Raw genomic sequence first — 520,473 nt, 5'->3', positions numbered from 1 at the left:
TTAAAACAGATATATTTATAATTTTGAACAAAAAAACTTGGATACTTCGCACATTTCTGGTAATGCAGGCTATTTTGGGAACCTATCCACGCGATAAACGAGGGAACAATCCACTGAAAATGTTCCAAAAATGACCTTGAAAACAATTTACACACCACACCCTTTTTTACACGTTTCTTTGCCAATAAATGTGGTGTTTAGGGCTCATGTCAATTAAATAATCCACAGGAAATGCCCCCCCTACAATACTTGGAGTACAATACTCATTAAGAGATTTTTGTGTTCCACTACATGCGTTATTTGTGTGGAATGCATGATGAAATACAATATAAGCTATTATGCTGTACAAAGAAACCACCTTCCAAACAGAAAAAAACGATGACTTCAGTCGAACGTATTGTAGTATATGACGTTAGCCAGCAGAGGGCCATGTTCGAATAGGTTAGCAAAGCTGTTGAAGCATAGAGGAGACATCCGATGGCATTTAATATGGACAATGAATAGCCAGATCATCACCTAGTGTGTGTGTGTGTGTGTGTGTGTGTGTGTGTGTGTGTGTGTGTGTGTGTGTGTGTGTGTGTGTGTGGTGGGTATAAACTTATTACCAAGTAAACAATGTGTCCTGCCAAAACTTTATGGAACCATGGCCAAACCTCAAAATAGCAGGCTAATTATCATTCATACAACATGGTGGCCTATTGGTTAGTGGTTATACTGTCAGGAGATCTGGAAGACGTGGGAATCTCTGTGTGGAGTTTGCCAAAACATTCAAATAACATGCATGTTAGGTTAATTGGCGTGTGAATGATTGTTTGTAGGAGGCTACTATCTAAAAACATAATGTGCACTTTTTACACATCATATGAAGAAAACCATCATATCCTGTGTAAGTAGGTTTCAGTTTCTGTGGGAGAGGGAAGTGGATCTTACACATTTTAGGGACAGCACAGGAAGTGGGCTCCTCAGTGGAAACTTGAGCCCCACCCTTCCAACCCTCCTCCACTTGTACTTGTGTTTGGTTTTTCTTGCAGATATGATATGACACCAGTCTGCTCTTGTTACGGCATGGATTTTTGAATGCCATTCTCCTCACTTCCTGCGTGAATCGACGTGATTACCGCTCATATTTAACATGGCTTTCTTTCTTTCTTGGCTGCCCCCGTCCTCCTTCTCCTCCTCCTTCGCTCCCTCTTGAGGCCTGAAGCATATTCTACATCACAGCTGTTCTGATTAGAAGCCAAAGCAAAGGTCCGAATTCTTGCTAACTGAGACATTGCACTGGACTATATGGAGTTAGGCTGGACCCCTTCACAAAGTAAGGTCCATCAAGGCACGCTTGGAGTCTGGTGTGACAAAACATCTTTGGGATGAACTAGGACAAAGGTTAGAGCCCTCCGGTCCAAGAACAGTGACCTATGACATGACCAATGGACTAAAATTCCTTCACAGTTATAACTGCGTGTTCTGTTACTTTCTAGTTTAACTTACCATAGGTTCAAAGCTTCAGGGCCATTTTCAGCCTGCAGTTCATTTTGAATGGCCTGCGGCAGATAAGGAGCCATTCTTAATTAATACAGTCGTACCTTGGTTAACGTAATGTTTTTCGGTTAACAACCAACATTTTTGCTAATATTTGCCTTGGCTTGCGTTCGCTTCTTTGTATATTAGCATCGGGTTTGTTTACATCGCCATCTTGGATCACACGGCCAAAAAATCTTGCGATACATGATCGCACATTGCATTGTCGGCGGCGGACGCCATCTTAGGTTGTTTAGATCAGCGCTGTAGAGCGATACAGGACGTAACAAACACACAGACGTCACCAAAGACAAAAGAGAAGGGCAACGGACCGTTCTGAGACAAGGGTGCAAGACCGCTGCATTTAATGGCTTAAAGAGAAGACTGTAGTCATTTCAGAGAAATGTAAATGTGACCGGAGTTGCTCCGATGCATACTGGTCCGGTTTACGCTTAACACTCTATCAACCCAACGAGGCATAGAGGGTGACACTCGGTGTTTCTCATTTCACGTTTGTAACACTTGAGCGAACATTTCAAGTCAAAACTGTGTGATCTTTCTTCTGACTTCACTCTCCACCCTGCAGAGGGTCAAACACACACACACACACACACACACACACACAAATAAAACAAACAAACCATCGTCTCAGCAAACAGCAGTGTATTTCGCCACACAACACAGAGCCAATAAGGCACCGGGAAACAACAAACATTCGTCCATCCTGTTCCCGTCTCCTTTTATTTTTCCCATTCCAGATATCGTCCCTGTTGTTGTCTCTCAGGACACATCCAGTGCCATGACGACATTTAGTCAGAAAAAGGTGCGCTGCTAAGTGTGTTAGTGGTACAGTTACAGTTAGGAGTGTTACACTTTGTATGGTGCGGCTCACACGCAGTGACAGACACTTTTACACATACAGGAAGTATGGACCAGGAACAAAAGGGCAAAGGGTAAAACTCAAAACAAACATAAATTACAGTTTAAAACAACATTATGGTGATAATAATTAGAACAATGCAGGCATGTGGAAGTGCTCTTTGGGTTGCCTCATGAACCAGACCGTTTGGACTTATTACTCAGTGTGGGGAAGAGTGGAACGCTTGGAAAAAAAAACAAAAAAACATCAAATCTATCAATGATACGGACCAAAAATGCTTTCCTTCTTTTTATTTTTACAAATGTATGCCACTTTTTTGTAAACGCTGGGTTGGTTCTCCAATTTTCTCGACTTGGTAGAGCACCTACGCTCTTGCTCTATGCATGAGAAAAATCCAGAAGATGCCAAGTGGACTACATGGTGGTTATCTATGATCATCTATTTCTAGTACGGCTCGGCAAATGCTGACATTAAAGGACTTGCCTATAGACTACAAGATGCTCTTTCTCTCATATTGAAAACATGCCGTCTTATATTCTGGTCAGTATTTTTGCTGTGGTAATAGATTTGTCAGGTGTGCAGGAGAGGAGAGGAGAGGAGAGGAGGGAGAAGACTTAAAAGGTAGATTTATACAACACATCACTAAAAATGGTAATGTTTGTCCTATTGGGTTTATTAAAAAAAAATCTCAGAAGATCGTAATGTCATATGCATGCGTGGCCAGTTACTGCCCGTGTGTCTTTTTACACAGAACAACTGTGTGCACTTTCACACAGCAACGTGACAACACTCATTCAGATACAGTGGAAACTTGGGTGTTTGACAAAAAATATTTTCATACATTGTCTCGGCCAAGCAGTTCGTAAGCTAGTCAGTTAGCCTGTATAATGTCTTCATATGAGGTTAAACCAAGGGTGTCCAAAGTGCAGCCTGGGGGGGGGGGGGCATTTGTGGCGTGTGACACGTTCTAAAAATATCATTGAACAAGTAAAAAAGCAACAAGGTCCTTTTACTAGAACAAATACAAATCTAGAATCATTTTAGTAACATACATTTTAAATATTATTGAAAAAAGACAATTTTTTAAATAAAAGTAGTAAAATGAGAAACAACACTAAGAATAGCCGTAATCTCTAGACAAATATGTTCAATAAAAAGTTATACTACAAGAACAAAGTAAAAAAAAAAAAAATATATATATATATATATATATGTATGTGTGTGTGTGTGTGGGGGGGGGGGGGGAAATAAGTAATAATGGCCAGAAGAAACATTAAAAAAACAGGAGAAATTGGAAAAAAAAAACCAAAAAAACAGTAATTTTACAAGAACAAATGAGGGAAAAAAGTGACAATTTTACAAGAATAAACTTGCAATATAGGAAAAATAACATCACAAAATTGCATTGCAGTTTTTTCATGAAATATATGTAAATTTGTAGTATGTCTACATAGGTCGAGTTATAAAAGATCAAAGAGGCCCTTGCCTCATTTGATTTTTCAAACGTTTGGACACCCCTGAGTTCAACTCTTCAACTGCAATACCTAATGTGACCAGTAGATGTGCTCATAACCCCAGTGAGTAATGCATAGTGGCTGTTAGCTAGTAGTAGTTCTTATAGAGTTGGAAAACTACATACAGATGTGTGTGTGGTATATTTGTTCCTAGAACACACACAACTCTGTGTCTGTCTCCTTTCTGCCTCATAGTACTGTGCCCCTGTGCTTGTGAGGCGTTCAGGCACACTGTGTGTTTCGGAGCTTCTGAGACTTCCATTAAATGTACGAATTCAACTTCCACAAACCAGATTGGTGTCTTTAAATGTACGGTTTGCTGTAAACGCCCCTTAGTTATCTGCAGCTGTCTCGTACGATGGTAGTGCCAATGAATACAAGACTAAGGCACATCGCCACCTCCTCTCCTGAAGTTCACCGATAGTACACTTATGCAAGCTTATCACACAACACGACTGCATATGACTGGAAATCCCAGTTATGTCTATTTATAAGGAAGCATATCTTCCCTTTTCCCACTCTTCCATCTGCCAGACCTGGTTTAGTGACCGTGTTAGTCTTATAGACACTTTTAGTGCCTGTTTAAAAAAAATAAAATGCTGCTACATGCAAGGATGCAATCAGATGGGTAGTGTCACGGTTCCACAGGTTCTATTAGAACCAACTACTCTACAGGTCAGTGTTATTAATACAACCAATCCAGTCGGGCTTCCACAGGTTTTTGTTGTTGTTGTTCAGTCAGAGCTTACTACTGCAGCATGATGTCTTTGAGGTTCTCCTGCAGGATTGTGTCCTTCACGGCATGGAAGACGAAGCGGATGTTTTCTGTATCCACCGCGGTAGTGAAGTGGTGGAAGAGCGGCTTCCCTCGATTCCTCCTTTTGCGGCTGAACGCCTGGACCAGGAACGCCTGCATGTGAAGACACGCATTGGTAATATAGGCTGCATGTGTCACTATCATGTATCATTTTTATTTATTAAATATGATTTAATCAACATGTGTCAAACTCAGGTCCGGAGGCCAAATCCGTCCCACGCTGCAATTTCATCTAGCCTGCCTCATGGACTTCATCAAACAAAGTGCTTAAAGCGATCTGCGTAAGTAAGCAATTCTTCCAGTATAAACAACTCCTGGGATTTCAATTTTGAAAATTGTTAATAAGGATGCCAGATTCAGACCAAAAGATAGTCAAAGGTGATCATTTTATCTACAGCCAAGCAGACTGGGGAATGCATAATCTGCACATTCCACAGCTGAACACTGTTCTGGGTTACACATCTCACGGACTGTGATGTTTTTGTGTTGATATATAAAATACTGTAGCTTTTGCCCGGACATTGAGAGAATGATGATGAGGTGGTCGATGAACAATCACTGTATTGAAACCAACATGCGTGCCAAAACTAGCAGTCATATATCCGCAGGCTATCAGAAAGTACACATTTCAAACAGCAATGAATGGACACCAAAAAATGTACATTTCGCCCACTCTGATGTAAAAACAACCTGGAAATACTCTGAAGTTCATATTATGTAGACATCAGTTCATTTGCATATACACTTGGAGCAACATTGTGTGTGGAATATGCTGTTGGTGTTTAATGGGATGTAACATTTTGTCAGAGTTTGGTCAAAGTACATGATTGGTTGCAGCAAAATGCGTTTGGTGCACAATGAGGTATTATGGTTTAGGAAATCACTATTTATTTAATTGTCTTGTTACAAAATGACAATGCACTGATTGTGTTCTATACACAACAGGCACAAAATAAGTATTTGATTGTGTAGCACACAACACACACAGCTAGCGACTAGTGCACTTGCTAGCGCGGTGGGTTCACTCACTCCATTCATTCCGCTATAAAACCAACATGCCCAGATATTGACAAAATGTAAACCCTCTTGTTATCCAGCATGTTTGGAAGTGAGAGGGAGGATGAAGGCAAACACGCATGCACATGTCAATATATCGAAGCCAGCAAAATTAGTGACTTCTTTATTCCTCACAGCTAGGAGACCTGAGTTCAATTCCACCCTCGGCCATCTCTGTGTGGAGTTTGCATGTTCTCCCTGTGCATGCGTGGGTTTTCTCCGTGTACTCCATGCTAGGTTAATTGGTGACTCCAAATTGTCCATACTTTTTACACACTTTTTTGTCTTACTATTAAAAACAAAAATAACATTTTCTCTAAATATTTGGACTATTCTTGTCATATTACAGCTGTTCAAACATTTGTTTGATTAAAACTTTGCCCTTTTATTATTTTGACTTTATTTTCTGTAAAATCACTGCTGATTTTTCAATGTGTTGTGTTTTTATTTTTCTATTTTGGTTGTTTTCTTGTTAAATTATATTTTTCGAATGTGCCAGAGGCCAGTAAACAAACATCCACGGGCCACAAATGACACGCAGACTGAATGTATACTCTATACATATACTGTGGATCTCCGCCTTGTCACATTTCAGCATTTGTAGGCATGCATTATCAAAGATAATTATTTTGGGGGGACCAGACGCCATTTATTCTTGCAGAAAACCGGATAATAAAGTGACATGACATAGATGCAAAATAGCAGCGCCTTGAGTGGCTGAGGTAGCACAAACGTTTGAAACTATTATAAACTGTTATTATCTGGCCTCATAACACACTCACACCCAGTGGATTGCTTTATGATTGTGTAATTTGTGAAAAAATAGCTAAAACTGATGTATTATTCATTGTGTTATATATGTTATTATTTTGGCGACTCCAAATTGTCCATAGGTATGAATGTGAGTGTGAATGGTTGTTTGTCTATATGTGCCCTGTGATTGGCACATACAGATGATCATATCATGATCATCCAGAACATTTAAAAAAAATGTAAAAAGTACCTGCACGTCCTCGAGCCTGTGCGGGTCTCCTCTGAACTCTGGAAAGTTCTTGCGGATGTCAGCGGTCCGAATTTTTTCCACCAGCAGGTCTGTTTTGTTGAGGAAGAGGATGATGGAGACGTTGAGGAAGAGCTTGTTGTTGACAATGGTCTCGAAGATGTTCATGCTCTCCACCAGGCGGTTTGTACGCCGGTCCTCCATCAAGACCTGGAATAAACACACACACTTTTAATCTTTGGAGCAGTTCAGGATTCGAGCTTGATCATATGATCTTCATTGGCTGAGGAGACAGTGCCGAGGCAACAGTAACATTTGTTTGGACCACAAAGGGAGCTTTGTGCTTTGCGACTCTGATCTTCATTTTGTAAAATGGAGAAAGTCACAGGAGGATAAAGATGCCACTGTTTCGTCATCATTTGACATTTTCCAATAGGCTCAGGAGTACCTGGTCGTACTCGGATGAGGACACCATGAAGAGGATGGAAGTGATGCCGTCGAAGCACTGGAACCACTTCTGCCTCTGTGACCTCTGTCCTCCCACGTCCACCATCTTAAAGGGGATCTTCTTGATGAAAAAATCGTGCTCTACGATGCCTTTGGTCGCCTTCCTTGCGAACAAAATATCCTGCCTGCTCGGGGTGTAGCTCTGAAAGGAGGAAGGATGGCGTGATGGAGGGATTTTTGATACAGTACAGTATATGCTGATTTTATGGCAATATGTGATAGATTTCAATAAGCTCGAGTCAGCATGACTCACCTGTTGACCAATCCGCTCCAAGTTATCCAGGAAGTATTTGACCGACTCGCTCTGCAGACAGACAAGAAGAGAAAAATGTATTAAGCCGCAGAATGGAAGCGAGTCATCACGTTACACATTGACCACAGCTAATTCAATATAAGCCACTACGTCCTGTGGGAGAGAAACCGATACAAATTTCAAAACAAATCAAATCTAAGAGGAACGGTTAACCCAAAACATGTAACCCACAAATTCTTGACATTTGTTCAATTGCATTGCATTTGATCTAATAATTACTACAGCCCTCACAGGACTTCATTATAAATAAAAGGACTTCTGATCGGAAACAATCATGTTTATGTAACAAAATAACCGCTTGTCTAATCCTCCTTCACAACCCAATTTGTGCTATGAATGGTCTGTGCACACTAGTGTACACTGTGGACCCAACTAGAGTGACCTACTTCAAAAGATGATTTGATGATTTGATAAGATGATTTGTTGCATTTTGTGTACTTTTTAGCAACGCAGTCAACCAATTAATAATAACATTCATTCATTTTCTGGGGGTGCTGGAGCCTATCCCAGCTGTCTTTGGGCGAGAGGCGGGGTACACCCTGGACTGGTCGCCAGCCAATCACAGGGCACATATAGACAAACAACCATTCACACTCACATTCATACCTATGGACAATTTGGAGTCGCCAAAATAATAATATATATAACACAATGAATAATACATCAGTTTTAACTAATTTTTCACGAATTACACAATCATAAAGCAATCCACTGGGTGTGAGGGTGTTATGAGGCCAGATAATAACAGTTTATAATAGTTTCAAACGTTTGTGCTACCTCAGCCACTCGAGGCGCTGCTATTTTTCACCTATGTCATGTCACTTTGTTATCCGGTTTTCTGCAAGAATAAATGGCGTCTGGTCCCCCCAAAATAATTATTTTCAGATGAAATCTTTGATAATGCATGCCTACAAATGCTGAAATCTGACAAGGCGGAGATCCACAGTACATGTATAGAGTATACATTCAGCCTGCGTGTCATTTGTGGCCCGTGGATGTTTGTTTACTGGCCTGTGGCAAATTCGAAAAATATAATTTAACAAGAAAACAACCAAAAAAGAGAAATAAAAACACATTTAAAAATCAGGAGTAATTTTACAAGAATAAAGTCAAAATAATAAAAGGGCAAAGTTTTAATCAAACAAATGTTTGGAAAAAACAAACAGCAGAAAGAAACACAGCTGTAATATGACAAGAATAGTCCAAATATTAAGATAAAATATGTTATTTTTGTTTTTAATAGTAAGACAAAAAAGTGTGTACTAACAATAAAAAATGCTGCAGTTTTACAAGAATAAACTTGTAACATGATAGTATACAGTTGAAATATTAAAGAAAATAAACATTTATTAGAATTAGGTTGAGGGAAAAAGTAATGTCAAAATATTTCTCTCTCTATTTATTATATGTGTATATGTAAGTACATAAAAAACAAACAAAAAAAAATCAGTGGCCAAAGTTCATACTAATAACACTCTGTTTTATCTGTATAACAAAGCTGAGATGCACTTTTTTCTTGAAATATGCAACTTCTCAGCATATTTACAAAATATTAAAGTGGCCTTTGCATCCGTTCATTTTTTAGTATGTGGCCCTCACTGGAAAAAGATTGGACACCCCAAGGCTAAACAGACAAGGATGTTGTAATGGTCAAATTTAACTGACTACACAAATCTCAGATTCCCTCTCGCTGCACAAAACACACACGCACGCAAATTTGACAGGAAACAGCTGTGTGTGTGTGTGTGTGTGTGTGTGTGTGTGAGAACAGCGAGGGTAGACATGGGGGGAGGGAGCGAGTGAGAGAGAGAGAACCGAGCTCCAACGTCACTTTGTCCGTCCCATACTACACATACACAACCGCAGTGTGACAAGATACTGTAGCTCTTTTTCTTGTTGCAAACTCTGCAGATTGCTGACTTCCTGTCCCGCTGAAGGAACAGATTCATTAAACTCTAATCAGTGTCGGCCCGCACATGTTGAGCAACTACCCGGGGGAAACGTGACCCCGTGAACCCTCCACTGACCTGCGATGTCACACCAATAGAACCCACAAAGCCCAATGCTCTTATTGGTTCACAGGACACAGACAGGAGGCAGGCAGAGGGGAATTCCCAGAGATGAAAGGATATGTAGACAGACTCACACACACACACACACGCTTGTACACGAATCACTTTAGACTTCCATCAGCAGTAATTAAACGTCCTGATTATTGATGTAGTGGAGGCATTAAAGCGAGGTATCACATTAAATCTACTTTATAAGGTACGGCATGAAAGTTTTAAGACCATTTACTGCAGAATTATAGATGAAAAATATACTCCCGTGTGTGTGTGTAAAGTGAGAGGAATGTGTCCACAGCACGTTTGTACAGATTAGTGGTTTTATTGCAGCAAAGACCTGAACAGGCTCACGTATTGCATACGTGTTTGTATGACTGGGTGTGCCACTCTTGTTTAATCGCCATGTTGCTTGCCCTACAATGATGACATATTAACTAGTTGAGTTTGGCCAATAGATGACCTCTAAAAGGTAAATCATTGATTTCGTGTTGTTTTGCATCATTTAAATCACGTCTGAAACCAACTGCGGCCAAAATGTAAGTGCAATACTTGGCTATAACTAGCAGAGGTGCTGTTGATTCAGTCTAAACCAGGGGTCTCAAACTCAATTTACCTGGGGGCCACTGGAGCTAGGGTCTGGGCAAGGCTGGGCCACATCAGGTTTCCCCCCCAAAAAAACGCATTTAAAAACAGTAAAATATACAAACTTTTTCAGTGCTTTGGTTCCGATTTTCTACAATAAAAGCTCTGATAAAACATTGCACTGTTCTCAAATATCTTAATTTTTATTTTTCTGCATAAATAGATGAAAAATAAATAAACAAATCAAGAATAAAGAAAATTAATCAATCAGTAATAAATAAATATAATAATAATAATAAAACGGCAAATAATAAAAACTTAAGAAACCACATATAGTTGGTGGGTAGACAAATTTTTTTCAGATAAAAATTAACAAACCATTATTAGAGCCCTGTAGACATGACAAAACACGACTATAGTCGCATTTATACTTTTTTTATTTACAACATATTGCGCAACTGCAGGGTCTTCAGACACATGCTAACTCGCAAACTAGAGAGCTAGCGACCTAAACGGTAGCCTTCAAGTTATTTCCTTTAAACTTAAATAGCCAAAAACCTACCACTTCCACACGGATAGGGAGGATAACTATTAACAGTTATTTAACCTTTAACATGAACATTAATCAAACGTAATAATTTTTTCTGGGTACATGATACCATACAGCATCCATACCAAACTTGTGCGGGCCACACTAACATTAAACTTTCATATCAAGGCGGGGGCCCCAAACTAGTGTCCTGCGGGCCACATTTGGCCCGCGGGCCGTGTGTTTGAGACCCCTGGTCTAAACTAAGTGTGAAGAAACAAAAATCCAAATAGATAATATGAATGAAAATAAGAGTCAAAATATACACTGGAAGTTATGTGAAGTAGGAAGACTTCAGTAGCAGTAATGTGCCAGTGTCACTATACGTAAACTTCGTCCTCCACCAAAGCAGTGGTACTCCAAGTGCTATTCAAGAGTCACATTGCATTGTTAACTACAATCAATTTGTACATGTTGGCAGGTCTGTAGTAACACTGAAAGCATTACCAGCCATCCAGGTTATTGTGTTCTCAAGTCTTATCTGTCTATTAGGTGTATTATTTGCTGCTATTTGTCTCCTATAGAGCAGCTACAATAACCCGCACAGAAAACCTTTTAGATTTTACAGAATCTGCACCCATTCCAGATGTATTTCCTTTGATTTGTGCTTCCTGTCAAGAATGTCAACAGTCTGTTTTACTTGATTCCATCTACGGCCTGCCTCTGGGCATGCCCACTCCACTGTGCTTCCTAACTATGAACCATATCTGAAAGTCCGCCCCTCTGTGACATCACAAAGGGGCAGTTTTACCACGCCTTTTGAAACAGAGCGTGTTGGGCCATCCCAAACTTCTTTCAGGGCTCACTTCCAAATGCGCAAACCTCATTATCTGAAACTTTGGCATCATTTAACACGAGAATACAACATTCTAACTACATTTATAGGTCAGAAAAGTGGAAAAGCATAATAGGTCCCCTTTAAATTCAGCAATGTTGCTTGTCACAATTTTGCATCTACGGTGTGTTTTTATATCTATATAATTCAGAGGAAAGACAAAGACGTGGTCATGTCTCACATAAGGATTGTGGATAATGGGCCGAATGAAGTTGAGTTTAGCATAATCCACTTTGCTACTGCTCTTTCTTCTCATGTTTGTTTAAAAATGTCGCCGGGGACGGGATACAGGGACACTACAGCAGTATACCATTAAGGAGTGTGTGAAAGCGTTTACAGCCTTTGTACATCTGCTTAAGGATCACACACACAAACACAACACAAGTCAAAGCTCTTATGCTCCAAAGACAACATCGTACATTTGCGGCCCTAGCAGGACGTCCAGCCTACTTTGTGTCCATCAAGGAGTGAGTCTTGGTGCTTGGCTTATCAGGGTGTGGTGAGAAAAATCCCTGCATGGGTTTGTTGATCTCTCTTCGCCCCCATCCCCCTCCTTTCCCTGTCTCTCGCTCTCCCTGCGGTGTCTGTGGCTCGGATCCAGCCGTGCCTGGGAAAAGCTGACCGAAAAAAAACCTCTGCGGGAGAGGAGAGCAAGAGAGAGGAGCAGAGTGGAAGGGGGCGAATCTAACCATTTGTATTTATTCGTTATAACTTTTATTTTAAAAGCCTTAGGGTGCAATGTGGTGTATTCATTCTGCGAGGAACTCCAAAGAAGCCGAAAAAATTACCCAACACGACCTCTGCTATGTCATGTTCAAGTGATTCAACATCAGTTGCCAAGATGAAAAAAGGAGTCAGATGAAAAGTATGTAAAGTTTTCAAAGTTTTCAACTCTAAAATCACATATCACAAAGCGGGTTCAAAAGATCCATGTGAAAATGAACAAAAGGGATAACAGGGGATTCGATTTCTGACCCGGAAGTGAACTTCGATTTATTCAAGCCATAAAACTGTAAAATGAAGTTAGAACTTATTCACAGAGCAGACATGGCAGCAGTATCATTTCTTTCTTCATAGGCAGCGATCTCTTATTGGTCAATGGGTGGTACTATGTACTCCAAAGTACAAGTGACCATGGTCATGTACTGTAGTATCCTGCTATGAAATTAAGCAACTTTGCAGTACGGCATATCCGGACTAAATGTTGGGTCGTCTCTGATATAATGCAACTCTCAATCACAGTATCAACGTAGTAAATGTACACTATGCTGAAGCAGTGATATCAGCATAAAAGCAAGCACAGTCGTATAGTCCCCCATTGCTGTTTTGGTCGTGACATACTCACGTATGCCAACCGCTTTCAGCGTGTAGATGGAAACAATGGTGTCATTTTCCAAAACATCTCCTCTACACTGTAAACATACATGTTCCTGTAATGCTTGATGGTGACATTTAGCATTTTCTTGCTAATATGTCCAGGCGGGAAAATCTAGCTGGTTCATATTGTACCTTTTTAAAGCTACAATGATGTCTGCGGGCCTCTGCAGCTGCAGCATACTGACTTTATCATCGAGGTCCTCCTGATGACAAGGCAGGTTGACATAAAGCTGTCCACATGACGTCTCGCACATGTACAGTTTGGCCAAGGCGAGACGGAAGTGACTTACTGTCTGACTCTGGATTATTTTGTCACTGATAAATGGCGTAACGAGGTACAAGGTCAAAACATGCAGCTTTTGAGCTGAGTGTGTTGCTTCAGCATCATAAAAAAGACAAAGTATCGGGCCTAGCAGGGAATCACAAAGTGCAAAAACGGCCATAATACAGTCAGTGATCCTTCTACAAAACTCAACTCAACCTTTTAGTCCCATTAAACATCTGCCTGGCCCATCACAAATGATCCGTTGGCCCTGACATTGTTACTTGCTGAGCAAAGTGGTTCCCCAGCTCTTTTACAACGCACACAATCTTTTTTTCTCTAAGAGCATAAAATGTCGGTTTTAGAAGTCTTCTTTTTTTCTTGTCAGAAATGAGAAAAAATGACGATTGGAAAAAGATGGTTTGACTGGATAACCCATACCAAGACAATCAGACTAAACGTATTGAGACACACGCCTGAATTTCAATTCTTTATCTTAAGACAAATGAATGATGGAATGATGAGTCCTGACCTCAACCACATCAGACACATTTCATTCAACATCAGTGATGTTTAACCAGATGCAAAAATCCCAGAACCAACTCCAAACGGCATCTTTAAAAAACCACCAGCTTTTAAGCAGTGCTATAAGTAGAACCTCACACAGTAGAAGCCTCAGTCAACACAGTACTGGTGTGTAGTGTCAAAAAAAGCAACTGTAGCAAGTCATATATGTTCATGATTGGCCATCATTTTGTTAGTTGGGCTATATTTTTGTTGTGGTGGTACTACAGTACTATCGCGATTAATTGGTTCTGTGATAAATGCATTTTATCCCTTGAATTGAATATTATTGTAGTTAGAGCAAAAAACCCCTTCTACAACCTTCTAAATATGTTTTTTTTTTAACATTATTTGCCTTATTAGTTGCTATAAATGTGATCCGGTGCGAGTGGAGCTGAGAGGGGGGCGGACAGGAAGTGGGTTCAGAATTGAGTTTGAGCTTGGCATAGGTTACATTTGTACAGTAGCTTGTGTTAGGGAGTATTATGCATGATTTGAGATAATTCAACCGTGCAATCAAAGCCTGTTGTTCTGACTATCAAGTCTGGTGCTTATTTTATGTCCCATCAACATTACAGTAACATTATTGACACCTAGTGACCAGTGTAGCATTGTACACATTATCATGTCTTTTATTTGTTTTTTATTTGTTTAAGTCGGCCTAATTCATCCACGAAACAGGATGATTTATTAATATATTTTTGTAAACCATGATAGAGTGAAGCTGTGAAATTCAAAATGGCGAGGGGTTACAGTATTATGATAAGACATGATTCTGGGGATATAAGACATGATTCTGGGGGAGTGGATCGTACCATTAATGCCATCGTGACTTCCTAGGACTACGTATGTGTCACCCCTCTGAAGAGTTAAACTGAAATCGTTTGTGATTTTTAGTGAAACCATGCTAACTGTTTCCGTCATTTACTCTTACTATGTTGAAATGACTGCAGTGGAAAAGGTCATTAAAACTTTAGACGGGTTACACCAGGGTTTCCCATACATGCATGTGGGTTGCCACAGAAAATTGTCAGACACAGATACTTGAACAAATGGCTTGTCATTGAAACTCCGTCCAGTCGATGGCATCGTACATTTACAACGTTTGGAGCAATTCAGCTTGCATAAGGAGCTCTTCCATTTGCAAGCACAGCCACCAACTCGCTTAATAAAAGACCTATGGTTGTCAAACAGAACAGTCCAACTCGTAGTGCGAACCAAACAATAAACATCACAACACGTAACATATAAATGAATACACAACAGCAATGACCTACTGTTCTATGTGGGTAACAAAGACTAAGCATTCATAACCTCAAGCAACTGCCACCAACCTCGGCGCACCACATCCTGTAGCCGGTAAAGTTACGCCTTCAACATAAAAGCATGCCTGTAAAATAACACGGCTACACCACAAAACCAACCCCTGGAAGTCAATGACTTCATTTTTGACTGTAAAACAAGGTTTAAAGATGTTGCACATTTCTTATGACACAAATGTTCACACATTGAGTTTTGCGTCCTGGACAATTATGCAAATTTGATGTTGTCATTTAGCCCATTAGCCCCTCTGCCCGCAACCCACCTCCACACTTAAAACAGCAGACCTTTGGGAAACCCTGTATACACTGTGTATAAAATATTTTGTGAGGGTGCAAGCCAAGATTAAAAGCTGTCGCGGGCTTCAACATGGGTGAGGTTTGGAAATGTAGCTACTAAAAAGAGACATCCAATTTACTTTGAATGGAGAAAAGTCCAGAATTGTAGCATTAACTGAGCTCACTGTGACAAGGGCTGTTGATGCTGTGATAGCCATGCACCACTCAACTCACCAGCTGGAACTCTGAGCGGCGTGTGTAGGCTTCCTGTATGCCGGTGTCAGCCCACAGTGCGCTCAGTGCCATCACATACAGCTGGAACTCACAGGGCTCCACCCCCACGCCACCCACGCGGCCCTCCCACGACATCACCAGCATTCCTTGCTTCTCGTTCTCGCAGCTCTGCCAGCTTATACCCAGCTTGTCCCGGGCGTCCACCAGCACACGCATGCCCTGCAGAGGGATAGATATCATGCAAAATCAGGACTCAGGAATGATTGGTGAAATTTTCAGTCATTATGCAAGTGTTCCTTCTCGGAAGCATCTGAGTCAAGCTTTAGTTGGAAACTGGAGGCCGACAACCACTGATAAACACACACACACATTTGACGCTTATTTTGTGTGGGAGGTGTCCCGGGATTAAAGAAACACTTGGTGTGGCTGTCTTTACTTTAAATTAACAACTTCACAATAATTTGGGTGTTGCACTGGCTTGTAATAAGAAGGATAATGTCTTTGTTGTTACCCAGTCCCCTCAAATCACCGACTTTAGTGGGCTACAACAGTGCCACATTAGTGTATCTTGAGAGATCATTGGGTGCGCCGTATTTGGTCCACAAGTTATATATTTACTACAGTAAACCTCGGATATATCGGACTCGGATATATCGGAAATTCGCTTACAACGGACAGATAAAAAAGAACCGATTTTTCTGTAATGCATTTCCAATAAAAATTCATTGCATATATCGGATTTTTTATAACGGATTTCGCCTATTTCAGACAAAATCTCCAGTCCCGTTCCAATGCATTTCCATTAAATTTCCCTCGCATATATCAGATGGCCGCATTGTGGCGCTCCGATTCGCCGAATCGTGACAGGCCGCTATACGACGTCATTTGCAGCGTTGCCTGCGCGATTTATATTCACGTTTATTATTCAGATTTAGGACGAAAAGTGAGTGACGTCAATAATACTAGCACAGCAGTGAATGAGATCTTAACCTCACTATTGGAAATAACGTAGGCCTGACGGGTGTAACAGGGCCTAGCTTAATTAACAATTTGTTATGCTCAGAGTCCAATAAAGTTAAATTCTCATTACCTTACGTCTCTTTTCATTGCCCAGTCCAGGTACATTGGAAACATAGTCAAGGAAGTGCCTTTTTATAACGGATAAAATCCGATTTACGCATATACCGGATATAAATCCGATATATGCGTAAAATGGACATTTTCCGGTATACGCATATAACGGATTTCGCTTATATCGGACAAAACCAGTGGGAACAATTGAATCCGATATATCCGAGGTTTACTGTATAAATAATGAATCTTTGTTCATCTATCTATGTCGGTGAGAGGGTGACACGCAGTACAATTAAATGGTCTTCCACTACATGGCAGACAGTCGGCATTATTTCAGAATGCATCCCTCGTTCATCACGGTTCATTGGTTCCAGGACGTGAAGTGAATTTCTACAAAGTAGGATTCCTTATTCATAAATGGAATATTTTCTTATTGCATAACAAACTTAACTTACAACCTTCTAAATACAAATTAGCACCCCGTAGTCACATTTACACTTGTAGTACCCAATATTGTAGACATCATACAACAAAAAATAAGACATATTAGACATAAATAAAACATAACATAGACTCACACATTAGCCTTCCATTGTTGTGTGTGTTCCACAGATGGAGACTGCTGTGAGGGAGGGAGACTCTCGGGTCGCAGCAGTCTTCATCTGCTGTGGAACACACACACACGACAATGGATGGGCAAGAGCGCATAGTGATAGGAACGGAAAGAAAACAACGCAGAGGGACTGAGGTCTGACTTTTTTGTTATCAACGGTTTTGTGATGCAATTATATTACGCATATTGTTTTGAGAAGCTAAACCCAGTTCCTCCTCACTAAACAAGAACTTCACTCACAGGACAAAGTGGAGTTAAGTCACTGTTGATGAACTACAGTATTGATGGGGATATCATACAACTTCATGTCAAAAAATCTAAACCATCCCTTTAAATGCATCTTCTGAATGCCTTATTATACATATTTTTGACTGGCAATATGTCGTATTGAACCATGAAACAGTGATAATTATTTATTTCTGAAAAACGGTGATCGTGTGAAGAAGTCAAATTCAAACTGCAAAGTGGCTATACTTTATGTGTGGTGGGGTGCTGAGAGATCTTTGGAATGTAAAATACAACATACACAAAAATCATTGCAGAGTATGCTCAATTTAAATTAAAGGATGTATGTGCACCAGAGTCACACATAAACCACCAAGTTACTTGAAGTCTCTTCTGGAATCGCCTAAAGCTAATCTGTATTGCTGATTCATGACGAATGAGGATTTACAGGCCTAAAAGATGACAAGAGGGAAAAATGAGGCTCATCTGGAGATAAATTGTGTTTTTTTTTATCTTGAGATGTGGTTTCGAGAAATTCTTGCAATTACTGCTTATGTGTGTACATGAACGTGTGTGTGTGTGTGTGTGCCTGTGTGTTTTTGTAATCAGACTGCCCTTATGACCTTGGTGACTAAGTAGTGAGTGTACACAAAAACCGAAACAAACACAGATGGTCATTAGTTAACCGGTGTTAACCACATAGACAAATATGTATGACACACTTTTATGACACAGAGTAGGCAGTAATATTGAGCAAAATCTAAAAAAAATAGACCCATGAGTGGTTTCTGAGTCACATCCCATGTTACCTAAGGAATTATTTGCCATGAATATGATTTGCCTCGGACTTATTTATGTTCCACTCGTCATTGCCAAGGTTTGTCTACTTACTTAGTGATTTACACTTTCACAAGATGTACTTTGAGGTTTGCACAAGTGATGGTACCGGCACATCAACTTGCAATGCCCCATTCTCATTGAACTTCATTTACAAACGTTATCAAAGTATTTGAAATCAAAGCTACACGGGACGTCACTTGAATAAATGTTATTTCTTTTATTGGATGTTTTAAATGGCAGCAGAAGCGCATCTAGTCAGCCTTACTGTGCTTTTTTCTTTTTTATATGTGTCTGTTTTTTTCTTGTTAACTGCCACTTTGCAGAGACAGGCCCTGTATTTGGTTTGGATGTGTCTCTGTTTTCTATCCCTGACAGCAAAGAGGTATTCTGCTGCCTTGTAATGTCTTTTTTTAGGGCCAGATAACATTCTCATCAACTTTGTACTCGGCATCAAGTTTCTTCTTGTCAAATGTCCAACTACTCTTTATTTTGTTACAATGGCACAGTAAACTTTCGCTGATTTGTTGATTTCGTTTCCATGCACTAAATTAGTCAGATGACTGAAATTTGGCTTCTCCGTTTTTCACACCTCAGTGTAACGTTCCAGTTTGTATGCACTACTCCACTGCGATTATTGGCAATGTGCTGAGTGCTCTCAAAACACTAGGTGGTGCTTATGCCCCTTTCAGTGTGGGTATAGGTTTGGCTTTTCCAGTTGACCTGTAACGTCACATATAAACAAAGAGTCTGGCGTCAGTGTTGCCAGGTCAGCTTATTATAAGTGACTGTGGGCTTGTTTTTTGTAACGTTTCTTGCAAATATTTACGGTACTTTCCCTTTGTTTTGGGGTTGTTTCTGTAAAGTCGCAGATTCCCTAGTTCACTGTTGTTTTTGCCTTGTTTTCAGAGAACTAGCCGCTTGTTTCTCTCGTGAAAATTCTCGTCCCGTTACATTGCGTTATGAACTATAATGTATGTCTCAGTTGAAGTTTTGTTTGTTTCTTCCGGGTTTTTTTTCCTGATTACGGAGTCGCAGCAGCAGATCTTTTGAACCCACATACTGATCTTTGTATTCCGGATGCTCTTCCTGACGAATACCAATGGATGTTTACAAGTGGGGGGATTCGAACCAGGGGCTTTTGCTCTGAAGTCCAGAACGCTAACCACTACACCACGGCATGTCTCAGTTGACGTGATTATGCAAAATAATGACCTGCCTGACACAACTGTTGCCTTCTATTTTCAATTCATGTCGAGCATCTTCGCAGTTTACACAGAAACAATACAGGTCGACACAGTGAGATGGCTACTTTTTGACATGACAAAGTATGACTGTTGGGCTTTGTCCATTATATATCACGTCAAAACATTATAAAACTTATACTACATGAGAAGAGGCCTGCTGTGGCAAAGTTAGGGGCCTGCGAAATGCGTCTAAGATGCCATGGTGAAGTAGACCACTGTGATAAACATACCTTTGAAAAACTTAAAAGGGGTTGGAAAGATTGAAAAGACTGAAAACCTGTCCCTCACATCAATAGTTCAGTCAGGCCAAAGTGGGGAACTCTTTGTTCTCCAAAACCAAATGAAAAAGGATAATGAAGTCTTCAGAAAAGAACAATACTTTAGTTTTTGCTAACTGCTTACACCCACAAAGCAAATGCTTATACAAAAGCTTCAAAACCAAAACGTGGAAGAATAGCTAAAACACAATGTGACAATACCTTGAACAAGTTTTCTGCTTTGCACTTTGCTTGCAATTCTTCAACACATTTGTTGCAGAACATTGCACACAGTTTCCTACATTAGTCACTTCGAGGGGACCTAGTATGCTCATTTTCAACCCTTTGTATTGAGTTTTGGACTTCTATAGAGCAGCTACACACAATAACCCGCATATAAAGCTTTCTAGATCTTCCAGATTCTGGACACCCTGGACTGGTTGCCAGCCAGTCGCAGGGCACGCATAGACAAAACCATTCACACCCATGGACAATTTAGTGTTGCCAACATGCATGTTCTTGGAATGTGGGAGGAAACCAGAGTGCCCGGAGAAAACGCAGACATGCACGGGGAGAACATGCAAACTCCACACAGAGATGCCCAAGCGGAGATTCGAACGTAGGTCTTCTTGATCTCCTGAATGTGTTGCCAACATGCTAACCACTCGGTACCCTTTAACTCAAAGACAAAATACTTTATTATCAATGGAAAAACACTTAATAAAAATGCAAAACACATATGTTAATTTTGACATACATGTGATGGCGACTGGTAATCTGCAATATGGATGATGTCCTTTGGACGACTCTAGACAGAAGGCAGGATCCTCACAGTTATTTTCCAATTGCTAACACACTATAAATGACTTGCTCAGCAGTGTTACTTTAAAGTGAGAGACAGAGAGCAAAACCTCTTCTCAAGTCTGAGTTCAATGTACTGAACACAGTTCTCTGTACCACACAACAATCTGACAAAGTCGCATATTTTCCATTTCAAAACACCGCCATACAAAATGACAAAATACATGAGCTAAATGGCCAATATATATTCCACCCGGCCAACACCTCAGTGCTTGAATCAGGAAGAAAGCAGTATGAAAACACCATAGGCGAGTAGTTTTGGGCATGGGGGTGGAAGGTTTCCCCGGCAGCTCTTTGTGTACATGCGTGTTGTTCAGACTACAGAAGAAGCATGTGATGATATTGATGTGAGTGCCATTGAGGGATGGATCAGGCACTCAAGGCGCTTTTTTGCCCTCCGTGTCTGGCAAGGGAAGATATAGCCTGTGATGTCGACAAGGCCTTGTGGTCAGACCTAGCTATGTGGCAGGATGCTGCCTAATTATTTTCTTGTGTTGTGTCTTATCTTGCTTGTGTGTGAATTTGACATAGAAAGCCCATCCATGTTGTCCTTCAACATTCCAAGTAATGTATTTAGTGGTCATTTTGTATACTTGCATGATGTGAAAGCATCTACTTTGTTACATAAAATGCAGTTTGGTCCCTTGAATTAAGTCTAGAAACGTGATGCATGTTTTGGTTGTTTCTTATTTTGTGTGTAATCAACTTTAGTCAATTTAGTTACCAGTTAGTTATAACAGTGAGCAGATACCCAAAGGAGTTGCTTTGGATGTAGTTTACATCCATCATTTACCTGATGTCATGTTGTCCTTTACACAGCAAAGTAGATGAGACTGGATGTCCGTTGACGGGAAATCTACCCCGCCGTCCAGTGACACAATTTGTACACGAGCAGGACCGAAAGTGAAAGCTCAAATCAAGAACCCACCGCTAGGGTGCCATGAAAGACCATACATGATAAGTCAAGGTGGACCTTTCTTGAGGTTGAGCTATCAAAGAAAGAGCTAAGATAACAAAGTCACTTTCAAGTACTAATATAGAGAGTTTTGTACTCACATTGGTGAGTATTATTAGGATTAACAGTTTACTTTTCTCATTATACATTTTGACTGTTATTTTTTCAGTTTCTTGTTTAACCCTTGGAAGTCCAGAATAGGACTTCACATTTTACATACATTTCTACATTTTCCGAGCCCTTCCACAACTACAACGAAACTGCAATGCGTGGTGAAACTTGGGCCACGATTCCGCTTTATTTCACCATTTGAGGAAGTTTCTGCAGTATTTCAGATATTGCTTTGTGTACTGTTTTAGAAGGGGATTGTCCAACAGGATGATAGCAATAATTGGGGGTATTGTACTGGTTTTGCTGCTTTAACCAGAGCCTCTTAATATCCCGATGTGGCCTGTGTAGCCCTTGTAGCGGATGTTCTCATCCCTCAGGAATAGTCTGGTATTGTTAGCTGGTGAAGGAGGCCCAGCCATGGCAGAAAACAAAAGAACATTTACACACAAACACACAAACACACACACACACACACACTCCTCAAGATAAAAATATGTACAGTGTCAAAAAGCCTCTTGTGTATGAGGCTATGGTTGGAGAAAAAGTCAATATTAGGGCAGTGAAAACTTTTCTAATCAACTTATTGACCAGTATGAAATGTTAGTCTCCATGCTGACATTCTTTTTGTCCCTTTTATTGTGTTATATTCACTTTCTTCTTATAGGTAGAGTAGTCCTAATACTTGGGAGTACATGGAGCTGAGCTTTGATGATGTAGTTCTATGTTGACAACCAAATTGATTTCATGAAGCTTCTTACCTTCAATATATTTTCATAAATAGTGTCCCGGAAGTCCAGAAGTGCTTTTTGGTCAAACTCTTGTCCGTTAATTATGCGCATCTGTTTGAGAAAAGTCGACTTCCCACTTTCTCCGGCCCCGAGCAGGAGGATCTTTACCAGCCGCCTTACGGCTCTCCTCTCCCGGGCTAGCATGGCGTCGATTTCCCGACTCCTCCGACGTGCCTCCCGCTCCTGCGCCGCGTCTCTGCCCCGACTCCTCTCCTTACTGCCGCCCGGGTCCGGGCTAGCCTCGGCCGGCAGCAGACAGCGGGTCAGGGTGCGGACCACTCCCGACATATTTGGCTTCTGCAGAACCGAATGTTCATTCACCATAGGCCCCACATACACTTCTTTGGCCTACATGCATTTATTTTACGTCATTTAACGCTTATTTTAGCATTCAAAGCGACAGGGAGACTGCTGGTCTGGGACCGGCAGACAGGACATCTTGGTTGGAGCGCGCGATAAAAACTAAAATGAGAGACCAAAGAAAAAGATTTTAAAAAGTTTGTTAAATCCCGAGTTAAATCCACCAACGGTCCATTCGAAGTCAAATAACAAGATAAGCCATGTAAAGGGGAGTTGTTACATCCAACAACGGTGAGAACTCCAGACTTTCCAAACACAACAGCCAGGCTGTCAGTGGGGGTGAACTTGGGCAGCGGCCGGGAGGGAGCGACTGGTGATGAGCGGATCGATACTGAAATATCGATGCTTCCGATACCAACTCTTCAGGCTCAACAATCGACCCTCAAATCAAAACATCGATACTTTTTACACTTCATCCATTAAAGTTAGTTTGAAACGTTTTCCTGTTGAAACAATGACCGGAGGCATGTGTGAACTGTGAAAAGTTTTCATTCTTATACTAGTTCTGAAAAATAACTGATCATTTATTTTAATAGTTATTTATTTTACTTATTTTAGTTAAAATACCGTTTTCTTTTTCCTTAAAGGAAAACTGCACAGAAAAAATTGCCCATCATTCACAATCCTTATGTGAAACAACCACTCATCTTTCTCTTTTCTGTGCATTCTAAGGAGAGGGAAAACAGCTAAAAACAGCTACCATGTGCAAGCTAACAATGCACATAACGGAACACACCTATTTTGACTAATAAGCCCCCAAATGTATGTTCTATTTACATAACTGACCAGTATGTGGGGCGGCATTGGCTCAGTTGGTAGAGGGGTCGTTTCCCAATCTGAAGGTTGCAGATTCGATCCTCTGTCCTCCTGTGATCATGTCGAGGTATCCTTGTGCAAGATACTGAACCCCCAATTGCTCCTGATGCTGTGTCATCAGTAGGTAACTATGCAGTGTCAAGGTGCATTGAGTACCTTGCAGGTACAAAAGCGCTGTACAAGTAAAAGACCATTATATAGCTGAGCACACACCAATTTTTTTAGTTTTCTTAAATGAAATCGGGATAATATATCAACGTTGCACAATGTTGACCGCTCCTAAATGAAAAGAGTACTAGGGTATAGCGTAGTTAGTATAACAGTCAGTGTTAACTTCCTCATTTACACACTCAGTATTTTTTGTGGCAGTGGTCCACCCTCGCTCTATTGGTTTTGCTATTCAGGGTTGCTTTTGGCAGAGTGCAAGAGAATGTAACATTCATTCATTCATTTTCTACCGCTTTTCCTCACGAGGGTCGTGGGGGTGCTGGAGCCTATCCCAGCTGTCTTCGGGCGTGAGGCGGGGTACACCATGGACTGGTCGCCAGCCAATCACAGGGCACATATAGACAAACAACCGTTCACGCTCACATTCATACCTATGGACAATTTGGAGTGGCCAATTAACCTAGCATGTTTTTTTGGAATGTGGGAGAAAACCCCTGCATGCACGGGGAGAACATGCAAACTCCAGACAGAGATGGGCGAGGGTGGAATTGAACCCTGGTCTCCTAGCTGTGAGGTCTGCGCGCTAACCACTAGACGCTGTGCCGCCCAGAATGTAACATCATAGAAATTAAATTAGTAGATTGCAATATACGTATTGCCAAATTTTACAAACATTTTTTTAATTGTACTTTTCTTAAAAGTAATAATAATAATGTTCTTAAAAGTAATAATAAAAATCTCATTTTGTTTCATTCTCGTAGACCCAATCTCATGTATCATGTCTCGTGACATGTTTTTTTCATTAATTTGGAATATAATAACAATATATATAATAAATTATAAATAATCTAAAAATATGAATCAATAATGTGAAAAAAATCTCACATCAAACCCAATATACTCAACCTGGTTGTTGTTTAAGTACCCGACCACAGAGGGCGCTGTTGGATAAGGTGTGAAAATAGAAGGAAAAAAAGAGAGGCACTTCGAAAATCCTCGACTGCAGAGAGTCAGATTACTAATTAACCAGGACAAGTCAAGCACAGAACATCACGTTCTTTGCAGACACATGCACAAAAGAACAAGCACTTATCGACCAATGACTGTGAGAGTCACGCTGCAGTGTATTTCTGCATGCACTGGTGTGTATGAAGAGTCAGATCGAGCTCAAGATTAAAATTCAGCCAAATAGCTGCACCACTTCTTGAGGTAATTAGCCTAAAAGCATTCTCATCAGGCTTGCAACAACAACAACAACAACAACAACAACAACAACAACACCACACACACCCCAACACACTAATACACAAACACTTTCACTTCTGACAGGCAACTGTGTGAATGTGATGGCTGCATTGCCTTACCATGTGTGTGTTTGTATGAGTCATTTATATGCTAATGAGTATAGAAGGCCATGTTGTGTAGCGTTGGTGTCAGAAAAGGAGCAGAAGAAGAAGGAAGAGGTGGAGGAGGAGGAGTAGGTCACAGATGGCGAACCTTAAAGACCTCCACTGGCTTTCTGTTCTCCAAAAAGTCATTACAATGCTTTTTCCAGCTTCACGTGAACTATGTTTATCCAACTCAACCTCTTCTTCTTCTCTCTGATTGTTGCTTCCCCCTAGTGAAATATTGTTATTGTCTGCATGCTAGCTGACTGACTGTATTTTGGCACCAAACACCGATCCTTGTACCTGAGCGGAATGCCAAAGTGGCTTGACTGACAGGTCCGTACTCCAGTCAACACAACATCCATCTCATCTCTGCTGTTTGTCTATATGTGCTTTGTGATTAACTGGCGCCCAGTCCAGGGCATAGTCTGCCTTTTGCCTGAAGGATAGACTCCAGCTCACCCATCAACCTGAACAGGATCAGCAGTAGACATAGATGGATGAAGAACAAACATGAATCATTAAGTCACCTGAAACAAGAAATGACCTTTTTGTTAAAAAAAAATATGCATACATATTAACTACTGGTGACCCAATAAAAATTGACCCCTTGACCCATTAAGGTCCTGACCCTGAGTTCGGATAACCCTAGACCAGGGGCAGCCAAACATTTTATATTGAGAGCTGCTGACAAAAATTGGAAGAATGGGGGCGGGCTTTTTTGTTTATGAAAACACAATACCAATTAAAAGTAATGAACCTCGGGTATAGCGTACTCCCCAGTTAGCATGTGTTAACATGATAATATGCCAAAGTTTTGCCTTGCTTGACATAGTCTCCAGTTAACGTCCAATATGGCGTACGTTTTGTTGTGTTATTAGTAAACTGCATGAGTCTTAATATGTTCTTGTTAGCATCCCATTATCTTGCCACTACATGAAAACAGGAACCAGAAGTCAGCGTCGCCTCCAGTCTATCATGTCATAAAAAATGTCAACACAAAACACATATTTATATTTTTTCAATGATAAATTTACATGCAAATTTGTTCTCTAATATTTAAACTCCACGCTACTATCCATCCATTCATTTTACAGCTTATCGTCACAAGGGTTGCAGGCATGCTGGAGCCTATCCCAGCTGTCTTTGGGCAAGAGGCGGGGTACACCCTGGACTGGTCGCCAGCCAATCACAGGGCACATATAGACAAACAACCATTCACACTCACATTCATACCTATGGACAATTTGGAGTCGCCAATTAACCTAGCATGTTAATTACATTATTTTAAAAATGAAAATTGCACTCTTTTTTCTCTTAATATTTTGATTGTAGAATTACTGCTGATGTTTGCTGTTGTTTTTCTGCTCTTGTGTTAAATTACATTTTTTTAGAATGTGAATTTATATACTCTGGTTTCCTCCCACATTCCAAAAACATGCTAGGTTAATTCGCGACTCCAAATTGTCCATAGGTATGAATGTGAGTGTGAATGGTTGTTTGTCTATATGTGCCCTGTGATTGGCTGGCGACCAATCCAGGGTGTACCCCGCCTCTCGCCCGAAGACAGCTGAGATCCAGCACCCCTGCAACCCTTGTGAGGATAAGCGGTCGAAAATGAATGAATGAATGAATTTATATAGAAATGGCCCTCAGGCCGCACTTTGGACACCCATTTTATAAACAGTGACAAGCTCTTAAAGTCATTAGCATGGATGCTGTCATTGCAGCAGCTTTATCGGAGCAGGACAGCATGATTCATTTTCTACCAGTTATGCAGTTCAGTGTCACGATGAGCTGGAGCCTATCCCAGATGATGTACATCCGGGACTGGTCACAGAGAGATGCACAATCATTCACACTCACATTTACACCATTACCGAACTCATCAGACGAGTAAAGCTGTGCGTTTTCAAAGACCTTTTCTCAACAATTACCGTTAAATTTCTCCCAGGACTTGACCTGCGGTGCCCGAGGTCGACCATATCAGATGTAGACTATGTACAGTGTTGCTGTTGGGACTGTGACCTCACTGCCACCCACCAGAAAGCACTTCGCTTAACGGTGAAAAATTGGAAGTGACAATAATAACTTTGCCTCGGGGTACAATAGACTGCAAGCTCTCAGGTGGATGCTGAGGTGGAGTGTTTCAAATGCGATATCAATGGCAGCAGTGTAACGGCCAGAAGGGCAGTCATGACCTCAGAACCTTGCCGTGATTCAAAGTGTTTCTTGGCTATAACTCTCCGCAAAAACAGCCAGCGTGTCGAAACTCACTTTTGGCCCATGATTGCTTTGAGCAATAGTTCGTCACAGCTGCTGAGAGTTGGAAACAAGGTGCCAAAAAGAAGCTGAAGACATTTGTCATCAAGTTGTGTTCTGGCTCAGTTTAGGTGACCACACAGTTTTTCAACTGTGTATGCACTGTATACAGACTATAAATATTGTCAGGTTCCAACAATAATGTCAGCTTTAATGGTGTCTAAGGTGTGAGAACAGAAAGGTCATAACTTCATGAAAATTGAAGAAAAATCAAAAACTTCTATATAATTCCAGACATACTTTGTGTAGCATGGTACAGTTTGATGAGGTTGCTTGTGTGCCGAATCGACATTCATTCATTTTCTACCGCTTATCCTCACGAGGATGTCATTTTTTATCATAAAAAATGTCAACACAAAACACGTATTTATAGTTTTTCAATGATAAATTTACATGCAAATTTGTCCTCTAATATTTAAACTCTATGCTACTATCCATCCATTCATTTTACAGCTTATCCTCATGAGGGTTGTGGGAATGCTGGAGCCTATCCCAGCTGTCTTCGGGCGAGAGACTGGTCGCCAGCCAATCACAGGGCACATATATACAAACAACCATTCACACTCGCATTCATATCGATGGACAATTTGGAGTCGCCAATTAACCTAGCATGTTTTTGCAATGTGGGAGAAACCCGGAGAAAACCCATGCATGCATGGGGAGAACTCGAATCGAAATATTATCGCTATTATTAAACATCCCTAAGCTGGACACATGACTACTATCTATGAACACTAGTCTACAACCACAATCACACACATATTTATATCTCTCAGATAGTGTCAATAATAACTGAGAATACCATATTTTCCGGACTATAAGTCGCACTTTTTTTCATAGGTTGGCTGTTCCTGCGACTTATACTCCAGAGCGACTTATAAATGAAAAAACTGTTTATGTTACATAATCCCTGGACACCTTTTCTGTTCATGTTTATTTTTTGTGTAGCTGAATAACCATTGTGTTAGCATATCTTGCACCTATTCAGCCTGTTGTCTATTCTTTTATTGTTAGAACTTGCCTTCCAAGAGGACGTAAGGTCTGTTTTGGTCAAGTAGTTTGTAAAATAAATCACCCGCAAAAAATGCGACTTATGTATGTTTTTTTTTTCCCCCTAATTATGCATTTTGGCATTGTGCGACTTATACTCTGGAGCGACTTCTAGTCCAGAAAATACAGTAATTGTCCCTGCTAAGCACAATGCAACACAATACAGTTGTGACAGCCACCGTGCATGCGCTCGTTCTGATGTGGGACATTTCTATCCTCAGATCAGCTCTGGGTCTTGTTCCATTCACACATCCATATGTGTGTACAAGATGTGTTTGTTCTGCCGCTATCTGAAAGGGCATCTTTGTTGTTATGCCATCCATTACTCACTCTTTATATGTGTTTGTGTGTGTACTGATGGAAACTACCATTTGGGAAAACCAATTACCACAGGTAAATAACATAACCTTGCACTTCTAGATTTAGACAAACAATGAATTTGTAAAGAGCGACTGCAATGGGACCAAAATGACCTCCACTAACACACACACACACATGCACACACGCACACACATCCAAACACATTGTACATCCCCCAGTCCGTGATAAATGCCCAAGTTCATGTCTATGAAATATTACCTTATAAAACTAATGTCAAATCATCCCCAGAACTTCCTTATAAAGATCACATTATTATTATGAGCCTACCACAGTGTAGATTTACAGCATAAGAAACTGAGATTTCTCGGGAAAATTAGGAAGGGGAAGTGAAAGTACAAGACTTAATTAAAATAATACAGTATTTATGGTGTGTAGGACAAAGGAGGAGGAAGGCAATGAGGGTAAGGAGAGTGGAAAGGGATGACGAAGTGTGGACATTAGCATTTGGAAGGAGAGAAATAAGGGCTGGGTTATCATGTTTTCCCCAGGAACTTTCTCATTTAAAATCTTCATTAGTTCCTTGCTCACTCTTCCATCACAACATACAAGCCTCTCTGTGTGTGTGTGTATGTGTGTATGTGTCAGTGAGTTTGTTAGTCTTAATTATCTTAAACTCTTTTAGTCAGGTTCTATTGGTCGTTTCAGAGAGCATCTGGTTTTTCTTTAATTTTTTTAAACCGCTCTCAGAACCAGATGTTAGAAAGGACTTTCTAAAAAATAATGTACTTGATCATATCAGTAAAACCATATTCAATAAACTTTCTCTTTAGTTTGTAAACGGCATTGCATTACTGAGGTGTGTTTTTGTGGTGGGGTGTTGACACAAAGGGCCCTAATTTTGTAGACCGGCGCGGTGCCGCGCACCCACACCTCAATCCCTCCCACCGACACAAGTGGCAAGAGGGAGGAGAAAAGTCGTGAGAGGGTTTAACACAGCCGAGTGTAATCTTAACCAATCAAATGAACGCCTCTCATTGTCTTTAAATGCACGTCATGCTCCACGTACGCCACCCCGCAGCACATGTCATCTGTTCCTGACAGTTACATCAAACACAGCATCAGTCTAATCCAGGCATCTTGCTTGTTTTCCACCAACATTCTTGCTCTACATCACCAAATAGGAGAACATTTGATGGTATATTCACGTATTTCATGGTATCTTGCGATGCGTGTTGGCTCATTTGCATACTAACAGTCATTGGATGGTTACTGAGGGGAGGCGATGAGTGCATCTGTCTTGTCCTTTTTCTGGTGAAGTTTTCACTTCTTGATTTGGGGGGAGGGCGTTCCCCCGCTCCAGTGTAGATCCGGCCCTGGTTGGCATCGTACTTTCAGCTGTTGTCAGGTGGAGTTCCCGTTATGTATGACGTCTTTGATATTTGATTGGACAATTAATACAAAAATGTCCATGCTGGTTCAGACGCTCACATGAAATGATGGTTGCTGTCATTGTTTTTTCCACTGAAATATGTGCGACACTCTGGAAAAACCTGCCTGTGTGTACACTGTGCGCCCGTCAGCCAATTTTCCACTGCGCAGGGTGCGCTTCCCCTGCGCCAAGAATTGACCAGGTCAAAGTTAGCAAGCTTTCAGCGCACCTTTGGCACGCTGTTTTGTCACGAGAATCACCGGGATGGGCCGGCACGCCAATAAAAAATTAGCCTTGTGTCAACAATGGCCCCAGAGTAGCATTTTGTATAGCCCCTGCCTTAAATCTTCCACTGTACAGTGCATAAATGCTGCCTGCGTACCTCCTTGTCTGCCACAAGATGAGCAAACAATAGTCAAAGAACACTTGAACATCAGGACTGTGATTTCATCTTCAAATATCCTGTTTGCCTTGAATGCTTTGACACACTTACGTGAACACACAGACTTGGTTTGTAGATCCTAATCAGACTAATCCTGGATTAAGAGACAGCTATCAGAAGTTCTGTGTTCGTCTTTTATTTGAATGAAAAGTGTGTGTATGTCTCCTTTGGGGGCGTATCCAACTACGAGCCTTCACGTGTCCTGTTTGATAATAAGAGCAATTATAAATGGTACATTTCAATATTTCCAGCCCTTTTAGCGCCACTCAGCGTGTATGTATGTGTGTGTGTGTGTGTGTGTGTCGGTGTTGGTGGGTGGGGGGCCTTTTTGTTTGTCCACTTGAAGTTGAATGCAATCAAATAAATGCTGGAAACTGTCAGCTTCCACTGGATTCTGGTTCAGTTGGCGTTATCTTTACTGTAAATGCAGTAATAATTCCCTGTTAATAACATTTTTCTCACACGTTGTTTGGGGCATTTGACCTGTTTGTGTGTGTGTGTGTGTGTGTGTGTGTGTGTGTGTGTGTGTGTGGATAATGGCATACCACACACGCATGCCCACACACTTATATGACCTCTTTTGCCTTTCTGCTACACTAAGGCTGGGCTTTCCTGCATGAGTGAACACACACAATGCAGACGTCTGAGTAGCCAGAAGCAAGCACAACACAACCATCTCTGACCCAATTGTCTGACACCAGCTACATATCTCTCTCTCTCTCACACACACACACACACACACACACACACACACACACACACACACACACACACACACACACACACACACACACACACACATGACAATGACAAAAATAGTACTTTATACAACATTATATGTGTACAAATACTTAACCTGGCTCAACTGTAACTATACTAGATCAGATTTGAGGCCTGTATTGCTGGCTAGTTGAACGTTGTAAGCCATGTTTTTGTTTACATTTTACTGAAACACTTAAACGGTAAACCTTTTAGGCTTGCAATTGTTAATCTTATTAGTGGACTTGAAGAACCATAATATAATCATTTTCCAGCCTTTCTTAACCAATGTATGTAAAGAATGAATGCCTTTTTTAAACTACAAATGGCAAATCCCTTACAAATATGAACAACGCTGTCACCAACATGCCAAAGAAAGATCTGTGGACTTGATTTTAGTGTATATCATATCATATAAACAGATTTTTTCTGACTTCTGATGGTCGTAGTGGTGGTAAGCCACATTTATATTAGGATATTCCACTAAAACCAGGACACCGTACATCAGGGTTCTCAAACACGCGGCCCGCGGGCCGACACTAGTTTGAGGCCCCCGCCTTGACATGAAAGTTTAATGTTCGTGCGGCCCACGCAAGTTGTATATGGATGCTGTATGGTATCATGTACCCAGAAAAAATTATTACGTTTGATTAATGTTCATGTTAAAGGTTAAATAACTGTTAATAGTTATCCTCCCTATCCGTGTGGAAGTGGTAAGTTTTTGGCTATTTAAGTTTAAAGGAAATAACTTGAAGGCTACCGTTTAGGTCGCTAGCTCTCCAGTTTGCGAGTTAGCATGTGTCTCAAGACCCTGCAGTTGCGCAATATGTTGTAAATAAAAAGAGTATAAATGTGACTATAGTCGTCGTGTTTTGTCATGTCTACAGGGCTCTAATAATGCTTTGTTAAAAAATAAAAAAAATAATTTGTCTACCCACCAATTATATGTGGTTTTTATTATTTGCCGTTTTATTATTATTATTATATTTATTTATTACTGATTGATTGATTTTCTTTATTCTTGATTTGTTTATTTATTTTTCATTTTACTTTGTGCAGAAAAATAAAAATTAAGATATTTGAGAACAGTGGAATGTTTTATCAGAGCTTTCATTGTAGAAAATCGGAACCAAAGCACTGAAAAAGTTTGTATATTTTTCTGTTTTTAATAAATGCGTTTACTTTTTTTTTTTGAAAACCTGTTGCGGCCCAGCCTTGCCCAGACCCTAGCTCCAGTGGCCCCCAGGTAAATTGAGTTTGAGACCCCTGCCGTACATACTCCTCCTGCCTCACGGTGTTGAAAGTAAAGTGATGTTGCAGCAATATTACACTCTACTAGGTTTTGTAAAAAAAAGCAAAGGCATATAGTAGATGACTGTCCTCAGTTTGTAACAGACGCTATCCAATGTGGCTTTGCGAGTATACGTTGGTAAACCTCACTCCCTGAATTTTAAGAGCTGTGTTGGCCGTAGAGTTGACAGTCTAGCCTAGCACTTTCAACTCTGATTCCAAAGGACCTTGGTTTGAGCCCAGGGCAGTGCACAGGGCTGACCGAACCAGGCGGGTTAGATTGGTGCTGTGACGAGAGTGAGGTTTATGGAGGTGATTGTCAGTCTATGTGGTTGGTGAACCTCACTGAGCTGTGTGTCAATTTGACAAGGGCTGGCTCAACAAGGAGGCTTACATCTGTATAAAAGAGCCCATGACAATCCCATGCAAATACTGTCTACCCCTTGGATGGAGTTGTATTGATGATGTCTTGGTTATGCTATCGCTTGCTCCATTCAAGATTGCTGGGAAGTCAGAAATATGCTACAAGGCATAATTTCAGTGTTGCAGTCAAACAAGAAAACAATTTTTCCACTGAATATATTCATTTTAAGATGACACGGCGATATATCTACACACCAGTTTACAAGGAAACAACTTGTTTGATGTGCTTAGCCCACCCAATATCGTGGAACCTCAGTTTTTGGCATTGATTTGTTCCAAACGGTCCAATGAAAACTGAAACATATCCATCCATCTGCTGGAGCCTATCCCAGCTGTCTTCAGGCGAGAGGTGGGGTACAGCCTGGGCTGGTGGCCAGCCAATCACAGGGCACACATAGACAAACAACCATTCACACTCACATTCATACCTACGGACAATTTGGAGTCACTCAAGCACTGGGAGAACATGGAAACGGCACACAAAGATGCAAGCGGAGAATCGAACCCAGGTCTTCCGGACCTCCTGACTGTGTGGCCAACCCACAGTGCAGCCTCCACAAAAATATATACAGTATAATATATAAAATTTGAGAGGATATTTACATTTTAAAACCAATTCACCTATTCATTCATTTTCTACCGCTTATCCTCACAAGGTTCACAGGGGGTGCTGGAGCCTATCCCAGCTGTCTTTGGGCGAGAGGCTCGCCAGCCAATCACAGGGCACATATTGACAAACAACCATTCACACTCACATTCATACCTATGGACAATTTGGAGTCGCCAATTAACCTAGCATGTTTTTGGAATGTGGGCGGAAACCTGAGTCCCTGGACAAAAAACAATGCATGCACGGGGAGAACATGCAAACTCCACACAGAGATGGCCGAGGGTGGGATTGAACTCTGGTCTTCTAGCTGTGAGGTCTGTGTGCTAACCACTCGTCCGCCGTGCAGCCCTCACCTGTCACAAATCCCAAAATAGTTGCCGATTAATTGGATAATGATTACTCATTGATTCAGTGATAATTTATTGCAAGTCTACAATATCATAATGACAGTGTTTGTCATAGACTACAGTGTAATGCATCGCACACATATTGTTGATGCTCTACTATACAGCCAACTGTGCGCCAACTGTATAAAGAAAGCAATGTATTTGGGGAGCTGTGTTTGCAAGTTACATACAAAAAAAGTCAAATAAATGAAAGGCTTGTATGATATTGTGTCAAAACAAGCACCCCTGCTGCTAATTTGACACAGAGAAGGAGCTAAAAAAACCACTCAAGCGCAGTGCTTATTTTTACATTGCTTTTTTTTTCCACGCTGTTAATAATAATTTGTTGTGAAAAGCGTATCACCTTCGATCATTCACACTACGCAACCTTCAAACGTGTTGGATCTTGTTCTCGAGGAAGCGAGTAATGGCATTGTGAAACTATGGCAGTCATGGTCATAATGAGGGAGAGTCTTCATTTGAGTGTCAGTAGGTGGCGCTGCAAACAAAGTCAGTGCTGCCTCTCTGACACACAGGATGATTGTTTGCTTCATTTGATACCAAAACATTTTGCAAAGGTGTTAGCAAGTTTGCCATTTTTTTTCCTAGATGATGTTTGCTTACCCATTGAATCACATACAATTTTTATTTACAGTGTAACTTTAGTTAGTGTCTGCCCCCGTTAGCGTGTTTTTGGGTTCATGTTGACAATTTATGCAACAATTTTACACTCGTCAGTAGGTGTACTGTTCCTCTATTATGGAGACAGAAGCACCGGACTGTTTTTACAGGAACAACAAGCTAACCCCTAATAAAAAGGCTACAGACGTTCCCTTAGGGAACACATTTATAGCAACACACACAAGCACAAGTCTTATTTATCTCTTAAATTGCTCATTGTTTGTTATTATGACTACTATATTTGGTAATACCATTTTACATGTGGCTATAGGGGTGTTATTGCATGTCTAGAGGGCTCTAATGTTAAACACTGTATTTAGAAGGGTGTAAACAGGTTCTCTAAGTATGAAAATATTCTATTTATCAATAAGAAATACTATTTCATGGAAATTCATGTGTCATGGATAATTGAGGGATCATATCACAATTTTTTTTACTTTAATCATGAGTGAGATTGCATGGTCATTTATTAACAAGTTATTATTAATACAGCTGACTTCCTTGTAACAGTATGGCATGTGTAACACTCATGAGTTTTCACACTAATAGTTGTGATGCAGCTGACAACATTTTGTGGAGTTTGCCTACAGCCACCGCTGTCGTGTTTTTTGACCCTTCTCTAATTAGAGACCCTTGTGGTTAATTTCATTTGTAGACCATGGAACCAGCGGTTATGCAGTTTACATGGAAGTGGTGTATATGGAAACTGAATTTCTTAGGTTATGGCACATACAGTAGGGAAAATAAACCCACTGCAAAGATGTGTAAAGCCCAAAATTGATATTAAGTTTACTGTAAAATAATGTTTAAACAACCCAACAACACAGAATTAATTTCTTTTGCACATGAAGCACACAAATACTGGAAAATGAGGTTTGAAGACATCTGTTTCTATTGAAACGTCATTCTTTTGTTATTTATTGCAAGTCAATTACGCGACAGTATGTAATCAATACAAATGTTCGGCTGGAATATTCCATTCATGGAGCTCTGCAATGTGTGGTAGAAGTGTTTCCTTTATGTGTTGATGTACTATAAAATAACTTATGCAAAGTTTTGTTATTTGAATATCCCAATTGGCAGGTTAGGTAATGTGGAGGAAAACAGTCTATGGCGCGTATGTTTGTACCAATACATGTGTGTCCACTCACCACAGGCCTGTTTTCTTCTGTTTATGTTTTCAGTAATTAGAGAAGCAACATCCTGAACACTGTTGTCAGGCAGCTTCAGGCTCTATCGGTAAACACCTCCCAGAAGGCCACACACACACACAAGCACACACATGGGTGTCAAATTAACATCTCGGGAGTAGATGTGAACAAAACCAGGACAAGAGCAGAGCGACAGAACTGCGGCCTTCAAAGACAACATCTAAGAGAATTCTTGATGAGTCAGAGTGAAATGAGATGAGATGGAAAGCTGAAAAACAAGAAAATATCATTCTTGAAGTGTGTGTGTGTGTGTGTATGTGTGTAGCTTTCAGAGGTGCCGCTACATCAGCAGTAAATAGCCAAGTGCTAATTTCAGTGTTCTGTGATCAGCCAAGTTATTATGGCAGCTGTGAATGTGTGTTGGAGACCTTCTCGAAGACGAAGAAGGGATTTCATGAGGAAAAAAAAGTCTCTGTGTGAAGTTTGCATGTTCTCCCCGTGCGTGTGTGATTTTTTCGGGGTACACCGGTTTCCTCCCACATTCCAAAAACATGTTAGGTTAATTGGTGACTCCAAATTGTCCATAGGTATGAATGTGAGTGTGAATGGTTGTTTGTCTATATGTGCCCTGTGATTGGCTGGCGACCAGTCCAGGGTGTACCCCGCCTCTCACCCGAAGACAGCTGGGATAGGCTCCAACATGCCCACGAACCTAGGATAAGGGTATAGAAAATGGATGGATGCTCTAGGGTGCCCCCAAGTGTTCAAGGGGCCCTAAGCCGGTGCTTAGTTTGCTTATACCTTGGGCCGGCTCTGAATTTTACCATGGTTGTTAGTCTGTGCTCTGTGATTGACTGGTGACCAATTCAGGTATACCCTGGGATGGACTCCAGCTCACCTGTGAGCCTAATGAGAACAAGCAAGAGAGAAAATGAAAAAAATAAATAAATGAAATATGCTTCCTTAAAAGTGATTATTTTTAATTAATTAATTCATTCATTCATTTTCTCCCGCTTTTTCCTCACGGGGGGTGCTGGAGCCCATCCCAGCTGTCTTCGGGCGAGAGGCGGGGTACACCCTGGACTGGTCGCCAGCCAATCACAGGCCACATATAGACAAACAACTGTAGTGTGATTAATCATGATTAATTCATTTGAAAACTGTAATAAATCTGATTAAAAATTGTAATTGCTTCATTTCTATTCTATTCGCTAATGCAAAGCAACCTCCAGATTTGAAGTAGACCGTTAGGGGTGCTAAATAATGTAAAATGTATACATACATCTATTTTATATCTATATCTACAGTATAAGTATGTCTATAGTCATTCATTCATTTATTTTCTATGGCACTTATCCTCAGTGAGGTCGTGGGTATGCTGTAGCTTATCCCAGCTGAATTCGGGTGAGAAGCGGGGTACACCCTGGACTGGTCGCCAGCCAATCACATGGCACGTATAGACAAACAACCATTCACACTCACATTCATACCTATGGACAATTTGTAGTCAACAATTAACCTCGCATGTTTTTGGAATGTGGAAGGAAACCGGAGTACTTGGAGAAAACCCACGCATGCACAGGGAGAACATGCAAATTCCACACAGAGATGTCCGAGGGTTGAATCGAACTTGGGTCTCCTAGCTGTGTGGTCTGCACGCAAATCACTCGACCGCTGTGCAGCCCCAAGAAAATTTTTGTAAAATTACCATTGTTGAAATGAAACTATTGACATTGTAGATACAAGATGATGAGCATCAAAGGCTTCAGTGGATGGTTCAGATGTGTGCTGTCATGATTTATTGCCACACTCCTTTCCCATTTTCTACCCAATTTTCCACCTCATGTAAGCTTAGGAGTTTTTGCAAATTCTAACAAAACAAAATGCTCAGATTATGGAGTGTAGAAACTTTTTCGTTCAATTGTGAATTGCCTACGTAAACAGTTTGACTCGGCACATTAATAACGTTGATGTGAGAAAACAGCTTATGTCATAGGGTGATGATGTCTTATTGACCGTTAAAGCAGCTCGCCTCTCCTCTAGACACCTTCAAAATGTGAAGAGGTGTATGTTACGCTGGATCAGTGTTTGGTTGTAGTTGGTCTTTGTGTTTTGTTTTTGCAGGAAGCATCAGGACTTTTTGTTTGGGCATCAACAGACTTTTGCTTTTCCTGCCTCCTGTGTCCTCCTTAAATATGTTATATTTCTCTGGGCTCTGGGTCGTAAACAGTGTCTATTCATTCAGCAAAATGTTGTTTGGATATATATATTTTTCTGTTAAATTGAAAGCTGAGTTGTCTTTTTAATAATTTTTTAAAAATAATTATGGGATTCAAAGAAGAAGGATCAAATGACATCTTAATATTAGGACAATGCAGTACAAATTCTGAAAAAAAAGTTGCAATGTCACTATAAATGTTCTAACATTGCAATAATATTTATTGTTTTCATGTATTTTTCCAGTAATATGTTGATATATGCCATAAATCGCAACTTTATTTCACAAGACTAGTTTATAAAATGTATTTTATGTGAATTGATTTGTCAAATGGTAACATCCCCCCCAAATTAATTTTCTATATGGCTAGTGGCTACCAGGGGAGGATTGACATCTTTTCTTGTTTTTGCATAGTCCGTATCTCAAGGCGTCCATTACTTTCCACGTCAAATATTATGCAGTCTCCATATTGCATCACTGCCGTCTGCCTCTAATGTTTGAATACTGCTGTTTGACAGCCGTTACAAAAGCATGTTTAGCGATTTATATGCAAAGCAGAGAGATGAGGAAAACATTTATTGGAATGGCACACAGTGAGACGGGGGGGGGAAACTAATTGGACAGAAGGTTGTGGATTGTGACTGTGTGGGGAATGGCTTTGTATTGGTAATAAAGGTGTCTATATTTGAAATACTCATTTTAGCACTGGGAGAAAAAGCTCAAAGATGTCAAAGTTAGTGGAAAGATCAAAGACGGTTTGCTAGTTTGTTCTTATACAATAGATAGTATAGATAGAGTGACAACACTGAGGATGTCCGCTCTCCTTGGGATGGCTGTGTCTTCCAGCACAAGTCCAGTCCTCGGGTAAAAAATGCTGACAGCAAACAAGCATCTTCTTGAGTCTTTGTAGCGAAACTGAGAGCTAGGTATCCACTCTTCCGTCTGTGAGTGACGCTGAGATGAGCGGTTAGTGAGGTGTTGTGTTAGTCCGCTGATGAAAATATTTTTTCATGTTAGCTGCTGCAATAATAATACTGTAGCTTGGTTAAGTCAGTAATTTAAATGGAACACTGTTTTTTGGGGGGGGCGGGGGGTGTGAGGTATTTCCCATGATGCTCGTTGCTAGCTAGCTTATATTAATTTGTTTTCAAAGTTAAGAAATATGTATGTTTCACATAGGGCTGCATGGTGGTCAAGTGGTTAGCGCGCAGACCTCACAGCTAGGCGACCCGAGTTCAATCCCACCCTCGGCCATCTCTGTGTGGAGTTTGCATGTTCTCCCCGTGCATGCGAGGGTTTTCTCCGGGTACTCCGGTTTCCTCCCACATTCCAAAAACATGCTAGTTGGCACGGCGGTCGAGTGGTTAGCGTGCAGACCTCACAGCTAGGAGACCAGGGTTCAATTCCACCCTCGGCCATCTCTGTGTGGAATTTGCATGTTCTCCCTGTGCATGTGTGGGTTTTCTCCGGGTACTCCGGTTTCCTCCCACATTCCAGAAACATGCTAGGTTAATTGGCGACTCCAAATTGTCCATAGGTATGAATGTGAGTGTGAATGGTTGTTTGTCTATATGTGCCCTGTGATTGGCTGGCGACCAGTCCAGGGTGTACCCCGCCTCTCGCCCGAAAACAGCTGGGATAGGCTCCAGCACCCCCTCGATCCTCGTGAGGATAAGCGGTAGAAAATAAATGAATGTTTCACATAATTGTGAATGATGGACAAAATTCCCCAAAAAGTGCAGTTCCCCTGTAAGGGCGAGTGTCTTTGAACCATCCGACTTCATCAAAGAGTGTACAAGAGATGGAAAAGCAAAGCGACAAAGACGGCAGTCAGAAGCGCTCTCATAAGCAGAAGAGCAGCTCAAGTACGGCGGGGAAACAAGACTGCATCGCAGCTGAAGAGCACTCGTACATCATCTCATTACGCCTGCTGTGTGCACGCATGTGGTGTTGCTCTCCCGGTGTGCTGCTGTCATTGGTGAGTGCGTGTCACGAGTGAGTAGCCAGCAGACAGATGCTATTATTTGCATTTAAATGTTTCCTCTGCTTCTTGCCCAGCCGTCATCCATCATAAAAGATTCCTGGCCTTTTCCACAGTGTTGAGCTCATGTCACAGTGACTGACAGCAGTTTCAGCTAGTTCTCTGCTTTTTTTTAAACACTATCGGGGGCTTTTGACAACGATATCAGTCGAGGAAATGGACAGAGTGCTTAATGAGAGGATCATTTGGATGATCTTCGGGAGCCTGGAATAAAAAAGGAATATCTCATCTCATGGTAGTCCTTGAATCGGTTGGTTCTCTGTGAGCCCCATGTTTGTAATCCCTGCAGAGTGTTTGGATCACAGTGCATTTGGCACTGGAACCTTTACTGTCAAAGGCGCCTTCTTCTTTCGGCTTTTCCCTTCCGAACCATCTCAGTCTGGCTTCTCTGACTTTATCTCCAAGGCCTCTAACATGTAATGTCCCTCTGATGTACTCCTTCCTGATCCTATCCATCCTGGTCACTCCCAATGGGAATCTCAGCATCCTCATCTCTGCTCCCCCCCAGTTCTGCTTCCTGTCTTTTCCTCAGTGGCACTGTCTCTAGACCAAACAACATGGCTGGTCTCACCACAGTTTTGTATTTCTTTACTTTCATTTTAGCTCAAACTCTTCTATCACACATCAAGCTTGACACTTTTCTCAACCGGATCCATCCTGCCTGCACGCGCTTCTTCACTTCCTTTTCACAATCTCCATTGTTTTGAACTGTTGACCCCAAGTACTTAAAATTCTCCACCTTCTATATCTCTTCTTCCTGTAACCTCACTCTTCCACTTCCACTTCACACACATACATATACTCCATCACTGGAAGCTCCACCGCCAAAGGCGCCAAAAGTGGTAAAACTTTCTTCAACAGAAATTTCCTAGAAGCCGTCTCAATGTGTTGACGCTGAAATCAGACGATTTCATTTGGTGATTTGAGACATTAGCAAATCTTCAGACTTCAGCACAGTGATTATCAAAATAATGAACTTCATGTAAGTTTATTTTTCTTTCTTTACTTTCTTTTGTTACTTTGTCTTGCGATGCCACCACAAGACACAGAAATTATAAGGAACATGAGAGACTGCCTGGCTGCTAGTACTCGTACGTAGTAATATGAACAGTACACTCGGTATAGCATAGTAGAATATCAATCTGTTCTTCAAAGGGTGAGTAGCAGACCACCAAAATGTAATTAATTAATACGATTCAGTACAATAATAAGTGTAAACCTCTCTATTTCCTGTTAGCAAATATACATGTGTACGTCTTAGGATGTTAACAAATCTACTTAGTAATTACTTCCACTCAATGTCAATGTATATCCTTTACCGCCACTTATCTTTTCCCTCCAAGTACCTCAAGAAAAAGGAAGATGTGTCACTCCGATTTATTCACGCATATCTGTATCACACTTTCTGTTTTGAAGCGTAGAACATATCACACGATTTTATGCTCAGTTGTCAGCCACTTTGGGCCCCCATATGACATTAAGGAGGATTTGAAAGAGTCTTCTGGAGTAAGTGGGAGGCTTTGATATTCAGATTTCAGTGCTTCTTTTGCAAAGCAGTGATATGGATCGAATATAGTTAGTTTTTTTTGGAGTGAAGTGCGATAAAGGGCGTTATGTTATGTGCAAGGTATATTTTACATATTTTTTAAATGAAAAAAATAGTGTCCAATTATGTTCCATCGTATAAAAACAAAAAATGACATAATGCCATATGTACTAAACACGGACAACGACAATAGCAAGGAATGGGACATTCAGGAATTTTCGTGCCATTCCTCCAGGAGGACAATTTCCATCTCAAAGTTCTCCCACCAGCTGGCAGTGTGTCCAGGTCTGACTCAAGACGGGCGTTAGGAAGAAGATGCCTTGGATGTGGAATGGTTATTTGAGGAAAAATGGCCGACCTCAAAGTGGTTATTTGCCGTCTTCAACGTGAAGCAGTATTTGGGCTTGCAAAAACAAGCAAGCAAAAAGCGCTTGAACAATTGCTACAACCAACATAGTTCTGATGTAAACACAGGCCGCGTTTGTGATGTCACAGTCCAACACACAACCCGATTTGTATCTAATCTACTCTTTGGCAGGAGATTTTGAAAACCTTTGCTTTTAGTGTGGACGATTTGTGGAATTTATGAGATACCCACCTATGTATGGACAGGGCCATACACAATGGGCATGGAATGTTGTTTCTTCTACATCAGCTTCCAGCATTCAGTCCTGTTCTCTTTTTTGCTAATTGCTTGTCTACTTACCTTTTGGCCAATCTTATAAACACAACACTTTTGCTTTGCTTCCTTTTTCATGAGCTGAACTCAAAGATCTATTTTCACACAACTATATTGTTGACAAATGTGTGTAAATGTGTGTGAGTGAGCACGCAGATTGGCCACAATAAAACCGTTATCTGGGCTAACCACCATTTGCCCCACACAGTGCAACAATCTCCTTCACAGAGAGTTGATAAGTTTGTTGATTGTGGCTGGCCGACTTGGTCTACATTTCTTCAATGGCTGTGTGACTAGCTTCATAATAGTAGGAACTGGAACTCTCAGGGTCACATGGATTGGTTATACATTTTTCAATTTATTCACAATAACTGCTTATAATGATATGAAAAAAAGCACCTTAATTCAGACAAAAACATATTTGACTTACTTTTTCAGGAGAACATGTATCACCTGTGATACTTCCAGAGGATGAGACGCTGTCTTTATGGAGACTTTGGATGGGAAGTACATTGGTGGATCTCCAGCAGGACTTCCAGGTAAACAAAAGATCACTCGGCTAATCTGGTGTCTTCTACTGCTGAGAAAGGGTGGTAATCTCATCTGATGAATTAACTAATTTTTCGGGTTATGGCTGCATTAGCAGCTGTTTGACTGATGATCACACCGTCAGCCGCGAAAACTCACCATACTCAATGTCAAATGTTTGTTCTTCAAATGGCGTAATATATTTTTGTGGCATGTGTTGGTAGTTAAGTTCTACACGGCAGACATGGTGTTTTTGTTTTGGCACGCCTGTGCACTATGAAGGAAAATGGGTAGGAGCACGATGACCAAGACATAATTTAGGGCAAGACACTACACTGCACCCGAGGATCACTGAGGGCTGCGATAGTACTAGCCACAGGTGATCGTTTTTTGTGATGGGCCTTGAAAGGGCATTGATCGGCATATGCTGCTCACATGATTTTTTAAAATGGAAACCATCTGGTACCGATTGGTGGCCAATTGATCTGAGCATCCCTAGAACACATATGCGTATATCACATATGCATATATCACATATATGTCTATCCATAGCATTTCAAATATGTTTTGTGGATGACATGTGCAGTGAGTATTTTGGCCGTGCAAGAACTGGGATGAGCTTGCAACATGGGGCATGCATTATCATTCTGCAACATGAGGTAATGGTCATAGATGAATATCTCATGTGCATTCTTAATATCATCAATAAAATGCACAGTTCCATTGGCATGATTTTGTGTGAGGTGTAAATTGCCTGAAAATTATGTTTTGAATTGCATCATTTTGTGTTTGACTTCAGAGGTTCCATGGAATCAGATCAAATTGTTGTTTTTTTTTTTGGTTTTAGAAGTGGCAAAAAACCTAACTCCACTGGGATAAAGCAGTCATGCAGCTTTGTTGTTGTTGTTGTTTGACTAATTAATTAATCAACGGCGCCTCTTTTTAGTTTGAGTAAAACCACGGCGACTTGCACTGGTGTTTATTCATGAAGGTGCTAAAAATAAGAGTTTCACTGTTGCCTCTTTGCTCTATGCTTCAACGCTTATGTCACATTGGGGGGAATATCTTGAACATTTTTTTGTCGGATTAATGCGAACACGATCAGACAGAAAACTTGTCAAATGTGTCTGTCGCTTCCTGTTTGCGTGTGTGTGTGTGTTTGCCTTTTTTGAATAACAGCTTGGCAGGCACACACACTCGCACGCGCTCACACGCAGATGGAGTGATGCGTTGGATTGGAGATCTGTGACTGAGTGAAGCGCGGAACGCCTTTCCATGTAACGCCTACTCATCTATATCAGAAACAAGTCAAAGACAACGCCACCGCTTCATACAGTCTGACACACACGCACACACACATCAAGAGCACACAAAGTTCATTATCATGTTTAATCAACTTGAAAAAAAATTGTGTATTGAACTGATATTACATGTAGACTTCAGTATCCATGATTTGAATATCTTTTCACGGGAGGAAAAAAAAATCACATCCAGTTGTTGTTCGTCCTGCCTCAAAGAGATGGGGGGCAAATAAGCTCATATGTAATCATGTAAAATCAGGACAAAATACAGCATACATTTGCCGTGCATGTAGAACTCAGTGGTTAGCATGTATGCCACGCAATCAGGAGATTGGGAAGACCTTGGTTCGATTCTCCGCTTGGGCATCTCTGTGTGGAGTTTGCATGTTATCCCTGAGTTTTCTCCAGGTACTCCGTTTTCCTCCCACATTCCAAATTGACTCCAAGGTATGAATGTGAGTGTGAATGGTGTAAGCTCTTTGACATCCTTATTTTTGATCAGATCCATGCCCTGCGATTGGCTGGCGACCAGTCCAGGGTGTACCTTTGCCTCTTGCCTAAAGAAAGCTGGGATAGGCTCCAGCATACCTCTGCAATGCTAATGAGGATAAGCTGCCTAGAAAATGAATGAAATGAAATGTTGGAACTCACAAAATGTGAAATGCAGCCACATGGAAGAATGTCCAGCGATGTTCCATGGAAGAGTGGCTCTTGCTAGCTTCTAGCAGCCCAGAATCAGTGCATAAAATCTGGCAAAAAATTGGCTAAGGAAGTCACACTTTTCCAAACAGTGGAGCGAAACGACATACATATTCATTAATATATTCATGCTGGGCGGCACGGCGTTCGAGTGGTTAGCGCGTAGACCTCACAGCTAGGAGATCAGGGTTCAATTCCACCCTCGGCCATCTGTGTGTGGAGTTTGCATGTACTCCCTGTGCATGCGTGGGTTTTCTCCAGGTACTCCAGTTTCCTCCCACATTCCAAAAACATGCTAGGTTAATTGGCGACTCCAAATTGTCCATAGGTATGAATGTGAGTGTGAATGGTTGTTTGTCTATATGTGCCTTGTGATTGGCTGGCAACCAGTCCAGGGTGTACCCCGCCTCTCGCCCAAAGACAGCTGGGATAGGCTCCAGCACCCCTGCGACCCTCGTGAGGAAAAGCGGTAGAAAATGAATGAATGAATATTCATGGCGTAAGAATGCAAGTCAACTTTTTTCAACTGTCTTAATGCATCACACCATGTAAACACACAATTGGAGCAAATCATTTCAACGACATGCACTGTTATTTGCTTCAAACTCCAAAATCTTGCATAAACATACTGAGTGTGCTTGCCGCTAGAAATAGAAATGAAAATTAGGACAAACTTTAGTTTAGCACATACATTATTGTTTAATAAACTGGTAACAGAAGTGAGTATTGAGATAATTGTCTCTTGTCTTCAGTCAAACACAAGTGCTGCCTGCACTGGGGAGTTGTGGTTCTTTTGAAGAGAACTCCTCCCTCTACTTTTTCATGATAAATACTGTGTGTATTTATATACTATACACTACACCTGGCGATTTAAAAACATTTTATTTGGCCTTGCACCTCTTGTCAGGTTTCACTTCATTAATCCACGCTTGGCGGATAATGTCTGGAGGGTGCATTGTGACTGCAAAGTGGCGCCGTGGGTCAGCCGCAGTTCAGGGTGAATGACGTTTTTTTTTCTTGGTTAAAATAAACTATGTTTTTCAGATGAATATTTTGAACTTGAAATTGCACATTTATGATTGATGGTAACTTCATGACCGAAAAGGACTAGCTAATCTTTTCAACAAAGGGGATAGTATGCAAAGGCTGCTGAATATGTTTATAATATGAGCGCATTGCTCGCATGTAGAAAAATGCAAGTTGCCTGTTAGAGAGAGTGAGAGTGTGAGCATAATTGGTCATTCTCACCACTTTGCTGGATTTTTCAGCGGCAAAACAACCGCAACGGACGGCTGAACAAACCCATTACTCTGGCTCAGTGCTTTTGACAAAAACACACACACACATGCACACACACAAACAAGATGGTAGAAAATGACCTACAGTGACTTAGATATGCCATTTGACCTTCTATACACACTGAGGGAAAAGGACAACAAGTGGAAAGAAAGATGAGGTGGGAACATTGGAGAAGATCCATGTGGAGAGAGTCAGACAAAAGTAAAACACAAACTTCTGTTTAATCTGATAGCTATCGAATTTGGACCGCATATATTAGACAATGAATGTGAGTGTGAATGGTTGTTTGTCTATATGTGCCCTGTGATTGGCTGGCGACCAGTCCAGGGTGTACCCCGCCTCTCGCCCGAAGACAGATGGGATAGGCTCCAGCACCCCCTGCGACCCTCGTGAGGAAAAGCGGTAGAAAATGAATGAATGAATGAATGAATGCCCTGTGATTTGCTGGCGACCAGTTGGTGGGTGCTGGGATAGGCTCCAGCACCCCTGCGACCCTCGTGAGGAAAAGCGGTAGAAAATGAATGAATGAATGAATGAATGCCCTGTGATTTGCTGGCGACCAGTTGGTGGGTGCTGGGATAGGCTCCAGCACCCCCGCGACCCTTGTGAGGATAAGCTGTAGAAAATATGAATGAATATATTAGACAATTGGCTGACGTTAAATTGGGAAAATTGACTGACAGTACTTTAAGTCCACAGACTAAAGCTACACTTTATATGCACACATGTAAACAAAGTGTATTTTGAAGCGATGTACTTTGATGATGCTATCATTCATTCATTCATTTTCTGCCGCTTATGCTGGAGCCTATCCCAGCGGTACACCCTGGACTGGTTGCCAGCCAATCACAGGGCACAAATAGACAAACAACCATTCACACTCACATTCATACCTATGGACAATTTGGAGGCACCAATTAACCTAGCATGTTTTTGGAATGTGGGAGGAAACCGGAGTACCCGGAGAAAACCCACACATGCACAAGAAGAACATGCAAACTCCACACAGAGATGCCCGAGGGTGGAATCGAACCCGGGTCTCTTAGCCTGCGCACTAACCACTTGGCTACCGTGCAGCCGCTAACATATCATAACAGGAAAATTAATATAGTCAAATACTAAAATGTAATGATCTGTGAGAAGCCTGGCATTCTGTATGACAAGCTCTATTCAGCTTACATTTATGGTTTCCAGTAAGGCCATCTGGTCGCAGGGATGGTGGTCATAAAATGAAAAATAGCGCTGACATCCTGGAATCCACTGCATGCATGCTGGTCTCTGCAATGTGGCACATAATATGCACTGACTTTTTATTATCACACAAAGCAACAAAGGAGCTGAAACTGGAATTGAAGTTTGAAATGTTTTGAAAAGATTTGTGTAACAGCAAGCCACCGCGATGAGGCGGTCCTCACTTCCAAACAGAAAATATGGAGTTTTTCTAAACAGTGCCGCATTGTGCTGTAATTTGTAGTTAAACGTAGATCAATGATCATGGATCTCACCTGTTGTTCTGCTGAGAAAATGGTGCTATTGATGGAAAAGGGTGCAGAGTTGGTCGCACATTTAAGGCTGCCTCACTGGAGGAGATAGCGTACTTTACAACATGGTCAATAACGGTTTCCCTTATCTCATCACAGGCCATCACTCTTTCCCTTTTTTTGTGAGTTTTCCCTCTGCCCTACCACCCGTCTTCAGATGCACTGTCTGGCATTACATTTTGCTAAATCACCATGCAGAGATCTTTGCTTTTGTCTGTTTGGCAACTGAGTAGAGGAAAAACACCTGATTATACAATATGTATTTCTGCTCATTCAACAATATTATACACTCATGTGATATGAGGTCTGTATATGTTTGTGTAAGATAACTCTGGTACTTCTCGGGTGACCACTCGGCCCGGCAATGAGCTACTTGAAGTGTTTACAAAATAAGTAAACAATAACATTAGCTATATTAGCTAGTCCAGCTGTAACATAAATTGCTCTCATAAATAATAATGTCCCCCAATGAAAACCATGCTTTTTCTATCATTTTCTACAAACAAACCAAATCATCCCTACCCCGGTGGGATACATTGTGGTTGTTTACATCCAATGTGTTTCTTCGTTTGTTCTGCTAAGGTTTGCTTTATAATTTATTACCGAGTTATATATTCAAGGTTCAGCCGCAAACAACAGTGTCTGACTTAAGTCTTTATTTATTAGCATTATTGAAAAGAAAAGGCATGATTCATTGTTCATTTCAGTCACGGTGTGAACAGCTCTGACAAACGCATGTAAATTCTCTGTGTCTGTTGTCACCACAGGGGAATTGACAGAATATTTACAGTGCACTTCCCGAAACACAATCAAGACCTGCCGTGCACCATGCACGTCTTCAGGTGTGTATGTCTGCGTGCACGTGTAGGGAAGGTGTTGGGCATTAAATTGAGCGATGGAGAGGTCCTATTGATTTCCACAGTAGAGGAAAAGTAATCTTCTCTTTGCTGGGCTCCAAGTGCATGTGTGTGTGTGCCTCCTTGTGTATGTGTGTTGTGATCCTTCAGTGATTGAAACAGTGGTCAGAAACAGTATTAAAGATTTTATAGCCTCCCCCTTACAGACGCAGTATATCACTCCAAACTAGAGGATAATAATTGTTGCGGTAAACAGCATCTCGGACTATTCAGTCCAAGCACAGGCCTCAGGCCGCTTCACCTGTGTTAGGATCTAGAACCTTACCTGTTAGCTGTATCTTTAACTGGTACATGGCATGTTACAGCGTGGAAGAAAAGGAGAAATATGAAAAAGGCGACTAAAATAATATAAATAAATGCTAATCAGCTTCCCATATGTGTACTATCCCAGTGATTTTCAACCTTTTTGAGCCACGGCACGTTTTTTACATTGGAGAAATCTTGTGGCACACCACTAACCAAAAATGTTACAAAATGTCACCACGACCTCACACGTGCATCAATAAGTCTATCGGAGGAACGACAGTAGCCACGTTTTTACATGATGAGTTTTTCTCTTTCCGAATGACCTTTCGGGAAACAATGGTATCCATAGAAAGGAATATTCTAATCTCTTGTCTACATGCGCCATAAAAATCAACCAGAATAGTCAATAGGGCATGCCCAGTAAAACGTAAGCATCAACATCACGTGATACCGGCTTCCCCAAGTTTTTCTTTCACTTGTTGGAATAATTCCGTATTGCCAGTTTTTCGTCTGTCCAGTCTTGAAATTTAGTTTGAATCAAAAACAAACTTTGCTTAGTCCAGTGCCGATTGCTGGCCTCCATTTTTAAAAGTGAAGAACGTCTGGATCTGCGTGTTACGTCATATCTGAGCATGCGCTGAAAGAACGCACCCGGGAAAAATTTAAACAGGAAAAGATCAAATTCAATCTTGCTAATATTTTATCATTAAACTCAGGACATGTTTTATATAGATATATATTTTCTTTTTTAATAAAACTGCACTTGTGAATAAAGTATAGAAGGGTTTAGATCAGGGGTGTCAAACATACGGCCCGTGGGCCGGAACAGGCCCCCAAGGAGGTTCGATCAGGCCCGCAGGATAATTTGAAAGTGGAAAAAATGCATAAAAGACATGGAATTAATATTTTTAATTCGCTGCAATTCATGGATTATCCGCTAAGGGGCGCACTCTTTCCATCAGAGTAGAAGACAAGCCGCATCACTGAGACAGACTGAAAACAGCAGACGGTATCAATGCGCCATCTGCTGCTTGTTACGACGTTGTTAATACCTTGGTCTCTACCTCTCCGCTACACCCTCATTAGCCAAAATGTCGTTATCCAAACGGAGAAAAGTAGATAAGGAGTGTAGAATTTTCAAAGAAAAATGGACCACGTCCTATTTATTTACAGAGATGCACGGAAAACCTTTGTGCTTGGTGTGTTTGCAACAAGTTTCGGTATTGAAGGAATATAATATTCGACGCCACTACGAGACTCATCACAGCAAAAAATATGACGGCTTACTGTTTGCATTGAAAGAATACAGCTCTGTGAAGATGAATCCTTACTGTGGTGATTTAAAAAATGTGCACTTTAATGTTAGTCAGCAGCTTCAAAACAAAAGTTGTGTGATGGAATTTTACTGTTCATACAACTCCATAAATTTTCAGTATATATTGTATGTGTATGTATGTTTCATGTATGAAGTTTACAGATTTACAGGACAGGCGAACACTTTCTTCATTACACATTTAAAATCACTCTCCTTAGTTTGTAAGGTGTACGCAGGGATTACATTTAGATTTTATATGCGTATGTGTAAGTGGTTTAAAAATCCCTTTCTTTAAAAGTCTCATTTAATCTTAAAGTGCATTACTATATTTTTCAGTACCAATTAAAGTTTTGTGCCTTTGTACAATCAGTGGGATCAGTTGCATTGCATATTTGTGAATGATAAAAGTAAATTGCACATTTGTCTAAGGAAATATGAGGTGTTTCATAAAATGTTTTGTAAAAGGATAGTTCATTAAATTTCAATATTATCCTAATGTTCCTAATGTGCTTCTTTACACCAAAACAAAGGAAAGACATGATATTTTGGATATTTATAGCAGAGTATGGTATAATTTTAATGGTCCGGCCCACTTGACATCTCCCTAGGCCGTATGTGGCCCACGATGCGAAATGAGTTTGACACCCCTGGTTTAGATTCTGTTCCACAAATGGCGGTAATGCACACCGAAAGCTGCTTGCCAACCGCCAATAAACAACAGAAGAAGAAAAACACCACGAAGAAGAAGGCACCCTGACAACTTTCCGTTTGAGCGGGTACGAGATACCTCAATCGGATTGGTTAAAGGAATATTCCATCCCTGTTCAATTCTTTCCGTTTGAGAAAATAAACCAAATGCAATTGGAATATTTGGGTCCACGTATACTATTGACATAATGGCTATTATATTATTATATTTGCAAATGATGATTATTCATTCATTCATTTTCTACCGCTTTTCCTCATGAGGGTCGCGGGGTTGCTGGAGCCTATCCCAGCTGTCTTCGGGCGTGAGGCGGGGTACACCCTGGACTGGTCGCCAGCCAATCACAGGGCACATATAGACAAACAACCATTCACACTCACCACATGATGATTAATAAATGTTAATTATAAAAAGTGATATTGGATAATTCCTCACGGCACACCTGACGGTTTCTCAAGGTACACTAATGTGCCGCGGCACAGTGGTTGAAAATCACTGTACCATCCTACTCCTGGAAATACCTGCACCCTGACAAACTCCCCAATATAAACATAATAATTGTAGGCTAACCCCGAAAAACGATTACTTCACCTCTTCTCCCTCGTGTCTGCCAACGCTTTGTCCTTGTCCGTGTTACTGCAGACCTCCCAAATAAATCAAGCCATGCTTGTATTTTTTGTTGCTTCCAGAGACAAAGGCAAACGCAGTGATGAAACATAACCCAGGTTAATTCAATACAACCCATTCAAGATGTGATTTATCTGTTTGTCAATAGAGCAGTAAGGTTGGTCGTATTTATCTTGACTTAACAGTATATTGTTTTTGGAATGTGTCACGCTTGTATAGTCTGGAATCATCATGGACAGTGTGGTACATGACTTTACACCTTTACACTTTCATTATCGTATGATGAATGCTGAGAGACAGCAACAACTCCTGTCAACTCCTCATGGGACAACAGACATTTTTTTTAAACATTGCATGTTTAGTACTATACATTTGTATATTTTGGTCGGTCTGCATTAAACAATTCCCCACACCTCTCCAGGGGGCCCCGCCCCACTATTTGACAAGTACTGGGCTAATTGGATACTCCATAGGTGTGAATATGAGTGTGAACGGTATATGCCTTAAGGACTGACTAGTGATCAGTTCAGGATGTCAGTCCCACTTGTCATCCAAAATTAGCTGGGATAGACTCGCACGTTACCCTAATGCAGGGGTGTGAAACTCAATCGCACACGGGGGAAAAAACTCAAAGCCTACTTTAGGTTGTGGGTGGAACTAGACAGTACCCCCCTCACCCACATTGACTTTTTTTTGCATCAAAGTAGGGGAAATAATGTGCATGTTTTTTTTGTGTCCATTCATGCCTGCTTGACATTCCTACTTTCCTTCAGCTATAGATGTGTAGCGTTAGCATGTGTGGAATGGGCACATTATGCAATTCCCAGCATAATTTGCTGTCATTGATCACTATTGATTTTCTTGATTTTCCGGGCTAGTGGTGGGGTACACCCTGGACTGGTCGCAAGCCAATCACAGGGCACATTTAGACAAACAACCATTCACACTCACATTCATACCTATGGACAATTTGGAGTCGCCAATTAACCTAGCATGTTTTTCAATGTGGGAGGAAACCGGAGTACCCGGAGAAAACCCACTCATGCACCGGGAGAACATGCAAACTCCCCACAGAGATGGCCGAGGGTGGAATTGAACCCTGGTCTCCTAGCTGTGAGGTCTGCGCCCTAACCACTAGATCCCTGTGCCGCCTGCTCGCATCATTTTGTTTGATCATGACCGTTAGGCAGGCCAACTCAATGCTATTTTCCAAGCATTTCCACGAATTCCATGAAATTGCATCATGGGTCGGATTTAGCCCCCCGGCCTGAGTTTGTGTCCTAATGTACGTATATAGAAAATAGATAGCTATAGTGGTGATGGCTGAAGGTCATGACAAGCACAGACTGACTTTTTCATTTTATAATGATCTATGGCATATTCATGTTATTAATTAACATGAATATTAATTAATTATACTATATTTGTTCATGTGTTTGTAATTTGCAGTTTCTATTGAGTATATGATTTCCCCTGCCTTTTGCCCCTATTACCAGGGATTTAAACATCGTGTTGCACAAATATAATGTAAAACGAGTAAACTATTCACCTCACGTTGGAACAAGATTAATTTAGTGCACATACACAAGATCTGGTGCATCTATTTTCAAGACGCTTTTGACTTTTTTTTTGTACTTGTCATTTTTATGCAGAACACAAAAACAAAACACTGTTTCACAATTTCCAAGGCACCTTTAAAACACGAGTGCAGCAATTAAATATAACAATAAAATAAATAACATGCAAAAATATTCTATGCAGTCCAATTAAATTAGACAGCAATAAGGCACTGTGTGGTCTTAATGAGACTTTGCAAAATGGTGCAATATAAATATTCAATAATACAGTATAGACAATGCCATCTTTTAAATAGCTAGTGCAAAATAATGCAACCCATTAGAATATTAGAGTATAACCCAAAATGTTTCAGTCAGTCCAAATAAAAAAGACGATGATGCAGGACAATCACCACATGTCTCATTTTTGTCACATGATACATTATTTTCGCCATTAGTAGTTTTTCATCCTCTCATTTTATGTTGATTGCCAGAGGTTTGATGATTAGCCAAGTCATTGTATCGCTGCAGGAGAGTGAGCCTCATTTGTGTGATTGCCAATCAAAACAGTCATTATATGATAAGGCATGATAGGCTGTCACTCTTGTTCCTGCTGATTTGACAGGACAACTACTATGTAGTTCGGGTTTTAGCGCCAAAGCAGTTTGCATGCTAGTAGATTATTTTATTTTTCACCAAGAGCAAGGGACACACTCTTTGAAAAGTGTGGATAATTAAATTACATTGATTTGGGAGTGGGACAGTGGGACATAAGGCCCAAAGCCAAAACCTTTGGAAAGTCACTTGCGTGTGGTTTGTATTTTTGACTGTTATTTACATTTTATTTGAAATTTGTTTAATTCCTGTGGGTGGACTATATTAATACAAATGCTGTAACAAGAAATATTGTCGATATTGTGTGCCAGTCTATCTCTGCTAAACAGAATCAAAAGTACTTGATTTTTTTAGCCAGAGAACCTAGTACTCGGCGGCACGGTGGTCGAGTGTTTAGCGCGCAGACCTCACAGCTAGGAGACCAAGGTTCAATTCCACCCTCGGCCATCTCTGTGTGGAGTTTGCATGTTCTCCCCGTGCATGCGTGGGTTTTCTCCGGGTACTCCGGTTTCCTCCCACATTCCAAAAACATGCTAGGTTAATTGGCGACTCCAAATTGTCCATAGGTATGAATGTGAGTGTGAATGGTTGTTTGTCTATATGTGCCCTGTGATTGGCTGGCGACCAGTCCAGGGTGTACCCCGCCTCTCGCCCAAAGACAGCTGGGATAGGCTCCAGCACCCCACGACCCTTGTGAGGAAAAAGCGGTAGAAAATGAATGAATGAATGAACCTAGTACTCAGTAAACTGCTAACTTCCTGTAGTTGTTACTCTAACCACGGAGAATGAAGGTTGTCCAACAGGATCACAACATGTGTTGACCTGCTTGTGTTCCTGTTCATAATTTTGTGGCTGCTGAATGCACGTGACTCCCCCGTGACTGTGATTAGTGGATAATGAGGAAGTGTTGTGTTGCTGTTGTGGAAAGAGATGGAGAAACGATGTTGGAATGTTAAGGTCATTGATACATTTTAAAAAGAGTGTCAGACTCGCGTACGTCTGTAAGGAATAATAATATCAATATCATCATCATAATGATAAACAATATCACACTCAAGCCCTTGTTGCAGTTGGCTGAGTTTGCATTCATTTAGCATGCAAATCAGGTACAGTCTGGTTTTGGTTTCCCTTGTCGTTGGCACCATATTTTTTCTGTGCCAGCTAATTTACGTTTATCTACCTGCAAAATTTCTAGCCGTCTCACAAATGACAGGTAAGTCCCAGTAGGGAGCCATGTTTGTTTTGGCTTTGGCACGCCTGCGCAGTGTGAGAGCAAGTGGGCAGTAGAAGGTCGTTACAGGCTGCATGATGTCATAGTACAGTCGGTGTTGATTTTCATAAAATTGGCCGATTTTGATCGGTGGCCAATCAATTGGAGCTCCCTTAGTTTGCTAACAAGCATGAGTTCATATAATCAAATAGTGCCACTCTATTATATTGATTAAATGTATGCTATTTTGGGGGATTACTTTAATATAACTTGAATACTTGAATAAAAGTTATTTCCACTTTTTGACACTGTAATAAAGCCTGGATTATGCTGCTGTATAGAAGTACCGTCAAATGCTAACGTGGCTTTGTCCTCCCCTTCCAAACCCTCCTGCTAGCTTTACATTGACATTCTCCTCCAATTTTGATCAAAATTTACAAAAAAAAAGTGTAATTATTACATTACATTCAACTCCAGAACCCTACTCAATTGCCATTGTTTGCTTGGAAGGAAGACAACTAACAATCCAGGTTTAAACCTTAATATTCCCCACACATATTCAATGATAAAATCTAGTACTCACCAGTTATGAACGATAATGGTGAAAGATAGAACAGATGGACAAAGTGATAGCTGTGTTTGTGTTATGTTAGTTTTCATTATGGATATAACGATACATTTTAATTTGAATCACGATTCTTGGTTGCCGATTGGATTCAAGGATGATTTTGAACGATTCAGCAACTTTTTAGTCAAAAATTCAACCAGTCTGACAGGTTAAGTTTCCAAGATTTTTGTAAGTTTTTGCAAGTTTTTGTAAGTCAGTCAGGAATAAATGAATTATGGATATAAATCAAACAAGTAAACAAGAATGAATGGCAAATGCATTCACATTTTATTTGAATCACATGCAACCAACACTTTGGGTTGAATTAATTACAAATTAATTAGCATGAACCACACTCTCGGACAGCCTCTCCCCACTTGGACGATCGGGGTCCTTGCCAAGCTATGGGAGGACATTGCAGATACACTTGCATATCAAGTCAAAAACCATCCAAAAGTAGATGCCAAACTTGTCAGGTTTTGTTGTGTACACAACATGCTGTAATTACCACATGTGTCAGTACAGATCACGGTTGTCACTGCTCATTGCTGTGTGTCAGTAAATAGCAACTTCCCACAGCTCAGTTTAAATGCAAAACATTTAGGTGTGAGCATTTCAATAAATTAGCCCAACAAGCCCAACAAAATAGAAATCTATTCTGTTCTGCGACTATTCCAAAATGGATTTTGTGACGTTTGTCCTCCTTGAAGGAACCGTATGCCCCAAGGCAACATGATGCGCACACGTGCTACACAAGCTCACATTTTGCCCTGTGGCAACTGACAACTTTTTTTTTAATCCTTATTAACGATCATCATTTAACCTCTGCAAAAATGAACATCATACCCTGGAGTCAGAAACGTGAAAAAAACAGATGCACACTAATGGAGGGCTATGAGTGGGTGGATAAAAGGAAGAATGCCGGTAGGGAAAATGCATCGGGTCGGGAGTAGAAGACAAGGAAAAGGCTGAAAGGAGATTAAGGATGAGAGGGGGTGGAAAACACTAGAAACAGTCCTCGAAAGGTGGAGGTGCATACGGTGTTACATGGTGTGCAGAATGAAAGATAAAAGGAAACTACGGTGGGAGTTAAAGTGGGAGTGCAAGCAACACATTAATGGCGGGAATAATGACAGAGGGAGGAACAAAAGGTTCCTTCGTTCGTCACAAGTGAGGAATGGCCAAGATTGTCATAAAGGCACAGGTAAAGTACAAAACCAATAATGGAAGCATTGTGACTGAGGGGGAGATGCAGAGAGCTGTGAAGGACAGACGCCAAGTAGAGAAGGTGAATTACGTCAGTACTGCTAAAAAAAAACGAGTGAAAGCACCTGTAATACCACCTTACTCCAAGACAGGAAGAAAGCCTGAAAATGTACAGAAAAATAGACATTAGACGAGATAATCAGTGCGGCTAGTGCCAAAAATTGGTTGGTTCCAGGAGGCGAGTGGGAATGTTGCTCTAGTTGGTGAAGATGATGTCACGAAGGGCATCCACTGTCGTTTTTCTAACTTCTTCCATCCCCAAATGTTCTCATTTGGATTTAGACCAGGGGAACATGGATGGTCCAAATGAGTGAGGTTATTCCTCTGGAAGTAGTCCATTGTCAGATGGGTATTGTGAAGTGCACCCTCGTCCTGTTGAAAAACCCGATCACCCACGCAGACAAGGGCCTTCAGGCATGAGGGTTGCCCCCTGCAACATCTCTACATACACAGCTGCCGTTTGATGCCCCTGCACAACCTGAAACTCCATTGTGCAGCTCAGCAATCCGATCAATTTCAAAGAGAGGCAGCTTTTTTTTGCCTTTGCCATCAACAGATCGTGACATTTGCTGTTTTTTTCACTAATAATAAATACCACCTATTTGGTAATGGTAATGGTTTTATTTCATTTGAACATGCATCAGATTACAATTGAGTGCATCACATAATCAGTTCACAGTTCCACATGTCCAAAAGGAGTAGGAAGAAGCAAAGCTTAATAATCCTACCCCTCCTTCTGGTACTTTTACAATCAGTAACTGTTACATTTCTTCACTTCCTGCTTTCCATAGTACAGTTTGTTTTTTTTTCTTTTTTTTTTTCTTTTTTAATAATGCACCTTGTACCGAAGTATGAGGTGATATGACCATACAATTACATTATGGGTACCATAGTAACGGTCAGTATAGTGATATATATAGCACATCATGACTGGTTCAAGACTCTTCATCCTTGTATTTAGCAAACATCAACTGCTTGTATTGTTTCTTGAATTGGCTCATCGTTGGGGTGTATCCGCCTGTTGCCTGAGGACAGCTGGGATAGGCTCCAGCACCCCCCCACCTTTGTGAGGAAAAAGCGGTAGAAAATGAATGAATAAATAAGGAATGCTACTTCACAGAAATTCACTTATCATTGTCGGGTATGGAACCAATGAACCGTGATAAATGAGGGATTACTAGATATACTATATGTACAGGGGGGGCAGGAGTGTTGAACTATTGGAATAACTTACCATTGCAAAACTATTCAAATGTATTTGCATGCACCTGTATATTTGCCTTTTGAAGTTAAAGTCCACTTGCATTAGGAACAAGGGGGTCAGTGACCAACCAGATCCACCAGAAGGCCCTGCATTTACAGGGCTAGAGTGGAACGGTATGACCTTTTACGTCATGATTTTTCAATCAAATGAATCCGGCAGACATGTTTTCATTGTTTGGCGGTGGTCTACCAAGGGCTATTCTACTATTGCAAGGCATCAATTTGTCTACGGTTTTATTGATTTCTGCACAGGCAAACTTCCACAATTGACATAAATGAGAAGGTTTGATGCAGGGCTGCAGTGGGCCCAGAATGCAGAGAATGAAATGGGAGAATGATCTGCCAACTCCCCTATAACCTTTAAGAAGACATTTAATGTTGTTCAATGTAGTCTAATCCATCCAGAGGCATTATGTTTTTAGCTTGTCTGTCTGGATGGCTGTCTCCTGAGTGCACAATATCTTGGGAAAGAAAGCGTGGAGGGAATTTCATTACATCTGGCACAAACGTCCTTTTCGGGAAGAATGGATTAGCAAAGTCAAAGTCAATGGAGGCAAAACATGTTTGACAGAAAGGACAAAAACAGATCCTTTCTCTTTATAATATAAAGCATATGAAACTGGTCATCATATTATTATTTTCTTGCCTCCATATGCACACAGATTATACTATAGATATGTATATTATTTAATTTGTTTTCACATATTGACGTCCGTTAATGCACACATGTACAATGTACAGCTTGGTGACTTTCTTGCTATATCTGGCGACATTCCAAACCCGCTTCTCAAACGCGACTAGCAACAAATTTAGGACCTTTTCTGGTGTCGTTGGAGAGTTTTTTTTGTTTTGGGGACTTAAAAGTGAAAGCATGTCTTTTGCAGTTTCTGCAGCTGAGAAGTCTGTCCTGCACCAAAGCAGCCACAAACTGTCAGTGCACTGTCAGTTTCCGCGGCACACTCCTCTTGACATGTCCCAACCATCTCAGTCTGGCTTCTCTGACTTTATCTCCAAGGCCTCTAACATGTAATGTCCCTCTATTGTACTCATTCCTGATCCTATCCATCCTGGTCACTCCCAATGAGAACCTTAGCATCCATTGGATGTCAGCCTCTGTACACACAAAATCTTTGAAAGGCATTTATTATGTTTTTTTTTTTGCTTTTCTGACCTATAAATGATGTTACAATGATGTATTCTCATGTTAAACAATGCCAAAGCATCAGATAATGAGGTTTGTGCATTTGTAAATGAGCCCTGAAACAAGTTATGGATGGTTCGTCATTTTCACCAGGTTCTACTGACGTCATTACAATCTAGACTTTCTTTTAGATTGCCTGCACTCAGTAAACGTCCTCGGGAGCGCTTGAGAGTGTGACCAATCACAGCTGTGTGGGTGTAGATTCTGTAAGATGTATGGGTTATTGTGTTTAGCTGCTCTATGGGAGTCCACAATTTAATACAAAGCACCAAAAATGAGCATAATAGGTTGCCTTGAACAAACTTTAAACTCCTTTAAAATAAAAAAATAAATCAAAACTGAGTTAGTGATTTCAAAGACTTGTTGGTGTTGTTTAGTGCTAAATTTACAACAATATTACATGACTGGGAGTATCCAAACAGCAAGTACCACAGATTTACATTGAGGAGCATAATTACTTATGGAAGGATTTCTCACAGTTGACTCACTGGTAATCTCTGCATCCATAACAACCTTATCCTGCTCTCACACCTACCTCTTCTTGGCCCATCCCTCCAGTGGTGATTTCTTCTTAGCGCACATTTCAGCCCTCAGTGCTCCAAGAAGAGCACAAGGTGACACCATAACATGAATGCGAGGAGAATGTATACTTAATCCGATTCCATCTCTCGTCACTATTTACCATTGTGTATGCGAATGTGTGTGTTTGTGTGTGAGTGCTACAACCGAGTACAGAAACAGGGATGAGATTGAAAAAGGATGATGCAAACTAATCTCTGTCAGCAGGCTGCATCCCCCGAGAGGCGAACTTCATTTCACACAAACACAAACAGTGAAGCAAACAAAGCTCAAACAGAAGAAGCTAATCCTACTGGTAAAATACAAAGAAAAAGATCAAACGTTGTCAATAACATGCCTTATAAATATGTAGTGCATTGATTCTTCTATACTGGGTTTGTGTCCAGAGAATGATTCTTTGGTGAAGAGGTCTGAAGGGATTTTGAAAAAAAAAAAAAAAAAGGATGAGAATAAAATGCAGTTTTCATGGCTTTCCTGTCTGGTGAGTCTATTTGTTGGCAAGGTCACCACTTGGGTGCAGACTGCAGAGCCTTTATACTTTAGAACATACTGCATACATTTATACCACGCATACAAAATGTTTTTGATTGACCTATGCGACTAACGTTTTCTTATAAACAGCATTCCTGTCAAATAGACAATCTTTGACTGTGTTTGTGCAGTAGGCCCTTAATAAGTGCATAATGGTCCCTCACATGGAGCATTTTTGCTTAAATATGAAACCAGGAAAATGCAGCAAAATGGAGAGCATACAAGCATATTCCAGAGTCAAATTGCATATTGAGTACAATAAATCTGTACATGTTGGTAGGTCTGGATTGAAATGAAAGCTTGTTGTTTTTATGGTTGTGTGTGTGTTTGTGTTTTTTTTCTTAATAGAGACAAGGAGACAGGGTCTATTTTTAATTGTTTTTGGTTATGATTGTGATTTTTATTTAAAGGGGACCTATTATGCTCCTTTTTTCTACCCTTTGTATTGAGTTGTAGTCTCCGAAAGAGCAGCTACACACAATAACCCGCAGAGAAAACTTTTTAGAATTTGCAGAATCTGCACCTATTCCAGCTGTATTTCCTTTCATTTATGCTTCCTGACAAAACGGTCTGTTTTAATTTATTCCACCCACAGCCCACCTCCGGGCTCTCTGCTGTGATTGGTCACACGCCCAAAGTGCTTCCTAACTATAAAACGTTAAGTCCGGCCCTCTGTGACATCACAAAGGAAATGGTTTGACAATGCCTTTTGAAACCGAGTGTATTGGACCATCCCAAACTTCTTTCAGGGCTCACTTCCAAATGCGCAAACCTCATTATCTGAAACTTTGGCATCATTTAACATGAGAATACAACATTCTAACTACATTTATAGGTCAGTTGTCATCAAAGTGGAATATAAAACAAGCAAAATAATTTCAACAGGCTGGATATTGTCCATTAATCAATTAATATTGACAATTAAATTGATTCAAAGCTAATTTGTAAAAATTCAAAATTAAAAATTCTTCTTCTGACCTGCCACCTTATTGTGGTTGAGGAGTTTGTGTGTACCGATGATCTAGGAGCTAAGTTGTCAGGGGCTTTTATGCCCCTTATATGGTCATCCATGACAAACAGCTCCTGTGTGAGGACCAAGAGTGGCTGAACAAACCTCTATGAAGAGAAAAAACATTGGACTTTGGACTTGGCCTAGAGGTGGGGCACGATGGCGGGCATCTGTTGGCCAGATCTGCACCCATGGGGCCTGGTCTGGCACAGCCCAAAGCTGCAACATGGGTCCCTCATCCATTGAGCTCACCACTCATAGGAGAAAGCGATCCTTGTCTGGCAGAAGCTTGTTCTTGGTGCGTGGAATTTTAACCTCTCTGGGGAAAGATCCTGAGCTGATGCGTGAGGTGGAGACGTTCCGGCTACATGTAGTCGGACTCATTTCGATACACATCAAGAGTTCTGGAGCCAGTCCTCTTGAGAGGGGCTGGTGTTGCCAGCAGTGAGAGGCGACGGGCAGGGGTGGCAGTTCTTGTCGTGCCCCGGCTCACTGCCTGTACATTGGAGTTTAACCCGGTGAGAGAGAGGGTAGTTTCCCTCCGCTTTCAGGTCCTGACTGCTGTTTGCGCTTATGATATGATGATAATATAAGCCAATGCACGTATGCCAGTGGTGGGCACATTAACTCAGTTTGAAGAAATAAGCTTAGGACTAAAATAGTTAATTCTAACAGAATTTGTCTAAACAACAGTAAACCAAAAGTGCGTTTTCATGAAAGTAACCTGCCTTTGGATTCTGTGTATTGTTACACAACCACAGCAGCATAAACAACCCGAGAATGGGCTGAAAATATGTTGAGCCAATGAGGATGCAAAGCATGGCACTGATCCATGTTTGTACAATGTGAGGGGCAACATTTGCATGTGTTAGAGTCTTAAAATATCAAGCCTTATTTATGCTTCCGAGCAAGCTCGCGCCTCCTCCAAAAAAAACCCTCTTGTGTAGCTTGATGTGTGTCCCACAAAAAATATCCAAGCTCACATTGTGGGGTAATGGTTGTGATGGCTTGGTTTTATTTTTGTGACTGTTGTATAACCCATCGTTTTTTTAGTCTTTTATTGCAAGGACGCTAACAAGCTAAATCATCAATGAGTGTCATGATTTAGGTGACAGATGTAAATGCCGTACTAAAATACACCTTAAAATAAAAAGCTTTGTTGTTTTAATCCACACATGAAGTGAATTTATTTGAATTTTTCAGTTTGGTTTAACCTTATGATTCCTTTTGGTCAAAGGCGTGGCTGATGCCACCCTGTGGCTCTGCTTTGTGTTTTTGATGATGAGGTGTGAGGGATGGAGATAACCACGAACCACGGAGCGACTGAGCTCTTTATTTAGACTTCACACATGGAACTCTTAATATCCAACTAAATCTATAGCCACAATATGTGAAAAACATAAACAACATAATGCCAAACAGAGGAAACAGAGTAAAGTGAAAATAAATGCTTACATTTGCAATAAATTATGTGGTATGGCTAGCGTGTCATAATACAATAACATTCATTCATTTTCTACCGCTTTTTCCTCACGAGGGTCGCGAGGGGTGCAGGAGCCTATTCCAGCTGGCTTCAGGCGAGAGGCAGGGTACACCCTGGACTGGTTGCCAGCCAATGGTACATATAGACAAACAACCATTCACACTCACACCTATGGACAATAACATTTAAAAACACAATGACCACTAAATTAAAAATTGAAACCGAGGACATGAAATAACAGTTGAATGGGGCAAAAACAATAACGTCACACAAAGCAAACACCTAACAAGAAGTACAACCAAGAAGGACTGAAACAACAGAAAGTGATGTGCCCAAACTACAGTGACCTCTGCTGGTACAATTAAGCCACTGGCTACACTTTCATGAGGCAGTCAGGGACAGGCAAAGATAGGACTTGGAAGCAAGCATTTATCCATCTATCCATCCATTCATTTTCTGTACCATTCATCCTCACAAAGGTGACCAGCTGTCTTCGGGCGAGAGGCGGGGTACACCCTGGACTGGTCGCCAGCCAATCACAGGGCACATATAGACAAACAACCATTCACACTCACATTCATACCTATGGACAATTTGCAGTCGCCAATGAATCTAACATGCATTATTTGGGAATGTGAGTGGAAAAACGGGAGTGCCGGGAGAAAACCCACACACGCACGGTGAGAACATGCAAACTCCACACAGAGACGTCCAACGGAAATTCAAACCCAGCTCTTTCAGGACTGCTAACCACTTGGCCACCTAAGTCAACTCCAAAATTCAATATTTATCCAACGTTTGCAACAAAAATGCTGCCTTGACAAAGTTGTGTCACTGTGCTACGTCAACATAAGGTAAGCCACATGTCTTTTTCTTCATGATTAATATAACCTCTCCCTCCATCCTTTCCCCAGCAGACCCTGACATAGCATCCTGATGAAAAGCAGAGAAGTGGTGACCAGAAGTGGATGAAAACCCTTGAAAAAACATGTTTCCTGAAGCCAACCGAGTGATGAATGATATGGTTCAAAGTCAAGGCAGTGAGTAATGCAGTGATGTAGAAAAGGCACAGTCTTTTTTTTTTTAATATTGTTTGTGAAAGGCATCCTTTTGACAACCATTGTTCCACCGCAGCAGGCAATGTGAAACTGAAAAAGATCACACCGGTTGTAATGCTTTGTGACAGATAGAAAATACCTGAATAAATGAACAAAGTTCAATATAATAGATGAATATTTTACTGTCAAAGTTTTCATCTTGAGATGTTCTCAAGGGGAACGAACAATTCATCTGTTTCAATGTCTTTGAAACCCAAAAAGTCCTAAACTTGCATATTGAAAAGCTGTTCTTCACCATATCTCTTTCTGGTTTGTTTCATTGACCACACGCAAAAATAGGAATTGAAAAAAATATATACTCTGACTTGGCCCATGCATCAATCTTTCATGGTTTTGTTTTTTGTTGTGTGAACTACAGTTAACGCAGACCTGCGCTTCTTATTATAAGTGAAGAATAAACTGATATTCACAGATAGCTGGAGTACTGCAATGATTCACTGTCAATGATGTACCCGTACTCACAAGGGCAGTGTTTGATTTTGCATGAATGGTTTTAATAATTTAGAAAATTGAAATATTGACACTTTCAAGAATTTTGTCCCCACAGTGGTATGCAATTTTGCATGCCAATGAATAAATTCATTGTAAACAGGTGTGAAGTATTCATAAACTTTTTGGAGCCGCGTGCCAATGCATGAATAAAATGTTGCAATGTTTGAAATGAATCTTTGTGCCACATGTGCAAACAGTGTGGGCGGTGTGCATCAAAGCCTGTCACATACTTTATAATTGTAGTAGAATAATCCAGCTTTAGTAGTGTTTTCATAGCAACATGCTTGCTGTCCACAGCCAGGGGTGTAAATCTGTCTCTGTTAGATGGTTTCATGTGTATCTAAAGCGGTGGTGAAGCACCTGGCTCTTCAGCCCCTCTGCAGCTCCCAAGTATAACTGTGATTTTGGTTTAACACCGAAGCGGAGGAACTGTGCGTTTTCAACAAGAGTGTAAAATATCCGACTCACCGCAAGTCCATGAATGCATCTATAGTGCGTTCTGACTGCTGATTGGATGAGCAAAGGAACGGGGAGGCGGGCCAGAGTGACACATAAAATCCGTCTTGAGTGTTCTTCCCCCGCGGTAAGCTATTCTTAGCTACTATGAATTTGTCATTAAAAAAGAAAAATGTGAGCGTTTAATTCATGATGGACATATTCTTTTATCTTCACTGCCAATGGCACTGGACTACTCACCTGTGTGCTTGATATGCGATATGACAAATTAGCAAACAGGCGTTGCAACCGCTAGATTAAAAAAATGTTGATTAAGAAAAAGTAAAGAAAATAGAGTAATTTGTAAATAACTACGACAAATGTTACATAAATGATATACATTTTATAAATATGGGACATTATTTTATTCAAAAAATAATATAGTATATAGTATATTAGTTTTACACAATACATGTACATACAGTATGTTTTGCTGATGTGTTGAAAATCTTTCCTGGTGACTACCGCGCTGCTATTGCTAGCACTGCTAATGCTAGCACTGCTAACGGCGTAGCACGGCGCATGTGTGGCAATTGATTCGTCGGCAGCACAGGCTCTTGAAAACTGACTGTCAACCCGGTTGCTAGTCTTGCGATACCTGGTGCATGTCTCAACAATCGATTAATCTAAGGATATATGCCTGATTCTTATCGATCCAGGAGGCTGCTACCGATACAGATGCATCTCTTACTTGTCAAACCGAATACCCGCGTACTGAGAGCTTCTTCTCTGTAATTTAGCAACGCCTGTGCAAATAGAGGAATTAATGTAGAATTAATGATGTAGTGAAAGTTGTCTTTCAATATTTTTCGACTAATAATAGTCCATAGTCAACCACAAAACAACAGTCATTATTTCATTTATTCATTCATTCATTCATTTTCTACCGCTTTTTCCTCACAAGGGTCGCGAGGGTGCTGGAGCCTATCCCAGCTGTCTTCGGCCAATCACAGGGCACATATAGACAAACAACCATTCACACTCACATTCATAGCTATGGAGAATTTGGAGTCTGCAATTAACCTAGCATGTTTTTTGGAATGTGGGAGGAAACCGCAGTACCCGGAGAAAACCCACCCATGCACGGGGAGAACATGCAAACTCCACACAGAGATGGCCGAGGGTGGAATCGAACCCTGGTCCTCCTAGCTGTGAGGTCTGCGTGCTAACCCCTCGACCGCCGTGCCGCCCTATTTCATTTATTAATTTGGAAAAAAAGCAATAGATTGAGGGAGGGATGTTCCAACCATGATTTAACGAGGGATGACTGTATACACAAAGTCAGTTTTCTCTCTTCCTTTTCCCTCCTTTTGAAAAGACATTGGATGGTTCCATTATCGATATCAGACATGGGTGTATCTATATTGCACAATTAGTGATAACGATGTATTATTTCGTCCCACCCTAATAGCTGCTAAAATGTGCTACTTCCCTCAAATTTAGAGAACATTTGAGTTAGCTTAATTACTCCCCAAATTATGCAGATATCTCAATTCAGTTTATGTGCAGATAAAGACGACTAATTTGATACTATCGCTTCCCAATACAAATATCTGCAAACCCGATAGTGGCAGCCAGCTATTTCTGTTGTGCTAAAATTGAATGTGAAACAGTCATGTCATGGCTAATACTTTTCTTAATTAAGGTCCATATTGAAGCCGATACCAGTCCAGCATGCAATGATTGAAAGTGTAGTTAAGTTTTGAGGACGCATTCAATTGAACAGGCTGTACTTGTGTGACCTTGTTGAGAAAGTTACAGCAATGTCATTTTATACCATTAGGGTAATGAAGCCAGACACTATAAATTTTCAACAAATCTTCTTAAACAGATTCTGATTGACATCCCCCCCAAAATCATTTTCTCTCATCCAGAATTCCAGGCACGCGCTGTGATTAGTCGCCGCATAAGAAGCTGAATATGATGAAGCATGACTGTGTGTATTCTAGCGGTCCCGCGCACTGCGATGACAATGTGAACCAGCCAGCTGCGTAAAGCTAAATGGATTTTCACCAACTAATAACTGCAGTAGAAGAGCATTTGTAATGCCTGTAAATAACGTCAGGAGGTTTAAGAGACCACTACATCAAACAGCCCGTGCGCGATAGAATTCAAATAAGCAACATTTTGAAAAATGTTGCAGAAGCTGTTAGGAGACAACAAGGGGCATGTAGAACATTTATGTGTGCGGGGGAAAATGTTTTCAGTTCAATTGAGTTGCAACCACTACAGCTGAGACCCCACGCTCTCCTTTAATATACGCACACACGCACATGCACCTTCGTAGGCAACATCAGTGGAACACCTGCCCTTTCAACCAGGAGGTTATTTGATTGGTTTTTACAAGCATTTGGTTTTCATGTGCAGCTGCAGAGTGGCGTGTGTGTGTGTGCGTGCGTGTACGAGATTGCATGCATGTCATCAAGTGGTCCATTGCATAGGAAATTCACTTCAGTCGCCAGTCAGCCATCCCACGCCTGGTGAGCTTTTGGAGGTTAGGTCATGAGCTGATCCCGGGCTGGGCTGTGATTGGATCAGATGACCTGGCTCTGCACACACACACACACACACACAAATACACTTTTTTGCCACACAAAAGACCACAGAGGGAATATTTCTTACTGAGCGAGACCTGCAATGTTTTGTTGTTGAGCCAAGTTATGGTTGTATTTTCCCATATAAAATTTGCATGCACATATTTGACCTTATCTATTAAGACAGGTCTTTGTTTTTGTATTTTATAGTATCTGATTAGAATATATTTTGGTAGCTGTTCATTGAGGATTTAATAAATCAATTTAATTATTAAACATTGGATGTACGGCGGATGAGTGGTCAGCTCTCAGACCTCACAGCTAGGAGATCCAAGTTCAATTCCACCCTCGGCCATCTCTGTGGGTACTCTGGTTTCCTCCCACATTCCAAAAACATGCTAGGTTAATTGGTGACTCCAAATTTTCCATAGGTATAAATGTGAGTGTGAATGGTTGTTTGTCTATATGTGCCCTGTGATTGGCTGGCGACCAGTCCAGGGTGTACCCCGCCTCTCGCCCGAAGACAGCTGGGATAGGCTCCAGCACCCCCGCGACCCTTGTGGGGACAAGCGGTACAAAATGAATGAATGAATTTAATTATTAAACATTGGATGCACGGCGGATGAGTGGTCAGCTCTCAGACCTCACAGCTAGGAGATCCAAGTTCAATTCCACCCTCGGCCATCTCTGTGGGTACTCTGGTTTCCTCCCACATTCCAAAAACATGCTAGGTTAATTGGTGACTCCAAATTTTCCATAGGTATAAATGTGAGTGTGAATGGTTGTTTGTCTATATGTGCCCTGTGATTGGCTGGTGACCAGTCCAGGGTGTACCCTGCCTCTCGCCTGAAGATTGGGATAGGTGGGATAGGTTCCAGCACCCCCTCGACCTTGTGAGGATAAGCGGTAGAAAATGAATAGAAAATAATTGAATATCATGTATTTTTACATTAGTAATTCATTTCACGCAATACACATCATTTGGTAAGAAATTTGGACAAAAAAATCTTGGGAGCACAGTCAAAAGGAGAGCCGGACTGTACATCACTAGAAGTCACCATGCAGCCTCACCCAAATAACATTGCTTTTCTGCTCTGATGGATGCAGGGCGAGCTAGACTGTAGGGGGCAGTCTAGCTCTGTGACCCAATGAGACGCAACGTTAATTGGGAAGAAAAAAAAAAGAGATGAAGAGATCTGTCACATATTTTTACAGTTTCACAAAGTACTCTCAGTCTTTTGTTAGCTCCAAATATAAAAGATGATGCAACCGTTTGTGCATTCAAAAACAAAGTCTTCTTGGTCAGGAATACAAACTTTCAAGGCTGTGCATTGATTGCATATTGAGCAAAACATCCTTGTTTTCCATGTTGAGTGATAAGGTCCACCTTGCTTTATCTCTGACAACAAGTATACTAAACTGTTCACTGATTTTTTTCCGACATCTGTATTGTGTGCATTCATCTGTTTGTGAGGTTGACGGGAGATGTGAGGTTTACAGCGTGACATGTAATGTATCTGTGACAGATGTGCATGTGGAAAGCATGTCAGGGTTGCACATGCACCAGTAGGCAGCTCAGCCAGGTGAGTGCTTGTCCGGTTAAAATATGTATGTGCGTGCTTGTGTGTGTAAGTGTGTGTAATGCAGAAGAACATTGTGGCAGTAAATAATCCTATTTGTACTAATAACCTGTATTCGGGACCTTGGCTCCACCCCAGGTGCACAAAATATACTTCCAAATGACAGTAATTTTCATATTACAGACTCTTTAAAAAATAAACACTGAAGTAGTAAAAATTTAAAATTTAAAACTACTAATAATACGTTACATTTATATAGTGTTCTTCTGTGAGTCACCACCTTATCGTGGTGGAGAGGTTTGAGTGCCTGAGTGATCCCAGGAGCTATGTTGTCTGGGGCTATATGCCCCTGGTAGGGTCTCCTTCAGGGCCAGACTTCAGAAGACCCATATGAAGAAAAGCAAAAGGAGAGACCGCACCTCACCCAAAGATGAGAGACGCCAGGCCCGGGGGTGGGGCTCACAGGCGAGCGCCTGGCGGTTGGGCCTTCACCTGTGGAGACAGACTCAGAAGATATGACATGGACAGTTCCATCACCGTGGCTGAAGTATCTGGGGTGGTCAAAATGCTCCTCTGTGGCAAAACACCAGGGGTAGCCCTCAAGGCTCTAGATGTTGAGGGACTTTCTTGGCTGACATGTCTTTTCAACATTGCATGGAATTTGGGAACAGTACCTTTGGAATGGCAGATCTGGGTGGTGGTCCATCTTTTTAAGTATGGGGACTGCAGGGTGTATTCCAACTATAAGAGAATCACACTCCCTGGGAAAGTCTATTGCAAGGTGCTGGAGAGACGTGTACAGTGGAACCTCGGTTACAAGAGGTTCAATGTGGTTTTGGTTTCAGACATGGAACACTGGACCAGTTCTACACCCTTGCAAAGGTGCATGGGAATTTTCCCAACCGGTCTACATGTGCTTTGTGGACTTGAAAACTGTGTCCTTTGCGGCGCCCTTTGGGGGGTGCTCCAGGAGTACGGGATTAGTGGCACACTACTATGTGCCATTCGGTCCTTGTACAAGTGGAGCAGAAGCTTGGTTCGCATTGTCAACAGTAATTCGAGCCTGTTTCTGGTGAACTTTGGCCTCCGTCAAGGCTTCCCTTTTCACTGATTCTGTTCATAATTTTCATGGACAGGATTTCTAGGCGCATCCAAGGCGTCTAGGGAGTCCAGTTTGGGGGCCTTAGGATCTCATAGCTGCTATTTGCGGACAATGTTGTCTTGATGGTCTCTTGGGGCTTTGACCTTCAGCGTTTACATGGAAGTGTGGTGCAGCATCTGCAGTAATGCGGTTTCTGTACCCACCCTCAACTATGGTCTGAGCTTTGCGTTGTGACCGAAAGAATGAGATTGTGGATACAAGCAGCTGAAATGAGTTTCGACCGTACGGGAGCTGGACTCACCCCAAGGGGGTGCCAATAGGGTGAGGAGCTCAGTCATCCGGGAGGGGCTCAGAGTAGAGCTGCTTCTCCTTCACATCGAAAGGAGCCAGTTGAGGTTGGTCGACATCCAGTCCTGATGCCTCCTGGACACTTCCCTTGTGAGGTGTTACGGGAATGCCCAGCCAGGAGAAGGCCCAAGGCAGATCTAGGACATGCTGGAGGGATTATGTCTCACAGCTGGTCTGGGAATGCCTTGGTGCCCTCCTGGGGGAGCTGGAGAAGGTGGCCGGTGTCCGGGAAGTCTGGGCTTCCCTACTGAGACTGCTGTCCCGTGGAAGCAAAGGAGAACGGAATGGAATTTATGTTGAGCTTTTCTCAAAGATTTACTTTTTTTACATACAATATCAGTATATTTTCATAAACTGTTAGTATTTCATTATTTATCTGCTATATACCAGGGCGGCACGGCGGTCGAGTTGTTAGCGCACAGACCTCACAGCTAGGAGACCAGGGTTCAATTCCACCCTCGGCCATCTCTGTGTGGAGTTTGCATGTTCTCCCCGTGCATGTGTGGGTTTTCTCCGGGTACTCCGGTTTCCTCCAAAACATTCCAAAAACATGCTAGGTTAATTGGCGACTCCAAATTGTCCATAGGTATGAATGTGAGTGTGAATGGTTGTTTGTCTATATGTGCTCTGTGATTGGCTGGCGACCAGTCCAGGGTGTACCCCGCCCAAAGACTGCTGGGATAGGCTCCAGCACCCCCGCGACCCTCATGTGGAAAAGCGGTAGAAAATGAATGAATGCTATATACTGCATTAAAAACAGACACAAGTGATAAAACATTTAGAGTCCACTAATAATCAGACTACTAATTATCAGACAAGTAATATTAAAAATAACTTTTAATAGTATATTACCAGTAATAGAAATAGTAATAATTTAGCAGTTTTTCTGTATCTGTTCTATTGGCTATTGGCCAAAATTGTGTTTTTTGGTCTTTTAGTAGTTACATATTTGATTAAATGTAAAACTTAATGCCAAAGCGCTTCAGGGTTTCTATTTTAGTGGTTTGAGTGAAAGGAGAATAGGGCAATATAATGATAAACTGCTGAAAGTGGGCTTTGTACAATAATTAACACTCAACACAGATTAAAAGGTGTGAAACTGATGGAACTGGATGAGTCATTAAAGGTCAGCAAGCTAAGGAAGGATTTCTTCAGGAAGGATTTCTTTTTTCATCTTATCGTTGCTAACTGATTCTCTTTGTGTACAAATTGCTGATCTGATTTACCGACCTGACCTGAATGTAACATGACCCCTTCCTCCTTTTTCCTTTTGAAAGACTTTCCTTTTAAAGACAAATTGGCATCCTTGCATGTGAGTGACAGGAGGAAAAGCTCTGACGGAGGCTGGGAGAGAAGACATTTCATCCATTTGCAGTCTTGAACAGATGAGTTTTGACTCTGAAGATGAAGATGGGGAGTGAGTCAATATTTCAGATGTCAGTTTGTAATGACCTCCAGTCCCAGTGAACTATGGCATTGCTACTATTAATGCTAACAGTGGAACAGTGAAAGTAGCAGTATGCAAGGCATTATTGGAAGCAGACGTTAAGTGGTTTAGGCACACCTTGCAATCCAACCTACCTTGGTGTTCACAGCATCAGCTGTGTGGCTGTTTTATTCCATCGGAGTTGAACAGCTGCTTGCTCATGGATGTTCATGGACCCATGTAAAAAAAACAAGGTGGCTATGCCTTCTTTGTTTTTTAGAGGCTAAATGTCTAAATGCACTTTTCACAAACGACCAGTTGGGGTAACCACAGGTATTGAGGGCATCCCTCAGGTACTTATGCTCTCTGTCTCTTTAGCATGTGGGCTGGTGGGAACATTATCAGCTATGTGTTGTAGGGTTCTGATAATGCCCAGTTTGTGTTCCAGTGGGTGGTATGAATCAACAAGTAGTTATTGGCCAGTTGTGTGTAGTGTGTGGAGGCCCCTGCCTTCTGCAATATAGATGTAATAGTCCAAAAAAGCCAACAGATTGCAGGCTTATTATTGACATCCTCACGTGTGGACTAAGTTAATGTGCTCGGCGAAGAGTAGAACTTTTTGGCTTCTAATTTTGACCCATGTGTCATTCACATATCTGTACCACTGACTTGGTGCTGTTCTTTTAAAGGAGTTCAGAACGCACCAAGTAGAGGGTGGCCACAATTGGGGATACTGGTGACTCAAAAACACAACCGTGCTTTTGTCTGTAAAAAACTTCCCACAAATTGAAAATATGTTGGGAGGGTGAGGAGTGTGATCTCCCTATTGTTGGAACACACCCTCTTGTTACCCTTTTTGAAAAGAGGGTCCACCACCCCCGTCCTCAAATCCAATTGTACTTCCCCGGCTTCCATGCAATGTTGAAGAGACGTGTCAACCAAGACAGTCCCTTAACATGACTTCTGGTGCTTGACCATTGGGTTCGGGGCGTGCCACCACGTCTGGTACCGACAATCTTGCGGCTGCAGCTCCAATGCGTGTCTACAATAGACTAGAGCTGTCCTATCTAGTTTGACTGGTGTGGGTCCTACTTTGTCTTTGTGCATGAACAACCTGAATACCCTAATAATACAACGACATTGAAGAATTATAATATTTACAGGTATAGTATGTATAATTATTGTTTTATTTTAAATGTCAAAGGGCAGTCTTGACATAAACAGACAAAGACAAGTACTGTTGGTAGGAGAAAAAACATTATGGTTTATAAACATTATGGTTTTTATAAACATGGTTTATTTGGTCTCAAAACACGTTGATCGCAATCATATCTTTGAGCATAAATTTCCCAATCTTGTGCATCGTGTCGTGAGTTGAGTGTCTCGTGATGCATTGTTGCCTGTGTGACAGTTTGTTGTGTTTCACTTTGTAAGCCTTAGTTCCTGGTTTTGTGCTCTTATTTTGTACTATTTCCTATATATAAATGAACTATTTTGTCCTTATTATTATTATTTCTTTTTTAACGATACCATGTAGTCCTGGTAGTGTCTGCTGAGAAAAATTCAGGCATTTAAGCAAATCACAAAATGAACATACTGTGATAAAATTGGAAGCAGCACCTAATAAAGGCGGCAACAAACAAGGCAATGAAAATCCAGGTTATAACCCCCGCATGTATAGAGTATTTGATGGATACAGGGGTAATTGGGTTTTGTGGACGACCGGTAAAGGGCATCAAGCTGGATGGATGGCTGGAAGAGAGGAAAGTGAAAGCTAATGGCGTACTTACCTCAGGGTATGGCATCACTTTTCTAGGAGATCTGAGATGGCCCTCCACACCCTGTAGATGAAAGGGGCTATGGACTGCCCAGCGGCGAACGCCTGAACAAATGTTTTGAGCTCCACAAGCTATTCAGGCCTATTGGGTTTTACAATATATAGCTCCTGAGATTTTACAAATTGAAATTCAACCGACATTCAACCAAAATCTCTGCTGTCATAGGTCTTATGAGACTTCAGCACATCTAATGAAACTTAAACTCAGTATAAATGGCTAACTCCACAAGTTTTTCTTTCGGCTTTTTGTGCTTTCCTGATTCCATCACAAACCGGTTCCAGTAACGGCAAAGTGTGATGATAACCGCTGTTCATTACGGAACATAGACATAGACATAGACATAGACATAGACATAGACATAGACATAGACATAGACATAGACTTTCTTTATTGTCATTGCACAATAACACAGCAGTGAAATTGCCAATGAAAGGTCGTTGCCTGGCTCCCGTGTAATAATAATAAATAATAAATAATAAACAAAATAATAAAAAATAATAAACAAAAAACAAAAAATAAAAAATAAAAAATAATAATAATTTAATGAATGGTTGTTTGTCTATATGTGCCCTGTGATTGGCTGGCTACCAGTCCAGGGTGTACCCCGCCTCTCCCAAAGACAGCTGGGATAGGCTCCAGCACCCCCGCAACCCTTGTGAGGAAAAAGCGGTAGAAAATGAATGAATGAATGAATGAATAATAAACAGTAACAGTAACGGAATGTTTTTGTTTATAGAGTTGGGAGGGTAAGGAGTGTGATCTCCCTATTGTTGGAACACACCCTCTTGTTACCCTTTTTGAAAAGAGGGTCCACCACCCTAGCACATGGTCGACATGCCCAACAAAAGGTTAAGGGTGAGTACACCATTTAATGCTTTTTACTCTTCTGTTAACAATGTTAAGTGAATGAAGCCTTTACTCAAGTCTTCTAAATGGTAATCCTGCCTTTCTACTTCCTGTTGTTTGTCATAAAATTAAGGTTGAAGGTATGTTTTATTGTTTTTACCCTTCATTTGAAACAGTACTTGTTCACATTTGTATCAACTTGGAATGTCTTACATAGAACATTGCCTGCACAGTTTAAAATGGTTTCAAAATGGCAACAGCGAGTGTACTGTGTTTTCAACTCCTCCTCCCGCACAGTGTGGTGCTGGATAATTGTATGTGATCACAGGTGCACTGGGAAGAGCTTCAGAAAGCAATCCCAGACGTCTGCACTGCAGGTCCCAGGGACACAGCCGCTAGGCCCCCTCGTCATAGCAGACTCCTGAGGAGCTGGTCAGCATGAGACAAGGCGGAGGTCCAGATTAGCTGTCTGCTTTTTAGCTTGAGGCATGCCCTCTCCCCAGTAGGAGTTAGGAGATGAAGCACACAAATACAAAAAGCAAGCAAAACAAACAAGGACAATCATCGTCTCGCAGAGTCATGCCCTAGTGTGCAGTGAGCCTTTTATTTTCTATTTCTCTCTCGGTTCGCACAATGCCCATGAAATATTTTCTTATTCCACTCCCCCCCCACACTTCAGTAGCCTCACTTTCCACACATCCACTGTCCTTCCATAAAAAGACCCAAAGCTTAGACCATGATTTTCACACCTTCTTCACTAAAAGATTCCTTTCTATTGCCATTCTCCCTTTCCCTTCGCTGGTATTACACTTATCCCTCCCTGTCTCTTTGAGTCCAATACAGGTGTGACCTAACCCCGTTACAATTCCCGCTTTATTTTTTTTCCCCACACATGAAAGGCTTCCTTCTACCCTGAGTTCACCCTCATACCGTGCCTGAAGGGACGGCTTGGATATTTGGTGGAGTTACAGGTTTTTGGTGGGGATCAAGTTTTCCTGTGCTTGAAACATAAGAGTAAAGCATCACCCCAGGCTACCATGAATCTAAACAATAAATGACACAATTGCAAGCACCGCCTTAGAAAAGAAGACTCCTACACCATTATCAGTTGTGAGTGATGACGAGAAGCGATGACCTGTACTTACACACCACAAGCTAAATAATCGGCGCGCTTTGCTCTACAGTAGTAGAGTTTTGTAGAGTATTGTAGGACTTCCTGTTATTGACAGCTCTCTGTCCTAGATTTGGCATTGTCTGGAAATGTCTTTGTCATTCAAAGACCAGCATTGGTACAGGCCAATGGGGCAGTTACGCTCGAACCCTATAGAATCTGCCATTAGAAGGATTTGGTTGCACGTGTCATAAAAAGAAAGAGGATCCATGCAAATCTGTTGCTCCATGTTGCTGCACCTGTTAGACAGCTTTGATATAAAATTATATTTCAGCTTTTAATTTTTGTTTGAATTACAAATGATGCTAACCGAGGTTCCACTATAGTTCTCTGAATTTTGAAGGTTGGTTGAGAAATGTGACCAGCAGCAGCATGATGAAGACTATGCCTTCATTAATGTTTTCTATGGCTGCGATTACTAATGCGACAAAACAGTTTTTTAAATTCAAAGCATGATATAAATACATTAAGTTCAGATCTGAGCTTTGACGTTAGCTTTCTACAGCATTCATATAATTTAAATAATGCTTTGTCTATGGGAGTTTCACAAATCGCTGAATGTTTGATCACCGATTGACAATGACGAGTCATGGAAGGAATTGCCACTTGACTCATCTGCCTGCCGTGCAGGGTCTGTAGTACTGATATTGAGAAATAATGAAATAAAAGTTTTCAAGGTGTAAGAAACCACTGAAATATCATGTTTCAGACTTGACCATATCTACTAATACATTCTTCTGGGTGTCAAGTAAAATTACAGTTAAAATTGCTGTTAGAAAGCCTATATCAAGCTGATGGGGCACAGGAGTTCTAGAAGCAGCAATAATAACTGATGCCGTCGGGCAGTGTCCTACAGCTCAGCATTAAAATCTGCATACCTCTGGCTCTTACCACTTCCCCGTGGTGTTATCCTCCTAGTACCCATCTGCTATGACAGGTCAGTTAATATTGACATTATCTCCCACCGCTGCAATGACAGCTCGAGCTGCAGGAAACCACTCATTAGCTTCGCCTGGGCATATATGGGGATGTGCCTCCGAGTGGGTGTGTGTGGGTGTATATTGTGTATATGTGCTGCGTGCATGCATGTGTTGTTTACTGGGATGAGAGTCATTAACCAAGTCTAACAAGTGCTAAAGAGATGAGTGATGGACCAAATGTTTACAGATTTGGGATAACAGATTGGTGTCATCGGTTGTGCATATCACTGGGTCATAGAATATACATTGTACCTTGTACAGTACAGAACTATATGTTTGTATGTGTGGAGGACTGGGGGTGACTGACAGCAGGAAATATTGTCATGTTTTAATCTTACGACATCTCATGACATGAGAGCCTACTTTGTGTCGATTATTCAAATTGTTTTGAGATTTTATTAAATGAAACATGTTATATATCATTTTATTTGTTAAAATCCTATTACAACTGATGATACTGACAAATAAAATACATTTTCAATTATTCACGTCATATATAGTATATATAAGATACCCAACCAACCACAATGAGAAGAGTCATTGATCTTGCTTGTAGTAATATTATTAATTTCATTGTGTTTTTTCCCCAAGTGCCAATTTAAGCAAATCATTTTTAAAAAGATCACGAACATGAGAGTTAGTAGAGTAGAAAACTGAAAAGAATAGTTTCCCCATGTGACCTTGTTCAAACCTAACTATTTTTCTACTTTCTTGATACACCCTATTTTCCTAACGTTCATGCACTATGTAGAACTATAACAATTCAACCTTGAGGTACAATACCTTGTATCACAACTATGTGGTCAAGGTCAATTTGAACTTATGTGCAGTTAAAAAGCTTGTCAATGACAGCTATCCAGAACCAAAAGAAAAGTGGTTTGCTTAAAAGGATACAACATGTTCCTGCATTTTGGAACATTTTGGCCTTTTTTATGGCCAAAAAAACGAATACAAAAGTATTGTGTTTTTCCCATTTGTTTATAGCAGGGGCATCCAAACTGTTGCCAGTAGGCCAAATGATTTTTAAAATCTGTCAGTGATGCGGCTCACGTCATTGTCCCACGATTTCTGACTCCGAAATCCATTCCACGCTCCACAGAACAGACGTCGCAGCAAGTTCGCAACAAATATACCATAGCACAAATTCTTGCTCTCTCCTCCCTCACAAAATAATTTGGTGAAGCAAATGTTGACTCTGGTTGTTGATGCGTGATAGAAGAGTTTCAGCAAAAATGAAAGGAAAGGTATACAAAACTGTATACCAGCCATGTTGTTTGGTCTAGAGACAGTGCCACTGAGGAAAAGACAGGAAGCAGAACTGCAGGTCGCAGAGATGAGGATGCTGAGGTTCTCACTGGGAGTGACCAGGATGGATAGGATCAGGAAGGAGTACATCAGAGGGACATTACATCTTAGAGGCCTTGGAGATAAAGTCAGAGAGGCCAGGCTGAGATGGTTGGGACATGTCCAGAGGAGAGATAGTGAATATGTTGGTAGAAGGATGCAGCGTTTAGAGAAGAAGACCAAAGAGGAGAAGACAGGATTGGATGGAGAAGATTGGTTTGCTGTGGCGACCCCTGAAGGGAAAAGCCCAAAGAGAAAGAAAAAGAAATGTTGACTCCGGTTGCACAAAATCCTGGAATTGCCACAAACTCAGAAATCGATACATATTAGGGGGATCAGTGGCTCTGGACCCAGAGCAGGTCATCCAGAAACCAAAAGGTTGTCGGTTTGAACCTCGTTCCCTCCACCCAGTCACTGTTGTAGTGTCCCTGGGCAAGACACAACACAAAATGAATGTTTGGTGGTGGTGGTGGGAGAAGCTGTAGGTGTGTTTTTGTCAGACTACCCCAGGGCAGCTGTGGCCACAGATGTAGATTACCACCTCTAATGTGTGCCTGACGAGTGAATGAATGCTGGGTTCACTTCATTGTGAAGGGCTTTGTGTGCTTTGAAAAGCGCTATATAAAATGTAATCCATTGCTATTATTATTTTTATTTACTGTTATTATCAGAGTTGTGGGAACCCAAAAAGGCGAAACAGATGAGGGCAAATAAGAGTCTTTTATTTCTCCAACAGCAGGACATAAAAGAGCAATGGATGACAAAGCACACAGCTTGGAAAATAGGTGACAAAAAATTAAACGAATTGCAAATATAGGTGAGGTGAAAGGCCAGATATTGTACACACAAAAAAGGTACTAAAATACGAGTACTCACAACAAAGGCGGAGGAGGAAAAGACGGCAGGAGATGAAATGAAAAAAGCAATTAGAAAAAACAAATATGTACTCGGAATGGGTCGAATGAAATGAGGTCTGCTTCTTCCTACTCCCTTTCGGACATGTTGAATTGTGCAGATGTAACCATGTAATTTTTCTTTTTTTTATTTTATACTTCTAACACCTAACACCGAATTACTGTTTAATCATAGCAGCAGTTTGACTCTGTAGCAGATTTATTCATGCATTCCCATTGTTTCCTTTGATGGACGACCAAAAATACATTATTATTATATATTGTGTACAACCTTTAGGTTCCATGATATTTTTTTGATCTTTTAAATAGGATGGGAAATACCATGGTTTGGTATTGAAGAATAAAGTAGCATTGCAACTAAACTTTACTGCAAGAAACAGCAATTTGAAAATCTACACTTAAATGAGCTTACATGGCCACAGAAAGAGGAGTTGAAGGTACTTGAGGGTAGAATGTTGTGGACAGCTCGACAAGTAGGGAGATTATTTGACCAATCAGCAGATAGGAAGTCTATCTGGATTTATAGGTGAAATAAAAGATAAGGTCACTGTGTTGTAAGCTTTAATATTAATGTGCGATTTAATGATCCTTGCAGTGTTGGAAACTAGCTTCTCACTAATCGTAAGATATAGCTCCAGGCTCTTATTTTGAGTGTGAAGCTGGATCGCGAGTGGTGCTTCACCGGGTGTCTTTTGGGGGAATTATTTGAATATTTGTAAAATATAATAAGCAATATCCCCAGGCTATTCTTCCCATTGTAGGCAGGCCTTTACCAGCTTGGGTGCCAGTTGTAATGATGAGCATAATGTGGAATCACTAATCTAATTACATCACACTCCGAAATGCACATTTAATCATGTATGGGGAGAGTGTAACTGGGAAGTCCTGGCAGATGGGGCACCAGGGGAACACTGGACCCCGTGAAAAAAAAAAAAATCACCTTCCACCATAGGAAAAATCCAAGTTGTTTCCACATCTCTAAAACATGTACTGACCCCACAAGAGTTTTACATAACTCCAATTGTGAAAGTTTGCAAAGGGCTTTTTATTGTTCAATACTACCAGTGCAAAATGTATTGGTCGTGGGTTGGCAATGCAACAGTCTGCATATATTATGCAATTCAATATTTGATACAAGAGAACATAAAAAATACACTAATGGCCCTTTGTTAGAGTCAATGTAATTTGAATTGTAAAATTCCAAAATAATAAGACTTTTCAAAAGTATGTTAACCTGCTATCAGGAAAATACATTTAAATTGAATAATTATTTGGAAAAATTATTTTCTGTCATTATACAAATATTTTTTTTTATATTCTATCTGATCTACATGACCTGAACTTTTGATACCTCATTCACTACTTTACCTCACGTATTAAATACATCTGATCTAATTTCAAGCCTTTGGCTCCCATTGCCTTAATATTGAATCACAACAAAAGCTGTGATGACCCACAGACCAAGTGCAAACGTACTACAAAATATATAATAATTTAGCCATTTAACCATTTACATTATTTTGATCACACAAAAGTCCTGGGAAGAAAATCAAGTGTCATTTCATTCAGCAGCATACTGAAAGTTGTTTTTAATTGGTGTAAAATCTTAGCTACATAGTGAAACATCACTACTCTGCACAAATGCAAACTACAATAATAATATTGTTAAGTGGAGGAACTATCTTATACAACGCTTGTATTGGTTCACTTTTACGTTGTGCTCTGTGAAAGTGTACCTAATGTTGTGGCCGGTATTTTTTATTTTTTCTAGTTTTTCGCCTCCCACCCCCAGTTCACAGTATCCAATAGGGACACGACAAGCTCTGAATTGGACCAATCAGCTACGAGGGATGCTACTGAACTGAAGTTTTGAGTTTGGGATAGATCGAGTGAAAGATAACCACCAGCCAGTGAGGCTGGCTAAAGGGGAACATAGGACCTACATGGGGAAAGTACTGTAAAATAGTAAATCTTCAATGTTTGCTCATTCCTAGCATGGCTTAAAAGCTAAAAAAAATAAGGACCTATCTCCCGCCCCCCAGTGTGCGCCAAAGTGCTTGGCAGGTGTTCGCAAGAGACTGCTGCTTCAGTCAGTCGGCTCCCTGAGCTTCAGCAGGGTGTCGAGCGAGGAAAAGATCCACCAACTGTGAGGACCAGACGCCCCTTCCAAGCGCCACCGGACTTTTTTTTTTTTACACGTTTCGCAACGCATTTCGACGGACCACTGTGGAAAACCGTGGATGACTCCGGGGTAACACAGCAGCGTGACGCAGTGTAAGAGCACCGAGACTCAACGCTCCCTTCGTTTGAAAACCAACTTTTTTATGCTTTTCAACAAACTCTTCATTGTCTCTTTGCCATAAAAGCCAAAACACAACATCAATGAGAGTAAGAGCTAAAATTAAAGTCTTGAATTATTATTTTTTTTGCTAACCTGTTGTGCCACCGGTGGTGCCCCTGCACGTTCCCGGGGAAGGCGAACCACTTTCGGGGGAAGAGAGCACCGTCTCGTCACCACTAGCGACTAGCTGAAGAAGCTAACTAGACTGAAGTGCTAGTTAGGAGAACTAACCACCTGGTTAAGCGATAAGATCTCCATCACCACTCTTGCGAGTACTTGGAGCTATTCATTGAATGAATTGCGGAATTGATTCTCTGGAGCAAGCGCAAGTACTCTGCCATTATTCCATGCACATTTAACGTCTTTTATTGCTGCCGTTTTTCAAAGCGAAGTGATCAGTTGGATCAGCTGAACAAAGTGGATTTTAGGTCGATAGTAGAATAAGACGATAAAGTGTTAAAGCACACACTCAGATGTATTAATTCAGCGCGTCGATCAACTCAAATTCAAGAGAAGTGCACCGACCGCCGGGCCATGGAGTCCCCCGCAGCACGTCCACTTTACCGGCTGCTTCAGCCGTGAATGCACCATTGCTCGGGCTTTCATTTGATAATTTTACAAGCTGACTTTTCACCAAAGAGGAGGCTTTTTAAAGCCAAGGCGGTGAGCGGTGACGTCGTACCACAACTTCAGGAGCTGGGGAGTTTGGGCTCACTTTACAAGAAGACACTCTCGCTGGAGCTTCCGGCATGTTGGGATTTTGTCGCTTCGTGGAAGGATTCTACCGAAGGAGCGAGAAGATGATGCTGATGAGCCGGTGGTTGCCTCTTCTGCGGCTGCTCCTTCTCGCCAGCAGCTGCCACATGTTGCACGGCCAAGGTAAAATAAAACCACAGACTATGATTGTGATACTCCAAATGGTAAATTAAATTGTATATTAATAAACTTCCATGCTTATGAAAAAAGGCATTATAGTTTATTTGAACATTAAATATATTGTGTTTATATGCTAGAAAAGCAACAACAACATCCTCAAGACTGAACTATGTTGTGACGCTGAATATGTGTAGGATTAAGGTTTTTGTGTCTGCTTGGGGAGAATCCTCCAGTACCCAACCACTCCCACCCTTCCTGTCTATATAGTCAATGACCTCCTTAACTGTCAGGCCACGATTTGACACTAAAACACACACACAAAGAGGAGCTGGTGTATTCATTGAGCTTTGCCATGTTAGTCCATCCCTGACTCAGTAGTATGTGAGTAAGAAAGCTATGATGAAATATTGATTTCTGGTAATTGCGCTACCATGCTCACATGTGTTTTGACTTTCATCTCATATATTTCATATTTTCTATGCTGTCCTCTTTTCTGTGTGTAATTCATAGGGACCGGGACAAACAAAAGCTAAGAAAAAGGTCAGACTGGGTGTCAACACACAAGTGTTCTCTGGGTCACAGATGGTGTGTGTGGTGGGCAAAATCTCCGGATGAGACATGGGGTCAAAGGAGGAGGGGTTGGTGGAATGTGGGTGTGTGAGGTGGAAGGTGGGGGTGAGCTATTTGTGAACGTTTTTAGAATGTGTGGAGGAAAGTGTCACTGTGAAAGTTATAACACAAGGTAAGAGGTATGAGGAGGACGGAGGTGTGGGACGAGAGTGACGAAAGTCTGTGGGGGTCTGGCACTGGTGGTCTTTGGTGCCTATTAGGTTAAAAAAAAAGGCTCTGTGTGCCTGCAGTTGAATTGACGTAGTGTCAACACCTCTCTAGTCATCTCCAATCTTCATCACTCTATCCCGGGTGTTGAGTGGGATTGAGAAGTATTCATAATGGATTCGATTTTATATCTCACTTTTTTTCCAAAATTACCCAAAGCACTTCACAAAGTGCAGTGAACCCATTATTCGTTCATGTGTCTGTCACGTACTGGTGGTGGTAATCTACATCTTTAGCCACAGCTGCCCTGGGGTAGACTGATGGAAAACTTGGCTGCCTACGGCCTCTCCAACCACCACCAAACATTCATACGCCAGCACTGGAGGCAAGGTGGGGTGTGTTTTGCCCGAGGACACAACAACAGTGGAGGGAGTGAGGATTGAACCACCCACCGGTTTCTGGATGACCTGGTCTACCTAATGAGCCACTGCCACCCCAAATATGCCTCAATTTGTCTGTTAGTGCCAATTTCAAGGATTTTGTGCAACTGGAGTCAATATTTGCATAACCAAATTAGTTTGTTTCTATTCGGTAATTATTTGGAGATTGACAAAATAACACAGGAGTTCAAAACTAAAGGTTGTGGGCATTGCTTGGGATGAGTCTCAAATACAGAACCATGTAAATGGCTACAACCGCATCTGTTCATGTTTGTTAAAAACAGTAAATTACTTTAGAAAGCCACTTTTTTGTTACATATCAATCTTTTTGTCTGCCTCTAATTTATTGAATGTGAATTGAAATGAAACTATAAAAGGCAAATTGTTGTTGTGATTAAAAATAAATTAATTCAATCAATTAATTACAGATCATAATTAATCTACATTGAAAAACAAAATCTCTTGACAGCGCTAAGAAACCGTGTGGAATAAACAGTCTTTGTGTCGATCACCTTGAATCAGAGCAACTGATGAATCTGCATGTCGCCGACACCGCTATCACCGTTCTGTTTAAAGAGCATGCTGCATATTACTGCCTTTGTTGTCTTAAACCAGTTATGCATCATGGTGTCGACTTGAGGAATTGTAAACATATGGGATTTTCCTGTACGGATCATTGCTAGCAAGTAAACCGAGGAGCAGAGCTTGGGGGAGGGCAGAGAGCTTATCTGGCTTACAGACACGCCCATATAAGGAAGTCCGCCCTCTGTGACATCACACAGGGGCAGTTTTACCACGCCTTCTCAAACTGAGCGTTTCGAGCCATTCCAAACTTCTCTCAGGACTCACTTGCAATGCACAAACCTCATTTTCTGAAACTTTAACATGAGAATACAACATTCTATCTACAGTTATATGTCAGGAAAGTGGAAAAAGCAAAATAGTTCCCCTTTTAAGGTGTTGAATTAAAATTCATCCATCAGGATTGAGGACGGGTCCCCTAGTGGCTTGGTGGTGTTATTGATTTGACAGACTGCACTGGTAGTCCAATCGAAAGCTGTAAATTTTTCGACGTTTTGGCCTCTCCACCCCAGCGTTTATTAGGATGTTTTATTTTACGTGGAGCTGGATGAAATTCATGAGTAAAGGTTGATCATACTGATCTTGCCATCGCTCTCTCTCCTGCTCTCGTTTTCTCACAGTCAATCGATGCCCACACACTCATAAATGCATGGTTTTATACGAGCCAACCCTCGTCTCAGGGAGCACATTTAAATAAGCTCATCGATCTTTCATTTTAGAGTTTAAGTGACGGCAGCATTTTACTGTCTCTCCTCCCCTCCCGTCCCCTACTCCAACCCCCACCCCCCACCAACCTCTTTGCTCTCCCTCCTGTATTCATAACTTATCTCACCGCTTTCCGACTGCCCCCGTGTCATTGAGTGGGTTCAGCCCCACAGCTGTTGGACTGATTTACTTTTCCGGCATAGGATACTTGACAGAGAGCCTCATTCAGTGACTTTATATTCAGAGGGAAAGTTGGCTCACATTAAGTTTAATTGGGAATCTACATCATTTTCTATGTCACAAGCAGGATGAGTTTGAAAAAAGGCTGCAGTAAGGAGAGAGGCTTGGATTTTTCCAACCACTCCAACTGACAACAACCTTGTTTTAATTTGGTAGCATTTTTATGAGTCGTACCAAAGTTCCATATAAAATTAGTCAAATGCCTAAAGTCAGCTGAGGTTAACATAACAGTGATACGGATCATTTAGTTTATAACAGCTGTCCTAGTTGCTGTGTAATAATGATAATGGTTTATAAGTAGACCAAGTATAATGAAAAAATATGAGTGATCGTTGCTAACGCTCCTGACCTTGGTCAAGGTAACGGCCAAGCGCGACTTATGCATCCCATTTATGCCATTCATGGGTGAATATCATTCAGCCATATGCTCACTGTTTTGAATGCTATCACACTAGGCGGACAACTAAAAGGATTGGATGTCATAACGGGGATGAAATTGATACTAAACTAAAAAGTCATTTAATAACTAAATTAAGTCTTAGATGGAATAAAGTGATGCTAGTTAAATAGTTCCCCAATATGTCCCCCAGACTTCATGAGGACTTCATTTGTTTAATTAGTGATACAAAAACTAATATTCTTGCAACAATTAGGGACGGCCATTGAAACTGATTACTTGATGAACTGATTGTTGAGAATTATTTCAATTGTGTGGAAATGATTGGTTGTTTAATTGCATCTTGCAGAAAGTGAGGCAAAATGGAGTGCAGGACCCGGCTGACAGTATCAAAGGCACTATCGACTCAATCGCAACTAGATTGTCCGTGAAAAGGCCGCAGTTACAGCTACAGCTACAACCAAGCAGGCTTGTGTTGTGGCACAACTCCTCCTGGAGGCAACAATCTGCTCAATAGGACGCATGGAATCAGGAGTTCAGAGCATTCAGAAAGGTTCTCACACATACTGCTCAATTGCAACCTTCCCCACTGATGAAAAGTGAACAGTGTGAGTCCGTTGTAAACTGCTTTCCAGGTGTCATGTCCGCTCAGCAAGCAGTGTAGGGCAAAGACACATGGTGGTATCATTTGTAGTAAGGATAATTGCAGCCACCAACAAGCAACACCTGTTTAGAGAAGAAAAAAGAGAAAAGCAGACACTCTCTCAGAAATTAATTTGGGCAGTAATGAGAGCAGGGGCCACTACAGTATATGGAAAAAAAAACAAATATTTTAATACTTTTTTAAAATGTTTAATTTCTCTCCAGGTTTTCTGGGGCTCATACAAAAAAGGGTTTTCGTCATCCTTAACTGGGCCAAGCAAACAAATCCCATTGTCATGCTGACCCAGTTGAAATGGATGTATGAATATGATTAGGTCTGATGTGACACACATCATTGGCTGAGGAGAGCCAGAATTGGAAGCTGATTGGACCACTGGACGAACTTAAGTGATGTGATGTCATTGACAGGATTGTTTCATGGCCAGCTTGTAACTGGGAAAGTCTTGAATTAGATAGACTTGCATGCAGTTTTAGCCATGCATGAACACACATGGACTCTCCCTCATCCATCAGTGTAAAACTGGTAAACCAAACATGAAAATGGTGGTCATCAGTTTGCCAGAACCAAGTGTTGTGTCAAAGTGGAATAGAAAGTAATGTTTTTTTTCCTCAGTAATCATGTGACCATGTATCATTGGACCGGTGGAAATAGTGTCAAAGCGCTTTCAGTACCTTGAATGTTGAAAAGCCATATAAAAACGTCGTTGCTCATAGCATATTCACGTTGCTCGGCCTCTGCATTGTTTTCTGATGCTCCCTGTTGTGGCGGTGCTATTTGAATGCAGTCCTTGCATCGTGACCCACCACTCCCTGGATATTAGAGAAGGGTCCCTATGACAACATAGCGTTCCAACCGCAAGATTGTGTCCTCTGCGTATTAGCACGGCGTGATTTGCTTGTTCAGTGCACAAACTGCACTGCTCTGCAGGTGTGTGTTCTTTTCAGCGAGATGTGTTTGATCTGCCACAGGTGTTTGAGAGGCAGCCTGGCTACACATGTTTAAGTGTGTGTGTGTGCAAGTGTTTGTGTTGGTTGTAGAAGCTTCAAGCAAGAAAAAAAGAGATCCTTTTTGATCTCATCCAGGAATAAGATGGAAATGCTGTATATGTGTGTCTGGCCAGTGATTTTTTTTTTTGGCCACATAGTCCTTTGATCTACACTGAAGCAGGGCTTTGCCATGGCAGGTAGCTCCAGACCTGGCGTGTGCAGCAGACATACGTGTGTGTGCATGCACAGGTCAATGGCTAAATGAAAATAAAGTGTCCTTGTGTTTGTAGTGCATATACTATAAAGCTCTTGTCTTTTGCATGCGAACACAGACCGTGACAATGAAGAGCCTCTACTCACACTTCATGTCCTCAAAAACTTAATGCTTGGTGGTGACAATTATGTAGAAGCAGCCAAAGTGCTAACAAGGGTTTGGCGATATGGACCTTAGCATATATCACAATATTTTTGTATGATGTATTACGATATGATGACATAAAACAATCAACAAAAAAACAATAAAATTTAAAGTCAGTGTAGTCTTACACTTACACTTGCACTTACAATCTACAAACCTTTTAGTCATGTCATGAAATACACCAGACCAGGGTTCAATTCCACCCTTCACCCTCGGCCCTCTCTGTGTGGAGTTTGCATGTTCTCCCCGTGCATGCCTGGGTTTTCTCCGGGTACTCCGGTTTCCTCCCACATTCCAAAAACATGCTAGGTTAATTGGCGACTCCAAATTGTCCATGGGTATGAATGTGAGTGTGAATGGTTGTTTGTCTATATGTGCCCTGTGATTGGCTGGCGACCAGTCCAGGGTGTACCCCGCCTCTCGCCCGAAGACAGCTGGGATAGGCTCCAGCAACCCCTGCGACCCTCGTGAGGAAAAGCGGCAGAAAATGAATGAATGAATGAATGAAATACACCTCGTCAACAAACTAATACCTGTGCTCGTGAAGATGTAGTCACCCATGCAATTCCAACTACATATGTACGATATTTTTTTACAACACTCTTGTTTATGCAGACATGGAGAAAACGGCACTCGTATTTTAAAGTACAATCACAGAAGTGTGTTCCGTGTGTGTGCATAATGTAATTATGGCTTAGATTATTTATTTGATTAGAATTATGGCTACTTTCTCTGCATGAACTCTGCATCCATGGCCGACTCCATGTAGTGCAATGTAATAACATATAATCATGCTCGCAGATTAATCGCAGTGGCAGTTTACTGTTGTATTTACTTAAGTTATTACGGTTGCATGACAGCAAACGTGGTGATGTCAACTCAAAATGAGCCAATGAAATAGTTTACTTTAAGTGAATACATCCATTCTTCCAGAATTCCATGGCAAACCGCTCTGTCTCTGCTCGGAAACTATAGCTCTGGTCAAAAGTGCAAATGAGTGATGCGGGGAACACTGAATGTAGGTAGGACTACAAGGTTTAAAATGTATTTTAGAACTACAGCGTCAACCGCTGATGATGTCATAGATCACCGTAGATGGCGGATGGAGCTGAGGGAAAATGACTTCGAGTTTGAGTTTTCATACAAGGATGTTTTTGTTAAAAATCATATGTTACGAACACAGTTGGATCGCAGTGTAACACAGTGTATTAACAATGCAACAATACTTGAACCACATCGTACCTTAAGCGTAAGGAAATGCATGCAAATTTGACATAAACCCAAAAATGCACTAAACCAGGTTCCACTGTATCGTTCCAAAAAATATGCATTTCATCCATTTTACAAATGTTTTAAATGTGCCTTTTTAGAAGCTCTATTTGTCATTTACACTATCCAAAAAAATGATGAATTAAATTTCCCCCAGTGTATTAAAAGAGCTATTTCGACAGACATTTCAGTGAAGGATGATCAGAGAGGCTCAGATGTTGATCGAAGAATGAGGAAATTAATGGGGACAGATTAGATGAGAAAATATGTTGGAATGAAGACAAGTAATCAAACGGGTAAGAACATAGGAGCAAAGAGTGAATATGGTGTTTGATTTTTGGGTCACTGGAGAAGACAGATAAATGCGAGAGGGCATCACTGAATAGAACGGATATTGGAGACAGTCTGAGATTCATAGTACTGACAGATAAAAACAATTCCAAAGAAAGAGATAATAGTTTGATAGTTAATACACTTGCTTTATCTCTTTCCATTACCATTCCTCTAATAATTAGATTCCCAGAGTGGGATACGCATACCAGGGGAACACCAATTGTAATGAGGGTCCATGAATGAAAGTTAAAAACAATTATGAGTGCGCCTGATTGCCTCACGGCGCAAAGACAATGGGGCAGGAAGCCAAAAAGGAGACGCATGAAGTTGTTCATTGCTCTGTGTGCACCATATGAACAGTTAAGTTTGATGATTATGTTGTGTATAAAGAGTGTTTAATTAATATTGGTAATCCAATCCCCGCATGGCACAATGGTGAAAACCTGTCACTGTGAGTGTGGGGTTACCTCCAGAAAATGAGGCTTTACCATTGTTTAATTAACTGACTGATTGATTTATGTTTAATATTTCAAGTTAATTAGGCTTAGGTTTGTTAAGTGTGCAGGAGTAGGGGGTATATGGCTTCCGGTGAAATGTCTGAAGGGGTACGTAACAGTAAAAGTTTGGGAACCAGAGCTCTAATGCCTCTCTGTCTCTCTATCTGTCTTTTTTTAATCAAATCAAAGGATGCATTTTACCATCGTGTTGTAAAACAAATGTGTCGGCGTATTCAATTGGAAGTCTTCTCTTGCCAGATTCACTGTGTCCTGTTATGTGTGGGACTCGAAGAGCAAACAAACACAATGAAAGCATTTCGCTTTGAGAGAAAGGAGACATTAATTATCCTATTTGTTGGTTCATGTAAACTCCTCTCAGTTGCAGCATGCTGCTTTAGAGGTTGCACACACAAGCGAAAATCTGACGACACAGACCCTCGTACCCTCAGTCATCTTGTTATAGTCCAGCCTAATGGCTCCACTGCTGTTGGCATTGTGGTTGTTTGACTCAGCAAAATATTCTTGCCACGCCATTTTCAGCCTAGCGTTATATCATCCCCCTGGATAAACAAGCTTTTAGCTTAGACAATTTGTATTGGAATGTAGGATCTAAAAATAATGTGAACACCTGAATTCAATTGTTGTTCAGGGCTCGACATTAAAAACAAAAATTATGTTAAACAACTTGTGCACCACAATGAAACATTATTGAATAGACACATTTGTGTACTAGTAAAGTGTTTTTAATCCAGAAAAAAATGCTCAATGGTCAAACAATAATTTGTGAAGCAAAGGTGAGAAAAATACACAGAGAAATGGTAGCGCTAGATTTTGTAGCTTGTGCAAAATCAGCACTTGGTATTGGATCTAATCGGTGGTGTTTCATTGTGACCACTTCAAATTGTCACAGCAATGTGATTCACTCACTTGTGCCATCATTTGATTTGCTGCCGCTAATAAAATACTTGTTTAGGAGGCACTGGTTCATCACTTTTTGGTGTTTTCCTTCAGAAGTTGTTGAAGAATTAGACCATGTTGGCAGGGACGCCATGATAGATGTTTTCGTAGTTAACATTAACGTTAACATTCGCTGATTGGTTGATCACGAACAAGAACAGGTGTGGGTAAAACGCAGACTGTGGCCTACGGATCGCGGTCTAAATAAACAATTCCGATTGGTCCATTTCAACATTTGCAAGGATTGGTTTGCAAATTACCACTGGAATTACGCAGTCCGTGTTTTACCAACGCCCAACAAGAACCGCTTTTAAAAAAACTCTTCGCAGTATGGCATGCCAAAGTGCACTTGCCCGACGGGAATATCACTGATTGGATTTACTTGCCCGAATTTTGTTTTAACTTGCCCCGGGCCATCGGTACATCGTTATTGTCGAGCCCTGGTTGTTGGTTATTACTTGAAAAATGTAAGTGAAAGTGTCCTAAATCTATTTACCTCTGAAATTGTACACTAGAGCCTCCCTGTTGACATTCTGGCCAAGTTTTCTCACATAGTGCAAAATGTTGGGAGCCCTCAGATTTTTTAAAGATACACTAAAACTGTAATAGAGTCAGACCTATTGCAATGTGTTCTAATTGAATGGTATCAGAGAAGAAAACTGATGAACCACGGAACAATTTGTGTTGTGACAAAAAGCTGGCTGCTCAGTGCTTCATGGATAACATTTCTATTCATGGGAAAAGGTGAACATTCAATAATTAAAAAGACAATGTTACCATACAGTGGCTAACTTCTTTTCACACCGACTGACAGGATTGTTAAAAAAAAAAAATGCAATGCATACTTTCACCTTCAGCAATTTGCCGTCTTCACCCTTTTAAACTGTCCTCTTTGATTTGTGTCATTAAAAAGAGAGGCGTTTTTTTTTTAATAATTTTCTTGTTCTTGCGTCAGTATTTCACAACAGTACCCACTTGATGAGTTGTGGGGTCATTGTGGTGTGGTCAGTTTTTATTCAGAGTTTAAGCCACACAGACATTCTTGACAGAGGTTTGCAGATCATATTTATCATAACAAATCAATGTCTGCTGTGTTCTTTACCGTTAATTTAACGGCAAGAAAGGTCTTTCTTCGGTGTTTGAAATGTATTTCGACTTCCTCTTCATTTGCGGTGTACCTTTTTATTGGTGTTATTCCTGCATTCCCAGCAACCACTTGTCTGCAATTTCTGACGGCCAATTTGTACCAGCCGTTGCTAAATATCAATGGCGTGGTCCAAACAAGGTCCCATTTGCTCATGTACACTATATATGATTGCTATTGTGACTATGGTCTGTAATTGTTCTGTTGTATAACATGTTTTCTTTTGAAAGGCACTATGAGTGCTTTGCTCCAATAATTTGCTGTTCTTTCATTTAGATGCCCCCATGCCAGGCAAGCGCGCCTTTAATGGCTTTCGTATTTGTGTGTGATTTTCTGCTCCGTATACTTCTTTGCCAAATTGACTTGATTAGTGCTTCCGCACTCACTTTGTCTTCTTCAGAGGCTTATTAGGCTGTCACACACATCAAGGTATGTGTGTGTGTGTGTTTACTTTCTGTATCTGAGCATTTTAGCCCATTATGTTGGTGGATAATTGCCTTGTGGAAGTGTATTTGAGTTGGATTTGAAAACGACATATTTCAAAATACTTTTTTTTGTTGCTTTTTGATTAAATTAATACTTCTTCTTTGGCATCTCCCAATTTTTGTCCTTCTCCTGTCTTTTAATTATTCTTGCACTCTTATTCCATCGCATGGTTGCTCTGCCCAATGCTATTCCGTATCTAATTAGTTCATATCATTGATGTATTAGGCTTGTGTAAGAGCCGAGCTGGGCCTTTCTCGTTTTGTTCAACACACAAACTCAAACATGCACTTGTGGTTGTCCAAATTTCAAGGAGCTTTACAAATCCCCTTTCATTTTATTTCTTGCTCCTTCTTTTTCCATGCTCTCACCCTCACCTCCCCCATCGTGGTGTCGCGTAACAGCCTACACAGCCTCAAATCCTTTTTTTTTTTTTATTCCATCTACTCTATGTCTGTCATCGTCCCCCCCCAACACACACAGTCTCCCCTGTCCCCATTTCCTTCCCTTTACTCTCACATGTTATGTGGCTCCATACAAGGGGATAGTTACCCATCCCATTAACTGCACCCTTTGGCACCAGCTGTCCATCTGAAACCCAGTGAAGGCGTACTTTGACTTTTCCAAGTGTGCATGTGTGTGTGTGCGCCAAAGAACAAATGAGTCAGAGGAAAAGGGGTGTTTGGTTCATGTGGTTGGTAACCCAATCTGGGACTCCATGCAGTTAAAAGCATTTGGTTATAACAACTGCCAGGCCTGACGGTATTTGGTGGGGCAAATATAGGACACATGGGTTGTGTTGAGAGAGTGAGTGTTTTGGTATTTTTGTGTCCGGCTTACAGTGAGCCAGAGTTGTTAAATTGTGTAATCAGTGTTGAATTGGCGTTGAGTAAAAACACATTAATCAGACCAGAACAGGTCTCCAGTGTTCATGTACTTATTCATTAGTCGGCTTTAATCAGCCAATCACAGGCAAATGTGAGGATGGAAATATTGGGTTAGAAAATCACGTTTCACTGCCTTTGAATTATACTGCGCACAGCATGTTACTATATTTCCCTCAATGAACATAATTATTAAAATGCTGAAGCCATCTGTTAGTATTCCAACAGCATACAATGTTATCCTCAAGGTTATCCATATACCGTAAGTGTGAAAAAAATATGGTATGGCCTGCAACCTTGATAGGAATTTTCCATGGGAAGATCAATATTACGTAAGCATTGTGTTACTTTTTTTTTTTGCATATGTTATGGTATTACTCATGTAAAGAAATTATGACACGACAATGGCAAGAATTCGTTAAAGAAAAACACATTAAGAATTGGGCGATATGGACCTGAGCATATAATCACAATATTATTGGGCTGTATCACGATATAACGATATAAAATTTAAATTAATCAGAGTCTGAATGAATGAAAATAATCAATGAAACACACTTGTCTAAAATTGTAAAGCACATTTATTTATTGTTGACAAACTGGCTAACTTTTCTAATAGGATGTCAGAAGGGGAATATGACCAACTTGCATGTGGACCTCAAACCTGTCCAGTTTTTACCACTGGGGAAAAACTGCCACTCGACGTGCAGTGGAGCCTTCAATGCAGTCAAGACAGTCAACGCTTACTGAGGCGTTTGGTTGGTCAATACAGTAAATAAAGTAAATACAGTGGTGTGAAGAAATGCTTCCCCCCTTTATTATATGGTGTTGACGCATTATTATGCCATATAGTATCAGTACATCAATGAAAAAAAATGGTCTCAAAATAATGTGGACAATAAGATCCTTTGTCAATAATTTGTGTCACAATTATTATCTAGCAAAATGTATTGTGGCAAACCTACCTACAATATTTACCTGTGAAAGGAAAGGAGGATAAACACCATCTAGTGTTTCAGTGGCACACATTGTATGAACCATGATCGAATTACAAGTAGTGCATGTAAACAGAGACTACACATACACATCTGAAAATGGCAGAAACTGCAAAAAAAAAAATAATTTAGCGCATGTAAACATACTGAGTTAGATCCATTCATATCAGCATATTCATACAGTGCATGTTTAGTCAGGACTAATGCTGACTGACGTTCCTACAAAGACATCTCTGTCATGTTGACTCTGTTTGTGACTGGACTTAAATGGGTAGTCGGCTCTGTTGACTAGATCTCAGATTTTTGTAAGCATGGAAAAAGCCTAAAGCCCAACTAATCTCAATGAGTCTCTAATTCTCTTACTGGCTTAAAACCAGTTATTCAATAGGGAACGGTCACGATCAAAAACACAACCATCAGGGACCCTTAAACAGTCAAATTATTAATGCATGACACAATGATGTTAAATATGTCATTTTATCATCATATCCCAAAAGTTTCTGCACCAAACAGGTTCTGGATCATACTCATCAGAGCTGCAGTCTGAGCTTTTTTGGCTTACAACCCGGCAAGACACCAACCATTACAACATCTCCCAGCGGGTAACCATAGCCACAAACATGCCAACCGTTAAATTACACTGTGCGGCAACATAAAACATGAAGGAAAGAAAAAATACCGCTTCCAAGATTGAAGTCACGATCCACATAGCTTGTATAAGTCTGTTCATTTCGTGTGGATTGTGAAGTTAGTTAGACAGTGTGTCGTTTTCGCAGCTCTACCTCCTAAAAACTAAGTTGTCTCCAGCAGAACTGATAGTCAGCATTTAGTGTTGTTCGTAGATTGTACTTATATCAATACAGTTTCATTGACACATGCTCATGCGTGCAACACATCCTTATCATTAAACTGCCAGTAAGATAGGAGTCTTATTTCTTTCTTCGCTTTTTCAGATAGCTAAAACTACATATTTGCACAAGGCTCATGGCATTATGAAAGCACTGCTTTTATATTTCACATCAAATTCAGCCGAATTTATAAATCGGGGGTGAATTTACACAGCCTGCATGCAATCAGACTTGTTTATTCACTTAATTATAAGGCTGACATATCAATATGGTTCAGACAAAGAAAACTGTACAATTAGGGGTGCAACTAACAATTATTTTCTTGGTTAATTAATTTGAAGCTTGTTTTGATGAATCCAGCAATTGGATAGCCCTGGACAGACTAAATTAATATCAGTCGGTCAGTCATTTTCTACCGGGTCGGGAGCGTGCTGGAGCCTATCCCAATTGTCTTTGGGCGGGGGGCGGGGTACACCCTGAACTGGTCGGCAGTGAATCACAGAGCACATATAGACAAACAACCATTCACACTCACATTCATACCTATGGACAATTTGGCGTCGCCAATTAACCTAGCATGTTTTTGGAATGTGGGAGGAAACCGGAGTACCCGGAGAAAACCCACGCATGCACGGGGAGAACATGCAAACTCCACACAGAGATGCTTGAGGGTGGAATCGAACTCGGGTCTCCTAGCTGTGACAAAACGAACCTCAAATGAAAGTCAAATGTGTGAAAAAGTGTAAAAAAGTGTGAAAGCAACCTTCCACACTATAGCAAAAAAATCCTAAACTGCACAAGTGTGTTAGCCGACTTGTTAGCACAATTCGAGAACTAAAGAGCACTTTTTAATTACAGTTCTCAGATAATAAAGAGGAGGGCAGGAAGAGAGGCAGTGAAGGAGGGTCGGTTTAATCTCACACTTGGTTTCACCCGTTGCTTTTGGTTTTATACCTCCTTTTAAAGGCATAAATCGCTGATCATCCCAACAAGGGGGGGAGAGTGGGAGACTTGGAGGGTGAAAAGCAGACGGTTAGATTAGTAGCAGTTGTTGTATAATCACATTATCAGTATAATCATGTTATCAGATCCTGAGTCCATTAACCATAATTCCTCTCTTTGATTAAAGGAGTGAAAGCAGAAAGTTGATATATGCAAACAAAGTAAGTCACGGTTACATTTTATGTATTTATTTTTGTATTTGTGCAGTACACATCACACATTGCTTGCTTTTCTGCAATATCTGCTCCCAGAGTGTGTATTTCGTATTAATGCACAATGTCGGTAGTTATAATAGATTCGGTGCATCGAGAAAAATTGATCCAAAACAACCCCAGTCCTGACTATGATGGAATACTAAACAACACCAGATAACAGATAATTAAAATTCTAGCAAAGACCATTGAGAATTTATACTTTATCAACATTCTAATATGGACATCTCATGAATGTGTTTTGGGCATGCTTATGCCAAATATTTAGCAATTGTGGGAGTATGCATATCTTAAATATATTTACAGGAAGACATGTATAATTTCTGTTTTCCTGGGCTGTGGTATATGTGGCAAAGGAGATGCTGCAAACAAGTGTGTAAACTCATAAATAACATTTCTGGTGTGTGTTTGGCTAGAAAAGGAATAATACATGAAGAAACTTTCCAGGCCTCTAATATTCTAATCGGGATGCTCTAATTTCTTTGGCTTTCCACACTAAATTTGCTTGAAAAACAGACATGAAATGAACCTGCATTAAAGCACCACTAGTTGTTTACATGAAACTTGTGATTTCTCTGTAAATTTAATCTCCTGGGTAGTTGTATCTCTAAAACACACTTTGCATGCGACAGAGTTCATCAGTTTAACACCCCACTTTCTCCTACATTAACGATAAAGCCATAGGGTGATTGATTGAGAGTCATAAGAGCTGGTTTAATTCAGCCAGACTTATCCCAGTATCCCAGAATCACTTGTTGTCCAGTACATCTGTTCTGGCAAAGTCCTCCTGCATTGCATGACCGAACAGGACAGGTTAAAAAAAAAAGAAAAGTGGAGTGGAGTGTTGCCTTTGTGTGTAGTGCCACAGGACTTATAAATAGACATGGATATGCAACGTTGAATCCAGGCTCAGTTATGTGTTTTTTTTCCCCTACTCTGAGTAGAATTGTGATTGTCAAGGGGTTCTATTCTGAGATTTGTGAGTGTGTGTGTGTGTCTTCACACCTCGTCCACAAACAGGAGTGTTAAAACCTCTCTGGCAGCATGTGCAGACATTTTCACTCCGCTCCATCCGAGAGAACATGTTCCGAGACATTTACACCCTGCTTCTGTGCCTCCTGATATTTCCAACCCATACTCCTCCCCTTGATGCCTGTTCTCTCCACCCATTCGTCTGTTCAGTTGTCTTCAAACATGCTTTCACATCCCCCCCACCCCCCCACCACACACACACACACACACGGTACTTCCACTAATCCCCCCTCCCTATCACATCGACGTTGCCTTTCTTCCAAATTTTGCCGATCCCTCCTTCCCTGCTGGGTTCAGGTGTGTCATTGTCTTAACTGCTGTGGTCTTTGTATGTCTAAGGCAGGGGTCTCAAACTTGCGGCCCATGGGCCAAATGCCCATGGATGCTAGTTTGAGGCCCCCGTCTAGTTTGATATGGATGCCATATGGTTTCATGAACCCAGAAATGACAGCTTAAAGCTGTGTGCACACCGCACACAATTGACGCGATTTTGCCCTGCCCATACGCAAGCGAACCAGTCCGCCTGTTTTGTTTTTTCTCTCATCATCCATGACTGAGATCAAAACACTGAAAAAGTTTTTGTTTTTTTTTTGAAAACCTGATGCGGCCCAGCCTCACCCAGACCCTAGCTCCAGTGGCCCCCAAGTAAATTGACTTTAAGATCCCTGGTCTAAGGTATTCCTTTCATATTTAAAAGGTGTAGGGCTACAACTGTACCATTTTTTTGTTTTTAGGATTAATCACTGAATTTGAATAAAAAAAACACTTTATTTAGTACAGTGGTATTCAAAATGGGGGTTATTATGACGGCGGGGAGCAGAGCTCTTATGCACACTTTTCATTATTAACCCTATAATTGTTTTTTTCAAGAAAATATTCAGTTTTGATATTATGGTTTCAAATGGTTGTAGCGCCCCGTGATTGGCTGGTGACCTGTCGAGGGTGTACCCAGCCTCTCGCCCGAAGACAGCTGGGGTAGGCTCCAGCACCCCCGCGACCCTCGTGAGGAAAAAGCGGTAGAAAATGAATGAATTAATGATAAATTGACAGTGAACCTCTGATGACATCACAGATGGCCGACGTAACTTTCACCCCTGTTTTAAGTGATCTTTGTGAAGTTGAGATGACTTTGAGCCTAGTGCTGGGGCCAGCTGTTGTTTGTTATGATTCAGTTTTTCATAATAAGCTTGCTTCCTGATTGGCTATTTTTTATGACACACAACAGGATCATTAATTGTAAATATTGACAATATACATGATTTTTAAGTGGACGGCAGACGAGTGGTTCGCCCTAACACAGGCCACACAGCTAGGAGACCTAAGTTCGATTCCACCCATGGCCATCTCTGTGTGGAGTTTGCATGTTCTCCCCGTGCATGCATGGGTTTTCTCCGGGTACTGCGGTTTCCTCCCACATTCCAAAAACATGCTAGGTTAATTGGCGACTCCGAATTGTCTATAGCAGGGGTCAGCAACCCGCGGCTCCAGAGCCGCATGTGGCTCTTCAGCCTCTTTGTTGTGGCTCCCTTTGCAATGCTTGAATATTTTTTAACACCACAGTGGGGAAAAAGCATGTCTTTGTAATGAGTTTTAAAAAATCCAACTTTGTGTGAGTCCATGAATGCATCCTGACTGAGTTCTGACTGGTGATTGGATGAGTACAAGGATGAGCAGACAGGATGCTATTCAGTTCTCTCTCACAGGTAAACATTAAGGAAAATACTTTATAAATACTTTTCATACTTTCCCAAAGCTATTTGACAATTCTAAAAAATAAATTAGAGATCATATAAAACAGCGGCATTGGAACTTCAGGTATCAGGTAAGTTTACAGTAATTTACACATATATTTATGTAAGTTTATATTTAATATAATACTAGCAAGAGTACTCCAACTTGTTTTTTTCTTATCTGAACTACTTTGATAGCCCCAAATTCCCTCCAATTTTGTTTTAAACATACTATGTTTTGCGGCTCCAGGCTATTTTTCTTTAGTGAGCAAGGGGGTGAAATGGCTCTTTTCATAATAAAGGTTGCCGACCCCTGGTCTATAGGTATGAATGTGAGTGTGAATGGTTGTTTGTCTATATGTGCTCTGTGATTGGCTGGCGACCAGTCGTCTGAAGACAGCTGGGTCATAAGCATTGAATAGGGCTTCAGATCATCCCAGTTATCTTTGTGTGTACCTGACTTTAAGCTACCAAGAAAAATAGTTGAAGAGTGTCATGGCTCCTCACTGAGGTGATTCATCTGTAAACACTGCCCTTTCGCACAGCATGAAGGGCCGACATTTTAACTACGCAGAAGCACAAACAAACCTTTAGAACCGCCATCATCTGACAGAGCATCAAGGGATCGACATACACATACACAGGTAGCCCTACGGGATTGTATACTTAACCTAGTCAATTAAAGGTCATCCTCAGTATCGATATTTTCTCTTTTAATTAAATTTTTTTTTAGTTTTGTCTGATTTATTAATCTCTCTCTCTCACACCCTGTATGTGTTTATGTGTGAGCTGTGAAGGCCCAGGGCAAGAATAAGATCATCTGTGCTTAAGTCTGCTCTCTGTTCAGCTCAACTGGATTAGCTTCCGTCCTCTCTTCTTGTCACCCCTCCGCCTCCCACCTCTGTCTCAACTTTTGTTCTTTCTCCACAGAGGCCACATCTGCCTCTTTTGCATTTGTATGTATTTATTCACACTTAATGTAGCAAACCCATTTTCCTCTCCTCCTCTCTACCAGTCTTTTGCCTCCTCTTCATCTCCCTTGCATTGACATATGGTAGTGTGATATCCACAGCCGCAAGGCTCTAATTTATTGAGCTAACGATCTACACCACCTCCATGAATATAGAATGAAGGTCTAGTCTCTCCCTCTCCCTGCGTCTCTCGACGCTGTCACCTGTTGTTCTACGTATGTAAATGAGTACACAGTCACACACACACACATGCACGTGCGTTACTTTACTCTAATTAAGCAAGAACATGTTTTGTCAGGCAGTTGTAAATACTGAGACTATATTACTGAAATTAAATTAGTCAAGGTGGTTTGTATGCCTAAATTGTAGAGTTGAGTAAAAACGTGCGCCTCTACTTCCATCCATCCATCCATCAATTTTCTATCCCGCTTATACTCACTACGGTTGTGGGGGTATGCTGGTGTTTTTTTCAAGTTCATACATGTTGGCAGTTCTGCACTAATATAGAAGGTACTGTTGTAAATTTCCCCACTGAGGGATGCATAAAGGCAAATCTTATCTTATAATAATAATAATAATACATTTTATTTGTATAGCGCTTTTCAAGATACTCAAAGACACTTTACAGAAAAATGAAGTTGAATAAAGCAAGTAAACAGAGTAGAAGACACACCAAAATACAGCATTCATTGGTTAATACACAGTTAAAAGATGAGTAAAAGCGGGGCGGGGCACAGCAGTCAGATATAAAAAGTTAGACATTAAAAACAGATTTAAAGAGGTTGGTTTTTGAAGGTGGGAAGGTCAGGGCAAGCATGGAGTGAATGGGGCAAAGAGTTCCAGAGGGTGGGGGCAGCGATGGAGAAGGCACTGTCTCCCCAGGTTCGGAGCTTGGTCTTACAGGGGAGTGCCAGGAGGTTTGAGTCTGAGGAGCGTGTGTGGATGGAGCAGGTCTGTGAGACATGGGGGGGTCAGATTGTGAATGCGTTGGGGAATGGGAAGCCAGTGGAGGTTTTGGAGGACAGGGGTAATGTGTTCACGGGAGCGGGTGGAGGTGAGGAGGCGGGCAGCAGAGTTCTGAATATATTGTATTTTTGTTATATCTTATCTTACCCCTCCAACCGTCAAACACTCCCCATTTGATAACCACTGCATTAGTGGCTTTATTTGTCCTGATCACTGATGATGCTATAGTTACTATGATGTGTTATTGTAAAGAAGTAAGAAAGTGTCTCTTTTTCAGTAAAAGCACATAAGCAGGCCATTGTAGCAGTTAAGTTTGTGCTCCTAAGAGACAGCTTAATAAATAGCTTTTTTTTTTTTTCATCAACTCAGCAGAGTGAAATGTGATTGGGAACCTTTTTGTTTTGGACTGTTTGTGTGATGAGCATGCCGGGTGGGAATTAGCCTGGCAAATGTGGGCAATTTTGTGTAGTAGCAGATTAATTTGCTGGCGCTAACAGCCATGTTGATGGGTAAGTATGAGTTTCATTTCTTTCAAATCAAATTACAAGTTTGATTGTTTAACTCAGCAGGAAGGAGACAGAGAAGGCAATTTAGGACTACAGATAGGAATTAACTGAATACCAAATCTGGTGCACCCATCGATTCGATATAAATAATGTGAAAACCGCACTGTTTCCAAAAACATATTTGACCAGTGCCCCACTATATGAGAGTTTTTGGTTTCTCCCTGACCACAGTCTGTGATCACAGCAGCATAGTGTGTCCGACGTTAATGCACCTTTTTCAACGAGAGCGGGCGGTTTCTCCTGGCCAACGCTGTAGCTCTCTGTGGACGCACAGCAGCATAGTGTGTCTGACATTAATGCACCTTCCCCGACGAGAGCGGGTGGCTTCTCCTGGCCAATGCTGTGACATAGTGTGTCCGACATTAATGCACATGGCGAGTGTGTTCTGGATTACCGGCAGTTTACAGGATATTTCACGTTCATGTTCAATAAACATGTCCATTGACAGATGAAAATGCGCAGATAGATTACCTGACAGCCATAGAGGGTTAGTTGGTTGGTTGAAACGCTACAGGAACAGGAAACAATACGTATGTGAAGCTTGGGGAATATACTTCCATGGGCTAAAATATATCATTCGGCGTACCCCAGGGGTCAATACTTGAGACCAAAACTGTTCAACCTACACATTATTGCAGATGATACTATGGAATGGAATGGAATTACTACTGCATTATTACTAATACTACTGCATTTTGAACCTAATAAAACCTAATAAAAATAGTTGCAGATGAATTGACTATACTGGAAATATGCTTTGATTAAAAACCCCTGAAGTCAGGTACTGTATAACTAAAATAATACTATTTGGTAATAGTAAAAATGATACTTATGTGCAAAACTTATGTGTTCAAAACTAACTAACTACTAACTAAAAAAATGACCATTACCATATGTCATAAGATTCTTATGGCTACACTATGTGCCTGTGCTTTCACCTCCATCACCCTGCCTCAGGTGAGCCTTCAAGCTGTAAAGCTCTCATCTCCATCTTATAGTTGAGAATGGATGTCATTATTATAAAAAAAATAGCTTATTTTTGGAAATATTTATTATAAAATATTCACATTTAGTTTCATGCCGGTTGAAAGGAGAAGGTGGTTGGCATATTCTCATGCCTTCACACCTCGGCTGGCAGGTGGACCAAAATGGTTTATGTCATCTGTTGAATTGCATTCAAACCATTTCTCATTCTTTATACCCGCAGGGAAAATAATCTGCTTTGGAAGGAAGTCAGGTGTATTTAAAGGGAACGGTGCTAGGAAAGACGGTATGGAACAAGCAGAAAGGGTGCTGTTAGCAGTTTCATGTATGGTAATTTGTCGTAATTTGACCATGTTTGCGCAACTATTTTTAATCTGTCGCTATGTTTCTGTTTGAAAGACAATGTATTCAGTGTGTGTTAAGCTCGAAATCATCTATATTCATTTATTCATTTGTTGATACATGACTAAGGAACCCCCTACTGAATTGCTGAATCAGAAGTGAGTGTACTGTATGTGTGTGAAATCCCAATTCTGTTTGTGTTTGTGCATATGCAATGTCACTGCAGTGGGGTTAACTATCAACATTCACAAGTTATGTTATGCATAATTACTTTATGTGTGTATGACTTTAGCAACTTGTGTTATATATCTGGAACAGGGTAAGGAAATGACTTATGCTGGTACAAATGACATACATAAGCAAGCTGAGTTGATGATACGTAAGAGGAAAAGGAACATTTGTGGCACAAAATCATTATAAACACTGAACAATCCCCTCCCGACTGAAACGGTGATAAACGCCGTCGAAAATTATCTGAATCTCCTCTTACAGAGTGTGAATGGAAGCTAGCAGGCGTAAGCTTATGTTTAGGCTTGATGAGTATATTTTCACCACGTTATGTTTTACGGCTTTAATATAAGGAATGTTTTAAATGCCCGGTGTTGACGTTGAAGTTCTGAGTAAAAAAATACAAGAAGCACATTTATTTGTTTTTTAACATAGCTTGTTTTACTATACCGATCATCCAAATTTGGCCGATACGATCACATGGATTAATTATACATTTGAAAATATATTTATGAGGAATGGTATTCGCCAGGGGTGTATAAAGGGGTAAAGACAGAACAATTCCAATGTCCTTTGACTGCCAGGGAGCCCCCAAAATAGGTAATTACTAATAAAGTTAAAAATTAATTAAAAAGGGACGCTTAGGGGCAATGTGATTTTTTTTTTTTTAATGCTGCAACCTGAATCTGGCTATATATGAAATGAAAAAAGGAAACATAACACCTCAACACCTTAATTTAAACCAAAATATATTTGACTAGAAAGTACATTGGTAGAGCTCTCACAGGATTTCTTTTTTTTTATTTAAACAAACTAGTCTCTTCAACGCAATAGTAATTTATTGACGACGACAGTGTTGCTTTTAGGAGTCATAATCTTTTTGGGGTGACCATATAACGCTCCATAATAATTACTTGCTCATCTTGTATAAAACACATCGGAGTAGAATAAGTGGAATTAGGAATCTTTTGATCTGACGTTCAGGTGGATAAGGGGAGAGAGTTTCAGAGCGAGGGGCAGCAACGGGGAGAAGGCTCGGTTCGGTGTGAGGTAGTATGAAGTCGGTGGAACAAAGGTTTTTTGGCAGGAATGTGTGAGGGGCGAGGAGGTCGGAGAGGTAGGGGCTGAGTTGTGGAGGGCTTTGTGAATGAGGAGAAGGATCTTAAAGTGGATGTGCCGAGGAATGGTCAGCCTGTGGAGTTCTTGAAAAGTTGAAAAAGTTATATAGCATTTTCAGCAAGCAGTGCAGTATCAGCTGCGTATCTCAAGTTGTTCATATTTTGGTTTGGTTGTTCGTATAGAAACGCCTCTCAAATTTTCAATGCTCTCAAAGACGTGTTCAGTATGAATATTTAATAAGGACGGGGATAGAATACAGTCTTGTCACACATTTATCTTTATATGTATTGCATCAGAAAAGCCGTCCTCAGATCTTAGGTATGCTTTTGATATTATTTTTAAATATTATTATATTTCTTTGTCTGTGTTGGTAATAACGTTTCATGATTGACTCGTGTTTTTTCCAAATGGAGATACCTTTCCACAGTAGTTGTAATATTTAGCATACTTTCTTTAGTTCCTTTTCCGAGATATGTTCCATGTTTCTTAGCCACTGATACTTCTCTGTCTATTGTTGGTCTTATTCTGTTAATTATGCAATAATAACTTCAATATATGGCTCATCAGACTTAAGGGTCTTTATTCAGTGCGTTCTTGGATTCTTTAGATTGATTCAGTCACGTTCTCTGGTATGTTTAAGTTCATTAGATTTAAAATATTACCAGCTCTAGGAATGCTTCAAGCTCGTCGTCATTCTTTTGACTGCAGTATTCAAAATCTTCCTTTTAAAAATGATAAATATTCCTCATCATTTTCTTTTTAGTGTGCCATAGTAAAAACCATAAAAGTGTGTTTGTGTGGATTTGTGGGTATGTAAGGTCGAGTGTGCTCGCGGTCAGAATTTGTGGCAGGCAGTAATAGATGCAGATCCATGCATCTATCTGCAGTTACATTGATCTAGAACTCTTTTAAGCCCTCTAAATGCTGATCAAAAAGTCCTCTGATACATTATGAGCCTATAAAGCCCCCTTCACCCCCCCACTTCCTAATCCCATTCCTGTCGCCATCATTCTTGTTGCTAAAGCTGCATTCACAGGAAGCAAGACAATGTACAATGTCAATGAAAAGAAGTGACAAGGAGAAATAACACAGAGTATGGTTGCTAGCTTGATATTTTTAGCATTATGATTGCTTACAGCTGAAATATTATTCATGCAAAAATGTTTATGAATGATCCGGTACCTGAAGCATTAATTTCAAGTGTGTTTGCATTATAGTAATGTTTTTGCTGTTATCTTGGCAAAGAAATAGGACAACACCACGTGCATATGCCAACTTGCAGACACACATAAATAAATTCAGTATACACACACTGATACCCACACGCATCTGCACCCTAACCTCTGGCTGGGGTCCCATCCAAAGTATTAAAGGGTCTTAAGAGGCAGAATTCACTAATGACTTCCTTTATCTCCTAAACACAGCTTTAGACCTGATCACCCAGACTCTGAAAGCACACACACAAACAGAGCCAAAATACCATGGCTGCATAATACCTACAAATCAGAGTATGAGTGTTGGCTAATCCTAAAAAATGTTCTCTATTTCTTGTACGATCCTGGATCTAAATATGGGAAAGATGAGACATTTACCACTTATTTGTACATTTCTTTGGATATACAGTCGTTCCACTTCACTGCACGGTTCTAATATCATGGCTTTATTCTATAACCGTCAAAATATTTTCTGTTTGAATCTGAGTGGGGAAGAAAGACAAAGTAAGAAACCAAAAAGTTAACATGTTGGATGCCGTGACTGACTATGAGCATTACTATGGTCATGTGATATAATCAATGTTTTGTGTTATTGCTGATGCCTTGTAGGCAGAAAGCTACATGCATCCTAACAGTCTAATAATTGAACAGCGATGTAGCAAGGCACGACTGTACTGATATTTATAGGTTATCACATGGTTTGTCTGGTATCAGGCCAGGTATCATGCCCCCAAGTGTCAGCCCGGGGGCTGATACTAGCACGCGGGCTTATTATCACATACTATTTAATCATGAGCTTATTATCACGTACTATTTAATCAAAAGACCATTTTGTTTCCAGAAAATGTTCAGTTTATTACATGTATTATATCTAAACAGTGTAAACACAACAATTGCAAAAATATTTCAACAATAATATTTTATCAACAGTCTTATCTTATCTATGTCTGACAATTAAAGTTCCATTAATCATTTTGGGTTTTTTGGTGACTGGAGAAGCACTAGACACTAAGCACTCGTATGCTGTTCTCTGATTGGTTGTTTCACGGGCACGATACCAGAGCAGCACGCTCTGAGTGGACAGCTACGGGGGCTGATACTGGACATGGTTCAACTCTATATTTTATCAGTATCACTGCCCTGGGCTTTGACACAGTATCATTTTGGCCTTTTCCCGTATCATTCATGGGTGGTTTCTAGGGTAGAGGGCCAATTAATACTGTAGTATGTGATAAGTAGTATTCTTCACTGGTCACATGGTGTCAATAACGTTACATTGTTGTGACAATAGCCCTGCTATAGTATGCTTTCCAGAAAAAAAAATAAGGAAGTCTTTTAACGCTATCATGTTGTAACAATTGCACCCTCTTATAGAGGTGACGAAGCTACAATGCAAATTGCGGGAGGACCAGATATCAGCTGAGAGGAAAAAAAAATACAACGGAAATCCTAATTTGCCTCCAATTCAGCTGTTTAATTACCCCATATTTATCCCGCATATCACATTCCTTCCTAAACTAAACAGATTCAGCTCACTGCACACCTCAAACTTCCCACCGGCCAACAAAAGCAATCAACAATCTCAATCCCGCACACGAACCCACAGTTTATCCCCTTCCAAATGTCCCCAAAGTCCCACAAATAAGCCAAGGTATAGTTCAAGCGTATGAGGTGAAAGCCGCATTTCCACTCACGAACATGTGCATCCACCTAACAGTCCACCTGGCATCAATCCTTGTGTTTGGACGTCCACGGTGAAGGGTAATCCATTCACCAAGAAAGAAATAGAAATTCAATAATTAGCGGCTTAAAAAGTTTACCTCTGTGGCCTAAATGCCGGCTCGCAAGATCCCAGGCTGGCGTGCGACGTCACTCTTTTCATTCTCACCGCTTTAAACGTTACAGCAAATGAGGACGATCAGCACTATGACACCGGCATGGAAACAGGAGTTCAAAACATCCCGTCTCATGAACAACTATTTCCCCATCAAAGAAAAAGAAAATAATAGTGTTTCCTTGATTTTGACTGTTATTTTGAAAATAATTGTCTGTTTATTTTATTTTTAATGGTTGCAAACACCTGAACTTTTATTAAAAAAAATATGGTTTTATTTTTATCATTAAAAATTTTATTTATTAAAAATATTTTTATCATCTCTGTGTTTGCATGTTCTCCCCGTGCTTGTGTGGGTTTTCTCCGGGTACTCCGGTTTCTCCCACATTCCAAAAACATGCTAGGTTAATTGGCCACTCCAAATTGTCCATAGGTATGAATGTGAGTGTGAATGGTTGTTTGTCTATATGTGCCCTGTGATTGGCTGGCGACCAGTCCAGGGTGTACCCCGCCTCTCGCCCGAAGACAGCTGGGATAGGCTCCAGCACCCCCCACGACCCTCGTGAGGAAAAGTGGTAGAAAATGAATGAATGAATGAATGAATGTTATATATTTATGTTTTGTACCAAAATATGTCAAGGTATTTTCCTGACGCTTAGCAAAAGTGCCCACCCCAGTGCTGAGCCACTAAATGACACTATGTTATTGCAAGAGGTAAGAGCAGACAGGTTGTTTGATTTCATTAAAAAAAAAGCAATCCTGTGAGATCAGCTGTCATTGTCCTTTCATCACATCCCCAACAAAAGCACAGTGTGGAGTTATCTATGGACACCTGTTCACACCTTGACTTTGGCTCTTTCGCTTTCTCTGTTGGAGTTTTCAGTTTGCTGTTTTTTTTTCCAGACAGGTTGTGACTTGCTCGATGTGAGCCCTTGACAACCTACTTTAGAGTCCTCAGTGGAATCAGATTGTATGTTGGCATTGATAATGGAGAATGACGTTAGGTTGAGCGAAGATTTTCACCATGGCACCAAATTGTAAACCCTGATAGATGGATGCATTATGGAAATGAATGTTTTTGCCTAACTCTGTCCTAATTCTGATCGGAATGTTGTTCACCTTTATGCTTTTTAACAATAGCAACCATTTGTAGTAGTAGTTTCATACTACATACTAGGGATCGACCGATATGCCGATGCAGATACCGATTTTTTTCCATCACCCTGAGCCGATGGCCGATTTTGCTTGGGCCGATATTTGTGACCGATACTGCTTTTGCTCCCTCAATTTATATGAAAAAATTACAATGATAACAAATATTATAGGTCTCAAGTTTTAAATCATGCAGTGGAAAAATATATCGGCGAACCCACGTGCGTATTGGCCGATACAGATTAAAGTAAAAAACGCAAATATCGGTCAATCCTGACCACATACTGTAGATCGGGGTTTCCCAAACTTTACCAACTCAGGGCCCACTTGAAAATAAAAAAAAATGTGTGTGGCCCACCTTTGTCCTATAAACAGTACATGGACGAAATGCTGCATTCTCAGAGCACTTAAGTTAATAATAATAATAATAATAATAATAATAGATCATTATATATATATTATGATATATATATATCATTATATATATATATTATTAGTCTGGATTGAAATGAAAGCAGGGGAATAAAGGAAGCCCAAACTTTTAATCTGTGGTGTACACACAATTCAGAATTAATTCTCATACTTTTCATAACTGCATTTAAGAATGGCATGATAACCAGACAGCTACGCTATCATAAACTGTATAGGGTTCCTAAAATATTGTGACAGGTCAATAACACTCAATAGGTTTTTACATTGCCCTATAAATATATTTTGTTAATTGTGCAATGAATATTTTACAATAAAAAAAAATAATGTTTGCAAAAATGAATCATATTTTTAATGACCTCATGGCCCACCTGCAGTGCCACCGAGGCCCACACTTTGGGAATCACTGCTGTAGATACATCGTAGCAGAAAGAAGCAAGAAAATCACATTGTTAAAAGGCTCTACCATGGTATCAGTATCTATTTTACTTGGTATATTTGAATGGTAAATGATCTTTCACTTGCATAGCCCTTTCATACTGTTTACCTACTGATAAGTTGAACCGGGGGTTCAGTATTTTGCCCTAGGACACTTCAACCTGATCACAGGAGGAAGGAGGATTGAACCCACAACCTCCAGGGTGGTAGATGACAAGCCATGCACGGATGATAAAGATAATAGCCCTGCTTATTTGAACAGTATAAATCACAAGCTGGATCACAGCTTCACTTTTTTCAGACCTTTATAGATGCTGGACAGCATGCAGCAGAGTCTTCCCTTAGTCAGCCAGCCTTGACATCTCATTCTAAGCTCTCCTAGAGAAACCAGTTACTAAGAAAGAGCAATAGTTGTAGCTGACAGGACTACAGTGGCCTTGTTTAATCTCTGTGGAGGCTTGGAGATACTGTGGCTTCCAATTTTTGGAGATTTTTGTAGGTGTCCGCTCTTTAAGCACACTCCCCTGTGATATGAAACAGAACAGTGTTCACGCAAAGGCTTTCAGACTTAGCCTCCCCCCATTCTTTCACTCACTTTGCCTCACTGGAAACAAACATACACACTGACTCTAGTGTTTCCTGTTTATTCTTTTGTGGTGGCTCATAATAAATACATTTTCTCAACGAGCAGCGACTCTTGCTGTGGTGCCCCCCCCCCCCCACTCTAAAACACTCACAGGCAGGTTTGACACAAAGAAGCGACAAAAGAAAGTTCATTTGTAGTTCAAAACATACATTATTTGTTTTGTTTTCATATTTGTTGATAATGTGTCTTGGTCAGTTATATAAATATGACAATTATATGCCTCCCCACCATGGCGATCTAGTGGTTAGCGCGCAGACCTCACAGCTAGGAGACCAGGGTTCAATTTTACCCTCGGCCATCTCTGTGTGGAGTTTGCATGTTCTCCCCGTGTATGCGTGGGTTTTCTCCGGGTACTCCGGTTTCCTCTCACATTCCAAAAACATGCTAGGCTAATTAGCGACTTCAAATTGTCCATAGGTATGAATGTGAGTGTGAATGGTTGTTTGTCTATACTGTATGTGCCCTGTGATTGGCTTGCAACCAGTCCAGGGTGTACCCCGCCTCTCGCCCGAAGACAGCTGGGATTGGCTCCAGCACCCCCCGCGACCCTCGTGAGGAAAAAGCGGTAGAAAATGAATGAATTTGTGGAACCCCACTGCCATAGATACATTGCAGACCTGTATGAAACACTGGACCAAGTGTGAGCTTCCCTTGAGCCAGTTTTTCCGAACACTCCTTTGTAGTTCTTCAGTCAACTCAGTTAGGATTTACAGCCCCTGAGAGCTTTTTTATAGCTTTACCTGAAATCTGAACTGGTTTGTGTGCATCATAGCGCTTCAGTGTATGCAGGTTCCATCAGGTCTCCTCTGTTTCAGTGTGTTCCTGTGTGTGTGTGTGTGTGTGTCAGTGTGTGTGTCCCCCACACTCCTCTGAGACCGCTATCTGATCCATTGAGATGAATGGCCTGTCTGTATCTCCTCTATACAGCTGACACTATCAAATAGCCACTGCCTTTCTCTCTCTTTTTACTCTCCCCCTTTTGCCTTAACTGTTGCACGTCGGTTTCCTTGTACTCACACTGCAACCCTCATTTGTTGTTTACGATCAGAGCATAGGATGACTGGCATTTTATCTAGCAGACGAGAGGTGCAACAAAGATAGAGAGAGTGAGTAATGGAACCAGAAAGGGGGGAATTCAAAGGAAGCCGTTCTGTCTGCCAGCATCTGTTGCTGTAGGGCATAGACACAGGTGTGTGGAAGTGTCTGAGTGCGTGCATGTGTGTAAATGTGGGTGTGTGGAGTAAAGTGTGATGGTCAGGATAAACTCTTGACAGACCATTTGATGCCTTTGGTCCTCTAGTTGTTTCTATTGCAAATGCACTGATGTACACTTGATTATTGTCTTCTCTTTCTTGCATTCTCCCAGCCTTGGAGAAGAAGCAACAGTCAATCCCTTTTGGGATTCATCCAAGCCTTCTCCAATACAATGTGCATTTTGGCATGGTGACAAGTGACTAAGCAATACCGCCGAACCTCTAAGATGGAACACAATCTGTTCACGGATTCTGTTCATCCTCAGATTTGTTCGTTTAAAAGAAGTATACTATTTCAGAGTAGAGTGAAAGCATAGTTTCATGTGATAGAAGAGGTTCAGCTAAAATGAAAGGAAAGGTATGCAAAACTGTTTGGTCTAGAGACAGTGCCACTGAGGAAAAGACAGGAAGCAGAACTGGAGGTAGCAGAGATGAGGATGCTGAGGTTCTCACTGGGAGTGACCAGGATGGATAGGATCAGGAAGGAGTACATCAGAGGGACATTACATGTTAGAGACCTTGGAGATCATCAAGTCAGAGAGGGCAGGCTGAGATGGTTGGGACATGTCCAGAGGAGAGATAGTGAATATATTGGTAGAAGGATGCTGGGGTTAGAGAGGAAGACCAAAGAGGAGGTTTATGGATGTAGTGAAGGAGGACATGAGTGTAGTTGGTGTAAGAGAGACAGGGTTGAATGTAGGAGATTGATTTGCTGTGGTGACCCCTGAAGGAAAAAGCCCAAAGAGAAAGAAGAAGACCCTTTCAGAGTAAAACCATAATCTTTAACTGCACAGACAATTTACAAGAAACATTTTAACTCAATGCAGCATAGATTTGTGAGCGGATGACAAACACAACATTTGTCATGCGATTTTACCAATTATATACAGTATGTCACCAGCCAAAGAGTCTATAATAAACCACAAAGTTAAAATCCCTGCTTGTGTTTTACACTGAAGTCTTACTTCTTTTAATGTTGTTGTCTACCTTTTGGTGTACAGTTTATATTCTTTTATTTTGTCCTGCTTTTGGAATAGGTGTTGGCAAAAAACAAAAGAAAATGTTTCACGAAACGTCACAGAAGCATGGAAGCAGTCCAATCATTGAAGTTTGGTATGACTTTACCGTGTCAGTTGAGTGATTTGACTCTTTATGTCTAAATGATACAATATCTGTGTCCAGTCGTCTGTATGACTTAGTCCTTAGTAGTCAGTAGGAGGCTATGCCTCATTGGGAAACATTAGCAGCTTAACTGGGCAGCAAGAACTCCATAAATCACAATGTTGTAGCTCATAATTCTTTTACTATTATGGACTGTTATCATTTATATTCTCCGAGGAATAAGGCTGGTCTTATAAGTGGTGGATCTCCATGGGCAGTCATGGCATCATTTGTAATGCAGCCAATACTTTCCTGTTGAAGGCACTTTTATAAAGCTTATTGTCTGTGAATGCCTCATGCTGTAGCACCTTGACTGAGCATTATTTTGGGGCTGCACCAGGGCTGATACTGGTGTCAACCCAACATTGATATAGGCTCAATGAGATCCAATAAAAGAACAACTTTTAAGATAATAATGCTGTGCTCTGATAGACATTGTACATTGTCGCTATATGTTTATTTAGGTTGCAGTGGTAAAGAAAAGCACTGCATCCTGTACACTTCACTGTTCCTGGATGAGCTGTCTCTCATCCATGAAAAAATAATTATTAATAAAGGTTATAAATTAATTGAAGGAAATAAGTGTTTGTTTGCGCTTCAAATTTTGTGGCTTCACTATCACCACTTTTGAAAAATATATTCGTTAACTATTTATGCTGTTTTGTGGTTAAAAACAAAAACGGCATTTTATGTAGTTTTTGCCTAAATTAAGCATTTTTATCATAAAAGTGCATCCATTCATTAAAAATCCAAATATAAGGCATTCAAAAGACACATTCAAACACTTTGAAATGTAGTATTGTCCACAGGTCACCAGGTGTCAGTAATGTTACTATAATGTTGTTTAAGACACACAATGACCAGACTTGACGGTCGGAACAACAGGCTTTTATTGCAGGTTCAAATTATCTTGCAACAGGTGTAATAATTGCTAATAAAAATCCAGAATAAAAAACAACTGTTGTGGCTATTACCCACGCAAAGCTGAAACTCAACTCTAAACCTCTGATGTCGCTTCCTGTCCACCCGTCACTCAGGCCCACCAGGGGAGACACATTGATTTGTCTATATAAATATATAAAATAATATAAAAGGTCCAAAATGCAAAACATTTTAATATAAAGACGCAGGCTTTGGGTTTATGGGAGCTCCTAGCGAGGGAAGCATGATCCATCTCCTCACCATTGTTTTCTGACAGAAAGATAAAAACATATTAAACCAGAACGCAGTTGCACAATACATGCTACGTCTTACATGACTATAGCTAGTTTGCTGCCATATAAAGGGTAGAGAGGCTGCATTCATTCGACAATAGCAAGGTCACATTCTAACGTTAAAAGCAGGCTAATATTTACACACAAAACTGTCCAAGAAGCTCTGAATTGTGCGTAAGTCTTCTTTTGTGATAGCCTCCTGGATTTCATTGGAGTTCGGAGAAGTTTATACAGTATTGTGATATTATACACACCAGCATCGGTTCGCTGGCACGGCGGTGTCTGTCCTAAACTTTGTCCAGCTCCTCAAAATGAGATATTATTCCCCTCTGACCACAGCCTTTTCCATTGTTGGTTGCAATGCAATGTCATAAAAAATGGAGGTGCTTTGCAGATTTTTTTATAGGTAACGCCACCCACCTCATTATGCACGGTTCACTCACCTGGCCCAGCAAGGTTTTGGAACCAGATTTGAACCAAAAAATACCCCTTTTGTTTGAACCAATTTTAGAACCATGACAATGGAAAAGCAAACCTCCGAGAACAAGGTGGTATTGGTGGAGAAACGCCTGTTAACACGCTTCTTTAGACATTTCTTGTCGTTGGTCGCCAGGGTAGCATGTGTCTCATGAGGGACCCTTTGCAGAGAAACAGGCCCAAAGGAGAATGTTTTCACCTTCATATTTAGTTTTGTTTTTATTTGGGCAAATATATTAAACAGTACAGTGCATTTCTTACATTAATCAAAATATAACACTTTCCATTATTTACATTTGTATTCAGCTATCTGATCACAAGCCCAAAAGGAGTAGGCTGAAGCAAAAGCTTATAAATGCCTACCCCTTTTTGCAAGATCAAAATCATATTCATGCCACTGTCTTGTTTTCCCCTGTTATTATCATTGTTATTATGATTATTATCATTATTGTTATAATCTTTATCATTATGAGCATCATTATAATCATCATTAATATTACCATTTCCATCATTATAGTTAAGAATTTTTGGATTTTTTTTTTAATTGTTTAATTTTACAGACTTCATTGCTTCTTGTAGAGTGCTGTATCATTCATTTTCATTTTCCGAAATCCGCAGTATTTGTGCTTTTATTGTCAATTTATTAGTCCACTTTTTTGTAACATTTACATATCATTTTCTGGATTGCATGTGTCTAATCTTGTGCATTAAAAAAACAAGAACTTGAGACTGTGTCTGGACAGGTGACCAACCCAAACATCAGTTTCATGTTTAACAGTTGGGTTGGTGTTGTCAGGTCATATTCAGCATTTCTATGCCAGGACCGTTTATGAGCTACTTCTGTGTAATTCTGGGCTGATCGAGATGAAGAAAATAATAAGATAGACTGTTTTTTTAAATTTATATTCCATCTATTATCATGCCAACAGTGGTCTATTTTCCATTAAACTTCTTTGTGAAAGATAGGACTAATCTGTGTGCTTCATGGGCACATAATCGATCTGTGGAGGACAGAAGTCTTCCTGGGTAGTAGAGAATAAATATTTCCCTCAATGTAATATGAAATAATTTGTAGTGAGTTGTAAGGGGCTAAACTTACAAAATCACACTGAATACTTTTCCCCAGTGTACAGCTTTTGTTGCTATGCAACTCCAACATTGTAGTATCGTTCCTGTTCTTTGGTTGTCATTGTGTCCCTCCGCTTTGCCATCAGTGGTGTAATTCTGCAGCAACACCACAATAGGGGGTAGAAAAAAGTCAAATAAAAAGTTTCATAAGATTAGCTGATGTCTGGTCTGACTTCATGCATGATGATAGTTCATCCTCTAAGTATACAGTATGCGTTTCCACTTTACTAGTTTGACACTCATGACAATTATGTGGTGTTAATGTTGTGGTACTGTAGGATTCTATGGTGGTACTTATCCATTGTGTAATTTCACATTCCATCTTGCATCTCATTTCACTGTTAGACATCTTCCTCCCATCTTATGTTCTCATTGTCCTCTTTTTCCCCCCTCTGCTGACTTTGAGTAGATATAAAAAATAAAAAAAGGCAGACTCGTGGGATATTGTCCATACCGTACCCGCTTAGTCTCTTCAGCAGCCATTATTTTGTTCTCTTCACTGCCTTTTTTCATCTCGGTGAAATCAACTTATTTTCCCCACTGCACTCATTTTTGCTGCCTGTGTTAGTATTCAGCCGCCGCCGCCATTGAAGAACAATCGTGGTTTAGTCCTCTTCTGAGCTTGGCTGCACATTTATTAGTCAAGCTAGTTCCTTAAAGGCTGCGTTGGTGTGACAGTGGCTGTTTTTGATGTTTACCTCCGGTTTCACATGAGTCACTCATAATACTGCTTGTGTTATTAATTAGACGATGCAGTGGCGGTTTGAATGTTCAAAAAGAGGCATGGAAGTGTCTCTCTGCTTTTTTCCTTCTCTCTGGGTCAATCAGTCCAGCCACTTTGACAGGTAATTTATGAAGGAGGGGGGTTGCTAATACTGACACAGACCTGGCGTCAGCAGACACGAAGGGGGGAAGAGAGAAAGGTAGGGAGAAGAAGTAAATCATCACCTTGTCTGTGTAATTGATGGTTTGAGTTCAGAGGCCAGTGACCTTTCTTGATACCACGGATGACACGTGTGTGTGTGTCTGCGTGTGCTAGTGAGCGTGCACGCGTGTACGCATCTTCTGCCATCTTTGCAGGGATAGGGTAATCGGTTTCCTTGTAGAGGTGATTTAATCTGTAGGTCACATGCACAGGATGGATTCATCACAGGTTATATAGATCATTCTCACTTCTCAGTCTTTCTCTCTCTTTCTGTGTCTCTCTCTCTCTCTCTCACAAATAGAGTTGACTGACTGCTGAAATGGAGGCTCTGTCGCGTTGACACTGAGGTCACAAGGGGTCATCTTTAACTCATACTGTCTGTCTGACCAATAGTCCTTTTGTCATTTCATATAACTTTGGTCTTAGGCACAAATCCACCTCAGTTTGCAGCCCCTGCATCCCACGGCTTTATCTGTGGCTGTTTGTGTTCCTGGATTCTGGGATAGCAGGATTGGCTTTTGTTTTTCACATTTTTTGGTGTGTGTGTGTGATATTACCCCTCTGTTTGCATGCCCTGTGTATGGTTTTGCAACCTGTCTGTTTGCATGAATATGCTAATGTTTAAAAAAAAAATCTCACTGGATCCATCCTGTTTTTTAGTGTCTACTTTGAAAAATGTATGTGTGCACATTTAAGTATTTCAAAAGGATACTGTGGCTGCACGGCGGTCGAGTAGGTAGCGCGGAGACCCGAGTTTAATCCCACCCTCGGCCATATCTGTGTGGAGTTTGCATGTTCTCCCTGTGCATGCGTGGGTTTTCTCCGGGTTCTCCGGTTTCCCCCCACATTCCAAAAACATGCTAGGTTAATTGGCGACACCAAATTGTCCATAGGTATGAATGTGAGTGTGAATGGTTGTTTGTCTATATGTGCCCTGTGATTGGCTAGCGACCAGTCCAGGGTGTACCCCGCCTCTCGCCCGAAGACAGCTGGGATAGGCTCCAGCACCCCTGTGACCCTTGTGAGGATAAGCGGTAGAAAATGAATGAATGAATCAATGAAAAGGATACAGCGGTTTTCATTTATTCACTTACAGTATGTGTGTTCAAAATGCACAAACTTTCATACCACTGTACCACCTGATCCATACTGCCCCATTGACTTAAAGCCATGCATTGATGTAGTGAATTAATCGTTACGCCCCATATTAATATCTGCAACCATGTTTCCAGGTCTTTCTATGTATTGTACACACAAGCACGCATCCGGTTTGTGTGCCCTGCAGGCTCTTGACATTTGCGGCATCAAGCACATCTCACCATTCTTTTATGTCAATTGAAGCAATTAGGAGAATTGAGTGTATGGATGGAGATTATCACAAATTAACATATCTGAGGATATGTTAATTATATATGTACATCAATCCCATGCTTTTTTCTCGCAGTCTCTCACGCGATTCCCTTATTCTCAAATAGAAAAACAATATTTAATCTGTTAAAGCAGATTCCTGTCATATTTGGAGTGAACTAAAAACGATACTCATCGAGAGTGGACGTATTATCTTGCATGCAATCTCTCTCTCTCTCTCTTTTGTTTTTTTTTTTTTTTAAGTACCGTTGCCCACCTTTGGACCAGATCCATTTGTGCCTCATGCCTGTTGAAAGTTTGGCTCAGCTCATAGTTAGCAAAGCTCTTCTCCTTTTTTTGCTCCAAGTCCAGATTTGCCACTTACTGTTTTTTTTTAATCTATCACACAAAGAACCCAACAAAAAAAGATACACAAGATACACATTATGCACTGTCTGAGACTGATACGCTTTTGAAAATGTTCTTGAAAAAAAGTTCTGTTGTGGCAGAAAAAGTAGCTTTTGATTAGTCTGTGCTTTCCCTCTTGTTTGTTAGGGGAAGCTAGAGAGTGACTAGGGAACAGATAGCGTTAAGAGCGGGGGGGAGGGGGGAGGGGTTCACAAACTGATACTGGAGTTGAGAAACTGCTTGCAGATCTGCTTTAGGATATCAGTGATATCTGCAGACATGTTTGATAAAGATGCACAAAGCTCCCAACAAAAAAAGAGATGTGGCCCAATTACAACCATCGTGTTGAATGGGAGCAATAAATTGCACCCACCGCACATACACATACACATACACACAAAAGCTGCACTTGGGTGCTTCTTCTTGCCTCAGGGAAAAATCATATTTAAAGAACATGTTCATATCTTGACAGCATATAACATAAATAACATATAGCAAAGTTCATCTCTGCGGGCCCTTTTGAATGAATGTGTAAAGCCTAGAAATAACTCATTTGTACATTAGATATCAACCACAGTGTTTTATCAACAAAGACATAATAAGACCAGATGAATTACACATGCAAAATAGGGAAAGTCAAACCTTCTTTATGAGCCACTAAAAGGACTGATGTGGCCCTGATGGCCTCATCAGGCTGTGACCTTCAGCGTTTACTGGGGTGGTTTGGAGCTGATTGTGAAGCTTCTTGGATGAGACTCACTACCTCCAAATCCGAGGCCATTGTTCACAGTCGGAAAAGGGTGGATGGGAGTAAGGTGGAGAAGTTCAAGTATCTCATAGTGTTGTTCACGAGTGAGGGAAGGTTGGAGCGTGACGTCAAGAGTCGAATCGGCGCATCGCCTCCAGTGATGCGGACGCTGTACCGGAGTGTCATGATGAAGAGATTGGAAGATTTGGAAGGCAGAGCTCTCAATCTACTGGTCGATCTATGTTCCCACCATCACCTGTGGTCATGAGCTTTCGGCTGTGACCGAAAGAACAAGATCGCAGATACAAGCGGCTGAAACAAGTTTCCTCTGCAGGGTGGCTGGATTCTCCTTAAAAGATAGCTAGAAGATAGGTTGAGGAGCTCGGTTATCCGGAAAGGTTATTGAAAGGAGCCAATTTGAGGTGGCTCGGTCACCTAGTCCGGATGCCTCTTGCACACCTCGCTGGTGAGGTGGTCCGGGGATACCCAGCCGGGGAGGGGTCCTGGGGCAGACCTTGGACACGCTGAAGGGATTATGTCTTCCAGACGGTCTGGGGTGTTTTGAGGTCCTCCCGGTGGAATTCGAAGAGGTGGCTGAGAACCAGAAAATCTGGACTTCCCTACTGTGACTACTGCTCCCGCGACCTGGACCCTGATAAGTGGAAGAAAATGGAAAATTATGTTATTAACATACTGTATTTGCTCAAATGAGGGCCTCTGCTCTAATAGATGCCTAGTTTCAGTTAATTCCAATGTATGCCTTACCTAAAATAAGACTCTTCTCTAGTCACTGGGTAATTACTTTTACTGTGGCCACCAAGTAGTGCATTTTGGCTTGGTAGATGACACCCTGATCTGGTTAGCAGTTCCTCGCTATGGGTGTGTGGGATGGACGCCATTAGTTGCATGATCTCAGCTAATAGTTTCAATGGAACCTATTATGTTCATTTTCTGCCCTTTGTATTGAGTTATTAGCAATTCCATTCCCTGTATGCACACTCTATAATGTTACACGGACAGCCACTTAATTCGAGTACTTACACAAAACAAACAGTTAGGAGACTATGAAATTGTTACTTATTGCTTGCTCTTCAGGCTTCAGCAACAGTTTGTCGGCTATTCCAGCTGTATACTACAATTTTTTCTTTGTATGTTAGCAAATCAGGAACTGCAACCTGATGCGTCGTTAGGAATTTTAAGCAAATATAGCGTTCCCTTATATCCAAAGAAACACTTCCTACAAACCATTGCTAACAATGTAAAGACAGAAGCAGAACTTGGGGGAGGGCAGAGAGCGTATCTTGCCGACAGCGCATGCCCATATAAGGAAGTCGACCCATGTGACATAATACACTTCCAGTTTTACAACGCCCTCTGAAACTGAGCATTTTGAGCCATCCCAAACATCTTTCCAAATGTGCAGCCCTCATTATCTGAAACTTTAGCATAGTTTAACATGAGAATACAATATTCTAACCACATTTATAGGTCAGAAAAGTGGAAAAAGCATAATAGGTAATTATGATAGTGTGCCTTTTCTTTCTCCCAAAAATAATCTACTCTTGTTTTCCGCAGATTTTGTACTGTCTGTCCCCAACGACAGCTCTAAGTTAGACGTGCCCTGCAATAGTGTACCCTTCCAAAGTCAGGTGGGTGAAGCTACAGCTAACCCGTGAACAAAATAAGTGCTAGAAAATTGATAGAATGAACGAATTCATGAATAATGCTGCTGAACACCTCTTAAAGAGAAATGTATTCAAATGACTATCGTTATTATTCTTTTTGAATCTTGCATCAACAAAACAAATATGTGGCACACTGATAAAGAGGCACATGCCAACACAAACACACCTCATCAGTCACATAATGACGTAAGACTGTGTCAAAAATGACAGCTGTGTGCATACTTAATGCATTTGTGCCTGTGTGTTATTGAATATCTGTCTATGGTTTTCCTGTGGCCTTTTTGTATGCCTCATATTGTGTGTAAGATATGTGCACATGTCCGGCAAGTCAGCGACAGATACAGGCAGACAGAAGGGGAGGCCGTCACACTATTGAAAGGTCTCATATACATATGCATTGCATACTAATATGCGAATGGTCAAAGAGGTGCAGGGTGTGATGGATGAGAGGGGCAACACAATCAATTTTGCAAGCAATTAGAAGATGAAGCTCAAGTTTTGCATTTTACAAGCAAACACAGAAAGATTATATCAAAATATGGGGGTTGATCACACTTAAGATCTATATACATATGTCTGTCAGAGCCTACTGTGTGATATAGTGACAGGATTGCAAAGTAAAAGTGTCTACAAGAAGTGAAGTCTATTCTCAGGTAAAAGCACTCTGGCGAGGTAGGATCTGGATGGATTTGGATGAATGTGACTTTACCACTTTGTGGGTACTCCATGCCTATTTTATGAGTCACTGACGTTATGTGTCATTACTAAGAGATGGAGGGCTATCAAGATGTGCTAAAATGACCACTCAGTTTTCTTCTCCCAATCCCTTCCAACCCAAAGAGTCAGTTGTTAAAGATTAAAAGAGACGCTCCGGTGGTTAAAATGTGCTAAAATGGCGAGATATTTTGTGGGAATCTCCATAAAAATGTATTTGCCTTCTTGGGTGACAGGTGTGAACAGTCTCTCTTAAGTCTATTTAGGTTTGCTAGCACTGTGGAAAGCATGGAGGAAAACTGATGAATAGATGTAGACCTGAAAAGGAATGGATGCATTCAGTTTATTAAAAGGCACATTTTTCTTTTCATGAAAATATCTCTTGTAATAGATCTATTATGCTATTTCCACTTTTCTGACCGATAAATGTAGTTAGAATGTTGTATTCTCGTGTTAAACGATGCCAAGGTTTCAAATAATGAGGTTTGCGCATTTGGAAGTGAGCCCTGAAAGAAGTTTGGGATGGCTCGAAAAGCTTGGTTTCAAAAGGCGTGGTAAAGCTGTCCGTCTGTGATGTCACAGAGGGCCTCCTTTTATGGTTCATAGTTAGGAAGCACTTTGGGCGTGTGACTAATCACAGCGCAGTGGACATGCTGTGAGTGTGTGCCCTGTGATTGGCTGGCGACCAGTCCAGGGTGTGCCTGCCTCTCGCCCGAAAACCACTGGGATGGGCTCCAGCACCCCCCGCGACCCTCGTGAGGATAAGCGGTACAAAATGAATGAATGTATTAACATGAATATTACTGGACGATCGCACAAACCTACCTAACAAAGCCAAGTGTTGACAACCTTGCCTAACGAATGTTTTCAGTTGGTATATTTTGACAAAGGTATATTTTGCTTATTGTTGTTTTTGTCTTAAATAGTCTCAAGCGTTCCTTCTTTCTTTTCACTTTTGACAAAATGTGCTCACTGAAGGGTGAAGCGGTGTGGACCCTTGGTCTTTCTCTGAGCAGAGTAAACATAGCTGGAGGCTTAAGACTTCACAGGGCCATAAATCTTCTTGCATTTGAAGTCTCTTTGATAAATTCTGTTGGGGAAATCATCATAACATGCACATGCGCAAACACCCAGGAAAACTCTCACTATGACTGAAATATGGGAAAACAAGTTTGCAAGCCATGCGTCTGCCGTGTCTAAGCATCGTTGACGTGAAGATTGTGGCGGTCTTCACTATAATGCTGATGCACATCCTGTCTATTTCAATGGCGGGTAACAACCCTCACACGCCCCTCCGTCAGGTCATGTTCCGTCAAGTCTCATTAGGTCACCGTTGATCGAGGGTTGCTGTCAATGCTGTTGCATGAGTGCCTTTGCGGTTGACTCATCTCCTTGTATTTTTTTCTCTGCCACACTTGCTTATCAATGCTGACATCCACACTATGTATTGGCCATTATATTCCACTATCTACAACTTTTCCCCCCTTAGACTCGTTTTACAGCATTATATACTCCCACTGGCACATGCAGAGGGACAGACAATGGGGTGATAGACGGCCTGTGCAGTTTTTAAATACTGTGGCTCTGTCGGTTTAAATGTAAAAATTCCCAATAGCTGCAAGTCAGCATAATGCAGAGATAAGCACTATATTACAGCAAGGAAGGCATTCACCCACACTGATGTAGGATTGCATGTCTATATACCCGATTCACTTAGACACACACATTTGCCTTGTTCTCTGAGTTGTTCCTAGTAGTGCATTAGTGGGTATTTACATTTGCTTCAGGGATAGCAAAGCACCTTTGCACTTTTAGTTTCATACTCTTACTCTTTGTCATTCCATCTCCCAACATCCACCATCATTGTTTCCGTTCATACACGAGGAAGGCTGAAATGAATGTAAAATGCCTTTTGGGTCCTTTAAACAGGATTCAGGCACTGTGTGGTTGTGGATCTCACTTTTGATTCTCTTACAAGGCTGGCCCAGTAAATGTGACATCGACATATAGCCTTAGGCAGGCTAGTCGCATTTTCCAGGGAAGAGTCGGACTGTGTTTCATGACCTCATGCACCCTTACACCTGAAACACTGCTTTGCGCATTTGATATGCATGACACACTCAAATCGATTGATCGATTTAAGATGGAGAGTGACAGCATTCAGTGCTGTGTGAGAGTCCAAACAAGTTGTCTAGTTGCTACTTGAACTAAACAAATAGGTAAGAGAACTCCCATTGGACAATTCCGTGTTTCCCAAACAAACATTTATTTCTGCTTTCTCACCACTAGCCACAAAACCAGGTTAAGAATGGTCCCATGCATTTTTGTAAATGGAAGGACAGCAGTAAAAACTGCAGTGATTCGACTCTCCATTCATTAATACAATATCTTAGTGAAAAATAATGCAACTCTGGATGGAAATAGAAGTTGTGACATTGTAGAAGCTGGCTGACACATTGCCACAGTGAACATGCGCTGTAATCAAAGCTAAAGGCGATTCAACAAAATATTACTGTGTGCCCGGCAATGTACTGTATACTGTATTTACGACTGCGATGGGGACATTGATTTTTGTTTTCTGCCTCATTAGAGAGTGCACCAGTGTGAGGAAGAAAGATGGGCGGAGACCAAGATGAATGATACAAAAAAGTATGAAAGCGTACAGTGTTTGCATATGCACGAGCTTGTTAGTGTAGCAAGCGGTTTAATAGACTTTTAACTACAGTTTTTTTCCTGTTCTGTTCTGGGATTCTCATTGACCTGTCATTTTCTGGTCCCAAGGTCTTTGAGATCATTAACCAGCTTCTCCCTCAGACAATTTCAGGACTGGTCCGTCACCTTTCTCAGAAACAGGTTTCCCCACAAGTTTGAAATCTTGCATGGTGCGCCACAGTGCGGTTAGGGGGCGGATTGTGCACCAATAGTGGTCACTTACTTTCTAAGCTTCTTGATTGTCTTGAAACCTATTCGAGTCTTGTGCAGTCTTGTTTCATTGACAGCTCTTTGGTCTTGCCCATGTTAGTGTAAGGATTGGGATAGGAGAATATATATATTTTTTTCACATAATTTGGGCTGGATGGTGGTCGAGTGGTTAGCACGCAGGCCTCACAGCTAGGAGACCCGAGTTCAATTCCACCCTCGGCCATCTCTGTGTGGAGTTTGCATTGCATTGTTTTCTCCGGGGACTCTGGTTTCCTCTCACATTCCAAAAACATGCTAGGTTAATTGGCGACTCCAAATTGTCCATAGGTATGAATGTGAGTGTGAATGGTTGTTTGTCTATATGTGCCCTGTGATTGGCTGGCGACCAGTCCAGGGTGTACCCCGCCTCTCGCCTGAAGACAGCTGGGATAGGCTCCAGCACCCCCACGACCCTTGTGAGGATAAGCGGTAAAAATGAATAAATGAATAATTTGAGCATAGGAGTACTTTCCTAAAGTGATAGGACTAGGTTTGGGAGCGATATATCGCGATTAAAAAAATATCTAGTATCAGCCGAGTAGTTTATATTGATATAGACTGGATTTGTGCTGTATCAATTCATACGATATATTACTTAACATGTTTTCAAGTAGCTGCACAGTGGGGGGAGTGGTTAGCATGTTGGCTACACACACCTTGGTTTGAATCTCAGCTTGGGTATCTGTGTGTGGAGTTTGCATGGGTTCCCCCCTGTGCATGCGTGGGTTTTCTTCAGTACTTCAGTTCCCTCCCACAGTCCAAAAACATGCGCATTAGGATAATTTGCGACTCCAAATTGTCCATAGGTATAATTCTGGTATGATTCTTTTGTCTGCATGTGCCCTGCCATTAGGTGTGGGGCAGTTCAGGGTGTACCCTTCCTTTTGTCCAAAGTCAGTTGGGGTAGGCTCCAGCACAACCCGGTGACCCTAAAGAGAATAAGCAGCATAGAAAATGGATGGGTTGGATGTTTTGAAGTAAGTAAGTATTTTGTTGCGGCGGTGAGACATGTCCAATTACAGTACATGTAGCGGAAACTGTGTTAGTTTTATTCCCAGTGAGTTCATCGTGGTTATACTGACTTCACATCCATTTGCCTTTTGTCTCAGTTCCGCTGGACCTTGTTGCCTTTCTAATTTTACGGCCTTCTGAACATGTTGAAGAACACAAAACAATAATTACCCTTAGATCTCGACCGGTCCCGTTAGTGTTTCAGTAGATTAATATTCAAAGTTACACTTCTGTGCCTCATGCATTAGGGTACACACCGTGGAGCAAGTCCACTTTATTCTGTGTACTTTTCTCAATCCAGCCTTGGTATTGTTCTCGTTCACAGAGATCCAGCTACTTAGTGGGTTTAGTTTCTATTCACCTGTGACTTTTATACAGAACTTGGCAAAGCAAGATAATGTTTATAACTGTGTTTGCACTTTCACATAGCCATATGATGTCCTTCATGAAGGTAAACATTTGTTAACTTACACAGTAGAAGTCACTGGTATTATGGCTGCTCCACTCAAACCAGTAATAATACCTGCATAATCATGCGTGCAGGGTGGCTGTACTGTAAATGAGGAGCGGAGGCCAGGGACAGATGGACCCCTCCGCAATCGAGTGCTTTTACTTTTCTCACGCCAACCCCCATCACCATCCTAATTACCTTCCCATGAGGCTTTGACCCCTATCTTCGCCTTCTTCCCAAATCTGTCCCCCCTCACGCCCCCTACACCTCTCTCTGACCTTCTTCCACCTTTTTAGTCCACCTTTAACTTCTTCTTTGCTACTTTGACCGTTGTTCTGGGAGATGTTTCCTTGTTTCTGCATCACATGCTCCCCCAGGTCAGTCTCTCGCTCCCTTACCTGTTCCACTTCCTCCGTTCTAAGAATCCCTGTGTCTTGCGTCAAACTCCATCTGTTTCTAAGTACCAATCTGGCTGTATAGTCCGTAGTGGTGGAGTATCTCTAGCAGGATTTGCTATTGTTTTTGACAAGCGTGTGTGCATTTATGTGTTTGTGGTCATGCATGCAAGTGAAGACTGATGGTATGCACGGCAATTCAAAGTATTTTTCAACATTCAGTAATCTATTATGCTTATTTTTCAGCCCTTTGTTTTGAGTTGTGGACTCCTATAGAGCAGCTACACACAGTCACCAGCACAGAAAGCTTTCTAGTTCTTCCAGAATCTGCCCCCATTCCAGCGAAAACGGTATTTTTTTAATGTATTCCACCCACGGCCCGCCTCCAGGCACGCCCACTTTGCTGTGGTTGGTCACACTACCGAGTGCTGAAAATGATTACATTTTTGTTGTTAACTAGGCCTATTATTAGTCTAAAAATTTATATTTAAGCCAATGTTGCATAAGCCTGGCCCAAGTTCAGCATTTTTAAGCTTAGAAATATTCAAAATGAAGATACAAATACATTATAAGGCAGTACAAGACGTTAGTAAACTGTAGTCTACACTCTCCTCCGAGTGTCGCTTTTATCACACACCAGACTTGATCGCCATTGACAGACTTTTATTATTTACAATTATTTCACAATAACAACATAATAATAGCAATCGTCACCATCATGGAAATACATTAAATGTAATAGGCTGATATATCTATTATCAAAATTATTTACAATATTTCCTAATTTTAGGGCTGCACGGCGAACGGGTTGTTAGTGCGCAGGCCTCACAGCTAGGAGACCCGAGTTCAATTCCACCCTCGGCCATCTCTTTGTGGAGTTTGCATGTTCTCCCTGTGCATGTTTTCTCCGGGTACTCCAGTTTCCTCCCACATTCCAAAAAACATGCTAGGTTAATTGGCGACTCCAAATTGTCCATAGGTATGAATGTGAGTGTGAATGGTTGTTTGTCTATATGAAGACAGCTGGGATAGGCTCCAGCACCCCCGCGACCTTCGTGAGGATAAACGGTAGAAAATGAATGAATGAATGAATGATTTCCTAATTTTCATAATCATAATCATTCAAAATCCATATGCATGGACCCTGTTATTTACATTTCAATTGTTTTGTGGGAAGTTTGACTAAATATACAGTAATTATTGTCACAGTTATGGAACATTGTCCATTTCTGAGTCACACAGCAGAGGCATGTACTTGACCTTTTATTCTTCATTGTTTTCCCGCTTGACAGGACAGCTAGATAGAAGGCTTACAGGGGTCACTGGCCTCCCACAGGCAGTGCTGGTAGCTTTGTGTTTTCTCATCGATCCCAACCATGCATGGATGGGCGCACTTGCAGACACCAAAAATGTGGGGGAAGGATAATAATCATCATTTCTTTGAACCTGTGGGAGGACTTGTAAACCCTGTGATTGGCTCATTTATCCAGATGCATCGTGGGAGGTAGAGATGTAAAAGGCATATGTAGTTTTTGGCAAAACAATGTAAGAAGTAATTATGCAAGAAAGTGCATTTCACTTTTGCAAAATTGGTGCAATAAATATCTCTGTAGCTTGGTTGATGTGAAAATCTTTGCACTTGTGTGTGTGTGCATGATATTTTGTGGTATGAATACCAACGTGCCAACAGCTGTCTTAACTTCCTTGTACATTGTGGGAGAGCTTGTCCTGTAAATAACTGACTTGAAAACTTTGCTGGACATCGTGAGTCCATCGTTTTCAGCAGGTTTTTCAAGTCGTTTTTTTCCACTGTTGCATCGGGGACTATATTTTAGCAATGGGATGAAGTTGCTTTTCCTTTTCCTGACGCAATAGTAGCGCGGCAGACATCGCACACAATCCTCATATTGGAGTTTGTGGTAAGTTTTAAGGTGGTGAGGTCTGGAGTCGAAGTACCTCCATATTGTTGAGTTACTGCTTATTCCTTGCTGACTTCCAACCGCAGACATGGTAGCCTGTTAGCTTCAACTAAGCCTCCAGGCTTCTGCTCCACCCCTCCTCTCTCCTGCACGCAGGGATGAGGGAGAGCACAAATCCAATCTATACTGATATCAATCATATGGTTGGTTTTTATCTCATTTAATGTTAAGCATAACATACAGTAACTTTGTAAAACACAATTTCAGTATTGCACTTTCCTGGTATGTATTTTTTTTGTTTTTTATTCTTATTTTAACTGAATTTTACCACTAAAGGTCAGAGGTTGCCTGTCCTTTCCTGCAATTTCCCCCATCTCCTCTTGAGACTTTTCATAGTTGCAAAAATAGAATTTGCTACCTACGTTTTATGACAGTTTTTAAAATTTATCTACATTTTGCTGCTGTGAGGAAGGAACGAGGGGGGGGGGGGTTCCAGACATTCACAGTGTCTGGCACATTTTATATGCATCCTTGTTTGTGCACTCGGCCCATAATTCAGTTTGTGGTGTCATATTTTGAGCTCATTTTATGGCATCTCTATCCACAGAGACAACTTGATAAATATTCCATTGTAATATTAAGCTAATTTTGTCTTTTTTTTTTCTCTCCTGTTTTCTGCCTCTATCTCATCTTCATTGTGGACCTGCACGTATCGGATGTATCTGCACACTTTAGGTAAGTATTTTTTATTGTTAAGGACCTGACAGTGAACTACTGGCAATATGATCATGTGTTCCTTCATGAAAAGCAGCTTCCTTCCGGTTTCCTAACTTGGAAAATGACTTGATGTATTTTCATAACATCAACTTGGCAAAGCATCAGCGCTCCTGAGTAAAATAGCCATTTTGATTTATTCACCCATTCCCATTAGCAGGGTATACACAATAAATGTGTCTGCATTGAAGGGCCCTCAAGGTCATGGATCAGTCTCCCTGAAAGGAGGCCCAAAAGCATGACCCCTACATATCCCGCATTTACTTAAAGCATTATACTTTCTAAATATTTAATTAATTATATAATTATATATTATAAATTACAGCAGCTGAAACATACAGTAAGTTTGACATCAGAGGAAGTATCCATAGCGGTATTAACCGCTACTGTGGTGAGACCAGCCATGTTGCTTGGTCTAGAGCAGGGGTCTCAAACACGCAGCCCGCAGGCCAAATGTGGCCCGCAGGACACTAGTTTGAGGCCCCCGCCTTGATATGAAAGTTTAATGTTAGTGCGGCCCGCGCAAGTTTGATATGGATGCTGTATGGTATCATGTACCCAGAAAAAATTATTACGTTTGATTAATGTTCATGTTAAAGGTTAAATAACTGTTAATAGTTATCCTCCCTATCCGTGTGGAAGTGGTAAGTTTTTGGCTGTTTAAGTTTAAAGGAAATAACTTGGAGGCTACTGTTTAGGTCGCTAGTTCTCTAGTTTGCGAGTTAGCAAGATATTTGAGAACAGTGGAATGTTTTATCAGAGCTTTTCTTGTAGAAAATTGGAACCAAAGCAACGTTTTTTTAATTTTTTTTGTTTTTAATAAATGCGTTTTTTTTTTTTTTTTTGGAAAACCTGATGCGGCCCAGTCTCGCCCAGACCCGAGCTCCAGTGGCTCCCAAGTAAATTGAGTTTGAGACCCCTGGTCTAGAGACAGTGCCACTGAGGAAAAGACAGGAAGTAGAACTAGAGGTAGCAGAGATGAGGATGCTGAGGTTCTCATTGAGAGTGACCAGGATGGATAGGATCAGGAAGGAGTACATCAGAGGGACATTACATGTTAGAGGGCTTGGAGATCAAGTCAGAGAGGCCAGTCTGAGATGGTTGGGACATGTCCAGAGGAGAGATAGTGAATATATTGGTAGAAGGATGCTGCGTTTAGAGCTGCCAGGTAAGACCAAAGAGGAGGTTTATGGATGTGAAGGAGGACATGAGGGTAGTTGGTGTGAGAGAGACAGGGTTGGATGGAGGAGATTGATTTGCTGTGGCGACTCCTGAAGGGAAAAGCCCAAAGAGAAAGAAGAAGACACAGATCCATAGCGGTCTTATCTTAAAAGGGGAACACCATCATAGTTTGGGCCATTTCAGTAGCAAAACAGCAGTGTGAAAGAGTAGCTTGACTTGATGCCTAAGTTTTACTTTTAAGTAATTGTTTTTTAATATATTGTTTTGTAAAAGAAGCTGCACCCTGGATGCAAATTGAATTATAGCCCAGTCTGCCACAGTGTCTAACTGATTTATGGGATTTTCTTATAGATAGTATTCAGTAAATAAACTACAGAGTCACTGAGCCACTCCTCGCCCTGAAATCAACTTCTTTAGGCGGGACCACAAGTGTCATTTTCTCATATGAAATTGTTCTTCGAAGTGCAATTTGTTCAAATTTCCTGGATCACGCAGACACTGCAAAACAGGTGTGTTTTGGAGCACTCTTGCCGGGATGCCAGCGAATTCGCTGGCACTTAGTTGGCAAAAGTTCACCGCACTTCATCTGCCTCTGTGCATAACAGGAGCCCTCGAGAGTTCGGAATAATTCTGAGATCATTTTAACTTGATGGCAATGCGCTCATGAAATAAATTTATTTCCATGAGAGACTGCATTTTGCTTTATTGCCATCATAAAGCCCCCAAAGATCCAAATGTTAATTTGCAGTAATATGTTGATGGCAATTAGTATCGACTTTCCAGATTTCTGATGAGTGGGCCAAAAGGGAAGAAAATCATAGCAGCCATCACAGAGAGCAGCATTTATGCTGACATCATCTTTGTTTTGACGAGACGGATCATTATGACAGCTCGCTCTCCGTATTGAGTGTTGAAGTGTATTTTTTTTAATCTAAAGTACGTTGGCAGGAAAGGATGTGTGGGTTTTAAAAGGATGCAATACTGGACAAATCAAGCGGGAAAGCCTTCTTACCTTGGCCTATTTTTCCCCCCCAGACAGATTCGTTTTCTCCAAATATTTTAGCATAATCTTGCTGAGAAACAACCAAACAAAATGCAGTGAACACTACGAATGTGCACGTTATTTATGCTTTTGAATTACATGAAAAAATACAGATGATTCAGATTCTAAATTTTGTGGAAATTGTTAATTACAATATAGAGCATATATGATGCAAATTGTGATATTGGGCATAACTTCCATTATAGTAATTGCCCCCTGTTGTTGGTCAGGCTGACTTTTATAAATATACTAATGCATTTTAAGCAAATTGAATATGTTTGAATTAATTCCACTTAAATGCTCAATGACATTATGCTTTACAAAGTGTTGAATAGATAACTTTGTTAATTAGAATATAGCACGTATTAGGCTATGATGCAAATTTGTGATATTGGGCATAATTTAACATATTAATAATTTTCCATTGTTGCTGGTCGGGCTGCCTTTTATAAAAATACATTTTAAGCAAATTAAATATTTGTAATACATTACACTTAAATGCTCAAGGAAATACTGTTTTACAAATTGTTGAATGGATAACTTGACATTGAAAGTTTTTATGTTCCTCATATTGTATGATTTATTTCTTTATTTATTTTGAATGTTTATTTTCGCCTGTGCGCCATTGATAGTGTGCTGGTTCACAAACCCAAGATGTGCTTCAAGCCTTTGTAGTGACCTTGAAGTCGTAGATAATTGATGGATGTTTCTGTCAGTCTTTTCCTCATCACTCTTTCCTTGCAATCAACACCCTTTTTCCTCCAACCTTTCAACCCTTGGTTCTCTTCATGATTTTGGTCTTGTCATTCTCACCTTTCATCTCTCTGGATCTTTGACAACCCGCAGAGAAAGTCTTCTCTCCCAGACGGAATCCTTTTGCCTTGTGTTCATGCACGCATGTTGTAATGGCAGTTCCTGTCTTACTGTAGAACTGAGGCTCCCAACCACTGGATCGCAGTCCAGTACTGAAAAAAAAAAAAATCAGATTAGGGCTGCAACTCACAGTTCATCTAAAACTTGTTGATCAACAGACTGATTGGTTAGAACCTACGGAGATGGACCAAATCAGAAAAGAGGCAAACATATAAAAAATGTTTTCCAAAGTCATGTGATGTGTTTAAATATCTTGTTTTGCCTAAAACACAGAGAATAGGTCAGCTCTCATGGATGACTAAGGAAGAGAGGACAATTACATGTTTAAGTAACAAAAACCAATGCATTAAATACCAAAAAAGTTGTTGATTAATTTGATGATTGATTAATAATTCATTCATCATTGCATCTCAAATAAAATAACAATAATTTTTTTTCTTTTTGTTTTTATAAAAGGAACTATCTGCCTTATTTAGGTACTTCACAGGGGCACAGAACCTTGAAAATGTTATTTTCCGCGCACTTTCCATCTAACACACCGGTGTCTGTTTTCAGCTAACATTAACCATTGTTTGTAACTAATTACCAAGTTTGTAACTAATGTTAGCTATCATAACTACCAAATGACTTATTGGACAAGTTGTTGGTCGCTTCTCTCAGACAGCACACTCAAATTCAAATCATGGGACCCAGAGACAGTGAGCAAGCATAAGCTCTGGCCTTATACACACTCATTACATTTGTGCAATATATTGGAGATTAAAGTGAATAACTATTTAACTATTAGTGAATAATTATTTGCTCCATTTGTGTGAGTTGTACATGGTGTGATGCATAAAAAATACATAAAATAGTTAATAAACAAGAAAAGCAAAGGTTATCTCAGCGTGACAATAATGCTTCTAACATCTCTATTGGGGTTCTTCCACCAAATCAGTCTGCATGAATATCTTCTTGAATATGTCCTTCACTGTTTTGCTCCAAAATTGTGAGCTCCAAAGCCATTTTTATTCAGATTTTTTACACTGGGTTTCCAGGCTGCTAGAAGCTCTCTCGCTAGGTATCCAGCAAGCCACACTTCCAAACTCAACATGAAGCATTGCTGGACATTCTTCAAGGTGGCATCATTTCACATTTTTGAGTTTAAAACAAGGTTTTAACTATGCCGTAACCAGGGTGAACATAGGCCGAAAAAGGTGCGTTGTTTGGTTGTTTCCATAACTTTTTTCATGTTTTCTGAAATATAGTATATTTAACCTATTTTCACATGTGGGAATGGTGCATGTATGTGGTATTTTTGCTCTGATTTCACATAACTTCTAGTTACAAATATTATTATATTATTATAATAATATTATTTTATTATTTTATTATTTAATAATATTATTTAATTGGGAGTATTCATGTACTGTTTTGATACTTTGATATTTTTGTTTGTTTTTTTACATTGGTAAATGACAATGGCATTCCATTACTATGAAGTGGAGTGTGTACCTCTCTCACCGATCTGTCAGTTTGACAGAAACGAGCCGGGTCGTGGGCTCAAAAAGGTGGAATACCGCTGCTGTTACACTGATAGTGTTGATTTTTCTTTCCTGAAAGCAGAAGAAGTACACCACTACCCTCCCACAAACAAACCTGAAAGAGCTTTTCTTGAAAGGAGCGCATGTGAAGTGTGAATGATGTATGGAGCTCTCCATGGTGATAGGCTGCATCCACCTCCACCTCGCGACTTACTTGAGTTTTTTTTTGGGGGGGGGGGGGGTTCTGTTCTCTTGTTAGTGAGTCGAAGAGGGCAGTGTCTAAAGTGAGAACTCTAACATAATACAAACTCATTCTGTTAACTCTTGCTTTCTTTTACACCCTTTGTCTTCCCTCAGCCCTCAACATCCATTCCTTCCTCCCTTCATCTCCTGGGTAGTAGAAATTACTTGTCCTCTTGCGAGGGAGCATCATCAATCCCATGATTCATTGCATGTTGCCAGCTTAACAGCACCTGATTTGATTGAATCGAGGGGCCGTGTGCTTTTGTATCTGCTCGGCACATGTGGAAAAGATGACTTTTGAATTAGTGGTTGCGTTTTTTTTAACCTCTAAAAAGCACCATATTTGTCTGGTTTACAGCTATGGCATGTGTCCTCTCTCTTCACCTACATCACGCTCCTTCCATTTCCTCTTCAAGCCTGGAGAGCTGTACTTAAAATTGTCTTTACTTTTTCATGTATAGTTCACATGCCCATTTTGTTACTAATGCTGCAACGGATTGCAATAATTATTGGGGGGGGGGAGCTAATCAGAGAAATGGAAGGGCTTTTACATCCTGTTAAGTCAGTGCTTGCTAATGCACATTTTCTCCCAGCACAGCCTTTGTGTTTGTCTTTCTTTACCTTTACTTTCTAGTTTCAGAGTCTCCTATCATGTAATACACCATTGTTTTAAAAAAAAAAAAAAAAGACAACTCTCTTGTTTCCTTTTTTCAAGTTCGTCTAATCAAAATCATGTCAGGCTCCCCCCCCCCCTTTGGCATGCATTCCCAAGCTTTGATTGATGTTTAGATATCAAATGTCATTAAGTTCGGTATTCATTTAGAGTAACTACTCAATTTTTTTTGTTGCTGTCATCTTTGGATATTTTTTTTTTTGCCCTATATATGGCCCAACGTTAATTATGTTTGCACTGTATCTATGTGGAGGCACTGAATTTGTGTCTAATTGATTTAAAAAGTGATTAAACTGAAGCAGTCAGTTACCCTTGTCTCAAAGTAACTGTGATTTAATAGTCAGCAAGCTATAAAATAATATTTTATTAGTCTCATGGCTGGGAAATTCACAGAGTTGCTGCAGTGGTGGTGGTGGTGATGGGGGGTGAGATATAATAAAAAGTGAGCTATAATAAGACAAGGAAACATTCAGGGCAGGAATCTCCATTATTACTCAGAAGAAATGCTTCATGTAGCAATATTCATGGTACTTGGTGTAGGGTTGTACACTTGCCTACCGTACTTCTTTCTACTGTAGTATCTCCTCTCCCGACGAGCTGTCCTTTTACTCTCTATCTCCATCTCTCTATCACAAACCAATGGTTTGAGACAGATGGCCGTCCCACAGAGCCTGGGTTCTGTTTGAGGTTTTGTCCCTGGAGGGACTTTTTTTTGTCAAGTGCTTGCTCATGTGGTGTTCTTTTATATATGAGGAGTGTGGTTCTAGACCTTCTCAGTGTGTAAAGTACCTTGAGATAACTTTTGTTGTGAATCGGTGCAGGCCCGACTGATTAATCGACCAGCCAATTATAGCCATTACAGGCCAAAAATTGGTCGACTGACTTCCAGTGAACACTTATTTTTCACTGATAAAATGATGTCCTTGTGTTACCTATTCAGTGGAGGACGTACCGACTCATTGAGTTTTACTGCCCTTCATCACATTTTTGATTTATTTGATGTTCAAATTGTTCATATGCTGCTTGTTCCACAAATTTTTTGGTAATAAACGCATTTGAAAATAGTCAAATGTTTTCCTTTAAATTTATATTAATGTAGCAGGTGTTTGGAAGTATATTCAAAAGGAACCTATATGCTAATTTTTTTGCCTGTTGTATTGAGTTGGACTCCTAAAGAGCAGATGAACGGAAAGCTTTTTAGATCTTCTAGAATTTGTACCTATATGTATTTTTTATTTTTATTTTGGGCTTCCTGCGAAAACGGTCTGTTTTAATGTATTCTACCCACGGTCCGCCTACAGGCACGCCCACTCCAGTGTGGTTGGAAACACTCCCGAGTGCTTAGAAAGTCTTCCGAAGAGTCGATAATAAACGCTGATGTATCTTTTTAAAATGTCCACTTTTAACATGCAGCTATATGTGTTGGATTCCGAATGGAAAGTCGGAAGTTTCTCAAGAAAAGAGGTGAGCATTAGCATTTTAGTGTTAGGTTTTCTACAGCATCAGTGACATGTGGTGTGGTCATTACATGTTTTTGGCGGGACATAATGCTTAATAATTTAATAATAGCTTATAATTTGCACCTTGCTACCTTTAAGCACACTCTATAATGCCACACAGATAACCGCTTTTGTTCCATTACTTACACAAAATAAACAGGAAATCAGGAACTCAGGCTGCATGGCGGGCGAGTCGTTAGCACGCAGGCCTCACAGTTAGGAAACCCGAGTTCAATTCCACCCACGGCCATCTCTTTGCATGTTTGCATGTTCTCCCCGTGCATACGTGGGTTTTCTCCGGGTACTCCGGTTTCCTCCCACATTCCAAAAACATGCTAGGTTAATTGGTGACTCCAAATTGTCCATAGGTATGAATGTGAGTGTGAATGGTTGTTTGTCTATATGTGCCCTGTGATTGGCTGGCGACCAGTCCAGGGTGTACCCCGCCTCTCGCCCAAAGACAGTTGGGATAGGCTCCAGCACCCCCCGCGACCCTCGTGAGGATAAGCGGCAGAAAATGAATGAATGAATGAAATCAGGCGCTCCAACCACTTGTGCCTGATGTTTTCCTTTTTAGGAATTGAAAACAAATGTAGCTTTCCCTTGTTACAGTGCTCAGGGAATTTCCGCGTAAATTAAACATTTTCTTAGTTATGGCTCAAAACTTAACCATACTGGCTCTAGCGACCCCAAGACCCACCATAAATAGGCTTGTCAAACCCACAATATTATATGACAATATTTCTTCATCATTCGCTGTCAGTAAATGTAACTCCTTCCTCGTCATTCTTCCCGAAATAAAATTGCAAATATCTATAGCACTCTATCCCCACTCCCCCATTCTACTTCTCCCCCTCCTGCCTTTTCCTGTCCTCCTGTTGTCCCTTCCAAAACAACACAGGTCCTCTCACAGTTCACCCCGGTTACTCAGTCTGACTTTTTGTCCATCCTGAAATGCACAAATGACTCAACCTGCATACTCGATCCCATCCCATCCACCTTCATCAAAGCCTGTCTCCCCACCGTCTCCCCTTTCATCTCTCCTCTCATCACATCAATCATTAACATATCTCTCACCTCTGTTTCGGGCCCTCCTTCACTGAAACTTGCTGCCATTGCTCCCATCCGGAACTAGTCTCAACCCTGACATAACAGACAACTTCCGGCCAATTTCCAAGCTCCCATTTCTCTCCAAAATCTTAGAATGTGTCGTCGCCGCTCAGCTCAAAACCCACCTTACCTCCAATAACCGATTTGAAACATTTCAAGATTCTGCTCACACCACAGCACTGAAACAGCCCTTCTCAAAATAACAAGCGACCTTCTCCTTGTATCAGATCATCTCGCCATCTTTATTCTCTTGGACCCCTACTGCAGCCTTTGACACCATCATCCACTCTATTCTCATCCACGCTCAGCATCACTGGAACTCCACACGCCTGTATTCAGTCATATCTCACCAACCAGCATCATTTCATACACATCAACCACTGGTCCTGCTCCCCTGCTTCGGGACATCGGTGCTTGGCCGCCTTCTCTTAATTCTATGCTTGCTCTCATTTGGTAGCATCATCCGACATCATCAACTTCAGTTTCACGGCAATATCCAGCTCTATAAACCCACCAATTCTACAACCGGACCCCCACCCCCACCCCCCGGATACACAGACCCTAAACACTGCTCAAATTCTACTAAGGCATAGAAACAATCAAACTTGACTCAACTCGAGATGTTTTGGAAAGAAAAACATTAAATGACTTTCAACCAGAATCGAGACCCTCAATGGAAACTATGAATATAAATATTATCTAAATATCTAAATATTGATATTTTTGTTGGGTTGCCCAAATTTAGGCACCTGCCTACTTTTGTTTATATAATTCTTGCACACATTCTGTAAATCCTATAAACTTCATTTCACTTCTCATCTATCACTCTGTTTGTCTGCTATATGATATATTCAACTGACATTTCTGATCCCAACAACTAGGAAAATTTAGAAAAAAATGAATGAATGAACATGACAAACTGAGAAAGTGGGTGACAGTTAGTGCAAAATACAATTGGTTGTGATCACATGGGCTGCTGAATAGACATGTTTGGGTGGAATCTGGAATGGACTGCACAGTATATTGTTGTGAATACGTGTTTGTTTTCCTCCTCTCTCTCTGTCAAATACACTGGATGACAAAAAAAAATCCCTATTATGCCATATGTTGTTATATCAATGAAAAAGTAGTGTCAAAATAATGTTGACAATAATATCATTTAAGATAATCTGTCAGCATGACGTGCCCATTTGTCGAAGTGCCAATTTAGTATATTTTGGATGCAGTCTGATTATAATTTGTTACTGGTTTTGTTTTAGCTGATATCCAATATCAATATTGGATCGGGACACTCCTAGCAACAATGCATTCACTGCATAGGTCTCAAACCAGACTAACAAGGGTTGTATAATGGAAAATTTTGACATGACTTTTAATTAGTGACCCTACGATTTTTACGTGACAGTAACTTCATGCATGAGTGTTAATTGGTCCAATTTAATCTAGAATAAAATAACTAATACGTTTTGTGCTCGGATGTGCATTTCTATTATATGCTCACACATTTACGAGAGCACCATCTGTTACTCATGTGGTAAACATAGATGAACGGAAGCTCATTCTCAGTAAATACTTTTGTGATATTGTGTGTTTAGTTTTTTGTGGTTTTGTTGCAGATAACGGATAATTGATTCCTTTAGTGAAGGCTAGAACCCACGCTAGGCAATCGGCTCTCGGCAATTACGCCATTAGAGTCAAAAGAGCAGTTGATTGGACTGATGAGCATTTAACCTGGGTTCATCTCACCCAGTGATGTCATTCGCTGCACTATATTGATTGTTGTCTGGTGTCTGGTGCTGCCGGTCCAATCAGTTCTAATGAAACCCCCATGGTATATGCTTGCTAGGCAATCACCCATTGTATGAGTGTTTATTTCTTTGAGACACAAAGACAAGAATTGTAGAGATAACTTGTTCCCTTATGGCTCTGCACGTATGCGTTAACTCCCACACATAAACACACTGGATTGCCATCGTGTATTGAGCCGTCGATAGGTAATCAGCTTGGCAGCTATGTAACAGTAGTAATTCCCTTTTACTCCACTGCTTGGCCCTCGGAATTAAAGAGCTGTCAGATATCACGGCAAATTGCATTCCTCACTCAAACATATATCTGACACACCGCACATAGACTCTTTCCCCACAGGTTTAAATGTCCACCGTCAGCAATCATTTTGCTTATTGAATGGTCTCTACACCTCAAATGTACCGTATTGAAACCATATTTAAAGTTTATTATATCCCAGTTGCATTGGCAGATAACCGATTCATGTCAGATCTTTTTTCCACATTTGGAAGAGGTTTGATTCAGACCGAGATACGTTATCGCTACACCATAATAGCTTACATCTGAATTGGGCCACTTGGGAGGAAAAAAAATCTCAAATATGTTATTGCCTGCAATGGACTACAGGAAGGACTATATCTTGTAAAAGTCAGAAGTCGATCGCATGGTATGATTGATCCCAGACCAACCGCACAAATATCAGCAATCTGAACAACTACATTATTTGCTAGGCCCTATTATAAACATATTCTCACAAATATAGATGAATAGTTTCTGATTCAGTGCAATTTCCTCTACAAATATGTTTTTTTGCAGGGTGTAAAATAACATAATGCATTTTTAGTAACTACAAATTAGTGGGAGATACAATGGAACCCGTTTTAGCGTCATTAATCCATTCTAGAAGGTCAGACGAAACCTGAAAGGTACCAAATACATTTTTCTCTTGAGAAAATGCAAATCCTCATTCTGGACACCCAAAAATTGTACATGTAGAAGACATTTAGAAATGCATATAAATTTATACATTCTTGGATTCAGTAGTGTTATTGCCTTCTTTATCAGAATTCTGGCACTTATCTGCAAAAAAGCAGATATTGTGTTAGCTAGTAAAGCACTGCAGACGTCCGGTTCCAGTTCCAATTTGGAGAGCTTGCTTTGCATGTTTTGCACAAATAAAATTGGTTACACAGTTGCAGTCATGCAGGGTCGTAATAACACTAAAAAAACTGTAAAGTATACATGAATCGAGGCAATATATATACAAATACAATACAATGTACTAACATGAAGGACTCCCGTATGTAATAATAGAAGTATTTCCAACATTAATACGCTTGTGAACACAAATAATAAAATGACATTTGATTAAAATCCTACTTAACAGGCTCTTTATTTATTACTCCAGAATTAATTTCAAACCTACCCAACAACAGACCAAAGGACGTGAGAGACATGGGAAAAAAATACATGTACAAGAAAAGGTCACTGTGTTTTCTGAATCCAAAACACCTCCATTGTGGTCTTGGCCTTTCAGGTGTGTCTTATCATTGACATCAGATCTTTGAATGAAACCGACATGCAGGAGGTCAACCTTTGTGGTGCACTGGGACATTTACTGAAATGTTACTCCGAAATATACTGTACAAGGCATTAAAAGAGATCTTTCAGTTGTACAAGAAACAACGACCTCATCGTAGGAGAGGCAAATGAGGCATTATGAGGAAACTTCAGTAAGCATCATTAATCCATTCTAGAAAGTCCGACTCAAGCCGAAATGCAATGCTGTTATGCAGTTAAGGACTAATGAATGTCCTATTTCAGCGAGACTCAGCATTTCATTCTTACTGTTAGAGTCCTACTCTTAAAGGGGATCTATTATGCTTTTTCCTGCTTTCTGACCTTTAAATGTAGTTAGAATGTTGTATTATCGTGTTAAACGATGCCAATGTTTCAGTTAATGAGGTTTGCCCGTTTGGAAGTGAGCCCTGCAAGAAGTTTGGGATGGCTCTGAACACTAGGTTTCCGAGAGTCTTTTCCCAACACTGGCTCCGGGCTCCCTTATATGGGCACGTACTGTAGGCCAGATACGCTTTCTGCCCACCCCCAGGCAACCACCCCCAAGCTCTGCAACTCCCGCCCTCCCCCAAGCCCTGCTTCTCTGTGTGCTGGCTTTCGTCAAAGCTCAGACAACAGTTTAAGCAGATACTTTCAGCCCAAGTATCTACAATTAATTTACATTTGGTGCCGTAACTCGCCCTGAGCTGCGTTCGTGTTCTCACGCTGCTCGCAACTTCATTGTGAATTCCTTTTAGACTTATGTCCAGCGGTTGGAGTTCTTTTGTTAATTCTCCCGAAATGATGGCAAGCTCTGAATTTATTTGCTTCACTTGTTTTTTTTTTTACTGTAGCAGAGAGATGGGCACAATGTTGTTTGGCACCTCCGAAGGCGTGGCGTACGTCCTGTATGTTTAACGTCATGTTCTATTATTGGTTTGTCGCTGCCAGCGTACGTGCTGTACGTATTACGTATTGCTCTCTGATTGGTTTATCATTGCCAGCGTAGGTATTACGTCCCTGTGTCAGTGGGAAATGGTCCAACAGTAAATCAAGCAGAGCGCTTACCAAAGTACAACATTTTTACAGATTTTGGAATTTTGGATTATGAGGCACATTGTTGATTTTTGAGAAAATTAAAGGCTTTTAAGTAAGCCTTTTAGTCCAGAAAATACAGTAGCTCTCCAAAGGATTTATTCATTTATTATCAACTCCAATACCAAAATTAGGAGCGCTTTGGGGTGTGACCAATCACAACGGAGTGGGCGTGCCCGGAGTTGAGCTGTGGGTGCAATAAAGTAACTAAGTAAATAAGTAACTATAGCTGGAATCGGTGTAGATTCTGGGAGATTTTCCATCTTCTTTTCCATCTACTTACCAGCGATTTATCCTCAGGCAGCCATTGTGGGTCTAACGTATCTTGCAGTTTTGCTGTGATCAACCAGTCATAACTGGGGGCCTCCAAGATGGCTTGGAGACAATTCAGAATTCAAATCAGAAATCTGTTTGGCTAGCAAAAACAGCCCCATTGCTACTGTGGCCAAAAAAAAATCTTAACATAAGCATAATACCACTGGAAGCACTGCAGTCGAGAAACACTACAAAATAAAGATAATGCACTTGGGAATAAATTAATTTAAATTAATGGAACACATACTAGTTTGTAATGTAGTTTGGAATGTAGGTCAGTGCTTCTGGGGGTGGTTAGGCCAGCAGAGAAGGCTTTGCTTACCCTGACTGCACACCACTGAGTTTAGGCAAGCAAATATTGCAAAAATGTTGATTACTAATGCTGAACTAAGTTGTAAAAGTACCACAGCAAAGTGCAACTCCTATGTAGTCTTCACACGAGGAAAAATGCTGAAGTGAAACTACTGGCAGAATTAACTTTTTATGAAAATCTATCAGGGCTGCACGATGGACAAGTGGTTAGCGCGCAGACCTCACAGCTAGCGGATCAGGGTTCGATTCCACCCTCGGCCATCTCTGTGTGGAGTTTGCATGTTCTCCCCGTGCATGCGTGGGTTTTCTCCGGGTACTCCGGTTTCCCCCCACATTCCAAAAACATGCTAGGTTAATTGGTGACTCCAAATTGTCCATAGGTATGAATGTGAGTGTGAATGGTTGTTTGTCTATATGTTCCCTGTGATTGGCTGGCGACCAGTCCAGGGTGTACCCCGCCTCTCGCCCGAAGACAGCTGAGATAGGCTCCAGCACCCCCGCGACCCTTGTGAGGAAAAAGCGGTAGAAAATGAATGAATGAATGAATGAATGAATGTTAGGTTAATTGCCGACTCCAAATTGTCCATCGGTATGAATGTGAGTGTGAATGGTTGTTTGTCTATATGTGCCCTGTGATTGGCTGGCCACCAGTCCAGGGTGTACCTCGCCTCTTGCCCGAAGACAGCTGGGATAGGCTCCAGCACCCCTCGCGACCCTTGTGAGCATAAGCGGTACAAAATTAATTAATGAAAATCTATCGACTGATGTGATAGTATTCCCTACATTTTGGCGATATTTGTAAAAACAACGACTAATCTTTTCACAGCAATTTTGTTATCCCAAATATGCACTTCATCCCGACTTATTGGCACCAATATAAGGCTTCCCTACGCTCACGCTAATGCAGCCATGTTGTCTTTTCTTGTTAATTTCAGTCTTGCTTGACTTACCGCAGCTTGTCTCTAGCGTGAACAAACACTGAATAACAATCAAGTCATTTACAAATGATGTGATAAACAGTCACAACCCCACTATTTCATACCCAAATCCACCTTTTCATCTCCTGGCTTTATCTCAGCACCGCGTCTTAATCTGTCTTGTCACTTTCATTGTCTTCATCTCAGTCATTTTCTTCATTCGCTGTATTGTATCAACTTCAAAGAATCTTTGTTTTAAAGTTTGTATCAAAGCAACCGCTAGTTTCATATAGATGGTACCATCAGTATCTGCATGATCACTCACAATAGTTAGTCTGAAATAGTATAATCTCAAAGGCATGTGTATTTACCGCAAATTGAAACAGTTTATTTTCTGCTTCCCATAATGCCTTTAACTTCTATTCTACCTGTGCTTTTTGCTTCTCTAGAGTTATTAATCCTAATTTTCCTGATGGATTCTTCATGATTTTACTTTTATTTTAACCGTCCTCTCCTCATATCTTAACATCCCTTATGTTGAACTTCTCAAAAGATTTACTTAGCTATTTTCCCCACTTATTTTCTGACGATGGCCCAGTGATTGAGTGCCAATCAGTCAAGGGCGTAGTTCACCTCTCACCAGTTTAGATGGGCTCTGGCCCCTTGTCATGGATGGATGGATGATATGTTGAGGATGAACAAAGAAAACAGGAAGAAGCAGACAACCAGGGGAGACCAATAACGTTGGATCAGCAAACGGGGTTAGGAAGGAGATGCTAAGTGAAAGAAGTGAGCAATGAGGGAGGCTTTAAAAAAAAAGTATTTGCTGGGAGCAGACGATCATTCTATCATAGTTCCTTGGGGATGGATAAATGCAATGAGTGTGCATAAATGAGACCTTTATGGATGGGATGCGCTTTGGAGTTCTGTTGAGCTCACAGCTGATCAGATTAGAGCAAGACCAATGTAATGTCTTGTCGAAAGGATGCTTACTCATCATCACCGTCAACGATAAATAACCAAGTGTTTCAGCATTCTAAGGAAGCTAGTTTAATTGGCACGTACAATATGTTAACCACTGTTAATATTAAAGGGTACCTATTATGCTTTTTCTAATTTTCTGACCTTTAAATGTAGTTAGAATGTTGTATTCTCTTGTTAAACGATGCCAACGTTTCAGATAATGAGGTTTCCACATTTGGAAGTGAGCCCTGAAAGAAGTTTGGGATGACTCAAAATGCTCTGTTTCAAAGGGCGTGGTAAAACTGCCCCTTTGTGATGTCACAGAGGGGCGGACATCCTAATATGGGTGTGGCTGTAAGCCAGCGAAGGTCTCTGCTCCTCTGTTGCTAGCAATGGCTCGCAGGGGAGTTCCTGATTCCCTACCAGCATAACAAATGCCTTACACACACAAACTATTTTTTTTTAGCACAGTGTAATTTTTAACTATAAAAAGTTAGGGGTTAGCATTATTGGTGAAGAAGGAAGTTTTTGGTATTGATACCGGCAAGAAGAAAATATATAGTGGGCATTCCTAAATAAGACACCTTGTTGTCTTCAAATATAAAAATATGAAAAACTTTCACCTCCAAAAGGGGGGCATAGCAAAAAATGTTTGGCAACCATTGCCTTCATCAGTCACCTGATCAGTCTCTTGTTTTCAGATTCTACTTCTCTTAACATTCTTTGATGAGGTGGGTCCTACTAGAATAACTTTGGCAATAACGGCCACAAAACAAATAAAATCAAAACGTGCAGTTGTAATAGTTCAGTTAATCTTCGGAACAGAAAGCCCTTTCACATTGAAGCAATTACAACTATTGATTATGCTCTTTCCGTTTGCAAAATGTTGTTCTTGTAGTTGTATTACCCCCTTTTAATTTACTGAAATTATTTGGAACATTAAGCTTTGGCTTTCATTTAAGAATTCAAAGGACTATTAGTGGGCCTAACCAAAACATGTGGGAAAGACATAACAACAAAGCAAGCTGCTGTAATGACACTGGTGGCCTCACTAAACTGCTTGCCATCACACATCCCACAAAGACAGGTCCACACGGTAGACTGCGTCTAATTTGAGAGCTGAATAGATACAAATAAATGTCACAATGTGAAAGTGATCATGTAATACGCCTGATCACACAGTGTTGACAGTGTTTATGTTCTTCTGGAGGTTGATGCCGCTGGCCTGATGAGTGAAATTACTTCATGCCACCAAGCACTGTAGAATGTTAGGACAAGCACAGATTTTAAGAAAACTTCACTTGGCTGCCACGGGTGCAAGTACGGGCAGGCTTTGTAGTGATATTACTACTTCAATATGCACTTGACGCAGACATACGTTATATTGTGCCTTGCCCTCCATTATTTTGTGTTCAATGAGTTTGTCATTCTGATTAAATGTGTGTGTGTGTGTGTATGTGTAGCCTGTAGCTGTCACAGAGCAGATTGTCCCATATCTCATCGAGGCATGGTCATAGGGTCAGGTAGGAGGAGGAGGCGGAGGAGGAGGAGGAGGAGGAATGGGGGAGACGGTACAGGCGGGGTGGGATTGGGCAGCTTGACGTGATATAAAAGCCTGTCAACCAGAGAGACAAGAAGTGTCACCACGTGTGTGCGCATCTGTTGTGTGCCTCGTGTGAGACAGAAGGATACTGATAAGTGCCCATGTCTGTCAGATGGCTGGGGACAGCGAGGACCTGATTGAAGGGCGGCTTGAAAGGTTAAAGTCAAGAGTCGTATCAGAATGCTGAGAAGTGCTTAGTGATTGAGGTGTGGTCATAAAGAAGAACCTGCAGAATCAACTGTCGTGTACAAACCCTCCAACATGCCAATACACTCAGGGACAATGCTGTTATTCAGTTTAGGACCAATGTCCTATTCCAGCTAGACTCAGCATTTGATTCTTACTATTAGAGTCCTAGTCTTAAAGGGGATCTATTATGTGTTTTCCACTTTTCTGACCTATAAATGTAGTTAGAATGTTGTATTGTTGTGTTAAAGGTTGCCAATGTTTCAGTTAATGAAGTTTGCACATTTGGAAGTGAGCCCTGAAAGAAGTTTGGGATGGCTCAAAATGCTCTGTTTCAAAGGGCGTGGTAAAACTGCTTCTTTGTGATGTCACAGAGGGGCGGACGTCCTAATATGGGTGTGGCTGTAAGCCAGCGAAGGTCTCTGCTCCTCTGTTGCTAGCAATGGCTCGCAGGGGAGTTCCTGATTCCCTACCAGCATAACAAATGCCTTGGGATGGTTCTGAAAGCTTGGTTTCAGAGGGCGTTCTTACACTGGCAATTTGTGATGTCACAAATTTCAGAGCTTCCTTATTTGGGCATGCGCTGTAGGCCCGATGCACTCTCTGCCTTACCTCTGCTTCTCTGTTTACAATACTAGCAATGTCTCCCAGGAAGTGTTTCTTCGGGTGTAAGGGAAAGCTACATTTGTTTACAATTCCAAACAAGGAAAATGTCACTTTGATTTAATTCCCTACCAGCAAAATATAAATATTTTAATCTGTCAACGGCATTTCACACTGGACTGAGTCAGAAGAACAAGCAGTAAGTAAAGGTAGCTGAATTTTGTTTATTTTGTGTAAGTCATGGAGCAAAAGCAGTTGTCTGTGTAGCATTTTGTGAACACTGGGTCTCCTGCAAAATACCTGTTATGACCACATTAGACTTTACCGATGCTGCAGACAACCTAACGCTAAAATTCTAAAGCTATTTACCATTGAGAGACGTCTTGAAGTAACCTCTTTTCTTGAGTAACCGTCCAGTCTCTACTTCCGGATCGGGTTCGGGATCCAACACATATGGATGTATATTAAAGGCGGACATTTTAAAAAGATAAATCACAGTTTAATATCAACTCCTATACTGTTTATTAACTCCTATAATGTTGGGTTCGGCAGCTATCCATACAACACAGGAAGTCCTTCTGAGCACTTGGGAGTGTGACCAACCACTGTGGAGTGGGTGTACCTGGAAGCGTTTTTGCGGGAAACACGGAATCCAAAAAAATACAACTGGAATAGGTGCAAGTTCTGGAAGATCTAGAAAGCTTTTTGTGCTGGTTATTGTGTGTAGCTGCTCTATAGAAGTCCACAACTCAATACAAAGGGCCGAAAAATGAGCATAATAGGTCCAATTTAAAGGATTTGTTTTCTGCTGTTTTACTTTTTTTGTGACAGGCTTTTTACTATACTATCTTTGTCTGCTCGACACTTCAGTCTTTACAATCAGATTGCAGCTCATTACCTCTCTCTGCTTGGCTGTCCTGAGGGACGACCATAGGATATTACTGCTCAGGGAGCTCCAGCATAGAACAATGTTGGTATTCTTATGCTATACAGTAGATCTCTTTGACTATACTGTCAGTAAAATCACATGTAGTCTAGTGTAATACACTGACGCTGTTATTCCCCATTATTCCACAAACAGTACTTGGTAGCAGGTTTTGGTTTTACGACGTCTTTGTTTTAGATGAGCTGGTAAAATCTTGTATGTTTACCAACAGTGGTCCTTTTCATCTGGGCAGGTGTGAAAACAGCGGTTGCTCTTGGATGTCCCCCAAAAACGTGAAATTATTTATTATTGAGATTTTGTCTAAATGATACGTCTGACTAGTTTTTCTTCCACCTGGGTAATGGGCTCTACACATGGGTGGCGACGTCGCCTCTGATCCATTCATTTTTAATGGAACCCACACGACAGGGTGATTATGGCGAGTCATGACAATTAAACAATCCAAGCCTGAGCCCTATGATATGGCTCACATAGTTATTAGAGACATTTTAATTCTTAAAAATCTATAAGTACTCACTAATTAATATACTTTAAACTTAAAAACTTAGCTCTTATAGTTCTTCTGAGTTCTAACTTCCTTCATTCACTCCATAATGGTGATCTGACTAGTTGGCTGCCAAAGACGTTTATTGACGTCTTTTGCTTTTTTTTCGCGGGAGCTAGAGATGAAAGTCTTGTCTGTATGCAATGTATTTCTGACCCAGCAGGGGGCAAAGGTTCTATTTTCCTCTGATCGGCAGCAACAGCTTGGATATGAAGAAGACAGAAGTTGCTGAATTGTTGGAAATGGCGACAAATCCAGCAGAGACAAAAGTACAGACAGGTTGCACATGCGTAGAGTTTGTCAGACTGTGGATCTGTCGCGATCGTGAAGCATATGAGTGATGTTGGCTTTATGCTGTTGTTTTTGTTCATCTATAAATAGTTTATGCACACACACACACACATCTGTAAATGGATGATTATTTAGTGTTATGTTAGGTCTGTGAATCTGTGAATACATGTAGTTATTTCTTTTTCCTGTGTTGTTTTTGTTGTATCATAGAAGTAAACAACTGTTCAGATGTTTTTAGAAAACTAAAAATATGGACGCCAGTCACCGTTCTGCTTGAATTTGCTTGTCTGCAGAAAAAGCTTATTTTTACTGTTTTTTGGTCAAAATCATGTGTTTTCACTGAACACACTCTATGCTCGACAGTCAAATTATAAACACACAAAAAGGCTAGAAATTTACTTTTTTTTTAATGAAGGAGTTTCTTTACATAGTTTCAATGTGTAAGTAGTCCTGAAACTCAATATTCTGTGGGACTTGAAAATTGAGCAAAAATGCCAAAAAACTGTAGCAGTTTGGTGCACTCTTCCCTAAAAATGGCTGGCAGTCAGTGAATTAAAAAAAGCACATTCTTGAAAAAAAATTGCCTCTGACCCTTTTCCTGTGCGACTCACAGTGACGTATGGTTTATATAAAATATATGTTTTGATGAAGAAAATTCGGAAAATGTGGAATCGCCAATATGAGGGGAATCCACTGTATTCCATATAATAATAGTGTTTTTTCTGTTGTGTTTTGGTTTTGATTAATTGCAATATTTTTAGATTTGACAAGTTTAGAAGAAAAAGTGTTCATATCACAAAAGTGTTAGTGATTAGCTGTACATCTATTATAATTTTCTGGCTGATCACCGATCTTTTAAAAGCCTGATCTGTTAATTCTGATTTTGCCTGACATCACTTTGTGTGTGTGTGTGTGTGTGAAAAAATTCAGATTTCTGTATTTTTTTTTGCATGTTTGTCACACGTAAATATTTCAGATTATCAAACAAAATTAACCCATTTATTCCAAGTAATTTTTCAAAAGCAGTTCCTCTCGGTATCGGCCATTTTGGATTATTTTGACTAATTTTTGCAGGCCCGCAGAATATTGTTTTCTTGGATAACATATAGCATTACTACTATGACTCATAACAAGGAAAACCTCTGGAGAAGAAGGCAGATGGATCAATTGGACCTATTTGTGTCACAAGAGTTCTCATTCAGGAAAAAAATGTGCCATCTGCACGAGGCCTGGGATGATAATACATTTATTAATGGCAAAATAAATGAATGATAAAAGAAGGATGTAAAATTTGAAATTTAATTAGAAGTTTGTAATATATTGTCATGTATTTTTTTTTATTTTTCATTGTACTTTTCTTAAAAGTAATGTTAAAATCCCATCTCATTCCTGTAAAGCCAATCTCATATATCTTCTTGTCTTGTGAACTGCATGTGTTGTGACACCCCTGCTGACAACTGAGGTCACATTTTGCATATATTTCACATGAAGTTGTTGTCGTTTGCCATGAAAAAGCAAAGAAACCCTTGTGAGCCAACAGTCGCCCTCCGCTGTGAGCAGACTGCTGTAGAGATGAAGCCTGGAAAAGAGAACGCAGAGTGGGCAGGATGAGCTGCCAGCCTCCCTGTTGATTAGTTTGATTAATTAGGCCTCGAGTTTGTCCACGTGATATTTGGAGTTGTGTTGTTAGGTTGGAGGTGTATAAAGATGCCACCAGTGAAGATCACAGTTGGAGTGGTGTTTGGGGGCTTATTGTGTCTGTTCTCTGAAGAAACATCCATTTTTTTTCTTAACTCTGTAAGAATATTACTGGTTTATTTCATATCCTGCAGCTTTTCTATACACCGTCAGCTTCCCATCAAAGTACATTCACAAAGGCCGAACGAGAGTACAGATGGGGATGACGGATCATTTAACATCGTATGTGGAAATGGTTGTTTATTATAAAAAAGTCTTGAAGCAAGTGACAAATACATATGCAGTTCTTGCCTCCTGGTTCTTGCCACGTTCTGTCAAAGTTGTGATGTATTGTCCACAGAGCCAATGTCCAATACAGCAGATTTTGGGTTACAGCCGTTAAATGTTAAATTTTCAGTGTCTACTTTAGAGTTAATAGCAACATTCATTCATTCATTTTCTACTGCTTATCCTCACGAGGGTCGCGGGCATGCTGAGAGGCGAGAGGCGGGGTACACCCTGGACTGGTCACCAGCCAATCACAGGGCACATATAGACAAACAACCATTCACACTCACATTCATACCTATGGACAATTTGGAGTCACCAATTAACCTAGCATGTTTTTGGAATGTGGGAGGAAACCGGAGAAAACCCATGCATGCACAGGGAGAACATGCAAACTCCACACAGAGATGGTCGAGGGTGGAATTGAACTTGGGTCTCCTAGCTGTGAGGCCTGTGCGCTAATGCAGCCTAATAGCAACATTCATTCATTCATTCATTTTCTACCGCTTTTCCTCACGAGGGTCGCGGGGGGTGCTGGAGCCTATCCCAGCTGTCTTCGGGCGTAAGGCGGGGTACACCCTGGACTGGTCGCCAGCCAATCACAGGGCTAATAGCAACATATTTGTTTCAATGTTACTATACTCACGTCTTGCTGTTGCCCCCTGCAGAACAGAGTAAAAACTGCATGAATGACCTCCCTGGAGACCGAATAGTCTCATTGTTTGGTGGGGCAAATGAAAAGCTTTTGCGAGATGGTTGTTGCCTGCGGGCCGATTTTTTGGAACGGCTAATCTCGAGCCACACTGTGGAACAACTCCTCTGGGCAGCATATTCTGATCAATACAACACTGGCTAAGCAGCAGGTCAGAACATTCAGATAAGCTTTTCCCATTCCACTAAGAATCTTTAAAAAAAATAATCAACTGATTGATTTTTCATTTTCCCCTTAGTTGATTCAGGAAAATGAGCTCAATGCCCATCCCTAATCATTATAGAGTCATTAAACAGACTTACTACTTAGTATATGCTTGAGCACCGTTTTCCACCCAAGACAAAAAAAGCTTGACTTTTATTGATTCATTTTTTATGCCACTTGTTCTCATTAGGGTCGTCTATGCTGGAGCCGATCCCAGCTGACTTTCACAGAGCACATATAGACAAACCACCATTCACACTCACATTCGTGCCGATGGACACACAGAGATGCCCAAACTGAGACACCAAACACAGGTCTTCCATATCTCCTGACTGTGCTAGCATGCTAATCACAGCTTTACTGTTATTGCTTTAAAAACTCCTCCCAACATCCATCCATTCATTCATTTATTTTCCGGGGTACACCCTGGACTGGTTGCCAGCCAATCACAGGGCACATATAGACAAACAACCATTCACACTCACATTCATACCTATGGACAATTTGGAGTCACCAATTAACCTAGCATGTTTTTGGAATGTGGGAGGAGTTTCTCCGGAGTACCCAGAGAAAACCCACGCATGCACGGGGAGAACATGCAAACTCCACACAGAGATGCCTGAGTGGGGAATTGAACCAGAGTCTCCTAGCTTTGTGGCCTGCACGCTAACCACTCGTTCACTGCGCATTCCTCATTAAAATGGGGAAATTTTTTAATGTCAGATGTCTTGGAAATGTTGAAGCTTGCTGCTTGTTGTGGTCCCTGTGAGGTGAAAATGGACTCCATCCATTTTCCATGCCGCTTATCCTCACTAGGGTTGCGGGGCTATGCTGGAGCCCATCCCAGCTGACTTCAGGCAAGAGGCGGGGCACACCCTGGACTGATCACTAGATAATCGTGCACCTATTAACTCGCACTCGCTCGTTTCCATACTTTGTGTACTTAACCGAATTTAAGGATGCTTAAGGATACTTTCACAACAATATAGTCGGCTTCCCTGGTACAGTAAACCCTCGTTTTTCGCAGTCAATTGGTTACAGGCCTAACTGTGATCAGTGAATTTCTAAAAGTAGGATTCCTTATTAATAATTGTGGACCATAGAAGTATGTTAGACCATAGAAAACCTGTTTATGACCATCTAAAAATGTTTTCGGAACATTTTTAGCATCCTCTGGTCACCCCTGAATAACATCCCTATTGTCACCTTTACACTCGTATTACCCAATATAGTAGATGTAATAAGAGTAAATAAGTAAGACTTATGCTCATCTGTGTTGCTATATATGTCTTCCCTGGAGGACGTGGAGGGTTCAGAGTCGAATTTTAACTCGGCCCGCCCCACGAATAAACACAACACGGCCAGATATAGACTAGGATGCTAGTGTGAAAGCAAACTAAGGGCAGATACAAGGGTTTATAAAGAAAAGGACAAATAAAGGTGAAAACAGACTTAATTATAATAAACAGGAAAGTCCTCCATATTTTTTTTTGTCCCAAAAATTGCCATGGTTTCAGTGACACACAAACCACAAGGCACCTGCATCGTGTTTTGTGTCTGAAAGGAAATACAGTCCTGTTGTTCATTTATCAACTTTGTTTATCATGCAACCTGATAAGGCTTTCAGACAGACTGGCAGATGGACTGCATGTGAAATGACTTTGTCGTCTTTTTTTCCAATAACTGTGTATAATATCTTCCATTTCTCTTCACTTCACACATTGCATTGCATTCTCACTCTCTCTCTCTCTCTCTCTCACTCCCACACTTCTGTTGCATTACTTTCTCAACCTTTATGTTCCATCCATCTTTACCGGCAGGCAATTCAGGAACTGTTGGTCGAGGGCCATTTCTATGAATTTGAGCATTGTTGTGTCTCTCCTGTTGGCTATTTGTGTGCTCCCCTAGCTCAGGTCTGCATACCTGCGTGTAGTGGCTGACTGAATGTGGAAATAACAAAAAGTGTCAGGACTAATGCAGGCATGTGACGCATCTCCAAACGGTAGCAGGAAGATTGAATTTATCATGATCAGGCTAAAGGAAAAATAAATCTCGGTGTCAGTGTACCTAATGACTAGACTGCACTTACTTGGACATAATTATTTAAGCTGGGTTACAGTATAATTCGGAACGATGGCAAGACCGAAACGACAGCATGCTCATTAGCAGGGTCAGAGGTGACAAAACACTTGAAAGAGATGATGGAGAGTAAACAATTGGGGCTATGGAGCTATCGGGACACATTGTCTTTTAATACCAAAGTGTGATGTGAAGATCAAGACTGTGACATGATCTTCTCGTAGGAAAAGGAACAACCCTTTCTCAGTTTATGAACCAATACGTTACTTCAGTTTGGGCGGTTGTTTTTTAGCAACTAAATCAGTTGTCTTCATCCTCTGCTGTACTTTTATATATTGTATTTTTTGGACTATAAGTCGCTCCGGAGTATAAGTCGCACAAGGCCAAAAATGCATAATTAGGTAGAAAAAAAAACATACATAAGTCGCACTGGAGTATAAGTCGCATTTTTTGCGGGTAATTTATTTTACAAACTACTTGACTAAAATAGACATTACGTCATCTTGGAAGGCAAGTTCTAACATTAATAAAAGAATAGAGAAAAGGCTGAATAGGTGTAAGATATGCTAACACAATGGTTATTGTGGCTACACAAAAAATAAACATGAACAGAAAAGGTGTCCAGTGTTCCAGTTTTTTCATTTATAAGTCGCGCCGGAGTATAAGTCACACAAGGCCAAAAATGCATAATTAGGTAGAAAAAAAGTCGCACTGGTGTATAAGTCGTATTTTTTGCGGGTAATTTATTTAACAAACTACTTGACCAAAACAGACATTACGTCCTTTTGGAAGGCAAGTTCTTACAATAATAAAATATAGAGAACAGGCTGAATAAGTGTAAGATATGCTAACACAATGGTTATTCAGCTACACAAAAAATAAACTTGAACAGAAAAGGTGTCCAGGGATTATGTAACATAAACAGTTTTTTCATTTATAAGTCGCTCTGGAGTATAAGTCGCAGGAACACTTATAGTCCAGAAAATACAGTATGTATTATTATAGTATCGACTCTCAAGAAGATTTGTTGTACTGGAAATGTTTGCCGAAATGTGAGGGATGTTCTAATTTTTGGGAGGTACTACAGTTTGATGCCGGATTGGACGAATCAGTCGGAAAACAAGACACTAACAACCAGCAACAATGGATGAGAAAATGCCAGGGTACAAATTTAATTCAAAAGGAGACAGCAGCGAGAAAAAGGTGGATACTGTGGAGTATAATACTGCAGCATCCAGGGTAAGCTGACATTAGTGATAGTGTTTATTCCTGTCATTCCTGTAACAAATCTTAGAACACTAGTTGGATACTAGAAATAGTAGTCACTGTGACACTGTGAACTGTGACAAGCGGGGTTCCGTTCTTGACTGTGATGTAGGTCAATTTTTAAGTCTGATCTTACATCTAAATTACACAGAATTAACTTGTAAGTCACTCACACTATACATACAACACATGAAAAACATAAAATACAGTAATAAAACTGATTTAAATGAAACAGATTTAAATGAAAAAAATAAGACCACTAAAGTGCCTAATTATTACTATGGCTTTCATAGGTTCAGGTGTACTGTACTGTTAAAATAGCAAAAATAAAGTAAAAATAAACAGACGAATGTTTATATTGTTTACACCAGTGGTTGGCAACCCACGGCTCCGTGCCTACTAGGGTTGGGCCCTAGCAAGCTAATGCTGGCCCCTAGTTAGTTTGCCGGCGCCGTTGTCATAAGACACAATCAACAGATTGCTTCTCTTGCGATACCTGGTGAATGTTTCCACAATCGATTCATCTTCATCAAGATTATTATGGCTGATAATTATCGATACAGAAGTCTTTTACTGGGGCATCAGAATCTTCAAAACAGATTTTTGGTGGCATTGGTTTACGTTGAGTGGCGGTCGAGTGGTTAGGGCACAGACCTCACAGCTAGGAGTCCAGGGTTCAATTCCACCCTCGACCATCTCTGTGTGGAGTTTGCATGTTCTCCCCGTGCATGCGTGGGTTTTCTCCGGGTACTCCGGTTTCCTCCCACATTCCAAAAACATGCTAGGTCAATTGGCGACTCCAAATTGTCCATAGGTATGAATGTGAGTGTGAATGGTTGTTTGTCTATATGTGCCCTGTGATTGGCTGGCGACCAGTCCAGGGTGTACCCTGCCTCTGTACCTCTGAATGGTTTATCGTTCACACCCCTAGTGGAAATAGATCCCTTGATCTGCATATAGAGTTTATCTAATACACACCAAATTCATCTTCAAAGCGTCATGTTAATCAGCTATGTTGTTTTTCCACAGAGTTCCCGACCACCATGCATGACAACATGCCAATTTTCTGTCAAGTGATTGACAAATTTGTCCGTCTGAGCGCAGTGTAGCTTATCTTTGAATTCAAAGCTTCTACAGCCATACACCTGTGTGATATACTACACACACACACACACACACACACATGCACTCCACATTGACTTACAAATTGCGAGAAATGAGGAGATGAAACTCCAAACTCTGAATTCTACACTGGCTTTGAAGTTTTGCTTTCAACCCGTCTTGTTCCTCAGCCATAACTTTGTTTGAGAGATAGAGGGCAGCTGTCTTCTGTCTCCCACAGAGTAAAAGGCCATATAAACAAAGCTTACCAAAAACAGAACAAGATTTGTCTTTGGGATGTCATTTCAAACAAGCACAACAAAAACAACCTGGGTGTAAATAATACAACCATTGAAATTACTCACTATATACACTTGCACTACATGCTCAATTTCTCGTGTGTACTGATGCTGAATGTATTGTATATTTACATGAGCCTCCTCACTTGTGCACGATGCTTGATAGATAATGATGTATGAAAAAACATATAATAATGACAGTGTCGCTCACCCCCTGGTTGTTAAACTGGGGCAGCTACTTCTAATAATGACATCTCGGTACCTACAAAGTACAAGTACACCTGCAAACTAGCACAACTCTAGTATGTCTCAAAGTTTATCGGTGGCAGCTCTCGTAAAACTACCACACTACTCAAATACCTTTATATCCGTCCAGAAAAAGAAATCTAAAAATAAAGTACCCACCACAACAGCTCTGAGAGAAAGTTTAAACAATGAGCTATTTGCCATATAATGAGCACGCCCGCCTTCATACAAGTCTCTGTATGCGTGTTCCTCATCATTATCGGTGTTGCTTGCTACTGCAAACATCTGTGCTGCAGTCATAAGTGTTTGACCTTCTATCTATATTAAGTCTACACATACAGCATAAGGTGTGCAAATGCAAACGCAAATGTTCAAACACAATGTCGTTCTTTCTTTGCAAGGACATTTTTTTTTGCTTTGTATTATTGATTCAATAGCGAGAACAGTATGTTTACTGTGCTATATATCCCAGAGCTACCTTCCCTTTGAGGAGGCAGACACTGAGGTAATTTGGGAGGGTGAGACAACGGTGCAGGACATGAGATTGTAGCAGATGTTTACATATCGTGGAGAGGTAGATGTAAACATCCCCATTAGCACAGCTACACCTGATGCACATATCGCAATGATGTAGCCCTCGATTTAAAACTTATTTTGGGGAATTCCAACAATAAATACCAGACAATTACCGGACTACATTGTAAGACTTGATGTGTAAACAATGGTTATTGTTATCATGAGAGTCTTGATGAGTATGAAGCAGGACAGTGGAACCTGTTCCAGAGTCATGCTTTTATTACAAACAACGTTTCTTTCCACGGGAGTACACCTTCACAAGAGATCTTTATTTTTGAAAAAAAAAAAAAAAACAAAAAAAAAACATTTACACCTATCCTGTTGTTTGTGTTAGAGAGTATCAGATGCTGCAGGCATCAGAACATGTTACTGAGATTCCACTAACCTGCATGCACAATATCAAACACACAGAACAACAAAAAGTACACAGGCTAACGTTTGCTGGACATTTGAGTTGACACTTTGTATTAGCACTTGGAAAATGTGTTTATGATTTCAGTTTTGGCATGAAAAAGACAATTTGTTGTTTTACTTACCTGATTCTGACAGTTTAAAGAGAGAAGTTTGTGCAGTGTCTCCAAGACAGGTTGTTCCGGAGGTGTTTCATCATGTTGGTGGTTCACAATATAATTGTGTTGCAAATGTGTCACTGAGCCATTGTTCTTACTGAAGTCCAAACTTTTGAGTCCCAATGCACATTACACTACCCATGGTTGCAATGTACAGACTCTTATTCGTTGGTGTTTGGTACTTCTTCTTAGTCTGTGTTCGTGGCGACTTCTTCCGGTCAGCAGACGAGGTTAAGAATGGAAATTTGTGAACGATCTTGGGAGAATGGAATCGTTAGTCCCTGGTCCCATCGATGCTCGAGACTTACACCTACAAATAAGCTAAATATTGTAATAATAATCATATTCAGAATCGCCTTTATTGTAATTCTATTGCATGTAACGAATTTGAGTGCAACTTCACGGTGCATTTTGTAGAAAGTGAAAATAAAAAATAAGGAAAAAGAATAAAAATAAAACGAGCAATAAGCATATATGTAAATATAAAAGTGGCAGGTGCTGTTCAGAATAAATGTAAATATATGTACATCAAAAATAATAACCTATACACTAACAAAATGTAAAATTGCAGTAAGCAAAATGTGGAATTGCAGTAAACAAAAGGTAGTATTGTGCATATTGTACCTGAATTTCACTTGAATTTTCCGAAGTGAAAATAGTAAAACACGGTCTTATGATGAATGATGGGTATATAAAAGAAGTTGCATTGTAGCTTACCTTTGCACATATGAAATCTCGCAAGATTAACATTCGACCTTTGTATTGTTCTTAAAATTGATGTTAAAATCTTGTCTCCTTCCTAATCTTGTGCATCGTCTCGTCTTCTGAGTTGGATGTCTATCCGTCAAATATATACCCGTACACCCCTGGTTGTTATAGTTATTTTTTATTACAGATTGGCTTGGTGAAGTCATTTTCTATAATTAGATATTCAGCCAACAGAAAACACCTATTGACTAAATCTCTTTGGACAATAACGGGCTAAACACATCGTCCCGAGATGCACACTCACACAAGCACACACCTACACAAACACTTGATGACCTTTCACATGCTAGTAAACAACGACCTAAACCAAAATGTTTGCAGAAAATGGCACCGGCACAAAGTGAGTAAGTGACTTACTGGGAGAAACAGGTCAAAGCAGTGAAGCTTAAAACTGTTACGTGCCCCATGCCCACATTGCTAACAGGTAAATGGCACTGCCCAAGGACATAAGACACACTTTTCTTTTGAAAATAAAATGGGGTGTGTGGGCCAGTTCAGGGGGAAAAAAAAAATCAATGCCATGCTAAGGTAAGCTGGTGATGGAGCTTAGATGAACACGAGGCAATGCGTAATGGTGACTGATGAGGGTCAAGGTGATACAAGTCTGTAAATAGCCATAAAATAATGGCAACTGGGGGACAAAGTTCAATATGCATGATGTACTGTAGATGGACCCTGGAGATTTGCTATTGAATTTTTTTGTCAGCTTTATAAATGGAAAGGAGCCTGAATTACTCATCAGTGTCACCGGCCCTGAATCCAATCTTTCAATTGATGATCATGTGATGCCTAACTGTCAAGCACTAATAAAAAGAAGAGTACTTCTTGCTAATGCATATGTTTTCAAGGTTTGGTGTGATTTTGGATTTAAAAAAAAATATTGTAATGCAGGGAAACCTGTCTGATAAGTCATATCAGTGTTTCCCATACATTCAATTATTGGTGGCAATTTTAACCACTACAGATCAATTTGCATTAGAGCCATCCCTTGTTTATTGTGGTTAATTGGTTCCAGACCGGAATGTGATGAGTTAATATTTTTGCCGTTTTTAGAAACCTTTAGACCAGGGGTGGGCAACGTATGGCCCGGGGGCCACATCCGGCCTGCGAAAGTGTTTCAATACAGCCCGCCTGTTCTTTCCAAAGTATTTAATTTAAACTTAACATACAACTGTGCAATATCTGATTCACTGTGCAATATCTGATCAACCTCCATGTGCAATATTAAGGGTTCTAAATGCAATATACTAAGTTCTATGTGAAGTATTTCCATGATGCCTCTTATTAACTCACTTTAAACTCACTTTAACTCAAAATCTCAGTGCATAGACTGGTCATATATCTCATCTGGTTTCATATTATCTGCATACTGTATTTGTATATAACTCTGGGAAAAACTGTTGATTTATTTATTTGACATATCTTATCTTATCTTAACCTGGCATCAATGCTTGACCCACCTTTTGATGGTTTAAGTAGCTGTTTTATCAATTTCTTTATCTTATGTAGTCTGCTGTTTACAAAGTGCTCCTGAAAAAAACGGACACAACACACACACTTTTATAGATGCAATACTTCCAGGTGGACTGTTACGTGTAAAATATATGTATAGTCTGGGCCCCCATAAATTTTGTTAACGCAATGCGGCCCGTTAGTTAATACATTTGCTCACCCCTGATCTAGACTTTAAAATAAGACTCCTATAATCGCCTTTACACTGGTTTAGCCATTGTAGTAGACATATAGTGTGAGAAGGAAGGGAAAAGGCCAACAACCAAATGTCCCTTTGAACCTTTAATTAACGTCTTAGTCCAACTTGATGAGAAAAATATTGGTCACACATTCTTATCAGGTAGCGCTTCACATATCCATCGGCAGTGGATATAATCCATCGATTCCACTACACGGAAATACTTTATTGCATCTTATGTTATTCTTCGCCGTCGGAACCGACCCTCGATGTGTTGCCAAATTATCGTTATCTGCCTTATTAGCATTGACACGCCGTAGTCATCCATGAAACATCCATGATTTATTCATTAATGTATTCTGAAAAATCATAATGATATTTACTTCCACTTCAGTAAGTGAGGTTTGAGTGACTGGACTCAGATAAACAGATAAACAAAGATTACTGCATCAGGACGGTCTGATTATGCATACAGGTACCATTACACACCTAGTGCATACCTCTATGTTTGTAAAGCTTTTTAGGACTCCGTCCACTCTCCTTATTTCCCTTGTTTTGTTCAGTTGACCTCCCCCCCCACCCATCCTCTTTGGTCTGCTGGGCTGTAACAGTGATACCCCTGGCGCCACGGTTGTGATCTCCACCTTCAATAATTAATGAGAGAATACAATTCGTCAATCACTTCAGTGGCAGGCAGGCAACAATGTCCAAGGTCAGTCCTGTGTCAGTTGTCAGAGGGGATATGATTGCTAGCAGTGTTGCCTGGACACATGCACCTGACATGCAGAGAAAAGTGGAGAAAGAAATCGAAAGGGCTGGAACTGGTTTGAAATATTCCTCTTAAGCGGTGAGACAAGATAAGGATAATTTAACAATGGCATAATTAAAAAGAAGGAGAAATGCACTAGCGAGAAGGAAGGTGATTAAATACAGTATCTCAGGCATATACTAGCTGACGTCTACGTAGACCTCAAGGTCAAACATCACTTTCTCCTATTCAAGTTGTGCAAGTTTCTGCAGAGTGTATTTGCAAGTGTCTTTTTATTTGACTGCAGTTGTATCTCATAGAATCAATGCGGATATGGGTTGAATGTGTGTGATGCCTACGGCGGTAGTGTAAAGGTTGTGTGTTGGTCATGTCTGACAAGGACACACTCCCAGTGCATGCTGCCATTAACCCCGTCCGCCAGCACGCCGTCTATCCTGGCACCCCTTCCCACTTGTTCCCAAAAGAAAAGATTTTTAATGAGGACATGTAAGGCGTTCAGGGGAGAGCTGCAGGTGGGCGGTGGGGAAAAAAGATAAACCATAGAGAGTATAAGAGGGAATTAATTATTGTCTGTGTGTGTGTGTGCATATCACTCCAAAGGGTTGAGCTATTTTCACACCACACAACTTTCCTCAGTGGAGTCTTCAGTCTCAGTGGAACTATTTATTTTGCTCGCTTCCTAAATGACAAAATGTTAGAGACTGCACAGTTTTCTGTTTACTGCTTTTTGCAATCCCTCGCCAACCAAGCACAACGTTAGGTAGACTTCACATGCCAGTCTGATGAGATTGAATAGGAGAGTTTGGATCCAAACTTCTATGGAGCCATCTCAACTGGGCTGTCAAATACTTATGAGTTCAGAATATTCATATTAATTGTAACAAATTAGTAACTAGAGGGTCGCGGGGGTTGCTGGAGCCTATCCCAGCTGTCTTCGGTACACCCTGGACTGGTCGCCAGCCAATCACAGGGCACATATAGACAAACAACCATTCACACTCACATTCATACCTATGGACAATTTGGAGTCGCCAATTAACCTAGCATGTTTTTGGAATGTGGGAGGAAACCGGAGAAAACCCACGCATGCACGGGGAGAACATGCAAACTCCACACAGAGATGGCCGAGGGTGGAATCGAACCCTGGTCTCCTAGCTGTGAGGTCTGTGCGCTAACCACTAGACCACCGTGCCGCCCACTAACTAACATGATGCTCTAAATTACAAACAAGTCGGTAAGGTGACCTCAACTTTACATTTTTTTAATATAATGTCTCACCAATCCACTCATTCTGCGGTTTTCCTCAGTTTTATAGTTATTTACGGTCCGAAAAAATGACAGGACCTACCTCCTTACTCTCCCCCTCTTATCTGATGTGCGCTCGTCAGGCGATCAGAGCCGACAGTATCGTGTAGCATTTGTGTGTCCTATAGCAGATGTGCCCTCCAGCGTGGCCCACCTCTTAAATGTCACTGATCACAGTCTCTTCCACCTGATTGACCTGCCCTCAACACACATACACACACTCATCACTCTGCCCCTCCCCTCCGTAGCCACACACACACACACACACACACATGCAATTCTAGTATTAGTGACATTACTGAATGCCAGACAAAGCTATAATCTGACATTTCAAAATGACACATAATTAGCAATTTAGGTTAACAATGCAGTCTTGCTTAACATAAATAATGACATGCTTATGATTGTGAATGACTGAAGTTCAGATTTTACAGCTACGTGTAATTGTGCTCATTCATTTCTCCTCTCTTGCTGTACCTGAGGTGGAACTCGTCAGAATGCATACTTGCTTCCAGTCTGGCAAGAGCTTTATTTTTCGGCCTCATCTGGAAATTTCCTCAAGTAGATTGAGAAGATGTTTTTGTTTTATTTATTAGCAATGCATGTCTCTCAGGATTCGCACAAAGATTTCTGGCAGGCTGCATTTCAAATTATATCCTTGACTCAATATGGGGCCCCAATACCTTAGATAATGTGTATTTATTATTTTTCCTATTCCAAGTATGAACTCATGAGGAAAGTGCATTAAACGTAGTGTTTTCCTCAACAACAATGTTCTTGTGTGTGCATGCACCTGTTTGTGTGTGTGTGTGTATGTGGGGGGTAGCCCTGGTAACTTGTCGACTCTTCTGACATCTGTCGATCAGAGAGTAGGGATCAGTCAGTCAAGTGTCGGCTCTGATCTGATAGCTATCAGTCAACGCTTATGGAGAGTGTGATACGAGCCGGCATGGATGCACCCTGGGGGAGGCTATCATGTCGGGGTGGGAGCAAGAAGAAAGACTGGAGGAATTTTGGCTGCCGTTATTTAAAACCATGCCTGCTATTGTTAGCAATTTAATGATAATAATAGCACTAAAGCACTGGAACTGGGAAAAGGCACTTGTTTGGGAATTGGTGGCAATGATAAGAGGATGTGTCTTATAGCTGCAAGCCAAGGAAACATTTTGTTCCCTTGTGTGCAGGTTTCTCTGCTGTTTTCCATCCAGGAATAGTACATCTCATCCTTGTGCCCTTGGCATTACTTTACCACAGTTCAGCCGAGTCCTTTCAGCATCAGCAGGGAGTCAGGGGTGTAACAGTCATAGGCCACTTGAATTTAATCATGATTGAAGGTAGGCTGCGTTTTCTGATGAAGTGTCTCAGACAGACCTCTAATTGGTTGGCTTGAAGGAGCTGTACTTTGGGGGAATGTAGTTACATACTGCAGGACACTAATTGAACAATTTATTTTTCCATTTTTGAAGTAGGTTACTTGATTATGTCATGTCAGTGATTTCTTGTCAGAATCACTTGTTGAATTATACCTCGAACTTATTTAATTGATTATGTTAGTTTTCCACGTAATTAATACCCGCATATAATGGGAAGCCACACCTCTCTGTAATGATGGCAGACGGAGGCAAGTGAAGCGTCCACACAGAGGCACAGAGTCTGAATTCTTTTTTTTTTTTTACTGTATCAACAGCAGTGCTCATTTCCAACACTATGCAGTGTCTCTTTGTCTGTCCTCTGAATAACACTTCCTCATCGGCGAAGTGTATTCACAGACATTTCAAAATACAGTCGTGAAGAGCTAAAGACTAACAACACACAACTTTACAATAACGTGCTTCATGTTACATCCTCTGTGACAGCAATGAATAATATAAGGGTCTCAGAGAAGTTTTCTATTTTCCCACACAAAAAAATAGCAATCACTAAAATGAACCAGTTTAACTAATTCGCTCCCAAAGACGTTTTTTCAACCCAAACGCCCAATCTCAAAGACGCATTTACACATATTTTAATTTTTTTCCACGAGATGTGAAAAGTAATGTAAATACTAGCCAATACTAGTCATAGAAAAAACACAGCTCATTCATTAAATCTTCTTTCTCTTTGGGCTTTTCCCTTCAGGGGTCGCCACAGCAAATCAATCTCCTCCATCCAACCCTGTCTCTCTCACACCAACTACCCTCATGTCCTCCTTTACTACATCCATACACCTCCTCTTTGGTTTTGCTCTCTAAACGCAGCATCCTTCTACCAACATGTCCCAACCATCTCAGTCTGGCCTTCTGACTTTATCTCCAAGGCCTCTAACATGTAATGTCCCTCTGATGTATTCCTTGCTGATCCTATCCATCCTGGTCACTCCCAATGAGAAACTCAGCATCCTCATCTCTGCTACCTCCACTTCTGCTTCCTGTCTTTTCCTCAGTGGCACTGTCTCTAGACCAAACAACATGGCTGGCCTCACCACAGTACCTTTCCTGTAATCATACATTACATAATTTTACAAAAAAAAAAAACCACATTAGATTCAGGGATTCTAAAATAAAGATTGATAATGCTTTTTTAATGTAGTCCAGCAAAATTGTGAACAGCATACATTCAAATTTTAGCTGACACACTGTGTATGTTCATCTAACTCGTGTGAACTGTGGTGAACTGTGATCTCATTTATCATCATCAAACCATTCACCTTACTATGTTCCATTAATTGCTTTCCTCCGCTTTCCCTCGTTGCTGTGAGATTATTAACGTGCAAAAAATTGAACTCATAATTCTCTCCTCTCCCCACGCGCTCTGCCATACTAATTAAGTGTTTTAAATGCCTGTTAAAACAAGAGCAGGCAGATTTATTAGATTAAAACCGAATAGAGCTCATTTGCACCTAATAATCAAAAAGCCTTCTTATTCAGTAGTGGCAAAAAATGCTAAGCCATACCACTTTTACATACTTGAATTCACTCACTTTCTATCACAAGGATCGCGGGGTTATGCTGCAGATTATCCCAGCTGACTTTTGGTGAGAGGTGGGGTCCATCCTCGACAGGTGGCCAGCCAATCACAGGGCACATATAGACAAACAACCATTCATACTCGCATTCATACCTATGGACAATTTAGAGTAAATTGACATGCAATAAAATGCATTTATTTAGGTGTTTCTATCCTTCATCATCTCTCTGAGTCTGTGTGTGTGGGTGCCTGTGTGTGTGTTTGTGTGTCCAGAGTCTGAATCAGTATTCATACTACAGTCAATTCTGTCAGCCCCTTCCCAAGGCAGGGGTATAGCTCTATGAAGATGATTTTTTTTTTCTAAGGTGACTGACCCCAATTGTGACCCGTGCATATGTGTGCGCACAGCCTCACTCTCAAACTCATTCAGACCACAGGGTTTCCTCGGCAGATGGTTACAGAAAAATGCTTGCTTGACTACCTTTGTTTTAGTTCCCTTTGACCAGTCCAACATATGAGTTATGGTTTTACACTAAAGTTGTCCCACATTTATCCCTTTTTATAGCAGTCAGACACGGCCGCGACAAATTCATTTCCGTGATATGAATGAAATATTTCTGTAGTTGTAGCATAGAAAACATTCATTCATTCATTCATTCATTTTCTACCGCTTTTCCTCACGAGGGTCGCGGGGGTGCTGGAGCCTATCCCAGCTGTCTTCAAGCGAGAGGCGGGGTACGGCCTGGACTGGTCGCCAGCCAATCATAGGGCACATATAGACAAACAACCATTCACACTCACATTCATACCTATGGACAATTTGGATTTGCCAATTAACCTAGCATGTTTATTTTATTTTATTTTTTTTAACATTGTCAGAGCCCTGTAGGCATGAAATAACATCACCTTTACACCTATTATGCGAGCTAGTAAGTTAGCCAGCTAACAAGCAAGCTAACCTCAAATTAATTTATTATTGTTTATAAACTACGGATTGGGGTCCTATCTGGTGTAAATTTGAAAATAGGATAATATTGGCCACAATATCGTCTGATTCATTTGCTGTATCACGTCCGGAACTCTGGGCCACACACCAATATGCAAGGTGCGCTAATGCGCCTCAAAGCTGGTTGCCACTAGACTCATGCAGAAAGAAGAAAACACAACATTACCATGCAGACATGTCCGTGGTGTCCCATAGTGAAATTAGTTTCACTTCTATCTGTAGCGACAGCGATAGTTGCCCCTCACTGTTCCCGGATTGCTGTGTCATTGTGCGGTAAGATCGCTCTTTGGTAATACTGCGGCACAAAGTTTTGAAGTGACTCTGTTGGGGGTTTTGCGGACCCGTGTCGTCCTTTGAGAACCCACTTTGCCGACCATTTCCTTTTATTTCTTCATCTTTGTCCTCCCCACAATCTAGTCACTAGTCTTCTTGAGAGTTGAGGAATTGTTGGCTTACATGTGACATCACGTCTGTTTGCTGTTGTGGTAGACATCAAGTGAAATCAGAGCTAAAATGCTGGATAATTCTACTGTTCAACATTATGACAGAGTTCCTGAAATATTCCATATATATTACAAATATATTTATGTTGCTCTCATCGAGTGGAGTCGAGTCTTGCCATGCTCAAGTTTGCAGTGACCACCAACAAGCAAAATTTGTATTAAAACCTATGTTGGAATTCAAAATGCTCATGACGATAGAAAATGCATATATAATAAAAAAAAAGTAATAAGTAAACTGCAAGACAACACACACACAGATATGCAAAGATCTCACATATGCATCACAATTCATCAGATAAGATGCTAACCCATGCATGACTAAGTCTGACATTGTCTTCCATGGCCTTAACACCTAATTGGTGGACTCAAACAGATGTAAATATGTGTCTCCATACTTGAATTCCTAGAGTGTAGAAGTGCATTCTTTGAAATGCCATCTTTTAGTGACGGAAAATCATATAAGTCTTTTCCTCTTAAAAGTAGATATCCACTCCATCGAGTCAGTTATTTTAAGGTATCTGGCTTGTATATTCGGCTTTAAACCTTTATAATACTGTGACATCTACACATCTCTGTGGTAAGTGAACAGTGGCGGTATTGATTTTTTTGCCTCCCATATCAAACCCAGAAGTGACACGGACTGGCTCTCGGTCATGTGGCTGCAACCCTGCAGTAAAAAGAAATGAATGTCTGTGTACATCCTTACTGACCTTGACCTCCTGACTCCCCTGTCACTTTTGAAGGTCAACATTCTTTCCCAAAATATGAAACATCCATGACCCTGAGCTGCCGCACACTTTGGCGGAGACGGAGCAAAAAAAAAAGCAAGAAGTGTGTGCTCGTTTTTTAATAGTTAGACATTTGCTTAAGGCACAAAGGATGAGAACGATTTGTTGACAGTGGGCGAGAGAGACACAAACAGCGAAAAAGCCCAAGTCGGACGGCATTAGCCTGTGAAACATCCCGTTAGCTGACCTTGCCTTCTCTCAGGTGCGAGCGTTCTCCATCTCCGTCTGCCGTCCCTAATGGACTTCACTTTAAAGTACAACGTAGGATTAAAGGGCCATGAGCAGTGGAGTAGGAAGGGAGAATGCAAGTTATAAAGAAAGTGCAGATAAGTGAAATAGCTGGAGCACTTAAAACCATTCTATTTATACAGTGTGCATCGATGCCAGCTTTTCCAAGTAGAGCTATACGATAAACTGTTAAGGCTGCATCTCTCTCTCTCTCTTTCGCTCTCTCTTTCTCTCAATATGAGTCATAGTGCTGGTCAACAGAATGACAGTGGCAGCACTGGTCGCCATCAAGTGTGGAATTTTCCATATAAATTCTTATGGTCATGTTAGCACTTACTCACTGTTTCCTTGTCTCACCTCTGCACACACACACACACACACATATACTGACTAATATATAAATCGAGCGGAGATGGTACATTTCCCCTGTGTGCAGAGCGAAGGTAGCTATCAATCCAAAATAGAGGGGCTACTAAAGTAGGAGGAGAAGACGAAAGAAATGTGGCCCTGTGACATCCACAGAGAGCAAGTAGTGTGGAAGCAAATGCAGGAGAGACTAAATGTGAGGGTTCTGGGAAGGAAGCTTAGAAGGAGGAATGAAGGTTGCGTTGACAGGACAGTTTTGACAAGAGCCACACAGTTATTATTAAACCACTTTTAGCTTGATAAGTTCATGCCTATGCCAAAGTACTGTGGTGTGGTATACCTCGATATTCATGAAGGCATCTCTTAATTGTAGACAGAGGTCAAAGCTAGTCAGTAAAGACATGCAAGTGCAGTTCAAGTTTCAAGTCCAGATAAGGAAGGTCGAGCAAATCCGAAATCATATAAGCTAGAAATGTTGTAGTCATGAAAACTGTTTGTCTAAAAAATAAAATACAATTTTAACAATGTAACAATCAATTATATTTGACAAATACAATATATGAAGGGGCTGGTGACCACTCCAGGGTGTACCCCGCCTCTCGCCTGAAGACAGCTGGCATAGGCTCCAGCACCCCCGCGACCCTTGTGAGGAAAAAGCGGTAGAAAATGAATGAATGAATGAATGAAATACAATATATGAAGGGGGCGGCACGGCGGGCGAGTGGTTAGAGCGCAGACCTCACAGCTAGGAGACCAGGGTTCAATTCCATCTCTGTGTGGAGTTTGCATGTTCTCCCCGTGCATGCGTGGGTTTTTTCCGGGTACTCCGGTTTCCTCCCACATTCCAAAAACATGCTAGGTTAATTGGCGACTCCAAATTGTCCATAGGTATGAATGTGAGTGGGAATGGTTGTGATTGGCTGGCCACCAGTCCAGGGTGTACCCCGCCTCTTTCCCAAAGACAGCTGGGATAGGCTCCAGCACCCCCGCGACCCTCGTGAGGAAAAAGCGGTAGAAAATGAATGAATGAATGAATATATGAAGGGGCTGGTGACCACTCCAGGGTGTATCCCGCCTCTCGCCTGAAGACAGCTGGCATAGGCTCCAGCATGCCCACAACCCTTGTGAGGATAAGCAGTAGAAAATGAATGAATGAATGAATATATGAAGGTCTTGGCAAAGATCTCTCAAGAGGAAACATCAGAGTTTAGTGACTATTTTCATCCAAGTATGAAACATTATCAATATGTTTACAATGATGTAAATGGACCTAGTACTACTGAGTGCCTGCAAAACATGCCTGGAGTGCCTAAATGGTAAATGTCGACTTTCACAGCAGAAAGTGTTTGCTTAAATTCCACCATTTTATTTTGTGGTCAAGTACTTTTTGACCTAGCTGTGGAATGTCGTAATGGTTGTATTGTTAATTTTAACACACCTTTTGATTCTGTGCAAATAAACATGTGGCCTTTTATATTCTTTCTCAGTTTGCACTATTCATCAGCATAAATGCAGTTTGAGGAATCGATTTACAGTCTTGCTCTTAAGAGCATAATTCTCAAATGCATTAGTCGAGCAGTCTGCTTTGCTCATGTTTTTATATGTCAGATGTCTGAATCATGACTTTATGATTTTCTACATTTACCAAATGGTGCAGGTCAGCTTTTGGAGATTAAGTCAGAATATGCAATATATACATTATAGAAAATACAGTTGATTGATTTTTGATGTTAATTCTTGATAGATTAAAGCGGCCAGACAAACAGAAATCATGGAGATTTTTCCCATCGGAAATAATACAAATCCAATTAATCAGACACCCACAAAATATGAACAAATGTACATTTTAGAGAGAATAATTATAGTAGTTTCACAGTTATAGTTTCACATGTAAACAACATGGAATAATATTTAAGAGATGGAATGAATGGATGTAACGTACTGTTGATGTGGACTTCCTGTACATCCTAATGAAATTGAATTCAGTCATGTTTTCTTTTTCACATTGCTGGCACTCACAACCTTTTTTGGCCCCATGGCGGGTTATTTAACAGTCAAATTCACAGTGAGTCAGCAACGTGTTTGGGCGCTTTGTTTGGGCGCTTTGTTTGGGCGCTTGATTTCACGGAAATGTACAGGGCAAACTGATTAGTTTAAGTGCAAAACTGCACAAAAACTGAGGTGCAATTTTAGCAGAAATATTTGATGAAAACCGACTCCTTTGAAACCTGAGGTTTTACTGTAAGGTCATGCAGCTGTGACTTTGCCTTTATTTTCCTTGATCCCCAATGTATTCCCAAGTACTTTGTCTTCTGAGGAGGAATGCCTGCCATTGAAAAATATGTATTTTGTCTTCTCTTTGTGTTGATCAGAGGTGGCTCCCTATCTACGAGGGGTTGGAATGGCGCAGCAAGTGGTGTTGGAGGGAAACAGACTGGTGTTGACATGCTTGGCTGGAGGCAGCTGGCCGCTGCAGTACCGCTGGTCTCTCAATAACAGCAACATCACCGACTGGACACCACAATACAGGTCAGCTGGCACCAACTGGCTGCTTTGTTCTTACAGGATACAAAAGTACACGGAAATCTTGTTTGCAAAATCTCTGTTTATATAAAATGGCATGAATGAGTGGCGCAATAACCCATAAGGCCATGTTCCTCAATCAGTACTGGGAAAAGTACAGTAACATGAATGCATTTATCTTTATGCTGGCATCATCATTTTTGTACCAACTCAAATTTAGACATAATTTATTTATACACTGTCTCTACTCTGAGTGAAGGAATATATTCAAGAAGTTTTATTGTAGATTTCCATTATTCTACACTCTGTGTGCCTCTCTCTAGGTCCTGTGTTGTTTGGTAAGAGCCAAGCTGTCCCTCTTGGCAACACTGCTGCTGTGAAATAAAACCGTTTTTCAACATCATTCATAATAGTGGCAAACTTGGGAGAGTTTATACGCTTGGGTAAAGGAAGAGCCTGAGACAGCAGGAGGCGTTGTGTAACACATTGGCCTGTTTTCAATATTATGACAGTTGTAGTTTGAGAAAGTCGCTTCTATGACAGACTGGCAGGTCAGATTGCCGTGTGTCATATTTTGCTTGAATAAAAAAAAAAAATATGTATTGCAAGTCAAACACCAAAGTGAACTTACATCTACCAAATCTGATGACTAGACTTTATCCCCAGTCCTTCTAACACCTTTAAAACCAGGCTTTTTTTCAGGAAGAAACGTCTGGTTTCAATATCCGCCCCATTCATGATTACCCTGCAAAATCTGGCATTCAGTACCTACAGTCTTGTCCGCCTCTCAAACTGGGATATGATCTGCCTCTGCCCCCCCCCCCCCCCCCCCCCCCCCCCCCCCACACACACACACACACACAACCCTGAACATAATAAGGGGTAGGGGAAAAGGGTGAACAGATGGATGGTGGGATGGAAATCTGGAGATTTGATGGCTCTCTTGCAAGACAATTTTTTCAATTATAACAATAATATCTTGCCTCAGGGAGAATTTAAAGATTTCATGATTTCATTGGAGAAAACCATCCATTATACATCCTGATGTAGAGTTATTTTTAAGTCAGAGTTTGGTTTAACAAGAGTTCTTTTTGGTTGAATTTTTTTTAAAGATATGAACTTTATTATGAATTTCTCACAGATTGATTTTCATAAGAGTGCACTTTCACAAAAGATGCTTACTTTTAAAAAGCTAATTTCCACATATGCTGTTGTTTATATTATGTTAGTGAGTATGTGATGCCTGAGGCACTAAGGATGCACTAACCTGGGTGCAGAATAACAAACCATTTGCAAAAGGTTTGTCTATGAGCTATAGTATGTAGTCATATTATCACTTGTATACTTTGCTGCCTCAATGTTGGTTCCCAGTTGGCCAGTGGTTCCCAACTATTCAACCTCCACCCCATCCCACACACACAGAAGTGACGATAATTTTCCATTTCTCCCCCAATTTCAAATACTAGATAAACTGATAAAAGAGATAGCATACAAGTATATTCAAGAGTCAAATTGCATGTTGAGTACTACAAATTTCGACATGAAATCTGTAAAGCCTAATTGAAAGCCTCTCGCGTCCTCCCTGACACACGCACACGCAATTTGACAAGCACTAGTGTAGCTATTTTTTATGACTCCCTTATTTTGTTACCACAAGTCAAAAGGATTAAGTGCACATCACCCTCATTTTGAAGTCCAGAAGTGTGTCGTGTGTGTGGGTTGAGGTCTCTTGACTTTTGCAAAAAGAGACATGCTGGCATACACCAATACACACATGCATATTGTAAATGTTGATTTAAGTTGCCTGATTTAACTTGTCCAGAGAATATCGGTTGTGACACCACTGTGTCACTGTATTGATTGGCAACTGTCAAAATTGATATTCAATTTCGTGACTCCAAATTGTCCATAGGTATGAATGTGAGTGTGAATGGTTGGTTGTCTATATGTGCCCTGTGATTGGCTGGCGACCAGTCCAGGGTGTACCCTGCCTCTCGCCCGAAGACAGCTGGGATAGGCTCCAGCACCCCCCGCGACCCTCGTGAGGAAAAGCGGTAGAAAATGAATGAATTAATTTGGTGACTCCAAATTGTCCATAGGTATGAATGTGAGTGTGAATGGTTGTTTGTCTGCTGGTTGTTTGTCAGCTGGGATGGGCTACAGCATACTGACGACCCTAGTGAGCATAAGCGGTATAGAAAATGAATGAAAAACCTGTTTATGACCTCCTAAATAAATTATTATGTTACATCCAAAGCACTTTTTTGCGCTTAAAAATGCTTAATTTAGGTAGAAAAATACTTATAATTTGCATATACTATATGCATGACTAATTTACTAATAGGCCGTATTAAACCATGAAATACTGATGATTCATTAGTTAATATATTTTGAAAAACTGTGAGAGTAAATCCCCAAAATCCCCAAAATGGAAGCGCAATGTGGCGAGGGATGACTGTATAATGGACCCTGATCGAAAGAGAGGGAGAGCTGCTATGTTATGCCAGTTTCCTGATTAAACCAAATTGCTTGAATTATTTAAGTATAACACATAGAATTTACACAATGTACACAGAATATACAGCAGTGAATGTGTGTGTGTGTGTGCATATGTTGTGTGTGCAACTTGGCACTATGCACTGACAGCCTGGGAGTTAAATACTTGGCTGGCCTGTTATTCATAATGAGCCCCTAAGCGATGTCCAGTTTGTCAAGCGAGTTTGTGTGTAATTGTGTGTGTGCGTGTTGGTTTGTGTGGATGTCATTACATGTGTGTTTATGCAGCAGCGCAACCTCCATCCCATGCCAAGATTGCCATTAGAGAATCCCAGTCCATTAAAACAACATTAATTGCCTCTCAGGAATAGAGAACAAACAAAATAAACATTTTGGTGGAAGACTAGTGAAATGTTGCCAAAAGTGTTAAAAAAAAAATGGAAACACCGAAAATATGATCGATTGGCTAAACAGCGGAAAAGCACGGCATCGATATCGACATACTTTGATACTTGCTTTAAAACGGCAATCCCCACCGCCGATATCCCCACTGCCATATTATGAATGAGGCGTTTGGCTGCCTTTCCTCTGAAGTCAAAGTGCATCTCCAGGTATATGAAATGGATTAATCAAATTAATATTTGTTATATTTGTGTCTGTTGTGCTTTATCTCTAGGTTGTTTGTGCCATCTCTGCAGAGGACTGATGCTGGCCTTTATCAGTGTAGTGTCAGGAATCGGATGGGCGCCATCATACATTGGAGGACTGAGGTGCAGGTGGCCTGTAAGTACAACAAGCACACAAAAAAAAACTTAAACCAATAAGTTGTCGCATGTTAATACGGTAGTAAATCTCACTTCTGTCTAGATTTGGGAAGGTTCTCAGGCGAAGAGCTGAGAATCACAGCGAGTCAAAGCCAAGCTGCCGTGCTCAGCCCACCTCCCCTTGCATCCTTCCCTCAGCCCCTCGTCACTTGGTACAAAGATGGACACAAGATCATTCCAAACAGCAGAATGTAAGTGCCTCTTCTTTTCTTGCCCGAATGCAGCGATTCATGCACATATACAGTACATTGGTGGCATCAGCAGTCTTGTAATAGTACTCCATTTATGTCGTCACTCGGACTGGTTGGCTGTTGTCAACACAAGTGAAACCGAAACAAACTATTGCATGCACATTTACTTGTGACATAAAGATAACATATTTTTAAAGTTTTTTGAGTTTATTGACACTTTAATGCTGTGTAGGTAGACAATAGTTGTCAGTTCACGCTTAGTGATAATGAGGAAGATAGTAATTTTTAATAATAAGTACACACTCCTGATCAAAATGTTACTACCTGTTGAAAAATTGCAAAAATTAACTTTTTGTCCTGTTGGATCTTAAGGAGGTTATAAGTTGTGCTGCAAAAAATAAAAAGAAGAATGAAATAAAAGCATGAGGGTCCCGGGTATGCTGGAGCCTATCCCAGCTGTCTTCGGGTGAGAGGCGGGGTACATTCTGGACTGGCCAGCCAATCACAGGGCACATATAGACAAACAACCATTCACACTCACATTCATACCTATGGACAATTTGGAGTCACCAATTAACCTAGCATGTTTTTGGAATGTGGGAGGAAACCGGAGTACCCGGAGAAAACCCACGCATGCACGGGGAGAACGTGCAAACTCCACACAGAGAGATCGGGTCTCTTAGCAAAAGCATATTTGAATAAACTATTTATTGTGTAAAACAGAAATAGGCTGTTCTTCAGCTAATCAAGAGTTTAGGACCATAGCTCTATAAACCTCTATAAAACACCTCTAAAATGGGAATAAAATTTTCAAAAAGGGACTCATTAATTAGTTGTGGTGGCATTCTTGTTAATCACCTCAAAAATTGGTTTGATGCCAGTTTTTCTAGGAGGCTATTGGGAATGTTGATCCAGGTGGTGAAGATGGCTTCACGAAAGGAATGCACTGTCTGGAACTGATAGTCATTTTTCTAAACGTCACTTGCCATCCTTCCCGAAATGTTCTCAACTGGATTCAGATCAAAGGAACACACAGGATGGTGCAAAAGAGTGCCTTGTTTCTCTGGAAAAAGTCCTTTGTCAGGCAGGCGTTGTGAACTGTGTTGAAAAACCACAGTCATTACCACGTAGACGAGGATCTTCCGTCATTAGAGATGCCCCTTACAACATCTCCACATAGCCATCTGCCGTTTTGAGGCCCCTGCACAACCTGACGCTCCACTCTTCCTTTAAAGAAAACACACTCAGAATCAAGATGGCGCACTCTCCATTGTGCTGTATGGAAAGCATATCCTCAAAGTGTTTTTGTCTCATTTCTTCTGTATGCATTTTAAAGTTCTGCTTCGAACCTTATTAAGGTCCAACAGTGCAACGTGTGAATTAAATTTGTCAACTAGTGATTACTACATTGATTACATCAATGTAGTGGTTTCCCCTGTTGTCATGAAAACTGACCTTCCAATATGGCTGACCCTTTCCTTTAGATATTTTAATACAGAATTAATTTCAACTTATTCGTGGATTGTACAGTACTTGTTTTAAGGAGGTTTATTTACATAAATTGTAGACATATGTATGCCCAAGGTTATTTTCTGAAAAATGTCACTGGCTCTTCATTAGTATTAGTCATTTTATGTGGGCCTGTTATTTTATTTTTTTTTCACAGAAATGTAGAAAGGATTCAGATTTTGCTGGAATCGATTGTTGCTAAAATGTGCAGTTGGAAACCCCTCATCAGTGAAAGAGGTTGGGTTCTCACACCCTGACATAACTAACCATTAAGAGCACTAAGTGCTCCCAGGCGTGCTATCCGGAGAGATTGTCTGTGGCCTTGCTATACATGTAAATGGTCAGTCTGTTCCTTTTTCACTCCTTTATTGCCTCTTGCCAAAGCTCTTTGGCGTCATTAACAAATAAGCTAATTTTTATCATATGCAGTATATCACATATCAAACTTTTGATTGTGTCGGACACATTGTTTTTATTTATCTATTGTCTGATTCACCACTCCATTTTCATGTGTTAAATTTTAAGTACAAATAAATTATCGGGTGGGAGGGTGACAAAAACTTGAGTACCACCGAAACATTGTGACATCTGAGCTGGAGAGACTGCCCCTGCACTCGCTGACACACAGTGATTCAGAATCTGGAAGATCTCGAAAGCTTTATGTGTGGGTTATTGTGTGCAGCTGCTCCGTAGGAGTCCACAACAACATTTGTTTGATCTGAAACATATAATTGTGACACACATGCAAAAAAAATGCTTTTTCACACCATTGTATGTGCCCTGTAACGGAGTCTAGGACAGTGGTTACCAGTGGTGACATGCATCATTAAGAGGACAATGTGATGGGTGTTACTGAACAATTACTGTAGGTTTTTTTTTTTTTGTAATTTGACTCAAAAGTACAAGTTAAGCAGCTCATATCCTTTGATTATTTTCATACATGAATAAGCCATTTCACAGAGGTGAGTAGATCCAAAAAAGGCTGTTAGTTTTACTGCACGCACAGCGAGGAGGGAAGACTTCTCTGTTTACAAGTTTCCAAAAGTCACCGTGCCCTGATCTGGCTTTCATTTCTGTCATTTTGCAAATACATGTTACATGTTGGAATTTGGTTGCTACCTGCTCCACATCAAAGGGCTGGAGAGGGTTTGAGACCCTTTATTATTATTATTTAAAAAAAAAAAAAATAATAATAATACATTTTATTTGTATAGCGCTTTCAAAATACTCAAAGACACTTTACAGAAGAATGGAGTTGAATAAAGCAAGTAAACAGAGTAGAAGACACATCAAAATACAACATTCATTCGTTAATACACAGTTAAAACATTAAAAACATTAAAAACAGATTTAAAGAGGTGGGTTTTTAGTTGTTTTTTTTTTTTTTTGCAATGTCCTACATGGCATGTAACTCCCTAAGGCGCCAACTAAACTGTACTGTCACTTTGTCCAGGTGTGTGCAATGCTCCTCCGGATGTAGAACAATAAAATTTGAGACTAAAAACAGTATGTTTTAGGAAACCCCTCTTTTTTGTGAGTTGTATGATTTCAACAGCGCTTTTAAACACAATCGACCTAAGAATGTATCATATACAGTACTTGCATAACTATTTTTGTCTTTAAACCTGATCACATTGAAAGCAATCTTGATGGACACAACAAAGTCCCTCAAGCCATGCTAGAACAAATTTCAACTTGAGAGACCCAACTTCACCCCCCCGAAACATCTTTCATCAATTATGTGTGGCTTCTGACTTCACCAAAGTTCCCCCAGACACGCGCCAAAATCATACATGAAGTCTTCCCAGATGAGTAAAGGCTGTTATACTGTAGCTGCAAAGCTGTCACCGACTCCAGTTTGACACTTTCCTGTAACAGAAATATTCCCAGTGGACTGACTGTCTGAAATGAGGCAATATGCAATGTGTATTTTTCATGAAATGGGTTGCTCGTGATTCAGGGAATAAACGTGCAGTTAAGGCCCCTCATATGTTGCCTTTATGGCACTTTGACAACATACAGTTTTTAACCCTTTGACATCCCTATATAATTTTCATGATGAAACTGGGGTAGCCCAACTGTGTACCAAGGATATACATCATTGGGAAACTATTTCACTGAGATCTGACTGATATACAGTACATCATTCTAGGATGCAGTTAGACTGCAGGCTGGCTAAACATAAATGTTAGACTAGTCACAAACATAAGACGGACACATTTGAAGTCTCACAGTATTGCAACTGCAAATAAATCTCAAGCCAAAAATGATGTTGACAATGATGCAGTAAATGTACTCCTGTAAAATAGTTAGGCCACACCAAGTATTACATCCATAAAGACACAAAAAACGCTGCTGCTAACTTTCATCATTTCCATTTCTGCACATGTCCAAAAACCTTCAGTAAATTATCATAAATCATTATGAATGGTTGTGGATCTATAGATGTCCTGCGATTGACTGGTGGCCAGTCCAGGGTGTCCTCGCCTCTCACCCCAAATCAGCCGGGATAGGCTCCAGCTTACCCACGTGACATAGAAAATGAATAGATGTACCAGCCCGTCTTCAACTTACATTGGATCAGGCCAGTTACATCCTATTTTAAAGATGACTGACACGGTGGATAGCCAATGAAAACACTGAAATTGATTGATGAGTAGGTCATGTAAGGAAAACATGGACTGTGTGCCAACAGACTAATAACACTCATTATAAATAAATAGTGGTTAGCACGCAGACCTCACAGCTAGGAGACCAGGGTTCAATTCCACCCTTGGCCATCTCTGTGTGGAGTTTGCATGTTCTCCCTGTGCATGCGTGGGTTTTCTCCGGGTACTCCGGTTTCCTCCCACATTCCAAAAAAACATGCTAGGTTAATTGGCGACTCTAAATTGTCCATAGGTATGAATGTGAGTGTGAATGGTTGTTTGTCTATATGTGCCCTGTGATTGGCTGGCGACCAGTCCAGGGTGTACCCCGCCTCTCGCCCGAAGACAGCTGGGATAGGCTCCAGCGCCCTCCGCGACCCTCGTGAGGAAAAAGCGGTAGAAAATGAATGAATGAATGAATGAATATGTACAGTTAATCCATGTGATCGGTATCGACTGATCTCACTCATGGATGATCAGTATCGGAATCGTAGTCCCTTGTAAGGCCCCGTTGTGTTTTCCAGCCTATGCCACCAAAATAAATATTTGGAAAGCACATTTTTCTGTGTTCTATCCTCATCATCAACTGATACAGTATGCCGTTGACAATATCTCTGTCTGTTAGAGAGAAACTGGCTAAACTGCACAAAAAACAAACAAAAACAGGGAACACATACTCATCACATGCTCATTGAGTCTGCAATACCAGCCCGCCCAGGTAGGAAGCAATTGTGATTCAATTTTACCTGCTGTTGTGCAGATGAAAAACAAATGGTGGAAAAAGGAGGCAATTACCACTGGATGGTTTTGCAGGTGGTCGTGACAGACTGTTTCCCACTCCTCATCTTTTCTGATTAACTCCTGGCTAGTTTTGCATTTTCCTGTGCCGTCGCCACAAGCTCATCCAGGCTCATACAGGCTGTGGCCAGAAGGTTATTCAGCACGGCGCGGCGTGCATGAGGAGACACCAAGAACAGTCCAAGTGGAAGAGTTGGAGGAGGCTGTAGTAAGGCAGCAACCTTGTAGCTGTACTGTTATGTGTTCATTTATTTGGGGGAAACAAGAGGCGCACTTGCCAGACGTCCAAGTCCTATGCATATTTTTGGCACAGACCTGTGGAGCAGGCTAAGCAGCTCTGATGGACTGTAGTATGTTGGCTACTGTCTGCTTCAACCTGTCATTGTTAGGAGTGCATACAACCATGTGGAGGCTTTACATGCTGTACTGTTGTAGAAATCCTCCCCCTGAGGACTCTAAGTGGGTTTCGAATAGAGGATAAGGGAATCTCAAAGAACCAAATCACAGAATGAGAACCAGATTATTTATTCCTGACAACAATACCTAATACAGACGTCCGGGCTTATCTGCAGTCCCTGTATGCCTACAAGTAGGCGGGTCTTATTACAGCGCAGCTGCAAAAAGCACCCTTCCTTTCCCTTCCCGGTCTTTTTTATACACTCAGGGCTGGAGTCTTGAGGCTGGATTCCTGGACCAATCAGCTTTCGCCACTGCCCTTGCTTGAACCGCTTTCATGGTGTTTCTCCTTTCATTTCTTTCCTTTGCAGAGGCAACAAGGCATCTTTCCTTTGCAGGGGCATCAGGGCGTCTTTTCCTTTGCGTACTCGATGTTTCCACCTTAACTGTCAGATGTCACGTTAGTCCTCTTTTTTGTGTGTGGGTGCATGTATCTTTTATATCCAAAGTATCTTTTGTATTTGTGAGACTATGTGTTTGCTTTTATCTTTAGCTAGCAAAATTGAGCAAATACCTTCACTACTCAGCCACATTATGAAAAGCAGTGTTATTTTTTATTTTACATTGTGTAAGTCAAGAGTAAATGGAGCACCTTACCTGGTGCACATTTCTGGTTGATACACACCATATTGACCGATGTTGGCCATGTGTCAACGCTCTGATAAGTTGGACACAAGTCTAATGGGTTCCTTCTCGAAAAACTGCACCTCACTACCTTTTCAAGCGCAAGAAAAAATCTGGATGGAAACTTTTATTTCTTCATCTTAAGATAAAATTGCTCTGATATGCTCACAGCCCGCATCCGCACACACACACACACACATCCTTTGAAGACGCATACATGGCACCTCTTTTGAACCTTCATAAGACTAATTTGCACCTTTCTTCACAGCTCCCCTCTTGTCTTGACAAGACACGTCTCCTTCTCCCCCCCTCCGCTCACGTCTCACACCCAGCTTTGCAGCCTCCAAATTATTCCTGATATTACCATATTCCCTTGTTGAGCTCTCCTCCGTCTCTTTTACGGTCATTACGGTGTTGCAGAATATACTGTCACAGAAGCCGTAAACATCTGTTCCTCAATGAGCTGTACACACACACACAATCACACACAAACACAGTCTCTCTCTCTCTAAAGACCTATCTCACTTGCATATACCTGGCCGGAACCTCTCAGTGTGCACTCATGCGTTGATTGTGCGCTCGCTGAATGCTTGGGCAGCTTTCTCTCGGTGTTGAGTTGTGAGGCAAGGTTGCGCTGGCTGATCCCGCGGTCCGGTGAGATGAGGCCAGATGGTGCCTGGCGGTTGGCTATCTTGGCGGTGACCAAGCTGATGATGTCGTTTATGAACTTTATTGATCCATTGTGCTCTCCATCCTGCTGTATGTCAGCCTCACACACAGCTTCCACTTTATATCCAAGAATTTTTTTTTTCAATTCAGTCTCAGTATCTGCCCTACATGAGTATATCTTAAGTCACATCCTGTGCCGCTCTGCTGATTCACCATACCATCAAAATGTTTTCCTCCACACCTCCTGCACGTTCTCCCAAACTCCAAGACATATTACCTCAGTTTTTGTCTTAGTTGTCCTACAGCGATCAAAGCAACTTCAGGATAGTGCTGTCATCTCCCCACCAACCAATGTTGATACGTGTGGCGAAAAGCGAGCCACCACCTTTAATTAGCTCTGAGGCCTGTGGCAGATGGACGTGAAGTGAATGTGATCAAGCACCATCAAGAGGAGAGCCAGGATGAGGAGAATTAGAACCCTCCTCCACTGGGGAAGGCACATTGATCAAATAAAGCCAGAAATCTATTCAGGAGCAAGCTGGGAGAGACAGTGAATATTTCTCTTGGCGGCCAGGCTGTAAAAAAAAATGTGTGTGTGTGTTTTGACTTTCATTTATTTTAATTTGTCACACACCACTTTAAAAGGGGAGAAACAATTCATTATCCTGCTTTCCGTTACGCACATAGAAGAGGTCTGAAACCCAAACAGAAGGAAATTTCTCGGTGTCTGAACTTTGTGAGCAGATGTTTTGTGTGTGTGTGTGTGTGTGTGTGTTATTACTCTGGCACATAGGGCAACTGTAAACCAAAAAAAAGTACATCATTTGACTGGAAATAAGTATGGGCCTGATCCTGCTCCATCGCAAATAAAAGGCTTTGTGGAAAGTTCTCCATCTCCATCTTTAACCATTGCATTTTCTTACGGAAACCACAGGGGGGATTACCCTGACTGTAGGTAGCAGAGGACTACAAAACAGGAAATGAATGCTGAATTTAGGAGTTTATGCTCTTGATTCTCTTGTGGCTGGAATGTAATCTCTGGAGTCACAGTGGTTTAGAGGTTTAGTGCATGTGACTTTCTTCTCATTATATGATTTGGTTACTTTAGAGATTGACATCCTGGACATTTTAAGATTTAGTTCCAGAAGAAGTGTTATATGTGTGCCACCACTTTGTTTACATGATTACTACTGTCATTTGCAGGGTAAGATGCTGCGTTTTTCTTAAACTTTGATTGAAAATATGTTTTTTAATTCAATAGTGTTTACAGAGACAATGATGCAATGACGCGACAAAAGGCGCACCATAATGTACGCCACCCTGGACATGTTTGTAAACAAAGGAAACATTTTTACTTTTATGGAAAATTACATGAGTACCAGAGGTTCCACTGTAGCTTTTATCTTAAAGGAGACCTGTTTTACTTTTCCTCTGTATGACCTATAAATGTTATTACAATGTTGCATTCTCGTGTTAAACGATGCCAACGCATCAGATGAGGAGGTTTGCACATTTGGAAGTGAGCCCTGAAAGCAGCTTTAGATGGCTCAGCACGCTGTTTTTTACAGAGTTTTTAGTAACACTATACACTGACGATCAAAAGCTGGACTTCCTTTTATGGGCATGCCCAGACACAAGCTATGTGTGTATAGAGCAGAGGTAGGGAACCTATGGCTCCGGAGCCAGGTAGGGCTCTTTTGATGACTGTATCTGGCTCTCAAGCATTTCTTACCACAATAAAAATTTTTTTTGCTAACGTTTTAAAGTAAACCATCACAGAAATGACTGTTAAAAATAATATTCACAATTAACAACTTTCTTATGCATTTTAATCCGTCCATCTATTTTCTACTGCAATACGGCTGACCATATCCATCTTTCTTGAAGATATTTTCCAGGTCAAACACCAAAACTCGGTTATTACTGGGTAATGCGGTAGTCTACCTCGGTCATTGAGATGTCAACATGTAAATGTAGACTTTCCTCCTTTAGTCAAATAGCTAAAGCTGCAGAACCAAGCCTTCTGGCAAAGATGGCCAAAAGAATGAAATATGTGTACTGAATACGGTTCAAAACTATGCAGCAGCAGAAGTTGTATTAATGGCAACAAGTATTTGATTTATTGTTGGACACTGCGCTGCTCACGAAAGTGTGCTGGCCACACCCCATTGGCGTGGGGTAGTGTGCCTGGTCTACATAATTGGAGCCCATTATATCTAAAACTGTTGGTCTTACATAAAAATGCACACATTTTATTGCATTCAATGTTTAAAAAAATGTATATGGCTCTCACAGATACACATTTTAAAATATCTGGCCTTCATGGCTCTCTTAGCCAAAAAGGTTCCCGACCCCTGGTATAGAGCGTTAATAAAGCAGAGGGAGTGTGACCAGGCGTGATTTGGGGAGGGTCAGACTGTTTCGGTGGAAGGCAGGAAACCAATGGAAGAGGTGCTGGAGTCTGAAAGATCAAGAAAGCCTTCTATGCAGGTTATCATGTGTAGCTGCTCTATAGGAGTAAGAACACAATACAAAGGCCCAAAATGAGTATAGTAGGTCACCTTTAAGAATAAAGGTGTGTTTTTCGCCACAGAGAGATTTTTCAACACACTCACTCATTTTGCAATAATGTTTATATTATCATCCTGACTTGTTTGGCCTTGACAGATATTCAAGGTCTAGTTAGTTAGTATAAGTTACTGTACATCAGTTGGAGTACATACCTGATACCTGATTCATGGATTTTGATTATTTTTGCCACATTCTGCAATGTTGTTGTCTACCCAAATCCATCCGTTGTTTGTCTGGAAGATGTATCATGCTGTCTAATCCTTGTGTTCAGATCAAAGCAACCGATATATTCTGCATTATCATTGTCAAGACTTTTCTATCAGCATTTCAACATATCTTCCATTATGTCATATATCACTCTTGTTTTTTTGGTTTTTTTAACCGACTCCTGCATCATGCATAATATAATACGCCCAAAACTAAATTATAGCCTTTCCAAACATTTCAAGCACATTTCAGAAACTTAATTTTAAATTATTCAAGAACCACTGCAGGCCTGGGTTTTATGCCAGCTGCGTTCTGGCAGTATTTTAATTATGATGTCTTCGCCATTACTTTCTTCCAAACAGCCTTTTTTCAGGCTAAAACGGCCTGACTTGTTTGGCCAAAGTGCCAATGCAGTGTGTCTTACTTTACTGTGTACATTCCACAGGAAACATTATAGGAATTAAAGATAAACAGAGAGAACACAGTGGTATTGGCAAGACCTTTACCATACGATACATGTCACAATACTTCAGTTACGATATGATCAAGTTTATCACGGTTAATTTGTTCCAGACCTGACTGCAAGTGGTTTTCTGTGAAGTAGATTCCAGATTCCATACTTAGAATTGAAATATTTTTGTAGACTAGTTTGACCTTTCACATGTGTTTTTTAACATTATGAGACAAGAACAATCTCCACTACAGTCACCTTTCACACATATTACACAATATAGTTCACATAATTGGATTAAAAAAGCAGTTTAAGAGTATGTGTGCTCCTATAAATGTGTTCCCTAGACAAGTTGAGTACTAGGCTAACAGGAAGTGATTTCGACGGTTCAGGGTTGAGTTTCAGCTTGGCGTGGGTTACGGCCACAACATGAGCTGTCCACACTGGTGTATGCATGTGAAAACATTTTCGGTAGAGATCGTAGGTGCAAATTGGCAGCCACGTTTCTGTCAGGCAGCTGTGCGTACAGATGTAGTTTACCACTACTGGGGTGCCTTGAAAAACGCTATTTAAAGTCCAATTATTTACCATAGTTTATTTCTCAACCATTGTGTTGAATTCCCTTTTCATTCTTGCCTCCGGTACACTATAATAACCCCTTAAAAATGATCCTGCTTCCCACAATACTACAATGAAATATGACCTAAATATAGTTGCCTTAATTGTACATATTAGGTGGCCTCCTGCTGACAAGCTCGAGGAGAAAACAATGTCACCTTACAGATACAGCATGCTTCAGGGGTGGGAGTCATGCAGCTAAACAATCGTCAAGGGATTGTTTTTATTGTCGTCTATTTTTCTGCCTTCAAATTGCACAAGCTTCGTTTTTATGTATTTGGTATTTTCACCTGCAGTCTGAATAGGGTTGTAGTACAATCAGGATATTCAGTTGTTTGTTCATGGCTGAATTACCCTTGAGCAAGACATAACATCTCCAGCTGCTGCAATTGGTTACATTTTGTCAAATGTTTGTAAAACCAAAATAGAGTTTTCTCGAATATGTCTCTTCGAAACCATAGGTCGCGACACTTTTTTGGGTGCAAAACACCGTCTCTCACTAAAAACTGGCCACAGGTGATTTGTTCCGCCTGTTCACTATTTTTTTCATGAATTTTGCAGTAAATTAAATCAGATGACTTGTTACATTTTTAATATTACTACTCTTCCCGCATGGTTGAGGTGGGCCAGGCTTGAGGAATGACATGTGGCAAAGGGAGGAAGGGAACAAGGGTTTGCTTTAATTGGATTTCTAGTAATATTATTCATTGTTTGAGTGGGGTATACGGAGGAATTGCACAATGAAGACAGTACTTTAGGGCCTTCTGTCACACTATGAATATTCATGGTTTACACTGCCAAAAGCAATTTATTGTCGCTAACTCTTGAGTCTTTGGGGCCATACATAGGTAGACCTGCAGGTATGTGACAGCATTAAAAAGCTTTTGCATTAAATTAACACACAATGCCTGCAGTGTTACGTGGACACATTGTAGATGGCACTGCCATTTCTTTGATTTGTTTGGGTTCATGTTCTTTTACACTGTTTGCACAATTATTGGGCAGAAAAAAAAATCCATATTATAATCCCAGCAATTTCAAAATGCACACCTGCACACATTGTACTGTCTGTTTGGGGTGGCCAACACACAATGTCATTGATCCGTCAGTGACCTGTGATTTCCATTTCCAAATTTCACACACTGGAGGTGAAGACTAGAGCTGCAACAATTCATTAACAAATTGCCAATTCATTGATAATCCAATTCATTGACAACAACTATATTTTGGCATTCAATTAATATTTTTTAATCAGCTTTGACTTTGGAAAACAGTGATCAACATACTGATTTGGTTCATCTCAGGCAGGGGTGGGTAAACTACGGCCCACGGGCCACATCCAATCCCACAAGCGTTTGAATCCGGCCCACCAGTTGCTTACAAAGTATTTAAACGTCAACATAAAAGCTGTGAATATGACTTGCAAATAGTCAAAAACAATCTGAGACAACCTTTTGATGGTTTAAGTCATATGCAGACAACTACCAGGGAACTAATGTTGGTTTTAATAGTTCATATTATATATCACATCTTTTATTCGGGTACATTCCAGTTGTCTTGTTCAGTAAAAAACAAAAAGAAACAAAAACACCTGTAAAATTCAGTTTAATTTGATGTTTAAATTGCTTCTGAGAAATTGGTTGGTCACACTCCCAAGTGCTCACGAGGACTTCCAGATAACTGCCGAATCCAACTTTATATGATTTTAAAAATGGCATAGGAATTGCTAATGTAACATTCTACAACACTGGTAACGTATAATGTGTTTTTTACACAACTGAGTACAGTCTTAACCAATCAAATGAACGCTTCTCATTGCCTTTAGATTTGCAGGGCCCACTGGACTGTGCATCAGAGGCCACAATACACCATGTAAATCACCTCTGTTTCTGACAGTCACATTAAACACAGCAGCAGGCTAATCCAGGCATTGTGCTTGTGATCCACCTGCATTCATTCTGTCATCACCAAATAGGAGAACCTTTGATATTTATTATGGTATCGCTTTTTCATTCTCCTTGAGAAAAAATGAACAGTAAAAAAAATATCCTACAGCCAGTCTACCAAATTGGCCACCGCCTGGGGTGTGCAACTCTCCGCCACCTTTGCGCTACGCCACAAAATCATAACCCTTAATGTTTTCCGTACATGCATGACTGATGAATAACAATAAACTTGCCTACTTGTGTTTTTGTGGTAGTACACAGACACATGCATTATATAATTGGAGCCCATTATATCTAAAACTGTTGGTCTTACATAAAAATGCACACATTTTATTGCATTCAATGTTTAAAAAAATGTATATGGCTCTCACAGATACACATTTTAAAATATCTGGCCTTCATGGCTCTCTTAGCCAAAAAGGTTCCCGACCCCTGGTATAGAGCGTTAATAAAGCAGAGGGAGTGTGACCAGGCGTGATTTGGGGAGGGTCAGACTGTTTCGGTGGAAGGCAGGAAACCAATGGAAGAGGTGCTGGAGTCTGAAAGATCAAGAAAGCCTTCTATGCAGGTTATCATGTGTAGCTGCTCTATAGGAGTAAGAACACAATACAAAGGCCCAAAATGAGTATAGTAGGTCACCTTTAAGAATAAAGGTGTGTTTTTCGCCACAGAGAGATTTTTCAACACACTCACTCTTGTGATCCACCTGCATTCATTCTGTCATCACCAAATAGGAGAACCTTTGATATTTATTATGGTATCGCTTTTTCATTCTCCTTGAGAAAAAATGAACAGTAAAAAAAATATCCTACAGCCAGTCTACCAAATTGGCCACCGCCTGGGGTGTGCAACTCTCCGCCACCTTTGCGCTACGCCACAAAATCATAACCCTTAATGTTTTCCGTACATGCATGACTGATGAATAACAATAAACTTGCCTACTTGTGTTTTTGTGGTAGTACACAGACACATGCATTATAACAAGCCCAATTTGATCACCATTTGCACCTTAGTCCTTGGGCTCTGATATTAAACATGCAGATCTGGATAAACATATGCTAATGCAAGTTGTTAAAAACAAGCATACAGCTATCCCACGATCACAAAACATTAGCACATTTTCATCTCCTTTTGTAAGAGGTGTGCTGCAAATGAATTGCAGATTACACATCCCAAAAATCATTTTTAAAAGATTTCTATGCAATATACAAACCTGATCAAAATCCTAAGACCACTTGAAAAACCGCTAGACTTTTTTCACATTTGGATCTTAATGAGGTTTTATGTAGAGCTACAATATGCAAAAGAAAGAAGGGGGAGTGTGACAAAAAGCATTTGATAACAATTAAACTGAAATGGGCTGTTTATCAGCTGATCAAAAGTTTAAGACTGTCGCTCAAAAAAACTGGTTGAATGATTTGGTGCTCCTCTGCTTTTGTCTGCCAGGGAGCAGCTGTTTCTGCCTGAGCCGATCACTCAACAGCAACGCAGGAACTGTGTGCATGCGTGTTTGTGTAGCTGATGGTGATTAATTCTTAGCATGTTTGTCTTCGAAAAGACGCTGCATCGTTTATCTCTGTCTGATCAGCCTCTTTTCATCAACCTCACTCCATCTTCTTCTCTCCAATCTTTTGGCTTTGCCTGTATCCTAAATCATCTAGAAAATCATTACTCCCCCATTAAGGCCTGAAACAACACCAGTGCGTGTGTGTGTGTGCATGCATGCGTGTGCATGTGACCGCGTGTGCAAGTGTCACCTGTCTAAAGTCATTTAATATTCTAAAGACAGAAACCTCCTTTAATTATCCACTAATCATGCTTTTAATTACCTGCCACACTCACATCCATCACACACGCTTGATTCTTCACGTGCCCACACACATGCTATCATTGGAAATAGTTCTTCATCTTCATCTACACAACAGAGGGAGAGCCATCTATTTTCTTCCACTTTCTTCAGGGTCCAGGCCACGGGGGTTGGAAAAATTCTTAGGGGCCGAAAATGAATGTGACATTCATGGCCATGATGTACATTTCTGACCACAACTACTGTATATGTGCATGGTATGTTTACTTACTCACATCGCTCTCAGCGGGCCAACTCAATGCTATTTTCCAAATATTTCCAAGGGCCGGATGAAATTGCATCGTGGGCCGGATTTGGCCCCCGGGCCTGAGTTTAACACATGTGACCTAAGCAATAAACTTGCGGCCCTTTCTCTTTGACTTTGAGGAATCATATTATACTTACAATGTACAATATTGTCAATATGATCATAAGCAGAGAACCAAAAAATACTTTGTGATCTGTTGCCAAATCTAACCATGTGTTAATGCAGCTTTCCATTACCGTATTCTAATTTCCCTGCTTTTCGTCTTGTGTTATGATGCATTGTGCTCTTGTGCAGTTTTCTAAGCAGTTAATTATGTGGGATCAGAAATACACAACCTCTCACATAACACTTATTTTGAAGGCATGCACAACATGGTTAACGTCCCTGTCAATTTTACACCGGTAATTTTGCCGAGGTTGTTAATGCAGAGCATGTGGCGCATGGCAGTTTTACTGCCTGTTTAACATGGATGTCGACTTGCCATCACAAGCGCGGAAGTAAGATTTTGTCACTGTAGTTAACAGAGGTGCACGTAAGGACATACCAGTCATATACAAATATAAAGAGGTTGTATTCCTATGACTTGTATTGTTTAAGAGTCTTAAAGGCCACACAAACATAAATTCTTGCAATTTTGACTCTGTCCAGTTCACTGACAATTAAGGGGCTCTTTTTTGTCCAATGCACCACACCTCCATCCATCCATTTTCTATGCCGCTTATCCTCACTTGGGTTGCGGCGGTATGCTGGAGCCTAATCCAGCTGTCTTCGGGCGAGAGGCGGAGTACACTCTGGACTGGTCGCCAACCAATCACAGGGCACATATAGACAAACAACCATTCACACTCACATTCACACCTATGGACAATTTGGACTCACCAATTAACCTAGCATGTTTTTGGAATGTGGGGGGGGTTGAAAACTGGAGTACCAGGAGAAAACCCACGCATGCACAGGGAGAGCATGCAAACACCAAACAGAAATGTCCATGCGGAGAATCTAACCCACACCTTTGCCACATTTTTAATCTATGGGTTTGTTATTCCACTGGCTGTGTTGTTCGTACTACATTACTACTATTACTAGTACTATCATTTCTGTCTCCAGGCCAATTACCCACTTAGCTTGAGCTATCCTCTTCATCACACAGCAGCTTTTCGACATCCTTTGGTGATAGTTGATGTCCAAACAAAAGCTACACTTGATCAGACGTGTCAGAGATAGCTTCTACTTCACTCATACACGTCATTACTTCCTGAAGCTGCACTCTATGCATAAAGGAGAATGTATTTTTTAAACCATAAAAAGCTACATCCTTGTACAGGCCGCAGGACTTCAAAGCATGAGAAAAAGTATCAGTTTATACACTGGAAATTATGGCTTTTTTTAATCGGACAGCAAGGTCTTTTCCACAGCCATTCCATTTGGTATGCATTAGGGATGGTCGGACCGATCAGTATTTGTTTGTCCAATCAGTATCGGCCAATTTCCGATCCTAATTTCTAACCCCTTCTATTTTGATATAAATGGGATCTAAACGAGAGAGGCTAGATCCTGGATTTTACTAAACTGAATAACCAATCGTGACTCCAATGCAATATTGGGAACTGATTTTGAACTGATGAGGTGCCTTTTCTCAAAGAAAGTTTGTTTAGGGTTTACTGCTCCAAACAGTACTGTAGACTCATTTCTTGCTTTGTTGTTTTGAAAATTGTAAACACAACTGTCAAACGGGGCAGCTTTTGCCGAAAGAGCGGGCCAGCGTGAATGATGCATTGACTTGAAAAGATGTTGCTGCAGGCTTTGTACATCCAGAAGAGTGAGCGTGTGCACGTGTGTGTTTGTGTGGGTGTGAGGCCACAAAGTAATGCAGATTAAAATGTTTTTGCCTCTGGGCAGAATACTTGTTTCCGTTGCATTGATTTCTAATTACTGCAGTGGCAAGTTTATCACTTAAAAACTCTTGTTGTTTTGAGAAGAAGCTTCAAGATGGTTTGGTGTTCATAACAAAGCAGAGGCATGTTATCGCTGCATTCATTGTGACGGTAAATAAAATGTTCATGTGTTAAATGCAAAAATCCTTCCATTTATTTCAGAAATTGTTACTTCTCTTCATGTTACTTCTCCTCATGATGACCGCATTTCTTTCACAGTATGCCGATTTCCATGAGATTCTGTGTTTAACAGTAGATTCTGTTTCTATTCGTCAATTCCACGAGTTGGTCTGCGATTCCACTAACTAACGATTTATTTTTTTAATGAATCGTGGTGATTATCTTAATTGCTGTGGAGTGATTGCATTATGTGATTGCTATGTTGCATGTATGCACGCGTTTGTGTCTGTGTTTATCCTCCTCATCCTCCCCTGGCAATCTCCTCGCTCCACACATCCTGCTTTATGGTTGTGCAAGTTCCACAGTTTGTGCTTAATGCATGTCCATTCTGCCCTGAGGGAGGTCGCTCCCATGGCAAGCAGTTACAGTGCCCCTCCAGTGAAACAGATGCTGTCAACATGTCACCATGTGAATTTCACCAGACTCATTGATTTGCTGTCCTCTCCTTCCAACTGCACCATCAGTTCTTTTTGGTGTGTCTGACTCTGACAGACTGACACGTTAGCTGCGGGTCCCCCCGTATAGTCAGCATCATCATTTGAGATCACGTAGAACGGTAGTCTAATGGCTCGGTTCCCAAAGTGGAGTACACACAAGGAGAACAGAGCAGAAAAGAAACATTGCATGAAGTTGTTTTGTATATAGTACCAGTTAGTGGAGCTGTGAATTGTGCTATGTGATGTTCATTCATTCATTCATTTTCTACCGCTTATCCTCACAAGGGTCACGGGGGTGCTGGAGCCTATCCCAGCTGTCTTTGTTGAGAGGCAAACACCCTGGACTGGTCAATCACAGGGCACATATAGACAAACAACCATTCACACTCACATTCATACCTATGGACATTTTGGAGTCACCAATTAACCTAGCATGTTTTTGGAATGTGGGTGGAAACCGGAGTACCCGGAGAAAACCCACGCATGCACGGTGAGAACATGCACACTCCGCACAGATTTGTCCGAGGGTGGAATCAAACTCGTGTCTCCTAGCTGTGTGGCCTTTCAAGTTAATTAAGATAAAATAAAAAGGTGTTTTAAGTGTGCGGGAGTAGGTGCCTAAAGGGGTACATGACTGTCAAAAGTTTGGTAACCACTGGTCTAAAGGCTTTGATGGAGAGGAGTAGATGTAATGGTGCCTACTGCCATCCCCAGGTGTATTATGACTCTCTGGCAGGCAGGGGAACAATTGCGCCTCAAAGATAAATGACTTGACTTTTAATGGAAATTAGAAAAGCAGTTGTAGGATAAAACGAGAACTATTTTCCAAGTCTAACTTGATCATTCAGCTCCCACTGTCAGTTTGTTATAAGGATACTCACGGAGAGAGTTATTTTCTTCGCCCCTGTGGACTCGGTATTTGCATTAAGGAACTGCTAGATACTTCAGTCCATTTGTTTACGTGCGCTTTAGTGAAAAAGACACTCAGACTGAGTGAGTGTTTGATGGACAGACAAGGAGGGAGCTCTCCACTGCGTGTGTAGTAAATTGGAAGCACACATACTGTAATTAGTGCTAATTACGATAATAGCCTTTTGTCTAGACACCCATCCACCTTCAACAGTGACTCGCCTGAATGCACACACACACACACACACAGAGCCAGCAAGCTGACTTGTTAGACGGATGTACTACTTTTACATTGCAGGTTTAACGTACAACCTTGAAGCACATATCTTTTTCTGTGTGCATTCATGTGAGCAACCCCTGACACGCCGCAGAGGCAAAAAAAGAGGCCAGTCATGGACCTCCTATTGCTGAATAAACAGTAGTGAGGAAAGTCTCTTCCTTGTATGTTTATGCCGTATGAAGACTTCACTTCCTGACACGTTCACCTTTTGACTGCTTGGCTCTGCTTTACTGTTCTATTGCCTTTTCACTCTTGCATTTGCTCTGCCTTGTCCCACACAATATTTGACTGAATGTACTGCTGAATTAATGTAGTGTACAAGTGTTTTGCTCTTTTTTGCTGCATGCACTGTAATTTTGAGTGACCTGCACTGTTTGGTTGACCTGGAATAACACTTCCTGCATTTTTGTACACCGCTCACATTTCATGAATTTTTTTTTTTTATTGCAACATATCTTCTTAAGAGACAACACTTTAGAAATTAAGCTTTGATATAATCTAAAGTAGTCAATAGAGGTCCCTCGATATCGGTTGATCGCAAAGTATTGGATTATATTCATTCATTCATTCATTCATTCATTCATTTTCTACTGCTTTTTCCTCACGAGGGTCGTGGGGGTGCTGGAGCCTATCCCAGCTGTCTTTGGGCGAGAGGCGGGGTACACCCTGGACTGGTCACCAGCCAATCACAGGGCACATATAGACAAACAACCATTCACACTCACATTCATACCTATGGACAATTTGGAGTCACCGATTAACCTAGCATGTTTTTGGAATGTGGGTGGAAACCGGAGTACCCGGAGAAAACCCACGCATGCACGGGGATTATTGGATTATATCTGCATCTAAAATTCCCAACATCAGGACCCAGAAGCAGGTTTCCGGAGTCCATGAGTTCTCAACAGAGTGTACTCACATTTTTAGTAAAGAGTAGGAGTAATATTAGCAGTATTAGCATTAGCAGTATTTTGTTTTTCTTAAAAATAAGTTGCATCCAAGTGCAAAACTTGTCATGCACACGTTTCTGGTGGTGGCACAGAACCGGTAAAGTTTATTTTGACCAACCTCATCACACATTTGAAGCGGTGTGAAAACAAAATGGTGTGAGAATTCCCAAGGGACAACAAAAAGTCATTGGTTATAATCACAAAGAGCTAGCCTTGTTTTAAATGGTTGATTGAGCGCCTTGAACCTTGCTGCATTAAGTCTCGTGGCTTGATAAAACTACTTGATATGCATAAAGAAGTGGAGTCGTGTAGGGAATGAAGCCTACTCAAGTTACTGATCTAGATAGATAGTTTATTCAACTCAATTGGTATTATTTCTTTTACTATCATTATTATTTGTATTATTGATCTTATTTTGTGTGCTTTATTATTGTGTGTTGCGATAAATGTGTTTCCTGTAGGGTAGCAGAGTGGCGAATGGTCAGGAAGTGGTTTCAGAGTTGCGTTTTAGCTTGGTTTGGGTTAAGCCCAGAACCGTAGACTGCTCTTAGAGATTTTTCTTAGGGATCAGTGTGTCTGTTGTTTACCTAGAGTCAAAGCCTGTTTTTTCAGCGATCAGTTCTGGTCTTTGAATGCATCTTTTCAACGCCATATTTGAACGCCATTTACCCATTTTTACATAACATTTGCCTAAATATGCATTTTTTTTTACTAATAATAGAATGCATTCAACCACAGAGCAGCATGATTTACTATTCAATATAAAAATGGTGGTAGAGTAAATGCACCTGCCGATGTACTGTAAATAAAGTTGTGTGAGCACATGGTGGCTTTCTTTGCATTGCAAGTTGTTGTTGGTGGGGTTCATGTCAAATCCTTCCTCTCTGCTCCCTATAGTACTCACCTCGCCGTCAACAAGAATCCTCAGTAAACATGAAAGTAATGTTAACTGTTCAGTTATCCGTTCATTTCTGTTATAGTAATTTCACATTGTTTTCTGCATGTAAAACTAGCATTCTTCTCTCAAAAATGTATTTTTGTAGCATTTTGATTTCCTAGAACAAATGAATTGGATTAACATTATTTCTTGTGATTAAAAATTCCTTCCGTTCTCATATTTTTGAAACTGATTAATAATGATTAATAACCTAATATTTAATTATATATCAACGTTTTCATTCTTATAGTTTTGTCTCTTCAGAAGACTGTGAGAAAAATGGTTGTTGAAATTTGAAGGGTGTACTCATTTTTGTGCGATACTACACTAATTGATAACCAACATTACTGGCATTCATTTCCTTTTTCTTTTTCCAATATGTAGCCTATGATTTGATTTACCAGAAATGTTTTCAACTGTGGGTGTGCTGTCTGGTCAGGCTTGCCTCTGTCTATTGTATACTGTACATTATGCTGAGTGGTGAAGAATGAGTCCTGTGACCAGAGGACCGAATCGATGGCCCCCTTTCGTCTATGCTATTATCAGGGTGCATGAATGAGCATGCCCTTGTGGGTGTGTGGAAAGCACTAATAGTCTCTAATGGTGTGGTCACTGTTTTAAAGGGGTTAAAAGCAGAGGGGGGAAATATGTAATGCAGGTAAAAATGTATATGCAATATTAAATACCTAACTGAGAAGCAAACTAGTCATAGTAAGTGTGCTTTCTGTCTCATAGTATGTTTAGACATTTTGTGTGACAAAATATAACAGCCTTTCGGATGATGCATATAGTTTAAGACAACCATACTTACAACAATCTTACAACCACACCAACCAATCTTACAAGCATACTTACAACCATACATACAATACGTCAACATACTTTTTAATGAATGCATCTCAAACAGAAAAAAGGAAACGCTGCATCCTGAGTTGTCATTGGACAATGATGGTTATGCACAATGTGTGTGTGTGTGTTGGTGTTTCTGCCAATTTGTGTGTTTTATTGGCAGCGGTATCTGGAAGAGTCACAGAGTGACGGCACTGAGGTCACCCCCTCTATGGCGGTGTGACAGTCTGAAGGAGCTCTAAAGGTGATTGAGGAAGAACGCCCGGTGATTTAGTCACTGCATTAATTTCAAGTCGCAAACCTGCAGAGTGTGTAGGGTGGAAGGTAGTAAAATGTTTTCTGACTCAGTGAAGGGGGCTGTTAAAATATGCCACAAACACATCAGGGTTCATTACTGCTGTAACCTTTACCATATTTCTTTCTTTCTCCCTTTCTCCCTCCATTTATTGGTCTCATTTGCAGTCACATATAAGAGCTATATTTCTTTGGTGGAAAAAAAGTGAAGATTTATGAAGCAGAACTAAGACGTAAACACAAGACTTGGATATGTTAACAAAGTGTGAGGATGGATTGGAATGTTTTTTATTTGTTTTTTTGTATGGGACCCAAACCCGCTGAAAAGAAAAAAAAACATGATAATAAAATTGTAATATTACAATTTCAAAATGTTTAAATAATATTATTAAAATATATTGCAACAGCTTCACATTACATTATCATGATGAACCATCACATTTGGGTTATCACTGACAATAATTCACTAATTGCTGTGGCTCTAAATTATCATTATTACCTGTTCCTCCTTGTATACAAAACTGTGATGAGACCAGCCATGTTGTTTGGTCTAGAGACAGTGCCACTGACGAAAAGACAGGAAGGAGAACTGGAGGTAGCAGTGATGAGGATGCTGAGGTTCTCATTGGGAGTGACCAGGATGGATAGGATCAGGAAGGAGTACATCAGAGGGACATTACATGTTAGAGGCCTTGGAGATAAAGTCAGAGAGGCCAGACTGAGATGGTTGGGACATGTCCAGAGGAGAGATAGTGAATATATTGTTAGAAGGATGCCGCGTTTAGAGCTGCCCGGTAGGAGGCGTAGAGGAAGACCAAAGAGAAGGTTTATGGATGTAGTGAAGGAGGACATGAGGGTAGTTGATGTGAGAGAGATAGGGTTGCATGGAGGAGATTGATTTGCTGCGGCGACCCCTGAAGGGAAAAGCCCAAATGAAAGAAGTAATAGTATTACCTTTTTTCTTTTAAATAATAGAACCTAATTCTCTAAACATTGCAACTTTTTAATAATCCTTTTGATTTAAAAAAAATAGTATTAGATATCATATCATATATTACAAAAAACATGTATATAATCTCTAATTCAGTCATTTAGTTTTTCAAAAATAACTACACTGTGGCAATTACTGTGTGGGGTTTTCTCTATTGAGGACATTGTCTTTAACCTTGGGGTGACCTATCGCCCAACATCAGCTCATCAAAGCTTCCAGGATGGAAACCGGTATAAACTAATGACCACCGGTGGAAATGGGATTGCAGTTTTGTACATCATAACCTGATTATAAAGCTTTGTATTCCCAACTAGTGAGTTCAGTGGGCATACATGCTTCCCTGTTATCATTGTTAAAGGCCCAGATCAAGACAGAACCCCCCATGCCTTTTAAATAGTTGATGCACATTTTCAATGCATTGGCACTCTTCTATTATTTCTTCTCATTTGGTTCAGTTCCAGATGGCTTATTACAGAAATGTGCAGTTGTTGTGTGGATGCTTTGTTTTTTCTCCTTTGTTCATAATGAGATATACAGTAAGGCGCATAGAAATATTGTTTTTTTAAGTGTTTGAGGGATTCTTTTTGAACGAGGAGCATGTCAGTCAACAATTGTGTCAGAGCAGAGTGAAACTACGCTGTCAGTGCCTATGAAAACAATGTTTGGGAGTGAAACAAGGAAAGAGAGAAAGGTGAGAAGAAATGCAAACAAAAAGGTTTCAATATGTGACTCTATCCTAGCTATCAGTATAATTCTTCACTCGTCTCAGCGGTCGTCATCCATGCATGTACACACTGTGGAACACGTACGCATGCAGTTGCGCACAGTGATATGAATGGAGAGTTTTCTGGGAAAGCTGTTCTGTGATCCAAATGTATAACTTTTCTAAATGCATATTGATTTGTTCAGCAAAACACTTTTCTAAAGTGGACCCACAAACTAACCAAAACCATTTTCCTGAACACAGAAAACCGACTCAAGGGATGAAGTGGGCGGAAAGTCACCATTGATTCAATACACTGCTGATAGGCATGTCATACAATTTTGTTTAAAAAAATCTGAACTAACCCTTTAGCATTGACATTATCGGTTGTCAATTATCTGAATTAATCAATCGATCTTATTAGAACCAGCTTTTTTTCATTTTGATCTGAGGAAGTGGGATTACTTTTTTGTACTGTGAGAAAAAACAAACAAACATGATACCATGATGAAATTAAGGTTTCCTCTGCAGCAAGCACAACCTCGAAACAAATATTTTGAAAAGATGATTGTTGACGCCAACTCGTTTTCATAGAGCGGCAAGATTAAAAAGTGCTAAGCAAATATGCTGTAAAAGCAAATCTTCAACCCCGGGCTGTGTTAACAATGACTCCATTTAAGCTATTCCTGGAAAATCACTAAAGCAGTTGCTGCGAAGCTCCTGCCAGCACAGTGTCACAACCTCCTGGCAGTAATCCCCGAGTCACTCTTGTTTTGTTTAGACTGTTTAATCCCATTGCAAAAACAGATATATCATATGTTCCAAAACATGTTACTGTGTGTTGTTGGACTACATTGTCAGTCTGCCCCTAAATGGTAATGGTAATTCTTTCATTTATTTGAACATGCATACAAGTTACATTGGAGTACATCACATATTACAATCCACAGTTCCACATGTCCAAAAGGAATAGGAAGAAGCCAAGCTTATTTAATCCTAGCCCACATCCCTTTTACATCACTTTTATAGCGCTTTTCCACCGCCAAGGTCCTCGAAGCTGTTAGCACATTTACCTACTGATGACGTAGCATCAGGAAAAACAGCGAGGTCAGTATTTTGCCCAAGAACACTTCACAGATGGACAGAAGGATGAAGGATTGAACCTGCAACCTCCAGGTTGGAAGACCAACCACTCTACCAACTGAGTCATGCCGCCTCAGATCATAAAATTTACGATGAGGATTTGTATGTTTTCTTTCAGCGGCATTGTGGATTATCCCAACTGATTCCAACTTTTCTGGGGTGTCTGCGGTTATTTTCCCATATCTCCACACAAGATAAGAGATAAGATAAGATATGCCTGAAATTTGCATTGCACAGCAGCAAGAGTACAGAATCAGTTAAGCAGTACAAAATACACAATATAGAAAAATAAACAATATAAACAACCCAAGTATTAACAAAATCAACATTTTTTCCCAGAGTTATATACAATACAGTATGCAGATAATATGAAACGAGATGAGATATATGACCAGTCTATACACTGAGATCTTGCTAGTGAGTTAATATGAGGCATTATAGAAATACTTCACATATAACTTAGTATATTGCATTTAATTGCATTTCAGATATACAATACATTAGATGAGACCAGGGTTCAATTCCACCCTCGGGCATCTCTGTGTGGAGTTTGCATGTTCTCCCCGTGTATGCGTGGGTTTTCTCCGGGTACTCCGGTTTCCTCCCACATTCCAAAAACATGCTAGGTTAATTGGCGACTCCAAATTGTCCATAGGTATGAATGTGAGTGTGAATGGTTGTTTGTCTATATGTGCCCTGTGATTGGCTGGCGACCAGTCTAGGGTGTACCCCGCCTTACGCCCGAAGACAGCTGGGATAGGCTCCAGCACCCTCCGCGACCCTCGTGAGGAAAAGCGGTAGAAAATGAATGAATGAATACATTAGATGTAGTAATACCAGGGAGCATTAGAGAGGGATTTTTGATTGAGCTTGGGGGAGGACAACAAGGGGGCAGTTTTACCAGTTCTACTCACACAAGGCTATTCATACCATGTTGGACTTGGGCACGAGTCCTCCTCCCTCCTCAGGTCCCCACTGCGCTACGCTCACGGTACCTGTCCCTCATAGTACCAGACTAAAAGTGTGAACACACCCTAAGAACTGACAAAGAGTGCTGAAATGAGTAATTCTATTACTGAGCGATGTTGCAAGAGTGCATGTGCATGTAATCGTGCCATGCCCTGGCCCACCTCTTCTCGTTGTGCCAAAGGAGAGGAAGTCGGCCGTGCTTGGATGCGGATCAGTGTGCTCACAGGAGCCAAATGTGAGAAGTGGGCCAAAATATGGTACATTGGGCTAGTATGAGTCCAAGGCTGAATTTTTTGCAAATTATTTTTGCTAAATCTTAGTTAATGGCGAATGACAAACAATATGAGTCATACAAAATACAAAAATAGCAGGTTATTGCAAGTTAACACTGTGATTTAGTTTAGTTTGCAGGTGGACGTAAGGTTCTATGATGAAACATACACTCACATTCCCGAGCAGATATGAACCGTTAACAATCAATCACAGTCCAACAGAGGATTTATTCATGGCCACTCAATCACACCTAGGTAAACACTTGCTCTTATAGCCTCAAGGAGCGGTGAATGGTCTCTGTTGTCTCAGTGCCTGAGTAAGGTGCGCATTTACGTCCACCCAATGTGCGGGTACTTGTCAGGCGGTAACTTTTTTTTTTAGAGGTGTAGCTGCCAAAAAGCTTGCTGGCTGAACTCGGTTTGCACTGTCAATGCCTCCCTGTGGTCGACAAGTGTGCTTTAAGGAAGCGGCACGCTGCCTATCAGAGATGGAGAAAGAGGGCAGAAAGGGCCACCGTGGGTTCTGTTGGCAGGAGAGTAAATCCCCCAAGCCTAGACTGTTCACAAATGTACTTATAAATAAATAAATAAATAAAACACTCATGCATGCACTGACTTTATCACTTATCCTCTGGCCTAAAACATTTGTGTGCTAATTAGCTCTTGGCACATATAAGGGTATGTGTGTGTGCATGTGTAAACACCCACAAGTGTTGAAGGAAATTAGTTTCTTAATGAAAGACCAGTCTGGCTTTGGTTTGAAGAAGTTGGGGGGGAGCAGTGAGAGAGGGGGAGGAAGTGAGAGAGATAGAGATAGAGAAAGAGAGAGAATTGACAGTGAAATTGGAACGCAATGTAATGCAAGGAATGTTTTTCATGTTCTTGATTGTAATATTTCAATTTTCTCTCTGGTGGTGGAACTGTCAGACATACACATGCACACCAAGCAATATTCCACACACGATGTTGTCTCAAATTTATATGCAGTTTGGTATCGTTTAATTATATTGAAAAAGAAAAAAAAAAGAGCTGAGTTGCATTTTTAATTTGTATTGTTCTTTTACTTCAGTTCAACGTTCAAATTCATCTTTTCCTTTAAGAAATACAATGGTACCTTGCTGAGCATCATTAATACATTCCAGAAGGTCTGACTCTAACGGAAACGTACGCTAAGCCATTTTTCCCTTAAGGAATAATGGACAATTGTCCCTCACCACGTTAGGTTCGAATTTCGTGGCTTCACTCGATCATGTTTTTTTTTTCCTTTTCAAGCATAAAAATGAACTACAATACAAATAAGGCACATTCAGAATGGCTGACATAGTTTTTTATCGATACTAGTCACTCGGTGTCAGGAATATCACTGTAATATATGGTGAGACACACAGGAAATAGAACTGGAGGTAGCAGAGATGAAGATGCTGAGGTTATCATTGGGAATGACCAGGATGGATAGGATCAGGAAGGAGTACATCAGAGGGACATTACATGTTAGAGGCCTTGGACATAAAGTCAGAGAGGCCAGACTGAGATGGTTGGGACATGTCCAGAGGAGGGATAGTGAATATATTGGTAGAAGGATGCTGCGTTTAGAGCTTCCAGGTAGGAGGCGTAGAGGAAGACTAAAGAGGAGGTTTATGGATGTAGCGAAGAAGGACATGAGTGTAGTTGGTGTGAGACAGACAGGGTTGGATGGAGGAGATTGATTTGCTGTGGCGACCCCTGAAGGGAAAAGCCCAAAAAGAAAGAAGAAGTTTGGTGAGACAACCAATTGACAGATTGACAGGACAACAGGCTTTTATTGCAGGTTTGAATTAACAGGCACAGGCATCTCTCATTAAAAATCCTAATAAAAAACACAGGCTACAGTTGTGGTCGTAACACACGGTAAGATGAAACTCTGAACTCTGAACCCCCCAACGTCACTTCCTGTCTGCCATTCACTCTGCTCACCCAAGGAACACATATAACACAACACACACACACGCTCAAGTCTCTACTATATTGGGTAATATATGGGTAAATGTGATTATATAGTTGTTGGTTCATGCCAAGAGGGTTCTAATATTGTTGCAAGATTGTAAACATGTTTTCGACGCTGTAACTACAAAAATATTAAATTTTTAATAAGGAATCCTACTTTGTGGAAAAGTACTTATCACAGTTGGATCTGGAACCAATTAACCGCGGAACAAATAAATGAGGAATTACTGTAAATCAAGATAATCCATTTCATAGAGCCAAAAATTGCAACACAAAACATGTTTTTATAGTTGAGATATTTCTTGAATTTAATAATAGTGTTTCCATAGTGGCATGGCTGCAAAATAACCCAAAGAGAAAGTTGTAAGTTGCAGCAGATAAACAAGAAGGCGATATCAGTGTTGATTTCAATGCCAGTTAGGCAAGAACATATTCATCTAGTTTATTTGTATTTGTTTTTTATATGCATTAGTAGCCGCAAGCTAACTGCCACTGCTAACAAGGACATTTCATGATAAAAATACATGAAGATCATAGTTGGACTCAAGCTGTGTATTAATAACACTCCAAGACACATGCTATATTGTGCGCTAACCGGAAAATGTAAACAGAAAAAAACACGGTTTAGATATTGAGTATCTCTTTGTGGTAAATCATTTGATAAACATCTAGATACATGGGTTAAGATCCTATTTATATTTTAAAAACAGAGACAAATTTACAGTTATAAATCCCAGTTTTAGCATGTTTTAATGCGAGCAGAGACGTGTCCCAGTCTGTTCAATGGTCCTTGGGTGCAGCATCTAATTTTTATGCTAACGCTACAATGCGAAAGCTACATACGTTGAAGTAACCTCTTTTCGTAACAAACTTTGGACCTTCTAAGTACTTTGGAGTGTGACTAACCACAGTGGAGTGGGTGTGCCTGGAGGCGGGCCATACATTAAAACAGACCGTTTTCACAGGAAGCACAAAATTCAAAGAAATACAGCTGAGTAGGTGCAGATTCTGGATGAACTAGAAAGCTGTGTGTGCTGGTTATCGTGTGTCGCTGCTCTATCGGAGTCCACAACTCAATACAAAAGGAAAATGAGCATAATAAGTCCTTTTTAACCATCCCTCCATCCACTTTCTATGCCGCTTATCCTTACTAATGACACAGGATAAAGTAACACAACCCACACTTTGATGATGCTTGGTAGACATGTAGGTTGAGCAATACTACATCTATTTTGTAATATCGGTACTGTCATCAATATTTGCTGTATACCATGTACTGCATGTTAGCCAGCATCTGCTGTATAAAATTAATTTCATTATTTATCATTTATATTTAAGTAAGTGTATTGCTCATATTATTCTTAGCAGCCAGACTCCTATGTTACGGTTTGCCATCAATGGTACACACACACAACGCAAAAAAGGACACTTCACTTCAAATTGTCTGACTGCATATGATAACTCTGAGGCAAAGACTGTATGACCACCCTCTAGCTAAAAGAAAGAGGACCATTCTGTTATTGTTTTTTTGAAATAATGAGTTGAGGTGCTCTAATCTCTGTTGCTGGAGCTACTGCAGAAGCATTGGCACATTTCATTTTATTTTCTTTTGATAAGACGTATGTTCATTTAATGGGAAATCAAGCCTGAGCGCGACCCCCAAATGAGGAAGTTGAATGCATACAAAGTCCATACAGTAATTTCACATACAAATGGCACATTTAAATGGAAAAATGCAAATGAGGGGGAAATTACACTAAAATGAACAAGTTCTTTTTACCATTAATGTTCTATCTTAATTGGTCTTGCTGCATTCGGAGACTAGTGTGCATAGCTCATCCACATTAGAATGTTAATAACTTCATGTAGGCAAATTCTCTCAGACTTCCCGGCCCTCGTTCCTCCCGCCGACTCTTACATGTGACAGACAAGAGCAAGACCGTGGTCCCTGTCTACTAATCAGCATCTGCTGAATAAAAACGCTGAAATGAAATGGGCAGGTCAGTGCAGTTTATGGGGTTAGCAGTGGTAAATAGCATTACAGACCCCTTACAGTAAAGTTGCATCATGCACGTCATCTGTCGAGAGCACATACCGTTACATTTAAACAGAGATATGGTTGAGTGTGAGTAGTGTAGTGGCATGCATACACACTCTCACAAGTAAAATATCCGGCAACGGGTTGAGGCTTTGCTCTTGAGGATGTTCTCCTGGGAAATCACTGTGAATAAAATTAGACTTGAGGAATTTTGTATTTCTGTGTGTGTGTGTGTGTTGGTCCTGAGTGTATGTCAAACTTCTTGTTATATGGTGGGTGAAGTCTTCTCTGTTCATCTGTCCTCTTCGGTTTCCTATTGTGGAGGATCACTCTGTGGTTCGTTCCCTGCTTGTACATGAAAAGATTAGATTAACTCTCATTTAGAAATGTTCTGAATTGGATTGGATGAGCTGGATACTCGTACTTATATGTATTATTCCATGAAGTCATCATAAAATCTAAGAATTGTGGAGAGGAAATGTGTTTGAGGGCACAGTCATGTTTGTAAATCCCATTTTGATGTTTCAGATCAGGCCGACTGACTGTTAAGCATATTGTAAAACCCTTTGGAAATTATTTGGTCGGTTCTTCCTTTGTCAGTCAAGCAAATTTGACATATTGCGTTGCCACTTCTAGCGCTATTCCTAAGTTTTCAAGCTGCAATAACATAATGGCAACACACACAGCCCTGTGAATTGTCACCAGGAGATGTGTAGCTATCATCAGAGGTTTTCTAGCCTCTATTTTGGAGTTTCAATAGTGCCCTTCACGAGGTGCTGAAGATTGTCGGGTACCCTTCACACTCACTTTGGAAATTCCTCAATCTCTTGATGACAATAACATTTTCTCTGGTAATATTACTGGCACTACAAAATCCCCCATTTATGTACAGCACGTTAAACTCACAGCTTAATTTGATTTTAAATATTTAAGTAGCTCTTTTTGCATTGTAAAATATATGCTTCTTCCGACTCCTCTTGATTATGTGCAAAAGTAACAATGTGGTGTTCCTTAATGTAACTTGTTAAAAGGGACCCACAGTATTATGCTAATTTTTTTGGCCCTTTGTACTGAGCTTTGGACTCCTATTGAGCAGTTACACACGATAACCCACACAAAAAGCTTTCTAGATCTTCCAGAATATGCACCTATTAAAGCCGCATTTCCTTGGCTTTTCCAAAACGGTCTGTTTTAATGTATTCCACCCATGACCCCTGGCTGGAGGCGGCCTGTGGATGGAATACATTAAAACAGACCATTTTCGAGGGAAGCACGAAATCCAAGGAAATACAGCTGGAATAGGTACAGATTCTGGAAGAGTGAGAAGGTTTTCTGTGCTTTTTATCGTGTGAAGTCCACAGCTCAATACAAAGGGCCTATCCCAGCTGTCTTCGGGTTAGAGGCGGGGTATACCCTAGACTGGTCGCCAGCCAATCACAGGGCACATTTTTGTAGACAAACAACCATTCACACTCACATTCATACCTATGGACAATTTGGAGTTGCCAATTAACATAGCATGTTTGTGGAATGTGGGGGGAAACCGGAGAAAACCCACGCATGCACGGGGAGAACATGCAAACTCCAAACAGAGATGGCCGAGGAATTGAACTCGGGTCTCCTAGCTGTGAGGCCTGCGTGCTAACCACCCTCCGCCGTGCATCCACCTTACCATACAGTTGCAGACAAAAAACAGTCAGGGTTTGTCGCACGCACAATGCAGCTAAAGCTAGCCTACAGTCATACTTTTCTTCAAAACTTGTATATACACACAATATTCAGTTTTATGCACACTGCATATCTTATCCTACTAGTATGGGTTATTCATATGGCCTAAAATCTTGAGTGTGTCTCTCAGGGTCTTACTCTCGGAACACAGTGCACACAGAATAAATAAGAATGTCATCACATAGTGCTTTAATATGTTTTATTCTCACTTTTCTCATATTGATCTTGTCTTTCTGCTAGCATGTTAAAGAATGTTGGGTTTTCCAGTCAGCCTCGGAACACCAGTTGCATCAATAAACCATCAACTTGTGTTTCCTGACTAGAGGCACCCGTCCCCAGAATGACAGGTTTAAACAGGGTGAAAAATCTCCACTGTGGTGTTTCTAAGCATCAACCTCCAGGACACCTATACCCATGTGTACCTATGTGTACATTTGCTTATCATTGTGCGTGTTTGTTTGTGGTATTCATTGCGGCATGTTTATAGGGAAATGGGGAAATTACACTGGATCAGCATAGAGATGAACACAACACAACCAACGCCTGAAATCTCTTCCTTCCCTTTTTGGCACTTGTATGCTTCACCTGCTGTGATTTCTGAATGTTACAAATAGTGCCCTCGCTATAGTCTTAGTCGAAACAATGTCCTGATGTTTTTGGTGAGGATATCGTTTTTTTGCCTATAACATCCTCACCTTTCTCCCTCTCTTATGTGTGCCTCACAGAACGATCACATTGAATAATCAACTGGTCATCCTGGCAACCACAACTGCAGATGCCGGACGTTACTACGTGGAGGCGGTGAACGAGATGACTGGAGATAACGTGACCAGTCCAGCCATCTACTTGAGCATCTCAGGTAAGAAAAATAGATAGACTTTGTGGTATAGTTGTTTTTTTTTTGTATCATTTATGCAGTGAAGATGATGTGTTTTGTTTGTTGTCATTTTGGAACAGTTTTCATGTAACTATAAGTTCCAGACTTTTTTTCACACCCCGTGGCTTAAACAATGAATCAGCTAATTTCTGAAGTTGCTGCCAATATCACATTTGGAGGTTTTTTGCCCCAATCATGTTTTGATCTGACAAATCTTAAGTAAGTTTGATTAAGCATAGAATTACCAAAGTCCCAGCTTGGGCTGCGGCAGCTGCTAAACTACTATTAAAAAAAGGCATCTCATGCGTCATCATCAGAGATGAGTGACTGGTTGGTAGCATTGCAAAGTTTATCATGTGTCTTTTTGTGTAAATATCATGTCACAAAAGGGACACGTGTGGTTTAGAAACAGGTGCTGCCTGTAGAGTATATGTATTAGGGATCGACCGATATGTTTTTATTGGGGCCGATACCGATTTTTTTCCATCACCCTTAACCGATGGCCGATTTTGCTTGGGCCGATATTTGTGGCCGATACTGCTTTTGATCCCTCAATTTACATGAAAAAATGACCATGATAACAAATATTACAGGTCTCATGTTTAAAGAAATATTTATTGAAATGTAAACACTGAACACAGTAGGATTCAGCTTTCTTAAACACACATTTAAACGGCATTATCAACTTTAAAAAAATAAATATTCAACCATGTGCAAAACATTTCTGTCGTAGTTTAAATTTATCTAGCATCGATGTGATGACTGCTCCTCCGCAGCGTGACGCGCACCCCCCCAACCCCTTCATACACACAAACACATCACACTGACACAATTTAGTACGATATATAAAACATTTCTCTCATCGTTAAAGTTTGTGCACGATAAAGACCTCTCATAAGCAGACACGGCTGCTCTAATTCCTTCTGTGCATGTGTGTGTGTGTGCGTGCGTGCTCGGAGAGAGCGCACACACATAACACGACACGCATTTAAAGTTGCATAGTTGTTCATTCTTGTTCTGCTCAACTAATGAGAGTACTTTTATTCGTCTGTTGCATTGGTATGTGATGTTTTTGGGCTTTCTTGTTGTCACACCATGACTTAAACTGTTATGCCTAGCGATCACCCAGTGAATTGTGATGGGCTTAGTAAAGTGTTAAAAGCAAGCTAATTCTATTACTTATGAAAATGCGCCCTTGATGTGATTCAACAGTGGGGGCTGGGTACCGCGACTACGTGTGTTGTGGGGTCCTCTGTGTTGCCCCGGCGGATGCCTGACTGTAAATCATGCGGTGGAAAAATACATCGGCGAACCCGGTCGATACCGATACAAGTAAAAAACGCAAATATCGGCCCGATATATCGGCCGGCCGATGTATCGGTCGATCCTTAATATGTATATATACTATTTATTATCACATACTACAGTATTAATTGGCCCTGTACCCTAGAAACCGCCCATGAATGATACGGGAAAAGGCCGAAATGATACTGTGTCAAAGCCCAGGGCAGTGATACTGATAAAATATAGAGTTTAACCATGTCCAGTATCAGCCCCCGTAGCTGTCCACTCAGAGCGCGCTGCTCTGGTATCGTGCCTGTGAAACAACCAATCAGAGAACAGCGCACGAGTGTGAACACACAGCGTTTGTTTTGCTGTCGTCTGTGCTCTGTCAACATGTCAGCGGTTAAATAGTAAATACTATAGTAAATGTTAGTATAATAGTAAATATTAAATAGTAAGTGATAATAAGCTCATGATTAAATAGTATGTGATAATAAGATCATCACATGGTTTGTCTGGTATCAGGCCAGGTATCATGCCCCCAATTGTCAGTATCAGCTGATACTGATACTGGCATGTGATAACCTATAATTAGCATGTAGCTTAGTCTCGCCGTCATTGGGAAAGTTCCGTGTTATTGTTGAATTGCGAACGTAATGTGTGTCGATCGCATGAAATTATATATTTTTTTGCCCCAGAAAATATTTGTACCACTTTGGCGCCAATGTTAAACCTGCACCCTTTTGTAAGAAATAGGCTCACAGAGCACCAACTTTTGGTGATGTTCCTAGATGTATTTTATCACTGTGTGTTTCCCTTAACACCCTCCTTTATCTCTGTGGGAGTGAGATGATAGACTTCACCGTCTAACAGTCCTTTAGCTGAGGTGTTCACTGGAGAGCAAGAGAGCGAGGGAGTGGCAGCATAGACTTTTAATTAGATTTTCTTTACAGCGTTGTATCCTTTGGCGTCATGTGTCACTTATACACAGTGAGTCGCACACAGACACACACACACACATAAATATACACATAGCACCTTGTTACAGCTGCCAGTGTTCGAGTGCTCCCATGTGTTTTCTTTGCATGGTAAGAGGCCCTAGTTAGATCTCACTGATAGGACTCAGGTCGGAAATGGCTGCCTGCTTTTTGTGCGTGTTTGTCTCTTCATCAGTGTGTTATTTTCTGCAATAAACTTGCCTCTGGTATATCTCCTTTGCTATAAAACGAGCATGTTAGCTTCAGCTGTTATTGACATTTAGAGGGAATAGAGTAATGATAAAACGAGGTGGAAGATGTCAAAATTAAAACAAAGAACCTCTTTTCCGTCGAAAAGTAATCATAAATTAAATTGGAGGGAAGTGTTGAATCACACTTTAATGCCATTCAGTGTAATAACTTTGCCGTTGTGTAGAACTGGACTGTCTTATATTGAGAAGTTATTTTTCAACTACTCAATTTTGCTACATGACAAGGAGCAGGATATTAGAAATATGGAGGACGTTATTCAATAATATATTTATTTTTCAGAAACTCACCTATAAATGTTAGATTTACAGTATAGCTGGATTGCAATTCTAAATTAAAGATGTATGCCATTGTTAGGTACTGCATGGGGGGTCGGCACTAACTTTCAAATGGGTTTGCAAGCTTGACGAAATACACACCTTCCCTAGTTAGGTTTACGACTGACAGGGCAAAGTTGACAGACTGCTTTTAGGTACGTATATGCATGCGCAACAGACATTCACATACATACCAGACAGCGATGAGTGAAAAAGCTTTACACGGCAATCAATTTAGTCACGAACATTCGAACAGAATGTTATCAATTCAAAAGTTTCATTTTCAATTGTGGCAAATATAGACGTTTACGTTTTCAGGTCAAAATACACACAATACAAGAAAAATGACATCACTGACCCACCACCGCCTTGTCGCCGTCATGTGACCAGAAGTAAGCTTTGACGGCAAGCCAACATCATCATCATGTCTATAGTATTGGCAAATACAAATGTAAAGGTGACAATAGGGGTGTTATTTAATGTCTATATGACTCTAAAATTGGTTTAAAAAAATACACAAATATTCAATTTGTTAATATTAAATCCTACTTTGTGGATAACTATATTACAATATTCGGCCAACAATGCAGTTTGATCCACTGACATAATTTTCTGAAAGATTCTAAAGGGGACTGTGATTTGACGGAAAAGGTATAATCTTCTGCAAGCTTGGAGAAGTAGAAGGTAATCCTTGGAAACAGCCATCTTCACTGTCCATGGTCCTGTTTTGGATTATCATCTCGGCTTCCTCCAATAGCATTACCGTCCTGTTTTGACAGTAGCGGCTATCTTACCTAATTGCTCTTCCAGTCAAAACATCTGAATGATTTGAATGGTACGTAATGTATCAATGCTTTGGGGCTGAACCATCGAAATATTGAGAAAATTGACAGCCCTAATACTAATACTGATTTACTGATTTACTGTCTTCTTGCTCCGGTCCGGACGCTCCAAATTCGTATCACAAAAACATCAAATAACGGCAAATAAACTTTCATAGTACAGGGAAATTCTAGCTTACACCTTTCCTGACAGAGCAACTGTCATTTAGATCAACAATACAATACTATCTGCCCCAATGGCTGGACGGGACACACACCAAAAAAAAAAAAGCTGATTTACTGCATATAACACAAGAAAGGAAACGATTGTCCTGCGTAGCCATACATAAACAATGCAAAGTGCCCACTGACCCATTTCACTCCCTGAAAAAAAAACAAACAAAATCTCTATGGGTTTAATTTGGCAAATATCCACATTCTGTTTGGAATGTCTTGTTTTTGGAAAACCATATTCAGAATTCCCTTTTTTATGCATCAGCATCAAAACATGTGATAATACGATGACATCTGGTTTGATGACACAAGAAAACTAATGTCCCTGTTCTATCTCCATCCTCTATTTAACAGGCGGCACAGGACACAAGCAATTTTCACAGCTGTCTGTCCAACCTTTTTAAATAATACAATTCCATGAATTTTCCAGAATAAATTACATACTTATTTCTTATTCACCCCTTTCTTACTTTGATTTCTACATTGCGCTCTATGGAGAAGAACAGTGGGGAGAAAGGAAATTATCAGACACAAAAACGAATTAATGAAGTGAGTCATTGGTGCAGACTGAGAATATCAAATCAACCTGTTCCCGTCAGAGCTGCTTGTGAAGACTCCTCTTTGTATATTTTTTTTCTTTGTGCGTGCAAGTGAACCATTAGTGAGTGAGAAAGAGAGTCACAATTCTATAAACCTGCTTGCCACAATCAAACTTTGTCGTGATCGACAGTCCATATTGTTTGGCTAAACTGCAAAGCTTGTTAGAACAGCGGTGCACGAACGGCCACATGTCCCGCCCACTTGACAGATCCATTATCTCGATGTACCTATGTATGTGTTTTCCTGACTGCTGAAAGAAAAAAAAACATTAGCTGTGACCCATGGACGAGAACAAGGACAATTAAAAATAACACAGCAGCTTTGGTGAAAGATCACATAGTAACCACTTTTTCTAGTTCCACTATTTCAATGCAATTGACAATAAACGGCAAAACCCATCCACTTACAAACCGGTCCCGAGCCCGGATACATGGTGAGGAGCGTCAGGGCTCCTTTGCCAGAAAGTATGTGAATCACAACCATCCTCTCCATACCGGATCAGCTTCAATCTGGGCTAATAACAACCACCACAGGTATTGGCAATCACTGTTTTTAACAATGGTGGAGACATGTGGGGCTAGAGAGAGATGCAGAAAGGCAGCAGTAGGGTTGCTAAACATTGGCACAATTCAACGAAAGGTTCGGCAACTAGCCGACATGATAGAGAGAAGAAAATATGATTTACCACTGTATGTTTCCAAGAGACCAGATGGAAAGGCAGCAAGTATTGGAGAGCTGGATGTGATCCTGAAGGAGGAGTATGTAAACATAGCGGTGAGGGTCAGGAGAGTGTGGTGATGGAGTTTGCAATTGCAGAAGTAGTGATGAACATTGTTAGTGCGTACAAGTGAGTTACAAGAGATCATTTCTGCAGCTAGTTGCATGAGTTGATGCAGAGTAATCTCAAAGGTGATCAGTAATCAGGTAATCAGCAGACCTCCATGGCCATATTGGTGAAGGAAATAGAAGAGATGTACAGGTCTGGTGTAAAAGACATGAAAATTCAAGGACAGATGATAGATTCCATATACAAAAGTAGATTTTGCAGACCAAATTAAAATGACTGTTTCCAGAAAAGTCACTTGTAAGGGTGAAGGCAGGAGCATGCAGATATCGAGCAGATAGCAGCTGCAAGATACTACAGATACTACCTAACGCAGGGGTAGTATAATGTGGCCCGCGAGACGCTAGTTAAAGCTGTGTGCACACTGGACACAATTAACATGATTTTGCCCCGCTCATACTGTTACCCTACCCTGTTACCCCGCCCTGTTTTGCTTTGGATTAGCAATGAAGCTAAAGGCTTATGACGCTGGGTACAAATAAATACAGGAAATTATTTGGAATAAAACGGAAAATACACGTCAAGATAAAGCATCTCATCAAACATGTTGTTAAAGTTACAATGCTAACTTGCCAATTGGGTAAAATTATTAAGTTTCATGAATGTTCATGTTAAAGGTTAAATAACTGTTAATAATGTACATTTGAATCTGAAAAAATAATTTCTCTACCAACTGTATGTGGTTTCTTACGTTTTTCTTATTTGCTGTTTTATTATTATTTTACTTATTTATTACTGATTGATTGATTTATTGTCTTTATTCTTAATTTGTTTATTTTTTTTTTATCTTATTTTGTGTATAGAAAAATAAAAATTAAGATATTTGAGAACAGTGGAATGTTTTATCAGATATTTTGGTGTGGAAAACCGGAACCAAAGTACTGAAAAAGTGTAGGGTATAGCAGAAGCAAAAGCATTGAAGATGTTGTTGCTGGCACAAGCATCCTTCTAGCATGAACATACACTAACAGACCTGTTATGAAGATGAAGATGCTCACTTACCAAAGATGTCTTCTGTTTAGCATGTTGACTGTGAAGTTATTAAAAATGGCCAGTTTGGTTTCATGTTGTTGGTTTGCATTGCTTCACTCAGTCGTATTTACACTCAACCTTGTTTTTTTGAATTGACCAATAAGTGAGCAATGTCATATGTTTTTGTTGTGATGTATATTGGTTCACTTAGATTGTTTTTTCAAACCCATGAGACAATATGAGGGCGTTTTGTCCAATTAATTTAGGTCCACATATCGTCTTTCCTCTCTCAATTTGATGCACCCCCACCGCAGTATTTGTCAGTCTGTCAGTCAACACGGTAGAGTTTTCATGTCTGCTTGCTTCTCCTCACTTCACCACATCGGAGGTCTTTGTAGATTTGTACTGCAGACCATCAGAGCAAAATATCCCCAAAGAGCGTCCTCGCCAGCAGGAGAGATCCACAAATAAGCACATGAATAGCACATAGACACAAAAGCACACCAAAGATATAACCCCAGAGACACTCGGCATGTCTGGACCCCATCGAAGATAACTCGAGCATTTAAGAGAGTACAAAGAAAAACAGTAGCATTGACACACCCGAATATACAGAGGTCAAAATGTAGATCTTAAACAAAAGCAGACGAGGTGAGAAAAGCAGTTGCATTGCAGACATCCCAGCACAGATGAAACGGTAGCGATAAGACCACAGAAGGCGCGCAGTACAAGCTGATACAATTATGATGGCACTTAATATGCTATCTCAGCTTTAGCCTCAATAATTGATCAGCCGCCTCCATCTTTTCTATTGTGAAGGAAGACATGTCACGCTGGAACTGCTGGAAATATACCATACTGTATGTAGAAACACTTCTTATACAGTGCTTTGTTTAAAAAGTGCACTAGTCTGTGATTCATTATTTCATTTCCTTCATGTTGGCAGCAAGACAAGACAGCAATTTAGGGAGTTTTGATGCCGCAACATCCAAGATTGCTTTCTTTTTACGTTTTTCTTTTTCATGTTTGCAAATGGAAGCATCACAAAGTTAAAACCTGTTTAAAAGACAGCAGTCTTTTAAACAAATGTATTTTTCTATTATGATGTGACACACATTTTTTTTTACTTCCAAAATAATAAATTGCATATTGTATACAGTTAGGAGCAGAAGTATTGGGACAATGCATTTTTACGTTTGAAAATAGAGCTGTTCCTATTGGATATTGATTCAATACCAGCCAAACAAATCAGATTATATCGGCTTGCATATAAAGTCACACTCCGCTACAAGCGGTCCATACCAGACTCTGCATCAGAACTACTGTCAACTACTACTAGTCAACATGTGGAACCCACGTTACCACAGCAACAGTGTGTGCTCGCTTATTTAGCAAGAATTAGGAGTGATGTCAGTCGTGCGGCCATGTTTTTCATTAAAGTCCAAGAGTTGTCATGTAAATGTTTCCCATGGTGGCACAGAATGGGGATAGTTTTGTTTTGAAGAAACTGAAGCATCCACTGCTTTTTGAAACATTTGCAAGGCATGAAAAATGTCCATGGGGATGGCAAAAAGTCTTTTGCAAAAAAGAGTTGGCTCTTTTCTTAAAACCGTCGATGGTAAGTCAGGATTAAACATTCATTCATTGATTCATTTTCTACCGCTTTTCCTCACGAGGGTCTTCGGGCGAGAGGCGGAGTACACCCTGGACTGGTCGCCAGCCAATCACAGGGCACATATAGACAAACAACCATTCACACTCACATTCATACCTATGGACAATTTGGAGTCGCCAATTAACCTAGCATGTTTTTGGAATGTGGGAGAAAACCGGAGTACCCGGAGAAAACCCACGCATGCATGGGGAGAACATGCAAACTCCACAATAACTCGCTTATTGTGGATAAAACTATACACCAGATGCACCAAGAAGTCACTGGGCCAGTTTTTCTCATACCTACTCATACCTACGACTACATGCCATGCTACTACCAGCTGATATTCAAAGCTGCACAATCGGATCGGAAGTGAAAAAGTTATATCTTGACACCCTTAATAACAAGTAGCAACGCTTAAATGACAGATATTGCCAATATTTCCATGTACAATTGAATTTTTTCTCAAAATGTTGACTATTTTATTGCACTTTTTATATCTATGTGTGCACATGTTGGTGTGTGTGCTACTTTGTTGCTACTTTTGTGTGCAAATGCGCCATTTGTTTCTGTCCCTAATCGTCTCCCCACCTCGACCAGATGTTTCCTTTCCACATCGCTGAATCTTAAATGAGAGCCTGCCGCTGCTCTTTCTGTGCATGTGTGTGTGTGTGTGTGTGTGTGTGTGTGTTTGCTCCAGGTCCCATCCCAGTTGTTCTGTGGCAGATTTAATTGGAGGTATTTTAGTGTCCCAGAACAGTGTGTATGATTGTTGTGGGGTGTATTAGTTTGTGTGAATGTTTTAATGTCTGCACACAATGTCATATGAACATTACAGTGTTGGTACAAGGGCTACCATCTAATTTAAAAAAATACTTGTTTTTACATGCAGTTACTACTACTATAACATATGTCAGTGAAAAATTAGGGGTGTCGACTCAATTGTAGCTGCACGGTGGTTGAGTAACCACACAGCTAGGAGACCCGAGTTCGATTCAACTTTCGGGCATTTCTGTGTGGAGTTTGCATGTTTTTCTCATGTATGCGTGGGTTTTCTCAGAGTACTGCAGTTTACTCCCACATTCCAAAAACATGCTAGGTTAATTGGCGACTCCAAATTGTCCATAGGTATCAATGTGAGTGTGAATGGTTGTTTGTCCATATGTGCCCTGTGATTGGCTGGCGACCAGTCCAGGGTGTACCTCACCTCTCGCCTTGAAGTCAGCCGGGATAGGCTCACCCTTGTGAGGATAAGCGATATAGAAAATCCCAATTGTGCTGACAAACCATATAAGAACTCCAGAAAGTGAAATGCAGCTTGTGTCAGCAGCTTATAAAATATCAACCATCAACCACCAACAACATTTTACCGTCACTAAACATAACTGGATATCATTTCAAACAGGTAAGGCTGCTTCATTTCATATCCCGACAGTGAATTTCAAAGAAAGAAATAAGGCTCCCAACTGACAGCTTTGAGCGTTATTTATTTTTCAAGCCATGTTGTTCCTATTCTATGTGCACTTTTCCGATGTGTACCAACAGCGACTGTGTTCTAGTTTTTTTTGTCTTGCTTTCTGTGCCACTAAATAAGTTAAGGTACAGTTGTTGCACACATACCATGTTTGTTTATCCAAGTGTTTTAGCTTGTTTCTTTGAAGTGGAAAAATATATGTTTATATATATATATATATATATATATATATATATATATATATATATATATATATATATATCGGGATTGACATTAGCCAACATTCAAATATTTGTTGACTATGTACAATATCTAACCAATATAAACTATGAAAATACATAGTTATCTATAATTTTCGCAAGGCTTTGAAACACATGCCAAAGCAACAGGTGTGTTGTATCCTGTAACCTGCCCGTACGTAACTTAGCCAGTCAGAAGCCTGAAGAAAGCCATCTCTGGAAAAGGCAAACAATATAAAATGGTAGTAGAAATGAATCATGCCTGCGCTTAAGTGAAAAATATTTTTTCCAGTGACCTAAAACCTCAAAGTACCCATGAGCAATAGACCAACACATTTTCATAAATGTTCCATGTGGTGACCCTAGAAGACAAAACAAACACACGCTGAATGCTTTAGCAGCTCCTAAATCCCTGATAAGCGTAGATGTGAGCACTGAACAGTGACATTAAATTCTGCTCAAATGACTTTTAATTAATTACTCACAGAACCTATTGTCATATGTGAAGGCAGTGGCACATGTTTATTATTTAACAATAATACAAAGATACACATGTTTTCATTTTCTCTACGACCAATGGCAATTTGGGATCGCATTCATTCATTCATTCATTTTCTTCCGCTTTTCCTCACAAGGGTCACGGGGGGTGCTGGAGCCTATCCCAGCTGTCTTCGGGCGAGAGGCGGGGTACACCCTGGACTGGTCACCAGCCAATCACAGGGCACATATAGACAAACAACCATTCACACTCACATTCATACCTATGGACAATTTGGAGTCGCCAATTAACCTAGCATGTTTTTGGAATGTGGGAGGAAACCGGAGTACTCTGAGAAAACCCACGCATGCATGAGAAGAACATGCAAACTCCCGAGAGAAATGACGAAGAAATGCCAGAGAGTGGAATCGAACTCGGGTCTCCTAGCTGTGTGGTCACTCGACCACCATGCAGCTACCCACGCATGCACGGGAGAACATGCAAACTCCACACAGAGATGGCTGAGGGTGGAATCGAACCCTGGGCTCCTAGCTGTGAGGTCTGCATGCTAACCACTCAACCGCCGTGCCGCCCAATTTGGGATCTCCCAGAGTGAATTTTGAATTGACCCAGAGACACTTGGTATATTCATTTAATTATGGATATAAAAACATGTATTATTATTATTATTATTATTATTATTATTATTATTATATAATTCATTCATTTTCTACCGCTTTTCCTCACGAGGGTCGCTGGGGGTGATGATAATAATATATTTTGTGAATTTATTATAATCAATCAGTCATTTTAGAATATGAATTCACATTTGGTTTCTGCTGTTCTAACTCAGGACGTTAATGACTGACTCGTCTCAAGTTGGTATTCTGATTTTACTATTTTTTATTCAGATTTTTTAAATTTTTTATTTAAATTTAACATAATTTAGCTTCAGGTAAACTGATCACATGCAAGGTGATCCATTTTCAATTGTGTTTATCATTAGGATCACATTTAGAGGAAAACCATGAAGGAATGAGGAGAACCTGCAAACATAGAGATGTTCCCAGACAATGAGGTTGATTAGAATGTATTTTATTTTATAAAAAATGTAGTTACTCAGGCATTTGTTGGGTCAAACCACAAAGTTCACTCATACCAAGACAATTCTTTGCTTTCAATTTTGGCAACATTTGGGGAAGGCCCTTTTTTTGTTACCTTCAGGTGTTTTAATATGCCTGACATGCTTGTTTTATACTGATTATTGCACAGCTCTGGCTGGCTAATGATTCTGTATGCCTATTAATTCCTGTGACAACAGTGTGCGTTTGAAATAATTACATTCGCTATTGCAGCTGCAGAGGGATCAGATCGCTCTCCGTTGATGCATTTCTCATCCCCTAGCGCTCTCATTTTGCCGTCTTTGTCTCTCAGTGAGGCTGCACTGTGCTTCTATAATTAAAACCCTGGTGAACAGACAAAGAGATGGGGTGATGGACAGGAAACTGAGTCATGCACTATGTCAGTGTGACAAGCAGTCTGCTCACTGCATTTGTGCATGTACTATACTGGCATCCTTCCACGTAGCTGTGGATTGAATTGTGTGTGTTTTTTTTCCCATCTTAACACGAATATTCATGTATACTGTTTTGACATTGTCAAGTAGGCGCACACCACTCAAGCCGTCTTTACACTCGACAATCATTTGAAGGAAAATGGATGTAATTAGAGAGTGGGAGACGCACCTGCTAAGCAAACAAACAGCCAGATGTTGCATGTAACAAGTATCTTGTAGAAGCTGCGAGGTTCATAGGACAGAGCACAAAACAAGCTGTGAAAGTTCTACTCAAGTTTGTGTTTACTGCAGCTCTATCAAGGACACAATGCTGCATTATCAACACAAAATGAGTGCATGTGCAATATCCGTATGCATCGACATGTCTTGCGGCAATATGTAAATGAAGCAGATGGATCAATGTCCTATGTTGGACGCCGGAGTTAGGGATAGCCGAAGGGGGTTGCTGAGCGGAATAATGTGTTGTTATTGTGAGGGATGTCAGCCCCAAACAGAGTTGATGTGCCATCAAAGCTGACTAATGTACATCCACTGACACAGGCTTTGCATTCAGATATCATTGCTCGCTGCTCTAAGGAGAGATGAAATGCACAAGCACACATGAAAGCCACTCGGGATGCTGAATGAGGTGTCAAGTGCACACCTCATTGTTTTAATGACGCCGCTAGCAACACCACTGTCCCTGTCGCCACTCCTGTACTGAGGTTTGTTTGTTAACCCGTCTGTTCGCTGTAAGGACACTTCAATTGTGATGCAAATGGAGGATGAATTAAAGTCCTTTTAAACATTTTACATCAGTTGTCAAGTACCATGTGCACACCTCTTTGTCAATTGAAGTTGTATGTCTATATGGGCGCACCTGCCCTGCGCCTCTATCCCTCCCACCAGCGCAAGTGGCAAAGAGGGAGGAGAGAAGGCGTTAGAGGATTTAGCATAGCTGAGTGTAATCTTACCCAATCAAATGAACGACTCTTTGCCTTTAGATGCGCAGAACTGGAGTGCGCATCAGACAATGGCCACAATGCGCATCATGCACAATGTACGCCACCTCTGTTCCTTACATTAAACACAGCATCAGGCTAATCCAGGCATCTTGCACCAGCATTCCTGCTCTACAACTCCAAATAGAACGTTTTATGGTATATTCGTGTATCTCATGGGATCACATCCTACTTGAGAAAAAATATGTCCTGTGATTGGCTGCTGACCAGTTCAGGGTGTACCCCACCTGTCACCCTAAGTCAGCTGGTGTAGGCCCCAGCTTACATGAGACCCCAATGATGACAAACAGTATAGAAAACGAATGAATGGAATGAATGTCAGGTTTCCTACATCCAAACTGCGGAGCCGGATAGGATTGCAATATTCATACTCTTTCTTGTGTGGGAATGTATTATCAGGCCTTTCAGAAACAGGTTCAGGGCATCCAGAATATAAATGTACATGCAAATGTGACTGATTGACTATGTGCTCCGCTGCTTCATCCTGTGTGTGCTGAGTAACAGGTTATGGGAGCATCCGGCCGGTCGGCAGATGCTCATTTGTTCCAACCAGAGACTTTGAGGACAAAAAAAAAAAAAAAACAGCAACGCGGCAGTGAATGATGAGGCATAGTGTCAAAGGAAGTATGACACTGTTGGAAGAAAAGAAGGCTAAAGAAGGGGTGGAACAAGAGATAATGAGGTGCTGAGGAAGGCGAAATATTCTGTGCAGAGTTCCAGCGAGAGACAAAAAAAGATGTGAGGGCGCTCTTTGCTCGGCTCAGCATATGATCTATATGTGTATTGTTAGAAGTAATACAATCCAGGTAGCCAAGGTATATAATTACGTCTGATGTGAAACCTTCTGACATTGCAAAGTATAAGTGACAATCGTTTTAAGTTTCTGGCACACAGTGGGATATACTAGTATGTACTGTAGATGGCAGATATTCATCTTGAGCATGATAACCAGTTGATTGAGTTGATTCAGTCTCAGATTGACACACGCACTTAATAAGCCATATTTTTTTTTTTGCTACACGTTATTTATTTATCTCCCTTTTATGCATCCATCCATTTTCTATGCTGCTTATCCTCACTAGGGTCACAGGTATGCTGAAACCAATCTCAGCTGCCTAGGAAAAAAGGCATAATATAATGAAAAAAAATAGAGATGTTGATATTAGAAATTATTCATTCATTCATTCATTTTCTACCGCTTTTTCCTCACGAGGGTCGTGGGGGGTGCTGGAGCCTATCCCAGCTGTCTTCGGGCGGGAGGTACACCCTGGACTGGTCGCCAGCCAATCACAGGGCACATATAGACAAACAACCATTCACACTCACATTCATACCTATGGACAATTTGGAGTCGCCAATTAACCTAGCATGTTTTTAGAATGTGGGAGGAAACCGGAGTACCCGGAGAAAACCCACGCATGCACAGGGAGAACATGCAAACTCCACACAGAGATGGCCGAGGGTGGAATTGAACTCTGGTCTCCTAGCTGTGAGGTCTGCGCGCTAACCACTAGTCCGCTGTGCCGCCCATATTAGCAATTAATAATAAAATAAAGATTCCTCTTGTATCACATTTATTAAGCTTTTTTAAAATGGAGAAAAAATGAGTGTGGATATATGTATTTGTCACAGCACAGCGATGCTTGACACTAAACAGTATGTTCAAATTCACTTACATGACCATTAGTCTCTTTTTGCAAATACTTTAGTGGTACTGCTGTATGTATGGTCTGATAAACATCTCAACAACACTAAATCATATTGTTGTTGTTAAGAGGCAAGAGGCAAGACACAAACAGAGGAAGCAGGGAAGGTGTGAGGGGGCGAGTTCAAGAAAAAGTGGTGAGCCAGTGCAAGAGTGGAAATGCTTTGAAAACGTGTGACAGATGATTATTGAAAGGGGATGCTGAAAACAAAAATAGATCAACTGGGCCTTTTATCCAAATATAGTTATCTTCCTCATATCCTCATACTTTGTATGTGTTCCTGGAGACACCACACACACACACACACACACAAAGCACTGCGAGTGTGTGAGGCCATACTGTGATCCACAGACAGATGACAGCCATTACCAGCCACGCTGTCCCAAGCCAGGCGGAACAGCTGCAGCCAGATCTCACTGATCTATTGCCGCTCTAATGAATCTGTTATGGCCAGGCCTGAGCAATCGATCTCAGATCCGCTTAATCAATTAGCCCATTAATCAGACGTGAACCCCGAGTGTTCTCACAGTGGATGAGTGATCACGTTACATAGAAAAAAAGACACACAAACATGCAAGTTCTCGTCAGGCACAGCAAATCGAGGAGATGAAAAACAAGGATGATAATTGTATTGGTTCTTCATGGTATTCAGTCCGATGTCCAACATACTTATGAATGACATATATGCTACTAATTAGCTGTGCAGTCAGCTCAAGTTTATATTTTAACTCCCGCTGTTGAGCTATTCTAATTATCAGTGTGTTTGCCCCTCCCTGATGTCGGATGATTTTGGGTCCAGCCTCTCTCCGAGCCTCTGCAGTGTACACACTATTGCTATGAATTATAAAATGAAATAACATGCCTCACTTTTTATAATAAGCATCAGCAGATGATTTGTTATTAAATAGAGGATGATTACGTACCCTGATAGTTCTTCTAATAACCTGCATTGGGATTAGCAGGGAAAATAAACATTGACTAAATATGTGCTGGCATATTACCACAAATGCATATTTTAGAGACAAAGAGGAAGCAATCAATCTTTTATTTAAAATAACATCATGTCTGATTTTTGCACATGAATTACAATCGTGGAATCAGAGTTTAGGTTTTTGCTTCAGAATATTGAACATCAAGTCACAGCAAAGTAATACAACATAATGTTTTTATTGAAATTGTACATTCTTTTTTATTAAATGTATTTAATACTTTTCAGAATACTAAATTTATTTTCATAACCTTGAAAAAATAATAAATATCACAGCTGAACCTTGGATAGCGTCATTAATTCTTTCCGGAAGGCCCTTCCCAAGAAATCATGTTTATCCACTGAATCAATTCCAGAAAGCCAAAAATGTTGACAAAAACCTGTTTTTATAGTTACAACCTGATTGAAGAAATAAGTCATAATAAAACAGGAGTCAATGTGGTGTCTTCGTGCCACGTCATGTCTTTGTCATGTCACAGTCAACAGTTCCGAGAACGTTTGTGATCAAAAATACATACAAAATCTATTTAGAACGCACCCCGCAACCCTACTGAGGAAAAGCAGCATAGAAAATGGATTGATGGATATTTAGAATAGAGTTGTACTCACACTGGGTATTACTACCACGACAACATATGTGCAATATAAAACATTAACTAGAAAGGGTATGCAAACTGTGGTAAAACTATACTTTATATTGTTAAACACGCTAACCGAGATTCAACATCTATCCATTTTCTATACCGGGGGTCGCAAACTCCACGCAAAGATGCCCATGGGGGGAATCGAACCAAGGTTCTCCTAGCTGTGTGGCCTGCGTGCTACCCACTCTCACTGTGCAGGCCAGGTTCAACATTTTAAATTTTTTTTTTTCAAATGTGATTTTCATTTCATTTTTTTTTGTTTGCAAATTTTTACCAACGACTCTACTACTAAGGCCATAGTCATCTTTTCATTCGTTGTTAGCAACAACAATTTATATGTATTTCTCATTGTTAGTAAAAGTAAATTATGTGTATTTCTACCTTTTGTTCTCTACCCGTACCATCAAGTTCAAGTCAATATGTTTTTTTTTTAGCCATTCATTTTCACATTGTTATTCCACTCCAAAAAATTCTATTTGCAAAGAAACACCCAAGGACCCAAAGAAATGCCAGGCTATCTACTGATGCGTCACATCCCTGCGAGCCATGTCTGAATGGACTGTGCTAAAACCAGAAGCTCCACATGAGGAGTCATGAACAGCCAGCTGGAATATAACTTGTTCCTTAAGGGGACACTTAAAATTCAATATCCTACCTCATTCCAACATATTTACTTGTGCTAAGGGTCTGTTATGCTCACTTTCTTGTGTCTATTGGACATGGATGAGGCAGTAAAAAGAAGCGATGAAGAAGACAAGACAATGAGGTAGGCGAATGATTACCTTGACACATGGAGGGAAAATAAGGAGAAAAGTACCTGATTACATGAGAACGGATGTCTCGGGTGTAGCGTGTCCTCCATCTGGTGCGTGTTTTCTCTCTGCGAGGTAGAGCCTCGAGAGCAAAGTTGTGCTTTCACATTTTGGATGACAGAAGTTGCTAAATGAAGTAAAAACCTCAATAAATTAGGAGGGAAAGAGGATAGCTAACGAGACGGGTTTTCCATATAGGATAAATTATAGAGCTGAATGATGACTAGGAAAATCAAGTGACTCATGCTAAGTGGCTTTAACCTAAGCACTACTGTTTTTTTTCCCTGTTATTGAATTGGAAATGGCCGCACGGTGCTGGAGTGGTTAGCATGATGGGCACACACTCAGGAGATCACTGTTTGGGCAGCCCTGTGTGGAGTTTGCATGTTCTCCCTGTGCATGCATGGGTTTTCTCCGGGTATTCCGGTTTCCTCCCACATTCCAAAAATTAATTGGCCGCTCCAAATTGTCTATATGTACGAATGTGAGTGTGAATATCGTATGTGCCTTGCGATTGACTTGCAACTACACTACCGCTCAAATGTTTGGGATCACTTACAAATTTCTTTGTTTTCTAAAGAAAAACTAATTTTCATGCATTTCACAAACATTTCTATACATTTCACAAACAATTAAAATTAATCAGATGGTTTTCAAAGAACGATCTACATTTTTGCATAGAGGCTTACTATCAACAAGTGTCAATCCTCTGCATTAATCTCCTGGTATGGCTGCTAATCCAAGTTAATCATTTTATAAGGCTAATAGATTATTAGAAAATCCATCTAAAATCTAAACTAAAACTAAAATCTCTTGCCATGCTGTTAATTCTACTCCCTTCAGAGAGCAGCACAAACTGGGTCTAACAAGGACACAAAAAGTAGCGGGAGGCCTCGATGCACAACTGTGCAAGAAGACAAATACTTGAGAGTGTGTATTTCAAGACAAAGACGCCTAAATAGTAGCACTACCTGTCAAACACCACTGTCAGTATCAACAGTGAAGCGGCGACTTCAGGATGCTGGACTTCATAGCAGGACTGCCAAGAAAAAGCCATATCTCAGACTGTGATCCCAAACTTTTGAGCGGTAGTGTATGTATCTCCAACTGACAAACACGTCTCTAGTCGAACTCAGAACCACACTTCACAGACACTCCGGAAATAACAACAATGTCTTTATTATGTGAGTATGTGTAGTCTAAATCAAAAGAAAACCAAATAAAAATCGGAAGTAACTTACCATGCAAGTCCAATTTCTTGCATCTATATGCTCAGAAGAAAATATAGTCTACATCATAACACGGTTAAATTGTAGTTCAAATGTTGTGCTACTATTAAAGAGACTAGTGTTAGGAAAATAGATTTTCAGACACATGAATGGTTTTGCTTTTTTGTGGTGTCACATGACGGTCGTTAGGATACAATAGAGTGGGGCATCTGTCAGTCAACGACGTATGAGTGGTATCACGTTCTTTATCAATCCATTCAGATGTAATCATGGTCTTAATCCTGCCTGGTTGTTTATTCTTTAAAGGCTAACTGATTTAGATTTGTGCCACAAATGCAGCTGCTGGGAACGATCACATGACAGTCAGTCTTTGACTCTGCTACCTTGCTTGCATGGGATCATGCCATGCCCTGGCTCACCTATTCCATTCATGCCAGAGGTGATTGAGTGCCGATCAGGATGATCAATTGGTCTGTACAGTGTGGATGCAAACATTAACTTCGACTGTCCATTGTTGGCAATCAGCTTGAGCAATGTGAATTGGAATTTAATCACTTTTAAAATCATAAACTGCTTCAGAGAATGAACATTTATTTCCTCGGTTTTAATCAGACACTTACAGTATTTGTATTGTTTAAGTATGCTGATTAGATCAACTCTTAATTGCTCAACACAACACCCTGGCGTATCCCAAGTGTGCTTTATTGTCTGTTAACAAATGCATAACCATAACCATTATGATGGTAAAGGGGAGTACACGTGGCTGCAAAGAAATAGTGCGATGAGGTCAAGATAATAATACAAAAGTCTTGGACATTTGGCTTTCTGTACAAAGGTGATCGACAACATACCTTTTTGTCATGTATAATAGACTAGAATTTGTGTGTGTGCCTGTTTTCTGCATTCTTGCGGGCATGATTGACATGGCCAAGAGGAAAGGTCAACGAGTGCTAGTGCTGGAGGGCGCCGACAGGTAGACGTAACATTCCTGGATTGAGACAAAAACTGAAAGAGGGGAAAAGTGTGAAACGACATACCAGTATGTAAACCCACTCTAAGCTTTTATACACCATACATAAATAATAGCTCTCCTCATCCCTGGGCAGTTTTTTCAAAGTGAGACCTCTGGTGAGTAAGCAGGCGAAGAATATGCCTCCTGTAGGAATCGTTCCGAGGTCTGAGGTCAAAACTGCTGCCATCCTATTATTTTACACTCTGTGTGTGTGTGTGTGTGTGTGTGTGTGTATGCTCACAGTGGTTCTTTCTCAGAATTTGTCTGGACTGAAAACCAAAGTGTTATATCTATATACTCAGGGCACAGAATCTATTGCAACTGGACTGTTCAGGTTGACATAGAAGATGTTTTGCCTCATTTGAGTTGGCTTCATCAGTTCATGCTAAAAGACTAGATAGGACAGCACTAGTCTGAGAGGATGGCACACAGCAACTCAGAAAGTGTCAGTGTTTTGTGTGCATAACCACAGCCACATCAGGCCTCTGATGTTGACAATGGTCCTGGACACACCTGGAAGCCAAAAGTGGCTGTTTTGTGTTTATTTGGAACACGTTAAATGTTTGAATATTTTCGGAAGGATTGAAATAACAGCACTAGCCACGAGTTTTCCTCTTTCCGAATGGAATCTTTCCGAATTACTTTTCCTAAAACAATGGTATACATGGAAAGGAATATTCCAATCACTTGTCTACATGTGTCGCTATAATCAAACAGTATAATCAATGGTGCATTCGCAGTAAAACGTAAACATCAGCGTGATCACATGATAACGGCTTCCCCGAGTTTTTCTTTTACTTGTTGGAATAATTCCGTATTGCTAGTTTTTTGCTCGTCCAGTCTTGAAATTTTGTTTGAATCAAAAAGAAACTTTCCGCAGTAGTTCAGTGCCTGATTGCTCGCCTCCATTTTAAAAACTGACGAACATCTCGAGCTGCGTGTTACGTCATATCTGAGCATGCGCTGAAAGAACACACCTAGGATAAATTTAAACAGGAAAAGATAAAATTAAATCCTGCTAATATTTTATAATTAAACTCAGGACATTTTTATATAGATATATATTTTCTTTTTAATAAAAAATGGACTTGTGAATAAAGTATAGAAGGGTTTAGATTCTGTTCCACAGGTGGCGGTAATGCACACCGAAAGCTGCTTGCCAACCGCCAATAAACAACAGAAGAAGAAAAACACGACGAAAAAGAACACACCGTGACAACTTTCCATTTGAGCGGGTACAAGATACCGCAATCGGATTGGGGAAAGGAATATTCCACCCCTGTGTATCCGATTATATGTTCATTCGAATTGGCACTTTTCTTTTGGAATGAAGTTTATACAAAGGTAAAATTCTTTCCGTTTGAGCAAATATACCGAATGCAATTGGAATGTTTGGGTCCATGTATATGTGGCTACTGTATGTGGGAGATAGATGGTGTTGCAGCTCTCTCACTCCGTTCAGAGATAACTTACATCAGTCTTCTTTTAATCCATCTCTTGGGTTTGCCCAGAATGTGTACAGTTTTGTCCTCAAAACAGGGCTGTTTCTCTTTGAGGTGTAGGTAGACAGCTCAGTCTTGACCTGAAGTGTTGTCAGTGGTTGCTGGTTTCCACAATATAGTCTGGTCTTTACCAGCTTTTGTCTCAGGTGTCACCAGTTTTGAAGTGTACCGGGATGTTGTGTTGGTAAAAAAAAAATGTTGACTGATAAAACTCAGAGTGATTCTTGGTTGGGTCATGCCTCTTACCTTACAGAAAAATGCTTATATCTGACACTGTCCCCTCAGACTCGAGCTTCTAGTATTGATGAAGCCTGCTTGGATGAGACAAAAATGTCTTCCAGGACAACCTGAACTGGTTTTTGAGTTGGAGTTGGGTTTAGAGCGGCTTCCAGGTAGAACAAAACTCACTGGTGAGGCTGCTATCAAGGTCAAAGTTTGTCTGGTTGTATGTAGATGGAAGGCAAGGCTGTGTGTGTATGTGTGTGTGTGTGTGTGTGTGTGTGTCCACAGGGGTTGTAAGGTTGCCTCAGCTAATAGGTGACTCACCGCAGGGGCTCGGGTCAACACAGTGAGACATGACAAACATAAAACCCTGGCAACACACACAGAGTGAGGACATTGTGACCTGCTGCTTTGTCGGTCCTTCATGCAGCTTAATGCACTACACTGAATTCATGAATACAAATCATCCCCAAGGCCAAAAAATATTTTCACATCACATCAAACTGCAGTTTGAAAACATCACATTATCACATTAGTACGTAAAGGGGAACTGCACTTTTTTTGGAATTTTGCCCATCATTCACAATTCTTATATATACGAGGCCGCACAGTGCATGAGTGGTTAGCATGTAGGTCACACAGTCAGGAGATCGGGAAGACCTGGGATCGATTGTCTGTGTGGACATCTCTGTGTGGAGTTTGCATGTTCTGGGTACCGGAGTTGGTACATTCCAAAAACATGCTAGGTTAATTGGCGACTCCAAATTGTCCATAGGTATGAATGTGAGTGTGAATGGTTGTTTGTCTATATGTGCCCTGTGATTGGCTGGCGACCAGTCCAGGGTGTACCCCGCCTCCCGCCCGAAGACAGCTGGGATAGGCTCCAGCATACCCCTGCGACCCTCGTGAGTATAAGCGGTATAGAAAATAGATGGGTGGATGGTGATGGAAGTAGCGTTATTTCTGATCAATGCGCCGAACAAAAGACCGTTTTGCTTTACTTTGCCTCGCTGACGTGTTAACAGAGCAAATTAGTTGAATCAACAGTGTACTGTATATTTCACCTGGGGATATTTCAGAAAAATGTGGTGTTTTTTCTTTTTGTTTTTTTTTTATAATATGAATTCAATGCTGTCCCCCAAGACCCGCCAACAGCCTTATTGTTTCCCTGTCCCACAACTGAAGATGACTCAGTGTGACACATCATTTGAATACTGAATTTTATGCTCGCCGCCCAAAGCCTATGTTTTTGTGTGTCTGCATTCAGTGGCGAGTGCACTCTGGTACTTTTAGGCTCAGGTGGAAAACAGTATGTGTTGGGTGTGGCATCATTTTTTTTTGATTGGGAAAATATTTTATTGGCCTCTTTGAACCTGTTGACATTAAAACCAAATTAAGATTTAGCACTGGAAGAAATGTATGAATATATTATGTGGGCTAGTTACATACACTCAATGGATAATTCATGAGGCATACCTGCATAACCTTATGGTATTCAATACAAGGTTGTGTCAAAAAGGTAATAATGATGAGGTTATTGACATTGTCAGAGAGGTATTCAGTTTAGAGCACAGTTGTCCCTCGCTCTATTGTGTTTTGAACATCTTTCCTTCACTCTATTACGCTTTTTCTGTCATTAATTAATAAATGAATATGCTTTTGTGGTTGACTATGGCCCATTATTATATTGTATTATTATTAAGGCTGTCAGTCGATTAGAATATTTGATCGTGATTAATCAAATTTAGTCTGTAGTTAACTCACAATTAATCACATTTAATCGCAGATATAAATATCCCAAAAATATATTTTTGGAATGGGGGAGGAAACCGGGGGAAAACCACGCATTGGGAAAACATGCAAACTCCACACTGAGATGCCCAAGCAGGGAATCGAACACGGGTCTCTTAGCTGTGTGGCCAGCGCACTAACCACTCGGTACAGTGCAGCCCAAAACTTTTACAATTTGGTCTTGGTCATTTTAAAAATAGCTCGCAAGCTGAAGTGTGAGCACAGCTATAGTTTAGGCATTCGATGCCGTGCAACGATATGTGGCCAAATTAACTAGTTTATTAGGTGTTTGGTCATACAATAACCAATAGCGATTCAAACCGAAGTCGACTGACTGTGTGGCCTACAGGCTCACCACTTGAACACCGTGCAGCCCAGCTTCCTTAGTTTATGTATGTTAGGAGACTTGGATACTCTATAAATTGTCCATGAGAATGAATGTGAGTGTGAATGGTTCTATATGTGCCCTGGAATTGGTTGGCAACCAGTCCAGGTGTGTACCTTACCTTCTTGCCCAAAGTCAGCTGGGATAGGCTCCAGCATACCCCTATGGCCCTACTGAGGACAGGGTTAAGGTTAGGTTGAACCAGACAAACAAACATTAATGCGTTAAAGTACCCTTATTGTTTTTTTTTTCTGTATTTACGACAAAAAAATACTTGCAGAGATGGAAAGAATTCCCATTACTCTTGTTACTTAGAGTAGTTTTTGTGTATTGAGAATGTGTGCAGTGTTAGAATGAGCACTGCTTTTGGTGCGTTAAGGTTGGCAATTAAATGTAACAAGCGACATCTGTCACGACACAACATTACTGACCAGAAGCTACTTGAACAATGTCTTCCAGCACTGCCATTAATTTAGTGCTGAAGCGAGGCACCAGTATCGTTATTTGCGTGGTCCTGTTACTGTTGGAGACCCACCCCCTTAAAAAAAAAAAAAAATAGACATGTACTTTTCCTTGAATTTGCCACCTTTGTATACTTGATGTCTTAATGCATGATTTTCTCCTTTCCCACTTTCTTTTCATTGACAGTTGGCAAGGAGAGCCGAGGGTCAACAGGTAAAGCTTACATTTCCGTATTTTTGTTTCTAACCCGCTATTCCCAATTACAAGTGCAAGCTTTTATTTGCTTAATACTTGTGGAAGCCTCACAGCCAGTATGAATAACTCAAGTCCTGAAATTTGTCTTATTCTCTTTAACTACCATCAGTCAATTGACATGTTATGATGGGGATGTAATTTATGTCCAACACTGTTAATCGGTGTCAAATCTCTGGCCTCATTACTCACTACATTGAAAAAGCCAAGGTCAGCCAAGCAAGCAGAAGGGAGGAATACCACATAGTCCCAGGTAGACCTACAGTGAAGGCAAACTATTATTACAGAGTAGTTGAAGAAACCCCGTTGAGAAAATTATACCTGATTAGGTTTCGGAAAAGGTGTACACAGTTTCTAAGTAGCTCATTCCTAAGGCTACACAGGATGCATGTTATTTGGCTCTGGCAAGGCGATACTGTTCTAAGCTGATTGACTAAGACAGCTTGGTTTGATCAATGTCTTCTGACAGCATCACCTGGGTGTGTTACCTGTGCCTATCCTGAAAACACTTAAATTGCAAGCCTTTTCTCTTTCTAGCAACCTCATTGAAAGGTGTGTTGTATTTTAGTTTATTCACAGGGCACTAAAGTTCATTGATGAAGTTATTATAATTTTAAAGCAAATAATGTAACGTGAATTAATTAGTTCCAGGATATGATCACACAACCTTTATTAACTGTGCAGGCAATGTTTTAGGTAGTGTTGTGACGGAGATGATCCGATCCACAAGATTTCTTGTTATCCTGAGCCAACATGGTGATAAGAATATCAGCATTCATTCATTCATTCATTTTCTACCGCTTACCCTCACAAGGGTTGCGGGGGTGCTGGAGCCTATCCCAGCTGTCTTCGGGCGAGAGGCGGGGTACACCCTGGGCTGGTCGCCAGCCAATCACAGGGCACATATAGACAAACAACCATGTGTGTACACAACACACACACACGCATCCATACAACATTATAGGCCTCACATTCATACCTATGGACAATTTGGAGTCGCCAATTAACCTGGCATGTTTTTGGAATGTGGGAGGAAACCGGAGTACCCGGAGAAAACCCACGCATGCACGGGGAAAACATGCAAACTCCACACAGAGATGGCCGAGGGTGAAATTGAACCCTGGTCTCCTAGCTGTGAGGTCTGCGCACTAACCACTCGTCCGCCATGCCGCCCCTATGAAAACATGACATTTTATTGGTGTGTCTTAATAAAGCTTTGTGATATTTATTGATTCATATTGCTCATATTGTACTAAGGAGCCTAACTCTTTTCAATGGTCCAGTTAGTTACAGTTCTTCTTTTCTGGTTATTGTCACTGTTTTCCTCTTGACCTGTGCAGTGAGCAAGGTCTCGGGTGACGTCACACATTATGATGGTCAACACTCCGAGATTGGTTGGACGTAAGAGGCGTATTTTTCCATAAAATGTTGCCTTGAACTGCAGTTCCAGGTGTGTTGCAAACCATGTTTATCCCTGATGGAGTATGAGCAGTTCTTCTATACATCTGCTGGGTCTTATTGCTGGTTAGTGTTTCTTGAGTCTGGATCATTGTTGTTATTTGGTTGGTCCTTACTCACAAATCTGGGTTTGGCATTGTATTCTACAATTTAAGTATTATAGTCACCTTTTAGCCATGCAACTTGTTTATAGCCGCTCAATTACAACCAGGATCATGACTGAATGTGCCCATTGTTGTACTCTAAATGTCTTCTGTGAGTAGTTTAATTGACTTGTATTTTATTTGGGACCCACAAGCAGATGTCAAGGGTAATAGCATATTTTTTTTTTTTAACCATAATTGTTTTCCACGCTGCATCCAAACGTGTGCACATTCTGTATCTCCTGTGTTAATGTGATGTTACCTCATTATGTCATTGTGGCTTGTGTTAAACAGCACAATACAAGCGGCTAATGTCACACTATCTGTAAAAAAAAAAAAAAAAAAAAGCTCCTTATTCTCTCATTCCTTCCTCCTGTCTTTTCTTTCCTCTTCCGTCCATCATGCATGCAGCGCAAAGAAGACAGAGATGGAGGTTTTGGCAGCTAAGGGGAGAAATGAATATTTAAAATAGGGCATTGCTCCATATCCCCACACGACTGTCTGGGAGGACATGGCGTCGGTGGGGGTCATTCCTTGCCTCGTGGTGATGTAGTGGCATTTCGAGGCTAGCATAGTCAGTCGATGACACTTGGCTGTCAGCGTGCAGCGTTAATGAATGCGGTGACTTGCACAAACACTCGTCTCATTCTCACACGCATGTGGTATTCCCAAGCAAGTTAGGCAAATGATCTCCCTCTCCTCGTCCTTTATTTCTATCGAAGCTTTATCTCCCTGGTGGTTTTCTCCTTTTATTACCCGGAAAAGTATTTTTTTAATGATGAATCAAACAGTTTATATATATAAATGACAAATAGATGAAACCTATTGTTAATGCAGACTTCCCATACATTGTGGCAAGCCCGGAACACTCACATTCATATACATTCATATATATAAACACGCAGGTGTGCGATAGTGTGTGTTTATATGTGTGCGTTCACCTCGCAGTCAATCCCGCGGCTCTCTAGGTCCTTACAGAGATTTGTTTGAAAAGCTTAAAACACATACAAACACGCTGGCTCCCTGACTGCTGTGTTGAGTGACTGGCAGATTTAATAGGAGAACAAGCTGTAATCCAAGAGAATCCATTCAAAGCGGGATTACACTCTAATCTGGATGGAATAGCCTTTCATCTCTTTCTGCTTCCCTCTCTCTCCCACTCTCTCTTTATCCACCTCTATCTCTTCCCTAAAGCTGCACCAATCCTTGTGACTAGCCCCGTTTTTTTATCATCTCCATCCTTGATTTAATTTGGGTTTTTGTGCCTCCAACCTAATGCCGAGCACACACATACACACTCGTCAATCACAGAACATAGTAGCATTAACATTGCAATGTGTCACTGCCTATTTAGTGGCAAATTATATCTTGACACTTGTAACACATACACACACCGGCACATTGTATTCACTCCCATTACTAGCCGGCTAGAAGCTAGCTGGTGTGGCGAGGTGTCACTATGCTAGTAATTTAGTTCTTCGAGGTAACAATGTTGCTGTAGCTTGCATCATATGCAAGTCACATTATGTAAATGGAGCATTGTTAACAGTTTTTGGAGTTTTTTTCAGAAGGCTTTATGGGTGGAATAGGTGCATCACATTATGTGCATTTCTAACAGTTTTTATCTTTTCTTGTATATATTCATGTCTCACATAAGGATTGTGGATGGTGGGCATCTTTCTGGAACAGCACTCTAAGCATCATGGGATTAGTAGTTGTTTTGGTGTTTAACATAAAGCAAATTTAATGCTATTATTTGACACTTTAGTCTTTAGATACATATTAACACAAATGATTAATCGTAGCAGCAACAACTGCTGGATCGTTTTCAGTTTTGGGGGAAAAAGTCAAACAGTTAAAAGCATGCAGTCATAAAACATTTCAAAATGTATCTATATTGTTTTGTGACTCAGTTAAAGAAATTCCCAGTCCTATATTTCGTATTTGTGGTTTTTAGAAAAGTCTAAAAATTCTCCCATTGACTTCTGTAGTGGCTATTTGTCCTTCAAAAATAAACATAACTTAAACTATAATCAAAAGCCCACTGATGCACCACGGTTTGTGTTTTACGCAGGCAAAAGAGTCATTGTCCAAACAATCTTGTTCCGTTTCTTCTTATTTCCTTTTATTGCCAAGCAAGCAAGCAAACAAACAAAAAAGGAACAAGGGCCTTGTCTCCTGTTGCCTCTCTTGCGCTGGTACAAAAACCATAGGCCCATCCCGGTGCATGCTGGTCCTGTGAGCACTGCCCACCTAAATATATTGCAGGTGCCCAGGGTGTTATCCAGTGAAATAAACCCACATATTAACTACTAATTAACCCCAACAAAATATGATAGATAAACAAATAAATAACAAGAAAATATTATCAAGTAATCCAAACAAAACAACAACAACAAAAAATAAATCAACAGATATTAGAAACCTAGGAACACACTAATAAATAGCTCCTACAACTTCCATGTTAAAGACGCTGTCTCAAAATCTTTTTCTACTCTGGTAATAAAATAAAAACATGATATTCTGACATCACACGGGACAGGTTTTCTGACTTTTGAGGCATATTTTCTCCAGAATATTTTGGCAACTTGAAATTGTTGGTTTTTGAAGGTTCCATTATATTTGTTGACCTCACTTCTTATCTGTAAATGAAACCTCGCAATCCCAAGTTACTCTGATATTGCTTTGTTGTGCTGCATCCCACCACATGGAGTTTCTCATTTACATAAAATGAAATGCATTATATTTTGATTACACCTCTTGACTCTCCTTGAAGCATCTTTACAGGGAGTCATTTTAGACAATGCTAACAAAACACAAGTTTAAGACTTGAAAATATGGGGGGGGGGGGGGGGGGAACTCAAAAAGGACAGTTAAGCGAATGATGTGCAGGGATAGGGATTGTGCGCTCCCGACTTGATGAAATAACATTTCCCCAGAGGAAAGAAGTGTTAGAGAGAGGAGACGAGTGAAGATCATACACCCATATGGTATTTTTGCATTCTCCGCCGCTTCTATCATTTTTCACTCCAGCTAGACAACGAGCATCTGCAACACTTGCATTGACATGCTCCGTCTACCTCCACCAAGCCCTTTTATTTCCCTCCCTTGTGATTCTGTCCACCTTCCTCTGTCTGAGCTAACAGGTTGGCTTTCACCCTCCGTTCATTACCAGGGGGCACTGTCACGTTTAACACAGCACCGATGGCTGCTCATCCCTTTCTGACCCCAGCTTAATGACCACTCTCCATTGTGTGTCTCCCCCATTTTTCTCACCTCCGCCGACTCCTGCCACCCATCTCGCTTTCCATGCAGTCTGACACTTTTGAAAAAATGATAACACATTGTACAACATGGTGACCTTTATATATATATGTGTGTGTGTGTGTTATGGAGTGAAACTGAGTGTAATGAAGACATACTTTTACTGCCGTACTGATACTTTTATAGTGATACTTCAAAATTTGAATGCCCAAAGTTGCCCATCCATTCATTCATCTATTTTCTACACAGTGGTCCCTTTGTTTATCTACACCCCAATTGGTGTAAGAATTGATTTCCGGCCACAATTATTGACAAAAATATGTCTCAGTCTTTGGACTCGCTATCGGTTATTGTACGACCAAACACATTAGGCATTGAATGCCTAAACTATAGCTGTGCTCACACTTTTAAAATGACCAAGACCAAATTGTACATGTTTTGGGCTGCATGATACCGAGTGGTTAGTACGCAGGCCACACAGCTAGGAGACCTGTGTTTGATTCCCCACTCAGGCATCTCTGTGTGGAGTTTGCATGTTCTCCCCGTGCGTGTGTTTGCTCCGGGTACTCCAGTTTCCTCCCGTATGCCAGGTTAATTGGTGTACTATATAGGTATGAATGGGAGTGTGAATGGTTGTTTATCTATATGTGCCCTGTGATTGGCTGGCGACCAGTCCAGGGTGCACCGCTTCTCTCACATGAGGACAGCTGGGATAGGCTCCAGCATGCCCCGCGACCATCGTGAGGTTAAGCGGTAGAAAATGAATGAATGAGAGGACCACATGTTTTAATAGACATCATAAGCTGCTATCCTAATTTGATCTCACAAATCTTAAAATCTTAAATCTTAAATGTTGTTACAATGTTGTATTATCATGATAAACGATGCCAAAGTTTCAGATAATGAGGTTTGAACATTTGGAAGTGAGCCCTGAAGGAAGTTTGGGATGGGTCTGAACGCTCGGTTTCAGAGCATTTTTTTGTAACACTGGTTCACTGTGATGTCACAGTGAGACTTATGAAAAGTCACCAACTTCATTCTGCCCTAGGTTAGCCTATTTGCTGAAGGAATACGAAATCATCAAGTCCACAGCTCCCTTGTCTCTCGACGGATCGTTGGCGGAGCTTCAGTCTGCATTTGAAGTCTTAGGGATTATTCTTATTTCCATGTTTTCTTAATCCAAACATCATCAGAATGGCTTCAACCTTAGAGGTCTTACTGTACTTACTAAATGTGCTCTCAGATCGCCCCCCCCCACCCCCTGTTCTCCATGAGTGACTCAACCTGTACACTGGATGTGCATCAGTGGGTGTCAGTGACAAGACTCTGGCATGTTTAAAGTGTGGTTCACTCCAAATGTACGTATGGGTGCAGTCATTTGCGTATGTTTCTGCACCTGCATGTCTTATTCCCTGCAGCAGCGGGATATGATTTTTTTGACTTTAGTGACATCTCAGGAAGAAAGAGAGGGAAGAATAAAGAGTAGAGAGTCAATTACCACCTTTTTGGTCCTTTCCTTCAAAGGGAAGATGAAAGGCACTCTTCACCTCCCCTTGCTTTGGCTCCGTAACATGCGCTCTGCTGCTCAGATCCCCATCCAACTCCTGTCAGAGTTTGCCTCTTTAATTTGTACTTCCTACTTCTGCCTGATTGGATATTTGCATATTCATTGTGATGTGGTGAATCCAACGAAGTTCATACACACTCACACACATTCTTTGGTCACTTCTTTTCATCCTAATTTCGCTGAGCAGATTATACTGTTTTCAAATAGTGATAAGAATCCTATTGAGTCTTTATTATGAGAGGCCATTTGGGCCATAAATCATTTTCGCTCTCTCTCACACACGCACATGCACATTATCATAATCTCTTACTTGCACCACCATATTTTACCACAGAGGACATAAATCACTCTTCACAGACACCAATGTATTTTTTTTTTTTTTTTTTTTGCTATCGGTTTAACACATGCGTACTGTTCACAATTCATCATTTCACAGGGTGGGAATTATTTAAGGGTGGAAGAATTACTCTGAAGTGAGAACTGTAATAATTTGTAGGACAAAAGACACACTCGCTGACTGACCAACCAGCCAATTTATTATATATACTTTACGATTTGAGAGAAACCTTGACTCAAAATCTGCAAAACACAAAACGATACACTATCATCCATTCTACTATTAATCTGTTTTTTCATATTATATGCAAGTAAAACTGATACAAATAAATTGTATTTAAAAGAAAAATCACAGATCAAGTTTGAATTGGCACAAGCTGCTTCCCAGCATGCTTTGCTAGACTGCTCTGTAAATAGTTTATATTATTATCAGTTTATATTATTATCAGTTTATATTAAGAGTTCAGTGTTTTCAGTGTAATTTGGTTTTGTCTTTCCATATATTGTTAGTAGTTGCCCTGTGTGTATTTACTTGTTATTTTTCTCTGTTATCTTATTTTTATCTGATTCCATAACTATTGTTAGAGTTCTGTCTAATTATCCACCCTCCATTCTGGCTGTTGTGTGCCTTACAAGCGACCTTGAACAATGGTATGTTATGGTAAGCAGTGACTTAGATGCTTGTAATCAGAAATTAAGTTTAATTAGAATATCATCCTGTAAAAAAATAATTAACTCATAATTAACTACTGGTGGGACAAAATGTCAAGGTTGCTCCAATACAATTATTAATAAGTCAACCCCTATTTTGAATGCATCCTGTACACCCGACTTTTCAATTCCGCTACTAACTTTGAACATAGTAACTTCAATCGGTGATCAGTGGTGCCTGTAAATTGGGCCTTCAGCCTCAATTAACAAGCATAAATGGAAGTCTTTTGTGTACTAATTCCAGTTTATTACACAATTAGTAATTGTAAAAGCTTCCAGATGGTGATTGACACTGCAGTAACGTTATGCAAGTATTGATAGATATCGAAGAGTATGAAAAAGTGTGTCAACTTCTATCCTATTCCTATTTCAGATTCGGAGTCAGACGTTGGTGCTCCTGTAATTGTGATTGGACCTAAAGACACAACGGTGGTGGCAGGGGAGAAGGCAACCCTTGAGTGCATTGCCAATACCAGGTACATTTCCACTTATTTGTTTATTTGAATTATTTCAGAAGAAATATATTTCAACAGTATTTTATTCTTATTTAGGCAATTAATAGTGTCAGGTATCCAAAAAACACCATAGTGTCATAGTTTTTGTAGTAATAAAGTAATTTATTGGGGTATGTTTCATTTTTACATGTATAAAATCCACACCAAAGCGCACAAATAACAGTAGTCTAGATGGCTCAACCTGACAAAGCTGCACTTGTTCTTTCGCTCTCGAAGCCCATGTGACTGTTTGTACAGACGTTTTGCTAGATTGGCTTATTTAGTCCCTGTATGTCTGCTTTATGTGGTTCTTGGCAGTGCTTTTGTCAAGACGTACTAAAAAAAAATCAAGCACTCACTGCTAGCTAGTGTTCATACAGCAAATGGAACACAGAAGCAGAAAAACATTTTGTACATACGTTTACAGCAAAGGAAAAATAACCTGCAGACCAGTGAATTCGTGTGCATTTCTACTGCTGCCTCTTTGACAGAAACACCCACAAAATGAACCAAAAAAATCACTTTTTTCCAATATTTGAAGTAAATATCTATATGTAGTATAGCCATCAAGTTGACTAGGTAACAAAACTCTAACACATAAAAACATGGCACCAATGACAGATTAAACAAATGTATTCAGAATAATACCATGCATTCAATATATCTGTGTTCATCATGTAAAAAACAGCCTATGCATGATCTTTGACAAAAAATGACTACTCATAACTGTAATCACTTAATAAAAAAATATAACAAATAAGTCATCTTAAAGGGTATTATGGTTTTTATGTTTTTTCCACTTTTTCCCCCATCAATATATGTTGTTTAAATTTTGTATTCTTATGTTAAACGATGCCAGAGTGTCAGATAATGAGGTTTTCACATTTGGAAGTGAGCCCTGAAAGAGGTTTTGGATGGTTTTGCACACTCCCGGAATTTGATCTTACACAGAGTTCAACTGATGTCAATGCAAGCCAGACTTCCCTACAGTATATGCGCTGCAGACCCAGACCTACGTATCTAAAAGCCCTCAGCAGCGTGACCAATCATAGCCGATTGGGCGTACATAGAAGAGGGCTGAGGGTGGAGTAAATTAAACGTTTGGTTGGAAGCACTGTGCAGAATCTGGAAGATCTAGAAAGCTTTCTGTGCGGGCTATCATGTGGAGCTGCTTTATAGGAGTCCACAACTCAATACAAAGCACATAAAGAGAAAAGAACAGCAACCACATCCATCCAAAATAAGAGAAAATAATCAAGTTTGAAAAGGCGCTCTGCGCCATCATGCAACATGAATGTCTGCAGCTGCTTCATGTGGACTACATATGACAGTTCCGCCATGCAAACTGTCATCATTCATTTCCCGCCTCATTGACACACAAAGTGATGCATTTAATATGTTGTGCTTTCCTCTTGTCACTCCATTCTCTCCTCCTGCCCTCTCTCAGACCTGTGGACAGCCTGATGGTGGTGTGGAAACGTGACGGGCGTCATTTGGCCAATGGGCGTCGGCTCATTATTCCCGATGCAGCCACCTCCGATGGTGGCTTGTATCTTTGTGAAGCTTTTCTAAGCAACAGCACAACAAAATCTGCTGAGGCAAGGGCGAACCTCAATGTGATTGGTAAGGAAAGAAAAAAAAACACATGCATACACTCACCATGACTAAACCCTCACAGCAAAATATAAACCTTGCTCGCTTATCTTATGTTTCCCAACAGCACCTTTTGGGTTTTGGGTTTATTTGCTCATATATTATAGTTCATAATTCATTATTTGAAGAAAAAGGTTTGATGGACAGATATTAGTGTACTTAAACTTCTGTCAACATGTTTTTGCACAGGAAATAATGGGTCACTATCAGTATTACCGTCGTAAAGCTTTTATTAACTGAGCAATTAAATGGGAAAAATAACAATCTATGATTTGATGAAGAATTTAAATGAATGTGAGTGTGAAAGATTGTTTGTCTATATGTGCCCTGTGATTGGCTGGCGGCCAGTCCAGGGTGTACCCCACCGCTGGCCCAAAGTCAGCAGGGATAGGCTCCAGCATACCCTGTAACCCTAGTGAGGATAAGTGGCACAGAAAATGAATGAAGATATTTTTCTCAGTAATTGATATCATCCTTGAAATTAATTAAATGATGATGGATTATGGCAGAACATCACATTGCTGATATTGTGTCGTTCTTTTTAAGACAACAAATTAGATTGACATTGAATCAACAGCACCTCTGCTGGTTAAAGCCAAGTAGTGCACTCAATTTAGATGTGATTATTCAACATTAAGCATTACATGCTGGAGCCTATCCCAGTTCACCATAGGCGAGAGGCGGGGAACACCTTGGACAGGTTGCCAGCCAATCGGAGGGCACATATGAACAAACAGCCATAATGTGTAAAACACATAAAAACACAACAAATATAAATAATTGAAGAACTTTTCTTGAAATTTTTTTTTTTTTACAAAACACAATTGTGACTAATATCTCTCTTTCCAGCGTAAATTCTGTTCTTCTTCAGTTCCGTTATTAATGGTGGCCTATTCAACTAAGCCAAACATTGTAGGGCCACCTAGAAACCAGTCTTTAAAGTGAATTTCCCCTGGGATCGAAAACAGTATAAGAAATCAAATGGTTGCACCCTGGAAGCACGAATGTGCACGCTGCGGGTATGAGCTGTCGTCCAACTAAATCTTTTGTCCATCAATAAAGTGTACTCACCAACATATGCGTGTACACATACATTGGTCTATGTGTGTATGCGTGTGAACTCCATACTTTAAACGCAGTCACAAAATGGCCCTACAGACACACATGATTTTGTTCCCTCGCGGCAAAAATCAATGCAGGAGGTGGAGAAGAAAAAAAAAACACACTCACATAGGCGCTCTCATCACAAACCGCCACTGTTCTGGATATTTGCGTGTAAATAGAAACAACATACAGCCTGGCAGGGAGCGCATGATTGATGAAGCACGGATATTTTCCCCGGTTTTCACCATCTTTTTGATCTAATGTGACTGTTGGAGCGTGGGAGTGCCTTAACGTAAAGGGAGATAACTACCAGGGATGATAGAATTCTCACAAGTCAGAAAAGACCTGCCTGAGTGTTGATACCGAATACCCGGTGTACTCCATGAACCACACAAATGGTCCCTCAAGTGTAAGCCTTTTTGACTTGTAGTTCTTGTTTGGATTTGGCATGTGGAAGCCAGCCAAAGTTGAAATGTAAGACATTACTCCTTATTTACCATAAGTGCTTTAATTATTGAATTAACTCATGAGTCTGCTGTTGTTGCTGGATATGTGATGTGTGTATATCTATGAAGCAAAATGAACGCCTCTAATTACCCATGTCATTGAAATGTGTCAGTCTGCAATCTTCTGATGTAATTTTTTTTAATTAATTCCACTAAATAATAGCAACTTTTTTACTCCAGTTAGCATTCTCCAACTTCTTTAGCTGGGATGTTTTGCAGCTCTTTCCTAAGTCCGCTTTCCTAAGTCTGTCCACTGCTGCTGTATGCCATCAGGATTTTAAAATGGCTCCCCTGTTGCCAAAAATTGGACCTCGCCATTATCTTGTACCAAAAGTTGCACCCTCTGCCTGCCTCTTTTTCCAATTTGCCTCCCCTGCCTCCATCCATCCACTTCCACTTATCCAAGGTCGGTTCGCGGGGGCAGCAGCTTAATCAGGGAAACCTAGACTTCTCTTCTCCTCCTGGCAGATCCCGAGGTGTTCCCCGACCAGTTGAGTGACATAGTCTCTCCAACATGTAATGGGTCTTGCCCACAGCCTCCTACTGGTCAGACCTGCCCTGAAAACCTCCCCAAGAAGGCATCCAGGATGCATCCTGACCAGATGCCCGAGCCACCTCATTTGGGTCCTCTTAATGCGGTCCTCTGAGTTTCTCCTGTATGACAATGCTTCTCACCTTATCTGTAAGGGAGAGCCCAGCCATATCAATCTGTAATGAACAGAATCGGTGACAAAGGGCAGCCCCGGTGGAGTCGAATCCACACTGGAAACGTGTCTGAGTTATTGCCGGCAATGCGCACCAAGCTCTGACACGGTCATACAGGCTGCAACTCGAAAATGGTTAAACGCCTTCTCTAAGGCCACAAAACACATGTAGGCTGGTAAACTCCCATACACCCTCAAGGAGGACAGTGCCAAGGGTGTAGAGTTGGTCCACAGTTCCACGACCATGATATAAACTCTTCTGCTCCTCCTGAATCTGAGATTCCTGTCAGATACCTGTCAGCTGCTTCTGGAGGTCCGATTCATTTTTCAACTTTACGGTATCCCCCACTGTTGATGTCCACCCTTAGGTTCTGGGATTACTGCCTCAACAGGCATGTCCACCTTATGGCCACATGGCCTACTTTGACTCAATGTCAACATGGTCAAAACTCTCCCAGATGTGGAGGTGAAACCTTCTTTTGACGGAGGACCGATGTTTCCAGAAGACCCTTACACTGTGTTTGGGCCTCCCAGGTCTGACTGGCATCTTACCCCCAGCATTGGACCCAACTCACCACCAGGTGGTGATCAGTTGACAGCCACGCCCCTCTGTTCACTCGAGTGTCGAAAACATGTAAGCCGCATGGGTCCATGGCGCTCGCCATCCTGCCCCACTTCCAGGCCTGGCTCCAGAGGGGCCCTCGGTGAGGTCCATATGTGTTGATCATCATAGTGATTTATCTGAGCGACCCCTTGTCTGGTCCCTCATGTAGGAGCTGTTTGTCTTGGGTGGCCCTACCAGGGGCATAAAAGCCCCCCGACAACTCAGCTCCTTGGATCATCAAGACATGCAAACTCCTCCACCACAATAAGGTGGTAGCTCAGTGACAAACTGTAATTGATATCAAGTAGAGGAACCCCTTGTGAATACATTGCTACTTGTTCCACGATGGACTCAATAGACCTGGATACAATGAGATGAATTCCTAAACAGAATAGCGTATGTGTCTGCATGTGCGCCTCAAAGGTCTTCATTATTCAAGTGCATTTCTTCTCAGCCCACTAATCGGAATATGTATGACACTGGGAGCGTCTGTGTTTTGTTGTGTTCCCGGTGCAAACAACAGTAGTTCTGTTGTTGTTCTCCTGCTTCTTTTGCCAGCACACAAGCGGGAAACCAACAGAAAGCTCAAAAGCTTCTTGAAAGCCAAACCACCAAAACAACCCAAAATGTGTTTTTCATTGTGTGTGTATGCGTTTGTCTTGGTTCTTGCACTCACCTGAGTGAAGGGGATTAATGCATCTGTGTTATCAGTGTCACACCACCAGGCGGTTATTTATCTCTTGAGCTTCTTCACGGCACACGCCTTCTGTTGTCAAAATCAAGCTGAACTCCTACTGTTCTCACTAAAGATATGTGGTTGCGCCTTCTGTGCTTTAAAACTAAAAGCACAAAGCACAGCTTTAAAAGTCAACGTAGTCAAATAGAATAAATGTAGCACCAACATGGGAATGTCGCTCTTTCACAAACTTACTCTTTCTTTGTGCTTTTGAGCTCAGTTTGAAATGACTTTTACAATTCCACCATAATATTAGGGTTGCACTGAAAAGGAAAAAGAATGTGAAAAGGCAAAAAAATCTTTTAAGTTTTCAATATTACTGGAAAAAAGGATGAGGATAGCGTAATCCGACCAGCATAAACTTGTATTTCTTTCAAGAAAAAAGTTGGAGTGAAATGGGTCAGAATTCCCAGACTATTTTCTCAGTCAGGTGATATTAGTTTGTTCTTGATCTTAGTAGTTTGTAACACTTCTGAATAGATTATAATATATGTGTAGTTCTTGTTCAGGAACGGACACAAACATTTATACAATCTTATTAAAGACTTCATGTTGATTGTTTAAATACTTTGCCGGTTTTGAGTCACCAAGGAAATGGTAGCTCTTTCTTTGGCAGGAGACAATCACGGGTTATCAGTGCACTCACAACAATCTTATTAACTCACTGACTCACATCTTATTATGAACACTTAACTCATCACACAGCAACTTAACGCCCAAAAAGTATATCTGGCACAAATATGTGCCGATATTACCAATACTTCCCATAATGCATTGCGTCTGAGCAACACACTCATTGTGGCGCTGCAATGATGTCAGCCTCCCTCTGGGTTCTGGAGTTCTCTGGCTCCCTCTGGTGAACAGATGCAGCATTGTAGTGTCATCCATTTTCCTTCTCCAATTTCTATACTGCCTGTCCTCCAATGAAATGCTTTGCTGAGATGAAATGCATTATGGGACAACTAAAAAATTTTTTTTTTCATTTTAAACTTTAGTGGAACATGTTTGTGTATTTATTAGGTATACCTTTAGAGTGTTAAGTTGCTGTGTGTTGAATTTTGTTTTGTTTGTAAGATGACACCATGAGTCCAATGACCTCCTGCAATTTCCAGTGGGTTTTTTCATAGCTCATTATTGGCCCCTGTCAAATAAGGAGCTGCCTGGTCCTCAGACTCATGCGCGCAGCTTATACACCAGTGCTGCTATATATTTTTACAAATCTTTTTTTTTATTGTACTGTAATCAACACAAGCTTCAGATTTATAACATTTTTCTTATAATATTACAATCCTCAAAAAAGTACAACTGCATTGTTCCCATTGCACCTTTTTTGTTGTCAAAAATGGCCTTATCCTTTGTAGTAGGGTTTATCTGTATTTTTTTTCCTTTGTTATATACCTTGGTACTTTGTATTGTTTAGCGTGTTGCACCAAAAGACCTAACATTTTATTGGTGACGATATTAAATGGAGCCATTACCGGCAGCCAAATGCAGCATCCTGGCCCAATGAACCAGGAAGTGTTTTTCTTCACTATAGATGTGCTGCTCCATTTGAAAAATAAGTATTAAGTGCTTGAATGTGAATGTCTTTTAAGTCTGTTTTGTTTTTGGTTTTTTTGCACTTCAAATGTCTCACGTGCTGCAGGAAACACCTATGTTCTATTATCAGACTATCTAGGTTGAGATGTTGTTTTGACTTTAAGATCATAGTGAATTTTGCATTTAAACACCTCATCTGTTTTCTCTGCAGAGCTCCCTTCTCTGTCCACTCAGCCCCCGAGTAAGATCTTTGCAGAGCTGGACAGGAATGTGGATATTCCCTGCCTGGCTACAGGTAACGAACGCTGCATGTCTACATCATTCTTTTTCAAATGACCTCCAGTCACCCAAAATCATTTTTGATTTCTACTGATTATTATTTTTAGTGTCAGCTATCAGCAAAAAACAAGTATTGACAAGTTGTTGCAGCTGTGTGTAAAACTTGTCATGCACACGTTTCCCGTGGTGACACAAACCCGGGAACTTTAACATGACCAATCTTGCAACTCGCAAGCTCTCAGGGGCAATGAAAATAAACGTGTAGCTACCTCAAACAATCAACACTGTCCAAAACATTTGCTTCACATGAGATACTCTTAACATGGGGGCAAATGGTCATTGGTTACAATTTATTGTGCTTGATCACCAGCTCCTGTCGGTGCTCAGTACTGGTCAGTACTTGACAGTACTTTGGTGACTCCAAATTGTCCATAGGTATGAATGTGAGTGTGAATGGTTGTTTGTCTATATGTGCCCTGTGATTGGCTGGTGACCAGTCCAGGGTGGCCCGAAGACAGCTGGGATAGGCTCCAGCATGCCTGCGACCCTCATGAGGATAAGCGGTACAGAAAATGGATGGATGGATATTTCATATCATAATGATTAAAATGGGGCTGCACGGCATGTGGTTAGCATGCAGACCTCACAGCTAGGAGACCAGGGTTCAACTCCACCCTCGGCCATCTCTGTGTGGAGTTTGCATGTTCTCCCCGTGCATGCGTGGGTTTTCTCCGGGTACTCCGGTTTCCACCCACATTCCAAAAACATGCTAGGTTAATTGGTGACTCCAAATTGTCCATAGGTATGAATGTGAGTGTGAATGGTTGTTTGTCTATATGTGCCCTGTGATTGGCTGGCGACCAGTGTGTACCCCGCCTCTCGCCCGAAGACAGCTGGGATAGGCTCCAGCAACCCCCGCGACCCTTGTGAGGATAAGCGGTAGAAAATGAATGAATGAATGAATGAATGATTAAAATGTTATTAAAAATTTTATTACAAAAAACAGTCAGTGATGATTTTCAATATTTTTCTGCGGTTGAAATTGTTGAAATGTCCAAGTACTAAAATTATTTCACTGAGTGTGTGTGTATCAACATTAAAAGGTCATTCAGCAGTAGGAGCAGATTAACACAGTGACACCAAAGCAATGCTCATGACATCTACTTTAAACTGGATTATGTGAAGATGATTAAATGCGTAGGAGTGGACACAGCTAAAAAAATAAATTCATAAAATACCACATTGACGTGTGTGTCACATGCGCAGCAAGCAAGTTGACGTGACTCTTCAATAATCTGCTACAGTAATGAAATAGCCTCCTCAGGGTGAGGGGAGACCAATGGAGGCTAGAAAGAAGAGTGACAAGTGGCAAGCGGGGGGTGAGAAATACTTTACGCTTGCCTGTGAAAGTTTGACACCAATGGATAGAAGGGGGAAAATTTTGAATTCTTACAGTGGATCACCTTCACACACACACACACACACACACACACACAGGCATATTCACAAAAACACAGGCACGGATAGCTGAGAGTAATTGTATTAGCCCCATGCTTGTCATATTTGGCATGTACGTCAGCAAGCTGGAACCAAGATGCAATATTTTTGCTCCCATATATTTTCTTCAATGTGTTTTTGGCTGTCCCTGCCACCCAGAAACCCACCAGGCAGAACATCCAATCAATATATTAGTCGTCATTTTTCCCCCATCCATATTTATAGGGCAAGAGAAATGAAAGAAGCAAAGACAGATTGTGGGAGGTTTGCACAGACGTAAGGTCAAATGTTTTTTAATTGTATCCCAATAGGATACATTTGACTGTTTGTCCACCATCAGATAACATGTTTTTTTTTTTTAACATGTTCATAGTAGCACTTGAGATCTCGATACAGGCCAAAATTGTATCTACTTCTTAAGTTTGGACATACATAGTTGTCTAAAACTAAAACTATACACCATTGTGCTTTCATTCACTTGCATATACAGTGAAGAAAATAAGTATTTGAACACCCTGCTATTTTGCTATTTCTCCCACTTAGAAATCATGGAGGGGTCTGAAATTTTCATCGTAGGTGCATGTCCACTGTGAGAGAGATAAACTAAAAAGAAAAATCCAGAAATCACAATGCATGATTTTTTTAACAATTTATTTGTGTGATACAGCTGCTAATAAGTATTTGAACACCTGAGAAAATGAATGTTAATATTTGGTACAGTAGCCTTTGTTTGCTATTACAGAGGTCAAACGTTTCCTGTAGTTTTTCACCAGGTTTGCACACACTGCAGGAGGGATCTTGGCCCACTCCTCCACACAGATCTTCTCTAGATCAGTCAGGTTTCTGGGCTGTCGCTGAGAAACACGGAGTTTGAGCTCCCTCCAAAGATTTTCGATTGGGTTCAGGTCTGGAGACTGGCTGGGCCATGCTAGAACCTTGATATGCTTCTTACGGAGCCACTCCTTGGTTTTCCTGGCTGTGTGCTTCGGGTCGTTGTCGTGTTGGAAGACCCAGCCACGACCCATCTTCAATGCTCTGACAGAGGGAAGGAGGTTGTTCCCCAAAATCTCACAATACACGGCCCCAGTCATCCTCTCTTTAATGCAGTGCACTCGTCCTGTCCCATGTGCAGAAAAACACCCCCAAAGCATGATGCTACCACCCCCATGCTTCACAGTAGGGATGGTGTTCTTCGGATTGTACTCTTCATTCTTCTTCCTCCAAACACGCTTATTGGAATTATGACCAAAAAGTTCTATTTTGGTCTCATCTGACCATAAAACTTTCTTCCATGACTCCTCTGTATCATCCAAATGGTCATATGCAAACTTAAGACGGGCCTTGACATGTGCTGGTTTAAGCAGGGGAACCTTTCATGCATGATTTCACATCATGACGTCTTAGTGTATTACCTACAGTAACCTTGGAAACGGTGGTCCCAGCTCTTTTCAGGTCATTGACCAAGTCCTGTCGTGTAGTTCTGGGCTGATTCCTCACCTTTCTTAGAATCATTGAGACCCCACGAGGTGATATCTTGCATGGGGCTCCACTCCGATTGAGATTGACCGTCATGTTTAGCTTCTTCCATTTTCTAATGATAGCTCCAACAGTGGACCTTTTTTCACCAAGCTGCTTGGTAATTGCTCCGTAGCCCTTTCCAGCCTTGTGGAGGTGTACAATTTTGTCTCTGGTGTCTTTGGACAGCTCTTTGGTCTTCGCCATGTTACAAGTTAAAGTCTTACTGATTGTATGGGGTGGACAGGTGTCTTTATGCAGCTAACGACCTCAAACAGGTGCATCTGATTCAGGATGATACATGGAGTGCAGGTGGACTTCTAATGGGCAGACTAACAGGTCTTTCAGGGTCAGAATTCTAGATGATACACAGGTGTTCAAATACTTATTTGCAGCTGTATCACACAAATAAATTGTTAAAAAATCATGCATTGTGATTTCTGGATTTTTCTTTTTAGTTTATCTCTCTCACAGTGGACATGCACCTACGATGAAAATTTCAGACCCCTCCATGATTTCTAAGTGGGAGAAATAGCAAAATAGCAGGGTGTTCAAATACTTATTTTCTTCACTGTAACTAGAAAATGTGTCTGGAAGATTGCTGTTTGCATATAAATACAACATTCTAGGACACTGCTTTTAATCTCTTAGATTAGAGATTAAAAGCAGATAACATGGCTCTTACACAAGTAGGGAATTTTTTTAGCAATGTTCAGGTCTGGAAAAGTATGGGAAATCAAGTATGGAAAATAGAAAGATGTTTCCAAGACTAGGGCACTAGTCCAGCTGTGATGTTTGTATGACAGACAGACAACCCATACTCAAAAATGGTGACAAAATGTTCTGAAATTTGAAAATTTTTTCCTTTCATTACACTTTTTTGCTTGTTTTCATTTTTTTTAAGAATATTTCAACTTTCTTCTAGTACCTTCTTTCTTGTGACATTACTATTTGTATTTATTTTCATAAAAGTTGTATTTTATATACCCTAATATTATAACTTCTAACTAATATGACGACTAAAATAAAATTACTTATTTTGTATTTAATATTTCAACTTTATGCTATTTTTTTTAATTTTAATATTATGACTTTATTCTCCTAAAATTATGCTACTTTTTCCATTTTGGCTTGGCTAATTGTATTTTTAAAATGTGCCAAGGAGTCAACAGCTGCAGTTCATAAATTGCCCCTGGGCCACACTGTGGACACCAATGGCCTAGTCAGCCCAAATCAATATAAACCAAACACAAACTGTAAGTGATTTGGTCCGCAACATATCAATTTAGTCATTGTTTTCCAACGTCAAAGCTGATGCCTGTGAAAATCTTGTTTTACCTAAAACACGAAGATAATAGCTCTACTTACTTGGATGACTAAGGAAATTAAATAATATTCACAATCTGAGGATAACTACATTTTTTATCAAAAAATTATCAATCGAATACCAAAGTAGTTGTCTGTTAATAATCAATATATATTGCAGCTCTAATGATAGACATCTATTTACCAAGTCTTTACATTTCTTAGTTGTAATCAATTGTTTCTATTTGTATTGTGTGCGTATACACACATATAGGTGTACCCCCGCCCAGGATCGAATGGTACAAGGATGCTGTGCCTCTGTCCAAGCTAGCCAACCCCCGTTATAAGGTTACCACTGCAACGGGACTGACTGTGCGGCGAGTGCAGCCGGGAGATGGTGGAATATTCCAGTGCTTCGCTCGCAACACCGCCGGAGAGACACAAGCGCACACGCAACTCCTCGTCTCCAGTGAGTGTGTAGGACAATATAAAACAATGCAGACCAACGCTTGTCCTCTCTCCCACTTGTTTCCATTCATTCGTATGTCAGCCAGGAGGTGCTGCCATTGTTCTTAGTACCTCATTGTCAGGACACACATTGTTAACAAGCCCTCACTTTGATTCTTTAAGCGTTCCCAATCATCCCATGCATGGATGTGTCTTGCAAATCTGTGTCACAGCTACAAAATGCTACAAAACAATCCACTGAACCCAAGTTTTAGACATAATATCGTTTTGTTTTACATAGCAGTGTTGTCTATTTCTTCCTTCCACTCCATGGGTTCCTGTGTTCCTATGTGTGTTTTTGTGTCACCGTCAGTCTCTGTAGACTTACATTCTGTTCAGCAAGTGTTTGAGAATCATCCCCCACAGTGCATCAAACCACTCCCCTGCTATACCGACACACCAAGCACTATCTGCGGCATACCTATCTCAGCAGTCATCTTTTCTATTCAATGCATCTCTATTTTGACATAAGACACCAGTTCCGGCATACTTTTTCCTCCACTTGCCAACTTTTGCAATGTCTTCTTTGCTAATAAGGTCTGTGTTTCAGATGTGGCTCCCACCTTCATGTTACGTCCATCTGACAAAACAGTCACTGAAGGCAACACGGCCTTGTTGACGTGTCAGACCAGTGGCGCTCCCAAACCAGCCATCATTTGGAAGAAAGGTAAGATCCACCAAAACATAAACAGTCGTCCCTTTCCACATTATGCATTGATTTTTGTGCCTTCACTCTATTGCTGTTTTTAAAAAATATATTAATTATTAAATCATGCTGTTTCATGGTTGAATATCGTCTGTCCATCCATAAGATAAGATAAGATATGCCTTTATTCGTCCCTCAGTGGGGAAATTTGCATTGCACAGCAGCAAGAGTACAGAATCAGTTAAGCAGTACAAAATACACAATATAGAAAAATAAACAATATAAACAACCCAAGTATTAACAAAATCAATAGTTTTTCCCAGTTATATACAATACAGTATGTAGATAATATGAAACGAGATGAGATATATGACCAGTCTATACACTGAGATCTTGCTAGTGAGTTAATATGAGGCATTATGGAGATACTTCACATAGAACTAGTATATTGCATTTAAAGCCCTTAATATTGCACATGGAGGTTGATCAGATCAGCAGTCTCAGGAGGGAAGCCCAGTCTTCCCAGTCCCCGGCCACCACTTCCAGTCCCACCAGGAGGTTACCCAGGACACCCAGGCCAGCTGTGAGACATAATCCCTCCAGCGTGTCCTAGGTCTGCCCTGGGGTCTTTTTCCTTGCTGGGCATCCCCGTAACACCTCACTATGGAGGCATCCCGGAGGCATCAAGACTAGATGCCCAAGCAACTTCAACTGGCTCTTCTCGATGTGACAGAGCAGTGGCTCTACTCTGAACCCCTCCCGGATGACTGAGCTCCTCACTCTCAATCTCTTAGGGTGAGTTCAGCCACCCCATGGAGGAAACTCATTTCAGCTGCTTGCATCCGTGTCTCGTTCTTTCAGTCATGACCCTAAGCCCGTGAGTGAGGATGGGAACATAGACCAATAAATTGAGAGCTTTGCCTTCCGGCTAAGCTTTCTCTTTTCACCACGATGGTTCGGTACAGCGACTGCATTACTGCGGACGCTGCACCGATCCACCTATCAAGCTCATGCTCCAACCTTCCCTCACTCGTGAACAAGACCCCGAGATACTTGAACTCCTCCACCTGGGGCAGCACCTCATTCCCAACCCGGAGGGAGCACTCCACCCTTTTCCAAATGAGAACCATGGCCTCTGATTTGGAGGTGCTAAGTCTCATCCCAGAAGCTTCACACTCAGATGCAAACCGTCTCAGTAAACGCTGAAGGTCACAGCCTGATGAGGCCATCAGGACCACATCGTCGGAAAATAGGAGAGACGAGATCCCAAGGCCTCCAAACTGGACTCCCTTGACACCTTGGCTGAGCCGAGAAATTCTGTCCATGAAAATTATGAACTGAATCGGTGACAAAGGGCAGCCTTGGCGGAGGCCAGCGTTCACTGGAAGTACTGCTAGCAATGTCAACCAGGAAACAAATGGCAAGAAGTAGCAAGCCACTAATCCCGTACTCCAGGAGCAACCCCAAAGGACACCAGGAGGGGCATGGTCGACTATCTTTTCCAAGTCCAAAAAGCACATGTAGACCGGTTGGGCAAACTCCTATGTATCTTTCAGTATCCTTGCAAGGGTGTAGAGCTGAAGAGTTTGACAAACGGGATCTACAGCGCACATTCACTTCACGTTTAGGTCTCCCAGGTCTGCCCGGCATCTTCCACCGCCATCTAATCCAACTTATCATTAGTGGTCATCAGTTGACAGCTCAGCCTCTCTCTTGACCCACTAGTTCAGAACATGCGGTGTAAACAAGAGTGTCATAGAAATATCTACATATGCAGTTTGAATTGCATGGGTGACTACATCTTCCTTAATCACAAGCATTACAGTTTGTAGAAGATTTTGTAGCAATGTGTGCATAGGCTGATATCACATTAAAAAGGTTAGCCAGTTTGTAAATAAATGTGCTTTACAATTTCATTATATGGGTTAAGGTTTGTAGCCTTTTATACATTAGACATTATATAGTAATAATAACATGGGTTACTGTTAAAGCCGATAATTGGAACCCCTGACGTCACTTCCTGTCCTCCACACATTTATTTCAACACACATGAGCACAAGTCTTATGTATGTCTAAAATGGCTTATTTCCTCTGATTATTTCTACTATATCCGGTAATATGAGTTTAAAGGTGACTGTTGGTGTGTTATTTCATGTGTAGAAGGCTCTAATAATGGAATAATATAAGGTTGTAAATAGGTTTTTCCATGCGCTATGAAAATATTTGATTGATAAATAAGGAATCCTACTTTTTGAAAATTCACTTATCACCTCGATAAAGGAGGGATTACTGTAAACTGCATTAAATAACCTCATGTTCTTAACTTTACACCTTTGCTAATTAATCGTCTCCCTCTCTATGTAGGATCACAGGTTTTGGCTAGCGGTTCTGTCCAGGTACCCAGATTCATGCTGTTGCAGTCGGGGAGTCTTCAGATTCAGCCTGTCAGCTTCCAGGATTCGGGAGAATACACCTGTATCGCCTCCAACTTGGAGAGAACCATCAACGGCACAGCCACACTCACTGTCTGGAGTAAGTAACACACTAATAAGAACATGATTGGCAATAGGTGTGCAAAAAATATTTCTATGCTAGTATATGCGGGATTTATTATGTAGTTAATTCCTATAAAATGACTTTGTATAGTTCTAAAGGCAATAGTTCCCATTAGTGATGGGAAGCGCAATTCCTTTTACTGACTTGAGTTTTATGAGTCACCCTGAGTACTCACTTCACTCGAGTGAGATGTCACAGCGGGCATGTGCAAAAAAAAAACCCTCACATGGAGACGCCCATAAACATACAGTATATACGCACTAAACAAACACTTAATTGAGATGTTTGGGCCGTTGCACTGATACGTTTGGATGTGGTAGAGCTGCCCCTTAAACATTGCAAGAAAATGGACCAAATTTAATAAAGCACATTTTTACAGAGGTGGGTTTTACTGCGGGAATCCACAGCATTATGGCACAAAGTCAACAAATTATGTTATAATGGCCAAATTTATTTATTTTTTTGCCTTATCTGTGAAAGCTAATCCCATAAGATCTTGCTTGAACTGTAAAGCAGTTGGTACAATTCCATGCAGAACATGAATTTGGCATCTTTCCCCGTTCTATCTTGACATATCCAATATGCCGGTGCCTTTGAATTATCATTCAGCTCTCAATGCAGCGTTTACATGACCCGAGAAACTCGCACATGTGCAAGAAATCCAACCTCCCCATTGTCAGGTTTGGTTCATGATTCACTTGTCAGCACCTTCATGCCGGCATTAACGAGCGAGTCGAGGTTTGTGAGTTCCGGGGTGCTTCAAGTGCTCAGCTCTTAGTTAGTCAGCGAGCAGCTCATACAGGAACAGGCAATGGAGACTCAATACCCGTGAGTACCGCTTCAGTTAAAAAAAAGTTGTGTGTTTTGAACGACTCGGTTAGTCAACCATCTTGAGTTCCCATGCAAAGTTTCCAGTTACACCCCTCTGCAACTCTAATTAGCACTTAGTACAAACCTCCACTAGGCAAGCTTATCTGTATCAATTTGAACACCTTCATTGATCCCCCCCTTCCTGCATGCCTGGATTTGACCATTTTATGGTACAGTGGAGCAAACCATGATGAAAGCATACTAACGTCCTTGGCAGAGGTAAAAACGTACAAAAATAGAATGGCACTTAACCTCAAGTGAGGCCAAAAATCCAAATTCAGATCGCCACAAAATTGTACACCTTCATTTACCGGAACACACCTCTAGCACGAGCCCTAGTTTTGTCACGATTCATGCTTTATTCATTCAGGAATTATGGCATATGTCAATTTTGTCTGGTAGTATTGACAAAAGTGAAAACTAAAATCCACCCCAAAATTTAATTGGTTCTTCCTAAGTCCATGTCAAAGAGTTTTGTGGAAATAGGTAGAATAGCATTATAGCATTTAGCATAATCCAGCTAATAACAAACCGGGATGACGATAACATCCCTGGCATAGGATGAAATTAAATTTCCATTACATCCTTCAATATGCATTTGCTGAACCGATGTGGAACACTAATTAAGCCATCGCTGTCGGGTGGCATTAGTTCAGCATAGCAAACAGCCGCGTGATTGCTTATCGATGTAATGGGCAGATGCGATGGAGAATAAATCATGTGATTGGCCAGGCAGGTGGATGACTGAGTGGCTGGTAAACGTATTGAACGGGTCATTTTTACATTTATCGCGCCAGCCTTAGATTAAATACTGCTGGATTCGATTAGGCCGCAGCCTGCAGTATGGCTGCCGTCAGTGCTTCTTTGCTCTGTGATTCATCTAAATCGTGCAGGTCACGCCAGCCTGCTCTGCAGTGAATGAGCTTGTGACGTAACAGATGCCCTCACCCAAATGTATTTGTCACCAGGGTTCTTATTCTCTCTGAACAGAGCAATGAAAAAATGGAATTTAATTTCAGGTAGTCAGCACTTTTAAAGACAATGATAAGCACGGGGGACACCCCTATCAGCGCCTGTTTGTAGGAGATAAAGCACGCTCATGTACCGTTTTGCTCCAGTAGTTCCAGGCTCAACTGGTAACAGTAATTGATTTTTCACCAACATACATTTGCATATACACATGTTGAATAACACAGTGTCATGTTTAACTAATCTTATTTAAGCCTGCTACAATTTGTTCAACGTGTTACACTTCCCACCAGGCTGCTGAGATCTTAGACATTTGGTACACCTGCAACTTATATAATGTAATGTATACTTATAATGTAATGCAATATAAGACCTGTAGCAAAGTGTTTATTAATTAGCTGTTGGAAAACGGGCTTTAGCAATGTATAATTATAATGAATATGGTGAATATGTTCACCAAAATATTAGAAGCACTCATTATGATGCAGTACTCTGAGTATGAGAGGAAATTTTGTTGTATCATTACAATGACAATAAAGATATTCTATTCTAGAAACCCAGAGTGGAACTGATATTTGTTATTTGTCCATCACTTTTTTACCAAATAAGTGTCTGCTTATTGTAAGATATGAGTTTTTTAAGCTTTATATATTTTGTGCAATATCACTACACTTTAACTTAAGTTTTATACTTCAGTGATAGTTATTTGTACTTTAATTAGGTTGTTATAATTAAATGTAGGTTATTTTCATATGGGGCTGCACAGCTAGGAGACCCGAGTTCAGTCCCACCCTCAGCTATCTCTGTGTGGAGTTTGCATGTTCTCCCCGTGCATGAGTGCGTTTTCTCCGGGTACTCCGGTTTCCTCCCACATTCCAAAAACATGCTAGGTTAATTGGTGACTCCAAATTGTCCATAGGTATGAATGTGAGTGCGAATGGTTGTTTGTCTATATGTGCCATGTGATTGGCTGGCGAACAGTCCAAGGTGTACCCAGCCTCTCGCCTGAAGACAGCTGGGATAGGCTCCAGCATGCCCACGACCCTCGTGAGGATAAGCGGTAGAAAATGAATGAATGAATGCTTCCAGACCCGACAGTAATAAGTGAATGTCCACAATGTAGGATTCTCTCTTTTATAAATGAGTTTTGTGGCTATGGTATAAAAAAGGCATCTCATATCACTCATATTAGCCAATATAGTAGATATAATCAGAGCCACTCAAGACAAAAAATAAAACTCTTCTGTTCTGTTTCTTACTTTTTGCAGGCCGTACAGTCATCTCTGTCCCCCCTTCTGACCTACGTGTAATCAAAGGAACCACTGCAGTTTTGGCCTGCAATGCTACACATGACCCCAGAGTCAACGTCAGGTACCTAGTTGTCATATTGAGTGTTCATGCTCATTTAAATACGTGTGTAATGACTAACAGAGCCTGTGTCAGTCATAATAAATCTGTTCCTGTGTTCCGCCTCCTCTGCTGTAGCTTCAAGTGGTATCGTAGTGGTCTGCCTGTCCTTCCAACCAGTGGGGGGCGTGTCTCTGTAAGCCAGGGCTCCCTGACTATTGGTCAGACGTGGTCAGGGGACATCGGGGATTACACCTGCATTGTAACCTCCAAAGCGGGCAACGATTCCCGCTCTGCACGTCTGGAGGTCATGTAAGTCGAACAAAGTCATGCAGCCTCACCCAAATGATATGTTTAACTCAGTACTACAAATAGTACCTCGTGTATGTAATAATCACTGGAGACATGTCATGCAGAGTAGCAGTTGTCCATTACCATCCAAAACCAAACTGATGTTTTTTTTTGTTGTTGTTTTGTTTTAATGCAAAAATATGTGTTTCTTTTACTTAAATTGTATTATAACTAATGGTGCAATGACAGTAAAAGCCTATTCTATTCTAATAAGAGTTATAAAAATGAGAAATAATTGCTTTTGCACAAATGTGTCAAATGTGAGTCCCTAATGACTGGGCAAGTCTGACGCTAATATTAAATTGTGTCACATACATATTTCAAGTGTGCCCCGCACTGCCTCATTAAAAGCGCTGTGAGAAAACACTAGCAGGTAGGGGGTCTTTAGATATTAATAAGCGCTTGTATAATCTATTTATAAGCGTTACTTATGATATATTAATACAATTGCAGGGCAGCAGAGAGTATAGGAAACACACACACACATACACACAGCTATGTCCATATCCTTTGGAATTTTAGTTAGACGAGAGCTTCCATGTCAAACAGTGTGGCTCAATGTTTATGTCTATGAAAAACGTGGATGTTGAATTAAAGATTTCCTGTTTTGTGTATGTGTGTGTGTGTGTGTGTGTGTGTGTGTGTGTGCGTAAGTGACATTCTCGTTTGCTCAGTATCATTGGGTCATAGAGGCTAACAGACGCTGGCGGCTGAGGAGACAGACTAATTAGCAGCAGGTTATTGGTTCAACTCTCACAAGACCCATCCATGTGTTCACCGGTGGCATTGTGGGCATGTTTGTGTGAGTGTGTGTGTGTGTGTGTGTGTGTGTGTGTGTGTGTGTGTGTGTGTGTGGCCTGTGGGAAGGTAAGTGCTTCAACATTCTCTGCTGCTCATCCATTAATTAATGTGATCATGTCAGTTCAGAAGAAGAAAACATCATTCTCATTTCCCCTCGTCCTTCCTCTGTCTTCAAATCTTCTTGAAGTGCCACTCCACCGCCACCTTTAACATGACATGGCCTTCATCTGTCTGTCATCCTCTTCCTCCATCACAAAGACACTTCAATATTAAAAACGTAGAAACACTCATAAACAAAAAGAACAACAGATCATTGTAATAAACTACAGTTGCATCCATTACTGTGTGGTCATATTGTATGTGAGCTTATGAATGTGTCAAATTGTGTGTGCACATTTTAAATCTCCTTTTTTAAAAAAAATACAGCTGGCATTTATTAATTGCAACAAGTAAAAGGTGCTGTTATTTTCTATATTTTTTTATTTTTGTGTCCTCTCCTGCACAGCGAGCTACCACACTCTCCTCGATCCCTGGCGGCACATCTCAATGACTCAGACTCCCGCTCCGTCCTCCTCTCCTGGTTGCGCCCTTTTGATGGGAACTCGCCGCTTCTCAACTATCTGTTGGAGCTTTCAGAGAACAGTATGTATGCTTTGTGTGTGTGTGTGTGTGTGTGTGTTTGTTCCTGGGCTCTAATTTATTGTCCCTGAGCAGCAATCAGCTGTTCACTTGCTGTCTAGCAGGCGCCAACGCTGGCTCATTTATAAGGAAAGACGCATGGAGAATTGTGTTGCTACGTAAATGTATATCCGCATTCCCTATAAATACATTTTAATGCACCCTGTCCTCTCTTACCTCTGTCATCCTGTCCCTCAACCCTCTGTCAGCACAGATGTGTGAACAGCAGGCTGTGTCCCTTTCGGATGGGAAACAGAGGGAGAGAGGCATTGCGATAAAGAATGAAGAAATGGTTACACTGCCTTCCTTTCTTCTTCTGTTACATGAATTTTGCACTTTGCACACAGTTTTAAAAGTTATGCTCACATAACACACTGTATGTTTGATTTTTTTTCAAACCAGTCATGATGTGCTATATATATCACTATATTGACACTTACTATGGTACCCATTATGTCATTGTATGGTCATATCACCTCGTACTTCCGTACGTGACAAAAATATAATAAAAAAAAATAACATTAAAAAACTTGAACTATATTAGGAAAGCAGGATGTGAACAAATGTAACAGTTACTGAGTGTAAAAGTACCAGATGGAGGGGTAGGATTTAATGAGCTTTGCTTCTTCCTACTCCTTTTGGACATGTGGAACTGTGAACTGATTATGTGATGCACTCAATTGTAATCTGATGCATGTTCAAATGAAATAAAAACATTACCATTATCGTAATTTTTTCCATGACTGTACATTTATGTCAGAAAAGTGGAAAACGCATAATAGGTCGCTTTTTGTCAAGAAATTCCAACTTCTCAATTGAAGGCAAGCAACTCATCATCAACTGTTTAGTGTTTTTGTACAAGCAATGAAAAAAATACCATGAAATGTAAGGAGAACAATAGAACGGCAATGAGCCAGCAATGGAGGGATGGACAAAGGTTGTTTTGTTTTGTGTGTGTGCGCCCACACTTATATGACACAATAAATGTGTGGGATTGCTTCTAGTAATACGCTGTATATATACATCACCCATTGACTTTATTATATTTACTTGCCGGGCTTTGTTTGCATACCCTCGCACATTACACCTGTCATTCACACAAATACACACATGGCCAGTGAGATGAGAATTGCACATCTGTCCGTTACATCTTTAGGTGGAGAATACAATGATCAGATGGCAGTATACATCAGCATCTGTGCTCCTTCATTACTGTCTCATCAATCAAGATGTTGCTTCCTTATGATTCAGTGCAGCTTTTCCTTCTTTCAGTCCTTAACCATTCACTTCTGTCATGTCTAGATTCGCCATGGAAGATCTACCTATTGGAGGTCGACCCCACAGTGACCAACATGTCAGTTGGGGGTCTTACCCCTGCCAGGACATATCAGTTCCGACTTTGCGCTGTCAATCAAGTGGGTAGGGGACAATACAGCGCAGAGACACAGAGGTAAGACCAACTTATTCTTATCATTCGCTGGCACGTGCCCTTTGGTTCTTCCACTCTTCTATGTTTTCCCACAAGCATGAAACCAATTTGCTGTCTAGTACTTGCTGTAATTCCTATAAAATAGAATTTTGCTGCCTTTACACAGACTCAACATAGATAAACTGAAGTCAAAAGACAGTACTATAAGTATAGCCAGGTCCATACAGAGGGCACAGACTGTGTGTTATTGCCTAGAGCTGGGATTGGACAAGGGATTCAGAATATGAATAAAACGGCTGCATTTTAATTTGATGGGAGCTGTGCTTTTTGTTAAAAATCCATTAAAATTTAGAAGCAGGCACTTGTGTTTTCAAATGTGTATTTCCCTTGCCAGTCCGGGGGAATTTAGTGGTGTAAAAATGGGCGACGCGTCTTTTTTGCGTAAGTGCCTCCATTGTTGTGCAGATGTGAAAAGACCAAACACTGATGGGAATGATGATGCTCTCGCCTAGATGCACCAGGATAGAGTATTTGGAGGAGGTGTGACACAATTTAACAATTGTGCTCATGAATACACACATATGCACACAATAGACCAGATGTGGTCATTGACAGATGCCAGATGTTATTCATACGCATCTCAGCAATAGACGCTGTAAAATAGAGCATTTTGGGAGATGTTGACAATAGTGATTATAAAGACTAGAAGGACACAACAGCTGATGCATCCTGATAACCAAAAATACTGTTGTTGCCATCATAAAAGCTCACTTAACTTTAAGTAGTATTTGAACATTCCTTACTATGGTATTTTATGGAATATTAGCATTAGTCAAAAATTTGTTTCTTACATTGCTAGTGCAGGAATTTTGCCCACTTCATCTTTGCAGAATTGTTGTAATTCAGCCACATTGAAGTGGTTATGCTACTTCAAAGTCTTCATTTTGACTTGCTGGTGTGTTTTGGATCATTGTCCTGCTGCAGAACCTAAGTTTGTTTCAAGTCACAAACAAATAACTGGATATTTTCCATTTATCACAGCAAGTCTTCCAGGTCCTGAAGCAGCAAAACAATCAAACTACCACCACCATATTTGGTTATTGGTATGATTTTTTTTTTTCTTCCAAAAAGTTAAACTTTTGTCTTGTCATGCCACAGAATATTTTCCAAAAGGTCTTGGGGATCATCAAGATGTTTTCTGGCAAAATTGAGACAAGCCTTATTGTTCTTTTCGTTCAGCCATGCAGGCTGTTTTTCCCCAGTGTCTTTCTTATGGTGGAATCATGAACACTGACCTTAACTGAGACTAGTGATCTTTGGATGTTGTTGTAGGGTCTTTTGTGACCTCTCGGATGAGTCATCACTGCGCTCTTGGGGTCATTTTGGTTGGCCAGGGCAGTCCTGGGGGAAGGTTCACCACAGTTCCGTGTTTGGACCACTTTTGGATAATGGCGCTCACTGCGGTTGGCTACAATCAAGCCAGAGTGTGGCTTGAGAAATTGAACTCAGGTGTAATAAACCACAGTTATCCTCCTGTGTCAATAATAATCAAGCAAAAATCTTTAGATTAATCAATGGTGGAGACGGTATCGCTGATTAAGGTGTTGAAAAGCTAGTTTTATGTGTATGCAATAAGTAGGGTTTTTTGTGCATGTACAAAAGCACTGAAAAGAAGACTCAAATTAAAGCTCTTTGCTCACAAAAAGCTGTTCGATTCCTATCAAGCCAACAGAAATGGAACAAAAACAAGAAGTAGAAACCTCACTATGTTATGCTGGACAAAGGTACTTTTGACGTATTTCATGAGGAGCTGACTTGGCAAGCAGATGAATCCGTGAACATTATTCTGTTTCCTTCATTTTTAGTTTTAATTTCTACTTCACCGTAACTTTTGCTGACTTTTCCTCTGTTTTCTGATTGCCAATCTTTTGCCGTACGGTGCCGTCTGTCTCTGCAATGCCGCAGTGCATTCTTTCCATCAGGCAGCGGGCCACCTGGTCCGCAGCACAAAGTAGGCTGTTAGAGGCATTGCAGAAGAGAGGAGATTGATCCTTCTCAAATGAAAGACTGGCAAGCAGACAAGTCATCAGTGGTCAGTAGATCAGAGCAGATGGATATGGCTCTTCATCAGCGTTTGCCTCGTATGTGACCACACGCACAATGCTTTTAATCTCCTGGACGCCGGCCGGGATGAGACACAAGTTGTGGATGCCAAAAAGCCTTTGGTGCACACAGGAGAAGTCAGATGCACCTTTTTTTCCTGCAGCTTGTACCAGCAGTACTTTGCAGCGTGGCCAAAGCGGAAAAGTAGTGCAGAATATTGATGACACAAAGCTTTATTAGAGTTTAAAAATTGAGCAGTGCTCTTCAATTTTAACATTTACTTTGCTTGTCTAATCACTTCATAACTTTAAATGTAAAAATGTGTACCAAGATAATTGCCTTGTCTACAGTTCAGTTGACAGTTGATAACCATGTCGCAGATGTTGGATGGAAAATAAATTCATTCCTTAAAGTTTCCAATTCAAACTGCTCATAAAAACAGGAATTACCAGAACTAATTCCCAAAAATAACAGAACTTAAAAAGCAGTGGATTAGGATTGTTAACTTTATTCTTTTAAAGGGGGACCTATTGCGCTAATTCCAGAGCAGCTACACACGATAACAGCACAGACAGCTTTCTAGTTCATCCAGAATCTGCACCTATTCAGCTGTATTTTTTGGGATTCCGTGCTTCTCTCGAAAATGGTCTGTTTTAATGTATGCCACCCACGGCACGCTTCCCCATGCCCACTCCGCTGTGGTTGGTCACTCTACTGAGTGCTTAGAAGGACTTCCGGTTTGTGCTGCTAGCTGCCAATAGGACTTGATAAACAGTATAGAAGTTGATATTAAAAGGGTGATTTGTCTTTTTAAAATGTCCGTTTTTAACATACAGCCATATGTGTTGCATCTCAAGTCCGATATGACAGTAGAGACTGGACAGTCTGAAGTTTCTCAAGAAAAAAAGGTTATTTCAAGATGTCTTTCAATGGTAAGTTTTTTTTTAGCATTTTAGCATTAGGTTTGGTACACCATCTGTAACGTCCAATGAGTTTTGCGGGACTATCGGTGTTTTAAAAAACTTGGATATAGCCACTAATTGTGGTGGGAAATGACTCCTAGTAACCCCTCTCCCTAGATGCACACTCTATAATGCTACACAGACAAGCACTTTTGCTCCATGTCTTACACAAAATAAACATAATTTGTTACTTACTGCTTACTTGCTTCTGACTGTTCAAGACAACCATTTAACATTGGAAAAGCGTCGGGGTTCTGCAAGTTATCATTGCAAGAATTTATTCCAGTATACCGCTACATAAAAATGATCACCCAACCCTAATGAATGATGAGAAATTGTGAAGGTGGCGAAGTATGTCATCTCCAGGCCTGCACCCCATTGAACACCAGCAGGGCATCCTCAAGCAGAAGGACACAAAGTATCTCAGATTTACCAGCTCCAGTAACAACATGTCCAACTCTGGTGGATTCTATGCCCAACAGTATTAAGGCAGTGCTCGATAACAATGTAAAAGTGAAGCTTTAGGTCATGATGAATGTAGCTGCTGCATAGCAATCGATTTTCTCACAATAAGTAGAGGCATCTAGAAATATTTCCGATAGTGTCCATAGTCCTTGGAAAGAGGAAGTACAGTATGTACATGTTGCCAGGTTAGCACCTCTGCAGTATTTATCGACCAACTGAAACCAAAGTGACTTGCAGGTTAGAAGTCAGTCCACCCCCTGATGATCTTAACATACAGGGTTACTTTTCAGTGGACTTTGAGGGGGGGGGGTTGTAGAAATGGACCAAAATGAAGCTATTACTATTAATCTGATGAATATTTTGGAAGTGCACATATCATCGAGCTTTCTAAGATTTTACAACAACTTAACCCTGTACCAATTCGGAGGCATATAACACACCTAACAAAGCCACAAATGTTTGCTTTTACTTTACACACTAATCAACCACAGATAAAGCCAATTTTTTGACTTTCAATATTAAAATGCGGTCGGACTACATGCCAGAATTTTTAAGCCGACTCAGAGTTAATGTGAAGTGTTAATTGTTTCAGTCACACTTTCTGGTTTGGTTGATTTGTTTTGAAATATTCCATTAACCTTTGTGAGATAAGAGCAGCAACTTTTTCTAATCATCCCACCTGGAGGTTTATGCATAATACACACACACACAAACATCCTTGGTTATGCCAGTATAGAATTGTAGCCCGTAGGTAACTTGATACCACCAATAAATGTAAACAAAAAGTGGAACAAGATTAAACATGAGTGATAGCACATGCTGGCATAGAAATGTGACACAATGTCGTTCATCAACTACACATTTTTTTTTATTAATCTTGCCTTGTGAATTGAATGTAGTGAACAGCGGCGCCATGACACTCCACCCAGACTGGCGTTTAGGAACCAAAACATGGTACCTTTTGATTTTACTTGAGTCGGTTCCCGGTAATACTGACAGAATTCGGTCCGATACCCATCCCTACTCACTCCTTCCATTTGCATTTTGAAGCTAACAATTGCAATGATTTGGAAACCACATTTTTAGATATCAATACATAATTAATTGGTCCCATAACTGTAGCCCAGCTTCTTTCTTTGCAGCTGGTTTGTGTTAGAAGCAAAACAGAAAGTGTTGGAGCACTTTCACGCTAATTAACGTGATGGTGGTTATCGCCCCTGTACTTTGCAAGTATTATCAGTGTAGCAAAACCTGTGAGCATATTTTGCAAACATCTACAATGACTTCCGCTGCAAATTATTTCACAGGATGCAATTACATTTAATGTCATAGCGGCTCAATAAAATGATGTTCTTCCCTTCAGATTTTCATGTAATTTGTTTTCCAATGTCCATGATTAAATCTACTTTTTCACGTATTACTGAGAATTTCAAAATATACATAGAATAAATAATCCTTTTTCAGATCTCTGGAGGTACGTGTCATATGTCACGCAGTTTTGTTATCGAACTTTCCCAGTGACTTTTTGAAATCCCCACGGTAAAGCAACTTAATTGAATTTTTAAGCACTTTGCTACTTGTCATTCAACACAATACCCAAGTTTACCCTCTTCACTTGGTAGAAGAACTGCTCATTCATTACATCTGCAGCACATTTGAAGCCGCGGAGTAGCCACTATTTTCATATAGGTTTCCACACTTTTCCACCTTTTTGCACTCAGGAAAAATAAAAATAAAAAACAGAAAAGAAATGTTATTATTTGTCTACTGATCTGTAATATCAGGATAACCGTGGAGTCTGAAAAGTCTAAAATCCAATAATTGATTTTAATTCCTGCACAGTGGTCGAGTGGTTAGCGCGTTAGCGCGCAGCTAGGCACTTGACATGTTCTACCCGTGCATGCGTGGGTTTTCTACGGGTACTCGGGTTTCTTCCCACATTCCAAAAACATGCTAGGTTAATTGGTGACTCCAAATTGTCCATAGGTATGAATGTGAGTGTGAATGGTTGTTTGTCTATATGTGCCCTGTGATTGGCTGGCCACCAGTCCAGGGTGTACCCCGCCTCTCCAGCACCTCCCACGACCCTTGTGACCCTTGTTAATTCATTTTAATTTGAATTTAAGGCCTTAAAATGTAAAATAATCCATTTTAAAAATGTCTTAAATACGATTTTGTAAGGTGTTCATAGTTTATAGGCATTACAGAAACTTCAGTCTTGCTTTTAAATATTTACAATTTTGAGGACCCTGTAACATAACCATAAATCCATTCAGCCCAGTCATAAAATATTGAGCTCAACTCACGCTGAGAAAAGCTGATTCACTTGTACAAGATGTGTCAACAATGTGTGGCTCCAGAGCGAACGATTTAACGCATGGTTGAAGCCGGTGGATGGAAACATAGGATGTACAGATGTGAACATGTGCCTTAAATTTTAGTCATCATATTCTTAAAAAGGGTGGTGGACACGGGGGTTAGCGCGCAGGCCACAGTTCGCGTTCGATTCCCCCCTAGGGCATCTGTGTGTGGAGTTCTCCCTGTGCATGCGTGGGTTTTCTCCGGGTACTCCGGTTTCCTCCCACATTCCAAAAACATGCTAGGTTAATTGGTGACTCCAAATTGTCCATAGGTATGAATGTGAGTGTGAATGGTTGTTTGTCTATATGTGCCCTGTGATTGGCTGGCGACCGGTCCAGGGTGTACCCTGCTTCTCGCACGAAAACAGCTGTGATAGGCTCCAGCACGCCCGCAACACTCGTGTGGATAAGCGGTAGAAAATGGATGGATGAATGAATGAAGCCGGTGGATGGAAACTTAGCATGCAGGACTGTGAATATACGTCTTAAATTTGAGTCATCATGGTCTTAATAAAGGTCTTAAACAGTACTTGGTATGTTTTCAATAATTATTCAACATTTTCTTGCTCTGAACCATTTAGTGTCATCTCATTTTGTGTTTACAACCTTTAACTGGAGTCCGAACATCCTCCATCATGCTTCATCTTTTTTCAATATCTTGTGTCCTCATTTCCTACTTGTAATAAATTGACATTTTATAGGCTCATTTGAATGCAGGTCAACTCAACCGTTTCATTGAAAAGTCGACGCACATGTGGATTTGGTGGGAAAAGCGTGTGGGCATTAGCTAGTGGAGGATGACACAGATAGAAACTTTTGCTAATTCCTGCCACATGGGGATTCAAACACACACACACTTTTGCACAAAACACACAAAATCTCATCCAGAAAAAAACCTTCCTCTTTTCTTGAATAGCAGGGGACAGATAAAGTGTGTCAGACAAACTTTATGAGTTCTTGTTTTGTAGCTGCATATATTGTATGTATGTGTGCATGCGGGCGGATGAGTGTTGCCGTGCCAGAGCGGCTTGGAGTCGGCTGGGGTTTATAAGTTGTGTATATGTGAAGTTAACGTCCTTCTGTTGAACCCACTTGATGTGAAATATTCACTCTTAAACGGCTGGGCGGGAATAAAGGCAATTCACAAGGAGTTTTGCTGTAGGTGCAACTGTGTGAGGAAACGCAGCTGTTCAGTAGTTTCGGGGTGTGTGTGTGTGTGTGTGTGTGTGTGTGTGTGTGTGTGTGCGTGCATGTGTGGCATGCTAATTTGGATCATCGATTTCAGTCGAAAGCTGCAGCACTGAAGATTATGTATTGCTTATTTGCAGGCAGCTACACACAACCCCATCTCATTCATGGACTATATATAAATATATATGAGGGTGTGTGTACCTGATACCAGTGCCTGTCCTAATAGAAGTAAAGCACGGCCATAAAACCACCGGCCTGTGCCATTCGTCCACCTTTGCGACTCTCTAGCTAACAGTTTTAACTAGAGTGTGCATATATCAAGGCACACAATCATAGACAGCTTCACACACAAGCACAGCGCTCAAGGCTCCGTAGCTTAGTGCATCACTCAGAGGGAGATGTGTTAAATCTAATCCGTGCAAAGGGAAAAAGGCCATCGGATGTAGCGCCATGACTTAAGTTTAGGGACAAATGTGATGCTTGTGTGTGGACACATACGGCTGTGATTACGTGGGCTGAGCTGCTTACAGCAAAGCCACATGCTGGCTAGCCTACAGTATGAGCATCCCCCCTTGCCGCAAGGCATCTGAGAGCTGTAATCACTCCCCAGCCCAGGTCGGGTCAGGTCGAGTCGGACGTCGAGTGGGGTTAACAGAAGAAGAAAGAAGACGCGTGAGTCAAATGATTGAGGGCAGAGGATATGATGGACAAAGGTGAAAGTTTGCAAATGGGCCTGAAGAAAAACAGGGGAGATCAGAGAGAGTGAGGAAATTGGAAATAAAGTTTAAGGAGACAGAGGGTGAGAGGGTGAGAGCTCAGGCGGGATCACCCTGCTTGAACGGAAATTCTACTATTAATGCCGTAACTACAGTGGAGCCTCCAAAGTTGATTTTATGGGGGGAAATATGCCCCAAACTTAGAAAAGTGGTTTCTCCCAGGGAACAAAACAATCTACTGTACATAAAAAGTAATGATAAAGGTGAATTTGTTATATTTACTTTGAAACCCTGCTCTCACGGAACCTCCATCACGCATGACATCACATAGTGCGTGAGAGTTGGGTTTTTTCTGGCTTATTACAATAATATCCAACAGCACACATCACACAGAACTTTTTACCTGCATGTGATTTGCTTTTTCTTTGGCTTTCTTATGGCTTTTCCACAATTCCCCAAAAGAAGGAGCAGCCTCAACAAGGAAACATGACAAGAGAAGAATAATATACACTGAACTGCTGCAAGTTTACTATTACAGTATATCATGTTTTATATTAGCGGTCGAGTGGTTAGCGCGCAGACCTCACAGCTAGGACGACTAGGGTTCGATTCCACCCTCGGCCATCTCTGTGTGGAGTTTGCATGTCCTCCCCGTGCATGTGTGGGTTTTCTCCCGGTAATCCGGTTTCCTCCCACATTCCAAAAACATGCTAGGTTAATTGGCGACTCCAAATTGTCCATAGGTATGAATGTGAGTGTGAGTGGTTGTTTGTCTATATGTGCCCTGTGATTGGCTGGTGACCAGTCCAGGGTGGACTCTGCCTCTCGCCCAAAGACAGCTGGGATAGGCTCCAGCACCCCCCCGCGACCCTCGTGAGGAAAAAGCGGTAGAAAATGAATGAATGAGTGTTTTATATTACATAAGGTTCCACTGTACTGAACAAAAAGTATGAACAGGTCAGAAATGTAAAACCGCAGGGAAGTCATCATCTCAATCTTAATTTGCGACAACTTTGTACAAAATGCTCTTTTGTTGTCTCCTGACAAGGGAATGAAATACAATAGCAATTCTGCACTTTGAAAGAGACAGCGTCAGCTCAAATACTCCCAGGAGATGATGAAGCACTTCCATCATAAGCATCAGCAGTGATTGTTTGAAATACTAAGTGAACAATACTGAACAAACAAATGAATACCATGACATTGCAAAGCTGTGACAGGAGAATGATGAATGGAAGAAATGGCTGTTTAAGATGCGAGATGATCTGTTGTAGTAAGTAGCAGCAGTTCCGAACACACCTGAACTCAGAGTCTCATCATAAATAAAAATGGGCATAATAATCCATCCATCCATCAATTTTCTATGCCCCTTATCCTCATTATGCTGGAGCCTATCCCAGCTGTCTTCGGGCGAGAGGCGGGGTACACCCTGAACTGGTCGCCAGCCAATCACAGGGCACATATAGACAAACAACCATTCACACTCACATTCATACCTTTCATACAATTCTGAGTCGCCAATTAACCTAGCATGTTTTTGGAATGTGGGAGAAAACCGGAGTACCCGGAAACCATGCAAACTCCACATAGAGAATAATCCATCAGTGAAAATATATTTAGAAAATTCTGTCAATTGTATGTAATTGATGGTTCATTTATTCCAAAGCCCTTGAGGCAACATTGAGTGGACTATTAGACATCAGCACAGGTAGACCAGTCATGCAAAAAATACTATTTCTCATAATTTAACAATGTTCCCCTTTCTTTCTCTTTCAGATTAATGCTGAGAGAGGAGGCCCCGAGTGCTCCTCCCAAGAATATTGTGGCCAGTGGTCGAACCAACCAGTCCATCATGGTCCAGTGGCAACCTCCTCCAGAATCACAACTCAACGGAGTCCTCAGAGGATACATGCTTAGGTACACACACACACACACTCACAGAAGAGTTTATTTTGCATCATTTTAAAGAAGTGTTACAATGAGTTGAAAAACATGATACTGCCCAGCTAACAATATATTAGTGACCTGCATTTGAACCCCACATTAACTGCATAGTTAGTTTCATTTCATAACATATTAAATTGTGGCTTTCCACCATCCATTTTTAACTTCTTTGTGGAAGCCACTATGTCAGTAACAAGGGAAGCTACCATTAGTGGCTCTAACAGTCTACACAATTACTCAAGATAGTATGCTTGCAAAATCCCCCCCCCCCCAAAAAAAAATAATAAAATAATAAAATGGTCTTATAAAAGGGAAATTTGATATATCAAACCATGGACGCATGTAGCCATGTGTTCTTAAGCATGGCCATGTCATACTGCACAGTTACAATGCAATAACGCTGTATGATATTTGCACCATTCATATTCAGCATTCAGAACCACCTACGCTGTTCAACTGTAACGTTCTGTCTATGCCACACACACTCACTCAAACACTATATTATTCCCTGTGCATATAACTTTTCATACGCATTGGCCTCCTACACAGTTAAAATATAATCTCATACATAATATGTGTTTGGTATTAACATGTCGAATTATTTAGCAGTACATGTCATTGGCTATGCTGTGATTGTACACAATGAAAGTAATTGTGAGTTATGCAGGTTGTTTTGCAGTGCAACACTATTTTTTTTTATACACAGCAAGTGGTTCTCAAGTGATAAAGGAACAGGTACACACAAGTATGGAATTTGACCTTATCAATTTCCAGATCTGGAAAAAAAAATGTTTCAAAGACCGTTCTGTTTCCTAAACGATAACATTATGAATAACGTTTTAAAAAACTTGTCACTTTCTGGAGCAACAAAGATGTTTGTGTGAGAGAACACAGTGGGCGCTGCATGCTGGAAAACATTTGGGAAGAGCGACCTGCTCTTATCCTCCACCAGCCCTTTGTACCAGCTACATTACCATGCTATAATCTCCTAGAAATCATATGGTGACATAATGGCATACATATTAAGAATAATGAAAACATTTCCATAATGTATGTGCATGATAGTAGGGGCTGCAACTAGCCATTATTTTAATCTGAAGGTTATTGTTTCAATGACTTGAGTACTCGGTTATGCCCTAGACCAGGGGTGTCCAAACTTTTTCCAGCTGAACTTTGTGTTTTAGGTGACACAGTGTATTATTATTACACTTTTATTGCTGCTGTTGTTTTTTATTGGTTTAATTAAATTTCTAGAATGTACTGCGGGTCACTTTGCTGGACTTTGGACACCCCCAAAACAACAACACTAACCAATCACAGGTGGTGGTTTGGTCCGCAATATATCAGAATAGATATATTTCAAGTCAAAGCTGATGTGTGTGTGAATATCTTGTTTGTCCGAAAGTGCCATTGACCGTCTATTAGGAGGAAGATAGGAAACAAATATGTTCATCATTTTCATTCAATTCCTGGAATCTGTTTGTAGTGTCCCAATTGTGAAAGAACCACTCTCCATTCTTCACACGGACTGAGTCACCATGGATGCCATGCCATGGATACTTTGTTTGGGCACTCGTTTCCGTGGAAGTGGCTAAACTGACTAGTTTGTTTGCCAATACGATAACCGAGACAGTCAACAAAAACATATTTTTAGCAATAATTTCAGTCTTTTTGGTCATCAGCAGAATTGTACATCTTGACTTATATTTGCCCACTCTTATGCAAAAGAATGTTCCTTATGTGTCAAATTATGGGGGTGCATGGCCACCTTCAAATCACCTCACAGACTTTTAATTGGATTTAGGTCTGAGCTCTGGTTGTGCCGTGCTGACTCACATCTAATTTCCATGGCAAACCATAGCTTCAGTTCAAAGAATTGAAAATAATGGATTAGTTTTTCGGTTGCACGGCGGTCGAGTGGTTAGCGCGCAGGACACCTGAGTTCAATCCCGCTCTCGGCCATCTCTGTGTGGAGTTTGCATGTTCTCCCTGTGTATGCGTACTCCGGTTTCCTCCCACATTCCAAAAACATGCTAGGTTAATTGGTGACTCCAAATTGTCCATAGGTATGAATGTGAGTGTGAATGGTTGTTTGTCTATATGTGCCCTGTGATTGGCTGGAGACCACTCCAGGGTGTACCCCGCCTCTCGTCTGAAGACAGCTGGGATAGGCTCCAGCATCCCCGCAACCCTCGTGAGAGAAAATGAATGAATGATTAAATGTTGATATATCACATTTCAAGGTACCCAAAACCATTTTCATTCACTCCTCAGTCACACACTTGTGGTGGTCATCTACATCTGTGGCCTCAGCTGCCCTTTGTACATTTACATAAAACTCCAGCTCAAGCAAGGAGCTTGTTATCCTTATTCACTGTGTAATCTGCTCCCTCTCGAATCATAGCACAAACTCCCCCGACTCTTTTCAGCTTCATGGGACAGGGTCTCCCACCGCCTCTTTTCTTCTTATTGTACCAGCCTGTCTGTCACTCCTCGCTGCACGTTTACTCCCCCTCTATTTCCCATTTCTCCTGCGCCTCACCTCTGCTCCACCTTCTGATCTAAGTGTCACAGTGTTTATTTCCCTACCTCCATAAAAACATCCTGTTGATCTCCTGTGGCTCCTTCTCACTGGATGCATCCAGGTTTTTGTGCAAGAGTGTGACATGGCATCTTTAGCACGCTGAATCAGCCACTGTATCCAATGTAAGGCAATCCTAGAGATGCAGATGAAAATGCTGAGAGATGGATTAATGTGCCTCTTGGCTCCAGTAGACCAGGGCTGGATGATAGTAAAGTGCTAACTTATCCAATGCAGAATTTAGCTGGATTCTTTACAAACAATATTCATTCATTCTCTACCGCTTATCCTCACGAGGGTCATGAGGGGTTCTGGAGCCTATCCCAGCTGTCTTCGGGCGACTGGTCACCAGCCAATCACAGGGCACATATAGACAAACAACCATTCACACTCACATTCATACCTATGGACAATTTGGAGTCGCCAATTAACCTAGCATGTTTTTGGAATGTGGGAGGAAACCCACAAATGCACGGGGAGAACATGCAAACTCCACACAGAGATGGCCGAGGGTGGGATTGAACTCAGGTCTTACAAACATTCATTCATTCATTCATTTTCTACCTCACGAGGGTCGCGGGGGTGCTGGAGCCTATCCCAGCTGTCTTCAGGCCAGAGGCGGTGTACACCCTGGACTGGTGGCCAGCCAATCACAGGGCACATATAGACAAACAACCATTCACACTCACATTCATACCTATGGACAATTTGGAGTCACCAATTAACCTAGCATGTTTTTGGAATGTGGGAGGAAACCGGAGTACCCGGAGAAAACCCACGCATGCACAGGGAGAACATGCAAACTCCACACAGAGATGGACGAGGGTGGGATTGAACCCTGGTCTCCTAGCTGTGAGGTCTGCGCGCTAACCACTCGACCGCCGGCCGTCTTACAAACAATATAAATAAAATGAATACAAATGACATTTACTTTAAAAGTGTCTTAGTTCAATCGATCAGCCGCCAAACAATATTGACAGATTTCTGTTAAAAAGCATGTGATGCGGGATGGGCGTGTGGGCCCCCTGTACTTCTCACTTCGCTGCACCACTTCACATACATGTAGGACCATGGGGGGTGCGCAGGACGGGGGTGAAGGGTTGCCTTGCGGCTGACTTCTTACCCTGCGAATTTAACCACACTATAGAAAGAACTACCCTATGTATTATATGTTTTATGAATAGAACCGATTTTTTAGCTATGCTGAGTATAGGTTTAAGTCATCAACCTGAGGACACAGCTCACCATGTATGCATGTGAATGTGTGTTTAGGTACCAACTGGCAGGACTACCAGGTGACTACCAAGAGAAAAACATCAGCAGCCCGGAGACCAACTACTGTTTGTTGAAGGACCTGATCATATGGACACAGTACCAAATCCAAGTGGCTGCCTACACTGGAGCTGGCCTGGGTGTCTACAGTAGCCCTGTCACTGAATACACTCTGCAAGGAGGTGAGACCACAATCATGTGATGATGTTTTATTATGATCTGCACATGTGAGTATCATTATTGGTGGTGTCCATTACATAACATCTTAAGCCAGCAAGCATTGGGCGACCCAGTCCGGAACCCGAAATGTAGAGGGAAAATCTGTGTAACAAAAAAATTTGTGTGTCCACAAAGGGGAAAAAATAATGCAACAAAAATGAACAGTACAACAAAACGCTTGGCAACACCACAAAAAATACAAGAACAAAAAAAATCACTACTAAACTAGCATGTGGACAAACAGGCAAAGGACTAAACAAAAACACTGCTGAAAAAAACAAGTCTCTGTAACAAAAAATACAATAAAATACTCGCTAGCGGGCAGGCACTTACAATACCGGCATGTTTGAAAAGCCACAAAGTGGGTACAGGGACAAGCAACACAAGGTCAGGCAAAGGTAGAGAGCTTTAGAAGCATGTGGTAGCACGAGGGACAATCTGGCACTCAATGGCTGCGGCCGGGGTTAGCCAAGACCGAATCTGTAGAGGAGAAACTATAATAGAAAGACCCAGGTTCTCCAAATTACACAGTTAAGTCTATTTTAAAACCATGTTGTAATAGTAATAATAATGACTAACTCGGCTTACATAAATACTTTTAGAAAATTAGGATGTGAAAGGATAAGAAAAAGATGCGACGAGTTTGAAAAAGTGTATCTCGTTAGTGTCCTTTAAAGTTTTGGTTGTTATATTTCGGCCTAATTTGATTAATGCTAATGAAAGGTTGAGGTTTATAGACTGAGACATGTGCCTCATTAATGATTCTGATATTATTTATCGGGAGTTGCTGCAGTTGAGGGACATCTTCTACCTTTGAGTTGACTTGAGTTGTACTCTTAATAGCATTTTATTCCTGCTGCTTGTCTAGCACTCAGGCATACGTGCATAGTAAGATTTCCCCAAAGGGCAGAGTTTAGTCTTTTATCTGGATCTGTGCGCCGTGCGGGTTAAGAAGCCAAGCCCCACGAGTACACTCAGCATAGCAGGGGGGAAGAGAGCATCTTTAGCATCAATTAATCTCTGTCTCCCTCTTTCTCTACCTCTTCTCATGCTTGGACTTGTATTCCCATTGCGCTGCTTCTTTGCTTTCCACCAGTTTTTTGGTCCGCTTTCCTCCAGTGCTCTTCACTCTCGTCGTCTATGGGACACTCTGGCTCCAGTGAAAGATATAAAAGGGCATTCCCATCATGCAACAGGGCATTATCACACTCCAGCTTCCCCTAGTATCAGCATAAACCCCTTACAGTGTAATCGCCGTAACATTTGCACACGACTGTCGTACTCTTGCTTCCGCAGCCCCTTCTTCCATCTGACCGCTCTGGTAGGAGACTTAAGCTAAATCTTCTCTTCAGTACATGTTTGCAACATTACTACTATCCCTTCTTGCCTCCATCCTCAAATAGTGTAATGAAAATAACCTTCAAAAAATGAGCTGACATTTAAATGGTACGTTCTGCAATGTTATAACTAGTTCGACATTCTCAGCACTCAAAACAACTTGGTGCATTATGAATACTAAAAAATATATTTGACGGCCACATTTGACTGGATTTGAACATTCCACATTGATGGTGTTATATTTTTCAATGCAGCTTGACCCCAGGATGTAGAGACACAGGTGTAGTGCAAGTAAAATAGTATTTTGTTACTGCACAAGCAGGTGCAAATACCTGTACTCACATCCGATGGAGTGAAGGTAAAAAGCTGAACAAAAAAGCGACGGTGCAACAGATGTAATAATAATACCAGCAGATGCATCAAATGTCCAGGATGATATGGATACGTCAAGACAAACTTACAAAGAACCACCAAAGTCCATGTCCACATGCTGTTCTGCACTTTTTTTTGTAATTTTACCCATCAACCACAATCCTTATGCAAAACATGAACACATCTTTCTCTTTTCTGTGCATTCTAAAGCTATAAAAACAGCTAGAAATAGGCAGGTCATTAGCCGGCTACTACCTAGCAGGTCTGGCACGCAAGGTGTCACTACGCCAGTTACGTAGTTCTTCGTGTAAAAATGTGAATGGGACGCTGTTAGCTTTTTTTGGAGTTTTTTTTTTCTGAGGGCATCCCATTATGTCTTTTTAGCTGTTTTTATACTTTTAGAACGCACAGAAAAAAGAAAGACATGTGTTGATGTCTCACTTAAAGATTGTGGAAAAGTGCAAAAGTACAGTTTTCCTTTAAGAAGCCTATTAATTGGAGATCACGTCAATCAGGAAATGGATGTACCAAAATAAGAGCACAACACAGGGAATACAGACTGAACAACAGAAATCCACTCACAGTACACACCGTGAAGTAGAGCGGGGTATTCTTTCATCATAAGTTCGTGGAGCCTAAGGATATTTTCATCCATATTCCATTATTACCTTATCATGAATGTCCCCAAACGATATTTCTTACACAGGAAGTCACAGAAGTCCACAAAACCACGAAGGTCACTTGGAACACAATGTGTTTTTTTTTTTTTTTTATGAACCAGCATGGCTCACATCAGCCATGCACTATTACTCGTAATTCACTTCATCATTTGCAGGACAATGTAAGACAAAATGGATGGAACGCTGAATTTAAATATTTTTTAATGGGAAATGCAGCCACATTGCAGTATTTGCAAGTCAGACGAATTAAACCCATCCCAGATAAATATGTTTTTTGTGTGTGTGTGTGTGTGTGTGTGTGTGTGTGTGTGTGTGTGTGTGTGTGCATGTAGTTCCCACAGCTCCCCCGCAGGAAGTAAAAGTTGTTGCTCTCAACTCAACGACCATCCGCTTCACATGGAATCCTCCACCTCAGCAGTTCATCAACGGCATCAATCAGGGATATAAGGTAAACATACTCAAAATATGATAAAAGTAGTTCATTTACTAAGAATGTAAAAAATAACTGATATACTGTATAATGCCTTGTCGTGACTGTCTAACATGCAGTTGGCCACATTGTGAGAAATAATAATCATTTGAGTTAGAATCACTATGTTTGCTTCTTGTCATTGCATTTGTATGTTTATAGCCTGCTTGGCAAAGACGTGCTTTTTCATGCCCCCTTGATGCCTTTCTTAAATGTACCGTACCGTTGACAGGATATCAAGATATATGGCTTCAGTGATTCTTCCTGTGGTCTACTTTCCAACTTTGAGCATGTGCCAATTTTCAATGTTTCATCATCAACCTCTGTCCGAATGTTCAAATTAGAAATGAAAGCGCACTTTAATGCAGACAAGGCAGCAGCAGCAGCAATATTTTAATAATACGGAGGTCACAAACGTATAACCCAGATCCTCCCAGACTTTGCCTAATTATGCTGCAGATTCTGATGATAGTTTTGCAAAGACATCGACAAAGTTTACTCAAGATTTACATGTATTGCCCATGACATTTATCACAAGATCTTGCGAGATGTGGCAAGATTTGAATGTGTCATGGGCATTAGTCCTGGGATGAATTAACTAATTCATCACACAATGCATAAAAATGAACTGGATAATTTTCCTATCCTCAATATATTACCATGTGCATGTGTGTCTGTTGTCCTCACCTCCTGACTCCAAATAGCCAGGAAGTGTGCATTGCTTTCAGCACCTTTGCTGAAACAACATCGGCATGAATGGAGTGAGCCCTTTCATCATAGTTTCTTTGTCTCAGTGGGTGGAGACGGGGCTGCTTGCATACACACAGAGTGCAGATGAGTGTAACGTAGTAGAAATTTATATTTTTTTCATCTTGTCTCGTTCTCATAGACCTGATCTCATGTCTCATCTCGTAAACTGTCTTGTGTATTTTGGCAGCTGTAATATTCACTGAACTAACTACAACTAAGTATAACTTTAGTTAGTAACTGGGTTTGCCTGGGGTTTCAGTAAGTAATTAGTAAAAAAGTTATAATCATAATTGATTATTCATCATTACAAAATGAAGTCATGATATACGTACAATGACTTTTCAAATTCCGGAAAAAACAGCCTCTCCAGTATTTACTTACTGCCTTCTTGTAATTAATGCCCTGTCTTTTTTGCAGTTGAGGTAAATAAACAGCCAGCAGCAATTACACTGACATCATGTTGAAAGTAATATATTACTCAATTTACATGAGTGTTTTTATATAACAAAAATGGAGGTGCACCAACAGCTTTAGGAGGCTGCAAACCCAGAAACACTGCAGTACTCACTCTTATTGTAGACGTACATAAGCACAGAACGCCATAACCCGTGGACCACCTGTACAGAGGTGCTGTTAATTCACTCTCGGCTAGTTCATAGTCTAAACAACAAGACTTAAGCTCTGTAAAATGTGCTTGCTGTGAGCTTGTTGTGTTTGTTCTGCTAATTAAATGACACAAATTAAAAGGGGGTATAACGCACATCTTCATCTGATCTCTTTCTCCACAGATGAGTGATTCCACACAGTGCGTTCAATAATTTGGATCCACACAGTGGGGGGAATCAAATAGTCTCACTTGTCTCTATTACCTATCTGTCTGCAAATCATCGTATCGTGATACTGCATTCATCATTTGGACAGTAAAACAATATTTGCCCATTACCACACAGTCTACCATGATACAGTTTGGTCGAATTCCAGGGGCCTGTGATGACATTTGAAATGAATCTCTATTTGTTACAACTAGTGACGTTTATGTCAGCTCAGAAAAGTGATTAAAATATGTTTTTGAAGATTACTGAAATTGACGATCAACTTTTGATCAGTGTTTTTCATAATGATGATTTTTTTTGTGCCAATTTTAGAGATCTTATTGAGTGGAAACCGTACATGAGATTGCATGCACAGATTTCCAAAAATAAAAAAAAACGAAAAACAGACGGTCTCACAGGGAACACAAAGGATAACAGCATGTGGTACAAGCTCGAAATTGATGGAAAGAGCATGATAAAAATATATCTCAATTGTCTGGGCAATTTCTCTCTCTCCATCAGCCACATTATATGCTTTGTAGCAGTAGTACCATCTGTTGTCGAGTCAGTCAAATGTGTAATTTTCGCCAAAATTCCAGTCTAAAAAGGAACAGTTGAGCTTCCAAAGGTGAGAGTGGCCTATTAAATGATGTCTGAAGCCGGCCCGTGTGGAAGCACTGTGATTTATGTACAGCACAGTACCTGCTTGTGCATTCTTCTGGGTCTCCCTTTTCACTCTGGTCCAGGATCAACATGTAACTATAGCAACAGCAGAACAACCCTTAAAAAAAAAAGTGAACTTCAGCATCAGCTGCTCAGGGTGCCAAATCAGCAGTCTTTTACTGCACCCAAACTGTACGATGCTGATAATAAACTACAATAGAAGCTCTTATCTAGCCGTGGCAGAGCGGGTGCAGTGCAGCGCCATCATGCACGGAGAAAAATGGCCACTAGAACGGGTTTGGGTGTCGATGGCTTTCTCCCTAAATGGAGGTCAGTGATACATTTAAATTGTTGATTGAGGTCCTGCTGCAGCATTGCAATTAAGATTGCACTCGAATCGAACAGTGTTTCTCAAGAGGTTTTTATTTGTGTACATGGGCAATAGCGTGGAACGCAACAATCTGGACTGGAACTTCAGTAAGCATCCGCCGTTATGTCTTGAATTCAATTGTGTTTCTCACCTTTTTTTAATCAAAATACTTGCAGCTTTCTTTGGCTCCATTTAGTGTTACAGCAGGGGTGGGAAAACTACGGTCCGGGGGGCCACAAAGTGGGCCACCAAGTGTTTGAATCCGGCCCGCCAGTTGCTTTCTAAGTAATTAAACTTTTAACAGACAAAGTGGCAACATGACTTGCAAGTCTAATGGATTATTTAGTAAAAAAAACATCAAAACTGTAAAATTAAATTACATAGTTTGATGTGGTCTGATGTTTAAAGTGCTCCTGAAAAAAGGGACATGAAAACATACAGCTGATAGTATAACACTTTTACAGATAAAATTAGACAACAAAATTCAAGGAAAATTCATTCATTCATTTTCTACCGCTTTTCCTCACGAGGGTCGCGGGGGGTGCTGCAGCCTATCCCAGCTGTCTTCGGGCGAGAGGCTGGTCGCCAGCCAATCACAGGGCACATATAGACAAACAACCATTCACACTCACATTCATACAATTTGGAGTCACCAATTAACCTAGCATGTTTTTGGAATGTGAGAGGAAACCGGAGAATTATGAACATAAAATTGTGTGTGTGTGTGAGTGAAAATATTTGCCCAGCCCTGGATTACAGGATTGAGACGACACTATTGAATTCAAGAAACAACTCATATCAAAACAGTACCTTTTATTTATCATTTATATGTATTTATATGCATTACGTTTTTTTCTGCATGTAATAATATTTTAATAAGAATTTGCTGAATGTGTAATCTCATGAAGCAATTTTTTTGTGTGTGTGTTAACAATTTTAGTTTTATGGAACAGATTAAATGGATTTACATGATTTCCTATGGGAAATTGGATTTGGGTCGTGACTGTTTTAGTTACAATGATACCTTACGACTGTTCAAAAGCTACTCACCATTGAATGATCCATGACAAATGCAATGCGATTTGTGTTCATATAAAAAAGTTGTGGTTAATTGCAGCATATTGTACAGTCAGTCAACATCTTCATGGGAGGTGACGTTATCTAAAAGCAGAATCATTACTATAATGATACGGTACACTGAGGTGTTCAGAGTAAAGTTTTTGATTAGCTCCCAGCTGTGGATACATAATTAATATTCTTGCATTCAAAGAGTTTGCTTGAAGAAAACCAGGCTGCAAAAAGGATCATGAGGGATTGAATCTAATTGATCAGTGTATCCTGGAGGTAGTGTGCAAAGGATTTCAGCTCATTATTGATAATAATTGCTAGTTTTTCTTTATCAACGCCATTTACTAATATTATCGTTTGCTGTCCAAACTTTGAAGTGGAATTAAGATACCTCCAAGTGTACAACATACTGAACACATGCTGTGTCACATCACACAAGAAATCATTCTTGGCTTTGATTTGTTCTGCCACTGGTGGCGCAAATGTGAGTGTTTACCCGGCAGCAATCTAGCATTAATTCATCATTTAGGTTTCCATTAGAATGGTACTTTTGCACATGCAGGGATCGACCTGCCTCCTAATTTGTTGTCAGTGAGTAGGTAAGCAGGCAGGTAGAGATGAGATGCAATTCGACAGATGGCACGACAAATGAGTGTAATCCCATGAAAGTGATGTTTCTGCCATGCTCATCTTGTGCACGTGCATGCACCACTTTGGCTGCCAGGCCCGAAATTTGTTCACCTTTCTTAAGACATTACAAGCAAGGTCAAAAGAGGGGAAACTTGCAAGCTCTCACAAGATTAAAATATAAGATTTTTCATTCAGTAAAAAACTTTGGCAATAATTAATTAATAATTACACAATAAATGGAAATAAACTTGATCATTTTGCCGGTCTCTATATATTGCCATGTTTCCAGGCAGGAAGAGAGTTCACTCAATGCATTTGTTCAGTATCATCCATTTTTCCATTTTCAGTCATACAGACGCAGAGCAATGCTACTAGAAATTAGGAGGGAAAAAAGGTGATTGTAAAGTCAAATGCCAAAACCCCATATAGGATTATTAACAATGAGCAAACCAGAATGCTCAATTTGTTCATAATAAAATAAACTTTTTGTTCTCGTAGACCCAATATCGTGCATCGTCTCATCTCATAAACTGAGTGTGCTTCGTGTTCATGTTCGTGCCCTAATTAGTAGTTTGGCTTTTTAAACAGTTTTTCTACTTTTCTACCGTTATTATAATTGTAGATGAACATTTTAACTAGTGTAACTACTTTTCGTGTAAGTAGAAGTGAACGGCTGCCATTAGTAAAATGCCATTACAGTCAAACACTCAGCATTGACTTTAATGACCAAGGTGTAATAATTGTGCCTAATGTGCCGCAATAATATATTGGGTCGATGATGTGTCGCACACGTGTGACATTTGCATTCTTAATTGTCACACAGGTGTAAAAAGAAGTGAACCAATGCCATTAGTAAAATGTGAAAACACTAAAACACCATATAGTATATGGTGTTCGATATATTCGACATATATGGCATGTACTCACTTGGATAGGGGATGTTACACGGTAGTTACACGGTAGTTACACGGTAGTTACACGGTAGTTACATGGTAGCCTTATCCCTGTGACTAAAAGCACATTCTCTGAACCTACAGAGATCTGTACATGGATCTTCTATGTATATTTTAGTTAGTATTTTACGTTAGTTAGTGTAGTTCCCTCAGGGTGCCAACCTCGCTCCCCATCTGGGGGCTTGTCGCCCCCCCGCCGTCTCCCAGAAGGGCCCAGTCGGCAACCCACCTCCGGTCCCCCCCACCACCGATACCTCTTTGACTTTGAAATTTCTTGGACGCCTGGGATCCGTCCGAGGTTCCCGCATGACAGTTTGTTTATGTTACCTTCTTGGGCTTTAGTTTCTGTTCAGACACCCTTATTTTGTATTCACTTCCTGCTTTGCCCCGTTTTACCCCGTGTTGCTATTATCACCCACACCTGTTCCTAATTTCTGTTCCCTATTTAGTTCAGGTGTGTGCTTCTCCCCTTCGTGGGATCATTATTGTTTGTCGGTCTGCTTGCATCAGTCGCTGTATCCCGCTGCCACAATTATTATCAAAATAAACTTTTTACCTGCATCTGGTCCAGCTGTCTGCATCCTAGGGTTGCATCGCAAAGCCTACAAGCCCAGATCATTACAAAATTGACATTACTGTGGTATATTGATGATCAATTCAATCTTTGATCATGTTTGGTCTTTCTTGGCATGATCATTTAATCCTAGATATTGGGGGTGGGGGACAAAATTTGACTGGTGACTTTGATATTATATGTAATGCCATCCTCTAAAATGGTGGTGTTTGAAAAGTACGCATATTTTCTGCTAAAAAGATAATATTGATGAAGTAAATTCATGGCATATATTCATGTCATTTTGGTTCAATTCTAATGTATGTGATATCAGTCATATTAACAACCAACCTTTTTTTATTTTTATATCTTGTAGCTGCTGGTCTGGCCAGAACAGGTTCCAGAGGACATTACCATGGTAACCATCACCCCGGACTACCCTAGTTCACGACACACAGGCTTGGTCAACGATCTCCAAAAATTCACCTGGTACTTCGGGTCCATCCTATGCTTTACCACACCTGGAGACGGCCCTCGCAGCTCGCCGGTTCTGCTCCAAACTCATGAGGACAGTGAGTATACTGTATAATACATGCCCTCAGAGTAGGAATTTAGTCATGTAATAATAAAACACAAAATAACAGTGGCAAAGTACTGATTTGGCAAGATATTTACTATTTATTTGGTGTGCAACTTCCTCTTCCTAGTTTTTAATACACTGTATTATCTTACATTCTTACATACATAAGTAGATTATTCTCATGATTATATTAATCAATATGATGATGTGATGTGTTTCATGATGTGATCAATCTATACACACAGGATTTCATGTCATTAAAAAGAACTTTTGTCATGGGCAGCAGTGTCAGAAATCTTAAGTGGGCAAATGTTTAAAAAATTTAGTATGTATAAGCAGTGCCAAAAGATGTACTGACAAACTAAGTCATTTTAAGTGCAAATTCAATTTATTGAAAATTGCACCACATGTTCAGGTGCTAATATCTGTCATATCTCATCACATCACATTGGAATTTGTTTGCTTTTGTATGATTTCATTATGTTCCCAGGGGCTATAGTGGATTTGCAGCTAGTTTAAGCCTTGGCAGAGGTTTGCACTCCCTGAGTTCTTATGTTTTTGTCACTCTCAGTTTATACTGTCCTCTTACTGACTATCCTTACTTGTTAAGCCCTATTCAACTTTTGATACCGTAGAACTGTATATGCGTATTCAGACATGCTAGTATTTATAGCCAGCTGTTCCACAGGTAAACTAATAATGACTGCCACTACCAGTCACACACTGTCAAATAACGCAATAGCCAGAGGCACACAGACAAGCAATTATGACCAAGCAGCAATTATTGAGTGGGAACGTGCTATGAGAAGGCATGTGTACACACACACATGCATAAGCACACACAATCGTTGGAGGCCATCGATCGGGTGCTGGGCGTGTTGCAGGGTTAACGGTGTGTGTAATTCTTGCTTGATGATGGTTTTTGGTGTGTGCGTTGGATTGTGTGTTATTGAATGTCTCAAATGAATAGCTTAATCGCTCTGCTGGGAGAGGGTTTACAGAGCAATAGATGAGATGAGAAACGACAGGAGTGCATGGACCCATGCGTGTGTGTGCCAAGGTGGTCAGTGCACACATGATTAGTTGGCAGCGTGATAATAGGATAGCAGACACTCCACTCCACTGTTTGTTGTGCTGCTCATCATCGCTCAGCTTCTCTATTCTCTGACTTGGTCAAGTTTACTCCACAATGCTTAATTTTCAATGAATTAATCTGTGATTAATCTTCAACATAAAAAAAATATTTGCTAGAGAGGTTAAGGCTGCTTTTGAGTTGACTAGAACCCAAATTCATTTCAATCATCATATTTCTGCTTGGAAGTCATGCTGCTTCTCTAACAGTACGTATCCAATTGTTTTTTAATTATGTGAAATTTTTTTACTAAAATACTGTTTAAAATGTTTGTTTCTGCTACTTTGCCGTGTTGTTCAATGAAATGAACAGTAGCTCCTGACCGCTATTCCAACATTGGTTCTGTTGATGCTGTGTTGTGAAATATATCTGTTATAAGCGCTACATTTTCCTTTCCACGTTCTCATGTACTCCCAAAACTGTTATTAAAGTTATAAAATGACCTTGTTATATACAGTATGAGTTTTATCAACACACCCTCTCTCCAATTATTGTGTGTTAGTAATTGTCAAAAATTATATATTACATATTTACAGTTAAAAATGCATCCAACAACATGTACCGTGTTTGTGCATTTTACAGCACCTGGACCCGTACGTCATCTGAGTTTTACCAAAATCTTGGACACATCGGTCCAAGTCAGCTGGGAAGAGCCTGAAGAAAAGAACGGCATAATTACCGGTGAGAAGTTTTTTACTTAACAACTATACATTTTCCAAGATACCAGACAGGCTTCCACCATTAGGTCTTTTATCTTCAACTTGGGATTCATTGACTCGCTTGTTTGGGACACTAATTGTTTGCGACTGTTTCATCATTCGCTAATCTCTATTCTATCCAGCTTGTCTTCAGATGTTATCTCTGACATGGCCTCAGCTGACAACAGTAACAGCCATGGAGATGTTGGTGTGACACATCGTTGAGCTCAAATAGTGGGGCGGGTCCCCACTGGTGGGCACGGGGAACTGTCAGGGGGGGGGGGGGGCGCGACAGGCTTTCATTTCAATGCAGAGACCTACCAACATGTACAAATTTATAGTATATATAGCAGGGGTCTCAAACTCAATTTACCTGGGGGCCACTGGAGCTAGGGTCTGGGCGAGGCATCAGGTTTTCAAAAAAAAAAACGTATTTATTAAAAACAGAAAAATGAATAAACTTTGCTTTGGTTCCGATTTTCTACAAGAAAAGCTCTGATAAAACATTCCACTGTTCTCAGATATCTTACTTTTCATTTTTCTACACAAAATAAGATAAGATAAGAAAATAAATAAATCAAGAATAAAGAAAATCAATAAATCAGTAATAAATAAATAAATATAATAATAATAACAATAAAACGGCAAATAATAAAAACTTAAGAAACCACATATAGTTGGTGGGTAGACAAATTATTTTTTTCAGGTTAAAATTAACTAAGCATTATTAGAGCCCTGTAGACATGACAAAACACGACTATAGTCACATTTATACTTTTTTTATTTACAACATATTGCGCAACTGCAGGGTCTTGAGACACATGCTAACTCGCAAACTAGAGAGCTAGCAACCTAAACGGTAGCCTTCAAGTTATTTCCTTTAAACTTAAATAGCCAAAACCTTACCACTTCCACACGGATAGGGAGGATAACTATTAACAGTTATTTAACCTTTAACATGAACATTAATCAAACGTAGTAATTTTTTCTGGGTACATGATACCATACAGCATGCATATCAAACTTGTTTGGGCAGCACCAACATTAAACTTTCATATCAAGGCGGGGGCCTCAAACTTGTGTCCTGCGGGCCACATTTGGCCCGCGGGCCGCGTGTTTGAGACCCCTGATATATAGTATTTATAGACTCTTGAATATGCTTGTATGCTCTCCATTTTGTAGCATTTTCCTGGTTTCATTTGTAAATATTATTAGTTTCTCTAGTATTTAAAATCGTGGGGGGGGGGGGGGGGGGGCATGACGGAAAATAATTGAGAAGCACTGCTTTATACTCTTCCCATATTGCTTGAATGGTGCAAACCACAGTCTTTATCACACTGTCCTGGAATAGTACATGATGCACACACACAACTCCAACGTTTCCCATGTTCACCTGGCACCTCACCACAGTTTTATAACACAAAGCCGTGTCACTGCATTTACATCAGGTTTATACACACACACACACACCTGAATGTGAGAGGGTTTATTCAATCAAGGTCACCTCACACATTATTCTTTCATCCTCTACCTGTTTTTCATCTTCCACCTGGTGGGCAGATAGAGATAGATGAGGAACCGTGCATCCTCTCCTGGGCTTGGCGCACCAACATGATTTCACACACTAATAAAAAAGGCACCAGAGTGGGATGCATGGCTGTGAAGATGTGATGGGACAGATTTCTGTCCTCGTCACACCCCAGTATGTGCAAGTTGACTTGTGTATAGAATGTAGGCGCACCTTTCCAACCTCATGTGTCCACTTGTCATCCCACAGGCTACATGCTGTGGTGGGAGGTGTCTGGTGTGCAGTCGAGGCGTGAGGAGCGCGCCTTGTCCAACACCACGCTTCAGTACCAGCTCACAGGCCTCAAGTCCACCACCATGTACACCCTGAAGGTGGCTGCGCTCACTGCTGCGGGACGTGGCGTGGTCACTTCATCTAACATCTCCACCGGAGTCCCTCCAGGTATGATTGACAACAAAAAAGATTGTTAAATGGTTGTCTTCTGATGAAATCTTTATAGTGATATCATTATTCATATCCCTAATCTTCTCCTCAATATATTTTAGGGAAACACAACCTTTTGTACCGGTCTAAAAGATCCTGAGAGTTTTCTAAATGTGGCACAGTGAGCCTCCCCGTGGAACATAATATGGTTGGGGCTTATCCTGCTACTTGTAAAAACTGATTATATACAGCACATTTAATATGCCCGGCTGCATATTTAATTTTATTTTCTGCTCAACCCAGACTATGTTTACTCTTCCTATGAAGGAACTAAAAATCAATCCCTCACTCTCACTTTAAAAAACCCCATTGAGAATATTTTTTTTTGTCAAAATTATGTCTTTTACCACAAGTTCCAGCAAAAAAAAAAGATACCCATTAAATAAACGAAATTATACTGTAACTAAAATTGGTTTTGATTATGAATGAGATGCTCGATTTTGGCTTTTTCCCGATATCCGATATACCGACATTGTCCGCTACTTCATTAATGACAGCAATATCATCCAATCCCAATATTGGCAGCATTTCCTCCCTCAAACTGATGTCATGTAATGATACTTCTTTTACTGTGATACTGCATAAACACTGTTTATGCTAAATAAATACAAAACCTTTGCCCTACAAAGCCAGCAAGCTTGCTGCTATGCGGAGCGCAAAACATCATCACCCGCACGTTACCCAATATTCACAAATAAGTTACACATGTACGTATATATGAATAAGGCTTGATACTGTAATACTTAATTTTAGGTTTTCATGTGAAGTTATGCTGTCTGTCTACACAACAACGGCATTTCAGTGCCTGAAAACGGGCTCCAGAGTGGCAAGATTTAGTGTTTCTGTGAAGGCGCTTCTGACAACCATATGCCGCCCCTGTGCCCCCACAAAGAAAATCTTATCCTGCAGATTACCAGTTGCAGATAGTGAGAAAACAATCATCAAGCAGTATTTGTAAATAATTGCTTAATTCATGTGGCTGCACGGTGTACTAGTGGTTAGCACAGAGGCCACACAACTAGGAGACCTGAGTTCGATTCCACATTCGGGCATCTCGTCATCTTCTCCCTGTGCATGTGTGAGTTTTTTTTGGGTACTCTGGTTTCCTCCCACATTCCAAAAACATGCTAGGTTAAATGGTGACTCCAAATTGTCCATAGGTATGAATGTGAGTGTAAATGGTTGTTTGTCTATATGTGCCCTGTGATTGGCCGGAGACCAGTCCAGGGTCCCCCCACGACCTTTGTGAGGATAAGCAGTATAAATTAATGAATTAATGTGACTTGTAGCCCAGGACAACTAGTAGTACATGTTTTTTTTGTTTTCGGTTTCGTTTCCCAATGCGATTTATTGGGACTTATATTATTCACAATTATGAATTGAACACCGTTTGTTGGGCCTCAATAAGACAATGACGTCTATGGCTGTCACTCACGTACACGGCTGGTATTCACATACATGTTAAAAAAGCAGTTTCAGAAAGGCGATCAACAATTTACATACAGTGTATGTTGTTGTTACAAGGCTGTACATTCAATGATAGTTGCTAAACTTTGACAAATTGCTATCATCAGTAAACAGTAATGCTTGTAGTGCATTCGAATGTTGCCGCCTTCTAGGCAACTGGAGGAACTCGCTGCATACTTTAATTTGGTTTCTGGCTCATATGTGTGTGTGTTTCCTCCACATCACTGTGCATGAAACGTCAACCTCACACAATCATACAAGATGGTGTGATTGGCAGAATCTCGGAGAGAACTTTGTGCACTCGCAGCACTTTGAGTGTGCCTGCTGAGTTTGCTTGATTGGACTCGGTCAGATCATCAGCAATCATTCTACCAAAAAAAAAAAAAAAACATTGTCTGCGATTAGATATTGAAGTCTTCAAAAGAACAAATGCAGTTATTATTAGACATACTGTAATGAGGAACATACAATACAAAATTCCGCTTGAGACTCTAAAAGGACGTGGAGGAAAAAGTGAAACACAGCTCTTAGAAGTATTTTTTGTGGTCACATTTTTTGATGACTAATTCATGTATAAAAGCAGGAGGAGTGAAAGCAAGATGAATACAGACAGTTCTTAGATTCAGAAGGCAGTCATTAATTCAAAACTACTCAAAGACAAGGGGCCAAAGGATTAAAGAATCTCAAATGGAACAAAAGAATGAACAAGAGGAGTTGGGATTCCTCGATTCTTATCTTGTTTCTATATTCATGTATTCATGGACTTCAGTGCATTTAATCATTAATCTCTGCCGCCCGGCTGCTGTAAACATTTCCTCATCACAATTCCAGTTTCCAACTCTACCGTTGCTTTGTTGACTGGCATCCAATTATGTTACAACAATAATCACTGCCAATACTCTCTCTTTTGATAAATGTTTCCCAGTTCTATTGAATGCATCGGCTTTTCAATACTGTATTGTGCCACCTTTTTCAAAAAATATGATAGTGATTCTGAAGCAGAATTGGCCGGATTACCGTAAATCACAGCCTATCCGCAGATATCAAGTTATTAGGTGAACGCTATTGGAAGTGCTTGGTCTTGTTGAGACTGAGTGAGGCGATTCCCTGCCAAGTGGATTATGAGAGTTTTTTTTTTTTTTCACATTTTGAGAGCTGACATGTTATTAACAGAAACAAGCTCCTACATATTCTGTCTTTTGGCAATGTTCTGCCTGCCAGGCCTGTTTCTAGTAGCTGTCAGTGAAGAAACCCGGTGCATTTGGGAAAGTCGAATTTTTCCCTCTACACTAGTTGAGCAAATTAAAAACATGTCATTAATTTATGAAGTATTTCTAGCTAATAAGTGGTGAGAAATAGTACAATTGTAGCTCTGCATGCCAATGAACTAAATAACCCATGCAATTACTGAACAAAATAAATGCGGCATTAATATAAATAAAGTCCTTCCTAATTAATTAGGTCTGAAATGTAGTAAATAAAAGTTTTATTCATTAAAGTATTTTAAAATGACAGAAGAATTTCTTTGTGGCAGGAAGAAAAATGCATTTATGTTGTTGTGTTATACAGTCGCCCCTCGTTTATCACGGTTAATAGGTTCCAGACGCGTCCATGATAAGTGAATTTCCGCAAAGTAGAATTCAATAGTAATCAATTGAATATGTCCGTAGTTAGAGCATAGAAAACCTGATCTTTATCATTATTAGAGTCCGGTTGAAAATATTAATATTACTGTAATAAAATATTACTGTATTATAGTCATAGCCTGTTATAGTTTGTAGATCTGTCCATTTTTCTACATTTACTTACTACTAAGGTACTTGTAAAATTGCACTTCTGGTTGGATGCTACCTGCATTTTGTTGCCCTGTACAAGTGACACGAGCAATAACAATAAAGTTTAATCTAATCTATCTAATCTAATCTAATCTAAATAACACCCTAAATCACATTTAGACATATTTTTTTGTTTCTAACACATTGCTCAACTGTAATGCCCAGCATGATACTGAGCAAACTAGTTTCAAAGACAGGGGAAGGAGGCCAGAGTAAGAAGCTAAAAACCTACCACTTCCACATGGAATGGGAGGAGAGCTTTTTGTTTACTGTTATGTCGCATCCATGGTTGACTCCGTGCAGTGTGAAAGTATCCATGTAGTGTCATGTCTCATCAGTGTAACAGAATACTACAAATAACTTATCTTGCCATATTATTTGATTATTAATAGTCTATAGTTAACCACAAAGCATTAGTAATTTGAGGGCTGAGCTTGTGACTTGCAGTTTTCGCCTAAAATGCTAGGCAGGGGCCGTGTTTTTTCACTGTCAAGTTTTTTTTTTTTTTATAAAGCCCTTAATCGTAAAAGAAAGGGTTTACAAGCTGGCAACAATCGACGACATCCCCTGCTCTGAACCCCCATCCAGGCAAAGAAAAACTCAAAACCCCCATTTGGGAAGGGATCACACAATGGGGGAATCCCACTTCCAGGATTACCAGGCTGCAATGGATGTCAAGTGCCCCCCCCCCCTTCTCTAGCAAGAGGATTGGCAGTCAAACAGGCCAGGGATACTATTAACTAAATGCTAAAATGTGAGTCGTGACAGAAACATTTCTGTCTCAAGGGATTGTCAAAAGACCGCCATGTTGTGAGCATGGGGTGCAACTAGGTCAACCAAATAGGAAGGTGTCAACCCATATAATATTTTGTAGGCAAGTAACAGAACCTCGGTTAGTACTGAAGAAATATTGTCTAATGTACGCGTCCTGGTGAGGAGCCGAACTGCATCATTTTCTACTAACTCTATTAAAAGCAGACATTGGACGGCCAGAAAGCAGCACATAATGGTCGATAATGGTAACAGCGTTGTAACCTTTGAAATAGTCATTAATTAGATTAGTCGTTACTGGAAAACAGTGTTTATTATGCCGAACATACTCCCAACATTATACATACAGTACATTGCAGGTTTCCCTAGCTAATGGGGTGTCCAGTGAGTGTATTGTATCGCCAAGCCACCCTATGTGTTTTTTGTGATTGCCCCCCCTACACGCAGGGTAGATATCTTCCATAATGAGCTGTAGAAAAGCAGTGCACTCGCAGCTTTTCTGCTGGCAGCTACAATAGGCCAGTCGACCACACGGATGCTTTGCCTTCATCATTATTGCCATGGAGATGGAGCAATTAACAAGGGTCAGACATGATTAATGAGGCTTGTTCCCCACAGTTGTCTGGCCTTAATGAACTTACATTGCGTTGTGTGTTTCATTCATCTCTCACTTCCAGACATTCATCTTCTTCACCTTGAATAGTCACATACATTTAAACCAAAAAATGCTTAGTCATAGAAGGGCTTGGAGCATTTTTTTTTTGTTGTCCCTGCGAGGCATAGAAATGGAACAGATGATTGAAAAGCCTGTTGGGTTATACTTCTTTCTCACACAAGTTCTTTTTGAGTATTTTGTGGCCTAGACCACGGGTGGTCATTTACATGCTGATGACAGCCAGAAGGTGCAACAAATTGACTCGCAGTATTCCAATCACAAGTTTAATCACACTCGGTCTTCATTGGCGCACACTGAGGATTTACAACCTGACCTGTGTGCTTGACAAATACATCTTCTTTCAGGAAGGAGCGGTTCAACTTTTATGGAAAGCACCACGCACTGCAAAAACAGCCATGCTTGAAAGAAGCTCAAATTGTCTTACAACCAGATAACTTTTCTCATTTCAAGTAAAGGAATTCTGTTAAATTTACTTGGCTAGATTTCTTATAACCAGATTTTACATGCAAGTTGGACACAGAGAGGTTACAACAGGGATTTGAACCCCGGTTGCCTGACTGTGGGGCCAGCATAGTCACATGGTTAGTTGTACTTGTGTACATGCTAGTTATGTTGGTTCCCTCTTCACCGGTCTGAGCTTTTCAACAAGCATGGTACAAATAATGAATAATGAATATAACTTTTTATTTGAAAAGAAAAAAGGTTGTCATTTAGGAAAACTTATTGTCATAACTAGTATCACGATTCTTTTTTGGCATGATTTACGTGTAAAGTTTTTAGATATAGAAACAGGATAAAAAGGGTAATATGTTCTTGAATCAAGTTTAATAATTGTATTTTATAATAATAATTTTAATAATTTTATGACTAGCTTTATTATAATAAATGGCTCTGCACGCTCGATGAAATTTACCGTGCAGCCTTCACATTGGACTGAAATCTGTAAATCTTTATATATATTTTGTGTGTGTGAGTCCATTCTTAAATATAGAAAGTGTTTTCTATATTTAGTTTTATATTATTATTATTTTTATATATATTATATTATATTATGTAGTTATATATATTTATATTTTTTTGTCTTATTTTAAGAAAAAAATACATTTTTAGCTTGTTATTACAAAAATTATCAAATTTGGGGCAATAATAATTCATAATAATTGGCTAGATATACTTTGTTGATATAAGAATGTGTGAAAGTTGTTGTAAAAGATATTTTTTCTTTTGAAGAATAAAAATGAAACTATTGATTAAAGTTGGACATGGGACATTTTTGAGAGCTCACGTGGTATGGAATGACTAACTTATTCATTTTCTGCTTCATCTGACCACCATTTTTATTTCAGTATTTTTCATTCTATTTCAATTTCTAAAGCACAAGCTATCTTGGGGGAGGTGGTATTAGCACCTTTATAATGTCACATTCCATTGTAAGCATTAAAACCTCCCCACTATGAGTCAGAATCGAGAGATTTATTCATACATCACATAACAGGCATAATGCTAGATGAAGGATTGCGGTCCTGCCAAGATTGGAAACATGGTTCCAACTCACCCGTGCGTCCTTCTTTGTTCAATTTAACCTTGCACATACTGGTCGTCATCCAAGTGCTTCCATATATTGTTTACTAGGAATTGCCCTTTAGACTGGCATGTGTAGTTATCAGACCAAATATATGGCATCCCAGTGTTGGTTAGTAATTGAAAACTGAAACATACTTAAACCAAGGCACATTTTGATTGTGCAGATTTTTGGATCTCCTGGTTTTCTTCTGTACCTGCATATACGCTGAAAAAATAATCATATTTCCATGTTACATCGAACTACCCACATGTTAAACGTGTTGTAAAGCCTCAAGCCAGCCACTCTTTAGTTTTATGTAATTGTTCTGGCAGTACAGGCTGCAATATCTGCAGATTTCGTCTGCAATGTCTTTGTTTTCCTCCATCCGAGTCAAGTGAGGCATTGCAACAAGCAGCATAGCATCCACTGTCTTGAATAAAGAAGTATGACAAGCTACACTTCAAGCATACGATATGACGCCAAGCCAGCCAGCCAGCATGACATTTATCTACTCCATCCATCATAGACCAACATAATGATGGGTATAGCACTTCTATTTGTCTGCAAATCTTGTTTGCAAATTTTGGGTCCATTGTCTTTTGTTCGATTGCTTTTGAAGTTTATCGAGGCATAACGGGAAGCAGCATGTCATGCGCAGTTTTGAATAGGGAATCTTTTATTTCTGTGACAGTGACATGAAAGTACAAGTATCTACACATCAAGCATGCAGTGTGACATAAAGTGCATTCATTTGTTTGCAAACTTGTGCGGATTTCAAGTCCAGTGTCTTTGTTTTTGTAATTGTTTAGTTCAGCGAGGCGTGACGGTAAACAGCATGACCTATTGTCATAAACACTGTCTGAAATCTTTTTTATGGCTTGATTTGCATTTAAATTCACTAAATTTTAAATGTATAAACTAGATCAGAGGTAGGGAACCTATGGCTCAGGAGCCAGGTTGGGCTCTTTTGATGACTGTATCTGGCTCTCAAGCATTTCTTACCACAATAAAAATGTATTTTTGCTAACATTTTAAAGTAAACATCACAGAAATCACTGTTAAAAATAATATTAAAAATCAAAACTTTCTTATGCATTTTAATTCGTCCATCTATTTTCTACTGCAAAATGGCCGACCATATCCATCTTTCCTGATGATATTTTCCAGGTCAAACACCAAAACTTGATTATTACTGGATAATGCGGTAGTCTACCTTGGTCATTGAGATGTCAACATGTAAATATAAACTTTCCTCCTTTAGTCAAATAGCTAAAGCTGCAGAAGCAAGCCTTCTGACGAAGATGGCTAAAAGAATTAAATATACGGAGTACGGTGCAAAACCATGCAGCAGCAGAGGTTGTATTAATGGCAACAAGTATTTGATTTATTATTAGACACTGCGCTGCTCACGAAAGTGTGCTGGCCACACCCCATTGGCGTGGGGTAGTGTGCCTGGTCTACGTAATTAGAGCCCATTATATCTAAAACTGTTGGTCTTACATACAAATGCACACATTTTATTGCATTCAATGTTTAAAAAAATGTATATCAGAGATACACATTTTAAAATATCTGGCCTTCATGGCTCTCGTAGCCAAAAAGGTTCCAGACTACTGAACTAGATCATAGGAAAAATATAGATATATAAGATAAAGAACTAGATCATGTTCTTGAATCAAGTTAAATAATCCTACACTTTTAGCTTGTATTTATTTAATTTAAAAAATTATTTTTTAAATTACATTTTATTTTTCTCTCAGTACTCCGGTTTCCTCCCACATTCCGAGTACGAGGTACTTCGGTACGAGTTGCATTATTAAGAAAAAAAAAAAAAAAAAAAAAAACCTTAACCTGTATTATGGAAAGCAGGAAGTGAACAAATGTAACAGTTACTGATTGTAAAAGTACCAGATGGAGGGGTAGCATTTACAGCTGGGATAGGCTCCAGCACCCCCCGCAACCCTCATGAGGAAAAAGCAGTAGAAAATGAATGAATGAAAGGGAAAATCTTCTAAAACGTGTAGCGCTTCCTTGTCCATGTTAACGTTGTATTTTTCACAAATTGGTGTTCCCTGTAGAGCTTCCTGGCGCACCCTCCAACTTGGTCATCTCCAACATTAGCCCCCGCACCGTCACACTCCGGTTCCGTCCAGGTCCTGATGGGAAGACCGCCATATCACGATGGATTGTTGAAGGCCAGGTGAGCGTTCACATCTCTCATGACTCAAAACCCATCCTTGAAGACCAGAACCACAGTGTTCCTCTTCTGTGCATACAGGCGGTGAAGGAGGATGGCCAGGAGGACACATGGAGGATTGTTTACCAGCTAGATAACCAGCCAGGCGCTGAGACACTGGAGATCCCCAACCTCTCACCCTTCACTCAGTATAGGTCAGCAGCAAACACACACACAAAATTATGCGTGAACTCACACAAGTGTCACCACATTTGCTCACACACACACACAGGCTCTCTTCCAAATGTTACTCTCTGCCAGTTTTTGCTGTATTGCAAGCCTCGGGTGAAGTTAGATAAATCACACAGACAGTTCCATATGAGACTATTTTTGTTTGTCAGCACCTTCACAGCTGCTGCATGCAGATCCTCATTACCCTCCCTCAAATAGCAGGAAGGAGGGCGGTGGAGAAAGGCAAGCAAGGTGGGGAGAGGAATGAGCGACCATTAGCAGGAAGGGGATGAGGAAGAGAAGGTTTTTTTTAAAAAAGTAGACTGCTTGGCTGTCTGTCAAGACATGGGACAATGATGGGGGTTACTACCGAGTGCAGTCCAATAACCATCAGACAGCCTCTGTGAGGGAAGCGTTTTTAAGAACAAAAAAGTGTCTTCAAAGGTGTCATCTCCTTCAACACCACAAAATTTCCCATTTGGAATTTGCACGAGAGCACAAGGTGGAATACAGTTTTATTGTCTCAGCAGAAAAAATGTAAGCTTGAAGGTCCTGATGGCTTCCAACGTTTCTGCTCTGACAAGGAGTATTTTCCACACGGTACAGCATTACGATCTGGGATGCATTTTACGTCAATAGAACAATGGAGCTTCAGGTTGTGCAGGGGCGTCAAATGGTGGATGGTTTTGTGGATATGTTGCAGTGAGCATCCCTCATTATTGAAGACCCTCGTCTTCATTTTTTGGACCATCATGCGTGTTCCCCTGATCTAAATCAAATTATGAACATTTGGGGATAAATGGTAGGGAATGTTTACAAAAATGGACATCAGATCCAGATAGTGGATGCCCTCCTTGAAGGAAGCCATCTTCACCACCTGCAGCAACCTTCCCACTAGCCTCTTAGAAACACTGGCACAACTTTTGGAGGTGATTAACAAGAATCACGCAGCTACTCATTACTGAGTCATTCATTCATTCATTTTCTACCGCTTTTTTCCTCACGAGGGTCACGGGGGTGCTGGAGCCTATCCCAGCTGTCTTTGGGACTGGTCGTCAGCCAATCACGGGCACATATAGACAAACAACCATTCACACTCACATTCATACCTATGGACAATTTGGAGTCGCCAATTAACCTAGCATGTTTTTGGAATGTGGGAGGAAACCGGAGTACCCGGAGAGAACCCACGCATGCACGGGGAGAACATGCAAACTCCACACAGAGATGGCCGAGGGTGGAATTGAACCCTAGTCTCCTAGCTGTGAGGTCTACGCGCTAACCACTCGACCGCCGTGCCGCCCCAGTTTAATAATTGTCTGAAATAAATAGTTTACTCCCAAATAATTTGCATTTGCATTTTGAAGCTCTACTTCCTTAAGAGCCATTCATTAATTTTCTGTAGCGCTTATTCTCACAAGGGTCGCAGGCATGCTGGAGCCTATCCCAGCTGTCTTCAGGCGAGAGGCGGGGTACACCCTGGACTGGTCGGCAGCCAATCACAGGGCACATATAGACAAACAACCATTCACACCACACTCACATGAATGACATCATTGATAATAATAATAACCTTAATGGTACTAATACATTTGTGTTTAGAAGGGCCTTGTAAAAAACCAATGGACATTGCATCTAATGTAATTGTATGATAGCGGTTCTAAGTGATCTTTTATGCCATTCAGAGGCCTATTTTTCCCATAAATTGCCTGAACTGTACAACCCCAGCGGTGTTCAACTTCAGAGGTTGCACCATAAATATATGTTGCACGCAATCTTTTCCGCTTTCCACCTTCCTCTGAAATGGGAGCACGCCGCATGTGTGCATAGGTGTACTCAGCGGCATTGTGTTGTGTCGCATACAACACCAACGGGACATTAGATGAAGTGGCACACTTGTTTGTTGTTTCTTAACATATTTTTTTAAGGCCTCCTTTACACACCCATCACTCCATCTCCCAAATATCCAGCTCAACGTGGACGACATGTCATCTCTCTTTCCGCGTGCTGACACGTCGTTTCAATCACAACCACTCAGAGGCGTGGCTGCATTTGTTTAAGCAACAAATGTTCCCCTGTGCATGTATATGTAGGTGTGCTGGCACATTTGTTTTTCTCACCAAATATGTCATTGGTAACACCGCTGTCTTTTTTTTTTTTACATCTCTCTCATGAAGCATGTCATGGGATCTGCTTATGCATGTGTGATGTGTGTGAATTGCATTCTCTGTTGGCAATGAATGTTAAAGAGTGAAAACGGAATTTCCTCCGTAAGGATTAAGGCACTGACCCTAAACGGGAAAAACAGTGTAGAAAGATAGATACTTTATTCACCTCCAAGACAAATACTGTAATAATAATGTAAAGTTCTGTAGAAAATAAGTCAGTTGTTTGAGGGCTTTGCTTTGTGTCATGAACTCCACTGCAGAAATGCGTGTTCTTAAACTATTATTTCACTGTGAATTGGAAAATTTACTCATTGCTGAAATCTTTTTTAATATGTTGCCTCGACTTTGGCTGCATTGTCTTTTGCACAATCATTTTAATTTCTTGTATATCGGTAATGTTTGATAGCAAATGCTAACTGGACATAATACATGAAGTGTGTGTAATTAATGCTACATGGCTATTTTGACTGAGGGTTATTGTGAATTATGTGCAATTATCTTTATTGCGGGCTGCACGGCGGACGAGTGGTTAGCACACAGGCTTCACTGCTAGGAGACCCGAGTTCAATTCCACCCTCGGCCATCTCTGTGTGGAGTTTGCATGTTCTCCCAGTGCATGTGTGGGTTTTTTTTCGGGTACTCCGGTTTCCTCCCACATTCCAAAAACATGCTAGGTTAATTGGCGACTCCAAATTGTCCATAGGTATGAATGTGAGTGTGAATGGGTGTTTGTCTATATGTGCCCTGTGATTGGCTGGCAACCAATCCAGGGTGTACCCCGCCTCTCGCTCGAAGACGGCTGGGATAGGCTCCAGCACCCCCGTGACCCTTGTGAGGAAAAAGCAGTAGAAAATTAATGAATATCTTTCTTTCCATATTGAATTGTGAATTATTTGTGAACGATATGAACTAAATCATTATTACATAAACTACTCTAGCAAGACGAGTAATAGTCAAAGCATTACATATAATGATGACTGAATTTGTTGCATAGTTACAGCATGTATATGAAATTGTTTGTGTCCCATGATGTGCATTATTAGCTCCCTCATGCTAAATGTTTTCCCTCTTTAGAACACATACACACACATCATATTGTTGGTTTATTTTGTTGCTGTAAAGTTTATTGCAAAATTTCAAAATTAGTAGTGAAGTGTAAATAAAATAATTAAATAATAAATAATTGAAAAAATTATTTCTATTTGGATTTTTGTTGTTATTGTTATCGGATGTTAACAAAGGTTAATTTTCAATCTTCCTACAATTTAGCTGGATTTTTTTTTTTTTATTTATTCAAGCTCTTCTAATCGACACCAAGCTTATCGGGAGCCTCCTGACATTATTTAAAACCTATGTTTTGAATGAACTTGGTTTTGTGGTCTCTCCAGGTTTAGGATGCAGCAGGTGAACATCGTCGGCTCCAGTCCCCTCAGTGCCCCCTCCAGGCTCATCCAAACCTTACAGGCGGCCCCTGACACTCACCCCTCCAACCTCACCTTGCTGTCTAATACACAAACCAGCCTTTGCTTCAGCTGGAAGGTACCGGAATACAAATTACTCTGCTCCCTCATTTGATTGATGGCAAGTTGTCTGTGTTGCGAGCCTCTCTATTTGCTTGTGTGTTGTATGTGTATGCTTTGTGCTCGCCAGCATCAGTGCCTTCTAACCTGTAATCAAGGTCTCTCCTGCTTATTGGTGCAAACACCAACCTGTCATATCACCCGTTCAATGCATAACACCACGAAATTGTCATTTTATCCTTGGAGTCCCCCCCCCCCCTGCACGCCGTCTTTTATCATTGCATACGCGGAGAGCTGAGAATTTTTCCATTTTAGAATTGGAATGAAAGAAGCGGCCTGTCAAATCAAACATAGACAGCAGGAGTACCTGTGCAGCATGGCAATGGCTTTTTACCTGCTTGTTAGCCATTCAGTGCCTTGTGCTAGAGCACAGAGATTCAGCTCATATGTTGTTATTCTAAGCTGCATATGGAAGCTTAATTCTGTGTTCCAACCTTCTTTCTGTATGTGTTTAGATGAGCCTATCAGTAGCGCACATGGCGCGTTACACTCATTTGTGGTCCTGAGGAGCTCTTTTGGCTAGTTGGTAATAAATAATGACATGGTGGAGAAATTGAGGTGACCAAGCATAAAGGGGAGGAAGGGGAGAGGCGAGCTTGAGGTGATGGTGACAGGAAATGAGAGAGGAAGCGAGGACAAAGACGATGATGAAGGGTGAATAGGACACAAAGAAGAAGAGGGTGATCGGGGATGAGATGTCAAAGGGGAGAAGATTGTAAAAGGATTTTTAAGATCTGCTTAAGAGTCTGACACCATCAATGTCTTTCAAATGACCATTGCTCAAGTGCAGTAAAATGCTTTTCTTGACTGTGTCCCTAGAACTGAACATCAAACATCATTTTTACCTACCAATTAACAAATAAACACATGACACAATATAAACACATTGTACAGATTTACAAAAATATAAATGCATCAAACAAAATATTTTTTTAATCAAAAGTGGGCGAAAATTGTAACAGAAATTTAGGTTGTTAACTGAAAAATGCTAACACTGAGGCAGACCTTAACCGAGGTATGACTGTAATTAATAAATCAATAAATCAATCAATTAAATATTTATATATCATTATATATTTATATATCATAGATATATATATAGGGTGGCATGGCAGACTAGTGGTTAGCGCGCAGACCTCACAGCTAGGAGACCAGGGTTCAATTCCACCCTCGGCCATCTCTGTGTGGAGTTTGCATGTTCTCCCCGTGCATGCGTGGGTTTTCCTCCCACATTCCAAAAACATGCTAGGTTAATTGGAGACTCCAAATTGTCCATAGGTATGAATGTGAGTGTGAATGGTTGTTTGTCTATATGTGCCCTGTGATTGGCTGGCGACCAGTCCAGGGTGTACCCCGCCTCTCTCCCAAAGACAGCTGAGATAGGCTCCAGCACCCCCCGCGACCCTTGTGAGGAAAAAGCGGTATAAAATGAATGAATATATATATATATATATATATATATATATATATATATATATATATATATATATATATATATATATATATATATATATACATACTATATATCAATATTTCAATCAATCAATCAAATTTCATGGTTGATTATGCCCTATTAGTCAAAAAAATTGTAACAACAAGTCATATGTCGTATTCTGGTCCCTGCAGTCACGGTTCTTTGATGAGACATTACCTGTGTTAAGTCAGCCATGGATGAAGTCCGAGGTGACATACTGGGAAAAAAAAATCCTCCCGTTCCTTGTGACAGTGGTACTTTTTTTTACCTACATACTTTGTCCTTCCTTCCCACTTAGTTTCAAACGTATTCTTATTACAATAAATGAATGGAGGCAAACTAGTTAGCTCAGTAGATTTTTTTTCAAATTGGAACAGCCTTCGCGTGCCTGAAATGATGTTATATATCCTACAAATTCACACATTAAGAATGCAGACCCTGAAATGGGACACAACTATCGACAAACAATCACCCACACATATGAACATGTCTCCAATTAGCATGCAATTAGCAATTAACATGCATGTTTTTGGATGTGGGGATCTCAATATTTTAATTTTAAACATTTCTTTTCCACGTCCAGCCTCTTCCAGAGTCTGAGTATAACAGCAGTCCAGAGACGGTGGGCTACCGGCTTCGTTTGCGGAGGACCGATGGCCTCGCCGAGGATCGGACCGTGGAGATAGAAGGGGCAGGTACTGTTGGTGATGTCACAGTGGAGGGCCTGGATCCTTGGACTTACTACCGAGCCCAGATACAGTCCTACAACTCCATCGGACCTGGGCCATGGAGCAACACAGTCACGGCACGCACAGCAGAGTCTGGTAAGAGCTTATGACTCCTATCTGGAGGTGTGCGGACAATGTGGTGTTTGGTAGCTGTCAGAGGACACACAGAGGACCTATTAGACTGCCATACCTATACCTCCCTCTGTCCTCTACACTCTCCTTCTAACGCAGGGAGGAGAGGAATGACAGGACAGTGGAGGTGATAAAGCTGAAGATTGATTCTTAGCATGAAGTAGCACTGAGTCAAATAAGTGATTGTGGGTGTGCATGTGTGTGTGTGTGTGTGTGTTCTACAGTCCCATCAGGCTCTCCTGTCAATGTGACTGCTGATGCTGTGAGTTCCTCCAAAATACTGCTCACGTGGTCTGCTGTCTCTCAGGCAAAGCGGAATGGGGCCATCCTCGGATACAAGGTGGAGATAACACACACACACACATGTGGTTTTTCTCACATGACCACTTCAAACCATTAACACCCTTCCCACACCATCTCCCCTGAGTCACACAGCAGCCAAACTCTCACACGTTTGCAAACATGGACAGATATGACGTAATGTACGGTAACTCCTGTTTAGGTAAACATTATGTTCTATGAGAGCTCCAAAATACTAAAGCGACCAACAATATGTGTGCATATTGTTTCATGCTTTATTATAGAGATCACAGTGAAATGGCCAAAGATGCAGCCAACATTGTTGCTCTTGGTGGACTTATTTATGTGCAAAGTTCTCATTTTTGCCCCTTTATATAGTTATATGGACTCCTATAGAGCAGCTACATGATAACCCACACAGAAAGCTTTCTAGATCTTGCAGAATCTGCACCTATTCCAGTTGTATTTCCTTGGATTTCCTAAACGGTCTGTTTTAGTTCATCCCTTCCACTGTGAAGTCAGAGTAATCCGGTGTAAGAAAAAACTCTCTGAAACTGAGCGTTCAGAGCCATCTCAAACTTCCAAATCTGAAACTTTGGCATAGTTTAACACGGTAATACAATATTCTAACTCTATTTATAGGTCAAAAAAGTGGAAATAGCATAATAGGCCCCCTTTAACTGATGCTGAGTCCAAAATAAAGTCATTAATTTATGGTGTATGCAACCACAAAACAGCAAAACTCGGAACGCTATAACCCGAGGACCACATGTATAGAATGTTTAAAGAAATCCTAGAACTCAACATTCAACATTCGTCTGGAGTTGGCATTTTTATGAGAAGTATTAAAGTAGCTATGGCACTTAAATAAAGAAATAGATAAAATAGGAAAGGTAGATAAGTAAAACATACTCTTTTTTTTGCCACCCTGAGCCCCTCTGTATCGTTGTTTGTCACAGCCTCCCACACATCCCTTGAGGATTTATTATAATGTACTTTATTGTTTGATTCTGGAATAAAGAGACAACACATACTGGGTTTGTCTGTGTTTTTGCAACATGGTTGTCTTTTTTTTCCAGAACAAAAACATTTTGTTAATGTGAAAATGAAATTGTGTACGTGTCCTAATCTGCATGCTAAGACCAGACAGCAGAACAAAAGGAGGGAATAAAAGGGATTTGTCTTCACTTGTTTTGACATGTGTGTGTGTGTGTTAATATGCAGGGGAAGAAAAATAACTCCTAAAGAAGCGCCATTGTTTCAAGATTGAAAAATACAGTTTATATAATCCGTTAGCCCCAAGCACATGGCACACTTATGTTGTTCCCTTGTGAGGGGTGCACACTGTAACACCCAGTGTGTCGACTGTGCTGAGAGATGAGAAGCAGCTGCCAGCAGCACTGGCTTCTATTCCCTATTAGAGGCTGAAAAGTTCTCCCGCCACCTGCCACCAGCAGCTCCTGACTTTTTGTTCTGTACTCCGAGCAAGGCAGGACTGACATTTTTCCTTCCAAGCTGTTTTATATGAGGCAGCAAGTTGAAGAGGCTGAGGGGGACTTTCTCAGCACACATTCACACAGGGATTCATTGAACTCAGATGTTTTTCAGGACCCGTGTTTCTTGACATTCTCTCTCTAGTAAAATGCCCAACGATAAATAGCTCAGACGAACTGCACTAGCGTATATTGCTTTGGATTTCATCACCGACCACTACTGCACTCTGTGGTCTCTCATGTGTTGTGGCTGTTCTGCAGCAACAAGTGATAAAACATCATGAAAATACCCGCTTCACATTAGCCTTAAATACACAATACATACATACATACACTCACTGACCACACCATTGAGTCATGTGCATAATTTAAGTCGAGCCGGTAGCCGAGGGCTGTTGTACACCAGCGCAAACTGTTACCACATGGTGTTAAATTAATACCTCTTTGAACAGTGTTAATCAAAGCCGAGCTTTACAGTCATCCCTTGCCGCCTCGCGCTTTGAACGTGTTGTTTACTATGGCCAATTAGTAGTCGACAAATATGAGTGTTTAAGCAAATGTCATGTATTCTTGGACTATTTAAAACATTTTCAGCATCAAAATGGCTCATTCATTCAGTCATTCATTCATTCATTTTCTACCGCTTTTCCTCACGAGGGTCGCGGGGGATGCTGGAGCCTATCCCAGCTGTCTTTGGGCGAGAGGCGGGGTACACCCTGGACTGGTTGCCAGCCAATCACAGGGCACATATAGACAAACAACCATTCACACTCACATTCATACCTATGGACAATTTGGAGTCGCCAATTAACCAAGCATGTTTTTGAAATGTGAGAGGAAACCGGAGTACCCGGAGAAAACCCACGCATGCACGGGGAGAACATGTAAACTCCACACAGAGATGGCCGAGGGTGGAATTGAACCCTGGTCTCCTAGCTGTGAGGTCTGCGCGCTAACCACTCGACCGCCCTGCCGCCCAAAAATGGCTCAATGAACGAAAATACAAATACAAGACATTTAGAAAACACATTCAAAGACGTAATATGTAGTATTCTACACTGGTCAGTAGGTGTCAGTAATGTTGCATTGATGAGAAAATAGCCACTACAGGAAGCATGCTGTCCAGACATCAGGGGAGTCTGTTATGTCTTATTTATGTGTATGTCTTATATATGTTGAAACCCATATTTAGACAGTTGTTTAGCTATGCTCGAGCTATGAAATTATTCTGTTCATATTTTGTGGAAATTCACTTATCACCTTTGGGTCTGGAACCAATTACCGCGATAAATGAAGGATTAATGTGTGTAGTTTTTCATGCAGAGCACAGCAAAATGGAGTGTACTACTGGATCGCAACCAGCAGAGGCGCTGTCGGTTCACTCTCTAGTTTGATGGCGAATAAAGTCAACAGTCGACCAAAGATATTTTGTCAAATTCATTTATTCGTATTCTACCGCTTCTCCTCATGAGGGTCGCGGGTGTGCTGGAGCCTATCCCAGCTGTCTTCAGCCGAGAGGCGGGGTACACCCTGGACTGGTCGCCAGCCAATCACAGGGCACATATAGACAAACAACCATTCACACTCATATTCATACCTATGGACAATTTGGAGTCACCAATTAACCTAGCAGATGCTTTGTGGGATACATTATGGATATTCTTGTAAATACAGTTTGTGTTTCATGTGCATGTGTGTTCAGGTCTTGTACTCTAAGAAGGACTCAGAACGACCCCCCAGTGTCCTTGTGGCTGAAGGAGAGGGGAATGTCTCACTGCTGATTGGTGCGCTGCAAAAGTACACCGTATACTTGCTGCAGGTGCTGGCATACACACGCATGGGTGACGGCCCTCCCAGCAATGCTCTCCTTCTTAGAACCAAAGACGATGGTAAGACTTTTTAGTCCGTGATCTACACTCTTCACTTCCTGGATGCATTTTCATCTAAATCCGTAGTCCTTATTGGAATACAGTGGTTGAAAGCGTATTATTTGTACAACTATTCTAATTGTAACTAATGGAAATGAATTAATTTGTGGAAGTCTTGCAAGATTTGTGTCAGATTCAATTTCAAATTTGACAAATTAAGGACATTCGACATTCAAGTCGAACATACACACAATTAACTAAACTATTAGTATCTTGACAACTTTGTGGGCACAGTTTAGGGAACGCTTTTTTCTGTTCTTTGGCTGCCCTCCAAGGTCTATGAAGGTATGCATGGGTAGAAGAATGTCTAATGTGTCCCATTTGTCCCAATACCTTAGTCCATATAGTGTAACATGTAGACTGTAAAGTACAACAGTGTCACAGGTAATATGCACACTGCAGTGCATTAGAGCATGCATGTTTGTGCAGATGCTGTAAGATGCAGAGAGTGTAGTAACCACATGAGCATACTTTCTGGGATGGTAGCAACCTCTTCTGCCCTTTTTGAATAATAAAACACTAGCAAGCACACACACACACACAAATACACACAAATACCAACGGAACTGCACACACACATCATCAAGCACTGTCACATTTGAAAAGTTTTTCTCATTTCGAGGTGAAACCAGAACAAGTCAATTCGTCAACGTATAATGAACCTTCATTGCGCTCGCGCGCGTGTGTGTATATCTGCACGTGGGTGTGTGTGTGTGACTCACAATGACACGTATTTGATGGTGTGGAACATGTACTTCTATCAGGTTCAAAGGCAGAGAGAGAGAGAGGTTAAGAGAAAATTACATTTTCTATTTTTGCATCTTTTAGAGGCCTGTCTTAAAAATTTATAAGACACTTTATACTGTATGTTTGTGTGTGTGTGTGCGTGTGTGTGTGTGGAGGACAAAGCATTTTCCCTGCCTCGTAGTCAGATATTAAATGTAAGTGGTTGATGTTTCTGTGCTTGTCCTTTAGCTCTTTGTATAATATTAGTGGGCCAGTCCCCTGCCAACTCCCATCTGTTTTCCTTCCCCCAGTCCCAGGACCCCCAGTCAGGGTGGTGTTTCCAGAGGTTCGCCTGTCATCAGCGAGGGTGGTATGGGAGCCACCCACAAACCCCAACGGCGTCATTTTAGGTATTAAAACACACACACGGGGGAAGGTATCATGACATAGTATGTTTTAAATGCATACAAATAGGAAAATAGGAAGTAAATGTCCGCTTAGTGTTTTTTTTAGAGCTGTCAAATGATTTAAAAAAAAAATCTAATTAATCAGTTTCATGAGTAATCACAATTTGCCATTATGTGTGAAATATGCCAATTTTGCTGTATTTTATGAACAGAAAGAGAGTGCATGTATAAACAGCTCCAAGTGAAATGAACATTTAAATGTCTGCCAATCTGGAAGCAGTGCTTGGGAACGCCATGATGGGATATCCTATTTCTGGGGCTGAGGTTGCCGAAATGGTCAAAAAGCTCCTCTGCGGCAGGACCCTGAGGGTGTATGAAACCCGCTCGGAGTTCCTTAAGGCACTGGATGCTGTGGGGTTGTCTTGGTTGACAAGACTCTGTAGCATCGCATGGACATCAGTGGCGGTGCCTCTGGATTGGTAGACTGCTTAGGCCAGGGGTCTCAAACTCAATTTACCTGGGTGCCACTGGAGCTAAGGTCTGGGCAAGGCTGGGCCGCATCAGGTTTTCCAAAAAAAAAAAAAAACGCATTTATTAAAAACAGAAAAATATACAAACTTTTTCAGTGCTTTGGTTCCGATTTTCTACAATAAAAGTTCTGATAAAACATTCCACTGTTCTCAAATATCTTAATTTTTATTTTTCTGCACAAAATAAGATGAAAAATAAATAAACAAATCAAGAATAAAGAAAATCAATCAATCATTAATAAATAAATATAATAATAAAACAGCAAATAATAAAAACTTAAGAAACCACATATAGTTGGTGGGTAGACAAATTATTTTTTTCAGATTAAAATCAACAAAGCATTATTAGAGCCCTGTAGACATGACAAAACACGACTATAGTCACATTTATACTTTTTATTTACAACATATTGCGTAACTGCAGTGTCTTGAAACACATGCTAACTTGCAAACTAGAGAGCTAGCGACCTAAATGGTAGCCATCAAGTTATTTCCTTTAAACTTAAATAGCCAAAAACTTACCACTTCCACACGGATAGGGAGGATAACTATTAACAGTTATTTAACCTTTAACATGAACATTAATCAAACGTAATAATTTTTTCTGGGTACATGATACCATACAGCATCCATATCAAACTTGCACGGGCCGCACTAACATTAAACTTTCATATCAAGGCGGGGGCCTCAAACTAGTGTCCTGTCGGCCACATTTGGCCCGCAGGCCGCGTGTTTGAGACCCCTGGCTTAGGCTGCTACCCCAGCAACCCGGCCTCAGATAGGTAGAAGAAGATGAATAGATGGATGATCATTTTCCATTTAAAAATTCAGTTTTCAGTGCAGCAATAAAATACAATAAATTCAATTACAAGGCGCAACCTACATTACCCAAAAAAAAAAAGAAAAAAGAGCAGGAGACATTCACCCACTCCCTCAAGCTCATCTTATAATCTACCTAGAGTGCTGCTTAACACATTTATTACAATAAACTTGTCAAATCATGAACACTATTTGAAGCCATCAAGGCACTGAAGCAGTGGTCTCACCCCATCTTACAAATATTAAACTATAATGATGATTTAAAAATGGAAAAGGTATAACGGTTAATAATGGAACTCTTTTGATATCCCTTAATTGCTCTACACACATTTCTAAACGTATGCATTTTTCAGAGGAGTTATTTGTGACAAAGCTGCAATACGTAGTACATTTGTGTGTTCTTTGAAGTACTACTTAGAAAGATGTTAAAAATATCCGCACAAACATCTGAGCATGTTAAGTAGTTGTGGCTATGAGTATTTCATGAACCATACAAGCGCAGCCAAGCACACTAAGCCGCTAGCATCGCCATAGATACACATTTTGCCAAGAGCCAGGGGGCTGTATGAAATATTTATGCATTACATCTTTCCTGTGGCAAAAAAGGGGAGGGGGGGGGGACTTTTTACCAAAATGACACAATCACTTTTTGTAATGGAGATTAGTCCCTGTGTATTTCACAGCGTGGATGTCCCAGAGAAATGTTGTACATAACGGCAAGCTCCGAACCGATTGTACTGGTGCCCGAGGATTTGGCATCTTGCTGTTATCCTGTAATCTTCCACACTACGGGTTTACATAAGCAAACAATCGGCTATCTGATAAAATTATCACAAACACAAAAAGATTAGGTGCCTGTCGGCAGATTATCATCACAGCGGTTTTCCACGAGAACCACTCACCTCCGCACTGTGCCTGTTCGCAGGAATTTAGTAGGATTTGAAAACAAATGTTATGTACTGTCATATTCTGAATGCTCTTTCACTGTTTTTATCATGTTTAATACCAGTGCCATTAAAAAAAAACACAGACTGTGCTCTTTGTTTAGTACTTTGGGGTATTTATCTCACACAAATGCAAAATAAGGAATGGAGAATTAGTGATGTGATGTAAGGATGTCATCACATCGCTAGAAGATTTTAGCACCAAGTGACCATCCAATCAGATTGCTCTGATGTCATCCTTAAGTTTACCACAAGCCCTATATAGAATATTTGCATTGTATGTGGGGGTTGCTATGATATGCTATGATATCGTACATATCTCATACTTTCAGGACACGCTGTCACTTACAGTGTTTGTCAGTGCAAATACAGTACACATAAAGTCACTGAGAGTGTTCAGTGGTAAAGTGGGTAAAAGCTGAGTGATGTGAGTGTGTGTGTGTGTGTGTGTGTGTGTACAATGTTATTACATGGCCTGCTGCACATGAGACATGGAGACGCACACAGAGCATGTACACAGTGATTCCCAGCCAAGGGGAAGGACTTAGAAGTTGTACATGTATATGAGAATGTCAGAATGTAAGCGGTGCTTTGTGTTGTGTCCTTGTCACAATTAAGATTTTTACATCTCCTCTTGCATCTCCTGTAGCTGAGAGTACATTTTCAAGACCGCGGTTCGCCAAACAGACACAAACAAAAAGGAAATTATTTTTGGTCTCTATAAGATACATGTGTTTTTATTAGTTTTTTTTTTTAATACATTTTGAAAAAAATTCCAAGTATATGTTATCATTATGGGCAGCACTCGGCGGCCGAGTGGTTAGCGTGCAGACCTCACAGCTAGGAGACCAGGGTTCAATTCCACCCTCGGCCATCTCTGTGTGGAGTTTGCATGTTCTCCCCGTGCATGCGTGGGTTTTCTCCGGGTACTTCGGTTTCCTCCCACATTCCAAAAACATGCTAGGTTAACTGGCGACTCCAAATTGTCCATAGGTATGAATGTGAGTGTGAATGGTTGTTTGTCTATATGTGCCCTGTGATTGGCTGGCGACCAGTCAAGGGTGTACCCTGCCTCTCGCCCAAAGACTGCTGGGATAGGCTCCTGCACCCCCGTGACCCTTGTGAGGAAAAAGCGGTAGAAAATGAATGAATGAATGAATGTTGTCATTATGAAGTGTTGTGTGTGAATACCGCAGTCATTAATTATATCACATATTTACAGAACATCTGTAAAGAAGCACTGGGAAGTAAACAGACGCATATATATTGCTGCATTTAAGCAATTAACTTATTTTTACCCTTAACTCCATTACTTAAAACATTGCGAATAAAGTGAATAAAGATTGTATCATGGTAACCGTTTGACATATCTCGCTTCTCCTGTGGCTCATTAGGTTACCAGATCTCCTACCGCCTGGAGCACAGAGACAGTCAACAGTGGACAACAGTGGAGGTGGGCTCCAACGGGCGCCAGTTTACGGTCACCGGTCTCACCCCGGAGCAGAGCTACCTGTTCCGACTCATGGCACGCACTGCCGTCGGCTGGGGCCAAGAACATGTAGCCCTGGTTATCACCACAGAACGCAGAGGTAAACTTAACACCGTGCCCAACTGTAGTGTTGCAGTAGAGATTTATTTGAATGTAGTCAAAACCAAATGCAAAATGATTCCTACTGCAATATCTACTTGAGTGAGCATATTGTACTGTCAGCAAATTCAAACACGATCCAGACCATAATATGGCCTTTTTCTGACTTGCAATAACAGTGGCTGCTGCAAACGCCGTCCCCTTAGGGCGAGTTAAGATGTGATGCAAAGCATGAAAAATCTCCTCAAACCTTTATAGGCAGAATGGTGCAAACGTCTTAGGTCACCACAAATTTTATTGGTTTAATGAACTTTTTCACAGCAGTCATTTTAACACATATAAACAGGCACCACACACCCCATCAACTTGTCCTCCATGAACCAGGAAGTAGACTGCTAACAGATGGACAAACAAACACAATTCAGCCTAAAACAAGATATTGAATCATGGCCAAAGGATGCAGTGCTGTACATTAGCATTTTTGTGTATCATTATAATGGAGTAAAATAGTACGTGGTGTTTTGTTGTCATTGTTAGACTTTTTTTTTCAATCCCTGAAGTGAAATTTACCAACAAAAAATATTTTGCGGGGGTGCTGGAGCCTATCCCAGCTGTCTTTGGGCGAGAGGCGGGGTACATATCATTTTAAATTCATGGCAAAGTAATATTCATGCACAACTTAAAATAAACCAATATTCATTGAAGCAGGTACAGTATGTGACCTTATAACGAGGCAGCGTACAAAGCACTACTAGGTCATAATGGGCTCAATCTCCTGGAACCGACAAACTATTTACAAGCTACAGACCATATCATGCAGTAATGCAGAAAATATCTATATACAAGAACCCCCCCACTATGTGTGTGAGGCACACAATTACAGCGTTATCTCATATTGGCCACAAATTCAGCAACAGTGGAGCCTTGGATGTCGTGCTAAAAAACGCCTGTAAAATAGATTTTATAGGCAATAATCATAGTTTTACATTCAGACAACAATGTGAAATAAGCATAAATGACTTATGTAAACACTCTTGTGATTTATAAAGGAAAATATTGAAAATTATCAGCGGTGCCCAAACTTTTTCATCCCCCTGTATATACTGTAGTTCTCTTCCCCCGCCTTCCCCTGGTCATTAAAATGCCTTAAAATGATATTATCTAAACATGCAACACTTAAGTGATGTCAGATGTCCAGAGCTATCGGCCTCTCTCGTGCACTTTAATTGGATCCCATATCATAACACACGCAGCATTACTATCTGGTATTCTCAGGACTACCATTCATTGGCTCTTTGTTCCACTTCACTGGCATAACGGTCCATCCTCACTGCGAGATAGACAGAATGGCTTCATTGAGATTTCTTTTCAATGATGGCAAATAGGCCAAATTAATCCTTTGAAAACGAAACAGGCTCTTTGATTGCACGCGTGTGAGTGTCAAAAGATGTGTTAGAAAGAATGACTCCCTCTCCACTGGAGAGAGATGCTTATGGAGCTGAGAGGGATACAATGGCCAACATAACATGTTAATAGAAAATACTTCTCATTGGGAGCAGTTATGATATTCGGCTTTATTGCTCTCATCATTTCCTAGTTTCTCAGTATTCCCAGTCGTTTCGTCTCCCTCGTGTCCTTTCTCATGCTCGGTAAACAGTCAGGTTAATGCTGAAAGGCCAACTGCGTGTCTCACAAATATAAGGTTATTATCAAAACAGACACTGTTTGGTGAGATTTCATTTTTAGTCATACTTTAACCCTCATAAACGTTCACGCAAGTGTAAAAATAAGTAACATTTCAACATCTGGGGTCTTACTGCTGTGTCTGCTCCTTTTAGAAACCCTCGACACTCTCTTTGAAGTAGTGTCACACAAAGCCATAGAACAGTGGTTTCCAAACTTGAGATGAAATTTATTACCCCCCCCCGCGCGCGCACACACACACACACACACACAGTTTTTCAATAAATACTGCTGTACATGGAAGCACGACGCGTCACCGTGTTCTGGGTTGCAGTAAGGGACATCCCACCGGGGTGGGGGGTAGCGGGAATGTAGTAAAAAAAAAACAACAACACAGAAGTAGCTCTTCTAATAGCATAGAAACCAGCGGTGGTGTTCAATATCCTGCTGGAAATGATGATGATGATGCCCGTGTTTGCTGAGAGACGAGGAAGAGCATGACACGCGAATCAGACATTTGGATGAGTTTGTTGGGTATTGTGGAGACTGGGCGCTGACCATTTCTGAGCCTGGTGATGTCATAATGCATAATTAGAGTGAGTTTACTCCCATCAAACTTTGAACCATACTCATGATTTTTCTCATTTACAGTATACCTTTTGAAATAGTAGTATAAAAACAATATTTTCTTGAAAAAAACTCTGGCCCCTAAAGGGTTAATAATGAAACATGCTCTCACCCAAAGACAGCTGGGATAGGCTCCAGCACCCCTGCGACCCTGGTGAGGATAAGCGGTAGAAAATGAATGAATGAATTTATTGCAACCAACAATTAAACTGAAATAGGCTGTTCATCAGCTGATCAAAACTTTATTATTGTATGTTAAAAAAAAAACAACAGAGCCCCCCCCCCCAAAAAAAAACTCAGTTACCACACAGAGAAGAAGAAGAGCAATTAAAACAAAGAGAAAAGGGGAAAAAAAAGAAAAGAAAAGGAAAAAAATAAAAAATAAATAATGAAACATGCTCATGGTAGCCCCGTGCACCCCGTCATGACATCGGGTCCCCCGGAGGGACCCCCAGTTTGACAACCACTGCCGCAGAAAAAGCTAAACACAAACAACCTGTTTCCTTACATTGGAGATATTTGACATTTTTTATGGATTTCGATGCATGTTATTCATCAGAATTGTGCTCAAGTTGCTTGAATTGTGCGATTGAGTAGTGACATTCAACTTTAGGGGCCCCACTTTCATCAAACCTTCAAAGGAAGCAATAGAGACAATGGAAACCAACCAGATTTGTCTTCATTCCTTCTAAAGATACATAGCAAACATTTGGGTCCGGACCTTTGTGTATTAGACCTCAGAGTGAATCAATAAAGCGCTGTCATCAGCTACTTGTGACGCTAACGTTGAAAGATCCACACAGCCATTAGAATAGCAGGGATGCATACAAATGCACTCAATAGCCACCTGTTGCAGAGCCCCGTCTTTGAGGCTGCAGCTGTTATGTCTTGTTCCATTTCATCACAACGCATGTATTTGTCACAATGTTGTGCCAATGATGGAAACAAAATGTATATATGTGCGCCTCGATTCAAGGCCTTTAGGCAGACTTACTGCATCAATCATTTCAGAATTATTCTGTCCATAATTCATAAGTAGATTATGTGATATCTTAGTTAGACTTATCACTTTATTTTTTGTATGAAGGGAATAATACAATACATTTTTAAAAAGCATTTTTTCATAGCACAGACATTGTGATACATATGCATTTTTTTACGTATATATGAATTATTTATTGTTAGTGCTGTACCATTGTTGAAAAAAAATGCTGTGATATAGTATCAGGAGTAACAGTGTGATTCTAATATTTCAGTCTGCATATTTGATCCACTGATACACATGATATATTTTGAAAAAAATTGCTAAAATTTCTCTTCGGGCAGCACGGAGGTCGAGTGGTTAGCGCGCAGACCTCACAGCTAGTAGACGAGGGTTCAATTCCAGCCTCGGCTATCTCTGTGTGGAGTTTGCATGTTCTCCCCGTGCATGCGTGGGTTTTCTCCGGGTACTCCGGTTTCCTCACACATTCCAAAAACATGCTAGGTTAATTGGTGACTCCAAATTGTCCATAGGTATGAATGTGAGTGTGAATGGTTGTTTGTCTATATGTGCCCTGTGATTGGCTGGCCACCAGTCCAGGGTGTACCCCGCCTCTCGCCCGAAGACAGCTGGGATAGGCTCCAGCACCCCCCGCGACCCTTGTGAAGATAAGCGGTAGAAATGAATGAAAGAATGAATGATAATTTCTTTTCCATGTTTCTTGCTCTACCTTCTTCTTTTTCCATGCAGAGCGTCCCCAACCACCGAAGAAGTTGTCTGTTCCCCAGGATGGGGTGGAAGCACGGCAGCTCCGCCTCCAGTGGGTGACTGGCAGCTCAGGTTCCTCGCCCGTGAGGTACTTTACTGTACAAATCAAGAAGCTGCCCGACGGTGATTGGACCACCCATTCAGCAGACCTCCCGCACAACCTGACTGCATGGACCATCGACAGGTACACAATGTCTTAAAGATCAGTTAAGTTAATCCAGTTTGCCGGTCTTATGGGTGTTTTCTTTGGGAAAAGTTGTGGAATTTAGTACTCTTTGCTGTACCAACTAAAGTAGTACCTCATGTAAACCTGGAGAACTGAACTCCATCTCTCTCGAGACAGCATGGGTGTTTACATCCCCGGGCCACAATCAGATACATTGATGCTTTTAGGCATTGTCCTTAACATTGTCCCAGTGCGTTGTTGGTAGACCATCTCTAAACTTGGCGCCTTTGAAGTTCCATGCCTATAATACTCACAACCCCACAGCTTCTTGTATTGTTCCTTATTGGTCCAGTCTCATTATCATACGTCTCTTTAGGCATGACAAATTCCTCCCTCCAGTCTCTCAGGCTCTTTATTATACAATATTATCTGGAGAAAGAGTTTGCAGGTATGACAGCAGGGGAGAAGTGCAAGACTGACTTCCCCATTAGAGATTAATTACACTCTGTTCCACACCTACTGTATATTTTAAACTGTGACCACAATATTCATATGCGTGTGAGAGTCCAGAATATATCATCAAGATTTAGCATCCCACAAAGCACAATACTGTATTGCCACTGTTCTGTTTGTGTTATGACTACACTCTCGTGGTGCTGACTTTAAGTGTTGTAAGTGAATTATTTTGTTATTAACATGCTTTGCATATTAATGCAGTCACCTTTCACAGAGGAGGAAATACAGATAAGATATATTGGTCGTGCAGCAGTTAAGACTGTATATGGTAATAATTCATGTTTATCCGTTCTACTATTGAGTCAAAGGTCTTCCTGCTAATATCTTCTTCTCAGTACTTCAGTAGGAACAAAATGTGTTGGTTTACTGTTACTGCTGCTACTCATGTAAAGGCACAGCATTATTATTGTTATTATTATTCTATTATTATTAAGGAATGTAACACATGCATTTGTTTATGCAGGCTGAATCCTTTCACCTCATACAAGCTACGGATGCTGGCAACCAATGATGTAGGAAGTAGTGTCCTCAGTAAGGAAACAGAGGCGGTCACAACCTTGCAGGATGGTGAGTAGGTGGGCATTGACTGGCCAACTCATGGGAATGAAAAGAGGAAAAATCATTACACAAATATCATATTTTCTCAGCTCACGCCTTAAATTAACCACAGGGTCCATTCATCCATCCATCCATTTTCTAGGCCGCTTATCCTCACTAAGGTTGCAAGGGTATGCTGGAGCCTATCCCAGCTGTCTTTGGGCGAGAGGCGGGGTACACCCTGGACTGGTCGCCAGCCAATCACAGGGCACATATAGACAAACAACCATTCACACTCACATTCATACCTATGGACAATTTGGAGTCACCAATTAACCTAGCATGTTTTTGGAATGTGGGAGGAAACCGGAGAACATGCAAACTCCACACAGAGATGCCCAAGCGGGGGTTCGAACCCCTCCTGACTGTTTGGCCAACATGCGCCACCATTCATTCACCGTGTAGCCAACCTGCTAACCACTATTAGACCGTTATTAAAATTGAAAATGCTTTTAATAATGCAATTAATAATAAACATCTAACTAAATAAATGCCCCAGGCCACTATATGAAGAAACTTGTCATTTTATGATTGTAAAATAAGATCTCAAGTCACAGTTTACCTTCATTTCCCCTCCCTCTGTTTGTGTACTAGTTCCTGATGAGCCTCCTGAGATCCTCACAGTCAAGCCATCAACAACTACCTCCGTCTTGGTACAGTGGAAGGTAATGGATCGTTATCTACCCTCAGAGGTGCTTCTGACACGTCCACTTTTTAAATACAGGCCAAATATAAGTTAATAATTAATCGAGGTGCTAAAAGCCCTACAGAATTCCTCTTCATGTGTGTTGAATGCATTATTTATTGAAGCAGGAGATGTTGGAATGAAGTGATGATGAAAAGGATGGACTTGCAGACAGAGGGACAGACAGTCCTAGGTGTTGGTAAGGGCAATATATCAGCAGGATGAAGAGGACATGGGAGGCATGTCCAATCTTCAACAGATAGTGTATACAGTCTGATTCCTCTTTGGAAGTGGCTTCTCTCCTTCTAGCTTTATGGCAAAGCAGGAGGGAGAAGGCTATGAAAACAAAGTCACAAGTAATTTCATCATCTTTTACTACCCACTCAAACAGCAGAGCTCTGTCTGTGCCCTTTAAAGTTGCCTTTGCCAGCTTGACAATTTCCCGTCAGACAGCACTCCTAGAAAGTGTACTTGTTAAGAGGTAAATGACTTAGATTTCTTTGCATGATCCCAGCCTCCGAGTGCCGACAGCATCAACGGGGTGTTGACTGGATATCGGCTGTACTACCGAGAGCTCCCATCAAACACTTCTTCCTCTGCTGAAACGGTCCAGGCAAGAAAAACCAGCTCAAGTGCCCTCATGACAAGTAGGTGAACATGCCGAGTCCATGTCCGAAGGTGTCAGTTCTTCGAGTAGTGATTTTCAGATGGAAATTCCTATAATTCTTTTTTTTTATTGTTTGTTGTTTCTTATTGTGTTGTAACGACCTTCTTTAGTCACTGTTAAACAGGCAACACAACATTTGCATCACGGCTGCATGCTAAATAATTAATACCCATACTTACTACAATATGAGATTATCCTTCTGCTCCTAGCATGTTGTGTACACATAAAATAAAGATTTGCACGATCTAATGGGTGCTTCATTGTCAATACTGACTGTAAACGTTCCACCATGTGTGTGGATACATAAAGGATATCTAACATTCCTTTTTCCACTGTGATCTTTTTATGAAATGGCATTACTAATCATTTCTCGATGTATTGACTGACATCTTTATTCATCTTTCTCCTCCAAAGCTAAGAGCACCTTCAAGACAGTCAGCAGCTCCTCACTGACGGAGTTTGAGTTGACTCGTAAGTCATAAAGATTTTTTTTTTTTACTTTTAGGCGTTTAGGCGTATTTGGGTTGATGAGCACACAGCCTCTAGAATCAATTTAATACAGCTGAACATCTAAGGCTCTTATCATCTTATCTCTTATTATCTGTCATGCCCCCCCCCAAGCCCCCCGAACACACCTCTCTGAAACGTTACCTTAATTAGCTCAATTTGTAACATTTAAAGACTGCTCAGTCTTCAGTCTGTGTGATTCAATGAAAACAAGATGAAGTGCAATTGAGCCGCAGGTCAGAGACAGCAACATTATAAACTTTTTCAAACCGGAAACTTCTTTTTAAAAGGCAAAGTCATCCCTCGACTTCAATAAGTAGGATTCAATAATAAACAGAATTTTCTCCAAGTTACAACATAGAAAATCTGTTTCTGACTTTCTAAACACAGGTTTTAACATTATTAGAACTCTGCACATTAAATAAGAGTGGTCACCTTAACGCTACTATTATTCTTTGTTTACATCACATTGCGCAGGCTACGGTTTCACTGAAGGGACACAACAGACGGCCACTGCTAGTACAGCAAGCTAACTAGCCTCTCCAATTGACTAGCCTTTCTCCAATTTCTCCAATTTTCAAGTGTTTCAACTGGAGTGGGGAAGAATAAGCCAAAAAACTTACCACTTCCACATGGAATGAGAGGGGAAAAAAAATTTCACTCGATCTAACTTCATGTCTCTTGTGACCAGTGACCAGAATACTACATATGACTTGTCTTATCATATTTTTAGACTAATAATAGGCCATAGTCAACCACGAAACAGTGATTGTTTATTAATAAATATTTTTAGACCAAACAGAGAACAGGGAGTGATATTCAAACCTCGATACAACTATACATTTATGTTCAGTATGTCCTCCGGGTATTGCCGCAGTCAGGAAGCACAAGACAATCTGTTTGGGAATTCCCATCAGAAATAACGATAATAATCTGTTAACATTCAAAGTAACAATAACTTAACCACTGTGAATTTTCCATCCATTTTCATTTTCTATACTGCTTATCCTCATGAGGGTCGCGGGCATGCTGGAGCCTATCCAAGCTGTCTTGGGGTGAGAGGCGGGGTACACCCTGGACTGGTCGCCAGCCAATCACAGTGTACATATAGACAAACATCATTCACACCACACTTAACATTCAAAATGTAAAAACAATTAAATGGTTAAGATTCGTTAAGAAAGCCCAAAAAGGTCTTTTGATAAGCTGCCTGTATCCCAGTACGCACTGTGTGCATCCCACAATTACACCCCCACAATTTACCGCCTCTGCTCTGGTGGGATTTCTAAAATTCAACTTCACATGTGCCACTGTAAATGTTCTTGGCTTGCCTGTCACTGAAATCTTTTCCCATATGAATTCATAGAACTGAAGAAGTTCAAGCACTACCAAATCGTGATGACCAGCTACAACATCATCGGGGAAAGCCCACCCTCCAATCCCGTCGAGGTGTCCGTTGGAGAGGCAGGCAAGTAAAACACAGTCAACTGTTGGCTTTTACTAGCACATTTTCAGAGAGCAGCTTGTCATTGATTAAAGCGCTTCGTTAGCCTCTTCTCTCTGTGGGCTTTGTTAAGTTTCACTTGTAGCGCAACACTCGGTCCAAATCCTCAGACTATTGCTCATATTACATCAGTCCAACGAGGTATTACCATCCTTCCTCCACCCCTTTCCTTATACTGTATACTTAATTTATAACTCCTCCTCAGCATTTAACGTCTAAGCATCTGATCCTCCTTGGAAACAGCTCTTTCATTAAATATACCCTCTTCAATGTCTAATTAGGGTGTTTGTTTTTCTCTCCTTTATTCTACAACAATGACAAATGTAAGTAAGTGCTGTATTGTATACCACTATACCTAAGAATCACATTGCACTTCATAGTCTAACACAGATTTCCCCACAGGAAATATTCTGTAAAACAGGGGTCTCAAACTCAATTTACTTGGGGGCCACTGGAGCTAGGGTCTGGGTGAGACTGGGCCACATCAGGTTTTCCAAAAAAAAACGCATTTATTAAAAACAGAAAAATATACAAACTTTTTCAGTGCTTTGGTTCCGATTTTCTACAATAAAAGCTCTGATAAAACATTCCACTGTTCTCAGATATCTTAATTTTTATTTTTCTGCACAAAATAAGATGAAAAATAAATAAACAAATCAAGAATAAAGAAAATCAATCAATCAGTAATAAATAAATATAATAATAATAATAATAATAATAATAATAATAATATTAGTAATAATAAAACAGCAAATAATAAAAACTTATGAAACCACATATAGTTGGTGGGTAGACAAGTTATTTTTTTCAGATTAAAATTAACAAAGCATTATTAGACATGACAAAACACGACTATAGTCACATTTATACTCTTTTTATTTACAACATATTGCGCAACTGCAGGGTCTTGAGACACATGCTAACTCGCAAACTAGAGATCTAGCGACCTAAACGGTAGCCTCCAAGTTAAAAAAAGCCAAAAACTTACCACTTCCACACAGATAGGGAGGATAACTACTAACAGTTATTTAACCTTTAACATGAACATTAATCAAACATAATAATTTTTTCTGGGTACATGATACCATACAGCATCCGTATCAAACTTGCGTGGGCCGCACTAACATTAAACTTTCATATCAAGGCGGGGGCCTCAAACTAGTGTGGCCCACAGGTAGCGTGTTTGAGACCCCTGCTGTAAAACCTCTATTAACAGGACAGGGATTGTTTTAGGTAACAGTTTAACATCCTTAACTGTTAAATATGTATAAAGACAAGCTATACTTGTTTTCATTGAGGGCCACATCACAGTTATGGCTGCGCTCAGATGGCCACTTTAACTGTAAATATATTATGAATAGACATGCCAACCTGACCCCGTGCTTTTATGATTATGTTTTTATTAACAAGTTGATGGATACTTGCTTTGAAATGAGAAGTGAAGTGAGAATGTCAAGGTGATAAGCAAACGTCAAGTAACAAAAAATGCTTAGAATATCTTGCTGCACGATTAGATAATATGAAAGTATAGAAGAACTGTACGCCGTGCAATTTGTTTCTTTTGGCTTTTTTTCCTGATAAAAGAGCAAATACATTTAGAAGTAAGAATGTGAAGTGCGTTATTGACACACATTAGTCTCAGGTTTTTGCAGGTCACATCTGACACATGGGCTCTATACTAGCTTGTTCCATGTTCCATGTCACCCTGGAGCTGAACCCTTTGCAATGTGACCACACATGCATTAGCACTCAGCAGCTATGCACATGGGGGCATAGAAAGAAAAGGCCATATCACCACATTTCATCATCACCCTCCAGCCATTCCTGCTTCCGCCGATACTCTGCTACTTATCCTCACCTCTCATTTCTCAGCATGTGATATGTGTGGCCTTCTAAACCTGACAACAAATGCACAACCCTTCCTGAATGACAATGCAGCCTGGTGTGAGATTGTGAAAGAAATGCCAGAATTCTCAGGCACTTTTTTTGTTTGCGGTGGAAGTTAATCATCGGTTGATATATTGAAAGGGTTCACTCTGGCTTATGCTATATAACTTTTAGGCCATTTACAACCATGCTGTGATCCCTCCACAATGTCATCAGAAAGTCCATTCTGGATTTATTTATTTATTGTTAGCCCGCCGACCACGCTGCAAATAACAAACACAGTAGATCAGTCCTTGAGTTTTATATTTATAACATTGCGGCTGCTGGCACCGAACACAAACATAAAACAACAGCAGCTCCTCCAACAGCCTCCGACTTGAACAAAAGTGGCACCTGGGACATAAAGACAGTACCTACCACATGACTAACAATAGACTAATTCACTAGGGGAGGGAATCGTTGAGGACCTTGAAAATATTTTGACAGAATAATCCACTCCAAAAATTAAGTGATCATCAGTCTAAAATGGAACAAAGTCAAACACCTTGAATTTGTCAAAGAATTTTGAACAAAACTTCAGGTGACAGCCGCATGACTCTCAGGAGTCATTCCTGATCTACATAGAAAAATTGCAAAAACTTTGCACCGTTTTGCTTCCAAATGCAAAAAGAAGTATTGGTATTGAGGCCAAAAAATTGAGTAAGAAATTTCTTGCAAACAACCGTTAAACTGAAATAGCCTGTTCATCATCTGATCAGAGGACCATACCTGGAAAAAAACTAAATTTTCCAAGAAAGGACTGTACTGTTCTTGGTAATCACCTCAAAAATTGTTTAGGGCATGCCTGATGTCACTTTTTCCAGGCTAGTGGAAATGATGGGAATGATGCTCCAACTGGTGACGAGGTCATCCAATATCTATCTATCTATCTATCTATCTATCTATCTATCTATCTATCTATCTATCTATCTATCTATCTATCTATCTATCTATCTATCTATCTATCTATCTATCTATCTATCTATCTATCTATCTATCTATCTATCCATCTATCCATCTATCCATCCATCCATCCATCCATCCATCTATCCATCTATCCATCCATCCATCCATCCATCTATCATCTATCCATCCATCCATCCATCCGTTGAAAAACCCAGTCATGACCACACACACGATGGCCTGTAGTCATGAGATTCTCCCTACAACAGTTCCACATAGCCAGATGCCGTTTGACACCCCTGCACAAATTGAAGCTCCATTGTTCCTTTAAAGGCCTTCCACTTTGCCATGTGTCAAACATCTCAAGTCAGATCCCCTTGTCATGCCAGTAGCATTGGAAGCCACCAGGTCATCAAGGTTACTTTTTTTCCATCAGAGAATAAAACCTCCCCGCCTCTCGCCCGAAAACAACTTTTTTCCACCTTTCAATGTCCCGTGTTTGGTGCTCTCGTACAAATTCCAATCACATTTTGTGGCGTTGAAGGAGACGAGACCTTTGAACAAGTTTTTTTTGTTCTTAGAACTCTTAGAACTGCACTCAGCACCAGCACCCCGTGTCTTGACGGACAGCCAATCAGATCCTCCCGCTCGGGGCCAGTGACATTTCATCTACCGGGTCTAGCACTTGACTTTTTTGTTCCATAACCCTCAGGATCTTTGGAGAAGTTTCAAATGTAATTTCAAACTGCGTTGCACATCATCTTCAATGGTGCACTGCGAGAAGCCTTGCTTATGCAGCTCAACAATCCGACCACGTTCAAAGAGAGAGAGCTTTTTTGCCTGTGCCATCAAGAAATCATGACAGTGTGAATAACTCACAGAAAATGACATTGAATCCATATTTTTGCCATGATTTTGAACAGCTACTGAATAGCCCATTTCACTTTAATGGTTGTTTGTAATAAATTGCTAACTTACTAAATTCTTCTTTCTGCATTTTGAAGCTCCACTTAAAACCTCTTGTAGACCCAACAGTGCAAAATGTACATTCTAGCTAGCAGCAGAAGTGTATTTGTGAGACAATGTTCCATTTTGTTTTGTTTTCCAGCTCCATCGGTGGCCCCTCAGTCCATCAGAGTGTCAGCTGCCTCTGCCTCCAGCCTGGAAGTGAGCTGGGACACGCCCCCTCTAGAGACCCAGAATGGACTCATCCAAGGATACAAGGTGAAGCACAAATGCTTGCACACACTCAGACATCCATGTAGTAGTAGTAGTAGTAATATTAGCACGTCACTGTTCTTGTGGTCGTCGCTCTGCTGCACCTTCAAGTGTCCTGCAGAAAAAGCGAAAATAATTAAGTTAGAGGAAGAGCCCAGATAGACTTTAATGATTTCAGTATCACCACTCCCTCCATGTCCCAGCCCCTTTGCTCTTAGTACTTCAAACACAAGGTTATCTGTCCCGTTTTAGACTCATTGATTTCTGCGGGAGAGCAGAGGTGGAATAGAGAAGAAAGAAGGGAACGTAATATTTGCAGAGTGAAGGAATGAGACAAGTACGCTGTCCCTGTAGAATCCTGATTAGACGAGAGGATCAGGGAATACGCTTAAAGTAATAGAGACGGACGGACACGGGGAGGAGGTTAAGCAGATTAAGGAGAGAGACATAGAGCAAAGAATGAATGTTTCATGAATTTATTGCTTCTGAGTGCTGCTAATAGTCTCTCGGACCCCAGGTAGCACACATTCTACATTTCTTTCCAAGTGTGGGCTTTTTTTTGGTGAAACAAACTGGAATTCCCAGGTGGTCTTGTTTAAACGAGCTGATGAAAAAGCTAGCAGGTAATAGCGCTTTAGTTCCGTTGGGATTAATCATTCACAAAATTGCCACGCAATTGAGTGTTCATCGACAAAGACGCTTGTGAGCAAATCAGTGATTTCTTTTGTAACTATGGAAACACATTACAATTGATAGGTAGGTTTGGTAGTTTTTCTTTACCATCGCTATTTTTATTTTCCAATTGACTGAGACAAAGACTGTGGTAAAAACCAACTACAGTTTCTTGGGCCTCAAATGACTCGATTACAGCTAACTGTATGCTGGAGTCTATCCCAGCTATCTTTGGGTGAGAGGCGGGGTACACCCTGGACTGGACGCCAGCCAATCACAGGGCACATATAGACAAACAACCATTCACACTCACATTCATACCTATGGACAATATGGAGTTTGTTTTTGTCTTAATATTGTCCGCTTGTACAACAATTACTCTGCAATGTAGAATACATTGTGTGTGAGCCATTTTATTGAAACTATATCGAGTTAGCTACATTTTGATGAGCTAGTATTATAAACATGATGATGGTTAAATATTAAATCTTAAATGCCAGCCTCAAATATTTAACCCTTCTATCACATGACGGCCCTTGTGCCTGAGTCACACTCCTAAGAGACCGATGGTATCATGCTGCCCTCAAGTGCTTCTCCAAAGGGGCTACCTCCATGTTTGTGAATGTACCGTAGCTTGTGCCCTTTTCTTGCAGAATACACATTTGGTTCCTTTACAATCCAAAGCAGTTTTGTGCACTAGTCAGTACAGCGCTCTCGCATCATAAAACATTGATTTAATATACAGGTTGTTTTAAGTAATATTTTAACACTCTTAATTGATATCCAAGTGCAAAGATAAGCAAACCTCTATAAATGAATGAAGTCAACTATTCTGTCTTCACTCTTAAGACAAATGATGGTTTTGTTTACATTTTTAACTGCCACATAAGTGTAAAAAAAATGCAAGCCACCGTTAATAGACAGTAGAGAATTGTTCTTCCCTTCTCGCTAAGTAATGATGCATACAATTTTACTGCTTTCTTCTTTACTTCTCATTTTCTTCTCTCAGCAACCATGCAAAAAAGCCCAAGACAAAGCAAAACACACACCTCGTGAACTGTTGATTTATGTGACATCATCATATGTGAAAATGTTGTACAGTGTTGTACAACTTAAAGGGGAACTGCGCATTTTTTCACAATCCTTATGTTAAACATGAACGCATATATATTTCCCTTTTCTGTGCATTATAACACGAGAAAGAAAGTTAATATGAGCTAGCTCAGTGGTTCCCAAACTTTTTTTTTTTTTTGCAGTACCCCCTTTTTGGAGATGAAATTATTTTCAGCCCCCCACCACAATGCCTACAGCGAGGAGTTGTGTCATTCCGCCCAGAAATATAGTATTTTGTGTTAGCTGCTACAATAACAATATCGCTGTAGCCCGGTTAATATACAGGTCAGTTATGGAAATCAAACACTGTTGGCATTTTTTTGAAAGTTTTTTGTTCGGGCTTAAAAAACAGCTGTGTCCCAATGATGTGCATTGTTAGCTAGCTCATACTAAATTGTTTTCTCACATGATAATGCACAGAAAAAAAGAAAGAAATGTGTGTTCATGTTTCACATAAGGATTATGAATGATGGACAAAATTCCAATAAAAATGCAGTTCCCCTTTAAGCAGCATTCAACATTAGAGGGTCCACTTTATATTGAAACACTAAGCCGCCCAATGCATTATGACGTTGTTTTCATTCAATTAGCACGTGCTGCTTAAGCTAAGAATAAATGAACAACTAAGTGAAAAGTACTGTCAATTCTGCTTTGGCTCTTTTCTCGTGCTAAAAGCTCTTGTGAATACAAGATACAGTACTTTTTTCTAAAAGTCATTTATAATGCACGAGGCTCAGCCAGCACTGTTGTTGCAATTACTGTGAATCAGATAGTACGACGACTTTTCAGGCACTTCCCATGTCAGGCCGCGTTCGTTTCAGGCATTAGCAGATTCATTTATTTCCTTTACACGCAGCAGGGATCCATCAATGTGTTGGGCTTTGCTAAAGTGGAGAAGAAAATGAAGTTGCACTTGCGGTGTTATGGGTGAGAGACGAGCTCTTTTAATGCATTAGATGCATTTTACAGAGCCATTAGTGGAAGTAAGTTAGAAAGTGTATTGCTCACTTCTGTTGCCTGTTAATCATTCCATTCAGCCTGCTTTATTAGCGATAGATATTGACTAGCATGTGAAAGTGTTTTCCGTCTCTATTCACCAAGTCATTTTTCATGTCAGCAACATTATAAGGATCTTAACCAAGAATGATGCTTTCATCAGTCGACACGGCCAAAAGGGCCACAGAAACAATATTCCACCAAAACACTGGGTAATAGCTTTGCATTTGTTTTAGACTGGAGGAATCAATTCCATTTTGACAACAACAATGCCTAAAAGTGGATATGACCATCACAATCGATCACTAGGTGAGATCGGCTCATTTCGGCTGTCAAAGTTACCATGGTTACATGGAGCTGACCAAAGAGACATGTATATGTGGCATGTAAAGGAATAAGAACAGTGGAACCATATTGCATTTATTTACTCAGCGTTATGGTGAATGTGATGATGAGCTGATGGAGGTTTTAAGGTGCCTGAAGTTGTTGTTGGATGTGGGAAGCTAATGCAAGCAAAACATTGTTGTCCTGGCCGTGAATAGTTTCTATTCTTCACTGTGTGTAGCTGTAGGTAGTTTTACTTCTAAGGAGTATCCAAACTACAGGTCTCTACACTACAACATCATCTGGAAGAGGAAGTGAACTCTGGAAGACTTCCACTGGAACTGACAAAGTGTTTCTTAAGTTATATATAAAATACATACATTCATTTCTACCGCTTTTCCTCACGAGGGTCGCGGGGGTGCTGGAGCCTATCCCAGCTGTCTTCGGGCAAGAGGCGGGGTACACCCTGGACTGGTCGCTAGCCAATCACAGGGCACATATAGACAAACAACCATTCACACTCACATTCATACCTATGGACAATTTGGAGTGGCCAATTAACCTAGCATGTTTTTGGAATGTGGGAGGAAACCGGAGTACCCGGAGAAAACCACGCATGCACGGGGAGAACATGCAAACTCCACACAGGGATGGCCGAGAGTGGGAATTGAACCCTAGTCTCCTAGCAGTGAGGTCTACGCGCTAACCACTCAACCACCGTGCCGCCCTAAAATACATACGTACATACATAAATGAACATTTCCATGTCTGTCTCCTCTTTCTGTGGCGGCACAGGATCAATTAAGCACTGCGCTGTTGATAGGATGAGACATTCAAGCGCACTGGAAACTTTGAGAGTGAGGCATTTCAGACATCAAGCAGACAGAGGATGTAAAAATGCTGGCGTGATTGCACGCCTGCTCGCCGGTCTTATGAAACGGCCCCATTGCTAATAGTGTGTATGTGACATGGGCCAACACTCCTGATTCTGAAGGCCATGGGCAGATTATATTGACATGGCAGCAGAGAGAAGTGGACATCTAATACGTATAATACGTACATATACACTACTGGAAGCAGTGAAGCCAAGAGACATGGCACGCTCTGAAATAAAGATCATAGACAGTTGGGAATAACTGAATACAGTTTCATGTAAATGTATGTCAGTACTTTACAATAGTGATTAGGCCACTGTTTACTGGGCCTAACAACTACTACCACTACCTCCTGTACATTTTTTACCATTGTTCAAAATTCAAAATAACCACTGCATAATAAAACTAAAATAAAGTAAAAAATGCTCGCCATTGGCTGCATGGTGACCGAGTGGTTAGTGCACAGGCCACACAGCTAGTAGACCCGGGTGCTACACACTCTCTGTGTGGAGTTTGCATGTTCTCGGGGTACTCCGGTTTTCGCCCACATTCCAAAATTAAGTTAATTGGTGACTCCAAATTGTCCATAGGTATGAATGTGAGTGTGAATGGTTGTTTGTCTATATGTGCCCTGTGATTGGCTGGCGACCAGTCCAGGGTGTACCCCGCTTCTCGCCCAAAGACAGCTGGGATAGGCTCCAGCACGCCCGCGACCCTCGTGAGGATAAGGAGTAGAAGATGAATGAATGGATGGATGCTGACCATTTACCTGACAGATATTTCATGCGGGGATGATTGGCAGTTGTTTTGCTACAGTATGTATTCAATATGTATTCCTGGAATGAATGTAGCCTTGTGATGATTGATTGTACTGTGCATTCATACCTTGTATTATGTTCTCTTTTTGTCATGTCTTGGAAGGTTTATTTTCTGGTAATGTAAAACATGCCTTGATTGGGCTGTAAACATGCCACTCAATGTATTCATATTTGTCATTAATAGTTAGTAATATAGTAGTAACATTCATAGTAGGGCTGTCAAGTTAACACGTTACGGACATGTGATTGGGGACCCCTGCCTTACAGCATGCTTTGGGATATGATGTGTTCTTTTACACATGTAAAAAATAGAGTAACTATGCCACTTTTATAGAATTTATTATGAAAGATTAATGTCTACATCAACATGAGGTTGAATCATATGAAAGCATATTGTTTGTACACTGTATCAAATCGTTTCAAATTGTTCATTTTTTAATTGTATTTTAACCCGTGTACGGCGGTCGAGTGGTTAGCGCGCAGACCTCACAGCGAGGAGACCATGGTTCAATTCCACCCTCGGCTATCTCTGTGTGGAGTTTGCATGTTCTCCCTGTGCATGCGTGGGTTTTCTCCGGGTACTCCGGTTTCCTCCCACATTCCAAAAACATGCTAGGTTAATTTTTGACTCCAAATTGAATTGTTTGTCTATATGTACTCTATGATTGGCTGGCGACCAGTCCAGGGTGTACCCTGCTTCTCGCCCAAAGACAGCTGGGATAGGCTCCAGCACCCCCGCGACCCTCGTGAGGAAATGCGGTAGAAAATGAATGAATGAATGAAGCTGTGTACCTTGATGCTTATTGTTTGTGTAAACCTCTTTAAAACAACACTACTTATTATAGATAAAAACGTTCGATCTGCAATTAATTGCCATTAATTATGAATTAACTGTGGACCATAGTGTTATTAAGCATCTTTACATATTTTAATTGACAGTCCTATGTAGAATAAATTATAAAATGTAGTATTGGAGTAGGAGTAGTTTGTTTGTCATGTTTATTGTGTAATATAAACACATAGAAATGCAATAATTTGCTCGAAAACCTCCTTTCTTAAATTTTGATGTTCCCTCCATAAATAGCAGCATGTCACCATGGTCCAAATGGGACTTACAGTATATGGACTTCATAAAAGTTATGTGCTCTCCCTCTCAGCCTTGTCCTGTATCCAACGCCCTCGTTCTGCTAGTTAAACAGCATGTCAGGCATTTATTTTAGCAGGATTAATGAGTAGGTGTTCAGGAGCAGAGAACATGAAGTAAACACAGCACACTGTTGACAAGACGTTCAGTGATGAGGTGACGACAAATGGGCCGTGGAAGAGTCACGGTTGTTTACAGCGTAGTGTTGTGTTGTAGGTCCACTACTGGCAGAAGAACAAACAGAACCAGACTGAGAAGGTGAAGGTGATTTTTGTCCCAGACACCCACGTGCACCTGAAAAACCTCAGCAGCTACACAGCTTACATGGTCACGCTGACTGCCTTCAACACGGCCGGGGATGGCCCACCCAGCGACCCCCGTGGTGCACAGACACTGCAGTCTGGTAAGTAGTGGCCCACTTTTGTGCTTCCTTCTGTGAGCCTTTTTTAAATAGTCCATCCTGGTTGCAGCTCCCAGCCAGCCCAGCTACCTCTCCTTCTCGGAGGTGACTGGAGGAAGTGTCAATGTGTCCTGGGGGGCTCCTTTAACCCCTAACGGTCAATTGGAGGGCTACCGAGTCATCTACCAGCCCACCGCTCCTGTTCAAGGTATATACATACCTGTTGTAAACACATGAACGCTACAAAATGACCAACATGTCACACATATGACCGCTTGTGAGAGCAGGCGTAAGCAAAGTGGTGACGGTGGACGTGAAAGGCAGCTGGCAGCGATGGCTGAAGGTTCGAGACCTGGTCAAAGGAGCCACCTACATCTTCAGCGTCCAAGCCCTCACGGTCAGCTACGGAGGCCCCATCCTTGCGAACGTCACTGCAGAGGCAGTGCAAGGTGAGCATGATTGTGTCTCACTTTCATTTAGAAATAATGACTATGACTACTTTCTATCACAAAATGAAACACTAACAACTATTGGCGCATATTAAAATCAAATGAATGGGAAAGAGGGAGCAAAAAATAGTATTTCTGGCAATAACTGATAAATAGCCTGCATTTATAAGCACCCTTTTCACAGAGAAGACCTTGTAAATTAGTTTTGTTCACACGCTCATTCATACTCTCATTATGAAAGCTGGAACAGGTGCTGTTTGAAGGACAATTTCTCATGAGAAAGCAACTTTATCCACATCAGTCTCTCAATTTCTCACACCAAACAGTTCATTTTATTACATTATATGAAAGAATCTAAAGCCTCATTACAAACAAGCAATACAAATTACATTTTTTTAGTTCTGTGCCACTTTTAGGCACAGTTAGGTTTATCAGTAATCTAATGCATCATCCATACATCCATTTTCTATATCACTTATCCTCACTAGGGTCATGGGGGTATGCTGGAGCCTATCCCAGCTGACTTTGGGCAAGAGGCGTGGTACACCCTGGACTGGTCGCCAGCCAATCACATGGCACATATAGACAAACAACCATTCACACTCACATTCTGGACAATTAACCTAACATGCATATTTTTGGAAGGTGGGAGGAAACCGTAGTACCCAGAAAAAAAAAACACGCAAGCACAGGGAGAACATGCAAACTCCATCATGAGACTTTTTTAAAAAAAAGAGTGTGTATCCTCATCTATCCTTGCAGGCACTCCAGGGTCTCCAATGGAGCTCTCCATCACCAAAGCATCCTCTGCCCTCACCATCCACTGGTCAGAGGGCGACAGCGGCGCGGCGCCTGTGAGCGGATACGTGATTGAGTCACGTCCCTCAGGTGAACTCTACTTTTTTAATATGCGCCTTTTTAACACATAAGAGGTTAAACAAGAGAGCTTACTGTGCTAATTACCTCACCCTAATTTCCTCATTAGATTATCAGAGATGTGATAAAGTCAACCAGCATGAGTGGCAAATGATTTAATGACTGATGTAGTGATACTGACTGCATTGTAATATCTTTTTTATGGATTGTAATATTAACATTCACAGTAATCAGGTCATTACTGATTCAATATCTTTAGATTTAGAGCTACAATGACAGTCGGTAGAACGCAGATTGCATCCAAGACCAGATCTTAATCACCAAATTATATTCATATGTAAATATATTCAATAATGCAATTTTTTTTCCATGTCAAACATCAAGAGAAAACGTTTTTTCCTAATTCAGATATTAACTGTGGAGAATTAACACTCGTAAAAGTCTCAATATTACACCAATAATAAAGTCAGCGAGAATAAAGCCAAAGTCATTTTCAGCAAATAAATACACAAAATAATTAAATAGATTTCACAAACATGAGAAACACCAACACCTCCACTTGCACCTAACACTTTAAACTTGTACAAATTTGCAAATGAATGTGCACAACTTGCACTCCTTTCCTGTGGATGTGGCGCCACCAGCAGGAAGTACAAGGTACCTCAAAAAATGCTGCATTCTGCTATGATGCAAATTACCACTGTATACTTGTACATGTGTTACAAGAAATATATAGTCGGAATACGGTGAGCATAAATCAGCCTTAAGATGAGGATCTACTTATACAAATATTGAATATTAATTCATTGATTTTCTACCACTTATCCTCACGAGGGTCGTGGGGTGGTTGCTGGAGCCTATGCCAGCTGTCTTCGGGCGAGAGGCGGGGTACACCCTGGACTGGTCGCCAGCCAATCATAGGGGCACATATAGACAAACAACCATTCACACTCACATTTATTCATACTGTGATTCCCATAATATAACATACTGTATATTCATACTGTATATTGATTCTACCTCTCTCTCCCGCTTTCTGTGTAGATGAGGGTGTGTGGGACTCCTTCATTAGACTCCTCTCTCCTAGCACCAGGTCGGTGTCGGTGCCGCTGGAGCGCCTTCGTCCCGGGATCAGCTACGAGTTCCGAGTCATTGCTGTCAATCGCTTTGGTTATGGACAGCCAAGCACGCCGTCTGCTGCGCTCGCTGGTAAACATTCACACACACACTGACGGCCATCAGCCTAACATTAAGAAAGTGATTTGATGAAGCTCGAATTGAACCTGCTGCCACCTTGCTTGATGTACGTAGCTGAGTGAAAGTCCTCCCAATGCTAATTTGGAAGTGTACACCTGCACAGGGGACAACCTCCTTGACATTGGGATTCATACATTACTCACAGGGGGAAATTGGAGGTACAATAATAATAGTAGCAACATAAACAAATATTCTGTATGAATAAAGAAGTGCATTAATAACCATGTATGCTATGCACACTATGTGACTGCATCCTAAATAAATGCATATATTCTGCTAAGAAGCAGTACCTCCAATGTTGTCTTTTGCAGCGCTATCAGAGCGTCCGTTCTACGAGGAGTGGTGGTTCTTGTTGGTCATGGCCCTGGTGGGACTCATCCTCATCCTCATCCTGGTCTTCACTCTGCTGCTGCATGGACACAGCAACAAGTACAAGGCATGCGGCACAGGTGGGCCCCCCAAGATATTCTAATGACTTTGACATTTGAATGTGCCACGATCACATGTGGGCTTTTTACGACGTGCACAACATTTTTACATTTTTGAAGACATTTTGTTTATATTATTCTAAAAAGTAGACTATTCTCCGTGCAACACCGCCTGGAGCAACCTTGTTTTTGCACCGCAGAGGAAAACAAGGTCAACTTTGTTCTTTATCCTGCAGGCTTGTTGCCCTCAAGCTGTGTCAAAACAACCAAAAAATGAATTAAAAATATACACTGTGATTTTCGCAATATATTCTCAGGCGGGTGCTGAAAATAGAATGCTGTTAATTAGTCCTCAATGTCACTATAGGCTCTAATGTCGTGATCATGTTGACACTAGCCTGTGCTGCAAGTTGGCCACCAGTTGCAAATGTCACATTTAGTGCTGTTGAGCCTTCATTGAGAGATCCTTTAATAGGAGCACAGCCTATGCCATTATACCAACATTAATTATATTGTATACATAAATCATTGAGGTTATTAGAGTGGTTATCGTATGATAATTAATTACCTCCATCAAGGTAGGTGATTACATTCAATTTACACATAAATAATAACATGATTAAAATCATCAGTACTGCTTAACAATGAGGCTACGTTTAATAAAGGTTGCCGACTTTTCAATAAGAAGAGTGGCTATTGGCTGTCCGAGAAGATGCCAGAAATATCTGGATGATGTCATTATCTAATTTACATATCATTTGCATATGATGTTGTAGGAAAAAAGCAATTACATTTAGAAGTACAATAAATTTCACTAAATTTGTCGCTATTAGCTTATAGAGGAAATATGTCGTCAAGGGGGGGTTGTCACCAGATCTAGCGACAACATCGCCAAGTTGCCAACACTGCCTAATACATTATTGTTTATTAATGCTTGGCAAAGATTTAAAGTACTTAACCAGAATACCATATAAAGAACTTGCCAAGTAGTGAGGCAGTCATATTTGTTGAAAACCTTTTATAAACATTTAAAACCATCAGTTAATAAATGATTCATATAGTTTATTTTGTATTTAATAATGCAGAAGCAACATGATTATTTCTCTGGTGTGGTCCTATGCCAGCCACCCAGACAGATGCTGCAACAATCGGTTTGCATAACCAAACAGTTTCTGCACAAACTGTCAGAAACCGTCTCGGGAAAGCTATCTGTATGCTATCCGGATGGCTGGTCTCATATCATCTTGGAGGTGAAGAAGCCTGATGCGGAGAACCTGGGCTGGTGTGTTTACACATGGTCTGTGGTTATGAGGCCCGTTGGATCCATATCTATACCGCTTATCCTCAAGAGGGTCGCAGGCATGCTGGAGCCTATCCCAGCTGTCTTCGGGCGAGAGGCGGGGTACACCCTGGACTGGTCGCCAGCCAATCACAGGGCACATATAGACAAACAACCATTCACACTCACATTCATACCTATGGACAATTTGGAGTCGCCAATTAACCTAGCATGTTTTTGGAATGTGGGAGGAAACCGGAGTACCCGGAGAAAACCCACGCATGCACGGGGAGAACATGCAAACTCCACACAGAGATGGCCGAGGGTGGAATTGAACTCGGGTCTCCTGGCTGTGTGGCCTGCGCGCTAACCACTCGGCAGCCACCATCTGTTGCAGTAAATTAATTCACTTCCTGTATTCCATATGTGATTTTTTTTTGTCATGTTGGAATATGAAGGCCAGTTTGATGTCCAGTGTTTACACTTTTTTATACACTTGCATTGCATTATACCCTACATTACATTTTTTCATATTTCTCTCTCGTTTAAACACTCTCAAAATAGAAATTCCGTAGGAATTTTAATGTTCACTTTCTTGTACACAATAAATTATTCACACGTATTTCACGCCTCTGACCGTGCTTCGTCCAAGACTTTTATTGTGGCCAGTCTAAGGCACACCTGTGCAATAATCATGCTGTTTAATCACCATCTTGATATGCCACACCTGTGAGGTGGCTGGATTATCTCCCTAAAATAGATTTGACTTCTCTACCTCCTTTTCAAGTCCTAATACAGGGGTGAGCAAACTACGGCCCGGGGGCCACATGCGGCCCACCAAGTGTTTGAATCCGGCCTGCCAGTTACTTTCGGAGTATTTCAACTTTTAATATGTCTTATTCAGTTAAAAAATGTAAAATTAAATTTTGTAGTTTGAGGGAAATGAGGACATATAGCTGATAGTATGACACTTTTACAAATAAAATTAGACAAATAATTCAAGGCGGACTGTTAGAATTATGAGCGTAAAATTGTGTGTGTGTGTTAAATATATGCTCTGGCCCCCCGCACAATTTTGTTAACTCAACGCGGCCCACAAGTCAAAAGGTTTGCCCACCCCGTCCTAATATTTCTTAAAGCTCATTCAGTTTATAGTTGATGAGCTTTCTTCTGAGAATGTTCCTGCACATACAAAAAAAGTCGGTGTAAACTTCTTGATGGTGAAATGTTCCTTCTCTCTCCTGCTCCCGTGGTCCTCCAGGGAAGCACATATCATCTGCAGAAGAGTCGGTCACTCTGGACAACGGAGGTTTCACCACACTGGAGCTCAACAGCAGAGCGCTCACCAACACCAAGAACACTTTCCTGAAAAAGAACGGGACCAGGTGCCAATTCCAACTCCACCAACTACACACACACATACATTGTGTCCGTTTTAAGACTTTTGTGTCCTGGTTACCAGGTCACCTCCTCGACCCAGTCCTGGCGGCCTTCACTACTCGGATGAGGACATCTGTAACAACTATAATGGAGCTGTTCTGACAGAGAGCACCACACTCACTGAGAAGCCAACTGAGGTGTCGGAGTCAGAGGTAGCCCATCTTTAATATGCCCAATATTGTGTTTATTTATTCCAAGTTACAATGGAATAAATCACATCACTCAAATCACAGTTCCACATGTACAAAAGGAGTAGGAAGAAGAAGAGCTTATTTAATCCTACCCACCATCCGTTTCCCATCTGTTGCAGTAACTTAATTCACTTACTGTATTCCATATGTGATTTTTTTTTTTGCCATATTGGAATATGAAGTCAGCAAGACTATTATTTTTTGGAAATGTAGGATTTTTAAATGACTGGATCTCATTAATGTGTGCGGATGAACCAAATGTCTGTCAGTTTAATTGCATCTTGTTGAAGTGTAATCATCTGACTCTCGTGCTCTGCGCGTCCACAGCTGACAGACAGCGACTACGAGGACGAGCAGCCCAAACACTCGTTTGTCAACCATTACATGAGCGACCCCACCTACTACAATTCTTGGAAGCGGCAGCCCAAAGGCCTCAAGCCGCTTGGCTCACCTTTCAGCTACGAAGAGTGTGCTGCCGCTGCCGAATCTGAGCCGTACTACCAGACCGTGGTTACCCAGCACAGCACAGGCGGCGTCTACACACCCACAGGGCAGCGTGCACACACGCAGGCCAACGCCAACACCAACCCACCTGGCTCGCGCACACCCGTGACGGGCTTCTCTTCATTTGTGTGACTGCAGGGACTTCGTGTGCACAAAATGACACTACTCTTGGAAGGAAGCCGGGATCAGTTTGAGCCCTCGGTGGCTCCAATAAAACTAAAACAACACCTTCCACTTGTTTCACAAAGATCTTCACTGTGTCAGAGCGCCGCTCTGCAGCTCCTTCATTCTTGAGTGTCACTGTGCTCTCAGAACACACACACACTTGGCGTCTCCACATTCCCACTGGCGAGGTGTACGCTGTAGAGCCTCTCAGAGAAGAGCGTGGTGAAGGACATGGAGAACATGGAGGAATCAGCACAACGCTTTTTGTCTGTTGTCTCTTTTCGCACACAAAAAATACACACACTGTCTGATGGAACATTGGTTCGGGAGAAGATGGCACAGAAGTAAGAAGAGACTTCTTGTGCACAAACGGAGAACAAGTGTGTGAACAAGTGTGTGTGTGGCACTTCAGAGTTTACTTAACTTATTGTTTGTTTTTCTTACTAATGCTTTTCATACCACAGCCTCCCAACCTGTGATGCTTGCACTGAGCTGAAGCCTGTTGTGTTATCTTTCAATTTCATTTGACACAAGCACGTGTGCGAACACAAGCATGCGTGCGGAAAACGGCCCTTGCTGATCAGAGCGTGTGCCATTTACATGTACGTATGTTTCTATTTTTTAAGGTGAATTTTGTAGAGGGAAACCCTTTTACTTGTGTGATGTGGCTCAGACATGTGTGTATTTATTAAACTGTTTATAAACTGTAAAACAGTTCAAGGTGGCTGAGCTTTGACTCATCCAGAACCGCAATCTTCGGGCCCGGCTGACACACACACATACTTTGTACTCGTCATGTATAATTTAACATTTGTCCTACCACCCAGCCAGCAGCCTCTAGCACTCTGTCACACGTTTTAACGCCTGTATGGTGTGTGAATAAAAATGGTGATTGTTAAACTGTGTCTGTCACCTGATTTGGTCACACGTTGAAGAAAAAGACCCATATTATAAAATCTCAAAGGCTCTACTTGATGTTGATGTTCCATGGTTAAGAATCTTACTTTGTGCACTGCACTTAGTTGGAAGTGTACAAAATGTCTTGCTTAAATGTAGAATTCAGATTCAAGTACAGATGAGCTGTGTCCAAATACTTTAGTTTCCACAGTGTCTTGTCCACCAGTCAGCTTAATTTGTCCTTCATGGCTGCTTTCCTGTCAATGTGAGTGTGAATGGTGGTTTGTCTACAGCAGTGGTTCTCAGTTATTTTCTCTCAGAAATGCTTTCATGCCCACCCCCCTCAGACCCCCACACCCCCAATTTGAGATACTGTTGACAAATTGATCATATCTGTTTATCTATTTTTTGCTTGTCACACTTAAATGTTTGACATCATCAAACAAATGTAAATATTAGTCAATGGGAAACACAACTGAATGAAGCTCTTTATTATTAACCCTTAGATGCACGAGTGACTGGACCCCACACTCTTCCATAAGTGGGTCAAAAATGACCCATACTAGAATTAATGCGTTTTTATGCCAATTTTGCCATTTTGGTTAGGAATAATCACTTGTATGATATTTAGTATTATATTTAGGACCACACAAGAATGATTTCATCCAACATCTGTAGGACCATTTCAGCTGTGTATCTAGCAGCCAAGGCATGGATGAGGAAACAAAAGAGTAATGCCCAACAATACATTATAGTAATGTTAGCCAGCTTGTGTCAGCTAGTTATAAAGTAGGCTAATTTGTTGAGTCATGAAAGACACATACACAATATTATATGAAGATAATACTTGTTGTGTTAGCACTTTATGTGTAAAATAATCTTCCTGGGGGGTAACACTTCTGACATTGTCTGTGTGGTCTACAGTTAATTTATTCCTGACAGCCAAAGTTGATAAGAATCAAAGGTTCCTATTGGATTCTGTAGAAAATGCATGCGGGTCACTTTTGAGGAAGGTTGGGGTAGTAACACAAAAACAAAAATTTCTTAAAATGTATAAAAGTTTAGTTAAAAATGTGAATGGCATGATATTAAAAACATGTTTTTTTAGGAATACCTGGAATATAAAATGCTGAAAAATTTTCATTACCAAAATATTTCAAGAACAACAACCTGACCAGGTCAATTTTGACCCACTTATGGAATGTTGGGGTAGTAACACAAACACTAAAATTTATAAAAGGTAAGTTAAAAATGTGAATAGTATGATAGCAAAAACATGTTTTTGAGGAAATTTTCATGACTAAGGGTTAAGGGAGAAAAATATCCAACATCAGAGAACATCATAGCAACAGTAAAACATGGTGGTGGTAGTGTGATGGTCTGGTGCTGTTTTGGTGCTTCAGGTCCTGGAAGACTGTACATCCTATGTGTTGGTCTTCATCATGGCCATCTTGCTTGGAATGCTGGTGGCTGGCATGTCAGTCGAGACCAAGAGTTATAGGCTTTTTCCGCGGATGCTGTCATCACCACTGGTTCAGACCAGCACAGGAGGATGAAGGTTGGATCACTCTCGAGTGTAGCCGTCAGCACATGATTGGAACAAGCACAGATCCCACCTCCACTTCTAGTTTCTATGTTTAGGTTTAGTTTTGATTTGATTTTAGAACTAATGATGCCTTTTTCTTTGTTTTTGCTCTGCAGTACTTTCAGAATGCTGAATTGAGAAGTGCAAAACAAACCAAATTATTATTACTTCTGCTGTCGGGCTGCACGGTGGTTAGCGTGCAGACCTCACAGCTTGGAGACCAGGGTTCAATTCCACCATCTATCCATCTATGGATAATTTTTTATAATACATTTTCAATTAACACCTACAGTAGTTGAAATAAAAATTAAAGGACACTTCGAGTTCTTTCGCAAAACCTACCTAAACAGTCAACAAAAGTCCAGAATGAAATGAATAACCACAGCAAGTATTCTGTGGATGTGGTGATGAAAAAAGTGGTAGCAAGCCTCCGGCCACTAGGGGCACTGTGATGCACATAGTTACCGGAAATAAATGAGTCATCGGGGTGGCTGCTTTCCTCCCCACTTGCCGCTAGGCTAGTTGAATGTGTTATATATTAAACTGCAGATTTGTTGTCAAAATTAAATTAAATACGCTGGTATAACCTGCATATACGCGCCACCAGTATGAGTATTTTGGTACCAGACTGATCGTTGAGACAAGTCGATGACTGAAATTTCACTCGATGTGGTGAGTTTGCATCTTTTAATATTACGTAAGAATAATTTAGTTGATTGAGCGTATGTTAATATGAGGCCATGTGTTTTGTTTTTTTAAATGCGGATTGGTTGAATTGGAACTGACTACCAGGGCCCGAATCAGGACGGGGTTGGGGGGTCTTGGCTTTTGTAAGTTTTGAAAATGTGTTTGTTTTTTATTGTAAAGATAATATAAGATTTCATTACATAAAAGTGAAGGACTGACACAAGCTACACTCAAGCGGCATATAAGTTGGATGGATGGACAAACTACACCCACCTTGCAAACATGCTAAATATTTCTAAGATATATGAGCAGTTATGATGATGTAATGTGAGGGATTTAAAAAAATATATACTACTGTAGAAGCTCTCTTTGCAGGAAAAAAGTGTAAATCTATTTGAGAAAGAATGCTCAGAAGGAGAATGCAAAAAGAGCCGGAAGGAAGAAAAAAGAAGACAGTGGGAGAGCGAATTAAGGACAAAGAAGATCACAAAGAAGATGCAAGAGGCTACAGAAATTACTTGAGAATTTCCCCCGATATGCCTGAAGACAGCTGGGATAGGCTCCACCATCCCCCGCGACCCTTGTGAGGATAAACGGTAGAAGATGAATGAATGCTTTGCGGCCGCTTTGTTTGCACATAGTTTGTGGCGCGTTCACAGCTAGTTCACACAGGTGGCAAATAACAATTAGGACTTATTTATTTACATTTTCAACAACAAGCAGAACATGAACCAAGAATATTGCAAAACTGTTTAATGGCAACATTGCTGAGAGCACTGCCAACATTTAACTTTATTTACAAAGCACATTTACATTCTGTGTGCTCAATTGTAGTTAAATACAGGTGTCATATTTGAATAGAACACTTAAATATTCTTTGGGGAACTACTCAACATCTGCTGGTGAACTACCTGTTGGACACCCCTGTGATTGTCTAAAGCTGTACACACAAAGTGATTCTGTTGCACAATGTCAACACACAACTAGTGTTTGTCATAAGTATTATAAATGATATTAGGAGAGCAACATTGGGAAGTGACACTTTATAAAAGTAAGTTGTGATGATGATCATAGCTCATAGCTTGCCCGACAAAAATGAGGTCGCGAGATGCTGCCAGCCATATGGCAATATAAATGAAAATAAAAAATATTAAATAAAATATCATTCATTCATTTCCTCACGGGGGTCGCAGGGGTGCCGGAGCCTATCCCAGCTGTCTTCGGGCGAGAGGCAGGGGAACACCCTGGACTGGTCGCCAGCCAATCACAGGGCACCTATAGACAAACAACCATTCACACTCACATTCATACCTATGGACAATTTGGAGTCGGCAATTAACCTAGCATGTTTTTGGAATGTGGGAGGAAACCAGAGTACCCGGAGAAAACCCACGCATGCACGGGGAGAACATGCATACTCCACACAGAAATGGCAGAGGGTGGAATCGAACTCAGGTCTTCGAGCTGTGTGGCCTGCGCGCTAACCACTCGTCCACCGTGAATGACCACTAATGAAAAATACATTACTTATTATTTTCAATTATGTGTGGTGTGGTTTATTTTGACATGGTGTATCACTACGACAACCCTGTCTGATTTTTATTTTTTGGTTCAAAGAAGCATTATTTGGCACCAAAGAGGGACAGCACCTTTTAATTCAAAGCAGAGAGTTAACATGACTCATGTCTTTGTCTTACGTAGTGCTTTCGCTTCATGCTGACTGTGATAAGGCATCAGCAGACCAACTGAAGAAGATGAGGAAAAAGCACTAAAGATGGGTGAAGTGACTCGAGCTGTGGATGATTTGGCTAAGCAAGCCTCCCTTCCAGAACCACTACTCATCATACTGGCACCGCCTCCACCTTTCCTTCCATTCGCTGATGATCCGACCACTTTTTGGCATAAGTGGCTCAAAGCTTTTGAGCACTACCTCAAAGCCCTCGGCGAAGAGGAGCTGACCGACTACAGTAAGTGTGCACTCCTTCAAAACTGTCTCGGCCAAGAGGGCCAGCACATCTTCACGGCACTGGTCCCACAGGAAACCACGTATGCGGCGGCCATCTCAGCGCTGTCCACCTACTTCAGCGGCGACCGCACCTCTCAGGGCAGCTTGCGGATTTGCTCGCAAAGGGAAACTCTGACATTGGCCACTGCTTTGCAGATCGCTAAAGAGGTGGAATCTGCCTTAAATGTGCATGAAGAGTATCCCCAGGCCAGTGCGGCTATTGATGATGATAATAGTGTGCAGCTTCTGGTTCAACGACCTAAAAGAAAACAGCCTCAACGAAATGAACAACTTGACACAGAATCCCAAAAATTAAAAAAAGGAAACTTTGAGTGTGATAATAAAGACGATGGTAGCTCTTCGTCACTTCTCATGAAGCAAGAGGAAAGCTCGAATGAACCGAGCAGCGATGAAGACATGGCTGTTCAAAACCGTCCTTCCTGTCCTGTGTGTGTGGATAGACACTTCATTAGCAAGCACAAGCTGGCCCGACACATGAGAACGCACACAAAGGAGAAACCCTTCCACTGCCCCCTTTGCGCCACGCTCTTCAGTCAGACATATCACTTGACCCGACACATGCGAGTCCAGCACAATGCCGCCCAGCATGTGTGCCCCATATGCTGTGACAGCTTCGAGAGTGCAGAAGAACTAAAGAGCCACAAGAAGACGCACATCTCGCAGGTCCTGATATGTCCCTACTGTCCCAAAAGGTTTCAGAGTGACACCTTGCTTTTAAGTCACATTGCATCCCACATAGAATACAAGCAGGAGGGGCATAAATCAATAGAAGCCAAAATAGTAGAGTCATCTAACAATGATGTTGAGGATGAAACCGATGAAAATAGGGAGTCAGGAGTCCGTGTTAAGACAGAGATAACAACACTATCTCTTCTTGGTGCTCGAAGGAACGCAAGCAGCACTTGCAAGAAGAATTATGTTTGTTCAGTGTGCAACTACAGCTTCAGCCGGGCTGACAAGCTCGCCCGACACATGCGGACTCACACCAAGGAAAAACCATTTCGGTGTCCTGTTTGCTCACTCACCTTCAGCCAGTCGTACCACATGACCCGGCACCAGAGGCAGAAACACGGTCTGCGGCAGTATGTCTGCCCCAAGTGCAACAAGACTCTGGGCACCTGGCTGGAGCTGAAAGAGCACCGGAAGACTCATTCGGCCAAAGAGATGACGTGCCCTGCCTGCAAGAAGAGCTTCAAGGATAAGGGCTGCTTGGAGAGTCACATTAAGTCCCATGAGAAGATCCCACCTGGACTTCACTCCCTTGTCTGCAGTGACTGTGGGAAAGTATTTGGCCGGACCTCCCACTTAAAGAGACACATTGTGGCGCATCGCAAGGCTGCAAACAGCGAATGCTACACTTGCGCAGAGTGTCACAAGAGCTACGCCTTTGCAGAGGACCTTAAAAAACACCTGAGGAAGCATGCTAAAGAAAACAATGGAACGTGTCCGAGATGCGACCAGAACTTTGGCAGTCGAGAGGAGCTGGAGGCACACATGGCGGCTCATAAAACCAGCTACCTGTGTAGCGTCTGCGGGAAGAAGTTCAAGGTTGAGCATGCCTTGAAGAAGCATGAGCAGAAACACCAAGAGCAGCACTACTATTGTGGTTTGTGCCGCAAGCATTTCAGCAAACTGTCGCTCTATAAGCGTCACGAGGCAGTACACGACAGGCGTGAGTCCAAATGTCCGCATTGTGACTCCGTCTTCCTCAAACTCACAGCCTTGAAGTATCACCTCCAGACTCATACCGAGGAGAGACCTTATCAGTGTTCCTGCTGCGTGGAGACCTTTGAAGACAAAGAGGGCCTAGAACTCCACTGCCTGAAACACAGGAAGTTCCGGAAGGAGCGGCCATATAACTGCACCCGCTGTGACCACGCCTTCGCCACGCTGGCTGAGCTCACAGCACACATGAGCGACCATGATGGTCAGCCACCGCTCAGCTGTGACATCTGCGGGCGCACCTTCCTCAACAGAAACAAGCTAGACAAGCACTTGAGCATCCACACGGGTGAGCGGCCTCACCTGTGTGCGCACTGTGGTAACGGTTTCCCTTCGGCTGCCGGCCTCAAGCAGCACATTCACATCCACACCGATGAAAAACCCTTTGCATGTTCGCAGTGCACCAAGTCCTTCCGCTCGTCCAGTGGGCTGCGGCTGCACAGCAGGAGGCACATGGACACCCCGCCCAGCTTTGAGTGTCCTGACTGCGGCAGGACTTACGGACGCATGACCGAGCTGAAGATGCACCAACGGTATCACACGGGAGACAGGCCTTACTCCTGCATGTACTGCAGCAAAAGCTTTGTCAGTAAACACAAGCTGATGGTTCACGTTCGCGTCCACACGGGCGAGAGGCCATACTCGTGTCCCCACTGTGGACAGACCTTTACACAGACTGGAGACAGAAACAGACACGTCAACAAGTTCCACACATGAGACATTTTATTTTACGTCACTCGGACCACAACTCCGAGCTGGTTTCCCCCACAGGATAGTAATAGCTGCGTTTTGGTTAGCACTTCTGCCTCATAGTCTGGATATCTGAGTTTGAATGGCTGCTTGCATGTGGTTTCTCCAGGCACACATGCATGTCAGGCAAATTGTCCATAGGTGTGAATGGTTGTTTGTATTTATATTCCCTAAAATTTCAGTCACCAATCAAGGATGGAGCTCGCTGGGGTAGGCTCATAACGCTCCAGTAAATTCAACAAAAGTCATTTTTCAAGTGCTAGAGTTCACCACAGTGCGTTTCATATCAGGTAAGCCCTGATGAAGTTTGTTTCCACTCTCTGGTAGTGGGCCATCATACCATACCAGCAAGACAACATGTAACTTTTTTTTTTCTTCACATTCAATTAATTGCATTGTAACACAGAAGAAGGCTCACAGTTCTGCGTCAACCAATCAACACACAACAATCGATCTCACTTCATAATTGCACCACTACAACTACAATAACAGAATAATAATAGTCATTATCATCGTCACACGGGCTACAGTTTTGGCTGTACTCCAGCTCTGAATCCCTGACTTCATTTCTTGTCCACATGTTTGGAAGACATTTATTGAAACACACACTAGCATGAGTCACATTTATATCTTAAATGGCTTTTCTCTGATTGTATCTTCTATATTGGGTCAAATTGGTGTAAAAGAGACTATAGGGGTGTTATTTCATGTCAGACAGCTCTAATAATAAAAAAATTGTATCTCGAAAGTCATATGGGTTTTCTATGATCTAATTACAAGAATATTCATTAATATTGAATCCTACTAGGAAGATATACACTTATTGTGGTCGGGTCTGGAGCCAATTAACCGCAAGAAACGAGGGCTTACTGTACTGAAAAATAGCTGGACAAATCATTTTGGAACCTTTAAAATTGAAATGTAATAAAAGGCCAAACCTAGCAAAAGCATACCACACAAGGCCTATCATCGATTTGACATTGTAAACAACAAAGGACATCAATCATTTGTTTACGTGACGAATAGATTGGGAAACTTTGAAACCTTTTTTGTTTTTTTTACTCTATATAAGTTTGTTGGCCAATCAATAGTGCAGCTCACTCAAACACAAACACAAAGGGAAGGCAAAAAGTACTACTTGTTTAACGGACTGCCTTTAACATCCTTGCTAAAAGAACAAGCTGGAAAATGCCTTATCAAAGTGAACAAACTTGTACCGTTTGGTGGACACAAAGCTGTAGAAGTTGTGGGCACACAGCTCACTGATTATTTTTGTGTGACAACTGGCACAAAGGATTTCAAGAGTGGTGCACAAAAAGAATTCACAGAAAAATCATTGTGGTTTTTCAACATCCAACTCCAATTTGGGGGGTATTCTGCGAGGTCACATTAAGTCTGGGGGGTTGTATGTTTTGTTGAGTTACATCTTGAGCATACAGCATAGGTTGGCTGAGCTTCTTTCGCAGAATACCTTCTTAATCTGTGTAATGCTAAGCTCTAAATACTCCAACCACTCAAAATAATTGTACTATAGCATGTTTCGGACCATACATGTATTTTTTTTAATACTTCTTTTCATGTTTGGTAAACAGACTAACGTGGCTTCTGTAAACACGGACACAAGTGCCATCAAATGGACTATTATTGAAATGTAAGGGTTATGAAAGGTAAACATGTTCCCAGTCTGACAGTGGTCCATATGTTTATATCTGTTATTGAACTACATGTGAAATATGCAATAAATAAAATCATTGCAAAGAGCCCAAGGCTGTCTGTTTGATTTACGCCTCCTAATAATAAAAGTAAAAAAGTGTTTTTTTTGTTTTGTTTTACTGTTTTCGTTTTGAGAAGTGATAGAAGAAAACAGGCTCAACGTTATTTGAATTAAACACGTTCACTGCAAGTAGCCTTGAGTCCAGCAGAAGGCCCCCTCAACTTAGGTGCTCTTCTCTCTTCCAGCGATTCAACTCCAGCTCGGTAGGAGGCAGCACTTTTAGTTTAATGACGCCACTACAGTCTTTTTACCTCCGATGTAAAATACCCCAGCAAGTCGTAGCGTCCAGTTACCTTCGGTGGTTTGGGTGATATTTATACCGCATTAAAACAGGGAACATCATGACGGTAATGCTTTGAAAGTGGTATTATATACTTATGGTAAATTGTAAACAGGCCTAAGTGTTTGAACTTTCGCCTTTAGTAAAGGTGTGTCGTCTATCCATACTATTAACATTAAGCTAGCTCATGTAACATTGTTGCTTGCGCTATTTTGGGCGACCGGTTTTGTTACTTTAACTAAGTATACGTTTAATTTAAAACAACTAGTCGCTTGTGTCATCGAACTGCGTTAGCTATCCACTCCACTTGAAAAACATTCAATGTTTTTCAAGCTATCCACTTGAAAAACATTAGCTTATACTGTTAGCTTAGTGCCAGTCGTTTTTTTGTCACTAAGCATGAATGTGACGAAAATGGACAATAGGGGTATGTAACCAATTTACTAATCGTACGCCATGGCTGGATTCAGCTTTATCCCTGCCAGGAAACAGGATGTATTCAGTATTGAGGCGGTTAACCCGTCACGTTATCGAACGAGTGGCACATCTACAGGAGAGGAGGCAAGGCAGTTCTATGAACATGTGATTAAAGATGTCAAAATAGAAGAAGAGACATCCAAACCACCATGTGGGCGACGGCGCCAGAGAAAACGCACTGATGGAGACTCCAGCAGGAGGAGAAGGACTTCAGTTCAAACAAATCTGGTGGAAAGACGAGCTGGTGAAGGCAGCCAAAGAAGAGAAACTGCACAGGGGCTCATCATCAACTCCGAGAGGTCTTCCGAGCTTCAAGGTCTTAAGCTGCTCCGCTGTGCTCAAGAAGGCAACCTCCCTGGTGTCAAAGACCTGCTTTCCAATGGGGCTGACATCAACTTTCAGGTACACAATGGTCAGGATTTCATTATATTTGGGAAGTATTCATTCTTTATTTGTTGTTTTATTTTCCAGGATACGTTTTTCTGGACAGGTTTGATGTGTGCAAGCTGGTCGGGACAAAGAGCTGCTGTGAGGCTGCTGTTGGAACAAGGAGCTGCCTGGGTGGGTGTGGTTGACACTCAGGGTCGGGATGCCAGAGATCTAGCCTTGGAGGGTAGGAGCAGTGCACCTAGAATTGGTTGTTTGTGTGTATAGTGGGTCACATGATCTGTTAACGTGTTCTTCCTCACTCAGCGGGCCACAGTGGTGTGTTGGAAGAGCTGGAGAACTACGGGAGAAGTCAATCTCCACCCAGACAAACTAATAACAGGTTTGATTGATTTCTTGACAGACACTTGTCAGAGTTATGCATTTAAAGTAGATTATCTTCTGTGATTGGACCTTACCAACATTCTGAATCATTTTGTGGTCAGGTTATATTTGATATTTGCTTGATCCCAAAGAAGGCCTTTTAAAATAGCTTCCTGCAGGATAGGTTGATATTGTGATTGACTTACACTGTGGTTTTATCAGTAGCCTTTATTTTATTGACTTCATAGATCATTCACCGGATGATTGCTATCAGTAGCCTTTATTTTGACTTCATAGATCATTCACCTGATGATTGCTTAGGGTACAGTGTCTATTATAGTAGAGGCTGTTTTTACATAGAAATACATTTTGTAAAATAGTAATTAAGTTTTGTACTGTACTGTACAAAGTCTCATCATTAACCTTGTTTTAATGTCCTCACCAATTAGAAGGAAAGGCAGTTAGCAGCAGGGTTACACTTAAAGTAGGAAGCCAATTCCACACGATCCAAGGAAGAATCCATTACATTTTGGTGAGGATCTGGATAATGCGTCTAATACAGGATTTTATTTTTACAGTTTGAGTCACTATGGCATCAAAGGAGCAGTCTACATGCAGAATCATAATGGCACTTCTGTCTTTTTTGTCATTCCATGAACCAGGAAGTAGACTGACTGACTAACAAGCTTATGGACAAACACAAATATACTCTGATTGTTTATTTTCCCCGCAATTTGTGAGAATTTGAACTTTGGGGAGGTCTTCACTCTTCTAAGTGAAATGCTGGTTATGCAGTTGTTAAAGTATTGCAAAGTAACATAGCAATATAGTAATGGTGGCCTACAGTGGTTAATATGATGTTAATGTAAAATAAGTACTGTATTTTAATGTTGTCTTTTTATCTACCACCCAGTGCTCTGCACCCTCAGTGGTGTGATGTGTGCCATTCCAATTACACAAGCAGCCTGTCATCACATCTCTCCTCCACTCTACATCAGTTCAGTCAACACCGCCCACCGCCTGCCCCCTATTACTGTCTCCCCCCATCCTCCAATAGCTACAAGATGATGCTTAATTGCGGATGGCGGCCCGGCAAAGGACTCGGCCCAAATGGAGAGGGGTCCAAACTACCAGTGGCAACCATCCTAAAGAGAGACCAAAAAGGCCTCGGGTACGGGAAAATGAAAAAAGCCAAAGTGACACACTTCAAAGCCAGAGATCAGGATGCAGTGAAAGGACATCATACGGAGAGAGAGGAAACGGAAAGGAAAGGGAAGACAAAAGAGGAAAGTCAGAGAAGTAAACAAAAGGACAAGAACTGGGAAAGAGATTTCCGTACTTCTTTTTATCTCTGATAATTGTGTTTTTGTGTAAAGCTGACAATATTTCATATTGTATTCAAATAAAGAATTATGTTGTTCAGACTGCATGAGACGTTTTTAATATATGATAATGAGTTCCTGTTGAATAATGTGCTGCAAATTCCCAGACAACATGATCCATCTTGTCTCCAGAGACGTTGAAAAGTTCCTTATTCAGGGTAAAAGGTTCAAACAATTCCCTCCCAAAGGGGTACAGGATATGTTTTTTCCATATTCAGAATTCTTGGCCAACAAAATTGGGAGTTGGAATAGACAGTGTGCCTTTTGAGTTGTTTGTATCGCTGGCTGGGTCACGTGGCTGACGCCTTGCTTGCAGTTCCTTACTCAGCCGCTGTGTCAAGTTGGCGTTAAAATTCCAGTTAATGCAAATGGCTAATCTTTACTAGTTTTTTTAATTCCACGGTAAGAAGCTGAACTGAACTAGTGTCTATCGTTGTTTTAACCTGCACGCCAACCTCTAATTTAGCAGGTAAGACTGTTTCTTAACTGTTCGAGGCGATTGTAACTCGTGTTGCTGTTCTGCTAGCATGAATGCTTGATAGCCATCTTCCACGCTTGGTTTCAGTTTATTGATGTCAAAGCTAACTAAAAATCTTGAACAACGACAAAAAACAATTGTGGGGCAACTAAACAACAACAAGGCAAATTAATGATACTGCGAAATATTGAGTGGCTCGTGGTTGCTGGCAAATAGCATTAACATGCTAGTGGAACAACCTTTAGCACGGCAACCAAACAACGCGATGAAGGGTAACTCACAGCATGAATAAAGTATTACTAATTATGACGTACATAACTTACATAACGCCATCCTTCAATGTCGATTAGTCACCAGCGAACGTCTACTATTTTATTGTATAATGGTTACAGTTATTGTAGGTTGGAGTGTGCTTGTTTCAATATAACTACGCAACTGTCTTCAGTGATGCAAAATGATTCATCACCGTTTATCACCCAAGTCACAAGTTGCATTCACCATCGCTATCAAGTTAATTCACCTAAATCGAAATCGAAAGTGGTGTCAGTTATCAGTAATAAAAGAGGAGAGGGAGTGGGGCATGTACCTTTCAATTTGAGATTGTTTCATAGACTTATGAATACCCAAATGCCTTACCATTCCAATAAAGTGTATTTCAATAGACAAGACAATGGCTCGTTTCTGTTTGTCTTGTCTTTTTAAATCCCTTGTATATCGAACAATCCTCTAGATGGCGTCAGTGCTTCACTAGATTAAAAAAGATGCACAATTTGCAAAATTATATTTTACAGTACATTTTTACATCATATTTTAATATCAAACCAGGTTTAGAACTGCACTTCTGACACAGAGTTGCCATGCCTTGCACTGCATTCCTAATACTATAAAACCAATGCTTGCCAATCTCTCTTTTTTCAAATATTCATATGCATTTATGTTGAGTTCACAGTAATTATTTTAATTTTTTTATTGATAATGGGATTCTATTAATTTTATTCTGTTGCTTCTGAAGGTTTTCACACCCAATGGACCAGCGCTGGCCTTGGCCTGATGCTTGGGGACCTCCGGCGTAGATAATTGATGGTAATGCTGTTGTTTCAACTCTCCAGGACAGTACCAGACTTTGGATGGAGTCAGCGTCCTGCTTCTCTTCGTTTGTTGTAGCCACAACAAGTGACTACATGTTGACATATTGGGGCCAGCAACAAGAGAAGGATGGTGAAGTACTTCAGTAGTAGAAGTGACATCAACAGTGCGTGGGACCATGTTGTGTCTGCCTTTTGGCAGCGCTATCCTAACCCCTTCAGGTAACATGGCACTGTTTGTTAAAGCGTGTCATATCATGTGTGAATTAAAATGTTTTTTTTATGTTTTCCAGTACTCACGTTCTCACAGAGGACGTTGTGTATCGTGAGGTGACAGCGGATCACAGGCTGCTCTCCAGACGCCTCCTCATGAAGACCAATCGGCTGCCCCGCTGGGCCGAGCGTTTCTTCCCCGCTGGCATGTCACGCTCTGTCTACATTGTTGAAGACTCCATCGTTGACCCTGTGAGCAGGAGTCTGACCACCTATACCTGGAACCTCAACCACACCACTCTCATGGTGAGAAGGCACTCATTTTATTTATAGTGGCTTCTACTGTAATAAATGCCATGCCTCATTTTTTAATCATGTTGTTTCCACACAAGCAAATAACCGCCTCCTTTCCCACTAACACAATCCGAGGTATCTGGACTGGTCCATCATTATTGTAGACCACTACAGTGGGTGGTTTGTGGTTGCCCTGGTAACAACAGAGCAGCTGTGGTCCTTGTGACAAGCTCATAATGTAGAATTAAAACATTGTGCTGCATTAAAACAGCTTTTCTGTGTGCCATCTCAAGTCCGTGGAGGAGCGTTGTGTTTTCCAAGACGCCGCAGAGCAGCCAGGCATCACCCAGCTGAAACGTGAGGCGTGGATCTCCTCAGGCATCTACGGCTTCTCCAGACCCATCCAGGTGCCTCACATAATAGCCTTTTGTCCCTTTTCATAATGTTCTTAATGTGCTTTCCTTGTTTCTGATTAGACACACAGTCATTATCTTAGGCTTGCTGACTTGTTTGTGCAAGAAAATCCAAATTCAGTTTCTTGTTGTCTGGAGGACATAAAAAATGCCCCAACTGCAAAACAAGCCTGCAGAAAAGGAAGCAGTTGTTTTTCATATCTCTTCTCTATGTAAAGCCATTTCCTGTTTGTCCTCCCTGCCAGGAGTTTGGATTGGCCCGCTTCAAGAGCAACCAAGCGAAAGCCATGAAAGGGCTGGAGTACGCACTGTCGAACCTACAAGGTTGGTACATGTGACATTCGCAAGCATGAGAGATGAGAACACTCATAAAACCCAAACGAAACATGGTCTCTAATTTGGAAACAAACCCCGTGAGTTGAAATGCTCACAGCAAGACCTCAACAGAGCAGCAGAGAAACAGTTTTACTGTATGTGAAATGAAGTGTTGTGAACAAGGATGCACCGATCCACACCTTTTCACTTCCGATCCGATCCAAATACCCGATTTTGGATTTGCTGATACCAGAGCTTTGTTGTTTTTTTTTTGCTCAGCCACAGACAGCATATGTTTGCTGATATTCTTTTGGCTTCATTTTTTTTTGCAGACAACTTTAAAGCACAGATGTGGCTCATGCATCAGAAATCTGTGCAGGTGATATTTGTTGTCTGCAATTTCCGACAACAATGCTGTGGTGTGTACTGCTTTTGACTTGAAGTCATTAATGCATCATGGATTTTACTATAGAAGCTAACTAGTTTGCTGCCTAAATGTATGTATGTATGAATGTAAACAGGAAACAAAACATTTAAACAAAAAAGTGAGATGGGAGACTCTGTGTCTGAATGTTCTGAACTCCTGCTTTATTGTTGTATCGACAATTTAGGTTCTAGACAATTTCAATAGTGCTGCCATCACCCCATCTAACAGAATGAGGAAGTAGTATAGGAACAGGAAGTGGGAATGTGACAGAGGGTAGGCAGAAGCAGCGATATGTCTCATGCTTCAAGTTGTTCTTAAAAGAAAGTAAAAAGTTGTTATTGTGTTGATGTGACACAAAAACAATGCATGCATTTCTCTGATTGGGAAAGCGTTGTGCTGATGCGGCGTTGTTGTCCCATTGTTGTGATTCTATCCCACCGCCGCCTTTGTTGAAACCACCTTCAGACATCAGACTCAGGCTGAGTGGAGCGGTGAGTATGTTCGCACCGATGGTATCGGTCACATGATGCCATCGAGATGCAGGCCACAACTTTAGGTACACCTTTACCATCTACTGATATCCAGTGAAAGAGCTGAATCAAACGTTATCTTTGGACCAGAGCTCTAATACAAGATGTCACTCTTTGGTGCAGGTGTGCCTAATGTTGTGGACGGTGAGTATCCAATGGCTTCACATGATGCACAGATAGCTTCTTTTATGTGACGTGTGCGTGCACATACAGTATACAGTGTGAAACAGTGACTGATGTAGCGTTTGTAGCAAGGATGTAGTTTTATAAATTTAGAAGGATGACCACCATTTTGGATGCAATCACAGAACATTCCTCATGACTATTTATGGCACTCAGGCATTAGTAGTTGCTCTCGCTGCATGAAGGATGTTGCTTGTGAAAGTTGTTACAAGGTTGTCTAGTGGAGGCAAGTCTTTGTAACTCGGCATGTCGCCATGAAAGGGCAGCACACTCAATGACAAACAATGATGCAGAGAACTTTTACTTAAGTCAGGGCTGTCCAAACTTTTTTCCACTGGTTTCCGCATACTGACAAATTTAAGGATGCAGTTACCACTTTGACATTCTTAGCCTTTTTGTTCATTAAAAATGCTAAAACAAATCCAATGTTCTGCGCTTGACAAGTTTATTTGACCACCTGTCACAAAATATTTCTTTCAAAAACTGAAAATATGATTTATTCTGTGCAGGTGTGCCACATGTTATTGTCTTCCTGGGGAAACTAGCTGTAGAGTACTTGTTCCATTTTATTGTCTGGATCAATATGAAGTGCCTGCGAATATTTACTTATCATCTGGGTGATTAAATGTTTCCACCCACCCCCTGCAATTTGGCAATCACAGGTCAACATGCATGATATGCTATGCTATGCTAACTTTTTTATCATAACCTTATTTACCTTTTCAGTGTGGCCCGAAACCTTCTTCATGAGGTTCTGACATGAACCGTTGGAATATAACGCAGGGCAATGAAAAATAAGCTGCAGGTTGCAAATGACCACCGGGACACTCTTTGGACACCCCTGACGTATATTGCAATATATTGTGCATAACCTTTAAGGTTATTCACTTCCTCCGAGCCTTTAAAGCTAAAATAGTAGTATTATTGTAGTAGCAGCAGTAGGAGTTATTATTTATAAATGGAAGATTTGCATAGATACAGCACAGAAAACTTGTTTATGACCTTTTTTTGTTGTTGTTTTTATTTTTTCTTTGTTTTTTTTAGCATTATTAGAGGCCTCTAGACATAATGTCCATAGTCACCTTTACCTCATGTTACCCTTGTAGACTCTTAATGTAGTGTTAATGATATGCAGCACTACCCTCAATGAGATCCTACACCACAGTAAATGATTTGTAGCACTACCCTAAATTTAAGTCTATCACCATCATACAGTAGGTGATGTCCTGTACGATCATCAATGTTAAGCAACTCTGATGATGGAAACATACTGTACGTAGTTATGAATCTGTCAACCATGCCAGAGGTTGTCTCCCTTTGCCAGCATGCAGCCCAGCAGGATCAGACATCTACTGCTGAGTCTGTTGGTCTAAAAGTAACCAGCAACACCTCTTTGACACGTGGGGCTGTTTTGAATGTGACTCATGTGCTTGTTGTGCTGGCATGTTCTACTTGTGAAGGTGGTGGGAGGTTCTTTCAGGACACAAATAGGATTCCGTGCCGTCTCAAGAAATGTGTTAAGTGTCAACTCACGTTCAGTGTTTTGTTTTTGGGGTTTTTTGTGGACTCAGGAGAGACGACCCAGTGGCTACCCCGGGCCTCGGTGAAGGAGGCCTCAGACAAGGCAAAGGAGGCGGCCAAGAGTCTGGCGTCCACTGCCACCACTTCACAAAAAGCTCAGCAGTACGTCTGACGGGGACTTTGGTCCATCTGCTTCATCTTAAATCTAACTTATTTTACATCCACTTTCTGGTTTGAAGGCCACTTTACTGTTTGTCTCAGGTGCTGACCAGACTTTGACCAGCAGCACATCCACTATCACTGCTGCAACTATGCTACCATATCATTTTAAACCATATTTAAAGTTAAGTTGTATTGAATGCCTACTTTGCCCATTTATCATATAGCTGCAAGGATGTTTTGGTACTTGATTAAGCTCTGATGCTTGAATTGGATGAGGAACTGCACTTTTTCTGGAATTTTGTCAGTCATTCACAATCCTTATGTGACACGCAAATACATATTTCTTTCCCTTTTCTGTGCATTATAACGCATTGTTAGCTTCTTAACTTGTTTTCTAGCATTACAATGCACAGAAAAGGGAAATAAATTTGTGTTCAGGATTGTGAGTGGTGGGCAAATTCCGAAAAAAAGTGCACTTCTCCATTAAACACAATGATTCCTTACAGTGTGATTTCCTCTCACATTTATCCCTTGATTAGAACTCAAATGTGCACCACAAGCTTGCAGACAGTCAGGTCACACGCAAAGTGTTTTACTCATGGTTTACTCGTGACTGATTCGTGGAGCATTCAGAGGCACACCCTCATGCTCAAGGCGATCGTCTCTGGATTAAAAACAGGATGTGTGTCTAAATGCAAACTATAAGTTTAGCATCAAAGAGGGGTGTAGAGTAAAAAAAAGAGGAAATAATGTTATTGTACAATTTTGATGCCATTACTTCCACTGCCTGTTGAAACATTTCAATAATGGCAGCCTCTTTTTCAGGTGATATGTTTTCATTCTGTACTTGAACTAGCTTATGTTTTGCAAAAATGAATGTCAAGATTTATTTGTATAGAATATAAATAGTCTCAAGGTCCATTTTTTTCGCTTTTATTTATCAATGAACTTTCATAAAATAATTTATTTGTGTAATTGTTGATATTCAGGGTTGTGTGTTCTAAATTCTGAATATGCAATACTTCAGATTAAAGTGCTTTTCTTTTGCAACTAAAAAAAACTATGAAATTGTTTTCTTGTTACGTAGAACCCTTTTCTATTATTTTTCTTTATTTCTTGAGCTGTTTCTCAAAAGTAAAAAAAAATTCACTGTAACTAAAGTTCTCCATAGACGTAGAAATTATGACGTATGACATTGTACATCCGGTTTTTTCCACTGGGTCCGTTAAACCGGTTTCAATGAATGAATTTCATCAATTTGACGAATTGATTTTATCAGTTCGACAAATTTTAATTCCAACATAAAATCAAAATTCCCTTTTGGAAATTCGAGATATGTTGTAAACGTTGTCACCTGCGCAAGGTCTGTTACTAATAAAATGAACTGGAGCAACATTATATAAATATTTTACTACACGATGTACAGGACTGACATTTAAAGACACCTTTGCAAAACATGAAATGTGTTTGTGTAAATCAACTTTTTGATGAATAAAGTTAGTACGTTTTTATTATATCTGGACACGTGTTAGTATTTGACACAAAATAACACTGTGGCACAAACTATATGTTCAATATTGATACTTCTCGCTTGCACCAAATGATTGACATGTCATCGAAAGTTTACAGCCCAATTTGGCCAATAGGCTTGTCAGAACGTCAACCGGAAAATGTCATCGCAGGAAGGTCCTTTTGGAACGTGTTCATCATACCGAAAATGTCGTTGTTTCTGGTCGAAATAATTTCAATGTAACTCAAAACAATGGACGAACGCTTCATTCATTTGACACAAATTATGGACTGAAAACAGCCAAGGTACGACAAAATTAATAAATGGTTATTTTGCACTGTTTTGGCTTCATTTTCAGGGAGCTTTAACAGCAGATGGATACTGTTTGTACCATTCGGAGTGGCTAGCCGTTAGCTTCAAGCTAGGCCAAGTTTGCCGAGGAAGTTTTATGTTTTTATGGACGTATGACTGACAAATCATGGTGGCTGCACTGCGAAGCAGGGTATTCTCCCCAAGAATTATATATTTGGAGATTACTGTAGGTTCAGAAAAGCCGTGCAACATCGGCTAATCTGCTCAGAAGCTCGCCCACTGACCAATCGCATCCGATCCTACAAAGGCCACACCCACTGAGTCTTTCGTTGTTTGTGAAAAATGGCCTCACCGTTTATTGAGGACCCAGTGGAAATCGGTGCACGCATAGTACGAGGCTCGCTGAGAAAAGCGAGGAATTTCCGGGACCGACAAAATCCTTTGGCATTTCCGGATGAATTCCTTTATGACCGATACAGATTCACTTCGGAAGGATTGGCATATCTGTGCCAGCTTTTGGGGCCCAACGTGGCCAATGACACACGGCGAAGCGGTGCGCTGACAGTGCCACAAATGGTCTGCATTGCGTTGCGTTTCTTCGCCACGGGGACCTTCATGTATGCTGTGGGGGATGCTGAAAACATCAGTAAAAACACTGTGTGCAGAAGCATCCATCGAGTAGCACAGGCACTTATTGAGCTGCTGAACGTGTTTGTCGTGTTCCCTGGCCATATGCCCGCATCAGCCATCACAGAAGGATTTCTTGCCATTGCCGGTATAGAAAAAGCCGAGACATAATAAGTCCTTCATGTTGTCTTGTTGGAAATAACATGCAATGTATTAATTTTTCAGGATTCCCCAGGGTGCTTGGAGCAATTGATTGCATGCATGTACCCCTCCAGTCCAGTTTGGGGGAAAATGAGGCTGATTTTCTAAACAGCCAGTCCTTCCACAGTCTCAATGTGCAGGTACTCATTGGAGATGCAGAGTGAATTAAAATCTCACATTAGTGAGGCTACACTAACCCGTATGGCTCTCTGCAGATGACTTGTGATCATAACTGTATGGTCACCAGCATCGATGCCAAATGGCCGGGATCGGTTCCTGACTCCCGGATCTTCAGTCAATCCACCCTGTGCCAAGGGTTTCAACAAGGTATGGTTATTTTAATGTAATAGCAATATTAAATGTCCATTATTTCACTATGTTAAAATGATACCAATCAGAGCAATATCCCTTGTCTTCATCAGGCATGTTTAGAGGACTGCTGCTGGGGGATCAGGCCTATCCATGCCAGCCTTTTTTAATGACACCTTATTCTGACCCTGATGTCGGACCACAAGACAGATTTAATATGGCCCTAGCCAAAACCAGGGCCAGGATAGAAATGACCTTTGGCTTGCTTAAGGCCAGATTTTCATGCTTGCATGGTTTGAGGGTGACCCCAGAGAGGGCAAGCAAAATTATTGGTGCCTGTGCTGTGCTGCACAACATCGCAACCATTAGAAAAGAAAGAGCACCTTCCGTCACCCTACAGCCACCCGAGGTTGTGGATCCAAATCCATCGGATGACCCCACTGGTTGTGCTGCTAGGGAAGCAATAACAGCACAATTTTTTTCTTAAAAGCAGGCCTTTTATTGGATATTTCCTTTATTTTCTTTTTTTGGAAAAACAGTCAAATATCATTCAACTAATAGCTGCTTGAAAATAAATATTCCATGACCTTATTGTCATGTCGGAATTTTTCCCTTTAGGTTTTGCCTTATTTAGCAATACAGTGAGCCCTAAATTTCAATTTCCGCACCTTTCAAACACAATGTCTGCTAACAGTGCATTATCTAGTTATGATTATTGTTATTATTACAGTTATGTTGTTACTGGGACTGTTGTGAGATAATTCAAACCTGCAACAAAAGCATGTTGTTGAAGTGATCAAGTCTGGTGTTTGTTTCATTGATCATTAAAAGTAACATGACTGACATCTAGTGACCAGTGTAAAATTAAAACTACATTCACAGTTTGAATGCATCTTTCTAATGCTTTGTAATTTTATTTTAGTTCATGTCGCCATTTTTATGCTTGTAAATGCATCATTTAGGTCTTTCTTTTGGTGGAATCATGAACACTGACATTAACAGACGCAAGTGAGGCCTGCAGTTCTTTGGATGTGGTTGTGGGGTCTTTTGTGACCTCTTGGATGAGTCGTCGCTGTGCTCTTGGGGTCATTTTGTTTGTCTGGCCACTCCTGGGAAGGCTCATCACTGTTCCTTGTTTTTGACATTTGTGGATAATGGCTCTCACTGTGGTTTGCTGGAATCCCAAAGCTTTAGAAATGGCTGTATGACCTTTTCCACACTGATAGATCATAATTAATACCAGTTATGTTTTGACGGGAGATAAATCACTTTTTCCACACAGGGCTATGTAGGTTTGGATTTTTATTCTCCATTACTAACAAAAACTGCAAGGTCATACATGTTTGCATTTAATGTAAATATATTCTTGTAGACTAATCAATTAATTTAAGATTGTAAATAAATATGTTGTCATATACGGATATACAATACATACAGTAAATCTGTGTGAGGCAATAAAGAAGCTGAGGCAACTTTTATGTATAAAACATTTTAATTATATTACAATGAGAGAGTACACAATACCTTCAAGTGTTTGCTAAAACGTAGCCAGCACCAGGTATTCGTACACACAAACATGCGCGCGCGCACACACACACACACATACACGCTCATAGTCTCACAAACAACAACAAAAAATGAACTTTATATAACATCTTCTGAACGCATAATACACATCTGCTAAAAGGAACATATTCACAGGTCTCTGGCACAGAACCCTCCCCTACTAACCAACTACTCCTCTGTTCCATACACACCCGTACATATCACAGGTGTCTTTTCATATATATTTATTATATAGTTAAATCTCTACAAACATTGACCTAAAGCCTACCTAAGTACTTAAAGCTATCTGGAATTACGAACATGAACTCACAGTTCTAGTCATTGGGCATGGAAAGGTTTGAAAGTGACTATGTATTTGGCAGGAATAATGATTTGACAAGCACCAATGCACAGTAGGTGTTTCTGTCTTTCTCCGCAGCCTCCTCCATCATCAGCATTACATTGTGCTTTTGTGTTAAATCTCTGTGCAACAGCTACACCACAGCCATGATCATGCCTCGCCTCCCACCCCTCCCCCGTCCCCATCCCTCCAGAGGCTCTTAAATCACCCCGCTTGGAGCTTCGACATCCAACAAGAACGCATCTCTGAGGGCTTTACAGCAACAGTCGCTGATTAATAGATACAATCTCTACTCTTTTTTTTTTAAGAAAATACATTTTCCAAAAGGCACATTGTTATTAAGATTTTCCATAGCGGCTAGCAAATGCATACAGTACAAACTAAATGGTACCATTGGAAGTCAGCCACTCACATTCTAACAAGGATTATTAGAGCCACAATGAAAAGACAACAAAAACACTGCAAGAGTAATGTCACAGAATTTAGACAATAAAGTTGGAATTTTATGAGAATTAAGGAAAAGTTGACAATATTTGGAAAATAAAGTTGTAATATTACAACAATAAACATGTAATATTATGAGGAAAAGGCCCAAAGTGGTAATTTTGTGAGTGTAAATGTATACTTATTATACTCATTTAACAAATTTTCCCCTCAAAATGTAAAATATTTCTAATAATTTCAACTTTTTTCTCAGAATTGGAATTGCAGTAAGGCAAAAAAAAAAAAAAAGAATTGGAATTTTATCCCCCAAATTTTAACACCGTTTCCTCTCGGAATACATTTTTTTCCCTAACAATTTTCAAAAAAAGTTTCAAATTTTCAAAAAAATCTGGCCTTTTGCAATTTTACAAATGTTTCTCATAATTTTAAAAAAACAGAATTTGACAACTTTTTTCCACACAAATTTCAGAAATTTTTCCTCATTGTAGCGTGTTTTTCCTCTTTTTTTTCACTAATTTTAAAGTGTGTCTTTTCAGCATGGACCTCATACTCCTTGGTACAGACTGTGTACGTGTCTAACACTGAATGATTTTGTGTAAAGTCTCATCACCAATGATCATCCCACTCGCTCGTCCATTCCTACAGGGAGGTTCTGTGCGAGAGAGTCATCTTTATGCCATTAATATAGTTGAACTCAGTTAACCAACAGGCTAAAAAAAAAAAAGTCAAACGCTACAAACAGTCATGTACACATCATTGACATGAATGTAAACTGTCAATGACCACAAAAACAGCTTTTTTTCGTCTCTATTTTTTTCTTTGCCCTCCTGCAGTGTTTTGAAGAGAGTGCAGTTAGGAGGTCATCAAAAAAGAGTTGGTCACCATTAAATGCACCACAGAGTCAAAAAGCACAAACCACCTGGTTGTTTTCCAAAAAATAAAAAATAAAACAAAAACCCTCCCCGCCCTTAAAAAAAAAAAAAGCACACGGTGGTCATATTGCTGTGTCAGAATGGAAGGGTAACACTGATGGAGCCGAGCACCGGGAGGCCAGAGGATTAACGCCGGAAGCTGCCATCGGTTGAAATATTCTTGAAATCGCTCCTCTCCCGGTGATGCCCACTCAACTAACACAAAGTCAACTCATGAGAAAATAAAATAAACCAACAAGCTTCAAGCCTCGACAATTCAAGCCCCCCCTGGTGACCGTTGGGGGGGCTGACTAGAAGCTGCCATGGGACGTTACCAGTGTGTGGTTTTGTGTGGTCATGACATAGGCTTCACTGGCAGGTGGTGGTGGTGGTGAGGGAGGGAGGGTGACCCGAGAGGGTGACCCGGGAGGGTGACCCGAGAGGGTGCAGGAGCTTTCCTTGTGCAGCCCCTGCTGGTTGGAAGTGTTTGTGGCGCGTCACTTGTGATTGCGAGTGGATGGGTGGGATGAGGAATTGGAGGAGTCTGTTGGAGGGGGGGGGGGTGCCGACCTGAGTAGGGACTGGACTGGGTGGGGGACTGGTTGGGAGGGAGGGAGGGGGGGTGCTCACCAAGGCACAGAACACAGCAGGAGAGTCACTCATGATATAGAATCTATACAAACACTCACCGCCCACCTCATTAAGTACACAATCTAATGAGACTGTATTAAACACTGCCTTTACAGAGATAATAATTCATTGTAACTGTCAGAGAGGACGTATATGAAGAAGAAAAAAAGAAACATAATATTAATAGGGAAAATTGTACTATGCCAAAAATTAATCGTTGCCAAGTAATATTAAAAGAAAAAAGTTATACACATTTCACGGACAAGGTTCGGTAAGCATGTGTATCGAACAATTTGTGACACAGCGACACAGTTCCGGTTGCTACCTTGGCACGATACCGCCTTTGCTAGCTGCTGCTCATCACCGTGGCTGATATTTTGTATTTGTCAGCGCTACCGTGATTGAAACTACTGCACGGATTCCATTGTTGCTTGTGCTAGTAACCATCAGTCGCGGTGAGTCAAGCTTTTGTTTTTAAACCAATATATTGTTAATTGGCACCATTCGCCGGGCTGCACATTCAAAAGCATATCAAGCTAACTTCTAATTTAGCTGAGCTACAAACACGGGAGGCGTGACCCATTTAATGGCTGTATTTTTAAAACGGTCCAATCATTAAAGTTTATATTACAGCCGAACATGTTTCCAAAATACCTATAATTAATATATCATTTTGTTTGTTAGTTTTTCATATGCTATGGTGCTTTTACCTTACTTTTTTGATGTGCGCCCAGGTGGCAATGTAGTTTTGAATTGAGACCCCATTGAGTTGAATGAAATTGTTGTCTAACAACAACATTTAAAAAAGTAACCAACGGTAATATAGATGTATATAAATGATGTGTAAAAAGTCCTAACTGACAGCATTATTACCTCTGTAAAGGTCTTTGTATTTGACATTTTGTATATTCATACATACTAAGTCAGTTTTGTGTGTGTTTATGTGTGTATATAAGTATATACACACACATACAGTATATTAATAAGTATGTATGTAAACACAAATATGTGTGTGTGTATACGTATATATAAACCACTTTTTGTATTTCTTTCAAAGAAAATATGTAGGAAAATAGAATACAAAAGGTAATGTGAGAAATAGAGTACACTGGCGATTATAGCTTCTTCTTTTTTTATGTTTGAGAACTTTTAGGTCTTTTCTAGTCTTTTCTAGTTTTTTGGTGAGGCCTGACATGATGAAGTGGCCCCTTTTTTTTTTCAAAGTGTTGCTGCACAAAGCTTGCAAAAATAGCGAAAGAAAGCGACAGAAGCGCCTACTCCGTCAACAGTGACTGTCGTTTGTAACCTTAAAGGAAGGTTCGAGAAGAGAGGTTGATCGATCTTGGTTTAACTGAATGTAATTAGTTTAGCTATGAAATAGATACAAAATCCTCAGAAGATGGTGCAGAACTTGTAGCTTTGATTTGTTAATCAGGTCAAGCCACACACTCAAGAAAAGCATGAAAATATGACAGGGCTGCATTTTTAAAAAAGTGTGGGGGGGGGGGAGGCACAAATCTCCCGTGGTGCCTCGTGGTCCACCAGAACCATTGAAACACTCGGAGGAAGCACCCTCCTCCTGCATGTTTTGCTACATCGGTTCGCTACTGAGGAATAGAGTTCCAAAAGGCTTGTTTTTTTTTTCATTTGCCATAGTAGTCCATCCGCACCATATGGTGTTATAGTGTAGTGGTCAGTAGTGTGGAGTAGTGGTGAGGCAATAATCAAAAGAATAACCCACTGACTCTTCTCTGCTGCAGCTCTCTCACTCTTTCAGCTTGATTTTTAGTCTACAAAGTTTGGAATAAATTTGTTAAAAAATATATATATATATATTGTCGTGTCATGAAAATCATCAGCACTAGTCACATACGTGGACAGATTTAGTCCATCTTACCTTGGCTTTTGTTTAGTTTAGCACAAAGACAACGTACAGTATGTAATTTTCTTACACGTTCATTAAGGGAGGAATTGAATCAATGGTTTTTGTTTTAGCGGTTCCTTGAGATAACTTCCACGGTGAATTAGCCCTACGGAAAAATACAATTTCATTTGAATTGTACAAATTAAAGTATTTTATGGTACTAGTGTTTTGGATCATCTTTGCTACAACCAGGCTAACAGGTTGCCCTTGTCTCTGGTGTTAAGCAAAACGTTTCCTGCTTCCAGCGTGGGAACTGTATTGATCTTCTCACACTTGGGTGACTATTGCTGTAAATCTGTGGTGCAGCTTTTGAGGTCCTAAAGTTGTCTACTGCAGAAGTAGGGCTGGGCGATATTTAAAAAATATTGATATTTCTGTTAAGCATGATATCAAAAACAAGCATATCATGCATATCCATATAGACAGGATTTGATGCGGAGCTCTCATGTTTCATTATGGCGCACCCGAGTGCAAGCTAGTTAAAGCATCTGTGTATTTTTCACTGCTTTTTTTAGTGTTTAATAGTGCTATAGTCGTACTTTCTTATTGTTTTTTCGTGCCATACCGACCTCTTAAGCAAGTGTGCAGCTATGGATGTTCATCTTGTTACGTTTGTAACTTGCCTCTTGCTCAATTGTTTGCACTGGGGAGCAGCTGTTAGCTTTGAGCACCCCCCTAGAGATGCGGAGGAGGAGAGGCTGCATAGCGAGAGTGAACAGCAGAAAGGACGCAATAAAGGTTGCTGTATAAAGACGGCATCCACAATGTTTACCGTCTGTCGTCATGGGGAACATGAGATGGAAGCGCTAACCCTGCTGCAGCATGATTGCACTGAAGATTGAATTATATATTTTTTAGATTCTTATTTGCCTTACTTTTGTAGAAAATATCGGGATATATATAAACAAAAACTAAGTACATATGTGGGCATGTGTGTTTTGGTCCATATCGCCCAGCCCTATGCAGAAGAAAACATTGGTGATTTGCATATTTTAAAGCCTTGTCTTCATAGTTGCCTCATGGCGATGACATTGAGCTTTTGTTATGTTGTTTTAAAACCTGTCGTGAACTGGGTGACATTGTCTAACATACATACAAAGACAGGCAGACAGTCTCACACACACACACACACACACACAGAGATTCCCAAATCCTGATTAACAAGTTAAAGCTATCCATCTCACTGCAGAAGTCCCCCACTGCTCTCCCTGAGCCTGCAAATACACTGACTGGCGGTGGATTGGTTTTGTGGGCGGGGCGGGCGTGATAGGACGGGTGTGTTCAGACAGAAGACAACAGGGTGAGGTAGGGTCAGTGGAACAGGGAAGGGGATGTCTGGAAGGCTTGAGTGGCATTTCAGCAAATGGGGTTCATAGGGGGCCGCCTGTGTAGACTGCTCTGATGGAGGAAATGAGCGACACTGGGGGCTGCCAACAGTCACGGTGGTGGTGGTCGTGGGTCGTGGTGGTGAAGAAGCGGGATCATCTGGCCACAGGAGTCTAACAGTGGTGTGGCTGCAATCTGTGGGAATGTGAGGCTGTGTAACTGGTGTCGCTGGAGCTGCTTTGGAGACTGTAGTGGTCCTCCTCCTCCTCCTCCTCTTCTACCTCAGGGTCACTGATGCTGTCCACGCTGTCTGCCTCGCCGGGGGTGAATTCCATACCTTCGATATCCACCTCTGCACACAAAAAGAGAGGAAATTGTAATTTGTCCATTGATAGACTTGAGGATTAAAACAAGATTTGGCGAGCAAAGTCTTAAATATTGCATTGCATTTTCTGTAACAGCGGCCTGCTCTTTAAGTGATCACCAGAAGCTTCATCCAATTAAATAAATAAATGCCTTACTGCAATAAATGCCTCAGTAGCTCTGTTTTTGTGCTAAACTAAAAACTGAATACATATTTAAAGACAAAGCTTTGTGTTATTTGTTATTAGCACCAATTGTGGCGTTATTGCTTCACCCTCCCAACCTTAGAAGGACAAAAATGACATTACACTGATGCTCTATGAAAATAGCATAGTGGTATTCCAAGCTGGGACCCATGTGTTTTTATAGGAACAATCCTAAAGGTGCTACACACATGCAAAAGGCCAGCAAGAAATCTACAGCCTGTAGCTTAAGAGAAAGCCAGATTTCATTACGCAGTGTGAGGTGTTAACCTATTGACCCGGGCAATCACCCGAGGACAAGGTCGAAGCTGATTATCAAGTCACTAAGATCACTATGTGGTCCAGAGGTCAGTGGACAGCAAAGAGCAATTGAACTATGGTGCTGGAGCAAACTGTTGATGGAGTGGAAGCCCGTATGAAGAGGCCATCGGGTATACAGTTGGATGAATATTCCAGTCAGCTCTCATATTGACAGATATCCAAAAATGCAGCCTGAATCGGCGTACCTTGCTCAGAGTCGGTGGAAATGGTAGAGCCCATGCTGTCAGTACGGATACGTTCCACAGTTCCTGACACCGACAGCTGCTCAAGGCGGCGTTTGAGGTAGCGGTGCTCTCTTTGCAGCTGCTCCTTCATGTTTAAAGCCTTTCTGTCTTGCTCCTCCAGTTTCTGCACATATGTACAAAAAGGCCATCAAAACGTGTTGGATCCAAACAAAACATGCAAAAAACTGTACTGGCCATCAAAATGTATGCAAATGAAGGTGATAACAAAGACCAAACAAAGTCAAACAAGGTCTATCAGGTCTAGTTTTGTAATAACTATTCAAAATGATTGTCTAAAAGTAAAAAAAAGACGACTTAATTGCATTTCAACATTGTATAAGGAAGTGGCTAAATGACCAAGCACAAATAAACTGCTTTGATAATGTTTTCAGTGGTGAATCAAAGAGCAGTCAACACTATAAAGCCTCTTTTGGAGGCAAGTCAACATCAGGACAATAACCAGCACGTGATATCTCCGCAGAGACGGCACGCACAATAAACTAAACTAAAAATGAAGGGTGACAATTGAATTTTTCCCTGACCACATGACTGTGCTGCTGCTATTGCTCATAAACAGAATGATGAGGAAAGTGAGATTCCTCCGTAGCGTCAACAAAATTGACTGGTATTCGGAAGTGACCATAGATATGCCACTCAAAGAATGATGGAGCCACCACTATGCTAACTAGTATATGGGGTGTTATTACTAACTATTGTGGGAACGACTGGATGAACTCATCCTATGTCGTTCTCTCACCTTCAGAGGTATACCTCAAATGTTTTGTCCATAGAAAGTAAGCGTCTTGCTTTTTTCCTCCCCACATCCTTATCATACCTTGATGTGCATCTTGGCCCTTTTCAGCAAGCTCAGTGTGGTGTGTCTAGTGCTGTCTGGACCCAAAGGCACCAGCTTCTTCAGCTGCTCCAAGTACAGCCGTAGTTTGGCACGTCTACAAGCACACAACGGGAGAGTGAGTTAGCTAATATTGAGGAGCACAATAAATGAGAAGTTGTGACCTTGAAGACTTGGTGTTCTTCCCTTCAGGAAGAAAAATGTTTATGGAGCAAAGGAGATGATCAGGAATGATTTCTTGCAGACTTTCATACTTCAAATGCATGTGCCTGTACTTTTGAATCACTTGAAGGTGCTTTGTTTTACAGTTTGTTTTCTCATGTGAATTAGAGATGACGAATTTGGTCTAAAGTCCATGTTGTGATATACATTGCAGCTTCTTGCAATAATATATGTCATGATATAATCCTTGCCATATAAATTATAATAGTTAACAGATAGACATTGAAGTTGGTAACCCAGTTGTAGTCTACTGGGAGAATCTACAGGCAGCAGCCAGGAGCAAAAGTCATTGTGGACCAAAATTACATCCCTGGGAAGTTTCCTATCTTCTTGAACTACAGCCTCAGAAAACCCTTCATTCCTGCCAAGAGACCCCCCCCCCCACCCCTCTTGGGCTAATGACCCTGAACAGAAGTAAACATTGCACATGTGCAGGTTCAATACAGTACTAGTGACGACAACGCATCTCCACTAATAAAGTCTTGTTTTTGTTTACATATTCTACATAACTCAAAAGGCTGCTTTTATTTGCAACATTTTTTTTTATCAGCGGATAACCTCCCATTCTGTCCTTAGTCCATTCAAATTTGTTCACGAGGGCCTTTCAGTCCTCCATTAGTCAAGCTTGTCCATGAACCATGTCTTTGTTCAGCGTAAACCTTCCCCCTCATCTCTCGTTCCTTTGGCTAACTCCATCTGAACGGTAAACAAGCTCCCAACAATGGGAGGTCTCCACTGGCCATCACTGCAACTACAATAAACCTAATCAGGGAGATGAAGCTCTGCAAGAGGGGCTTCATATGGGTGAGTATGCCATAGTGTGAGCACAAGCGTGCTCCCTCTTGAAACAAGCACAGTCGTTTTCCTGTTTCATCTTCAGGAAGGGCGTTGCCTCTGAGACCTTTTCAAAAAGTTTGTTTCATTTTGAGGTCAGTCAGAGACCGTGAGCAAAGGGTCAGTGACTTAATACATCTTAAGCCCAGGTCAGTTCAGCGTGTTTTGATTTTGTCACGTAAAGGCCAAAGATTCAAAGAAGTGATCCTGTAACACCCTTTAAACCGTCTTTACCTCTCTACAGGTGCATTGGTATTCGCCAGAAAGGGCGTGTGAAAGTTCTCTAGCTCTTTTATTTCTTGTTCTCCCAAGGGGCATTTGCAACAGCCCCTCAACCCCCCCCCCCCCCCCCCTACACACCCCACCCACCCCTTTGGTGCACTCTGCCAACACCAACACGCCCTTGTCCCATTGGAAAACAAGTGTCTTCAGAGGACATGGGCTGGGGCTCCACCTCCAACCTGCCCCAGTCACAGCCACATGAAGCACTTGGACCTCCGCCAGGGGAAGCAAGCAGGAAAGAGCCAGGGGTCTGCAGCAGGAGGGAGTGGGGTGTTTTTCTGCAAGGGAGCAGGTCCGAGCGAGCAAGCGGATGGCTTTCTCTCCATTTGAAAAAAGGACTCTTTGAGTGCAGTGTGCTCAGCTGCACCAGGCAGTGCTCCATACACATCATCCAATTGGTAATTTGAGCCAATGGGCAAAATTCTTGCACCCCATCCCCCCCCCCCTTCTGCCTCTCTTGTAATGAAAAACAAAAACAAGGCGTCGCCCCGTATAGTCTGTCTGACTACACAATTTCCCGTCTGAGAGAAATGCCATTTTTTGATGACTTACTCACACCACTCCTCACCTGTGTGTCAACCGCATAATTTAGCTGGTATGCAAAGACTAGAAATGTGCACAGATGCAGCCCTAAGGTGACTTTAACAATCAATGAGAACGTGACAAGGTTTCAATGATCAACTATGCGGGATATAACAAAATCTCCCGCATAGAATTTCTCTCTGAATGTTCTGAACTCATGTATCCATGCCAGGGAGGCAGAATAGCACAGGACTACATGGATATAGCTGAACTTCCCATTGCTGAGATCATCTTGTTCCTCTTTAGACAAATAGTATCAGACTGTATCAGCAGCGCCTCTACTGGTCATAGCCAAGTGCTCCATTTTGACTCAATTGACTGACATATGTACCTCCACATGACAGATTCTTAATAGGTGAATCCACTAATTATCATGCCCATTGCCCTTTTTTTTGCGTGTTTGTCACACTTCAAGTCACACTTCAGATAATCAAGCTAATTTAAATATTTGTCAATGACAACACAGCTGAACACAAAATGCAGTTTTTAAATTAAGCTTATTATTATTAAAGCAAAAAAAAAAAAATCCAAACCCACATGGCCTTGTGTGAAAAAGTGATGGCCCCCTAAACCTAATAACTGGTTGGGACACCCTTAGCAGCACAACTGCAATCAAGTGGTTGCAGTAACTTGCAATGAGGCTCTTACAGAGCTTTGGAGGAATTTTGGCCCACTTATCTTTGCAGAATTGTTGTAATTCAGCCAGGTCAAATGTAACTACAGGCTTTTTCAGGTCACAGCATCTCAATAGGATTCAAGTCAGGACTTTTATAGGCCACTTCAAATACTGACTTTGGCATCTCTTCATAATGCATGTCCAGATTGTTATTATGGTGTTTTGTCATTATCATTGGAGTAAAAATTTAAGTATTCTCCAAGGGTGGCCATAGAATGTCTTGATCGAAAGCCTCAGTTGCTACTCTCAAAATGTAAACAATATTACATACAGGGGTGTCACAAGATCTTGCAGGATTAAAACATGACAAGATTTCTCTTTAAGAAAAAAATGTCTCTTGGGCAGTAATAAATTAATGAATTGATTGTACAATAAATGAAACTCAACCTGAAGATTTCTGCCGGCCTTAATTTATTGCCATGTGCCTGTGTGTCTGTTTTCCTCGTCTGGAGAGAAATCCATAGAAGAACATTAACAGAGCAAGTCCCTTTGTCAGGCATGCAGTCTTTTTGTCTGGGTGGGTGGAGGCGGGTCTGCTGGCATACACCCAGAGTGCAGAAAGGTGTAACGTAGTAGAAATTAAATTAGTAGATTGCAATACATTGTCATATATACTATACTGTATTTTGTATTTTTGTCATTGCACTTTTCTTTAAAGTAATGTTAAAATCTCCCTGTAAAAGCTAGCTCCTTCCATTGGAGACCTATAGTGTACATTAGTGTAGATTCTATGGGATGTTTACTGTAAGTCTTGTCCGACATCCAAAAACTAATATTGAGCCTCACATCACGCTCTTGTTTTCATGTTGATATCCTAATGCTAACTTTCAACAAGTCCAGACAGAACCCCTGTCAAGCACAAGACATTTTGTTTTCTCTCTTCCTCTGTGCCTCTGTTGGAGAAAAGCTTCAATGCATTTGATGCATATCTCTCAGACAGAACCCGGTCAAAGCGTCCCTGACAGCTTTCTCCCAGCACGTGTTCCCCTGCTGAGTGACACACTCACTAGTTTTCTTCAAAAGTGCACAGCTAATTTGGAGCGGGACAGGAACCCTCCCCCTGCTCCCCTCCCTCCATTGCCTCACTCACGTTTGTTATTCCCAAGTCAAGCCCTGGTCACGCTATGTTTATCAGATCAAACAGCCGTGCAAAGTGTGGCACCATAATGTTGTGTATATGGAGGGAAGCAGACAGATTGCACCGTCTGGGGCATATGGTTTTGAATCACATCACAGTTTCCAATTTAGATCTGAATTGTCTTGATTTGGGGGTCAGAATTACTGTTATATATACGTTTTCCAAGTTTTAAAGAATCAAGGCTTCACATGAGTCGTATGTTTTTATAATGCCCAGCCAGTTTTTTTAGTGACACATGTGCTATAACGAATAATAGCTCTAACTTCAAAACAAAAACACTATTATTCCCCTGCATGTTTGGCTTAAGTCTGCAATTTGATTTGCCCCAGAGTGATGTTTGCAAGGAGGCAACCACCTGACTGCACTCACGTGCAGAGTACCACAGGAGGATTTGTGTCTGATCTCTGGCCTTCTCCATCCCCTCCCTACCCCCCACACCACCCGCCCCCCTCCATCAGAGTGCCAAAACAAAGCAAAGGCAGAGAAAGGAAAAGGGAACTCAAAAGCTGCACGTTGCTAAAACTGAACTGACTTACTGTCCAAGGTTCAGGTCGGGCCGTTCTTACAGAGCTGCTCATAACCTTCGTAGAGAACACAAGTGACCATTTGAAATTGTATGTCTGACTAATGCATATTCGAGGATACCGGAGACCTGCACCACTAAAGTAAACATGACATTGTTCTGGAGAGTATTTCGACAACTGTTCTGAGCACGACCCACGGGCGCACAAAGGGGCGCAGGATGTGCAGAGGACAACCAGTGCAAACAACAGACCCTCACTTACTCACTCGCTGTACTTCTTAATGAGGGGGCTGCAGCAGCCCAGCAAATTCCTCAACCCAAATGCAGAGGAATGAGTGGCTTGACTGGCCCACGGCCAATCCTGCTAAATGAAGGTCAACAGTCATCAGGACCTCAATTCCAGTGTTTCCTCACACTGCTCGTAGTTTTAGAGAGAAAAAAATCAGGCCTCTGAGGTTGAGGGCTAAAAAAAACAATGAAAAATAGCATGTTTTTGGCATGAGAGCTGTAAAAGCATCCTCCCACTTCATGCCCCAAGAGGTGATAATGTGTCACTGATTACAATAAGAGGTACAGTTCAATTTAGCACACCATGTTTTGGATCCCTTATTTAGATTATGTGTGTCCAGTACGGGAGTGCGGGCAGGATGGCAAAACCTGTGTCAGCTATGTACCGAACGTAACATGACCATCGCAGCACAACACGTGTATTGAGGACAAAGGACAACAATGGTCTAGAATTAGCATTCTGTGTTCTTTCTTCCTCTGTTTACGAGAAGAATTCTCATGAAAAGCCTGTATCTTTACTTTATCATTTAACATACGTTGATTCTCCATGTTTGGCCTGCTTAGGAGTGAAAGTGAAACGCCTAGCGTGAGTGTGGGTCACCACGGTACAACTAGTACAATTTGGAGTTGCCACTGTGGTGGTTCCACATCTGGCTGGCAGGTTCTTGGTTTGCACAGAGCCCATATGGGAAAAGGAGGGGGCATGACGTGGTGATGGATCCTACCCGGGGGCAAAAACATAACGACACACATATACAGTGGGTCTTTCAGCAGCCCCTCATCTGTCTTCTTCTCAACCTGCGGCCCTACCCTCAACATGTTTACATTTAACTCCCATCTGATGTGCTGTCTCGAAAAAAAAAAAGTGGCATAGTGGCTCACCATGCATCCCACGCAGACAAAAACACTCATGCACACTCGAGGTGCAGCGTGAGAGGCCTTTCTCACCCTGATATGAAATGTCAGTCACACGAGACAAGACAGACGGATATGAACCCCCCCATAAACACATTCGCCTGACGGCAGCAACATGACGCTAGGACTCATATGACCTGTGCATTGACACGCAAGCAGTATTACTGCACTGCAACAACACTAAGCAGTCGAAACTGAAGAGTGGTAGTATTTCAAAAGGAGAACTTCAATTTGTACATGCTTGGGAATGCCATGTGAGCGTAAGTCATTTGACTTTTGTGAAACAATCCTCGTGTGAGCGTGGATCATTACAAAATCTCTTCCTCAGCACAGGCCACTTACACTTGCGTTAACAGGAAAACAGATGTCAAATAGAACTTAAATAGAAGTGCGTGTGAGTAAACAGACAACGAATGAAAGAAGAGAAGGAAGCTAAAGAAAGGTTTCCCTGTGTCTTGGAATTATTTCAGTACAATGTCAAATGACAGACTTGGACAGTAATTGGCTTCCGCTGTGTGCGCTGAGAAGTACGTGTTGCACATGTTGGACGGACTAGCAGGGACAAGTTCAGAGAGCTCCATAAACACATTCCCCTGACACTGCTTTTATAAGGACGTCCTGTCAATGATTAACACACAGGAATCCTGTGGCATGACAGAGGGGGCTCAACGTTGATGTTTACTGTAACACAGGATTAGAAAGAGTGAGCTGGACGCCACTCTATGGGGGAGCTGGAATAAACTTTAGGTTTGTAAGGTAGATCTAAGACACATTTTAAACACATTGGTATGTTATTTGGCATTTTGGTGCTTTTAAAAAATCTTCCAAAAGATGGATCATAAGATCGACAAGGGTTGTCCTGGGTTCCCAAATGAACTATGTTCAACCCTAAGAGGTTCCACAGTATTGTATATTCTTGTGAATACATACTTTTCAAAACAACTGCAAATAATATGTGGCCGTTTCAGTATTGTCAGCATACAAGTGATGAACTACCATGCACAAATGCTCCCGCCGGCAGCAAAAGCCCTCTCTTACTTAACTCTGCATTCCAGCATATGTGTGCATACTCTGCTGACCTGAATTTCAGGCTGCCTGCTCGGCACTCAGCAGCCACGTCCCGCACCTCCTCCTGTCCTTCCCTTCAGTAACGCTCAAGAATGTTTCATCCAAAGCAGCCAACTTGCCTTCCTCCCTGCTGTTAACCTCATGTGTTCTTTCATTGTTTTCCTGGCTCTTGCACCTTATTAAAGTGCAAACCATGCTTTTCCCCCCATTTTTATGAGCATCAGCTGCTTGGCGGCAGTGAAACCGCCAAGCAGCCTTACTGACACAGAAATATCATGTGCCCTGCCCTGCCCTGCAGCGGTGACACCTGAGAGGCAACAGCATCTACGTACCTAAATGTAGATGCTTGTGTGCATCAACCTCACATAGCCCAGGAGCTAACACCAAGGTAAACACGCCATAGACAGTAAAAGCATGTGAGCTGGTCCTCTCAGTGGTTGCAGATGGGCGAGACGTGGCGCCTCTAAGCGGATAGTGACCTTGGGGCAAAGGAATTTCACAAGTGACTTATAATGTTGACCTCTCGCTGCTTTTAATTCTTTTACCCCATCAAGATAATGCATGTTGATGATGCAACCTAGCTTGGTCCCGCAAAATTGAGAGCAGCAGGCTGCAATGCATCGTTAGAGGTCAAGTCTTTTCTAAATTACTCATCCTTTTTCTCCACAGGAGAAGCCATGCTAACCGTTAAGACAGCTTGAATATAGACGGCTTTAATGTCCAGCTGGAGCGTAAACTGCTATGAACAGGGAATTAGTAATTTGATTTTTTTTAAGTCTAGAGAAGGGTTGCCCGTTACGTCGATTGAGAGCTACAGGTCTATCACATAGGTAGTGTGGGTTGATGGCATAAACATCATTTTAGGATGTCATACGACATCAGTCAGCTGATATTAAGCTCCTGATTCGCTAGTTCTCTCATGCGGCAAAGATTAAGAGAACAGACGTCTCAAGCTACACACAGAGATGCATTTTTCATATTCTGATTACAGATAAACTAACTCAGTGGGAAGAAAAGTGGGAAAAAAGTGACTTGTTTGGCTTTGCTTTGTGTACTGAGCGGCACTATCGAAATGCGTGTTTTCTACACGTCTGCCTATTAAATTACAGTATTTCACACTATAAGGCACACTCAGTAACCTTAGGTGTGCACCGAGTTCCAAAATCCGTAAAAATGTTGTCAGACGGTGCTGTCAGACCATTTCCCGCTGACACAAGGACGTAATACGTACGCTGGCAGCGATAAACCAATCAGAGAACATTACATAATACGTACAGGACGTATACTTAACCTCCGCCACGCCTCCGGTAGGTATACTACTGATATGCTGCAAAACAACATTGCGCCCATATGTCCGTTACTGTGGAAAAACCAAGTTGGATGCTTGGGCTAAGGTATCTGCTTTAACTGTTGTCGGAGCTTTGGCGAGAGCTGACGTAATTGCTGAACAGCCACCCGATAACGAGACTAACTCCGACAATGATGTGAGGGAACCTGGCATGTTTGATAGCGAAATCACCCAGCTGTTCAATTCAGACACAGTAGATTAGGATTTTGATGGATTTGTGGGGGAAGATTAATTTAAAAAATATGCTGAGTGTATTGTTAAATAGTAGAATAAAGTTCAAATAAACTCACTGTTTTGCTTCTGTTGCCTTTTTTGTTTGTTTTAGCATGTGCCCTATATAATACAGTGTGTCTTATGTATGTGTTAAGTAGTCATATTTATAAATATATTACACATTTACAGTATATATTTAAAAATATATTTTATATCTTGGGACTTGGTCACTGTAAAAGTAGCTCTCAAGTGTGAGCATCCCCCATCTTAATAAAACAGCTACACAGACCAACTACACTCACAGACTCAATACGCTACCACATACAGTACATTAGCATCCAAAAGTGAAGCCTTTGTAACCAGCAACCTGTTTTGAAATGGTTCTATTACAATTTGCATGCTATATCGATTGTATATATATATATTGATATGGTAGGAGCCTGAAATGTATATCACAATATGGCTTTAAGGCCATATCGCCCATCCCTAGTAAACAGTGTTAGGCTGTGTTGTATTGTTTAATTAGCAGCGGTAAACTTATTTTTACACAGCAGTTAGGAAATATAAAATGTCACCTAAACCATTGCCCATACGCGTAGTAAGGCTTTATAATTATTCCACTTCATTTCCATTTCATTTTTTTTCCCTGAAATGGGATGTGTTGAATGAAGTGGAAAAAACAGGAACAATATCCAAATGCACCCCATAATGCTTCTCTACACCTCTTGTAAAATAATATAAAAGACATAAAAAATAAATTAGTATACGTCATCTTGGCCTCAGGGAATGCACTCAGCACGTACGCAGGCATTTTATTTACAAGTAAGTGCAGCTGCAGTTCTTTGTTGTGTGTGCAGCTGCATGACATTTGAAGCAGGATGCTCTGGGTTTTATACATTTGCATTGCACGCTCCACTAACTTGTATGGCATACCTTATTTATTAAGATTGTTAATGCATTGCATTATCGGTGGTCTTCTTTCTCTTTGGGCTTTTCCCTTCAGGGGTCGCCACAGCAAATCAATCTCCTACATCCAACCCTGTCTCTCTCACACCAACTACATGTCTCCTTCACTACATTCATAAACCTCATCTTTGGTCTTCCTCTACGCCTCCTACCTGGCAGCTCTAACCGCAGCATCCTTCTACCAATATATTCACTATCGCTCCTCAGGACATGTCCCGACCATCTCAGTCTGGCCTCTCTGACTTGATGTCCCTCTGATGTGCTCGTTCCTGATCCTATCCATCCTGGTCACTCCCAATAAGAACCTCAGTATCCTCATCACTGCTCCAGTTCTGCTTTCTGTCTTTTCCTCAGTGGCACTGTCTCTAGACCAAACAACATGGCTGGTCTCACCACAGTTTTGTATCAGTAGGGTATTGGTATTGTGTGTCGTTGGCACCACACATAGCATATAGTTCATTACTGGTCAGTAGAAATTTATGGGGACTTCTTGTGACAGCGTGACATTTGAGCAAGTTAAGTATAAAGGCCACATGTCATAATGAGGCATAGAAATGTTACAAATCTGTGTGAGACCTAAAATGGCCTTAACTGCATTCATGATGGCGACGCATTAAAAGTGTCTGGCCTGCCACCTTCCACATAAACGCCACATCACAAGAGAGGACTTATACTGCTACAAGAGGGGCAACTGGCACAGATGAGTGTTGGCATAAAGACCGGATAACGGCAATAAAGGCACTCTGTGAGAGAGCGGGGGAACTCTGCTCTCCCTCTCCTTCCTGCCTCAGGTATCTGCTGACTCAGTAACTTTTATGGGGCGAAATAGAGAGGTGGAATGAGGAGACAAGGTAACAGAAAAAGCAGCTGTGGCCTGTGGAGAAAAACTCCAAAAAATAAAAGGAGGTGGAGTGACTATAATGCCATAACTCAAAGACACATGCGCAAGGCTGGCTTCACTCAAGGGGAAAAGAGCCCCCCCAAAGCCAAATAAGTCATTCATCACAGCTGGGAGTGGAAGACACTGGGAGAGTAAATTTAATTAGAGGGAAGCTTACAACATGGCCAAGTGCTCCTGTGCTCATGAAGTAAATTTAAATGTTAAGTCCCACAGTTGTTGCACAGTTGTCACGCTTGGATTTACAGATACCATGATGAGACCGGTTAAAAATGAAGCTTGGAAGGCAAAATTTTATTTCAAAAAGTAAATCTGTACATTTAATTCCTTTGACAGATTTGAAATCCCCCCAAAATTGCCTTCCCAGAGTGGACCTTTTACATTCTGCTGCATACTGGCAGGGAAACACAAATGTTGACAAACTTTGGACATCCTGCTTGTTATGTTTGCTCGTCAAAATGAAACCAAGAGCAAACATGGGTGGAGATAAAAATAAAGGCATAATTCTCTGGGTCAAGTGAGGGAAATATTACCAACAAAGCTGACAATCACCTGCACGCGAGTGGACTCACATTTCCAGTAAACATTCTGGAAAAGAAGACTTTTGTAACTTGATGTTGTCTTAATGTCACAAGAAAAAGAAGGAAACACACTATGGTGGATTTTAAGTCAGAAATAGGTATAGAAGTTAACGGAAACAGAAGTAACAGACCGAAAAATTACGTACGTATCGGTGCCACATATTGGTTCCACTGCTTCCACACCAGCAACACAACACTTCCTCACCAATTACACTCATGGCAAGGTGCATCCACGAAACACCGGCATTCTGAACCGGTTTTAAACCTGGTATTTCCCCATGTGGGACTAATGTAATGGTAGTTTAACTTCACCGGACTTGTATATCAGTTACCAATGTCTGCTCAAATTGTGCTGAATGTTTGCACATATCGTACAATAAAATAATTTACCTATATATTTGGTGCACACGTATAGGTATTCTGTATTGCTGCTGGTTTTGCTGTGATTATTGTGACAATTTGTCATAGTCTATTCATATTCATTCATTCATTTTCTACCGCTTATCCTCACGAGGGTCGCGGGGGTGCTGGAGCCTATTCCAGCTGTCTTCGGGCGAGAGGCAGGGTACACCCTGTACTGGTTGCCAGCCAATCACAGGGCACATATAGACAAACAACCATTCACACTCACATTCATACCTATGGATAATTTGTAGTCACCAATTAACCTAGCAAGTTTTTGGAATGTGGGAGGAGGCCGGAGTGTCTATTCATATTGGTGAATTTAATTATTGAAGTATATACGTAACTACATGTCCCAAAATTCTGTTTGAACAAAATTGGCATGAGTTCCATTTTTTAAAGCACAAATTAGGCACCAGCATCGTTTCAAAAGTACCAATTTGGTGCCGGTGTCGGACAAAATGTAAACAACACCAATGCTAGAAATAGGAAGGAAGCCGCAGCTTTTTGGTGAACTATCTAACCACATCCTCAGGCAGGCCGCTGCAATGACAAGGGTGAGTGGATAAAAAAACCCAGCAAAGTCACCCAAGAGATGGTCTAAAGCTAAAGTGTCACAGCTGCACTCGGGCTGCACCAGATAAGCAGGTCACATCAGGACGCACAAGCCTGTCAAATGCTGCTGGCACCCGCCCAGCGTCGCTCTGATAACAGGACATAAATATGAGCTGGGTGCCTCTGAAACAGCAGCCAGCAAGTCTGCGATTAATAATGTCAAGAAAATATTTGCAGAAACACCTTGAAGCAAACACTGATGCTGGCCTAAAATTTGCATTCCGCCCCCTTTTTTGAGTGACTGATATTTTTTATTGAAGATAGATGACAGGTTATATTTAAAGGATATTTGAACTTATGCAACTCATATTGCAGTGGTAACTGTATACACACCTAAATAGGTTCTATTTTGCATAGGCTTGTCCAGTGTGCTAAAAAAAAGCCAGTTTGTGTTTATTTGGCTACATTATTAGGACACATGCTAAGGAGGTTTGCATCTATCAGACTTCCCTCCATCACCTTGTCTACCATGTCAACATGAGCACAAAAATAGCTCAATGTGACCAAACAAAGACAGTGAGTCACGACTTAAATAGCAGCGCCTCCCTGGAGTGCGTAGTGGTGGCGTGAGGGTCAGGAGGTTGCATTTTTTTAACAAACGATACTAGCACTACAGCAGATTAAACTTTGAATAGATGATCCAGATCGGCCAGATACCTGAAACTGGTTGAACAGGAAATCTGATGACTGATGATGTTTAGTTTATGAATCAACAGCCGACTGACTAGACCAATTGAGAAGTCACGTTGCAGGGCTCTACATTAAAAACCAAAATGACTTGTCCATAGGGAATCCTTAAGGTGAGAACTACTTGCCCGAACTTGCCCCATGTAAAATGAAAAGACTGCCATAATGGCATCACATGAGAATCTCAAATAAAGATAAAATGAGAGTACTACCATAATACCTTACACATGGTAGTCGTAGTAAGCAGTGATATTTATAAGCTGTGCACCACAATGAAACATTATTGATTAGACACATTTGTGTACTAGTAAAGTGTTTTTAATCCAGAAAAAAAGCTCAATGGTCAAACAATAATTTGTGAAGCAAAGGTGAGAAAAATACACAGAAATGGAAGCGCTAGATTTTGTAGCTTGTGCAAAATCAGCACTTGGTATTGGATCTAATCGGTGGTGTTTCATTGTGACCACTTCAAATTGTCACAGCAATGTGATTCACTCACCTGTGCCATCATTTGATTTGCTGCCGCTAATAAAATACTTGTTTAGGAGGCACTGGTTCATCACTTTTTGCTGTTTCCTTCAGAATTAGACGATGTTGGCAGCGCCGCCATGACGGATGTTTTCGTAGTCAAACGATCGCTGATTGGTTGATCGCGAACAAGAACGGGTGTGGGTAAAACGCGGACTGTGGATTACGGACCGCGGTCTAAATAAACGATTCTGATTGGTCCATTTCAAGATTTGCAAGGATTGCTTTGCAAATTACCACCGGAATTACGCAGTCCGTGTTTTACCAACACCCAACAAGAACCGCTTAAAAAAAAAAAACTCTTGGCAGTATGGCATGCCAAAGTGCACTTGCCCGACGGGAATATCGCTGATTGGATTTACTTGCCCGAATTTTGTTTTAACTTGCCCCGGGCCATCGGCACACCGTTATTGTCGAGCCCTGCGTTGATTCTTTTTTTTTTTATCTTAGACTGATCAAAGAATGATCACCCTTGCTTTAAGTATAGTATAGTATTTGAGAACTAAGAAATTGTTCATTTGCTTCCAAACTGCAATAATGTTTGTTGCCACCATTTGTAATTTCTTTACATGCACTAAAAAGTTATTACATAAATTCAGCTGAACCTACCTAGCTTTTTAATACACATGTGAACACACCTAGATCATGCATGTACAGTACACACACAGTCCTCTTGCATGTACAGTCTACGCTCCAGAGTAAAAGTCGCACCAGCCAAAAATGCACATTGAAGAAGAATAAAAACATATTTAAGTTGAACTGGACTATAAGTCTCTCCCCTCGGGCATCTCTGTGTGGAATTTGCATGTTCTGCCTGTGTACATGTGGGTTTTCTCCGGGTACTCCGGTTTCTTCCCACATTCCAAAAATATGCTAGGTTAACTGGCGACTCCAAATTGTCCATAGGTATGAATGTGAGTGTGAATGGTTGTTTGTCTATATGTGCCCTGTGATTGGCTGGCGACCAGTCCAGGTTTTACCCCGCCTCTCGCATATATCAGTCACTCCGAAGTATAACTTGAAAGACCAGCCAAACTGTGGAAAAACAGTGTCACTTATAGTCTGGGAAATACAAATATCGCAGTTAAAAATAATTCACTGCATAGCAGAATGTTTTAGTCAGTCAAAGCAAGGCCTCACAATGATGATATTTTTCTATTGCCACTGGGTAGCACCATAACCACAAAAACCAAATCATATCATTTAAACATACAGTAACCCCTCATTTATCACAGTTAATTGATTTGTTGAATATGAATATTTTCATAGAAATAAGACTCTCTAAATATGACTATAACCATTAACCATTAGAGTCCTCTAGACAAGAAATAACACCCCTATAGTCTCCTTTATCAGAGAAAATAAGCCATTTAAGACATAAGTAAGACTCGTGCTTGTGTGTGTTTCCATAAATGTGGACAGGAAGCAACATCTGGGATTCAAACTTCAATTTTAGCTACAGCCTGTGTTATTGTTGTGATGATGACTGTTATTAGTATGTTTATGTTCCTGTTTTGAGATGAATAATTATAGAATAACCATTAAAAAAAATTAAGTCGTTAGCAATCATCTGGTGCTTGCTACTAGTGAGACCAAGTGTTTTAGTTGATTTACAACATTGTTTTACTTGAAAATGCTTAATTTAGGCTATGGTTGTGACAGACCATAGTCTGCCACAAAACAGTGATCATTTATTTGTTACTTAATTTTTGAAAAACTACAATAGAGTTAGGGAGCGATGTTTAAGCAATGTACATTTTTTTCGACTTTTTTATTATTTATATTTTTGATTAAAAAAAAAAAAAACTTGACACGTGGCCTCATAGACTCATAGCAAAAGTGATGATAAGGGAAGTGACTCAACTTAATTTACTGGCATGTGTCAGTGTGGACGTCACACTGCTTTTGTACCTAACCACACCCGTTGTCGGACATGAGGTAACTGTTGTGTCTCAACATCTGCAGCGTAATCACACTTCTCCCTCTCGTCTTAAAGTGGAATATGCCCATACATGTTTGTCTCTGCTCGGCACGTCCACTCGCAGACATGTGACTAGCTAATCCCTCAACGTGGATGACTGTGTCACATACACACACGCAGACACAAACTTGACCTCACACCCATTCCAGCCTCTGCTCACATGCTGACAGTCACATCAGCTGTTTCCTAAATCCTCTCAGCCAGACATTTTTAAAAAGGTAAATGAAAGCACCACGGGTTGACCTTGATGCAAAGAACCAACACAATTACTTGCAGTTAACGTCACCTCAGTTCTATGAATACTGTACTTATTTCTTGGTATGTGACCGTTGGCCTTCATAAGTAGACAAACAAATGATTCAAGATGAGACTGAAGAAAAAAAATATTTATAAATATTTGACTTTAACAAGCAGGGATCACCTTAACACTTTTCGGAAATAAACACCAACTTAGAAGAGAACAATCACCAGGTGTGTTTTCCATCTTCTCAATTTGAAGAAATAACACAGACCCCACTCACTCACCTCCCAATGTTATTTTGGGCCAGATTAACACATTGCAGAAAGTATCCCTTTTCTTTCCATACAAGGAAGTGAAACGGAAACAGATCTCATCAGCATGACAGCCTCCCTATGAGAGCTTATCATCTTTTTTTTTTTAATCATCTTTTTTTTTAGACATGAAAATGGAATTGATTCAATCTACAACCTATGACCTCAGTAGAAATCACCTGGCTTCTACCTGCAGACAATTTCTCCACTAAAGTATGCTGGTTCTATTCACATTCATACAGACAGACAGACATGCAAACAGATATGAAAACCTAAGATGCGGCCTTACCTGTGTTTCTCCAGCTCATTATGTGATGATCTAAAAAGAAACACACAAAAGACAAAGATAAGCTTCTGGACAGAGCAAAACATCATGTGAATATTTGCGTGGTCCATCTTCTATTGCGCTTATGCTGTTAGGTGCGGTGGTCGGACTGCAGCTTATCCCAGCTGACTGAGAGCAAAATGGAAGACCATACCCTGTACTGGTTGCCAGTGCAGTCAATTGCAGGACGATTATGAACAGATCATTGAATGGGAATCAATCCCATGCCATTTGTATGTGAAACACTACACTGTGTACACGTTTGGGCGATATGACTTAGTGGTTAACCTCAGTTTTAGAAGAACATGAATTCTCTCAAGCTTGGAATTGTCCGAATCAGCACAGTGTGCCCAGTTGTAATGCTTGGGGTCAAAATTTAACATTATGAGGAGACATTGCAGTACCTATAGAGCAGGTCATAGGTCATTCTGATTGACATAAATCGCACAGAGTGATTGATTATTGGCCAAACATGGAGGTACACAGCACCCTGCCTTGCCCATACAAACAAGCAACCTGCACACAGTGCCGTTGTTGCCCACACGCTGGCCAAACAGCAGTGTGGATAACAACCCTTCCCTCAGACGTCTGTAGGCCTAGATGCTGCAGAATTCCACAGCGTGTGGGCTATTCCGAGGAGCGAGCAGCCCCCACCGCCCACCCTATTATGATATGCAGGGAGGGGAACAGCAAGGGCACTGAAGGCATGTTGTTGATGAGGCTGTCATGGATACCGCAACAAAAAACAAAAACAGGGACAACAAAAGTGTGTAGTGGTGGGTGTGTGAGTGAGTGGCAGATACACAACAAGCCTGTTCACATTTTGCAGCCAATTTGAGAGTGCCTGTGCTGGCTAAGCAGTGATTCCCACAGCTGTGCCGATGACTGCAAGGCATCTGTATGGCCGCCACGGGGTGAGAATGGCAATAGCGAAAATGTGCTGTCTGAGTAAAATCGTCATCGTGACCATCATCATATGGGAGGCTGACTGAACCCTTACACCGACCTTTAACGGTTAACACACACCCCTTTATATGGCTTGCAAATGATATCCAGATAATAACTTACCATCACCATTGTTACACTCAAGGACAAATCAAGTTTAAATTAAAAAAAAAAACAACATACTGACACTTTTTGGGGGATATGTTTTGTATGTAGCTTTGTAAAAAGTGATTTTGGAAAGTACTAGCGATGTAGTCATGACGATTCCTGTTCAAACAGGCTGGCAAAAGCCGGTGAAAATGATGTAATATGCATGCCGGGCCACTAGATGGCGATGGCACTCACTGATATACGTGTCATATGTAAATAAGACTTTGTAAGTATTTAATGCCACTTTGACGGTATAGTAGCAGAGTAGCTACACAAATGCTACTACGGCAATGTGGTCGGCCACATTGGTTTTGTTGTACTCCCAGACTGAACACTAAACATACATGTGTACGTCTTCCAATTTACACTGGTCTGTATTAATGGTTTATATCAATTTGACAACCGGTAATTGGCTATTTTAGATCATGTAAATGAAGAATTTGGAGGGTTAAAAACTGTTATATTTGTAGACCAGCTGAGGATGCATGACCATATTAACAAATTAGTGCACTTTAACAATTAAGAGCCTACTTATTGATTTTAAAGTGGCACAATTCTAGGGAATTCCTCCACACCGTAGTGTACGTTGTCTGTTAAAAAAGGGAGGGAAAAGCAGCTCTGGTACAAGAGGCCAACTGGGCTGGTGTTTGTCACATGTGTGTACTGTAGGTGTTTAAGCCACCACACCCACCTGCCACATCCCCATGCACACCCCTCACTCATACACACACACGCACACACATTATTGTGTTATCCTGTCAAACAATACCAAAGGAATGTGGAAGAGCGTAGACGGTAGGACAACGCTAGTAGATTAAAATGTATTCAACATTCAGTGGATTTTTTGCTGTGTTACCACGTGATCAGTTATATAAAAATAATAACAGGAATGATATTATTATAATGATATATTATACATAATAATAATACTTAATTTTGAATAATAAAATCAATATTAAAATAATCAACTTTGGAAATTGAAAAAAATATTTAAAAAGTTTATTGTAATCATAACAATAGTCATATTATAACATAATTATAAATACATAATTAATTATTGTGTTTATTATGTAATCCTTGCATTAATGGTGGAAATAATGGGTCCGTGCCTTGTTGAAGTGAACATCTACACATGAATTCAATTTAATTACAGTTTTGAAAGTATTCTTAAATGGTTGGTTGAGGTAGCTCAAGTTTAAGTTTAAAGAAAGGGACTTAAGTCATAGTTAAGTAGTGGAGAAACACAATTACCGCACACACCGTGAGGAATGTCAGTGTGCAGTCATAAACAAACACTAACTTTGTATGTAAAACACTGTGGCGTGGAAAAGGGTTGAGAGGGTGTGTCTACAACAACAAGGGACCCCCACGTACTTCAATTTTGCATGCACATAAAGCAGAAAACACACTAACCACACCAGTATGAGCATGAGTGATGCATGTGGGGTTGCAGAAATGAAAGTATAGCTGGTCCAGTCAGTGCGGGTCCTGTGACAGGGACATGGCTACGTGTGCGTGTGTGAATTGCGTGCATGTGTATGAAAACAGAGAGTGAGTGAGAGGGAGCTGTACAGTTGACAGTGTACGCGTGGCAGTGTTTATTAGAAACCAAAACAGAGTGAGAGCCCAGCCCAGCCCAGGCAGCAGAAAGATGGCAGTGTACAGGAAAACAGCAACTCCTCCCCCCTCCCCTACCTCCCCTCCGTCCCTCCCTCCCTCACCCGGACTGGACCACTGACACTAACATGCGAAGGAGAAAGAAAAAAAACACAGTAGAGGAGCAGGTAGATTTACCTATTGTTGTGACTTTTTCTGTTTATTGGCGAGGATTTCGTCTTCTTCCTGGAGAAGTCGCTACTGTAGGGTAAAACTGAGGCATAACCGTGCTCTGCCTCTATGGAAACAGAAAATGACACACATGCATTTCAGCAAAGTGGAAGCAAGAAATGAAAATATATATATGAGCTGTTGATGATTCGCTGTCTCTTTAAAAAAAGACATTATAATGGATGCTATGTGTTATAGCAATGTTACAAGCTGATCCAAATGGGAGCATGAACGCAACCGATGCATCCAGTCATTGTTAATAAAATATATTCGTGTAAATATACAGCTCTCTCCAATGAAGCAAAAGCTACTTGGTCCAATTATCACCCTATTTGCTCTACATCCCATTGTCTATACACAGTGACATCATACCTGCACCATCAAACTGTCGACTCAAACTTCATGTTTTAAGCCCGCAGACAAGCTAATACTTCGACAGAGTAATAATTACACTGCTAGTAATCGCTGTCATGCTGTCAATTTAGCGCAAAATACCTCTGTCTCTTCTCTCCAAGTACTCTGCAGCTTCCAGCAGAATTAAAAGCGAGTTAAGTTCCATCTTGTTTTGTCTTAAAAATAGGAGACAGTATATACACCAGTTTACATAAACTGTTGCAATGGAAATGTAAAAAAAAAAAAAGGTTTCAGTCCGGTGTAGGTACGGCGATATAATCAGTTCTGACTCTTTGCGACTCCAAACTCCAGTAGCAACAACCTACAGAGCCTAACTAAAAGTCGGCATAGTGAGTGATGGCAGCCTTATCCAATGGAGAAATGAAAAGGGTGGGCTTTTAGTGTACATTTGAACCAATGAACGGACAGAAACTTGTTAGCGTGGGATTTGATTGGCTCAACAAAGTTAAAGTAATCGGGGACATACCCTAGCAACAGCCCGCCTGCTTCCTTGTGGTGGGGATGACGTGTGGAAAAGCGACGTGTGATTGGCTGCACGGTGTGGTGGGAGTGTCTCACTGCTGAAACTGGGCTCTGTTGTTTTGGTAACCAAACTTCTCAAGAGTATACGTTTGGCTTCAGACCGGAAGTAAACCACAGAGTGTTTGTAGGAAGGCTGAACATGACAGTGAATGTTATTTTTATATACAACGAATAATGAATGTTTTGTATGAGGCCACAGGAAATTGATGGTGAGCGTGGTGGGCTACATTAAAAAAGCATTGTTATTTGCAGAGGACGTACATTGAAAATTTGAAGGTGCATAATAGCCCACATATGTTTCTAATTCAAGGTAGGCCTATCATTGTGTCTTTCCCTCTTGGTCATGGCAGGATGCTGTTTAATTGACTACATTTGTAACTCGGTTCTGTAAGCTTGGAGCGCACTTGGTGATGATTGCTTGAAAATGATCTACAAACAAATCATATTTGGGTGATGACTGCACTTGACTTTGCATTGTTTCAGATTCAGATGCTAAAATGCCAATGAGGTCACAATAAACTGCAGCTGGAATCAACTGTTAGTTGATTAAAGTCCAAAACCATAAAATGTTAGGCTGTGGGTGTGATATTAGGCCACATCATGTGTGCAAAAGTGTCCCATCTCTGCAGTGGAAACACTCAGCTGTGTAATAAGCATGCAGATGAATAGTGGCAGTGAGCAAAGTGACACAATTGGCCAGATTATTGCAATATTGTAGTATGAAAATCTCAGCAGGAGCGCCTGTTTACATGTGGGTCACTCTGGTTGGCCGATGTTTATGCTTCACTTTGTTGGACTAAGTAATAAAGAAAAAGCACACTGACTGCTGCCACAGATGCACATTTATTTGGATTATAGCTATTTGTGTGGTGAGATCTGGTTTTTCAAAGGCTACAAGACGTTTTGATCGTGTTATTTGAATGTTGGCTCTGTTGATATTAGTCTTTATAAATGTTTGCATGAGAGAGAGAGAGAAGGGTTCAAAGTAAAACTCGTCCCTTAAACATGGTTCCGACATCATCCACTCTCTATTACTGAATACGTGGATGGACGGATGGATGGAGGGAACGGAACCCCTGCCAAAACACCGATCTACTATACTGTATGTATACTGTATAAGAGGCAGGTTTAACGTTCTTTCCTGAAAAATCCCGCTGACTGATTAATGACCTCCCAGGAACTTTTGATTTACTGCACTTGAGTTTGCAATGAGAGAGATGTTTGCTTTTTCTGTGTAGCTCATCAGGTTTACTTGAACACAATTATTTATTAATGAGTTTTTCAAAGATACTGCCATTATTAAATTAATTTCATCACACAACAGCCCAAGTACTGTATACTCCAAATACACATGCAAATACAAATACACATATCTTATTCTGTTGTTGCTGTTTAGATTGTCAAACGTTTGATTTGTACCGCCTGCATCTCATGACTTTAATTATAGGCAAGTTATGCAACTTGCAACAGGCCTCTTATCAAAAGCCTACATATGCAGTAATGCTGGCGCAGTGTTTCGCTGAACTGTGTACATGTGTTGCTCATTTCAGATTGCAGGAGGCCACAGGTTTACAGTGTCATGTGAGGTGCTTGTCCTCCCAGGTCTTGTGTTCGCTTGACCCTACCAGGGGGTCAACGTAATCCAGCCGACGCCTGCAAGAAAGCCGACCTTGACCCTGTCTTGATTGTTTATGTTAGCAGGCAGTCATTGTCTTGTTTGAGTTTTACCATCCAGATTTTTTTCTCTCTTGTAGCTGTGCTCCATATGCAGTTTGACAATTTTCTTAATCACTGAGTGTGTTTTTGTGTTTGAAAAGTGCTGAATAAGCAGACATGCAAGAGTAAAAAAAAAAAAACAACCTTACTGTGTTCAATTAGAACAGCCATTTAATTTCCCAAATTTAGGCCTTTTTTATTGGAAAGTTGTCAGACTATAATTATTATTTTCATATATATAATAAAAAAGACACAATTTATTGTAAAATTACATTTTGATTCATGTCATCCATCCATCCATTTTCTATACCGCTTATCCTCCCTCACAAGGGTCTGCTGGAGCCTATCCCAGCTGTCTTCGGGCGAGAGGCGGGGTACACCCTGGACTGGTCGCCAGCCAATCACAGGGCACATATAGACAAACAACCATTCACACTCACATTCATACCTGTGGACAATTTGGAGTCACCAATTAACCTAGCATGTTTTTGTGGGAGGAAACCGGAGTACCCGGAGAAAACCCACTCACTGGAGAACATACAAACTCCACACAAAGATGCACAAGGGTGGAATCGAACTCGGGTCTCCTAGCTTTGTGTGCTGTTTGGCGCTAACCACTCGACCACCGTGCATCCTCCGTTTCACATCTGTTGCAATAAATTAATTCACTTCCTATATTCCATATGTGATTTTTTTTTGCAATGTTGGAATATGAAGGCCAGTTGGATGTCCAGTGTATACACTTTTCACCATGCAGCCCTCAAATTTATAAAATATTTTTATATTTTTTGTAATGCTTGGGCCACAGAGAGGAACCAAATTTTTTAACATGATATTTAGCTGCAGGACTTGGTAACGGAATGACTTGAATGTATCCAGGTTAAGTTAAATACCCATGCAATGTGCATACACTGCATGGCAGTAGTGGATGTTATGTTTTTATGCTGATGATTTTGGTCTATGAATGCTAAAGAGTCCCCCAGGACATATTTCAGGCAATTCTATGGTGATTTCATGTTTTCTAAGAGGGCAAAATACACTGTAGTAACTCAAGCACTCTTTTGCATCATTCGAGAGGAAAAAAGTCTTTGTCCCTTTCATTGCATGTTTCTATTTATAGATTTATCATCTGAATGCACTCTGATCATTGTGGCTCAGGCCTTGCTCTGCTTCTTGCCCAGCGTCTGGCAGTGAAATGACTGCACACTCACTCACCATCCATCTGTTTTCTTCTTCCTGTCCTTCTTTACCAAAACCAGTCACTGATGTTGGCTCAATGCATCATCTCTGATAAAACCCACAATGTGATGAAAGGCAATGACCATATTAGCCTTACAGCCCTTTTACATGTTTTCTTTTGTGACTCCAGATAATACAAATATGATAAACCTATGGACAGATAAGAACTGGGCCCCGTTTCACAAAGCAGGTTTAGTGAAAACTCGGAGTATGTTAACCCTGAAATGAGGGAAACTCTGAGTTTTCCGTTTCAAAAAGGGAGGTAAGTCAAACCAGAGACAGAGGAGTAACTCCAGCCTGTTTCACAGAGAGAGTTAACTTAACCTCGGTGTCAGTTACTATGGCAACAGACTCTGTGAACATAACCTGGTCGGGACCAGGTTTTCTTCAATGAACCTCGAGTTTCTTTCTGTCTCCGGTGTGATTCATTCATTGTCGCGCGTGTTTAAAGCCAGTTTGGTCGTTTTTCATAATCACCATCACCAACAGCAGTAAAATAAACAGAAAGACAAAAAAAATTTATTTGGTCTTCTTTATTTCCTACAAATAAGAAAAAAAATGGTTTCTTACTTTTTAATTGTTACAATCATCAACACAATTCACCTATGACCATGCACCCACCTCTAACTTGTGTTTTAATAATTCAATTTCCAGATCCGTTTTAGTTATCTGGCGGTCCAGTAGCACCATTTCTTTTTCTGTTTTTTGTACTGTTTTTAATAAATGCACTTTGTAGATTTCTTTTAGTGGTAGCTGGGAACACATAAGGATGACATTATACAGTTGCACATGAATTCCACTGAATTAACCTCTGGAATTTACTGAATACGTATCTCACTGTGTCAATCTGTGCTGTGGAGGTTGAGGGACCTTCTTCCTGCTGCCCAGCCATGCTCTGCTAAAATGGATAAGAATCCGTTAATACTTCAGTGTAGGCTAAAAGTCACTATCATCCACAAAAGCATGTAAACACATGTGAATGGAGAGGAAATCAGTAACATCAAGATTTTACCTCCGTAGGCCTCTCAGGCTCCCTCTCAGACACCACAGAGAAGGCAGCAGACATTGTGGTCCCATCATCTTCATCATCCTGTTTAGAGTGTTGTGTTTCCACTATGCTATACTTTAAATATGGCATAATCTCTGGACTATTGGCTACTTACAGTTAAAGTGGCACATGGATCCACTAGACCAAGTACGCCTTCAGAATCTGTTGAGACAAAAGAAAAACACATGAAAGGGAAATTAACATTGAACTATAGGCCCCAAAAGAAGTTTGAGGCCTAGGCCTATTGCATCTTATCAAGGCTGGTGGCTCCTGTGTAATCATGTCCGAGGATGAGGTTCCTCCAGGGATCCCCTCTGCGACTGGCCTCCCGACAGTCTGACTCATGGCCAGCTCCTCTGCCTCAGTCAGACGTGGTGGGGGTGGTCCTCCGCCAGTTTTGCGGGCAGATGCCCGCTTTCTGTTGGCTGAGTAGAAGTTAGATGTTGCTTTTCATATGTCTGATTTAACTGTATACAGGCGAGGACATTTATGTGTGTGAAAACAATATTATGTTGGAGATAATGCACACTGAAACAGCTGCTGAATGATATTTAGTGGTAAACATGATTAAAAAGAGGCACCCTGACTGTTATGCTGAGGGTTTACCTATTTGAACAATGTTTTTATATTTCATCTTCAGCTGCTTCCACGTTCTTTTTTCGCCGGTGGGATTACATCTAAGTGACATAAATTGTAGCTGTAACACCATTCTACTTGTTTGCATCTGTAGCCTAATATTATTGTGATTGCATAAATGTATATAATAAATTTAAACTTACGCATTGACTCGAGCACTAATCTTCTCCCACGCCGACTCGCGTTCTTTCGCTGCTGCAGCCGTGTTGCTTTTCTTTTTAAAAACGCTTTCAATGTTGCTTTTCTTTTTAAAAACGCTTTCAAATTTGCCGTATGACCGCATTAATATATCCAGTTCCAGAGGACTGAAATACGACGATCTTTTCTTCTCACTCGTTGCCATGGTGAATCGAGGGAACGGGGCTCCATTGATCAGGGCTTTTTAAAGTCGTGGTGCACGCGCTTAACTCAGAGTGAACAAACTCTGTGTTGATTGAACCAATTGAAATCACCTGTTCTGAAACCCGTAAGTCAGAGTTTCCTGTCTCAGAGTAGATCAACTCAGAGTTCAGGGTTAGACTCCAGAGTTGGTTGAACCTGCTTCTTGAAACGGGGCCCTGGACAACTGTGGACTTGTTTACTTTATTGACACTGACTGTTTACTCACTACCTTCCTTCCCAAACCTGCCCTCCCCCTCCTCTTCATTCAATGGGCCAAAGGGCGGGTAGTGTTGTGGTCTTTACACCATCTTGGCTGCACGTGTAATCAGATTAGGATTAAGTCATTTAGAGAGGAACATCGGCTAATATTTTTGTTCATCTATAGTTTTTTCGGCACTATAAGGCACCCTTAAAGGCCTGACATAGGGACGTAATATGTACGCTGGCAGCGAACATGACTTGATAGGTACGCTTAACATCCGCCACACCTCCAGGGCTGCAGCAGGTTGACTTCATCAACAAATCATTTCAATTCTACTTTAATTTGATGCAGTCCACACAAGTAGCCATTGTCAATGTGCTGTCGCTGCATCCCACCAAACCTGACTATTGATACGTGTGTCAAACCTGCTGACTAAAAACCTGACAAGAGAGTCAAAATTTTACAGTTTAGGTGCACTAATTATTTTTTTTTGCAATGTTCATTCACCACCACATCAAAAACAACATGTATGAAGATAACTGTACAATGTTAAGTTCATAAAAAATTGTGGCAAATAAAACCATTCACTCTCCAAAATATGTCAGTGATAACAATCATGATGATTTGGACACCACATTATTTTTACATATCAATACATAATGTAATTAACTTAAAAAAGTTTTATTTATATTAGTAATTTACCCCCAATTTTAGCTCCTACTATGTAGTCTAGCTTTGTGCTTTGGAGCTGGTGTGCGCTTTCCACTCTAGTTAACGAGCATGTCGGTCGAGGACACTAAATGTAATGATGGTTATTGGAATTCAGAGTTCCTGTACTTCATCAATATTATCTGTGTTTATCAGAATTTGTGTGTAATAATAATGTGTAAACCTGTAAACCTTCACTTTCTGCCCCAAGTTGCTCGCGCTTATGGAATTTTGGGATTTGAAATGGCGGGTTGTTCTCTTCCCAGTACACAGTACAGTACACATTAATTTTCTGTGTATGTATTGACCAGCTTTTCTTCCCTGCTATCCATTCATTTCCCATCTGTGTCTTTTCCCTTTTGGTGCTTCTCAGCCCATGGAGATAACGTCTGCTCACACAGCACGTAGTTCCTGAGAAGGCGAACTCATTGGTCTCCGCCTGTTGTATGTATGTATCCATATCCTTTCTCTGCAGCGCCGGTGGTAGCACCTGGCCTGTTTTCCTGCACCCCTTCCAGGTCTCTGCATTTCTCACCTCGTTTGCTCTGTAGGTCAGGGTGCTGTGGTGAACCCACAGTCGCTGAATCCTGCTCCACCTGTGCACATAACAAAACCTTTGTTGCAGTCACATATGTCCCATTTTGCAAGCGTGCTTGCAAACGTCTGCTCCTTTTCAAAGGGGTTTTCTGCTAAAAAAAAAAAAAAGTGGTGCACAAGCAGGAAAACCCTACCAGCAAGCTGCACTACCAACTCCACATAGATATGAACAGCCACAGAAACTGAAGGACGCCTCGGGGTGCATGATTGTGTGTGGACACAGGGTTGAAAAAGCTCAAATAAAACAAGCATATCCGTGACCATGGCAACTAGCGAACTTCAGCTAATTCATACACTCAAACAGCGGGGCTCAAACAACAAACATTCTCCCTATAAATATGCAAACCAGGCTGATACTCACTTGTGTGTGTGTGAAGTGGACAAGGATGGTGACAGACCACCCACCCACAGATGCAAATTTAAACTTTAAATAGATGGATATGAACTGTTCTGTTTAAATATTTATATTTGTTTTCCTTTATTGTTCATAAAATAGAACAGCAGTAGCCCCCTTTCTCAAAGATCCCACTAAAGTCCTGTAACAGATGATCCACCATGTCTAAGCTTTAACACAGCAACAAAGGGCAGGGAGAAATGAGTCTCAGGTGTACAGAGCACCTGTACACGGCCTGATACTACTTTAAAAAGTAAAAAATGACCGTAATTGACTTTGTTCCTCGTATCGTCTTGGTGGTATTTATACAAAACCATGACATGACAAAATAGCTCGTTTTTGCAAGCAAGCCCAGTGCTGAACAAACCCTAGCATTAAAATACTTTTTACCTTTATACACCCCCAAAAATGACACCCACCAGCTATAGTTAATGGCAATTTAAGTAATTTAAGCAATTTAAGTAATTTATGAAGAAGAAAATGCAATTCTAACTCAAACTGTTCCTTTAAGACATTCATTCATTCATTTTCTACCGCTTTTTCCTCACAAGGGTCGCAGGGGTGCTGGAGCCTATCCCAGCTGTCTTTGGGCGAGGGGCGGGGTACACCCTGGACTGGTCGCCAGCCAATCACAGGGCACATATAGACAAACAACCATTCACACTCACATTCATACCTATGGACAATTTGGAGTCACCAATTAACCTAGCATGTTTTTGGAATGTGGGAGAAAACCGGAGTACCTGGAGAAAACCCACGTATGCACGGGGAGAACATGCAAACTCCACACAGAGGGTGGAATTGAACCCTGGTCTCCTAGCTGTGAGGTCTGCGCACTAACCACTCGACCACCGTGCCGCCCCTTTAAGACATAAGAAAACAAATGTCAATCTAAGCGCATGTAGGTGCAAAAATGCATGCACCGTTAATTGTGAGTGTAAAGCCTGTTGCTAAAATGATTTGCTTTTCCAAAGTTTTGCTAAAGGGTGTGGCGGGGACATGGCAGGGGCGTCACACAGCCATAATTACTGGCGTCTCATGGGACCCAACATACAGTATGACATGTTTTTCCTTACTGATTGCACATGAGCCTTTGTTGTGTATTCATTCCTCTCACGCAGACTTGTTTGTTTTTTTTGTTTTTTTTTTGCATTGTGAATGTACACTTAAAGTGGGTATGTGTCTGTGTGCATTATTTTGTCCATCTGGCATTTCAGGCCCACTGCTGCAGGGTTCAGGGTTTGGCTCATATCCGGTGCTGAGCTGGCAGTGGAGGGAGGGCTGTTAAAGGGTCTGAGGGAGTGTGAAGAGCCGTCATGGCGCTCCCTTCCTGCTGTACTCTTCCACGACTTCACTTCCACTCATGTGTTTTTGTGTCTTGGCTTGGGTAAAGGGGTTTGTGTGTCAGTACTGTGCTATTCTTTTAACCCTTTGTAGGACACTTTAAACACCAAAATACCTCTACAGTTCAATATTATTGTTATGATTTATGATATACGCTTTTGTCCTTAACTGATTTTACACGTGTGTAAAACACTTTTTTAATTTAAAATCAGTAAATTGGAGACAACTACATATTTAGCTTGCTAGCTATGCTATGCTCCCAGATCCCAAAGCCTGCGTAATGTGATGCAAACATTCATTTTCTACCCCTTATCCTCACAAGGTTTGCGGGGGGTGCTGGAGCCTATCCCAGCTGTCTTCAGGCAAGAGGCGGGTTACACCCTGGACTGGTCGCCAGCCAATCACAGGGCACATATAGACAAACAACCATTCACACTCACATTAATAATACCTGTGGACAATTTGGAGTGGCCAATTAACCTAGCATGTTTTTGGAATGTGGGAGGAAACCAGAGTACCCGGAGAAAACCCACGCATGCACGAGGAGAACATGCAAACTCCACACAGAGATGGCCGTGGGTGGAATTGAACCCAGGTCTCCTAGCTGTGAGGTCTGCGCGCTAACCACTCATGCAAACAAAGAATAATTAAACATGAATTTATGTAATGAGGTTGACGACAGCTGAAACTAAGTATTGGTAATGGTGTTCTCATCCACATGCATTTTGAATGTCCAAGAGCTCATCTTTGCCTTTCATTTGTTTTCTGTCAAATCATCTGAAAACAAGCTACACAAACGGATGTAAGACTCTGAATGGGATAAGCAGTCTAGAAAGTGGTAAAATTGATGTTTACTGTAATTTAAAGTGTACAAGCCCCCAGAGTGAAGTAGTGAAGTGGACCCTAATATCACGTTTTGAAGTGCAGTGTTCGTGTTTTGATCTGACAAATCTTTGGTAAGTTTGATCAATAATAGTTCCCAGGAGGAGGGTGAGGATGCTGTTAAACTAGATGTGACCGCTTATGCTCATTAGGGTCGCGTTGGTATGCTAGAGCCTATCCCAGCTGACTTTGGGTGAGAGGCGGGGTACACCCTAGTCTGGTCTCCAAATTTATCTTATATATAGTATAGTCAGCAAATGACTTTATATACAGTATTTTCAAAGAGTAATCAAGTCTGACAATCATTATCATTAGCCAATGAGGTGGATTCTGCCTAGCAACATAGCCAAGATGAAGTATCTAAATTTTATATTCTGCTGAATGCCAAATAAGCCCCTCTACCTTTACTTACATTATTATTATTTATTTAATGATTTAAATTATTTGGGCAATTTACTGTTCACGCTGCACTTTACATTATGTTGTTCATATTTGGTGTCTATTCTATCTATTTATTCTCCACATTATTATTATTATTTATTATTACTTATCTTCTTTTGTGTCTGTTATTATAAGGGAGCCAGGCAACGACATTTCGTTGGCAATTTCACTACTGTGTTTTTGTGCAATGACAATAAAGGGAGTCTGTCTATCTATCTATCTATCTATCTATCTATTTCTCATAAAGGACTATTGTTAAAAAAGTGTACCCAAGGTACAAAGATACACTCACAATAAGGCCCCAAGACAGGTGGTGTCCTTCAGTCCCTCAACAGGTAATTACCCCCAGGTGCTACGTCGGATGTGTTTTTATAACAACCAGCGCTGCCAGCGAGGGGTAATCCAGACATGTTAGAATCAGTGTCACCTGCAGGACCTGACTTCAAACACTTGCTGGTGCACAACAGCCATTGTCCACAGCAGCAGGAGGGGAGAACACATTCTGCAGTTGAGAGATGTTTTCACTCCAAAAACAATAGGCAAGAGTCACACGTACTGTATGCTATGTGCTTTAAAGAGCTGGGAGTAAAGAACCTCTCAGGTTTTTTTTTCATTGTGTAAGTAAGAACTTTGAGGGAAGATGCATGCTAACAAAGGAGAAATAAACACATTTTATTGAAGCAGGAGGGCTGAGGATGACTGATAATAAGATTTGTTTGCTGCACAGATGAAAATAGCTCTTACATAAAAAAGTAGAATTCTCGCCTTCTTATTGATCACTTCATTGTGAAAGTTTGGTGAAGTTCTGGCCAGAAGTGCTTGCAGGCCTCAGCAGAATAGCGTACAAACACACAGCTGTTTCTAATCGGTAACTCAGCACTGATGGTTGACCTACATTCTGCTGCGTGCACGTCTTTTGAACCCATGGCCCCACTAGACTCAGCCATGGGGGAAGGTAGTAGGAATAAGGACGAAAAACAAAAGGGAGGAGAGAGTGGACTGAAGGAGAAAAGCTGACAAAGTATTGAGTAAGTATGTTCCAATATAACCTTTCGGTTTTATGTGTATGCTATGCAACTCAATGGCCGACACAGGTTGCATGGTGTCATGTTTAATAATAGACCATGTGTTCCTGTAAATGTTTCCACAGCACCAAACTGCAGCTGTACACACCTAAAAAAGAAGAAAAAAAATCTCATAAAAATATAACCTGACCATCAATTTTCTGTTCTTTGGGTTGCTCTTGTTATGCTCGGAAAGCCCCATTTTTACAAAAATTGCTTTTCTTTGTCAACACCCTCCTGCCGTCCATCAAATTTTCATGAAGCCGTGTGCTGTCTGCATTTAAATGAGTCTGCCTTTTCATTACGGCTGGAAGTGCATGTCGACGGCATTCCTTGCATGCAGGGGACGGGTACTGCCAAGCGTTTGGGGTCCCCACTGGTAATGACTCGTGGCAAAGATGCTTATCCTTCTCCCACTCTCAAATAGCTTAGTGGGGTCACAGAGGGAGAAGGGGGATGGGAACAAGAAGGTCCTCCTTTGCTAATAAAAATCCTGCAAAAAGCGTTATGTTTGCATTAACGTTTGCTCACATTGTTTTGCAGAGTGGAAGTGGGTCACAGTGTCTCAGGACTCCACAAATAAAAGAGAAGAAGAGGAGAAAAAAAACCCAGAAGAGGTCTGTGGTGTGGTGTGGTGTGGTGTAGTGGAGTGGGGCCTCCAAAGTTCATTAAAGACGTGCTCCACTTATGTCCTTCTTTCACGACACGAACAGCTCCACTGCTTACTGACACGTTTGTGTTGGCAAAATCAGGTCCTAATAGACACTAGAAGGTGGGGTAAACCAATGCTAGTTTCTCTTTAGTTATCTTTGCAGCATCATTGTCACGTTTGACGATACACATCAAGAAATGACAAATATGAACACATACCCTGTTATTATTATGCATTAGCTCCGGATGCTGCAATATTGCAATAATAACCATTGAAGTTGGTTTCGCTTATGTTGACTTCAAGTCCCGTTCTATCATGTTGTTTTTTATTATTAAAAAGTGCCATCTAAAATCAACATTAACATCAAATGACAAATTGACAACCAAAGAGATGATTTCTATGAAAAATCAGACCCTTTATGTTAGCATGTGTTTGTCATTATCATTATTGCTTATCGAATGACACAGCATTAAATCAAGTGACTTCCTGTTCAGTGCAAAGTAAGCTTTGCAGTATTAATATTAACCACCAGAAGAAACTTTTACACATGCACGAAGGCGTTGGCATTGGCAAGATGTACCATTGACATAACTGACCTGTATATTAACCGAGCTAGCGATATAGTTATTGTAGCAGCTAACACGAAATGTGATATCAATGCGTCTGGGAAAGCCATTCCGGTCATGCTTTAAATCATCAAAATTTGGCAAGATACTGTAAGTATTGCATCTTATCATCAATGTATTTGTCCCTACATGATCACAGCATGTATATAAAATGATTTTTAAAAATTTGAGTTTTTTTTAAAAGGTGCATTGTTAGCTAGCTCATATTAACTAGTTTCATAATGCACAGAAAAGAGAAAGGAATATGACTTGATGTGTTACATAAGGATTGTGAATGATGGGCAAAATTCACCCCAAATGTTCAGTAACTCTTTAAACGATGGTTAGATAACATTTATGTCAGCCAGTACGAGGGGCGTCGCCATAAACTGGTTATGCCGTACAGTAGTATCCACTTTGCAGCAGCTGCCACAAGTCTCCTCCAAAATACAAATTGTCTCCTAACCCAAACCCCGAGCCCATAATTACTAACCTCAACATTCATATGTTGTAGAAGACCCTTTAGGCTTTAGAATATGAGAAGATACATTTGCGTCGCTCTGGTTGTTTTGTGGTTTCATCTAAACAGAGAGGCTACCACAACAATGTGACTTGAATCAATGCATTGTCTTTGAAAGTATGTCACTGAACTCAAATGAAACACAGAGGTGGGGAAATAGATTGCAGACATGTTCAGTTTTTTTTTCTTTTTTTTTTTTTTTACTGGTGCCTAAATGTCCTGTGCTGACTGGCTCGTAGCAGCCGGCGGCGAGGGAACGCATCGTGAAGCATTGCACTTCTCTGTTCCTCATTGGAACCACCCTTTGCTTCTCTCTCCTCTCAATGGTGTGCTGATGTTTTTGACAATACCTCATGACAGTAGTGCTTTTATCTTGCTTGAATAAGCCCTGTAAAGATGGTATCATGTTGCATATGATGCCTCTTTATATACGTATGTAGCAACTTCACAGACGTGCATCCATGATGCAATGGGCACAATCCCTCCAGACGACCTCTGGGTTCCTTTTGACCTGCTATCACATGTTTCCAGCGTTTAAGCCTTTATAATGGGCCAGTAAATCAAAGTAGTAAAGTGAAATAACTTCTATGCAGAGTGTGGTAGGGCTTATGAGGTTGCATCTGAAAAGTTGATGTACTGTATAAATTGATGGGTATAATGACACTTTTGGTTTTCATTGGCACTTCTTGCTAAGCAGCATCAATAGGGCTTTATCAGAACTGCCCCATCAGCCAATAAAGACATTGTCACATGCAGCCACACCTAGGAAGTCTGTCAGACACGCTGTATGGAACTTACTCAGGGTGATGTACACACCCATGATCTGTTTTTGTTGACTGTTTTGGCCCCGTGTAATCATTAAAGGGCCTTTTATTTATATAACCTAACACAGGGTTTGACCGAATAGAGTAAGTGACCACTTCACCTTGACATTATGCTCTGTGTGTAGAAATGAATGGGAAGTTGGGTTGCATTTTCCAAATTATGTCATTGCCGAGACATGTGACTGCAATTTGACGGGCAGGTTTCGAAATGACGTGTCCACGCAATGGAAGACATTCCTTTTTGTCATGCGAGGAGTTGTTTTGACAACTCTGACAAAGTACAAGCTCTTTGCAGTCTTCACCTACAACTACCAGTGTTTTGTCATCCCACACATAGATTTAACTTGAGTGTTGTGGCATGTTTTAAGCGATAACTAAGCAATATTATGTCTGCGTGCATGGAAGATAGAATGACTTGTATGTTGACTTAATAAGGATCCAAGTATGCCATGTTTATGGGAATACAGCACAATTAAAGGTCTATTATGGGTTCCAAAGGCCTCTTATCTTTCACACACAATAATAAATCAGTTGGAGATGTATGATAAAAATCATGCTTATATGTATACTTACATAAAAAGTATCGGGCCTTGTCACGATGAACAATAAAGCTTAAGTTTTGTTTTGAGTTTCTGCTACTGTAATCACATTTTCTTATGCGGGTACAAGTCAACATTTTTATTATTTTATTAAGCATGTTGTGTTGTTATCACTTAAGTCTATTTTGATGTTGTGCATAGGTGTGTGTAGGTCTGTGTAGGCTCACACAGTCAACCGCATTGTGTGGATGTATCAGAGGAAGTTCTGACATTGTGTCATTGGGATAGTGAGCAAGTAATTTCGTTAATTGGGAAATTTACAGAAAATCACATTGGGCACACCTTAAATGGACATGTGTGGGGCTGTGAATACATTATGGATTCTGTTCTTCACTATAAGGAAGTACAACATTAACAAAAGTATTAATAAAAATGAAAGTACGTTATATGGTTATACTTTATAAAAGGCCACTACAGTAAGAAACGTACACTGCAGTCATCTCTCGATACATTCCGCTTTGGTTTATGATTTATTAAAAGGGACCTATTATGCTTTTTCCACTCTTCTGACCTATAAATTAGAGTGTAGTAGTTAGAATGTTGTATTCTCGTGTTAAACGATGCCAAAGTTTCAGATAATGAGGTTTTCCGCATTTGGAAGTGAGTTTGGGATGGCTCGGAATGCTGTATTTCAGAGGGTGATTTGTGGTTATAAGTAGTAAAGTAGGAAATACAGCGTAAGGAAGGTGGAAGCGCTCCAGGCTTCAATGGTTTCTCCTTTTTCATGCATAATAAGACAAAAAAATGGAAGGAAATGGGGACTGCCAATTGTTGATGAACATGATGAAACAGTCAACGTCCAAATAAATATTTACTATTACTATTTATAAACTAAACCATATTTTTACTCAGGCAAATACTTGGTTGTGTCTTGATGCAAAGACTGTAGTATGCTGCCCTCTTGTGAACACCACTACAATGAAGAGCCAGACTAGGCACACAATGTGATGCTTTTCTGATCATTTTTTCACACATACCATGTAGGTTTTGATTTTCCCCCCCTCCCTTAACAATACAAGCAACATAAAGTTACTGTCCTGTCGGCAGATTTAACTACATGTGAACCACAGAACTACATTATGTAGAAAACTCATGAGTCGTACGTTTTTGTCGTTGCGCGTCCGCCATCTTGTGTAGCACTACCTTGTAGCACTACCGAAATTCTTAGGGCAGTCTTTCATTTGAAAGGCATTATTATTTTGTCTCCAATATAAAAAAAAGTAGATGTTAAAATTTGTCGAGGGGAGTGATAATAAACACATGAATGAGTATCATCAGCCCTCCAGTACTTAATTGAGAACCAATTTGGCAAAATATAGGCAAACTCGGTTTCACGGGGCGACTTATATAGTATGCCTATACATTGCGCACGCTCAGCTGCCAAGTTGTGCTACACAAGATGGCAGCGTGTGGACTGAAGCACTGCGCGGCAGCGACACCGCGCTCTCTGTGTTGTGTCCGGGTGTGAGCTTTTTACGTCCTTTTATTTCTGTGACGTCAACACATAGCATTACTTCCTTAAACTCTAACTCTACTCCCATTTCCTCCGGCAAATTCAACCTAACTGCCCTCCAGTGTCCAACATACCAAACAGCATCTTGGAACAGCACAGCACAATATAAAGTTGAGTATATAATGAAAGAAGTACAGCGACATCTGGTGGCTATGATAAATATTGCAGTTCGGACATTAACCAGTCCTCAGTCGTTGAGATCAAGTGTGCTATCGCACACATTTTTCAACAGTACATTTTAGCGCAACATTCCACATTGTATCATTACAAGTGTCGTGGGACATGGATCAACAGCGTGTTTGGCTGTTGCTGGGAGCTCCGGCCAATCAAAGCGGCTGCGCCTCCTTGCAAGTCGTCCTTGCAAGTCAGAAAGCATGACGTCATCCGCAGCAGCCGCTGGCCTGTTACCCATTCTGGCAAAACAAAGAGGAAAATAAGATACATTTGCATCGCCACAGGAAACGTCATTCGACGACAGCCTGTTCTGGAGACTGAGTAGCCAAGGTCACGTAGTTTTTTTTTTTTCAGAGAGAGAGAGAGAGAGAAGAGGTCCGGGAGGGGCGTCCGTCCGTCCGTCTGTCCATCCGCTTGCCTGTGTGAATGGCGGATGGGGAAGCCGCTGTGTCCGTGGAGACGGAGCCAGCGGTGATGGAGCTGTAAGCCAAATACAGACGCCAATTCATCGGCTCCGTTTGCATGTTGTCACTTCAATCGGACCATCTATCTCTTTTGAATATGGATCCAGAGAAGACGTTGACGTTCTGTCTTGGGCTCAAGGCTGAGGCGGTATATATACACACACACACGCACACACACACGCATCTGTCAAACCGCTGGCACAGATTACTGCAGAGCATCATGCTGCCATGTTGACAAACACTGCAGGCTCATTTCTGCAAATGCATCCTCTTTAAAATCCCACTCGTGGAATGTGGTCACGCTGTACTACATTTTTAGGACAGAACTCAATAGTTGAGAATTTGTAGTTGTAATGTATGACTGCAGTTTGTTGCTCTTCAGTGCTGTAGTATATATCTGTGATGTAGTACTGTACGTATTTTGATGTAATCTGCTTTTGCTTCAGATGTACAAACTCGACTTAATTGCTGATTCAGGTTGAAGACAGTGTTGCACTGTGGATGACGTTCTATGTGTGCTGAGTAAAGCATCTTCCCACAAGTTTTTCAGCATTGACGGTCTTTATCATGTTGCCTTTAAACACCGCCACCATGAATTTGAAGAGACTGAAGTGTGCAATCGCAGTTTTGTTCCACAAAAATATAGTATTCTTCTTAAATAATTAATTCATTCATTTTCTACCGCTTTTTCCTCACAAGGGTCGCGGGGGTGCTGGAGCCTATCCCAGCTGTCTTCGGGCGAGAGGCGGGGTACACCCCGGACTGGTCGCCAGCCAATCACAGGGCACATGTAGACAAACAACCATTCACACTCACATTCATACCTATGGACAATTTGGAGTTGCCAATTAACCTAGCATGTTTTTGGAATGTGGGAGGAAACCGGAGTACCTGGAGAAAACCCACGCATGCACGGGGAGAACATGCAAACTCCACACAGAGATGGCCGAGGGTGGAATTGAACTCTGGTCTCCTAGCTGTGAGGTCTGCGCGCTAACCACTCGACCGCCGTGCCGCCTTCTTAAATAATAAATTCCATAAAAAACATTTTAAGTACAGCTGAAAGTCTACACTTCAGTCATATGCAAATTGTTGCTAATGCAAACCTATTATACTCATTCATTCATTCATTCATTCATTCATTCATTGACTTTCCTCACTGGGCTCACAGGGGTTTGCTGGTAGCTATCCCAGCTAACTTTGGGCAAGAGGCACACTGGTCACTGGACTGGTCGCCAGCCATTTGCAGATAATAAGTGATTGGATTTATATAGCACCTTCCTATAGACAGCGTTTCTAGAAACAGTGTTTCTACCAACATCTGCAGTCACAGCTGCCGTTGACTAGACTGACAGAAATGTGGCTGCCAATTTGCAAGCCTCTCTGACCACCACCAAAAATAATTTTCCATTTATACAGCAGTGCAAGTTGTCTATTCACCATAGAACAACAAGATATTTTACAATCACAGACTTTACAGCGATCAGTTTTCCCGTTGTTGTTGTTGTTGCTCCATATTTATTCTTATGTTGGAGAACTATGAGAAAAATGGTTCACTCTGTCAGTGTAGTCCAGTGGTATAACAAAGTGCGGCCCGGGGACCATTTTAATTTTAATTGGCTCTCAGTACATTCTAACAATACAATAAAACAGGAAAACTCAAGGGGACCTATTATGCTCATTTTTGGTGCTTTGTATTAAGTGGTGGACTCCCATAGAGTAGCTACACATGGTAAAGCTTCCAGATTCTGCACCTCATTCTGCAGTGTTTCCATGGATTTCCTCCATGGTTACTTTACTCCACCCCCGGCCCCTCTCTAGGTATGTCCACTCCGCTGTGATTGGTCACACTCCCAAGTGCTCCACAGGACTTCTGGACACCAGGCAGGAAGTCTGGCTCACATTGTCAGTAGAACTTTGTAAACAGAGCATGCAGAACCACCCAAAATGTTTGTCAGGGCACACTTCCAAATGCGTAAACCTCATTACCTGACACTTTGGCATCATTTAACACCAGAATCCATCATTGTAACAACACTTGTTTGTCAGAAACGTAGAAAAGCATAATAGGTCCCCTTTAAAAAGAACAACACAATAGGAAAAAATGAGCAGTAATTTTATAAAAATAAAGAAGAAACAATAACATAAAAAAACAAAGGTAAAACTGTAATATCAGAAACAAAAAAACATCCATCCGTCCATTTTCTATACCGCTTATCCTCATCGGGATCTCAGGGGCATACTGGAGCCTATCCCAGCTGGTCAAGGGCAAGAGGCAGGGTACACCCTGGACTGGTCAGAAACAAAAAGTATGAAACTGCAATTTTAAGAGAAATTAGTAAAAGTTATAATACTATATTTTGATCATAAAATGAAAACATTATAAAAATAATGACATAACATTTAGAGGGGAAATGTGTGAGAAGAAATTTTAAATATTTGTAATACATTTTTCTAAAGATGACCAAAAATGTATAATGTAATGAGCAAAAGTTCATATTAATAATATGCTTTGTCACCAACCCATAATAGAAAAATTATATTTCATGGCTTATGGACACCTCTGGTTGAGCCACAAAGAAATTTCATGTAGTCTTTGTGATGTTTATATTATTCATGTAATTTTCTGTATTGGTACATTGCATGACAGGTAGTGGAATTTTAGTGTTGTGGGTCATTTTCTTGTTTTTTTTTTTTAAATCTGAGGACAACCAGTAGGATAAAATGCAAAAGGCCTTGTGGGATTGTGTAGGTAATGAATCATCCACCCTGTGTTTCTAACTCCACGTGTCTGCTTTCATGCTATTATCATGCACCTCTGCACATGTGTAACACACAGTGGTATTTGTTGCATGTTGGATTTTGGCTCATCATCATTTTGTGGTTTGTGAGGTCTTTTGTGTGCATTGAATTGTGTACAACCTACAGTATAGGGCCTCTATTGTTCTCCAAGCAGACAACATGTCCATCAGCCTGATAACAAAAGACCCCCTAACCCAGCCTCAGTGATTCTGCATTCAGGCTTCACTCTGTAATTGGTCGCGTTCGTCAAATTGGGGCTGCATGACATTTGTATATATTTGTATATCCACATGGCTGACTTCTGGATTCTATCCACCCTGAGAGGACAACATTTGGAGACGAAATGTCACATTGACCCTTGCAAATGTTGGGACACTGTCGCTGGTGTATTATTATGTACAGTATGTTTAGAGGCAGGCACCACATTTTTACATAATTAGAAAACAGGATTTGAGCTGCTCTATGATTTTTATGGTAGACTCTCTATTCCAAGATGACAATTATATTACGTTTATAATGGGATAAAGTCAATATATATATATATATTTATATAAGTATACAAAACTGTGGTGAGACCAGCCATGTTGTTTGGTCTAGAGACAGTGCCACTGGGGAAAAGACAGAAAGCAGAACTGGAGGTAGCAGAGATGAGGATGCTGAGGTTCTCATTGGGAGTGACCAGGATGGATAGGATCAGGAAGGAGTACATCAGAGGGACATTACATGTTAGAGGCCTTGGAGACAAAGTCAGAGAGGCCAGACTGAGATGGTTGGGACATGTCCAGAGGAGAGATGTGAATATATTGGCAGAAGGATGCTGCGTTTAGAGCTGCCAGGTAGGAGGCGTAGAGGAAGACCAAAGAGGAGGTTTATGGATGTGTGAAGGAGTTAAGGAGACATGAGTGTAGTTGGTGTGGCAGAGACAGGGTTGGATGGAGGAGATTGATTTACTGTGGCGACCCCTGAAGGGAAAAGCCCAAAGAAAAATAAGAAGAATGGGATAAACTCAGGGTCAAAATGCAACACAAGGTGTTTCCTCTTACCTCACGTGTCAAATTCATGCCATGGAGTGCTGAGACACTGCAGGTTTTCTCTCCAGCCGGTTACCAGAAGGGGATTTAATTGATTAGCTCCATCCCTTAAATTGAAGGTGATATTGAGCACTAAAATCACCCGCTTTCGTGACCAGCTGGAAAGATAACCTGCAGTTTCTCGGCCCTCCACGGCACGTCTTCCACACCCCTGCCCTAACTAATTTATGTAACTTGTCTTTTACTAGATGACAATATCCTTGAAGGCCTTGGATGGCACTGAGGCTTCGACGGTAAGCGGCTCGACCATCACTGTTCATAATAAAGAACTATGAAAATCTGGTCTTTTTTCACAACCACATTGGTTGCTATGGTAATGCAATTAGTTTACTTTTCCAGCACTGATGTACAATGGGCAATATAAGTATAGAAGTATTTAAACCGACTGCTGCTGCCACAGTTTTTGTAGGATTAGTTTTTTTATGAAAATTATCACCAGTGTGCCTAACAAATTAGTCCCCAAAAAAAATATGGACGCATGGGTGAGTCAGTCTCTGTGAAGTCTGGATAGTGGTTCTTTCAAAGTTGGGACACGATAGTATAGACCAGGGGTCAGCAACCCGCGGCTCCAGAGCCGCATGTGGCTCTCCAGCCTCTTTGTTGCGGCTCCCTTTGCAATGCTTGAATATTTTTTAGCACCCGTGTGGTGAAAATGCACGTCTTTGTTATGAGTTTACAAAAATCCAACTTTGTGTGAGACCATGAATGCATCCTGACTGAGTTCTGACTGGTGACTGAATGAGCAGACAGGATGCTATCCAGTTCTCTCTGACAGGTTAACATGAAGGGAAATGAGTAATACTTTGAGTTATTTGAGTTATTAATTATTATTAATGAGTTATTTGACGATTCTAAAAAATAAATTAGAGCTCATTTAAAAACAAAAGTTTATCTCCAGTACTAGCAAGAGTACTCCAACTCGTCTTTTTTTTCCCCTCCAATGTTGTTTTAAACATACAACGTTTTGCGGCTCCAGGCTATTTTTCTTTAGTGGGCAAGTGGGTGAAATGGCTCTTTTCATAGTAAAGGTTGCCGACCCCTGGTATAGACGGTGTAGACAGTGTCGATAGTATAGTATATTCCATTAATTATCTTTATTATGTGTGTGTTGGTTTTTTAATTGTTCAGAGAACGCACACGATGAACAACTCTGTGTCTCCTTCCTTTCTTCTTTCTGATGACTTCACTGCATATTTTTGAGTGTTAAAGAAGGTGGCAAACACTTGCCTTCAATAAAGGAACATATTTCTAGTACCTGTTACAATAGGATTTTAATGTAAAGGTTCCTAAGTTAACACAGGTTGCAGTAGGAATGGTTTAACCGAGACACAAAACATACAGGGAGCTGAGCCATTTTGTGTAACGACGATTGTACCTGACTTACCTTTATCTGCCATATGACTGAATTGAAAATTTCAATTTACTAAATTATTGTTTGTAGGTGCCTGTTCCCCAAAAGGAAGCTGATCTACCTACGGTTCACAAGGTATCAATCAATCAAAGTGCATTGCATAAGTATTCACCGCCATCTTTTCCTTGTTTTCTACAGCCGTATACTAATGAGGATTGAACTAATTTCTCCCTCCAAAGTTATTTTTTTATCCTGACAAGTCTCAGGTTCATGGGATGGTATTGGCCAAATGATGAATTCCTACTTTCCTCCCATCAGAGACTTCTTGAGGTGCCTTTTGGCAACCTCTGGGTACGCAGTCTTACAGACAAGTAGCTGCCTTCCAGACGAGTAGCTGCCTTCAGAGTCACTCTAGTTAATGACTGGTTAAATTGTATTATCAAGTACTCAGACTTGAGGCAACATCATCTCAATTTTCAGTAACTAAAAGATTACTTCAATTTGTATGTGAATATAACTTATATCTTCTCATAACCTACAAAGCCCTCCGCAAACTGATCCCCCCCCCCCCCATATCTCACAGACCTGCTCCATCCACACAATCCCCCACATCCCCTTCACTCCTCAGACTTCAACCTCCTGGCACTCCCCTGTAAGACCAAGCTCCGAACCTGGGGTGACAGAGCCTTCTCCATTGATGCCCCCACCCTCTGGAACTCTTTGCCTCATTCACTCCGTGCTTGCCCTGACCTTTCCCAGTTTCAAAAAACAACTAAAAACCCACCTCTTTAAATTTGTTTTTAATGTCTAACTTTTTATATCTGACTGCTGTGCCCCGCCCCGCTTTTTCTTTGTGTCTTTGAGTATTTTGAAAAGCGCTATACAAATAAAATGTATTTATTATTTATAACACAAGGTGTTGTTTTGGCCAACAGGTGGTGAAGCACAATGGGAGCTCTGGTAGCCAGCCTGTAGTCAGTCCCAAGTACTGTCCTGGTGTAAACAACAATCCAGGTTATCTCTGTGAAACCGGACACTGCTGCGGCGAGACGGGCTGCTGTACCTACTATTATGAACTCTGGTGTGAGTAATCTGTGTCAGTCATTGCGCATCAATCTGTCAACAAGACCAAGATATGAAGTGTCCATTTACCTTATAAATTTTTTTCTTTATGTTTGACCATTCTTTTATAAATAAAGTTGCATGTCCGGGCATATTGTTGTGCTTTTATTTTATTTTATTTTATTTTATTTTATTTTATTTTATTTTATTTTATTTTATTTTATTTTATTTTATTTTATTTTATTTTATTTTATTTTATTTTATTTTATTTTATTTTATTTTATTTTATTTTATTTTATTTTATCATTGGGTTAAAGATGGTCTTAATTGTCATTGATAGGGTTCTGGCTGCTGTGGACCATGCTGATACTTTTCAGTTGTTTCTGTGCTTACCGCCATCGCCGGGCCAAGCTGAGGATCCAGCAGCAGCAGAGACAGAGGGAAATCAATCTTATTGCCTATAACGGAGCCTGCAACTACCGGTCCTCCATGCTGGATCTCAGTATGTTTATTTAAGGACACATATTTCATTTTTTTTCCAGTAGCAGTTCCACTGTTAAAAGAGAAAGCTTTTTGTAAGTATACTGAACCTACTCCAGATTGGGCAGTAGTACAGCCCGAAAATACACTGCAGATGTTTATGATATGAATTAGCATCACACCTGAGTATATATTCATTCTTGTTCTAGGCTTTCTTGCCTCCTTCAAGTTGCCCTCTTATGAGGAGGTGGCAGCGCAGCCCACCACACCTCCTCCACCTTACAGCTCTGTCTTCGCCCTACAGGGAGGTGCCATGCTTGGTCCAAGCTCCTCGTACCCCCATTATCACCACCCCCACCCCCTACAAAGCCACCCCTGCCCTCCATACCTGGGCCCCGGTCCCAGTAGCTTCACGTCATCCCAGAGCTCTGACAACTATACCAGCTGTTCCTGCGAGTCCTGCTCCCTCACCTCCCCTTGCAGCACCTCCTTCTCTGTCCAAGTGACAGATGAGACATATGACAGCAGCCGCATATCCACACCTAGTGAGGCAGGGGGTGACTGCCCCCTCTTGCCCAAGGTGGGGGCCACCCGCATATCAACACCTTTGACACCGTCACAGGTTCTGCCAGATATTATACCATCGGTAACTATGGATGTCATTACCAGGCATGCCTCCAACGGCAATGGGGTGGTGTCACGTCCAGCTGCTCCACTCTCACTTCCTCTTCCGCCCTTAAATATCTATCAACCCTCACGTCACCCTCACACTCCTCTGTCACCCCTAATTCTATCTTCCCTTCCTGCTGGTCAAGTCCAAAGCCTTGTTTTCTCAGACCCCCTGGGTGCCATACTCATGGTCAAAAAAAAAGAGGAAGAACCCCCCCCACTTTGCAGCCCAGCCCCATGTTCCACCCCGTCCTCTTTTCAACAGGCTACCGCAAACCTGTCTGCCACAGTGCATCCTACGGAGCAAACTCAAACAAGAGAGGAGGATGAGGATGAAGAGGATGACGAGGAGGATCACTTCAGCCACCGACGCCTGACAGGGGACTCTGGCATTGAGGTGTGTCGATGCCATGTGAAGCGAGGAGAACAAGAGGAGGAGGTGATCAAGGAGAGGAGAGAGAGCATAGACAGCTCCGTTCGAGCTGAGGAGGCAGTGCTTTCACCCCCGCCGTTTGACACCCGTGTCCAACAGCACGACCTTGCTTTCTCCACCCACAAGACAGGCGACACCATTGTCGCTGTGGAGTCTTCATAGTTGAGCTGGCAAAAAAAAAAAATGAAAAAAGTGCGGTGTTTACTGTTCGTGTCATCCTCCTCCATCAAGGCTAGTAGGTGAAAAGTTGAGTCACTGAAGTTCAAGTCTTGGAGGGCTTTTTTGGCCACTAGTTGAAGGTCAGCCTTTATGTCCTCTTGTTTTCACCTTCACCCAAAGGTGAATATGGAGTAAAATTTACAACTTGAAGGTCATGATTTCAACCTGCACCAATGGAAATTGGTGATTAGTTTGCAGGATTACACACCGTTTTATGAGGAGTGTCACATTTGATGACATGATTGTGTGAATCTGGGTAAAGGTGCATTGACAGAAATTTTTTCACATCATGGGAATATCGAGCTGCCCTTATCCCACAGTTAAAATTGTACAGTCTCCTCCGCCCATTTAGTTCAGTCACTACCAGTATGAGTACCTTTTTACAAGGTCCACAGGGTGCACACGTGCATGCGTGCAGCCTAGTCAACTGTAATGGGCTTGCTGTGTGTGTGTGTGTGTGTGTGTGTGTGTGGTGGAAAGACCACAATTTTCCTGTCATTGTCTGAAAAATGCCCCCTATTTTCAAATGCAAGTACTGACCGGTATGGGGTGAGCACCTCCTAATCTAATCTAAGGGGGAACAGTCCCAGTGGTGAGTAGTGATGAGCATTCACATACATTTTGTCATTGGACAATGGGGGAAATTAACAATGAATCTGTCATCATGTTCTTCTTTAGACAGCAAACTAGACTTAAACAGCGCCGCAGCTGGTTGCAGCCAAGTAGTTCTCTCATTTTTGCCTCAATTACTATGTGACATTATCCCTTTTTCACATTCTCAAAGGTGTAAAAATGGACCTGTGTAGTGGGGTGTCGCTCCTGCCATGTTAAAAACGATACCTCTGATAACTGATTTCAAAAAGGTGTTGTAGCTATACTGTATTTGTCGTGTTAAATTTGTGCAAAGGTTCATATTAGTATGATGTGAACATATCAACACTGTTACATGGTTCGACTGTACAATTAGCATACACCGGTTCTCATATTTTTCAAGGCTGTTACTGTTAGAGGCAATGTTTAGCTGATTCCTCACAATGATAATGAATGTAAAAGCATTGCAGTGCTTATGGACATTTTTATAGCACGATAGTGGAAAGAAAAACACAGGAGAATGTAAAGTAGCAAGACAATACATACTCTGACAAGACATTTATGGGATGTTTTTGAGTGTCCGTTTTGCATTGAATGTCAAATGTGAAAAATGGTTTAGTCACAGTTAAAACTGAATTTTATTTGTTAGTGTAACTGTGACTCTTCCCTGAGACTGTGGGGTTTTTTTGTACCTCAAGTCATGAATCGAACAGTTTTACTGTACAAGACAGTCACCCATGTAGAGTGCCTACCTTGGTGGGGAGATTCACTGAAGTACCCCCCAACCCCAACCCCTGGTCTCTAGCACACATGTACACGAAATACTGTACGTTTGAGAATAGGTATAACAAAAATATAACTGTGCATTCTTGTGCCACTGTAGTTATATGACAGAAACACAGCTAGAAGATGCAGCTTTTAACTTAATTGTGGCAGATTTTAGACCCTGAAAGTGATGTTTTTGACTGCATAGTTCTTTAGTAGGAGCAATATGAGAACATGAGACAAATCATGAGTGGCTGTTGTGGTTATAAAAAGGCTTCTTTTGACACCCTGTGACCTTGAGTCTGAGGGTTTTGGTCCAGTTATGATTTTCCCATTATACACCTGCACAAAGGATAAATCAACAATCAACATGTGATTTTAGTGTAGCCATTCAGCTTTAATTTATAAAAAACATGTCATTTATCACTTGCCATTTCACACATGATGTGGCTTAAATAATCTTTCTAAATCCAATCTGTACCTTGTAAACAACCTTTTTGAGGCGCTCTTCGCTGAGCTAGCTGATGGAGAAACAGAATTTGAAATGTCCGACTCACCGCATGTCAGTGAAATGCATCCAGACTGTGTTCTGATTGGTGATTGGATGAGCAAGGAAAAAAGGGGAGGGGCGCCAGCGTGTACAATATGACAGGAGTAACACGTCTTGAATGTTAACCCTGTGGTAACAATATGACCAACATCCGTTTTAACAGGTAATGTTTTCAGAAAGATGACAGACTTTGTAATCAAAGCTTTGTAAACTTGGTAAACAAAGTAAGCCCTTTATTGGTATTTGGTCTGCAACATATCAGAAAAAAGTGTTGATCACTGTTTTCCAAATTCAACGCTAATATGTGATCTTGTTTTGCTTTTATAATAATCACATTTTAGACGCTGATATCAGAATATTTAATTTTAATGAAAAAAACAATTGATCAAATACCAAAATAGTTGTTCATTGATTCATCAATATATTATTGTCCATCTTTTCATTAAACGGCTGTAATTCTTAAACAGTAAATGCTGTATTTTTACACAGCAACCATGTTGATTATTTTAGCTGGACATCTATTGTAGTGGTGTATAAAGGAAAAATCATAAACTGTCCAAATGCTTCTTAGCCTAACTGTATGTTCTATCAAGGTATAGACTCTGTACATAACCCCTGCCCTTAAATGATTATTTTATTGATTAGCATTAGTTGATATGTGATTTAAAACAGCCTGTGGTGCCTAGATGAACACGTTAGGCATACTACATTTTCTTGCTGCTCCACGAGCGTGTGGTTTTGTACATTAGTGTATCGTCGTACTCTTTTGAAAAAAGATTCACTGTACTTAGTACAGCACAGTACATGGGAGACTTGTGAAAGTAGTATTTAGCAATAGTGTTCACAATTTATTTCCTGACTTGAGTGGATGCCGGTTGATAGGAAACTTGTGAAAAAAGACTTTTACCTCTTTATTATTGAGCCGTGAGCTGTGCTGGGCAAAGGCCCTCGATTGTACATAGTGTAAAAGCATTTTAATGCCTTTGGCTTTAAGGTTTCTCCCAAGTGCAAACAAGAAAAGCAAACCTTTTTCCGAGTTAGTGGCCTTCATGTGTTACCATTATTTGTGTCAGTCCAAATATGAAAATTAACATTCTAGGTGTCCCAGATTCCTATAACAAGGCATTTTTTTGTTGTTACATCAAGAGGTCCTACGTAATTATACAGACAAGAAGGATTTTTTCTGCTAGGTTAGAGAATTAGTATGGACATTTTTAGGCCCCCACAAGTGCGATAGAAATAGCAAATATATTTTTTCCCCTAAATTTTCTCAATAAAGACTGTTTCTTAACTAAGACTATGCCTAAAACATTCCCATGCTGTGTGAATGCATGTTTTGTAAGTTGCACACTCAAAAGTACCTTTCTTATGTAAAGAAGCTCAAAATAGAAAATGTCCCCATTATGGAGACCGAGCAATCTTTAAAACTACCAATTGCATACCCCACACAATCTCCGGCGGTGTCATGCCGTTTTGAACTGAACATTATCATCATTATGTGTTGATCCCTCGTTTCCACCTGTAAAAATAAGCCTGTCCTACTCCTGTCCTCCTATTGGAGCCATTCCATTCCATTGTCATCCACTTATCCTAGTCTGGGTCGCAAGGGCAGCAGTCTTAGTAGGGAAGCCCAGACTTCCCGGTCCCCATCCACCTCTTCCAGCTCCACCGGGAGGACACCAAGGCGTTTCTAGGCCAGCTGCGAGACGTAATCCCTCCAGTGTGTCCTATGTCTGCCCCAGGGCCTCCTCCCGGCTGGCAATGCCCAGGACACCTCACCAGGAAGGCGTCTGGAATCGATGCCCGAGCCAACTCAACTGGCTCTTCAGAAGGAGAAGTAGCTCCACTCTGAGCCTCCTCACTCTATCTCTTAGGGTGAGTCCAGCTACCTGATGGAGGAAACTAATTTCAGTCGCTTGTATCCGCAATCTCGTTCTTTCGGTCACAACCCAAGTCAGTCAAGTCCATAAAGCACATGTAGAGTGATTGGGCAAACTCCCATGCACCCTCCAGCACCCTCGCAAGGGTGTACAGCTGGTCCAGTGTTCCGAGACTGGGACGAAAACCGCATTGAATGGGCGTACCCTTCTTTCCATCACCCTGGAATAAACTTTCCCGGGGAGGCTGAGGAGTGTGATCCCCCTATTGTTGGAACACACTCCGTTCATGCTTCTTAAAAAGGAGGACCACCGCCTCGGTTGTCGGATGGTTTTGTCAGAACCTATGTATTTTCAGGCCAACCGAAGGTCGTGCTCCATGGCCTCACCAAACTCTTCGCACACCGAGTTTTTGCCCCGACCGCTCCCGGCCTGATGGTATCTGTGGAGTCCCACAAGCCATCCATGCTTGATAGGACTCCTTCTCTGGTGTCCACCATCGGGTTAGTGAACTGCCCTTACGACTGGCATCGACCACTTTGCGACTGGAACTCCGATCGGCAGCCTCTGCAATGGTACAGAATATGGCCCATTCGGACTCAATATCCCAGTCCTCCCCCAGGATGCAGGCGAACATCTGCCAGAGGCAACGAACAAGAGACTCTACCAAGCGTTCCCAGCACACGCTCACTACACGTTTGGGTCTTACCAGCTCAGCACATGCGGACGTGTCTGATGATACGACTTTGAAGTTGATCACAGACCGATGACCGAGGGTGTCCTAGTGCCATGTGCACTTATGGACACCCCTGTTTTCCAACATGGCGTTAGTTATAGACAAACTGTGTTTTGCACAGAGGTCCAATCCCTCAGGCACTCAAACCACTCCACCACAATAAGGTGGTGATTCACGGAGGAGGACCTCAATTAATCACCTGATACACTGTCCAATTGATGAAATAAAAGGTGCACGTCTAATTACGGTGACCGGGAACTGCAAATGACAAACCGAAACATCAACACTTCAGAAAACAAAGTTGCAAGTTGCAAATGTATGAGCGCAAGTTTGCACTTTGACCCTGACTCCCAATATAATGGCAACACATGATGGCCGAGCAGGTCTTCTATATGTAGAGCAAGTTGAATACATGCTTTCCTTCTCAGCAGATATTTATAGACAAAAATGCCCAAACTTTACCCTTATTGTCACCCGTAGGCTAAGGCCTGGTTTAAGACTGTTACACTGCTTATACTACACTGAGTTTGGACCGCAAAGGACTGTTTACGTCTCCTTATCAAAAATATTTCCTATATATTTTTTACTTTTATGAAGCAGGGAATTGGAGACTTGATAAGGCCTAATGCCAGGAATAATAATACAAAAAAAATGATGATTGTTTATTCAGGATCTCGTGTTAGTACTTTGAGAAGCAGCACTTCTTGTGTTTAGAACCAAGCAGGATTTGTATACTGTACGTGCTTGTATGAACTTGTGCCGATGAATATGTCTACACATTGTGGTGTTCTTTTAGACTATCTTTGTGCAATTTTATCTCTGCCGCTCTTCAGTGTGTCGTAAGCATGTATGAGGCGGAGAGAACTTACTGTTGTAGTGCAGTTAAAACATTATTCCTTACTATGAGGCCAAAGGTGTCCTTTTTTGTCAAAATTATAGTCTATCTGGGCATGTTGGTGTCTGGACAATATCAGTATCATGACTGACTAACAGTGTTTTGAAATGGCAGCGTACTACAGAGACATCTCTGGAGCATATTCTCACATTTTCATATATTTATTGGGTGCTGTTTTCCAGGAGGTTGGGTAGGATTTCAATTTCTTCCACCCCTGTTTTTTTTTTTTTGCATTGCTGCTTCTGGAAGTCATCATGTTGGATATGGACACCTGCGCTACATTCAATAAAGACTGTGGATTTGGTGACAAAGTTAACTGAGCTTGTAGCAAACATACGCCTTTGCTTACTTCAGACAAATATAGCGATTATTCTGATAAATATTTTGCTTGGGAATTTCTTTTGTGGCTGCACCCACTTTGAAAGCTGCGCCCTAGCAGCAGCATAATATCCTGCAAAATATCCTGATTGCCAAAATGGCTGAACCATATCTTGTTATTTTAGTGTTATGTCTTTAAAAGGTGTGTTCCATTAGTGTTCCTTCTTGAATATCACAAAATTATACATACCTTCTACAAATAGAAACTCAAAAACCTTCTGTGCATCACTGTGCAGGTTTATTCAGATATTAATCTGAAGGAAAATACACCTTTTGAATATAGAAGGTGTTATACTAGAATTAAGGGTTAGAATCTATACTAGAATTACCATTTACAGTATTAAATAGTATTTAATTATTAGTATTAAATAATAAAAGATGAAAGGAAGTGTCAAAAACAAAAGGTCTACTGTATACTATACTATATTGTAGTGGCTTAAAACAAGGGGTGCGGTGGGGTGGGGGGGTCCAAAACTCCATCAATGGAGTCAATTTTTCAAACCAACCCATGCAGATATGCAAAGACGTTTTCTATGTCGAAATAAATTGTTATTAGTAACAAAGCATATTAGTATGAACATTTTCTCCTTACATTACACTTTTTTCATTTTTTTTACATTTTTGTAAATATTTCAACTTTTTTTCTTCTACATCTTTTTCATAATTTTTCCCCAAATTATTTTTTTGCACAACTTGCTGTTCTCTAACAAAGAGCTGAATGGCAAAAATCACAAAAGTGTGTGAACCATGAATTGATTAACAAATATTGTGGTTCAATTGGAATTGGTATTGATACATTTATTACAAAGGCGATTCTGATTCTGATTCTTCTGACATTTTGACATGACAAGGCCAAGACAAGACCTAACAATCAATCAACAGTTTTCAAACAGGATGTTTGCAGAGGGAAAGTGACCAGTAAGTCACAGCAGGTTACAACTGGAGAGACTGGAAGAATCCCAAAAGGGCATACAAATAAAAACTAGATTGACCTGTTGTGCATTTTGGCCATAAGCTTCTTGTCAAAGAATAGCAAGTTTTGGAAAAAAGTACTGATATACTGAACAGTGGCATTCAAAGAGGTCAATTTAATCCTGAAATTTCACTCCAACTTTGTATGAGTAGTGTATGTTAAACATCAGTTTGTAGCCACTGTTAAAACTCCTACATAAACAAAATCTGTTTACACCGCCATCTGCTGGTGAAGATGTGTTTCACAACAACACTTCAAATGTGCATTACTGTTTACCGTATGCAGTTGTTTTACATAAAGGCACTTTGAACTGTGAAGTTATTCCAAATATTGGCATGTGTTTATATTTGTGAAACAAGCTTTCTTCTGTACAACGGTGATAAGAAAATAGACTCTAAAAATGACATCGTAGACTGTTGTGGCTGAAGCTTTCGCTGTGCTGTGATTGGTCAAAAAGGCCCAGCCCCCACCCCCTCTGCTCACCACTCCTCTTTCGCGCTGCGCCCACATGACTGCTGGCTGCTCTCAAAGTTAAAAAGAGACTTTGTTTATCTTGCAGGCTGTTTGCTCATCAAACGCGCTCTCGGCGTGAGGGTTCACCTGCTCCTCTGCCAACCTGGCCCTCCTGCTGTTTACTCTTTTCTTGGAGATCCCTTGCTAGCTCTACACACGTTAATTATAATTTGTGCTGTTTAGCGTTATTCATATTAACCCTTTTTGCGATTTAGCTTAGACGTGCACCGCTGAAAAAAACCTTTTATCTCTACTATCTTACACATTAGCTAGTTCCTGCTCTGCGCTGTTGAGTTGCTGTTTTCGAGTGGATTGTTTTTTGCACCTCAGTGGAAGAACAAGAAAGAGGAGCGAGTTCTCGAGCGAGTTTCGTCATGGCGACCGAAGTGGGCGCTTTGTCTTCGGCTCAGCAGGAAGACGGTAAGTCAGTGGTGGTCACCGAGTGCTGGATGTCGGGGTTCGACCTCAAGCCTCCTCTCCCCGGGGCCTGCTGGCATGTTATGGTCGTCTCCCATTGTCCACACATGGGATGGGCTGCAGGGTTAGCATGCTGTACCATGTGCTTCGCAGTGTCCCCCCCCTACTTTTCTTCATGCACATATACGCATACATTTGCTAATTATTGCTCACTTAACGCTGCAAAACAGCCGGGTTTTTGCACACATATCACTCGAAAATGTAGATTGTTTGTCTATTTACGTAGTTAAACGTTCATTGCCCCTGATTGGACAAGAGCAGAGTGCTCACTTCCGCCCTGATATACATGTCCTCCCACGCATGGCGCTGCTAATCTAAATCAAAACAGCGGGCTACTGTCAACAAGGTGGTTCGTTTTTAAGGGAACTTGTGTAACTTTACATCATTTTACATCACACGAGGAGCCACGCGTTCCTCACAGCCGTACAATGACGTCATTATTGTAGCCTTGCATATGAGCCAATAGGATGAGTTTATATAATCTCTCTGTGTTTAAATGTTACATAAGATGCAGAAATGTATTATTAGCACCTTGACCAGTTGCATGTGGTTAATCAAAGGTTTCACATGTGTTTATATGCATGCATTGAAATATTAACAGAATTTCTGGATATCTATAAGGGTGAATCGTGGCACGTGACACACGACTCCACGCATGTTGTGTGTTACAGTGGCTGGTGCATGTAAATAGGACCTTTTTTCATAATGAAGTGCAGCCTAAGTTAATGCACACGCACAAGGCTTTATCAAATTAGCTTTTGATGCTAGCAAATCACCTCACAATTAAATACCAGTCTCAAGTTGAGTACCTTAAATGAGCAAATACAGTAATTATGTGATACAAAGTGCATGTTCAGACAGTGACATAGTGCCCTGCAATTGGCTGGCGACCAGTCCAGGGTCTACCTCACCTCCCGCTCAAAGTCAGCTGTGATAGACTCCAGCATACCCATGCATTAAAAATGGATGGATGGATATGAACATGCATATACAGAGTTATTCTCTTCCACACCTCCTGCATTAACAATGTTCCATTTAAAGTGCATTAAACAATGGGTGATTAAAAAGCATGTTTGGGAATACGCCCAAGAGCTGACACAGGTGTGTTGCCTCGACATCACATCGACAATTGCTACTGTTTATTTAAGCTTAAGAGAACACACATTGTGCTTTATAATATTGATTACTGTGCATTATCCAGACATTATTTGGTTAGCTTTACACATAAAAGTTGGTGCTATGGTACTTTGTGTTTTCCAGCCAGGGGTGGGCTGCAGAATTCAGGTTTTGCACACATTTGTTTAATGGAGCATAGGATTCCAAACTAAATGAGAGATTGGGGTTTGTACAAATAACAGGCAATGTATTGTGGACTGGTATGTAAGGTTGTATGTGAAAGTGGAGCTGTGTTACTGTAAATGCTTTAAATGTTGTCCCGTTTTATATGAAAGTAAAAAAAAAAACAACATCCTCACAGCTGGAGAGTTTGCCTTCACTTTTCAAACCTGGTTGTGCAAGTCCTGTTTTGGAAAAACTTTTTTTCCTGGTCAGTTTTCTACTTTAGTGTGATTGGTCCACCGCATGTTTTGGTGCTGGGCCGTTGCTGGGTTCCTAATTTATGGCCGTGTGACCTACATATGGGAGGGGAGGAACAACTGTCGCAGAAGGCGGTGACACACGGACAGTTGTTTATGCACTCTGGAAGCATGGGGTGTGGCTGTAAAGAGTTAAATGTGCTGCTGTAATTTATACAATGCACATGAGTTTTGTTTTCCTAGAAAGCCTGAGCATGAATTTGGTTTTGGTTTGGACTTCTTCTTGCTCCCTAGAAATGTGACCTGTAATCTCTATCCCCATAGGAGCACACACTATCATTTAGGGCTTTGCATAATGATTGTAGGTATTCATTACCCCACCCGACTCCACCTGCTTCCAAACCAGTCATGTGAGCAGCTCTGATCCCAACCACGCCATATGTAGTCAGGTCAGCTGCTATGAGCGAATTGCGCAAGGCCAGACGGGAGCAATATTAGAAAAACAGGCGTCAGCATTTCTTCACCACGTGCTCCATTGCCTCCTCCCACTCCTGCAGGAACACACCACTTCCGCCTGTTGTTGCCTCTCAAACGTGTACACACATTCCTAGAACTCCAACGGTGTTACATAAATTAAGTAAACACTGTAGCCGCATCCACTGAGTGTCACATGTACAGTATGTGCATGAGGATTTTGTGTCATGCTCAAGCCCAATCTGCTCCCGTAAAGCTGGTTGTCTTCCATGTTTTTCCGGGCGGTGAAATTTCAGGATGAGATTGACCTCTTTGAATGCCACTGTTCAGAATATCAGTACTTTTTTAAAAACTTGCTATTCTTTGACAAGAAGCTTATGGCCAAAATGCACAACAACTGCTGTGACTTACTGGTCACTTTCCCTGTGCAAACATCCTGTTTGAAAACTGTTGATTGATTGTTGGGTCTTGTCTTGGCCTTGTCATGTCAAAATGTCAGAAGAATCAGAATCAGAATCGCCTTTATTGTCATTGTCTTGCATACAACGAAATTTGAGAGAAAATGTGATCACAATGGTGAAGAAAATGTATCAATACCAATTCCTATTGAACCACAATATTTGTTAATCAATTCATGGTTCACACACTTTTGTGATTTTTGCCATTCAGCTTAAAAAGTAACTACTTACTGCCGTATGTAAATGCAAGGATCTGCACAAGTCCTGTAAACTGAAAGTTCTTGCACAGCCAGCAAACTCATTTGAGGCAAAATGGTGATCACACCAGATACTGACTGGTCCCCACCGGACCTTCAAGAAAGTTGTGCAAATATTCACTCTGTTGACACATCACTACAATCTTTACACTATGTGGTGAAGCTGAAATGTGGCAGTTGAACGTCTCCCAGCACAACCCCCTATGCCTTACCCCCCCCCCCCCCCCCAGGCTTGTTAACAGCCTTCTGTCCGCTCACAGGAATACTCTCTCAGGACAACGCACGGGAAGAGTTGGCACACCCCTACGGCGACGATGACGACAACGACTTAAACGAGGCGGAGGTGAATGGTAACTGGACCCCCCAGGAGAAAGCCCTTCATGAGGCTCGTCTCAAAGCCAAAGCCAAACGACGCCTGCGCAAGTCGTCATCCCGAAACTCCACCAGCGAGTCCCTCTCAGAGTCGGGGGACCCAACTGGTGGCGAGCCCCACAGTCCAAAAGGCAAAGTCTGCACCAATGACCGCAAATCCAGGACAGGCAAAGGCAGAGGTTTGCCGAAAAAAGGTACATTCTGCAAATTGACAGCTTTTACTACATTCTATTACATTCAGGATACGAATACATGAGCAGACAATTCTGTTAACATTCTAATTTATCCCTGTGAAGTTCCCATATATTCCTATGAATGTATGTTGTTTTGCTGTCATTCCAGGTGGAGCGGGTGGTAAAGGAGTTTGGGGGGCTGCTGGGATGGTTTATGAGGTTGAGGAACCTGATGCTCACGACCCAAACTATGATGAATCTGCTCAGGTCAGTTGTGAAATATGCATGTATAACCAGTATTGGGACATGTTTCTTAAACGATGAGGAAATCAATCAGGGGTTGGACTTGGTCTCTTAGTTCCTCCTAAATCTAAGAAGCGGCATTGTAAAACATACGGTTGAAGCGTCGAAGAACGGGGGTCACGGGAGTCACCCTCAACTTTAGTAGTTCCGGGGTGAATTACTGTATGTACCAACGCCCTGGCACTATGCCATGGTCCAGTTAGGTCCAGATGGCCCAATCCCATGTCAATACAAGGAACTTTCAATCTTTAACGTCATTATCAAGCAAAGGGCGCAGTGTGATAGTGAAAGAGAGCAGTGGGAAAGGAACCTCTGTGGGCAAAAAAAAAAAAAAAATTAAGTTGATAACAGTTTTGCAACCGTATGATTCTGGCCTTGAATTTTGGAACTTTGTCATGTGGGGAAGTAGAGCACACTGGTCCAGAAAAATACACACAGGGAAAGAGAAGGTGGTCACCTGACACAAGGTCAACCCGTCCTTGGGAACATTCCACATTTTATCGATAAACCTTGAATTTGGTGGAGTACTGTACAAGCGGTTCTTGTGTTCAGTTTCAGGTGGAGTAATACTTAGTCATGCCCGCTATGCTGGAGCCTATCCCAGCTGCCTTCAGGCAAGAGGCGGGGTACACCCTGGACTGGTCGCCAGCCAATGGCAGGGTACATATAGACAAACAACCATTCACACTCACATTCATACCTATAGACAAATTTGAGTCGCTGATTAACCTAGCATGTTTTTTACTGTTCTGTGTAAAATGTGTATTAAGGTGTTAATTTAGCTTTAATTTTCGACTAAAAATTGAAAACTTATTAGTAACCAGAGGACCACCTGTCCCCATTTATTTATGTAATTAACAATTCTTTTCTTTCGGGCTTGTCAGGGCAAGCACATTAAGAATGAGCATACAAATCAGTTGATTACGAATCCCAAGGGTTGTTTTGGGTTGATTGTTGATGTATTGCATTTGGAAGACGTTGAGAAAAACAGGATGGACTTCTAGCAGTGGCACTGAATTAATTAATCACCAAACTGATCATTCATTTGATAGAGGGTATTTCATCAAATGCCCATCACTATTGAAATAATGTTATTTTGAATGAATATTACTTAAAAGAGGGCTGCACGGTGTTCAAGTGGTTAGCGCACAGACCTCACAGCTAGGAGACCCAAGTTCAATCCCACCCTCGGCCATCTCTGTGTGAAGTTTGCATGCGTGGGTTTCCGGTTTCCTCCCACATTCCAAAAACATGCTAGGTTAATTGGTGACTCCAAATTGTCCATAGGTATGAATGTGAGTGTGAATGGTTGTTTGTCTATATGTGCCCTGTGATTGGCTGGCGACCAGTCCAGGGTGTACCCCGCCTCTCGCCCAAAGACAGCTGGGATAGGCCTCAGCATCCCTCGCGACCCTTGTGAGGATAAGCGGTAGAAAATGAATGAAAATGAATGAATTACTTAAAACACAGTAACACAGATTTTGAAAATATCTGTCTTTTCCACAGAAGTATTGAACATTTTGCAAGTTGTTTAATTTTACATATTTAATTCATAATCTTATATAGTTATAACTGTATAATTAATCTAATATTTTGGCATTATTCCATTATTCCCATATTTTTTGTCCTTTTTGGTTCATCCTAACACTGCTTCACTATGTTTAGAATGACAGATGACTATATTATACCACTGAAATAGAAAACACAGAAATATAGGTTCTATAAATCTTTAATACCGACTTAGTTTTGTTTTGCTATGCTGAATATTGTTTTGCATAGCTTTTTATGTCTCTTAAAATTGTATGTATAAAATGCATCTTTTTTTCCATTTAAAGGGAGATACAGTTTATGAAACAGTTGTTCCAGAGGTAGACGAGAAGGAACTGGAAAAAATGGTCAACCCAATCGTCCAGGAGTACTTTGAACATGGAGATACAAAAGAGGTCCAGGTTGGTGAGCATCTGAAATAATTTGGGTCATGAACATGCCAGTGTATGCACAATATGAGATTAGTCACCATCAGAGATGAGTCATAAATTAGTAATCCATCAATACAGTGACAAAGTAATGTATGGCAGTGAAATTTGTGTTCAATTGATTATAATAATAATTACGCAGATGTTTTTTTCTACTAAAGTCCAGCTTTCTTGCATTAGAAGTAGCAGGTGTACATAACGCAGATGTAGATTACTGATATATGTTCTTTGTTCTCATCAGCTGCTATTGAAGGAGCTCAACCTGGGACCCCATAAGTACGAGTTCTCCTCTGTGGCCGTGTCCTTGTCCTTGGAAGGCAAAGCAAGCCACAGAGAGCTGACCTCCCGTTTACTGTCCGACTTGTCCGTTAAGCTCTTGTCCCAAAACGACATGGCCCGAGCCTTCGACAAGATGCTCAAAGAGCTCCCCGACCTCATTCTGGACACACCTGAGGCTCCTCAGGTACATGCAGCAATTGATAAATCAAAATGATTTCCCCATTTTTTAATCACACAAGCACAAAATGTAGGAACCAGTTCACCTTTCCAAGACTATATTTACAATGTATGATGAGGAAGTGTTGAACTGTTGTAAGTGTAACATAATAATATTTGCTCCAATTTTCTATTATCATCATTTGTAGCTACTTCTTATGTGTAGGAATTGGTCTGTGCAGTATAAAAAGGAGTGTTTATAAATGGCATGACTGCATTTTTCTTACTTCTCTTATTTATTTTTTCCCCTTCTTGCATGTTCCAGATGTTGGGCCAGTTTATAGCCAGAGCCATAGCGGATCACGTCCTTCCCATGTCGTTCCTTGACTGTTACAAAGGCAAAGTGGACTGCGAGCATGCCAGGTGAACATTTTATTCATTTTGTAAATGAATTACCGTATATACACGTTTATAAAAATCTGTTATTAGAGCAGATTTAATGTCTTTCAAGTGGACTACAGATGCATAATGAATTGGAGTGCCATGGTACTGCTACAAAATACAAACCATAAATGTACTTACCCAATAAATAGATTTTTTGAATAAATAGTCAATAAATACATATGGGATGCACGCTGGAGGTGCACATGGAGGTGTTCTGCACGCTTTCACACCTCACCTTTCACAGTGGTGCTCATGTACGCTCCCTGGACTAAGACTGTCTCGTAACCCCAGTAATGACAACTTGTTTTCATTCATTCATTTTCTATCGCTTATCCTCACAAGGGTCGCGGGCGTGCTGGAGCCTATCCCAGCTGTCTTCGGGCGACTGGTCGCCAGCCAATCACAGGGCACATATAGACAAACCATTCACACTCACATTCATACCTATGGACAATTTGGAGTCGCCCATTAACCTAGCATGTTTTTGGAATGTGGGAGGAAACCGGAGTACCCGGAGAAAACCCGCGCATGCACAGGGAGAACATGCAAACTCCACACATAGATGCCTGAGGGTGGAATCAAACGATCGGTCTTCTAGCTGTGTGGCCTGTGCGCCAACCTCTTGTCCACCGTGCAGCCCTCACCAAATCGTTATTAAAGTTAAAAAAAAGGTTTACACATGATTCATTAATTCATTAATGTTCTCCCACTTATGATTTTTCAAATAAAAAAAATTTGTCTTCTTCCTATTAACGTGGCATCAACTTTGCAGCGTAGATAAATAAACTGCTATATTAGTTACAGTGACGATATGAGGAACAGCTGTCTTCTTGCATGCAGTGCGGTGTTATTTTTTATAGAAGAGAAAAAACATGTTTAGCTCTCGCCACCCTTTCACACTAATCCTGTTTTGTGTGATGGTCAGAGTGGCTTTGGACCGTGCTGCAGTGCTGCTGTCTATGAAGAGAGCAATGGTGCGTCTCGACAATGTGTGGGGAGTGGGAGGCGGCCTCAAACCTGTTAAACATCTTGTCAAAGAGGTATGATCAGTCCAATAACAAAAGTGTTATTTATATATTGTTTCTTTTCCACTCATACTTCCCTGACTACATGATTCAAAATCACTGCTCGGTGAGCTCAAGTTTTGCTGACATCTCACCATCATGCATTTTGAAGCACATCTTTCCAGAAAATCGGGCTGCATACCAAGTTGTCATCTTTTGGGCATTTGGCTTGGCAGGTTGTATTGGATAGATGTGAAAGCACCCCTAAAATCTTTCATGGGTGACACTTGAGTGTGTGTACTGACTGACACAGTCTTGTGTTGACATTATATAAGACAAACAGAAGGCGTTCTGGCCTTTGCAAAGCACCTTCCCCACAGGGATTTGTGCATTTTCAATGCGGGGGCGCACGTTGGCCTGACACACACACACACACATGCACTCATGCAGTCACACACACACTTGGACACCATGGATATCTTTTCACTTCTTGCGCTATAATCTTGATTTTCTGGATTTGTTAGTCCTGCCAGTGCTAACTGTGGGTGTTGCCCCACGGAGTAAATGAAAGGAGGAGATGATACAACAGTCAACATGATGTTTTGAGAAAAGAGCATGCTTTGACAATGTTGCTGAGCATTGTGTAAACCTCTCTGGCATCTTTGTGTCTTAGTTTCTTTCCACTACCTGAATATCTGCAGCTTCTAGAAAAACTACTGGACTGCTTTTAACCCACTCTCAGCATCAGTCTACTTTTCAGTGTGTGTGTGTCTAGTACACTTTGTGCACAATTATTTGGCAATTCATATTTTAGTTGACCAAATGCAATGCTCTCAGTCCATTCAAAATGTTTAACATAAAACCTACAGATAATGGGATATGTTGCAATGGTGTGGGTCCTCAAAGTTCCTCAAATGTCTTTTTAACACATCTCTTATGCACTTTTTAACATTAAAAAAAATGTTCCAGATGAATCTTCTGCTGAAGGAATACCTGACTTCTGGAGAAGTGTCAGAGGCTGAGCGCTGCCTACGAGAATTAGAGGTCCCCCACTTCCATCATGAGCTGGTCTATGAGGTATCAGAACACACAACTGTATGCTGTGATGTTAACAGAATAGGACAACCAATTCTGACCATGTCAGAGATGTATCAATTTAACAATATTACGGTTGTAGTTTGCAGTAGCTTTTCTAATATTTTAGTTTCTCACATGACCGTGATAAAAAGCGGACCAAAATATTAGAAGCAGCTGCCGGTATGTTGCTGTGCAGTTGCACACCACTGCAAACTACACTAGTGACAGACTTGTTAATGTAATGAATATGTTGCTGGGCTGCACGGCGGAAGAGTGGTTCGCGCGTAGGCGACCAGAGTTCAATTCCATCTTCGGGCATCTCTGTGTGGAGTTTGCATGTTCTCCCTGTGCATGCGTGGGTTTTCTCCAGGGACTCCGGTTTTCTCCCACATTCCAAAAACATGCTATATGTCTATGTCTATATGTGCCCTGTGATTGGCTGGCGACCAGTCCAGGGTGTACCCCGCCTCTCGCCCGAAGACAGCTGGGATAGGCTCCAGCACACCCTTGACCCTCGTGAGGATAAGCGGTAGAAAATGGATATATGAATATTTTGCTCATTTTGTGTCAGTGAAAACTGGCAGAATGAATTGAAACATCTCTAGTATTTGATAGCATGATATTACCACCAGGTAAGGCAGGCAACGCCTCCAGGCCTGACAGACTTTGAGCATCTACATCAGAGGTGCTCTGCAAAGGAGCCCGTGTGAGTTACTGCCTAGCCCCAGCAGACTTTAGAATTGCCTCTGGGTGCACCTAAGCAAGTGTCTGGTATGTTCATGTATTACAGTGCTGAACAAAAAAAATGTCTTCCTTTTGATTCACATTTCTGCCAAGGACTGTGTGTCTTTTTGGCAGGGAGAAAAGTCTCATTTGTACATGTGCGGGTCTATTGTGATTCATCCAAAATAAATTTGAACATAGTGTGGCAGGGTGCATCTAGTGGGTGTACCTGAATATTAATTTGAAGTAACTCTGAAATACTTCATCATTTTTACAGTGCTATGCAAAGACCCACCAGTGGGTGTTGTTTTTGCAATGGAAAAAGTGACCTTACATAATGGTAATGGTTTAATTTGATTTGAACATGCATCAGGTTACAATGGAATACATCACATACATCAACTCACTGTTCCACATTTCCAAAAGGAGTCGGAAGTGGCAAAGCTTATTAAATCCGTTACTCTTACATTTGTTCACTTCCTGTATTCCAGGTATGTTTTTTTTTAAACGCATACAAAAGTGTCAGGTAATGTAACCATATAGCGACATAATGGCGATTTTTTTTTACAGCCATAATAAATAATGATCATAGATATAACCATCAAAATGTTCATATATATTAACAAAATAAACACAATATGACCCGTTCAAGACACTTCTTCCTTGTATTTTGCAAACATAATGTTTTTTCCTTTTAGTCTTTATTAAAAACAACCAGAAAATACCCCATTTACCATAATGACCAAGATACAGTATACAACCGTAGTTTGAATGAAGCACGCTAACCACGTAGCCACAAGCGGGAACAAATATTGAGCCGAAATTGAGAAAGAAAAACAAACTCTCACTTTGAGCTGACACTGTAATCCAAAAAATATATTTATGTATAATGTATATGTGAATATGTATATGTATATTATGTATAATCTACGTATATGTATATATGTATATGTATATATATATATGAAATGTTGCACATATCTCACACATCGGTGTTTTTAGGCTGTAGTAATGGTGCTGGAGTCCAAAGGAAACACTGCAAGCCATATGATGATAAAGCTGCTGCAGTCCTTCTGGAAAACGGGCCTTATCACTGTGGACCAGATGAACAGGGTCAGTACGATCTTGTATGAATGTACGATCATTCTTGAACACATCTCATTGAATAACATTCACTAACACTTTTTATTTCTCGACAGGGCTTCCAGCGGGTCTATGATGAATTCCCTGAAATAAATCTTGACGTTCCACACGCTCACTCCATCATGGAGACGTTTGTGGACCTCTGCTATCAGGAATCTGTTATCACCAAGCAGCTAAGAGATGCCTGTCCCTCCAGGTTTGTTACTCTTTGCTTCTTTGTTACTCCTTTCGATACTCAATAAATACCCAAGAATCGACTTATTGGTGAAAAATTCTGAATTATAGGTAAAATTCCAGGGAAAATATTATCCAAAATGAAAATTACCTATATTACTTAATATATTACTTTGTCCTAAGGGTGTCCAAATATATTCCCATTGAAGGCTGCATATATGGTCACGGTAATTAATGGTCTCAGTGTACAGTAGAAGTAAAAAGTATCCAAAATCCATGAAGCAACTTAAGGCGCACGCCATGCTTGAAAAATTTAATCCACAAATGCTCATAAACGCACAGTAATAAGCATCTTGTTTGTTCATTGTGTCATATTAAAAAAAAAAATCATTTAGCGTGTTCCTCTGAGGACTGCATAGGACATTATGTTTCTGCAAATTCCACCAAAATGTTTTTCATATTTTGTTCCACCAGAGGGCGGAAGCGTTTTGTAAGCGAAGGTGACGGCGGCGTGATTAAAAACTGATCCACATGATGAAGCGGAAACTCAGGAGGAGGAGAGATGATCCAGTATTAATCCGCGTATCATCTGGATAGGATGCTGGGAGTTTAAAGTTGCCGCATTCCTCCACTGAGTACATCACCATTGTCACTCAGCTTTGGTTAAAGAAGACTGAAGGCCTTGAGTTCCCTTCATTATGTTCATCACACTTTTTGATTTTTGTAAGAATGTTCGTTATATTTTGGGGTTGAGCCCACCCCTCTTGTTTCTCAGCTTTTGTACCTGTTATTTGTTTTTGTTGCAGAAATAATAAAGTCACAGCATCAAATAAGAGGGGAAGTGGACCTATTGGTGAATGGGTGTTTTTCCTCCTGCTTTGCTTCACCAAATTTAGCGTATGAGTCGATAATAAACGGACAAAGCACTTAATGAAAGCATACAGTCAGTGTAATGCAGCTCACCAAAGAGGATCAACGCGTCTTATTTCTGCTCCCAATTTGTTTTTTGTTTTATTAAGTTGTTCAACTGAGTTTGTTTAGCAAAGCAAGAGGGTGTGAATTTGAATCTTGTATCAAGGGGCACATATTTTGTGAGACCGTGAACATGTCAATACTTTGGGATTATGGTGTATGGGGGAAAATGAACACACTTAATATGGTCAGCAGTAAATTCTGGAAAGGTAAATGCAAAGCTAGAGAGGAGAACAAAGCTGAAAAGTGTCTTTAGACATGCTATATGTTCATGTCTGGGTGTTAGCAAATGGCCTTTTCATTCTGGAGATGGTTTTGTTGAACAGTCTTCACTGCTTTACAGTTTTACTTGTTGACCAAAATTTGAATATGTATGAAAAAAAATATTCATTAAAAAGGATACACAAAAAGGTTTCAGTATTGTTTATTCTTGCCACCGATGGTTGTAAAAAAATAATTATTGAACGGGTACAGTAGCATCACAGTGTGTATTTCAGTCTGAATTAATAACAATGGTCTAAAGGGGAGAAATCAGCATATCTTGGCCAGACGTGTATTTTTTTTTTTTATTTCAAGCCTTTTGCCATGTTAACTGTTGTATAAAATATTCTGTATGTGCTGTACATCTACATCATTATTCACTGTGAATAAGGGAATGAAGAATAAGTGCACAGGACTCATCCATTTGTGTATAAAACTGTAAAAATTGTTTTGTATTCCCAGAGCCATACATCCACTTCACAATCGATAATTTTGCTTCCAATAAAATATATTTCCCCTCCAGTATTGTCAAATTTCTTGGTCACCCTTTACAAATATTTATATAAATGGACACCATCGGACAACCGGTCCGATGACGTCACTAAAAAGCGCCTGCACCGGTGTACGTCACCGGAAGTGGCTTTTACGATTAACCAAGCTAGCATCGGACGATGAAGAGCTGAGACCGGACTATTTGGTAGGTGAGTAACCTGTCACCCAAAGAACACTCACTCTATAGACCTTCATGAAGCCAATAATTAATACAAATATGTTTTGGTGATAACCGAATGCGCTAGATAGGAATGTTAGCAGTGTGTTAGCTAGACACATGTATGCAAGAGTGCATTATGACTAACAGAAACATGACGTGTCAAGATGTTAGCAGAGAAATATGACGGAGCAGATCTTGCATGATTCCTCGGCCGTTGGTCTTGTATTTCAAATATTTGTTGGTGAACCAGCACTGAGGCATAAGTCAACTGGAGCAACGCACAGTGTATTCTTAACAAAGGAAAACTAGTCAACACTGTCAACTCGTGGTCATCACGAGGTAGAGTATGTGAAAGCACATAAATCAGGGGTCTCCAACTCGCGGCCCGCAGGCCAAATGCGGCCCGCAGGATGCTAGTTTGAGGCCCCCGCCTAGTTTGATATGGATGCCATATGGTTTCATGAACCCAGAAATGACAGCTTAAAGCTGTGTGCACACCGCACACAATTGACGCGATTTTGCCCTGCCCATACGCAAGCGAACGAGCCCGCCTGTTTTGCTTTTTCTCTCATCATCCATGACTGAGATCAAAACACTGAAAAAGTGTTGTTGTTTTTTTTTGAAAACCTGATGCGGCCCAGCCTCACCCAGACCCTAGCTCCAGTGGCCCCCAAGTAAATTGACTTTGAGATCCCTAACATAAATCTTGCAACTGACACCTCGACTTACTCTCAATTTTAGGGTAATGCCAAACAGTTCACATGAAATACATTGCTCGTGTGCGTGGTTAATGACCAGTTCAACAACTTGTATTGTGTTTCTGGCTTTGTCGTTAAGACCAACCAAATTCTGTCACTCAAAATTCATAGTTCCTCTCATCTGTGAAAAAAACGCCTTTTTTGACTCTCTGTCTTGCCTGCTCATTTTGTTAGCCCGACTGCTAACTCTAGCCACATATACAATTCCGTGGTAACACGACAAATTACCGAGTTACTGTATTATCGCAGCAGTCCTTTCAAGAGTACTCTGCTCATTGGTCTTTGTAAGATTTTAGTTTTAAAAATGGCCTCTTACTAGGGTGTTCTTTGTAAATGTAGTTAAATCTAATGTAGGGGTTACAATATACAGAAATTAAAACCTCAATGAATTAATATTGAAATGCTTTTGTAACAGCTACTGCTTATCAATAGCCACAGACTGTGCAATCCCGTAGCTGACTGGTAAGGCCCGTGCAGCCTACGTTGCCATGGCTATTGAAGATTCATGCAATTACAAGAGCGTGAAGGAAGCCACTTTGACCAAATATGAAATAAGCGAAGATGTGTATTGGCAGCGGTTTTGAGAGCCTGACATCTAGCCAGGAAGACGCCGCGGGAGTTCTACAACCGCCTTAATGACTTGTACCAGAAATGGATGCAACCAGAGAAGAAGACAAAGGTGCAAGTGGGTGAAGTCCTGGACCTAGAGCAGTTCTACTGTCACTGGAGCTGAGAGTCTGGGTAAAGGAGCGCAACCCAGCTCTGGACGGGAAGCAGCAGAGTTTGTAGAGAACTTCCTCTCTGCCAGACGTGGACCAAAGACTTTTAGGTTTAACCCACACCCTAAAAGCAGCGCCTCACAGGGCAAGTCTGTGTGTTCTGGTATGGGTGGTGGTCCGGTTCAGGTGGGGGGTGCTTCTAAGCCTGGAGAAGACAATGTTAACTTTTGTAAGGCTCAGCCTTTCACCAAGGCACTTGTTTGTTTTTCCTGTGGTCAGGAGGGGCACAAAAAGCCTGACTGCCCTGCTAAAAAAGCTAAAATAACTTATTTTTTCACTGCAAGAAAGAGAGGAGGTTCAGGTGTAGGGCAGATGGCAAATTACTGAGGTTAAAATCAATGAGAAACCAGCATTAGCTTTATTGGACACGGACAGTGTGCAAATCCTTGTCAATTGCTCTTTTTGAAAGGTCAGTACCAGTTCACAGGGCCTGGCCTGGGCATCCCTTGTGTTCATTGGGATCACCGCATTTACCTCACGGCCATAGTGTATGTTGAAGTGGCAGGCTAGATGTATCTGTTGACAGTTGTGGGTTGTGGAAAACCTTGCTTATCAGGTGATTTGCGGCCAGGATATTCCCGCATTGCGTGACGTAGTCCAATCTGTTAAACCTGTCTGTGTTGTAACAAGGTCTCAAAGCAGAGTGCCGGTTCAGGCTGGTTTAGACGAGACACAAAATAGGAGTGAACAAACAGACAAGCCTTAAGGGCACCAAAAATTCTACGCAAGTTGGTCCAAACACTTTGACTGAATTACCATTTTTTTTTAGTCTGAGGTACCTCATATGGGCTATGTTAAACTCTGTAACAGTAGAAGCCAGTGGAGATGTGAGAAAATGAAAGCTACTACAAATAAGCTAACCAAATGCAACCCAAAACCAGATGTTTTGGAAATAAATTTGCCACAAAAAATTTCACAGCTCCAGAGTCAGGATGCGTCTTTCAGCCATGCAAAGAAGCAGTCCAGTGAGTCGCTCCCTGGGGAGGGCTATATCCTGAGGGATGGGTTGCTGTATCACCAATCGGGGGAATCTGGTTTAATCCCATAATTTGTGACTATTGTGACACGCTATCCTGAGGCATTCCCACTTAGAGACATCAGAGCTGAACAGATAGCTTATGTTCTCCTCCAGCGCTTCTGTAGAGTTGGCATTCCTTCCGCGATCTTAACAAATCAAGGGACAAACTTTCTGTCAAATACTCTCAGACATGTACGTATACAGGTCGTTTGGTATTAAGAGAATCCGGACCACCCCTTATCACCCACAGACTGATGGCCTTGTTGGGAACTGTACTCTAAAAAGCATGCTGAAGATGGTTGTCTCTATCAGTGGAAAAGACTGGGACAAATGGTTGCCTTACCTTCTTTTTGCTTACCGTGAAGTCCCACAAGCATCCACAGGGTACTCGCCTTTGAACTTCTTTATGGTCGGCAGGTTAGGGAGTCTGTAGAGGTAGCGGGAGCAACCAATATTCTCTCCTATCTCCTCAAAATGCGTGACAAGATGGAGCAGTCACCACAGCTAGCAAGTAAAGTGATGGAGAAGATCAAGCAGGACCAGAAAAGCTGGAATGGCAGAGCTGCTAGGCGGCGATCCTTTGAACAAAGTCAGCAAGTTCATTCAATGTTACCAACCTCTGACAATAAGTTACTAGCAAAATGGAAGGGACCATATAAAGTCCTGAGAAAAGTCCTGAGGACAAGGACAGGTAACCAGTTGCCTATGTGAGTAGGAAGCTGTTCCCACCTGAGATCGACTCCTTCAAGTACTATCTTCTGGGGAGGGTGTTCACCCTGGAAACAGACATTACGTGCCTGGGAACACCGTAGCAGACATCTTGTCTCGCCATGACGAAGTGTGAGGGAGCTGCCAACCCTCCCTCACTGATCTGGTGTATGCCCCCACCTACACCCTCATTTTTTCTGTTTGTGTATATACTAGTTTTCTTCTGTCATTTACACGTACACATTCTGGTTAGCACTTAAGTTTTATATTACGTTGCAAATTAAGATGTTAATCGCCACTTTAGTTAGTTTTTCTTGTAGAAGTTATGCAGGCCTTGCATTGAAATGCTTTTGTAACATAAAGGAAGTGTTTTGAAAATGTAAATATGGTAACTTTTATAAAGTTAGGGAAAAGTGGACTGGGTGAATTACTGACAAGGCCCCTGTTGTATGTGCTGGGGGAAATGCTGTTGGACTGTTCTGTAGAATAAATATGAAGCGCTCTCAACCCCAGCGTGTATATTTCAGATGCTATGGCTATCCTGGGCTAGCAAGAGGCAATTTTTAAAACTATTTGGTGAATTTTATTTGGTGTATAAGTACACTGTGGCATCGGTCAACTGGAACAATGCATTGTTTATTCTTAACAAAGGAAAACTAGAACATAAAAGAAAGACTTGTCACGAAACAAGTTAACACTGCCACCAAGTTGGGATCGCAGCATGTGAGCGCACATAAGTGATGCAACTCAACAAAGACCAAACCGGTTTCTCTGTAAGTTGTGACGCATTGCACAGAGGAGAGCCAATCATGACCAGCGTTTACATTTAAAAAGCCAGTTCATCCAATATAAACATCACTAAACGCAAGGTTGCATACACAAACTAAGCATCAGAAATGATAAGAATCCATTATATTTGTCCATACATAGATACCTTTCGTTGTACTAGGCATTAAAATGAATAATGTTTAATGTAAGGACCATTTTACAATGCTCACTGATGACATGTAGGTTTTGATTGAAAAAGGATGAGTGGCACTTGCACCCAGCTCATGTATTGGTCAATTGCCATTTTCAACGCACTCCACACATTTCCTGCCTTCAAAATTAGACTGCCTTTTGTCATATTTGTCTAATTGTGTAAAAAAAAATAAGTGTATCATAATAATATCTTACATTAATAACGTGATTGGAATTACATCTGTGACTACATCTTCCTTAATCACAAGCACGGTCCATCCCGAATGGACTGTGTCTAAACAATATTCACTGTATATATCTTATTAATGTGTAGTAGATGGTTTGAAGCCTAATCTCCCCCTAGCTTGAATAAAGGATGATTTGCAATGTTCCTCTCTCGTTCCAGGTTGAGAAGGGCAGGATGGGCAGGCAGAGAAAGAGGGTGGTGACCAGCGAGGCTGCCCCTCTTCTGAGAAAAGATGAGAAGCCCCCAGTGTTCCACCGCAAAGAGAAAAAAAAGAAAGTCGACATTGGCAAAATTTTCATCAACATCTCAATAGGCCTTTCTGTGGTCAGCCTGGGCTGGTTCTTCTATGCCCTATACATGAGATCCAGTCTGGCCAAACGGGTAGTGACCTTGCACACGTCACCTCGTGTTCTTGATGCCAATTCCAGCAGTGCCCAAGTCTCCCCAGAGAGGTTCTGGGGTTCTTACAGGCCTCAAGTCTATTTTGGCATGAAAACGAGGAGTCCAAGGTCAATTGTGACAGGTATGCAAAATCAAGCTTATAAATAATGGTTTGTGATCAATTGTGGCTTTTTACTTTCTGTGAAACTGATCTGATCATTTGGCCTTGATGTGGCTCTCCAATCAGGTATGATGTGGATGCGGCAGTTTTCGGACATGGATGTAATCCTGAGACACACATGTGAGCAGGAAGATCGCTTGCAGAGTTATGGCTGGCTAATGCATGATGGGGTCACGTTTGGCGTCCAGGAGATCAGAGACAATGATTTCACACTGACCACAGAGTTTGTCAAGAGGATGGGAGGAGATCACGGTGGCGACTGGACCTGGAGAGTCACTGCTAAACAACATGTGAGTACTGGATTGCTGTTTCAGCTTTTGGTGTATGTGCATCTACTGCTAGTTCCTTTTAACGTGTTTTAGTTTAACTGAATGTTAACTGAATATTTTTTTTTTTGGTTTATATCCATCAGAGCTCTGCCCCGAAGGCGCCAGTCATCTCTCTGATGTTCTACGCAGCTGCAGATACTCAAGGCTCACTGGAGGCTCATGTGGAGGAGAAAAGCCGCCTCGCTTCCATTACTGGTGTCTCCGAAGAGCTTGGCAATTTCAAAATCACATTCCGAAAACCAGTTACCGGGGAATTATCCAGTCCCAAATATGCAAGGTAAGTGTATGAATACATGTGGTAAGTAAGGATAGTAGCAGTGGTAGTTTCAATGGAGGACTTGTACAAAGAATGCTAAAAATCCTACCAATATTGTTCTGATTGGTGTTGTATGCCGTTTTTTGCATTTAATTTGTCTAGAATTGTGGAGGTTATCTAACCATACAAACATACTACACGGCGCCTGACAAAAATCCTTATCCAGTTTGTAGGAACAATAAATATAAACTTAACTTTTAGGTGCTGAATCAGAAATACTGTAGCTTATATGAGAGGCAAAAGCCTCTAGAGTATACTTATTATAGTAAAATAGTCTTGAGAGTGGAGAGAGAACTAAACAATGGTGTTGAATTTGCCATGGTCCACAGCTGGTAGAAAGGATGCATGGAAAAGTGGCGCAAGGTTTTTTGAGGAATCATTCATTCCACTGCATCCCTTTGTCGGGCATTGTAATGCACAACTTATATCCCCTTGCCTTGTACCTACCAACCGCAGTAGTACGGTACCTAAAGGGTGCACTCTGCAGCCTTTGGACAGGTCACTTCTGTGTAATAGTGAAAGTATTCATAAAGAGACTGATATTAGGCATATAATTGTTCTAACCCCTTATATGCACTCCTGATTACAAGAATGTACATTTTTTACTGTTGGTCTTAAGGTGGTTCCAAGTTGAACTTCAAAACGCACAAAGAAGAAATGAGCGTGAGACAAAACCATTTTTGAGCAAGTAATTTATTGCAAACAACCATTAAATTGAAATAGTTCATCAAGACTTACCTAATACCAGACCATGGCTGAAAAATATTTCTGCGGGGACATGGCAGGAAATAAGTGAGAAACACTGCTTTAGTAGAATAAAATGTTAGCTTTTTGTTCCTAAAGTGGGTGTTTTGAGTTTGCATAGTGATGCCTTGCAGACCTGCCAACGTGAGAGCATTTTTTTTGTACAGGCAATCATTTTGACCTTTAATGTGCTTTGCTACTCTCCGGTATCTTGTTGCATTTCGCCAGCCCCAATTTCCATGTTCATTCTCCCAACATGCAGCTCTAAAAATAATCTTCAAACGGCGGCAAAGCTGACCATTAAGGCTGTGATTGGTCGGCTTTGCATTATTTTTTCTGTGAATACAACTCGTTCATAGTTGTATACACCACCTCCACTAAAGCATTCTTTTTAAAAAATTCCTTACAAAATAAAAAAAAATATGTATCTTTCCTCGCTACTTTGTGGTTCAAACATCGCGGCCTCACTCTTGCCGTGTTAATTTGTTAATGTCTGCTGTTTCATGGTTGACTACGGGTTATTTGTCAAAATATGCATAGTGAAGCAAATTTTATGTATTGTTAGACTGAATGAAGCATTTTCAAGCATAAAAATGGCTGAATACAATGACAGTATGAGGCATTTTTTTTCTTCCTTCTTTATTTCGAACATCATCCAAAGCACAACAAACCAAACATAAATCAACACAAATAAAAATACCTATGTATATATAAACATACACATGTTCGAAAGGGAATGGGAAGAAGTCAAGACTTATCTGGTCCCACACCCCTAACCACCCAGATTCCAACCTCATCCCAACAAAACATATATTATTCCTTGTCTACAAGAATGAAAACCCCACATCCAACCACCCTCACCCAGCTTGAGGCACCCAACTTCGTGCCAAGAGCAACCAGTTCATTACTAGTCATTGTATCATACATAGTCCAGTACAAAAGAAAAAAAGAATGAAACCACTCCAACTATACAGTCACCAGTCATCACAAGCTAACATGGATATAAAAGCATCGATGTTATGGTATTGTTTCAGTGAGATTAAAAAATAAATGTGAGAGAAAAACCAAAAATATTCTTTAAAATACCTCAAATTAAATAATCACATTTGAGTCTTACTACATCCCTATTGTCACTGCTATCCCAACTACAGTATTTTCCACTTCCATTTCCTTTATTATTTTATTTTTGTTCATTTAATAATTTATTTAATTTTTTTAAAATAGTATTTATCATCCTTCCTCTTTCCCCCATTAAAAAGCCGGGGTGTAGAGTGGGCCTGTTGAGAGTGGGCTGGAGCCCCAGTCAGCAAGCCCTCACCCGGCTGCCCTATCTACATAACTTGAGTTAATCAGTGGTGCGTTGTCCTATGCTGTGTGTTGCATTAAAAAGACGGGACTGAGTCTGTTGGGATGGATAGACCCCACCCTTCCAGACCCATGTCTCGCCTACCCTAGTTCTCTTATTTAGTGTAAGTGGGAATAGCAGTGACAGTGGTTAAAGCAGCAGGCATTAAAAGTAGTGTGTAAGAGTAGTGACATCCTGTCAAAAATATAAACGGTAGAAAATGCATACACACTATGTATGTATGGATGCAATGGAGGCCTTCAATATTAAAAACAGTCTTTGCACTAAATTAGTTAAACTGGATAGGAATCCTAAGGTGTCCTATTCACTTACTAAAACAGGAATGTGTTTGCTTTATAATTTATTGTAGTGGCTGTTTAGTATCCACAGAATCAGATAACATAGAGATCTAATGAATAGTTTCCTGCCTTTTCAGTTACAACTACCTTCAGACTGTCTCTCCCGGCTTGGAGAAGCTGACGACCATTGTGATGCACAGTCTGAATCGCAGGTTTGTCTACAATCCGCCATCTGGTGAAAAGAGGCATTACATTGCTGTGGACACCTACAAGCCCCCTCATCCCCAACAGAAACCCCCTGATGCGAGAAAAGAGAGCGACTTTGTCGTTCACCAAGTCACCGTCCAAACACCATTTCAAATTGAAGTTCTTTTTGAGTCTGGTAGCTTCCACAGCCGGCATGACCAGCTCGTGGGCCCGATCATGACAGAAGAGCTAGAGAAGAGGAAAGCCGAGTTTGACGCAAAGTTTGAAAAGACGTTTGGGCTTGAGAGGAAAGGCTATAGTCAGCCACACATCAAGTTAGGCAAAGCGGCACTCAGCAACATGTTGGGTGGAATGGGCTACTTCTACGGCCAGTCAGTGGTACAGTCCATCTACAATGAATACCCGCTCCTGTACCCTGAAGGTGCGTTATTTACTGCAGTCCCATCCCGCTCTTTCTTCCCCAGAGGTTTTCTTTGGGATGAGGGTTTTCACCAACTGCTGCTGAGTAAGTGGGATCCGCAGGTGACAAGAGAGGCTGTTTCCCACTGGATAGACTTGATGAATATGGAGGGCTGGATCCCCCGTGAGCAGATCCTGGGAGACGAAGCTCACAGTAAGGTCCCTGCTGAGTTTGTAGTTCAGCGGAATGAGAACGCCAATCCGCCCACACTCTTTTTAGCTCTTGAGAAACTAATTGAACAGTTCTCATTAAATCCAGCCAGCACTGAGTCTCAGCCAACCTTGCCTTTTCTCAGACGACTGTACCCCAGACTAAAAACCTGGTTTGAGTGGTACAACACCACTCAGCGGGGACCTCTGCTAAACTCGTACCGCTGGCGTGGACGAGACAAAGACACCAATCTCTTCCTCAATCCTAAGACTTTGACATCGGGTCTTGACGATTACCCACGGGCCTCACACCCTTCAGCCGATGAGCGCCATGTGGACTTGCACTGCTGGATGGCTTTGGCCTCAGGCATCATGGCTCGAATTGCTCAGCTTTTAGGTGAACCCCACCAGGACTATGAAGTGACCCACAAAGTGCTCACCGACAACAACCTGCTGAATGAGCGCCACTGGTCCGAACAACTTCGTGCTTTCTGCGACTATGGCAACCACACTCAGGCAGTGACCTTGCAGCAGGAGGTGTACATCCCCCCTGGACAACATCGCCATCAGTTCACCCCTGTTGCACGACTCGTGCGCCATGTCCGCAAGGCTCCCAAACTCCAGTATGTCAACGCTTTGGGTTATATTAGTTTGTTCCCTTTCTTACTGCACGTCCTCCAGCCGGACTCACCCAAAATAGAACACATTCTTAATGACATGAAGGATCCCAATAAGTTGTGGACACCTTACGGCCTGCGTTCCCTCTCAAAGACAGATCCCATGTATATGAAACGCAACACAGAACATGATGCCCCCTACTGGAGAGGGCCGATATGGATTAATGTAAACTACCTGGCAGTGAGAGCCCTTCACCACTATAGCAACACAAAGGGGCCATATCAAGAACAGGCAGCCGCTCTTTATGAGGATCTCAGGACAAGCATTATCAGTAATGTGTACAGACAGTACACTGAAACAGGCTATATCTGGGAACAGTACAGTGACACCACTGGCAGGGGTCAAGGAAGCCACCCCTTCACTGGCTGGTCATCCCTAACATTGTTAATGATGGCTGAACAGTACTAATACCATTTTGTCAAGTGAAGTCTCCACAGTTTGTGGAACTGAAGAAAGAATAGAAATTCTAGGTGCAATCCATGAATTTACCAATTCACCAATAGCCATCCAGGTTTTTAATGTGTAAAAGTACGTACAATGTGTAGGTGCCCTGTCTGTATGGAGCCATTCATATACCAAAACATGATTTTAGCAAACTTTAAATATGAGCCATCAAGACAAATGCTTATTTGTTGATTATATCTGGACTTCATTCCTCCATTTAACCTAATCTATGGTGCATACGTATATGAACTTTCATTTGACAATTTGAGTCATTTGTGTTGTTCTCTATGTCGTCATTGTGGGTGCTTATTTTGATTATTTAATTGAATCGTCTTTTATAAATAATCAGCCTTCCTTCATTCATTGACTGCTTTTGAAAGCAGTGCTATTTTGCATGTGAAGCCTGTATTTTGACTGGCAGGGTTCAGCATTTACTGTGGCATTAAACATGAATCTCAACATTGATTAAAAATAATAAATGATTTGAATAAGTATTTGCCTATATACTTTCAGATTTGAATATTGGACTTCTCTAACCTGGACACTAAAGCAGAAGTTTTAAAATATATTTCTTTGGCTTTTGCATGGGGTGAGAGAGCAATACCTTTTATTGCAGATTATATTAGATGAAACTGATTCAAGTTTCCTGAATCAATTTACATCAGTTTACATGTACTATTGTCTCATCAATGTATTGTAATGGGGGCTGAATGACACAATGTTATGATGCAGAATGTCACTGCCCTCAAACAGCAGCTTAGAACTACAACACACCATCTACATATCACTTTGTTTTATACAGTATGTTACTTAAGTTTGTATTTTCATTCATTTAGCCATTTTTATTCTTGAAAATGCTTAATTTAGGCCAAGAATACATAAAATATGCTTAAATGTGCAATTTTTTTTTACTAATATGCTGTATTCAACCAAAAAAATGAATTTATATTAGTTAAACCTCGATAGTGAAGCTGTGAATTTTGACTGCAAAGTGGTGAGGGACCAATGTACGTGTGTTATTTTTTTTTATTTACCCTGTATTTAACACTGCCACACATTTTATGACAGCATTTTTCTCTGCCACCACCAGCATTAGCTTCAGCACACTGTAACCTAAAGTAACTTGAACCTCTCTTTTGTCCGTTGGTGCATTTGAAGGCCTTACGCTGACGTCAGTTTTTTTTCTTTTTTTTTCTCCATGGTGCAATACTTAATTAGATGACATCAAAAGATACAAAGGCTACACAGATGGCAAATTCTATTCACTCTTTTGAGACATCCTGGCACACGGGGACATCTTGTGGCAATGTTCTTATTAATACTTTGACACAGTTCTAAAGGCAGGTAGTCACAGTGGTGGCATAGGCCATCTGTGTGCGTGTGCATGACTCCAACCTCAAAACTTTCATGAATCCTTTTAAATAGGCCGAATGTGCAGTTATGAAGTAGGAGGTCTCGTGCGGTACATTCAGGTTGCATGCCTATAAATAATAATTTTTTTAAAGTTGCTTTGCACATCAACTGCGAAAGCAGAGATTTGCCAGTGAGCAGAAGGTGACCAATGACAATTATGCACGTAAATATTTTTCTTTGGCTTTTTTGGTATACTTTTTTTGACTTTAGAAAGCAGTTATTGCTCTCTTGACTGCTTAGTACAATATGGTGAAAATCACAAGAAATCAGCTTATAAAGTAAATGAAAGACATGCATCCAAAAATGAGCTCCATATTTGCATGTTAAAAGACTCAGCCAATCAAATAAAGTACTTTCAATCTGGATGTTCATCATCGTGCCATCAAAGTTGAGGGCATGTTATAGGTAAGTACTTGTTCTTAGGTTTTGCTACTAACTACCATGTTGGGAAGATTATGTTACTGAGTTAGTTTGGGGACGCACCTGAATCCCCTGGGAGGAGCTGGACGATGTGACAGGGCTGCTGCCCCCGCAACCCGGCTCTGATAAGCAGTAGAAAACAAATTGATAGCTACTAACTTGAATTTGTGATGATTAAGACTATTTAACGTAACTTCAAATATTGCCTGTACAATTAATATTGGATGCTACATGAATGCAGTTCAGATTGCAAAACAACAAACTGCTTTATGGACGTGTAATGGTAATGGTAATGGTTTTATTTCATTTGAACATGCATCAGATTACAATTGAGTGCATCACATAATCAGTTCACAGTTCCACATGTCCAAAAGGAGTAGGAAGAAGCAAAGCTTATTGAATCCTACCCCTCCATCTGGTAATTTTGCAATCAGTAACTGTTACATTTGTTCACTTCCTGCCTTTCTAATATAATTTAAGTTTTTTTTTTTTTTTGTATTTTTATTTATTTTTTGTCATGTACCGAAGTATGAGGTGATATGACCATACAATGACATTATGGGTACCATAGTAACATAGTCAGTATAGTGATATATATACACATCATGACTGGTTCAAGACTCTTCATCCTTGTATTTAGCAAACATCAACTGCTTGTATTGTTTCTTGAATTGAGTTCCTTACTCAATCCATTCCATAGTTTGATTCCACATACTGAAATGCTATGGCTTTTTAACGTAGTCCTAGCATATAAGTGTTTCAAATGAAGTTCTTCCCTGAGATCATATTTCTCCTCTCTTGTAGAGAAGTATTGGATGACATTTTTAGGTAATTGGTTATTAAAAAAAATAACTATCAGCAAGTTGAAGTATTTGTGATTTTAGAAATAAGGAGTTAGTATGTTCTCTGTAAGCGGCATTATGAATTATGCTTACTACCCTTTTTTGCAATACATTTAGCGAGTGAAGATTGCTTTTATAGTTATTACCCCATATTTCCACACAATTAGATAAGATATGGTAGAACCAGAGAGCAATAAAGAGTGTGGAGTGATTTCTGATTGAGAACAAATTTTGCTTGTTGCTTGTTCAATATTGAAATATTTCTGGCCACCTTATGTTGTATATTTGTAATATATAATATGAGGTTTCCAGCTCATATTTTCATCTATTGTGATCCCCAGAAATTTGTTTTCCTTCACCCTTCAATGTTTTAGATGTAGATTTAATTATGGTCGACATCATTGGACCTTTTCACCTACAAAGGCAAGGCATTAAAACATGGGATTTGGATAGAGGTTATCCATATGCGGCGTCTTGGCTCTTTGAGAGGGGCAGACAACGTGTGTGACTAAAGCACTTGTATGCAATCCATCCAGCCATCTTCCCCTTTTTGTGATTGACTGCGATTAATTAATAGCCGAAAGGCATCAGAGTTAACGAATGGGACTGCATAATAAATAAACGAGTAAGGATTTGCAAATAATTCTACATATTATATTCATTACTAATTAAAAATAGTCTATGTAATAATATAGTGAATGCTGTGTGTCTATCTTCTCCTATACTTGTGTATATCTAATATTTTATTTTGCTGGTATAGTTATTTTTAAATGTATTCTATTGATCATTTTTATTTAAATTGAAAAATAACTAGCGCTAGGAGACCCAAGTTCAATTCCACCCTTGGCCATCTCTGTTTGCATGTACTCTCCGTGCATGCGCGGGTTTTCTCCGGGTACTCCGCCTTCTTCCCACATTCCAAAAACATGCTAGGTTAATTGGTGACTCCAAATTGTCCATAGGTATGAATGTGAGTGTGAATGGTTGTTTGTCTATATGTGCCCTGTGATTGCCCTGTGTACCCCGCCTCTAACCCGAAGACAGCTGGGATAGGCTCCAGCACCCCTGCAATCCTAGTGAGGATAATTTTTTTCATTTTTCCCCCCAATATATTTTAAGCTATTTTCTATTATATTCAACATATTTGTATTGAAAACAAGCTATTCAGACATGGTCTACAATTTTGAATGTAATGACTGGGAACGTAGCTAGAGGGAGCTAATTAATAAGGCATTTATTAGAAGAGGAGGGGCTTTTTGAATACCACCTAGCTATCACTTTGCTTAGAGCTACTTAGTATAAAGCAGTGTAAGTGGGTTATTATGCTAATGATCAATTTGCATTGAAGATTTGGTGGCAGCCTGTTATTTTAAGGGGACTTTGGTTTTTAGAGTGTGATGGCTCTCACAGGCTTTTCAGGCCTATATACACTATTTTTTATTCTGTATCTTAAGCTGAAGCTGCACAGTGTGAGACTTTCAGGGGACATTTAAAATGTCCTTCTTGATGCTGTATTTGTTTACTGGCTGAAACTCGTGGCCATAAGCTCTTTCTGCATGTTAAGGAACTTGAGAGTGCATGTTCTCCTTGACATCAAAATGAGTAAGCCTTCCTCCCTCAATTTGTCTTCATTTGCCATCAACATCCACACTGCTCGCTTCTATTGCTTCGCTTTCGATGAAGTCTCTGCGATTGTCCCACAGAGGCTTGCTGTTGAGCACCAAACTTGCCTCAGCCAACATAGGTCTATGTATGTTATGTAAGGCCCGCTATAAATAAGTTCACCCGGGATCTTTTGTCTCTACCTGATTTGCTCTTGGCCCAACAGTTTTTATTTCTGGAGAGAGCTGTGGAAGCTAGTGAGATGTAGAGCTGCCCGTTTCCATAGTTACTTTTGTTAGCTGCGAGCTCTTAACATTCTTCGTCTGTTTCCTCACAAGTCTGCTGTTATTTGTTTGTGTGTTCTCCTAATGACTGTGTTGCCTCAGCGCTAGGTGAAGATAAAGGCATTCTGTAATTATTAGCTGTGGTCTTTTTTTTCCGCATACACAAGGTAGTGTCGCTGCATTGGAGAAGGTGCAACAAATAGAAGTCAGTGTGGGTTGAGTTGAGTCAGAGACCACATTATGTAGACCTAACTTAAGCTGTTCAATAGTACATGCAATTAGTCCCATGTTGCATGACAATGATTGTTTGTGTAGTTATTATGCTTTTTCACTGGATTGTTGCTTTAAACAGAAGGATACCCAAACTATTAGCATTTTGGTGTGATTAAGACAAGAGGGTTTGCAGCATCACTGTTAGGTAAGAGCAGGTACAATATCTGGATTATGTCTAGGAATTGAGGGCGGCATGGCGGTCGTGTGGTTAGCACGCAGACCTCACAACTAGGAGACCAGGGTACAATTCCACCCTCGGCCATCTCTGTGTGGAGTTTGCATGTTCTCCCCGTGCATGCGTGGGTTTTCTCCGGGTACTCCGGTTTCCTCCCACATTCCAAAAACATGCTAGGTTAATTGGTGACTCCAAATTGTCCATAGGTATGAATGTGAGTGTGAATGGTGTGTAGTGTCACCTTTCAGGGGGAGACCTGTAGCAGCTTTAGAAAAAGAGAAAATACATTTCTAAACTTGGGCTGCACGGTAGTCAAGTGGTTTGTGGTTCGAATCTACGTTGGGCATGTCTGTGTGGAGTTTGCATGTCTTCCGGGTACTCCGGTTTCCTCCCACATTCCAAAAATATGCTAGGTTAATTGGCGACTCCAAATTGTCCATAGGTATGAATGTTAGTGTGAATGGTTGTTTGTATATATGTGCCCTGTGATTGGCTGGCCACCAGTCCAGGGTGTACCCCGCCTCTCGCCCAAAGACAGCTGGGATAGGCTACAGCACCCCCGCGACCCTTGTGAGGAAAAAGCGGTAGAAAATGAATGAATGAATGAATGTCTAGGAATTGGACTCTCCGAAGGCTGGGAGCATGGATCCAACAGGAAGAGGGCAAGGTGGGATCCAATGCGAGTGTGCGGAGGAGTCTGGGGGCATGTTTAAAGAAACACTGGGGGTATTCCGCCATTACGATTGGAGAGCTGTGGATGTGCAGTCCTCTACATATCCTGTTGTAGAAACCAAAGAGTATAGGCAGCTGGGGATGATAGTGGGCGAGCGGGAAAGTATTTTTGGCACCAGCGGGAAACCTGCCGCACCGCAGCAGCAGCAGCAGCAGCAGCACGGCAGCATTGGGGCCCGGTACTGGGCTTCCCTAACCACTCCTGCTCTTAGAGAGGAAGTGCTTTTTTTCAAAAGAACACCACGCTTCCGCTGCTTTTAGGTTTCTTATTTATGCCCAACATTTGAATGATGATGTCGGCTATATAACTATGCCCAGCACACACAGGAGAGTGAATGAGTGTGAGCTTGAGAGAGAGAATTTGGCAGCTCAGGCGAATAGCATGTATTTATAGAAAGTCTTCTTTCCGGCAGAGGTTTTTCTGTGGTTTTTAACTCTCTCAATCCATTTTTTGCGGTGTCTTACAGGCCCCATTGTATCCAGGTTTAGATTGAAGATGTTCCCTCAGCTCACGCCTAGGGGTGAGATTTGAATGTGAGACATGTCAGAATGTGGTTCGGGGGAGGCAGATGGATTTCACCGGCTCTTGTTCAACCCTAGATTTTTCTTTCTCTATAGGGCCGCTCCAAAAATCAGCTTTTCCATCCAAAGACCCAAAAAGGCATCCCTGAAAAAACACTTAAGGCTGAATGTTGATGTGTTTGCTGGCTGATATGTAGGCATTTAATTGCTCAGTAGATCCATGCAGTGTTCTTGAATATTCTCATTTCCCTGCAGCATCTCCAAATGGAGGCTTTTAAGTAATATCGTTTTTTTCTTAACCATAACACTAATCCTTTCCACTTTGTGTTATAGGTTACAGTCTTATGAGTGAGGAGTATGGACTAGTATATTTTAAAGGACTGTACTTTGAAGCGCATAACATTTCTAGTGACATGCTATTTAATGTTGATGGTCAGAATTCCCTGTTTGTGATAATTAGGAAGTGTGTTGATGTGGATAACGACGGAGAAACATGTACGGGTTTACCGTGTTGGAATTGAGCACTGCCGTTAGCATGTTAAGTTCGGCAATAGTGTTTAAAAAGACCATTGCAAGATGTTATTTGTACAGTATTCCCTTCAAGTACTCGTTAGTAGTCGTTCTGGTGTCCATCCCGAAGGATTGTGAGTGCGAGTCGCTATGACTTTTTATGCCATTGTTGCTCAAATCATTTAATCATAACTTCTTGTATTAGCCTCTTTATCCAGATCCTCACCAAAATGTAATATTTTTTTTTCCTTGGTCAAAGTTGGCCAAAGGTCAAAGCACTTTGTGATTCTGAAGAATGGAAAGTGCATTATAAATTGAATCTATTATTATTATTATTATTATTATTCATTCATTCATTTTCTACCACTTTTCCTCATGAGGGTCGCGAGGGTGCTGCAGCCTATCCCAGCTGTCTTCGGGCGAGAGGCGGGGTATACCCTGGACTGGTCACCAGCCAATCACAGGGCACATATAGACAAACAACCATTCACACTCACATTCATACCTATGGACAATTTGGGGTCACCAATTAACCTAGCATGTTTTTGGAATGTGGGAGGAAACCGGAGTACCCGGAGAAAACCCACATATGCAAACTCCAAACAGAGATGGCCCAAGGTGGAATTGAACCCTGGTCTATTATTATTATTATTATTATTATTATTATTATTATTATTATTATATATCCATCCATCTTCTTCTGCTTATATAAGGGTAGGAGCCTTGTCAGGGAAGCAGGGAAGACATCTTTCTTCCTGGCTACTTTGTCTAGCTCATCCTGGTGGATCCAGAGGTGTTCCCAGGCCAGTTGGGAGACACAGTCTCTCCAGTGTGTGCTAGGTTTTCCCTGAGGCCCTCGCACCCTGAACACCTCCCCAGGGTGGCACCTCTCGGTTAGGCATCCAGATCAGATGCCCGAGCCACCTCATCTGGCTCCTCTCATTGCTATCATTGTTTAACTAGCTTGACTGATGCCTTGTCTGCACTACAGGTGGGCTATGTTGTGGTAGTGACAGCTACTACTACTACTACTACTACTACTACTACTACTACTAGTACTACTGTGAAAGATGATGTTATCAGTCAGAAAAAGTAAATACTGCTTCTCAAAAAAGGTATCTCTCTGAGATTCAGTGTGTATTTATTCAAGTGGATGGCACACCAGGCTTTTTCACAGTTTTTTTTTCACAATTTTGTGTTTAATTTAGAAATAGCAGCTTTTATGTACATAAATGGTCGGTAAACTGCTTCTTGTGGGTAGCTTGCAGTTGTGGCTTGCTGACAATTTAGCAGTACTTTCTTCTAAATTTAGAAAGTTATTGCAAATCCATGGACTGACATAATGGTTACTGGTTTTACGGGGGTGCATGCCTCCAGCTTATCTGATTGGGCTTGAAACAGATTAACATTATGCTTTGCATGGAAGGATGCATAGTAAGAAGCAGCTAAACAAGCCCTAACGGTTGTTGGTCTGGAACCCAAAATAGATGCAATGTGATTCATTATGATGCCTCGTGTCAATAGGTTGGTGGCTCCACATTGTGCAGCGTCATTAGCATGCCACCGCTTGAGAGTTTCACTCCCGAATATGTGTCTCTTTTATATGATTCTGTTGCTATAAAAAAACTAAATAAAACATCAAAATGGAAAAAAATAATAGTACATGGTTAGTATTGTTCATTTAATATATTTGATCACACAGGCAAGAGATCTCTGAGGGAAATCACTCCTCACTGCCTCTTCAAGTGTAACCAGGCACCCACCTGCAAGCACAACTCCCACACCCTGTCCAGGAGTGAGCCTTAAAATAACACATGGCTACATTTACAGTGCACAGAAAAATATTTACCTTACTGTGAGGAACAAAGCGAACCCCACCGCTTTTGAAAATACTATGAAACATTGCAAAACTAATCAACAAAACGGTAAAAAGGAAAAAAGCGATGATGTTTGGGGAAATTTTGTATGCAAGGAGATTAAACAAAGGCTTCCATTTACCATTTTTCCACAGGTATAGAGTCATTCCCATTGCTATAATGTCAGTAAGTGCTAACATTACATAAATCCATTACTTGGTCGGCATTTTCATGTAGTAGAGGTTAGCCACGCTGCAGTTATCATAACAGCATCCTGTGAACTGAACTCTATGTGATCAGATTGGTTTTAATAGGCTTGGGATGACTTGGAGCCGGTCGCTCAAAGCTAAACATCTTCCAGGCTTGGAATTAGAGTGCACATCGGAGGTGAAAGCCATTTGTTCCGGAGAATGTCAGCCCATTCAATGAAAGAGCTTATAGGCTATTATCATAGACTACCTTCAAAAGATGACAGCATTGTGCCACTCATACACTCGGTTACCTCGTCCACCTCACAGTGTTAAGGGAAATTACGGAAGTTGAGTGAATGTCTCTTATTGTGTGTATTATGTTTGATTCCGTATGACTCACAAGCTTAATTATTTCCTGGCAAACTTATTCAGTACAAAGACATTTCATCACAGATGACATATTTACTTTCTCTTTTTTGGTGGGATAAAAGGCATGATGATGATGTATGACATTTAAGGCGATTTTTTACATTCTGATTCATTTTTCCAATTATAAACCGTTGTCAGCAACTGCTTATGTGAATTAAACTCATTCCAATACGTAAAGGGACTCTTAGGTTGTTTGTAGCATTACGCAGCTAACTTTGACATATCCCGCCCTATTCCTGCTGCAAGCAGATACGCCACATGTAACAACATGCACATTAGTTCTATTGGTTGTGCTCTAATGATTTGCGATTTGGCTAAGTTTAGCTGCCAACATTTGCTTTCATTTAATGTATAGCAAGGGAATGACTGCACACTTGATGATCGTTAGATCCTGTAATTATTCACATAAACACTACAGTATTTCACAAAACTGATGAAACTTATGAAACAAAACTTATGTACAGTAACATTTTAGCAACCCTTTTATATATTTTTTGTGTAAATATATAACAAGAATACATTATTTTACGGAGTGTACAGCTTGTATAGCAGTATAGATTTGCTATCTGCTGTAAATACTGTCAATAATCCTCTGTATGTAATTGTCTTGGTGGTATGATCAGGGGTTGCCTGGGTGCTGTTGGCACCCAGGTACAGCAGTTCATTGAGGGAAACACAGATTCCAACATTCAGAGGCAGGGCATGATCCCCCGCCCTTGGGAAAACTGGCGTTGTGGCAGTTTTCCAACATAACCCACATATAGAGATTTCTTGTGGACGCGTTCCCCCAAAAACACTTTGAGCAGTTCCAAAATACATACAGTACCTTTACACTGTTGAAATGTTGAGCTCCTCTTACGTTGGTTAGTTCAGTGCTTCTCAACTGGTTTGGCTGCAGGACCCACCATCACCCTGCTATAAGTGACAATGCACATTGCAGACATTTTTCAACTCTTCATATGTTTTATATTTAAAGGTAGTAATTTTGGACTCTCCACTGGTAACATAATTGGTATTCATTGGTATTGGAATATAAAGTGGTCAAGCCAAAAATCAGGAAAAAGCCGACAGACACAAACATTTGCAACACAACATGAGCTGCATTTGAGATGCATTCACAGAAATCTGGTCATTACATGATTTATTTATTTATTTTATTCCCAGGCAAAGACCCATGACCCACCAGTTGACAGTCAATGGGTCAGGTGATACAGAGATGTGCATCATGTTTAAAACCTCTATACATTAGGGTCAGTCTCCTGAAAGGGGCGCCGGAGAGAATGTGCTTTGAGGGGCATGACACACAGACTACAGTGATTTGAAGTTCTAACCATATAAAAATATACTGTGACTTTCTTCATGTCTGCTGTGTATAGAATATATGTTGTCAGTTTTATCAACATTTGTGACATGCTTTGCAACAAACGCATTTTGCTGCATACTTTGACCGAACTCTGACTGAACATTGCAACAGCGATGTAACGTGAACAGCAGGGGCGTCACTAGGTTCTGAGGACAGGGGGGGCTTAATCCCCTGGAGATGCACAGGATATGAATGAATGTAGTAGACATTCCGAAAAATCAAATCCAAAAAACAATAACGAACAAGAACCGAGATATAACTTTCCCACTTTTGGACAGATTTAGTAGAGATACTCAATTGTTTTAGGCCACCATGAAATTTACACAAGTACACACAATCTACACTACACAACCGCTGCTCCAGCTCTGCAACCATTCTGTCCAGTGGACAGTGATCAATTATATAATAATCACTGTTATATTATTAATTAGCCTATTATTATTATTACTATCATCATTATTCATCATTGTTCTTCTTCTGATTACTAGGCTAGTATTAGCCTACTATTGGCCTACTAGCCTACTACTACTAGTAATAGTAGGCTAGTAATGAGTAGTCTGTACTCATTGTAACTAAAATTGAATCTAAGTCTATTAGCAATTACCTTTTTGGGTCAAAATCCAAGCAATAACAACATAAATAACGACTCGGATAGGATAATGGCGTCATATCCATAAATTGGATTATGATCAGAATGATGTATTTTTCTAATGAATACATTTTAGGGATCTATTTTTTACATCATGTTCCATTAACAAACCTTATCTGTATATCCAAAAGGCAGCAATGTTTTGTTGTGGTCATGATTCCCTTTGATTGATGTCTTTGAACCATATCTGCTAACTGTCACTAAGTTCTGCTGTGGCTGTTCCTTTTGGGAGAAATGCACCCAGCAGTGTTGAGGACCTTCCTCCTCTGGGGTGTGATTGAATTTATTTCTTTACAAGAGAGCATTCCATTCATATCGATACCGAGTCCGTTGAAACCTTTTCTTGTGTGAAGTAAAAAGCTAAACGACTTGTGTGACTGCACAGCCGCTATCCGTGGTACTGAAGCTGCAACCTGAGCCAGAGGTCGGCTGCACACTGCTGCGGCCTATCAAAGAGTATTGACTTTGTGTAATAGGAAGTGTGACCATTGAGTTCATCCGGCAACAGATGCGAAACAGATTAGGAAAAAAAAAAAAAACACTTTAGGGGTTGAAATGTCATGTGAACGGTTGGGTTCAACCAGTGAACACATCAGGGGTGTTATTGACTCCCTTCAATGCTTTTAAAGGCCAAGGGTTCGTTTCGACGTGGCTTCGCCGCAACGGTTTTTAGTGACCACAATTTACTGTGATCACACAAGGCGAGCGTTCGTACTAACTGCTGAAAATAAATATACAGTGTGGCCCAGTTAGGAGGCAGATCAAGACTAAACCCTCAAAGCAGAGTAAATAGTTTAAATGAGCAACATCTCTTTATATATCTTGTTTTCCGGGGCTTGTCAAGTATATATGAGAGGCTCTCACATTGCTGAATTATTATTATTATTATTATTATTTGATGTATATTTTGAAATTGTGAGTTGTAGGTGAAATTCAAATTCCATGGTCATAATTGTTACATTATTGAAGTATAATCCTAGAAAATGATTTGCAGTGGAAGTCGTTATTGACATGCTGTGACAAACTACGGACATGATTGCTGCTTGACAGATAATATTGACAAAATACAGAAACTTTGGAAATCCAATAACAATCTATACCTCTTGTGTCCGCCGAGTGGGAAATACCTTCCTCCAACACACACCAGCTCCAAAGCAAGAACATAGGCCATAGTTATGGGGCCAAAATATACAAATATATTAGTCTTGATGCAGTATTGAAGACATTAAAGTAGTTGTACATTCTCATAATTGACACTGAATTTTTCTAGAATGTCCCAATGCCTTCAAACCAACACACATTTTCTCCTCAAGCCAGATTGTTTCCTCGCTCTCGCCATAGAAAATTAAATAACAATAATTTCTGTCTTTAACATGGCCCAAGGAGTTTAGAAATATCAATTCATTAATCCTCTATGCTGCTTATTCTCACTAGGCTGGAGCCTATCCCAACTGTCTTTGGGCGAGAGGCGGGGTACACCCTGGACTGGTCGCCAGCCAATCCCAGGGCACATATAGACAAACAACCATTCACACTCACATTCATACCTATGGACAATTTGGAGTCACCAATTAACCTAGCATGTTTTTGGAATGTTGGAGGAAACCGGAGTACCCGGAGAAAACCCACATATCACACTCACATTCATACCTATGGACATTCATTCATTCATTCATTTTCTACCGCTTATCCTCACGAGAGTTGCAGGGGGTGCTGGAGCCTATCCCGGCTGTCTTCGGGCGAGAGGCGGAGTACACCCTGGACTGGTCGCCAGCCAATCACAGGGCGCATATAGACAAACAACCATTCACACTCACATTCATACCTATGGACAATTTGGAGTCACCAATTAACCTAGCATGTTTTTGGAATGTGGGAGGAAACCGGAGTACCCGGAAAACATGCAAACTCCTCACAGACATGCCCAATGGAGATTCAAACCACAAACCACTTGACCACTGTGCAGCCCAAGTTTAGTAATGTATTTTTCTCTTTTTCTAAAGCTGCTACAGGTCTCTCCCTGAAAGGTGACACTACACTCTCATCCTTAGTGATGTTCAAGCTAGCAAATCCCACTTGTAGATAATGGGAAGTCACATTGTCCTGCTTTTGGGATGGAGCGAGTGACTGTTCAGACTGTTGAAAAGCAATACTGAGCATTAAGTGTCCCTGTGTTGTCACCCATATCCTGCTTCTTACCGCATATTCAGACTGTACTGTATGTGCAGATTGCTATGATGTGCTTTGGTGTTGTCATTTCTGACTTTGGCATCGGTGCAAAGCGACATAATCTCTCCTCAACAATTTCATCATTTTAAACATGGCCGCCGTATGTTTGGAATGATTCATGTGTGATGGCACGCCGCCAATACAAGGTTGTTACCTCCCAACGCCGGTCGCCACTTGTTGCAACGTCAGTCTCCATCGCTACTTGTAGGGGAGAGGAGGGAGAGTCTGTAGGGGGGAGGGGATGAGAGGGGATCCGTCACATCCTCTGTCCATATATGGGCATGAAGTTTACACGCAGCGGGGAATCCTCTCACTGGAGCTGATGAATGGGGAGGAGGGCCGAGGGAGCCGCCGAAGTGTATATAAGGGCAGCGGCGTGAAAGCCACAGCAAGCAAATTACCACGGAGCAACAGACGAGAAGGAATACATTTAATTGCTTCTTTTATTGAAAAAAAAAACAACACATTTGGGGATCATTTTGTCGAACATCATCAAAAAAAGGAGGTGGTCGAAGGGGAAATAAGACTTATTTTGTTTTTGAATTGCAGTTCCCCCATTTCCTGATATATTTACGCGAGGCGGACCTTTTAAAGTGCATCATTATGTTGAACAATATGGATTTGAACGCCAAAGATTCTTTTTACCCTCAGTTTGACTGCTGCAACGGTTCTTCTCTGGGAATGGACACCGGCGTGAGAAAAGACAATCAGGACGTGTTCGCCGATGCTGAGCGCTCGGTTCCTGCACAGTTTGGCCACGGTGAGTTCTCCTAAAAATATGTATGCAAGGGAACCGAAATATGAAATGCGCGACAGTCGTTTGGTGCATGATTAGACGCAGCGGCGATGCGTTTGCTTGCCAAATGCGCATGGGTGTTTATGTAACATGATTTTTGAGGGGGTCTTGAAATAAAATATGAAAGCTTGACAAAGTTTTATGCATTTCTGATTCAACAGAAGGAACCCCCGCAACGCTCAAGACCGAAGCTTCCAACTCGGAATACGCTTTTAACCCTTGCGAGGGCACCAAAGACACCTACACCCCCTCTTCGCTCGCCTACTCCGGCAGCTTCTACGTTGAAGCATCTCAGGGAGCGCCGTGCACCACAGAGACCCTCCTCAACATGATCACTGAAATCGTGGGTATATCCACGATGCCTCTGTCAGAGGCCCAGCAAAGCGCTAACAGCCGGGGAACTTCATACACGCCACCCATGGACACCACTCATTTTGGAGACGTCAAAAAGCAACCGTTCACCTGCTCCGCACCAACACCCCCTCCGTACCCTTCCTCCGACCATCAGACGGGGTTCTCCCATGATCAGGATGATCTTCCGGCTCCGGAAGCGTCCACTTCTCAGCTCAGCTTCTCCTCAAGTCTGCAGACCAAGGCCGAGCCAAAATCCGAGGCGGCCTCCTTCCCGGTGGTGGTCAAGAATGAGTTTGAAAGCTACGAGTGGGGGGCTTTCACCAAGTCTGACTGTTTAGAAAGCAGCTTCCAGACAGAAACGTTCCCCATGTCCAACGACTTCCCCCCGGAGCAGCAAATGGATGTTAAGGAACTTTTAGATACCTTCCCCTCGATGTGCCCGAACCCGGAGGTGGAGTTTAAAGTGGAGGGGGGCATCAAGCAAGAGCCGTGTTTCTCGGATACCTGCTCCCAGAGCTACGCTTACAACGGTTACCTCCCCCCGCCTATGGGCCTCTCCTCGAACCTGAAACCGTACCCCGAACCCCCGCAGGCATCCAATCAATGTGACTCCCTTTATGCTTCGCCTGCTTTGCCGAGCACCATTGACTCCATCCTCTACTCTTCCTTGTTGTCTGATTCATTTGCGCAAAGTTACACCGCTCGCGCCACCACCAGTACTCCCGCCGCCACAACCACAATCAAGACCCCGAGACCCCGTAAGAGCCCCGCCTCCTCCTCCCACGGTCCGGCCAAAGAGAAACCCTTCACCTGCCCCATGGAGAGCTGCGACCGCCGCTTCTCTCGCTCGGATGAGCTCAACCGGCACATCCGTATCCACACGGGCCACAAGCCCTTCCAGTGCCGTATCTGCTTGCGCAGTTTCAGCCGGAGCGACCACCTGACCACGCACACCAGGACTCACACTGGGGAGAAGCCCTTCTCTTGCGACGTGTGCGGAAAGCGTTTCGCCCGCAGCGACGAGCGCAAGCGGCACGGCCGAGTGCACCAGAAGCAGAAGGAGAAAATGGAGCTAAAGCCACAAGTGACTCCTAGTGCGTGGCCTTTCACTCTTGCGGAGGGGATTTGAAGACACGTCTACGGTAACATTTTCCAATCTTTCCGTCTTGGAAAAGAAGACTCCCAAGGTGACCGAGTTTGCTTTCTCTGGCAAGCTTAAGTAGTGGAAAGGCTGAAAGAAAGGCAGAAATGGATGTGGAGGTGTCTTTACCCTTTTCGACGCAGAGGTCAATATGTTGTCAAAAGTGGGTGAACATGGGAACAATCATATGTTGCTGCCACTTCGAAGTCAAGGCAAGCCCCTTTGCTATTCGGGTTCTGCATGACTGCTGTTCAGCACTCCTACATCTGGACAGCTCCTATTTCCGCCTCTCATCCAGGATGGATTGCACTTGCAGAGTTCTATTGAAATTTCATTTAAGAATGTTATATTTTTCCCTGTTTTTAGAATCAGTATAGTTGGAATTATTGTTGCTCAATGCATGTTTTATTTTCCTTTTTAACCAGGAATATCGTAAGCCTCAAGCACTGCAGTGAGGGTTATGGAAATGAATGTAAGCTATCATATTTATGGTTTTAGCCATAAAGTCAATTTTGATCAAACTTAGTGTTTGTTTAACTTCCTATTATTTAGCTGTCAGTGTTTTTTTGTCATTGGCTTTTGTGTTGTTAAAATTGTGAAAGATATATCATTAATGGGAAATAAATATATTTGTAATACTGTACTTCCTTGTATTTTTATAGCTGAGTGTATATTTTACATTTATCTCATTTGAGCCTCATTTTGGGGGTCAAATGTATTACAAATCCTCAATAATGTATTGGTTTTTGAGGGCTATTGTTAAGTAACTTGGTATTTAAAAATGTTACAATTTGATATCAGAAACATTTTTGCACTTCATCCCATTGTTGGTACGATTAGGATGGATTTTAAGTGGGAGCAGAATGTGCACTCGTTTGGAATTTTCAGGAAAATGATTTTACATGTACAGAATTATGTCAAGCTAGAACTGACTAGCAAATCCTATGAAAATTGCTTGTGAGTAATCAGGTAGCACACATTGCTGCAAGGTTCTGTTCTGTTGTGACGAAAGGACTTTTGACGTGGTATCTTTTGCTTAGAAGATACTCTATGCTGAAATGTTTACTTAAGCAAAAAAAAAAAAAAAAAAAAGTTGACAGTTTGGTGAAATTGTCACCGACAGGGTATTGCAAAAAAAAAAAAAGTAATTTAAGTCGCCTTAAGTTATATTAACTGTTGAAATAAAGATTTTGTACATACACAGTTTCTACTATACATAACATTGATATTGATGTTGTTATTTTTATGAAGACGAACAAAAATAAACATTTTCTGCCAGCTGCAATTCTTTTCCTTTGCATCATTTAACATAAACTGTATGTTCCCTCACTTATTACACCGCTGAATTACCTCTGAGTGTTCCCCAAATATACACAACTGGCCCCCTGTGGGTTCACACTGTAGCCCTAAGTTCATCCCAGGGTGACTCACAAAGCTTTTGACTCAAAACACATTAAAGCCAATATTAGTCAGCACTGCGATTTGGACAGCCTTCGACTCCAAAGATAGCTTTTCTCTTCTCGTGAACGTCAAGATGTTTTTTTTTTTTTATGTCACCTCAGCACGATTATTTGATCCTCTTTTGCACATCCAGTCAAACATCAAGAGACATTCATTTCCTCTGAGCTACAGAATGCAATGATGATCTATCATCATTTTTTTTCCCTCTAAAGAATAGCAAAATGGATATCTTTTCCTCTCCTAACTTCCACCTTGACTCTTGCGATGACTTGTCCTTTATTTTATTTCATAGCAGCATGTACATTTACTGTATATTCAAAACACATCCACTCAGCTTTGCCTTTTCATGTAAAGGAGTGAAATTTCCACCCAACCTTGTACATTTAGAGGAAATTTACATACTTTATAACAACTTTTTTTGCTCAAGAAGCAAATGAGACTGTTTCCCAAGGTTGAGGATGATTGATTTTTAGGTTGGTCTCACTTTCCATAGGAAACGGTATAAAGTGTTTTCATTGAGTCCATGCTTTATACACTGTTTCCAAAATAAAACCTTTATCAAGTGTACATTTTAACATTGTTAACTGTCGTAGAAGCTAGGAGACTCAAGTTCAATTCCACCCTCGGCCATCTCTGTGTGGAGTTTGTATGTTTTCCCCGTGCATGCGTGGGTTTTCTCCGGTTTCCTCCCACATTCCAAAAAACATGCTAGGTTAATTGGCGACTCCAAATTGTCCATAGGTATGAATGTGAGTGTGAATGGTTGTTTGTCTATACGTATGTGCCCTGTGATTGGCTGGCGACCAGTCCAGGGTGTACCCCGCCTCTCGCCCAAAGACAGCTGGGATAGGCTCCAGCACCCCTTGTGAGGATAAGCGGTAAAAAATGAATGAATTAATGAACTGTCGTAGAAGGTACCATGGTATAATAAAACGAAAATAAAGTTGTATTACAGTCTTTTGATGGTGTTTGCATAGCTGTTTTGTCACCTTGTGGTGTTGTACGTATTATTCATTATTTCTTCAGTATGTATTGTGTAATAATGTTGGAAAGAGGTGTTATGGGGGCTGTGAGTAAAATTAACTTGGAAATGGAGGTTCTTTCTTGGGGGGCATGACGGAAAATAACCGAGAACCAGTGATTGAATGCTAATGCTAAAATCAATTTATGTATGTAATTGATACACATTGACTACATATCTTTTTATATCTTTCTAGAAGCTGAAATGTTGTAAATGGACGCCGCAAGGTATGAGACCATACAACGACGTCATACCGGGGGGGGGGGCCTCTCGTGCTCTGACCATGTTCCCATGATGCAGTCCGGCGTGCAGAACACAACTCCGGTTGCCCACAGCAATGCGTAAGTGTTCCTTGTCTGTAGCTGACAAACATACTGTAGTGGTGTTAAAAGGCAGGCTGCCAGTTGGAGCACTGTGAATTGTATGTACCGTCCTCTCCTGTCCGTCACTCATCAACACTTACAGTAACACACACACACTCACACAAAAGCACACATACACACACTCCTTTATCTGTGTTGTTTTAGTGGCAAAAGCTGTCCAGCGATGGATAGTCGAGGTTTTTGAATTGCAGTGATGTGCAGTCACTGTGACCATTATCCCAACACTTGAAGACTGAAGAGTTGTTGAACTCTGGCCACTGATGAAATTTCTGCATTTGTGCATTTGGAGGCTCCAATTCAGATTTGCATATTGTAAATGGTGCTCGATATAGCCTGCATGGTGTTTCGGCGATGTCGTCTTTATCCTACCTCCGAAATGACATAAATCATTTCTTTTTCGCCGACTGACATTTATGTTTTCAACTCCCGTAGGTATCATAATTGCAGAGGCCATTAAGTAATCGTGCGGGAAGGGCATATGTCTGCCGCTCAGATTTCTCACGACGTGAACCTCCGCCGGGAATGGTAGCACATCAAGTCCATTAAATCTTTGCCAGGTGTTACAAATGCAAACATGTTAACATTAGGCCCGGAGAAGGAGGAGGAGGAATAGGTAGTTATTCAAGGTTGTGTGTCTGCGCGACTAATGTATTCCAAATGCAACATGCACACATGTGTGTTTATACTTCCTCATTGTCTCATCCAATTAATCGCTTGATGCCGGATTGCTTCTGGATAAGTCAATGAGACCATTTATCTGCTGCGCCAAATGAGCACTTTGGCTCCAGATTAAGAAAATCCTTAACATTGACAGTGAGGGATTAGATTGGCTCAGATTCCGAGGGACATGTGTCACTGCACAATGCTGTGTGCTTCATTGGTGTTTAAGATGCACTACATGGACAGCATATTGGTGTGACTGATGCCAGGCGGTGCAGCTGCACATGTATGTTGGTGATCCTGTATAGTATACATGTTCTTCCTCTGCTTGTGTGGGTTTCTTCCTGGTCATCTGCTTTCATTCCACATCCAAATAAGACACATATGTATATGTATTTTAGCTAGGTGGAGTGGTTAGCGCGCAGACCTCACAGCTAGGAGGACCAGGGTTCGATTCCACCCTCGGCCATCTCTGTGTGGAGTTTGCATGTTCTCCCCGTGCATGGGGTTTTTTTCTCCGGGTACTCCGGTTTCCTCCCACATTCCAAAAAACATGCTAGGTTAATTGGCGACTCCAAATTGTCCATAGGTATGAATGTGAGTGTGAATGTTTGTCTATATGTGCCCTGTGATTGGCTGGTGACCAGTCCAGGGTGTACCCCGCCTCTCGCCCGAAGACAGCTGGGATAGGCTCCAGCACCCCCGCGACCCTCGTGAGGAAAAAGCGGTAGAAAATGAATGAATGAATGTCTCTCCGAGTGTTCCATAGGTGTGTATGATGTGTCAACAAGCAATCAAATAGCAGGTTGTACATTTTAAAAAATAAAATAACAACATCAAATAAAGGTTATAAATGAATTTATATTTGATGGAGGGAAATAAGAATTTGATCCCCTGCCAACCAGCAAGCATTCTGACCCCACAAACTGGTCACATGCCCATGAAGCATACAAGTTAGACACTTGTCATAGAAATAGTCTGTACCCTTCAGACCTCTCCACCGCCATGGGCAAGACCAGAGAGCTCAGGGACAGGATTGTAGACCTAATGGGCTACAAGACCATCAGCAAAAAAATAGACCACTTTTAACAACATCATTAAACATCACAAAGGTCAAATGCTTAGTTAATAAAATATCATATACTATATATATATATATATATATATATATATATATATATATATATATATATATATATATATATATACACATATATATATATATATATATATATATATATATATATATATATATATATATATATATATATATATATATATATATATATATATATATATATATATACATATATATATATATATATAATGGAACGCAAGGTCAGGCTGCACAGTGGAAGAGTGGTTAGCAGTTAGGAGAATCTCTGTGTGGAGTTTGCATGTTCTTCTTGTGCATGCGTGGGTTTTCTCCGGGTACTCCGGTTTCCTCCCACATTCCAAAAACATGCTAGGTTAATTGGCGACTCCAAATTGTCCATAGGTATGAATGTGAGTGTGAATGGTTGTTTGTCTATATGTGCCCTGTGATTGGCTGGCCACCAGTCCAGGGTGTACTCTGCCTCTCGCCTGAAGTCAGCTGGGGTAGGCTCCAGCATACCCCCACCACTCTTACAAGGATAAGTGAGATGAAGAGGTGGATTGGTGTGGCGTTTGCAATGGTATGGAATCTGCATTGGTCTCAATTTATTAATCGATCTATGTTATTACTACTACTCCGCTGCATTGAGAGGACCCAGATGAAGTGGCACGGGCGGGTGCGAGGTTTTCAGTGGAGATCTCAGGGACCCAGAACACGTTGGAGAGTCTTTCAACTGGTCTGGGAACGCCTTGAGATCCAAGCTTAGGTAGCCGGGGAGAGGCAAGTCTGGGCTTCCCTGCTTGGTCTGCTGCCCCCCCGACCCAACCTTGGATAAGCAGAAGAAGATGGATGGAATAGATGAATAACGCGCAGTTGTCGCTGTGCAACATGTATTTCATTTGTCACACCAGACATTTTTACACATTATCTGATTGCAAATGGCATCTAATTATCTGATTGCAAGATGGCATGTCACTGTGTGGCAATGCCCCACTTTGCTGGCTACTGTGTAAATGACACAGGCAGATACAGTAGGTGACTGATCTGTTTTCAGTGCTGCTATATTTCTATGTGGACAAAAGGCCAAAATCCATTGAAAGTAATATCTCATGTCAGGGGTCTCAAACTCAATTTACCTGGGGGCCACTGGAGCTAGGGTCTGGGCAAGGCTGGGCCGCATCAGGTTTTCCAAAAAAAACCCCCAAAAAACGCATTTATTAAAAACAGAAAAATATACAAACTTTTTCAGTGCTTTGGTTCCGATTTTCTACAATAAAAGCTCTGATTAAACATTCCACTTTTCTCAGATATCTTAATTTTTATTTTTCTGCACAAAATAAGATGAAAAATAAATAAACGAATCAAGAATAAAGAAAATCAATCAATCAGTGATAAATAAATATAATAATAATAATAATAAAACGGCAAATAATAAAAACTTAAGAAACCACATATAGTTGGTGGGTAGACAAATTATTTTTTTCAGATTAAAATTAACAAAGCATTATTAGAGCCCTGTAGACATGACAAAACATGACTATAGTCACATTTATACTCTTTTTATTTACAACATATTGCGTAACTGCAGGGTCTTGAGACACATGCTAACTCACAAACTAGAGAGCTAGCGACCTAAACGGTAGCCTTAAAAGTTATTTCCTTTAAACTTAAATAGCCAAAAATGTACCACTTCCACACGGATAGGGAGGATAACTATTAACAGTTAACAGTTTAACCTTTAACATGAACATTAATCAAACGTAATAATTTTTTCTGGGTACATGATACCATACAGCATCCATATCAAACATTAAACTTTCATATCAAGGCGGGGGCCTCAAACTAGTGTCCTGCGGGCCACATTTGACCGTGTTTGAGACCCCTGATCTATGTAGTTCTTCCATACCAAACCTCTGCAAAGCAGCCAGTATGAGCATGGCTTTGTGCACTGTAGTAGGCGCAGTAATGCTGGAACAGAAAAGGGCCTTCCCCAAACACCTAAAATTATTCAAATGTCTTGCTAAGAAGAAATGCTGAGATGAGTAAAGAGGTTAAGCCCAACCGCTGACTGATTAATTGATTAAGATTGTATAACTTTTTGTTCACATTCAGAATAAGAGAACCCTTACAGTAGTAGGGTGTGAGTATTAAAACTGGAGCATCCAGGCGGTCCATCTTAAAAGTCAAACCCTTCCTCATTCTTGATGGCGTTCAGCGTTTGAAGAGACGTACAAGTGCATCCCCTGTCGTCTCTGAAGAGTCCAACATCCCTGTTAGCCATGCTTGAACTCCAAACAATTCTCCCTCTACAACAATAATCCAATAACGACTTTGAATGAGATTGAATTCATTTGCTTATGTGATGGATTGGAGGCACTTCCAGTGTTTCAAGCTCCAGCTATCAGGTCACTTCAAGTACCTATTAATAATCACAGTCCTACTTGAGACAGTCTATATGGTCTCAGTTGCTTTTGGATTGATCCGTTGCGGGGCAATCACATAATGTTATGCTCACCTTTTAAAATGTGCACCGGGGGCCCCGTCATGGTCCTTGGGGTGGGCTTCGTAATCAAGGTGCATAATCGCACGGCGCTAATGGCAATCAGGCTCAACGAATTAATTTCCTTGGATCGTACATCAGGCTGCCGGTCCCGCTTCGGACCGTGAAGAAGGGTGTAGGTGGTCTGGAGAGTGTAGGTGATTAAAACCAAGACAAACGCTGTATGGACAAGGAGCTCGTTATGCAAACATTTCAAAGTGCTAGAGTCTTTCTCCATTGTTCCACTTTGCAAATTCTTCATTTGTATTAATGATGAGGCCAAAGCACAACATTGCAGAAAGTTATTTTCTTCCTTGCTCCTTCATGGATTGCAAGTCAACCCTTGGGTCAAGGAGGCCATCGCTATGGTAACTACGTCAAAGGACTTGCACCTCAAGTGAATGGGAAGCCGTGTACATACCCTTGCTTGCTGAAAGACTCCAAAGCTATTCAGTTACTCTGGGCAATTTCTAGCTGTCCTTGGAACATTCCACGTAGCGTCTGTGAGGAAGTTGTTTATTGAAACACAAGGTCAATCCAGCCGACAATATCAGCCAACACAACATCATGTGACCAGGTATTTTGTTTCAACTGATGCAAAGAAGGCAAACGGAGGACCAACAGTGGTTGTTTAGAGTTACTATTAATAAAGTTGTACTATACCGATATGACACCATGTTGGTACCACATTCATGTACGGTCTCTATGACACTATTGTCGTCGGCTCACTCATGACGCTGAAAAATGTGGACCATCCCTCGCTTCCAGCCCTACCTAGAATCATCCTCTTTCGTGAAACCCAATTTGGTCTGATTGTGAAGGGTTGTCTGGTTCGTAGGAACGTGTTATCAGTGTCAGATCCACGATCGACTGGTGATCCATCCAGTTTCTCACCCAGTGTCAGCTGAGGTATACTCTCCCTCAGTGTGACCTTGTTCTTGTAGTTTCTTTCATTCTACAATACATACACCAACTAATCACTTCTGACCTATGTCTGCATCATACACTGTAGTTGCAGTAGTACAGCTGAGATTTTGCAAATTGGTGAGTCTAATACTAGTTTTAATACACTCAGTGCATGGGAATCCTTAGTATTTGGATTTATTCTCACCTCTTATACTGTACAGCATGTTCTCTCCAGCTTCATAACGTCCACTGCACACTCCCTGCCAAGCACCAAAACACCACAAATATCAAGACACCATTCAGTTGGTGAGCGCAGTACAACATTTGTACTTGCTGAAATGCCAGATATTTAGACATAGGGCTCTATTTTTGTAGACCAGGCGCGGACGCAGTGTACCGACCCTGCGCTGGGCATATGCCGCAACTTTCGTGAATTTTTGTGAACGGTGCTGTCCAACACAGCAGCAGGCTAATCCAGGCATCATGCATGTGATCCACCTGCATTCTTCATTGCGAAATAGGAGTACCTTTGATAGTATATTCTCTCACAACTGACTTACATTTATTCAATGAGCGTCTTTCTCTTTTTTCCTCTCTTTGAATGAGAATCATGACATGACACCGAATATATCCTCCTTATCGGATGCCGTGGTTGTTTGTGGTTGGCTGAAAGGTGTGAAGGTTGAAATATGTGAACTCATTAGTTGACATCAGATATGATGGACAATTAATACAAAAGTGTACATTCTGGTTGAGAGGGTGACATTAAATAGTGTTTGCCGTGATTGTTTATTGCATTGAAATGTGCCCGTCACTCTGAAAAACCTGTCTGTGAGGTTTTGGTGACGTGTGTGCATTGTGCGTCTTGTCAACCAATTTACCACAGCGCAGGGTGTGCTTCGCCTGCGCCGAGAATAGACCAGGTCGGAGGTGGTGAGCTTTCAGCGCACTTTCGGAGCACTGTTTTGTCATGGAATTTTCCCAGTGCCTAACAGAAAATGTGGATTTTTACAGTAAGGGAAATATATTAAACAAACTTGAACAGTCCAAAAAAGGATCATGTAAAAACCATGCATTCGTACAACAACACATATTTCTCTGTGCCTCTATAACAGAACAGTGATTCTGCTGTCATAGTAACCACACTCAACAAAATATAAACGCATCCTTCTGTTTTTGCTCCCATCTTACCTGAAGTGAAATGTAAAACTTTTTCCATGTCCACAATCATTCCATGTATTCCATGTAAAAACAAAATCCATTTAGATGAACTTCCCTGACATGACACAGAATATATCCTCTTTATCGGATGCCGTGGTTGTTTGTGGTTGGCTGAAAGGTGTGAAGGTTGAAATATGTGAACTCATAAGTTGACATCAGATATGATGGACAATTAATACAAAAGTGTACATGCTGGTTGAGACAGTGACATTAAATAGTGTTTGCTGTGATTGTTTACTGCATTGAAATGTGCCCGACACTCTGCCTGTGAGGTTTTGGTGACGTGTGTGCATTGTGCGTAATTGTCAACCAATTACCAACCAATTTACTTACAGTCAGCATCTCAATAGGATTCAGGTCAGGACTTCGACTAGGCTACTCCAAAGTCTTCATGTTGCTTTTCTTCAGCCATTCAGACGTGGACTTGCTGGTATGTTTTGGATCATTGTCCTGCTGCAGAACCCAAGTTGGTTTCAGCTTGAGGTCACAAAGAGATAGCCGGATTCAGGATTTTTGGTAGACAGCAGAATTCATGGTTGCATTTATCACAGCAAGTCTTCCAGGTCCTGAAAGCAGCAAAAGCTGTTTTTGCACGGTGTCTTTCTTAAGGCGAAGTCATGAACACCGAGCCAACTGAGGCAAGGGAGGCTTGCACTTTTTGTGATGTTGTTGTGGGGTCTTTTGTGACCTCTTGAATCGTCACTGCGCTCTTGGGGTCAATCACCTTTTCAAACGGGACCATGTAGGTTTGGATTTTTTTCATGTAAAAACTGCATTTTATGTTCAGTTGTGTTGTCATTGACTCATATTTAAATTTTTTTGATGATCTGAAATATTAAGTGTGACAAACCTGCAAAAAAAATAAAAAATAAATTCACACCACTGTAGCTGATGGGCCAAAAAAATACACCTCATTCAGTTGTTTTGAGCAAAAATATAAAATAAACACACAGCTTTAGTATCTAATGAGGGGATCTACTTTTAGTGCTTATACGTAGTGAAAAAACACACTGGGTGAAATGTGACTTAAAGCATCCTGAATTGACAGCAATGACTCTGAAGGAAGTTTAATACAAATACCTGTTGCAATCTTGTCTGCACCTGCTGTCACATCAGCATACAGCCAACCCGCACGTCATTTTAAACAAAAGATGACTTAAACCGACGCCTCTTTCTGTGCACCATTGTTAACCTTCTCCTTATAAAAGATGTGACTGTGTGACCGTGTGTCCGGACGAGCAGTGAGTGATTACTTTAGTGCTTTGACATTTGCAGCAGTGGTAATGAGGCCCGTCTGTGACAGCCGTGTCACTGGCAGCAGCCTGTGTCTCACTGGCGGCTCACTTCAACATTGGAAAGGAGGCTCTGTGTGGCAAAACACCAGCACTCTCTCTCCGTAATGATGGCTCACCTGTAGAGATGCACAGAGGATTCTGGGGAAACATGCATGTGTATGTGTGTGTTTTTAGTGTGAGGGAAGTTGTCTGACTTAGACTGACTTTTTGAAGCATATTAGTGTGTACTGTATATACTATCCGTATACATACAGTATGTCTGTCTGTGCCAACATGGAATTAGACATGGGCAGAGAAGGCTGGGCTTTGGATACAAAGACTAATCCAGTAGAACCTCGATTTAGAATCAAATTTCCCATAGCTAATAATAGAAATAGAAGGAATCCATTTCAGGGTCAAATTGTTGTCATTATAAAACCTTCACTGTATGGGAAAAAGTAACATTTTAACTTTGGTTACTGTCATTAAAGTAAAAATGACGCACATGAAGACATCCATCTATCCATTTTCTATGCCACTTATCCTCACAAGGGCATGCTGGAGCCTATCCCAGCTGTCTTCAGGCAAGAGGCGGGGCACATACAGACAAACAACCAATATGTTTACACTCATTCATTCATTTTCTACCACTTATCCTCACTAGAATCGCGGGTATGCTGGAGCCTATCCCAGCTGTTTTTGGGCAAGAGGCGGGGTACACCCTGGACTGGTCGCCAGCCAATCACAGGGCACATATAGACAAACAACCATTCACACTCACATTCATACCTATGGACAATTTGGAGTCACCAATTAACCTAGCATGTTTTTGGAATGTGGGAGAAAACCAGAGAAAAACCACGCATGCATTGGGAGAACATGCAAACTCCACACAGAGCTGCCCGAGGGGGCAATCAAACCCAGTTACGAAGACATGTAAAGTACAAATACGCATACCATTTTTCCGATGTTCTTCTATTCTTATAAAAAGTCAAAGAAAAGCCAAACAACACACACGCAGTTCATCCTTTGTATAGAATGAACTGCATTCACATATGTAAGCTCAGGTCTCATATGATATACAGCACTGATTTTTTTCATTTTGGTGCTACTTTTATGTATTTTTTGGTGAATTCAAAATATGTCGCCTAGGTCATTTTAATTTAGATGTTTTGCAGTAAAGGTGATTTTCGGGGACATATACCACCATTTGCATGCGCTGCCCACCAATATGTTATTGCACATTTAAATGAACCGTCCAAATCAAGTATCGCTCGTCAGAGTGCCGTGAAATGTATGTAAAATAAAGCCACTTGAATTGTAGTGCCTCGCATGCATTATCTTTTGAAACAGTTGTCAAAACACAGCAGCTGACTGTTTAATGTAGACGCAGTGAAAGCATTTCAAAACATGCTGTACAAATGCTCCACTGTAATTAAAGCGATGACCATTAAAGGCAAAATATATATTCAGTGAATAGCTTTAACCCTGACATTATACAAGAATGACCCTCTTTAGACTCTCAGAGCACAAGGAAAAAAGAGGTGTTATATCTTGACATTTCAGTGCATCTTTATTAGTCAGGACAAAATGAGAGGAAACAACTATAATGCAAATGACATAAAAAAGGAAAAATGTCAAAAGTACATAAATTAATCTAACATAATGTTAAAGTGAAAATGTGTTGGAAATTATATTTAAATTATTGTTCTTATTGATGTATTTACTCATATGTTGTTGAGTAATCTGCACCGTGTTGCATTGAATTGCAAAATATTAAGAGCATTTTACATTGATTGGATCTTAAGGATATTCTGAGTGGAGCCTCAAAATGCAAAAAGAAGAAATGAGAGTGAGAAAAAAATATTTTCAATGAGACATTCATTGCAAAAAAAAAATCATTAAAGTGGTTAGCATGTTGGCCGCACAGTTAGGAGACCTGGGTTCAAATCTCCACTTGGGCATCTCTGTGTGGAGTTTGCATGTTCTCCCCGTGCATGCGTGGGTTTTCCTTGGGTACTCCGATGTCCTCCCATATTCCAAAAACATGCATATTAGGACAGAAGGGTTTTAAGAACAAAAACATCTCCTTCAATGTTACAAAACATCCCATGTGGAATTTGCACAATACCACTAAAACCAAGTCATTGTATAAAAATCAAGGCAAAATTAAAAGGTTTAATTGTTTTAATATCCGTACATGGTTAAAAATGCTAAGATTTTGTTGTTGTCGTCATTCAAACGCACTCTTGGAGCACGGCATCAAACCCCTGACTTCTTCAGGACAGTCCGTACGATGTGAAACTGAAGTACAAATATAAATAACTGTAATTTCACTCAGCACAGATGGAATTAAATGGAAATAAGAAATTATTTTGGTCGTTGGCTGCTTGCTGGTTCACGGAGGATGACAAAAAAAAGTACATTGTTGGCATTTTAATTCTGGGGTGGCGGGATGGTGGGGTGGACTGTGCAATTAGAGCCGAGTGACTTAAATGGCACACATAAATTGACACATTTATCCACAATTTTCTCCAATTTTGTGCATTATCTGTTACTCCTCGAGTTAGCGGTGTAGCGTAGCTGAAATATGCCAGTTATTCCCTCCATGTCCCAACTCAGCAGTGCATAATGCCTACTTCTAACCCCCCTCCTACCCCCCAAGTGACTTTTAACTGGTGATGCCCCGTCACTTTCACAGTGGGGAACACACTGAGTGACGTCAGGGTGTATGGGAGCCATGCTGTGGTTAGGAAAGGACGTATAGCATAGAGAGTGTGTTTCCCAGGTCTAAAAGCTCAGGTCGTTTATCAGACGACGAAAGCTGTCTCTGATCTCAAGCCTGTAGAGAGTTGGAAACCTTAAGAGACAACCCCCCCACCCCCCGTCCCACCCACTCCTCATTCTTAGCCCATTAAATGGGGCTTTCATATTTATGAGTCATACCGGCAGCACAAATTTAAAAATCAAAACACTTTCCCTAAACTGCCTAAATTCCCTTGTCTTAAGTCTCAAGCCAGCACTGCATGAAATACCATTTTAATGCATTTTTATGTCACATCAGGTGGTCTTAAAGTCACAGAATTGTGAATATTTGTAGCCTAATTTGTAGTAGCCTAATACGGGACTTAATTATTTATCGGCTTTGGTCATGTATATACTTTTGTGTACTGTATGTACATACAGTATGTTACATACGTACATATATATTTGGCCAGATTTTTGGAGCGTCAGCAAAATAGTTGCTTCATCGGGAAAATAGACAATTTGAGGAAATTGTCAGTCATCAGTCAATGCTACAGCAGCATAGGGTCTACTTCCTGTTAACAAGGTATGTTTACAGCATCAGCGTTGACCTCCCACCGTCTGTGTATTTGTGCATTTGTGCTCCTCGTCGCCACTCAGGATTGATGCACGACGCTCACACGTGTTCGTTAACTATTAACCAACAGGGACCGGCCATCTTCTGGGAGACTAATAGACCAGAGTGACGCCACAGTGCTCCGAGACCGAGCCGAGGCCTTGCTTTGTCATGGCATACAAGTGGCAGGATGCTGCGTGTAAACATTAACCAGAGTCTTGCCACTGAGGGCTCACCGGTGACAAACAACAATATCCACCCCTTCTACATTTTAGGCTGGGGAAATATTAACCCCATCCCAGCTGGGGCTCTTCCTCTTATCGTCCCACGGATAAATGAAGAGACGCTGATCCTTCCATCACACTCCGCTCCTCCTTCCTCCTACTCATCCATCCGCTCTCTCTGTTTGTGTCTCTCTTGGCACCACTGATGGTGGCGACTTGTAAAGGAGGGAGAGATTGATATGATGAGAGGAAGATGTGCTGCTTCCTGCCTCTGGATGAGAAAGGATCATTTTTGGAATCGTTGCTTTGTGTGATAACAGTGCTTCCTTTTTTTTTACCGCAAACCCTCAAAGAAATCGGGGTAATATCAGCGGTCCAATATTGGTATAAAAAAGAGATATCGCTTCATATTGGTAACATTTTTTCTGCCCATAATGACATCACTGTGTGAGTGATGACATTGGGGCCAACAACCTAGCTCCTTCAGTATGTCCGCAGTCCGGCATTACTGTATTTCCAAGTTTCAGTGTCGGATTGGAATACTGCGATTGGGAAGTGTAGTGTCTTCCTTTAGTACTTCTAATCTAATATCAGCAAAATAACAAGCTACCAGAGACCGGAGATGTTGAATGAGTACAGTTTATAATTTCACTCATAGTATTAGTCCAGAGTTTGCTACTTTGTACTTTCCTTTGTTCTTATACGAAATCACATATGCATCACAGTACATGAAGCATACGTATGTAAGCATAATTAGTTAAAGCATAATTAGTATATGGGTTCAATACAGATAGATAGATATTAGTTTGAGGAAGGCAATATCTGTATCGGCTGATATCGGCATCAGTACTGAAGTGCTAAAAAATATTGACAAAAAGCCAATATTGAGCTGTTTTGGTTGTTTGGTCTAGAGATTGTGAAAAGACAGTCTTTATTTTTTTTATTTTATTTTTTTTATAGTCTTTTTTAAGACTAATCTTAAGGAGGTTAGAAACCCTATGGAAGAAAACAGGAAGCAGAACTGGTGGTAGCAGAGATGAGGATGCTGAGGTTCTCACTGGGAGTGACCAGGATGGATAGGATCAGGAACAAGTACATCAGAGGGACGTTACATGTTAGAGGCCTTGGAGATAAAGTCAGAGAGGCCAGCCTGAGATGGTTGGGACATGTCCAGAGGAGAGATAGTAAATATATTGGTAGAAGGATGCTGGGGTTAGAGAGGAAGACCAAAGAGGATGTAGTGAAGGAGGACATGAGGGTAGTTGGTGTGAGAGAGACAGGGTTGGATGGAGGAGATTGATTTGCTGTGGCGACCCCTGAAGGAAAAGTAAAAAGAAAAAGAAGAAGAGCATCTGTGCTATAAACCAGTGATGCCATTTCCACCATAATAATTATTTTTTAATAGGATGTATTATAGTAACATTTTGCTTCTCACCTGTATCATCCTCCATGGGGTTGGTATTAGCATCTTTAATGTACAAAATGTGTCATATTGCCCTCCCCTCCCCCATTCATCTGTATGCAGCCGAATCTGAACCATCATTGAAATAGTGGCAGAGCTGCTATACAATCAAGGACTTAAATGTATGGAGCTGTGGTCACTTTTAAAAGCACCTCAAGAGAAATTGTCCAGTTTTTCCATTTAAAGTGAAAAAGTTGATCATTTAGCTTTTACACCTATTCAACCTTATTATGAAGCATACCTCCATGACGTCTGGCTCTGTACAGCCCAAATGGACTGAAGAGCTTTCATGTGTCCTGAATGGTCCACTCCTCTTGTAAGGGCTCACGGGGGCCTCACATCAAACAGATTCATCATTTCCAACAAGATGGAAAAAAAATGTGAGCTGAAGCTATGGAGTGACCACCAAGTTCAAGTTAAAAATCTGCATTTTGCTATGACGTTTCAACCATAATATAATACAGGATTATCCCAAGCTGGTCCCTAATTTCACTTGACATATATTATCGGTACTCGGTGTAGTACATATAATGCCCCAATTAAACACAAGAAAGTTGTGATGGGAAGAGAGGCAACTGATTTGACCTCTACTCAAATAAATGCCTCACCTCAAATAAATGCTACCTTTCCTGCCCTCAGAAAATAATAGCAAATTGCCATACCATAAACCATACATTTACTATTTTACTCTGACTGAGAGTGACGTGTCAGGAAATTCATTCATTTTCTACCGCTTTTTCCTCACGAGGGTTGCAGGGGGTGCTGGAGCCTATCCCAGCTGTCTTTGGGCGACAGGCGGGGTACACCCCGGACTGGTCGCCAGCCAATCACAGGGCACACATAGACAAACAACCATTCACACTCACATTCACACCTATGGACAAGTTGGCCAATTAACCTAGCATGTTTTTAGAATGTGGGAGGAAACCGGAATACCCGGAGAAAACCCACGCATGCATGGGGAGAACATGCAAACTCCACACAGAGATGGCCGAGGGTGGAATCGAACCCTGGTAGCCTCCTAGCTGTGAGGTCTGCGCGCTAACCACTAGACCGCCCGTGTCAGGAAATTTCAGAGTGGAATTATTTGACGAATAATGTTAATAATATTCATGAAAATGATACATCATAGAATAATATACATTATTATATTATAATATAAGGCTGTCAATTTTTTGTATAGTTGTTTTAGTGTAACGCATGCATGACAGCAGAGGCACAGTGTAGCATCCCCACAGTCACATATAGTCTGATGCTCTTATTCTAACCTGAACTCATCAACAACAATGCAATTCCAACACCATATACGTACGTATGTATCTCCACTTTACAAACATGCCTCCCGTCCATTCAGCCACTGAATGACACTTCCTCATTGTCCCTAGATTCTGCATTCAAGGACACTCTGAACATCACAACAACAGCTTCATTATGCTGGCATGTGTGGTCTTCATAAACGAAAAGACAACAAAAACAATGACATATTCTTATCACTCACTAACGTAAGTCTTATTGCAGAAGTACAATTTGCTGCATGCTCGGAAATCCCCGACAATACATCTACTGTACACTCAGCTTAAATTACGTGGTGTCTTTGAACGCAACCCCACATTACTCATAATAACATGGTGAACCGTGATTTAAAATGTTCTGCTGCTATTAAAGAGACTAGCATTAGGCAAATTGATTTTCTGTGGTGTCTTTTAGCTTGATTTACATTTTCAGTTCATTCGGAGCTGTTAATACATGTATTTCATGTCCCGTCATTGATCTTTTTGTTCATAAAATACAGTATAAATTGACATATTTCACACACAGTCGCAGATAGTGATTAATCATTAATCATGAATTAATAAAAACTGTGATTAATTTGAACATTTAATCATCTTGTAATTCAGACATCCTCAAGAAGTCAGACCAGATTCAAAAGTAGTACCCCATCCGGGTAGTAGCTAGTAGTTTTTACATTTTTTAAATAGATAGGTACAGATATAAGTGTCATATCCAATTTTGTGCAAGTTTCTCTTTTAAAATAATAATTTTGTATGCATACGGTTATCATGTTCCACTTCATTTCCTTAGTAATGTGGCAGTAATGTCGGCAAAAATGCACTCCACATTCAAAAATTGGACATTCTGTTGCCTATTTTTAAAAATAATCGCTTGGTTTACCTTCAACAAAAGTGGGGCGCGACTTAATGACCATCAAAAAAAATAAAATTGACAACCCCTGTTGTAATATACAGTATTACTATTTACATATATACTATAGACATATGCACGGTGCGTGAGTGGTTAGCACGTAGTCCACACACCTAGGAGACCTGGGTTTGATTCTGGAGTTTGCATGTTCTCCATGCGTGGGTTTTCTCCGGGTACTCCGGTTTCCTGCCACATTCCAAAAACATGGCGACTCCAAATTGTCCATAGGTATGAATGTGAGTGTGAATGGTTGTTTGTCTACATGTGCCCTGTGATTGGCTGGCCACCAGTCCAGGGTGTACCCCGCCTCTCGCCCAAAGTCAGCTGGGATAGGCTCCAGCACCACGACCTTAGTGAGGATAAGTGCCATAGAAAATAAATGAATGAATGACTATAGACATACTTATACTGTAAATATAGATATAAAATAGATAGAGTATGTGTACATTTTACATTATTTAGCACCCCTAACGGTCTACTTCAAATCTGGAAGTTGCTTTGCATTAGTAAATATTATAAAATGTGAAGCTATTACAATTTTTAATCAGATTAATTAAAGTTTTCAAATGAATTAATCATGATTAATCACACTACGGTTGTTTGTCTATATGTGCCCTGTGATTGGCTGGCGACCAGTCCAGGGTGTACCCCGCCTCTCGCCCGAAGACAGCTGGGATAGGCTCCAGCACCCCGCGACCCGCGTGAGGATAAGCGGTAGAAAATTAATGAATGAATGGTTTCTTTAAAGGGATAGTTGGGATTTTTTGACATGAAGTTGTACGACATCCCGACCCAAATGCTTCTGGTTGGATTTCGGCGATGAGAAACTTTGTTCCGGTTAGGAAATAGTTTGGCTTCTCTAATACTTTTTTGAAAGAGTGATACATTTACATCACAAACATACCCCTATTGGCTGTTCATTGTTGTGTCCCCCACCACGAGTGTCGTAGCCATCTTGTTTACGTATGTGTTCCACAGTGGCTGAAGATGTGAGGGTTGCCGCCATCGTCACCGGTAACAATCAATATACAGTAAATATAAACCACTGGAAAAATGTTGATAGTTGAAGACTTATGGTCATTTAAAAATAGCATAGCAAATCCCATTGCAGGCTATAGCTTTGATGTTAAAGGGTAAAGGGTTAATGTAACGGATATGGAGCCTTGCTTTGCCCAGGTTTGATATATGTATACTCTCATCTTCATTGTCCCTATTTTTAGCTGATACAGTATTACCAGTCTAATTGAACAAGCCAATAGCAGTGCGACAAGGCAAGGTCAAAGTTTAAGGCAACACGCAGTGGCTTTGAGTGCTATTAACATGGAAATGAATGCAACAGCTCAGTGGCCTGTTTTGCCTTACCTACAGTGAACGGGCTAAATAAGTTACAGTGAAAAATCACAAGGGCCGTACTTGATAAGACATACTTGTGTTACTATGGCAACATCCATGGCTCAAGCTAAGAATGCAGAGATGTGGAGAATTGTTGTCATTTTTTTTTTTAAATGTGGGTTTTGCTAACAGACGTGCATATTATTACCACATTGGCACATTAATGGCTCCATTCAGGGCCAATCTCAACAATAGCCAGAGGTGCATACACTGAGCAGTGTGCAACACAAAGGCCTCCATCCATCATATCTGTTTTCTTTATAATGCAAACCGCGGACATAAAATGGCTTTATTCGATACAGCCTGTGAAAAACATTTCTTACATTTACTACATTAACACTGCTTTACTAAAAACGCTATTTGCCCTTAGTTGCATCAGCACATGTCTCAATTAAACTTAATTTAGAGCTTTTTTTTTTTTTTGCTTTTGTTGTTGCGTTTTAATTTCACGAGTAAATGAAAAGACACAGCCAACACAACATCTACTTCCAACTGTGCTGCTATGGTGAAAATAAAAGCTGGCACGTTCAATAACCACCACTTGGACTGAACCTCTCGCCGCTGAGCGAAATTAAACACATGCAATTCGCTACGGTGTGTTAAATATGAATATAAATTCTCACTAGTAAGTGTAAGTTGTTCCATAAATGCTTTGTATGGTTTCAATGTAGAGTGTCCCTGCATGTCCTCACTTTGATGCATTCATGTAAAGTGAATGTCATTTGACTTTTGCAACATTTCATCCCTTTAATGACCATAACTCACATTCCATGGGATAAAAAAATTCTAAATGCTTCAATTTAAATTTGTGTGAGGTCTCTTAGTTTTGGTACAGTGCAGAATAATATGCTTATCAACTGAAGCATATCTTCCACTGACTTTTACAATGCCTACTATGTACAGTATTCAGACAATCCGTGCATTATGCTAGTGCCCCCTGCTGTTCAAAGCCCCCACTGTTTTACATCTGACTAATGTTGCTATAATACTACAGTCCACTCATCAGGCACTTTAGGTAAACGTTCCAACCAATGTTATTATTTCAAATAATATGCTTCATACTGTCATTTGCATTGGTGTAGAGCTGCACTGGGTCATATTAAGGACTGTTTCTCATACTAACAGCTCTCAGTATGACACAGTGTGGTTGTCTACCACTGCAATACAACCACAATAATACAAATACACTGATGCTACATTGACAATGTCAGTGCCTTGAATAAGATAAGATAAGATAAGATATGCCTTTATTCGTCCCTCAGTGGGGAAATTTGCATTGCACAGCAGCAAGAGTACAGAATCAGTTAAGCAGTACAAAATACACAATATGGAAAAATAAACAATATAAACAACCCAAGTATTAACAAAATCAACAGAGTTATATACAATACAGTATGTAGATAATATGCAACGAGATGAGATATATGACCAGTCTATACACTGAGATCTTGCTAGTGAGTTAATATGAGGCATTATGGAAATACTTCACATAGAACTTAGTATATTGCATTTAGAGCCCTCAGAGCCATCAGATATTGCACATTGAATGGGGTCTGGAGTAACTATACTGACTATAAAAGCAAGTATAAGCAAGTACTGACTATAAAAGCAAGTGTTACACAGATGTACATAGTGGTGTAGAAGAATACGTATATATTTTTAATTTTGTAAATTACATGAAATTGATATTAACATTTGATACTATGCAAAAATGGACTTATTTATTGTTTTAAAATAACAAAGGGCATAAGTGGGGTACCAAACTAGCACTAATAATATCTGCATGGAAGCAAGAGGTTTGCATGAGTGCAGCAAGCCAAAGCACAGCATGTCTCAGTCTCCACCAATCTAAAGACAATGAAGGTTCACCACACTGTAATTAGCCAACAATGAGTTTGCCAGTCACTTCTCATAAATATGAATGAGGGGGGATGGATAGAAGGTGTTGGGTCTAAATTTGCCACCATTTTTTTTTTTTTGACGTGAGACGGAGAACACGGCCCAGCGTTATATTCATCCTATCAAAACCTCCTGAGGGAGAGAGTTTTTAAAAAGCTTTTGTGTGTCACTCTTTCCCTGTCATGACTGGATGAGTGCAGCTTGTAGAAGGCGTCAAGGGGTGCAGATTGATGGAGCAAGTTTGCTTTTTTTGTGTATGTTTTTTTTTTTTTACTTTTTATTAACTTAAAAAAAAAGCTTCATTAGTGTCAGCTGTTGATGTGAAATCATGGAAAGTTTTGGGAATGTACTGGAGAGCAGAAATCGATAGAGTATTACAGCAAAATCTTACTTTATGTTCAGTTTGCTCTACACGGGTGACCCTGCTTTGAAACCCAGCCAATGCACATATTTATGATCATCATCATGTTCTCACATTGCATCTGTGGAACTGCAACATTAGCATTTAAAGAGTAAGTGCATTCCACAACACCAGCTATACTCTATATTCTACCAATGACTTGAAAAGAGTGAATGAAAGCCAAATACTATAAAACATAATAATGGTCTGCTGTATGCATTTGTATACAAATAAACACCTCAGCCCTAATAAACGCCTTATTCAAACAGAGGCCTGGTACTTCCTACCCATAGTATAATGTATTACCGTATTTCTTCAAATAGACGGTGTACCTCAATTAACCACTTGAATAAATAAATGCCACACATCAAATAGCATATAACAAACGAGGTCTATGATTATTAGCTCTACTATGAATGATACCACTATGTGTCGCTGTGGACGTCAATATCACAACACACAAAACTGCACATCAGACATGGCATCTGTAAAGCTGATGAATACCCTCTGTCACTATACTATCTGAGGAAATCCAATAGTTATTAACAAGTAGGCAACAAAACAAAATATTGTCTCTCATCACATCATTGAGTGTTATGGTTTTAATTAACATGTCTGATATTTATATTCTATTTATATTTCTTTCACCAGTTTGTTGGTTTTACAGAGCAATTTTCACCACAGAAATTATGAGGTGGGTCGGGGGGGGAGGAAGGAGGAAAATGTTGACATTTTGCATGAATAATTTGACAGTGTGATGAATTATGGCCTTTTTGGCACCTTAATGTTCTGTACACTTGCTCTGAATAATTTGGAGTTGAAAAATGTGGTGAATTTGTTGAAAAGACAGGAGAGAAAGAAAGTGTTCCACGCTGCCTGCATGTTAGTATGAACCCAGACGAACGTAACAATAAAATGTTGGTAAATAACAGGAAGTGATAGATTCACCAAAAAGCACTTTACATGTTTTGTATGGTTTTTAAATTGCATTCATTCTTTACACATCCACTGCACATATCTATTTACTTTATCTATCTACTATATATATCCTGAAAGGGATACCAAGACCTAGATCTCCATCCATTCTCTATACCGCTTATCCTCACAAGGGTCGCAAGCATGCTGGAGCCTATCCCAGCTGTCTTCGGGCGAGAGGCGGAGTATACCCTGGACTGGTCGCCAGTCAATCACAGGACACATATAGACAAACTATTCACGCCCACATTCATGCCTATGTACAATTTGGAGTCTCCAATTAACCTAACATGCATGTTTTTGACTTAGCAAACAAAATTAAAAGTGATTTTATACCTAATTTGCATATGACTTTAATATATAGCGCTATGTTTTTTATATCCGTAACTAAAACTTAGCTTAAATTGCCACAAACATGCGCCAAAATGGCCACATACTGTATTTTGCTGTATTGATTACTGTATTAATGTATGTATGAGTATACGTACTGGATTTTATATACAGTAGATCAGTAGAACCCCTGAAGGTAACACATACAGTATCCTGAACATTACAACTGATTTTTAGTCTGTGGCACTTTTGTTACTGTCTTAATTTTGCATTGTGTGTCAAAGTAGAGGTCAGCTCATTTGCATATCTTCCTCAATTCAATTTGAGTTACATTGTGCTTGGACTACACAGGTTATGACAGGCCGTAATGTGTTTTGCGTCTTCAGGTGTTTGCAAATGAATCCATGAAGTAATAATAATACTGTGTCATTATCTTAAATATGAACCAATGAAATACACTTTAAACTGGTTTGAAAACAAAGCAGCTTCATTTTTGTCCATTATTAATGTGATATACAGTCACACTGAAAACAGTGATGCAATCCCTATTTGCAAACGTTTTATTTCGCCCTCTGCTGGCAAGTCTTATACACACTCTGTGCTGATCAGGAAATATCCATCTCCTTTTCAATAAATTCCTAGATGACACATTTAAAAAAAACAAAAAAAAAACCTTGACCTTTGCTTTTGTGAATGTTCTCAGAAAATAGGCGTGTGGACTAGTGGCCTTGAATAGAGTCTACACACTGTCAATTGCATGAATTATTCATTTGCCTTCAATGGTGTACAGTATTTAGCTTTCAGTAGCCTGGCCTAAATGGACTATATCGTTACTAGTTAATGTATTAATGGCTAATGCAATACCTGCTAAACATTAAGTACACTTGCACAATGTAATGAAATTCAAGACAAAAACTATGAAAAAACAGCAGCCTTTTGAAAGATAGGCAGATGTTGAGTTTACTTGTATTATTTTTTCTCTTTATGTTTAATATTGTGGTTGTCTGCATCACTGAGAGCTTTCTCATAATTGTATATTTAATTAGATTTTATACCACTCATAAACACCAGTGACCTAAGGAGATGCAGCTGTGACACAAATGGTTCAATGGTTGTTTGCAAGTTAACCAATAGAGGAGGAGTTATGGTGCTAATTTGGAAGTTGGAATTGGACCCCAAAGCAGAGGCAACAAAAGAGTTTATATAAATGTATTCCTGGTTCTGGTTCTTTTCTGTTATTGATATTTCATTTGCGCAGTGATATTTTCCTTTGCTTTTTTTCTCTTGTGCGCAAAGCAGCATCAGCTTCCAACAGTGCCTTGATATCATTCTGTAGAACCTTGATATCATTGCATAATCCTATCTATTTTTTTCTTCTTCTTTTTCTTTGGGTTTTTACCATCAGGGGTCGCCACAGCAAATCAATCTCCTCCATCCAAACATGTCTATCTCACACCAACTACCCTCATGTCCTACTTCACTACATCCATAAACCTCCTCTTTGGTCTTCCTCTACGCCTCCTACCTGGCAGCTCTAAACGCAGCATCCTTCTACCAATATATTCACTATCTCTCCTCTGAACATGTCCCAACCATCTCATTCTGGCCTCTCTGACTTTATCTCCAAGGCCCCTATAACATATAATGTCCCTCCGATGTACTCCTTCCTGATCCTATCCATCCTGGTCACTCCCAATGAGAACCTCAACATCCGCATCTCTGCTACCTCCAGTTCTGCTTCCTGTTTTCTTCCATAGGGTTTTTAACTTCCTTAAGATTAGCCCACAAGGCAGCATGATCTTGTAATACCTTGCTATCTTCTCGTAGAGCCTTGGTATCCTTGCTCTGTGCTCTATTTTCCTCTCTAAGGTTTATGACTTCCTCGTGGATTGCCATGCAAAATTCTACATATTACATAACTGACATCTAAAATCATGCCTTGTTTGGATTGTAGTTGTGTCACTCTCATTACTTACTTCAAGGCGTGTAAGAACATTAAAATATTGTCAATTTCTGGAACTGATTTTTCATTCGCTGTGTCATCCTCCTCACCTGGATCTCCAGAGACATTATCATTTTGCTTTGTGTTTGATATTGTTGCTAGGCAACCATTTTGAACTTTAGCAGTTAGTCAGTTAGACTGGTTTGCTAGCAGCTGTCAGCACTTGTAACTAGTTTATTTCAAGGAATATATGCCTCTCGCCTGTCTGAGTTAAAGTTGAGGGTGTCAGCAAGTTGTTCTGGTCTTGTGTTCATATTAGTAGTTAATAGTTCATACATTAAACGATTTGATAGCTCAAAACTGTGTATTATTAACTCATATAAATAATTGGATGGCATCAATAAACTGTACCATACCCGGTATATTATTATACTTGGGGCGCCCGGGCTTGGTGGGTGCTTCTTATGGGAGCATTCCGTGTGGCCTCGCAATAATGAGGTAAAGTGATGGTTGGACATCGGGTGTCACGTTGACCACATGCTGGTGACATGTCTGTGGCACGAGGAAGAGGCCTGTTGGATAACAGACCAAACAATCCATCCAAATGTAGGCCCGCCCAGGGATCACACATAATTGTGGGTCCAGCCAAAATGGCATCTTATTGGAGGGCAGCGGGGTGTGCGGGGACTGCTGGGGTGCTGGGCACTCGGTGGGTGCACTCAGGGGCTAGGGGGGTCGGGGCCGGGTGGGTTGATTGGCGGGGTTGGTGGTGTGCTTCAGCAATGTCCTGGGGTTTTGCTGGGGTGTCCGATGTTCCCACTCTTCTTTTGTTGTTTTGTATTATGTAAGATTCTGTTATTATATGTGTGGAAAAATCACTTATTGAATTGGTAACTGCTATGGCGTGGAGAAGGGGTAGGATTTAATAAGCTTTGCTTCTTCCTGCTCCTTTTCAGACGTGTGTGTAGTAATGAGGTGTTGTGTGTATGCATGTATGTGTATATGTACGTATATATGTGTATGTATATGTGTATGTATATATATATATAGATATAGATATTGTAAGTGTATTGTATTGTAAGTGTATATGTGAGAAAGAATAATGTAACATAGTATGCATGTCTGAAATAAATTAAGAAAGAAGAAGAAAAATGACCCAGCAAAAGTTGTACAACAAAAAAAAACTTTGCCCAAACAGGTGGTGAACACGTGATTCACACATGAAAATCATGTGCATTGTTTGGCAGTGCCATGTTTGTGTTACATTCATCTGAAAGCTATAGATCTTGCAGCACTCATCTGGATTAATGAGCTAGGCCCCCTGTCTGCTTGTGATATTATGTGTGCTAAGCTGTGGGACAGACAGTGCACCTCGCTTTGCACTCCCCTTCCTCGGAGAATGGGAGGGGTGTTTTTTTTTTTTCCCTATCTTTTTATTTTTTTTTGCATCTGTTCTCCCTCTCTCCTCTGCAGGCCTGCCGCCGCTCTCTGCTCTGCTGCAGCCTTGTGACGTCACTGAGGGCTGGAGCGCTTCCTTGCTCCGGAGAGGAAAAAATGGGCACAAGATTGTTACGAGGTGAGTCTTCCATTCTTTAAAAAAAAAACTGTATATGCATCATCAGTGTGTTTGTGTGTATATGTTGCCAGTCATCGCGTTATTGGCGTACTCCCGTACAATCAATGTACGTCTTAGCGATGGGGATCTGGAGGAGGAAATCGGGGTTTAAAGCATGGCTCTTTCTCCCTCCTCATGAGAGGGTGACAGCTGCGCCGACGTGAATGCACCTGACGCGGGGCCTTTTTGTCCATTTAAGTCGGTTCCCAGCTCCAGAAATGTCATGTGCTATAGTGATTTGGGTTCGTCCACACCCACCTCTTAATATGCAGCCTGTGCCTGCCTGCTTGATCCATGTGCGTGATGATCAATGGGCTCGTGCACGTTTGCATGTCATATTATTTAGCAGTACACATATTTTTACAGACATGCTTTTTGGCCAGAATGTATCGTGTGGTACAAAAATATAACCTACAAATGGTATACACACACACACACATATATACACACACACATATATACACACACCCAATAATAACCTAGTGGGTGCTGTGCATGAATGCAACCTGACAGCTACAACAAACGTGCACATTCAGTAATAGTGTTGCTCCCATGAGAAGCTTGATTCTGTCATACTCTGTGCCTCCTCACTTCAAGCCACAAACAGTGCATGGTGCTGGAGTTTGGCGAACTCGTGTGACTACAATGCGTGAGAAATTCGACAGAGAACCTCTGGTGCTTGCTGTAGTAAAAAGAGACAAACAAAAAAGATGCTGTCTCCATTCTCACATTCTCCAGTTGGGTCAGAGTAAAACATTTGTGGTTTTCCTTATCTGCACTGCAGCATTATAACTCATGCATGCACACAGTAGCCACACATAAGCAGGCTTTGGACCGGTGTTGTGATTCTTGCAACGTCCAGCATTTGTGAAAAATGGCAGTTCAGACTGGTTATGAATATTTTAGTCTCTTAATCTATATCTTTGAATAATCTTGCTGTGCCTGCGTGGGGCCTAAATACAATAAATCTGTGTTTGGATTGTGTTCTCATTGGACTGCAAGGTGATATTGTTTTGTTTACAATTCCATTGATCGGTCAGGGATATTGCAGTTTGTCAACCATGGACTTTATGAGTTGATCTCCTGTAAAGTCAAAGCTAACGATTGAAGTGGAGCAACAGAAACTCTCAGCTTCGCTGACTGGCTTGTTGTTGTGTAGGAGCATTTCAAATACTCTTTACACAGAGACCCAGAACAACTGGTGAATCAGAGCCTTTACCCAGAACCTATAGAACCCATCAAAGCAGAATATTGCTGCTAATGTGTGCACTTTCACACAGCCACACTACACCCTTTAATCAGATAATTACATGCATGGAAAGGTAAAATACTTACTTTCATGAGACCATTGTCTCATTACTAAATCCCAATAACACCACCTACATTGCTGCAGTCAAAGATGTTTGTCGTCTATGGACGTGGAATGCTAATACTAAAAAAACAATGCCCTTCATAGCATAATTTGCACCTTAACTGACTAAGCACAAATGCCTGACTGGCCAGAAATGCATCTGATTGATGTGATCGGGAATGATGGATCGGAATCAGGCTGAAACTTGCTGTAATAGCACAGTTTAACTTACTGCAGAGGGGCGGCACGGCGGTCGAGTGGTTAGCGCGCAGACCTCACAGCTACGAAACTAGGGTTCAATTCCACATCTCTGTGTGGAGTTTGCATTTTCTCCCTGTGCATACGCGGGTTTTCTCCGGGTACTCCGCCTTCTTCCCACATTCCAAAAACATGCTAGGTTAATTGGCGACTCCAAATTGTCCATAGGTATGAATGGGAGTGTAAATGGTTGTTTGTCTACATGTGCCCTGTGATTGGCTGGCGACCAGTCCAGGGTGTACTCTCGCCCGAAGACAGCTGAGATAGGCTCCAGCACACCCGTGACCCTTGTGAGGATAAGCGGTAGAAAATGAATGAACTTACTGCAGTTGTGATGTATTTGCACGCAGATTAGAATTCGTTTTATATTCCTCATTTCCTAGAGGTATGTATTTTTGCAAATCAGTAAAGTCGTACATTTGAAAACATATTCCGAGACAGATTACAAGCCTTGTTGGTTGTTGTAGATCTGCTCCTGATCAGTCCCACGATCATTGGTTGACATTTGTGCAAAAAGCATGACTAACATAAGTATAGAGAATGTACTGAGTCTCTTTCTAGTCAGCTATATTGCACATTGCATGTTTTTTAGCAATGTTATTAGCATTGGCATTCCCAGTTCAAATTCAACTGAAGTGTTGTCTTCTTCTGGATATTTTTTTCCATGAATGTATTTCTTGTTTTCTGTTGGTCTATCAGATATGATTTAATGGTTTTATAATCGTGAGAGTTTCATACAATATACAGGTATAGATAATACAGGTTAAATGTATAGCATACATACAACACACTATGTTTTTTACACGCTTATGCTATTTTGTCCATTGTACGGCGGCCCCTGAATGCAACGTATTTGTGTGCTGTGAGATGCAAATGTTTGTTTGGGTATGTAAGGTATATCTGTGACAGTCAATCCAGCCTTAAAACATACAGGGAGTTGAAGACAAGTATCCTAATTTGTTACCGGAATTACATTAGGCAAGCAGTGTAGATTATGTAGACTTTGGGAAACTCTAGCTGGCTTGCCGCTAGCGATAGCTAAATGCTACATCATGACTCCAATTCCATCTGTTTGTTGATCATCTTATCATTCATTAGTGTTGAGTATATATAGACTTTATACTTTAGGTTTCTTTAATACGTGTATGAGGCATAGTTGTCTTATGAGTGAACAATAGCAATTGAAGAGACAAGGTGTCTCTAATATGCTTCACAACACAAAAGTTTAATAAGATTGGTTTTGCCATATTGATTTCTCAAAACAAACAATCCTTCACCTGTCACAGTTCCCAGTTTAATTGTTATTTAGTATAATGCCATATATGTATATATATATGTATATATATATATATATATATATATATATATATATATATATATATATATATATATATATATATATATATATATATATATATATATATATATATATATATATATATATATATATATATATATATATATTAACAATTAAACTGGGAACTGTGACAGTCCCCAGTTATATATATATGCATTGATTCTCTCACAACAACAATAATGACTGTACAGTATATGTGCCCATGCACTGCTGGCTCATGGCCATTCTAATATTGTTGACGGCTGCAATGGTGTTCATTCAAGCATCACTTAGACTGTAGATCAACAATCTGCTTGATGAATGTGGCCTTTGGGTGTGTTAACTTTCCTGACAGTCCAAATATCTGTGTGGAAAAATACTGATACTAAATTGCAAATGTGACTCATGCAACATTTGACTACCCTTCAATATTTAAAAATAAAACTAAATCTAATGGATTGTACTTTGATATTGCACGTCTTTGTCAATGTCACAATAACTTCAATTTCCTGCTCAATGGCTCATCAGCACTCCCTCTTTTCTTTGATCACTGTTATCCATATGTTCTGGCATCAAAAAAGGCCAAAGAAAAAGCAAAACACACTGGCTGTTATCGTAAATATTACTGTGTTTTGGTTTCAGTAGGGGCTGCACGTTGGACGAGTGGTTAGCACACAAACCACACAACTAGGAGACTGGAGTTCAATCCCACCCTCAGGATGGAACACTGTGTGGAGTTTGCATGTTCTCCCTGTGGTGACTCCAAATTGTCCATAGGTATGAATGTGAGTGTGAATGGTTGTTTGTCTATATGTGCCCTGTGATTGGCTGGCCACCGATCCAGGGTGTACCCCGCCTCTCGCCCGAAGACAGCTGGGATAGGCTCCAGCACCCCCGCGACCCTCATGAGGATTAGCAGTAGAAAATGAATGAATGGTTTCAGTAGGCGATATAATCAAATAATAATACATAATACATACTAATAACGTGTGCAATTTTAATACTGTAAGGAAACTTTTGCAGTGATTTGGAAGAATGGCCCATGAATATTTTCTACTGTACTGTATATCATATCTTCTCATATTTGGGAATACCTCATCCACTTGTGACAATAGCCATTATGGAGGCTGTGCTGCTAATGTAGGTAAAACATTAGAACTGTATTTATTTACGACCAGTACCCCGCCTAACGCCCAAAGACAGCTGGGATAGGCTCCAGCATACCCCTGCGACCCAAGTGAAAATAAGCAGTATAGAAAATGGATAGATGTATTTGTTTAATTTAGGGGAAAGAGTGATATTGCTTCTTATGTTGTATCTGTGGTTAGTATGTCACGACTATAATCCCTTGTTTATCATGGTTAATTGGTTCCAGACTTGACAGTGATGAATACATTTTTGTGAAGTAGGATTCCTTATTTACAAATTTAATACTTTAGAAAACATGTTTATGACCTTCTAAATACTATTAACTTTATTAGAACCCTCTAAGCATAAACTAGCACCCCTATAGTGACCTTTACACTCATATTACCCAATATAGTAGATGTAATAGAAAACACACCCCTCCCAGAAGTGTACGTATGTTCATTAGGTAAGAGCTAAGTGCCAGTGAAGTGTAGGGACGACTGTTTACAATAGGAAATCCAGTTCGCTCCATAGTGACCTACTGTGTCCCTCTTTCTTGCCCTTTTCATGTCTGCATGCGAGAACATAGTAGTAATTGTTTCTGTGAACCCTTGTCTGGATCAATAGGAGACAGCGGATGGCTGCCTTGATGGGGGGGGGGGCATCAGCTCACATTGGAGGAAGTCATTCAGTCTCACTATTTCCATCTTCTTCCTGACCTCACTGCCGATAATGATTTAGTATCACTGCAGCGAATGAGCTGCTTGGACCATCTTGTGTTTGTTCTCATTATGGAGGAACAATGCTTGGAGTTATGTAATAAAAGGTCATTGACATAGTGGTTATTGTCTCTTGTTATATAATTGGCAATGCCATAGATTCTAGCAGCTATCCTTGAGTGATTTTAGGGTAGTACAGGCAATTACATATTCTGAGTGTTAAACTGAGAGTAAAATAGGATTGGCATGTGTTGCTGAGAGAGCATTTAACCTAAATACTAAAGTTTGTCACTTTAATATTGGTAAGCTATCATGTAGCTATTGGTTTCAATGGGGGTGGGGGGATGCGGGGATTGTTGGTGTGGTGCAAGGGGTCTTGGTTTCAGTTTCAAGTTCAGTCTGTGCAGTACAGATAAATAAAGAGATATTAGCAGTTTCTCAATAGTATTTCAATGGGGGGGGGGGAAGAAAACATTTTTTAAATTTTCTATCGCTTATCTTCATAATAGCCAATCACAGGGCACATAAAGACAAACAACCATTCACACTCACATTCATACCTATGGACAATTTGGATTCACCAATTAACCTAGCATGTTTTTGGAATGTGGGAGGAAACTGGAGTACCCGGAGAAAACGCACGCATGCAAGGGGACAACATGCAAACTCCACACAGAGATGACCGAGGGTGGAATCGAACTCGGGTCTCCTAGCTGTGAGGCCTGCGCGCTAACCACTCGTCCGCCATGCTCTAAATCATTCATTCATTCATTTTCTACCGCTTATCCTCACAAGGGTCGCAGGGGGTGCTGGAGCCTATCCCAGCTTCGGATGAGAGGCGGGGTACACTCTGGACTGGTCGCCAGCCAATCACAGGGCACATATAGACAAACAACCATTCACACTCACATTCATACCTATGGACAATTTGGAGTTGCCAATTAACCTAGCATGTTTTTGGAATGTGGGAGGAAACCGTAGTACCCGGAGAAAACCCACGCATGCACGGGAAGAACATGCAAACTCCACACAGAGATGCCCGAGGGTGAAATCAAACTCGGGTCTCCTAGCTGTGTGGCCTGCGCGCTAACCACTCGTCCGCCGTGCTCTAAATCATTAAAAAAGCAACATTTTTTATATATAAAATGAGTTTCAGAATCCTCTCCCCAATTATTGCCTGCTTCCAATTAGTGGTTTGGTCAAAAACACCCCTGCTATAATTACAGCATTTACAGTAATAACACTAGTGACCTGCTCATTTAGCAATTGAAATGTTGTTGTTGTGTGTTTAATATTTTTTTAAATGTTCAAGCAATCTTCTTAGGAATGTCTGTGTCCAAATGAGGACATACTGTATGTGTACATATAATAATGGCTTCCTACGACAAATGGATACTTATCAGTCATTTATATTAACATGCTGGCCACACAGGCCAACATACCAACAGTGTATGTTGACACTTAGTCATCACACATGGTTTTGATTTCCCCTTGGTTGTCAGGTGAGAAGCCCCAGGTTGTGAGCTTGTCATGGGGCTCCCATTGCGTTCACAGGGCTAACACACTTTGACATGCTCATGCAGGAGCCTACAGGCCATTGGGAGCTCTTAGTGTCCGTACAGTGTGGGAACATGTCAGGGCTGTGAAGGCTTCTTGTCCTTGTCAACTATGTTGACATACTTGAGCTCTTAAATGGAACCTTTAACTTCAAGGCCAGGATATGCCATGCATGCTATTCTCTTTTTGTGTACTTGCTTTTTACATGTATTTTCTGTTGGCATGGACTGTGAAGATTTTGCAGGAGAACAGTGAAAAGAGCCCCATTTCTGAAGTGTGGGCTGATGCTCGTGTCACACCTCTAACAAGAAGTCTTGGCACCTTTATGCACAGTAGCGCATTGCTGGTTTGACTATGATACTGAAATATCTCTGGATAACAAAGGTTTTCCATGGGCATGTCCAAGCAAAGCAAATAAAAATTCATCATATCTGAGTGAAAATGGTAGAAGGTGGCCAATAGAAGGTTTGCCTATCATTTTAAGCATCTAGGTATCATCTAATAACACCGGATTCTGATTAATGACTAATATGTTGTTTATCTGCTGAATGAATGCAGTAATTCTACTTTTTTTATATCGCATCGTTCAGCAACAGCTCCGTTTTCTCTGCATGAGAATTCTCTCAGGCGTTGAAGCTCAGAACACTGCCTTGTTTTTACTGTCTGTTTATGCTTGACGAAGGTGAAATCTCTTGGCACTGTTTGCTGCCTGTTAGAAAAGCAGACTCAAGGCTGTCTGTTGTGCTACTCAAGTCTTAACGCTCAAAAAAAGGTTATGTTTGTTTGCTAGGATTACACAAAGTCTACTTGATCACCTTTGGTGGGACATTGGTCAATGGAAGAAGAAACATTTCAATGTTGGTGCGGATCTGGATAAACAAATAACTTTTTCTTTATATTTTATACAGTCACGGCCAAATCAAGATTGGCAGATTTCTGAGAATCCTTTTAGTTGTGAGGTAAATTTGGCACCCAAGTCTTTCTCAAAATCAAAGATTAGATCAATCATTGTGTGTAATACATAATATCTGTCACACCCATTGACTAACAGTACCGCTCTGTGAATAAGACAGTATTCATTACCTTCGAAAAAAAGGCTGAAAAAAGTAATTTTATATTTGTGTCTGTCTGGAGACATATACATGCAAACTTACAGATTTAGACAAACAATCAGGTCGGAGCTTTTCTTCCTGTCACTCACAGACAGCTATAGCTGCAATGGAGACCAACAAAAGTGTCTCAAAGATTGGGAAGGTTTTCTTGACTGGTCAAAAAAAATGTTCATGGAAAGGAAGAGTTGTCTTATATTAAGAATAATCTTATATTTGGATCAGTTTAGATCATAATCATTTACAAGTATTAGTCTTTTTTATTTTACTATAGTCTTTTAGGATTTCTCAGTGTTGTCATAATACAGCATGTGGCAACCAAGCGGCTCCATTTCCTTCCATTTTCCTGTCTCATTTAAAGACTCACTTTGGATTTCTTGAAACAGATGGGAACACCAACTGCCCTCGGAGCAACGCTTGTGAAATACTCCTGCTTTAATAAGTGGGCACAGCCTGCTCATACATTCCCTGTTGTAGCCTCACCAGACTACAAAATTTATCTCATTCATGACTTCTTTGCATTTTCTATTGATGAACCCCTTGCTGAGAAACAACCTGCATGTGTGTAACATAAAGTGGACATCTTATCTAACTTGACATGCAACCAATGTAGCAAAATGGGAGTTTTAAAGCATAAAACATTTTAAAAAATGAATGAATACACATCTTGGTGGTTTTACCCAAATGTTCGAGTCATCTTAAAACTCGGATTATAGTAGTAGAATGGAAATATGGAATGGAAATCTTTTTTTAGATCTTCAAAAAGACACAATACTGCAATGAGAGTCAATAGTGTTTAATTTTAGGACTGAAGGGAAGAGTAGCAAGAGTAGGCCAACAGAAGTCTTTTTCAAAAAGGTGCCCTAATTCCTAGACGCCAAGGGAGTGTACAGTCATATGAGCCAGCTGAATGCTGAGAAGTGTATGGATGAACTCTTACAGTAGGATTGTCAGCTTGACTTGTGGCTTGTCGGTATGTTCATTTTCATTTATTGTTAAAAGGCAAGATGGTTTTCACCGCGATGCACATTGCCATTTATTGCAATTTCCTGTTTTGTTCACTTTGCAGAAAAGCCCCCTTGCTGCACTGTTGTCTGACAAATAAGCAACTTTCTTACTTTTGATTCTAATGACTCGTTCTGATATCATTGTCAATTCATTTTGTAGAACAAATAACAACAACAGTGAAGAAGACTCGGCCGACTCCTTATTCAATAAACAATAGCTTTGAGTGCATTGACATTTGACTTGACCGAATAGTCAGTGCTTGATTAGAGGGATTTTGATTAGAGAACCCTCTTCAAGTTGAGGAAAGCTTACTGGTGCTCACAGGCACTCTCAATAATGGATCCATTTCCTGTTGCATGTGCATGTTGTGCACTGAGTACTTGATAACAGAAGCATGCATCACTGAAGCACTGGTTTCATATTTCTTGACCTATTAACTTACCGGTCAATAACCGTTCTAGTTATTACCTAGTATTGTTGGATGACAACCAAAATGTTGCTAATATTATATGCTCAATTGTTTATGTTTGTGTTTTAGGCACTGGACTGACAAATGATGGCTTGCAAAGACAAAGTGAAAGTCGCCCTGTCTATTGTACGGAAGATCTGACTCCGTACTGCTGACCAGCCCAAACTGTCACTGCAACCATGAGAAGACCTGATGGGTACTTGACCTTTGGACCCCACTGGCGCCACAATAAGGTCGCGTGAGCGCCCCCCCTCTCCCTGCGGCAGTTACTGCACGGTATGGCCTCTCTGGACCTTCCATACCGCTGTCCTCGCTGTGGGGAGCACAAGCGCTTCCGTAGCCTGTCGTCGTTGCGTGCCCACCTGGAGTACAACCACACGTATGAGACCCTATACGTTCTCTCTAAGTCCAACAGTGTTTGTGACGCCGCCGCTCTGCTACCCCTAGTAACGGAGGGTGCCCTACTCTCACCTCCAAATAACAACGACCCCTTTGAGCCTTTGCAGCCGTCCGCTTTAAAAGAGCGCCACTTCCCTTGTCGCGAGCTTCCTTGTGTAGATGACCTGAGTTTGACGCCGGCTAGCTCCAACACGTCTGCCAGGTATATCCCCAATGTCGAGTTTCCTCTGGGGGAGATTTTGATGAAGACAGCTATGACATCCACAGACCCCAGTCCTTATGGGAATCCCAGTACAGCTGTAGCTGTAGCAGCCAATGTTGCTGCCAGTGCAGTGGAGGCAGCTTATGAAGAAGGCCTGGCCAGGTTGAAGGCACGGGCGTTTGAACGTCTTGAGCTGGATGAAAGGATGGAGAAGCTCTCTGAAGAGGTGAGAGATCATGGTTGCAATTGTGTCAACTGAACCATGTATCGTCAAACCTTGTTGTTCATACGCCCCAGTTTTTGTCCATCCATCTATTTTCTACCGCTTATCCTCAAGAGGGTATGCTGAAGCCTACCCCAGCTGTCTTCGGGCGAGAGGCGGGGTACACCCTGGACTGGTCGCCAGCCAATCACAGGGCACATATAGACAAACAACCATTCACACTCACATTCATACCTATGGACAATTAACCTAACGTGCATGTTAGGTTAATTGGTGTGTCCATAGGTATGTGCCTCGGATAAGCGGCATAGAAAATGGATAGATGGATGGAAAATTGACAGCAAGGAAGCAATATCTAATGCAGATATTTCAACCTCACACTCACCAACCTCACCAGCAATTCAACATTGTTTCAAGAGAAGATTGTCCAACTGATTTGATTTAACAATGCTTCTCCAACTCCTTTTGTAGGTGGAGCAAAAAATAGCGGCCCGTGTAGGCCGTCTTCAGGCCGAGCTGGAGAGGAAGAGCTCTGAGCTGGAACGGGCCAAGCTGGAGAGTGAGCGGCTCAGCCAGGAGAAACAAGACCTGGAGGACAAGGCCTTAGAGCTTTCTCGGCAGGTGGACGTTTCTGTGGAAATGCTCGCCAACCTAAAACAGGACCTGGTGAACAAGGAGGCCGAGCTCAGCCACAAGCAGCAGTAAGTGAAAGGCTTCAGCTTGTTCCGCAAATATGGTGTAGCTACCCCTCTGCTAACACTTAAGGAACAGGAACAGCGCACTTTGGCTTGTTGTCATCATTCTCTTAATGGCTTTGCTATTTTTTTATAGCAAAAAAAATTATTATGCTCATTTTTCGACCCTTTGTATTGAGTCGTGGTCTCCTATAGAGCAGCTACACACAATCACGGTCTATTTTAATTTATTCCACCCACGGCCCGCCTCCGGGCATGACCACTAGGCTATGATTGGTCACACGGCCAAAGTGCTTCCTAACTATGAACCATATCAGGAAGTCCGCCCCTCTGTTACATCACAAAGGGGCAGTTTTACCACGCCTTTTGAAACCGAGCATTTTTAGCCATCCCAAACTTCTTTTAGGGCTCACTTCCAAATGAGCTAACCTCATTATCTGAAACTTTGGCATCATTTAACACGAGAATAGAGCATTCTAACTACATTTATAGGTCTGAAAAGAGGAAAAAGCATAATAGGTCCCCTTTAACTTGACAATACAGGCACAAAATGAGCTATAGCATAAATGAGGGGGCTGAGTTCTCCCAGAACACCTCGACATTCCCACACAGTGAACAGTTTTCTTTAAGGAAAACTGCACTTTTTTTAAAATTTTGCCCATTATTCACAATGTGAAACATGAACACATATTTCTGTCCCTTTTCTGTACATTATAGCAAGAGAAAACAGGTAAATATGAGCTAACTAACAATGCACATCATGGGAAGTATCTACTTTGACGCTAAAGCCCTGACAAAAAAAAACCCTAAACAGTGTACCATTTACATAACTAACTTGTATATTAACCAAGCTACATGGACGGCTATCAACATTTTTCACCAGAAGACTGGATTACCAGTCTTGGGCTGGAAGACACAGCCATTCCAATGAGAGTGGACATAGTTGGTGCCGTCGATGTTTTTATTTTGCTGTTGTTGATGGAAGTCACATTAGATACGTACTATATGGGCTCTATGAAATCAACACGCCTAGGAAAAAGGTTCGGGTAATGTTTTAAATCATCAAAATACGGCAAGGTACTGTTAGTGTTACGTACATGTGATCAATGTGATTTTTGTGGGTTTTGTAGTTAAAATAGTTGTGTCCCAATGACATGCCTTGTAAGCTATCTCATACTAGCTTGTGTTCTCTTGTTAAAATTCACAGAAAATGGAAATAAATATGTGTTGTGGATAAGATTGTGGATGAAAGAAAGTGCAGTTTTCCTTTAAAGGCCGCTTGACCTTTTGAAAACAATTCGAAATAAGTGAAGCGTATTGGAAGAGTGTAGCCCAAGAGTGGGGCAGGACACAAACATTAGCAACACTAGCATAGCTATGTGAGCTACTGTGGCCCTTTAAGGCTGGCCCTTTAAGGCTGGCCCTTTAAGGCTGGCCCTTTAAAGATGGCCCTTTAAGGCTGGCCCTTTAAAGCTGGCCCTTTAAGGCTGGCCCTTTAAGGCTGGCCCTTTAAAGATGGCCCTTTAAGGCTGGCCCTTTAAAGCTGGCCCTTTAAGGCTGACCCTTTAAAGATGGCCCTTTAAGGCTGGAGCTTTAAGGCTGGCCCTTTAAGGCTAGCTCTTTAGGCTGGCCCTTTAAGGCTGGCCCTCTAAGGCTGGCCCTCTAAGGCTGGCCCTTTAAGGCTGGCGCTTTAAGGCTGGCCCTTTAAGGCTGGCCCTTTAAGGCTGGCCCTTTAAGGCTGACCCTTTAAAGATGGCCCTTTAAGGCTGGCCCTTTAAGGCTGGCCCTCTAAGGCTGGCACTTTAAGGCTGGCACATTTTAACAGCGACACCATGCTAGGTTAACGTCTGTAGACGACTGATAGTAGCTAGTTGGCAGAGCTCCAGGTGTTATTTTAAGATGTGTAGCGAAGCCTACCTTTTTAATTTTTTTGTTTTTTCTATTTTTACAAAGCTGTCCTTTTCAGAATGGTGGGTATATACACGGGGTGGGCTCATCTACAGGTGGGTCAGAGGCAGTATCATGTTTATGAGTTTAAAATATCTTTTAAAAAAACCTTCAAACACATTCCATATCTGCTGACTTGTACCTGTTGTATCCAGCAAGCAGATGTGTCTCCATGTGGACCAGCAACCTTCAGGGCATTTTCAGTTGCACACGCTGAATAAAGAGTAGGCAGATGGGTCAGCAACAAAACACTATATGGAAAAACATATCGGAACACAGTTCTTAATCAACTAATTAATCAAACCTATAAACATCTTAACACCTCAATGAATCTTAACTATTTATCTATTTAAGACATTGTGGACAATTGTGTAGGGAGCAGTTTAGGGAAGACTTTTTTCTGTTCCAGCATCGCTGTGCCTCGTTGCACAAAGCAATATCCATAACATCATGCTTGGATGTGTCTGATGTATAAGAGGAAGTCCATCAAACCCTTGTCATTAACTACAACAAAGATATGAGCTAGGTCATCTCTCAGGTCAAACATCAGTGATGACTCAGACCTCACAAATGGATTCCGTACAAAGCAGTGGACCTTGGGAAAGCACATCCCAAAAAATATGGGGGTAGAGGGTAATTTCATCGATGTATGACCTCAAATTCTGAAGCAATTTTAAAGGTAACCCCCACCAAAAACTTTCCGGTTCAGATATTCCTCAACATCAAAGAAGGAAGTGGGCCGTACATTTGATGTAGGCGTACCTTGTCAAAGGTTATTTCCAGAAGAGTAAGCTGTTCAATTTGGGGAACAACTCCATCTTTTTTTTACATGCTGACTTCTTGTAGGTGTAATATCCTGGTGACCCTCTCATAGCATCATGCAAGACAACCCCCACTTTATTCATCTGCTTCACAAACTGACTAAAATGGCATATTCCGTAAATAGAAGGCGTTTTTGGACACCAATCACAGTGTGGTGATGAAAGTTATTACTGGGCGGGAATCTGATAAGCATGCTGGAAGTTCTCCACAACATGGCAGTGAATGGCCAATTTTAAGTTGTTGTTTTTTACTGAAACACATCCCAGTAGCTTTTATTATGTTGCCCACATTATGATACTATTGCATGCCAGGACTATCTATTACTTGATATCTTGTCGGTGTTACCACTGTTCATGTCATTTTAAAACGTATGCATTCACTGGACACTTCATTAGGCACACCTGCACAATTTAAAGATATTCAATATAAACACTGATTTACAAAGATAGCAAGTTATTAGGACTATTGCATATTCAAAAGTACACAGCAGCTCAAAAATGGAAAAAGAGCATCACAGTTGGTGCACATTCTTTTTCAGTCGGTGACTAAGCATTCTTTAAAGGACACAGAGCCTTTTTGAGTGTCTATACGTCAAAAGTAATGACTGAACTACATTCAATTTTGTGGCAACATTGTGTTGAACATCAGAGGTCACAAATGGTGAAAATGTGAGTTGCTATGCAACAACAGGACACTCCTCCAAATGGCTGCAAGCAGTGGTATGCATAAAAATGTGACACAGGTTGGACCGATGAATTATTCTCCACTCCAAGTAGTGTAAATGATAATGAAAGCAGGGTTCGCTTTAGGTCAGTGTTAAGTATCTTAGCACACAATTTAGTTTGCAGCATATGCTAAACACATTGGAACAATCCAGGGAAAATACATCATGTTGCTGTGTGGATGTCGAAATGGAATTAAGAGCTAGAGCTTTCCACACACACACACATAGGAGGACTTGTTTTTTTCCTCCAGTCTCTCCCTTTCTACCAATATCATAAAAAATGTTTCAACATCATGAGTTAATGCAAAAAGAAACAAAGAGCTAAACAAGGAGCTTGCCTCATTAACAACAATGTCTGATAGAGGAGAATTGAATACATTTGCAAGACATCTGTAGGCTATTTAATGAAAATAAATGGACGGGAAGAAAAAAGAATGTGCTTTTTCATAAATTAACTTATATGGATATATATGAGCAAGCTTTTATGTTAAAACCTTTGGTACATTTCTGGTTGGACATATTTCTTTTTTCATTGTGTGTAATGCTTTCATACAATGCACATTTGTCAACATTACTGTGCATCTGTGTGCAGCACATAGAAACATAACAAACATCATAAGTATGATTTTGTATAAAACTAATAAGGTAAGAAGTTTTCTGCTTCTTCCTACTACTTTTCGGACCTGTTAAATTATGCATTGATTGAAGCATTCAATGTAACTTGTATGCATCTTCAAAATTAAATCATACTCCGGTTTCTTCCACATTACAAAAACATGCTAGGTGAATTGGTGACTCCAAATTGTCCAAGGTATGAATGTGAGTGTGAATGGTTGTTTGTCTATATGTGATTGGCTGGCGACCAGTCCAGGGTGTACCCCGCCTCTCACCCGAAGACAGCTGGAATAGGCTCCAGCTAGTGAGGATAAGTGGCATAGAAAACAGATGTTGAAATCAGATGAAAGCAGATATTGTCGTTATAGCATAGAAAAACCTGTTAATGACTTTCTAAACATGATTTTTACCATTATTAGAGCCCCATAGGCATAAAATAACAGCCCTATAGTCTCCTTTATATTTGTATTATACTGTCTAGACAATCTTTGAAACAAAGAAGAAACTATCTTCTCTTGGCTAATTTTGGGGTGCTGATTTCGAATATGATGTCAGTTATTTCGTTCTTCATTTTTGGTCATTTTATTCCATACAGCATGCAAAAAAAGCAACAAAAAACTATTTCTAATCTGCCTTCTGGAGGCTAGATTTGAAGCTGTGAAAGCCAGATTCTTGCTGAAACAGCTCAATTTGCATTGATTCCCTTAAAGGGCCAGCAGGAGTGGAGTTGTCAAAAGGCAAGAATTCACCAAGACTTAAAAGTCATGGGAAAATGTATCAGGTAAGATGCTGAACACTCCTGTAAATGTAAAACAGAAGGAAGCTGTTACCATAAAATTATGCTTCAAGTAATTGTATTTCCTGTGCTTAATTCATGCCATATCACTTAGTACCTGATTTTGTCTTCACAGCTTCACATTAATTGATGCATTTCAGTGTGTAACACATCACATGTCCTAAAAAACGTGACCCGTTATGACAAACCAATGTAATTTTTCAGTGACATGATGATTCAAAGATCATGACCAATAGTCAACTAAAATAACATGTTCTTCTACGATCAACAATTTGGAATGCTGCACATTTCCAAGTGGCACAAACATCTGTATAATAACAAATTAAAATACAAAATATGAAACTGTGGGCTAGTACAATATGTGAGATTATAAACTGGGTATAGCTGGGCAGGCTATTGAGTACCACCGGTCGCTTCTTATCATTATTTTATGACATGTTTAGACAGCTTTATTAAATATCCCCTACATACATAGTATATTGTAAATTTCCCCACTGAGGGATGAATAAAGGTATATCTAATCATATTGAAATATACGTAGCTGTATTGTACAGAGCAGCCAGGTCAAAAACACATGTATTGTTTTCCTTTACATTGCAATAAGTTCAATTTTTAATGTACTGTTATGATCCCACTTTTGCCATCGCTGCTATTTGTCTGTGGGTAAGAAAAGCAAAACAAACTTGTTGTATTAATCCTTTTGGTGTTCACTGCGCTGACTCACTCAAGATATTGCTGATCAAGCTTTGTCCCACTTTTTATATGTTTGAAATATTTTCCCTCCAATATGTTCCAAACTATTGCAACCTTCAGGCTTTGTGAGTTTGGAGGTTCCACTGTAGTGTCTTTGATGAATGTGTAGCTAATATAGTGCTGTCAATTTTGTCCAATTTCTGCTAAATTGTCATGCAGTGATGTTAAAAAGATGATTTCTTCTTTTTTTGCCACATTTAAATGTTTCAGATCATCAAACAAAATTAAATGACAACTCAACTGAACACAAAATGCAGTTTTTCAATTACTTTATTATTATGGAGAAATAAATCCAAACCTATGAGGCCCTGTGTGAAAAAGTGATTCCCCCAAACCCCACATAATTTTTTTAAGTTGTGGGACTCCAGCCAACCACAGTGAGCGCCATTCCCCCAAATACTCTTTGGCCTGACAAGGCAAAAGTTGAACATTATGGAAGGTGTTCCATTACATCTGGCATAAAAGTAACACCCCATTTCAGAAAAAGAACTTTAGTCAACAGTAAAATATGGTGGTGGTAGTGTGATGGTCTGGGGCTGTTTTGCTGCTTCAAGGCCTGGAAGACTCACAGTGATAAATGGAACCATGAAACCAACTTGGGTTCAGAAAGACAATTTCTCCCTCAATAATAAATTGTTTCATTTAAAAACTGCATTTTGTGTTCAGTTGTGTGGTCAATGACTAATATTTTAATTTGTTTGGTGATCTGAAACATTGAAGTGTGACAAAAAAAAAAGAAATCAAGAAGGGGGCAAACACACTTTCACACCACTGTATTCATACAAAAAGCTAAATCCCATTCAAGCCCTGTCAGTCAATCATCTTTATTCTTAAATATTAATGAAGCATAGTTTTGAATTAATGGAATGTGCGGATGACAACTCTGAAAGGACGCTGACCTGGAATTTTCATTAACATTCAGAGAGAATCCTTCAGAAGAGCGGCCCTTATTATTGATGGCTGTTACAGTGTGGTGTCTTGGCTGTACCCACCTGTTTGTTATATTAACGTTAAGAGGAAATGAAACACTGTTAGCAATGCCATAAATAATACAGTCGATGCATTTCGAATCTGTACGTTTTGTTCATAATTATTCTAATCTCGACCATGAAATACAGTATAAACCTGCAAAAGCATCATTTCACAACTCACACAGACTACACACAAAAATGGCAGACATACTTTCTTCCTCTCCTTTGGACCACGTAAACACACCACCATTTGACCTTGAGGTTTTATGTCCAAGGTGATACAGAGAGCCATGTGCGTGTGTGTTAAAACAAAGACTGACAACACAAAGCAGCCACATCTCGTTCCACTCTCCTTCCCTCTCTTGTCACATGACCCTTTCTCTTCTTATTGGGTTTTAGCAGCTTTAGTTTATCCTTGGCTATATACCAACCTGAGGCCATTTGATAATTAGCACATAGTAATTACAAAGGTTATAAAAGAGTAGAAGATTTCTCAGTCTCTGTGTTGTGCGTTAGTAAATATTTGTCCAGTTCCTTGGTGTTTTAGTACTTTGGTTTCTTCCGGTTCTCCATTTACTTGGATGTGGATTTTGCAGTTGGCGCTCCATGCAAGTAGAATTTTTCCCTGTCTCCTTATTGTTGTTGCTAGTGTACGTACAGTATATGGCCCACTGTGGCTACAAGCTATAATGCATGTGATGGTTTCATCAAATGACCCCAGTTGTCAGTCGTTTTTTTCGATATATAAAAATGCACTACATGTTTTTATAGAGGAGTGAGGAGCACAGCCTTTGACCCTTTAGTGAGCAGACATGTTTCTATCTGTCAGCCCGTCTTTCACAGAGCTCAGTGGACGTGTCAGCTGGATGTGGATGCTTCCAGAAGTACACAGCAGATGGAAGTGACAGTTTGGCCAGGAGGAGATGGATAAGACAGTCATTGTCTCAAGCAGTGCAGACTTAATAGCATCATTTTCTCCTTTTTACATCTTTTCTCGGTTGTTTCAGTCTCATAGTACTCCACATTGATAAGAGTCATGTTGTTTTCCATTCTGAAAAATACCTGGCACGGTCACTATGTATGAAGATAGGTTACTAAATAATTAATATTGACAGATTGCCTTGTTGTAATTATTTGAGAGTGTTTGTAATTGTGAGATTACTGTCCCACATTATGCAAAGAAACATTGGTGTGACTGTTTCTAGCCTCTTTCATACTGTATAGGGAAATCAAGTATTAATAAAGTACTTGATTTTGGACAAAAATATGTACAATTTACATACTGTACCTATGCATATTTTTCACCAATAATAGGCCATAGTCAATCATAAAACAGTGAATGAACATATTGGACAAATATCATCTCTTCCAGAGTGACACTGTTGCTATTATAAAAGGTTTATTAACAGTACAAGCAATCTTTTAAGCAAATGTTTGCATATTTTATTATTATCAACCATAATCTAACTTTAAGAACAAGTTAACCACTTTATAGTAAAGTTTCAATGAGGTAAAATGACTCACCTTTTAAATGGGACCTGCACTTTTTGGGGGAATTTTGATCATTCACAATCCTTATGTGAAATATGAACTTATTTCTTTCCCTAACACAGGGAAACGAGTTAATGTCAGCTAGCTTACAATGCTGTCATTGGGATACACCTATAAAAAAGCTCTCTAACAATGTTGCATGGTTTGATATACATGCTGTGATCATACATTAACACATACACTGATTATAACATGTCATAGTTGCAGTATCTTGTCGTATTTTGATGATTTAAAACACTACCCAAACAGCTTTTCTCAGCGCATTGATACACATTCTTATGCTCGTCAACAACAATAGACACTTACAATGTCCGCCGTCCTTGGGATGACTGTGTCTTCCCACACAAGACGTGTGCTCCAGTCCTCAGGTAAAAAATGCGGATGACAAACCATCTTGTTGAGTCTTTGTAGGGAAATGGAGAGGTATCCACTCTTCCGTCTGTGAATGACGCTGTGATTAGCAATTAGCGAGACGTCATGTTAGTTAGCTAGTATCAATGCGCAGAGGAAATAAAATTGGGAAGTGTTTTAAATCATCAAAATATAGCAATATAATACAACTATTATACATGTTATCATCAGATTACGTGTTAATGTATAATCACAGCATATATATCAAACCATGCTACGTTGCTAGAAGGTTTTTTTAGAGGGCTTCATAGTTGAAATACTAGGTGTATCCCAATGACAGCATTGTAAGCTAACTGAAATTTACTTGTTTTCTCGTGTTAAAATGCACAGAAACGGGAAAGAAATATGTGTTCATGTTTCACATAAGACACATGCCAAGTAATGGAGAGGGAAGAGGACGGTGATACTAATACATAGTGGCATTTTATAAATATTGCGTCAATTAATGTGTGTAAACAGTCAAAGAAGTACGCTTAATCCTTCACATTGTCTAATTGGATCTTTTTCAAGTACTACAATCTTATGTTAATACCTTTAATTATCTTGGGGAAAAATCCAAATATTTTGGAATTTCAAAAGTGACAATTCCAAACGACAGCTTGTCCCACGTTACAACTTTAGAAATCAGACACCTTGGGGACAACTACTGATTGTTTCTACTGTCTAAACCTACAAATTAAAGGCTCTAATAATAGTGCCCCCTTTCCCATTATCCCCTCTTTGTTCTCAGGGAGGTTGCGCAGATCGACCAGTTCCTCCAGGAGACGGCGGCACGAGAAGCCAACGCCAAAGTTCGCCTGCAGCAGTTCATCGAGGAATTGTTGGACCGAGCGGACCGTGCTGAGAAACAGCTCCAGATCATCAGCAGCTGCGGCACCACGCCAAACGGTAGTCTGGGGCGCTGCAGTCTTCAGGCATCAAAGGGAAATGGACGCCAGGTGAGGAAATAATTCACAAATAAACCATTCTTGGTAGATCCAATACAAAATGCGTATAAAAAAAAATGTTGAACTGACACTATAGAAGACGTAAGTATTATTGTGGCTGTAGTCTCGTAGCATTGCATCATATAAAAGCTGTTTCTAATATTTTGACCCTTTCATGTGGTATTGTGGGATATAATGCAGTTTTATGCTGCTGTAAAATACAACCACTTTGGTAAACATCCATATAATGTGACGGTATGTATTAAAACCAAGTATTATCATTATAACAATATTGAATCGAGTTGAGGCTGAACAGTTGCGTAGTGGTTAGCGCATCTGTTTCACAGCTCAGAAGTTCTATATTCAAATCTCCCACCAGAGTTCTTTTTTGGAGAGAGGGAGTCCATGTTCTCTCATGTGCTGTTTACTCCAACTCCATTATTCATTCCAAAAACATGCATGTTAGGTACATTTGAGACTTGGGGCCGACTAGGCGCCGAGCACCTGCCCTGTGCTGCGCCTGTGCCACGCCAACGGGGTGTGGCCAGTGTACTTTGCAATTTTCATGAGCAGCGCAGTCTAGTTCAGATGGTTACATTAAATAGTGCATTGAACAGTTGCATTGAAATGTCCAGACACTCTGAAAAACCTGACTGTGAGGTTTTGTTGACGACTGTGCACTGTGTGCCCGTCAATTTACCGTTGCGTAGGGTGCGCTTTGCTTGAACCAATAACACTGGGGAACACTCAAAATGTTGCATTTAAAGTAAGACTTGTTTTTAGTCAATTTAAGTGTGCTGAGTTCAAATCTGAAGTTAGTTTTTTTCTGCAAGCTACAGATTTTATGCAATCTTTAATTTTTATTAAAAATAGAAAAAAATCGAGCATTATTATAGGATATTGCAATGTCAGCCACAAATCAGTATATTTAACAAGGCAAAAGAAACAGAACATTAAAATGTGATTTTAGATTAAAGTACACCATTGTTAGAAGTGCCATATGTTTTTCTGGAAGCGTTTCTCAGAAAACAGTCTTTATCGCAACGTGAAATAAGCATAATTTACAACGTTCTTCAGATAAGAGTCAATCACAGCTAATAACGCTTATCACTTTCTGTCAGTACAGTATTTTAGTCAGGCAGGAATTTGCGTTTGTAACTTTTGCGTTTGTACACTTCATCTGGGCAATCTCGTTTAATACTCCAGCAGTAGTCGGCCATCATACATAGCGACCTTGGTAGCGTTCTTCCATGATCTTTAGGTCTTGGTGGAACCGCTCTCCTTGTTCGTCACTCACAGCCCCCAGGTTTTCAGGGAACTGGTCAAGGTGGCTGTTCAAGAAATGAAGCTTGATGCTCATGTTGCACCTGAGAGCACGAAAAGCGAGGAGCATTCTGTTCACAAGTTCATTGTAGTTCTCTGCCTTGTTGTTTCCAAGGAAGTTCTAAGCGACTGCCACAAAGGATAACCATGCTGCCCTCTCCAAGGCGGTCATCTTGGCAACAAACTGATCATCACGAATGAGGGTTCGAATCTGTGGGCCATCAAACACACCTGCTTTGATCTTGTCGAACGACAACATTCACCTTCGGTATCCAGTGCCTTGACAAATTGTTTCATCAAACCTAGTTTGATGTGCAGAGGAGGAAAGATGATCCTATCTCTGTCAACAATTGGGTCATGTGTGATATTTGGCATGCCTGCTTCAAGGGTTTCACGAACAGGCCAGTCCTTCTGGACCCAGTGTCTGTCTCGTGCGCGACTGTCCCACATGAAGAGGAAACATGGAAACTTGGTGAAACCTTTCTGTTGACCAAGAAGGAAGTTTACCATTTTCAAGTCTACACAAATGATCCAGTTGTGCTCACGATATTTTAAGAATTCCATGACCATTCTGATGTCATCATAGTCTTCCCGCAGATGAACTGAATGACCTACAGGCACTGCCCCGTAAACATTGCCATTATGCAAAAGAACACACTTGAGACTGCGTTTAGAACTGTCTATAAAGAGCCGCCATTCAGTTGGATCATAGTGAGGAACACCCAGTTCTTTGAGAAGACCTGGGATATCATGGCAGTAAACAAACTGTCTGTCTTCAGAAAAGAAGGTCACAAAAAGCTGGTCGCGCTTTCTGTAATATGACACTTTAACAGTGTGATCAACAAGATTTTTGCCTTGTAATCTTGATGCCAAAAGCTCAGCTGCTTTCTTTGAAAGACCTAAATCCCGAACTAAGTCATTCAGTTCAGTTTGGTGAAGAGGCTTGGGGACTGGGGGAGATTCAGTCTCTGAAGAACATTCCTCGGATTGTTCCCACTCAGTTTCTGGCAATTCATTGTCACAACTGTCTTCCTCGTTCGTATCATGTCCAATGTCTTTATCGTTTAATGAAGGCAAACCTTTGAAAACTGGAACAGGAATGGAATCTATGTATATAATCTCAAAACGCATAGATTTGGGTTACGTAAGTTCATATATTTAGACTATTTCATCTATCTCAAATTGCATGAAAACTAGAGCTTATGGAGAAAAACTAATTTCAGATTTGAAATCAGCACCTAAAAATCATTCAGAATCAGTTAAAAAATCCAATGCAACAGAAAGTTGAAAAAATATTGTTCCCCAGTGTAATAGAAGACGTCGGCGCTGGCGATCTTTCAGGGCACTTTTGGTGCGCTGTTTTGTCACGAAATTGTCACTGCGCTGGAAGCTGAAAGTGTGGACACCTCCCCTGGTGCGCCTCCACGCCCATATCATCAGAGCCCAGTCTACCGGATTACCAAATTGGCTATGCACAGTGGTGCACTGGACCAAATTACCACATTGTGGTGTGGGCCACACTCTGCCACCCTGCGCTGCACCACAAAATTAGAGCCCTTAATGGTTTATTATCTGTATGTTCCAGTTGGGATAGGCTGTAGAAAATGTTCCAGATCAGATCTAGATTATACATATGAAACATTATAAAGTAACACATAAATCCCATATTCACATATTCAGAATTTAGTGTAATGGCGGCTTTGCCTCCTCTGTGTTTAATCCCACACTGATTTAAAACACAACAGTTGAGTGCGTCCTTTTATTCAGATCATCATCCAGAACCTCAAAAAAGACAGAGAGAGGAGGCCACCTGTTATATATTGCACAGATGGATGCGTTGCCAGGGAGACCAGCTCTTGCCGCTCATTCAAGCTTATTATGTGATGTAACATGCTACATATCTGCCATAGATCAAACCGGCTCGTCCGTCTCAAACAACCGAAGATCCTCAGCTCATCCTGTTAATTCACAGACATTGTCACACTTCTTATGTAACGCCACAGCCTGTCTCGCTGGTGTTGGAATCTTCTCTATTAACCTTGCTTTCTAAAATGAGACTTGATGTGCAGGGTGGTAGGACCAGCATGAATCCAAATGATGAGTAGAAGTGTGGAGTCATAGAATGGTTGGCACCTTGTTACTGCATGAAGGGAAGCCCGGAGGAGTCACCAACCACACACCCCCACGCAGATGACTCTCCAACTCTGAGCTGCCATGACAGAAATACAGTATGTGGCACAACATTAGGTCCATAATTAAATATTCGGCCATTACAAAGATAATAATGCTCAGTGTTAATTAAGGCAGTCATGGAGGTATTTATTTAACAGGATGTTTATTCTTAGACCAGTTCAGGGTGTACTCCGTCTCTCCCCCAAAGACTGGAATAGACTCCAGCATGAGGATAGAAAATGGATGGAACTTTATTTTATTTTCTTCTTTTAATAAACCGAAAGGAATTTGTGGTCTTACTTAGATTCATAAATAAAGTACACGCACCCTGCTTCTCTAGGAAAAGCTGATATTTTGTTGCAAACGTTTGATCACCTTCTGTTGAGCATGAATAGATAATCCTCCATCTTGGTAGTCACATTCATTCATTCATTCATCAGAGCCTGAAAATATCTTCAGTGCATTGACTTGTTGCGAAATGTAGCTTTAGAGGTTGCCAAAAAAACTCAAACGCTTTTCCTCTGAATGGAAGGATGGCAGCGACAAGCACCTTTCAGGCCACAATCCCAGCCTTCACTATGTGGTGGAGTACTGCAGTGCCTCCATGTATGACATTAGCAAAAATAATGATGTTGCGGCTCCAATGTCGAGCTATGGGTTTTTTTTAACACCAAAGTGGAGGAAATGTGTATTTTGAAAAATGTGACCATACACTGTGTTCTGACTGCTCATTGGATGAGCATGGGAAGAGGGGGGGGTAAGGAAAGGGGTGTACAGTGAGTGACATCTTGCTATACAAAACCATGAATACATCCCTAAAATGAAAAATCTCAGAAGTAGAGAGTTTGATTCTGAATGGACATATTCATTTCCCTTAGCTGCCAATGATGATGCTGGCTTACCCATGTGCTTGATATGTGGCGAGAAATTAAAATGTCACATTTTAATACATTTTCAAAACAAGCACTCAGCTTTTTCTGGAAAGTACCCAACTGCAGATGGTTGTAAGAGAGTGATTTCAGAACTACTACAGAAGGTTGAACAGAGCATCTTTCAACAAGTGGGTGAACGTTCCAAACTCAACTACATCTGCTTTTGTTGTGACTACACTGGAGCTTGTAAGGAGGACGAAGCCATTCACAGATGGAGAATACATAAAAAAATCTTTCATAAAAGTTATGACTGTCAATCGATGAAAGTATTTCATCATTATTAAACGCACGTTGGATGCACAGCAGAGGGTTAGCGCGCAGGCCACACAACTAGAAGACCTGTGTTCGATTCCACCCTCGGCCATTTCTGTGTGGAGTTTTCTCCAGGTACTCCGGTTTAATCCCACATTCCAAAAACATGCTAGGTTAATTGGTGACTCCAAATTGTCCATAGGTATGAATGTGAGTGTGAATGGTTGTTTGTCTATATGTGCCCTGTGATTGGCTGGCCACCAGTCCAACTGTACCCTGCCTCTCGCCCGAAGACAGCTGGGATAGGCTCCAGCACGCCCGGCGACCGTCGTGAGGAAAAGCGGTAGAAAATGAATGAATGAATGAATAAACGCACGTTGGATACACAGCAGAGGGTTAGCGTGCAAGCCACACAACTAGAAGACCTGTGTTCGATTCCACCCTCGGCCATTTCTGTGTGGAGTTTGCATGTGCGGGTTTTCTCCAGGTACTCCGGTTTCCTCCCACATTCCAAAAAACATGCTAGGTTAATTGGTGATTCCAAATTGTCCATAGGTATGAATGTGAGTGTGAATGGTTGTTTGTCTATATGTGCCCTGTGATTGGCTGGCCACCAGTCCAACTGTACCCTGCCTCTCGCCCGAAGACAGCTGGGATAGGCTCCAGCACGCCCGTGACCCTAGTGAGGATAAGCGGTATAGAAAATGGATGGATGGAAATATACAATTTCTGTGGAATGTACTTCCTGAAATAGAAGGTCAAAATATTATTATCACAACAACTGTCATTATGGTCTAGTGTCAGCCACAATAATAACCATATTGATAAATGAGTAGCTCTAACAGCGTCAATCAAAATAAGCATTGTTATCTTTGTAAAGGCATATTTTTTAGTATTATTGGATCTCATTATCAACCTCCTGGCATGAGGCCACTATCAGGCTGTGTTTTGCTTCCATGTAGAGAGTTGCAACTGGCAGTGGATCCCACTGGTGTGCAATAGCTCACACAACACAAAAGCTCCAGCACACAAACAGCTTGGGGCAAATGAGAGTGAAGGTCAGGTTGTGGTTACACTGTAAAATGGTGTTACTGCTTCATTCTGAAGCCGGTGATTGCCTCCCAAGTGGAATGCTGGACAGACGTTCCTGTAGCGCCACCTTCAGGTCATATTCTCATCTAAGGAAGGCAGTTTTTCAGGCTGAAGGAGGTTTCATTTTTTTGTAGCTGTTGATTTTCTCCACTATTTATGCAGTATTATTTCCTTTGTCACCACTGATTCTATGTATTTAAAGTTTTCTATTTAAATTAATTTTAATTGTGCACATCCACTTGAGGTCTCAGCTTATGTAATTGTGTTCTTGTCTTGAGAATCAAGAAAATATCATAAAATTGTCACAATTTTCCTGTTGTTATATGATCAACCAGTTGAATTACCGTCTTGCAAGAACTGCAAATGCACTCTTATGTTTATGTTGTATTTATTTATACCGTAGTACCCACTGGGGAAGCAATTAAAGACACAGCAAGAGCATTAAAGGTGTCTCTCACCCACACACCACCAACCAAGTATGAGCAGGGGCCATGGCTAAGAACACTTAAATAAGACAACATTTCTTTTAACTCTTCTGGTTTGCTCTCTCTTCTACATCTTCACCTCTCTCTGCAGAGGAACTCCAGCATCTCGGGAAGCACAAGAGGTATCTACCAAGCATCTGAGCGACGTTCATCGCCCAGTACGGGGTAAGGCTTGGCACCACCTTTGCTATTTCGATTGTGATGAGTCCTGACTCACATCTTCATATAAAAAGACCATTACTCATTTTAAATGTGCCATTATTGGGAATTTTGGTACAAGAATAAAGTTAGAAATGACCAGAATACATTAAAATGTTATGAGAATGAGAACATTTGGAGAGTAAAGTCATAATTTTAATGAGCGAATGTAAATATTATTCAATAACGCTCATAATATTATGACTGCATTGTCATAACACAATTATTTATTATTTCCACTTTATACTTGAAAATTACACTTTATTTACTCCAAACTTTTTTTTTCATCATCTTGACTACAAGGATATTAACTCGCAAAGACTTGTCAACAACAATCGACAATATCAGCTCCACAATAACATACTCAACAATATTCAACAATATTAAGTAACACATTTAATTTGTTGATTGTAACTTGTAGATTTACATGCAGAAATTGTGTGATTCATAAAGTTTTACTCCAACATTCATATATTTATCCCAAATATTTTTGTTGATATTTTGATTGACTTGTCTTATGTAATGTCTCCATTTATTTTATAATATTAATATGTCTTATTAACAAGTCATTCATATTTTGTTTTTTACTAACACGGTTCAAACTTTATAATGCTAAAATGCTAAAAGAAAATGCTAAAATATAAGCAAGTGACATATTGTAAGTGTCAACATGTAAAAGTGTGAAATAATGATAATAATCATTGTGGAGAAGGGGTAGGATTAAATAAGCTCCGCTTCTTCCTACTTCTTTTCAGACATGACTTGTACAAATGTAATCATATGATGTTGCTTAAAGGGGATCTATTATACTCATTTTTGGGGACTTTTTATGGAGTTGTGGACTCCTATAGAGCAGCCACACATGATAACCCGCATAGAAAGCTTTCTAGATCTTTCAGACTCTGCACCTTTTCCAGCAGTTTTCTTTCCCGGCCCTCCTCCCGCTGAGCCCACTCTACTGTAATTGGTCATACTCCCAAGTGCTCCTGAGGACTTCTGGAAATATAGGTCTGCGTTTACTGAGGCGTTCTGCAGCCCATACAAGGAAGTCCAGGATGCAGTGACATTAGTAGAAGCCGTGTTTTAAAAAAAAACTCAGCATGAAGAGCCATCCAATACTGCTTTCAGGGCTCACTTCCAAAAGCGCAAACCTCATTATCTGACATGTTGGCATCGTTTAACACGAGAATACAACATTGTAATAACACCAGATGAAAAAATCTAGATAATGCTTCTATGTCAAGGCACCACTGTATGCTACAACAGCTTGTGTAGTCTTGTGTAGCGTGGCGCATACCTGTATGCCTTGATTTGGCAGTGTGCAACCCTCAGTAGAAAACATTAGGACAAGAAACAAAGAATCAAGTTGGCGTTCAAGGGGACAACATAGTGACTATGTTGAGTGGCAATGGTGGCAGTGGGCAGTCGGGTGTGTTACTTCCATTCATCATAAAATGATTTATTTTCATAGTACACAGCTTTATTCTTATAACATTTTTTACTCTTATAAAATTAGAGCTGAATTCTCACAAATGATTATTAAAATGAGTTGTAATATTTTTGTGTATAAAAAAAAGAACAGAACTGTATTTTAATATCACATGTATACGGCATATGTGATGGTGTCTATTATCATATAAGATAAACACTTAAAATATACCGACATGTTTCACACACTGACTGAGCCACCTGTTGGGGTGTAAATGTGTTTCCTGTTAGGACGTCACACACTTCCTGGCCATGAGTCAGTCATGGTGCCACACATAGTGGCCCAACAGCAACCGTTAAAGCCTTCTGTCTCAGCCTGCCTTCGAACTGTACAACTGTTCTGTGATGTATTAATGATGACCTCAGGAGATATTTATACAGCTAACATAAGCCGGTTTGCGTCACTTTAACACAACAAGCAATAAGACCAACTGTATAGTTTGTGTATTGTTTGTGTATTGTATCTTGTCATAGAGCATCGGGTCGGGTCAAGTCAGTCTCACAGTGTTCTGGCGGATATGACAGCGACAGTGTGGAGATGCACCCGATGGAGGAGTGCCCCGAGGCTCAGTACTACCACATGCAGTGCGGCCTGACCGAAGGGGGTTACGACCGCTCCCCTGGATGTGGTGGAGGAGGGTCAAGAAACTGGGGTCTCCGTAAACAGGCCATCCAGAACTGGCAGCGTCGGCCTTACAGGAACAGCACCGAAGGCGAGGAGGGAGATGTATCCGACGTGGGCTCTCGGACAACTGAGTCGGAAGTAGACATGTGGGAGCAGGAGAGGAGAGCTGTGGCAGAAGTTCAGCAGTCTGGCGCCCCCTATCCATACCACAGCAGGTCTGGGTATCGACAAAATGCAGGTAAAGAATCTGGAAATCTGGAAACTATTCATGTTGGTTATATGGACATTATATAAGTATTGGGACATGTGACTAAAAAATTACTAAATTTCTGTGCCCCAGTGCACAAAGCAAGGTCTATGAAGACATGCTTGGATGCGTTTGGCTCAGACCTCACCCCAAGAAACACCCCATTTTGGGTCCTTTGCAGTAGCGGCCCAGTGTCCCAATACTTCTTGTCGATTCAGTGTGCACATACATTGTAGGTTTAAAACGCAGAAGCGTCAAACCATTGCAGATAATTTATATATCCAGGACTGCACTTGGCACTAATATCACTTAGGAGAAAAAAGGACTTTTGGGCCTTTCCTTGTCGTAGGTGAGTTTTGTGTTCACCCGAGACGTTGTTGATGCACTCTTTGTGGGAACTAAATGTCAATTTATTGAATTCATAAAATGCATATAATTGAAGTTAGCTTATCAGGGTTGAAAAAGTTGTTTTTATTCATTTTTCCCTCATCTAAATGGTTCCAGTGAATTTTCGTGAAGCAGGATTCCGTATTTATAAATCAAACATTTTCATAGTATCGAAAATCTCATATCATATAAAACTGTTTATGTCCTTCTCAATACACTTTTAACTGATTTAATTATTAGAGGCCTCTAGAAATGAAATATCACCGACGTAGTCACCTTTATACTCATATTACGCAATATAGCAGACAAAAAAGACAGAAAATGTCTTAATGTAGACTCACATGTTGGCATTGGGAGAGTTCTTGCTGCTGTGGTGTAATATTACTGACACCTAGTGACCAGTGAAAATAATGACATGTATTTAAATACCTTATAATTGTCTTTTACTTAATTCAGCCATGTTTATGCTTAGAAATGCCTAATTTAGGCCAGAAATATACATAGCCTGTAGTCAACCACGAAACAGCACTGATTTATTACTTTATACATTTAGGAAAAATGTCATAGTTGCACAGTGGTATATAGTGGTTAGCGTGCAGGCCACACATTTAGGAGACCCATGTTCGATCCCTGCTCGGGAATGTCTATGTAGAGTTTGGATGTTCTCCTGTGCGTGTGTGCATTTTCTGCGGGTACTCCGGTTTCCTCCCACATTCCAAAAACATGCTAGGTTAATTGGCGACTCCAAATTGTCCATAGGTATGAATGTGAGTGTGAATGGTTGTTTGTCTATATGTGCCCTGTGATTGGCTGGCGACCAGTCCAAGGTGTACCCCGCCTCTCGCCCGAAGACAGTTGGAATAGGCTCCAGCATGCCCGCGACCCTCGTGAGGGTACAGAAAGTGTATGGATGTTATAGTTAAGCCACGAAATTCGAAACGCGAAGATGCCAGGGATAAGTGTAACTGCAATTATATGGTAAAGACATTCCATGCCTTTGACGTACGTCACATCTATCGTTCGAGGTTATTGGTGCTTAATAAACCATTAAGGTCAGAAATGAAATATTTTTCTCCTCTACTATGCGTGTTCTTTCTCTCAGCTTTGTGTATCAAGTCTCAGATCAACACATTTTCACAAGCACCACAGATTGTGCATCTTTCTGTCCAGTCCGCACACAGCCAAGAACCCTTCAGCACATTCTTGTCTCATTGCCACCTCTTTTGAAAAAAACAAATACACGCAGTTTGGAAGGATCCCTATGCACGACAGGGTTGTATGACGCCATCTCATACTCATGTTCTTCCATGTTACACTCAACATGTTACTGGCGTAATGTAGGTGTCCTTATAAAAGAGGCCCAATCAGATGGTAAGTATCCTCACGTACACATTTTTTCCCCCTCTCCGCATGCAATATGCAGCTTGTTGGGCGTTTTTAGTTCATTTGGGAGTCGTGTGTGTAGGCGGCGTGTGAGGAAGACTGCGTTTCTGATGGTTTTGAGCAGACGGCCTTGGAGGCCAAAGATGAAGATGAGTCATCTCCAAGCGATCCTGCATCAACATCGAGGCTTATTTTGGTTCTTCTTGGAAAGCTGCACCCACAAAGCTGTTAGAATCACTCAGCAGAAACATCCGTTCAATTCCTATATCCATTTATCCATTTGTCCTTCACATGGCACTTATGCACAAACATTCACACTCACATTCATACCTATGGACAATTTTCAGTCTATATACAGTACATGTATCTTACAAACCTTCTCTTTGGGCTTTTCCCTTCAGGGGTCGCCACAGAAAACCAATCTTCTCCATCCAACCCTGTCTTCTACATCTGTCTCTCTCACATCAACTACCCTGATGTCTCCTTCACGACATTCATAAACCTCCTCTTTGGTCTTTCTCTACGCCTCCTACCTGGCAGCTCTAAACGCAGCATTCTTTTACCAATATATTCACTATCTCTCCTCTGGACATGTCCCAACCATCTCAGTCTGGCCTCTCTGACTTAATGTCCAATGCCTCTAACATGTAATATCCCTCTCGTTCCTGATCCTATCCATCCTGGTCACTCCCAATGATAACCTCAGCATCTTCATCTCTGCTACCTCTACTTCTACTTCTTGTCTTTTCCTTAGTGGCACTGTCTCTGTATTTGGACTGTGGGAAGAAACTAGAGTACCCATCCATCCATTTATATTTGTATGGTAGAATTTGAAATATAGAATCAATCCATCTGTCTATCTCTACAGCACCACTCACTAATCTAACCATTCAAAAATAATCCATTAGTTTGTTGCTTTATCTAACAATCCATTGGCCATCTCTCAGTCCATCCAACATTTTTGTCCATCCATTCATTTGTTCATTCAGTCATCTGTCTCGGTTCCTCCTTTTGTAGTACCTTTATCCCCAAACCCATGTGTTTATGCATTCATCCATAGGACGCTCTGAAGGCATCTACAGCAAACCCTGTCGCCATGAAAAGAGCCCGTCCAAATCCAACGAGGTGATCAGCCCAGAGATCCTGAAGATGCGCGCTGGTTTATTTTGTATCTTCACCTACTTGGATACTAAAACCTTGCTGAGAGCGGCAGAGGTCTGCAGAGACTGGAAATTTGTGGCTCGCCACCCGGCCGTTTGGACCAGAGTTTTGCTGGAGAACGCTCGCGTTTCTTCCAAGGTGAAAAAGCACTACACACGCCCTCTTCTCTGCAAATCCAGCAGATCCTTACTCATTCCAGTGTTTCTCGAATAGTTGCTGGGAACGTTGTCTCAGTGGTGCACCCAGACACACTCGCTCATCCTGCAAAACCTAAAACCTCGACAGCGTGGAAAGAAGGAAACCAAGGAGGAATACTTAAAAAGCACACGGTGAGCAGTGGAAAACACAGGTAGACATACACTGGAAGCCACGTGAGCAGACTATGTCGGCCAACTCATCGAATCACAGCTTAACATGTTCTTATTACTAAAAAGTGCTGCTTAAGTTGATGTAAATGATAAGTAAGTCACCAAAAGATGTACAGAAACTTTATTGACATTACGACAGCAGCTCTGTTATGTAAGAAATTAAAATAAATAAGCAGGATTTGCTATAATTAGAATTTCAAATCCCACTTTCAGATTTTTTTTAGGCCTGTCTTGTTTATTTTCACATTTATAGCACTCTGCAGGAACATTTAGAGATGCTGAATCATTTCCTGGCAATTTGCAATGTTTCCGTGTTAAGCTCATGTCTCTGTCTCAGTGGCTGTCTGGAGGAAGGACTGGAAGCGCTGCTCAAGGCCACAGGAAGTAACCTGCTCATCCTGAAGATTTCACATTGTCCCAACCTGCTGACGGATCGCTCCCTCTGGCTGGCCAGTTGCTACTGCCGAGCTCTGCAGGCTGTCACTTACAGGTATTTATTTGTTTGTATGTTTAATAAAGACAGTACAGGTTACTCGGCTGCAGGGTGGACGAGTGGTTAGCATGCAGGCTACACAGCTTGGAGACCAAACCTCGGCCATCTCTGTGTGGAGTTTGCATGTTCCCCCCGTGGGTTTTCTCCGGGTACTCCGGTTTCCTCCCACATTCCAAAAACATGCTAGGTTAATTGGTGAGTCCAAATTGTCCATTGGTATGAATGTGAGTGTGAATGGTTGTTTGTCTATATGTGCCCTGTCATTGGCTGGCGACCAGTCCAGGGTGTACCCCGCCTCTTGCCTGAAGACAGCTGGGATAGGCTCCAGCATACCCACAACCATCGTGAGGATAAGCGGTATAGAAAATGGATGGATGGAGTACTGGTTACTTTCCAGATCAGTTATACCTGCACAGTGTAATGAGAGTCAGTTCAAGCACTGTATCAAAAAAGTCAGCTTTTGCAAAAATACTGAATGGCATTTATGCAACATAAAGTGATGGTGTCGTCTATGAATATAATACTATAACAGTACCACTGTATTCAAATTCATTTTTACAATGATAATAATGCTCACACTGAAATGTGCTGGCTCATGAAAAACATATAGTTACACATTTAGTGAGTTTCTTTTTTTTCATAATTTTTTATTCTGTTGTTTTTCAGACACAAAATGCGGGGTGGGGGAGGACTTGCAAATGTGGAGCTGTATGGTTTTCATTGGACAACAATACTATTATTCCATGATAGTATTGTTGAATGAATACCTCAAGGATGAACATTATAGGTGTTGCTGTGCTTTTAGTTTTGTGACACACAGAACAAAAGGTGATACAGCTTAAAATAGTCCTATTTTCCTTCTAAAATGTAGTGTATTTTTTTCCAGGAGTGCCACAGACCCAGTTGGCCAGGAGGTCATCTGGGCCCTCGGTGCAGGTTGTAGAGACATCATTTCCCTCCAGGTGGCGCCACTACACCCATGGTATTCAGCACTGAGAGATACATGATGGCCTAGCGATGTTATGACATGGCCTGAGGTGACATTGTGTCATTTTGTCGCTTTCAGCCAACAGCCGGCTCGCTTTAGTAACAGATGCCTGCAAACCATTGGGAGATGTTGGCCACACCTCCGTGCACTCGGCGTAGGTGGAGCAGGATGTGGCATTCAGGGACTTGCCTCGTTGGGTGAATGTTGCTTGTGTTACATTAAACTTGCACTTCAGGCGTTTCAGTACGGGAACACATGAGTTTAATCACTACAATTATTGGTCTCCTTAACGGCACCACTTTATGTTCCTTATTTCATCAGCAAGGAACTGCATGCGCCTTCAAGTGCTCGAGTTGGACCATGTGAGCGAAATCAACCAGGAGGTGGCAGCAGAGGTTTGCAGGGAAGGCTTGAAAGGCCTGGAGATGCTGGTGCTCACGTCCACGCCAGTCACCCCCAAAGCACTGCTCCACTTTAACAGTGAGTTGGAAAAAACAGCACTGTTGGGGGACTAACACAAACTAAAGTAAAAACAAATCAACAACATCTTATTTATCCCGTCAGTCATACAATAAACCATAAAACAGGTTTCAGGCTCAAAGGTTAGCATCACACTTCTGTTATGACATCACCAAAAAACAAGAAGCCAAAAATTAAGCAAAGACATCTCGCATGATGAGAATTTTGCTTGAGGCATTTTTCAGAAAATTTTGTGAACACTTGTAGGTTCCAGTCATTATTTTGCACTATGACCCATTTACCATTGCACTAAAATTAATATATCTGCAATATGTCTGCTCCTGCATATGCTCCTGTGCAATACTATGTGTATATTTTGGATATCTTGTATATATCTTGCATATATCTTGTTAAATTGTCTTTTTTACTCTACTTTTATATACTTTTTTTAACTTGACTACTGCACTGAAAGGAGAAGCTCTCCAGTTTCGTTGTACATCTTGTATAATGACAATGAAGGCCATTCCATTCCATTCCACTGTATGACTATAGGGATGCAAAACCAGTTTATTATCATTTTATTTCAGACTACATTGGAACATTTCAGCAACACAGTATACTACAGATATTTATAATTCGCAATAAATACCACCAAGGATGGATTTCATATTGACTTTCTGTCCATCCTTGCACCATCCTTGCAGGTGTGTGCCGCAACCTGAAATCCATTGTGGTCCAGATTGGGATTGAAGACTACTTTGAGGATCCTAACAGCCCTGAGGCCAGAAAACTGTTTGATGAGATGGTTAATAAGCTTCAGGTAACAGCAACTCAAGCCTGAAAGTCCATCTTCTCTAGAGTCACAGGTATGCTGGAGCCTATCCCGGCTGTCTTTGGGCGAGATGCGGTGTACACCCTGGACTGGTTGCCAGCCAATCACAGAGCACATATAGACAAACAACCACAACCACACTCACATTGATACCTATGGACAATTTGGAGTCACCAATTAACCTAGCATGTTTTTGGAATGTGGGAGGAAACCGGAGTACCCGGAGAAAACCCACACATGCACGGGGAGAACATGCAAACTCCACACAGAGATGCCCAAGAGGAGATTTGAACCTGGGCTCAAGCCTGAAAGTAAACAATAATTGCTGTTTTGAATTATGTCACAACAGACCCAATAATAATAACATAATAATAATCATAATAGGCTACACAGAGGACGAGTGGTTAGCGTGCAGGCCACACAGCTAGGAGACCCTGATTTGACCCCCCCCCTCGGGCATCTCTGTGTGGAGTTTGCATGTTCTCTCCGTGCATGTGCTTTTCTCCGGGTACTCCGGTTTCCTCCCACATTCCAAAAACATGCTAGGTTAATTGGAGACTCTAAATTGTCCATAGGTATGAATGTGAGTGTGAATGGTTGTTTGTCTATATGTGCCCTGTGATTGGCTGACGACCATTAAAGGGTCTACCCCGCTTCTCGCCGAAAGACAGCTGGGATAGGCTCCAGCACTGCCGCTACCTTTGTGAGGATAAGCGATAGAAAATGAATGAATGAACTTCCTATACTTGTATTTTTACTAAGTTATTGTGACTTCTTGGAAGTTTGGCTGAAGAAGGCTTTTCTTTTACTCTGTCCCTTGCAGGCATTGAAGAAAAGACCCGGATTCTCCAAGATCCTCCACGTGAAAGCAGACAGTCTCTGCTAACATAATTTCCTACAGATTGTGTAAGGAGACGCCACTGCCACGGCTCCATTCAGTCCAAAAGTGTGTGTGAATGGGGTAAGAGAGCATGTCCTAACACTGGAACGCCTTGATGAATCCTGACTTGATGAATCCTGACTGAGGCTCAATGTGCAATATTCATGCATAAGGAGACACTTGTTTCTTGTTCGGGGGGGGATCATCTGCTGGACGTTACATGGTCCTCATTGGGTGACACGACTCACAGATTCCTCTCATTTTGGATCATGTAGTCTCTTGGAGGCTGATCTCTTTGAGCTGGATAACAGACCATTTGATAAGTTCTTAGTGAGTTGGGCACCCATAACTGGTGGGCGGCAGCACATTCTTTCTCCTCGGAAGGGAACTAAACATTTGCAAGGTGGTAGCTTTGAGACTGCCTGACCTTGTAGCGCTCAGAAGCCAACCACTTCCTGCACAAAAAGCGTGCTGCAGCTACTTCCTGGCATGGCAGTGATGCATTCCGCCACCTCTACCACCTTATGCTAACATAATGGATCTCCTTTATTTTTCTTGGTTGTTAAAAGTATCAGGTTGTCTGAGAGAACAGCATGCAGTGCTCGATGCTGGATTCATTTCATTTTCAAACCGGTGCCATTCGTGTCTGTCTGCGTTCCACTGAGCGTTTATTTCCAATGTGCCATTAATGCGGGGAGTATTTCATACTCTCTCATCAGCTCATGCACACAAGACTTTTTATCTTGTACTCCTTGATGTGTTACAATTCGTATTCATGCTGATTCTTCTATTTGCAGAACGGTGCCAGTCACAGCCGAGCTTCTGTGGCGCCCTCTGCTGGTCTTTTCAGCCACTTACTCATATCCAATGGTGGGGTTTCCTCTAGAAGTAGAAATAAATGGTGTGTGAATGCTGAGAGATACGGACCACCAAACCAAAATACCAAAGAAATAGAGACGTTAATGCTGGTTAATACATCGCAGCATATAATAACAATGCCTAATCTGATGGGAATTTAATTGACTGCATAAAATCTATGTTCTACATAGATATAAAGGCCATCAAGGTCTTCTTTCAACAGCGAATTAAGTGAAAATATGGTTCTCATTTGCTTCAAGATATAATCTATTCCATACAATCAACCAAATTCTTAGCAAACAATTGATTATGATGTCCAGGGGTGTCCAAACTTTTTCCACCAAGGGCCACACACTGAAAAATCGAAGGATGTAGGGGCCACTTTGAATTTTTTTTTATTGTGTAAAATGCAAAAATTAATATATAGCGATATATATATATACATACATATATATATACATATATTTAAAGACTTTGCATTTTAACTGTTTTATTTAATTTCTACATTGGGCCACGGGCCAATGACAAATGAGCCACAAGATGCAAATGGCCCCTGGGGCCCCTACCCCCTGTTCCATACGAATATGCCACATAGATGCTGTGAGCACTCAGCAATAATGGCATGATGTAAGAAAGTCATTTGACTGGAGTGTTTTCAGGCGATACCATGGCATCATTGCATGATTTTTGCAAATGGTATTGGCCAAAAAAATGACCTGAATGGGAATTTCATTTCATTTTGTTTGAATCATGTTGAGTGCGCAGGCCACACAACTAAGAGACCCGGGTTCAATTTCCCGCTCGGCATCTCTATGTGGAGTTTGCCTGTTTCCTCCCACATTCCAAAAACATGCTAGGTTAATTGGCGACTCCAAATTGTCCATGAGTGTGAATGTGATTGGCTGGCGACCAGTCCAGGGTGTACCCCGCCTCTTTCCTGAAGACAGCTGGGATAGGCTCCAGCATACCCGCGACCCTCGTGAGGATAAGCGGTATAGAAAATGGATGGATGGATGAATTATGTTGAATCATTTGAGCAGAAAAATAACAATGTTAGGAAGGAAACATTTGTTGCTACACTGTAGCATGAATGTTTGTCTCTCAGCATTCACACAGCAGCTACGTTTTTCAGCTTGTTGCAGTTTACACATAATGTCACTATTCCACTGTATCGTACCGGCCCAATTCGGTTCACTTCATCTCGTTCCAGTAACTGGAATGATCAACTGTAAAAGCCACTCCGCAGTCAAGGCGTCAATCAGTGGGGACATGCTAACAAACGACAATGGAGGAGAACGAGGGTCTCGTATTTACTTCTCAGAGCTAAGACGACAGGATAAGCCATGTACGTTGTTTTCTTCTCCATCAATGAGCTACCAGTGGTGGTTTATGTCACCCGTATGTTTGTTGTCCAGCCGAGTACGTACCATGCAGTGGAAAAGGGGCATATGAACGTATGCTAGCAATACTTAAACCCACTTGTACTTCAAATAAAAGGCATTACACGATCCATTCTACAAGGAGTTACACCTCAAAATCAAGTTGGGCATGACTGTCCTTGGTGATACTATCAGTGTGGTTTTGAGGATGTGAATGTTCATGGGAAAATACATTTTTGGAGCACACTGAGGACCAAAAAGTAAGGATTTGTCTTAATCCTGAATTTGAGTGAAGTGCAATATGAAGTTAAAGGGGGAGCTGGCCTTTAAACAAAGCTTCTGACTGAAACTTCCATGCACATTTATGCACACAGTTGAAGCAGGTTGACAATGGAGCCGCACATCAAGAAAGACGACCTTGTCTAATGCATCGTGGCACATCGGGGTGCACATTGTTCTGCATTGCTTTAGCACGCACGCCTCATCGGTTACACACAGCAAGGGGAGGAAACCCATGTCTTCATGTTTGGCTGTCGAAGCCACAACGTTAGGCTGGATAGGGCTGCTCTTTTTCTATCAGGGGAAGACTTTTTGAGTACAAAGTACACAACAAGGCAACATGTTCCTTTTCATGGCTTGACTCGTCATAGTTTTCAAACAATCTTCTTAACATTTTTTGTTGTTCTGTCACAAATCTATTGGTGTTATCATATTTCTTCAAATAGCGGCTGTGGGAATTCATTCACTCAACTGCAGAGAGTAATTAATAATAGTAATAATAATGGTGGGTTCAGGAGGACCAGGGTTCAATTCCACCCTCGGCCATCTTTGTGTGGAGTTAGCATGTACTCCCCGTGCATGCGTGGGTTTTCTCCGGGTACTCCGGTTTCCTCCCACATTCCAAAAACATGCTAGGTTAATTGGCGACTCCAAATTGTCTATAGGTATGAATGTGAGTGTGAATGGTTGTTTGTCTATATGTGCCCTGTGATTGGCTGCCGACCAGTCCAGAGTGTACGCCGCCTCTCGCCTGAAGACAGCTGGGATAGGCTCCAGCACCCCCCACGACCCTCGTGTGGAAAAAGCGGTAGAAAATGAATGAATGAATGAATGAATGGTGGGTTCAGGCAGTAGAGCAGGTTATCCAGAAACAGGAAGGTTGGCGGTTTGATCCCTACTTCCTCTATTTACTGTTGTTGTGTCCCTGGGCAAGACACTGTTTTGTCACCTTACCTTACCTCCAGTACCGCCCACACTGTTGTATGGATAGTTGGTGGTGATTGGAGTGCAGTGTCGGCCCCAGGGCAGCTGTGACTACAGATATAGATAACCACCACCAGTGCAATATAAATGTAATCCGTTATTATTACTCTAGAATTGTACATTTATAATGCATAAGGTGCATAACTGCGAGAGGCATGAGGTTTAAACTTGCATTATGCTTCTATGCATTTAGCTTATTAATCATCACAAATGAACCATGGCATTGAGAGAGAAAGACTATTATATTGGAGATGGATCTAATCTAATAATTATATCAGTCACTTTTATTGCATATGTGAATCCAAAACGATCAGAAGAGAACATCA

At 40.9% G+C, this 520,473-nt stretch overlaps 12 protein-coding genes and 1 long non-coding RNA gene across 27 annotated transcripts in view; 11 read left to right on the top strand and 2 right to left on the bottom strand.

Moving 5' to 3' along the window:
• Positions 1-1,872: 1,872 nt before the first annotated feature.
• gna12a (guanine nucleotide binding protein (G protein) alpha 12a) lies at positions 1,873-23,334 on the bottom strand. Of its 3 annotated transcripts, XM_058065353.1 has the most exons (6): positions 22,651-23,334; positions 15,713-15,931; positions 7,546-7,596; positions 7,234-7,434; positions 6,789-6,995; positions 1,875-4,822 (listed from the first exon to the last, which is right to left on the bottom strand). In XM_058065353.1, the coding sequence occupies exons 1-6, from the start codon at positions 23,002-23,004 to the stop codon at positions 4,661-4,663; spliced, it is 1,194 nt and encodes a 397-aa protein (XP_057921336.1). In that variant the 5' UTR covers positions 23,005-23,334; the 3' UTR covers positions 1,875-4,660. The 3 variants fall into 3 exon arrangements, with proteins under 3 accessions (XP_057921334.1, XP_057921337.1, XP_057921336.1); XM_058065351.1 differs by having other exon boundaries at positions 1,873-4,822; positions 7,234-7,596; XM_058065354.1 differs by lacking the exon at positions 15,713-15,931 and having other exon boundaries at positions 1,874-4,822.
• LOC131122046 (uncharacterized) lies at positions 3,986-65,017 on the top strand. 2 transcript variants are annotated; one of them, XR_009128516.1, is made up of 4 exons: positions 3,986-4,844; positions 4,925-5,010; positions 43,199-43,299; positions 64,174-65,017. It is a non-coding gene; the product is annotated as an uncharacterized LOC131122046 (long non-coding RNA). The 2 variants fall into 2 exon arrangements; XR_009128514.1 differs by lacking the exons at positions 3,986-4,844; positions 4,925-5,010 and adding an exon at positions 39,222-39,358.
• Positions 65,018-74,928: 9,911 nt separating this feature from the next.
• sdk1b (sidekick cell adhesion molecule 1b) lies at positions 74,929-335,795 on the top strand. 4 transcript variants are annotated; one of them, XM_058079948.1, is made up of 47 exons: positions 74,929-75,047; positions 81,219-82,667; positions 169,740-169,896; positions 173,063-173,169; positions 173,254-173,401; positions 205,335-205,468; positions 229,167-229,193; positions 237,085-237,187; positions 238,653-238,828; positions 244,263-244,346; positions 248,922-249,116; positions 249,705-249,821; positions 252,165-252,332; positions 255,464-255,566; positions 255,681-255,854; positions 257,200-257,336; positions 258,675-258,822; positions 268,375-268,515; positions 272,396-272,577; positions 275,337-275,452; positions 281,649-281,844; positions 283,567-283,665; positions 285,460-285,651; positions 294,085-294,206; positions 294,285-294,397; positions 297,970-298,120; positions 300,219-300,459; positions 300,720-300,835; positions 303,991-304,177; positions 305,254-305,352; positions 309,037-309,231; positions 313,273-313,474; positions 314,436-314,539; positions 315,164-315,234; positions 315,769-315,901; positions 316,336-316,392; positions 317,795-317,896; positions 321,870-321,985; positions 328,138-328,324; positions 328,392-328,529; positions 328,609-328,770; positions 329,533-329,658; positions 330,691-330,855; positions 331,215-331,352; positions 333,872-333,995; positions 334,073-334,202; positions 334,569-335,795. In XM_058079948.1, exons 2-47 carry the CDS (start codon positions 82,538-82,540, stop codon positions 334,875-334,877), a joined length of 6,522 nt encoding a protein of 2,173 aa, XP_057935931.1. In that variant the 5' UTR covers positions 74,929-75,047; positions 81,219-82,537; the 3' UTR covers positions 334,878-335,795. The 4 variants fall into 4 exon arrangements, with proteins under 4 accessions (XP_057935931.1, XP_057935940.1, XP_057935948.1 ...); XM_058079965.1 differs by lacking the exon at positions 74,929-75,047 and adding an exon at positions 83,175-83,204 and having other exon boundaries at positions 82,533-82,667; XM_058079957.1 differs by lacking the exon at positions 229,167-229,193.
• Positions 335,796-337,870: 2,075 nt separating this feature from the next.
• On the top strand, positions 337,871-344,332 carry LOC131141823 (zinc finger protein 431-like). Its single transcript, XM_058091623.1, has 2 exons — positions 337,871-338,064; positions 339,781-344,332. The coding sequence occupies exon 2, from the start codon at positions 339,854-339,856 to the stop codon at positions 342,542-342,544; it is 2,691 nt and encodes an 896-aa protein (XP_057947606.1). The 5' UTR covers positions 337,871-338,064; positions 339,781-339,853; the 3' UTR covers positions 342,545-344,332.
• Positions 344,333-344,571: 239 nt separating this feature from the next.
• Positions 344,572-347,282, top strand: gpank1 (G patch domain and ankyrin repeats 1). The gene is made up of 4 exons (XM_058088370.1): positions 344,572-345,510; positions 345,580-345,721; positions 345,802-345,877; positions 346,772-347,282. Exons 1-4 carry the CDS (start codon positions 345,088-345,090, stop codon positions 347,211-347,213), a joined length of 1,083 nt encoding a protein of 360 aa, XP_057944353.1. The 5' UTR covers positions 344,572-345,087; the 3' UTR covers positions 347,214-347,282.
• A 243-nt stretch (positions 347,283-347,525) lies between these two features.
• On the top strand, positions 347,526-354,309 carry prelid1b (PRELI domain containing 1b). 3 transcript variants are annotated; one of them, XM_058088402.1, is made up of 7 exons: positions 347,526-347,709; positions 348,828-349,025; positions 349,097-349,322; positions 349,604-349,717; positions 349,969-350,047; positions 352,750-352,861; positions 352,961-354,309. In XM_058088402.1, exons 2-7 carry the CDS (start codon positions 348,934-348,936, stop codon positions 352,965-352,967), a joined length of 630 nt encoding a protein of 209 aa, XP_057944385.1. In that variant the 5' UTR covers positions 347,526-347,709; positions 348,828-348,933; the 3' UTR covers positions 352,968-354,309. The 3 variants fall into 3 exon arrangements, with proteins under 3 accessions (XP_057944385.1, XP_057944375.1, XP_057944366.1); XM_058088392.1 differs by having other exon boundaries at positions 347,528-347,709; positions 348,731-349,025; positions 352,750-354,309; XM_058088383.1 differs by having other exon boundaries at positions 347,530-347,709; positions 352,750-354,308.
• A 494-nt stretch (positions 354,310-354,803) lies between these two features.
• harbi2 (harbinger transposase derived 2) lies at positions 354,804-358,313 on the top strand. The gene is made up of 4 exons (XM_058074984.1): positions 354,804-355,458; positions 355,536-355,651; positions 355,727-355,838; positions 355,934-358,313. The coding sequence occupies exons 1-4, from the start codon at positions 355,026-355,028 to the stop codon at positions 356,305-356,307; spliced, it is 1,035 nt and encodes a 344-aa protein (XP_057930967.1). The 5' UTR covers positions 354,804-355,025; the 3' UTR covers positions 356,308-358,313.
• On the bottom strand, positions 357,566-384,186 carry mxd4 (MAX dimerization protein 4). The gene is made up of 6 exons (XM_058074996.1): positions 383,967-384,186; positions 383,439-383,538; positions 380,514-380,543; positions 364,908-365,022; positions 364,034-364,196; positions 357,566-363,313 (listed from the first exon to the last, which is right to left on the bottom strand). Exons 1-6 carry the CDS (start codon positions 384,028-384,030, stop codon positions 363,135-363,137), a joined length of 651 nt encoding a protein of 216 aa, XP_057930979.1. The 5' UTR covers positions 384,031-384,186; the 3' UTR covers positions 357,566-363,134.
• A 10,197-nt stretch (positions 384,187-394,383) lies between these two features.
• Positions 394,384-410,157, top strand: LOC131129870 (uncharacterized). 4 transcript variants are annotated; one of them, XM_058073798.1, is made up of 8 exons: positions 394,384-395,023; positions 395,603-395,676; positions 400,301-400,558; positions 404,492-404,536; positions 405,745-405,789; positions 406,590-406,737; positions 407,057-407,218; positions 407,406-410,157. In XM_058073798.1, exons 3-8 carry the CDS (start codon positions 400,469-400,471, stop codon positions 408,458-408,460), a joined length of 1,545 nt encoding a protein of 514 aa, XP_057929781.1. In that variant the 5' UTR covers positions 394,384-395,023; positions 395,603-395,676; positions 400,301-400,468; the 3' UTR covers positions 408,461-410,157. The 4 variants fall into 4 exon arrangements, with proteins under 4 accessions (XP_057929781.1, XP_057929789.1, XP_057929798.1 ...); XM_058073806.1 differs by lacking the exons at positions 394,384-395,023; positions 395,603-395,676 and adding an exon at positions 395,691-396,427; XM_058073815.1 differs by lacking the exons at positions 394,384-395,023; positions 395,603-395,676 and having other exon boundaries at positions 399,959-400,428; positions 400,518-400,558.
• A 5,639-nt stretch (positions 410,158-415,796) lies between these two features.
• pdcd4a (programmed cell death 4a) lies at positions 415,797-428,581 on the top strand. The gene is made up of 11 exons (XM_058073834.1): positions 415,797-416,215; positions 419,257-419,562; positions 419,711-419,808; positions 421,680-421,793; positions 422,062-422,283; positions 422,581-422,678; positions 423,625-423,739; positions 424,673-424,780; positions 426,506-426,616; positions 426,703-426,842; positions 427,295-428,581. Exons 1-11 carry the CDS (start codon positions 416,170-416,172, stop codon positions 427,344-427,346), a joined length of 1,410 nt encoding a protein of 469 aa, XP_057929817.1. The 5' UTR covers positions 415,797-416,169; the 3' UTR covers positions 427,347-428,581.
• Positions 428,582-428,649: 68 nt separating this feature from the next.
• On the top strand, positions 428,650-439,302 carry mogs (mannosyl-oligosaccharide glucosidase). Of its 2 annotated transcripts, none has more exons than XM_058073909.1 (5): positions 428,650-428,754; positions 433,395-433,758; positions 433,864-434,087; positions 434,210-434,403; positions 436,968-439,301. In XM_058073909.1, the coding sequence occupies exons 2-5, from the start codon at positions 433,410-433,412 to the stop codon at positions 438,730-438,732; spliced, it is 2,532 nt and encodes an 843-aa protein (XP_057929892.1). In that variant the 5' UTR covers positions 428,650-428,754; positions 433,395-433,409; the 3' UTR covers positions 438,733-439,301. The 2 variants fall into 2 exon arrangements, with proteins under 2 accessions (XP_057929892.1, XP_057929902.1); XM_058073919.1 differs by having other exon boundaries at positions 428,686-428,750; positions 436,968-439,302.
• A 13,571-nt stretch (positions 439,303-452,873) lies between these two features.
• Positions 452,874-454,537, top strand: LOC131138017 (early growth response protein 2b). The gene is made up of 2 exons (XM_058086558.1): positions 452,874-453,018; positions 453,216-454,537. Exons 1-2 carry the CDS (start codon positions 452,874-452,876, stop codon positions 454,535-454,537), a joined length of 1,467 nt encoding a protein of 488 aa, XP_057942541.1.
• Positions 452,967-520,473, top strand: part of fbxo41 (F-box protein 41) — a 69,560-nt gene continuing 2,053 nt past the window's right edge. Inside the window, exons 1-17 of one of the 3 annotated variants that reach the window (XR_009129932.1) lie at positions 452,969-453,018; positions 457,228-457,372; positions 480,771-480,873; positions 489,917-490,674; positions 491,143-491,372; positions 500,687-500,894; positions 507,230-507,303; positions 509,299-509,687; positions 512,527-512,765; positions 512,841-512,956; positions 513,333-513,485; positions 514,375-514,470; positions 514,555-514,673; positions 514,798-514,956; positions 515,640-515,755; positions 516,591-516,728; positions 517,445-520,473. The exon at positions 517,445-520,473 is cut by the window's right edge and continues 2,053 nt beyond it. Coding sequence is in view for 1 of the 3 variants with exons in the window: in XM_058073933.1 (XP_057929916.1) it covers positions 490,126-490,674; positions 491,143-491,372; positions 500,687-500,894; positions 507,230-507,303; positions 509,299-509,687; positions 512,527-512,765; positions 512,841-512,956; positions 513,333-513,485; positions 514,375-514,470; positions 514,555-514,673; positions 514,798-514,956; positions 515,640-515,755; positions 516,591-516,653 (2,511 nt within the window). In the remaining 2 variants the exon portion in view is untranslated. Of the gene's footprint in view, positions 453,019-457,227; positions 457,373-480,770; positions 480,874-489,916; positions 490,675-491,142; positions 491,373-500,686; positions 500,895-507,229; positions 507,304-509,298; positions 509,688-512,526; positions 512,766-512,840; positions 512,957-513,332; positions 513,486-514,374; positions 514,471-514,554; positions 514,674-514,797; positions 514,957-515,639; positions 515,756-516,590 lie in introns of those variants that run through there. The other 2 variants (XM_058073933.1, XR_009129933.1) reach the window with 2 other exon arrangements.

This window comes from Doryrhamphus excisus, chromosome 1 (genome assembly GCF_030265055.1).
Source record: "Doryrhamphus excisus isolate RoL2022-K1 chromosome 1, RoL_Dexc_1.0, whole genome shotgun sequence".
NCBI lineage: Eukaryota > Metazoa > Chordata > Actinopteri > Syngnathiformes > Syngnathidae > Doryrhamphus > Doryrhamphus excisus.
Note: the sequence above shows the minus strand (reverse complement) of the source record. Positions and strands in the feature narration are given on the sequence as shown.

Excerpts from the sequence above, each read along its gene's own strand:
- LOC131138017 (XM_058086558.1), top strand. The coding sequence starts at position 452,874 with ATGGATTTGAACGCCAAAGATTCTTTTTACCCTCAGTTTGACTGCTGC. Across the intron at positions 453,019-453,215 it reads TCCTGCACAGTTTGGCCACG|AAGGAACCCCCGCAACGCTC; the intron begins GTGAGTTCTCCT and ends CTGATTCAACAG.
- mogs (XM_058073919.1), top strand. The coding sequence starts at position 433,410 with ATGGGCAGGCAGAGAAAGAGGGTGGTGACCAGCGAGGCTGCCCCTCTT. Across the intron at positions 433,759-433,863 it reads TCCAAGGTCAATTGTGACAG|GTATGATGTGGATGCGGCAG; the intron begins GTATGCAAAATC and ends CTCTCCAATCAG. Across the intron at positions 434,404-436,967 it reads TCCAGTCCCAAATATGCAAG|TTACAACTACCTTCAGACTG; the intron begins GTAAGTGTATGA and ends CTGCCTTTTCAG.
- sdk1b (XM_058079948.1), top strand. The coding sequence starts at position 82,538 with ATGTTGGGATTTTGTCGCTTCGTGGAAGGATTCTACCGAAGGAGCGAG. Across the intron at positions 257,337-258,674 it reads GTTGGAGCTTTCAGAGAACA|ATTCGCCATGGAAGATCTAC; the intron begins GTATGTATGCTT and ends TGTCATGTCTAG. Across the intron at positions 300,460-300,719 it reads GGCACGCACAGCAGAGTCTG|TCCCATCAGGCTCTCCTGTC; the intron begins GTAAGAGCTTAT and ends TGTGTTCTACAG.
- mxd4 (XM_058074996.1), bottom strand. The coding sequence starts at position 384,030 with ATGGAACTTAACTCGCTTTTAATTCTGCTGGAAGCTGCAGAGTACTTG. Across the intron at positions 380,544-383,438 it reads AGAAAAAGTCACAACAATAG|ATCATCACATAATGAGCTGG; the intron begins GTAAATCTACCT and ends GTTTCTTTTTAG. Across the intron at positions 365,023-380,513 it reads AATGAGCTGGAGAAACACAG|ACGTGCCAAACTACGGCTGT; the intron begins GTAAGGCCGCAT and ends GTGTGCTTGTAG.
- harbi2 (XM_058074984.1), top strand. The coding sequence starts at position 355,026 with ATGGCCTCACCGTTTATTGAGGACCCAGTGGAAATCGGTGCACGCATA. Across the intron at positions 355,459-355,535 it reads AGGATTTCTTGCCATTGCCG|GATTCCCCAGGGTGCTTGGA; the intron begins GTATAGAAAAAG and ends TTAATTTTTCAG. Across the intron at positions 355,839-355,933 it reads GTGCCAAGGGTTTCAACAAG|GCATGTTTAGAGGACTGCTG; the intron begins GTATGGTTATTT and ends TGTCTTCATCAG.
- LOC131129870 (XM_058073798.1), top strand. The coding sequence starts at position 400,469 with ATGTTGTCACTTCAATCGGACCATCTATCTCTTTTGAATATGGATCCA. Across the intron at positions 400,559-404,491 it reads TTGGGCTCAAGGCTGAGGCG|ATGACAATATCCTTGAAGGC; the intron begins GTATATATACAC and ends GTCTTTTACTAG. Across the intron at positions 404,537-405,744 it reads ATGGCACTGAGGCTTCGACG|GTGCCTGTTCCCCAAAAGGA; the intron begins GTAAGCGGCTCG and ends TATTGTTTGTAG.
- pdcd4a (XM_058073834.1), top strand. The coding sequence starts at position 416,170 with ATGGCGACCGAAGTGGGCGCTTTGTCTTCGGCTCAGCAGGAAGACG. Across the intron at positions 424,781-426,505 it reads ATCATGAGCTGGTCTATGAG|GCTGTAGTAATGGTGCTGGA; the intron begins GTATCAGAACAC and ends CGGTGTTTTTAG. Across the intron at positions 426,843-427,294 it reads AGAGATGCCTGTCCCTCCAG|AGGGCGGAAGCGTTTTGTAA; the intron begins GTTTGTTACTCT and ends TTGTTCCACCAG.
- gna12a (XM_058065351.1), bottom strand. The coding sequence starts at position 23,004 with ATGGTGAATGAACATTCGGTTCTGCAGAAGCCAAATATGTCGGGAGTG. Across the intron at positions 7,597-15,712 it reads GCCGCTCAGAGTTCCAGCTG|AGCGAGTCGGTCAAATACTT; the intron begins GTGAGTTGAGTG and ends GTCTGTCTGCAG. Across the intron at positions 6,996-7,233 it reads CCTCATCCGAGTACGACCAG|GTCTTGATGGAGGACCGGCG; the intron begins GTACTCCTGAGC and ends TGTTTATTCCAG.
- prelid1b (XM_058088392.1), top strand. The coding sequence starts at position 348,934 with ATGGTGAAGTACTTCAGTAGTAGAAGTGACATCAACAGTGCGTGGGAC. Across the intron at positions 349,026-349,096 it reads CGCTATCCTAACCCCTTCAG|TACTCACGTTCTCACAGAGG; the intron begins GTAACATGGCAC and ends TATGTTTTCCAG. Across the intron at positions 349,718-349,968 it reads GCTTCTCCAGACCCATCCAG|GAGTTTGGATTGGCCCGCTT; the intron begins GTGCCTCACATA and ends CCTCCCTGCCAG.
- LOC131141823 (XM_058091623.1), top strand. The coding sequence starts at position 339,854 with ATGGGTGAAGTGACTCGAGCTGTGGATGATTTGGCTAAGCAAGCCTCC.
- gpank1 (XM_058088370.1), top strand. The coding sequence starts at position 345,088 with ATGGCTGGATTCAGCTTTATCCCTGCCAGGAAACAGGATGTATTCAGT. Across the intron at positions 345,511-345,579 it reads GGGCTGACATCAACTTTCAG|GATACGTTTTTCTGGACAGG; the intron begins GTACACAATGGT and ends TTTATTTTCCAG. Across the intron at positions 345,722-345,801 it reads CAGAGATCTAGCCTTGGAGG|CGGGCCACAGTGGTGTGTTG; the intron begins GTAGGAGCAGTG and ends TTCCTCACTCAG.